Here is a 505,809-nt window from a genome sequence, read left to right as displayed (position 1 = left end):
TATACAGTGTTCTCCCTGCATGTGTGCCTGCTTGCCGGAAGAAGGCACCGATCTCATTCTAGTTGGCTGTGAGCCACCATGTGGGTGCTGGGAATTGAACTCAGGACCTCCAGAAGAACAGACAGTGCTCTTAACCGCTGAGCCATCTCTCCAACTCCCAATTGAGAATATTTAAACCTGAAACCAGGTAGAGAAAAAAAGGCCAATGAGTTCTGCGTAGGTGTTCTTTTTCAGTCAGATTCGTTAGAAATTCCTCAGTTGTCAGTGCCCACTGCACCCAGCTATAGCTTGAGTGCCCTGGGCTTGAGTCCTAGAACATGATGAACTTCTGAGGATGGTTAAGTTGCACTGATGCAAGCAGTTAGCTAAGTGAAGAAGTAGCTAATTGGGGTATAGTTGATCAGACTTTCACAGAACAGTTTGGCTACGTGGAATGTGGAAACCCAGACTTGATTTTTTTTGCATGTGTGGTGTGATTTTTCTGGGGAGACATGAGCAAGTGTCTGTTCACCACAGATAGTCACTGACAATGACAGAACCATAAGTCAGGTTTGGTGAGTCAGTACATTTATTGGGGTTCTTTCAGGTGTATGGATGAAGAATTATTTACAGGTGCACAGATGAATCACGGGCAGCTATATCACATAAAAGACTACCCCAGTGTGATGATGACTCTCAAAAACTCAATCCCTGCAGTTCTAGAATGTTCTTACAAGTCACTTTTAGAAGTCACTTAGCCAGAAGACTACTCTCACCAAGCAATTATTTACTATTTGTATAACTTTGAAGGGCTTTGTGAATCTTGTAAGTTTCAGGAGTCTGCTATTCTGTTCTATTTATTTTATTTTATTTTATTTCTGACACAGAGTTTCTCTGTGTAATAGCCTTGGCTGTCCTGGGCTTACTCTGTAGACCAGGCTGGCCTCGAACTTACATCAATCCACTTTCCTTTGCCTCCTGAGTGCTGGATTAAAAGCGTGTGCCACCATGCCCTGCCAGGGGTCTATTATTTTTGTTTATATCATCAGGCTTATGAGTCTCCTTCCCTCCAGGAAAGGGGTGTTTTTATTTAGAGAAAATAGCTACACATAACAACATGTCTCACAGGCTTTTCCCCACTCCCTGGTTAATGGTTCAATCCCAGAGTTTAGACTTTTGAACCTTCATGGTGATTTCCTCCACAGCAATCTGAAGCTAAGGGCCCAATCAGCACAGCCCTTCCAAGTTTTGCTGACAGAACCTCTAACAAGGTATTAGAAGACATCTGTGTCAGCCAGCACTTGGGAGGCAGAGGCAGGCAGACCGCTGTGAGTTCAAGGCCAGCCTGGTCTACAAAGTGAGTCTAGGACAGTCAAGGCTACACAGAGAGACCCTGTCTCGGAAAAAAAAAAGAAGTCATCTGTGTCATCATAAGCTCTATCATAGGGTTGACAGTGGTGACCAGTCATTCCTAAGAGTAATCGTTAGTTTGTGAATATTCTAATTGTTATCATGGTGGATATAGGTTTCCTGCTAAATGCTTTCAGTAACCAAATGTAGAAATGATACAAATAACTAATTCATTTCTAAGTATATACACTTTATTTTGGACCAACTCTCATTTTCACTTTTTAATATTGTTCAGGAGTCCTGATCATGAAAGAAAGTGAGAATTGTTAGAAACATTAGAAACAAGAAGCCTTTGGTAAACTCTTCCACCCAATAACCCTGGAAGGAATGACTTAAAACAATAATTCCACAGGAGGGCAGCTATTAAGAAAAAAATCAGGCCGGGCATGGTGGCGCACACCTTTAATCCCAGCACTTGGGAGGTAGAGGCAGGCAGATCAATGTGAGTTCGAGGCCAGCCTGGTGTACAAAGCGATTCCAGGAAAGCCAAGGCTAACACAGAGAGACCCTGTCTCAAAAAATTTTTTAAAAAAAGAAAAAAATCATAATGTTCTTCCTGTAGGTTTCTAGGAGTGGGGTATGACTTTCACATGTACTCTGGTGCCTCATATTTGATCACGACCCCTGGATGGGGAGACCTGGTGGCACTCAGAGGAAGGATAGCAGGCTACCAAGAAGAGACTTGATACCCTATTAGCATATACAGAGGGAGGAAGTCCCCCTCAGGAACAGTCATAGGGGAAGGGAGTAAGGGGGAAATGGGAGGGAGGGAGGATACAAGGAAAGGGATAACCATTGAGATGTAATATGAATAAATTAATAAAAATTTTCAAAAAAATCAGTAGTTGGGTTTTTATGTTTTAGAATCTTAAAAGATCCCTGTAAATCTTGTTAAATTTCTAGAAATAGCTATGTTTTGAGAGCTTACTTGGAGATTCTAGCAGAGAAGCACAGTTGATCTATATCCTTGAGTAAAGACTTGGCCTCTATCATGGAAAGTCGTCATCTTCACCCATCCAAGCACAAAGCTTCAGGAAGGACAATCATGGACCAGTGAGAGAGGAACCAGACACCTGCCTAGCCAAGTAGATCAGCTGAATCAACCTTGGGGATCTGTAAGATAACAGACATTACAGTCAGATGGCCCTCATATCCAAGAAACAACTTTCTGAATTTTGACTATGGGATGTTAGTATAGATGGGGAAATCTGTGCATGTGAAGATGATTAGTGCTGGAAGAAAGCACTCGCATTTTGGGCAAACAATGGGATTTCTTTTAGGCAAACTCAGAATTGCACAGTTTATGTAAGAAAACAAAACTGTCTGGCTGTGGTGGAGCACACTTTTGGGACACTCGGAAGGCAGAGGCAGGAGGATGTCTGTGAGTTCCAGGCCAGTCTGGTGTACAGAGCAAATTCTAGAACATCCAGAGCCACACCGAGAAACCCTGTCTCAAGAAAAGAAATACAACAAAAATTAAAAAACTTAAGATTTGTGAAATTAATCCCAGCAAATAGTAAAGTGCATTAAATTGTTATTACTTTAAAACAGTATAATCTGATCCAGAAATTTAGAATACAAGTGGAAACTAGCAAGACTGAAGGTACATTGGCATTTAATACTCCATGAAGCTGGAGATTGGCCATTTGTACATGTAGAAAGTAATGGGTTACTTAGTGCTTCCAGAGGATCATCTGAGTTTAGGTTCTAGAATTAAGTGGGAGAAGAACCTAGAAGTTACAGTGAACAGATAAAAGCAGTATCTATGGTGTGGATCCCAGTTGTGGTTTAATGCTTACGTGGAAAAAAGTGTAGATACAAAGCTTGGGGACCTCTTCTTAGGATACTGCTGTCCATTGCCCCAGGATGTGCTGCACTCAGGAAGTGGGGCATAAAAGGGAGAAGTGGGCCTCTGTTCACTGAGTTTGCAGGCTTCTGTGTGAATATACAGGCAACATGGAGCTTTTTTGATTCTGTGTTAAGATGTGTTTATGTTCACCCAGAAGCAAAAGGAGACAAACGGTATATACTCACTTATATCAAGACACTAGGCCAAGGGATATGTCCCATGAAAAACTTTACTTACCAGTAAAGCGGGTCAGAGGAGAGGACATCCTATTGAGACTTTAGGTGAGAGTAGCATGGAAGAATGAGGAAATAGTAGGACCCACAGGGTCCTGGAAACCTACAAGAAGAACTTTATGACAGGCAGATCTGGGTCCTGGGGTCCTCCTCAAACTAAGGCACCAGCCAAGGAGAATATAGGCAGTAAACTTCGAACCCCTACCAAGACCTAGCCGATGAACAGGATATTCTCCACCGGTGAGTGAAGAGTGAGATCTGACTCTCACACGAACTCTGGTGCCCCTTTTCTGACCACATCCCCTGGATGGGGAGGCCTGGCGGCACTCAGAGGAATGATAGCAAGTTACCAAGAAGAGACTCGATACTCTAAGAGCATATATAGGGGGAGGAGGTCTCCCTCAATCACAGACATAGGGGAGGGGAGAAGGGGGGAAGTGGGAGGGAGGGAGAAATAGGAGGAAACAAGGGAAGGGCTAACAATCTACATATAATATGAATAAATTAATAAATTAATAATAAAATAAAATAAAAACTTTTTAAAAAGATGTGTTTATGCCATGAGGTAGATACAAAAGGGTAACACTCAACTGCCCAAAGACTTACAGCTAAAATTGGCAGAGCTGGCTTTAACTCCAGGGCTCCCTGAGAGGAAGTTGGCAGGCTGTTCAGCCACCAAGAACAGAAAAAAGAAAATTGCTACTGCTTGTAGCAGTGAAAAGCCAAGACCCTTATGGGCAATCCTAGTTCTGAGTATGCTTAATTAAAAAGGAAATTCTACCTTACCCCTGGAACCTTTTTTTTTTCTTTTTAACTGAGCTTAGCATGGTGACACACACTTTTAATCCCAGCACTTAGGAACCAAAGGCAGGCAGAACTCTGAGTTAATGGTCTGGTCTACGTAGTCAGTTCCAAGAAGCCAAGGTTATCTTAGTAGAGAGACCAGGTATCAAACAAACAAACCACCCAAATAAATAATTTTTTTAAAAGCCTAAAATAGAGTTGACGTACTATAAAACTCATGCTTTTAACATACAATCTGGGCTGGTAATATACCTCCATAATAGGGTACTTGCCTAGCATATGTTACATCCTAGGTGCAATTCCCAGCATTGTAAAACACACACACGTACACACACACACAACTGCATGGTCTTTATCCACAGCGTTTTATAGCCATTGCTACTAATGGTTCAATGTTTTATTTGAGTGTGTTTTGGGGGGTATTTTGTTTTCAAAAATGGCCTCATGTGACCCATGCTGGCCTTTAACTCACTGAATAGCCAAGGATCCTGGGCCTTGAACTCATCATATTGCCAAATTTCCTGGGCCTTCTGCCTATAGCTCCCAAGTGCTAGGATTACAGCTTTGAGTGTGCCTTTTCAAAGGGTTTCTGAGCCATGTAATATAGCCTAGCTTTCAATCATTAGGTCAGGTTTTCATTGTACCTGGAAATGAAAACAGTACTCTTGACAGCAGTCATGTCTTCTAACATGAAAACTAGGGTGGTGATTATGTAACTTAACATAGGCCATATCGTGATGTTCTGCATTTGTTGCAATAACATGGGTTCACATGCTAATTGGTATCACATATCAGGTACTCAATATGGGCTTCTATGTTGAGAGACAAGGATTAGAGGAAATTGGCTTCAGATTCTTCACAAATCCTGAGCCTTTGGAAAAATACCTTCAACAATGACTATGAACTCAAATGCCTGAGGTGGCCTACAGTATGACAGATTGCTTGTGTTAGTTAACCACTAGAGAGAGTGTGTGCTTTAACCTCCCCATCCTGCCAACTCCCAGGTAAATGGCAAGGCAAATGGGAGCTCAAACTGTAAAGAAATAATCTACTGCCAGGACCCAGAAAGCCATCTTGCTAAAGGCAGAGAGAGTAAGAGGTGAAACTTCTTCAGGTGTGGCACATAACAATTCACTCCCATTCCCCACTCTTTTATATATATGTGGGAGTTCTGCCTGCGTGTCTGTGCACAGTATTTAGGGAGGTCAGAAGAAGGCACTATATCCCCTGGGGTTGGAGTTAACAAATGTTTGTGAGCAGCAAAGTGGGGTGCTGGAAATTGAACCTAAGTTTTCTGGAAGAGCAGTGTTCACGAGCGCTGAACCATCTCTTTAAGCTCCGATGATAAATTTTGAACAAGAAATTATCCATACTGTAAGACCAGACTAAAAAGATAACTATGCCTCCCTCTATATCTGTCTCTGATAATTTTTAAGGCAGGATCTCTCAATTATATAGCTCTGGCTGTCCCGAAATTCAGTATGTAGACTAGGCTGGCCTGGAACTCAGATCTACCAGCCTCTGCCTCCTGACTGTTGGGACTAAAGCTGTGTACTACTATGCCCAGCTAACATGCTCCCTTTCTATTAAATCAATCTCTTTCCCTTTGTTGTCATTTCCCCCACATAAACACACACTGTGTCATGTATGTGTGTGTGGGGGTGCTACAGGACAACCTCTGGTATTCCTGATCTATCCATTTTTTTTTATAGTCACTCACTGGCCTGGAGCTCATTAAGTAGGCTAGGCTGGGTGACCAGGAGCTCCAAGAATCTGCCTATCTGCCTCCTCACTACTGGGATTACAAGTGCACACCATCATATCTGGCTATTTTTTAAACATGTAATTTTGGAATTGAACTCAAGTCTTCACTCTGGAACAGCAAGCCTTTACCAACTGATCTAAATTGCCAGCCCTAGAAAGTTGTAAATAGGAATTTTATTAGTTAATTCTGTTTGACTGTGACCAAATACCTGACAAGAAACATAAGGGATGAAGATTTATTTTGGCTCGTACTTTGAGAGGATACAGTCTATCATAGTAGGGAAATCATGGTGGCAGAAGCTGAGGTGGCTGGTCACAGTGAGTTGGTCCATCCATAGTTACAGAGTGGGGTAAATGCTGGGTCTCAGCTTGAGAGATCTAGGGGAACTCAGGCAGATCAAGACATCAAGAATGAGGCCCTTTAAGAGGGCTGCTTGGTCTAGAGAGATGACACAGTGCTCAAGAGGGCTTGGTGGCACATCCCTTTAATCCCAGCACCTGGCAGGCAGAGGCAGGTGGATAGCTGTGAGTTTGAGGCCAGCCTGTTCTACAAAGCAAGTCTAGGACAGCCAAAGCTACACAGAGAAACTCTGTCTCGAAGAAACCAAACCAAACCAAAACAAAATAAAAAAGCATTCAATGCTCTTCCAGAGAATGGTGGTTTATCAGCTCATAACAATTGGTAACTCTGGTTCCAGGGCATCCGGCTGCCTCCTTTGACCTGAGAGCACCAGGCATGCAAATAGTACACACATACATACACAAAGACGAAACATGCACATAGATAGATAGATAGATAGATAGATAGATAGATAGATAGATAGAATGAATGATAGATAGGAAAATAATTATGTTTCTTTCCCCTTAAAACTCCTGGGGATGAAGCCGAGCATGGTGGCTCATGCCTATAATCCCAGCACTCGGGAGGCAGAGGCAGGTGGATCGCTGTGAGTTCGAGGCCAGCCTGGTTTACAAAGCAGATCCAGGACAGCCTACACAGAGAGACCCTGGCTACACAGAGAGACCCTGTCTCGAAAAACCAAAAAAAAAAAAAACAAAAACAAAAACAAAAACAAAACTCCTGGGGATGGAGAGATGGCTTAAGATGGAGGGATGGTTAAGAGCACTTGCTGTACTTCCAGAGCACCACGGTTTGATTCCCAGCAACCACATCAGGCAGCTTTCATTCATCTGTAACTCCAGTTCCAAAGAATTCAACACCCTCTTCTGGACACCCTGGACACCAGGCACACATGTAGTGCACAGACATAAATGTAAACAAACATATACATAGAATATTTTTCAATGGCTGATGTTTCTGGTATAATGTCACACACCTTTTGACAGGATAAAATTTGGGTGAGGGGTAGGGTACCTTTGTCAGGGCTGTGCCAAGGTGTACCCTTGAGAAATTGCATCTTGCAACAGATCTTGTGTACGAGGTTTATTGGGGGAGGGAAGAGCAAAAGGCCATCTCAGAATGGGGACATGAGAGAAAGATGGAGGCAGATAGGCAGGGATATAGGGAGAGGGCCAAGGGGAGAAGAGAGGCACAGGAGGAGGCAAAGAGAGCAAAGAGAGAAACATGGGCCAGGATGAGGATAGAGACAGGAGGGAAGAGAAAGGGGTGTGGCTTTTATGCATGGCACATCTGGCACGCCTGGTGGTGGCGCATAATGACATAAGCAGCTGCTAGAGTTCTTAGAGCAGGTCAGTGGAGTCGCCTGTTTGCTAACACCTTTAATCCTTGAGTTCTAGGCCAGCCAGGTCTGCATAGCCTGTTCTTGCCTAAAGCTTGATTGTGAGTGTAAATTACAGCTCTGAGGGAAAAAGTTTCCCCAATGGAAGAGTTGCAGCTGTGATGGGAAAGGTATCCCTGCAGTGAAGACCCAAAGAATACCACAAAGTCACACCACACGACAAACCTCACACAGGTAATTTATGGGGAGGGTTTAAAACCCCAGGAGGGGTGGCTGCCTCTGCTCAGGTGGGCAAGAAACAACAGAGAACTGGGCAGAACACAAGGTGTATATATAGGGGCGTGGGGGGGGGGGTAGGGGGGGGGGGGAAGTTCCAGCCTGGCCTAGGATTGATGGAATTGTGGACAGATCTTGAGGTTTTTTTTTTTCCTCTCTAAGGCCTGCATTTGTTTGTTTTTTTGGTTGGCTTGTTTGTTTGTTGGTTGGTTGGTTGGTTGGTTTTTCAAGACAGGGTTTCTCTGTGTAGCCATAGCTGTCCTGGACTCGCTTTGTAGACCAGGCTGGCCTCAAACTCACAGTGATCCACCTGCCTCTGCCTAAAGGCGTGTGCCACCAGGCCCGGCCAAGGCCTGCGTCTTAAAGGGCTGGAGCCTGGCGCGGAGCCGCACGCCTTTAATCGTGAGAGGCAGAGGCAGGAAGATCGCTGTGAGTTCGAGGCTACACAGAAAGAGACCCTGTCTCGAAAAACAAAAACAAAAAAGGGGGGGTTGCTGGAAATGGCTAGCCATTAGAATAGTCTGTAAGGAGAGTTTGCTACTGTAGCAATTTCAAAAGAATGGGGAAAAAAGCTCATGGGTGGGAAGAAAAGGGTAGGAAGGAAAAGGTGCTCTGAGGAAGATAATGGCTAACTGGCAGAACCAATCAGGGAGAAAGGGAAGGAGTAAGAAAGAAAAGGGCTCCAAATCCTAGAAAACATCTAGCCTCTCTAGCCCACTTGGAGGACTCTCAGAACTGGGGCCCTATCATACTAAGTAAACTGGAAAGATGGCTCAGTCATTAAAAGCATATGCTGCTCTTCCAGAGGACCCGGGTTTGATACCCAGTACCCACATAGCATCTCACAATTAGTCATCTCCCCAGCTATGAGTGACTTTTAACGCCAGCACCATCCAACAGAAATGGATGAATCACATACTATTTTTGACTTGTTGGTAGGAGGTCTAGAAGAGAGAAGTAATAACCTTTGCATTGTATTATTATAAAATGTATCATAATGCCTATTATGGTCTCTTTTCCAACCAGTCTACAAGAAAACAATAGGGTACCAAATTTATTTGAGGTGGAGGTAGGAATGGTGTTACTTATCTGTGATCTCCATTTGCCAGGAGGCATGGGTTTGAAACCAGCCTTCATTCGACAATATGTTGTTCTAGCTGAACCTGGGTTACCGTATGAAGTTCATCACAGATGAAAATCAAGAGACCTTACTGGTTTTTAAAATCCATTTAAGGGTTGTGATAGGGAACAAAATCAGAGACTGCTTATGGCAGGAAAATATATATGAATCTATCAAAAAATAGGAAGTTTGTGAAGGGCACTGACTAAATTAGAAGCATGGTAAGCTTTAAAATACAATAAAAATAAGATTTGAAACTCACATAGTCATTTCTTTTCATTTACATTAATGTAAGTTATCTACCAATTTTTATAATTTATTTTATTGTTTTTATTATGTGTATGTGGGTATGTGCACATGAGTGTAGTTGCCCCCCCAGAAACCAGGGGCATCAGATCCCCTAGAGCTGGAGTTAGAGGCTGTTGTGAGCTTCTAGGCATGGGTGCTTAAAATTGAACTTGGGGAGCCTGCAACAGTAATATGTGTTCTTAACTGCTAAGCCACCTCTCCTGCTCCTACATATCACTTTTTATTTTTAAAAAACTATAAATATATAACTGTCAAAATGAGGGCCACACCACTACATATATTGAAACTACAAAAGACTTTGTCAAAAATAATTATGGGACCAGATTTTATTTACGATCTTGTTGGGGGATGGTCTAATGAATGCATTTTGATGCTAATTACTGCTTGCTGTCTCTGTGACCCACCTTTTGATTAATAAAAAGCCATCCCATCTGAGTAGGGCAGAAGAGATAGAGGTGTGGCTGAGAGAGAGAGAGAGAGAGAGAGAGAGAGAGAGAGAGAGAGAGAGAGAGAGAGAGAGAGAGAGAGAGAGCGCTATCCTGGGAAGAAGAAAAAAGGAAAAAAGACTGCCACAAGGAAAAAGAGACCCTGAGGAGAAGAAAAGAAGGCCGCCATGGGTTAGATGGGAGAGAAGCACATGGCCAGCATGGATGGAGATTCAGCCCAGATGAAGAACATTAGCAAGTGTTTGGGATTATGGATGGGAGGTAGCTTGATAGAATTTACTAGAAGCAGATGGCATGGGATTGAGGCAGGGATCCCATGCCTGCCCCACTATAGGAAGTAGTTTAGAGGATTAATGTCTACCCTGCCCCAGATTAATTAAGGCTATTTTAAAATATAACAAGTGACAGTGTCTTAATTGATTTCTAGCTGGGCATACTGATAATACTGATAATCTAAAAACAATACGATTTTGTCATTGTTGTTTGTTTGTTTTTCGAGACAGAGTTTCTCTGTGTGGCCTTGGCTGTCCTGGACTCACTTTGTAGACCAGGCTGGCCTTGAACTCCCAGAGATCTGCCTGCCTCTGCCTCCTACAGTGCTGGGATTTATTTACAAATTTGTTCATCATTCTCTAGGAAATAAAGGCAAGTACTCACATAAACAAACAAAAAACGAACACTAAGCCTTCCCCCAAACATTTTCTTCCAAACAAAACAAATAGTTTTTGTCTCTGCTCTGCCATTGACTGAGCTATTACAGAAGCAAAAGTGGGGCTAGGTGGATGGTTCAAGCAGTAGAGCAGTAAATCAGTAAAGCACTTGCTTGCAAGAACAGGCAGAATTTGATTCCAGAATTCACTAAAAATAAGAGGAAGGGTGACACATAGTTGTAATTACAGGATTGGGGAGGCAGAGACAAAAGGATACCTGAGGCTTACTGGCCAGCCAATCCAGCTCAATTGATGAGCTCCGGGTTAATTAAAAAAGCAAAACAAAACAAAACAAAAACTGTCACCAGGTATGGTGGCACATACCTTTAATCCTAGCACTTGGAAGGCAGAAGCAGGTGGATCATTGTGAGTTTGAGGCCAGCCTGGTCTCCAAAAATGAGTCCAAGGCTGGAGAGATGGCTCAGGGGTTAAGAGCACTGTCTGCTCTTCCAAAGGTCCTGAGTTCAGTTCCCAGAAACCACATAGTGGCTCACAACCATTTATAATGAGGTCTGGTGCCCTCTTCTGGCATGCAGACATGCATGCAAACAGAACATTGTACACACAATAAATAAATAAATAAATAAATAAATAAATAAATAAATAGTGAGTCCAGGATAACCAGGACTGTTACACAGAGAAACCCTGTCTTGAAAAACAAAAAAGCAAAACAAAACAAAAACCCAAAACTGTATCAGAAGAGGTAGATGGTATTCATGCAAATGGTGACAACTGACGTTTTCCTCCAGCACCTATACACACATTCATACAAGACACATGCATAACACACGTGCGCGCGCGCGCGCGCACACACACACGCACACACACACACACACACACACACACAAAGAAAAGAGTACCCAGGTGGTGCACAACTGTCATCTCTACATTAGATGGTGGAGATATGAGGATCAGATATGAGGAAAACCAGCCCAGAGTACTTGAAATCTTGTCTCAAATAAACAAAACAACAACAAAAATGAAAGGATGGTGTCCATGCAAAAAAAAAAAAAAAAAATTGTATCATGGGCCAAAAGAAGAGGAAGAGAAATCAGGGCCAGCTATGTATATCTATCAATTGTCATTAATAGTTAACAGAAAACACACGTGGTTCTTTCAGTTGGGATATAAACATTGATGTCAATCCTGAGAGCACACTCAATACAACCTAAAATAGAACACGCACAGAACCTCTGGGGAAATCTAGGCCAGAAGTATTTTCAAGGGACAAGGGAGCTATCTGCCCTACTTCATGTTTTTCACCAATCAGTCTTTAAAAAAAGAAAGCCACATAGAAGGGCAGCTGCAATAAGTGTCAGACCTACCTATTAATTTTCCTCTAAATCTGTCTCTCTCCAGCAAGTGACATGGATGATGAAGTCTTTGCCTAAGCCTATATCAAAGCATAAATTAATTGCTCTTATTTTTTTATTTTTCTTATTTAAACATTATTAGTCATGATTCTCTAGAAGAACAGAAATATATGTATGTGTATGTAAGTATGTGTGTGTATGTATGTATGTTTGTATGTTCTGTTGTATACCATTTTTGTACTAATGGAAACACTTCTACCAGGAGAAAAGGGAGACTCATGATACCCAAGGTGTCAAAAAACAAAACAAAACGAACAAACAAAAACCAATGTTCACGAGGCGGGCGTGGTGGCGCACGCCTTTAATCCAGCACTCGGGGAGGCAGAGGCAGGCAGATCGCTGTGAGTTCGAGGTCAGCCTGGTCTACAAAATGAGTCCAGGATGGCCAAGGCTACACAGAGAAACCCTGTCTCGAAAAACCAAAAAACAAAAACAAAACAAAACAAAAAACCCCAATGTTCACAGTCTGAAAAAGCTGGAACTTAAGCTGAAAGTTGCAGGATTTACCAGGCCCTTCCCCCAGTGTTATCCAAGTCTTAAACAACCGCTGGGGAGGAGACTCTGACAGAGAAGGCTGGGTTGGCTCAAGGATGCTTCTGGCACCTGTGGAGCTGCCTGCAAACTGTGCACAGAGTTCCAGGTTGCAGATTTCTCGGGCTGTCACTCATGTTGGGGTGGGCCTTTTAGTGAAGTAGCTGCATTTGAACCATCTATTCCCCTGCAGGTCAGTCTATACTCATACTTCGCTTAACTACACTAATAAAAACTCACTGTGGGGCTGGAGAGATGGCTCAGAGGTTAAGAGCACTGCCTGCTCTTCCTAAAGGTCCTGAGTTCAATTCCCAGCAACCACATGATAGCACATAAACATCTATAATGAGATCTGGTGCCCTCTTCTAGAGTGCGGTTGTATATGCAGGCAAACCACTGTATACATAAATAAATAAATCTTTAAAAAAAAACCTCATTGTTTCACCAAGTTGGACTTTGATGAAATGGCTACTTTGGTCTGTTGCGGGTTCTCTATCTAGGATGTGTAGGTGTGTGTGTGTGTGTGTGTGTGTGTGTGTGTGTGTGTGTGAGAGAGAGAGAGAGAGAGAGAGAGAGAGAGAGAGACAGAGAGGGAGAGACAGAGAGAGAGAGACAGAGAGAGACAGAGAGAGAGAGAGAAAAACTACTACAAAAAAGGATTTGTTAGGCTGGGTCCCACAAGTAGATGTTTAGATAATCTAAACAATGACTGTTTGCCTCCTACAGAAGCAGAAACCTGTTAGCTACTCAATCTAAGAAAGCTGAAAGTCTCATTACAAGTGACACTGATGGTTACCTACAAGTTCCTTTGCCATTCAGCATCTGGCAGAGGGCCTGAGTCCCACTGCCAGTGGGTCAGTCCAGGTGGTGCCTGCCTCCAGACTAGAGCAGGCCAACCTTGAGATCAAAGGCCCCGAGGTCCAATTTCTCGCTCAGGGGCAGCATAGAGCACTCTGGGTGAGGCCCAGAGCCTGGGACCAGGCCTGGGGCACTAGGCCAGGTTTCCAGTCTTTCCGGAGGTGGGGGGAGGTGGAAAATGACAGTTCCTTGTTTGACAGAGGAAGGAGGCAAATGTTCAAAACCTGATGGAAAGCAGGTATGGTGAGCAGCAGCCCCAGGCAGTGCTTCACTGGGAGGATGGGGGGTGGGGTCAGCACTGAGCTAGTGGCATGGTGGAGCAGGTCCCAGTGGCTGCAAAGGCAGTTCCGCCATTGCTGCCTGACCCCTGGGCATCCAGTGGTGGTTCCCCCTGGAATAAATGGAGTCTCAGAAGGTCATGATGGAGGAATGGCAAGCAAGAGAGCCTCTGAGCACTCCAGCCAGCCTTTGTTTATAAACTTTGGGCAGTGGAGAGGGGTTTTGAGGGTGAATGTGTCTGATTCGCTAGGGCTAAGGGTGCTAGGATACTTAATCTACATACAGTGCCACTGTGCCTCATTTACATGCAGTGACACAGGACCCTATCACAAGAAGGAAAACACAGTACTTAATTATCCTGTAGGTGAGGGAATAACTCCTAAGTATGATTAAAGGTCATTTGTTGAATAGGGTGGTGTACTTTCAGAAATTCCCTGTGCTAGCTGAACAAGTTCCTTATCAGGAAAGAATCCAGCCTGTGATCTTCCCTGAGGGCTATGGGACCCTCCTTACAAGATCTGGAGTTACCAGATCAGGTGGAGTGAGAACCCCACTGAGAAAAGGGGAGTCCACCGTCATAGACCTAGAGCAAAAATGGCTATCTGGAGAAGTCCGACTTCAACCTTATCAGAGTCCCACATTCCTTAAAGAGTATTTCTGTAGCTGTGTTAAGAAGCTGAGGGCACTGGAGTCTGATGGTCACAGGTGATGGCGTGGTCGTTAAACACATCTGCTGAAAAAGTATAGTGCTCGCACATTCTGGCTCTTTTCCCCACCTTTGTTCCATTTGAGTCCCAGGCCTATTTGGATGTTGCCACCCACATTCAGAACAGGTACTTTCCCCCTCCATTACTGTCCTACATGTCAATCATCTCTGACAACACCCCCACAGATACCCTCAGAAGTGTGTCTCTAGGCATTTCAATCTAGTAAGGTTGACAGTCAGATCATGACAAACACATTTTAAGCTACCCACTATTCCACTCAACTGCCTTACAGGGAACACAAATGGTAAGGAAATGAAAGCCAAAGAAATTAATGGGAAAGGCCAATAGTATTCGGTTTCAATAGTATTCTGTGTGTACATGAATATGCAGTGGTCATATACATACAAAGTACTATGTTGCCACATGCAAATTGCTTTTGTCTTGTTTTGAGACGAAGTCTCATGTACTCCAGGCTTGCCTCAAACTTCCTATGTAACTGAGAATGATCACGAACTCATCCCAAATGCTAAGGTCACAAGGATAAGCAGTCATTCTCAGCATCATGTGCAAATTGTTTACCTGCTTTCTCCATGGAAACAGACAGAAAATAGAGCTAAGAGCCATCTGCTTGTCTTGACAGAGGTCACCTTTTCAGAGGTGAGTCGAAAAAGAATACAGTCAGTACAGAGAGACATATATATGCACATAGCCATGAAATACACCCATATTTCTTTTTGTTGTTGATTTGTAGCCCTGGCTGGTCTGGAACTAACTATGTAAACCAGGCTGCCCTGGATTATCAGAGATCCACCTACCTCTGCCTCTCAAGTGCTAGGATTAAGTGTGTGCTACAATATTCAGTTTTCTTACACCTAAAAGAACAGAAAAAACAATTTTTTTTTGTTTTTTTGAGACAAGGTTTCTCTGTGTAGCCTTGGCTGTCCTAGACTCACTTTGTAGACCAGGCTGACCTCAAACTCACAGTGATCTGCCTGCCTCTGCCTCCCAAGTACTGGGATTAAAGGTGTGCACCACCACCGCCCGGCAATACTCATTTTTAAATCACAAACATTTATGTACATCTAGAGCAATGACTACCAGGTGGCTGGAGATGAAAGATGTTAAGCACCAACCTGATGGCCTGCAGGGGCATAGATGACTCAAATGCAGCTGCAGCCACCCCAACATGGGTGACAGCCCAAGAAATCTGCAACCTGAAGCTCAGTACACAGCTTGCAGGCAGCTCCACAGGTGCCAGAAGCATCCTCCAGGCAGCCCAGCCTTCTCTGGGCAGCTTGGTTGTCAGAGTCTCCTCCCCAGCAGTTGTTTATGACTTGGATAAGACTGTGATTATCCTGGTAAATCTTGCATCTTTCAGCTTTCTCAGAGTTTTAATTCAGGGAAAACTTCCATAGAAAACATGGGTTTAAGTTGACTAGAAGGTTTATGGGAAGTGAGAGCTCTATGATCAGTGAAGACTGGGTGCTCAGACTAAGGGAAAGATACTATAGCAAGGATGAGGATTATGGATCCAAATAAATAGGATTTGAAATTGCACAATTTTAGAAACAGAGCAGTCAGGTCTCTCCTACATTTTGTCATTACAACATGACATTACCATGTGAGAGGCCGCACTCACATTCGCCATTACAAGATGGCGCTGACATCCTGTGTCCCAAACTGGTAAACAAGTAATCTGCGCATGTGCGAAGGAACTTTCCACTTGTTGTGCTCTGCCTCTCCCGTGGCGTCATATCGCCTGATGAGTAACAGCCAATCAGGGACTGACACATCCTAAGCGGAGAACAGTTTCCTATATAAGGGATGGGTTTCTGCTGTTTGGGGTCTCCATTTTACTTGTCGTAAGCTTATGCTCTCCCTCTTAAGACGCATTAAAGCTTTACTGCAGAAGGATCCTGTGTGTGCAGCGTCGTTCTTGCTGGCGAGACGGTAACGCGAGTCACATTACCACAGATAAGGTTCATGCTTGGGAACCACATAATTGAACAACAAAAAAGAACCACAAAACATCTTTGAAGCAGACTTATGAATTTTTTATGTTTAGATGCACTCAAAGCTAATACTTGACACATGTGGCTTATGGGCTGAAGGTTTGGGCATACCTGACAGATTTCCTAGGGTACATCACCATGAGAAGTAAATGTTATTTGGTGGCTGGGGAGATGGCTCAGTTGATAAAGTGCTTGCAACTGTAAGCCTGAGGACCTGAGTTTGATGTCTGGAATCTGAGTAAACAATCTGGGTGTGGTAGCTACCAGCTCGTCATTCCAGACCAGCAGGAGGCTCCCTGGGGCTTGCAGCTAGCCAACTTTGACTAACTGGTGGGCTCTGGTGTCCTAATAAGGGTTTCTATTGCTGTGATGAAACAGCATTGTTGGAATTCTGCTAGGAAAAGGGAGGAATGCTAGGATTCTGCTTCACTCTGCCTACCTGTGATGGCACTGTTTACCTGCCATGGGGGGGGGGGAGGGCGGCCCTGCCCTGGGCCATATAAAAGACACCCTCCACGTGGTGATGCTCTCTCTTTCCCTCTCTACTTCTCTACCTTTCCGCTCTACCTCTACCTCTCACTACTTCGTTACCTCTCTGTACTTCTCTATCTCTCTCTCTCCCCCCTCTTACTCTCTGTGTCTCTGTCTCTGTCTCTGTGTCTTTGTCTCTCTGTGTGTCTGTCTGTCTGTCTGTCTGTCCGTCTCTCTCTCCTGTCTCTGTCTCTGTCTCTGTCTCTCTCTCTTCCTCCACCTGTGTCTCCAGAGACGGTTCCTGCATCTCTTTATTAAACCTCTTAAGTGGATCTGTTATGTGGTGTGATTCCATCCCTCTGTACAGCTCCGCCGTTCACCTCAAACTTCCGCTGTACAGCTTTTTAAAAAATTTTTTAAAAATTTTATTTTATTAGTTTTATTCTTATTACATCTCAATGGTTATACCATCCCTTGTATCTTCCCATTCCTCCCTCCTTCCCTCCCATTTCCCCCTTACTCCCCTCCCTTATGACTGTGACTGAGGGGGACTTCCTCCCCCTGTATATACTCATAGGGTATCAAGTCTCTTCTTGGTAACCTGCTATCCTTCCTCTGAGTGCCACCAGGTCTCCCCACCCAGGGAACATGGCTCAAAGGTTAAGAGCACTGGCTGCTCTTCCAGTGGTCCTGAGTTCAATTCCCAGCAACCACATGGTGGCTCGCCATACAGCTTTTTAACAAGCACGACCAAAGAGCAAGTTGGAGAGGAAATGGGTTATTTGGCTTGCACTTCCAGATCATGATACATTATTGAAGGCAGTCAGGACAGGAACTCGAGCAGGGCAGGAACCTGGAGGCAGGAGCTGATGCAGGGGCCATGGAGGGGTGCTGCTTATCTGTTTACTGCCTTGCTCCTCATGGCTTGCTCAGCTTGCTTTCTTATAGAAACCCAGACAACATACCCAGGGGTGGCAGTACCCACAATGGGCTGAGCCCTCCATCATTGATCATTAAGAATTAAGAAAATTCTGTACAGCCGGATCTTCGAGGCATTTTTCTCAGTTGAGACTCCCTTCTTCTTCTTCTTCTTCTTCTTCTTCTTCTTCTTCTTCTTCTTCTTCTTCTTCTTTTTTTTGGTTTTTCGAGACAGGGTTTCTCTGTGTAGCCTTGGCCATCCTGGACTCACTTTGCAGACCAGGCTGGCCTTGAACTCACAGTGATCCACCTGCCTCTGCTTCCCGAGTGCTGGGATTAAAGGCGTGCACCATCACGCCCGGCTTGAGACTCCCTTCTTTAAGATGATGCTAGCTTGTGTCAAGTTGACATAAAACTATCTAGGGCATTGGATCTCAGTGAAAGACCTTGTCTCAGAAAAATGGAGGTGGTCTATTCCTGAGTAACCATACTTAAGGTTTACTTTTCACCTTACTGCACACACACGCTCAAAAACTTTAAAGGGCATTTGGGTTAAAGGAGCTAAGGAAAAATGAGTCACTCATACAGGCTGGATTCATTAGGATGATGATTATAAATGACGTGAAGATGAGAACCAATACCGTGCTGTCAGTAGGTGACAGCAACTAGGGACAGTAACAAGGGAGGTTAAGGGGGCTGGAGAGATTGCTCGGAGGTTAAGAACACTGCCTGCTCTTCCAAAGGTCCTGAGTTCAATTCCCAGCAACCACGTAGTGGCTTACAACCATCTATAATAAAATCTGGTGCCTTCTGGCTTGCAGGTGTATATTCAGGCAAAACATTATATACATAATAAATAAATCTTAAAACAAAACAAAACAAGGGAGGTTAACAGGTGGTTCTACCAGACAGTACAAAACTCTGGGAAAGTTGTTTTTACAAGGGAGAAACTTCAAAGGAAAAGACACATTCCACTTGGAGATTATGTAGACTATGTGAGAAAAGAAAATGTGAAAGTAGCCAGGTTGGTAGCACAGTTTAATTGCAGAATACTTGCACACTGAGTGCATAGCCCTATGTTCCATTTGCAGCACAGTAGACAGAGGGTGAGACATAGAGTGATACATAGCACGGGGAAGGGACAGGAAGATAGCTCTATTAGGACAGTGCTTGCTTTGCAAGGATCAGGACCTGAGTCGGAGCCCCAGAACTTGTGTAAAAAGAGGCAGGCTAGATGGCACATGCTTGTAACTCCAGTACTGAGGAGGCAGAGATAGGGAGATCCCTAGGACGTGCTAGTCAGTCAGCTTTGTCCTCTGACCTTCATATATATAGACACACACACACACACACACACACACACACACACAGAGAGAGAGAGAGAGAGAAAGAAAGAGAGAGAGAGAGAGAGAGAGAGAGAGAGAGAGAGAGAGAGAGAAGCGCCCTATAGGCACAAAAGAGGAGGAAGAAGAGAGTAGAGAGAAAGGAGAAAAAGAAAAGATAAAAGAGAGGAGAGCTAGCCAGGTGGTGGTGGCTTACACCTTTAATCCCAGCACTGCAGAGGCAGAGGCAGAGGCAGGTGGATCGCTGTGAGTGCAAAGGCAGCCTGGTCTACAAAGGGAGTCCAGGACAGCCAAGGCTAATACAGAGAAACCATCTTGAAAAACCAAGGGGAAGAGAGAGAGAGAGAGAGAGAGAGAGAGAGAGAGAGATGAGAGCGAGGAGGAGAGAGAGAGAGAGAGAGAGAGAGAGAGAGAGAGAGAGAGAGAGAGAGAGAGAGAGAGAAGCAGACAGAGGGGTTGCTATTTATTGGTACTATTAAGCTATTTGGAAAGATTACAAGTTCCTGTTTTCCAAATAGAAGCTTAATTTGAGAGGCTATGGGGAAATGGTTAAAAGTTAGGCGACTGGTTAGAAATTAAGTAGGTGAGAATGGAGGCTAAGGAGAAGCCAACTCAGGTGAGTTGATTCTGGAATGGCTTTGAGGGCCAAGCAGAAGTGCTTGGCGGATACCTCTGCCTCTTGGTGTGTCTAGTTGCACACAAGACAGGAAAAGGTCCGCGATCCTCAACTCCAAAGAGCCAAGAATTAGCGCCATCCAGTGCTTCCCTTCCTTCCAGCCTGATATGCCCCTTGGGCACTTTAGCCAGCCTCTTAGGGAGCTCCGGTGAGCACAGTCAGCAAAGGGCGCTAGAGCGCCTGCTGGAACAGCCTGGGCGGGGCTGAGAGCCCTAGAGTCTCCTTGAAAGCAAGTTCGGCGGGAGGCTGACACGATGGGCGGGGCTAGAGTGGGAGGTGGGGCCAGGCCATTCCGGAAGGAAGTGGTTCCGGGTCTCCTGGATTCGCAGGGGTGGCTGGGTGCTTGTTGGAGCGGGAGGCGGGAGCTGAGCGAGGGGCGAGGCCTGAAGGGACCTGCAGAGTCCGTGGTGTCGGAGGCTTTGGTGACAGCGAGGGCTATGGCGACGACTTCCCTGTGGGGTGAGCGGTCCCGGGAGCGGGTGGAACGAGGAGGCCCGGGTCTGTGAGGAAGGGAGGGTGTGTCCTTCGCCCGGGAGAGATGGTTCTCACGGTGGCGGGAGGGATGGCAGGGAAGGCGCGGCGGGCCGCCTCAGTTTCCCTGGGGACAGCGTCCCTTCGCCCCTCACGCTGGGCCACCTCCTTCCCTGTGCGGCTGCCGCCCGAGCAGCACAGGCCGGGGCGCGCGCTTGGCTCGCAGGCGTTCCGAGGCTGTCCCACGAGTGTCTTTCCCGAGACGCCTCGAGTCGCAGCACCTGTCCACCACCCGAGTCTGGTCTCCGCCCACGGCGTCGGGCAAGTGGCGACTCCTTTTTCGGGACCCTTGGGATGAGGAAGGGGGCGGTGTCCCGAGAACTGAGACTTAGTTCCCTGGTGGCCTCAGATGCCAAGCCCACAGGACCAGAGCTGCTGCTTTGTCCGTGACAGACGCTCTGGCTGCAGTACCCGCATCTTCGTGAGAGAACGTCGAAGAGTAGTGAAGACGGCGGCTCTGAGGAATTTAGTCAACTGTGCCACCGTCAGGACTGTCCTAGAAAAACTTAAACCCCTAAATATTTTCCCCTTGAGGGGGCGTTTTGAACTACACCTTGAATGATTTCTTTTCCGGGACAAATTACAAACTGCTGGTAGAAAACAGGGTCCTCGAGGCTCCTAGTCAGGCGACCTTGTGAGCATCTTTTTGTTTTGTAGCCCTGTTGATTAAAGCTAGGCCCTCCCCCATGCCGAGCAAGCACTCCACCATGGAACTATGTACCTTTTGAGACAGTGTCTCACCTTAAGCTGATGTTTATCGCAGTCAGGCAAGGCAGGACTCGAACTTTCTATTACCCCCCTCAACCCCCGTTCCTGAGTAGTTGGGATTCTAGGCCTGCACTGTCAGGCATGACACATTTTAACATTTTTTTCCCAAGATGTAAACAGGTTGCCCCCCCCCCCAGTCCCACCTTTTAAAAAATAGGTTTTGCTGTAGTTTCATAATGAGCCTTGTTTGTTCATTTGTGTTGGGGCTTGCTTGCTTGCTTGCTTGCTTTTCTTTCTGAGGCTCTTCTAGCCCAGGCTGATCTTGAACTCACAGGGTAGTCAAGGATAGCCTTCAACTTCTGATTCTCCTGCCTCTTGCTTGTAAATACTGGGATTACAGGAGTATGCCAGTCATGCCTTTATTTTCCTTGTTTATTGATAGCAGTTTAGCTTCTCATTTACTTCAACTTTCTAAAAAACTAGTTTAGTAAGGGATTTCCTAAATGAATAAGGGTTTTTGTTTGTTTTGGTTTTTTCTTTTTTTTCTTTTTCTTTTTTTTTTTTTTTTGGTTTTTCGAGACAGGGTTTCTCTGTGTAGCCTTGGCCATCCTGGACTCACTTTGTAGACCAGGCTGGCCTCGAACTCACAGCGATCCACCTGCCTTCGCCTCCCGAGTGCTGGGATTAAAGGCGTGCGCCACCACGCCCGGCTTGTTTTGGTTTTTCGAGACAGGGTTTCTCTGTGTAGCCTTGGCTGTCCTGGACTCCCATTGTATACCAGGCTGGCCTCGAACTCACAGGGATCCACCTGCCTCTGCCTCCCGAGTGCCACCACCACCCAACTGAATAAAGGTTTTGAAGTCATGACCTCTTTGAATTATAATATATCTGAGTATTTTGGCCGAATCACTTAACTTTTTATTTCCTCAGCAATGAACTTTTAGGGTCATATGAGACATTTATGGGAAGTACGTTTCACATTCCTTGTCTTACTGCAGTTTTTGCTTTATTTTAAAAAAAAATTAAGAGCACAGAAGCATCGTGAAGCACAAACTTTTTTTTTTACCGAGACAAGGTTTCTCTGTGTAGCCTTGGCTGTCCTAGACTCACTTTGTAGACTAGGCTGGCCTCAAACTCACAGCGATCCGCCTGCCTCTGCCTCCCAAGTACTGAGATTAAAGGCGTGCGCCACCACGGCCAGCATATGCACAAACATTTTTTAAAGTAAATTTTTTTTGGAGTTGGGCAAAATGGCTCAGGAAAGTGCTTGCTGTGCAATCTTGAGGACCTGGGTTCAGATCCCTAGTACCTACATAAAAAAACAGCCCTGCAGTATTTATCTCTAATCCCAGCTCTCAGGAGGCAGAGACAGGAAAGTCCCTGGGTCTTGCAGTCCATTCAGTTAAGCTGAAATGGCAAGCTTCCGGTTGGATGAGAGACCCCCTAAGAAAATAAGGTGGAGAGCTATTGAGGAAGATGTCTATCTCTGGTCTGTGCATGATTGCACATACATGGAAATATATGTACAAGGACATATACATCATTTTTTAAAAAGTTTGAAACCTGTTCTGAAGCTAGGCAGTTCAACTGGTAGAGTACTTGCCTAGCATGTTTGAAGCCATGATTTCAGTTTCCAGTACTCAAGAGACGAAAGATTGCAAATTCATGCTTGCCTCAGGCTCCTGGATTACAGGTATGTGGCACCATGTCTGACTAAGGATCACAAGTTTGAGGTCAGCCTAGATACTTTATTGAGACCCAGTTTCACGTGGTGTAGTGGCTCTTGTCTTAAATCCCAGCACTCGGGGTGGCAGAGGCAGGCAGATCTCTGTGAGTTCAAAGCCAGCCTGGTCTACATAGTGAGTTCCAGGACAGCCAGAGCTATATAGTGAGACCCTGTCTTGAAATAACAATAGCAAAAAAATGAAACAAAGACCCAGTTTCAAAAACTCTTCTATAGCACTTGGGAGGCAGAGGCAGGCAGATTGCTGTGAGTTCGAGGCCAGCCTGGTCTACAAAGCAAGTCCAGGACAGCCAAGGCTACACAGAGTAACCCTGTCTCCAAAAACAAACAAAAAAACAATAACAGAAAGCAGAAAGAAAACCCAAGCAAAACAACAACAAAAAACTTATTAAAAAACAAAACAAAAAAACCTCTTCTGTGATAACTCTTTGGCCCCAAACCATACTCTTTCATACTCTCAAGTTTGAAGTTTAATTTATTCTTCATGGTGCATAAATTTTTTGAACATAGCTCCCTTTTTGTTTGTTTTTTTGAGACAGGGTCTCATTTAAATCTTCTTGAGTCAAATCCTTTGCCTTGACTTCCTTTGTGCTGAGAGTGTGGTATTATAGGCATATGCCATCACATCTAGATCACTTTTCTCTTTCTGACCTTCATTTTCTTGTGACAGGATCTCATACAGTCCAGACTGGCCTCAAACTCAATATGTAGCTGAGCTGGATCTAGGATTTCTTCTGAAGCCTCTGTCCCTTAAGTATTGGGATTTCAGGCATGGTGTGTGCATCACACTTGGTTTATATCAGTGGTTCTCAACCTTCCTTTTTTTTTTCCTTTTTTCTTTTCTTTTTTTGAGAAAGGGTTTCTCTGTGTAGTCCTGGCTGTCCTGGACTCACTCTATAGATCAGGCTGGCCTCGAACTCACAGAGATCTTCCTGCTTCTGCCTCCCAAGTGCTGGGATTCTTGGAGGTTCTCAACTTTCCTTATGCTACGACCTATTAATATAGTTCCTCATGTTATGGTGACCCCCCAACCATAAAATTATTATTATTTTTTTTGGGGGGGGGGCTTGAGACAGGGTTTCTTTGTGTAGCCTTGGCCATCCTGGACTCACTTTGTAGACCAGGCTGGCCTTGAACTCACAGCAATCCGCCTGCCTCTGCCTCCTGAGTGCTGGGATTAAAGGCGTGTGCCACCTCGCCCGGCCATAAAATTATTTTTGTTGCTACTTTATAGGTGTAATTTTGCTACTACTATGAATTGTAATGTAAATATCTATTTTCTGATGGTCTTAGGTGACCTCTGTGAATGGGTCAATAGACCTCTAAAAGGGTCATGCCGCACAGTTTGAGAATCATTGGGTTATATGGTTCTGGGTACTGAACCCAGGGCTTCATGCATGTTAGGCAAGCACTATAGTATCTAAGCTGTTTCTCAGCCTCTTTCCTTTGTTATTTTAAGTGTTTTTAAAAATGTTGTTGTGAACAAATATTTATTCTGTAATTTTTTTTACTGATAATAATGTTTACTACAGTGAATTTGTGTGTGTATGTGTGTTTATGTTAGTGTTGCATGCATGTCAAGGCCAGAGGTTTGATATCAGGTGTTTTCTTTGATTGTTTTCTATCTTACTTTTTAAATTTTCACTTATTATGATTAGAGTATGGGGGGAGGTATGCATGCATGTGTTCTGGGATGCATGTGGAGGTCAGAGGACAACTTTGTGGAGTCAGTTCTTGTCTACCTTTACATGAATTGGCGGGGGTGGGGGTTGGGGCAATCAAATTCAGTTTGCAGGCTCATGTGCCAAGTGTCTTTCTCTGCCTTCTGCCTTCTTTTAGAGACAGCCTCTCTCACTGAACTTGGAGTTCATTAATTGTGGTAAAATGGCTGGCCAGCAAACGCCTTTCCATCCTAGTGATTATAATTGTGCTTGCATGAGATTTTATGTAGGTAATAGGGATTTGAACTCTGGTCTTCTTGCATGGTGAACACTTTATCAGTGGAGCTATTCCTTCAGCCGCATACAATGATTTTTTAACTGGCCACTGTTTTTTTTAATGCATCTCATAGAATTTGATTATCTGTTAGTCTTTGTGTCTGTACACACACACTGACTCTTGAGATAAAGTTTTACTCTTACAGCCCAGGTTGACTTCAGACTCACTGTGTAGCCCAGGCTGGCCTCAAACTCATAGCTACCCTCCCACTTCAGCCTCAGAGTGCCAGGATTATGTGTGTAAGCCATCATCCTTAGCTTCATTGTCAGTATTTTTTTTTAAATAGCTCTTTAGGGCTGGAGAGGTGACTTGGCAGTTAGGAGCACGTTTCTCTGGTAGAAAACCTGGACACAGAGGTCCTTAGTTAAATTCCCAGCCCCACATGGTGGCTCACAACCATCTATAATAGGATGTGATGCCCTCTTCTAGTGTGCAAGCATACATGTAGACAGAGCATTGTATACATAATAAATAAATAAATCTTTAAAAATAATGGGATGCAGTTCTCATACCCACATGATTGTTCACAACTATTGAAACTCCAGCTATAGGATTTCTGATAACCTTTTCTGTTTTTAGTGGATACTGCATGCACACATGGTACACGTACATACATGCTGACCAACACTCATATATACAAAGGAAAAATTCTTTTAAAAAATGATTTATTTATTATGTATATAGTGCTCTGCCTGCATGTACACCTGTAGGCCAGAAGAGGCCATCAGATCACACTACAGATGGTTGTGAGCCACTATGTTGTTGCTGGGAATTGAACTCAGGACCTCTGGAAGAGCAGTCAGTGCTCTTAACCTCTATGCTATTTCTCCAGCCCGGAAAAAATAAATCTTTAAAAAGACCATTTTTACACTTGCTTATTTAGCATATATTTGCATGCATGGCATGTGTGGAAGAGGGAAAGACTTGTAGGCTCTTTAAAAAAAAAACATGGGTTCTAGGGGTCCAACTTAAGTCTCAGAGCTTGTGTGGCAAGAACTTTACCTACTGAGCTATCTCCCTAGTCCCTAGGAACATTAGTGTTTTTCTTTTAGTGGTCTACCTTTGTATTTAACCTCTTTCTAATGTGTTTACTTTTCTGTGTATCTTTGTGTGAGACAGGAATTCCTTTAGCCCATGTAACCAAAGTAAGAATGATAAGCACCAGGGGGTTCTGTGTGCACTTATAGCTCTTCCACACTGAAGAACTCGTTATAGGTAACACTCTCTGTGTCTATGGGAATAACCCATGCCTGATCTCATTTTTGCTTTCCCCTTTCCTCTGAGCTACTGACCACCCTCTTTTTCTTTTCTTTTCTTCTCTTTCTTTCTTTTCTTTCTTCCTTTCTTTCTTTTTGAGACAGGGTTTCTTTGTATAATCCTGGCTGTTCTGGATCACTTTGTAGACTAGGCCAGCCTCAAACTCAGAGATCTGCCTGCCTCTGCCTCCTAGAGTGCTGTGATTACAGGCCTGTGCCACCTCCCCTGGCCCTGATCACTCTCTTATTCCTGTGGTCTCTTACTGCAAAGGCTTTCCTGGGGGACTTTTTATTCACTACATTTGTAAATACTGAATTTGTATTTCGTGTGGAATCTTTTTGCATAATTTACTCATTTTAAGTGCACAGTTCCGTATTTTTAGTATTTTCATACTGTTGTACAAACATTATCATATGTCTAATTCCAGAACAATTCTTCACCCAAAAAGCTCTTGCTGGCTGTGGTGCTAGATACCTGGAATCCCAGGACTTGGGTGATAGAAGGAGGAGGGGATCAGGAGACCAAGGTCATCATCATCCTTACCTGCACTGCAGCTGTGAGGCCAGTCTTCATGCTGGGAAACCCTGTTTTAGAAAACTAAAGGAAAAAGAAAAACCGCTAAACTCATTAGCCGTTATTCCATTTCTGTGGATTTGCCTATACTAGATATTTTACATAAATGAAATTACACAGTATGAGATCTTTTGTGAATGACTTCTTTCATTTAGCACACTGCTTGTAGGTTCGTCTGTGTTGTAGCATGTATTAATACTTACTCCATATTTTATGATTAGATAGTCCATTGTATATGTATGACATATTTTGTTCATGTCTTAATGTACATTTAAGTTGATTCTACCTTTTGGCTATTATGAATGCTCCTATGAACATTGTTGTAAAAATATTTTGTGTGGACATATTTTCAGTTATTGTGGTTGCATATATGTGGAGTGGAATAATAGTTGGACCATATGGTAAAACTGTTTGACTATAGGAGGAGCTCCCAGACTTTTCTAAAGTGTCTAGCTATACTGTTTACATTTCCAGCAGCAGTGTATAAGGATTGCATTAGCACTACGTTATTAAAACACGTGTTATCATGGAATGTTGTAATTATAGCTTCATTGGCATGGAGTGGTATCTATTATAGTTTTGACTTAACAGTCTGCAATGACTAGTGGTTTTATGTGCTTTGTAGTCAATTTTATGCTACTTTGGAGAAACGTCAATGCATCTCTTTTATTCATTTAAAAAGTTTGATTGTTACTGACTTATGTTCTTTTATATATGGATGAAATTAAGTACATTTGGGGTGATACAGACACTTGTGGTTCTCCTCTTCCCTGGGGGACTGATGGCCATCAGCCCACCAGGACAAGAGGAGCAGAAGAGGAGGCACAGGGCTTGGAAGGCCAGAAGCACTCCGGGGACCAATCCGTGGACTAGTTCCACTTTAATCAGGGAGAACAAAGGCTAGATAGCCGTGGGGGAGTTGGTGGGGGCCTCCAAGATAAGTGTTCATAATTGGTTGAAACCAGGCACCCTTTTATTTTTTTTTTGGAGACAAGGTTTCTCTGTGTAGCCTTCACTGTCCTAGACTTGCTTTGTAGACCAGGCTGGCCTCGAACTCCCAGTGATCCTCCTGCCTCTGCCTCCATAGTGCTAGAATTAGGTGTGCACCACCACGCCTGGCTGGAAACCAGACACTTTAAGGATGCTTTGATTTGCATTTGTCAGCATGTTCCGCTCCATCATGTGAACAGGAACATAGTACCTAATTATCTTATAGGCACAGGGAGCTGTGTCAAGGGCCACATATCAAATGTGATTCAGGGGCATCTGTGTCTAAAGACACTCTCCAGATGGAGCCAGAGGCTAGACCCTGCTGGGGAGAGGAAGTTCAATATACCTAAGGCTATCTAGACAGGGAGGACTGCAAGCTCAAACAGCAGAGTCCTTCCAACAGACACTCTTAAGCATTCTGTATGCATTTCTTTATAAGATAAATGATTTATAAAGAAAAATGTTCATTGATTGGATTATCTTTTGACTTTTTTTTCTCTCTCTTTTTTTAACATTAGGAGAAAGGGGTTTATTGCATCTTACATGGTAGAGTCTATCACCAAGGGAAGTCAGGACAGGAGCTGATGCTAGAAACCCAGTGTCAGGAACTGCAGCTATGAAGAGAGCTACCAATTGGCTTGCTTCCTTCCTTTCCCCACCAGCCTTTTCTCTTTGTTTTACTTTTTGTATTTTTACTTTCTTGGTGTTTTTTCCCCCAGGATTTTATAACAAGACTTTAATTACTTGGTTACTTCTCCTGTGATCATATCCGTATGTAAATCTTCTCAGGGTAACGCAGTTGTTAAAAACAAACATACATAAAAATAACAGCTCTAAACTGGTTAAGGTGGTGCATGCTTTTAATCCCAGCACTCAGAGTTAGAGGCAGGTGGGTCTCTGTGAGTTTTAGGCCAGCCTGGTCTACATAGTATGTTTCAGGACTACACAGAGAGGCCTTGTTTGAAAAAACAAAACAAAACTCTGGAACCAACAAAGCCAGGTCTACGTATTGCACAGATCAGTTAATTTATTTTGCGTTTCCAGCCATTACTAAACAGCTTTTAGATTAGAATTGGAATGTACTTCTGGCATGTAGTAATGAAGATACCCAGTAGTTTGCAGAAAATAAACTGAATGTTTCGTATTCTAACATCCTATAGTGTATTAATAAGATCTTTCTCTTTCTTTCTTTCTTTCTTTCTTTCTTTCTTTCTTTCTTTAGATTTTACTATTCTAAATTTTATTCTGAAACTCAAATTTACCCCAAACCATCATTGCCACAGTAGCTTTGTCATGCGCAGTGGTATACAGGTCCTCAAAGCAGCAGTGGCAGGCTGTGAGGCCATATGCACCCCTAGCTCGGGAACAACATGATTGGCCACACCCACTTAGCTATGTTTTGAATGAGACGTGAATATCTCTATAAACCTCATCTTGATGTCCTGAGGTTGCCAAAGGGGCTCTTCACAGCTTAGCTCTGCCCGGCTGAAGCTGAAGGTTTTGCAGTGTCATTGCCAGACCCATGTTACCAGCAATTTTCAATTTACCTTGAAAGAAGGCCGACGGAGGGTTCATTTTACCAGTCATCAAAGCCAGCAAGTCTGAGTCGGCCATGGTGATGGTGCAGTCAGCTTTCTTATCTGATTTGGGAAGCACTGATCCTTTGCCCTTCTTCACATGCAGCACCTGGGTTGCTTCTTTGCCCCTGGGGCCATCCTTCACTTTGAAGGCAAAAATACCACCAGCTTTCTTCACAAACTGCTCCCCTTTCTCTTCTAGCTTCTTCTTTATCTCCTTAAAGACAAGATTTGCCTTGAATCTATTACCTGTAGAGCTGGTGGGAGCGGCCGAAATCTGGTGTGCTCTGAAGGAGCTGGTAGCCTCAGGAAAACTAACTCATCCTGTAGAGAGTGACAACCACAGCTCCTCCAAGGCCTAAGTTGTTTATTTCTTTTTTTAACTTAAAATTATTTATTTATGGTTTTTCCTTTATTTATTTATTTAATGTGCATTTGGTATTTTGCCTGCATGTCTGTCTGTGTGAGGGTGTCAGATCTTGGATTTACAGACAGTTGTGAGTTGCCATGTGGGTGCTGGGAATTGAACCTGGGTCCTCTGGAAGAGCAGTCAGTGCTCTTAACCGCTGAGGCATCTCTCCAACCCAGTATTTTTAACTTAATACTCAGGTAAAAGTCTGGCTTGGAGTCCTCCTTTATTTAGTAGGGAAGCAGGCTCAGAGCTGAGGCTTCTTACTGCTGCCTAAAGTGGTCTGTGCTGTTGCATGCTGTCTGCTTGCGGCTAGGCTCCTATGAGGTACACACAGTTGGGGATAGTCCCTTGATGGTGTGCAGGAACCTTCTGAGTGCCCACAGGAAGGTCCCTCCTGCTCAGCGTGGACTCTGATAGCTTGCTCCTCCATCCTGGCCATGTTGTTGCCAGGGTTAGCCTCGTGAAGGCCTCCAGCTTGTGGATCTTGCTGTAGACATATGTCACCTCCTCAACAATTTCAAGTGAATATACTGCACTCCCTCAATGGCGGGGTGGGACAAGTCTCCATGAATCACGTCTAGCATGCTGACGAATTCATCCAACCAGGCAAGCGCGATTCTTGTGTGCTGACATTCAGGGTCTTTACCTTGGCACTTGAGGCTCGGTATGACAGGCAAGCAGGCCCGTGTGTCCTTGGGTCCTCAGGGGTCTCGCACAGTCCAATGTACCTGACTTACTGCTTTGGCTTTGTGACATAGGGCCACATCCCCAACTCCATATGGTATCCAGCAGCCTGGCCACTGGACTGGTGGGAGTGAGGCCCCTGCCCTCTGCTTGATCATCCATGGCCTGCCTCAGCAGCTTGGCTTCTCTTGGTAGAATTCACAGCACAAACATTTCAATTTGATGGATCCTAATTTTTTCTTTTGTTGCTTATATTTTAGTACCATATCTTAGAAAATATTGCTTCATTCAAGGACACAAAGATTATTTATACTTGTTTAAGTTCTGTATATTTAGTTCTTGAATCCATTTTGTTTGTGTGCGCATGTGTCCGTAAGACGATGTTTGGGTTGTATATTGGCTGATATAAATTTCTTAGTTCACTCTTTTTTCATTGAGGCTTTTAAAATACTGGCTTTATTTTTCTTGGTATTTAAGCTTTTTTCTTTCTTTCTTTCTTTTTTTCTTTTCGAGACAGGGTTTCTCTGTGTAATATCCCTGGCTGTCTTGGACTCCCTTTGTAGACCAGGCTGGCCTCAAACTCGCAGCGATCCACCTGCCTCTGCCTCCCAAGTGATACTTAAGCTTTTAAAAAGCTGATGATGGTTTTAAGTATTAGTGTAGTTCTGTGTTTGAGTTGTCTTTTTTTCTGCTTTTTGTTTGTTTGTTTGCTATGTAGTCCTGACTGGTCACAAACTTAAAGAGTAGTTCTCCTACCTTAGCCTCCTCGAGTGCTGGTATTACATACACACAATACTGCACCCAGCTCTTTTTCAGGAACTATAACCACACAAATACTACTTTACTTTTCGTCTGTTTCTATAACTTTCTAACTTTCTTTCCCTCTTACACTCCTCTTAATGCTGTTTTTATTTTTTCCATCATATTACTTTGTCTTCTTTTGATGTACCTGATTACTGCATTTCACTTGAATTTATTCTCCCTTGAGGATCTTGTAATTTTCACTTTTGAAACAACTTAACTTTTACTTCCCCACACACTCCTGAATTCAATAAGCTTTTTAATTTCTTATATTGGTGTTTTGTTCTTGTCTGGTTTAGTTTGTTAAGATGAGATTATCACCAACCTGTGCTCAAATCACCTTCCTTCCTCCATTCTGGGACTGTAGTTGGATGTGACTCTCATCTGCTAACTCAAGGGAGTATGTAAATGAGTCTGTTTTTTTTAATATACAGCATTTAACTCTCTTTTGAGTATGGACTTATAGTTTCCTTCTGCTTTATGGTTTTTAGAGAGGAATTTTCCTCAGGTGAGAAATTTTCATTTTCTACTTGCCAACAAATACATGCTGTCCAGTGTTAATTTTTAAAAATAAGACTCATGACGATAAAGTATTTCAGATTTATTTCCTAGGTTCTTAGTAGTGTTGAGTATCTTTTTGATATTCTAAGAGCATATATAGGGGGAGGAGGTCTCCCTCAATCACAGACATAGGGGAGGGGAGAAGGGGGGAAGTGAGAGGGAGGGAAGAATGGGAGGAAACAGGGGAAGGGCTAACAATCGAGATGTAATATGAATAAATTAATAAAAAAATAAAAATAAAAGTAAAGGAAGAATAGGAGGAAAGTTTACTACTAGATTTGGCAGATGAGTTTCATTAGTGATTTTGGTTAGAACAGTTTGGTGCAGTGGTTAGAGGTGGGTGTGGAAAAACAGCTTGATAATTGGGACTTGCAGAAATGGGAGGAGAAAAACCAGACATAATGACTATGGCATATAGACAACTTTTTCCCCTTCCATCTCTCTCTCTCTTTCTCTCTCTCTCTCCTCTCTCCTTCTCCTCCTCTCTCTCCCTCTCCTCTCTCCCTCTCTTCTCTCTTCTCTCTTCTCTCTCTCTCTCTCTGTTTTAATTATAATTATATCATTTCCCCCTTCCCTTTCCTCCCACTAAATCCTCCCATGTACCCTCCTTGCTCTCTCAAATTCATGGCCTCTTTTTCTTTAATATGTTGTGTGTGTGTGTGTGTGTGTGTGTGTGTGTGTGTGTGTGTGTGTGTATTCCTAAATGCATAAATATAATTTGCCTAGCCTTTTGAAGAATTTGGTTGTCATGGAGAGATCGGGTAGCCTCACGGCTATATGGTTCCAGAGAGATGGGGGAAATGATGCAGGGTTATGGCAAGGATCTGATGAAGAGTTAAAAGGATTTTATAGGAGAAAGGGAATTGCTACAGTCTGGTCTTTCAGCTGAATGAGGGTGTGTCCTGCAAAGGTTGACCTCTTGTAGTGTCAGTGTTGTCTTCAGCATCCTCCTGGGAGTGAGTGACGCTGCCAACTGGGTGCTTGTGTTCAGAGGTAGACATGTAATTCACTGCTTCTGGTCCTTTCTTTATGCTTTACTCTGAAACAGCAGTATAATTGGATTTATCATCTGTTTCTGACATCTCAGTCAATAACCATATTGGTTTTAGTCTGTCATTTTTATTTCTTTTGAAGCGTTTGTCCCTTTGGTTAACATTGCTGGTAAAAGAAAGAAGACTTAAATACCATGAACAAACTTTTTCTGTAAAGGGCAAGTAGTAAATATTTTATACTTTATATATTACACATGCATCTCAATTGCTGCCACTTCTTCCAACAATAACAATTCCTCCTTTTTGTGGCTCTTTTAATACCAGGGTTAGGATCTAGCAATTTCTGTTAGTCAGCCTTCCAGGTAATTTCAGTGCACTCCAAAATTTGAGTCAGTATTTTGGGGTACTACCAAACTGCTTCTAAACTACTTATACTTTGGGTTATATTATAGCAGTATATGAGGGTTCCTCTTGTGCCATACATTTGCCTACTTTCCAAAATAATGACTTCACTTTTTAAAATTTAACGGGTATGAAGTGGTTGGATGTTTAGTTGCGTTTCCTGATTACTAATTCATCTTATACATTCGTAGGCTACTTGAAATTTGGTTTTGGGATACACTATTTAGAGACTGACTATTTAAATTAATACCACCATGTAAATAAACTGTACTGAACCGATTACTGAACAAACCCAGAATCTCCAAGAGAAAGAAATTCAGAATTAAAAAAAAAAGAAAAGAAATTCAAGGAAGAGCACCAAGGGCATTGAAATAGGAGAGCCAGCATGACCTGACTAGGGAAAACAAGGAGCTTGTTATGGACTATTAGGGTAAGTAGAGGAAAAGAGACACCTGAAGTTTAAAAAAAGATTATGTGCATGTTATATAATTATTTATTTATTTTGGGTTTTTTGAGACAGGCTCTCTCTGTAAAACAGCCCTTGCTATCCTGGAACTCACTTTGTTGGCTATGCTTAACTCACAGAGCTCCCCTTGTCTCTGCCTCTTTAGTGCTGGGTTTAAAGTCATGGGCCACCACACTTAGTTTAATTTAATCTTTTACTATTAGTGAAGCATTTGGGTTAATTTAGTGTGGGTTTTATTTTGCTGTGCTTTGCTTGTTGTGAATATACATTCTTGGTTTCCCTTTCTTAATTATTTTTAAGACTTTTATTTTATGTGTATGTATGCATGTCTACATGGATGCCAGAAGGGGGCGTCTATTCTCCTGGAAGTGGAGTTACAGCTAGTAATCAAAACAGGGTCTTCTGCAAGAGCCACCAGTGGTCTTAACTGCTGAGTCATCTTGCCTCCACGGAGGTGGTGGGGGGGTGGGGGGGTGGGGGGGGTGGGGGAGGGGGGAGGGGGGAGGCACGCTTAAATTGTTTTCTTGCTGGGCTAAAGCAGAAGCAGACAAGTGGATTCTGAGGGCCTTGAGCCAGGTCCCAAAAAGAAACAAGGTAGCAAAAGAAGCCGGAAAGAGCATTCAAGCTCAGCTGAAAGTTGGAGAAGATGATTGGCAGACAGGAGAGACAAACTGCCATAACTTCTGCTGTCCAGGAGCCCTTTATTTATTTGTTCTCCCCCCTCCCCCATTCTTTTTCTTTTCTTTGCGTGGGGGATGGGGGGTGTAATGCTGAAAAATCAAATCTCCAGAAAGGGTAAATCTTGATTTTGATTTCTTTTCTTCTTCCTTCTTCCGTCTTTCACATTTACTTTCTGTCATTTTTTTCCTCTCTCAATTCAGGGTGTTCCCCCTTCCCTTTGGTGGCCACTGTTACATGGTCCCAGCACCTGGGGAGTAGTGACGTGATGATAGTAGTAATGATGGCAATATTTGTGCCTTTGCAGTACTCAGCCTTTCATTTATAGTTGAGTCCAAATTAATCTTATTTATTTATTTATTTTGGTTTTTTGGAGACAGTGTTTCTCTGTGTAGCCTTGGCTGGCCTCGAACTCACAGCAATCTGCCTGCTTCTGCCTCCCAAGTGCTGGGATTAAAGGTATGTGCCACCAGGCCGGGCAAACTTTTTGTTTGTTTTTTGAGACAGGGTTTCTCTGTGTAGCCTTTGCTGTCCTGGACTCCCTTTGTAGACCAGGCTGGGCTCGAACTCACAGCAATCTGCCTGCCTCTGTACCAGCCCATTTTTTATTTTTATTTTGTTATTTGATTTTGAGCCTGGCTAGCCCTGACTGGTGTGAAACTCACAGAGAAATGCCTGCCCCAGCCTCCTAAGTGCTTTGATTAAAGGCCTGTGCTGCTGTGTCTGGCCACAATTTCATGTTAAAATTATTCGTGTTTAACAAGTTCAGATGAATCCAAGACACTAGGAAAACACAGATGAACAGTATAACCAAGGGTCTGTCCTACCTTCTAAAGCACTTCTATGGCAGTGAATCTCAACCTGTGGGTTGTAACCCCCCCCAGGGATTGCATATCAGATAACCTGCTTATCAGATAGTTATGATTCATAAGAGCACCAAAATTACAGTTATGAAGTAGCAATGAAATATGAATGAATGAAATGAATGAATGAATAAAATATGAATTTATGAATGGGGGTGACCACAACATAAGGAACTGTATTAAAGGGTCACAGCATTAGGAAGGCTGAGAACCACTGTTCTGTGAGAAAGCAGAGAAGACAGAAAGTAAAAGTCAGAAAATAATTCACAGCTGGGCGTGGTGGCACACACCTTTAATCATAGCACTCAGGAGGCAGAGGAGGATCTCTGAGTTCGAGGCCAACCTGGTCTACCAAGGGAGTCTGGGATAGCCAGAGCTACACAGAGAAACCCTGTCTTGAAAAATTAAAAAAAAAAATCACTTAATGAGAAGACCTAGAATAAAGATAAAAAGTAATAAAAGAGACACATCCTGTAAAATCGTGCCTAAGGTTGACCTCTGGCCTTCACATATGTGCACATATATAGTATTTTTAAAAAGCTAGATCGTTTAAAGATTGCCAAGACTAGATTAATATAATAAAACATTGCTGGTTTTTATACCTGGGCTTTAAAATTTTGCTTCTGCAGTGAATTTTAACCTTAAGAATTTTTTTTTAACCTTAAGAATTTTAAGTTTTAGAAAATCTTATTTTTATGTATATGGATGTTCTGGCTATGTGAGTGTCTATGCACCACTTGTGTACAGTGCTGGATGAAGCCAGAAAAGGGTGTCTGATCCCCTAGAGCTAGCATTAAAGAGAACTGTGAGCATCCATGTAGAGGTGTTGGAAATTGAACCCAGCTCCTCTGAAAGAGTAGACAGTGCTGTTAATTACTAAGCTATCTCTTCACCCCCTGACCTTGAGAACTTTAACAACCTTGAATTACACATACACCATACTTAAATTTATCTTCCAGAAATTTTTTCCTTTTTCTCAGTTATGTTTATTTAATTGGATAGTACATTAATAATGTCAGAAGTCTTTGTCAGCTGTTATATCCTTTTGCAAAATTCTAGGTCTCTGAACTTAAACATGCAACATTATTTTATGTTTATTCCTTTTTTCTTTCTTTTTCTTTTTTTTTTTTTTTTTTTTTTTTTTGATTGGTTTTTCGAGACAGGGTCTCTCTGTGTTAGCCTTGGCTGTCCTGGACTCTCTTTGTAGACGAGGCTGGCTTCGAACTCACAGCGATCCACCTGTCTCTGCCTCCCGAGTGCTGGGATTAAAGGGATGCACCACCACGCCCAGCTCAGGAACATTATTTTATCAATAAGGATTTTCCTTGTAGTACATTCTAAAGTTCTTATGAAGAAAACTGAACCCAGCCTATACCTCTCTCCACTTTGTCAAAAAGTACAATGTACTTTAGAATATGCCAAAGTGAGCAAAGTATTCCAACAGCTCACTTGATGCCATGGTTCAACGACTTTTTCTGATAAAAACAAGAAGCTAATCACTTTTCAATTGCAGTACTGTAGCTCTTCTCACTGCCAAATCAGCCATGTACAGATTGAAAGATGCTGACCTAGAACTACTTTCCTAGAAAGCCCTTTCCAACTTAACTTTTGTGACATTCTGAAGCCTTTGGTTTAGCTTTCACTTTTCTGTTTTTGGGGAAAAAAAACTAGAGTTCCCCCCACCCCCAGTTTTTTATTTTATTTTATTGATTTATTCATATTACATCTCAGTGGTTATCCCATCCCTTATATCCTCCCATTCCCCCCCCCCCGTTGTTTTTTAACATAGGACAAATCATGTTACTGTATAAAGTCCTTTTTTTTTTTTTTTTTTCAAGACAGAGTCGTCTCACTATGTAGCTCTGGCTGTCCTGGGACTCTCTCTGTAGACCAAGTTAGCCTTGAACTTGGTCTCCACCCTCTGAGAGCCAAAAATAAAGTTTACATGACTAAGCCTACTATAGAATCTTTTCTTACCCCAAATATTTTTATTTTGTGTGTGCATTTGTGTATATGCAGGTACGTTTGCACACATGTACATGTAGAGGCCAGAGGACAGCTAGTTACTTTACCTTATTTTTTTGTGACAGGGTCTGTCATTGAACTTGGAGGTTGTCATTTAAGCTAGACTGGTCAGCAAGCCCCTAAGATCTTTCTGTCTCTTGTCCCCAGTGCTGAGATTACAGACTTGCACAGTCATGCCTGACTTTTACACATGTGCTGGCAATTTTGAATACAAGTTTTCCTGGCTGCTCAGCAAGCATTTTAGCTATTCCTCCCCAGCCTCTGTTGTTTTTGAGGTGGTTTCTCACTGGCCTGGACTGTGCCAAGTAGGCTAGTGACCTGCTTATTTATTTCCTTGGCACTGGGATTACAAATGCATACCATGGAGGTAACTTCCAACCCCTTTCTATGGTTTTTTGTTTGTTTGTTTTCCTTACCAAAAATACATGTCTTTGATTTTATTGCTGCTTGGGTTCAGATCCTCAGCTATCTACATAGCCAGCCATAATGATAACATATTAGGAAAACCAGAAATGGGGGGGGGGGAGAACCTGGATTCTAGCACCTTAATGACCAGTCAGCCTAGTTGCAAAGGTGTACTCCAGTGCAATAAGAGACCTTACTGTAGGAAGTGAGAAAGGAAGACGCTTGAAGTCAGCCCCTGATTCATCCTCAACAAGAAAAACGCATAAGTGAGTGTGCCTTCACATCCATACACACAAAAAGGAAACGGGTTTTTAAATCCATGCTTAAAAACTAGATCAAATACCCTCAGTATTACTTCAGAATCCCTTCACCTCAACAGGCGCCTTTATTGGGGGGTGGGCAGAAAGTCTTAGGACATGGCGTAGGGTGAGGGTGCGTGTATCCATCTCTTAAAGCGATGTTCTTCTAGGAAAGTTCTTTCACTCAAGAATGAGTTTGTACCCAAGTCATACATTATATACTGGTCAGGTCCCTGACCAGAAAACAGAAGAGTAAAGAAAGTCCTGCAGACCAGAAAAGGTGAGCAGATGAGTAGTGGTGGTGGTAGAGAGTGGCAGCCGCAGTCTTTCCCATTCAGATGAAGGTAGGTGCCTTGAAAATGCTGCAGAAAGGGAATTTTGGGACAAGTCAAAGTGGACAGTATATGCTATAGATTTAAGCATAAAATGTTCAGAGAGGTGGAGGTGGGGTTTTCATACCTACAGAGTGTTATCAGACTGGAATAGTTTTCCCCGTTTCTTGTTTTGTATGTATGCTGTGTTATTTCTTAGTTTCGGTGTGATAGCAAAACTAGAGGTATGTGCATATCTCAGAAGAAAGTGGCTTAGGATTATAAACAAAAACCTAAAAATTAACAAACATAGTGCGTGTGTTTGATCCCAGCATTTAGGGGACAGAGGCAAGTTGATCTTTGTAAGTCCAAGGATAGCTTGGTCTACAGAGTGAGTTCTAGGACAGCCAGGGCTGTATGGTGAGACCTTGTCTTAAAAAATAAGAACAGAAGGAAACCAAAAAGGGAAGAATCTGAGTGTGAGCCTGGGAACAAGCCAGCAAGCAGCATTTCTCGATGGTCTCTGCTTCTTCTGTTCTGCCTCCAGGTACCTGCTCCAGCTTCAGTTTCCCTCAGTGTAACTGCCCTGCTTTCCTGACTGTAACCTCTAAGCTTAAATAAACTTCCCTCCCCCAAGTTGCTTTTGGTGAGTGTTTTATCACAGCAACAGAGAAGCAAACTAGAACATTTGTTTTGTGTTTTTTTAAAAAATATTTATTACATTTTGCCTGCATATACACCAGAAGAGGGCACCAAATCTCATTGTAGATGGTTGTGAGCCACCATGTGGTTGCTGGGAATTGAACTCAGGACCTCTTGAAGAGCAAGCAGTGCTCTTAACCTCTGAGCCATCTCTCTAGCCCCCTTTTATTTTGTTTTAAGACAGACTCTCATGCATCCCAGACTAGCCTTGAACTTGATATATATATAGTGTAAGATGCCCTTGAACTCCTGCTCTGCCTGCCTCTACCTCTTGTTATATTTTTAAAAATTTGAAAACTTTTTTTCCTGAGACAGGGTTTCTCTGTGTTAGCCTTGGCTGTCCTGGACTTGCTTTGTAGACCAGTCTGGCCTTGAACTCACAGTGATCCAGCTGCCTCTGCCTCCCAAGTGCTAGGATTAAAGGCGTGCGCCACCAAGCCCAGCTAATTTTGAAAACATTTTAATAGTACATTTTATCCAGTATACAAAAAATAATCATTTTAATATGTCAGTATTAAAATATATTAATGAAGTATTTTACATTCTTTTATTTGGGCCAAGTCTTTGAAAGCTGATGTGGGTTTTATATTTATAGCACATCTCAAAATGGTTTGACCATGTCTTCTACTTTGTTTTTGAAGTAGGGTCTTGTTTTGTAACCTAAGCTGGCCTCAAATTTAGTATGTAGCTGAAGTTGGCTTCAAACTCATGATCCCTTTGTCTCAGCTTCCCAAGTCTGGGATTACGTTATCATGAACAGCTATGTTTTTACATTTTACGGGATTGTTTTTTATTTGTTTGTTTTTGTTTTCAAGACAGGGTTATAGCCCTGGTTGTCTTAGAACTCACTTTGAGACCAGGCTGCCCTTGAACTCACAGATCAGCCTGCCTTTGCCTCCCAAGTGCTGGGATTAAAGGTCTGCACCACCATTGCCCTGTTTTAATAAAACAGAAGGAATAGACTTGATTTAGACTTTGTATTACAGAAAGCATAACATAGTTTCAAGTGTAGTGCTTTACAGAAGACATTTGCTGATCCTTGATTTAGTTTATTTTATCTTGGCAGTATTTTAGTAAGGTGGGTGCTCTTATCCCTATTTTGTAGATCACGAAATAGCTGCACAGAGCAACTAAGCAGCTTTCTCTTGGCAGCCACCAGGTTTTAGAGCATACTGTAGGCTTTTTAAAAAACAAACTCACTAATTCTGTATTTCTTTGCAGTGTAAAAAGTAGATCAGGTGGCTCCTATGCTATAAAGGATGGCACGGTCACGGTCACGATCCAGATCTCCCAGGTGGAAGCAAAGGTGAGGCGTTCCACGCGTTACTTAATTAACTTGGATTTAGAAATCACCCTTACTCCTCAAATTTTCATTTTAATAAGCTCAGCAGACCTGGCTTTTGACAGTAGGCGATTGATCATGGTAATAGTAGTAGTTCTAGAGTTGGGGAACTGATGAATTTGTTTAGTTGGGGCTGACAGCTAGAATTACTTTATAATTAAAGGGAATGCATTGCCTGCAGCCAGAGTGAGAAATGTCTTTGAGAAGGTTACATTTTTTTTAAAGCCAGCAAAAGGTTTACAGCTCTGTAGTGCATGTTTTGTTTAGTTTTTCATAATATGTTTCAAGAATTTAGTCAGAAAATAAAATGTTTCCTATCTTGGCAGAATAGTGGTTTTGAATAGTGCAATTATAGTTCATTTTCCCCCCCTGGTAGCTGGTAGTAGCACCAGTCCTAGAGTACACATAATTAGCTTGGAATAGTTCAGTCAGTTTATTGTACACTAGCTAAGGCCAAGTTCTGTAACTATAAGGGCAAGTATGCCATCTTCCATGGCCTCAGCAAGCACACAGACTGGCTGGAGAGAGTAACAAAGTAGGCAACTCTGATACAGTGGGGAAAGTGCTATGCTTCTAACTGAGGCAAAGCAAAGAGAATAATTCTGCTTTGCAATCAGTAACTTTTTGGACTAAGGTAAAGGACCATTATTACATGCATGAAAGATAAACCATTGTTTTTATGTTAATAAATATAGCTTGGCCACTCTGCATGCTCTGAAAATGTACTGAATCATCAATCAGTACTTTAGTTGAAAATGTACTGAATCATCAGTCAGTACTTTAGTTTCATTTTATAAATGTCACAAAATCATGTTGTATTTGGAAGAAATTTCAAAAAGAAAAGAGAATGTAAGGACAGAAATGACTATAACAAGATAGCATAATTTTAGCGAGGCTCTGGTAATGGGCACACAGGGTCTCTGCTAAAGCTTAGTGCCTGATTTTCCAATTCCTTCTCCAGGGTTGGGTGTTAAGAACTATAAAAGGTTTGATATTTTGCTCCTACTTGCAAGTCAATGTACTAGTTTGCCACAAGGCACCCCTATGTCAGAGATATTCTTTTTCCCTTCTAAGATCCCTTGAGGGCCAGCACTTCAGAGTGGCTGGCTGAGTGGGTGATGCAAAACAGTCACAGATTCTGGGGTTATGACACAGCTGAGGATCTTGAGTCGCTTGGAGTAAGCATTGTCTTATTATCATGGGCAGCAAACAAATAAGCTATCCCTGAGGGAGACCTTATCTCTATTTCCAAGGCTGTTTCCTAGGGAACCAAAGTGCCTCTACTCATAAGGCATGCAGAACTCTAGAGACTAGAGAATTGTCTCCTAACAAACCTTTAGGAGAATGGAAATGTTAACAGCCATTGCAACAACTTTTTCCAGAAGTGAGTACTAGACAATAAAACATAAAACAATGTCAGAGCAGTTCCTCCCCTCCCCCCAGGGTTTCTCCATGTTGGTCTTAGCTCCTGGACTCGCTTTGTAGACCAGGCTGGCCTTGAACTAACATCAGTCTGCCTGCCTCTGCCTCCCAAGTGCTGGGATTAAAGGTGTTCACCATCATGCCTGGCTCATCAGAGCAGTTTTAAATGTGAGTTAAGGGCTAAAGTTAAATTTTGAATATTTCAACCCATCTGGAAGACCTTTGCCTCTGATGGTCAGGTTCTCTGCTTCCTTAGAGGCTCTAGTTGCTTCCCCTCCTGTGATGAGGTTTAGCCATCTGGATGGCAGAGTTTCTGCTTCTGATCAGTAATGTTTACCTGTATGTCTAGCTTGGTGACTCAGTAAGAGCCAAGTGTAGTGTAAATGTCCTAATGGATACTGCAAAAGCTGTGTGTCTTCTTTCTTGTGTGGAAGACACAGAGTTGCCTTTGGGGAAAAAGAGAGATTGATTCATGAGTGGCCCAATTCTTTACAGGCTTCTTAGAGCAGAGATAGTAAAAGAATTGCCAGTGTGCACCTTTCTTACTGATTTGAACACATTAAGCCCTAAAGGAGGAGATGAACAATTGGGCAGGTCACATGGGGAAATGTTGCCACTCAGATGCAAACGTGAGGTTGGTTGGTTGGTTTTCCTTATTCTTGGTATTTGTTTTGTTTGTTTATTTTGTTTTTGCTTGCTTGCTTGGTTTTGAGACAGGATCTTACTAGTTGATCTGGTACTTAGTATATAGACTAGGCTGGATTCCAACTCAGAGATCTGCCTGCTTGTGCCTCCCAAGTACCAAGATTAAAGGTGTAAGACACCATGCCCAGTCCCTTTTTAATCTTTAAGGCTGAGTAACCTACAGTGTTTTCCATGAATATGGGAGTGTTCTCAGTGGGAATACAAGTCTATAATATGGCAATGTCAAGAAACCAGAAAAGATAGATGCAGAAGAGCTATAATACTGTCCCAAAGAGAACATTATAGCTGTATTAAAACATACTTTGACCAGAGTTATCAGCTATCTGAACAACATATATTTCAACTGATGTGTAAGAGAGGAGATTTTGGAAAGAAAAGCAGTTTATGCTGGAAGTATTTATGGAAGGATAAGCATAGTAGTACATACAATTTTGCATTCTCAGCATACTGTAGGAAGAGGCAGAAATATTGCTTTAGATATAAGGTCAGCCTTGTCAACAGAAATAGTACTAGTCAAGCAAGCTTGGGTTATAGAGTGGAGCTCTTTTGTTTGTTTTGTTTTTCCTTAAAAAATATAATGTATGGAGGAAAGTTAGAGAGGTTGATGTCTTTTGTTCCCTGCCCATGCCTCTAATAAGCTGCTTCTTTGGTATAGTTCTGAGGCAGAGAACAGTCAGTTGGAAAAACTGTAGAAACATTTCTGGGTGTGAGTTTGGATTATAGCATCATTGTCTTAGGATGTAATTTTAGAGGTTAAGTGTAGTTTCCTTAACACTCTTCTATGTATTTTTTTCTTACTTCACTCTGTTGGCTATTGAACCTGACTATAAGCTTTTCCTGATTTGGCCCTTCAAAGTCACATCTACTTTTGCTAGAACTTGCTGTCAGTAGTCTCTCAAAAAAGATTCTGCTTTCTACCTGATCTGGCCCTCTTCCAATATAGCTTGTATTTTGATGTACTCATTGAATACATATATTATTTTGGATGAAAAGGGTATGGTCGTCAAGTAGGACAAAAAATCATTAGCCTGTTTCCCTCAACCCAATATGCAATTCCAATTACATATATAAAAAATTCCTAGACTTACCTTGAGTGGGATAGTAATGGAATTCTAGGTATGGTCAATACTTTTTAGGTATGTCACACTAAAACAGTTAACTGTTTCAAAGTGAACTAAACTTCTCTATGCTTGATTACGTAGGTCATTATCACCACAGTCTAGAAAATTTGAATACTACGAGGAAAGACATTTCCATGGGCACTATGACCCTGAATATAGAAATGATCCAAAAAGACTCTTTACTTGGAGAATGGATGATGAGAAACATGGACAGAATAAGCCAAGAATTCCCCCTCGTGTGAAGTCATATTATCGGTCTTACGAAAATAGATCACCTTCCCCAAATGTAAAGCCTATTGAAAAATTTGACACATATAAGCCTCACCAGGAATATTTCTCTGGAAGAGGAGATGATGACAGAAGATCTCAGTATATACCCACATACTCAGAAAGTGCAACAACCTACACGGAGCATGAACGGGATTGTTATCCCCCTAAAATCCAAGGAAGGTATATTCCTGATGAGCACAGAGATAGAGGAAGTGGGAGAGGAGGGAAGCCGCCTCAGATGTCACTGGGAAATTCCTTTAGATTTGAAGAGAAATGGCATGAAGATGAATTGAGACACCAGAGGGTACAAGAAGAAAGTTACCTTCAGTCACCCAGAAGAGGCTCAGAAGACTTTGACACAAGGAACCCTGCTCAGAAGAGGTACAGGACATCATTAAGCTTAGGGAATTTGGCATAAAGCCTCAAATAAAAAAGGTCTATTACTTTTATGTTGAACATCAATTTTTTTTGTCTCAAAAGATAAAATACTTTTTTCAGTACTTCATATGAATAGCTAGAATGTTTTTTCCTCCCTCCTTCTCTCCTCCTCTCCCCCTCCTCCTCTCTTTCTTTCTTTCTTTCTTCTTTTGTTTTGATTTTGGTTATTCGAGACAGGGTTTCTCTGTGTAACAGCCCTGGCTGTCCTTGAACTCTCATTGTAGACCAGGGTGGCCTCAAACTCAGAGATCTGCCTGCCTCTGCCTCCCGAGTGCTGGGATTAAAGGCAGGCCTGCGCCACCACACTGACCCTTTTTTTTTCTTTTTGGTGTTTTGAGAGACAGGGTTTCTCTGTGTAGCCCTGGCTGTCCTGGAACTCACTCTGTAGACTAGGCTAGCCTTGAACTCAGAAATATGTCTGCTTTTGCCTCTAGAGTTCTGGGATTAAAGGCATGTGTCACCATGTCCTGCTAAAGTGAGAATGTTCTTAAAAGAAGTTCCTTTTTAGCCTCTATGTGCCTCTATTGAGTTGGCTTGAAGTCCTATAGGTTGTCTTGCCCTTGCATGCTACATTTTAAGGCCAGGCTGTTCAATATTCTGCCCATCAGAATTTTTACTTCTGTGTACTGAAATTGTAAACTTCTTTATGTCCACACAGGTATCCTGAGAACCATGATTTCAGAAAGTATAGCTATACATCAAAAAGACCTACAGATGCAGCAAGGTATGATAATCGAGAACCAGCCAGAATCCCAAAGTGGAAGCCTGAGCATTCTTTTCTACCTTTCCAAGAGAAGAACGAGGAGTGGAGTTTTGGAGCCCAAAGTCACAGATACACTGAGAGAGAATACCCGGAGATAAGTTCAGCAACCAGGGTATCCTATGACTACCGGCACAAACATCATAAGCTCTCCGATGGCGAGCAGGACTTTCCTGATGGGAGATTTCAGAAGTACTTGAAGGAAGAAGACAGAAAATACAGTTGTCTAAAAGTTCCTGTAACTAGAGAGTCGGATTGCTTTAGTATTGCAAGAGGAAGAGACACTGAGAATGAGCAAGTCAATGGACCTTTTCAACTCTACAAGAAAGACTGTGGTTCCTATACTAATAAAAATATAAAGGAAGATGATTTTGGGCCTTGCAATGACAGCAAATGGAAGAAAAAAATAAATAAAGACAATTGCAGAACAGAAAATGACTATTTTAGTAAACAACTTGATACAAGCCCAGAGCCTGAAGAGAAACGTTATTCATTTGTCAAGAAGAAATCACTTACCGTTAAAGTAGACATGGACAAGATGGACGCATTTAGGTATTAGCTTTTTAAAGAAATGTTAATAGATTTTTCCACCTTAATTTGCAGCTTCCAAAATGGAATTTGTACTGTTAGTTAGAATATATTGGGTGTTCAGGAGATTACCAATATTTTCCTCCAAAGTCCTGTATTGAAGATAAATTCTACAGTTAATAATAGGTGGTTCCCATATCTTATCTCCAGATAATTCTTGGGTATAGGGCATTTCAAAGAATTGTATCACTTTATGAAGTTATGTGTTTTTATACTGCTAGGCGTTTGTCTTTTTAAGTCCAGGAATAGGCTTCTATTCTATTCAGCTTCTTCTCATTTTGTTGTTGTTTGTTTGAAACAGACTCTTGCTGGTAGCTCTGACTGTCCTGGAACTCACTGGGTACACCAGGCTGGCCTCAAACTCACAAAGATCCATCTGCCTCTGCCTTCCAAGTGCTGGGATTAAAGGCGTGAGGCACCGCCCCAGACCAGCATCTATTTTTCATACAGCTTCTCAGGCTGTTCCTTACTGCTTATGACATTCATAGAATCTTTTAGCAGGAAGGGATCTTAGTAGGACCTTATTCTAACAGGAGAAAGGTTAGATTTGAGAAATGAAATGGAGAACAAATCTTCATCTCTTCTTGGGATCTGAGGAGACAGATGACTTGATGTGATTCCTACAGTGATTTCAACATCACTGAGTTTAACCAACACGATTATTCTTCAAGATTGAGGGACTGAAGCTATATTGTGTATGATCACAATATTGTGTATGATCATGATATTTCAATGCTGGTGCACATGTGCTATGCAGGTATGTAGAGGTCAGAGGACAATTTTGGAGAGTTGTTTCTTTCCGTCTTGTTGGTTTTAGGATCAGGTTTGTGTGGCAGCCTGCGGAACCATCTTGCTGTTCCACAGTTAATTTCTTAATAGATTTAGTTTCAAAATTCTACTCTAAGCCTTTCATTACTTATAGGGAGACAGAATTTTTGTAGTTTTGTTAACAGCTTTTAAAGTATGGTGGTATTTCTTTTTTTTTCCTTTTTTTGTTTTTTTGTTTTGTTTTGTTTTTTTTGAGACAGGGTTTCTCTGTGTAACCTTGGATGTCCTAGACACTTGCTCTGTAGACCAGGCTGGCCTAGAACTCACAGGGATCCACCTGCCTCTGCCTCCCAAGTGCTGGGATTTAAGGTGTGCACCACCACTGCCTGGCAATATGGTGGTATTTCAGAGTGTCTAATTACAATGTTTTGACAATATTGAAGTAGAAACTAGTCTGATTTTTTGAAGGAAAAATTAACTTAGATGTGATTCAAAAAGAGCTCAGAACATTTATCTAGACTTATCATTTACTCAAGGTTTATTAGTTTTATAACATATAATTTAGTGCCTAAATTATGACAGAATAAATAGGTATCTTTTTAGTGTTTATCTGTCTTAATTTTAACAGATTCCATCCTTAGCAAAACAGTTTCAAATTTAATTAAACATTTCAAATTATTTTAGGTCTACTTCTAGATATTCTGCAGAGAGACAGATATCACACGATTTGGTTGCTGTTGGCAAAAAAAGTGACAATTTCCATCCAGTATTTCAGCATCTTGATTCAACTCAGAATCCTGAAAACAAGCCTATAGAAGAATTTGCTCAGGAAATCATAACAATAATCCATGAAGTTAAAGGTTGGTATGTTTTACACAAACATTAAGGAGAGCACAAAAATAATACACCAACTTTTCACAAGATACAGATGCCTTTGATGTGTTTAATTATAATTAATATTCCATTTTAAGTAAGTCATAAATTAGGAAATCTGTTGGAGTGCCATATATTCACTCAAGTATAGTTGTTACTTTTATGTATTTTCAATAAATTTCTGCTTTAAATGGTTTCAGATTTAAAATCATTATTTAGAAAGATCAGACTGATCCAGATGACAGGCATATTGAAAGCCTAGCAAAGGAGAAAGAAGCAACAAAAACAGATATAAATCCCAGACAATGCAGAAGTCTAGGCTATTTTGTGATATTAGCAACCCTCCCCCAGGGCCTTTCTAGGACTTCATGCTATAAACTTGTTCTGTATGTGCAGCAGATGATCCCATTCTTTATGAAATTAAAGAGTTAATGAGGGCTTTAAAGCTTTGAATTAAAATTTTGGTTTTGGTAAGTTTCCACTAACTGGAAAATCAGTGATGTATAACAAATTTTCCTGGTAGTACTACACAAATTATCAATACTATAACGAGGCTTTCAAGAATGTCAAATTTTAAAAAAATAGTTATCTATTGTATACAAATACTTTATCTGCAGAAGAGGACATCAGATAACATTATAGATGGTTATGAGCTACCATGTGGATGCTGGGAATTGAACTCAGGACCTCTGGTAGAGCAGGCAGTGCTTTTAACCAATAAGCATCTCTCCAGCCCAAGAATGTTGAACTTTTATCTTTAATCTTTATCCTAATGAAACATTTTAAAAATAATTACTGGGGTTGAAGAGATGACTCCTTGTTTAAGAGTACTGGCTGCTCTTGAAGAGGCCCCAAATTCAGTTCCTAGCACCCACATGGCTGCTTACAGAAATCTATAATTCCAGTTCTAGACCACTTTAGGACTCTTTGGACACAAGTCACACACATGGTGTACAGACATACATACAGGCAAAACACTCATACACATAAATAAGATACTTTTAAAAATAATTATTTTCTCTTCTATCCTTTAAACAAAGGCATGTATATTCTTTGAACCAAGTAGTTTGGGGCTGAAGAGTCAGTAGTAAAGCTCTTTTTTTAGTTTGATCCCCTAAAACTTGAATTTGAATATGAATAAAAAATTAAGTATACAGTTTGTCAGGAACAGTTTACCCTCTCAACTCCAATGCTATTTTTTTCCCAAAGAGTGTATAGTTTTCATAAAATGTGGTAGTACTACAGACAGACAGGAGGGTGTGACTATGAGCAGGAGTGGTGACTATGAGAGAAGACTGGATGGTTTAGGTGTATTCTCCTTTCTGTAGGGTAAAGAGCTTGCAGCCTAGCTGATTTTTAAATGCTTATGAACTAAAGTTAATGTAAAAGTGAAGAGTATTAGAAAACACTCTGTGATATTTAAATTCAGAGATTATTTTGATTGAATTGTTAGTTGATTTCATTTTCACTGTTGAACTATAGTGTCTTAACTTTCTAGGAAGAGTACGGTCTTACCATGGAGAAGAATGAGTCTCACTTTGATAGTCCCTCTTCTAAACAAGAAAGCAAACATGATGAGTAGGAAGAAAATCCTTGAATTCATAAATCATGTTTAAAAAAAAACCTCTTGTTTGTGTTTGGGAAAACATGGGAGTTACAAGTTAATATGCAAATAAAGTTTCTATTTCTTTTCAAAGGAGAACAATTTGGATGTCTTTTAATGGCCCCTTTTTGATCTGGAATTTATAGAATCTTTTAAGGCAATCAGTTTCACGTTGACATGGAATTATTTGCTTCCTTTTCCAGCAAGTAGTTTTGTAGCATCTGATACTACTCTACACGAGCGTTTCTCAAGAATACAAAATAGACATGATGCAGATTTCAATCAAATGCAACCAAATTCAGATCCAGAATTTCACAGGTAATGACTAATTACTGTCTTTTTGTTTATCTCATGAGAACAAACCTCATAATAGATAGGGAATGGCCCAGCTTTCTGAGCTTGCTTTCCTAAAGTTGGTATAGACTCTAGGAGTGCACTCTGTGCATAAAAACAAGAGCAATCTTAAGCAGCTGCTGGACCAGTTCATATTGGTGAAGTAGGCTGCATTAAAATCATTGACTCTTTGAATGTGTGGGCCTTTGAAAATACTGACCTGCCTAACTTTGATTCTGCTTTGTCTGTAGTGATTGCCTACTGAAGGTAGCACTGGAAGATGTCAAGCCATTGAAATTAGGAGGGATTACTTTAAGTGATCACAGATGTTTTTTCTGAGGTCTGAGGATGAAAGCATCCCTTCTGCTGGCATTTGTCCGAGCAGGTGGTGCACTGTGTTTGGACTGCTGAGTTGATTCAATGTTATAATGTTGTGTATCACAAAAATAAGCATTTGAGGTCACACATACTAGTGATTAGAGAATCAACAAAACTTCCCTATAGTGTGATCCATAGGATATGCATTGCATGTAGAGTGCCATATAAGTGAAAGCCTAAAAGGGTGTGGTGGCACATGACTTTAGACCCCAACACTTGGGAGATAGGGGCAGGCAGATTAAGGCAGTGAGTTTCAAAACAGCCAGGGTGACCCTGTCGTAAAAAACAAAAAGAAGGTTTCTTTTGCTTTCTCTAAGACTTACTGATTTTATTTCAAAATCTATACTGTGGTAAAAGAATTGAAGTATCAGTGCACACCATTTATTATTATTATTATTATTATTATTATTATTATTATTATTAAATATAATTATTATATGCTTTTATTATTTTAGGAGAATAGATATGTCTTTGGCCGATCTTCAGAATAAACAGACTGTGGTATATGAACCAAATGTGGTAAGTGAATACAATTACTATTGGTATAATAACAAGAAAAGGGATTTGTGATGGGTCCAGAAAGGAGTTAAAGTTGTATAAAGAAAGGCTGACATCCAGGAATTTAAAATTGAAAAAGTTCTCCAAGTAACTGATTGCAGTCTAATATGGAGCGAGAATACCAAAAAAGAAAAAAGAAAAGGAAAAAGAATTTCTTTGAGAGGCACAGTTATTAAGGATAACAACTTTGAAAAATTGATTTAAAAATTACATTTAATACTTATCCCCAAACTCCTCATTGTGAAGCTTATAGAAAATATGATTGATAGTCATTTTTCCAAATTTGGCACATGGAATATACTTTTAATTGTATGTGAAAGAAATGCAAGGGAACTGGTGCATTTGGTGCTGCCTGGCTGTTTGCTATAGAATTTAAGAGAAATTCTATGTAATAAAGACTAGCAACATAATGAAAATAATACTAAATTTCTTCATTATCATTGTATGTGGTTTGAGCCTAACACCTCCCCTCACACCTTCTGACCTTTACTGACCCCTCACACCTTTACTGACTAGAAAGACTGCTATGACTAGTTGTATTGGAAGACAAGTCTTTAAAAGCATTTCAAATTCTAAATGAATTGTTAATTTTTCCTTTGAGAATGTTTCTGTAGTGAAGAGATTTTAATGTATTTCTGATACACCTGTAAGTAATTTTCACTTATGAAATATAGGTTTTATTAATACAGATTGCTTAGTTTATTGGATAATGCTTTCAGAAAATTTCTACTTATCTTTATAGCCAAGTTAACAGGAAATTTGAAGACAAACAATTTCCCTATTCCTGCAGTATGGCATGGTACATTTTAACAGTCTGTCAGATGCAGTTCAGTATGCTTTTGAAATAATCCAAAATAGCTCTTTCATGTAAAAGTTCTAAGTTCCCCCACATGGCCTTTTATAACTGAGGCTTAGTTTTAAGTTTTTTAGTAAATATTTTTCCATATTGACTTCCAAATAGCATTTATTAATTTTAATGGCTATACAGTTTTGTTTGATTTACTTACCATAATTTACTGCATCATCATTCTCTTAAATTATATTTACATTTAAGTTGTTTCCTTTTTGTTATTTTAAATATTTTTAAAAAGGCAACCTTTTCTTTGGGATTGGATCCCAGAAGTAGCATTCCTGGCTCAATATTAAGAACTTTTCTGACTAATGTCAATTGTGTCTCAAAATACTTATACCAGTGTATACCACCATTAGCAGGATGAGTATAAAATGATTAAGGACTTTTAATTAAGTTTCTTGTTATAAAACTTCTTTGTTCAACTAACAGTAATGTGAATGATTTATCTTCTGTCAAAATTCTTCAGACTGTGGTCAAAGTAATAGATCCAAATGACTTACGACATGACATTGAAAGGAGGAGAAAAGAGCGCTTACAGAATGAAGATGAGGACATTTTTCACATGGCTAGTCCTAAAGAGAGGTAATCAGTAACTGAAAAATACCCTGCTATCAGAGAGCTTTTAGTTTCAGCGGTGTTTACATTTTTGTGTGATTAATTTTAGTCTAGGGATTAAAGTGTTCAGATCCATTTTATGTTTATTAAATAATGTTTCAGTTACTCACTCACTGGTCAGCACAGGAAGCTTGATTTAAACATCAAAAACAATGGAGTGGGGGTGAATATTTAAGGTCTTCTAATTCTAGAAAAGAAGAGTATAATAGCTGTTTGAATATTAGCAGGTTCCAGGACCAGCCACTTTATGGGCTGTTTGGCTCAAGCAGATTGAAACTAATAGCTTTGGACTCTTAGATTCTGACTTAGTCTGAATGAGTACAAAATTTATTGAGATCAGTATAGTTCTCTTTGGGAATTCTTTTTGGGTCTCTGATGTAGGCAGGTGCAGTAGAACAGGTGGAAGAAGCCAGGTATGGTGGTACACGCCTTCAATCTCTGCACTCTAGAGGCAGGGACAGGTAGATCTATGTAGTGAGATCCTATCTCAAAAACAAGACAAGACAAAAACAGAAAAGAAACAGGAGAGGGAGTCCTCAATTTGAATCTCATTGACTCTGCCCATTTGCAAACTGTTTGTCAACAAATTTTGTGAACTGTTAAAAATCTCTCCATCCTATAGTGATAAGACAGCTATACTATTAAATCACTGGCATCTTAGCAGAAAGTGTCATGCACAGCAAAGAGATCATCACCATTTTTTAAATTCAGCCTCATACCGCTTTATTTAGTCTTTAGTCATCTATATTGGCCTCAGTCTATATCTCTAGTTCTGAGAACTAGTGGAACCTACAACTGTGTGAACCCAAATGATTATGAGGAATAATGAGACAATTTCTAGTTTGGGTAAGAGTCCTTAATCAATTTGAATCCTTCATAACCAGGAATATAGGCAGGGTTAGTTCTAATTGTGTTTCCAAAGTATCAACTCTTAAAACAATTAAGTATTTGCTAGATTTTTGTTTTGTTTTGTTTCCCAAGACAAGGTTTCTCTGTGTAACAGCTCTAGCTGTCATACTCACTCTGTAGACCAGGCTGGCCTCGAACTCACAGAGATCCGCCTGCCTCTGCCTCCCGAGTGCTGAGATTAAAGGCATGCACCACCACTGCCCGGCTTTGACTAGATTTTTAAATCAACTCCAAACCTATCTAACCTTAATCAAAATGCATGGAGCTTGTTTTAACTGGAATTGATTTTGATAGTAAGTTTGGGACTGATTAAAAGATAGTGAAAGTTTTACATATTAAATAAGTGGAAAAATATATAACTCTTGTCCTTTGCTGAGTGAAAGTCATCAATTTCCATTAATTATATGCTTACTACTTGGTGTCACTGTGTTTAGTGACAAGATGCCTATCATGTTTTTCTTAGCTGAGAAAGCTTTAGAAACACAGTGTACCAAGAAACAGGAGATTTTCAACGTCTCCAATGATGACTGCATCATAAATACCCCAGGGCATATCTTTACCCTTTGGGATGATTAGAGCATGAATGTACTCTATCTACTTGGGTTTGATGTCCAGCTCTAAGAATCCTAGCTATGTGAATGACTTAGGGTAGGTTAGCTAGCCTCTGTTTCCTCATCTGTGAAATAGAAGTGAGAGCTAGCTATGCTTACCTCATATTGGTGATCCAGGATTAAGTAAAGTGCAGCTGGTTAGCATTAAGCTTGTTAATGATAGCTCTGAGGACAGTGTTCTAGCATGAGATAGGAGAATTTTTTTTTTAATTTCAGTATTCTTTGCCATAAAATTCATCCTTTGTAAGTAAGTGAACAGCTTTTTACTATATTAAGAGTTGTACAAGAACTACTTATCCCAAAAATATTTTGTCAGTCCAGAAGAAAACAATGTACCCAGCTGTGACCCCTCTTTTTTTTCCCCTTTTCCCTCCACTGGCAACCACTGTTACACATTCTGTTTCTATGGATTGCCTATTCTCACCATTTTATATAAATGTAGTAATATGATATTTGGCTTTTTGTCACATGACTTCTTATTTTATGTAGCATATATTGAAAGTTTATCAATGCTATAGCACAAGGATTTCTTTTATAGCTAAATAATGCTCCATTGTATGGATGTGTCATATGTTGTTTATTCATTTATCAGTTGATGGACTTTTGATTTGTTTACACTTTTTGGTTATTGTGAGTAAATAGTGCTGTGAACATTTGTGTGCAAGTTTTTGTGTGGTAATATCTTCATTTTTTTTAATATCTTCATTTTTATTAAGTATATACCTACATGTAGAATTGATGAATTAGGTGGTTATTGCTAAATTATTTTCCAACATGACTAAGTTATTTTATACTCTACCAGCAATGTCTGAGAGTTTCAAGTTGTTCATGCCTTTTACAACACCTATGGGTTTCTTTTGGGATTTTTTTTTTTGTTTTTTTGTTGTTTTTTGGTTTTTGGTTTTTAAAATGATACCAGAGCTGGAGAGATGACTCAGTGGGTAAAAGTGCCTGATGTCAAGCCTGATAACTTGAACTTGAGTTCAGTTTCTGGAACTCATGTGGAAGAAGAGAGCTGAATCCCACATGTAGTTCTCTGACCTTTTCGTGTGCATCATGGCAGGAAATGCACACATTTAAACATGGATATATACACCTATACAAACATACACACTAAATAAAAAGGAAATTAATTTTTTAAATGATGTAGAACTGTTCATCTTTGACTCAGTTCAATTTTCTTATAAAAGTTTTTTTCTTTTAGCAGAATGTGGTGGTACATACCTTTAATCCCAGCACTCAGGAGGCAGAGGCAGGTGGAACTCTGTGAGTTCGAGGCCAGCCTGGTCTACAAAGTGAGTCCAGGATAGCCAAGACTACATAGAGAAACCCTGTCTTGAAAAACCAAAAAAAAAAAAAAAAAAAAAAAACAAATTAAAAAAAAAATTTAAAGTTTACCCTTTTATCTTAGAAATGAAGTTTGCCAAATTGGTCACGTTTTTACATAACTAAATTTCAGTATGTTGTTTCTAGAAAAATTCAGATAAAGCATATGCAGGCTCTCTGTGTTTGCTCACCACTATATTCCATTGCCTTGAGCTCAGTCCACATTTGCTCAATGTATGAAGACTTTACAGAGCAACGCCTGAGGCAGATGATACTTCAGCTATAATGCATTTCTATCTGGATTACTATTCCTTACTGTCTTGGGATCCTTGCCAGCAAGCTTAATTCTTGGGCATTCCATCCAGTGTCCAAAACCTTGCTGTTCTCTGTTGGCTTCTCACTGTGACCAGTCTATTTTGATGTCTTCAGGTCTTAAGATAATTCCAAGTCTTCTGACACATAATTTCTCTTAGTAACCAGTGTTACTAAGTCCCCTACAATGATCTGAGATGTGTTATATAAGGATGGGCTGTGTGTAATTAAGAAACTTAATTTTTTTAAGCCAGCCGGTGGTGGCACATAATCCCAGCTTTAATCCCAGCACTCGGGAGGCAGAGGCAGGCAGATGTCTGTGAGTTCAAGGCCAGCCTGGTCTACAAAGTGAGTCCAGGACAGCCAAGGCTACACAGAGAAACCCTGTCTCAAAAAAAGCAAAACAAAACAAAAAAAAAGGAACTTAAATTTTTCATCAGTGAACTTTAAAGGACATAAAACTACCAAAACTTTATCTTTTACTATAGAACTTACAGGAAAAGAAAGTTTATTCCAAACTAGGGTAAGCTTCGTAGAGGTCTTCTCATGTACATAGACATGATGATATGTATATGTTCATTTCCTTGTTGTGAAGCCACAGTTCTATGCATACAATGAAAAACTACATCGCTCTTGACTTCTTGGCACTTAGAATTTGATGGTAGCACAAAGAAACTGTCAGTGGAGTAATGGTTAAAAACTAAGATAGAAGTGGAAATTCGTCAGGAAAAGTGACTTGTGTGATACAGTTTTACAGTTTTAGTGGGCATGTGAATTGATTGATGGAGGCAGATTACAGCATTACCTGAGTGTAGTACATGGAACCAAATGCAAAGATCTTAAGGCAGACACATATTTCTTCTTGGACTTTTAAGGACTAGAATTAGATCTAGTATGGTAGAAAGGTGAAAGGGGGACTGGGGAGATGGTTCACAAGACATAACAAGCCTGATCTAGATTGAGGTCCCCACAATAATCGTGTTGTGTTCCTATTGGGTGACGGGAGGCAGAGACAAGATAACAACTGGAGGCTGTAGACTAGCCAGGCAGATGCAGCAGTGACCAAATAACAGACCTGGTCTCCAACAAGGTGGAAGATGAAGAATGACATTCTAGGTCATCATCTGACTTTCATATATGCCCTGTGGCACGTGTGTGCCTACACCTACATAAGTATATAGATATTCAAGAATATACAAACAAAAGGGTAAAAGTAGATGAGGGTAAATCAGGAAAGACGTTGAAAGACAAGAAGATCATTTTACAGAGAGTAGAATTAGAAACATTTGAGGTTCCAACTAAACAAGAAGAGACTTGATACCCTATGAGCATATACAGGGGGAGGAAGTCCCCCTCGGTCAAAATCATAGGGGAGGGGAGTAAGGGGGAAATGGGAGGGAGGGAGGAATGGAAGGATACAAGGGATGGGATAACCATTGAGATGTAATATGAATAAATTAATAAAATTAAATTAAAAAAAGATTTTTAAAGGAATACTATAGCTGCAGGGTAGAAAATGGGCTATAAGAACTACAGAAAAAAATCACTTCATTTTATGGCTTATTTCACATTCGTAATGCTTTAAAAGTTTTATCCTTATTGTGTCATATGTCAATGCTTCTTTCCTTAAAAACCTTATTTTAAGGCTGGAGTAGTTTTGGATATACCACATTGTATTTAACTGGTTGTTTTTTATGGGTATTTGTGGGGTCTCCACCTTTTGCTTTGTATAAGTAGTACTGTTAGGAACACAGGAGTGTGCCACTTTTTATTGTATAGCCTTTCTGTTCTAGTGAATGTAAGATAGCATCTCATTATGGTTTGATTTGCATTTCCGTAATGATGAATGATGAACATTTTTTCATATGCTTATTGGCCATTTATATGTCTTATGTGGAGGGCTTTTCATTCAAATCCATTGCACATTTTATAATGAAGTTAATGTTTTTACTGCTGAGGTGTAAGAATTTGGGGATTTTGGTTTTGTTTGAGACAGGGTCTCACGATGTAGCCTTGTCTGTCCTAGAATTCACTGTGTAGCTCAGGCTGGCCTCAAACTCAAGAAATCTGTCTAGCTCTGCCTCCTAAGTGCTGAGCATGAGGCACCACACCTGGATAAAAGTTCTTTTCTATTCTTCAGCCTAGTTAAGATGGCTTAGTGGGAAATGGCATTTGCACCAAACCTGACAGCCTGATTTCAGTTTCTGGGACCCACATGGTACAAGAAAAAAAAAACCTGACACCTGCATATTTTCCCTTGATTTCCATGTGTGTGCTTTGGCTCACACACAATAAATAAAATATAATAATATATTAAGATTAAGAGTTCTTCTCTCTTTTTTTCCGAGACAGTCTCTCTCTGTGTAGCCCTGACTGTCCTGGAGCTCACCCTGTAGACCAGGCTAGCCTCAAACTCATAGAGATCCACCTGCCTCTGCCTCCAGAGTGCTGGGACTATAGGCATGCACCACCACACCCAGCTATATTGAGAGTTCTTTATGTATTCTAGATACTACAGGCTTAATGTTATTCACCAGAAATCCTTGTGGCCAGAAATGATTCAGATTTTAGATTATTTGGAACACTTGCATATATATAAAATGAGCAATTGAGAGAATGGGCCCCATAACTAAACATGAAATTCATTTATGTTCTTCCTTCATACATAGTTTATACAGATTTTTGTTTGTTTGGTTGGTTGGTTTTTGGTTTTTCGAGACATGATTTCTCTGTGTCACCCTGGCTGTCCTGGACTTACTTTGTGGACCAGGCTGGCTTCAAACTCACAGTGATCTGCCTGTCTCTGCCTCCTGAGTGCTGGGATTAAAGGCATGTGCCACCACACCCAGTTCTTATACAGTATTCTAATGTGTCTGTTTTGACTGTGACTTGTTTTATATGGCAGGTGTAGAAGTTTTCTTCATATTGGTGCTCAGAAGGGTTCAGATTTTGGAGCATTCCACATTTCAGATTTTTATATTAGGGATGTTCAACCTGTATCCCTTTATTCAGTATGTTTTTCAAAGAGGATTTTAAAAATATAAGGCATTTGTAATTTTGTCAGAAATGAGCATTTTTTAATATTAGTGTATTTTTTGACTTTTATCTTCTTATACGCGTCTATGTATGATTTTTAAGTACTAAAATTATCTTTAATACATGTTGCAATTGCTCCCTGCTATTTTGACTTAATATCACATCACAAACATTTTGACAGTAGGCTTTTGAACATTTCATAGACCGTGAAATCTTACTTCATGTCAGGGTCTGGGTTCAGAGATGGGGGCCACAAATAAACCATATACAGTGGAATTCAAAGCGTATTCCATTAAACACACAGATACAAACCATAGCTACAAATAGAAGAGATGGATGTTAGGATCGCTAAATGCTGTGCCACAGGAGAGTTATCTATTCCACCTCAGAAATGTTTAGGAAAAATTTTGGACAAGGTACAAATGGAGCTGAACTTTGAAGTTAATTTAAATGGAGAGGAATGACCACAGAAGGAATTGCAATTGCGAAGTTGTGGAAGCAGGGAAGATCATAGTATGTGCTGGGAACTATATGTACAAAACTAACCATTTTAAGTTTAATATATGTGTTGGGGAGATTGGAGGAAAGCAGGTAGTAAAGCCATAAAGAGCCAGGCAAGAAGGACATGGGAAATCATGAGGAGTATGAATTTTATCCCATATAAAATGCATGGGAGGGGCTGAAACATGGCAGTTGGCTCACTAGAGAACAGGGTTGCAAAAGATGTGGGAAAGGTCTTAAGAGCATTGTAGGGAGATGTGGGATACAACAGGGAAAGTCAAGTACTGTAGAAATGAGGTTTTCAGAATCTTCCTCTTGAGCAGGCCCTCATTGTCAGAGTCTTATGCTTTCATTGTCAGGAGCTAGGAGCCTGTCCTTTGCAGTTATTGCAGCCCACAACTTTGCCAGTGATGTGACCATGTTCCATATGTTAGCTTCTACTTCCAGGAATCCTGTCCTTGGATCTCAGATTGAGACCCCTAGTATAAGAAATACTGTTTTTCCTCTATTGATAATTTCCAGATTATAATGTTTGTTGAAAATATCACTTTTTTTTTCAAGATAGGGTCTCTCTGTGTTAGCCTTGGCTGTCCTAGACACTTGCTCTGTAGACCAGGCTGGCCTTGAACTCATAGCAATTCACCTGCCTCTGCTTCCCGAGTGCTGGGATTAAAGGCATGTACCACCATGCCCGGCCGAAAATATCACTCTTAATGACTATCATTTATAATTTTAGTAATGACAGATCATTGATGTTTTACTGTTGTATCATATGTCTTAACATTTTAAAAATATCTTTAATAAAAGTAACAAGATTTTTTTTTCTCTCTTTATTAGGAATCATCAATGTCCCGGTTTTTCAAAGGTGAAGACTGTTTGTACTGATGGATTTCAAAAGCCTCTACGTTTTATTAAATCAAATTTTAGAAAATTTATTCAGAAACCTTACATAGTAAGATTGTAGCTTCAAGATTTTCATTCTTGTACATTCTTCATAAATCTATAGTTTTCAAAGTGCTTGTGACTTCATTATGTGTTATAAGAGCATCGAGGTTTAAAAGTTTATTACAGAAGAAAGCTGATCTCTTACTTGATTTAGTAGAAATTTGATTAGTATAGTGTTAATTTTCTTAAGATGCTTTGGTAACACCTTCATTAAAATATAATTTATATACTATAAAGTTCACTCATTTCAGTTGTATAATTTGGTGATTTGTAGCAGTTCTCCAGGATGTGTTGTAGTTATCACCATCGTCCAGTTGTTGGACTTGAGACAGGTTTTTATTTTGTTGCTCAGACTAAGCAGTGGAGCTCACTATACACCCCAGGCTAGCCTCAAATTTGCAACTCTCCTACCTTCATCTCCTAAGTGCTGAAATTACATGCATATGCTACCATACCTGAATAAGATATTGTTATTACCCAGTAAGAGCTCTCGTGCCTTTTAATTATTCCATATTTCAACGCCCCCAACCCCTAATTGCTCTATTTTAAAGATTTGCTTATAGGCTAAATCATGATATAATAGCCGATAGTTCTTCTCTAAGTGATGACTAAATGATGAAAACCAGAGTTAGTTTGTAACCTAATTTTAGAAGTAATATCCCATTACTTTACCATGTGATTATGACAAGAAGCAAGCTATTAGATCATGCCCACAATCAAAGAGAAGGATCATTGATGGAGATAATTAGGATACATGCCAGCAGCTGCCTAGTACAATCTTCCCTCTGGCCAGACTACACAGAAATGGATTCAATAGAAGGTAATAAGACTGTTGATTTTAGAAATAGGAAACTGGAGAATGGTTACCATCTTAATTGTTTCTGCTTGAGGATTTGGGTTCTCTGTACTTAAATTGCTAATGTAGTTCTTTCTCTTATTTCTGGGCCTTCCCAAGCTATTGTAAGAATATCACCTTTAGCCGGGCATGGTGGCGCACGCCTTTAATCCCAGCACTCGGGAGGCAGAGGCAGGCGGATCGCTGTGAGTTCTAGGCCAGCCTGATCTACAAAGTGAGTCCAGGACAGCCAAGGCTACACAGAGAAACCCTGTCTCAAAAAACCAAAACCAAACCAAACCAAAACAAAACAAAACAAAAAGAATATCATCTTTGATCAATTAAAGTCTATGCTGAACTAACTTGCCTACTGGCACTGTGGAGAATTTGTGAGATTTTTGGGCAGTAGAAATCCTTTTCCAAGTCCTGCTGGCAATGGGTTTTTTTTTTGTTTTCCAAGATGCATATGAGTAAATCCTAGATTTATTGTCCACTTTCTAAAAGCCAACCATTGTGTCATACAGAGTGTTGTTTTTTTTTTACACTTCTCACAGGCATGAATGAAACTGGCCCCTCACAAACTAGCATGGGTCATATGAGAGAAGAATTATGTAAGCTCCGTGCTCCCTGGTTTGAGGTCTTAATCTTCAAACATATGTCTTAATTGGTGAGACTAGTTTTTAAAGTAGTCCTAAAGGTATATTAACCCATATTAATAATTTTTGTTCAGAACTATATGCAGAGAAAAGATGCCACTACTCAGAAGATATTTAGAGTTGAGGAAAATCATCAAAAGAGAAGAGACTCCAAAAGACCTTTTAAGGTATTTCATTTATGTCTGACTATGGACTTACATATTGGAAGTAATGTTGTACTATTACATCCAAAGCTATTTTTATGGTATTCTTTTATTTATTTTATCTGCATTGGTGTTTTGCCCGTTTGTATGTTTGTGTGAGGGTGTCAGATCCCCTGGAACTGGAGTTATAGACAGTTATGAACTGACATGTAGTTGCTGGGAATTGAACCTGGGTCCTCTGGAAGAGCAGCCTGTGCTCTTCACCGTTAGTCCATCTCTCCAGTGCCTTTTTGTGGTATTCTTTTTAGTAATCACTATAAACTAGTATTTCTGGTTTCTATGACTATTTCTAGAATTTATAATTAATAGTTATCAGTTTAATAATGATGTTTCATCAGAATTTGATTTTGAATTTCATTTTTACTAGTGAAACCCGTTTTTCAAATAGTAATGCAGCTGCTTCTAGAAATCACCAAGGATTTAATTAGTAGGGCAGAGGTAAAGAAAATTCCATCTGTAAGCATGTGGGCTAGGTCATTTTTCAAACTGTTTTTGTAGGCTGCTTGGAAATCCAGCTGGCTACAAGGAGTGAACAGGAGGAATGAGTGAGGAAGGTTTATAGAATTGTTTGCAAGAGTTTTCATAAGATTGGTTTATGTCTGACAAAACTGAAGATTCTGCCTTCCTCCCACCTCCAGCACAAAATGACAAGATCAAAAACAAATACTTTCAGTCCTTTAATACCTTCTATACTGGACAATATATAGGACAGTATTTAGTTTTCATCATTCATACAATTAATATTAACTGTTTATATGGTAAGAAAAGATGGCGGTACTGGCATGAATAAATTTTATTTAAGTATCTGTGAGTATATGCACACATGTTCGGGTACCCATGGAGACGAGAGAGTGTTAGATACCCTGGAACTGGAGTTGGAAGCAGCTGTGAGCTACCCAGTGTGGGTGCTAGGAATTGAACTTGGCCTCTAAAAGAGCGACAAATCCCATCTTCCCAGCCCCAGGAATAAAGTTTAAAACTTTTGATTCATAGGTGTTTTTACTTACTATCCCCCCTCACTGGTATTTGACATAGTCATTATAAATCAGAAAGGTAAATTTAGCTAATTAGAATATTTGAAGATTATCTTTTTCAGTATGATGAATGTCAAGAATTCATTTCATTATCTTTTCGTGTGTATGTGTTTGTGTTATGCAGATGCATGTGCACATGTATGTGGAGATCAGAAGTCAACATTGGATATCTCCCTCAGTTGTTTCCCACTTTATTTTTCTTTTATTAATAATTTTTCTTCTTCGACAAATTCTATACATGTATATAATACGTTCTGGTTACCTTTGCCCCATCTTGTCTTCATCTCCTCCCCATATCTGCCCCCCTACTTTCTCATATTTCATATCTCTTTGCCTTATTTATAACATTTTGTTTTGTATCCCACAGAATTTAAGGTTGTATATGTGACCTTGGGCTTGAAATTATCCATTAGAACCTGATGGGTTCATTAGTGGCAACACAACTGGGTATTATGCCTCCCCTTTTCTCAGAATTTGTTAGTTTCAATAGTTCTACTTTGTGTGATAGATAACCTTAAGGGCCTTCTTTCTCATCTGTAGCTGACTGTTAGATGTAGACTGTTAGATGACTAGTTCATGATTGCCTTGATTGATGCCTGCTTAGGAAATGGCATTCCCCAGCCTTTCTCCCTTTTAGAAAATTATTTTTTGCATCCTGATAACAGTTCCCCTCCCTTCTCTCCTCCCAGTCCCTCCCCTCCCCTCCCCTCCCCTCTTCATCTCTCCTGACTCCACTTCTCCATTTCTCTTCAGAAAAGGGCAGACCTCCCATGGGTATCAACCAACTATGTCATATCAAGTTGCAGTAAGACTAGGCACCTCCTCTCCTATTAATACTAGACATGGCAGCCCAGTAGGAGGAAAGGGTCCCAAAGGCAAGCAACAGAGTTAAAGACAGCTCCTGCTCCCCTTGTTAGGAGTCCCACAAGAAGACCAAGCTATAAAACTAACATATGTGCAGAGGGCCTAGGGCAGTTCCATGCAGGCTCCCTGGTAGGTTGTTTGTTTGTTTGTTTACCCAACTTGGCTCTTTAACTTATAGCTCTTACAGTTTTTCTCTCCTACCCCCTTTCCCTGAGTCTTCAGTGGGTGGTACAAAAGAGACCTCAACTATACTTTATTTATAGTATCTTGTGCTTGCGTGTATCTCTGCATTTATCTCTATTTGTTGCAAAGAGAAGCTTCTCTGATTAATGCTAAGAGAGGCCTTTGAGTATGGGAATAAACAGATATTTAGAAGACAGTTTGATGCTATGTTAATGTAGCTAATCAGTGGTAGTAGGTTGCCCTCTAGGATCTAAGTCCTCCTTAGTTATAGTTTTGTTTTGTTTTTTAACCCAATTTACAGTACTTGGCATGGGTTTCTCCTCATGGCCTGGGCTTCAGATCCAATGAGGGAGCACTTGGGTATCTTTCTAACAGTCACAGTACTATTGTACTAGTGGGCACATCTTACCTGGCATGTTGGTAGTGTAGTTCAGAGTTCACAGCTGCATAAGACCATTGTTGCCTTATTCCCCCAGCAACCTAAATAGTGCGTCTAGCACTATGAAAACTATGCAGCAGGAAGCACCCAACTCAATTCCAACTTATTTTTTTCTGTATCTTACAACCAAGGTACATGAAGTCTTCAGCAATGAGGTTTTAGCAACTACTTTTATAGACAACCAAGATGAATGGTAATAGCCCTGTATTGTTGGGGGGCTTCCCTGGTGGAGCCTCAACAACTCCTTTGGAAGTGTGCCAGCACTGGGGGTTTTGCTTAGTAACCCTTACCTGGATTGCTTTTCTGTTGCTGTGAAAAAGTGCTGACCAAAACCATCTTTGGGAAGGAAAGGGTTCATTTGGTTTATAGATTATAACCATCAAAGGAAGCCAAGGAAGAAACCTGGAGGCAGGAACTGAAACAGTGACCAGGGAAGAATGCTGCTTACTGGCTTGCTTTCCATGGCTTGCTCATCTTGCTTTTTTATAGAGTCCAGTCCCACCTGCCCAGGGGTGGTACTGGGCAGTGAGATGGACCCTCCCACATTAAACATTAATGAAGATAACTCCCACAAACATGCCACAGTCCTATCTGATAGATATAGTTCTTCAACTGAGGTTCTATCCTTCCAGATGACCCCAGCCTGTGCCAAATTGACAAAACAAAACAACAACAACAAAAAAACCCACTAGTACACATTTGACCCTTTGTCAACTCTTCACACAAATGTATCAATCACTATTAAACCATGGTCTTTGCTCTCTTGTTTATACTTAAGATTTCATGTTAATATAGTACAGTGTAAAACACTCTTGAGTTTAAACGTTGTATTAGTCTAAAAATTGCACCACTTTAAAAGTGAAAGTTCTTTTTAAAAATCTAGTCTCTTAACTGTGGGGGAAATCAAAAATAAGTTAAATACTTCTTATTCCAAAAGGGAAGAACCCAGGTACAATTATAATCAGATAATAGCAAAACCAAAGTCCAGTGGTATAAAAAACTCAGTAGCCAGCCTCTGGACCTTACCACAACCAGCACAGACCTATTACTTCTAGGACTAGCATTGTCTAGCCTTGTGAGGTCTTTGAACTCTTTTTATATATTTTTAATTGGGTTACCAGATAGTAGCTGTTCAAGTGACACTTTCATACTCTCATTTTCTTTTATATGTGTGTGTGTGTGTGTGTGTGTGTGTGTGTGTGTGTGTGTGCGCGCGCGCGCGCTCTGCCTGCATGTACACCTGCAGGCCAGAAGAGGGCATCAGATCCCAGTATAGATGGTTGTGAGCCACCATGTGGTTAGTGGGAATTGAACTCAGCACCTATGGAAGAGCAGTGTTCTTAGCCACTGAGCCATCTCTCCAGCCCCCTCATTAGCATCCCTATCACCTCAACTCCCCCAAACTCTTGGCCCTGTCCTTGTTTGAAGTTTTGTTCCTAGTAGTCTCCCTCTCCATTCTCATTTTGCCTCTGTGCTGCCATCCCCACTCCATTAAGGCAATGTTGCCCACTGTCCACTTTCTGGTTTCCCTGGTTCCATAGGTGTTTCAAGTTAAATATATAAAATGACAAAATTGAGCCAGGATCTGAACATAAGAGAGAACATACATTGTGTCTCTTTCTGGGCTCTGGTTACCTTGAATATATTTTTCCAAGTTTATCCATTTCTCTGTACATTCTACATTTTCATTTTTTCTTCGTAGCTAAATAAAATGTCATTGTGTATGCATAACATAGTTTCATAATCCATTCATTAGTTAATGGTTATGCTGATTCTGTTTCCTAACTATATGAATAGAGCTACTATGATTATGGGTGTACAAATCTCTCTGCAGTAGGATATCTATTCCTTTGGAGTGGTATGACTGGGTCATATGGTAGTCTATTTCTAAACTTTTTGAGGAAATTCCAGACTGATTTTTAAAAGACTTTCCAAAAATATTTATCTATTTATTATGTATACAGTGCTCTGCCTGCATGTACACCTGCATGCCAGAAGAGGGAAGATGGTTGTGAGCCACCATGTGGTTGCTGGGAATGGAACTCAGAACCTCTGGAAGAACAGTCAGTGCTCTTCACCTCTGAGCCATCTCTCCAGCCCTACAAGCTTACACTTTGACTAGTGTTGTATAAGTGATCCCCTTTACCTACAACCATGCCATTGTTTGTTGTCCTTTGTAGCTTTGATGATGGCCAGTCTGCGTGGAGTGAGGTGACATCTTTTTTTGTGTATGTGAGGTGAAATTTTTATTCAGATTATATCTCAATTGTTCCTCCTCCCTCCCTCTTTCACCCTATTTCCCTCCCCTGGGTCTGTGACAGAAGGGGAGCTCTTCCCCCACCATATGATCACAGCCTATCAGGTTTCATCCTGGTAGCCTGCTTACTCTTCTCTGAATGCTACAAAGCCTCCCCACCAAGGGGAAGTGGTCAAATAGGGGGCACCAGAGTTCATGTTAGAGTCAGTCCCTGCTCTCCACACAGCTGTGGAGAATGCACTGCCCATTAGTTAGATCTGAATAGGGGGTCTAGGTTTACTTCATGCATTGTCCTTGGTTGGTACAGCAGTTTGAGCAGACCCCCCTGGCTCTAGATCCGCCAGCCTTGATGGTCTTCTTGTAGGGTTCTTCGACCCTCTGGATCTTTCTATTTCCCCATTCTCCCATACCTCTCTCACCTAGAGTCCCAATAGGAAGTCCCAGGATCTATCCCAATCTCCTGCTAAGTGAAGACTTTCAGAGGACATCCCTGTTGGGCTAGAGTCCAATTATGAGTATATACCATGTATATCTTTCTGCGTCTGGGTTAACTCCCTCAGGATGATCATTTCTAATTTCATCCATTTGCCTGCTAATTTCAAGAATTCCTTGTTTTTTATAGCTGAGTAGTATTCCATAGTGTAAATGTACCACAGTTTCTTTATCCATTCTTCCACTGAGGGACATTTAGGCTGTTTCCAGGTTCTGGCTATTATAAATAAGGCTACTATGAACATGGTTGTGCATATGTCCTTGTTGTGTGGTGGAGCATCTTTTGGGTATATGCCAAGGAGTGAAATAGCTGGGTCTTGAGGTAGCCTTTTTCCCCGTTTTCTGAGAATGCACCAGATTGATTTCCAAAGTGGTTGTACAAGTTTGTACTCCCACCAGCAATGAAGGAGTGTACCCCTTTCTCCACATCATCACCAGCATGTGCTGTCACTTGAGTTTTTGATCTTAGCCATTCTGATGAGTGTAAGATGGAATCTCAGAGTCATTTTAATTTGCGTTTCTCTGATGACTAAGGACGTTGAGCATTTTTTAAAGGGTTTCTCAGCCATTCAATATTCCTCTGTTGAGAATTCTCTGTTTAATTCTGAGCTCCATTTCTCGATTGCGTTATTTGGTTTGGTGGTGTTTAATTTCTTGAGTTCTTTATATATTTTGGATATTAGTCCTTTGTCAGATGTAGGGTCGGTGAAGATCTTTTCCCAGTCTGTAAGCTGTCACTTTGTTCTGTTGACAGTGTCTCCTGCCTTACAGAAGCTTCTCAGCCTCATGAGGTCCCATGTATTAGTTGTTGACCTTAGAGCCTGGGCTTTTGGTGTTCTTTTCAAGAAGTTGTCTCCTGTGCCAATGTGTTCCAGGCTCTTCCCCACTTTTTCTTCTAACAGATTTAGTGTCTCTGGTTTTATGTTGAGGTCTTTGATCCACTTGGATTTGAGTTTTCTGCATGGTGACAAATATGGGTCTACTTGCATTTTTCTGCATGTAGACATCCAGTTAGACCAGCACCATTTGTTGAAGATGTCTAGTTTGTTTGGGTTTTTTTTGTATCTGGTAGTTTATAGCCATCCATAACTCAAGTTTTAGAGGATTCAAGGCCCTGTTCTGGTCTCTTGTGTGCACTGTATGTATATAGTACACATACATAAGGCAAAACAAATAAATCTAAAGAAAAATAAGTCATGAAGAGATTAGATATGGAGAGAGCATACCTCATCATGATAAAGGCTTTATGTCTCAAACCTAGCCAGCATCATACTAAATGGAGAAAAACCTAAAGCATTCCCATTAAGATCAAGAACAAGGCAAGGAAGTCAACTCTCCACTGCTATTCTATATAATGCTTCACTAAAGCAGTAAGACAAGAAAAGGAAATAAAAGGGATACAAAGAAGAGAAGTCAAAATATTCCTTTTTGTAAATGATATGATTAGCGACCCTAGATACTCCATCAAAATAAACCTTAGAACTGAGAAAACACATTAGTGAGGTGGTAGAATATAAAATTAATCTGCAAAAAATAGTAGCCTTCTTGTAAACAATGACAAGCATATGAAAAAATAAGCCAGTAAGTCTCATTCAGAACAGTCACCCACATAAAATACCTGAGAATAAACCTAACCAAAAAACAGAAGAATTCTACAATGCAGACTTCAAGACAATGAACTAAAAAGTTAAGAAAGACACTAAAAGATAGAAAGAGTCCACATACTTATGAATCAGATTCAATATTGTGAAGATAGCTGTCTTTCCAAAGGCAGTCTACAGCTTCTAGGGACACTCTTCATAAACATATAAAAACCATCTTAACATTTACATAGATGTACAAAAGACCCAAAGAAAACCAGAGCAGTTCTGAACATAAAGAATAGTACAGAAAGTATCAACATATATAATCCCACAGAGCCATAGTAATAAAAATGGCATAGTAAAAAACATAGAAGACCTGGAAATAAGTTCATGCTACCTGAATTTATATAAAGACACCAAAAATAGATACTGGAGAAAAACAATATCTTCCAACAAAATGGTCCTAGGAAACTTGAGCATCAACCTGTAGAAGAGTAAAACTAAATCCACCTTTTTGTTGAGACAATCTCTCTTTGAACCAGGAGTTCAACAATTTGAATAGGCTGGCTTGCCAATGAACTCTGGGTATCTGCCTATCATTACCCCCCTATCCCAACCCCTATGACTGGTATAGTGAGGTGCCTGGAGATCTGAACTTAAGTCCCCATGCTTACTTAGCAGGTACTTTACTGACTGAGCCATCTTCCCAGCCCCATTACTAGCAGCTAAAAAAACTGTTTTAAAAATAATACAAAATTTAACTAGTAGCAAGTTTGAGCAAATTATACTTTAGTGCTGGTATTAATACCTTTAAAAATATCTGTGATACATAGAATCAAAGGCTGTTGTGAATATTATTCTTCTGCCTGTCATACTAATAGAATAGATTTGGAACTTTATTTTTAACATTTAATTCTCTTTGGATCCTTTACAGAACTTTTTGGGTGGCAGATCCCAGCCCCGTTATAAGTCACACCTGGTACAGAAGAGCTTGTATATTCAGGCTAAATACCAGCGTTTACGGTTTGCTGGACCAAGGGGATTTATTACCAATAAATTCAGAAACAGATTTCTAAGGAGAAAAAAGGTTAGTTTGACAATAACCTTTTAAAATTAATGAGTAAGTTTAATTGCTTTTTAGATAATTGGGGTTTTCAACTAGTTTAAGAAACAACCTAAGTTTAAAAAATGATCTTATTGCATGATAGTTGAATGAAAACTTGAAGAGTAATGCTGACAGAACTATAAAACTATTTAAGCTTAAAATGATTTAGCCATACTACCCAAAAACAATTTGAATATGCTAGATTGTTGTATGACAAAACTTTTCCTTGTGAGACACAGCACACACATGTACACACACACACACACACACACCCACCCACCCCAAGATAAGGAACCCATGACTAACCAAAATCTAGATACCACTAAACTTCCACTTGGTGAGCCAATGAGTTTTATTGGGTTACTTAAAGGATCAGAAGTGGCTCAAAGATAGCTATGTCATCAAAGTCCACCCCATCATGGGTGACAACTCAAAAATCTGGGAACCTGGGGCACACTGAACAGCCTGCAAGCAGCTCAACGTGTTGTAGAGGGCTTTTCTATATGTCTTAGTTGGTGTAAACAATCAGGCAGGTAGGCTTGTTTCTTGTCTCAGAGTCTTTGACAAGAGTCATTTTTTCCGCTTAGCTTTCTTTCATCTGAGAGGGACTCTTAGTTTTTATTGTTTACTCTATCGAGAAGGAGCCTAGTGAATCTGGTCAATTTCAGGGACTTCCTGAAATAATCTTGAATTGTTTACTTCTGCTCCTGCAGGATGGACTGATAAGATACAAGGAGTTATTTCATTCTTCTTGTTTCTTTTGAGGCTTGCTTTGTGACTGACTATATGGTCAGTTTTGGAGAAGGTTCTGTGAGATGCTGAGAAACGTTTTGTAAATGTCTTTTAGGCTCATTTGATTCATAACGTTGGTTAATTTCACTATTTCCCTGTTTAGTTTCTGTCTCAATGACCTGTCCATTGGTGAGAGAGGGGTGTTGACATCTTCCACTATTATGTGTGTGGATCAATGTGTGATTTAAGCTTTGGTAATGTTTCTTTTATGAATGTGGGTGCCCTTGCCTTTGGGACATAGATGTTCAGAATTGAGATGTCATATTGGTGGGTTTTTTCTTTGATGGGTATAAGTGTCCTTCCTCATCTCTTTTGATTAATTTTGTTTGAAAGTCTATTTTTATTAGATATTATAATGGCTACTCTAGCTTGCTTCTTGAGTCCATTTGCTTGGAAACTTTTTTTCCAGCCTTTTACTCTGAATAATGTCTATCTTTGTTGATAAAGTGTGTTTTTGTATGTAGCTGAATGATTGATCCTATTTTCACATCAAATCTGTTAGCCCGTGTCTTTTCATTGGGGAATTGAGTTCATTTGATACTGAGAGATATTAATGACCAATGGTTGTTAATTCCTGTTATTTGTGTGGGGGAGGAGGAGAGCACTTTCCATCTTTTGATTTTGCTGGTGTGGGGTTATTTCCTGTGTTTTCCTGGGTGTTGTTTGAATTTGGTTTTATTGTGGAGTATCTTGTTTTTTCTATCTATGGTTATTGAAAGCTTTGGTGAATATAGTTGTCTGGGTTGACATCTGTGGTCTCTTAGAGTCTGCACTATATCTGCCCAGGCCCTTCTTGCTTTTATAGTTTCTGTTGAGAAGTCTGGTGTAATTCTGATAGGTTTGCCTTTATATGTTACTTGGCCTTTTTCTCTAGCAGCTTTTAATATTCTTTCTCTGTACATTTTGTGTTTTGACTCTTATGTGATGGGAGGATTTTATTTTCTGGTCCAATCTATTTGGTGTTCTGTAAGCTTCTTGTACATTTATAGGCATCTCTTCTCTTTAAGTTGGAGAAGTTTTCTTCTATGATTTTGTTGAAAATATTCTCTGGGCTTTGGAGCTGGGAGTCTTCTCTTCTTTTCCTATTATTCTTAAGTTTGGTCTTTTCATAGTGTTCCAGATTTCCTGGATTTTTTTTTGTTTGTTTTGAGACAAGTTTTCTCTGTGTAGCCTTGGCTGTCCTGGACTCGCTTTGTAGACCAGGCTGGCCTCGAACTCACAGTGATCCACCTGCCTCTGCCTCCCGAGTGCTGGGATTAAAGGCGTGCGCCACCACACCCGGCTTTTCCTGGATGTTTTGAGTCAGGAACTTTTTAGATTTAAAGGTTTCTTTCCCTAGGTTTTACATCTCCAAGATTGTCTCAGATTGTGTTTTCTTTATTGCTTCTATTTCTATTTTCAGGTCGTGAATCATTTTATTCATTTCCTTCACCTGTTTAATTGTATTTCCTATATTTCATTAAGGATTTTTTCATTTCCTCTTTACAGACCTCTATCATCTTTATAAGGTTGTATTTAAGGTCATCTTCTTGTGCTTCATCTGTGTTAGGTTATCCAGGGCTTATAGTAGGATAGCTGGGCTCTGGTGGTCCTTGGCTCTTGTTGATTATGTTCTTATGCTGGCTTTTAGCCATCTGAATGTCCCTGGCATTGGCTGGATATTCCCGATGCTGGCAGGACTCCTTGGGAGGCAGGTCGAACCTTGGGTTTGACAATGGGGCACAGGGAATAGGCTGCTGCTTATCTCTGCTGGCTTTGACCAGGTGAACATGAATGTTTCTGGGGTCCCTCAGGAATGGAGGCAGAGCTGTGGGCCTGACAATGGAGCTCATGGGACAGAGTGCAGCTTACCTCTGCTGACAGTACCATTGGAGGACCAGGCAGACAGGTAATTGGCAGGGGAGGGTCTAAGGTGGATGTTCCTGGGGCTCTGCAGGCTTTCTTGGGAATGCAGGTGGGGGGGCTCAGAGCACAGCATGCAGCTTACTTCTGCAGCTATGCCCCAGGTAGACATGGCAGGGAGGAGACTGGGGGGTTGTGGTGGGGATGTTTAACCTGGATGTTCCTGGGGCCCTGCAGGCCTCCTTGGGAATGTGGGTGGTACAGCTTGGAGCCAAGCCATAGGTTTTTCACAGGGTTTACAGTACTAGACTTGTATTCCCTCCTATTGAGTGGTACTCAAATTTAGTCCAAGAACACTTACTTTATCCTGTAACAATTGTGCCACTATTGTAGGCCCATCTTGCCTGGCCGGTTGGTTGACATTGTAGCATACAGAGTCCACAGCTGGTAAGACCTTTGATGACTTTACTCTCCTAGTAACTTGCATAGCAGCATCTAGCACTATAAAATCTAGCCAGAAGGGAGGAAGCATCCAGCTCTGTTACAGGTTGCTTTTTCTATGTCTTGTAACCAAGGTGTATCAGGTCTTTAGCAATAAATGTTGTAGAAAATTCATTGCTAATACTACTTATTATTAAAAGTCTATAATTATTTCAGTGATGTTATTTACCCCGATATCATATCAATAAAAGACACAGACACCTGATAGATTTTTACAAGCCTTACTTCACCTGTGGCAGGGTGGATACTAACCTCCTAAGCTACCCTTTATCTCACACTCCCACATCCTATGCCAGATGCTCTAATCAATCCTTTCTGGGCTACTTCCCAGCCATAAGCCATAAGTACTTGCACGTGCTTCTCCTCTGGGCTGCTTTCCTCCATCGATGTGATCCATCCACGTTCATCTCTCCACGGTTAGCGGCTCTGCTTCTTTCTCTTTTGTCTCCTTTCTGAAATCCTCTGTCCTCAAAGCCCATCAACCTTAGCTCCTCCTCTCATTTCTGCTCTGCCCAGCCTTTTATTAGGCCTTTTATTTAACGAATCAGGTATAATTGGGGAACATTCCTTTCATCACATGGGTTCAACATTCATAACAATGCCTGTGGGGAGGGCAGTAACCAGATCTCAGGACACTGAAAACACAGTGCACAAGGCCCTCCTCCAACAGGTATGAATGATCTTGTCTTCTATTTCTGGTAGGCAACCAAAAGGAATGTAAGTAGCTTATATTGTTGTGGTGGTCTCTGGGGCCTCTCTGGCCAACACTTAGTAAGGACATATCTCATACCTGGCACTGGGCTTTTTGTCTGATAACCAGTGGCTTCTAGGAGCAGTATTATACAGCTATGCAGAATACCTCCCATTTTAAACGTTTTAATTGGCTTATAAAATAATGGATTTCCATATATTTTTCATAACCTGGACTCTTAATTCCAGTATCTTAGTATTGTATGTGTGTTGATTTGGCCTCTTCCAATCTGGCCACTGTTTGTGCTAGCAAGCAATCTTCAGATAGGCTTTTACCGAGTTTTCTTTAAACAAAGACCAACTCTGAGTATAGCATGAAATCAGATACTATAGTGTAGTATGTAACAATTGAGCTCCATTTTCCTAACCTTTCAAGAAAGGAATGAGACATGGCAGCTAACCGCTCCACCAGGTTTGAATAGACCTTTAGGCTATCCTAGCATGTACTACTCTGAAGCTACATCCCATGCTGGAAAATTGACTCCTCCAATCAGGTCATTTTGCCTCAGTTTTTTGTTTGCTTGCTTGCTTTTTGGATTTTTTGAGACAGGGTTTCTCTGTGTGTTAGCCTTGGCTGTCCTGGACGAGCTTTGTAGACCAGGCTGACCTCGAACTCACAGAGATCCATCTGCCTCTGCCTCCTCATTGCTGGGATTAAAGGCATGTGCCACCATGCCTGGCTTTACCTCAGTTTTTATGCCCTAAAAAGAATGTGTACATGTAGGCAGAGCACTGTATACATAATAATAAATACATCTTTTTAAAAATGAGTGAAAATAAAATAATGAGTGAAGTCTAGAATCATTAGCTTCTGCTAATGTTGACTTCCATTTTCCTTAAACTAAGGACAGTTTTGCTCAAATGTGGCTACTGAGTGCAAGGTACCATTTGCATCATTTTGTGTGGGTGTGTTGGTGTTGGCTTGTAGTGTTGGAGATAAAACTATGGGACTTACATATGCTAAGCAAGTACTCTATCATTGAGCCGCACCTGTAGCCTGCAGTTACATTATTTAATAATGTCCCATGTTTTGGCATCAGAGGGCACTTTGAAAGTTCTTCCCTAGAAAGATACCTTAATCTGGGTAGCATCTTGTGGTGGTTTGAATGAGAATGGTCCCCATGGACTTTGAGGTTTCAAAAGCCCACACCAGGCCCAGTATCTCGCTTTCTGCCTGCTGCCTGTTAATCAGCATGTAATACTCTGAGGTATTACTCTGCACCATGTTTGTTTCCCACCATAATGATTATGAACTAACCCTTTAAAACTGTAAGCAAGACCCAATTAAATACTTTCTTTTATAAGAGTTGCCTTGATCGTGGTTTCTCTTTACGTCAATATAACAGTAGCTAAGACACATCTCTTCACATTTTAGTTTTTTGTGATGTTGGAGAAGCCATTCTTTTAGTAGTTAATAGGCTACCACCTGAATTAGTCAAATGATAAATGGTTAATTAAGTAGTGTAGGTATAATGAAATTAGATCTAGACCTACTTATTCCCGTATACCTGGTATATCAGAAGTATTTTTAAATAAACTTTATTATTTAAAAACTTGCAAATAAGTAAAAACACTCATGTCCGCACTTAATGCACTTATATAAAGTGCTTCACATTAAATTTTACATTTTCAACATTGAATATATTTTGTGTACTTATCCACCACCAAAAAAACAAAACAAAACAAAACCTGACGGAGTTAGAACTAGAAAAATATTTAGCTTTATATTCTTTCATAACTTGTGTCCATTACCTGCATTCACTTCCTCATTCCCTTGTATCTAGTCTTTCCTGTTCTCTTTCTTCATGTTGTACTGTACCCACCTGTACATGTGTTTACTTACATACATATATTATTAGCTAGATCCTGCATATGAGAAAACATAAGCTTTTATTTATTTCTGAGATTTTGTAACCTTGTACTTCAGACAGGGGCTAGTATCCAAAATTAAATAAGGATTGCAGAAATAAAATATCAAGGTGATAAAGCTGCCAAATAACAAATGGGTAATGAACTGAATACACAATTGTAAACAAAGAAATACAAATGGGCAGTAACTATTTTTAAAAGTATTCAATATCTCTAGTCTTCAGGGAGATGCAACTAAAACCACTTTGAGATATTGCCTCACCCTGGTCATCAAACCTGGAAACGGATGTTGAGTTGGATGTAGAAAGAGGGAAATCTATATTTATCTTTGGTATGAATACAGATTATTAATATGGCCATTGTAGAAATCACTTTGGAGATTTCTCAAAAACAAAACTACCACATGAATCAGCTTTCTTACTCTTTCTTTTATTGGCAGTTCTTTTTTATTTATTTTTTTAAATTTTTTATTAATTTATTCTTGTTACATCTCAATGGTTATCCCATCCCTTGTGTCCTCCCGTTCTTCCCTCCCTCCCCTTTTCCCCTTATTCCCCTCCCCAATGATTGTTCCTGAGGGGGATTACCTCCCCCTGTATATGCTCATAGGGTATCAAGTCTCTTCTCGGTAACCTGCTGTCCTTCCTCTGAGTGCCACCAGGTCTCCCCCTCCAGGGGACATGGTCAAATGTGAGGCACCAGAGTACGTGAGAAAGTCATATCCCACTCTCCACTCAACTGTGGAGAATGTTCTGACCATTGGCTAGATCTGGGTAGGGGTTTAAAGTTTACCGCCTGTATTGTCCTTGGCTGGTGCCTTAGTTTGAGCAGGACCCCTGGGCCCAAATCTGCCTATCATAATGTTCTACTTGTAGGTTTCTAGGACCCTCTGGATCCTTCTACTTTGCCATTCTCCCATGCTTCTCTCATCTAGAGTCCCAATAGGATGTCCTCCCCTCTGTCCCAGTTTCCTAGTAAGTGAAGGCTTTCGTGGGACATGCCCCTTGGGCCAGTATGCAGATATAAGTGAGCGTATACCATTTGAGTCTTTCTGCTTCTGGGTTAACTCATTATGATAATTTCTAGCTCAATCCATTTGTCCACAAATTTCTGGAATTCCTTGTTTTTAATAGCTGAGTAGTAGTAGTCCATAGTGTATATGTACCACAGTTTTTTTTATCTATTCTTCTACTGAGGGACACTTAGGCTGTTTCCATGATCTGGCTATTATGAATAAGGCTGCTATGAACATGGTTGAGCAAATTTTCTTGTTGTGTGCTGGAGCATCTTCTGGGTATATTCCAAGGAGTGGAATAGCTGAGTCTTGAGGAAGTCCTATTCCCAGTTTTCTGAGATAGCACCAGATAGATTTCCAAAGTGGCTGTACTAGTTTGCATTCCCACCAGCAATGAAGGAGTGTTCCTCTCTCCCCACATCCTCGCCAGCATGTGGTGTCGCCTGAGGTTTTGATCTTAGCCATTCTGATGGGTGTAAGATGGAATCTCAGAGTTGTTTTGATTTGCATTTCCCTGATGACTAAGGAGGTTGCGCATTTCTTTAAGTGTTTTTCAGCCATTTGATATTCCTCTGTTGAGAATTCTCTGTTTAGTTCCAAGCCCCATTTCTCAATTGGGTTATTTGGTTTGGTGGTGTTTAGCTTCTTGAGTTCTTTATATATTTTGGATATTAGACCTTTGTCAGATGTAGGGTTGGTGAAGATCTTTTCCCAGTCTGTAGGCTGTCGCTTTGTTCTCTTGACAGTTTCTCCAGCCTTACAGAAGCTTCTCAGCCTCATGAGGTCCCATTTATTAATTGTTGACATTAAGGCCTGGGCTGTTGGTGTTCTGTTCAGGAAGTTGTCTCCTGTGCCAATATGTTTCAGGCTCTTCCCCACTTTTTCTTTTAAGTGACTTAGTGTCTCTGGTTTTATGTTGAGGTCTTTAATCCACTGGGATTTGAGTTTTCTGCAAGGTGACAAATATGGGTCCAGTTCCATTTTTTTACACATAGACCTCCAGTTAGACCAGCACCATTTGTTGAAGATGCTATCCTTTTTCCATTGAATGGATTTGGCTTCTTTGTCGAAAATCAAGTGACCATATGAGTGTGGATTCATATCTGGGTCTTCGATTCGATTCCACTGATCAACCAGCCTGTTGCTGTGCCAGTACCAAGCTGTTTTAATTACTATTGCTTTATAGTACAGTTTGAGATCAGGTATGGAGATTCCTCCGGAGCACCTTTTATTGTACAAGATTGTTTTAGCTATTCTGGGTTTTTTGTTTTTCCATATGAAGTTCAGAATTGAACTTTCAATGTCTTTAAAAATTTGTGTAGGTATTTTGATAGGGATTGCATTGAATCTGTAGATTGCTTTTGGTAGGATGGCCATTTTTACTATGTTAATTCTCCTGATCCATGAGCAAGGAAGATCATTCCATCTTCTCAGGTCATCTTCAATCTCTTTCTTCAGAGTTTTGAAATTTTTTTCAAACAAGTCCTTCACTTGCTTAGTTAGAGTGCAGCTTTCTTACTCTTGGGCATATACCCAGAGAACTCCATATCCTAGCATAAAGATATTTACACATATAGCCATGTTTATTATTGCTTTATTCACTATAGCAAAGATTTGGAATCAACCTAGTTGTCAGTCAACACATGAATGGATAATGAAAATTTGGTATATATACAATTGGAATACTACTTACCTCTAAAGAAAAAGGAATTTTAAAACTTGCAGGATAATGGATGGATTTAATATTTCTGTAATTTGTGAATTCTGGATATAAGCCCATTGTTTGAAGTATAGATGATAAAAATTGTCTCCTATTCTGTGTGTTTCTTTAGCTCTGCTTGTTGTTTCCCTTGAAATTTTATTTTCCTGTAGTCACATTTTTTGATATTAGGGCTAGTTCTGTGCTCTTGGTTTCTATTTTAAAAGTTCTTGCCTACACCAATATCTTGAAGGGTAGCCCCTGTGTTTTCTTATAAAACTTTTAGTGTTTCAGGTTTTAAATATAGGTCTTTGATCCATTCTTAATTGATTTTTGTACAAGATGAAATGTAGATTACATCTAATTTTACTCTTCTCTGGCTAGAAATTCAGTTTTGCTGACGCTGTTTTGTCAAATGGGCTATTTTTTTTTTTCATAGTATGTTTCTGCCTTTGTCAAAAATTAAGTGGAAATGGCTTTGCCATTTTATTTCCTGGTTCTCTACTCTATTCCTATCTATTTACTGTTTTGTTGTATTTTGTTTTTTATTTGGGGGGATTTATTTGTTTGTTTTGGTTTTTGGAGACAGGGTTTCTTCTGTGTAACACTGGCTGTCTTGGGCTCACTTTGAAGTCCAGGCTGGCCTCAAACTCACAGAGATCTACCCACCTCTGTCTCCCTAAGTGCTGGAATTAAAGGCATGGACCATCACATCCAGCTACCTCTACATTTTTAATATTTTTATTTCTTGAAATAAAAATAAATAAATAAATTATGGTTACACCATTTCCCCTTCTAACCCATTTTTACTAGGTCTTGGTCCTACTTTGACATAGAATTAGACCATCAAGATTTTTTCTTTTTCTTTCTTTCTTTCTTTCTTTTTTTGAGACTGGTATTTACTCTGTATCCCTGACTTCTAGAACTTACCATAGGGCCCATGCTTGCCTTGAACCAGTGATGACCTCCTGTATTAGCCTGAGATTACACACCTGAGCTACCATTCCAGCTTTCCTTCAAGGTTTCTAAAAACTTCCTGTGGGAAGCAGAAGCTGTTATGGAAGATACTTTTGAGTGTTAGTAGATTAAAAACAATCCCTGTTCCAGGAGGTAATGAACATATGTTCCTCATATTCCAATTCAAATACAAAATACAAGAATTAAAAAAAAAACATAAGTGAAGACAGGAGACAGTTAATTCCCCAGCTAAGGAATAGGATCCTGGGTCAGATCAGGCTGTTCTCAGATTACTCTCACTTTGGTCTAAGATAGCCTGGCTCCAGGATCTTGTCCAAAAGAAACTCTTTTTAGCTGAGCATGGTGGCACACACCTTTAATCCCAGCACTCGGGAGGCAGAAGCAGGTGAATCTCTGTGAGTTCGCGGTCATCCTGGTCTACAAAGTGAGTCCAGGACAGCCAGGGCTACACAGAGAGACCCTGTCTTGAAAAACCAAAATGAATGAATGAATGAATAAGAAAGAAAGAAAAGAAAAAGAAACTCTTGTTAGGTTTATTTCCGCTGCTGGGCTTTTTTTTTTTTTTTTTCCTCTCTGTGGGAATTTCTGAAGTCCCTACCCTTTTCTCATCCAATCAGATCCCTGCTGCTGACATTTAAAGACACCCAACCCACAAAGTGCATCTTGCTCAGTCCAGTTTAAGAAAGAAACAGAGGACTTAGCTTTGTTCCACAGGTGTTTGTGTGTGTTTGTGTGTATGTGTGTGTACTCAAGGAAATATTGCCAGTCATCAATGGTTGTAGGGATCTGGGGTGCCAGTATAGAATTAACTTAAACCTGTTATGAGTATGTAAGAATTTCAGTTCTCTACTTTTTTATTTCTACTTGGGAATATAACATTTTGTAGGAAGCTAAGAATCAAATGCAGTTTTAGGGAAGCTATTATTTTGATGCTAGGCAGTTAAAGATGATGTATTAGGAGCATGTTTAGTATCAATCCTTATCATTTTTGAGGACAGTTTTGTAGTGGAGACGGGAAACAGGGAGTATATATCCGATGGCACAGAACCCAGACTGCACAGAAGATAGGAGATACAGAATTACCATGACATACTTAACATGTTTAGAAAAAAAAATAATACAAGAATTCATATGGAACTACAAAAGACCACAGATAGCAAAGCAATCCTAAGGATTAAAAACAATGTTGGAGGTAGTACAATACCAACTTCAGATTATAGTAGAGAGCTATAGTGGTAAATAGAGTGTGATACTTATATAAAAATAGACAGGAAGAGCCAGGTATAATGGCAAACACCTCTAATCCCAGCACTCAGGGAATGGAGACAGAGGCAGGCAGATCACTGTGAGTTCCATGCCAGCCTGGTCTACAAACTGAGCCCAGGAAAGCCAAGGCTACACAGAGAACCCCTTCTCATAAAATAAAACAACAACAACAACAACAAAAAAAAAAAACCTGTAAAAGATAGTCACTGAAAAACCATCAGCAGTTGTGCATTGGGTCGGGAAGACACAAAATTCCTTAGAACCATCCATACTTCAGTAGTTCTTCAGTTCCTCTATGTTAGGTGCCTATTAGTACTTTGTCCATGCCTACGAAAGCCATAAAAAACACATGTAAAGAATTAAGAGGCTGGAATTTATGGCCTTGGGGGTTAAAAGCTTGAAAGTCTCCCCCCCCCACACTCACACACACACACACACACACACACACACACACGCGCGCGCGCGCGCGCGCACACGCACAAAACAAAGACCCAAGATCAGATGACTCATCAAGAATTTATGGAGTGCCAGCCTTGCCTGAATTGCAGCATGTTAACATAAAAAGGAAATGTTACCTGAGGCATCGGCACCTTTGAGTCTTTGTGATCTGGAGACTCTGTCTTATTGTTTTCTTCTCTTGTATACTTTTTAAAAAATCTTTTTTGAGGCAATATTTTACCATATAGACCAAGTTGGCCTTGAACTCATTACCCTCCAACCTCAGCTACCCAAGTGTTAGAGTCATGGACATGTACGCCTAGTTTCTTTCATGTATTTTTTTCCAAGACAGGGTTTCCCTGTGTAGCCTTGGCTGTCCTAGACTCACTTTGTAGATCAGGCTGGCCTTGAACTTACAGTAATCCGCCTGCCTGTGCCTCCTGAGTACTGGGATTAAAGGCATGTACCACTACGCCCAGCTTCTTTCATATATTCTTAAGGTAAGCATTTCTTCAAGGTATGATGGTGGACACCTGTAATTCTAGCACTTGAGTGTCCAACACCAAAACAAACAAACAGACAAAATGGGAGTTTGAGATCAGTCTAGGCTACATAGTACTAGCCTAGCCAGGGCTACATAGTGCCACCCTGTCTCAAAAAAAAAAAAAAAAAAGAAAGAAAGAAAGAAAGAAAGGATTTCCTAGTGTAGTTATTTGTTTTTCCTCCTTTTAAGTTATCCTATTTGATTTCCCTCATTTCTTCCCAAGATTTTACCATTACCTCTTTTGATGGCTGATCGTGACAACATCCCAGACACTAGATGTATAGCTGCCTCACAGACACTCTTAAACAGTTGTCCTAAAGCACCTCAAATTCAGTTAAACTTGTGCTGAAACATGGTACAGCATGGGTAGAACTTGTATGATGCTGAGTGATAGGAGCCAGGTACAGAAGCCCACCTATTATATGATTCCATGTATTTGAATGGAAAGACAGCCCTAGAGACAGAAGGTGGATTACTGATATTTAGGAACTAGAGGGTCCAGTGAATATTGGAGAGAGGTCACAAGATTATTGGTAATGGGTATATAGTTTCTTTTTATCTTGTTTTTTTTTTTGTTGTTGTTGTTGTTGGTGGTGGTGGTGGTGGTGGTGGTGGTGGTTTTTTGTTTTATTGTTGTTGCTGTTGTTTTGTTTTTTGAGATAGGATTTCTCTGTGTAACAGCTCTGGCTGTCCTGGAACTTGCTGTGTAGCACAGAGATCCACCTGCCTCTGCCTCCCAAGTACTGGGATTAAAGGCATGCACCACCACTGCCTGGCTAGTTTCTTTTTAAAATTAGAAACTAGCCAATACAATACCAACCTTGGTCTCCTCCACAGACCTGTTACTTCTCTCCCATCATGGTCTGGAGCTTAGTTACAGCCAGCCAAGCCACCCTAAAAGCGTGCCCTAATAGGGAATCCTCCTAGTTTTCCTTCCAACTTTGAATATTTTAAATCTTACTTCTCTCACAATTTCACCCAGTTCAATTCACTTTAACAAATACATATTAATTATTTCAGTTTCCCAGGTCTTTTTACTTATATACTCAGTAACTAATCTTCAGTTACAAGTGGAGCTAGAGAGCATGCCCCATGGTTAAAAGTATATGCTGCTCTTACAGAGGGCCTGGGTTTGGGTCTAGCATCCAGATGGTATCTAACAATTGCCTATAACTACAGTTCTAGAGGATCCAGGTCCCTCTTTTGGCCTCTGAGGGCGCTTCATGTACATGGTACACAGACATACATAAAGACAAAAACAGCCGTGCACATGAAATAAAAATAAATTAAAAAAATAAACAAGTTAGCACTTCTAACACTAAGCGATTTCATTAAATATGGATTTAATTGTGCTTCTATCATACAACTTAATTTTTAAAGATATTTTGATTATATATTACATTTCTGTTACTATTAGGTATTAAGTATTTTTTTCTGGACTGAATTAATGTATAACATACCATAAACATACTACAAGTTTTGTGAAGTACTGATTAAATGAAGTTTTGCTACAAATGCATTTGTTTTCAACTCGTTCATATATTCAAAGATATATATTACTAGTAGTAGAATGGTAGTGTTCAAGTATCTACTATAATTGTGTTTCTTCTTATAAGTTATAAGGAGCCTTCTGTAATTATATAAATTGGAATGAAAGTACTTTGCAGTAGCAATACCAATTGGTTCATTGGACTCACTCTAAATTATAGGCCAAAAAAACAAAACAAAACAAAACAAAACAAAACAAAAAAAACCTTACTGATCTATAACCAAAAAGTATTTTAGTGTTTTTCACTGAAAGCTTAGTCTTATTCCATCTTCCAGGTTTTGTTAGGCAAAGATAATCAAAAACTATTTGATATCATACACACACACACACACACACACACACAGTTGGAGGAGGGTCTCCTGCACTGTGTTTTCAGATGCTGACTTAAGCTGATTACTGCCCTGCCACATGTGATATAAGGAATGTTTCTCAATTATCCCTGATTGACTAAATAAAGGTGCTGAAGCCTATGACTGGGCAGAAGAGAGGTAGGCTGAGTTTAGTTTTCCTGGCTTGGAGAGGTAGCAGGAGGAGAGGAAGCCAGAGAAAAAGGAGTCACCATGGGCACATGGTTACAAGGACAGACTGATGGAGCAGAAGCTGCCTGGGAGTCATGAGATTGCCAAGATTGCTTCTATGTGGGTTTTAAGAGTAGTAAGAATAGACTATCTTAGAATCTGCCCAGCATAATATCTACACCTTAATAATAAATTAGAGTCTCTGTGTCTATTATTTTGGAATCTAGCGGGTTAAAGACAACTATTTCTTTATTAATTATTTTCAACAATAAACAGAGTCCATAAAAATCAGGCTAGCATGGAACTCATTATAGAAATGATACTGGAATGAAACTCATAAGTTATTGATCCCCCTGCCTGTGTTGGGATTAAAGGAGTGTGCAGTCAACACCTAGCTTGCAGGGTAGCTTGTAATCAGTAGTGAACAATAAGATCTTCTGTCTGAGCTAGTAGTATGTTCTAGTGATCTCAGGTGCTGTATTAGAAACCTTATCTCAAACAAGGTGAAAAGTGAGGAGCAATACCTGAATTTGTCCTCTGATTTTCACATGTGTGCCAGGCCATATAGACACCTGTATTCACATGTAATGCATGTGCATACATACTCATACACACAGATTCTATTTTTTTCTTTTTTTAAGATTTATTTATGTATTATTATGTATACAATGCTCTATCTGCATGTACACCTGCAGGCCAGAGGGGGGCATCACATCACATTATAGATGGTTGTGAGCCACCATGTGGTTGCTGGAAATTGAACTCATGACCTCTGAAGAGCAGTCAGTGCTCTTAACCGCTGAGCCATCTCTTCAGTCCCACAGATTCTATTTTTAATGTATACACAAACATAACAATAATTAAAGAAGTCATGAATTTGAAGGGTCTTGGCAAGAGTAAATGGGAAGGCTTGGAAGGAGGAAAGAGAAGGGAGAAATGATGTAATTATAATCTCAAAAATATTATAAAAGATAATAGATTCAAGGTGAGAAAGTAGAAAGGAGGAAACCAGCCTTACCAAATGTGTAGAATTTTAGAAAGTAAAATTAGGGGTTTAAAGATCTACAAATGAATCCCCTCAAATTACCTGGACAGAGACTGCTACTTGGAAAGTCATTGTATACTCCTGAAGGGTATTTATGCCCTCTGACTTGTGTATGCAAGCTTCAGGCTAACATAGCAACACCTAAGCTCATTGACATTTTGGTGTCTTACCAGTAATTGCCCCTTTTATTTATTTATACTAATACCTGGAATGCATGAAAGGGTATATACCCTAGTCAGTATGACAGTTTTCAGCCTGATAGCCTCAAGTGATTTGTACTTGCTTTTGTTTTGTTATTAATAGTGTGTCTTATTTATGTATCTGCTGATGAGTTTTATTTCTTCCCTAGATTTTCTTATTTCCATATTTGGCAATGTTTCTGATGGAGGTGGTACTGATTTGTAAAGATTCTTTTTTGAGACAGGGTCTCTTTTTTGTAGCCCAGGCTATCCCGAACTTGTTCTGTAGACCAGACTGGGAACTCCCAGAGCTCTGCCTCCCTAATGCTGGGATTAAAGCTGTGTGCCACCATGCCAAGCGTTTGTGAGGGTTCAGGATTCACTGAAGCTTTACCTTATATATTTTGCTAGTGTTAACTTTATGTCTATGTTGTTGAACTTTTTGAAGACTGTCATGAATCTTTCATATTTCTCTTCTTTGGCTTTTAGGTTTCATATCAAAATTATTCTTAGGAAAATTCTTTACTGTATCACTTGAGTAGCTTTATAGTTTTCAGCCTAATATTTAATTTATTTTATGACATAATATGAAACCAAGATCTGTTTTCCTCCTAGTAGTTTTATGACATCATTTATTGAATGCCTTGTCCTTTTCTTGCCAATTGAAAATGCTCCCTTCAAGCCAGGCATAATGTCAAACACCTTTAATCCCAGCACTCAGGAGGCAGAGGCAGGCAGATCTCTGAGTTCAAGGCCAGCCTGGTCTACAAAGTGAGTTCAAGACAGCCAAGACTACACAGAGAAACCCTGTCTTGAGAAACCAAAACAAAAGAAAGGAAGGAGGGAAGAAAAAAGAAAGAAAATGTTCCCTTCATTAAAAGCTAACTCTTAGATATCACTGATCTATATTTAGGAGTTTTCCAACTGTCTTGTTTTCTTAATCCTGTAATTTGTTTATCTCTTGGCTACTAGCCCATTTAGTGTCCTGGAACATAGATTCTATCATATTGCATATATGCAAGCACATTCCAAGTGTTTTATTGTTCACAAAAAGAGACTAAACTTGTTAGCCAGGTCTAGCCAGAAGTTACCGTTCCAGGCACATTTCACCACAGCTGTCTGCATTTTTTATTTAATTCATTTATTCAGATCTGTTGTTATCCCCTTACTTGTATCCTCCTGTTCCTCCCTCCCTCTTTGACCCTATTTCCCTTTCCTAAGTCTGTGACAGAAGGGGACCTCTTCCCCCTCCATATGGTCACAGCCTATCAAGTCTTATCTTGGTGTTGTCTGCATTTTTAAAGTGTGGCTTCCTATGTGTTTCCATCGTTCCTACTGCTCTCTTAGCTAGAAATAGCCTTAGTGTTGCCCTGCCCCCCCAAATATCCCTTTTTTTTTTTTTTTTTTTTTTTTTTTTTTTTTTTTTTTTTTGGAGGCAGCGTCTTGCTATGTAGTCCAAACAGACCTCAGAGTTTAATCCTGTTTTACCTCCCAAGTACTTGGGTTTCAGGCATGTGCTACCAAACTTGGCTTCCAGTCTTTGATTATATAACCCTTTCCCCCTTTTATTTTACAAGCCACTGGAAAACTTTTCCCAGCCCCTCCTTACCTTTAACTTCTGTTTCATTTGGTGTGTAATTATTTCTGTTTGTCTTACTCATTTGTGGAACAGATGATTCACTTCTTGAGGCTAGACCATGCCTCATCATTCTGTCCTCCTGTTTTGCTTTTTGTTGTTATCAGGATTTAGAAATGCTTTTTTTTTTTTTTTGATGGAATAGTATCTGGGTGATAGATAGATAGATAGATAGATACATACATACATACATACATACATACATACATACAAAGAATGAATTGAATCTGGATCATAGATAGATAGACAGACAGACACACACACATACATGCATGCATGCATACATATGCTCCAAAAGGCAGCATTTGCAGAGATCCCATGTTAAGAAACCCTAGACAAGCCTTTATTCCAGCACTGGGGAGACAGAGGCAGGTGGATCTCTGATTTACAAGGCCAGCCTGGTCTACAGAGCAAATCCAGGATAGCCAGAGCTACACCCATGTTCACCTGGGTCAAAAACAAACTACACAAAACCTAATTCAGTATTACATTTTAAAAATACCTTTCACATCATTGCAAGGTGGAAGATCAGTTAGAGAGATGATAAGAAACTATGTTGAGATGAAGGCAGTTCAAAAATTACATGCTTTTATAAATAAGATGTTTAGTTGAATTTTTTTAGAATCTATTTTCAAACTTGTTATTTGGTGACCTTTTGTTTGAAGATGTACTTCTATGATTTTATATTGTGTAATTAATTAAGAATGAAGTATAATGCCACCTACCAGTTTTAGATAAATAATGTTGTAAAGATGTATACGTGTGTTCATTAAGCAAGATAGAAGAAATAATAAGATTTTTCTACCATCATTGTTTATATTTGGAATTAAACATTTCCATTCTAATATAAATGCTAAAAATAAGTAAACTTCTGCATTTCTTTCAGTTATAATGTAAAAGCCTAGTTAAAAGGTAAGGATATATTTGAATAAATTTTTATTTTCAGTGTCTCTGAAATACATGTCATTCTACCATTTTTAGTTTTATTATTTGTGTCGTTTTATATCAAGTTTGTAGTTGGCAATTTAGTGTTTTTGCATCAAACCACAATACAGAACCCACATCTGTTACTTTAATCATAATCTTCCTGTTCTTGTGTTTTCCCTCATATTTATTGAAACCTTATGTTTTTATGTTGACAGCCATCTGAAAGTGAAAAAGTTTTCCAAAAGGTTTCTTTTGCAATTATCAGTCATTACAAGAGTTCATATGGTTTTGGAATAAGTAGTAGTATGTGATGGAAAGGATAATATGCTAGTTTGCACACTGTACCTCTGTTGTATCAGGCTGGGTACTGGAGGTGCAAAGTTTTTGTCTTGAGTTTAGGCCAGAATGTTTTTTTCCCTGAAACTTTCCCAAGGAGCACAATGCTGTTTTCCTCATGTGCTAATAATACCAGTGCCCTCTAGTGAGGTGTGTTGTTGTTGTTGTTTTGTCCTACCCATTTACCATTTGGGGCTGTTTTGATGAGTTCTATGTTTAGATGGCATCTTCAGGGTTCCCAATCACCTTTGTGGGGATTGTGAGGTACAAGGTAGTATATACAGAATAAAGTATTTTGAGAACTGCACCATGGGCCGAACTCTAGCTCAGATGTTATAACTGACTCTTCTGTTGAAGTTCATATTTCTCTTGTTTTTTCTTGATAGGGATACACAATATTCCCACAGAGAACCAACCTGCAATTACTGCGAATGGAATCAACCCTACATGAGGACTTAACTGAGAACTTTACTGGGCATCTCATTTTGTCAGGAATTGGAATTGACACTAAGACACTAATACTGTAACTTTCTTGATAAAATATCTTTATTTTTCAGTAGTGGAATGCTGCAACTTTTTTACACTTAACAATCACTGTTAATCTCAGTATTCAATCTCCAAGTTGTATTTAACTACAAGCTCTTTTGCAAAATCAGCAGAATCATTTGAGGGGCGTTATCTTTCTCTGAGCATAGTTTCACTTGGAGAATTTAATCAAATTATATCTAAATGTTTATATGTTGAAAGATTTGTTTATGTTGTAAGAACAAGAATCAGAATTATATAGTGTCTGTATATGAAAGAACTTTAAACAGTGGCCTTACAGTAGCAAATTTTATACTGGCTTTTCTTTTTCTGATGACATTTTGGCTTCTAACTTGAAGTTTTCTGAAGTTTATGAAAATCAAGGCCTATGTGTGTCATCCATTTCATAACATTATATAAGAAGCCTAGAGTAAAGGTGCAGCTCCATCAGGTCATGGCGAGTGCACTGAATTGTTAGTAATGCATATCTTGGGTGTTCCCATGACTATTTGTTCTTTTCTAGTTTCAAATGCTATCGTGGAAAATATGTAAGGATTTTGTAATCTCTATTCCATCTTCCTTTCCCTCAGGGCAAGCTTGTGCATATTATATTTTTAAAGGCTTTTAAAATCTGACAGACAAAATTGCATATTTGAACATTGTACTTTACTACTACAGTATTACACATTCTGCAGACACATCTTACAGAGGGCATATCTTCGGTTCAATTGACATGTCTTGCATACCTACTATGTATAAGATAGGATCCACGGGATATTATATACAGTCTGTAGATCCAGAACCTTACTTCTTTGTTTTCTTTCTTCTGGTTAAAATTACATATACATTCCCAGTCAAGTTTTTGTGAAATGTTTATTTGTAAGAAAATAAAATATTGTTGCTCTTTCTGCTTGAAGCTGTTATCTGCAGTTGGTAAGAACATTCTTTTATTTTTTTCCATGAGACTTACAACCCGGGGTAATACCTGTTGATGTTGAATACTGGGGAACACATAATGTTGTATATATTCCCCATATCTTTCACATGTTTATATAAAAGTTTTTCATACAAGGGCCACTCTTCCTTAAATGGATCACTGATGAGGAAAGTCAGAACCTTGATTCAGTGCTAATTGGATGATATACATGGTGCACACAAATGATTTTGTACTGTGTGCCACCTGTAGAGGTCAGGTTTTCCAACCCTACTAAATGTGATGCTTAGGGTAAGGGAGAAATTTATGTACAGCAAATTTGTGTCATCTGGCTACTTTTAAAAACCTACTTTAATTTTTTTGAGTCAGGGTCTCATGTATCCCAGGCTGATCTGGAACTCAGTATATAGCTGAGAATGACCGTGATGACCTCTGAAGTGCAAGATTACAGGCATATTGCTACCATGCGTGGCTTTAATGAGATGTTTCATGCATGGTAGTCAAGAACTCTGCCAGCTGAACTACATCTTCAGTCCATCTAGCTTAATTTTATTAGTTTATATATGTAGGTGTTTTTGCGAGCATGTGTACCATACAGTACCTACAGAAGCCAGAAGAGGGTGTAGTCCCTGACATTGGAGTTACAGATGGTTGTAAGATGCCACTGGATGCTGGGAATTGAACTGATGACCTCTGATAGAGCAGCTTGTGCTCTTAACTGCTGGGCCATATGTCCAGCCCCTAGTTTTAAAATAATTAATTTCATTTGTTCTTATATTCCAGTAGATAGTCATGAAGCTGTAGTATCAATCATTTGATTGGTAACTCAAAATACTTTATTCTTTATATACTACCTTGCACTTCACAATCCCCACAAAGGTGATTGGAGAGTGAGTGAGTGTGTGTGTGTGTGTGTGTGTGTGTGTGTGTGTTTCATGTAGCAATGAACAAGAAAAAGGATGAGACACAAGGACCTGTTTGCCTGTGTAGTTTCTGTAGTCTTACAAGGAAAATGGCTGTTGAACATAGAAATGAAGCTTGTTACACATCTTGACTATAGATGCTTTTATTTTTTGTAGCACCTAAGGATACGATTGTTAATTTAGTATTTCATTTCATAACCGATTCCCAATTTAGGCTTATTTGGATAAAATTTTGGCATTGTCTCAAAATTCAAAGCTTTTTATCTGGCAAAATACATACACAAACAATATTATGGGTATGGAATCGGTAGCCTAAAAAGAAATACTTGCTTTATAATTTAAAGTACACACCAAGTATGGCGGTTCACATCTGAAATGCCAGCACTTGAGTCTGAGGTAGGAGGAATGCCCCAAGGTTGAAGTCTGCAAGACTTACATAGTGAGTTCTGGCCAGCCTGAGCTACTGTGTGAGATGCTGTCTCAAAAACTCATAAAATACAACACTAAGCCGGACACAAATAGAAAGTAAAATAATTTAGAACATATAGTAAGAACAGGGACCATGTCAGTGCTGTTCATCACAATCTTCAGCACCTTACATCCTGGTTAGCAGTAGGAACTCAATAAATATTAACTGAATGAGACATCAGTAAGCAGGATTTACGTATCTAATTTTCATATGTAAATTGAACAAGACCGCTTTCTTTTTTTTGTTTTGTTTTTTGTTTTGTTTTGTTTTGTTTTTTGAGACAAGGTTTCTCTGTGTAGCCTTGGCTGTCCTGGAATTACTCTGTAGACCAGGCTGGCCTTGAACTCACAGAGATCCACCTGCCTCTGCCTCCTGAGTGCTGGGATTAAAGGTGTGCACCACCCACCACCTGGTGGAACAAGACCACTTTCAGTGGCCTGAAAAAGAATCGGAATTCTTAAATGCTTAAGATGAAGCATTTCTTTTTATCTTGACACGTGTGAGTACAGGTGTTCTTATTTACTTACACACGTGGAGGTTAGAAGACAATTTCAGGTGTCGGTCCTTGCCTTCCACCTTGTTTGAACAGAGTTTTTTGTTTGCTGCTGCATATGCCAGGCTAGCTGGCCTGCAAACTCCAGGAATTGTCCTGTCTTTACCTCCCATCTCGCTATAGGAGTGTTGGGGTTACAGACGTGTGCTATTTTGTGTGGCTTTATGTGGGTTCTGGGGGTCTGAACCCAGATCCTCATGCTTATGTGGCAAGTGCTTTTATTCACTGAGCCATTGTCCCACCCCAGAAGGTTTTGGCTGAGTCCCATACCATTGTCTCCTTTCATTTCCTCCAATGTGCTACACTTGTCACTGGTGGTAGGGTGACAATAGTAAGATCATCCTTGCTCTGAAGAATCTCAAGCCATTAGAGGGAAAGATCCACAAAGATAAAAACTTTCTAAATAGGGCACTAAGTACTCTAACACAGACATAAAAGGTTGAAGAAGTTGGTATTCCTTGTTGAACAGTTCCTTCAGATTACTTTCCTATTGACTAGACTAACCCCTGACTATTCTGTTGGTGGGGTTTCTGATTTTACATTTTGATGTTATTTAAAAATGAGTAAAATGTACCCAAGTTCCAGCTGTATTATTTCTTTTGTTTTTCTTTTTGAGAGAGTCTCATACCAAGTGTGAAAATTAAAGCTGTATGCTGCTTGTGCCTAGCTTTTTTGTTATTTTTTTATGGCTGCATGTGAACCTATCACTTTAAAAAACATCCATCACCGTATCACAGAGAAAACGCACATTTTGGAGTACATAGTCTTAACTTTTTTCTATTGAAAAACATCTTAAATAGATGCATACCAACTTCCTATGTTTTAGTTAATGTCTTAGTGTTGCAATTGCTCTCATGAAATGCCACCACCAAAAGCAACTTGGGAAGAAAAAGGGTTATTTTACTCACAGTTCCATGTAACAGTTCATTAAAAGCAGTGAGGGCAGGAACTCAAACTGGAGACAGGAGGTAATGCAGAGGCATGGAGCGGAGCTGCCTACTGGCTTGCTTCCCATAGCTTTCTCAGCTTGCTTGCTTATAGCACTCAGGAGCACCAGCCCAGTGGTGGAACCACCCACAATGTGCTGGGGCTTCCCCCATCTAATTAAGAAAATGCCATACAGCTTTGCCTTCAGTCCAATGTTATGGAGACATTTTCTCAATTGAGGCTCCCTCTCTGGTGATTGACTGTAGCTTGTGTCAAGTTGACACAAATCTAGCCAGGACATTTAATGAAGTCCATTTGTTGTTTTTGTTTGCTTGATGATGCCTGGGCTCAAACCCGGGGACTCACACTGCTTTGGTGACAAAAACAAGGAGCTAACGCCAAAATATTGCAAGGTAAAAAATTTATTTTATGGCTGGGTCAATCTTGCAGTCTCCTACTAATAGGAGAGAGAAGCAACTAAGACTAAAAGCAAGGTGGGACGGGGGGGGGGGAGCTTTTTGAATAGCAAGTGAGCAGGTGATTACAAAAAGTAAAAATTGTAGCTATTTTTATGGTCAGACACTTCCTGGAACATGCCATGAAACAATTTATGACATGTAAATCACAAGGTTTTAGAGGAAGATCTGTTGGAGACTATTTGATCCTACTGTGAACCCCGAGATTGCGAACTGAAAACAGTTTCTTACGGTGTGGCTCAGCCCTAGCACACCTTTATTAATCCAAGAGCTAAATAAAGTCAGTCATAGGTCAAAAGGCAGAGGAAGCAATCAGCTGATAGGGAGTAAACAGAAAGGAGGGATGTTGAGTTGAAAGTAAGACCGTGTTGGGGAGAAAAGGGCTTTTTCCTGGCATGTGAGCTGAGGAGGAGGGTCAGCTGGGTGCTTTCTGTGCCTCTCTGAGCTAACAGGTTTTCACCCAGCGTCTGGCTCCCAAGTCTTTATTGGTAAAATCGAACATTTGTGATTTAGATTGTTTAATTAACCAAAAAAAAAAAAAAAGTCAAAAAGTAAAGAAGCCAAGTTGACCTTTAGCTTGGGACGTGATTAGAGGAAAACACCATAGGGAACAAAATAGAAATAAAGTCTAACATGTTTAAACTAGGAAAGGGAAGAAAAAAGTGGAGTCAGCTGACCCTTAACACTTGCTAGGTAAATGTTTTATCATTGAGGTACATTTCCGGCCCTTGAAGGTCATCGTAGGGAAAGGTGAGAATGCTTTGAGGCAGAAGCAAGGAAAGTAAAGCTGCCAGAAAGTCTCTCTGCATTAGCTAGTAACAACCAAGCACATAATACCTAGCAGCCACCAGACAAGGAAGAGAGGAGAAGGCTGGGATACACCTAGGTGTTAAATGTCAAGATGCATGACTACAAACTCTTCCACAAAGGGCTAACGGGATGAAGGGGCCAAGGTGAGAAAAGTGAAGGTAAAAACACCTGTGCTGCCCTCAAGACTCCAACAGAAAATGATTTTTCCCAGTACTAGTCATTCCCAGTAAGCTAGGGAAGCCTGGGGAGGTTAGAGCCACAGACAGAAGGAATGCCTTTGGCTGGTCCTGCGAGCCTGATTGTAGGCATTCAGTTAGCACCCAGAGGAAAGGGAATACCAGGCCCGCCTCCCGCCCCTGCTCCCAGTGTTCCAGCAAAACAAGACTAAGTTCTGAACCTATGAAGATAGAACTAACACACCAAAATTGAATTGGAGCTGTAAACTAAAAAGTAAATGTTAGAAATTTTGACACAAAGCAACAAGTTGACAGATTGGACTGTTTGGTGGGAAATGGCTTGAATACTGAAACTCTTCCATGGTCAGCTGCCATACAATATCCTAAGGTTGCAATCCAGAAGACGTGGGGTGGTTTGAATAAGAACAGCTCCCATAGGCTTATATTTGAATGGCTAGTCATCAGGGAGTGGCACTATTTGAGAACGATTACAGGGTGTGGTGTGGCCTTCTTAGAGGATGCTTGTCTTTGGGGTTAGGTTTTGAGGTCTCACAAGCCCATGCCAGCCTGAGTCCCCTGTCCCCTATGCCTCTCCCCACAACATATCAGGATTTAGCTCTCAGCTACTGCTCCTCCAGCTCCCTGTCTGCTGCCATGCTCCCTGCCATGATGATAATGGACTAAGCCTCTTAAAATGTGAACAAGCCTCCAATTAGTTGCTTTCTTTTATAAGAGTTGCCTTGGTCGTGGTGTCTTCACAGCAATAGAACAGTGACTAAGACAGTCCCATAACCAATGTTATATTTTTCACAGCTTGACTTGAGCACAGTGGTTCTCAGTGTGATCCCGATGCCTGACAGAATTCAGCATCATCAGCTCCTTCTATTTACTTCAGGTTCTTTTAGTTGTTGTTGCATTAAATTAAAATTAAAATAGGGAATATAGTGAGTTATTGCCATTATTATTCCTGGGCATACATAGGAATGCATGGACATCTGGAAACATACTTACCCACTATTGACACTTGGTTATTTAACTAGTGGGATTGGAGGGACTGTGCTTTTCTATTATCTGTCACATAACAAAAACCCTAGCATTTTAATGAAAGTCATTCCCTTAAAGTGGCAAGAGCATTTTATCCTACCCATCATTAAATGCCACTCACTGTTAACATGTACACAAGCATTACCTTCATTTGGATGTCTACTTCACTGTAGCCCAGTAGTATTTCATTCCCTGCTTGTCCTCCTCCCACATTAAAAGAACATATTTATTTTAGATATTGACACTTTAGTATAAATTGTTGATGTACAAAGTGTAATTATATAAAAGTTAAGTTCATTCCACTTTTTTTTTTTTAAGGAAAGACAAGCTGATTGTAGTGCCCACACCAGGCCAGGTACAAGAACAGCCCGGGCTACACATTGCTTTTAAAGATAAAACTTTTAGGGGACTGGAGAGATGGCTCAGAGGTTAAGAGCACTACCTGTTCTTCCAAAGATCCTGAGTTCAATCCCCAGCAACTACATGGTGGCTCACAACCATCTCCTATATTTGTCTTATCTAGAGTCCTAGTGGGATGTCCTCACATCTGTCCCAATCTCCTGGTAATAAATAAAATCTTAAAAAGAATAGAAAAGAAAACTTTTTGCTGGGCGGTGGTGGTTCATGCCTTTAATCCCAGCACTAGGGAGGCAGAAGCTGGTGGATCCCTGTGACTTTGAGGCCAGCCTGGTCTACAATGCGAGTCCAGGACAGCCAAGAATACACAGAGATACCCTATCTTGACAAACCAAGAAACAAACAAACAAACAAAAGAGCCAACAACAAGATAAAACTTTTTGGGAGGGAGGGAGAGGGGAAAGGGAGGATACAAGTAAGGGGAAAACAATTGAGATATAATCTGAATAAATTAATTTTAAAAAGGACATATGATTTCAGGTTTAAAAAAAGATAAAACTTTTATTTTTTCCTATTAATAATCATTAATGGCTGTAGACCCAAAATTGAGTTAAGGTTTTACATGTCATTACACCTAATCTTACGCTATCTACTTTAAACACCTAACCTTTAAAGAAATCAGGAGAGGTAGGAGTCAAATCCCATTAAGCCAACACAACTTCACTTAGGTTCTTTTTTTTTTAAAGACAGGGTTTCTCTGTGTATAGCCTGTATGGCTATCCTGGAACTTTGTAGACCAGGCTGGCCTCGAACTCATAGAGATCCGCCTGCCTCTGCTTCCCAAGTGCTGGGATTAAAGGTGTGCACCACTGCACCAGGCAAAAGGTTTTGTTTTTCAAGACAGGGTTTCTTTGAGTAGCCCTGGCTGTCCTAGCTCTATAGACCAAACTGGCCTCAAACTCAAACGTCCCGACTGCCTCTGCCTACAGTGTGCTGGGACTAAAGTTGTGTGCCACCACTGCCTGGCTCACTTAGACTCTTAAAAGGAATGTGACCCTGAAATGATGACTCTCACATTTGTTCCTTGTACCTGCTCATTTTGTTCATTGGAGGGCCTTTCTGGTTGGCTGCTAAGGTTTAGAGTCTTAGTCAGTCTCTCTCTCTCTCTCTCTCTCTCTCTCTCTCTCTCTCTCTCTCTCTCTCTCTCTCTCTCTCTCTCTCTCTCTCTCTCTCTCTCTCTCTCTCTCTCTCTCTCTCCCTGCCCCTCTCTTTCTTTGTTATTTTGAGTCATAGATTATGTTTCATGTACATTTGGTCTTTGTAGATTGTAATAAACGTGTTTAAGTCAGTATGACATTCACTTGCATCCATTATATAGGACAAGGGATAGAATCCCATTTCCAGAAGGCTAAACATTATAAAATCCTGAATTATAATAATACTAAAATTTAGAAAATTATTTTTCCTGTGCATATTTTAAAGATTTGTTTACTTATTAATATACAGTGTCTTGTCTGCATGTACACCATAAGAGGGACCAGATCTCATTATAGATGGTTGTGAGCCACCATGTGGTTGCTAGGAATTGAACTCAGGACATTTCTAAGAGCAAGCAATGCTCTTAACCTCTGAGCCATCTCTCCAGCCTGCCCCCCCTGCATATTTTAAAAACAGGTTAAACTTTGCAGGTAGTTGTCTTTCCTTTCTTATTTCTGTGAATTATTGTATAGCCCAGGCTAGTCATGAACTTCCAAGAATCCTTCTGTCCTGTCCCTTGAGTGCTGGGATTATAGGCATGAGCCACCATGTCTGGCCCTACAGATAATTTTCTAAAAGGAATTTTTACCTTGGCTTCTAATCTCTTGTAATAATACTTAGTATTTATTAAAGAAAAAAGTGACCTCAATGTTGCGAGATAATTGGTGGTGACAATTTGTACTAGATACTGCAGGAAACACAATATTACTCATGTAATGGGTTCTTAACAATTGTGGAAGAAAAACTAGTTGCCAAGATGTTCCCTCGGAAAAAAATCATAGAATTACTATATGGCAAGGCAACTTTTCCTGGCTATGTATCCAAAAAAACAAAAACAAACAAACAAACAAAAAACAAAAAGCATGAGCTCAGATATCTGTGTGCCAATGGTTATTGTAACATTAACCAGAAGAGCCAAAAGATGTAAGCCCAGTGGCATTGACAGAGAATGGCTAATATCTGAGCAATGGGACCTCAGCCATAATCTTCGAGTAAAATTCTGACTGAGATACATAGGAACTCACAGAGACAGTGACAGCCTGCACAAGACCTGCACAGACAGAAACCAAAATCCCAGGACTTAGGAGAGGATATGGTCCCAAAGTCCTACCACTAACAAGAAGCTGTTTGCATTTGATACCTGCTAAAAAAAAAAAAAAAGAAGGGAAAATCAGTTTCCTCCAATGCTTCCTCTATGTTTCAACTATGCTCCAAAGCAGGCCCCATGCCGAGGTGGAGTTTACCAACATAAAATGGACTTCATAGGTTTTTTTTTGTGTACTTTTGTGTTTGTTTGTTTGTTTTATCTTATTGCCTTTAGGTTTTGTCTTGAATTTTATTTTTTATTATTGTTTTGTTCTTTTGAGAGATTAAGAAAGAACATGAGGGTGACTAGGTGGGGAGGATCTGGAAGGAATTAGGGGATGGAAAATAATATGATCAAGATAGATTATATGAAAAATTACTAAAAACACTTTTAAAAGAGAAGGTTATAACCCCCAAGGTCTGCATACTCCATTTTTCAAGTAAAAATTTTGATTTGGGAGCTGGAGAGATGGCTCAGTGGTTAAGGGCATTTGCTGCTCTTCCAGAGGACCTGGGTTCAATTCTCAGCACCGAAATAGTGGTTCATAAACTGTAACTCCTGTCTCAGGGGATCCAGCAGCCTCTTCTGGCTTCTGTGGCCAGTAGACACACACTCGGTACACAGATACTGATGATACGTGAAACATCCATGCACAAAAATAAACTTTTAAAAATTTAAGAGTCTGGTTTATTATTGTAAATGACATTTTACACTATACAGTAAGCTGAACTTGATCAGTATAGACCCTTATGTAACCACTGAGACAATCAAAATACAGAATATCACCTGCAAAATTTCCTTTGTGTTTCTTCATAGGTTCTACACTCTCTCCATCTTCAGCCCCTATCAAAATAGCACTTCTTTTATATTTTAAACGGTTTTGATTCACACATAGGAATTGTTCACATGAACGGGGCTTGTTTTATTGTTTCCATACACACTCATGATATTATACTCGTCAAGCCCAACCTCCTTTCCGTTCTCCACATAGATTCTCACCGTCTGTTAAATCACTAATTCTACATGTAGGTTTGGGGTGGGAGTGGGAGGTTGAGTATAACAGCCTTGGCTGCCCTAGAACTTGCTCTATAGACCAGGCTGGTCTTGAACTCACAGATCCGCCTGTCTTAGCTTCCGGAATGCTGAGATTAAAGGCATGGGCCACCAAGACTTTTAGTTTTAACATATGAAAAAGGGGGGAAAGAGACTTAACTTTCTGTGTCTATCTTATGTAACATGATGTTCTCCAGATCAGTTTTTACAGAAATATTACTTCATTTTTCTGTGACTAAACATTCTCTCTGTCCCTGTCTCTGTGTCTGTCTCTGTGTGTGTGTGTCTGTCTGTCTTTCTGTCTGTCTGTCTGACTGTCTGACTCTCTCTCTTACCCTGTGTGTGTGTGTGTGTGTGTGTGTGTGTGTGTGTGTGTGTTACGTGTACATGTTCATGTGAGTGCTTTGGCACATACGTGTGCATGTCAATGAAGGCAAAAGGTTGACATCAGACATCTTCCTTGATTGCTCTCCACCTTAATTTTTGAGACAGGGTTTCTCACTGAAACTGGTGCTCGCTGATTGTATGGACTGAGGAAGTGGCTAAAATAGACCTTGGTAAACTACCTTGAGAATGTAATCTAATGGTTTTCAGCAAGGCAGAGGGAATAAGGGAAAAGTGCAAGGCCTGCCAGACCTATGCTCACCAGGCTGCCCTGGCCAGAGTCGCTTCAGATGGCAAGCACTTTTATCTGCTGAGCCAGCTCACTGGTCCTCAAAGGACGTTTTAGAGAGATTGCATATCATAACGCTGTCTGCAGCACAGCAATAAGTGCAGGTCTACAGGCATCTCTTTGGCTTGCCAACTTCATTTCCTTTGAATCTATACTTAGAAGCACTGCCTTTAGTTTTCCAAAGGTACTCCATATGGGCTCGACTAATTTCCATTTCCACCAACAGAGTCAAAGAGCTTTTTGTTGCCACACCCTCAGCAGCATTACCTTTGTAATAACCATGGTAGCTGGGATTACATGCTACATGTTGCAGCTAAATTTGCATAGTTCCCTGAAAGGTAGTGCTTTGAGCACCTTTCATATTTATTGTGTGAAATGTGTCTTTTCAGATGGCTTGTCCATCTGACAGTAGCCATGGGGGTGGCTTCTATAACTGAACTCACAGGCTCCTTCATGCTAAGCAAGTATTCTGCCACCAAGCTACATCTCTAGCTCAGTCTCTTTTGGTGTGCTAAGTACTTTCATTACTTAGTAATTACTTAGAAAGCACTAAGTACTTCCATTACTTAGCGATGTGTTTTCTCCTCCGCCTCCACCTTTTCTGTTTTTGTTTATTGAGACAGCTGTCCTCGAACTCACTATGTAGACCAGGCTGGCCTTGAACTCACAGAGAGCCTCCTGCCTCTGCCTTCCAAGTGCTAGGACTAAAGGTGTGTGTATACCATACCCGGATAACAATAGGTTTTCCATATCCATAGTTCTGCCTTTTCTAGGATGTTGTATAAACAGGCTCACACAGCACCTGTCCAGTGTATTTTTGGTTTTTTGAGAGAGGGTTTCTCCATGCAGCCTTGGCTGTCCTGGACTCGCTTTGTAGACCAGGCTGGCCTCAAACTCACAGCGATCCACCTGCCTCTGCCTCCTGAGTGCTGGGATTAAAGGCGTGCACCACCACAGCCAGCTGGCTATACCTGTCATTTTAAGATTGGCTTCTTAAGATTCATCTCTACCTGAAATTTCATTCTTTGGTTATGAAAGCATTCGTTTATTTCTGTGAATACTTACTAAACACACTAGAAACTTAAATGAATCTCATTGCTTAAAGAGTACCCCCCTCCCCCCCCCCCCGCATTGCTCCAAATTCATTCTTTGTTATTGTTAAGTAGTATTAATTGTCTGGACGTACGATTGTTTAGCTGCCTCCACACTACTTCATCAATATTTGTTGCTTCCAAATTTCGGCAATGATGAATAAACTAAGGCCTTTGCTCAAGCCTAAATTGATTTCACGTGAGTAAAATTCCAGGGGTAGAATTACTAGATCACATGGATGCTTTGCAGTAAAATACCAAACTATTTTCCTGAGTACCTTCAACACTTTATACTCTCGCCAACAACGCATGAGAGTTCTGGTTGCTCCACTTTGCCATTGGTTTCACATCTGTTTTGTAAGCAGTCTGGCCTATGTGTTTTCCTAGAGGAACGATACTACACATTTTTTATGTTCTCATATTTCCCTGTTCAGCTACCTTCCCAGTAAAATGGATCAAGCAACCTGACACCCATTCAAGTGTGCCATTCTCTAGCTTGTTTATCTTTTGCCACAGTGTGTGTGGCAAATATGGGTACAGATGTTTTTGTATATGTGCAAAAGTCTGAGTTTGATGATGGAAATCGTCCTTGATAGACTCGCTCTATTCACAGGCATCACATAAACCACAGAGGACAGAAAAAGGCATTAGATCCCCTGGAACTGGAGGTACCAGTGGTTGTGCCTTCATGTAGGTGCTGGGAATTGAACTCAGGTCCTCAGCAAGAGCAGAACATGCTCTTAGCTACTTAGAACTGGAGAGTCGTTCTCAAGGCAAGATTTTGTAGTCAAACTCAGAGTTGGCTGATATGGATAGTCTTGCTAAGCAGCTTGCTCTGGGGTCCCCCATCACCTTCTGAAGTAAGAATACAGGTTGACAGCTATGACTAACTAGCATTTATATGGTTTTCTGGGGATCTGAACTCGGTCCTCATGCTCATGTGCCAAGCGCATACTTTTGCTTTTCTGCCCTTGCACATGTTTGCCCAGTTTTCATCATCTCGAATGCCCTTTCTTTGTATCTGCCTTGTGAGTGCCTAATTCCTGCCCCTCTGGCCTCACTTGATCAATTTTCTCAGTATATCTAAATATACCTCTGTTGAAGACCCCACTCACTAACTGGGGACCACAGTCTATTTATTTCATCCTTCTAATTCTATCTCTGATTTGGAGTAGCTCAAAATTACTTACTAATAGTGTTTATTTTACCCAAAATCTTCTAGTAGCTTCCAGTACCAGTGAAAAATAAATTCAAATTCTAGCAGCTGTCATAGGAACTTTTGCAAGAGAAAACATGAAGGTAAACTGCTCTTGAGGGCTCCTACTGGCCCAAGCTGATCTCCCAGGAGCTCTCTGTTTCATGATTAACTGAAGAGGGGATGGAGCATGCAGGAATCCCCTGCTATGGGCCAACTGCTGTATAAGCAGTTATCTCACTGGTCACCCTCAGTGAGCTTCCTCTTGATCCCAAGCTTGGCCTTTTTAATTCTCTTACCCAGCATCTTCCCTGGCTTGCCACTGGAGCAAGTTCTACCTATTTTCTCAGGTGGGCATTTATGCTTTGGAAATACAGGTCAATTACTTTTCATCTGTACTTAAGTCAGAAATAGATGACATCATCATATACAACCATCCATCTATTTAAAGGGTTTGGGGGGAATCTGGAGAGATGGTTCAGTGGGTAAGAACACTGGCTGCTCATGCTGAGGACCCCACTCCAGTTCTCAGCACCCACATGGTGGCTTGTAACCATCTGTAACTCCAGTTCCAGGCGATGTAACTATCACCCTATTCTTGCCTCCAGAGATACCAGGCATACACTTACATACTTACATACAGGCACTTACATACTTGCAGGCAAAACACTCTTACACATAAAAATTATATCTTTTTAAATGTTTTAATTTGTCAGGATCCTGGAGAGATGGCTCCGTGGTTAGGAACAATAACTGTTCTTCCAGAGGACCTGGGTTCATATCTACATAGCAGCTCACAACTGTCTGCAACTGCAAGATTCAATACCCTCACACATACATGCAGGCAAAACCCCAGTGCACATAAAATAAAAATAAATACAAAAACCTCTTAATTTGTCAATGGTTTCAAATGAGCATGCATACAGCATTTGCCAGTCCCTCTTTTCCTCAGTCCAAGGGACAACATTAGACCCCAATGCTCACTACTGCTTAAGATATTTAGACTGAAGCCGGGTGTGGTGGCTCACGCCTTTAATCCCAATGCCTGGGAGGCAGAGGCAGGCAGATCACTGTGAGTTCAAGGCCATCCTGGTCTACAAAGCAAGTTCAGGCCAGCCAAGATAACACAGAGAAACCCTGTCTCAAAAAACCAAAAAAAAAAAAAAAAAAAAAAAAAAAAAAAAGCCGGGCGTGGTGGCGCACGCCTTTAATCCCAGCACTTGGGAGGCAGAGGCAGGCGGATCGCTGTGAGTTCGAGGCCAGCCTGGTCTACAAAGTGAGTCCAGGATGGCCAAGGCTACACAGAGAAACCCTGTCTCGCAAAACAAAAAAAAAAAAAAAAAAAAAAAGATATTTAGGCTGTTACATTAGCCATATCTTGGAAACACATATGCATACATGTGTATACATATTAACATATGCATATGTATATGTTAGAAATTATGAATTCATGTTGCTACATCCCATGCATACCCATAGCTCTTCTGGGATTCCTATGTTAACTTTCTGTGCATTTCCCCCAAAGTTCCAACAGCAGCCAATCATTTCATCAGTTAGTAAATCATCTGATGCATCTGTTAGTCAGCTTTTTGCCTTTCTAACGAAATGTCCTTTTTGTTTGTTTGTTTTCTGAGACAGGGTTTCTCTGTGTAGCCTTGGCCATCCTGGACTTGCTTTGTAGACCACAGATACCTGAACTCACAGAGATCCACCTGCTTCTGCCTCCCCAAGTACTGGGATTACAGGCATGTGCCACCACACCTGGCAACAAATTATCTCAGATGACCTCTTTCACAGAAAAAAAAAAAGGAAATGTTTTGCAAGATGGATGGCTCACATATCTAATTTGAGTACTTGCAGGGCTGAGGCAGGTAGATTGAAGCAAGCTCAAGGATAACATGGCTTAACAGAGCAAAACTTTGCCTCCAAGAAAAAAGAAGAGCGTTTTTTTCTTCCTCCCTTTAGTCTTGGAGGTCACAGTATAGTTTATTCCAATCTATTCCTGTACATTTCAGTCCAGGTTTGTTGCTTTGGGGACTGTAGTGAGGCAGCTCATCATGGCAGAAGCGTGTGGTGTCCCCAAACTACCAAGAGACAAGAAGCAGATAGAAAAGAAAAGGGCCAGAGTCCTACTAGCTCCTTCTAGGTCACACTTAAAGGCCTCTCTGTAGACCCCAGTTAAAACTTCTGCCCCTTACCAAGAGTACTTCCCTGAAGACCACACCTCCTACACACAAACCTTTGGGGACATTAAAGTGCAAACTCCAACAACGGAGAATTGGGGGTCTGAAGCAGGCCAAAGAATGTATACTGCCACCGCACCCAGCTTTTCCCATGAATTCAGGTGGTCTGAGCTGTGGTCCTCACACTGGCAGAGCAAGCACTGTACCAGCTGAACTGTCCAGCCCTCAATTGGAGAATCTTTTAACTTAACAGCTCTAGGAGAATGTCCCGGTTACAGATGCACTTGTTGTATTGAAACATTGTGTGTTTCAACTTGAGTTTTCACTATAAAACTCTCTGAAAATGGCTTTTGTCCCAGAAAAAAAAATGTTAGCATGTATCTCATCAAGTGGACTGGGAATGACTTCTGGATCCTCCAACTACATCAGCTCTCCCAGTACATGGTTCTGCTGGTAGAAAGTCTTCTAAAGCTTTTTTGCCCCACCTACTGGACAAGAGAGGGAATTGACTGCCTTTTTTTGAATGTCCACCTGGCAACAGGAGGACAGATATCACACCTCAAGGTGGCATGACTTCGTAGACCTTAGGATAAACTAAGAATGGAATAAAAAATATCTGTGGCTTCATGGTAACGTCTTTAACAAACTTTTAAATCACCTTTTAGGATGCATGAATCACTAATGGGAATTGATAGCTTTTTCTTAGCAATGTCACTGTCAGATGTATAATCTTTGATGTCAACGGCTGCAGTTAGTCTATAGGTTTTTCAGATGCTAATGTTTGCATGTGATATTATACAACCTGGAAAGAAGCTCTTCTTGCTATATTGGTCACGTATCATTGATGGGAAAAGTTCTGAAAAGTGTGAGAAAATATAAATAAGAACTTCAATTTCCCTTTGATTTTTACTACTTCCAACCGAAATAACATTAAACAATTTGGTCTCAATCATTGTCAACCTTTGGCATGTATGTACCTACTTTGCATGCACACACAATCCTTTCATTTTTATTACTACATATAATGTATAAATTAATGGAACTTTTTATACATGTATTCAGCATACATTGGTCATAGATCACATGTCTTTCTACTCTCACCACCCTGCAACTACCTTCCCATTCCATAGTAGTCACGCCTCTACTTTCAGGCTGTGGTAGTTTGAATAAGAACAACCCCCATAGGCTCATATATTTGAATGTTTGGTCACTAGGAAGTGGCACTATTTGGAAATATTAAAAGAATTAGGAGGTGTGGCCTTGGAGAAAGTGTGTCACTGAGAGTGTGTAGAACACTGCTTTTTAAGGTTGAAGTCTGGCTTTTCCAGATAGCCAAATGAGCTCAGTCTATACAAAACAGACTCCCTTTCTCAGCGGGGGTTCTCTCTTCGCCTGATCTGGGCACTCCCAGATCTTGTAAGAAGCATCACATAGTTCTCAGGGAAGATTATAGGCCTGATCGAACCTGGCCAGCCAGCACCTGGGGATTCCTGGATATACCCCCACCCTATGCTAAGGAGATTCTAGCCTTCAGCAAATGACCTTTAATCGTATCTGGAAGTTCTTCCCCTAACCAACAGGATAATTAAGTATTGTGTTCTCTTTCTTGTGAAAGGACTCCATGCTACTGCATGTAAATCAAGTATTCTTAGCACCATAGTCCCAGTGAATAAGACGCAGTCACCCTCAAACCCCTCCCCACTGCCCAAGGTTTATAAATCCCCAATTCATGAAAATAAAGATTGGCTGGCTCACCATCTCACCCCATGCCTCCGCCATGACTGTCTGAGCCTAATCATTTATTCTGAGGAAGAATTGCCACTGGACACCCAGGGCTTGACTGCTGTTGGTCAGGCAGTGATGGCAAAGCTACCTTGGCAGCTGCTGAATCCTGCTCCATTGCCACTGCTAACTCAGTGCTGACCAATGGAGAAGCACCTACTGAGCCTGCATCTCACCAGACCTGCCTACCTGCCAGTCATGGAAGCAGTCCAACTGCTTCCTCTGTGGTGCTTAGCACAGCAGTTTAACCAAGTAGCCATAACACTTTGATATTACCATAAGCCTTTGGAATACCTGAGTTTCCACTGCCATCTGATACCAGCAATTTCATAATGCTCCTTGAGGTCCATGTGTTCTCATCCAGAAGCAAGCAGTGCCTGGACCAGCTCACCAGATGCTGAACAACAAGGGTGGGCTTTGACAATTCAAAAGCCCATGTCTCTCTCTCCCTCCCTCCCTCTCTCACTCCCCCTCTCCCTCCCTCTCTCTCCTTCTGCCTCTCTCTCTCTCTCTCTCTCCCTTTCCCCCTCTTCCTCTCTTCCCCCTCCCCCTCTCCCTCCCCTCTCTCTCTCTGTCTCTGTGTCCCTCCCTCTCTCCCAGCTGCCTGTGGATCTGGGTATAGAACTGTTCAACTACTGCTCCAGCACCAAGCCTTCCTGCTTCCCGCCGTGATGATAAGAGTCACCTCTGAAACTGTAAGCCAGTCTTCAGTTAAATGCTTTCTTTTATGGGAGTTGTCTTGGTCATGGTGTCTCTCAGAGCAATAGTGTGGTACTATAATAGCCCAGGGTTACAGAGGAAGGATCAAGGGAGCTTCAACCCCAGATACATCAAATATGAAGATGACAGGAGTCGGCTACCAGTTCCTCCAAACCTGGATGCCTAGTAAGAATTTATCCTCAGAGTATGATGTTTCACTTTTTGTTTGACTTTATAAGGTTCTCCCCTTCACCCCTCAACCCTACAGCTCTTGATTATGCTGATGAAGTATCTTCCAACATCCTGCCCTGGCTCAGAGCATCTGTCCATCTCTCCAGGATCATAAATACGCCTCCAATAAACCAAACCATTTCTCCAAAGATGTTCCTGGAACACTCACCAAAACTTTACACTGCACTCAACTGAACAAGACTAAGATTTCTCTTCCTCCAGTCCAGCTCCGTGCAAAACTGGCCTAGCTCCCCATAAGACACAGGGTTTCTTTTAAAAAAATACGCCATAGTGTTTTGTCTACATGTATGTCTGTGTGAGGGTGTTGGCTTCCCTGAAACTGGAGTTACAGACAGGAATGAACTGCCATGTGGATACTGGGAATTGAACCCAGGTCCTCTGGAAGAGCACCCAGTGCTCTTAACTGCTGAGCCCCCTGACCTTTTATTTTTCTAAAGAATATAAGGGAGACATGCGGTACTTGTCTATCTGTGTCTGAGTCTTTTTTTTTTCTTTTCTTAACATGATCTCCTATAATTCCATCGATTTTGTTTTAATTAACAGAATTCCATTCTCTATGCCTGTGCTGAGAATTGAACCCAGGTCCTCTGGAAGAGCAGCCAGTGCTCTTAAACATAAGGCCCTCTCTCCTGCCCCTAGTTTTAATTTCTTTTCTTTTCTTTTCTTTTCTTTCTTTCTTTCTTTTTTTTTTTTTTTTTTTTTTTTTTTTTTTGAGACAGGTTTTCTCTGTGTAGCCCTGGTTGTCCTGTACTCAATTTGTAGACCAGGCTGGCCTCGAACTCACAGAGATCTGCCTGCCTCTGCCTCCCAGAGAGCTGGGATTACAGCACCCAGGTTTAGTTTAAACTTATTAAGGTAAGCTCTATACTGTCTTCTGTAGACTTATTTACATTCCTGCCAATAACACCATTCCCTCTCAATGCTTGCCAGCTTGCCAACATTTGTTTTTTAGGTTTTGGCTATTTTGTTTGTTTTTGCTATTGCTTTTGATATTTTAAAGTAATAGTTTTCTGATGTGAATAAGATGATATCTCACCATAGTTTTGATTTGCCTTTACCTAGTCGGTAATGATATTAAGCATTTTTCATGTATTTATTTTCCATTGGTGTTTCTTTAAAAATTTTAAAAAAGATTTACTTATTTATTTATTTATATAATGTTCTGCCCGCATGTGTACCTGCAGGCCAGTAGAGGGAAAAGGGCCCCAGATCTCATTGTAGATTGTTGTGAACCACCATGTGGTTGCTGGGAATTGAACTCAGAACCTCTGGAAGAGTAACCAGTCCTCTTAACCTCTGAGCCATCTCTCCAGCCCTTCTTTTAAAAATTTAAAAAGTGTATTTATTTATATTTTATACATATGAGGGGTTTACCTGAAGGTATGTTTGTACATGATGTACACGCGGTGCCTTTGGAGGCCAGAAGAGGACACTGGATCCCTGGACCTGGAGCTACAGAAAGTGAGTCATCATGTAGCGACTGGAAATTGAACCCAAGTTGTCTGGAAGAGCAGTAAGTCCTCTTAACTGCTGAGCTGTCTCTCTAGCCCTAGTAGTTCTTTTTTGTTTTGTTTAGGTAAATCTAACTTTTTTTTCAGTATTTTTTTTATTAATTTATTCATGTTACATCTCAATGGTTATCCCCTCCCTTGTATCCTCCCATTCTTCCCTCCTCCCTCCTGCTTTCCCCCTACTCCCTTCCCCTATGTCTGTGACTAAGGGGGACCTCCTCCCCCTGTATATGCTCATAGGGTATCAAGTCTCTTCTTGGTAGCCTGCTATTCTTCCTCTGAGTGCCACCAGGTCTCCTTCTCCAGGGGACATGGTCAAATATGAGGCACCAGAGTGCATGTGAAAGTCATATCCCACTCTCCACTCAACTGTGGAGAATGTCTTGTCCATTGGCTAGATCTGGGTAGGGGTTTGAAGTTTACGGCCTGTATTGTCCTTGGCTGGAGCCATAGTTTGAGCAGGACCCCTGGGCCCAAATCTGCCTATCATAATGTTCTTCTTGTAGGTTTCTAGGACCCTCTGGAACCTTCTATTTCCCCATTCTCCCATGCTTGTCTCATCTAGAGTCCCAATAGGATGTCCTCCCCTCTGTCCCAGTTTCCTGGTAAGTGAAGACTTTCATGGGACATGGCCCTTGTAGCCCTAGTAGTTCTTCTTTTTAAAAGTATCTATTCAAATGATTTGCCTATTTTTTATTGGATTGCTTAGTTGCCTGGGTTCTCTATATACATATTCTGGATATAAACCCTCTGTCAGATGAATACCTGTCAAAGATTTGCTCCCACTCTGTAGATTTCTTATTGATCTATTCATGGTTTTGTTTGACGTGCAAATTTTTGTTGGGAGCCAAGAGACCCCTGGCTGAACCGGACTCCAGCTGGCCTCAAGCCTACTGTTGAAAGAACTTATCAAACATCCTGCTTGGCCCTGAGAAAAGGAACATTCAGCGTACCGTGACTTCTGAGAGAAGCCACCTATTTCCTCCCCCTCCCCACACATTACCCCGGGGTTCTTACCCCAGAAGATTCTGTACTTTCCCACTGCACTCCTTCCTACCCCCGCCCTTCCCGAACCATGCTATAAATTCAAACACCCGCTTTCAGTAAACGACTCTTGACAAGGTATACTTCCTTGAGTCGTGTCTCTCTCCCGCCCGTTCTTCATTCACAGGCCGTGACCCCCTTCGACCCCCCGAATAACTGGACCCACAGGCCGGGTCAGGTGGCGCCCAGCGTGGTGATTGGAGTACGGGTCGCCCCCCGGACAGATTAAGATCGCGATCAACCCTTGGACTTCATGGTTGTCGCCGCTCTCCCGGCCACTTCAACTATTAGGTGAGTCATCTGTCCTACTTCTCAGAATGGGTAAGACATTGTCTAAAGAGGCTCAATTCCTCAAGGGCCTCAAAGACGCCCTCAGAGAGAGAGGCATAAGGGTTAAAAAGAAACATTTGGTTGAATTTTTTATTTTTGTCGATGAGAAATGTCCCTGGTTCATTATTGACGGGCCGACCATCGATTCACACAAATGGCAGCGGGTCGGTCGTGAATTAAATGTTTTAATAAATAGGGATGGAAATGAGGTCCTCGGACACAATATTTTTTCATACTGGGGGCTTATTCGAGACATAATTGAGACCTCCAATTCGGAGACTGAACACAAACAACTCCTTTCTGTTGCTGAATACTGTCTCAAGTCTTCCTTACCGCTTTCTTGTTCCTCCTCTCGCGCCTCTGGCCCTGCTTCTCCTTTCACTCTCATAGATATCCCTCCAGACTCTTCCCCTCAGGACCCCCCTGTCAAGCCATCTCCAGACTCTCCCCAGCCGCCGCCTCCTTCTTCTACAGCCCCTCGCTATCCTTCTCTCCCGTCCGCCTATAACAACCCTCTCTCTTCTGTAGAATGTGGCTGTTCTCCTTTCTGTGCCCCTGTCTTTTCTGCGCCCAAGAACCCTCCCTCTAACCCCCCTACCTCTCCCTCTGCTCCACCTGTCGTCCTCCTTGCCCAGAATGGTGACGACCCCCTAGATCCGGGGGACGCTGCGACACTTGAGGAGGAAGCCGCCCGCTATCACTCCGAAGAGTGGCCTCCCTTGGCCCTCCCGACCCTTCCCCCTCCCCTCACTGCCTCTTTGCCTGCCGTGCCCTCTTTGCCTGCCGCTGCACTTACCGCTATGAAATCCCGCCTGACTCAACAGATTCAAGACCTTACGGAAGTCCTCCAACTTCAAAATCGCCTTTCTCGTCTCTTCATTCTCTGCTTGTCTCCCCTTTCAGACTCGTCTCCCGTCCGCCTCGCCTTCCCTGTCACACGCTCCCAGATGGCCCCTGAGTCTGGCCGAGAGACTGCCTCGGCTCCTCCGTCTCAACCTTCCGCTTCCCGGTCCGCTGGCCATCAGCCTGTCCCCCCTTCCACACCTTCCCGACCTCCCCTCCCCTTCCACCTCTGCCTCACGACAGTCCACTCGCAGGGACCCTCCTCCCCTCATTAATCTCCATTCTGACTCCGAGGCGGAACAGTCCGCCTCCGACCATAAGCCAAATTGTGAAACTGAAAGTGACACCGATGATCGGGCGCCCGCTCCTACTGTTTATCGTAAACTCCCTTTCATAAAATTGGAAAAGTTAAATACTGCGGTCAAAAATTATGGCCCAAATGCTCCCTTTACCCTCTCCTTGCTTGAGAGCCTCAGCGGCAACGGGTATCTCACACCCAATGAGTGGACTACTGTCGCCCAGTCCGTATTGACGCGGGGCCAATTTCTCTCTTGGCGCGCAGACTGGTCAGACCACTGCCGCTCCACAGCACGGTCTAACAGCCAAAGTAGCCGTGCTTCCACCAGACAGTGGACATTGGATAAGCTTCTTGGACAAGGCAGATATGCTCTTGATGATAAACAGAGAGGCTTTTCCCTAGGACTTTTGGCTCAGTCCGCCTCTGCCGCCATGGCCGCTGGAGGGCGATCCCTACCCAGGGGTCCATTCTCTCTCCCCTGACTAAGATTGTTCAGGGAGCTCAGGAGAGTTACAGCGACTTTGTAGCTCGCCTTCTTGAAGCCGCTGAAAGGTCTCTTGGCCCTGGCCAAAATGAAAATAAATTACTAAACCAACTTGCCTATGAAAATTCTAATTCTGCCTGCAAGGCTGTCCTCAGAGGAAAATACAAGGGTAAAGATCTTGATGAGATGGTTCAGCTCTGCCGAGAGGTAGATCCCTTTACTCATAAAGTTACCCAGGCTATCAACCTTGCTGTGGGAGCCATAACGGGGGCCCCATCTAACAATCAGTCCTGCTTCCGCTGCGGACAGCTAGGTCACTTTGCCAAAAATTGCCCCCAATCTAAACCTTTATCTACTCCTCCTGCTGCTACTGACATGGGCCGCCCCCCCCACAGCGGTCTGTCCCCGCTGCCGCCGTGGCCGACATTGGGCTAACACCTGCCACTCCAAAACAGATGTCTTGGGTAATCCCCTTCCCCCTCGTCCAGAAAACGGGATGCGGGGCCAGCCCCGGGCCCCCCAGCCTGTCCAATTTTTGCCGTCCTCGGGGGTCAGCCAGCCCCAATCCAGCCCACTGTTGCCTCCCCCTCAGCCCCTGCCCCAAATGCCACAAACCTTTGCCGCGCCTCCCCCGGAAGCGCAGGATTGGACCTCTGTGCCTCCGCCTACACAATATTAAATCCTGACTCGGGCGTTCAAGTCATCTCCACAGGAGTCTTTGGACCCCCACCGCCTAAGACCTATTACTTAATCCTAGGGCGTGCCTCTGCGGCTCTTCAGGGCATTACCATTTTCCCTTCCCTTGTAGACAATGACTACACTGGGGAGATTAAAATCTTGGCCTCCTCCACGAGAGGGCCCCTCACCATCTGTCAGGGCCAACGTATTGCTCAGGCCCTACCTCTTCCCCTCGATACCTCCATGCCCTCATTGGGGCCGCCCAAGGGGCCCTCTGCTCCCGGATCCTCTGACATTTATTGGGTCCAGAAGATTACCAGAGAACACCCACACCTTAAACTTAAACTTAATGGCAAATACTTTAAAGGCATTCTCGATTCAGGAGCAGATTCCACTGTTTTATCTCAGGCCTCCTGGCCTTCCTCCTGGCCGTGCCAGCCCTCCCTAACCCACCTCCAGGGCATAGGCGTGTCCACCAACACCCTCCAAAGTTCCCAGATTCTGACATGGGAGGATCCTGATGGCAATACGGGCTGTATCCAGCCATTCATCGTCCCTGGCCTGCCTGTTAACCTTTGGGGATGAGATATATTAACCCAGATGGGGGTTTACCTTTTCAGCCCCTCTCCTACTGTGACACAACAAATGCTAGATCAGGGATTTCTCCCTGGTCAGGGCTTGGGCAAAAATAGTCAGGGACGCCCAACCCCTGTCCAGACCACCCCCAAACTAGATCGAACGGGATTGGGTTATCATACTTCTTTTTTATAAGGGCCGTTGCTCCCCCTGTACTCCAGGCTGATAAGATTACTTGGAAAAATGACTCCCCTGTCTGGATCGACCAATGGCCCCTCCCCACCAAAAAACTCACCGCGGCCATGCAGTTGGTGCAGGAACAGCTGTCCGCAGGCCATATTGAACCCTCTATGTCTCCTTGGAACAGCCCCATTTTTGTCATCCTAAAAAAGGGGGGTAAATGGCGTCTACTACAAGACCTTAGAGAAATAAATAAAAGTATGGTTCCCATGGGAGCCCTTCAGCCAGGACTCCCCTCCCCTGTCGCCATTCCCAAGGGATTTTCAAAAATTGTTATTGATCTTAAGGACTGCTTCTTTTGCATCCCTTTACATCCGGAGGATTGCAAGCGCTTTGCCTTTAGCCTACCAATTGTTAATTGTGTAGGACCCTCCCCCTTGCTTCCAGTGGAAGGTACTTCCCTAAGGTATGGCCAATAGCCCTACTCTTTGCCAAAAGTATGTGGCCCAAGCCATAGATCCCTTTCGCCTTGAACATCCTGATCTCTACCTTATCCACTACATGGATGATATCCTTTTGGCGGGAGCGGATGGTGAGGAGCTCCTGCGAGTTGCGTCCTCCCTAGTAGCCAGACTCCAAGAGTTTGGGCTCCATATTGCGCCAGAAAAGGTTCAACTTCAGCCCCCTCATTTGGTTTTGGGATACGAGTTACATTCTCATAAGATCCTCACTCAAAAAATGGAACTTAGAAGAGATTCTTTACACACCCTAAATGATTTCCAGAAGCTCCTGGGGGACATTAACTGGTTGCGCCCCTATTTAAAACTCACCACTGGAGACCTTAAGCCCCTTTTTTCTATTCTTCAGGGCGATCCTGACCCCTCTTCCCCTTGACAACTGACCCCTGAGGCTATAAAATCCTTACAGGTTGTTGAGGCTGCTATTTCAAATCAGACCATTTCATATTTCTCCCCCTCTTCCTCTCTCTGGCTGTTAATCCTCCCCACCACTTTTTCGCCCACAGGTTTGCTATGGCAAAATAAACCGTTATACTGGTTACATTTACCTGCTACCCCTTCCAAAGTCCTTTCCTCATATCCTCTCCTAGTGGCCCAAATACTCAGGTTGGGAAGAGAGAGCTCCCTTAAAATATTTGGAAAAGACCTGGACATAGTCAGCCAACCCTATAGCCCCGCCCAAGTTCGATGGCTACTACAAACATCCGATGACTGGGCCATCAATTGCTTTTCCTTCCATGGAAAAATTGATAACCATCTCCCCTCTGACAAACTTATCCAATTTCTCAGTAAACAAGCCTTAATTTTTCCTAAACATACCAAGAGTACCCCTATCCCACAAGCCCCCTTGGTTTTTACTGATGGCTCCTCCTCCGGTGTGGCTGCCTATGTTATTGATGGACAAACTACCAGGTTTCAGACTAATCTATCTTCTGCTCAACTGGTGGAACTGACTGCGGTCTTCCAAGTGTTTCAAACCCTACAGGACTGCCCCTTTAATCTCTATACTGATAGCGCTTATGTTGCTTGCTCCATTCCTCTGTTAAAAACTGTGCCCTTTATTCGGCCAGATACTAATGCTTCCCCTCTCTTTGCTAAAATCCAACAAAGTATCCAACAAAGAACATGCCCCTTCTTTGTTGGACATATTCGTGCCCATACTGGTCTGCCTAGAACTTTGGCCAAGGGCAATCATTTGGCCGATCTAGCCACCAGAGACACCTTCTTAATTCTGTTATCCCAAGAATGGCACCCCCTTCAGATGGCCCAACAAGCTCATCAACTACACAACCTAAATGCTCAAACCCTGAGACAAATGTTTTCCATTACCAGAGAACAGGCCCGACAGATTGTACGTCAATGTCAACACTGCATTACCTTCCTCCCTGAACCACATCTGGGAGTTAACCCCCAGGGACTCACCCCAGGAGAATTGTGGCAAATGGACGTTACCCATTTTGCCCCTTTTGGGAATCTAAAATACATCCATGTGTCTATAGACACCTTTAGTGGATTCCTTTATGCCACCCTTCAGTCCGGGGAGGCTACAAGGAATGTAATCAGCCATGTTCTCTCCTGCCTCACAGTTATGCCCTGGCCTTCCACCATTAAGACAGACAATGGGCCTGGCTATACTAGCTCCTCCTTTAAAAGCTTTTGCGCCCAATTACAAATTAAACATGTTACTGGAATTCCCTACAATCTTCAAGGACAAGGCATAGTAGAAAGAGCTCATCAAACCTTAAAAAATATGATTTTAAAACTCAAAAACTCTGGGGGGATATTATACCCCACCAATAATAATCATAAAAATTTATTAAATCATGCCTTATTTGTCCTTAATTTTTTAACTTTTGATAGTCAGGGAAAATCGGCTGCTGATAGATTTTGGCATCCTTCAACCACCGATACTTATGCTCAAGTACTATGGAAAGATCCATTGACTCATCAATGGCATGGACCAGACCCTGTGCTCATTTGGGGCAAAGGACACGCCTGTGTCTATGACCAGACTCAACAAAATGCTCGATGGCTTCCTGAAAGGCTAATCAAACTGGCTAACCCAACGACCTCCCCAGGGAAAGTCCCTGAGGAAGATCAATAAATGTGTTTTCTCATAGAATGTCCCTGCTCATCTTCTTCCTCGTTCTCCTGAGCCCAGTGGTAAGTACTCCCCTCTCCCTCCCCCACTATAATCCCTACCTGATATTCAATTACACATGGGTCATTGAAAACCAGGCTGGCGACATCGTTAACTCCAGTAGCCATCTGGGGGCTCAGCCCCATTGGCCGGTCCTCCAAGTAGACCTCTGCGCACTGGCACTCGGGGCTAACCCCAACTGGGGTACTGAGGACATTTTTGGCCCCCGCGTGAGTCTAAGGCTCCCGAACAGCCCAAAAGAGGAAAAGACTATGTCGGATGCCGCAATGATTTAGAACGAATACTGCTTCATAAGGCTTTAAGAAGACAAGGGTACTGGGGACTAAATGGAGGCCTATATGTTTGCCCTGGCACCTCTCATCATCCCCGGACCACTGATTACAAGTGCGGAGGCTCTAATGATTTCTTTTGTGCCTCCTGGGGATGTGAGACATCGGGAACCACTTATTGGAAGCCATCTTCCTCCTGGGATTATATCTCTGTCACTAGTTCTTGGATACACCCTGAAGTTAATAATCACTATACACCTGATGACTTAAAAAAGCTTTGCAATAGCACTCATTCCCCCACCCTTGGTTGGTGCAATCCCCTATCCATCTCCTTCATCGCCCTAGGTAAACGTCAAACTTGGACTGGCAGGGGCTTTGAGTGGGGCCTACGCCTTTATAAAGGAGGTTATGACATGGGATTAACCTTTAAAATCAAGCTCTTAAAAGAAGTCCCCAATAAAAATGCTGCCTCTGCAGGCCCCAATAATATGCTTCATAAGCCTGTAGCAGCCGCCCCTAAGCCTCCTGCTCCTAAGCTACTGCCAACTCCTCATCCTTCTGCCACCCTCCGCTCTTCTCTCCCTACCCTGTTCCAACCCACCATCCCTGTTGGTCACCCTAGTACTGCAGAACTCATTATTGATCTCGCTAATGCCTCTATCCAGACCCTTAAAAGTACTAACTCCTCCACTTACCCAGAATGTTGGATATGTTTCTCCCCCACCCCCCCCCTTATTATGAGGGCATCGCGCTCTTTTCCACCCCCTCCTTTACCGATGAGACATCTTCCGCCCTTTCCACATCCAAACCTGACAACTCCATTACAGTTCAATCTATTTCTGGTTTCGGCACCTGCCTTCTGGGCCCAAATATGCTTCCCCCCAGAGACCTATTGGAGGTTTGTAATCAGACTCTTGTATTAAATACCACCTTTAAATTTGCCTTAGCCCCTAATGGTACTTATTTTGCCTGCTCTTCAGGCCTGGCCTCTTTTCTCTTTACCCCTTTGTTTATCCAAAAGCGTGATTGGTGTGTGATGGTTCTCTTATTCCCTCGCTTCTCCGTCCACAACCCTGAAGATTTCCTGAACTTTATAGATAAGGGCATCTCCATCCACCCCCGATCTAAAAGAGAGCCCATTACAACCCTCACCATAGCCACTATTTAGGGCCTTGGTGCAGTGGGGGCAGGTACAGGAATTGTCTCCATGGTGACCTCCAAACAAGGTTTTGCCGAGCTCCAGACAATTATCGATAGAGATATTTCCAATATGAGAGATGGGATTCAGGAGATAAAAGATTCCCTTGATTCCCTTGCAGAGGTAGTTCTTTAAAACCGCAGAGGCCTTGATCTCCTTTTCCTCAAGGAGGGGGGGGGGCCTCTGTGCTGCTCTTAAAGAGGAATGTTGTTTCTATGTTAGTAAAACAGGACTGGCACAAAAAAGCCTTGACAAAGTTTCCAAGGCCCTGGAGGAACGCCAGCGAGCCAGAGAGAAACAAGAATCCTGGTATCAGAATTGGTTTTCCTCCTCCCCCTGGCTCTCTACCCTCTTGCCCAGTCTCCTGGGCCCCCTTTGTGGGGCTCCTCCTCCTCCTTTCTTTTGGGCCTTGGGCCTTCCATCGTTTAACCACCTTTGTTAAAAGCCAGGTTGACTCTGCTACCAAGAATATACAGGTCCATTACCACCGCCTCTCCTCAGAAGATCCTAAAAATAATGCCTCCGAAACAGAGACTTCAGGGGTCCAACAGCCTTCACCGCAGCCCTATGGACAGCCCCTACATTTCCAGGCATTACGCGATGCCGGATGGAGGGCTTGGCTCTGCCCTAGGCGTTTCTGATAACCTCATCAAACCCCCTTCCATCATCCCCGGTTCCTACCGCACAGCCTTTTTGCCCTAGAGGTCGGACCATTCCCCTTAGGCCTGGCAGATAGCCTTTAAGTCCTAAATAACTAATTTGCAATGAGTCTCTCTCTCTTTTCTCTCTGCGTGGCCTTTGCACGCGACTGGCCCTAGTTGCCATTGCATGTCGAAAGGCACCCTATATCTGCATGCACCCAGTGGCCATTGCACCCCGCGGGGAAAATTGCCCATTGCACGTGGGATGGCACTGAGTGTCACCTCCAAGATGGTCCTCTATCGGTCGGTCCAGAGTCATGCTCCAGCCTTGATCGGACCATTTCCTTTTCCTAAGCTCATTGCCCATACAACAAACTATAGAGAGCTGTGAAATGCTGCGCCCCAATGTGGCGCCAGTTTTCACCTTCCGCCATCCCGACGGCGAGCGCTCTTGGGAATGTGTGAGACCTTATTTGGCAAAAGGTGGTGCTAGGGCCCTTAATAAAAAGGGAAGGGGGAGATGTTGGGAGCCAAGAGACCCCTGGCTGAACCGGACTCCAGCTGGCCTCAAGCCTACTGTTGAAAGAACTTATCAAACCTCCTGCTTGGCCCTGAGAAGAGGAACATTCAGCGTACCGTGACTTCTGACAAACCACAGACATTCTGCCTGGCCCTGAGAAAAGGAACATTCAGCGTACCGTGACTTCTGAGAGAAGCCACCTATTTCCTCCCCCTCCCCACACATTACCCCGGGGCTCTTACCCCAGAAGATTCTGTACTTTCCCACTGCACTCCTTCCTACCCCCACCCTTCCCGAACCATGCTTTAAATTCAAACACCCGCTTTCAGTAAACGACTCTTGACAAATTATGCTTCCTTGAGTCGTGTCTCTCTCTCACCCGTTCTTCATTCACAGGTCGCGACCCCCTTCGACCTCCCAAATAACTGGACCCGCGGGTCAGGTCAAATTTTTAAAAATTCATACAATCCCATCTGTCAATCTATGTGTTTCCTGTGCTTTTTTAGCCCTATCAAAGAAATCATTACCTACATAAAATCTTAAAATGTTTCCCCCACATAGTCTTGGACTTTGTAGTTTTAAATTAAGTTGATTAATCCATTTTAATTTCTTCCCAAGGAGAGAGGCAGGGGGAAGTGTCAAACATCTATGTGAGGTTATCCTGGTTTCCCAGCATCTTTTGTGGAATAGGCTGCTTTTCTCCGATGTCTACTTTTGGTAACTTTGCTGAGAATCAATTGACACTGAATGCATGAATTTATTTTTGTGTCCCCTATTCTGTACCAATGGTCTGTGTGTCTGATTGTTTCTTTCTTTCGTTTTGGGTTTTGTTTTGAGACAGTGTCTCACACTGTAGTCTTGGCTGTCCTAGAACTTACTATGTAGAGATCAGGCTGGCCTCAAACATACAGAGATCTGCCTGCCTTTGCCTCCTAAGTGTTGGGATAATAGGTATGTGACACCATTCTTGGCCCTTGTGTTTTTCATTGTAGATATCGTTGATTTCTTCAGTTAAATTTATTCTTATGTGTTTTATTTCTCTTTTGTGCCTACTATGAATAAGCTTGCATTCATGATTTCATGTATGAGGGGTGTTTGTACATGTTCATATGTGGGAGTGCACATGCATACATCAAAATTCTGTGTCTTCTTCAGTCTCTGTATCTTATTTTTAAAATTAATTTTATTTATTATCATTGTGAGCATATGAGGTGTGTAAGGGGGAGAACACTCCTGTGCTCATGTGCATGTGTAGAGGCCAGAGGACAATTTTATGAAGTCAGTTCTCTTTCCTTTCATCCCTACATATGTTCTGGGCATCAAACTCAGGTCATCAGGATTGTGGGACAAGAGCTTATAGCTGCCAAGCCATTTCACTGGCCTGCATTTCTGATTTCTTTATTTAAAAATTCATTATTGGTATATAGAAAAGGTACTGATATGTATGTTGATTTTATATCTTTCTACTTTGCTGAATTCATTTATCAGTTCTAATGCTTTTTGTATGCCGAGTCTTTAGGTTTTTCTATCTATACAATTAAGTCATCCGGAAACAGTGTTAATTTGACTACATCTTTTTAAAAATAGATTTATTTATATTTTATGTGTATGTCTGTGCAACACATGCATGCAATGACTATGGGGGCCAGAAGAGGGCATTGGATCCTCTGGAACTGGAGTTACAGAAGTTTTGAGCTACCACATGGATGCTGGAAATAGAACCTGCGTCTTCTGGAAGAGCAGCTAGTACTCTTACCTGCTGAGCCATATGTCCATCCCTCTTCCCCATTTCTTATTCATATATATGTTATTTCATTTTCTTCCCTACTTGCTCTGGCTAACATTTCTAGGACTATTGTACATGATCACACTAGGCATGGACAGACTTATCTTTTTCCTGATCTCAGAGGAAATACTTTCAGTTTCTTCCCGTTCAATATGATATTGGCTATTGCTTTTACAAAAGTTTGTTTAGCCTTATTATCCTCAAGGGATGTGGAACTTTATTGTTTTTCTTTGCATTTATTGAAATGATCATCTGATTCTTATGCTTCATCCTACTTATGTGATCATATTTATTGATTTGTTTATAGGCTTTGATTTTTTTGAGACAGGGTTTCATGTAACCAGGATGGCCTCTAACACCCTGTCTATCCTAGCATAATCTTGAACTCCTGATATTTTCACCTTTGTTTTCCAAACAGGGATTATAGGCATGTACAACCAAGCTCAGTCAAATCCCTGCCCCTGAGGATTGAATCTAGAGCCTTGCCAAGGCTATATCCACAACTTCTTTTTTTTTTCACAACTTCTTTTTTCCTCCCAACTTCTATATGCTAAACTATCCTTGTAGCCCTGGAATACACACACACTTTTTCTATTATTCCTACTTTCTTTCTGTAACACACAAACACATACACATGTGCTCTGTACATGCAGTTACATATAATACTCTCTATATATGCTTATATATGCTATATAGAATTTATATACACACATACACATCTAAAATCATTTTCTATATACTATACACATATTTTAAAAATAAAATTACATAGTTGTTAACTTCATATTTTATATTTTGCATTTGTGACTTAATGTACAATGGGTACCTTTTTTATTTATCAGAAAGATCTAGTGAATCTGGGTGTGGTAATCCACCCTTGTAATCCTAGGAATTCAGAAGATGAAGATAATGAATTTGCTACATTAGCCTAGGCTACATAGAAAGACTTAAAAAAAAAAGACTTTCCTTCCTCAAATTCCCAACTCCTAGTGCATTTGTTTACAGAGACACAGCAACACAGTTTCATGAATGTGCCCACGTGCTGGTCAATTTTTCTGTCAGCTTGACACAAGCTAGAATCCTGTGGGAAGAGGGAACTTCAATTGAGAAAGTGCCTCCATCTGATATGCCTGTGGGTATGTCTGTGGGTGCATTTTCTTGATTCAGAATTGATATAGGAGGTCCCAGTCCACTGTGAGGGGAGTTATCCCTGGACAGGTGGTCCTAACTTGTAGAAATAGAGAACTGAGCCAGGTGCTGGTGGTAGTGGTACACACCTTTAATCCTAGCACTTAGGAGGCAGAGCAGGCAGAATTCTGAGTTCAAGGCCAGCCTGGTCTATAGAGTGAGTTTCAGGACAGCCAAGGCACACAGAGAAACCTTGACTTTTTGGCGAGAGGGTTTCTTTTGGGGGGGGTTCTTTTTTTGTTTTTTTCAAGACAGAGTTTCTCTGTGTTGCCTTGGCTGTCTTGGACTGGCTTTGTAGACAAGGCTGGCCTCGAACTCACAGACATCTGCCTGCCTTGGCCTCCCAAGTGATGGGAGTGCCACCATCTGCTGAACAGAGAGAGAGATATTAAACTAAGTAAGTTACGAGGAACAATACAGTAAACAACACTCCTCTATGGTTTATGCTTTAGTTTCTGCCCTGAATTCCTTTCATTGTAGACTATAAGACTGTAATCTGGTTATAGAACTCAAATAAACCCTTTCCCCCAAATTTCTTTTAGTCATTAAAAAAAAGTCATTCTTATTTTTATTTCCGTATTACGAATGTTTTGCCTCTGCACCACGAGCATTCCTGGTACCCACAGAGGTCAGAAGATAGCGTTAGATCCCATGGAACTGGAGTTACAGCTGGTTGTGAGCTGTTATGTGTGGGTTCTAGGAATCAAATCTCAGTCCTCTGCAAGAGCAGCATGTGCACTTAAGCCAATTTACAGCCGCTGGTCATGGCGTTCTGTCACAACAGAAAACAAACGAGAACAGCCCACTTTCTGAATGACTCTGAATTACTGGGTGGCATGAGATCCTATCACAAAAGAAAGAAAAGGAACCATTTATGTTTTGTGCATATCAGTTTCCTGTTGCTGCTATAATAAATTAGCACAAAGTGACTAAAATAATACTAATTTGTTACTGCGCGGTCCCAGAGGTCAGAATGAAACAGGCGCGTAGAAGCTGCTTTTGGTAAAAGCATTGACTCCACACCTGGACCCACAAGGTAACTACAGCAGCATGAGAGCTGGCACCTCTGCCTTCATTATGTGTCCATTTGTCTCCTTTACTTTTGCTGAAAGCACAGACTTAAATCATATCTTTAACCTGTTCTTGGATTCCCAGAACAACAGAACCTTATTTTTGAGCGTTCGCAGTGCAGTTTTCCTGTTATATATCAAGAAAAACAGCCATACAGAGGGTATCCAGGCCCCTTGACTCTTACTTTTTTTTTCTGCTTCTGCTTCCATGATGTCCCCTGAGCCTTAGCTGGAGGGAGTGTGTTATACATGCAGAGGCTGGGGCTGGGCGCCCTACCGTCAGTTGTTTTCTGCATCTTAACCAGTTGTGAATCTCGGTTATGGTCTTTGCTGCATAAAGCTTCTCTGGTGAGGAGATGAGAGCTTTACTTATCTGCGGGCATAAAGATCAATCTTTAGAATGCAGTGAGAAAGTATAGCCTCCTTCTTATATATGTAAAAGCATATAACCTCAGACACCATTTTGGGGGAGGTTCTAGGCATGATCAGGGTCCAGAAGGCACTGACTCAAAATTAAATAAAAAAAATAAGAAAATAAGATGATAAGATGCCAGGCAACAGATATTATATTATATGAGGTTTATTAACTGAGCATGGGGGGAGAAGGAAAGGGGGGAGTGGTATGAGGAAGAGAGAGAGAGAGAGAGAGACCATGAGGAGGGTTTGTCCTTTTGTATAGCCCTGGGCAGGGCCACATGCCCCCCCCACCCCCTTGGCAGGTAAGCAATGACATCACAGGTAGGCAGACTGGAGCAGAATTCTAACACCAGATTCTTTTTATTTATTTCTTTTTATTTTATTTTTATATTCATTGGTGCTCTGACTGCACATATGCCTGCACTCCAGAAGAGGGCATCAGATCACATTACAGATGGTTGTGAGCCACCATGTGGTTGATGGCAACTGAACTTAGGATCTCTGGAAGAACAGTGCTCTTCACCTCTGAGCCATCTCTCCAGCCCCCAACACCAGGTTTTTGTGTCCCAGGCAGAACAAAGACTTGGAGCAGGGGTGCATGCATAGTGGTAGTACTCTTTATGAAGAGTACTTCTGAAGGTGGAAGTGGGCCAGAAAGCTGGGAAAGGTCAGAAGCACAAAGGCTTGGGGCTGTGAGAGTCATGATCTCTTGAGGGTCATGCTACCTGACTTCTGCACTTGTGGGTTATGGCTCTTTCTGCATATGCTCTGTCCTTTACATGTAGTCTTGGGTTAGAGGTTTCCAGTCTTTTTCCTTGGTCATTGGTTTCTTTCATATGTTAACCATCTTCAGATTTAATTTCATGGTTCTAGAGAGATATTAGGTGGCTCCCAACCTTCTGTAACTTCAGCTCCAGGGAATCTGACATCCTATTCTGCCTTCCCCAAGCACCTCACCTGGGCTCCAGCACAACTCTTGCCCTCATACATGTAATTAATGTTAAGTTAGCTGTGGGAGGTGGTGAGTGCAGGTGCAGATGTGCACATACCACCACGTCATGCATGTGAAAGTCAGAGGGCAACTGTTGGGGTTGGTTCTCCTACCTCATCAGGGCAGTCTGCTGCTGTGCTGTGTAGCTGACTGCTGGACTTCTAGGCAATTCTCCTGTCTCTGACATCCATGTCCCTGTAGGAGAGCTAGGATCACATATGTGTGTTAGCCCGTTCCACTTTTTATGTGGGTTCTTGGGATGGAATTCAGGTCATCAGGCTTGTCCAACAAGCCTGTTTCCCCACTAAGCCATTTTCAAGGGCCTTTATTTCGTCTTGAATAAACTGTTCTCACATTCAGCATGCCTCAAGCTGCCTTTTGGGTTTACACTAACACATCAGGAAGTTTCATGGATTAAGTTGGCAACTTTGGGGCATACTTTATCAAATTTGCTAAAGCTTGTTAATACCAACTTGCAAATACTCAATTAAACTCTGGGTCTAAAATATCTCTTGTTATCCTGGTGTGCTCCTTTCTTTTACTGGAGTTTGTCCTTCTGATGTTTAATTAAATGAGTTCGGGCTGGAGAGATGGCTCAGGGGTCAAGAGCAGTGGCTGTTCTTCCAGAGGTCCTGCGTTCAATTCCCAGCAACCACATGGTGGCTCACAGACATCTGTAATGAGATCTGGCTCCCGCATCTGGCCTGCAGGCCTACATGCCAGCAGAATACTGTATACATAATAAATAAATTAATTAAAAAAAAGAGTTCATGGGATGTTATGTATTTGGAATTCTTCTGAATGTCTGAAAGCATCACTGGGGATTCAGCTGAATATAGGACTTTAAGTTGAAGATCATTTACTTTCCGAAATTTCTAGTTATCTACTGACTTCCAACTTCAAGAGGCATAATCAAAAAGACCAATGCCATTCTAATTTCCAATTCTTTGTTATGAAACTTGCTTTTTGGCCTTGAAGTTTTCCACTTCAAAGTGGAAATTCAAGGTGGTGTTAGGAATGTTGATCATACTGTATTTTGACTATGATATATTTTAACCTTTTATCGAGAGCTGCACGGACTGCTGCCCACATTGTTCATTCATTGTCCTGGACTCTTGCTTGCTTCTTCCCAGGTGGAGATACTTGCCTTTTCACTTATGGATATTTTCTTGTGTTACTTATTTCTAATTAATTACTTTTGGGAGTGCTGCCTCTAAAACATTGGGTCATATGGAATGGTCTTCTATATTTTCTCATCTTTACATTTTGTTTTCCATTTCATTGTCTTTTTATTCTACCTCCTTGGAAATTTCTTTGACTTTATATGAACATATTTATATATACTATTTTATTAACTCTTTGAGAAATTCATGTACACAATGTGATATGGCCATAATTTTGTTACATTAAAAAATTTAGCTATTGTATTCAAGTTTCCACACTCTGATGCTTATCACGCCTTACTTTCTTTTCTCTTTCTGTTCCTCCCACTTTTTCTTTCTATGTTATTCAGAATCTCTTTCTAGACTCTGTATCTTTGATGGATACAGTTTTTTTCTCTTAACATCCTGAGGACCATTGGTTTTGTTGTTAATGTTGAAGTTTTCATTAACTCCCCATGTGTTTCTTTGTCTTCGTCTTTTAGTCAGTCCTACTTGTCTTATTACTTGACACTAGAACTATTCTTCAACCACACAATCATTTTTGTTGATACTGAATACTTAACTTGGGCAGAGACTCTCATGAGGAGTGATGGAGCCATGGGGCAGCCAGGATCTGATAGGAAATAGCTGTCACACTTCAACTGAGCACGGAGAAAGGTTTGATAAAGGACATTTTTCTGTTTTGTTTTTGAGACAGGATTTCTCTGTGTAGCCCTGGCTGTCCTGAACTCCACTTTGTAGACCAGGCTGGCCTTGAACTCAGAGAGATCTGCCTGCCTATGCCTCCTGAGTGCTGGGATCACAGGTGTGTGTCACCACGCCTGCTGATAAAGGACTTATTTGAAGGCATATGTAGTGTTTTGGGGGAGAAAGAAAGAATAGGTCAGTAGTATCTCAAAGGTAGCAATCATAGAGAGCTGTCACTACCTCAGGGGTGAAGGACAGGGTATGGTGAATTGTGTTTTGGACACTGCATGGTCTCCATGTGTGTCTGGCAAGACTGAGTCTGGAAAACAGAAGCCACACTAAGGCATTTTGGGTCTAAAAGTTTGGAAATAGAATTATACTTTTACATTGGGAGTCAGCAGAGCCAGTAAATGTCACTATCAAAAGATCAGAGGTGTTCCCTCACCAGGCTCGGGTAATTTGAATGTTTGTAGTCACAAATTTCCCAGTTGGCACTAGCCTGAGTTGGCGACCATGGCGCAGAGACTGAGCCAGACCACAGACATGTTGGAGCAGTGAATGTGGTCTGGAGGGGCTGCCCAGCGGTCTGGGCCCAGGACTCCACTTACTAAGCCCTCAAAGGGGTCCCAGTGGAAATCTAGCTTAGATCTGCCCAACATCTTTCCTGAAATCTGGCCAAAGACACCTTATACAGCTCCAGTTAGAAAGGCCATTATCTTGAAGAAGATTGTAGCTCATGCAGTAGAGGTCCCAGCTGCCCACACACTTCACAGGATTCCTAAGATCTCATTTATCTTGGAAAAAGAAAACAGTCCTCCTTTCAAGGAACCCACTAAAGAGGACCTCTTAAAGACCTGTCCCCACTACTCCCACCAACACCCCTGTGATGTACACTCAGAACGTTGAGTCTAACTCTGGGGAAGGAGAACTGGATGCCAGAGACTTGGAAATGTCTCAAAAAGTCAGGCAATCATACAGTCAGCTACAGAGCCTCACTTCTGCCTCAACCTCCAACCCAGGCTGCCACTCCTTCTTTGGCTTTGAGGGAGCTGAAGATTTGCCTGCAGTCTTATCTGTTCTATATTCCCAGTTAACCGAGATCCCAAAGATACCTGCAAAGCCCCGGGTCCAGAGCTTCCTGGAATCTCTCCACCAGCTGTGAAGAAGAAGGTGTCTGAGATCCTGAAATCACAGCTGGATGTGTGGGCTATGGCCATGAATGCTGAATTTGAAGCTGCTGAGCAGTTTGAGCTACTCATTGAATGGGATAAACAGGGATGCCAATCATGAATGAGGTGGACTGGCTAGCCTTCCCCTCCCCTTCCTGTCCATATTGCCCCTTGAGTAGAGCAAGGCCTATAGGGTCCTCTTTACTGGCCTCATTACCCAGAAAGGTGTGGCTGGCCACCCATCAGAGACTTTCTTCTTCCACAGTGTTGGAGATGAGATGCCACTTCTGCACTGAGCCTGCACTGTCAGAAACAGGTTCAAGCCATGGGCTGTCTCTATGGTGTTGCTTGCCCTCTATTGGTGGCTGGGAGTCCAACCACCAACAAGAGTTTTTTTTGTGTGTGTGTTCTGTGTTGGATCTGTAGAGTTAAGAGAGGACTCAGAGGCCAGGGAGACAGTTAAAGCCTTGAGGAAGAATCTGGACATTGAGTCTGTGGAGTCTGAGATACAAGAGAAGGAGAGAGTCATGTTTTTCTTTTGTTTTGTTTTTGTTTAAAAAAACACAAATGTTTGTTATGTGGGAACTTGTGGAACTCTGCTGGATAAGGTCGAAGTCTGACTTCTCAAGATAGCCATTTTGAGCTCTGTCTATGATGGTGGACTCCCTTTTCTCAGTGGGGTTCCAGTTCCACCTGATCTGGTAACCCCAGATTTTGTAAGGAGTGTCACATAGCCCTCAGGGAAGATTGTAAGCTCAACCCTTTCCTGATAAGGAACTCAGTTCAGCAAGCACAAGGACTTCCTGGAAGTACCCCACCCAATGCTGAGGAAATCCTAGTCTCCACCAAATGACCTTTAATTGTACCTAGAAGTTATCCCCTCACACGTAGTGATAGGGCCCCTGTGTCACTGCATGTAAATGAGGTACTGTGCCACTTTATGGAGATTAAGCATCCTAGCACCCTTAGCCCCCAGCAAATCAGACACATTTACTATTGAAACCTCTCCCTACTGCCCAAGGTTTATAAATAAAGGCTGGCTGGAGTGCTGGGGACCTTGCTGTCTTGCTCGCTGTTCCTCCACCATGACCTCTGAGACTCCATTTATTCTGGAAGGAACTGCTATTGGATGCCCAGTTGTCAAGCAATGATGGCAGAACTGCCTTTGCAGCTGCTGGATCCTGCTCCACCGCTGCTGCTGCTAGCTGGTGGGGGAGAGACACGGAGATGGGGGGGGATAGAGACAGAGAGACAGACAGAGAGACAAAGAGACACATAGAGAGAGACAGAGAGACAGACAGAGAGAGACAGAGACAGAGAGAGGCAGAGAGACAGGGAGAGACAGAGAGACAGAAAGAGAGACAGAGACAGAGAGACAGAGACAGATAGACAGAGAGAGACAGAGAGAGAGAGAGAGAGAGAGAGAGAGAGAGAGAGAGAGAGAGAGAGAGGAAGAAGAAGAAGAAGAGGAAGAGAAAGAGAAAGAGAAAGAAAAAGTTGTTTCTGGGACCACTTGGCTGCAAGATAGCCTGGTAACATTTGAGAGTGGTTGTCTTTTCTAAGTTAAAAGACAATGTGGGTGCCTGAGATAGAAAAGTGTGCAAGCTGTGTTTTATCATGCAGTGTTATGCCATGAGCATTTGCTGTACCTCCAGATTGCAAATACATTCAGATCCCTTGCCAAGCAAAATATCTTTGAGGATGCACTGATATTCTGTGTAAAGACCACTCTGTAGGAACTATCAACCATGTCAAAATAAATAGGCTGTTTAGTTAGATTGCAGACAACTTCATCATTTCTAATCCAATCAGACACAATGACTTCCTGTTCCCCAGACTGCTTGCTTCTGGGAAGGGATACTAATGGAGCATGACATTTAGCTTCTTTGAACTCCAGTCCCCTCAGTTGTTAAAATAGAAATTATAACACTTGACTTACACTGACATTGCAGATTAGCAGAAGAGGATGAGGGAATATCACAGACCCTCTTGTCCATCCATGATGCTGATTATCTTAAAACCATCATCCTGGTTGCCTGGAGACACAGGAGCAGTGCCACTAATGCCATGCCTCTGCTCCAAGGATATAAAACACTAATTTTTTTGTCATTTGGAAACTTTGTACTTCTTTATTTGGAGTTAGGGAAAGTCTAGTCATGGCTATGAAAGACTGAGATACATATAAAACTGCTACATTTTTAGTTATTTAGAAAAACTATTTTTATGTGTGTATGTATTCGTGTGTGTGTGTGTATTCACTTGTACATGTGTATGCATACATGTTCATGTATGGAGGCCATTCACATAGATGTCTTCCATAGTCACTCCTTTTTAAAATTATTTTGATTACTTTTAAACTTTTTTATTTCAAAAACTTTATTTTTAGACAGTGTCTTTCACTGGACCTGGAGCTCACCCATTTGGCTAGACTGGCTAACTACAGGAATCTACTTATCACTCTCACCACCCTGCCTTTAGCTTTTGGGGTACAAACATTCAGCACTGCTCTGTGCTTTTATGTAGGTGTTGGGGGACCTAAACTCAAGTCTTCAATCTTGCACTTTACCAGACAAGCTATCCTTCCAGCCTCTGACATTTAACTCTAAGTAAGACAAAATTTCATTTCAAGATTCTCTTTTGCAGCCTGGAGTGCTAGTGTATGCCTATAATCTCAACACTGTGGAGGCCGAGGCAAGAGGATCAGGAATTCAAGGAAATACTCATCTTGTGGCAAGTTGCAGGGTCAACCTGGTTTACAAGAGACGCTTCTTCAAAAACAAACAAACAAACAAACAGTTTCTTCTTGCTCGGGATATTTTCTGGGTAGCAAATGGCTGGATGGGCATAGTCAAGCTGGATGCAAGAAAAGAAGTATCTGGATAAAGCATCATTAGCCAGGGGTAGTGGTGTACATCTGTAATCTCAGCACTTGGGAGGCCGAGGCAGGAGAACTGTGAGTTTGAAGCCAGTCCCCGCTGCTTAGTGAGGCCCTGTTGCGAAAAGCTTTCTGATTTAGGTCAGCCCAGACTGCACATGGGCTGAAAGCAGACTCCTTGAAAAAAGCTTAACACCTCATTTAAGACTACCACAGAATTGTTTACGTGTTCTAAAGTCAGAAATTTGAATTACTTTTGTTTTTGTTTTTGTTTCTCAAGGTTTCTCTGTGTAGCCCTGGCTATCCTGGAATTCACTCAATAGACCAGGCTGTCCTTGAATTCACGGAGACCTGCCTGCCTCTGTCACTAAGCCTAGCTTTGAATTACTTCTTAGTGTAAGGTTATGAAATACTGTACTGAAACCCCTACCCAGATCTAGCCAATGGTCAGAATATTCTCCACATTTGAGTGGAGAGTGGGATATGACTTTCTCACGTACTCTGGTGCCTCACATTTGACCATGTCCCCTGGAGGGGGAGACCTGGTGGCACTCAGAGGAAGGACAGCAGGTTACCAAGAAGAAACATGATACCCTATGAGCATATACAGGGGGAGGTAATCCCCCTCAGGAACAGTCATAGAGGAGGGGAATAATGGGAAAATGGGGGGGGAGGGAAGAATGGGAGGATACAAGGGATGGGATAACCATTGAGATGTAACAAGAATAAATTAATAAAAAAATAAATAAATAAAAAGAAATACTGTACTGGCTGGTCATATGTCATATGGAGCAAGCCAGTAGGCAGCACTGTCCATGGCCTCTGCATCAGCTCCTGCCTCCAGGTTCTTGCCCTGCTTGAGTTCCTGTCCTAACTTTCTTCAATGATAAACAGCAATATAGAAGTGTAAACTGAATCAACTCTTTACCCCTCAACTTGCCTTTTGGTCATGGTGGTTTTTTTTCCACAGCAATAATAATCCTAACTAAGACAAATGTATTCTCAAAAAACAAAACAAAACAAAACAAAAAAACAACTATTCCTGACAGGGTTAGTATTTCTCAATCAGATATATCTGAAAAAGAAAAGGTTTAATCTTTACTGTCCGCTTGAGCAGAGTTAGAATCACCTAGGAGACACAGTTCTGGGCAAGTCTGTGAGGGAGTTTCATAGATGAAACTGAGGGAAGAACCTCCCTGAAGGTGGTGGGTATGGGCTTGGATTCTAGGCTGAATAAAAACCAAAACAAAACTGAGAATGAGCATTCCTTTCTCTCTCTCTCTCTCTCTCTCTCTCTCTCTCTCTCTCTCTCTCTCTCTGCCCCCCGTCTCTCTCCCTCTCCCCCCTCTCTCCTTTCTCCCCATGCCCCCCCACCCCCGCTCTCTGATTGTGCCCACGCTCCTGCTGCCATGCCTTGGATGGTCTTTAACCTCAAACTGTGAGCCTATGCCAAAGATCTTTCCTTTCTTAGACTGCTTCTCATTAAGTATTTAGGCACAACAAGGAAACACTTATGTGAAGTATGTGGATAAAGTAGTGAATATAGGTAATTTGAGATTCTTCTAAAGAAAAGTGACCCTCATTCTCCAAGGATCTCCATTTTCTTTCTTTTTCCAAAAAAAACATTTGTATTGATTATTTGGGAATTTCACATAATGCACCCCTATCACATTCGCTTCCCAGTCCTCCCAGGTCCACCCTCATCCTTCTGACGTCCTCCCACAAAGATAAGAGAAAAAAAATTCCATGTCTGTTTTGTTGTGTTGCCCATATACTTGCTGGAGCATGTCCACGCTCCCAGTGGCCAGCCCCTTAAAGAAAAGGCCTTAGTAGGTATTACTTCTGTCTGATAATGACATGAGTATCTTTCATAAAATATCAATCAGTTTTGGTAGGACCGAATGAATATTACTAGATGCTTCTTTCAGTGCAGTTTCTTTAAAAAAAAAAAAACATTCGTATCCATTGGCTAGATCTTCACAGTTGAGTGGAGAGTGGGGTCTGACTTTTACATGAACTCTGGTGCCCCATATTTGACCACATCCCCTGGATGGGGAGGCCTGGTGGGACTCAGAGGAAGGATAGCAGGTTACCAAGAAGAGACTTGATACCCTATGAGCATATACAGGGGGAGGAGGTCCCCCTCAATCACAGTTATAGGGGAGGGGAATAAGGGGAAAATGGGAGGGAGGGAGGAATGGGAGGACGCAAGGGATGGGATAACAATTGAGAGGTAATATGAATGAATTAATAAAATGTATTAATAAAACATTCATAGTTGGGCATAGTGTAATCCCAGCACTCGGGAGGCAGAGGCAGGTGGATCACTGTGAGTTCGAGGCCAGCCTGGTCTACAAAGTGAGTCCAGGACAGCCAAGGCTAACACAGAGAGATCTTGTTTCAACCCCCCCCCCCCAATTGAATTTTCAATTGTTTTTTTTTTTTTTTGGTTCTGAGGAACAGAGGTATAATGAAAGTTTCCTATGTTGGCTGTATCAGAATCCCCAGAACAGTTGGTTAAAACATGGGCCAGTACGTTTCCAGTTGAGCAGGTCTGAGATAGGGTCTACAGTGCATCCCGCTAGTTAGTCCCCACACATTGATGCTGGGCACCACATCTGGTCCTCCTCAATGGCATAAACAAAACAAAACAAAACAAAACCCCAAACCAACCAACCAAAAAACCATTAACCGGGAATAGAAGCCCAGGCTCAGGGCTGGCAAGCAAAGCAGAGGGACAAATATCACTGACTACACTTTTGCCTGTGGCCAGTCTGTAGTTATTTCAAAGGAGGTAAACTTGATTTAAGTGACTCTATTTAATAAGACCTTGTGCTACATAAGGGTTGTGCCACATCTTATTAGGTAAGTGCCTGGCTCAGAGACTTTTCAATTAACTCCCATGGCCTCTGGGGCTTGAGAAGGCATCTTGCGTTGGCTCTCTGTGCTGGGAGCTTCATGACCTGGGAAAGGGCTCAGACAACTGGACTTGGGGTCTGAGCTTGTGGAGTTGGTGGCATTGAGGATAGTGGGGTAGTAATGATTGCAGTGGTGACCTCCTGCTGGGCAGCAGCAAGGTGGTATTACTGGAGAAGGCAAAGCACATGGAAAGCCACCCCACTTGGCATCACAATTCATCAAGCACAAATGCTTTATTTCCTCCTAGAGACAAAAGATACATAACATTTATCCTTTTAACCATTTTTAAAAGATGCATTTATTACATTTTATGTGTATAGGTGTTTTGTCTGCATGTATGCATATGCACCACAGTATAATTTCTGGAGGAATATTTAATGTAATTAGCAGTGATAATCAGTTATCTCTGGAAATATTGATAATAGTGAGCTAGCACGCCCGATCTGAATCAAAATTTCTAAGGCTTAAGTATATGCCTATGAAAGTTTTGCTTTCACGTATGTGATACCTACATAGGCCAGAAGGGGGTGCTAGATCCCCAAGACTAGAGTTCAGGCGATTGTCACCCTAGGTCCTCTGCAAGAGCAGTGAGCGCTTTACATTTCTGAGTCATCTGTCCACCCCACTCTACCACCCAGAACCATTTTAGGTGTAATTAAAGTTCAGTGGCATCAAGAGTACTGTAGTCATCACTGCAGTCCAGCTCTCGAGCTTTTCCATGATTCCCACACTGACAGTTTATAATGACTATTACATTTGTTTTGCTTCTGAGGTATAATTCACACGTTGCACAAATTGTCTATTTAAGGTGTACAATTCCCCCTTTTTAGAATTTTCACAGTTGTGTAAGCATATATACAGTTAACTTTAGAACATTTTGTCACTCCAAAACAAAGCCCTGTACCCATTAGCCAACTCTCTGTAATTCTACCAGGCAATATGGATCACCAACCTACTTTTTTCTCTCTGCACTTGCCTGTTCTGGATTTTTAGGAGATGGAGTCATACAATAAATGACTTTTTGTGCCTGGCTTCTGTTGGTTATAATCCTGTTTTCCAGGATCATGTGCATTACAGTGTAAACCAATAATTTTATTTTCTTTTAAGAAGATTCAAATATGAATCCATTATCTCTACCACATCCCCACCCAACAGAAACTTTTGCCTCCACTTGGTTGAGCAACCCACCCACCCAGATTCCAAGCCAGAGAACAAAATGTTTCTTTAGAATTCTCTGTCTTGGGGCTGGAGAAATGGCTGTGATTAAGAGCACTGGCTGCTCTTCCAGAGGATTTAGGTTCCTCCCAGCACCCACACGGAAGCTCACACTCAGCCTATAGCTCTAGTTCCAGGGGATCCAGAGCACTTTTCAGGGCCTCACAGGCACTAACCATCATGTACACAGTGCACATCCATACACACAGGCAACATATTCATACAAATAAAATAAACCTAAGTAAATCTTAATAAAAGAATCCTCCAAGCTAGGCCATGTTGATTTATGCCATTAATGCCAGCACTCAGGAGGAAGAGACAGGTGGATCTCTGAGGCTAGCCTAGACTCCAGAGTGAGTTCTAGGACAGCCCGAGCTACACAATGAGACCCTCTCTTGAAAAAAAAAAAAGCAAGCAAGCAAGCAAACAAACAAACAAAAATCTCCCACCAACCAACCAAAAGACAAAAAGAATTCTCCATCTTGGCTCCTTACCCATGTAAGTCATCTGCATTGATGGAACCTGTATGACATTTTTCAGATGTACTTCAAAAATGGCTCCCAAGGACTGGAAGTAGTGGCGCATGTCTTTGATCCCAGCACGCAGGAGGCAGAAGCAGGCAGATCGCTGTGAGTTGGAGGACAGTCTGGCCTCCACACCAAGTTCCAAGCCAGCCTAGACTTCATATGATAGGGAGATCCTGTCTTAAAATTAAAAAGAAAAAGGTTCTCAAATGGTCACTCCTCCTGTTCAGTGGAATGTCATCACAAATGCTGGCCTTTAATGTCTGTAGCCTCTTGCTGCCTTTCTCTTTCCCCAAGGCTCTCCTTCTGGGCCTGGGCCTGCTTCCGTAGAGCAGAGTCCACAGGTGCCGAATAGGCACATGGAGCCCACTGGTGCTGCCCATTGCCTGTAGATTCTCATTCATCCTTGGCTGGCGCAGAGACCCCTCCCGCTTCCACACAAGGCAATCCCAGACTCTGGGCATTCTTATTTGCTCTCCCTTCCCTCTGTCTGGAAAGCTAGATCACAACACTCTGTCCAGCCAAAGACCCAGCTCTGCTCTAACCTGGCCTGTGATGGGGCCCTGAACTTAACCACTTAAGTTCGGGGTGGGGGGCGGGGAGAAACCATTTGTGCAGGTCAATTCCTATCCTTAAATCTTCATTATTGAATGTCAAGATCCTTTTTGTCAGTTTAGCAGTGCTACTTGGGTGTTGTGCCTTGGCTGTCCTGGATTCACTTTGTAGACCAGGCTGGCCTTAAACTCACAGAGATCCACCTCTTTCTGCCTCCTGACTGCTGGGATTAAAGGTGTACAACCAGCACCACCAAGCACTCAGATATTCTTTAGAAATTGTATTACATTTTTTATTTGTGTTTAAGTGTGTGTGTGTGTGTGTCACAGCACATATATAGGACAGAGGATAACTTTTGGGAGTTGGGATTTCTCCTTCCAACATGTGGGGCCTGAGATCAAACACAGGTCATTAGGCTTGCTGGCCTTTCCTGGCTAAGCCATCTCACTGGCCTCCGTTCTTTAGATTTTAAAACAAGAACACCTGTTACAGCTGCTTCCTTTCCGTTTCCTTTGCTAGGGAACTTTCTAAAGGAAATAGTGATTTGGCCATGAAAGAGCTGCTCTGATTCGATAGTTTCTGCCTCTCTGCAGATCAGGTAAACCCTGTTCTCTGGGATTTGTTGGAAAGGATTCATAGTCAGTGACAAAGGGAACGTGCCTCCTTCCAAGCTTGGCCTCAAGGTTGCTCAACACAATACAACAAAAAATGTTCATTTTATGGCTTTTGACTTTGACATAAATTATCGTTACCTAGTGCATACACGATGTAAAGGAAGAACGGAAAATACTGTCTTAAGCCCATGGATACCAGACCTTGCTCCCTTGATAAAAGGGCTAGTTGCTGGCATTGCCCACTGTAAAGTTACTAGTTTCCCCCACTGTGAGGATGAAGACATTTATGAAGGGGCAAATACTTTGAGGGTATGCAAATGCCCTTCTTCTACTTAAACTTTCACCCACTAAGTTGGGAATCTTAGATTGTCCTTGCACCAACTATTACTACGGTCTTCTGTTGTTTTATTATTTTTTAAGTGCACACATATGTGGATCTGTGCAGCACTTGCATGCAGGATCCAGAGTTGGCTGGAAGAGGACATCGCATCCTCTGGAGCTGGAATAAATTACAGGTCATTGTGAGCCATTATTTGGGTGTTGGGAACCGAACCTGGGTCCTTGGAGAGAGTAAAAACTAGTATTAACTGCTGAACCATCTCTCCAGTCCCCTGTTTTGTTTTAGAGACAGGATATCACTCTATAGCTCAGGCTGGCCTGGAACTCACTATGTAGCCAATGCTGGCCTCAAACTCATGATGACCCTTCTACCTAAGTCTCTCTCCAGTGCAGTATTATAGGCATGAACTATCATGGCTGGCCTATCCTAGTTTTCTACTAGTGTTGCTCTCCCATGTTTGTTTCTTTTTCACTTATTCATTGGAATCTCTCTGTAAGGACAACTTATTCCCTTTTTCTTGATTTCTTTTTTTTAAAAAAATATTTCTTTATTTTTATTTATGTATATGTGTGTGTATACCACATGTATGAAGGTGCCTATGGATGCCAGAAGGCATCAGATCCTCTATAACTGGAGTTACAGGAGCTGTGAGCCACATGATGTGGGTGCTAGGAACAGAGCTCAGGTCATCTGGCAGAGTGGCAAACACTTCAACTCAGCCGTCTCTCCAGTGTCTGAATTTATTTTATGTGTAGTTTGAGCTGTTCCTGATTTGGCCTTTAGGACAACTTTCATTAATTTTTAAAGCATGTCTTTACTTTCCAGCACTGTGAGATTTGTACTCCATAAAGCTCACCAAAAGTGCTATATAATGACAGTCTTTTGTAAAGCACTCAGTATGCAATTTATATTAATGTAAAGATGATATTAAAGGTTATCAAAGCAAAGTATCATCCATTACATGTAAATTACAGATGTCAAGCCTGAGCACAGGGAAAGAGCAAGTATGGCAGGTTGTAAGTGCTGGAGAAGCAAAAGCTCAAGTACCTTCAATTTTCATCCCAAACGTTGCTACCACTGAGCAACACAGTGATGCCTTTTAAGTCACGTGATGCCATTTTACTGTGACAAGTCAGATACTTTGCATTTTCCAAACCCATTATCTATTCTGGTAGAAATGGCAGTTCAGCGGGACAAAGATGTGGTATTAAGTATGATGGTATTTCTCTAGAAATATTCATGAAATGAATTAGCATAATTTGGAATATGTTTGAAACCCTGCAGTAGCTCTTCTGTTTAGAGGATCCACTGGCAGGAAGGAGGCAGGATGAGGAATGACACTTGTGCGCATGTCAACAGCTGGACTGGGATCTTGATGGTCACTTGGCTCGTGCTGGTCAGCAGCAGCTTCTCAAAGACAAGTGAGCGGACAATGGGAATGAGTCAGAACAGAGCAATAAGGGGGGAAATGGAATGTTTGCTCGTGATTTAGAGAAACTGAAGATGAAAAATTCTCAAGTTTTGAATAGAATCGACAGTTGGTTTTTTAAGGCATTAAAGTCAGGGCGCATCTCGAGAATGTTAAAAAAAATTCAGTCTTGCTATCAGTCTTTCTTTTGCGATAAAATGCCAAGGTTGTCATTGCAGGAAGTACACACAGAGCATGGAGTGAGGGTACAGTTCTTCAGATCAAGAAGGAAAAGTTAGGCTGGGTTGCCGCTCAGTTGTCTGGCACTTGGGTTCAAGCCCCAGCACCACAAACCCCAAGCATCCCTGAGGCAGACTGTAATGTATGTTATATTGGCAAGGTGGGCCTGTGCTGTTTGAGCTCACTGAAAAGCGGGCTCTGGAATTGAGTTGTCCCACCCCTCATCCCCATTTCAGACCAAGCATGTTTGTTTCAAAGTGTCCTCCAAGGCCCCTTTTCTGTAGTTGGGCTGGTTCCCCTAACTCTGTGTCAGGAAGGAGACTATAGGAAAACATCCTAAGAGTAAAATCACTTTGCCCTTGAGAACAGTTAGAAGGTGAACCATCTCCAACAGAGGTCACTATTGTTGATCCCATGATAACAAAAGTGCCCACTATGGAAAAGAGAAGCCAAAACTCCAGCTGACTTTCTCTACTGCCCCAGTCAGTTTCTGCTAGAATTAGGTATTGTGTACACCTGATTTGATAGTGTTCTGCTGTCTATCTCTTGCTATCAGTTCTTCCACTTTGGCTTGCTATATACTTACTAAACTCACTCAATGAATTGAAAGTATGGCTACCACAGATCATTCTCTGGACCAAGCAAAACACTGAGCAAGACTCAAAATGTCAAGGGTCCTTTATCCTTGTGAAGTTGGCAAAGCAACCCAACTAGAAGGCTAAGATTAAGACTAAGATCAAGCAGTGGTGAAAGCATGCTCTTTCTCGCTGAAGAATCCCTTGCTGGTTACTGTTTTAGGTGCACTGGACTCTGTGATGTCCAGGTAAGTCTGGTAGATTTCATCAACAGTGTTCAATGACTTTGTTTCTTAAAAAAAAAAAAAAAAATTGTGGGCGTTTTGCCTGTGTATACACCACATGTGTGCAGTGCTCACAGAGGCCAGAAGAGGGCATCAGATCCCCGGAGTTACAAATTGTTGTGAGCCACTATGAGGTTGCTCGGAATTGAACCTGGTTCTCTGGATGATAAAGCAAAGCTCTTAATCATATTTTGACTCATCAGTCTGAGAATGCACGGGTCAGCAGGCACAAATTTTCAGCACCCCAGGTGCCAAGCCAGCACAAGCCTAGCTCAGCTGTTTCCATATTGAACATATGCCCAGCTATTTTGGGGGGTCTGAAGGTCTTCAAGAGAGAATTAGGATGGTCTAACGATCTGCAGCTTAGCCAAGACAGCCAATTTCAGAATTGGCCAGATCTCAGACCAGTTCTTGTTGTGCTTAGTGGAGAATGGTCTAATAGCAGTGGATTAAGTTAGTTTCTGAGTCTGTGTTTGTCCACTGCAAGTTCATAAGGTTTTGCTGTCTTGAGCAGACCATGGATATATCAAGGCATGTAACAAGCAAGTCAGCTGTGTAGCTGAACCGTCTGTCTCTTAATTAGTCTAGGTTGCTGTGACACACAGGGACAGTATCTAGAAAAGGATGCTGCTTATTTTTAACAGTCCGAAAGTCTCTCTTCTTCTGTCCCTCTCATCTTCAGGATCATGCTATGTGTCCCAGGCTAGCCCTTAAGTCAGAACTCATTAAATTAACCGTCTCCTCTGCCTCAGCCTTATGGATCAGCTCCTCCCCCGCCCCCCCAAAAAGAACCGGTTTCTACAGAAATCGTAGTCTATGACCAATGTACAAATGATGCCTCATTATTATTCATTGGGTATACAAGACAGGTCTCTATTGGGCATGGGGCCAGCATTTGTCACTTTTGGATCACTGGTCCCCAGCGTCCATTTGCAGGGTCCAATGATCTAGTTTCTCTCTTGTCTCACTTTCTCTTTCATTTCTTGTCTAGCTCACTATCTCTTCCTACCACCAGATGGTGGAAAGTGGAAAGGAAACAACAGGATGGTAAATGAATGTGTTTGCAGGCAAGTCTCTATGGCTGAAAGGTGTGGTGGGGAATGGGCCCCCCTAACAAGGAGCTTGTTATGCCTTCTGCCCAGGCATTCCTATTTTCATGTTAGTGTCCACTAAAATTGTTGTCTGTTGAGGTTTGAGGATCAATATGGTGCAAGGATGCCATATGGAGAACAAGCCAATCTCTGTCTCCGGACCTAGAAAAATTCTTAAGTTGCAGAGCCCCACACCTGGTCTAGGCACCACTGGGTCAGGTGTAAATCGGGTCCAATCCTGTGAGAGGCAGTGCTCAGCAGCACACCTGCCCAGCACTCTCGCTGCGCCCTTCTCTTTAGGCTCCACTAGCCCACTACTTCCCAGGCTTGTCAGCAGTCCCAAGCTGCAGCGAAAGGCCCTTTCCTCCCAACAGCCCCCTGTTAGCAGCCTTCTTCTCAAGGTTCTCTGTTACACCCCCCCCCCCCAAGCCCCGGGTGTGGGGAGTGGGCAGGTGTCACCTGTTAATAACCCAGCAGGTGTCTGGATCTTCACCTGCTGGCGGCTTCCCCTCCTCCAGCCCTCCTTCCCCGGGGTTCCGCCTTCCAATCCTCCTTTTCCACGTGCCCCTCAACTCCGAGGCCCCCACCCCCACGGACCCCCTAAATCTCCTCCGGTCTCGAGGAGTCTCGCGGCATTTCCCGGGGTGTGAGCCGAGCATAGGCGGCTAGGGGGCGACCGCTGCGGAGCTCCTGCCGGGACAGAGCGGACAGTGAGAGGGGCGGCTGAGCTGGGCCTCCAGAGGACGCGCCCCGGAGCCTGGCGGGACGCTGCTCGGGCCCCGCCCCCTCGGCCCCGCCCCCGCCTGGCAGCCACGCCTTTCTAGCGGGCGGAGCCGCAGAGCTTCGCCACGGCGAGGAGGAGGGGAGAGCAGGCTCCTCCAAGGCTGTAGGGCACTGGGCTGGGCGGTGCTTTTTTTTTTTTTTTTTTTTTTTTTTTTTCGCAATTTCCACTCGCGGAGAGCAGGAAACCCGGAGCAGCCGGGCGCAGCGGGGCCGCGATGCAGCAGCAGCAGCAGCAGGAGTCGCCCCAGGGCAGCAGCGACAGCGGCAGCAGAGGCAGCAGCGGGCGGCGCTGAGCTGCCACCACCATCTCTGAGGAAGAAGCCGCCCAGCTGTAGCCGAGTCCCGACGCCTGCGTCCCCGATCCCCGCGCCGCGACCTCGGCGCCCGAACCCCACGCCCGGTTCCGCCAACTTTCACGCTGCTTCGGCGGCTCGGCCCGGCTTGGCGCCAATGGGTGAGTGCAGGGGCCGCTGGAACCCTACTGCCCTTCTGTGGGTAGGGTCAGCGCGCCCAACCTGAGACCGCAGACCCCGGGAGGGCGCCCTGGAGCAGAGCCGGGAGAGTGACATCGCGCTGGGCGCCCTCCCTCGCTTTGCGCACCCAGATTCACTCTCACTTGCTTTGGTGTCCCTGTGGAGCCCGCGCTCGGCAGGGACAGGAACCCGAGGGGGCCTGGGCAGAGAATTGCGGGGGCTGGCTCCCGGGCTGCCTGGGTTGAGGGATGCAGGGGGTGTGGTTGGCTTTTTCGGGTGGGCGGGGAGAGTTTTGTCTTTACCATTCTCCCACCCAAGCCCACCCTCCCCTGCTCTGCAGACGCGGGTACAAGGATTTGGTGGGCTCTGGCCCAGTGCACGGCTCTTGAGGTTCCTAGTGCCTTCTTGGCCCAGTCTGAGAAGAACCTTGAATCTTGGGGTCTTTGGGGGAGGGTTAGATTGCCCTCACAGCCAGATGGTGCTGGCTATGGGAGGTTAGGAAACGCCCCAGTACTGGGCATGGCAAGCTGTCCCAGGGTCCGGAGCTCTTCATGCACTCCCCCACTTGTGTTTCCAGCTCTCACTCTTTCTGTTTTCCCCCACCCTGGACCACTCTCCACTCTGCAGGGCCAGGAACTGGAAATGGTGATCCACTTTTTGATTTACCTAGCAAACATAATTTCCATGGAGGCAGCAATATTAGGTCTTCTGGGTCCCGTTTTTATTTTAGACCTGACAGTGTGACAACCACCTTACTGCTCAGAGGAACAGGCACTTAATGGAGCAAGGGACTTGTGATTGTCTGGTCTCTATTAAACGTTTGGTTTACCTAGGTAATAGTCTTGCTGATGGCCAGCCTCTGCTTTTATATGCCTCTAGCAGATTGTTTTGGGTGTTTCTAGGCCAAGCATAGCAGTCTGCACATTATGATAAATCACGATAAAGTGAGACTTCTCTGTATTCAGGTAATAAATAGGATCTTGGTGTACTAGCCAGCAAGAGAGAGGGGAGATCTAACTCAGTAAGTTGTTGATCAGTGAAGTTCAAATTCAATTTGGGATTGTTTACCAAAATGCCTTTCCCTTTTCCAAAGTGGTAGTGATCGGGTGGCCTCTCAGGTTAAGTATCATTTTTTTTTCACAGTGTCCTTTTTTGATGATCATACCACCCCAGGTTTAAATGAGTTCCATTTTCTTTTGTTTTCACATCAAAATTACCTATTGTAGTGTGTTTAATATTCATCTCCTCTACCTAAGGCTCAGTGACCATGGGGACAGCATTGTGTTGTATGCTGCTCAGAATAGTTTTCTTCGATGCCTGGTGCAGATCAGGCTCGGAATCAATACTGGATAGATGGATGGATGGCATGAAACTCCATGGAAGACACAACACTTAATTCACACTCTTGTTTTGCTTTCTGTTGATTAAGTTGACTTAGTCCATTGGCAAAAGTTAAGTAATTTCAAACCCCTATAGGTCACTTTAGAAGTGCACTGCTTTCTCCTGAGCTGATAAGGAATGTTGTTGGGATCATTTGTCCTTTGGGATGGGCTACTGAAAGAGTTATACACAAAAAGAAGTTGCTCCTTTGCAGAGGCAGAGCTATGCTTTGTAGATCTCAACGGAAAGAGGATGGAGTCTCCTTTAAGAAGCAGCAGACCTGTTTATCATTGAGATCTAAACTGTTTGCATTCTTAGATTCTCTTAAGAAAATGAGAGTACTTCTGCAATTTACAGCCCTTTCCAGTATCATTTTAAAATTGTAGCCATTATGCAAGTAGGGGTGCAACAATCAATTATTATTTATTTCAGGAGTTCATACATAGAGGCACCAAGAGTAAAATGAATGCTATTTAATTCATTATAATGTACCTAAGTGGGATTTATGATGCTTGTAGTAGTTGGTGGGCAAAAATCACCTGCTGTTTTCTAAGGAGTCCTTAGTGGGGTATTTGCCATGAAGTACAGATATTTAATAGTTGATTCTATTTGTTTTCTAGTAGAAAGACCTAGTGGTGCTGAGGTTCTGTGCACACCACACACATACATACATGCACATGCATGCGCACATAGTCTCTTTCCTAAAATTTCTCTGGTTTTCTAAAGATTTTTGTCATTTAACAGTCTGTTATGCTTATTTGGCCTGATGACAGTTTTTCTGCTGATGGCCTAATAGATTGAAATCATATCATATAGTCCTTGATCTGAACACTAAATGAAAATCACACAATCCCTAACCTTGAAATGAAGCTATCTAGTTGTGCAGTGGTCTTTTACACTATGAACTTGCTGGGAGGGGCCTACAGTGCCAGACACAGGGAAGCCTCTTAGAATTAGAGCAGTGCAAATACTGTGACCCAAATCTGGGAGTAGTGAAAGGTTTGCAAGCCAAGCAAGTGACTTGTGTTGAAAGATTTTCAGAGTAACAACAAAGTTGGACAGATTGGGGCAATGCTGTATCAATGGTAGGCTATGCTGAAAGAAAGCTAAAATGGAGGCAATGTGATGCCTTCCACAAACAAGTCTTGAGTTAAACATGGAAGGGCTCTCCCTTTTATTTTTCATAACCCATGGCTAGAGCAAAACCTTACTGCTTGCAGAGACTGGTCATTTCCTATTTTACTCCCTTAGTTACCTTTGCATTACTCATATTCATTCATAATGCTTGTGTTTATAGTTTCCTGAAATATCCTACATGCAGTGATAAATATTTCATCATCTATCCCTCCATCTCCTGCTTTGTGCCAGGAAACAGGTGCATGTTACACGTAGACCTGCCCACTTAAACTTCTCAGTCTACTGGAGGATTTGAGTGCACGGGTTGTGGCAGCGTGTAAGTAAAAGCTATAGTAGGTCTTCTGGAAGAAGAGAAGAAGAATCTGGTGTAGGCTGGAGAGCGGGTGAGGATGATGTCTTGGAGGAGATTGTGAGTCATCACCATCCTCCTGTCACCTGCCCTTTCTGGGAACACACCTGGAATTCAACAAGCTGAGCTTCCTTCTCCTTACACACCATGGGATGCATGAGGAGACCTCTGAGCAAGAGGGTGTGAGGCAGGCTGACTTAGTGCTTTTTTTTTAACCCATGTCAGGTGATCTGGGGAGCATTTAAGGAAGGCAGGCATTGTTGTGGTTGGATGCTATCAGGGCTACTTCTGTGATTTTAACAAATGTTCTCTAGAAGGGGGAAAAATCGGAGGCAGGCAAATTGGGATTGGTAGAAAAGCAGGACTCGGAGATGGCGCCCACATTTGTGGTTTGGACAAAGCTAATGTTTTGTCTGTATTCAAACATGATTATGGGGTGGCTTTGTTTGTGTCTTGTCCTGTTCTGATTACAAGGTGGCCTGGCCTGGCCTTGCTCTGGAGGATTGTGGATCTCTAACAATACACACAGACTGTGAGCAGCCAGCCAGTTCCCTAACAGTAGGATTCTTTTTTTTTCTTCTTCTGTTTTTCATAGTTGACCAGAAGTGGTGGATGAGGAACAAGATTTTTTTAGGGTTTGTTGCATGACTACTGCTTTAATATCAGCTAGCTTTAGTTTGAGACTTTTTGTTCAATATTGAGAAAAACGAGCAATGAGAAAGCTATACTAGGGAGGTATATGGGATAATATAGAGCAGGGACTGAGAACCAAGCGGTTAGGTGCTACATGAGAAAGAAACAGCACCAGAAAATACTAGGATCCTTACAGGGTTAGAGGAGAGGCACTGACAGTGGTTTTCAGAGGGTAGTACCTTGGGGTCACTTGAGAGACAGAAATCCTTCAGTAGTAGCCGAACAGGCCAACAAAATCAGGGACTCTGGACATGGGGCCCAACAATCAGCATTTGAAGGAGCCCTCCAGGGGGTTCCTTTTCAGTTTTTAATTGTTGACACATACATGTACATTCACTGTTATGTATTCCTGGAAGTTGTGCACATTGGTTCTCTCCTTCCATCGTGTAGGTGCCCGAGATGAAACTCACAAGCTCATAAGCCTCTTTACCTGATGAACCATCTTGCCAGCTCTGGTTCTGGTACATGGTCAGATGTATCAGATGTGTACTCCCTGCTCATCGGAGTACTTGAGGTACTCTGTTCATAACAAGATGTCCTGGGCATTAGGCTGTGGGCATCTGTGCAGTTGAGAAGCAACATTGCTCGTACTATACTTGTATTAAGTAAATTTGTCTTTTCCTGTTTTCTCCTGGATAATTGAACATTCATAGTTAATTACTTTCTTCCTCCTTGAAGATTCTATCTTTGGCTTTAAACCTTAGAGTTTTAAAAGCTTATTATGAATAATGCCATCTGATGTAAATTTTTGAGTATGTCCCCTGTACTTGTGTATTAAAAACATAATTCCCCCAATTAGTGTTAATAATATTTGGAGTTGGAATCTTTGGAAGGTAAATAGGGTTGAATGAAGTAATGAGAGTGAGTCTACATGGTGGCATTAGTAGTTTTATAAGAACAGAAAGAAACCTGTTTTGATGCCCTTCACCATGTTACAGAGCAAAAAAGCAGCCCTTACTAGGAGCCAGGCAAACACCAGTTCCCTGCTCTTGGACTTACCAACCTTTAGAAGAGGAAGCCAAATAAATTTCTGTTCTTTATAAATTACCCATTCCAGGGTCTTTGGTGACAGCGGTAGAAACCAGACTCAGACACCACCTTAAAGTTCCACTTTGCATGTATTTTCTTCATCTTTACTCTTCACTGCTGTTTGTTGAGCCAGCTTCTCTGCACTTCTGTGCTTTCAACATGGAGCCTTCCTTGCACCTTTGAGGATGACTGCCTCTGGCGCTGCTCTGATGGCGTTCTAGAATCTGCTTATGTCATGGCAACTCATAAACAGTCTATAGCCTGTTCACAAAACACACAAGCACAGTCCTCAGAATTTTTGACTTAACTTGAATTAAACGTCTGTGAAAGACTGGAACCCCTTTTCTTGGCTTCTTAGACACCCTATTTACTCACTTCAATTTCCCCTACTATTCTTGCAGTCTCTACTTGAGCCCTAAATATCTCTGGAGTGGGCCTCCTGTGTCTGCCTCTGGCCAATGCTATAGAACCTGGATACTGTTGAGCAGTGGTTCTCAACCTGGGGGAGGGTCGCATATCAGAAACCCTGCATATCAGATATTTACATTAGGATTCATAACAGTAGCAAAATTACATAACTTTGTGGTTGGGGGGGTGGTCACCACAACAGGAGGATCTGTATTAAAGGGTCACAGCATTAGGAAGGTGGAGAGCGACTGCCTTAGAGAATCTTCTGAAACTTGGTAGGTACTCCAGCCATTCTCTTTCCACAGGTTCAGTCTTCCGAGTCTTTGCCCATATAGCTCCCTCCTTCCTTGGGGAATGCATGTTACTCTTGTATGCTTTATAGTTGTCCCGTATGAGTTTACTGTCTCTGCTGTAACAGATCACGACAAAGCTGGTGGTTTAAAACAGCAACTCCAAAGTTCAAAATGAGTTACTTAAGGTCAATATCAAGGTGTGGGAAGGGCTGCATTCCTTCTGGAGGATTTTTGTCTTATCCTGTTCAGTTTCTATTGGCTCTTGGATTGCCTTGGTTCATAACTGTATCTTTCCTGCCTCTGCTTTCCCGTTGTCACATCTGTTTTCTTCTGCACCCCCCCTTCCCACTATAAAGACTTATTTATTGAACCCACTTGAGAATCAGGGTACCCTCCTCTTCTCAAGAGCCTTAACTTAATGAGTCACAGGTTCTGAGGATTAGAGCATGGAGATTTTTGAGGGGGCCATTATGTAGTCTCCATACCCCTCATTCATCTTGTGCAGACTGGTCCAAAGACTACTAGACAATACTTCATCTTGTATAAAGTCTGTCATCTCCAACTGGGTCGCCCCAGCTCCACTGCCCTGGCTCATTGCCTGGCATACAGCAAGTGCCATATGCTAATGAATGCCTGAGGAACCCTTTCACCCAAGTGTGGTTACTATATGCAATTCCTGAGACTGGGGACTGCCAGCAGAGTGTTTGTATGTGTGCACATGAGCACATGCAGTTCTATAACACCCCCACCACCACCATAACCCAGGCAAAGTAGGTTGGCAAGGACTATTTGCAAGATCTCCCCGTGTCCTAAAGAGTAACACCTCATATGTCACATGGCTTTAATGAAGAACTACAAGTTTCAAGAGAGAAAATTCTATTGGGCTCTGGATTTCATTTCTCAGTCTCTGGAATTGAAAGGCTGGACTATTCCTTTCTGTCATGGCCTATTGCACCTGCTGATGAGGCTGAGGCTCATAGAGGCAACCCCTGACTCCAATATTGAGGAAACAGCCGTGCCTAACTTCTGGGTTCTCTGTCAATGTCAAGCTCTCAGATCTCTAGTGATTTTTGTTTTAGCCTCTTCCCCACAAAAGCGGTATGTGTGTGTGTGTGTGTGTGTGTGTGTGTGTGTGTGTGTGTGTGTGAGAGAGAGAGAGAGAGAGAGAGAGAGAGAGAGAGAGAGAGAGAGAGAGACCCCTACCTCTCTTTTTCTGTTAAATCCAGGGCTTCAGGCTTACTAGGTAATGAGCTACACTTCTGGCTCTTTTTTTTTTTTTTTTTTTGAGACAAAGTCTCACTGTGTAGTCCAGACTGGCTTGGAACTTGTTATTTAGTCAAGACTTGATTTGAGTTCCTCCTCCACTTCACAAACCCTAGGATTATGTGCATGAGCTATAACACCTGTTTTCTAGTATTTTTTCTTTTTTTTTTTTTTGTGCCACATTTCCCCTCTAGTATGTTTTTAAAAAAATGTATTTTATTGATTTATTCATATTACATCTCAATTGTTATCCCCTCCCTTGTATCCTCCCATTCCTCCCTCCCTCCCATTTTCCTCTTACTCCCCTCCCCTATGACTGTGACTGAGGGGGACCTCCTCCCCCTGTATATGCTCATAGGGTATCAAGTCTCTTCTTGGTAGCCTGCTATCCTTCCTCTGAGTGCCACTGGGTCTCCCCATCCAGGGGATGTGGTCAAATATGGAGCACCAGAGTTCATGTGAAAGTCAGACCCCACCCTCCACTCAACTGTGGAGAAATGTATGTTTTTAAAGACCCTTTTGAGATATCTACCGTGAAGTTTCCTGGTGGTTGATATATTACATAATTAATTTTAAATTTTGTAGTACATGTATATAAGAAGATTTACTATTTTAAGTTTACAATTTGGTAATATAAAAGCACAGTCACAATCTGCAACCATCACCACTACCTAGCTTTGAAGCTGTTTTAAAGTCACTCCTCCATGGTACTTTTCTAAAGTGAAGCTCAGAGTCCCTGTCTTCTAGGGCTCCTGGGCCCTTTAGAGAAAATCTGAAAGCCCAAGGCACCCACGTGAGGTTTCTAAAGGCACACAGGAAGAAGTCAGCATGGTTTTGTTGTTTATGCTTTGGCCCTTGTTTCCTCTGGGAGACACTTGCTTTTGCTTACCCTTTAGGTACCTTCCCTACTTACATCCCTACCATCACAGGGCAGAGACATGGCTGTATTTCTACATCCTGAAGCAGTTGGCATGAGTTGCTTGGGAATCATTGGATTTATTGAATCTCAGGAGAAAACCCTATCCAAAGTTGACAGCACTTGACAGTTTCTTTCCTTAATCCTCTCCCATAGCAAAGGGTCACTGGCTGATGATGTGCATTTGTTATCCAACTTGAGCCTCGTGTTATGTGGATACATATCTCTTGGGCAGGTCTGTCTTTTTCCTTAGCAGATGTTGTAAAACAAGCAGATTGTAGCTGGGCTTTTTGCCTCAGTGATAAGGTAGTAGTAGTAGTAGTAGCCTTAGTAGGAAAAAAACAGTAACAGTAAAACTTATGTGTTGCTTGTTGAGTATTGAATGGGCAAGCAAAGCTCTTGGCTTATTTTTTTTTCCTTCCAGCAGTCAGAAATTGTTGGGCATGACCCAGGAGGCTAGTCTGTCTCCAAGTGCAGGGACAGAGAAGCAAGATGAAGTGTAGTTCCTCTTGCTACTCCTCCACCATCTTGGATTACATACTGTAAATATTTTGATGCCCATTAATCACTCATTTTGCATAGCAAATTTAGATCTTTAAGTACTATAGAATAGTATGTATAGACAATTTAAATTACCATCTCCTTAAACTTCAGCACCCTACCACTTGCAGCATGTAAACACTAGCTCTTGTGTTTTTGCTGATTTTTTTTTTGGGGGGGTGACCATTCTAGACTTGGAAGACTTGAAGCCATGTTCTAGGTCTGGTCCTCTGGGGCTACCCCAGTTTTATCCATCACCTGCCACCTCCCTGTGCACTTGTAATTAGCTTGGTGTCCTGTCTAATTATTCTAGTTAGTTCTTTTATTATGTGTTTTTATATCCTGAAGCAGTTGAGGTGAGTTACTTGGGAATCGCTGGGATTTGTTGAGATTCTTAGCCTTCATTGCTTTGATGTCCCCTTTCCTTGGTCAACTTCTTCATGGATCTTTGTCTTCTTCACCAGATAATTTTGGAAGATGCATCTATTATACAGACTGGCTTCTGAGTGAAATTCATTTGACTTGAAAGGATTCATAAATGAAGTTTGTCTTTTTCCTATGTTGGTCATTTTTTTTTTAAATCACCTTTTAAGACTTGAACAAAATTGGATAGTTAAGCCACTTAACTAGCCCCCTCTGTTCTCAATGAGAGAACATTGAGAGTCTTACTTTGCTGCGCAGGCTCCTCTTGGTGGTCTAGGGCTCAAGGGATACTCCTACCCTAGCCTTCTGAGTGATTTGGACCACAGATACTATTTCATGGAAAACAGGAGGCAGGGTGGGTTGAGTGTTTTATTGATAATGAGTTTGAGCTACTTTTAACTATCAGAACACAACTGGAGGAAAGTTTTGTTGTTGTTGTTGCTTTTCAGACAGTTTTTCTGTGTAGCCCTGGCTGTCCTAGACTCACTTTGTAGACTAGGCTGGCCTCAAACTCACAGAGCTCATCCTGCCTCTGCCTCCCCGAGTGCTGGAATTAAAGGTGTGCACAACCACACCTAGCAGGAAAGTCACTTTTTTGAGGATCCTGAGGAGTGAGGTTGGGAGTGTGGGAATTGCACCAATTAAGAAATGGAGAGTGAGGAGCAGTTCACACTTTGCTAGTCCACTTGCTTGACATAAGGGCTGCAAATGATTGCTTGAGAACTTTAGAATTTACCACTACCACCACCACTGCCTCCACTACCACCACCACCACTGTTACTGCTACTTCTACTATACTATTTTGTCTTAAGACAGTCTGTCATGTAGCTCAGGCTGGCTTGAAACTCACTCTATAGTTGAGAATGACCTTAAACTTCTTATCCTTCTGCCTCTACTTTCCAAGTGCTAGGATTGCAACATTTAAAAATTAATTTTAATTTTATTTTATGTGTATGGGTGTTTTACATGTGTGTATATTTGTAGACCACTTGCATGTCTAGTGCCCACAGAGGCCTCAAGAGGGTATCTGATCTCTTGGAACTGGAGTTCCAGGTGTTTGTGTTGGGAATTGAACCTAGATCCTCTGGAAAAATAGCTAGTAGTTAGTGCTCTTAGCTGCTGAGCCATCTCTCCAGCTTAACTTAACATTATTTTTAAAGCTAGATTTTGGAATAGGCTACACATCCACAATATTCAGAATACTAAAGGCAAAATTATGCAGACATTTAAAGGCCTTCTTTGGGTACAGTGGCATAAAGTTTGAGGAGAGCCTGAGTACATGAGATACTCAAGGAAACAAACAAAAAAGAAAGACACTCTTTCCCATTCATGACCTCCAGATATGCTGTGACCCTGCACATAGGCTGTTGATAGTTTGTTTCTGGAGTTTTCTTTCATGGGAGGGTTCATACATAAAGGTAGATAGTAATCTCTATTTCTCCCTCATTTTTTACTGTCATAATTGATGGATGATGAGTACATTTCTATTTCAGTTGTGGTTTTTGCTCCCTGGGAGTATGCTTTACAATTCTATGTCTGAGTCCATCTATCCATCCATCCATCCATTTATTTATCTTTGCTGTGGTAGGGATGGAACACAGAGCATTGCATATGCTACACAAACACTCTTAGTCAGCTGCATCCCTAACTTCCCCACTCTATTTGACAGGCTAGCATGACTTTTGGAAAACTTCTCTGAGAGACTGTTATAATCTGAAGATTTTACTGGTCTGTGCTCTTAGCTGATAGAAACTTCATCCTAATTCTTAGCTGGTCTAGGTCTAAATTTTTAGCTGAGTTACGTATTCTCTTTCCATTTTCATTGGTCTTGATGTGTGCGTGCATGCGTGTGTGTGTGCGTGCGTGTGTGTGTGTGTGTGTGTGTGTGTGTGTGTGTGTGTGTGTGTATGTATGCACCCAGAGCCTACTAATCTGGAAAACAGGATATTTATTTCCAGTTACAGCGTCCTCTCATTCAACCCAAGGATACCTGCTGAAAGAGAAGAGCCTGGAACTGAAGTCAGGCCAGCAATATGGTGGCTGTCTCTCCTTCTTCTTCCCATTCTCCCTATGGAACCTGTTCACAGAGCAAACTATAGTTTCCATGTGCACCCTTGATTTGTTCTCAGTTCCAAATGTCTACTTGTGAACTATGAGCCCACTGGAGACTGAATCCATCCCTAGCCATGTGTGGCTGTTCCTCAGCCACATGGAGACAGCTAGGGTAGTACCTAGCTCTAATCCTCATGGAAACATTTAAGGAGGCCTACTTGGTGGCAGACAAATGACAGGTACTGGAGGTGCCAGAATGCATTGATGGCCCCAAAGTCCTGCCGTGAAGAGCAGCACCTAGTGTGGTGGGGTGTTCATGGGGTTGCTCTTGGGACAGGCACAGCCAGAATATCTGGGAGTGGCATGTGTCCATTTGTTCTGTCTGTCTCTTAACAAAGAGGTAACTGATGAGGGGCAGTGTGGCCTCTCCTGTGTAGAGATGTGGCCATCAAGAAGGTCATACTCATGGCGGGTTGGTGGCGCACGCCTATAATCCCAGCACTTGGGAGGCAGAGGCAGGCAGATTTCTGTGAGTTCAAGTCCAGCCTGATCTACAAAGTGAGTCTAGGACAGCCAAGATAACATAGAGAAACCCTGTCTTGAAAAACAAAAAAACAAAAAACAAAAAACAAAAAAAAAGGTCATACTCTTGAACTGTGTGCAAGTTCCTCTGTGTGTGTGTGTATGTGTGTGTGTTTGTGAGTGCTTCCCCTTTGAGAGCTTGTATTGTTTAACTGAGTTCAGTTTCTGGTTTTGAGTTCGTGGCACTTAAAAAGCATTTGGAGACACTTGGCTGGGTGGTGACAGCGCTCCATGGGTAAAGAGTCCAGTTGTGACATTATCTGGTTCATTTTAGGGAACCTGTGGGTTTTTAAATGGAGGAAGAGATGAAGCTATTGTGAAAAATAGCTATAGCCTGCTGGGTTAAGCCCTGAGGCTGCAATGAGCTCAGGGAAAGAGACCAAGGGACTCTCCCGTCCAGCTTCCCTTTGGTCGCCTGCTTCTCCTTTCCTCTTGTCTTCTTATATGGGGTCACCCCCCAGCGTTCCCTCACCACCTCTCCTCCCTCATCTTTCTCCCCTCCTCCCTTCCTGTACTCATCTAGCGCTCTCACATTCTCTCTCCCTTCACGTAAATATCTAGATCCTCCACTCAGCTCCTCTTTCTCCCTCATCCTCTCTGTCCCCTAGTCACCCCACACTGCCCTTCTATGTGGCTAGCTTCCCCCCCACTCTCTCCTTCACTGTCTCACCCATCCCCTCCCTCACCCATCCCCTCATCTGGTCTATACTCACTCCCCGAATCTCTTTTTCTTCATGCCTCCCTTGCCCCCCCATTTTTGAGACAGGTTCTCACTTTTAAAAAAAAGATTTATTTATTTATTTATTTATCATTATGTATACAGAGCTCTGGAATCTGAAGGCCAGTGGAGGGCATCAGATCACATTATAGATGGCTGTGAGCCACCATGTGGTTGCTGGGAATTGAACTCAGGACCTCTGAGTTCTGGGAATTGAACTCAGGACCGCTGAGCCATTTCTCCAGCCCAAGGTTCTCACTTTTTATCCCAGGCTGGGCTGGAGCTCACAGTTCTTCTGCCTCAGTCTCCTAAGTGCTAGCATTACAAATGTGTACTGACACCACAGTTTTCTACTTTGGGTTCTTCCTGTCACTCAGCTCTCTCCCCTAAAACCCCCTTTTCTCCTCATTTCCCCAACCCGTTTGTCTCCAACAACCTACATCTCTCTCACTTTCTGTTTTTTTCCCTTTTAGCCCGCTCCCACAGAGGAGTCACATGTGCCTCAGATTTTCAACTTGATACCATTATCTTTTTTTGCTCCGTCTTGGAGCTGATGAAAATATTGTTTATCTCTGTGGTCTACAGTTAAGCTGGCCATGTATGAAAAGATTGGGCAGAGGAATGTGTGCTATCTCTAGGGGAGAGGAAGCTTAGAAGATATCCATCCTTAGCCCCTATAGGCAAGGCTCCTCAAAGGACAGGATGAGCTAAGAAGGGGGGACTAGTGTGGGGAAGCTCTTCTCAGTGGACAGTCAGTGGGGAGTTGAGAGGAGCTGGTCATCAGGGTTCTCTCAGCAGGGTGCAGAGACTTCATCTCCTACTGAGGGCCTGGGAGAGTCTAGGGCACTGGTTTTATTCTACTTCACTACTTTGTTAGCTAACTTTAAAGAATTTCTGTTTATAAACACAGAATGGCTATACTGTAGGTATTAGTAACTATCAAACAGTTCTGAATGCAATCCCTATCATTTAATCTTGGTATTTTTATTGAAAAATATTTATTTTTGTCAGTATGAGAGGTAGGTGTGTGTGTGTGTGTGTGTACGCACATGCATGTGTGTGGTGTGGTATGACAAGGTTGGATGTCAGGTCTCACTTTGCATCTTGCTTTTGAGGCAGAATGGCTCTTTGCTGTGTACTTCAAACTTGTTGGCGTTTGAGTAGTCTCCTGTTTCCACGTCTCATCTTGCCAAAGGTTTACAGACACATGTCACTGAGTCTAGCTTTCACATGGGCTCTGGAGATCTAAACTCAAGTTGTCATGCTTGCTTGGTGACTCTTAACCCTCTGACCCATCTCTGAAGCCCAGCAAGTACATTTCTTTTGGGGATTTTTTACTATCTAATTATGGATATGTTTATATGATACATACACAGAAATGTACATATTTGTGTTTTTATTTACTTTCATAGTAATCTTTTAAGCTGGTGCTTTTAGTAGCTAAATATTTGAGTTCATGTATCTTAATGTATGTAGCAATTTCTCTATCATCTAGCATTTAGCTTGTTTCCATGATGTTTGTATTATAAGTAAGGATGCAAACTCTTTCCCTTTTAAAGATTTGTGTTTATTTTTTAGTTATATGTATATCTATCTGTGGTTATGTGTACATGTGTGCAGGTACCTCTGGAGGCCAGAAGAGGGCAGTGGATCACCTGGAGCTGGAGTCATAGGAAAGCGTCAACTACCTGACATGGGTGCTGGAAACCAAACTCAAGTCCCCTGCAAAAGCAGCAAACACTTAACTATGGAGCATCATTTGAGCTCCTATATTCTCCCTCTTTACCCTTAAGGAAATGAAGTGGTAGGCAGCATAGCATTTGTATCCACTTCTTATATTCAAGGACTTCTCAACAATTGGAAGGGTCTATGAGAATGAGAAGGATTTCCTTCAGTCTGAGGGTTTTATTACCTGTGGCCTTGTAGGAGACTTACCTTCCTTGCATTTTCTTATAGTTTCATTCACAAAGATATATGATTTAATGTGGAGGGGAGAGAAGATGAACTGTTCCACATTTCTAAAGAAAGCAGACTATGAGGCTTTCCTGTCCCCACACCACTGTACCACCTGCAGTGATTAACCATTGCTCCTACACAGTGAAAATGGAAACTCCCTGGGGGCCTGCTTCATCTCTTTCTTTCTCCTTCACTTCTTTCTTTGACTTTCACCACCTGACTGGTATTTGCAGGAACTTTGTTTTCCAGAACCACAGAGTACCATCCAAGCTTCAAAAATGTATGCTAAAAACTGGGTGTGGTGATATGTATGACTGTAACTCAGGGGGCAGAAGCAGGAGGACCACAAGTTCCATGACAACCTGACATACATAGGAAGACCTACCCCGTACAAAAAAAAAAAAAAAATGTTCAGCAGTGGCTGTGGTGGTGTGTGTCTCCCCTCAGCATTGGGGAAGTATCTATTGATGGGAGGACTACTGGGAATATCAGTCCAGCTCCCCTATAGAGTGAGTTCCAGGCCAGCATAGGCTACAGAGTGAGGTCTAGTCACAAAACTAAAAAAGAAAACAAACAGCTTTAAGTTTCCAAGATTATCAAAATGAGTGACTAAAACTACAAGGACACAGTCTGAAGAACCATCTCAAAGCCTTGCTTTTTTTTTTTTTAATAAGTTTTATTGATGAATAACCTTAAGTAAAGTTTTTTTCCTTACCCAAGTATCCACTTAATGTCAGCTTGGTAAAACAAAACAAACAAACAAACAAAACGCTACTTGAATACTTACAATGGCCTACCAGGGGCAAGTTTCTGTGAAAGTTCTAAAATTCATGGATGTTGAAAAGCATTAGTAGCTAATGTATGCCATATCCTCTCACCTTCTGTTACCTTATCAAATTCTAAGTCTAACTTGTAAATTCATCAGGTAAACAGAGAAAATGATTTGATCCTGTTGTCTCCTGGAATTCAACTAGCATAGACAAGTGTTTATGGGTGCTTGCTAAGTGTGGGGCCTGGAACATAGCTCCTGGAAGCTAGCTGAAGTTTCATCCATAGGCACATTCTGCTTAACTTTCCTTTTCGTAATTGGGAAGGAATTGTGGTGTGTGGTCATTTTAGGAACCACAGCAACAGTAGTTGAAGCCGAAGACCTCTGAGCAAATTTGGCTTATCCAGAAAGAAGGAAAGCCCATCAGATTTGATGACAGTTTTCTGAGCTTTATCCAACTTCTAGCAGCTGCTGAAACTCCCTCCTAGCTGGAGATTCAGAGAGAATCGAAAGAGGTTTTGATTTTGAGCACCCAGCTCAAATGGCTGATACTGAAGTTCGTCTTACAAGGAAAATCATTCCCACAAACCCTTATTTTGCCTTAAACTTTTGACTGTTTACCAAGCCTTTATTTATTTTATGGTGGCGAGTTATCCATAGCATAACCTTTCTGTTTTGGGTGCTGGGGAGATGGCGTGCACAGGTGAAAGTGCTTAGCTGCACGACCCTGATGACCCAAGATCAGTTCCTAGAACTCGTGCAAAATACCCAGACGTGATTGCTGCACTCTTAGGGGGCATGGGAGGTGGAAGCAGGAGACTTGCCTAGGGGCTCTCCAGCTGGCTAGCCTGGGCTACTCAGTACTCACCAGAAACAACAAGAGAGGCCCTGCCTTAAGAAGATAGAACAGCCAGGCGTGGTGGCACACGCCTTTAATCCCAGCACTCGGGAGGCAGAGGCAGGCAGATCGCTGTGAGTTCAGGGCCAGCCTGGTCTACAGAGTGAATCCAGGACAGCCAAGGCTACACAGAGAAACCTCATCTCGAAAAACCAAAAAAATAAAAATAAATAAATAAATAAAATAAAAAGAAGAAGATAGAACAACTCCTGAAAGCCGTTCATTACTACCATGTGGGCACTTTGGCACATATGTAAAACACACACACACACACATACACAATTTCCAAGTGTGAAACTCACTGTCCTTAAGCACATTTACATTGTGGTACACCACTACCATCTCTCCACCTCCAGAACCTTTCATCTTTCCTAAGTGAAACTCTGTCTTCCTGGCAGCTGCAATTCTACTTCCGGTTTCTGTGACTTTACTTCTGCATACCTGATATAGATGCAGTCATACCAGGAATCCACGTATTCTTTTGTGGCTGGCTTATTTCATTCAGCATATTACCTCTAAGGTTCATCCATCTGGTACCATGTGTCAGAATTTCCTTTTTAATTGCTTTAAACTATATAATAACAATGTTACTTGAAAACGCAGGCACTTAACTGCATACAAACTGCCTTTGCTTTTAGCTCATTTACAAGTATAAACCTGAAATGAATTCACAAATTAAGCATAAATTAAGCTGCTGAAGTACAAATCAACACTGACAGAGGCATGACGGTGCTTCAGAGATGAAGCTGTTGCTTGGCTCTGTGCTGTGTGGTTGGTGGAGTCTTGTGTATACTTGTGTCTCCTATTCTTCTTCTGTGTTCAAACCACGTGGAGAATCTATCGTGCGTACAGTTCTCATAGAGTCCTTTTTGCATGGTGCAAGGTCCTAAAAAAGAATCTGACTGCAGAGAGGATATTTGATGTTATGTGGATTGCAGCAGAGATCATTGTCAGTGTGGGATCATGAACCAGGTTTTGTTTTTCGAGACAGAGTCTCTCTGTGTAGCCTTGGCTGTCCTGGACTCACTTTGTAGATCAGGCTGGCCTTGAACTCACAGCAATCCACCTGCCTCTGCCTCCCGAGTGCTGGGATAAAAGATATGTGCCAACCACCGCCCGGCCAAGCATTTATTCTTTTTTTTTTTCTTTTTTCTTTTTTTTTTGGTTTTTTCGAGACAGGGTTTCTCTGTGTAGCCTTGGCCATCCTGGACTCACTTTGTAGACCAGGCTGGCCTTGAACTCACAGCGATCTGCCTGCCTCTGCCTCCCGAGTGCTGGGATTAAAGGCGTGCACCATCACGTCCGGCTCAAGCATTTGTTCTTAAGTAACAAATGAGCTAGTACATGAATGAAGAAGAGGGCAAAGGATAAAATATATGAATATTCAGTTTTAGAAGACAATGCCTAATTGATCTTCAAATGGTGTGTTTCCAAAGCATAAACATTTCTGCTGCTCACATTCTCAACAATATTTGCTTTCCCAGATGTACTGGGAATATAGTCTAAGCTGCTTTCCCACAGACCCTCAAGACAGTATAGCCTTCTCCTTCTTTCTCAAGCTACTGCTGATCACAAGACAGTTCAGGGTGACCAAACTGCTGTGCTCTGTAAGGTCGCTGGAATCAGGCTCCTGCTCTGTTATTGGCATAGTTGCTTGTGGCTCCACAGGACCGTTGCACCTCCCATCCCATGGCAGTGAACCTTTGTTAAGGAAGTGTAGGCTATACCCATGGTAAAAAATGCAGTTACAGTCTCAAATGCAGCTGCCCAAGTCTATGGAAAGGCCACCCCCAGGGCCTTGGCCAGTTGGTTCAGTGGTTAAGAGTGGTTGCTGCTCTTCTAGAGGGCTGGAATTCAGTTCCAACACCAACATTGGATGGTTCCCAACCATTTGTATTTCCAGTTCCCAAGGATCCTATATCATCTTCTGACCTCTGCAGGCACCTCTGTGTCAGCACACAGACACACACACACACACACACACACACACACACACACACACACGGATAAAAATAAAATTAAATGAGGAAAGTAGTCTCCAGCTGGGCAACCATGTGCCAACAAAACTGACGGTGGGGGAGTGCTTGTTCTGTTGCCATAACAAATGACTGCAAACTCAGTGGCTTAAACAACACAGATTTAGTCCATATTCTAGAGTTCAGAAATCCACACTAGGGACGGCCCTCTTTCTTAGTTTTTCCCAGCGTCAAGGGACCACCTCCTCAGAGCACTCGTCGCGTCTCCTTTGCTGGCTCTTCTGCCTCCCTTTCATCTTTTTCAGTCCTCCTTGATTATACTGAGCCCACACAGCTAGTCAATACTTCTCCCCATCTCAAGACCTGAAGTTTAATAGTTCTGCAAAGTCTCTTTTGCAGTGTTGAGTAACACATTCACGAGTGCTGGGATTTCTCATGTGGACACATATGATGGCGGTGCTCATGGTTCTGTACAGCAGCGGGGGAGCAAAGTGTTCTGTTTCTTAGAAGAGGAACAGGGAAATGGGGACTGGAGATGATTATCAGTTTTTGCTGTATTAAATGACCACTGTGTGTGTGTGTGTGTGTGTGTGTGTGTGTGTGTGTGAGAGAGAGAGAGAGAGAGAGAGAGAGAGAGAGAGAGAGAGAGAGAGAGAGACAGAGACAGAGACAGAGTCTCATGGCTGTACATATATTTTAAAGCATTGAAGTTGTCAGAGCTGGTAAACTTGTTGAGGACAGGGTTTTGTTTTCCAGTAGTTTGTGATTCATAGAGTTGAAATGTCCTAATATTACCCCAAAACAAGCCATATTTTTGAGGTTTACATCCTTTCTCACTGGTGACCAAAAAGTCTGTCAGGTTTTTTGTTTTGTTTTTGGGTTTTTCTTTTGTCATTTTCCATTTGTGAAGGGCATTTCCAATTACTGTTCTCTTCACGTTTTCTCTAGTGCTAAGGGGCCACTACCATCACAATAAGTAAATGCCACATGTGTGTATCAAGATCTTAGCACATATTTAGTGTCGAAATATGCTAAAAATGAACAAAATGTGGTTGGGGAGATGGCTCAGTCAGTAAAGTGCTTGCTGCCTAACCCTGAGGACCTGTGTTTGGATTGCAAGAATCCACATAAAACCAAATGCAGTAGTGTACTGCCGTGATCCCCGAGCTCCTGAGCTGAAACGGGAAGTGGGCACAGGAGAATCCACAGAAGCTCATGGGCCAGCTAGCCTGTCATATATACGGTCTCAAAGGAGATAGAAGTTACTTGCACTTAACATTAGGTACACACACACACACACACACACACACACACACACACACACACACACTAGCACACTGAGGCCAGGGCTCTCTTATGTGCAGTAGCCCTTTTATCAGACATTTTTGTGCATGTAGCAGGTAAATTAAACAAACTCTTCTTTCCTAATGCTTTTTGGACCTTCCGTTTGTATGTTCATCTGTTCTGGGTTGGAAGGGCAGGAGATACACGGATTATTATTTTTTTTTTTTGGCATGTGCTATGGACTGGAGTGTTTGTGCGGCCCCAGATTCATTCATATATTGATGCCCTAGTTCTTAATGCAGTCCTATGTGGAGATGGTGCCTTTGGGGGGATTAATTACAGGTTCTTTCATACTCCTTGACAGAGCCTGATTTAAAACTATTTATTTATTTATTTATTTATTTATTTTTGTCATTTGCCATTAATTACTTCCTTCTGGCAACGAAGAGCCAAGTGAGTAAGTAGTCACATTCACGTGCACCCATTTTTATACATGTCGGGACAAACTCGCAGAGGCAATGACTTAAGGGGTTTTTAGTAGCCAACGACACTCATTTGTCTTTTGCTGCCTCTAGCAGCACCTACCCACAGCTTCCCTGGGCTCTGCTGTCTTTGCCTGTTCGAGTCCCTCCTCATTAGCCTGGGCTCTGTCTTGGGAAACCCTGACTCTCAGCCTGCAGCTGACAGTTCTTGCTTAGGAGCTGGAAGAGAATAGCAAGTTTGACCACAGTAAGTCATGCGAGTGCATGGTAATAATTACGGACGGGAAGAAATCCCCAGTTGGCAAAGAGCTATTTATTTTTGCAGTGGGCTCATGGACCTCTTCTTTACATTTGCTTTACTTGGCTTGCTGGAAAATGGAAGAATGTGAGCTTCATTTGTAGTCATTCCTAATCCTGCTTCCTCCTTCTTTCCCTGCTCTAACTCAGATGCTTCCAGGAGCATATAAGAATGGTCAGCGCTTGAGGGGAGGACACATGATAGCTGAGAAAACCAGGGATTTTAAGGACCCCGACATTCCTCTCTGTGAACATTACCCTATCCGCTCCCCCCAACACACACACCATAGTTGTCAAACCATGATCACAGTCTTCAAATTGACACAAGTGTACCTGTATCTGTCATGGTGTGTTACCTGTAATGGATGGCAAAAAAAAAAAAAAAAAAATTGCTGAATGAGAAGAAAAAAAACATAAGTCTAAAGGCAGAGTATCACTTCCCCAAAGCAGGGTAGAAATCATCATTTAATAGGGCGCCTTATTGGCGTCCATCAGTCTGAAATGGACATGAGTTAGCCTTAACTCCTTCCTCAGGGGCAACTGAGAAAGTCACCACTGCCTGTAGTCTTCTCCACTGTTGGCCATGTTTGTAAGGCGTATTTACGTATTTGGAAGTCATAGGAGAATTTTGACATTGTGATAGAATTTATGCCCAGACCACTTGCCTCATATGCATGGGAACCTTCTCATGGCCCTTGATTAGTCAGTAACAGAAGTTCTTTTTGCACCGAAGTTGCCAAGAAATAACCCTTTGTGACCAGCATCTTATAAAGTTTGTACATTGTTGTTGGAGCAGCTGGCAGGCTTACTTGCTTTGTGTCTCCTCTTAAGTTTCTACTTTATCATTTTAGTTGTGGTCAGCTTTCAGGCTTTCCACACTTCCTCCTGGGTCTGTAATGAAGCACACTCGTGTGCCCTGGGCTGTGCAGAGTTGATCTGAGATATGGGAGCCCACGTGCTTATTTCTACAGGGCCCTCATCCTGCATTTTAGGGAAGTGTTGCTGGCTGGCCCCAAATGAGTGATGTTTTTCTTCTTTCCTTCTCTGGCTGGGCTCAAACTTTTATCCTGAAGCAGACTCTGCTGTTTACAGCAGAGTCATCCCTTTCCACTAGGGAGTAATTGCTTAGAAAATGTCCCCCTGTTTAAAAAACACAGTCTTCCATAATTCTAAATTGGCAGGGGAAACTCCTCACAGTCAAAATGTCTCTAATGGTAGAGAGTGCAGTGTGATGGCGGGCCCCTTTGGAAGCTCCTTGGATTGTCTTGGGTGTTGAAAATCTACTTTGGCTGTTTTGTGTGTCCACTCATTTGGGGACCATCTCATGTGTCACACAGGCAGCTCCACCTTTGGATGTTCTTATACTTTGGAGACTGGTAGGAGCCATATGGTTGCTTCCTAGGCAACTGAGACTTGCTGAAAATAGAGTGTAAGTGGCCCCACTGTCCTGGCATTGGAAATCTTTACTTTCTATTTTTGGGCTATCCTTTGTTAGCCCTGACTCCTTTCAAGGACAAGCCATAGGAATCAATGAGCAAGACCTTGGTCAGGTGGGCAGTGTTGTGTTAAGAGTTTGAACTTTCCCTCTTAGGTAGTTGGGAGGAGTTGAAGAGACCTAAATCTATTGAAAGAAAAGTGCTGTGCACCATGTTCCCTTCCTTTCACCCCATCTGCCATTTAAGGAGGGTTCTGTTTTCTTACTAAACTGTGGGTTTAACGTGCTCACCACAAGAAAATTATGTTGAAAATAGTTAATTCTGGCTCTTTGTTTAGCATAAAAAACAAAACAACAACAACAAAACTCTTTGAGGCTACTGAAGAGCAATGCTGAGACCTGGACCCAGACATTGTGAGCTTCAGTGGGCCTCAAAAGGAAATTGGTGTCATCATCCTTAGTTGCAAAGTGTTGCAGTAAATGATAAGAGGTGGCTTACCTTCCATTGCTCATTTACTAAGTAATAATCTCATTTTACTATCCCCGTTCTTGCCCACCTTCAGTTACAGAAATAGCTCTGAGTGGGTTTTCTTTTTAAAGATCTGTGTCAAACAGATACCTCATAAAATGGCACAAGCAAAGTGTTCTATTTAGAACTTGCCCTGTGACATAAAACCACGTGTGTTTTTAGTTATTGGACCTCTTTTTTTTTGGCATTAAGTGCTAGTGGAATGTACGTGCTAGGGGAATGGAGACTGGTAGTAACTATGAGCGTGGAGCTAGGTTTTTAGACAAGACATGAAAATGCTGTGGATTTTACATAGATTTACTTCAGCTAAAGTTGCTTAAACTTGCTTATTCATTAGACCCAAACATGCTGCTATGGCATTTAATAACCAGGTTTATGTTTCCTGTTGCTGACTGTATTAGTTACCTTTCTATTGCTGTGATAAGACATCTTGACTAAGGCAACTTACAGAAGAGTTTATTTGGGGCTTATGGTTTCAGAGGGTGAGTCCATGATGGCAGAGCAAAGGCATGTTTGGAAGAACAGCTGAGAGCTTACACCTTAATCTATAAGCACAAGGCAGAGAGAGATAAGAGAGAGGAGGGAGGGAGGGAGGGAGGGAGAGAGAGAGAGAGAGAGAGAGAGAGAGAGAGAGAGAGAGAGAGAGAGAGAGAGAGAGAGAGAGACACTTTGACAGCTCAAAGTCCACCCCTAATGGTACACCTCCAATAAGGTCACATCTCTCAATCCTCAAAACAGTTTCACCAGCTCGGGACAAAACATTCAAATCTGTGGGCCTATGGGAGCTATTGTCACTCAAACCACCACACTGCCCTAACAAATTACTTCAAAAACAACACAAGTATATTGTCTCCCAGTGCTATAGGAGTCTGATGTGGGTGTCATGTGTTTAGTATCAAGGTGTTGACAGGGATGTATTTCTTTTGGGTGACTAGTGAAAAATCTCTTATTTTTTCCCCAGCTGTAGGAGGCTGCCCATATTCCTTGGCTCATATATCCTTTCTAATTCTTCAAAGAAGGTGAACTCTGCTAGCACCTCACCACTCTGACCTCTTTCACTGTTTCTTCCATAGTGTTAGATTCACCTGGAGAATCCAGGTTAATCTCCCCCGGTTTAATGCCAACTGACTAGCAAGCTTGTTTGCAACTTGCCAGCTATTCACAGGTCCTTGGAATTCATATGTGGGCATTGTTGGGGACGCGTTAATCTTGGTATTTACTAGGGACTTTTTGTTTCTTTAAATGTTCACATTATGTAGGGCCAAGGGGGCAGTGGTGTTGGTAGCAGCTCACAGTGGAGGACAGCTCCCATCTTTGCAGCACTGCAAGAAGTTCTGAAGGTGGAATTCTCAGGCCAGGGCTCAGGAAAGGCTGCCCTCCAGCTGGTGCCTCATGGTGGGATGGTGTTAACGGGGAGCATGCAGTGAAGTTGACGAGTCACAGCTGGTCTGGCCAGCCAGTGAGTAAGGAGGAAGCAGGAAGATGAAGACAGGAAATGGCAGTTTGTCTCTTGGGAGAAAGAAAATAGAAGATGGTGTTGACAGCATTTGACCTGAAGAGAAGAAAAAGAGCATTATTTGTCCTGTGCTTTGAGATTGGTTCTAAATGAATACATTTGGTCTCTGTTTTGATGCCGCTTGTGTTTTTGCCACTGAAACACAAAGGCTTCGGCGTGACCGCTGTGTCTTGTGATGGGGGTAGGGAGAGCAGCAGTCCGTGTAGTCATGTCCCAGGAGAGCTCTGATCTTGGGGGGGGGGGGAGATGCACATTCATCTTGTACATATTTGCAGAGCCTTGGCCATTTTCTCAGAACCCTCAGGTATAATCTGCTGTGAACCGACCTCTGCTGCTTTGTGCTTTGAAGAACTGTCAAGCTCTTCTGCAACCCAGTAGATAGGAACTTTGAGAGTCATTCCCCACAGCCTTATGATCAGAGGAGATTTCAGCCTCTCCTGGCTCTTGTTAGCCAGAAAGCACAGGGAGAGCCCTGTAGCTTGCTCCGGAAGCTGTGCTAAGTCCCCCTGTTGCAGAGACTGTGTGTGACTGTGACAGAATTAAGCTAATCCCCAGAAGGAGGCCAGAGCTTTCATTTTACAGCCAAACATGAGCCCTGATACAGTTCTGGGCCCACTTTCTGAAAGGGGGCAGAGTGCTGCTGTTTCTAGATTCTTCTTTGTGGTTCTTACAAGAAGCAGGATGACAGCACAGCACTTTGGCCAGTTCGTGGGTCACAGGGCCGTTGCTCATGTTGATTGTTATGGTTCATCAGCTGCCGCCAGTAGACTTTCATTAGTCTTTCCTGCTGGCCCATCATCATTCCTGGGAGGGGTGGTTGTTTCTGACTTAAGTACATCTTTGGGTAAGAATTAAAGCTAATTAGTAGAACAGAGTATATTTCACTGCTTGTTTTTGAAAGCATGAGTTAAAGTTTAACACTTTCTTTTGAGAGGCTGGAGAGATGGCTCAGCAGGTAAGAGCATCTAACTGCTCTCCCAGAGGACCAGGGTTCAATTCCCAGCACCTACCTGGCAGCTCACAACTGTCAGTAACTCCAGTTCCAGGGCATCTGACACCCTCACACAGACATGCAGGCAAAACACCAGTGCACATAAAGTCAAAATAAATTTTAAAAACTTTATTTTGAACAGACTTCAGTCTTACAGAAGAGATGCAAAAGTGATAAGTGAGTTCTCACATAGTTCTCCCTACTGTTGGTTAACATTTCATAACTAAAGTACTGTTGTTAGACCTGGGAAACCAACATCTGCATACTACTATTTACTATATTGAAAGTATTATCTGATAGCATCAGTTTTTTTGACTAAAAATTGTTGTCATTGGATCCTGTTCAGAACCTCACATTTCACTTAGTTGTTATTCCACCCTGTGCTCCCACTGTCTGTGACAGTCCTTCCATCTTTCTGAAGCACATTGCTTAGTTTGGTCACCTGTTCTTAATTTGTCCTTTATCAGGACTGGGCTGAGGCTACTTTAAAAAAAACTTATTATTAAGATGAATATAGTTAACATTTTCCCTTACCTTTCACTCCCTCCAAACCCACCATGTATATCCACCTTGCTCTCCTTCAACTGAAAGCTTACCAAATAACTTTTAACACTTTTGAAATGAAGAGTTGGGTGGCATCAAGTGTATTCACAGGTGTGCTGCTACTACTGGTCCCAGAACGTTCTCATCACTCTCATATGTTCTATTCCACCTATCCTATTCTCAACTAGTAGCTATTCTCCAAATAACCCCTCCTCTGGCCGCTTGCCACTGCTATTCTCCTTTCTGTTTCTATGATTTTTGCCTACCCTATCTATGTTCCTCATGTAGGTAGAGTCATAGTGTTTCCTATTCTGTGTCTTGCATCTCTAACTTAGCTTTCAGTGATCATCCATTTGCTAATGTATTTCAGGACTTGTTTTTCCCCTCTCTGGTATCAGGACTGAGCTCACAGCCTAAGATATGTGCTCTACTGTTGAGCTACATTGCCCCAAGCCACTTCTTCTTCTTCTTTTTTTTTTTTTTTTTTGTTTCAGAAACAGGGTCTTTGCTAAGTTGCCCATGCTGGCCTTGTCCTGTCTCCATCTCCAATGCCCCAAGACTTTGTCAAGCTAAGTGATGGTCTATTAGAGGGATGGATGGCACTTTATCCTCACATCTCTTGACAAGGAGGAATTGCGCTTTTTCCCTTTTTGGCTATTGGGAATCGCACTTAACATTGTACTTACGCCACTTGGTCGTGTTTTCAAAAGGAATTGGGAGGAGCCGCACCTAGTTTGGATAGGTAGGAGGAAAAGGAAGCTTTCAGTTGTGCCATCCCTGACCAAGAAGACAGGGAGATTGTAGTAGGGCAAAAAAGAAGCTGACAGAAGGATTTGGAGACAAGTGTTGCCTGCTGAGGGGTTGGGAGAAGAGAAATCCCCACCTGTCTGGCTTGGCCAAAAGCCACTGCCTCTTGAAGAAGGCATAGAAGACAAGAAACAAGCCTACTTGCCAAAAATCAGAGGGGAGGTGCTGTGGTTTGAATAGATGTAGCCCCCATAGACTCTTGTGTTTGAATGCTTGGCCATAGAGAGTGTCACTATTAGGAGGTGTTGCCTTGTTAGAGTAAGTGTGGACTGGTTGGAGGAAGTGTGTCACTGTGGGTGTGGCTTTTGAGGTCTGCAACCCCCAGAGCCCAGAGAGAGCATCTGGGTTGGAAATTAAGGAACTTAGTATCTATTTCCAGTGTTTTACATACTTGTGACTTCATTTCCTTATAAGAAATTATATATTATTGCCTATAATACTTAGTATGCTCAAGGTAGGGACAGGATTATAACTTCAAGGCCAGTTTGTTTTGTTTAGTTTTGGTTTGGTTTTTCAAGACAGGGCTTCTCTGTGTAGCCTTGGCTATCCTGGACTCACTTTGTAGACCAGGCTGGCCTCGAACTCACAGTGATCCACCTGCCTCTGCCTCCCAAGTGCTGGGATTAAAAGTGTGTGCCACCATATCCGGCAAGGCCAGTTTGAGTTACATAGTAAAACCACTTTTTTAAAAAGGACATGTTTTACATTTCAACTTGGTGTACACTTCTTTATTTATGCTTGAAATTGGTGATTTCCACAAGGATTTGATGCAAATCTGATATTTTCTATTTCTTTCTATTCCATTAGGAAAAAAAAACTCTGCTTCTTGTGACCTTGCTCAGCCTTAGCCTGAAAGCTCTTTTGTACATAAAGGCATGTGAGTGCTGAGAAATGAACCCAGGTCCTCCGTAGGAGCAGCCAGTGCTCTTAATCACTGAGCCATATTTTTTGTACTATGTTTTGTACTCTTTTTTCCTCGTCCAAATTGTTCATATGCTTCCGTTTGTTGTAATTTTGTGGAGTTGCCACAAATCTATGTGGAATGTCATGATTGAATATAAAATAAATTATTACTACTTTTGATTGAGACTAGAAGAAATTGTCTACATGCATAGAAAAAACATTTGTTTTTGGAAACAAGGTCTAGATTTTCTTTTAGTTCTATGAATCCTTCCTTCCTTCCTTCCTTTTATTTTTAGTTTTTTTTGACACAAGGTTTCCCTGTATAATTCTGGCTGTCCTGGAGCCCACTCTGTAGATCAGGCTGGTCTTAAACTCATAGAGTTCTGCCTGCCTCTGCCTCCGTGGGTGCTAGGACTACAGACTCAGCTCAGCTGCCTTTTTGTTTGTTTTGGCTTTATGCTTTGTTCTGTTTCAGGCAGGGTCTCACTCTATAGAGTGGCCTAGACCTCACTATACCACATATGCTGGCGTTGAACTTGAGGTAATCATCCTGTTTCAGTTTCTCAGATGCTGGGATCAGAGACATATGCCATGGTACACAGATGCTCTGCTGTTCATTCATTTTTTTCTTTCTTTTTACATCTTTGTTTTGGACTATCTAGAAATACATTACCTTTAAAAAGAATCTGTAAAAGTTTGGAAAAAGCTTGGTATTAGTATATAAAGATGTCATTTTATTATAAATAGGGATATTTTCCCTTGCACTTATAATTGTTAGAATTCCATTGTGCAGACTTTTTTTTTTTTTTTAAAGACAGTCTCATGTAGTCTAGGCTGACCTCAAGCTTCCCGTGTAACCAAGGCTGGCCTGAGGGGAGTAGAGCAGAAGGCATCTTCCATATTGGCAAAGGAAGAAAAATGCTAGAGAATAATATTGTGGTCCTACCTTCTCCCAGGGGTCATTGGCCACCAACTCACAGGGACAAAGGGGGCAGAAGCCACAAAATGGGGTTCAGAAGGCCATGAATATGAAGGAGACTTCCAGGAATCATACAGGTGGGGAGAGTGGAGAAGAGAGGCATTCATCTGAGTGCTTTCAGGACACTCTGTGCAGGGTCATCCTCCAAGCAAGGACAGATCTGTGCCTAGAAATGCTCTCCATATAAGGTCAGGCAGAGAAGAGGAAGCCCTGCTGAGAAAAGGAGTCCTCCATTTGACTCCAAGCTCAGGGAGCTATCTGAACATGATGGACTGCAACCTTAATAGCAGAGCCTTCCAACACACTATCAAAGTGATATTAACACCTTATGTAGATCCATGACAGTAGGTACCAGATAGCTATATTTGAAAGAAATTATGACTTAGCTGTGTGGGTGCTGAGAAACAAACCCAGGTCCTGTAGAAGAGCAGCTAGTTCGTTTAACGACTGAGCCATCTCTCCACCTTTAGAAACTAAATACTTAAAAGTACAGGTAGTTTCTTGGAGGAGGAACTGTTGGGGAAGTGGAAGAATCATCTTTCCCATGATAGATATTCATAATTATTTGAATGTACCAGGGTGACTTGGATAACAATGGACCTGAATTATCTGGGCTGTTTTGCCATCATCTGAGATAAGAAAAGGAAATGTGAAGGCTTTGATTGCCATTAAAAGTCTCTATTGACAGGAAGTGAAGTCATGGGCCTTCTGGGACCCATTAGTATTTTATTCTATGAAAAAATTTAATTTTTAGCTCCTTCTAGGAGACTGACTTTATTTATTTTTTTTGACCGACTTTAATATAATAAAAAGTGTGTGCATATGTGTGTGCATGTGTATGTTTGTGCATGGTGTGTGTGTGTGTGTGTGTAATTTTTCTGGTGGGGAACAATGATGGTGTACCTTATTACCTTTTTTGAAAATTTTCAGAAGATGACTGCTTTCTGGTCTGTGTTACAGTTATTGATTTGGAAGAATGCAAACTGCCATTGATCCGCTCTGAAGAGAATTTTATTTTGGTAACAATTGTTTCTTGTCTGCTTTTGTGATAGATTTCCTCCCACTGTTTAGAAACTTCCCTCTTTCCCATGCAAAGCCTTCTCCTTTCATGTTCCTATGATGTGGCAGGGGGCAGAAAGGGGCATGCTTCATGTCCCAATGGGTGCTTCTGTCTGCAGAAAGTCCAAGTTCTTCCTTTTGATAGTAAGTTGCTTGTAGAATGTGTCCATCTTGTTAAGTAGGCAGAAAACTGGAAGAAAGAAGTCCAGCAAAAGAACCAACCAGGAAAAATACTTTCTGGCACACAGTCCAACTGAATTATTGCTAGTTGTTACATATGAAGGTCTATACAATCAATGTGCACATTAAAATGACAAAAAAGGAGTTCAGTTGCAGTACATGGTACATCATTCAACATTTGCTCACATGTTCTTCTCTTTTTATTGTTTATCTAGATATTATTTTTCCTTGTATGCCTATCACTATACCATAGGGGCTAAGAGATAACAAAAACATATGATACGTGGTCCCTATGTTTTGAGGAATTTAAAATATGTACAGCAATAAAAGATTAGCCTAAGATGGATCTTGGTAAATTATGGCCTGACGTCCAAAGCTAGCCTGCTGATTATTTTTGAAACTAAAGTTTTATTGGAACACAGCCATGTTTATCTGTTTATGTTTATTGGTTGTGACTGATTGTTGTTTTAACAACAGAATTGAATAGTGCAACAGAACAGAAAGCTCACAAAGCCTAAACTATTTACTATCTAGCTTTTTAGGGAAAAAATTACCACCTCCTAGTCTAAAACAATAATTCTTAAGTTTCACAAAGTATGGTGTGGTAAGTAGATGTGACCCAGTCAATTCTCCAGTTAGTAAGTGAGAGAAAGGAATGATGGATAGCCTAAGAATGGCTTTGAGAACGTGAAGGTGGAGAGCATTTTGCAATGTTAGGACTAAGGACCACACTTACTAGATGGAAGCATCCAGGGAACATTCAGGGGGAAGAGTGAAAGGTTTGACTGTAAACACAGATGAGATTCTTGATATCAAACTAGGGGCACATTATTATCATCTTTGAGTTCCAGAATGAAGACTGTGAACAACCTGTGACCATTTGGTATTTTTCAAAGGCAACATTGTTGTGCATGATCAGTACTTATTGCAGGCTTATCAGATTGGTAGCATCTGGTCTGGTACATTGCTCAGCCTTCTTGTTTTGTATAATGGTAGTTTTAGATGCATTTGAAGGAAAAGCTGTCATCCTCAGAATAGATATAACCTTAGGATTCTTCAAAGGTTACTAGTGCCAGGAGACTTGTATGAATGATCCAGCTCCCATTTTACTAGAACATGCCTGTGTAGAGACCTTCGAGAAGGGGATCCTAGAAAGAAATGTCTGTAGATGACTGGAATTGTGGGATAGGGGAAGGAAGGAGTAGACTCCACTAACCTGTGGTCTTTGCACTGCCTCTTCCTTTGCTTTAGGGCGTCTGTGCTGTCTGCTATTTTGTCTTGGTTTATAGAGCTTCTGGAACACATTTGCATAAAGTGTATTTCCACCATCTGGATCACCAGCTTTACTCAGCTGTCCAGACATAATACTTTTTCCTGCCACTCCTTGTTGTGCTATCTCAGTGTACATTTATTCTATTGTCTTATCACTTGTCACATACTTGAATTCCTTGTTCTTTCCTACCTGGACAGCCTGGGTACCCCCATGTAGTGCTTGCCTTTTGTCCTGTTATGATGGGCTTGCAGATGCAATGAAGACAGGATATAGGATCTTTACCAAAGCTTCTATGTCTTTTCAATCATTGGTGTTTCTTTTTTACCTTTTACCTCTCACCCACTCTTTCTTCTTTTGTAAACTAACAAACACACATATACGGGCAGAGGGAGAGAGAGAAAGGGAGGGATAGAGATGTATAGCTAGATAATTACAGTGAATATAAAAGAAAATGTATAGTACATTTTGTATAAGCTTATTTCAGACTTTTCTGCCATCTTTATTTTCTTCCTACACTCAACTCTCTCAACAGATGACCTTGATTTGTATGCAGAGAAGGTGTCGGCCCCCTGGTGGCCCCTCATCTCCATTCATTTTTACCACTGTTGCAATTGTGAACTCTTAATATTCAGTGTCAGAAAGAGAAATATCTTTCTTTTCATTCTCTCCTTTCCTGACTTCTCTTTGATGATGTATTTGACTCATATTCCTGTTTTCCTTGTGATACTCTGTCCCCTGATAATTTCAATAAATTCTTACTGGATTAAACTGCCATTCTGTGTAAGAAAAACATCAGCTAAAACTTTCTAAGGATAACAGCTTGAATTGGCCCACTGGCTGTATTCATGTGTATGTGTGTATTCATGTTCATGTGTGGTACCTCAAGTATTGGGGAACTCATGTCTCTGGAAATCTTCATTAACTGAAAAATACATGAACAGAAAGAGATATAAGAAAACAGGCTTTGAATCCAGACTGGCAGGTTCTTCTTCCTAGCTAGAAACAACAGGAACCACCTAGAATGTCCTTGAGTTGCCATTGTTGTATAACAGAGAAGCCCTACACATAGCCATTTTGTGTTCTTGGATTTCACGGGTCAAAAGTTTCAAGAAGCTTTGGTGAGAATGACTTGGTTTTGCTCTATAGTGTCTTATGTACAATAAACTACCTATCGCAAGAAGAACCATGGTACAATCAGGAATTATATAAATGTTCCATTCTTAGTGCTTTGGCTATTTGTATTTGACAGCCTTGAAGAAAACATCTTTCCTATCTTGGTGCATCTAAAATTCTGAATGTAAATCAATCTCTATCATATCTTGTCATTATCAACTTAAAACATCTATCTAGACCTTAAGTCCTTAAGTCCTAAACAGCTAAGCTTCATTGTAAAACTAAGCTACCTGGTCTTCAACTCCATCAGAGACTTGAGAAGGAATAAACTTGATTACCTGAGTATGCTGGGAGGGTAGGTTAGTAGCTTTCCAAATGAGAAGATGACAGAGATAGTTTTCTACCTGAAACTCAAAACTCTATTTTTTTTAATTTTGAAAAATTTAAATTGATTTATTCAGATTATGTCCCAATTGTTTCCCCCTCACTTGTAGCCTCCCATTCCTCCCTCCCTCCCGCTTTCTCCCTTTTCCCCTCCCCTAGCCAAAACTCTTTATAACTTTGGAGTATCTTCTTCAGCCTTCTGGCCCAATATATCTGACAGACATATTTGTGAGGCAGGGACTACTGAGGACTTGCTTACTCTGTCTTGGCAGAGTTTGGCCATTGACTCTGCCTGTATCCAAGCTTGCCCCTTTTTAGGCAGAATTCTGTCTGTGGTAGAAATGAGGACATTTTTCCCAGTGGCTTGTTTGCCACATTTGAAGCCATCTCCGTAAGGAGGTTCTTTGATGCTCATCATCCTCTTTGAGGTAGGCTGGGTATTGCCAGGAGTTAACCTGTCTCATTGTCAGTGAATCTTTAAAATAATAAAAACATTTTAAAATGCCATATCATTCTGTATCTGAGGTTTTTGAAGACCTTATCTAACTATCCTACCTTATCTTTCTATAGAATCATATCTATCTGTCACACATAAGATGAATATTCTTGTGATAAAAGTAGACTAGTAATTGACATGACCATAATTTGATTAACTAATAATTAACTTGTATAATTTATTTATCCTAAACAGCCTGCAATAGCACTTTCAATGTATTGGACAATGTAAACCTTGTATTATAATTGAGTTATATGGGTACAATACCTCATATTAGAGTAGAAATACACACACACATATGTGTGTGTGTGTGTGTGTGTGTGTGTGAAGAATAAGCTTACATTTGAAATCTATACCACTGTATCTAGAACTAAATTTATTTTGCATCTATATACAAAATTCTATACCAGTGAATTAAAAATAACCTTGTATTAAGTTGAGGAGTAGATTCACTAGTTACTTTTTGTTCTATGTTCTCTATATATTATAATATTCCCCCTTCTTTCTTTTCAACCCCTATCTCCAAACCTAAGAATGTAAGGTAAAGGAAAAGAGAGACATCACTGAGTCTAACCTTGTTTTCTCTCTAGATAAGACCAATAATAACTTGTAACCAACTCCCATTGATAATAACCCTCTATGGCCCAAGAAAGCAACCAAAAGCCTACCCGATCCTCCCTTAAAGGAAATGGGGCAACGTTTTCTTAAGGTTTCTTCAGGCTGATTTAGGATAAATAATACCTTTGTAGGTACTCAAAAAATTGAGAAAATGGTTAAACAAGCTAGGAATAGCATTTGTGGTCCAGTTTCTAATTAGAGTCCTGTGTGGGACAGTCTGAAATGCAGGACCAATTGGGATTGGAAGCCTTCTTTGAAAGTGTCCTGGGAGCTGTCTTGTTCTGATGAAGAACAGCAACTGAAGCACTTGGGGCTGGAACATGAAGGATGTAGGATGTCAGTGTCCAGCATGCTGAGAGGAAAGAATTCTGTCAGGTCTGATCCAATTTCGGTGTATGGTTCTTTTGTTCTGAAAGCATATATTTTCTCACAAGCATTATACAGTCCTAAAATTGTAAGTGTATAAAGTGTGCGTGATGCATAGAACACTTAAGGCTGGTTTTCTGTTCTTTGTATGAGCAGAAAAAAAGACATCTGTAAATCTTCATTCATGCCATATGAAGAATGGCATCTAATAGTAATTCATAGGGGTTCTGTAGCCAACAAGAAGCATTGTCTATGCCTAGACATTCATGTCTCAGCCAGTCTCAGAGCTATTCCCATACAGTGGGGTTATAAATATAAGCTACCTGCTTGTTCTGCAGTTTAAATTCTTTACATCCCGACTGTATCCCCCTCCCTCATTCCTTCCTGATCCCTCCTCCCTCCCTCCCTCATACTGTACTCTCTCCCTCCCTCCCTTAGTCCTCAGAAATGGGAACCCTCCTCCCCTAACATGTAACCCCAAGGCTTGGATTCTTAAAGGTGCTCCAAAATCACCCCAGGCCCCAGATATACAAGTATATATGTGCTGACCCTTTTGTTCAGATGCAGACTTATGTTCTTCCTTCTGAAAAGGGAGTTGAGAGTGATAGAGGTACATAGATTCTCCTGGGGGTCATTTTCAATCATATATGGATACCTTTCCATTCTTTTCTTTTCTTTTTTCTTTTTTTGGTTTTTCGAGACAAGGTTTCTCTGTGTAGCCTTGGCCATCCTGGACTCACTTTGTAGACCAGGCTGGCCTCGAACTCACAGCGATCCGCCTGCCTCTGCCTCCCGAGTGCTGGGATTAAAGGCATGCGCCACCACGCCCGGCTCACCTTTCCATTCTTATATGGACCAGGGTATGGGGAGGAAGGCAGGGGAGGCATCTCTATGTGGTTGAAGAGGATCCTCAGGAGTACAGAATGGATCAGCATTTCTTGAGCTATACTGTGGAGCTTGTTACAATGCTACCTCCATTTCTTAGGACTGGGAGAGGCCAAGAGATGCTCCCAAGTAGGGAAGGTAGGCAGGCCAAGATTATATATGCATATGGAGGCTTGCTGTACTTGCTGGGGGTTGATTCCCAGAAAATGGGGCTCTGAGGACTCGCCAGATGACCTATCAGTGTGTCAGCTTTCTGTTACTGTAATGAACACCTAAGGTGGATGAACTTAAAGAGAAAATGTTTTGGCTTACAGTTTTGTGGGGTTCAGTATTGCTTTTGGGACTGTGGTGAGGCAGCACATCAGAGTATGGTGGAATAAAACCTACTTACCTATTGGCAGCTGTCAAGGGAAAAGACAGATGAGAATCTCAGAGTTTCCTTTAACAGCATGCTCCTAAAAGTATAAATCCTCTTTCTAATCCCCATCTCATAAAGGGTCCATTACCCTCATCTGCCCAGTAGTGCCACACTGGGACCAAGCTTTTAACTCATGGACCTTGGGGGAAAACCATTTACATGAAAAGTAGCAACCATGTTTCTGCTGTGTTTCAGCACAGATTTCTTGATAAGAGCTGTATTAAGAACCATAACCATGGGTATGGTCGTGTGGTGGTATAGGCCCTTAATCCTAGCACTCAGGAGGCAGAGCCAGGCGAATCTCTGTGTGTCCAAGGTCAACCTGCTCTACATGGTGAGTTCCAGGACAGCCACAGAGCTACATAGTGAAAAACCTGTCTCAAAAATGAATAACAAACATACAGATCCATATGACACAAACTGTTATTTTTCTTGTGTAACACATTACTGAAAAGGCCCAAATCCAGGATGTACACAGAGTTGGCCTTGTTCTGTACTAGACTGTACTTAATTTTTTAAAGACATGAGAAAAATCTACTGATGATATTTTTATTTATTTTTATGTGTGTGAGGGTGTTTTGCACACACATATATACTGCACATGTACTTGGTACCTTTGGAGGCCAGAAATGTGCAGTGGATCTCCTGGAGCTGGAGTTACAGGTGATGATGAGCTGCCTGATATGGTTGCTGGGAATCAAACTCTGAAAGAGCAGCAAATGCTCTTAACTGCCAAGCCATCTCTCTAGCTCTGTTTATTATTATTTTTTAAATGGCTAGAAGTATCTCTTGAAAAAGAAATTCAGCTGACAATGATGGAACATGCCTGTAATCTTAGTACCTGGATGACAGCAAAATTATTGCTGCTAGCTCAAGACTGGCCTAGTCTGTATAGTGGGTACCAAGCCAGGCAATGCTCCACAGCTAGATCCAGGCTGAAAACTCATCAGAAGGGCTCGGGATTAACCATTAAGCAACCTCTGAAGAGAACTGCTTTTCACTCTGCCAGAAGAACCTCAGGATAAATTCCAAGTGTATCTTTTACACAGGAATGATTACATGTTTTTTTTTTTTCAAGACAGGGTTTCTCTGTGTATCCTTGGGCTGTCCTGGATTCACTTTGTAGACCAGGGTGGCCTCTAACTCACAGTGATCCACCTGCCTCTGTCTCCTGAGTGCTGACATTAAAGGTGTGCACTACTACACCTGGCTTGAATGATTATAATTTTTTTCAATTTTTAAAAATATATTTAATTAATTTATTCATATTACATCTCAATTATTATCCCATCCTTTGTATCCTCCCATCCCTCCCTCCCTCCCATTTTCCCCTTACTCCCCTCCCCTATGACTGTGACTGAGGGGGACTTCCTTCCCCTGTATATGCTCATAGGGTATCAAGTCTCTTCTTGGTAGCCTGCTAGAATGATTAAAATTTTGTTTGATACTGTTTTATATTTTATTATCCCTAGAAAATGAGCTGATAAAGTACTGGAAAGGACTTTTTAAATATTTTAAAATATCATTTAAAAATATTTCTAGATATCTACTGCTTTTAATAATAATCAACTCAAGTATTGAAGTCTCTCTGTCAACGTCTTGCAACTTAAAAAAAGATCCTATCATTGAATCAGGACTGCTGGTGTATGCCTGTTAATCCTGGTACTCAGGAAACTAGGCTGGAATGATAGAGTTCGAGAACAGTTTTGACATCATAGAAAATTTGAGGCCAAGCTGGCGTACATAGTGAGACCCAAAACAAACACCATATCAATCAAAATGGTGCCCCTCATACTACCAGCTACTCAAATATCAACCAACCAACCAACCACCTACCAACCAACTAACCAACCAAAACCCTAAACCCCACAAAAGCACCTTTCCTTTTTACGTGCATGCCATGCACAGCATCCTTGCCTGAATTGCTTGTGAGATGGCAATTGTATCAGCTGGAGTTATGAAGCACTAAGGTTTTCCTCTTCATTTGTCACACTCAGTGGAAAGCACAGCTCTTCTATTTGTTTGTTTAGGCCACCTCAACAATTTGGAAATGCTTCACCATGTATTTTGTGAAAATAAAGACTTTTCAAAGCCACTGTCATTGTAGTATTTTATACCCACAACAGCCAGCATTTATGTATCATTGTCATGCCATGTAGTTGGTTGATATTGAGTCTAGTTCCCCCTCTCGTTTCATCTTTGTGATATTTTTTTGGGGGGGAGGGGGAGTTAGTGTTAATGGAACCAAGTTATTTGCCTGTGGTGCTTACTTCAGCATGCATTTTGTTTCCCACATCCTTAGGGTGGTGGTATTTAGTATTTGTCTGGGACCCCCCCAATAGTCAACCTGGAGGCTTGATCTAGTTTAGTTAACAGCTAAGTATATTTTACATTTGGTGACATAAGTTTCTGTTACAGGGGTGGTGATGCCTGGTTATCCCTCTTTTTGGTACTGAGCATTGTTGAAGCTTTTGATTACATTTGAGGTTGTGTAATTCTCTCATTCTTTATTCATTTGGCACCTGGAATACTGCTGTAGCAAGAAATACTTCCTTGTTAGCCATTATTCTGAATTTATATAAGAAAAGCAGGGCAAGTATTTTGATTCTGGTCTTTCTTACTGGTTTTCTTCTTTTTTCTTCTTGAGACAGGGTTTCCCTGTGTAGCCCTGACTGTCTTGGACTCACTTTGTAGACCAGGCTGGTCTTGAACTCACAGAGATCCGCGTGCCTCTGCCTCCCGAGTCCTGGGATTAAAGGCATGTGCTACCACGCCTGACTATTTAATACTTTTCAAAGCAATGAATTGGGTTATGAGCATCTTGCAAAGGTGAAACAACTCTAATAGTCTTTGTGTATGTGTGTGTGTATGTACATGTTTATATGTATGTGAATATGTGTATTTGCATGTGTGAGGGGGCAGAGATTGACACCAGTGTCCCTGCTTTCCACTTTACCTTTTTTTTTTTTTTTTTTTTTTGTTCGGCTTTGAGACAGCATTTCTTTGTTAGGTACGTCTGTCTTGAAATTCACTATGTAGGCCAGGGTGGCCTCAGACTCATAGAGATCCACCTGCTTCTGCCTCTTGAGTGCTGGGATTAAAGACATGCACACACCCAGCAACTTTACTTCCTTATTTTATTATTTTTGTCTTTTTCTTTTATTTTTGAGATTATAATAATATAATTGCATCACTGTTCCCATCTTTCTCTCCTTGCTCTTTTAAAAACTTACAGCTTTTGCCAGGTGTGGTGGTGCACGCCTTAATCCTGGCACTCCGGGAGGCAGAGGCAGGCAGATCGCTGTGAGTTCGAGGCCAGCCTGGTTTACAAAGCAAGTCCAGGATAGCCAAAGCTACACAGAGAAACCCTGTCTTGAAAAACCAAAACCAAAACCAAAACAAACCAAAAACAAACAAACAAAAAAAACTGAAACAAAACAAAAACCCAAAACTTTACGGCTTTTTTTCCCATTAATTGTTGCTCTATACATATATAGGCTTGCTGGCCTCCCTAGTGCTGGTATTACATATGTGCCACTGCATCTGGCTTTTTACGTGGGTTCTGGGGCTCTGAACTCAGGTCCTCATGCTTGCATAGCAAGGACTTTACACACTGAGCCAGCTCCTCAGCACCCCTTTAATGGCTTCCTTGTTCTTATGGTATGCTAACAACGTCAGGGTTCAATGTCATTATCGTTCAATGTCTTGATCAGTTTTAGTGAGAAATGTAAAGTGTCTGAGAAAAAATGTACACACTGTTCTTAGACCATCCTTCTAGAAATCTCTGGTGTGGTGCTGCTGATCTTTTGTCTATTTTTATTAGTATGTGTTTCAATTTTGGAAATGGTTTTAAGAGTTTCTTTGGATCTTACTCTGTTTGATCTTACTTTTTTTTAAACATTTATTTATCTTATGTGTATAGATATTTCCCCTGCATATATGTATGTGCGTTCCTACAGAGTTCAGAAGAAGGCCTCAGCTCCCCAGGAACTGGAGTTATGGATGGCTGTGAGCCACTGTGTGGGTGCTCATAGCTGAACACTGGTCCTTCGCATGAGATACAAATGGTCTTAACCACCAAGGCATCTCTTCAGTTGTATTTGTCTAGCTTTAAATTCCAACCTTTACAGGAAAGCAAAGTGTTATGGGTCGACCTACTTCTGTTTTATAATACTCTGAGGAGATGCACATCTACTAAGTGATTTTCTCATGTACCAAGTGAGCATTTCTAATGAAGTTAAGAAGACATGCACGGAGTAGATCTTGACTATTGCCTCTTAGTTCAGATTATTCAAATAGTAAAAACATTAATCAAAATGACTCACAAAAGGAGGGTGCTGGGATCAAGCTGTAAAGTGATTAAATAAATAAACAAAGGAAAATGCCTTTTACAAAATGACTCTCAAACTGGGAGAAGTCACTTGGATAAACTCACAGTCACCATGCAGCATCATTAAGGAAGGTTATCAGGAATGGTCTGGTGTGTCCTTTCTAGTCACGTTTCCCAGCATAGAGCTGCAGGAACAGTAGATGTTCTCTCCTGATTAGATGTTAGTGAACTCAAAGTGGTTATGCTTCTGGCAGTTTGCATTTTTTTAGGCTGCTTTGAAGCCACTGTATGGCTATTATTATCTGCTTTTAGCTTTGGCTCATATTTCATTTTCTTGGATTCTCATCTTTTCCTCAAATCCATCCTGTGTTTCTCTCCACTCAGCAGCATTTCTTGAGTGCGTGCGGGCATGCGTGTGTTTGTGTACGAACCAGAGTACATCCTCAGTGTCATTCCTCAGGCATGGCCAACTTTTTCCTTTTGAGACAAGAGTCTCACTGGCCAGGAGTTTGTTAAGTAGGCTAGCTGGGCTGGCCAATAAGTCCCAGGAGTCCACCTCTCCAGTGGTTAGATTGCAAGCACATAGTGCCGTGTGGGCTTCTTAAAGTGGCGTTTGGGACTCTAACTCTGGTCATTACGCTTATGAGACAGGTACTTTACTTATTGCCACAAGCTTCTGCCTTCTAGGGACTTCCAGTTCCAAAATTCCACAGGTGTAGTAGAATTCCTACAATGAGTGTGTGTGTGTTGGGGGGGGGGGTAGAAATGAAACTTCTTTTAGATGTGTTTGAGGAAGGCAAGGAAGGGTCACTGTGGTTTCCTCTCATCTTATTCTTTCTACTTTCTCTCTGACCAGACACTGCATCTTTGTTAACACAGGCCATTCAGTGACTCAGCCCTTGCTCTGATTGCTCCTACTGAGCACGTTTTCCTGTTGAAATGCTCTTAGCCGCTCTCCTTTTGACCTGGACATGGGCTCTTGCAGCTGATTCAGCTTAGCTACCCTGGAGCATACATGCCCATGTATAAAATCCTTTTCCCATCCTCTTTATACTCTCCTCCAGAAAAGCCAGAGTCACGTTGTTATAGTCCGTATAGAGTCTCCTCCACTACCAGGCTCTACAAATGTATTTTGAATAAAGTGGTGTAAGCAAGCCTTTTCGATGTATTAACCACAATCAAATACATTTCGTCTGTCCTTACACTGTTGAATATAATTAATTCATGAAATGAGATACTGTCACGGAAGAGGAAGCGATGTTTTCTCATTTTATTTTTTATTTTTGCATAACCTGTAATTAAATTGATATAACCAGACATTTGTCTTTCCTTCTATTTTAAAGTTTACATATTCTACTTGATCCCAAACCTCTGGGCATTTCTTCTTGTGAAAGATAGGTGATTGGGTTCTAATCAGGCAGCTGTCTGGCTCTCTTTGCAATGTGGAAGTCAGAGTGTCATTATCAAAATCATAAAAACCTATGTATCTTAAACCTATTTTATTACTTAAAACAATAAATATTCAGATAAAGCAGTGTTCATGTGCCTTCTTTCTAATATTGAATAAAAACGTTTATGCCTTTTAATGTCTAACTGCTTTGAGTAAACTGACTTTCTTACTTAGTTTGCCAAGAAGCTATTTACTTCCCCTTGCATGGTTTCTGCAGAGAAGCATCCTCTATATTTACTATAACAAATGGTCTTTATTCTACACTATCTTTTTAATCTTCAAATTTATCCACACCCACTCTCTGTACATTTTCCCTTAAAAAAATATTTTCCTGCCTTGACCAACTTGCTCTTATCCAGTTTCTCTCATGCATTGTTGAGAAGAGCAGCATGCTCAGTTTACAAGAGTAGTTTCAGCTCTGAAGTGTTCAGTAATGCATTGTTCCTGTACCCCTGCATGTGGGTTCTAGGCCAGGCCATGTGGAGCCTGTGGCTTCAGCATACAGGCTGTAAGATAGCAGAGGCCTCAAGGCTTTATGAGCTCTTTCCTGTTTACACCCTGCCTTGCGTGCTATGATCTTTGTTTGATTGGATACTCCTGCTATAGGGAGCAATAGTCAAGGCAGAGGAGGAAATCGAATTGAAGCCAATCACAGTAGCACTTGACACTCCTAGGCTAGCCTGTTATAATCTTTGGTTATTTGGTCATATTAATCTTGGGCTTTTTTTTAGCCTTCAAGTCAAATAAAAGCTCACATTTGTAACTGTGTCTCTTGGAGCTGAATGAGAAGGTACAGTTTGAAATAAGTGCTCTCTCAGGGCACTCCTGGAGTTGATCACCAACACTGACTGAGTACCTACTATGGGCTAGACATCAAGCACATAAGAGATTATACTCAGATCTACTCTATAAGAGTTCCCAAAGGGTAAGCAGTGAGAGAAGGGGATGCACAGAGAATCCCCCACAGTAAAGAATGATAATAGGCCAGTGGCTGTCAATTGATGGAGCAGCTTTTGTATACAGGAGTTTTCAGTGCTCATCCATTATCCTTGGACCAGACCCTCTTCTAATATTAAACACAAGATGTCAGCTCAGGCAAGATGTTTTGCCTCATGCCATACAAATAGTAAGTATGTAGGCTGGAATTTACTTTTATGCCTATCGGGCTTGTGGTTACAACTCAGATTATCTGTAAAAGGTGCTGGCCTGGGAGGCCAGGGTTCCTTGGGCTATCCTTTAAAACAGTGACAGGAATATTTTAAGTCAGGCAGTGGTGGGCCTTTTTCTCTGTTCTCTGTTGATTTATCCACCCCCTACGCTGATACCCTGTTAGTCCTTTGAGCTGTTCTTGGGCCTATGGCAGACCTTGCTGCACCCTGCAAGGAGCCAACTTGGCCTGTGCTCTGCTCCCTCTTGTTCAGAGAGAGCCCATACCCAATGGCTTCCTCAGAAGCTGCTGTTAGTTGCCTACCAAAGTAAGGCCTTGGGAATCATGCCTTTATTGGTTTTGTGCCCCTTACTAGTGTATTCACAAAGATGCTGAAAGCAAATGGAGATCAGATTGTTGTGTATGCGGAGCCCCATAGCCCCTGTGCCCTTGAGCTGGGAAATCTAGGTCCCCAAGTCCCTATCCCAGATGCTGACGAGAAAGCTTTGAATAGTGGGGACTCTTGGCCTTTTGTAGAAAAGCGTACCATTTTTTAAAAAGTTGGTACACAAGTTACAAGAAACAGAAACCAACTATGTCTTAACTAAAGAGGGCACATGATTCATGGAAAGGCTTTAGGGTGGAAGAAGCTGGAGAATCATGTGTGGGAAAGATGGCAACCAGACTGCTTCTGAGAGCTCTGGTGGAGTGTGTGCTCTAGCTGTTCCCAACTGCTGTCACATTACTGGCAGTCAGTTAACTTCTGTGCCCATGCATGAGCTGGCAGAATATTGAACATGTCAGCTGCATTCTCATCAGATTGTATCTCATGGGGGAGGAGGAGCTTCTCCAAATGGCTTTCTTCCCTGGATGGGGAGAGTGGTGGCTCCCTGGGGGCACCAACATAGTCAACTACTTGAGCAAATACCTACACTTATAAGTTCCTAAATGTGGGTCACATAGTGTTTCCACTTTTATCTTTAAAAGATAAATTTAGCTATACCATTTTGCATATGTAAGTGTGTGCTGTGACTTTCTGATAAATGTTTAGCATTGTGGACTTTTTTTTTTTTTACCACAGTTTAAGATTAAGATGTTTCCATCACCCCAAAGATCCCTCATATCCACTTGTAATCAGTCTACATCCCTGGCCCCAGGCAACCTTACTGAACTATTTTCTGTCTTTTGAGATTTGAGCATAGGTTTTTATATGCTCTTGATTGCTATAACTTCTGGGTATTGTAGAAACTGCTGCATGTAGGGAGGGCAAGGAAGAAGCCTTCCAATGGTGCCCAAGTCTGCATCTTGCTGGTCTAAATTACTACTGATGTTTGATTTAGGTTTAACTTTCTCTCCTGAGAACTGTCATTTGGGAGAGTGCAGATGCTAAATCTTCCGTCATGGAACATTCTAGACCTCAGCTCTTCACCTGGAAAATTAGGAAATTATCTGAAAGATGACATCTGATGTTATTTCTATCATCAATAATCAGCAATTATGCTTTTTTCAGCAATCCCTTCTTATGAAAATGAGTTCTTGATTTTCTATACTACCATCAAACAGGATGGAACGGAAACATAAAAACTAAAAATGTCTTCATCAGAGTGAGCACAATGAAAAATTGTAAACCCACAAGTGTGTGACATTTCTACTTCCGAAATGATTAAAGCGTAAAGCCACACCTACTGAGACCTTTGTGACAGCCTGTGTGTGTGTGTGTGTGTGTGTGTGACAAAGGAAGTTACTTGGAAACTTCCATCCTCCTCTATGCTATCTGGTTTGTTCACATGTTTATTGAGTCACAAGGGATGCTAGGTGGGGGAGCCAGAATTCTGGGACACAGAAAGACTTTTCCCAGACGAGGCTTGCAGGCTGCTTGGGACAAGCCAGTGTGAAGTGCAGCTCTAAGTGGGGCAAAGCTAGAGAGAGGAAGTACAGGGGCAAGGCAGAAGAGGTTGCATCCCACATGGGCCTCTCTCATTGCCCCTGTGTCAGGTTCTGCAGGAAGCTGCTTGACAGCTGGCTTAGCCAACCTAACAGTTAAAACCCACCCATTTTGTCCTAATGGGGAAGACATTCAGCAAGTTCGAAGGCAGAGATAGGGAAGGTTGAAGTGTTAACATTTCTAAACAGATCTCTTATCTCCTGGTGCTCAATCTTTTTGTTGTTGTTGTTGTTGTTAACTGTAGCTTTGGCTCATTTTTTTCAGACAGTAGTTGTAGAAAACTTATGGAGGCTGGCTTTTGGCAACTGGAGGGTGGTGTTTTTATTTTTGTTTTTGTTTTTGTTTCTGATGGGGAGACATCCTTAAGTTTTGTAATTCATGGTGTCTTTAAATATGGGATTTTGTTTACTTTTGTCCTAATTACACCTCTGAGATACTCTACTTCGCCTGGTGATTTAATTTTGTGCTTGTGCCGAGTTAGTTTTCCAAAGGGTACCATTTAAAAAAAAAAGTATATGTAATGTTTTACCTTCATTTACTAAAGTTACTTGTAGCTTCCTGTAGGCAAGGTGAAATGGTTGGAAGCACAGACTTGGGGTCTGGTGAAGATTTTGGTCATGTTGGTATAGCCTGAGGTCTTTATTGCTTTTTTGGCTAAACACTGTTTTAGACCATTGCTATTCAAAAGGAATATAATACAAGGCACACATATAATTTAACATGTTCCAACAGCCACATTAAGAAAGCTAAAATAGCTCAAATTATTTTCAATATTTATTTTCTCCAGTAATTCCGAAGAATCATGCCACTGTGCAGTCCATGTTAAAAAGAAATGTTGAGCCACTTTGTGTTCTTTGTATTGGAGTTTTAGAGCAAGAACCCCAGCACTAGCAGCCCCCACAGCCTGGGCTGAGCCACTTGTCCCAGTACTCCAATTCAAGAGCTGAGCCATAGTGCTGAGCAGAGAAAGATCAAATCGAGGTGGCACATTGAGAAGAAAACCAAAGAGATTCAGCGGTTCCTAGTTTGTCTTTGGGGTACTGACATGAAGTTCAGGTTTAACCGGAAGAATTGTGTCAGGAGAAAGGGGGCTGCTTAATTAAGTGGTCTTGGTCACATGGCCTGAGTGATCAGAGTCTCACTTGTGGTTCCAGGAGTGGCCTAAAGAAGTCCACACTGACTGCTTGACAGGAGAGGCTGGTTTTCATCAGGTAATAACCCCTGTTCCATGCTTCAGCCTTGCCACCATGCAAACTAGTCCTCATTTGGGGCCGAGTTGTGGCCTTCCAAGGAGGTTTTGCTGTTGCTGCAATCCAAGGTGACAAGGAATTTACAACAGTGACTGGAAACCTTTCAATGCCTTTTTTGGTATGTGGAACAGGACACTGTAAAAGGCGGACAGTCAGCTATCTCAGCTACTCTTATCTTTGTGCCTTGAGCCTGGAAGGGAAATGAGATAGGTTAGGTGTTGTGGCTTTCCAGATGTCACTCCTGAGTGATTAGCAAGCCTATGTGCAGAGGCAAACAGGCGATCCAGCAGACTACAGGAGAAAAAAAAATAAAGGCAGATGCCAGGCATGCATCCTGCTTTTAGCTTACCATGTGCACCCAAGCTAGAAGTCATTACTTTTCAACAGAAACAGTTTCTAAGTAGGGACCAGTGAGATGGCTCAGTGGGTCACGGTACTTGCTGTCAAAACTCGACAATCTCTGATCCCCGGCATCCACGTAGTGGAAGGAGAAAACCAACTCTTGCAAATTGTCCTCTGACTGTCACATATGCACGATGGCATGCACCGCTCCAAACAGACAAACAAAAAGTGCTTGTTACACCTTTGAGAAAGTATTTATTTATTTATTTATCTATAATATGTATAGGTGTTTCGCCTGCAAGTATATATGTGTACCATGTGCATGAAGTACCTGTGAAGGCCAGAAGAGGTCATAGGTTCTCACTAGGACTGGAATTATAGATAGTTGTGAGCCAGAGGAGCTAAACCATATCGCCAGCCCCTTGTTATACTTTTATGACACATGTTGATTCACACAAAGCCACATTTTGTACACTCAGTAGCCACTGTAACTGGTGCTATTACATTGGAATGAAAAGTTGCAAGCCTTTGAAAGGAAGGGAGACATAGCTCCTGACTTAGGAGCTCTTAAAGTCATGCACAGCTTTCCTTTTTTCTTTTTCTCTTCCTTTTCTTTTCTTTTTTTCTCTTTTTGGTTTTTTTTGAGACAAGGTTGCTCTGTGTAATAGATTTAGCTGTCCTGGAACACACTTTGTAGACCAGGCTGGCTTCAAAGAGAAATCCACCTGCCTCTGCCTCCCAAGTGCTGGGATTAAAGGCATGCACCACCATCGCCTGGCTTCATGCACAGCTTTCTTACCTTAAGAGAAACCTGATATGTAAAAAAAAAAAAAAAAAAAATCATCTCAACAGGAAAGGTAAAGCAGGAAGTGATTATTCATGTCACAAAAGAATTAACCACAGCTTCTTTTAAATAGCAAACTCCCTTAGTGCACTGAACAATATGACTCAATTTGCAGAAATGAGATTGGCACTTGACATTTTACAGGTATCTTTGTTGGGCAGAAACTATCTATTCATATAAAATGTAAGCTGCTGAGTGGTTGGATTATCAAAGCTGCATTGAATACCTGTTGGATGCCCTGGATACTCACAGGGGCCACAGTAGAATAAACTGTGATCCACACACAGAAAGGATTTAGTAACTCACCAGGAAGACTCAGAAGCCATCACCACAGCATAGGGTGACCTGCGTGGCAGAGCCAGGAAGGCCTAGGGGCTAGTGAAGGCAGGGAAGCAGTTTGGAGGTGGTCAGGAACCATCTGAGGCTAGAAAGCAGGGAAGGTACATATAATTTCCTGTGGTTAAAGAGAAGGTTAAAAGCCGGGCTGTGGTGGTGCATGCCTTTAATTCCAGCACTCGGGAGGCAGAGGCAGGCGGATCGCTGTGAATTCGAGGCCAGCCTGGTCTACAAAGTGAGTCCAGGACAGCCAGGGCTACATAGAGAGACCCTGTCTCGAAAAACTAACTAACTAACTAACTAACTAACTAGAAGGTTAACTCCTGTTCGATGTGGAAATAATTTTTTTTTCAACTGGGAGTTTAGTGAAAGAGTAAATTAAGAAGCAAGCAATATAGTAGTCTAGTGTAAAGAAGACTTGAATGTTGTGCACTTGTACTCTCCATGTCCCCAGACCTGAATGACTATTCTTACTATACATAGTGGACATCCCCTGAGACAGGCCCTTAAGCTTGCTTGGAAAGAGAGAATGAAGGAAAACCAGGATGCTTTTCTCTATGACATGGTGGCAGCTGTTCACATGGTAGAGTCTCCTAGATTTCTTCCAGGTTTACCTTGCTAGAGTTCAGCTAGAGAGCAGGGAAGTGTGACCTGCTGGTTAGGAAGGAAGAAGCAAGGCTGTGAGCGACACTTTGGCCAGGTCTAGAGTTCCTGAAAGTTATCGAAGTTAACCAGGAGACAGTTCAGTTCCCTTTGTCTTTCTAGAACAGTTCCTTGTTCTCCTTCTGTTTTCGAAAGGCACACCTGTATTTGGGTTCTCTCAGTTTGCTCCCCCTCTACACTTTCATGTCTCCCATCAGAAAAATTGAAACTTTTCCTTTCCTGGTCCAATGAGATCTGGTGGGGGGCGGGGGAGCCTGAGTTTATGGTCTATGGTTTGGTATGTTTGTTTTTTACGGTGTTGAGAATTGAATTTAGGATCTCATGCATGCTAGGTAAGGGTTCTGCCATTGAGTTGTATTTCCAGACCTTGTATTTTTTCTTTCTTTCACTTAAAATTTTTATTTTATGTGTATGTATGTTTACATAGGTGTAAGTATATGTACCTCATGTATGCCTAGTGCCAGAAGAATGTGTCAGATGCCCTGAAATTAGAGTTATAGATGGTTGTGAGCCATCATGTGGGTGCAGGGAATTGAACCTGGTTCCTCTGGAAAAGCAGTGAGTGTTCTTAACCACAGATTCGTATTTCCAGCTCCCTGGTTGCTTTTCTAAACAGGAATATTGTTTGAGTATTTAAAAACTTTGTCATGGATACATTTTTACATGATGTCTCCATTATGAGAACACTCGAGTGTGTGAACACACACACACAGAAACAGACACACACACACACAGAGCTGTGAGATCATGGATGATACAATCTTTTCATGTCATCATATAGGTGGTTCATTGACCAAACTTACAGGGCAGATGACTGTTTATTACTGTATGATGAGCTCGAACCTTTTATGAAGGACAGTGAGCTTTTGGAAAACAAACAGATGAGTTTCATATGGCCAGAGACAATTGGAAGAAAAACAAAGCTATTTTCTCCAAAGGCCAAGGACTTAGTTTTGAACTGCTGTTAATCCCTGGATAGCCCAGCATTCATAGCTCTGTCATAGAGGGTGGATGTAAGCCCCATATTACAATTTCCCTGATGCTCATGGAGAGTCGTTTGGCCATTTTCCTATAAGATGTGGTTGGCCTAAGCTGCTGTTTGTCTCGCCAAGAGCTGATGTGGCAGCTGCACATTTTCTTGAGTTGAATAGTCTGCAGCTTTTACACCCTGCAGATCTTTCAAGCTGTTTGTCCCATTTAGTGAGGGTGATTTTAGTTAAAGGGGTGAGAACCATAAAGGGGTGTAGGCACCACAGAGCTGTGGGTGCACTCCCTGCTACCAGAGCTGGTGCTTGCTCTAGCAGAACTTGCTGGCTTGTGCTTTTTTTTTTTGCCCAGCACTCCTTGCTTCTATTGTCTCATAGGTTACCTTCTGCCCCTTGGAGGCCCCTGACTAGCTGGCAGAGAGCAGATCATTATGTAAGTGGAATAGCAGGGAAGTTGGCATTTTCTCTTTTAAAAATTAATATGAACAGGCATTATAACTTTTTTCTCCAAGCATCATCTCAGAGGATCCCTGAGTGGGTGTGTCTCACATAGGGAAAACTTTGTCTCAGAAAATGAGCTTAATTTTCTTGCAGAGCTTTAGCTTCCCAGGGAAGATGGGCATCAGACTATTTAATTGGAAAATGAGATAATTTAGGGTCTGGCACATGAATTATACTATAACCTCAGTTTCAATAGATCAGTCTCTATTTAGAGTAAACTTTTACAAATAAATTGATATGAAGGTCTACAAATGTTGCCCAGGCTAGATGAACTGTTGAGTCTCTTGCCCCAGCCCCCTCAATAGCTGCTACTATAGGAATGTGAGACTACATCTAGTTGAAAGCTGGTTTTGATTTTTATTTGTGATACAAGGTCTCACTAAGCTGAGCAGACTAGCCTTGAACTTGCTTTGTTGCCCAGGCAGGTACACGGTTTTGTAACCCTCCTGTCTCATTCTCCCAAGTAACTGGTGTGTGTGTGTGTGTGTGTGTGTGTGTGTGTGTGTGTGTGTGTGTGTGTGTGTGTGTGTGTATGTGTGTGTGTGAGAGAGAGAGAGAGAGAGAGAGGGAGGGAGGGAGGGAGAGAGAGGAAGAAGTGCATATTTGTATTTGTGAGTTCAGGTGTGTAAGTGTCATAGTGCATATGTAGAGGTCATAGGACACCCTTGGGTCCTCAGTTTCCACTTTCTTTTGAGACAGTGCCACTTTTTGTTGTTTGCTACTGTGCAGTCAGGCTAGCTGGCCCATGAGTTTCTAGGGGATTCTCCTGTTTCTGCTTTCTGACTATTTGTTTGGCTTTATGTGGATTCTGGGGACTCAAAGTCAAATCTTTGAACTTGCACAGGAAGCACTTTGTCCACCGAGTGATGGCTCATTTGAACTACTGGAGACCAGAGCATGGAACAGAGAAATTGGAGTGTTTCTACATGCATACATGAACACATGAGAAATCAGGAAGGGCTTCCTTGTGTATGTTTCTGTAATCTTTTTTTATGGACAAGTGATGACAATAGCAAGTCAACTTCATCATGAGCAGCTTTATGATGGGAGAATGCACTAACTCATCATGTAATAAAACAGCAATCTAGGAAAAGGCTGTTCTATTCTGAGTCGCTGGATTAGTTTACTTCCTTGTTCAGCTGCCCTCATGAGTAATTAGTCTGGAGGACAGGATATTCTGAATCAGAAGTGTGGTGGGACTTTAACCTCTGATAGAAATGCAAAGCTTGTATGATGGAGACCCACTCATCTACTGACCTTTCCCCTCAGACAAGTGCCTTAGTCTATTGCATTTGTTTTGAATCATTTGTGCCTTTTAGTTTTCTATTTAAGAAATCTCTTCCAAATCCAAGGTCACTAACATTTTCTATCATGCTTTCTTAGATCCCCAAAATAGGAACCCAGAGTCTCCAAAAAGAAATGACAAGGGAAGGGAAGTGCTAATTACCCTGGTTTGATAAGTGCAGGCTCTGTGCATGAGTTGTAGTATCACACTGTACCCCATTAATGTGTGTGGCTTTTGCATGTTAGTAAAATGTTACACACACGGCCCCTGCAAAAGATGTAGTTTGTTCACGTTTATATTTGTAATGTATAATTAATTCACTTAACTTTCTCTTTATCTCATCATAACTCTTAAGTTGTTTAAGAGAAACTTGGAGTTTCATCTAATTGAAGGAGAGATAAACCTGTTTTTGTTATGATCCCAAGTGTGGCATGGGGAGTGGTTTTGTGAGAGAACAGATGATGTTAAGCCACTAGAAGATAAACCACCTCATGCAGGAGCTTGATTGTTGCCAGATGAAAAGATCCTGTGAACAGACTCTGGAAGGAGATGCATAAATGAGCCCAAAACTGGGGGTGGGGCCTTTGGAGACTTGGGATAGTTTGGCTGCTCATCGCTCCACTTCGAGATGCTCCTAGAGAGAACCACTCAAAGGAAGGCTTCAGGCTCCAGGCTCCAGCTGAGGTTCCGAGTTCTGGTTACTCCAGGTTCCAGCAGAAGAAATCCTGCTGATTATGCCAGGAGAATCGTTACTCGGAACTGTTATCTTTACGAGCTTGTTAATTGTGTTCCTCAACCCTCTTCTCCTATTGTTTTGGTTAGTTGGTCATAAGGGACGTACACTCGTTCATAATAAAATATATTTGTTAAAAAATTAAGCTTACATCTAATTTTCCCTATCTTTTTATTCCTACATTTATATGAAGTTGCAAATAGAAAAAGGGACACGTTTTGATGGTGGTTTATATTGAGAAGCACAAAGAAGACCTCAGAGTCTGAAGGAGTCTTGTGACTGCTCTATGGATAAGTTAACCGCTCTCTGTTTAGCTTGTGCCATGTTACATTGGTACTTTGTCAACAAAAGAGTTTCCTCATCTGTTGCCTCTGCCTACACCAACTTAAGGGATAGCTTCTTTGCTACTGAGAAGATAGTTTAATATGGTCCAACTGTCTGTGAGCTCATCTGTTGAGGCAGCAGTGCTTCTGATGTGGGCAATCTGAGACATTGGTTCAACTAGTGGAGCCCTCTGCTTCATGTGTTTTTACTTACATAATGTAGTCATGAGAAATAGCTATCATCTGTGTAGCATGGGAATTACAGTCCATATTTTGCGCAGCTTGAGGTCCAAGAACATTAAGACAGCAGGGTTTGCACTGGCTGGGTGAGGAGCGGCCCAAAGACTTAATTAATATCTCTTATTTGTGGTCTCTGGTCTGTACACTTGAAGAAATGATGCCACATACCCTGTGTGTTTGGTAAGTGTTGTCAGGCCACTGTCACTGTGTGGTTTCCCTTCTGAAGTCTCTGCTGACCCTGACACCGAATTGTAGGCTACCCTGCCTATGTCTGACCACGACCAGCACTTTGTGGTTTCAGAGCTACATAGGCTTCAGGTTAACCAAAATCAGGTTGCCTGTGGTCTTGCAGGGCTGTCGAAGCTCAGACTTCTACAACAGCTGACCCTAAAACTTCTCTTTTGTTTTCTATTCCTTGCAGTGGAGGCCATAGTGGAGTTTGATTACCAGGCCCAGCATGACGATGAGCTGACAATCAGCGTGGGTGAGATCATCACCAACATCAGGAAGGAGGATGGAGGCTGGTGGGAGGGACAGATCAACGGCAGGAGAGGTTTGTTCCCTGACAACTTTGTAAGAGTGAGTACAAAGCCAAACCCTTTTTCCTGTTTCCTGTGTGGGCTTTGCTGACCAAAAGGCTGTGGGGGCATGAGGGTAAAGTGCAAGGGCCTCTTAGGCGCTTTGCTGATGGCTTGAACTTGTGGGGAATGTCAAGGAGAGCATGTATAATTGTGCCCTGTGTATGTGGGATATTTGTTTTTGAATGACTTTTTATAACCCCAAATGATCTTTCCCTCAGTGGTTTAATCGCCTTTTAGAAAATGCTGAGAAAAATATAAAGCTTAAGAAATTGTTTGGTGTATGTATTTGCTTATGCACTGTGACAGTTTGAGGGGATTTTTTTTCTCGTTTTACATTCCATGCAAACTGGAATTTGAAACTCAGTTTTTGCCATGTGCATCGGTAGCCTTCAAATCAAATACTGAATGTAAATGATGCTCTTTTCTACTTTCTACTAAGAGATTTGCCTTTGTCACAGGGGCAGTATTGTTTTCCCTTTCTCCCTTATGCCTGTGAAGCACTGAATAAAAGCTGTTTTGTCAGGAAGATTTTGAAACCTGGTGCCCTTTGTCAAACTCACTCAGGGCTAAATTACAAGATATTTCTCATTCCTGTTAATAAACGATGCGTCTCAACTGTTACAGACAATAGTGTGAATTGGGGGGTTAAGAAGAGGTTGTCTGGAGGCCATTTTTCATGGGAAATACTAACCAGGTCTAAAAAATCCAGTACCATAAGCTTCTGGTCCCATGCTAGAGAAGAGATGATTGCCTTCCATTCATGGTGAATCCCCAGGCTTGCAGCAGAGTTCTGTGTGGCACCAGACCATGTTTAGGAAATGTGTCTTGGCTGTATAGAGCAGGGTTTTGGGGGGATTCTTGGACCCAGAGATTCATGTGTCATCCTCAAAAGAGCCTCAAGGGCTGGGTGGGGGTGTTGGTGAAACCACCTAAAGAGCTACAAGTTTCCAGTGCTTGGGCCTCCTACCTCCACCCTGTGCCAATCTAAACTGAATAGAAATCGAATTGAGTTCTTCTGCAGGATCTTGCCCTCAGATGACCATGCTGACCTCTCCTTTTCTTTGCTTTTGGTGTACAGAAAGCTGGGGAGTGGGGTGGAGGTCAGCTGGAATACGCTGATAGGCCTTACATTGCTTTCTGTGGTAGGAATGTGCAAACCATGCTGGAATAGAGGGGCTTCCTCCCATTCTTAAGGTAGCAAAGCACAACTTTTGGACTACCACTGATTGACTCTGTTGATAGCTAAATGAGAGGGAATTCTTGTGCCTTTCCAAACCAAAACTTCTCCACTTTGGAAAAGGACCATTGTTGAAGTTACGCCAAACTTGAATGTGAAAGGAGAGGTTTCCCAAAGGAGAGCACAGTGGTTGGGGTAAAGAAGGAAGGAGCAAGAGAAGAGCATGTGGCAGAGAGGAGATGACCCTGGGAAAGGGGATAGTCCTTAGAAAGGGCGGAGGAGTGTGAGAAAGACATGGGGTGTGGGAAAAGAGGAGGAGCGCAGGAAGGGTTTCAGTTTAGAGGGCAAGTTCAGTTCTGAGAGTTTGTAGTGTGTCTTGTTGGCTGAGTACCTTCTCACTTCAAACCACAGACTCACAGAACTGAATTGGAAAGCATTGACTAAACCTATAGAATTGGTTTGGTGGCTCACTCCTCATGTGAGCCTCATATGAGCAGTTGTGGAAGGCAGATAGGAACCAGGGCAGAAAGTACCCAGGGTCTGCTCAGTGACTGTCCTCTCTTTGGCAGTGCTGCTAGCCTATAGAAGAGAAGGTGCTCTCCTTGCGAGGTAGGGGTGATATGGGCCTTCTTGCCAGGAGGTCCTTCATTGTCTTGCCTGTGCTACCATGGCTTACACTCGGGAGCCCTGAGCTGCACCCCCTGCATGTACTGGGCTTTTGCTCCAGGGGTGCTTTAAGGTGAGGCAGTAGGGAGGCAGAACACAGAGATCTGGGGGCTATTCCTTAGGCATCTACCTGTGGGGTGGCCCTGGGCTGCCTGTGTTCCTTCCCAGAGAATGGCTGCTTCCATTCAGTCCTCTTTCCTCCATGCTTTCTGGGGGGCTTTGTCTTGAGCTCCTTGCTACTATCTTAGGGGTTCTCTTTATTTGATTGAAAACAATCTCCTTATTAATCTGTCCCCAGGTTGATCTGAGCATGTTATTCACTCTGAGCATACTGTTCACTCTTACTACCTCATTGGCTGCTCTGGGGGTTAAATGGCATAAACTCCTCATTCAATGAGCACTGTGGCAGCCATCTGGTCAGTGTGCCTTTGTCCTGTTACCACATAAAGAATGACCATGTCCTTTGGATGGGAGGCCCTGGTGGCACTCAGAGGAAGGATAGCAGGCTACCAAGAAGAGACTTGATACCCTATGAGCATATACAGGGGGAGGAGGTCCCCCCTTAGTCACAGACATAGGGGAGAGGGGTAAGGGGAAAGCAGGAGGGAGGGAGGAATGGGAGGATACAAGGGATGGGATAACAATTGAGATGTAATATGAATAAATTAATAAAATATTAAAAAAAAAGAATGACCTCTTCCCTTTTTCTCTCCCAATCAGTTGTCTCCTAACCTTAGACTTGAGCCCTTGTTTAGTGAAAGGATGTCCCATTCTTGGGAGGTACTTAGTCCACCTGTGGTGGATGAAGTTGAAATGTCTAGGGGCCACGCTGCTTGTGGCTGTCACAATCTAGAAAAACTTCAGTTCTTTCAGATGGCTGAGTCTATTTGCAAGTCTTCACCCTTAGGCTGATTATCGAAAACTCAGTAGGTGGATGTAAGGGAGTTTAACAACAATCATAACTCCTGCAGCAAATTTTAAAAAGAAAAATGTGTTTTTCAGCAATAACAATCATATTGGCATGCATCTGCCAGTTTTGAATAGTTCATTTAGCTTAAGAATTAATTTGTCTTGGATTGAATTAAGTCATTTTGTGGAGTTCCATCATTTATTGTGTGCCTCTGTTGATGTTATCACGATTAGAGAGCTGCCTCAAGTTTTTCTTCAGTTCATTGTCAACACCCACCCACCCCCCCCCCCACCAGTGTCCCATTTGAGGACACTTTCCTGAAATGATGGCATTCACTGATGACCTTCAACTCTTCTTTGTCTCAGTCTCTCAAGCAAGAACCTCTACCATACTCTTATTTAAAATTTTATTTTTAATTTATATATATTCTACCATACTCTTGGTGTGGTCTATACTCACCCAACTCATTATTAAGAACAGGACTGTCCTTTGCTAGCTCTCAGTGGTTTTGTTTATCTGTTTGTCCCACTTTTATTTATATGCCTTTATTCACTTACATTAAATATGTTAGAAGAATCTTTTCAAATCCTCTTTTTTTTTCTCCTATCCATCTTTCCTCATTTTTCTCTTAATAATCTCTTTTTTCATTGTTTGAAGATTTCATACAGCATATGATGTTTGGATCAAATACACCCCCCCCATTCTCTCCTTGCCAATTCCTCCCTTATCTTCCCTATTACTTTCCCATCCCAACTTCATATGTTCTCTCTTTTTAAAGTCATGGAGTCTACTTACTACTGCCTACATGGATCTCAGGCGTTGAATCCCTGAAGAAGACCTACTTACATGCAAATAGCTGCTTAAATAGGGGTGGGACATCATGAACAATTGCCCCATCCATGCTAGTATTCAGGCTCCCTTGATCTTCTACATGCAGTCATGGCTACTATGAGCCATGTCTGGCAAATACTGTTTTGCTATAGGTGTCTTATTACTGCTAATTTGTAGAGTCTTTCTGCCCCCTCTTCCATGATGATCCCTAAGCTGTGGAGACAGGGAATACATCTTAGCCAGGGTTTCTATTGCTGTGAAGAGGCACCCTGGTCATGGTAATTCTTATCAAGGAAAACATGTAATGGGGCGTGGCTTACAATTAGTCCATCAGCATCATGGCATGCAGGCTGACAGGGTGCAGGAGAGAGGTAGTTGAGAGTTCTATATCTGGATCGGTAAGCAGCAGGAAGTGACAGTGACACAGTGGCCAAGCTTGAGCTTTTAAGACCTCAAAGCCCAGCCTCTAGGATTCCTCTAACAAGGCAACATCTACTTCAACAAGGCCAGACCTCCTAATAGTGCCACTCCCTATGAGCCCATGGGGGGCCATTTTTATTCAAACCACTACAGACTGTGATAATAGACACCCCATTCAGGGCTGAGCACTCTATTTTCTCATCCTCTGAATGTTGATCAGTTGTGAGTCTCTATCAATCACCATATACTGATATGTATATATTGAATGTTTATCTTGTCTCTCTTCAAAAAAAAATCAATTCATTTTAAAGATAAAATTTACATGGACTAAAATGCATGACACAAGTATGATTTTTCTCTTTATATATAGGATGTACTTCTACAACCACCATCTAGAGTAATACTATTTTTGACATTTCCCACTCCACAAAGTTCTCTTACTTTTTCCTAGACATTCCTCTCTTTCCAGGTAGTCCATCTATTGTGGAGTGTTCCCATATTTGAATTGTCATGTAAGGAAGGCTGTAAGAACACGTGCTAGTTTGCATGTCTTCTTTTGTGTCACAAAATTTTGCATGTATCAGTACTTAATTCTTGCCATAAAGTATTACACAGTAATAAATATAACTTGTCAATCTGTTTTTTGTTGATAGCTATTTGGGTTGTTTCATTTGGGGGTCTTTGTGAATTTTTATGTGTCTTCTATAAACACAAGCACTCATTTTTTATGTATATAATATAGTTGTAGGAGGGGAAATGCCACCCTTGATTTCAACCAGTAGGTTTTTTTGTTCTGTATAAAGAAAGCTGGGGCATCTGGAAGGAGTGGTGGTGGGTGTTGTGCATGCATGTACTTTGAGCCTCCTGTCTGCTACTTAAGCCCAGTGAATGAATCACCCTGAATCCTGGTGACTCTGACTGTCAAGGAGACCTGAAACACAGAGCTCAGTCTCTTGGAGCTGATTTGATTGAAGGCCAGGAACTATCAAAGCCTAATCCTTATATTATTAAAAACATGCACAGAAAGAGCATGTATCTAAGCTTTGTTGGAGTCATTTAATGAGGAAACCAGTGGAATAACAAAACTTGATTTACTGAGGATATGAGGAACTGATTAAAAAGTCAGTGGAATATTCAAATAAGATTGTAAAGTGAGATTCAAAACTGGCTTCTGTCTTAGAGGACAATAAAACCCTAACCTTTTCAGCTATCTTCTTTACCAGAAGAGAGAGAGAAAAAAAAGTATGCCATACTGTGTGTTATATGAGTTATTCTCTGGCTTTTGTAGGGTCGTAAAACGTCCTAATAAAGTATCAGTCTAATTTATATTTCCAGAGAGGCAGATGGCCCTCCTGGGATCTCCCTTAAGAAAATGCATTAACATAACACTAAAAGGTCCCATGATCATAACCATGGGCTTTTTAAATTTTTGTTTTGGCCTAATTTCCAGGTTTGGGTATTGTATTCATGAACTGACCACGAAAGACCGTAGTATGGCGTACAATATTAGGAAAAAATAGAGTGAATCATCATAGTCATTTAATAAAGAAATCTATGTCCTTTCTAAGATCTCAAACTGCCAGATAAATCAGAGGGCAGACGCTATTACAGGCAGATGTGGGCTCTCTGTTTGGATTTCATTACCAATATCACCCTTTAAAAACCTTACTCTTGAGACGCATACAACATTGTGGTTTGATCATTTCTGGCATCTCTTGACCTGGACCCCCACCAGGTAAAAGCATGGTAAAGGGAAGCGGGACTGACGCCGGAGACATTTTGTAATTCACATTCAGAAAGCAGGAAGCTGCGGTAGGGGTTAAAAGAATATGGTTGTTGATCTTGAAGTGCATCTGATACCGTCTGTGAGGAAGTGTGCTGTTTTCTCGGCCTGGCTCTGTCCATGGAAGTAGCTTTGTATGCCACTGTTGAAAGCTGAAGTGTATTTACTTACAGTTTGCTTTCTATGCCTGCTAAGTGTAACAGTTCTCAGCCCAGTTTCCCGTCTCCTCACTTCTCCCTTGCTGGGTGTTTAAGATCTGTCTTTGGCATATTCAGAGCCTTTTTTGTGTGTGTGTATTTGTGTAAAGATTGGCCAGTGGAGTCCCTAAATGAGACAAAAAGCCAGTATTCTATATACTTGTGACACTTTGAGACAAAGCTCAGAGTTTTGCTTCTGTCCTTGATTTAGGAAAGGAACAGGAATCTACTTCAACAAGTGTCATTAAGCAGACATTTCCACATTGCTGTTTTATACTCAGAGTCATTTTTGGATTTCCTTTGACAAAATTTTGCTTTTCTCTACACTTCCCACCCAAAGGCCGTTCCTTTTGTGGTTTATAGCAGTTATTATTTTCAAGATCCCTGTTGAAAAGTAGCGGGGGATTTGGCAGGTGCGTTTCATTATGGGTAGAGACCCTTCTTTTTTTTATTTTCAGTACTGAGGATGGAATTCAGTTTCACACATGCCATGCAAACACTGTACCACTGGGCTCAGTCACCAGCCTTGCAAATGCCTCTTTTTTGTTCACATCTCGTGGTGAAGTGTTTGGGTACACGAGGGGCTGCTGTTCTCACACAGTAGATATTTGTTGAGTGACTGGTATAGAGGAGTCTAGCTAGTTGGTAAACACCAAAGAATATGAGCATAATGAAGACACATTAAACAGAGTGCCATGGTGTCATGAATATACCTCCTTGCACGGGGGGAAAAAAAAAAAATATATATATATATATATATATATATATATATATATATATATATATAGTGCCTGTGCCATAGCCTTGGAGAGCACGTGTTAGACATTGTTCTGCAAAGATGATTGACAAAGGTGTTTCTGATTAAAATGCCACTTGGGAAGTTGTTGAGTTTATTCATCAGACAACTATTCGAACATGGTAGATGAACCATTTAAAGGCTCTGATTGCTGGTTACTTTAAGGAATTATAATGGCTGCATTCTACTCAAGGCTTACTGGCTGCTTAGCATTGCAAGTATAATCTGAGTACAGGAGTCAGAGTGTGTTGAGCACTTCCTGTTTGCCAGGCAAGAAAGGGCCTAAGCCCTTCATGTTCAGTACTTTATGATTTCATGAAATTGTACCATCCTATGACATAGGTTTTTTTTTTTTTTGATTTAGAAAAGATGCTCAGAAAAGGCAACAAAGTACATCAATATGAAGGGACTTATCCATAGCTGCAGGAGCTAGGAGGGGGCAGAGAGAACTCTGGACTACAGGAAGCAGTCTCTCTAATCCCAGCCTCCAATCTGATAGCATTATCTGGATGTCTGATGGCATTCCCCTCTATGCCGCTACCACCTGCTGCAGTATGCTTCCTCTAGATATCTTACCAAAAGGAAGCAAATCATATATTAAACCATAAAAATAAAAAACAGCCTTGTCTGGTCGTAGAGGTGCACACCTTTAATTCCAGCACTCAAGAAGCAGAGGCTGGTGAGTCTCTTAAGTTTGAGGCCAGCCTGGTCTACATAGTGAGTTCTAGGCCAGCCAGGGCTACTTAGTAAGCCCTTGAGTCAAAACAAACAAACAAACAAACAAACAAAAATAAACCAACAAGCAAACAACAATAGTAACAAGGCAGCCTTGATTTAGTCATAAGCTTACACTATTTTTTCCCTACAAATTCCAAAGTAAGGCAAGTAGGGAAAATGTTTCATTTTTATTATGAGTTTGCAAACGTCATTTTTTTAGTGCTTAGGATATGCTTGCTCTTCAGAAGGAGTGGGACTGCTGCTTTTTGTCCTCGGGGCCCTTCACAGCAAGCAATTCCAGCTCAAATTATGTTTTCACCATTAAACACATAGTTCATTTTCAGAAAAACCTGTAAGCCTGACAACTGGAACTGTTGGAGTAACATATCCCACAATGGCGTCTAAGTAGGGTCTGCAGTAATTAAGGACACCTGTTTGATGTAGAGGGGCCCATAGCACTTGAAAGTTCAAGCTTTCCAAATGTTACAGTGCAGGAAGGGGGTGGGGTAGCCAGTGCCTCTTGTGAGAGAGCTGTGACTTTTGTGAATTGTAGTCCCCTGGCAGAGTTGATTATGTATAATGGAGTCTTATTTCCTTAATGACAAGATTTTCAAATCCTAGCTTAGAGTGGGATATTTTGTAAACCATGTGTTTTCACCTCTGGCTCTCTAGCAGATCACAATCTAAACTGTCTAGGCTGTTGCTGTGATCCTTATTGAGTATTAAACTTGGGAGTGTGGGGCTCCATCTGAGCACTCTAGCCAGTGTTCTCTTACTTGGTCGTGCTCCAGCTGTGTTGCCTCGTCACAAGTTTGGGGTAAAAGGAGGAGTTGGGATAAGAGACTTAGAATTTTTTTTAAAGTTTTGCTTTTAAAGCCCGGCATCGTGGTTCACATTTGTAATCCCAGAATTTGGGAGGTGGAGGCAAAAGGATCAGGAGTTTAGGATCCTTCTCCACTCTCTAGCCAGCTGAAGGTCAAGGCCAGCTTGGGCTACAGGAGAGGGGTCACTGTGACTGATTTGTGCCGAATGGCACAGCTGAACTGAAATGGGAGGTTATCCAGCTGAGCCTAATTTGATATATGAACCTTTTTAAAAAAATTTTATTTATTATGTATACAACATCCTGCCTGCATGTATGCCTGCACACCAGAAGAGGGCACCAGATCTCATTATAGATGTCTGTGATCCAACATGTGGTTGCTGGGAATTGAACTCAGGACCTCTGGAAGAGCAGCCAGTGCTCTTAACCTCTGAGCCATCTCTCCAGCCCTGATATATGAATCTTTAAGAGTTGAGAGTTCTCTGTGCATCAGCAACAGAAAGGGAAGTCACACTAAACGCTTGAGAAGGATATTCTACTTTGAAAAGGGGGTTCACATTCAGAGTACAGCAACCTGTTGTAGGAGCAGAGAATTGACTTTGGTTAATAGTGACAGGAGAAATTAAGGCTTCAGGCCTTCAGACAAAAAGATTGGATTCTGCCAAAACCCCAAGTGAGCTTGGAAATGCATTCCTTGAGTTTCCAGATAAAAGTTGAGCCCAGCGGACAGCTTAAAATGGCTATGTGCAATGTAGATGTGAGCCTACTAGCATTTTTGACCTCCAGAACTTCCAGAGAATAAATGGATGTTGTTTGAAAATGTATGGTTTAAAGTACAGATAGCATTGGTACAAAGGGAAGTTCTCCTTCTCTGCTAGTGGCTTGTAGACGGAGACTGACTATTGTCATTGAGCGACATGGGGAAACCCATGGCAGGCCTCAGATTTCAAGTACTATACAATCCATTGTTATTAGAGCCACCATGCCATGCACTGGGCCTCTAGAACTGACTTTGTATCCACTGTCCAATGTCTCCCCTTTCCTACAAGGCCATCTTTATTCAGAAACTCCTTTGTTGTTAGGTTGTCTGGGACTGAGCAACATCACACCTCTACCTACACTACCCTATTACTCTGCCCTTTCATTTCTAAATCAACTTCCAATACTCCTAACTTCACGCTGCAGCACCCGTCTGACAAACACCAAGAGCTTTTCCAGCGTCTCAGAGTGCCTTAATATTTGCATAGTAGCTAATGCATGTCAACGGATTAGTGTAAATCAAGCAGCATTCTCAGCTCCTTTATAAATGTGCTGCTAGAAATGTATCATTTGATTTCTAAGTCTTCCAAGACTTTTCTGGTATCTTTTGGCTGTTGGCTTTTAGGTTTATTATATTATGAACAGAGAATAAACTCTATACGATTTCAAGTCCTTTTACAGGTTGAGGTTAGATGATGATGATGATGATGATATTATCCAAGATAAGGTCTATAAATACTTAAAAAGAATTTGTGCTATGCTATATAAGGTTGGAGTAGTCTATAAAAGCAAATTGGAACCTTTTGGTTGATCATGTTTTTTAGTTCTAGATCTACATTGCCTTCTCACCCAGTAACGAGTACTGAGAAAAGTGGTACTAAAGTTCCCAGCTATAATTATAGATTTGTCTGTATTTAATTTCATACTGATTTGACTCCTTGACTTATTTCCTAATAAGCACCTCATAAATTGAAATTATTGTAAGTTAAAAATACATTTAATATGCTTATAAAACATGAGTAACCAGGTATACTGAAGAAGTATCCATTGTTTATGATCATGGGTCTGCTGGGAACTGTGGCTCACTGCCACTGCTCAATCTTGTGACACAGTACTCTGATGCATGTCACTCACCAAAAGATCAAACTCCAAGATCTGATATACTCTTTCAGTGGAGTTCTTATTATCTTCAAAATTGCATAAAGAAGAAAAATTGTAAGGTGAGTCACTACAAATCAGGAAGCCTTTGCATCTGAACTTCCATTTTTAATTTTAAAATTTATCACATATCATATATCACATATAAATTATATACATAGAAGTGCTTTGATCATCATATTTTTATTATATTCTCCATTATTTGCTTTTATCCCTATTCCTTCTACTGTTTCTAAGGTTTTGTTTCGATGTACACACATGTGGGATTGCTAGATCTTCTTGGATGAATCTAGTCCTTATCGTTGTTCAGATGCCATTGTTCATTTCTTAGAGAAAACTGAAACTGTCAAGTCCAAAAGAACCTGGGGACAGATGACTGACTATGGTGCGTATTAGCATTCCGAAACGCACACTGCCCTCCAGGATCTCTCAGCATTGCAAATACCTGTTACAGAGCTTATGCTGGCATTTGGGCTCTTCGCATCTTGCCCCCTGCCCTAAACTTCTCCAGCTCACGGGCTTCCCTTCCCATAGCTTCTGATTCCTATATAACTCTGCCATTTTGGCCATGTTCTTTCTTGGTCCTCTTCTCTTCTCTTCTCTTCTCTTCTTCTCTTGCTCTCCCTCCATGCCAAGGCCTGGTTCATTGTGTTGGTCATGTTTAGTCCATTCCATTCTCTTTCTGCTCAACTGTTCCTTGGAGTGGTCATGTACTCACTTTGTACAGGCTCCCTCTCCTAGCAGCTAGGGGTGGGATTTCAAGCCTAAGTCTCCTCTCCGTTGCTGGGCAGTGTACATGCTATTACAACTGCTATGAATTCCTAAGTGCATCCATGTGGAAGCTAGCCAGCTATTTCAGCTAGACTCACTGGCTAGTAAGCTCTCGGGATCCACCTGTAGCTCCTCCTCACCAGCCAGGACCAGGGCTAGAGATGTGTGCTGCAGATCCTGGCTCTTGGTTTATTTGTTTGTTTTTTGGTTTTTTGGTTTTTGAGACAGGGTTTCTCTGTGTAGCATTGACTGTCTTGGACTCACTTTGTATATCAGGCTGGCCTTGAACTCACAGAGATTCACCTCCATGTCTTTAGATGATCAATGCATGGTCACTCCAATCTTTCTTTCCTTGTAGATAATGTCTTACTTGCTTTTTCTTATTAATTTTTATAAACTTGATTATGAAATTCATTGACAAATTTTTCTTTCAGTTTATCCTGTTTATATTCTGCACAGTTCTTGATTCTGGAAGTCCATGCTTTTTGTGAAATTCAGTGAATTTTCATACATTATTTATTTGAATTACTCTTGCCATACTCTTACTCTTTTGGAATATAAGGACACAAACATTAGACTATACTGTTGTCCCATGAATGCCTGAGGCTACTTTCTGTCTGTTGCTCAGACTGAATACATTTTATTGATACATTTTCAAGTTTATTGATTAATTTTGTGTCACCAATCATTTACTGAGCTCACCCACTAGGCTTTAAATTTGACTATTTTTCACTTCTGTACTTCCATTTTTGCTGCTATTTTCTAAATTTTCATTCATTTGTAGTTGCTTGTGAAACTATTTTTTGAGTCATGTTCTTATCCTGTAGCTCTGGCTGTCCTGGAACTCACTATGTAGAGCAGGCTGGCCTTGAGCTCATAGAGATCATTCTATCTCTGCCTTCTAAGTGCTGGGATTTAATGTCTGTGCTACTATAGCCAGTCAAGTATTCTTTGAAAAATTTGCATTTCTTTATTTGTATGTACCCATGTTGGGGGTTCCCTATGGAAGTTAAAGGACAATTGGCAGGAGTCAGTCCTTTCATTCCACCATGTGGGAGTGGTGGCTATGTTAATTAGCTTGATGCCAGTAAGCATTTCATAATGTACATATACATCAAATCTTCATATTGTATATTCTATATAGTTTTTATTTGTCAGTCAGATAGCAATAAAACTGAAAAACTAAGTGGCAAAATTGTCCAGCCGTAGTAACTCCTATCTCTATCAGTGATCAGTTAGAGGCTAGAGCAGGGCCACAGCTAAAGAAGCAAACAAAAATCTGAGACCTACATTGTAGGTGCATTATAGGACCTGTTGGCAGTATAGATGGTTGTAGGCCTAACAGGCAGACTTTTGATTCTACTGTAGTTTCTTAAATCACAATACCAGATGTCCCAATCTATGCGCAAGCCTAATAGTAGAGCTCATCATCTTTATGCTGTTGAGGGAGATGGGATAAGTGGGTATATGGCAACCTCTGGGAGAGTATAGCTGAAGATGTGCATGTTGCTGTACTGGGTAGTGTCAACATGCACTAAGGAGAATGCCTGCTTCCCAAGCTCCCCATCCTTTTCTGCCACCATTTGTGGAAAGAGGTGAATGAAGCCAGTCCATTCTTTTTGCTTTGAGCCGTCTGTTTTGCTTGTCAAGGGCATGGGCATTTCTTTTGTTGTTATATTTCCCTTCAAATTTTTCTCGAGAAGACTGTGGGAGGAAGGGAGGGAGGGAGGGAGGGAGAGAGAGAGAGAGAGAGAGAGAGAGAGAGAGAGAGAGAGAGAGAGAGAGAGAGAGAGAGAGAGAGAGAGAAACAGACAGACGGGTTGTGGGGGGGGAGTGAGGGGGAGGATATGATATGCTTCTGGGAGTCTGAATACAGAAAACAAATGGGCTTGCCTGAGTTTGTAAGCTGAGAAGTTGTTCAAGCCAAACCACATCCTGCCTTGGGGTTCAGGAAGCAGGTGGTCCCAGATGGAGATCTGGGGGCCAGGCAACTGTGTGAACCCTGTGCTCGATGTGTGGGGATGATTTTTGTCACCATGTCCCCTTCATACTGGCTTTTCTTTTGAGGAGACTATCCAACTCACTGGTTACAGTAAAGGCTGTGGTGCTGGTCTGATTCCAGATGTGGCTGTGCTGCAGAGCAGCTGCAAACAGGTGGCTGTGTGGCAGCTCTTGAGGAAGTACTTTGCTGGCTGTAAACAACTCATGGTCAAGGGCTGAGAATGCCGTTTGCTGTTATCAGTATAGCGGGAGCCTCCTCGAACCCAGAGGCAGGTTTTAAAAAATACACTATAGAAAAAAATAAATTTCAAAAAGAACTTTTAAATATTTACTGAATGTACCTTACAGTCACGGTTACACTAAAATATAGTTGGACCTGATAAAATGTTAAATGTGAGCATATTCTTAGCTGCGCTGGTATTTCATTGTCTGTAGTCATGGGTTTAGTTTCTGACTGGCCAGACAGTTCATAATAAAGAAACAACATCCAAACTCAACATGGACAGATGGTGAGCAAAAGACACATTGCAGTTGTTTAAAACAGAAACATTAACAAGTAGTCGCTGCTAAACTTGCAGTCGTGCCGTGTTGGATTAGAATGTCCATGGGCTCACTTGGAAACACATCAGGTTGATAGTTGCTGCTTGGTAATTGCTGTCGACTAGCCTGGCTCATGCTCACAATTCAGTCTTTAACCCTTTCCCTCAGCTAACAACTCATCTGTGTGTCCACAATTTTTTTCTCAGCAGTATTTTTGGGTATTGTCACATTTTTTTTGGCAGTGCTAGGCATGGGACTCTGAGCCTGGCCCACCGTAGGTAAATACTAAACAACTGGGCTACATCTCCAAGTCCTGTGTCCTGATCTTGAAATTACAGTAATTGCCAGCTTGCCAGTAAGAAATCCGGTTAGCACATGAAGCCCCTACTCCTCTGCATTAAATGGGTGATTACATTAGGCTTTTGAGGCAGGTACTCTGAACTTTGAGAAATTTGAATGTGGAGGACATGAGCTTCGTGTGGTTTCAGATGTTGAGAATCCTTTTCTGCATGCATTCATATTTCTTCCAGAGACTGCCCTGTTATTTAGTTCAAAATGTCACACTACAGCAGCTCTCTCTAGTGCATATAATCCAGGCAATTATGGTGTGAGCCTCTGCTGTCAGTGGTAGTTAAAATCCATATACCTCACTCCTTTTTTAGCCTCTGCTTTTTTTTTTTATTCAATTTAACTCATCCTTTTATTTTAAAACTTGAATTTGAATGGGTTCCATTAACAGATATTTTAAAGTGACAATCAAGTCTAGGGTGCTGCCAACTCAAAGCTGAACAGAATCCCCAGCCCTTGAGCTGGATAGGAAATCAATTTCAGGCCGGGTGCAACTGCAATGCAGAGATACAGCTGATTTGTAAACAGCCCTTGTATCAACACATCACAGTTGACAAGCCACAATGAAGCGTGTGATCTTGCTATCTGCATGGCAGCCATGATTGCAAGTCCACGTGAAGTGCATCTCCCAGGGCCACACAGGATAATTAAAGCCACAGACTCATCATTGGTCAATGATTACAGATTACCTCATTTACAGGCAAATTTAAGCCTGCCTTCATTCATTATACGGCAAGGCAAACGAGGATTCAGTTTACCTAAAACTACATTTTCCCCTTTTAATTGGAATAGTCAAGTGAATATTAAATTACAAATACAACTAGAAGTCATTTTCCTTGAAATTACTGTAGGGCCATGCTTGCTAGTCCTGGGCTGTACTGTCACTGAATTTCTCTTAATCCTGTAACCGCTTCCTTGCTTGTCCTGATGGCAGGGATTGGTAGGCAATCTCTGCCATCCTTTTGTTTCCCAGAGTGGCTAGAATGTGTCCTGTGGTCACAGAATGAGCATGTTAAATATTCATCTGGCTTAATTGAATTTAATATGGGACCCTTAAAACTAACTTGTCAGTGTAGAGTTTATTAAATGCTCTACTTTTTAATAGCATATAATTTATTTGTTATTGTCTAAGCTAGTGAATTATTTAAGTAAAAGGGAAATTCTTTCCTTGAGGTAGCTCTTACCCAGATGGTGCCACTTTCATTTCCATATTATTACTGAGTACAGTAAATGAGAAATTATGTACGAGGACAGAGGTGATCCAAAGTTTTACAGTATGCTGCTATGTATAAATGCATTGCACTTGGGATCTGCTACTTGCTGGTTGGACCAGCGTCTCCTGCATGTTTGTTTTTAACTTTCAACTTTTATAAATATTCACAGTAATGTTTAGATATTGGTTCAAAAAGTGAATTAGCATGTAATATTTTTATGTTATTGATTTCTCAATATTTGCATTTTAAAATAAGTTTATTCTCTTTGACACATTAATTTATCGATTTCAAACTTCTTTCCTTTCTTTTACACTAAAATGTAATGGTATAATTAGACAATTTCTGCCTTTCAAAATAAGGGCTGAAGTGTTGCCAAAAGTGTAGGTTGTGGGGCTGGTGAAAGCTCGTCCTGTCCCCAGCCCTCTGACCTGAGTTCAGTCCTTAGGATTCACATGGTAGAAGCAGAGACCTGTTCCATAAAGTTGCTCTCTGGCCTCCACATTGGTGGTATGACACCCATTTTTGTATACGCACCACACAACACACACACACACACGTGTGTGTGTACTAAATAAAAAAATTAATTTTTAAAATGTGCAAGTTATTTTTGATAGCTCATGTGGTCTTTGATTTAGTTTAGTCTACATTGGCCAACCACACAATAATTTCATAGTATAAAATGTTTCTGAACTCTTAAACTATGTAAGCGTATGACAGTATAGCCCATATCTGGCTCTTTGCTACCTAATTTTGTCAAATTGTTACCACATTGTTGACACAACTTTGGTTCTTTTCAAAAATAAATAGACTTACAGTTTTAGCTCAGATATGTAGAGAGCTGCAAACTCCCCCCCCCCCCCCCCCCCCCCCCCGCTACTTCCAATAAACACTGGGCTGGTACTTAACAAGACAATCAAGTTCACAGAGCAAATAGACATTTTAAAATCTGGAGACCAGTAGGTACTTTCCGAGACACAGGAGAGGACCTGAGCATTTGCTCTGCAGGGGCAGAAGCCACTAGTTGCCCTAGAAGTAGGTAGGAAATGTAAGCTAGCAAAGGTGACAAACTGCTGGGGGCAGAGTGTGGGCTGGCTGCCTCTCCCGGGGGAGGGGGGGTAACATCTAGAAGAGGGGTTCTAGCCCTTTGCAGACCTTCCTGCAGGAGCCTCGCCCGGAGTCATAGGACTGAGTAAAGGCACAGAAAGTTTATGGTGCTGGGCTCAGGAATCATGGAGAAATCCACTCAGACCCTGCTCCCTTAAGGGGAGGGGGAAGGCGAATTTCTGTAAAGGAAGTACACAGTGCAAGGGCAGTGGTGAAATGCCACTGCTTGAAGAGAATTCTCCCATCCCCTACCCCTTCCTCCACTACCCCATGCCACCCCCCCCCCCGCAAAAAAAGAAAGAAAAAAGAAAAAAAGGTTTTACTCTACAGGATAAAGTACTTTAAGTAGAGATAGATGTGTGCTGGGTCCATAGGGGCTGGGCTGGGGCGCTGTAGCCCAGGAAGAGAACCAAAGGTACCTGTGGAAGCTATATAGGCCCCACCATACAGGCCAGATTTTGAGATCTAGAATACTTGACCACTGCCCTCTTTGTCCCCCAACCATGTGTCAAATCTCAGCACTACCCAAATTCTATTTAGATCAGTACAAACCCCCACACTTGAGATGTTGAGATGTTGATTTCGACATCTACTACCTGGTACAAAATGCCCAACTTTCAACTCCAACTTTCAAAGCATGGCAATATATATATATATATATTCTGAAGGATCAAAGCAGTCACTGAGACCAGATGCAGATACTGTATAGCTGTTGCAATTATTGAACCATACACACATGCATTGTGTCCTCCAAGGACTCTTCAGGTGTCAGGTGCTGTTTGGGATGCTAGTTTTAGAATAGGCCTAAGAGAGTCTGAGGTCGGAGCTTAAAGACAAACAGAGAGCAGAGAGCATAACCACAGACAAACGAAAAGATCATTATAATTGAAATGTGCAATGAAGAAATAAATATGAGCAGGAAAAGCACAGTGTGGCTGGTAGAATGTGTGGCCTGGTTCAGCTGCCTTTAGCCATCAAGTGAGGAAGAACTCACCTCTCGGGGGATGCGATGCTAGATCACACTAGTGAGTGATGAAGAGAGGCCTGTCATTGGCAAGAACGAGCCGAGGACAGAGCAGCAAGTGCCAAGGCATGAACAAGGTTGGATTTTTCTGGTATGACATAAATGCTTTTGAAGGTACAAGTGTCAGGGCACAGTGCTGGCAAGAGCAATCTCACATTTGCGTTACTGTCCTGGCTGACCCAGGGAGGAACAAGTGGGGGGCTTCCCTTCTGCTTATTTAAATCTCTCTCTTTTAGTGCGTGTAGGAATAACTTCTTTTTGCTCCTATTTTTTTTTTTTTTAATGGAGGACTTACTATACCTTCTTGTAACCACTTCAGGATCTGAGAATGTGAGCTTACAGTTGTGGGTGAAAACATTTTGTTAGCCATTAAAATTGCAGTGCCTGTTTTAATAATTGTAATGAATTCACATCACTTCGGCTGTTGAGCCTGACCACCTATCCCATCCCAGGTCATGGTTATTCCCACATTACAGGTGGGGGAACTGAAGCCGGAGGCATTATCTGGCTTTAATGGAGATTGAAAATCACATATGGGCCCACTTGGTTCCACTTCTGTATTTGAAGTCTGCCAGCCCAACCCCCCCCCCCCCCCCACAGGATTTAAGTGTAAGAACTATATAGTATAGGCATTTCAAGAAGGTTTTATTTTGGTTGTGACTATTTCTGTATATATGTGCATGGGTATGGGTATGTGTATCTGTGTGCATGTGCCCATGGAAGCCAGAAAAGAGCTAGAGTTACAAATGGTTGTGAATCTCCTCACTTGGGTGCTAGGACCTAAGCCTGGGTCTTTTGCCATAGCAATAATGCTTTTAACCTTTGAGCCATCTTCCCAGCTCCCACCCCTTTCCGAGGTAAGAGTCTCATGTTGTTGAATCTGTTATGTAGCTGAGCTGGCCTTGAACTCCTGAACCTTGATTCTCTTTCCTCTTCTTCCCAAGTGCTAAGACTATTGGTGTGCAAACAACACATCCAACTGGAAGGATGGATAGTCTTAAAAAAGTAGAGGCCTTGGAGGAAGAAAAGACCTGAAAACTAACTGTAGAAATCTAGTCAAATTCTTGTGATTAGTAAGCTGTTGTCAAAGCACTGACTACTAAAACTGCCTGGGGAAATGGATTGAATAACTACACATTCAACAGTGTAGCACTTGTTCATTCGTCCTAAAAGCCTGGGAATAGGTGAAAGTGGATAGTTTAAATAGTTGACAACATCACAATTCCTCTACTGTCTTCCTGTCATTAGTACTACTATATAGATTAGTACTGTGAAGACAGCATTGCCTGACACCTTTGTGTGTGAGAGCGTGTGTGCTCAAGTTGTATGCATGTGTGTGCGTGTGTACTTCGTGTGTGTGTGTGTGTGTGTGTGTGTGTGCGCGCGCGCACGCACGCACGCACGCTCATTATCTGTTAAGTAACTGGTACTGGATGGCAGTTTTTAATCTACTTAGATACATGCCATTCTTTTTCATGGTTAACAGTTATTATCTGAAAATAAATTGGTATATATAAATAACCACATGTTGGGTGAGGTGGCGTACACCTTTAATCCCAGTACTCAGGAGGCAGAGGCAGGTGGATTTCTGTGAGTTTGAGGCCAGCCTGGTCTTACAGAGCATGTTTTAGGACAGCCAGGTCTACACAGAGAAACCAGGTCTCAAACAACAAAACCAAACAAAACTCAAAACAGACAGACAAATAAACAACCAATCACATTAAGGATACAATCAGAGAAGGAGCTAGTTGTGTTGGATGAAGGGGGTGATTATTGCCTGCTGATATAGCTCAGTGAGCCCGTACTTAGCATGTGTGAGGCATTGGGTTTCATCCCTGTTCCCACAAAGAAAGAAAGACTGATGGAAGAAAATAAAGAATCTCATAAGCATCTTTATTTATTCATTTATATACCCAAAGCTGCTGATGTTTGGTAATCACAGATTATTCATCGAAGAAAATGAAATTTTGGTGGCATGTTCTCTAGTCCATAGTAATAATTGAACACCCCTGGGTGCATAGTTGAGATATCTGGATGGTTCATGAGCTTTCATGATAGAAGAGGAAAACCAGGAAACCTTTATTTAGTGCTTTCCATGAACCAGGGAAGTGAAGCAAGTTGCCCAGGGGAGCACAGATTCTAAGTGTTAGATGTGGATTTGAGCCTGTGGCTAGTTCAACTCCAGTTTGTCCTCTCACCCCCAATTCTACCATGTTAAAGCATGGTCTGGGTAGCCTGAACTGTTAGTTGAAAAGACAAACCCCAAAGTAATAGCATCAGGGGTGCCCAAAGCTGCCCGGTTCTGATAAGCTCCTGGGAATCTGGCCTGAGCTCTGCAATAGAGGGCTGTGAATTTTTTTTAAGCACACCACATCTTGACCGAAACCACAACTTCCTGTGAATGCCTTATGATGTTACACGAAGAAAAGAAATAATCCCTATGAATTTTTAAAAAGTTTCTTCAAGCATATTGATTTTTCTTTTTTATAAATGGACGCAATTAGTAGTTCTCATTAATCCCAAGCAGTATTTATCCTGGCATGCTTGGTTCCACATAAAGCTCCTTAATACAGAAAAGGTTTCCAGGTCTGTCTTCTTTCACTGTCTAGGACTTGAATGTGACTAATAGCTTTAGACGTGCACAGTAATGCAAGTCCTGATGCTGCCAGCACAGATGGAAAAATGTATCGCTTTAATTTAAAAAGCAGGCTGTCACTGTAACCTGACCAGTTATATTTTCTGGGAGGGTGGGAAGGGATAGAGCAGGATTGAGCCCTGCCATTTGGTGACAAGATCCCAGGGGGGCTGGGGTATATAGCCTTGCATTGAGTTCCACCTCCAGCATTACACACAAAGGAGTTTGAGGGGGGAGGAGCTGGAGAGATGGGTGGCTCAGTGGTTAAGAACACTGACTGCTTTTCCAGAGGGCCTAGGTTTGAGTCCTAGCACCCTTCACATCAGTTTGAAACTCCGGTTCTAGGGCCTCCAACATCCTCTTTGGGCCTCACAGGTGCTGCATACAGGTGCTTTACAGACATACATGCAGGCAAAACATCCATACACAATATAATATTTTTGAAAGTTCCCAGGGGCACCACGGTGTGTCTTTTGATGTTCTACCACTTATGAAGGTGAAAGCAACAAAACCCCATAATATTCTAAAGCCTAATTTTCCCAACTCTAAAGTGTACCTTCCTGGCATCTTGTGAAATGCAGATTTTGGTGGGGGCCTGGACTTGGGAAAGGAATTCTAACCTTCTAACCCAGTCTGGGGAATCGCAGGAATCACCTGAGAGAGTTGTAAAAAGCGGTTTTCTAGGGCTCTGCCAGCCCTATTGAGTTAGAGATTCTGGGAAGGAGACCATCAGGTATTTGTGTTTGGAGGAGGGGCAGGGAGGAGAGGAAGCCACTAAGCAATTTGGCAATAAAGCTGTCAACTATGTTTATTGGGGGTGGTGGCCAGGAGGAGCATCATGACAGCTTAGAAAACTTCACTGTAGGAATCAGATCAAGGTGTTTAATGATGAGTCTTTTGGCGTCCTAAGAGTTTCCTCTTTGACCAGAACATTCGAAATCTTACAAGCCACCCCCTCAGAAAGGAGTTGAGGAGTTCCTTATGATTGGCCAGACTGGTTTAAAGCAAATAGCATGGAGGGGGAAAAAAACCAAAAAGTAAAAAACAACCCAGCGCTTAATGGTTAGCTTGCTGACCTGCCTAGCATTAGCTAATGTCTGTGAAGTCTTGCAGAGCTCATCCAGGGAAGCCAGGGCCCAAATATGGAAAGAAAGCATGATTATGAGGGAGGAGCTAAAATTATCACCACAAATAGTGAACACATCATTTTGGCATGTCTGGGGCTGGGGGTTTCATTGTAGTGATATGTGTCGAACCAGGGGCAGCTGCAAAGGAAGCCTTGGGGCTATCTTTGTTATACTGAACCATGGATTCCACAGTGGGGGTCTTGTGGGTTACCCCTTCCATAGTCTGACCTTTCACATTTTTGGTGACAAAGGCTCTGTAACAAGTGCTCTTCCTCATTCCCTAAACTTCCCTGTGAATCTTTTCTTGAGGTCAAGCATGAAGACTTGGAGACTCATTTTCTCACTTTTTGTGCCTTCCAGGAATTAGTGTGTTCCTCCTATCATCAAAGCCAAGTGTTAGCCATTGTTAGATGCATGCCATTAAAACCCCAGGCCTTTGCGGATGGTTATATAGTACAACTTGTTGGCTCGACCTCCCTCCCTCCCTCTCTCCCTCCCTCCCCCCCTCTGTGTGTGTGTGTGTGTGTTGTCCCTGGGGATGTCTGCCCTAGGGAAGGTCAGCCCACCGAAGTACCTCTAAAAATGAGGGGTTTCCTGTTAGGCTCCAATTTAAACACTCTGGGCTCTATATGATCAGGCTGTGCCCATGTTGAGCCTGTGGTCACTGTAGGCCAGCCAGTCAGCAATGATGCTTGAGGCTTGCCTCTGGCTCTCACAACTTCTCTGATTTCAATGACACAAGTGACCTAAGAGACAAACAGGAGTTCTTCTGGAGAGATAAAGAGTAGTACAGTACAGGGGCCTCCATTGTCTGTGTGCTGTGTTGCAGTGCTGTTATAGGTTCCCATGGCACGCCTGGACGAGGGCCAGCTGGAATCCTACTCATTCCCACCTATTGGGAAATGGGCCTAGTATGCTAAGGGAGCCCCTAAGGAGGAGACCTAAGGGTCTGGAGCAGGCATGAAGGAATGACACCCAATGAACCTCTAAGGAGGGGGATTTACTATAAGCAGAGGACTGGAGGAGGAAGACTACAATTTCATGAGGGGCAGGAATTTGATCTTGTTGGTAAGAGGTCGTGCAGCTTAGTTTTTTGGTAAACTTGCCACAAGTTTGGGTCATCTGGGAAGATGGAACTTTAATTAAGAAAATGCCCCTATCAGATTGGCCTGTAAGGAGAGTCTGTGAGGGCAATTTCTTTTATTTATTTATTTATTTCTATTATTTTTAGACTTCATATTATATTTTATTTATTTTTAAAATATATTTTATTAATTTATTATTACATTTCAATTGTTAAAAATCATTTTTTATTTCACATGTAATTTTTCCATTGCATGTATGTCTGTGTATCATATGCATGTCTGGTGCCCACCAAAAAGGCCACAGAGGGTGTTGAATCCTATGGAACTGAAGTTACAGTGGTTGTAGGTGCTGAGACTCAAACTCTGAGCCTCTAGAAAAGTAGCCAGTGCCCTAAGCCTCTGAACTTTTTCTCCAGTCCAACGTTTTCCTGATAAATGATTGATGTGGATGGCCCAACTCCCAGTGGGTGGTGTCATCCCTGAGCAGGTAGCGTTGGGCTGAGCAAGCCATGGAAAGGAAGCCAGTAGGAACATTTCTCCTTGAGCTTTGCTTCATTCAGTGCCTGCCTGAGCTCCTGCATTGACTTCTACTTCTGGAAGATGAAATAAGCTCTTTCCCACCTAAGTGTCTTTTGGTCAGAGCGTTTATCGCAGCAATACAAAGCTAACTAGAGTTGATAGGGAGTGGGAAGAGTGAGGTCAGGAGATGACCTTGTAAGGAATTTACAGTCTAAGGGGAATGGGGGAAGGGTTGGAGAAAGGATTTTAAGTGGGATGCAGGTCACCCTCATATAGGCCTGGAGAAAAAGTTCCTGCAACTTGTCACTTCTCCTGCTTGAGTATCTGCTTTTCGAACAACTTTGTGGGATCTAATTTACACTCCATAAGTGTGCTTGTTTGAAGTGTCTCATTCATTGGTTTTCAGCATATTTGTAGCTGTCTAATGATCATCACAACCTATTTTTTTTTTCCAAGACAGGGTTTCTCTGTGTAGCCTTGGCTGTCCTGGACTCGCTTTGGAGACCAGGTTAGCCTCGAACTCACAGAGATGTGCCTCTGCCTCTGCCTCCCTTAGCGCTGGGATTAAGGGTGTGCACCACCACACCCGGCCCCAATCTAATTCTCAAACATTTTCAGCCCCCTAAAGGACAACTTGGCCCCATTTATAGTTCTTTCCATTTTCCATCTCTAACTCTAGGCAATCCATTCTTCTTTGTAATTTCTCTTTTGTAACATGAAGGGGAACGGTTTCAGTGAGTGTGATCGTTACTGTGAGGAACCTCTTGGGCAAATTATAAACTTTTATTTTGGGGGTTGGGGATTTAGCTCAGTGGTAGAGAGCAAGGCCCTGGGTTCAGTCCACGGCTCTGAAAACAAACTAACCAACCAAACTTTTCTTTTTGGTTTCTCAGTTACTTCTCTGTCTATGCCTGTCATAATGCTCTCACATAACAGAAACCTGTCTGGGACGGTCTTAAACACAAACCTGTTCTTGTATGTAACTGGGAGGCTAGAGGAGGGCAGATCCCTGGGGCGGTGTGATCTACTGCCTGGTGTGACATCAGGAACCCCTGTTTGGGGTCCATGGCGATGGCTCAGCAGGTAAAGTGGTTGCCTTGCAAGCTTGATTACCTGAGTTTGAACCTTGGAATCCATGGTGGAAGGAGTTAGCTGGTTCCACAAAGTTGTCCTCTGACCTCTACATGTGTGCCATGGCACATGCCTCCGCTCTCCCTTTCCCTCCCTTCATCCCTCCATCTCTCACCAGTAATAAAAAGAAGCTATCACTCTGCTATGACATTGTTTCGTAGTAGCTGTGTTCCCTGGGTCATCAAATGGTTACAAGATGGCAGACATTGGTAATTGGGCCCTTTGTCTTTTTGTTCATAGCCTATGTGGAGAGGGAGCTTTGTTTCTTTGTTTTTTGTTTTTGTTTGTCCTGTAGGCTAACTAGATGAACTTAGTTCTTTTTTTCTCAACTTTGAGCCTGATTTAGTCATAGTTTAGGATTGATTAGGCTGCCCTTCCAGAGCTGGAAATGGGCTCCTCAGGGGATGATGGGCACCTGTGACTACTGATTGGCTAGCGCTATGTGGGCAGGGGATTTGACTCTCCTGGGACAGGCCAGCAGCAGCCTTCACTGAGGGTTATTGAGCAGCCCTGCTGGATTCTTGGGCCCTCACTTCCTTTTTACTGGAGCCTTTTCTATGTTAAGCATAGGCAAGGTAGTAATCAAGCTTAAACTGGTCATCTATGGAACGGTAGACTCAATCCCAGGTCATCCTAGGTGACTGTAGCTATGATCAATGATCTCAATTGGTCAGAGAATAAGAATGTGAGCGGGTTGCTGTTGTTGTTTTTTGTTTTTCTTTTTACACCAGTCCAGCTTTATGTGTCTGGAAATCATTGTAGATTTAGTACACATTCAGGAGTATCGGGTGATGTAGCACGTGGAAGTTTATCTTAGGACACTTCACTATCTCAGGTAATATCAAGGAGGGTGTTAATGTTAGCACAGGCAGAAAAATAATTTCAGTCCCATTAGGGAAGCCTATGTGCTGCAGGGTAGAACTAGTTAAGCAATACATAAGTCGGAGCAAATAGCAGGAAAATCACTTGTATCTAGTTAGTGGAATCTCAACTTTCGGAAAAACAATAACCACTCTGAATATGTCAGTATTACAGTTACAATAAGAACTTGAAGTTACCAAAAATTGACTTTCTTTCAAGTATAATTCACACTTCCCTAAGCCAAGTAGACACTCTGCCAGTTATTAGAACTTTATTAAATTCTGCTTTATGTGTACTTAAAAACAAACAAACAAACCAAGGGAGCCCTTTACACAGCAAAGTAGGTTATTTGATTATGAGCTGTAGTTCAGAATTGACTTCAGGGAGAGGTCTGGCCACAGGTACTGAGACTCGCTGCTGCAGCTCTTAATGGTGAGAACGGATATTGAAGAAAGCAAACACCATATGCCCTTTGTTTCCATGCATGTCTCCTTCTGGAGGCCTGGGTGGAGTGTCTCAGCTGTCTCAAATAATCTCCATTTTGCTGTTACTGCAGACTGCAGTTCCCCAGCTCTCTTCTTTCTGATGTTAATTATAATTTTGTCCAAATTAGGTGGCTCTTCCTCCTCTTTGGTGGTAAAGGTTCCACTCTCTCCAGTGCCAGAGATTGGGTTAATTTTGAAAAATGCATTTCACTTGATTTGTGACAGAAATAAGTGCAGAGAATTAAAAAAAAAAAAAAAAACCACCAGCCTGAGTGTGTAGTGGGAGGGGCAGGCGGGTTGAGTATGGGACAGGATGCTTAGAATAATTCTGCTGCCAAGTGAATCAGAGAGGCTTGCAGTTCTCAGAGTGCACGGAACTCACTCCTGCCCGGAGTGCAGACACTCCGCCAGAAGTCACCATTTTCTACTCCACAGAATGGAGCTTTCAGCAGCCCAAGCCCTGAGCCCCGCAGACTTGCCTGAGAGTGTAAGTAGGCCATATGTCAGCTTTGATTGTTATGTCAGCATCTTTTGTAGTTGGTTGCCTGACAACTTTGTAAGCCCAGAGGGAGACAAGGAGAGTGGGGTGGGGTGGGGGAGACTGGTCCACAGTTAGTTGTTCCTTCCACTTAGACCATCTCTTGTTTGTGATGAAAGAAGTTTTTTTTGTTTTTTAAAATTTCTTCCCAAGTCACCCCAGAGACAGACATGACTTACTTTGACCAAGTCCTATTTAAAGCAGTATTCACAAAAGGTTGAAACTGACTTATCATATACTTTGCTCTGTCTTGCCTTCTCTGGTTGTGATCTATAGCTGAGGTGTTTTCCCCTGAGGGATACTGTGCATAGATGGGCCCCATTCAGGAAACCCTAGCAGGTGTCCCTTTCAGCAGTAAGAGGTTGGGGGCAAGGTTTGGCCAGGTAACATTTCTGAGGCAGCTAATAGATTTGGGAGTCTGGGATGTTCCCTGTGGTGTCGATCTAAAGAGGCTTGGGGGAGACAATGAGATTGGAAGCAAGATAGAAAGTCTGTTTGGGGTCTGTCAGGAGGATTGTCTATTCCTAGACACCAATCAGGTATTAGGCCATATTCAAATCCCTATTGGGGTAGCCTAGTAGCCTTGGGCCACTAAGAAAATAAATCTTCTAAGTCTTACTGTTTTTCATCTGAAAATCTGTACTCATAATTCTTCATGGGACAAAGTATTGCTAAACGTAATGTGAAGACACCTGGTCCTTGCTTGCCTGACTTGGTGGTGGTCTCTTGTAAATGCGAGCAGCATGCTGGGTCCTGTGAGATGTCATCAGGTCTGCTGTTTGGCTCATTCACTGTAGCCTCGAAGGCCTTCACATTCTCTTGGTCGGTGTCATAGGTTTGACCTTGAAGCTGGCCACTTTGCCTTGCTTAAAGCCAATCACGGTTGCTCTTTTGGTCATGGTCAGGCGACCCTCCGCCCCAACAATATCTCCACCGAGGTCCTGGGGAGAGGGTACCAGTGGATCAGAGGGCCTGGGACCTGAGTTAAGAGTCCATGGAAGGAAAGTGATAATGCCAAAGTCTTTCTGACTCGGCTTTGACTTTTGAGACTCTTGAGTGCCTCCGTTCACCCAGTGAGAGCACAAAAAATAAAAAAAATAAAAAAAAAAATAAAAAAAAGGAAGAAGGCATAAAACTTGATGAAGATGAACACTGCTTATTAGCTTGCCTAATATCTGATTCAGAAGTACACTGTCATGGTGCCTTTCCTTTGGTTGTTTTGTTGGCTCCTTCATGACTTTAGACAGCTGCCCAGGCACATGGATTAGTTCCCACAATGCCTTTCAACTGAGGGAGGGGGTGCTTTGTACAGCCTGCTTAATTAACCTCAGTAGATGTTTTCTATTTGCTAAAATGTGAGTGCATTGCTAATATTATGTTGCTTTGCCAGTCACAAGTTCTCCCTGCCCTTTCTGTTTTAAAATCTCTTGTATTTCCTCTTATATTTAAGCGGGAGTCTGTTGCCTTTATCAAGACTCCTCGATTATTGTGTGTCAGTAAGCTATTTTGATTTCTGGAACCACCACCTGGGCCCTTGGTTGCCGTGTAATGAATTAAGAGTATCTTTTATCTGAATGTTCGTCAGAACTCCATTATTGAAATCCAAGTCAGTTTTCTGTGACTGGGTTTTGCCTACCTTCTCAGCTTTATCAAGGGTCACCTTCCTGTTTTGGAGATTACCTCCCATCAAAGTGATTTTCTAGTGGCTAGCCCCCACTATGTCCCTTCCTGCCTCTGGACTCAGGCACTTGTGGTTCTCCAGGTCAAGAATGCCCTTTTCTTGGTGTTTAGTTGGCTTTTCTTTTGGGTGTCACCCTAAACAGCAGCCCTGCTGGGCTTATCTTCTCTGAAGGGACTTCCTCTCCTTGTGTATTCTCTCTCTCTCTCTCTCTCTCTCTCTCTCTCTCTCTCTCTCTCCCTCCCTCTCTCTCCCCCTCTCTCTCTCTCCCTCCCTCCCTCCCTCCTCTTCTTTTCTTCCTTCCTTCCTTCCTTTCTCACCACCATGATTTTTTTTGGAGAGTCCATGGAGCACAGCCTATAGAGGTTTTGTTGACTCTCTGACTCACTCAGCACTTGCTCTCTCCCTGACTAGAATTTCGGCTGGCTCTGCTAACTCAGGAGCTCTGATTGTTTTATCCCTAAAGGGTATCCCTCCCCCCAACCCCACCACCTCAGCTCCAGTTGCATAGGAAACTCTCAGCAAGTATTGTTACATAGGATGATTTAGTAAAGGACCTTAATTAGTTTGTGATTATTGCAAGCTGATCAAGACAGTTTTGCCCTTCCTGTACCAGACCCTCCCCCACTGACCTCCAATCTGCATTCATCACAGTTTGAGCACTTGGGGGAACATCCCAGACTCAAGACTCTGGTTCCTTCTCTATGAGCCCTTGGCGGGTATGTGGACTCACCCTCTGTTTTAAGCATCATTTTTTTTTTTTTTTTGTTCTCAAAATGAAAACCACCTGTCTTCAAAGTGATTTGCTTAAAACAAATTCTTCATTTCTTTACTAAGGCCTTTTACCCCCCAACTCCCTTCTGCCTTTCTCCATCTCTTGCCAAGAATAATGGGAAAAACCCTATTATCTTGGAAAGTGTTTTTCCCTCTGGTCAGAATCCAAAGCCGAATGATTTATCACCAAGTGTGCGGAGGCCATGGCTTTTCCCTGCCTCATTGTGTGCTCACAAATGTTAGTGGTTTGTTCTCGCAACTTCAGCTGGTCATATGGAGGCTCAGCCTTTCTCTCTGTATACTTCCTTCCCGTCTCTCCCCTGCTAATAAAGAGCCTAGGTCGGGGTAACATATTAATGGAAGCAAGGCTGGAGTCAGTGTCCAGGCAGCACTCTGTGGCAGCCTGTTCACCAGCTCATGCCAGTTCTAGGGAGGAGATAATATTAAACCCATGTGAGTTACCAAAATGGAGGTGTCATGAAATCCGAGAACTTATTCCCATGCACATTTGTAGAAATCCAGGATTAGAATCAGCTCAGTCTGACTTTTAAGTCTATTTGTTGGCATACTTAATATTGCTTTAAAAAAGAGATTTAATTTATGGGTATGGGTATTTTGGCTGCATGTATTCTGTGCACCACTTGTGCGCCTGTCTCCTGAAGGAAGCCAGAAGATGGTTTCTGATGCCCTGGAACTGGAGTTACCATGTGAGCCACCATGTAAGTGATGATTTCACGGAGCCTCCATTTTGGTAACTGTACAGTGGGTTTAACTTTTTCTCCTCCCTAGAATTGGCGTGAGGCTCTCACTGAGCTGCTGAACAGGCTGCCACAGAGTGCTGCCTGAACACTGACTCCAGCCTGGCTTCCATGTATATGGTACCCCAAACTAGGCTCTTTACTAGCAGGGGAGAGACTTGAAGGAAATATACAGAAAGAAAGGCAGTGCCAAGGCTGAGTTGCCATATGGCCTGGGTCCTATGGCAGAGCAGTCAGTACTGTTAACTACTAAGCTATCTCTCCAGCCCCATGATTTAATTTCTGTCTGTCTGGTGTTCTCTCTCTCTCTCTCTCTCTCTGTCTCTATCTCTCTGTCTCTGTCTCTGTCTGTGTGTGTGTGTTTGCGCGCATGTGCATGCACTTGTGCACATATGTTCAAGTCAAAGGACAACTTTGGGTGCCATTCCTGAGGCACCATCCACCTTGTTTGTGAGACACCCTCACTGGCCTGGACCTTGCTGAGTAAGTTAAGTAGACTGACAGGTCAGGGAGTCCCCAGGGATCTGCTTGTCTCCATTTTCCCTGTGCTGGGATTACGTGTAGGTACCATTGTGCCTGACTTTTCTTTTCTTTTTTTTTAAATTTAATTTAATTTTATTTTATTTTATTTATTTATTTATTTATTTATTTATTTTTTTGCCTGACTTTTCTTAGGACATTTCTTTTTTTCCTTTCTTTCTTTCTTTCTTTCTTTTTAAAATCTTGTCCTGCCATTTAAATAAAAGTCTGGTGATGATACACTGCACATGTCTGCATATGTGCATACATGTAAGAAATTAGCTTTTGGGAACAATAGCTACCTTTAGTGTGTGGGATGCCCTCTCATATCCCCCATTAGAATGATGCTGGCCTGGGTCTCCTAAACTAATTTTGTGGCCTTCTGCTCGGTGGTAACTCAGTTTGAAAAACACTGCTGTGATGGTGTAAGCTATGTTTGCTTTATCTAGAGGTTTGCACCATCTAAGCTACTTTAAAATTATTTTACAACAATATAGCATGCATATTTAAAACACACACAGGCGTATGTCTTGTTGAATTTTCACACACCGAGCATGTCTGTGGAGCCAGCATCACATCAAAACACATGCTACCGATTCCAGCTTCTTTGAGTCAAGACAGAGGACCAGAGCACAACAAAAATGAAGCGGCCTGTGGGTTCGTTCTGAATTATGCATGCATAGTGTATTTGTTAGCTTCTTTTTTGGTGGGGGGTCTGGAGTTTATGTTTCTAGTGATGGGACTTGGCTCAAATTGTAGATATCACAACTGCTAAAGGAGCAGAATGTGGCCTCCCTGGTGGCTGTCTGAAAGTGGCACCAAAGGGAGGGTGGCCTAAGGATGTGTCTGGTAAAATGTGAATGAGGAGGAACGGGGAAGGGGAAGGCCCCACAGCTAAGTATGGAAACACTTGCGTATGAGAATTTGTGGTCCTAATTAGTAATGGAGATTAACTTTACTTGGAACAGAGGTATGGGAGAGAGAAAAGGGGAAAGAGGGTTTGAGATAAAGAGTCCCAAGTCCTTCTAAGTTAGTTAATAAGCATCTGAGTAAAATAAGGAACATTTAACTCTCTTGGTGAGTGTTGACCTTTAAAGAAAACTGGTTGAGTATGCTGAAGAAAACTACTGGTTTCTTGGTGAAAAGTACAAATGCGTCTCAGTATAAAAGCAAGTCAGAGAAACTTGGCTTTTGTTATGTATGGGGCTCTGTAAGGCTGGCTTTATAGTCACTCAGAGCATAGACTTTGTTGTAATGGAAAGTGTGTAGAAATGAAGGGGAGCTGACACTCTAATATGCTTTTAAACACGGAGTAGTACTATGTTATAATGTATTATTAATTAGTGCCTTCTGCACAGTTCTGTTCTACCCAAGCTGAAAGCCTCCCTGCACCAGGGGCTATGGGATAATAAACTGTTTTGTCTTTGCTGATTAGATAAGTTCTACTTCTCAGTTCATGTTTGCCAAGCAGACTTTTAACTGTTATACATTTGGTATGGGTTTCCTGGCTTTCAACCTCAACTGGTGGCTTGTGGCTTTGTGTATAATTCTGCGCATCGTGACAGTGTATATATGTAAGAAAAGCCTTGAGAATTAAACCCAAACTCCGTGGAACAAGGTAAAGACATCAACCATTTGGAATGGCAGCATCTGATTTACCTATATTTTCTCTACACACAGCATAGTACCTGGGCAAAGGACTTGCTTAATGAATTTGAGGAAGAAAGCACTATAGCCATTGCTGGCAGTTACTGAGACTATGCTGTGTGCTTACTTGTCTGACTAGGTCAGCTTGGCAAGTCTTCCAGATGGAAACTGTAATTATTCTTTTCTTCAGAGTAATCTTAGTCCTCTGCTTGGGGACAGGTCTAGCAGATATATATATATATAGAGAGAGAGAGAGAGAGAGAGAGAAATTTTTCTTGAAGGATGGTTAGCAGCATATTGGTCTCTACCTGCTAAATGCCAGCAGTACAAGTTATTACCACAGAAAGTCTCTGTAGAAATTTCTAAATGTTCTCAGTGGTGCACAGTTGCCCTAGATTAAAACCCACCAACCTGGGGGCTGGAGAGATGGCTCAGAGGTTAAGAGCACTGGCTATTTTCCCAGAAGTCCTGAGTTCAATTCCCAACAACCACATGGTGGCTCATAACCATCTGTAATGCAATCTGATTCCCTCTTCTGGTGTGTGTGAAGACAGAACATTCATATACATAAAATAAATAAACAAATCTTTAAAAAGAGAAAGAAAAAGAAACCACTAACCTAACGTCATGACTACATTTGAAAGAGGAGAGACAGCCTTGTAGATGCTTGAAAAGGCCTGTCTCCTTTCCTCTCTCCAGTTTCTAAAGTTTCAGAAAAGACATTAAAAAACCAGCAAAGGGAGAAGCGTGCACGCATACACACACACACACACACACACACACACACACACACACACACACACACACCTTATGCTGAATTTCCTTTCATGGAAGAATATTATATCTGTGAGAGAAGAAGAAAATCAATGTTTTCCTAAAGTTAAAAAGCACACAACTAAAAATATTAGAGATCAGCTAAAAGATAATGCATATAAAATCTATAATTCTGGGGCTGAAGAGATGGCTCAGTAATTAAGAGTACAGGTTGCTCTTCCAGAGGACCCAGGTTCAATTCCAGCACCTACATGGCAGCTCACAACTGTCTGTAAGCCCAGTTCCAGAGGATCTGGCACTCTCACACAGACACACATGCAGGCAAAACACCAATACATATAAAAATAAATAAACCTTTAAAAGTATGTAATTCTGCTGTCTAAAAATAATTGCAGTTTATGATTTATGTCTTTTTAACATTCATGTCTAAATACATACTAATTAATACAAGTTTTCAAATACTCTCTTGTATAAAATGCTATGAAAATCAACTTTTTAAGATTGAGTAGTCTTAAAAAAAAAAAAAAAAAAAAAAAGATTGAGTAGTCCACAAATAACCTTCCTGTATCGGTAACATAGAATAAGAGTTTATAATGATTGTATATATATTTTAATTTTTTATTATGTTTGTTTTTTAACATATATACATTTATATTATTACATATGAATAAAATAAACTACATAGAGCAGTAAGAACCACGAGACAATCAGGAATTATATAAATGTTGCATTCATACTGATTTGGCATTTTGTATTTGGCAAACTTGAAGTCAATATATTTCCTATTTTGTTGGATCTAAATTTCTGAATGAAAATCAATATCTATCATATCTCATGTCTATTATCTTAAAACATCTATCTTGATCTAAAAACATCTTAACCCCTAACCAACTAAGTTCAATTGTAAGACTAAACTATCTGGTCTTCAACCCTATCAGAGACCTGAGAAGGAATAAAACTTAAATACCTGAGTGAATTGGAAGTGCAGGTTAGCAGCTTCCAAAGTGAAAAAAAAAAAAAAAAGACAGTTTACTGCCTGAATAGTCACCCAAAACTCTCGATAACATTGGAGCAGTCTGTATAGTGTTTTATCATGTATCCAGTACAGTTAATTCACCCAGTCTCCTGTTGTGAACATTTGTTTCTAGTTTTGTTTTTGCCAGTTCAAGCAAAATTGTGAGCATTCATGTATGTACTTAAGTCCTTTGTAGCTTCTTCTTTTTTCTTACAGAAGTGATACTGTACATTTTAGGATCCATTTAGAAAGGTATCTCGTCCGCCATGTTCTGGATTGTATTTTGATTATGCTATATATCCACCATCGGTAACAATTTGATTATGCACTAGACTTGCAGAATGGGGTGTGGAAATTCTTTGCTTTTCTAATTAAATGATGACTAATACGAAACCATTGAGGTGTCGTGCCTTGTTCATGAAACCGTCTTTACAGTACTGTGTTACTTCCTGAGGTGCAAATGTTAGTAATTAGGCAGTGATACAGTTACCCCTAAAGGTCCTGATGATGGTGGGAAAACAGGCAGGACCAAAGCCACTACAGAAGCAGGTTGGTCGAAACACGTCACCACCCCGCTGGCAGGGCTCAAGCCCCCTAAGCCACATGTGTACCTTCTGCACATGATATGTCCCTCCTGCATATGTGAGAGATAGTTTGCAAAAGCAACTCCCCCAATTTCTCTCTCTCTCTCTCTCTCTCTCTCTCTCTCTCTCTCTATATATATATATATATATATATATATATATATATATATATATATATATATATATATATATCTCCCCCCTCGTGTGTCACCAGAGATGGTCTCTGTATCCCCTAATAAACTGCTTAAGCGGATCTGCTACATGATGTGATTCCATCCCTCCGTACAGCTCTGCCATTCACTTCTAACATTGGATTTCCCAGTGTTCCTTTAAGAATACACACTTAGAATCTAAGAGAGAGAGAGAGAGAGAGAGAGAGAGAGAGAGAGAGAGAGAGAGAGAGAGAATATGAAATAATGAAAAGAATTCATACTACTACTAAGGACTGGAGAAATGGTTCAATGGTTAAGGGCATTTGCTATTCTTTCAGAGGACCCAAGCTCAATTCCTAACACCCACATCAGGTGGCTCCGAACTGCCTGTAACTCCAGCTTCAAGGTATCTGGTCTCCTGGCTTCTGAGGGCACTGGGCACACATGTGGTGCACAGACATACATGCAGACAAACCACTCACATACAAATAATGCACATCACTGAAAGAAATTTAAGGCTACATCCTCATTGCACATAAACTTTTCTTAAGATTGTTTGAAATTACAAAGTTATAAATCCACGGCAAAAACATCCAAAAGCACAAAAGAGCTCAAAGTTTCCTACTAGTCTACCTCTTGGTTTTCATTCTCTAGAATTCCTGTATTTTTTAAAAAATGCTTTAAAATTCATGAACTGAGCAGCAATATGCAAAGTATGAGCCAGCCAACTTTTTCACTTAATATGTTTTCCTGCTATGGCACCTTATTCTATTTAGTCAGTGCCCTAGTTGGGCTCGTTTTAAATTTTCCCTCCTGAAACAAACCATTCTCTTTTATGTGAATTTGTCCAAGGGATAAGTGCTTACTGATGAAGTTGGTAGATTAAGAGCCTGTATCCTTGATAATTGTGTTTGGTATTGTTAAATTTTACTTCCACCAATAGTGTATAGCCTGCCCTTATTTCCTTGAGACATTTTCTCTGGCTGGCATAGCTGTTGGTTAATAAATTAACAACACAAAGGTAGAAATTCCTTTGTGTAACTGCTTAGGAGGGGAGAACATCTCCTTTGTGACCCTTGTTGAGATTGGTTTGTAGTTCTGCACATGCCCAGAAGGATATGTGCTTACTGATTTCCTTCGGAGAGTGATCTGAAACTGGATTTTACTCTATGAAGCCATTAAGGAAGAGTCACATGTATAAGGTTTGGGGTCACTGCCCAGAGAGTCACCTTTCTCGTAGTATTGGGTAACACATCTCAATTGGAATTGAAGTAATTAGAAATGGACTCGTAACTAAAGAGGTCACATTGCTTTTCAGTAGCTACCAAATGTAAATGTAATTTAATATACTTGTTACATGGTATGATTGTATTGTTACCAAGTTTGTTGTAGAAATGCCCTTTCCAGAAAAATCTTTTCTGATAGTTCTCCGTTTCCCCGTTTGATGGTTTTCTCTGTTCTCCAGCTTTTCCCACTCCATGTTGACATGCTTCACATTGACCTTTCACAAAAAGCAAGTCTTATAGTTGTCGCACTTAAGGTCTTTTATTGCTTTTTGAAAAGCCAGATTTGTACCTGCAATCAAGTCTTTTAAAATTATATTTTTATTAATTTGTGTGTGTGTGTGTGTGTGTGTGTGTTCACATAGGTACACGCATACAGTTGTTATGGCACATGTGGGGGTCAGAAGTCACCTTCAAGGAGTCACTTTTTTCCTTCTACCGTGTGAGTTTAAGGTGATTGACCTCAAGTTGCCTTTATTTACCAAGCCCTAGCTAACTCCTCGCAAGTTTTAACTGGCACTTGGTGTCTAGTCTTCACCGCTGTGGAACTTAGGGCTTGGTCCCCGAGTGCTTTGATTGGCTCTTCAATCCAGAATTCTTATTTCAGAGATTGCTATGATTGCTAAAGGAAGTTGTCCTTTGTTGCCCAGAATAATACTTGCCACGATGTCTGTTTTCTTAATTCAGTGGGTTGCTTTCCTGCCCAGGGAAGGGCTCAAGGAAGGGCTGTATTTCATTGATTATTTGAAGTGGTTTTGGCTGGGAGAAATTTGAGGTTTCTTGAGCTTCGGCACGAACAAGCAGCCACCAGAACGTCCATTAGCACTGAGAAGGCCCGTGTTCTCTGAGAAATTGGAGCTCTGTGCTTGACAGTGGCAGGACTTAATGTATTCTTGGTGAGGAGTTTTTTGAGCTAGCCCGGAGAGAGCTCCACTGAGATACAAATAGGAAACAGGTCTCAGAGTACCTCTTGTGTTAGTGCTCGTGCAGTAGGGTCACTTTCTGGGGATGTCTTCTTTTCCGGTACCCTAGCTAGCGAACAGGAGGAGTGGATTCTTTTCTCCCCTTGTTAGCCCTCCGAGGGATTTTTATTTGAGACCTGCTGACACAACTTCCTCAAGAGCTGGCTTCAAACCCTAAGATAAACTCTTCACAAAGAAAACATAAAAAAGCCTTTTATTGCTGCTAAAGTCAGGGTTTCCTGTGAATGAGAGAGGCAGGAAGTGTGATTCCAGCAGAATGGCCTTTGGGGCTAACTGGTTCTGGACTGCTCTGTGGCTTCTGTGACCTTTTCCTTAAAGAGATGTATGTTATGGGCTGGGTTGTACCCCTCTAAATTCATACGGAAGTCTTGGCCTCTAGCATCTCACGGTGATTGCATTTAGAGATAACAGGGAGTTTCAAGATCTGATGTGAACAGTGTCCTTATAAGAAGAGAACAGGACACAAAGAGGGACAGCAGGAGTGTGTGCCGTAACAAGCAGGCAGCCATCCATAATCCAAGGAGACGGAACATAGAAGAGGCCAAGGCTACCAACACTTGCATCTTTTATTTTCAGCTTCCTGAAAGGGGATATTAGACAGTCCTGCTACCTAAGCCCCCAAGCCATGTTGTTCATTAAGGCAGTTGGAGCAGACCACCATCACTGTTGCTTTTTCTCAGCCAGCTCTTCTGGCTCCAGCCTGTTTTGAGGTTTTCTATCTTCTCTCCTGCAATTTCCTTTTAAGTTCTTTTCAAATAATGGCACAAAGAACTCATGAGATCAGAGAAGGTACTTTATGGGTTTAGAAAGCAATGCTGGATTTTTCTTTGAGTCACCTCTTTTTGTCCTTTTCCTTTGTTATCATACTGGTGCTTCAGATACGGTTTTATTTAGGGCAAAGATTCTGCTGCTAAAATTGATTGGAAGTGGCTTTTGGTGTGTTGTGAATACTCGTTGCACATATATCCATTGTGTTAGCCTGTGACAAAAGTCTTGACAGAAACCTTTATTTTAAGGTGCATTTTAAGATTTATTTTAGCTCATGGTTTCCGAGAGTTGATATCCATCGATGAGGAAGGCATCGCAAGTGGCTTTGTTCATAGCAGAGGAAGTATATGGCAACCCTTGCTCATACGGCAGTGGACCATGAAGCAGAAAGTGGCTGCCACTAGGGGATGGCTGCTCACCTTTAAAGGCTCAATCCTTGGGATATACTTCTGCCCACTAGGCCACACCTCTTAAAGGTTCTAAAGTCCCCCACAAGAGCTCTTGTAAGCTGGAAAGTAAACACTCAAATCCTGAGCCTGTAAACACCTTTCATATTCAAGCTATGACAGTTAGTTTGCCTATACAGCTCTAACAATCAGCACAGTCTGAGTGGCTTAATCAATGCCAACGATTTTCCAGCAGAGGCTGAAGTTTGTCATCCAGGTACCAGCAGGACTGCTTCTTTCTGAAATCTCTTGGGAGGACTGTGCACCATGCCTCTCCCTCGCTTCCCATGGTTTTCTAGTGTTCTAGCTTATAATTAGTTCTTTCTTCATCTTCATGTGCTGTTCTTCCCATTCACATGTTTCTATCCAAATTATCCCCTTTCTCCTAATTCTTTTTTACTTTTTTTTGGGGGGGGGAGGTAGGGGGTAGGGGCTCAGGCTGTAGCCCAGGCTTGCTCGAATCTCACTTCAGGATGGCCTCGGCAGTCCTCCTGCCTCAGTTGCTTAAGTGCTGGGCTTTCAGGTATAAACTATCACCCCTGGATTAACCCCTGCCTCCTTTGTGAGAATTTCATTAAGTCATGTCATTAACAGATTATGCTCCTCACCAATGACCTCATACTAACTGGATCATCTGCAACATCCCTGTTTCTAACTAAGGTCCCATTCCCAGGCACTGTGGACTTAAATTTCTTTTAGAAGAATACAGTTCAGCCTGTGACAGTTTGTATTCCAACCTGATTTGCCATCAGTGTACTTCTGCCTGTGTCTGGAAGTTTTTATTTTTTTAACCTGGTTACCCACCCCTGCTTGTCATGCAGGTTTCAGCTGAGACACTACTCTGAATATAGATTGATTGGATGAATGAAATAAATTGCAGAGTAAAATTAAAATGTGATTGAGAATTATGCTGAACATAATTTATCCTTACAAATGTGAGAGAGCTCTTTTCTACTCCACATCAGTGTTGCTTGTGACTCCCTTGTATATATTGGCTGTGTCCCCACCACAGATGCTATTTAAATATCATTTTGTGCCTGTGAATTGGGATGTCAGGCACCTTCTGAATGTCATGATGTTTCCTGTTCTGTGTATAGTACATGCCAAAAGCATTCAATTTGTTGGATTTAGATTTTTTTGCATTGAATCACAATTTGATTATGACTTGATGATAATTTTAAGGGCGAAACTGGCTAGAAGTTTCTTTGAGGGACATATGAGTTTAAAAAACTTGTGAATCTTAAGCAAGGACAGCATTTACTAATGCTAGTCAATTAGCATTTACTGAGCATGCTCTCATTATAGCTGCTACCTACTATGCAAAATGCAGCAATGTAGGCAATAGCTGTGGTCTTCAGTATGGCTCAGTTCTTATCAGACAGTTGAAAACCAGGCAACTGTATAAGACCAGCTATCTGAGAATTGTGGAGTGGAGAAATGAGAAATTGTTACTTGTTTTGGGTCAGAATGATCTAGAAAGGCTTTGTAAAAGAACAGAACTTAGCTGGGATTGTACTGTGTGCACCAGAGATCCCAGAAGAGATGGGAGAATGCCAGCTTCAGGCCATACTAACATGATATCATTAAGTTGTGGTATACACTAAGTTATTTTGATTTCTCCTGTTTGTTTTGTTTTTGTTGTTTGTTTGTTTGTTTGTTTTAGAGATAGGGTCTCAAATGTAGCCCAGGATGGCCTTAAATTAGCCAATGCTAATATTGAATTCCTGGTCCTTCTGCAGCTGTCTTTGAGATGCTGAGATTATAGGTATGGGCCACTATACCCAGCTATGTTTTTTAAAATAAAGTTAGCTTTCTTCACAAGGTATGCATGGTAGAAAATTGGAAACATCACACATGCGAATCCCTGTGGGAATATAAATTATAGTAATCCATATGATGGTATACTCTGCAATTAGAATAATGAAAGGGCCTGGGGAGATAGTGTAATGGTAAGAATACTTGCTGCATAAGCATGAGGGCCTGAATTCAAAGCCCCAGCACTCACAGAAAGAGCTAGGTAGGTAGGCATGTACCTTTAACCTCAGTGCTTTGGGAGGTGTAGATGTGAGGACCTCTCAGGTTTCTAGACACCGGCCTAGCTCCAGATTCAGTGAGTGACCCTGTCTCAAGGGGATATGTTGGAAAGTGGTAAAGCAAGACACTTGATGCCCTTCTCTGACCTTCACACGTGTGTATGGATGTGTGCATCTGTATATACACATACATGTATATCACAACACACTAGGCACAGTCATGCACACGCCAAAAACAAAACAAGAAAAATGATGCCTTTTACCAATATGAAAAGACCTTCCCAAATGTGTTAAGTGCGAAAAGAAAGGGGTGTGGCAATATGAAGGATATGCTAGTGTATAGGATTTGCTTAAAGAAACCAATAATGTAGGAATGGTAGTAGCAATTTCCCAAGAGTACTAAGATAAGTAAATAAGAGCTAGACACTAAATAAGTGAGTGTGTGTCTTTTTGTCTGTCTTTTGGTGTTCATATCTATGTGATTTGAATGATGTAAATGTATTCTATCGGAAAAGTTAAAAAGAAAAGGTATGAAGAAAAAATGACTTAGTTATATTGTTGCTGTCCTTAAGTTCACTTGAGTGTCACCAATCCTCTGTGGCAGAGACATAATGAAGGAGAAGAATTAGCACTAGACATCTCAGAGTTAAGCTCCTCTTTTGTCTAGAGAAGGCATCCCCTTGACCAGCTTTCTATTGTCTTTTTGATTATCACTAGCAATATTTCAGATAGATAATGAATAGAGAACCTAGTCAAAGAAACCGCCGTGTACTTCTCACCTACCCTCAGGAATCATTTCTGATTTATTGGTCCTCCTTCCTTCGTATCCTTCCCCCATCTGCTGATCTCCACTAGTTGGAAGACAGATGTGTCTCTGGGATATTAAACATCGAACCTCCTTAGTTTCAAGATCTGAAGTATAAGATTCTTAAAAATCTGAAACTTTTTGAGTTCCACTGTGATGTTATGAGTGGAAAATTCCACTGACGTCATGTGACAAGTAACTAAATACAGTTGCACTAAAAATATGTAAAGTTTCCTTTAGGCTATGGCTGGCCATAGGAGCATATAAAACATAAATGAAGCCCAACAAAGCCTTTGTTCTGAAATAAATTTGACTATCCTTTCCAAAAAGTACATGAATTTTGTGTTTAGATTCCAGTCCCATCCCTAACACATTTTGTTATGTATATGCATATATTTATTACTTAGAAAATCGGAACTAGTCCCAATGTTAAGCATTTTGGATAAGGGACACAAACCTATATTTAGAATTACTACTCTGGCCTGTACAGTCTCATTCTGGCCTAGGCATACAAGTAGATTGATACTTGAGGTGATAAAAGCTTTCTCTTCTTTTGAATGGAAATTGTCCTGTTTCATTAAACTCATGATTTGATTTAAATTTTTAAAATTTCATAAACTACACATAGCAAGTAGTCTACCATCTTGTTCATTTTGAGGGTACAGTTCAGGGATGTGAGATGTATTCTGTGAATTTTTGTGCCTCTAATCTCTAGAACTTTCTCATCCTATAAAGCCAAAACTCTATATCCATTGAACAACCTTCTGTTCTGCACCATAGTCCCTGGCACCCAAAAGTATGCTATCTGTAAATTTGATTATTCTAGGTACTGCAAACAAGAGGGATCATAGTGGGCTTTGTCTTTTTGTGTGGGGCTTATTTTATTTAGCCTATCATCCTCCAGTTTCATCTGTGCTGTAGCCCATGACAGGATGTGCTTTGATATTTTTTAAGGATGGGTAATATTTTATGGATACCCCATGCCTTGTGTATTCATTTTTCAGTTGAAGGACACTTTGGAGAACTACCTTCTATAAGGCTTTATGGTTAAGATAATTCCATGCATTCCAGTCAGAAAATGACTGAACTGTTTGAGACACCTTTTTCTCTCCAGGTGTAGGGTGTTGTTGTTCTGTAACTCAGGGTGGCCTGGAACTCCCCTTGTAGCCCTGACTGTCCTCCAACTCATGCCAATCTTTCTGCTTCAGCCTCTCAAGTGCTGATATTAGAGGTGTATACCAGCATGCCTGGACAAATTGAAAGTGTTTGTGCCAAATGTTTCAAGTTAGGGAGACCAAAAGCCTTCATTATTTCCCCTTCTTTGATCAAATATACCCTTTTCTCTCAAAGCTCTTATATTGCATTTTTGACTCTTACCACATGAGGTTATGGATTTAGAGAGATAGGGCCAAAGGGGTGGGGTATTCCCTTCCTTTGCCCGTTACCTGGTATACAGCACTTCGCGTGGGGTGGATTTTCAGTAAACAATTGTTACAGGAGCAAGGTTGCATTGGTTGAGCAAGGTAAATAACTGTGTGTTTGTAATGTGGGAGTTGAAACAGATGAATTTTTAAGCTCCCTTTGGTTCCAGTATTGTTTGAGTCCATTATTAAATCTGATGATGAACATTTCAGACTCTCTTGAAGACTGATGAGTTGAAAGATGAGGCACAGACTTTTGAAGAGACATCTTTTCAGTGTGCCTCAATTGTTACCACAGAAGGGGTCATTCACAGAGAACTGTTTCAGAATATAGTATTTCTTAATATTTTGGGTTTTGAACTTCCTCTTTGTGCAGTGGTAATATTCTTTGTGTAATAGGAAAGTTACCATCTAAAAATTATTTAAAGCATAGCTTAATTGTGCATCGCCTAGACACAGAAGGATAGAATATAAAATTCCTCTTGACATCACCATCATCACCACAAAAGATTTTAGTGAAAAACATCACATGACAAAGAGTCAAAAACAAACAGCTGAGAAAAACGAAGATTCTAGAATTAGAGATTAAAATACTGGTTACAGTATTGGAGGAGATGTGATCTGTGTTTTAAATCTTGATTTGCTGAACTTTGTGCTAGTTTGTGCATTTTTATTTTGAGTCTGGTTCCCAAAAGTCTCCTGTTAGCAACCAGATGGTTGTCAAATAATTGATCTGAGTTCATTTTAAACCCATTTGGGGAACATAGTGGCCTGGATTTTCCAGTAGAAGGATTTATTAATCCTGCTGGTTTTCAAATGCCAATACTTTTGGAAATTGAATTCCCTAATGTCTTGGAAGTAACCCCCTGGAAAATTGAAAAGAGTGGATTGGTTGCATGATGTACTTGGAATAGAAAACTTAAAGCCATGGATACAGTTTATTTAAGCTACCAGTCCAGCCTCAGACGTACTTCAGCTTGGTGACCGTTTTGTTTCGTGAGCACATGGTTTGCACACATTTGCTTTTTAAGGTGAGTTAATGGCTAAACACAGGCACTCCAAACATACTGATCTGATTTTATCACTCATTTTCATAGGCCAGCTCAAAACTCGAAGATCTAACATTCTATGTGTCATTAGTGCTTTTCAGTTAAAAACAATCTTAAAATGCAGGCTTTTTTGAACCGGGAAATCTGCTGTGACTCTTGGAGGGTGCTGGCAAACCAGCATGCTGTGCTGTTGAAAACAATTAGGAAGACAAATGAGATCAGTGTGAGTCTCATGTGGTAGTGAGGATCCCTTGACAGCATGACTGTTAGAATGGTGACATGACAGTGGCAAAGAACAGCTGTGCTGGGGAAAGGCATTCTTTCAGATGGCCCTTGCATTTGTTGATATTTTACAGCATGCCTGTGTTTCCACAAAAAGTTTGTCTTGAAAAACAAACTTGTGGCCTTTCTACTTTGATATTTTTTAAATTTAGTTTTTCTAATGTATATGTGTGTTCATGTATTTGTGGGTGCACATGTTAGTGGATACATGTTCATGTTTGTGTGGATGCACATAGAAAGCAGAGGGCAAGCTCTAGAGGTCATTGGTCAGCTTCTGTCCACCATATTTTTTGAGGCAAGGTCTCTCACTGGCTTGGAACTGAGCAACTAGGCTAGGCTAACTGGCCAGAGTGCCTCAGGGATCCACCTGGCTCTGCCCATCCAGCATCTTGATTACAAGAGCATACCAACATGTTTGGCTTAAAAAAAAAACACATGGCTTTTGGAAATCCAACTTAGGCCCTCATGTTTATGCAACAAGCACTTTGCTGACAGATCTTGCTCCCAGCCATGGGGTTTTCAAGACCCATTCTTGCTGTGTTGATCAGGCTGGTCTTCTATTTATGAACTCCTTCCTCCTCCTCAGCTACCATGTCTACAGAATGTGTGCCACTGCACATAGGGTTAAAATGTGGCTCTCTATTTGATGCCTACATGTGCCAGATTTTCTTTCTTTGCCTTTCACTCCTACCACTATGGCTAGTGAATCCCTGGCTGTCTTGGGGTGTGACCTGTGATCTGAGTGGAGATTTTGGTGGAGGCATCACTAGAGTTTCATTGGAGAATGGTTATGTTTCCTGGGCCTGCCACAGCAAATTCCATAAGCAAGGTTGTTAAACTGAACAGAAGTCTTATAGGTCCAGAGGCTATAAGTTCCAAACCAAGGTGTCTTCCAGCTGTTCTACGCAAAGAAGTGGTCCTGGCTTCTCCAAGTATGTTGATTTATTTTCATCAACCTACCACAAACCTAGATGTTATCTGGGAAGAGAGAATCTCAACTGAGTAATGTCTCCATCAGTCTATGTAATGAGAATTTTTGAATTTTGGTTTCTTTAAAAACTCAGAAATATAAGAATGTTTTCATTTTAATCCCAGGTGTTGGGGATATGGGGCTGCTTCACAGCAGCTGACTATGATTTGCCTCGTGCTCTAGCAGGGGCATGATTTTTCCAGCTGCAGATAGTTTCTGTAATTGTGTGACATTTGGAATGCTGGGGATCTTTCAGAGGCCATATAATGCTAGAGGCCTGATAGGTGGGATTGGTGAGTTATTTGTTGGTTGGTTGTTGGTTGCTATAGGTTGAGGTTTGTTAAGCAGTCATGTGCAAAGAAGAAACAGGAAGGAGGAGGAAGAAGGAAGAGGAGGAAAAGGAGGAAGAGGAGGGGGAGGAAGAGAAGAAAGAGGATGAGAGGGAGGAGGAGAAGGAAGAGGAGGGGGCAAGAGGAGAGGGAGGAGGAGCAGGAGGATAGGAGGAGGAGAAGGAGGAGGAGGAGGAGGAGGAGGAGGAGGAGGAGGAGGAAGAAATAATTAGATATCCTGATGGCAAAGATCAAATTTTCCCTAAGGAGCTCGATGCCCCTAATCAGCAGGAAGTAGTCTAATGATAATGTCATCCCCTTTCTGACCCCTGACTTTATTCAGGGATTTCTTTCCTCTTTATCCTTTTTTTCTGTCCTATCTAATATCAGGGGATTGAAAGGGAAGAAGTAAAGGGGTGGAGAAGGGAGAAAGAAAGAAGAACCCATAAAGTAGCAAATTCCTGCAAAAAGTCTGTGTGCGTGTATGCCCCCCCCTCTCTCTCTGTGTGTGTGTACAGTTTCTTAATAGATGTGGAAGGGCCCAGCCCACTGTGGGCAGTGCCCTTTAAAGGAGGCTTCTTGGTTGTATAAGAAAGCATGTAGAAGAATTTTAATCTAGCAACATAGCTACTCTGATCACATCCAAAGACCTTCTAGGTCTGTGTGATTGGGCTTGAATATAGACATGCCCTTAGTATGCACCTTTAATCCCAGACAATTAAGGTAAAATTAGCTTGTAGAAGGAAGCACCTATATTTGAAAGTGATATCTAATTGAGAGGCAAAGTGACAAATCAGAGAAAGATTTGGCAAAATAGGATATGCTCAACTTTCAGAAGAATAGGGAAGAAAGGGAGGTGACTGAAGAGAAAGAAGTGGAGAGAGCTGGGGAGTGGGGAGTCAGTTTTACTAAAGTGACAGTTGTACAGAGACAGGTTGAAGAGAGAACATGTTAGAACAGGTGAAGACAGAATGAGCAAGAGAATGAGAAGGACTCAGAAGATTAGAACAGATTGCTAGAGTTAGTTGAGGCCAAGCAGAGCAATTCAGTCAGAAGCTGAGAGAAGCCATTTTGAATCAGTCAACTTGGAGAGGAGTTTGAGCCAGAACAGCTGAGTTGAACCAGCTGGGAATAAAAGATACGTTTACACAAGCAAGTAGGCCTGGACTCTATAACACAGGTAACTGAGCAAGCCAGGAAGTAGCATTTCTCCATGGTCTCTGCTTTAGTTTCTGCCTCAAGATTTCTGCCTTGAGTTTTTGCTCTGGCTTCTGTTGGTGATAGATTGTAACCTGTAAGCTGAAACAAACCCTTTCCTTTCCTGCTTGGTTTTCATCAGTGTTTTATCACAGTGATAGAAAACAAACTAATGTGACCAACCTCTGTTGGCTCCTGTCTTTCTTTGGCTTCTTTGGCTTGTATGTCACTCCATCCTGCCTCCAGACTCATATCACCTTCTTGTGTATATCTTTGTCTTTGTGTGTCAATATTTGTCATTGAATTTAGGGACTGCCTAGATAACTCAGAATGCTCTTTTCATCCTAAGATCCTTAAATGTACATGCAAAGACCTTTCCTCCAATTAAAGTTCCATTTTCTAGATTTTGGGAATTGGTTAGGATATTGTGTGTGTGTATATATATATATTTCCAGTCACTATACTACTGTGACAATGCTAGGATGTCATCTGAGCCTTGAACAGGAAGTAAAAAGGAGAGAAATCCTTCATTGGCAAAACATTAAAATGGTTTGTGCTTGTTTTATTTATTTATCATTGTGAGAAAATACATATGACACATATTATTTTGAATTTTTGCAAATGGTGTATGGATATGTATGTATATGTTTTTGCATGTATGGGTGCACATGTGTGAGTGCGCACGTGCATGGGTGTAAATGTGGAGGCTGAAGTTGATGTCAGGAATTATCCCTGATTGCTCTTCTACCTTCTTTTTAAAGTATGCTAATTATTTTGAGAGATTCATTGAATACTATATTTAGATAATTTCCTCATCTCCCTTCACCCATAGCCCTCATCTGTTCTTAAATTCATGCCTTCTTCTTTACTATTGCTATATATGTAAATCAATGTATAAGGTTATAATACAACCTGCTGAGTTTATTTAGTGTTGCTTGTATGTATGTGTGTTTAGATCTGACCACCACCTTCATTGAGGCAGGGTCTCTCAAAACCAGGTCTCACCAGTAGTGCCAGTTTTACTAACCAGCTTGCTCTGTAGGGACTCTGTCTCCACCTTTCGAGTCTGGAATTACAGATAGGCTGTCACTTGGCATTTACATGGGGATCCAAACTCCATTTCTCATGCTTTTAACTCATGCAAGTGCTTTTAACTACTGAGCCAACTTCCTAGCCCCAATTCTAATCATATTTTATTGAACAGTAAGTATATTTATATTGTACAACCAACATCACCACATCACCATCTTCCTTTAAAACACTTTTATCTTCTCAAACTTAAAATTTACCCATTAAATATTAAATCCTCATTTCCTATAACTCAAAGGAATCCTTTAACTAATTCTTCAATGTATTTAGAAGTGCTATGTGAGCATTAAAAAAATCTTCCTGGTTATTCAAAAGTCTTTTAGAAAGTTTCTTTCTGGAAGCATGTTTAAATATTATACCATTCATTTCAACTATATAGTTTTATTTATTAGTAATTTTATTCACATATACAATTACAAAATGTTCTAGAACATCATTGGATGAGATGCTTCATACTCGTTTATAGTTAATTCTCATTTCTATCCCCAGGTCAGTTGCTTGATATATGTTTTTGTAGATCTGCGTTTTTGGGGTTGTTTCTTATAAAGTTTTACTTCAATTGGAAATATCCCTTCCTAATTGCAAAATACAAAGAAATACTATCCTGTCACCCAGAATCTGTTGGAAACACACGTCTAGCCAGGCTCCAGTCATACTAAGTTACATTTAGAAAGACATCCCAGGCAATTGATTCCTGTGCATATCAGATGTGTGGATGCACCAGTGCACTGGATGTGATATTGATCCCTTGTCCACATAACATATCATGAGCCCTTTCCCCCCAAATCATATTATCTTTTCTGAAAACATTTTAAATCCCAGGTATAAGAATATGCCACATTCTATTTCATTAGCCATTTTATGACAGATGCTGGGCTTTCCATCTGCTTTGCCCTTCAAAATAAAAGAGGTATCTTACTCAACTTGATATATAACTGTCAATGTACAGTGTGATGTCTACAGAGCTATTGCTTTCATTTCTGGAATTTCTAAAGCAATGTGTCTAAAATTGAGAAAGCACAGATACATGCTGATCAGTGTAGCCAGTCATTTAAAACACCGCATTTCTGGAAACTGGAGCCAAAGCTGAGTAGATCATAGGAAATCTTGGTCTCCAATCAGAGATGTTAGAGCATCTGATTAATTATCATCTCATTCCCTTGAGAAGTGGTTTCATTGTTAAGCGAAATAAATTCATGAATGAAAATGGTACCACAAAGGGAAGTACAAAGTTATTCTGAGACAAGGTCTTACTATATTACTTAGGCTGGACTCAAAACCTTAGGCTCAGGGGAACCTCCCACTTCAGTATCAGTATGAACTATGAAAGGGCTAAAGAACTAGATGTGCTCATAATAACTTTCTCATCTGTTTTTTCTTCCCTAAATTTTCATTAGTTAGTTCTGCCCTTACAAGCAGCTATATATTATGTTCCTGATTAAATATTATGTTCCTGCTTAAATGATCACCTTCTACGTGGAAGGAAACTTGTGGCTATGGGAGCAACGGTACCTTTTCAAAACACACAAACTAGGACTAAGATTTCCCATGTCTCATAAGAATCATAGTCTCTTCAATAGTTACTAACCATAGTTCTTCAGTAGTTAATATCCCTGGGTTCTTGGGGAATATGCATGTGTGTACTTGGGACGTGTACCTCTTTCTCACTTCTGCTCACTTTCTTGGCTCATCAAGGAGGAATTGAGTGTGTCTAAGGAGGCAAACCTGAATTTACTCCTTCTGTTTTCTGTACTGCCATGTTGTCTGAACTTTGAACTTCTCTAATAGTTCCTGAAGAGAGCCAGCTCCTCTTTCTTTCTGGGAGGCAGTAAATAAGGACCAATAGGCTATGGGGAGCATCCTGCCTCTGCTCTAGTGCTCATGCCTAAGAGCTCAGACTTAGCTAGCTGCTTTCTAGGACTCTGGGAGTTCCTGGAACCTCATTGTGTGGCCAGCCATTTCTACTTCCTTTAGACAGTGGTTCTTCACACCAGAGAACTTTAGCCTTGTTAAACTGGACTGGTGGCCCTAACCTCTTGGCTTCTTATTCAGTAGGTTCAGCTTGACACCAGAGAATCTGCTTTCCAACGGGTTCTCTGGTGCTGCCACTGCCCCTGGCTTAGGGATTATTTTGAGTTAGCATACAAGCTATCTTGACATTTTTATAAACACACACACACACACACACACACACACACACACACACACACACACACATTTTTTTACTCACATTTGCCTCTTTATTGCACCTACCTTCCTACCGTGTTCCTTCTTTCCCCTCTTCCTGGTTCTCTTCTTCCCCCCTAAATAGTCTCCCTTCTACTTTCTGCCATATGTACATATATTTAAATCTAGATTTCACATATGAGGGAAAACACATACTGTTTGCCTTTTACCCATTACATTTTGGTTCCATTGATTCCTCCAATTCCTTCTATTTTTATGGTGTGAGTGAATGAGTGAGTGTGTGTGTGTGTGTGTGTGTGTGAGAGAGAGAGAGAGAGAGAGAGAGAGAGAGAGAGAGAGAGAGAGAGAGAGAGAGAGAGAGAGAGAGAGAGAGAGAGAGAGGGAGAGAAAGATATTTTCCCATTGATCTGTTATTGATGGACACCTTGGTGAGTTTCATATCTTGGTTAATGTGAATAGTAAACATGAATGTGCAAATATGCTGGCTTAGAAGCCTTTTGATATATACTCGAGTGCTGTAGCTGGGTCATGTGGTATAGTACTGTTTCAGTCTTTTGTGGAACCTCTGTACTATAGTGGCTCAACTCGTTCATATACTCAGCAGCAGTGAATCTCTACTTTGAGAACTGTCCTAGACTGCCCCAGATTTCTTCTCTTCCCTTTGAAACTACTTCCAAATAGGTGTAATGTGATGGAGGACTGCTGCATGTGAAGGTTGGGGGGGGGCAGGGCTCCTGTCCAGACCCTGGATCCAGTGCTTTGCACCGGAGTGGTGGTAGTGGGGTGCTTGTCTCCCGACTGCATCTGTGAGAAAGGTTTCAGATAGACCCTTCAATCTATTGATTGAAGGAACAGCAGCCCAAATTACTGTATCTTCCCTTCCTGCGTCTGTAATGTCATTTGCCTGTGGTCAACTACGGTCTGAAAATATTAAATGGAAATTTCCAGAAATAAACAATTCATAAATTTTAAATTGCATGCCATTCTGAATAGTGTGATGAAATCTCTCACCATCCCACTTCATCCTGCTCCATCCTGTCTGGGATATGAATCATCCCTTTGTCCAGCTTATTCTCACTCTATATGCTGCCACCTCCCCATTAGTCACTGTGGTATTGATTATCAGATTGCCTGTCATGGATTCACAGGACTTGTATTCAGAGAACCTTGATTTTACTGAAGAATATGCCTTAAACACCAAACTTTTACTCCAGTCTGTTATAACTGGAGTCGATATTAGTTACTGTCAATTAACACTTACTGAGCCAGAATTTGAAATTTAATTCTGTTATAGGTATCTTTGTATGGGAATACCACAGAATATATAGGATTTGGTGTTAGTCATGGTTTTGAGTATCCGCTGGAGACTTGGAACATATCCCTCTGATAAGGGAGAACTATTGTACTTCTAGTAGTGGGAGTGTGGTTATTGGGTCATTAAGAATTTAGGGAGAACAGACCCAGTCCTTAGGCCTTAGCAGTGCTTCTCAACCTGTGGGTGGTGTCTCCAAAACTATTTACATCGCTATTCATAACAGTACCAAAATTACAGTTATGAAATAGCAACGAAAACAATTTTGTAGTTGGGGTCAGCACAACACGAGGAACTGTATTAAAGGGTCGCCGCATTAGGAAGGTTGAGCAGCAACTGACTTTGGAAAGCCGGTCAGCAGGTGTGGGTACTCCAAGGCTTAGGCTGGCTGCATACTCTTGTATTTTGGCTCACCCAAGGCTGCCCTGAACATTTGCACCCTTTAAACCTCAGTTCTGTGATGCTACCTCTCTTCCCATCTTGTTAGGGCAAGCCTGTTTTCCCAGAAGAATTCCCATGACCCCCTGATGTGTTTTCCCCAACCTTCCCACCTGGCCTTGTAGCACATAGTCTTAGTTGCTGGTGGGCTCGTAATGAAACGGGGATGGAGTCTGCATCCTCAAACTGTGTTTGGTGAAGCCTTACTTTTGTTTCGACTCTCTAAAGATTTAAGCACAAGTGAAGTTAGCTGATGAGGATTGGGGAGACAGAAAGAATCTTTATTTCACTTCGAGTTTAGCGCTCTCTCCATGGGTCTTTGCAGTCTTGGTGGTGGCTGTGTGCTGTTTCAGTACAGATTTTGGTGGCAGGTGGTTGATAGTTTGGCGTGGATGAGAAGAATGTTAAAATATGCAGAGCTCCAGGGGCGTCTGTGAAAAGTGGGAGGGACGCTTAACAAGCCAGGCTACCATGGTAGATTTAGATTTAATTCTATTGTCTTTTGACCAAGAGGCATCACTACTTGGTGGACAACTTAGCCACCCCTCCCCTCTCTTTTGGAGAGAGTTGCACCTTTGAGGCAGTATTGACTTCTGTGTGTGTACCTCTCTCCCTCCCTCTCCCCTCCCTCCCTCCCTCCCTCCACCCTTCCCTCCCTCCCTCCCCCCTTTCTCCCTGTGCTAGTTACTGAATCCAGGGTCTCATACAGGCAAAGCAAGCTCAATCCTAGCAGTTCTGTATCTACATTGATATCCTCTGCTTTCATTTCTCTCTCAGCATCTTCTTTTAGGTCCTAATATGTTACTTGAGTAAGAACATTTCAGCCTAGGCCATATACCGCTTCTGTGTCAGACTTCCTCCAATAGTGCAAAGCTATTATGGTCTAGCTATATGGAAGATTATAAGTGTATGTTATTTTAAGAGTTCTGGCTTTAGGTCATTTTGAAGAAAGTATATCCTGAGATCTCTTTATTTCCTATTCGCTAAAGGAAACAGCTGAATCTCTAGGGGCAATGGATTCTTGGCATGTTTGATCAACCTTTGGACTAGTCACTTTTGTGCTAAATACTAGCAGTACTTTCTGTAGACACTTTAGGACAAGGATAGTGTCTGACTCTTGCCAGTTTGCACAGGGTAGAATTACTAAATACCAATGGGGGATAATAAATGCAAAGTAGCTTGCAAATATTTCTGTATCATAGTGGTTGCAGTGAAAGCATAGCTTCTAAGATGTTTTTCTAGCTCTAATTTTCTCAAAGGCTATTTAAGAAGAATGTTTAGTGCCTTTGGGTTATTAAGAAGCATGACTGGCGGTGGGTCTCTGTAAAGGATGAATAGACACAGAGCAGAGCTGCAGCAGTGTCTACGCTGCTGAGTGGTGACATCCAGGGCCCAGATGTTCTGAATAGATCCAGGGCTAATTCACCATGTGGTTTATTGAGGGACTGGAGTTGACATTAGACTAATACTGCTAATTTTTACATTTAGAGCTAATGTTCACACTAAATTTTCTCTAGTAATGACTGATATAGAATAAGCTGGCATGTCAGGTTAAGACATAGTGCTAAAATTTTGGAGAAACATTGAACAAGGAGGCATGATGTTTAAATCAATAGGTGAAAATGCACATTAAAACTTTCCAGAAAAGGCTTATGGACTTAATAAAAGCAGTCAACGAAAGCAAATCAAGCACACCCAATATCTAGATTTGTTTAGAAGCCAACTTGAACAGGAGAGAACTGTTCCATGTGGCATCTGCTTTCCTGCTGTATTTGGAGCTGTTGACAGTGATGTGGCACTTTATTTCCATAAAGTTGATGGGAATGTGGAGGGGGCAGGGTAAGCACTGACTGCAGAAGTTTTTTTCTTGAGGCAAGTGACAAAAACGTCTTTCTAATTTCTTATCTTTCTTTTGGGGGTGCTAAGAAGGATCTCACTATGAGCCCTGACTGGTCTGGAACTCACTGTGTAGACTAGGCTGGACTTGAACTCACAGATATCTACCTGCCTTTCTTTCTCCAGTGCTGGGTTTAAAGGTGTGTGCCACCAGGCCTAGTAGATGCCAAATTCTTCTTCTTCTTCTTCTTCTTCTTCTTCTTCTTCTTCTTCTTCTTCTTCTTCTTCTTCTTCTTCTTCTTCTTCTTCTTCTTCTTCTTCTTCTCTCTCTCTCTCTCCTCTCTCTCCTCCTCCTCCTCCTCCTCCTCCTCCTCCTCCTCCTCTTCCTCCTCCTCCTTCTTCTTCTTCTGTTTTTTTTTTGTGACAAATTCTTAATGAAAATTCTGTCACTTTACTACACAGAGAGCCTGATGCAGGGAGGGTGTCACTGTTGAGTTGTAGATTTACCTTACTACCTACCCTGTTCAGAAGGCAACATGAATACATATGCAGATAGATGGTCTTCTGGCAGGTCAACTTTTGTAAAATAGGATGGTCCTTGCAATTATTTTTGGTAGCATCATTTTGATTTTCTTTATAATTTGAGAATATAGTAGCCCCTCTTATTTCTATGGGATATATTCCACGACATAACCTCAATGGATGTCTGCACCTGCAGATAGTTTCAAACCCTATACAACATATATTGGCCCTAACATGCATACATATATATGTGCATACATATATAATACATACATGCCTGTGACAAAGTTTAACTTATAAATTGGATACTGATTAATGTCAGTAATGAAATAGAGCAGTTAGAAAAAATACTATCAAAAGAAAAAGAAAAAAAGAAAAAATACTACCATAGAAATTATGTAATATTGTCTTACATTTTCACTTAAAGGAAGCACTTTGTAACTTATCTTTGAAATATCAGAGTTGTCAGCATCACTACTTTTAGGCTTTAGAGCTGTTATTAAGTAAAACTGGAGTTACTTGAAAAAAAGTACATGATACCTATACAATCAACTTGATATCTAAATATACAATATGGATACACTGGACAAAGGAATGATTTGTAGTCCTTGCAGGTTTAGCAGGATGGAGTGGAATAGTGCAAGGTTTTATCATGCTACTACTAATAGTGTATAGTTTAAAGTTTATGACTTGTTTACTTTTGGAATTTTCTATATAACATTTTGAGGCTCCTGTTGACATTAGTAACTGAAACCTAAGCAAATGAAACTTCAAATAACTGGTGACTACTGTGTAGCTTTAAAAATATAAACATGTTGGGGCTGGGGAGATGGCTCAGTGGGTAAGAGCACTGCCTGCTCTTCCAAAGGACCCGGGTTCAATTCCCAGCACCCACGTGGCAGCTCACAACTGTCTGTAACTCCAAGATCTGACATCCTCGCACCAACACACATAAATTAAAATTAAATAAAAAATATAAACACGAGGACTTATTTTTTGTACATTAATATTCCCCAAATCAATTGGGAAAGGTGGTATAAACTAGAAGATTTCAGTTGGGAGGATCATTTGACCTTGATGACAATATGACCGCTAAGTTTTCAGGAGTCTGCCTTTTCAACTTATGTACCATGTGTGAATGCTGACAGCTGTTAATTCCCTTTTCTATGCTAGGGTAGCACTGGGTGACAGGTTGTTCTTAGGGCATCAGCTGCTCCCTAGAGCCACTTGCCACACCGAGCCACATGGGGTAATGATGTCAGCTGGGGCTTGGGGACTGCATATCATCGCAGAATCTGGCTGTTTATTTTATTCATCTGAAAATGACTCTTACAGGGCTGGAAGAGTCATAGGTAGGTATGGGGGAGGGAAGAGATTGAATTGTTTGATAAAATTTGCATTTGAGTTGAGATATGAACCCTCCTTGTAAAAGCAGCAGATAAAAGATAAGTGAATGCAGATGACTCAGTTGAGTACATAAACCTGCGACTCTGTAGTTGTCAAAATAAGAAATGCCTCTTTTTACCCAGCTTGAAAAATTCAATGTGAGGTAGAATTGCAAATAGTAGGCTGCAAGCCAGGCCCAAAGAGTTCTGGATGAGTGACAGCTGGGAGAGCTTGAGGTGGGAAGGTGACTAGAACACAGCTCTCAGGGTTGTCTGTGTCACAGGCTTCAGGGCCCTGGGTGTCTGCCTTTATGGGTGACTCTCCTTTCCATTTGTCTATTTCTGTGTCTGCCTGTGTCTGTGTCAGTGCATCAGTGTCTGTGTTGGCCTGCATATGCCTCTGTCTGTGGGTGGATTTGTCTGTCCTTCTGTGGTTATGTTTTTTTGGTCTGTTGGTGGCTTTGTCTCATACACTCCATACATGGGCTGGCCCAGGAACTTGCCAGACAGAGCAGACTGGGCTGGGACAATCTCACATTGATTTTTGACCGGATACAAAAAAGGAGTAACTAGAGAGTGGAAGGGGGGGGAGCATGTGGGGTGAGGGAGATGGTTTCATATTTATATTCAATATACCCCTATGAAACCCAGTTCCATATACTAGTTCATGGTCACAGAATCCCTGTCATGGAACATGGGAAAATGAAGAGAAAGGGTTAGCTGGAGGTTGTGCAATGGGATTTAGTTGGGATGTGGGCTTCCCTCACTCACAGCCCACCTCACACTTCTCATTTTGTATTATTTCCTTCCCTGACCATCTCTACGGAATATGTCCCAGAATTTTGAAAATGTCTTTTGGTGTTCTCTTGTGAAACAAATCCATTCCTCCCATGGATTATTACTGCAACTCCAGTTAATGTTCACATTAGTGTTCAGTGTTGCAAAGGAGAAGAAAACAAGGGAGTGTGGGCGGTGACTCAGGAAGCTGAGAGAATGGCCTTTATTAAATGGAGAATCTTCTGGAATTAAAAAATCTGGCTTCAGGCTGTTTTTTTTTTTTTTTTTTTTTTTTTCTTTCTTTTCTTTTCTTTTCTTGTTGCTAGCTTTCTTTGCTATCGCACTGGCCATCTCCTTTCTTCTTTGATTCCGTGTGGAGGGTCCCAGTGTTTTACAAATCTGTTAGAGGTGGCTCCCTATTTCTTTAGCTATTTCAGTTCATTTCTCCCTTACAGTACTCTCCAAAGCTGAAATGACTCTCATATTGTCAGTAATGACTTAAGCTTCTTTGTTGTTTGTTTTTTGAGACGGGGTTTCTCTGTGTAGCCTTGGCTGTCTTGGACTCACTTTGTAGACCAGGCTGGCCTCGAACTCACAGAGATCTGCCTGCCTCTGCCTCCCGAGTGCTGGGATTAAAGGAGTGTGCCACCATGCCTGGCTAACTTAAGCTTTTTATAAAAGACATTATCATTGACAATTTACTAACTTTCTTATACCTGAGAAGAAGTCGGTAATCGGGTTATATAAAGAATTCCAAAAATGCAAGAATACCCTTCTCCAAGAGCCTACCCAAATAACCCAACTTTAAAATGTGCGCAATAGACCTACAAAGATATTTTTCAGAACACATACAAATGTCTAGTGCTATATGTAAAAAATACTCAGCATTACTGGTCATCAGAGACATACAATTGAAGCCACAATTCCAGCTATTATAGAGAAAATAAATGATGTTTGTGAAAAAAGGGGACCTTTGCACATAGTTCAGAAGAATGTAAATTTGTACAGCCATTATGGAAACGAGTATGAAGGTTCCTTCAATACTTAAAAATAGAACTGCTGTATGACCCAGTGATGCCCTCCTTCCTGGGTGTGTATCTAAGGGAAATGAAATCAGCACATCAAAGAGACAGCTACACTCTCCTGTTCATTGCAGCACCGTTCACAGTAGCCAAGATATTGAATCAACCTAAGTGTTTGCCAGCTGATGGATAGAAAATGGAAATGTGCAATGCATACATGATGGAATATACTCAGCCTTAAAAGACAATGAAGTACCGTCATTTACGACAACATGTAAGGATCCCGGAGAGCATTATGTTCTGTCAAAGAAGCCAGGCATGGATAGACAAACTAGCATTGCAGGCTGTCATTCACAAATGGAGTATGAAAAGGCTGGTTGCATAGAATTTGAGGATAGAGTAGTGGTTCCTAAAGACTTAGGGCAAGTGGGAGGGTGGGGCTACATTGATCAGTAGTCATTAAGATGGCAGTTTGATAGGAACATAAGTTTCAAGGGCAACTGGAATAAGGTGGTGGCTTTGTGTGTCTCAAAAACATAAGGGATTTTGAATGCTTTTGTTAAGAAATAATAGATGTTTGAGAAGAAAAGTTGAGAACATGATTATAAGTATAGATATGTATCAAAATACCACATTATGTCCCATTGATGCAACTTTTATGTTTTTTATTTATTTATTTTTTAACTTTTATGGTTTTTATGGGTCAATTCAAAACTGAAATAGCCTAGAGGTGTAATGTAGTGCTAGAGTACATCCTGGGTTTGATTCGCAGCACCACAAAGGAAACACACACATACACCCCACACAAACTTCTGGTGCCACTTTAATAAATATAATGTGTTTTTTTTTTTTTTTACCACTGATAGAGATATTTTCCTTATTAAATGATGTGTGTATTTCACATTTGCAAAATGATTACAAGAACTAGAAATACAAATGAAGACTCTACTCTCCTTCCTCCTAGACACACTCTCAGTTGAGAACTCACTTCCTAGCCAGTTGTAACTATAGATAGGTACTTTGTGTCGCTGTGTGTCTTGTATGCCTTATTCATTCCCTTAAGACAGGGTCTTTTCTTTGACTGTGAAGCCTTCCATTTCAGCCAGGCTGCTTGGTCACCAAGTTCTTGGGACCTACTTGCCTCTCCTCAGCACCTGGCTTGTACCTGGGTGCCAGGGATTCAAATTGAGGTCCATATTCTTGCAAGTGACAGCAAGTGATCTTATCTGCTCCCCTCCCCAGTTTCCTCAGGCCCTCTCCTACGTTTGTTACTTTTTTTTTCCTTTTTACTAAATAGAACCAAGCTATAGGTGGTATTTTGGAATTCTGTAGTTTCAAGTGTGGTAAATACATGTAAACTGTTAACTGATTTTAAAGCTTAACACGATGTGACTTGTCTACAACACTGGTAGTATTTTGCAAGCTTTTTAAAATTGTAGAATACTCTCTTTAAAGTTAAAAAAAAAGCCAGAGAAACACCAGAATTTGACTTTGGACCTGGACTTGTGCACTCTCACAGACATGTGTACCTCCACTCATGTGTATATACATATAAGCGCATGAGACTGCTAGCCATTAAAATATAATGCAGCTTTACAGCAATGTTGTTTAATATATTAATAAATAAAGTAACTTTTTCTTTCTATTTGATAAGAGATTTTCATATTTCTACAAAGGAGGTTTTTATATAAGGTAAAATGATCTTACTAATTAAAAAAATATGCCTGTGTATACTTGGACAAGACACAAAAAGTAAAATGTCAGGTTCTCTGCCTCTTCAACCTGGATGACTGGAACAACTGTCTCCAGGCTGATGCGGATGTAGAAATAACTGTCTTAAAAGAATTAATGTACACACATACTGACCTGCTGATTAAAAATGTAGAATTAGAGATCCATGGGAACAGTGTTGCACAATGTCATTTTACTTAAAGCATTCTACTATGAACATCTATTTTATGTTTAAAAACCTCAACAGGCCCCCTTATTCCAAATATAGATGCCACAAGTGAGTGTTCTATATTTTCCATAAAGAAGAACAGAGGGTTTTTCTCCCATGAGTGCTGGGAAATGGAAGCTGGGGCCTTACCCATGCTAGACAAGTGCTCTACCTCTGAGCCCATGGCCCAAGAACCCAGTTCTTTGCTTGTATTAGCTGAGCTCTTTGAAAAGTGCCAGCTGAAGTTGCTTGTTGTTGTCCAGGAATGTCCATTGTGCACACGGTTTGGCTGCATGGTGCAGTCAGTTAGGGAGGGTTTAGCTTCACCTTAAGTGATCATTGGAGTTGTGTCTCATCTCTAAGATGCAGTATGAGCTGTACAATGATGCTCCTAGTTTTGATTGAACCTTAAATGTTACCATGCATACCCCTTCAAACAATCTTGGAGCCTTAAAATACTTAAATGCTATTTAAGTGCCCTCCCTGTTATGGCTGAGCAGGGTGGTTATAGCTGAGTGGCCCAAGGAGACATAAAGCAGTAAGATGGGGGTATTCAGTTCTCTGATTCTATTCACACACATTTTGGTATAGTCATATATGATAAATACTATATTATGCATTGCAAGTGGTGTGTGTTTTGTGTGTTGTATGTTGAGTGCAGTTGGCTGGAAATTTGATAACTGGGGTGCTCCTGTGTGTGACACAAAGGCATCCTGCCTTTTTTTTCCTCAGGTTCCCCTGAGCTGTGGGATCATAGCACTTTCCAACTTAAAAACCTCTTCCAGAGGGGAGAAAGGATTGTACAGGCCAGAGGGGTCAAGGACAGCACAAGAAAAACCACAGAATCTACTAACTTGGCCTCATAGGAGTTCATAGAGACTGAGCCAACAACCAGGGAGCATGCATGGGTCTGAACTAGGTCAATTGCACATATGTTACAATTGTGTAGCATGGTCTTTTTGTGGGACTCCTAACAGTGGGAGCATGGAGGCATCTCTTACTCTGTTGCCTGCCTTTGGGACCCTTTCCTCCTACTGGGCTGTCTTGTCTAGTATTAATAGGAGAAGAGGTGCCTAGTCTTCCTGCAACTTGATATGCTATGGCTGGATAGGGATCCATGAGAGGCCTGCCCTTTTCTGAAGAGAAATTGAGGAATAGATGGTAGGAGAGATGTGGGGAAGGACTGGAAGGAGAGGAGGGAGGGGAAACTGCAGCAGGGATGTTAGATAGACACACACACACACACACACACACACACACACACACACACACACACACACAGATAGATAGCTAGAATTGGAGAAGCTGTTAAAAAAATAAAAAACCCCTGCCAGGCAGTAGTGGCACACACCTTTAATCCCAGCACTTAGGGAGGCAGAAGCAGGCGGATCTCTGAGTTTGAGGCCAGCCTGGTCTACAAAGTGAGTCCAGGATAGCCAAAGCTACATAGAGAAACCCTGTCGCAAAAACAAAAAACAAAAACAAAACAAAACTCCAAACCTAAAAACAAAAGCCCCCAAACCTCTTCCAAAGCACTGCCTGAACTGAGCTCCTGGATTGCTGTGGGGGCAGGGAGAAGGTTGGTCTTAAGAGGATGAGGACAAATTGCAAACCTGTTGTATAGCTCAGCCTGTTCATTGTTCCAGCATACATGACTGTAGAGTGACATCGCTAGTGATGGTTTTCCTTCATTGTTCTCTTCACCTGTTATTTATAGTGAACATTCCCGGGAGGAGAGATTATCAGAGGCTGACTTCAAACAGGCAACCCAGCACCCCAGAAGCATGCTGTGCCTGCCTTTCTGCTACTGTTAGCAAGGGTGAGGCGGGTCTGACAGGAAACTTTTATATCTATTTTTAAGCTTTGAAGACAAATTTTATAAATATGAGCTGCTGCTGCTGCTTTCAAAAAAAAAAAAAAGATCCCCTTTTACTCTAAAAATAATGTGCTGGGGAAAAGCTTGTGAATTGTTTATTAAAGGGAGAATTGGATGTTCAGCTGAGCATGTGTTCTAATAAATAAAAAACGTGGGGCTAGAGGCATGGCTCAGAGGTTAAGAGCAGTGGCTGCCCTTCCAGAGGATCGTGGTTCAATTCCCAGCACAGACATGGCAGCTCTAAACTGTCTGCAACTTCAGTTCCAGGGCAACTGACACCCTCACACAGATGCACATAAAAATTAAAAATGAATCATTAAATTAAAAAAAAATCACCTCATAGCTACTATCTGAATGTAGATGTGGCTTTTGGGGAAGGATATCATTTCTGACATTTTGATGCCAATGATGGAATCGAAGAAAATTGCATTTTCCCCTCCTGCCCTAATCTTTTCATACTCTCCAAATTCTACTCATTTCATTTGACCAAGTTGGCATGTTGTTCCTTTGGGAAGACATTCCTGATTTCTCTCAGGCAGGATGAGTGATGCATAGTGTCTGTTCTTACCCGTTCCCCTAGCCACACCTGTCTTTCTTTGTCACACTTCATATTATGTAATAACAATCACTAACATTTACTATATGCCAGGCATTCTGCTAAACTTGGCTCATGCGTTGCATTTCAGAAATGCAGCAGCCAGTACCAGAAGCCACAGTTAGGACATCTCACTTGTACCCCTTTGGGTAAGATAATACCATTATTCTAATTTTAAATATCAGGATCATGGTAGGCTGAGTAATGGCCTTCCAACATGCCCATACTTAGACCCCCTGAACACGGGAATATGCATGGAAAAAGGATGTACTGAAGTTAAGGATCCTAAAACATTATAGTTATAGGAGGTCTTCTAAAAGAGAGGAACATGGGCAAGAAAAATAAGCAGATACATTGAATGAAAGCACATTGAAAACTTTTGTACATCAAAGGGAACAATGAAGAGAGTGAGATGGCATATAAAAATATATTTGCTAGAGGTTAACATGCAGAATATGTAAAGAACTCATAGAGCTTAATGCCAATACTACCACCAGCACCACCAGCACCACCACCAGTAACACCACCATAACCAGGAGCAGCAGCAGCAGCAGCAGCAGCAGCAGCAGCAGCAGCAGCAGCAACAGCAGAAGCAGCAGCAGCAACAACAACAACAACAACGACAAAACCCAATTAAAAGATAATTCTTCAGCTAGCAATGGTGAAAATGTCTGCAATTACAGTAGTTGGGAGGTAGAGTTAGGAAGACTAGGAAGGAGTTCAGTGTCATCTTTGGCTACAAAGCAAATCTGAGGCTCGGCTTACATGAGATCCTGTCTCAAAAAAGAGATAGTAATTCAAACATTGCCAACAAGCATATGACATCACTAACCATGTGCTTGTGATAGATTCTAAAGGAAGATAATATGTGTATTCTAATTTCCAATTTCCTGTTCCTCCCAGTCCTGATAAATGCCCTTTAATCTAAGTGGTTCTGATTAGTCAGGCTCTTTTATTTCAAAATTCAGTTTTTATCACCACTAGGCTGTCTATTCAGATACCAAGCTCTTCTATAGCTGGATTCTGTGTGGCCCTGAGAGAGTAGGGCACAGTGAGTATGGTGGGAAACATGTCTTGAATGCATTATTAAATACAGAAATTTAGACATAATGTACTGTGCCTTGTATAGGGCCACTTGTGTACAAACTAGTAGGAAGACAGATGCAGTGGTGTGCACCTATAATCCTAGACACTTGTTAGGCTGAGGCAAGAGGATTGCAAGTTTCAGGCTAACCTAGGCAGCACAGTGAGCTTCCCCACCCAAATCTCAAAAAGCAAAACAGGGACTAGTGAGATGATTCATTGGGGAAAAACACATGTGTTGCAAGCCTTAGGATCCGGGTTCAGTCCTGGAGCTCCTATAAAGGTAGAAGGAGAGAACTGACTCCACAAAGTTGTTCTCTGACCTTTACATGTGCACTATATAGGTCTAAGGTACCCCAATATACATCTCTCTATCTCTGTCTCTCTTACACACACACACATACGTGTGCACGCACACACACACACATATGCGCGTGCGGGTGTACACACACACACAAACCCTGGCATGGTGGCACATTACTATAATCTCTACTTTTGGGAGGCAGAGGTGAAGGATGGCACGCTTGAAGGCAGCTTGGGATAACAAAGCAAAGCCATGTCTCAAAGCCAAATCAAAACAATGACTGCAACAAACATGACCCAAGAACCAGGTAGAGTAGCTCACTATCTTTAATCCCAGTACTCAAGAGGTCACGGCAGGGGGGGGGGCGTCTCTGTGAGTTTGAGCCCAGCCTGGCCTATTTACTAATAGATTCCAGTCCAGCCTGGGCTATGTAATAAGTCCCTATCTTTAAAAAAAAAAGGTAAATTAAAGCAAAATTCTGCCACCACTCCCATAAATACAAACACATTCTGTATGCGCACTATTCATTAATGCTTGCCAGCAGAAGACACATGGGACCCCATGGGGAATGGGTGCTTCACTTCTGTGGCATGCCCTCTTTTACTGTTTGACAGTTTACTTTCTGGAGTAAGTATACTTTGAAGACTATTAACTTTTGAGTGATTTTCCCCAACATGTGTATAGGTCATATAATGCTGAAAGAAAGCAGCAGTGTGTCCCATCTCCCTGGATTCCCGTCTTCTTTCTCTGAGGTAGAGTCACGCTTACTTCTGTCTGAGGCAGTTACTGTCACATCCTAGCTGTGGCTTCTAGCACTTGCTGCTGTGTTTCTGAGTAAGGCGTTTTGCGCTGCTATCCCTTGCGCTGCTGGTGCTGGCTATCACCCATGTAGTTTTAATGGAGGCTGAAGATTTGACTCACCTCTTCAAATACCCATCCTCTTTATACTCTCCTAACCTGGATTCTGCTAGACTCTCTCCTCACTAGTGTTATTACTGTAGTAGTGTTGATGTCAACTAGTAAAGCAAGACTATACCGTAATTAATTTTCTCATGTAAATTTTAACTCTCTATAGAGAGAATAACTAACTCTTTTACTCGCTGTCATCCAGGTCTTCTCATTCCTTGTTGAACTGAACAGCTTTATAAAATACATTGTTCTTCATATAGAATTTTTTTTCCATCTCCTGATCTCTTCCTTGGTCCAGGCAAAAATACCAAGCACTCCTAGCCCCTTCCACCTTCTGCTCCATTCTGAATTGGATGCTTGCTCTTTAAGGTGCTGCTTGGCTGTTAGCCAGGAAGCTCCTGACACCTCGATCCTATTGACTGTCTCAGGTCCAGAATCCTTCTGTCTTGCTTTATTTACTCGCTTTTGTGGAGTAACACTCCTCCTACCCCTGTAGCCTCCCAGAGAGAGAGAGTGCACAGAAGTCATTTTGGAGATCTTTCCAAGACTAGCTGTGCTAGGAACATATGCTGGGACATGCAAACTTTTTTTTTGCCATCCACTCTCCTGCTCCCAAGTGGGCTTCCCCCTCTGCTGTGCTTTCTTTCTTGAGATCTCATCTGCTCTTCACAAACACCTTCATCTCTCACTGCAACTTAAAAAACAAAACAAACAAACAAAAAACCAAAAAACCAAGGCTCAGAGCTTACCACATCAGCAATGACAGAGCCAGAACTTGAAGTCAAGTGTCAGCTGCCAGCTCCAGGCTGCCACCTTTTTGCACACAGCTGCTCCTTACTGGAGGGAGAGATACCAGTGGCAGGCTAGGGGCCAAGTACATAGCCGAGGCTGCAGAACGGGCCCAATTCTAGGTCCCCTCTTGCGTCTGGCTCCTGAAAATTGGTAGTTCCAGACGGCTACAGCTGCAGTTAGCCATGCTTTGCTATAAAACTTTACCATTCTTATTGCCTGGGCCCATTCTTGCATGTTGGTGTACACGTGCGCACAGATATGATGGAGAGAGACACAGGGATTTATAGTTGTGTTCTGAGCTCCTTCTTATGCTTAAAGTGTCCTGCCTGTTGTTTGTGTAAGCACGGGATAATTGCTTTTATTGCTAAAGTATTTGCTTTCAAGCATTGGTAAGCGTTCCCCCCATTCCTTTTGTGGTGGGAATGCCTCATTGCTTAGGAGTTTGTTGTTGATTGTACAGTTTAGCATTTGGTCTTTTTGTTCACCCAAGTCAGGTGACCACACATAGGGTAATTAGATTAACCTACTCCTGCCCTCCCCTACTGAGACAATGGAAAATCCAGTATTGTGTTGGCACATACTTTCCTTAAATTAATGATCCTAGAGTCACTGGGTGGAAATTTGCCTAGTTTTCTACAGCTCTGCGAACTGAAAATGCCCAGCTGTCTAAAAGCTGTAATCAGGAAATGAACATGAAGTGGCATTGTTTTGTCATGGGATTAAAAGAATTTATTCTTGATGATTGAGTTATCCTGGATGGAATTGTATATAAATATTCTTTCACCAAATAGTAAACAGGTGCTTTTATGTTGGTAAAAAAAAAAATCAAGAGTTTAATTACTTGGGAGTGGCTTGCAACTCACTGAGTCTCACATTGGGCTGGTCACTGCTGCAAGTTTATACTACAATGTTGTTGTTGTTTCTTCTTTTTCAAGTACTAGTTTATGGAATAAGAGAACAGCTGACATAGGAAGCATTCATGTTCTGAGTGGAGCATGGTGTGACTGCTAGTATGCAGACTCAGCTATAAGACTCCTTGGGCCAAGCCTCACCAACTAACTCTCTGTCTGTGTGGAACTTACTTCCTTCATCTGTCAAAAACAGACAATAATGGCTCCTACTTCTTAGTGAGGTTGTGTGCATAAGTGTGTTATTCCATGTAAGCTGTTAGAATAGTACCTTGCTTATAGTATATTCTTGTTTGTTTCACGTGTGCATGTGGGGGCCAGAGGTCAACATATGAGTTTCTTTCTCTTTTATTCTCCACTTTGTATTGTGAGACAGGGTATCTCACCGAATTTGGAAGTCAGCAGCTGGGCTAGATTGCGTAGGCACCAAGCTCCTTGTATCCACTCCCCTCTGCCTAACCAGCACCAGCATTGTAGACACACATTGCAGCCTTTAGCTGTGTATGGGGATTACAGACACACAGTGTTGTGCTGGCTTTTTAACATGGTTGTAGGGGAGCCAAACCCAGGGTTCCATGATTAGATGGCTAACATTGTGATAAAATGTTCGTAAGTGAGCCTTCTGTTTCATTTTATGTTTAGAAGATTTTTTTGTTTGTTTGTTTGTTTGTTTGTTTTTGTTGTTGTTGTTTTGTTTTGTTTTGTTTCGTTGAGACAAGATTTCTCTGTGTACCCTTGGCTGGCCTCGAACCCAAAGAGATCACTACCTCTGTCTCCCTGAATGCTGGAATTAAAGGTGTGTGCCGCCATGCCCCACTTTGTTTAGAAGATCTTAATGGATTAAGTTTTTCCCAGTAGGCCAAGTATGGCACTGTGCATCTTTAATCCCAGCATTTGGGAGCCAGAGGCAAGTAGATTGCTATGAGTTTTTAGCCAGCCAGGGCTATACGGTGAAAGCTTGTCTCAGAAAACCAACCAGCCTCAAACCAACAATAGAAGATGAAAGATGGTTAAGAACTATTTCTTCCCCCTAGGCACTCACAGAGTACCTAAAGGATGAACAGAAGGTCCTATGCTTATGGTACAGACAAGCACCTGGGAAAGGGGTCCCGCCCATGGGAATGCAGGCTGTCATTATCAAAGCTATTAAAAAGATAGCAGAAGTGGCTGTTGGACCTTGGCTGATACTTCTGCTTTCTTCTTTTCCTCCAAAAGCAAGCATTTTAGCCTCAAATATAATACATTGGTTCCTGTATTTGAGATGACTGCTTTCAGGGCATAGATCTGATGTTCTAAGAGACATTTCAAGGTTTTTCCCAGAAGATACATCACTGGGGAAAGTGTCCACACCTTAATTCAGTTTGAAGTCATATGATTAATCTTTTGGAGCATAATTCACCAGTACAAATTGTTTAGCTATTGGTTCCACTCTGGGCACCCAAGCAAACTGTCTATTGGGGTTTATTTATTTATTTTTTCTCTTTTTTTTCTATCGGGGTTTAAATCATAGTTAAGGGCTAATATTGTTTCTTTATTTTCATCTCTCTCTCTCTCTCTCTCTCTCTCTCTCTCTCTCTCTCTCTCTCTTTCTCTCTCTCTCCCTCCCTCTCTCTCTCTCTCTCTCTCCTCTCTCTCTCGCTCCCCTCTCCCGCTCCCCTCGCTCTCTCTCCTCTCTCTCCTCTCCTCTCTCATCTCTCTCTCTCTCTCTCTCTCTCTCTCTCTCTCTCTCTGTGTCTGTCTCTCTGTTTCGTTTTGTTTGTTTTGCTTTTGTTTTTTGAGTCAGGGTTTCTCTGTGTAGCCCTGGCTGTCCTGGAACTCGCTCTGTAGACCAGGCTGGCCTCGAACTCACAGAGATCTGTCTGCCTCTGCCTCCAAAGTGCTGGGATTACAGGCATGAGCCACTGTGTTCGGCTCATTTGTTTTTCTTGACTAGTATTAAGCCAGTAGTTATACTTATAGTTCAGGAGTCTTCTGTTTGGTCTGGTGCTGCACATCTATAATCCTTAGCACTCAGAAATCCAAGGTAGGAGACTTGCAAGTTGAATACCAGAATGGGATAAGTATTGTTGAATTTTATTGTTATACTGATGAGAAAACAATTGATTATCAGACATATTGTAATTTTTCTCATAGGTCAGTTTTCATATCTCATCTTTTTGGATGAAATGTGTGGACTGGAGAAACTCTAAGTCTGTTTATGTTAGCAAAATTGTTCTCACTATGGGTATTCACTCTGTAACATTAGCAGTGGAAGGCTGATGGTGACGCTTACAGGTAGCTGGCCTGTCTAGCATGCATAAAGCTCCCACTTTGAGTTATACCACTGGGGAAAAAAATCAAAACCAACCAACCAACCAAAAATAACATAACAGATCTAGAGTCACAGTGATTATTAAGGGACAATTTGATTTTTGTCTACAGGAAAAAAAAAAAAAAAAAAAAAAAAGAAGTAACATTCCTTAGTCTGGGTGAGAAATAGTAGCCCTAGTTTAGTTATCTAATTTTTTAGTTGATGACATGAATAGCTAGGGGCTGGAGAGGTGATAATTTTAGTCAGTAAAGTGCCTGCTCTGCACGCATAAGGACCTGGGTTCCAAGCTCCAACTAGCCCCGACATAAAAAAGCTGGGGGCCAGAGTCTACACCTACAGTCCTTGTATTGGGCAGAATGGAGATAGGCAGATCTGTGGAGTTCATCACCCAGCCAGCCTAGCCAATAAGTATACCATGATCTCAGAGACGTCTCATAAAATAAGGAAGAGAGCAATAGAAAACCAATGTTGACCTCTGGCCTACACACACACACACACACACACACACACACACACACACACACACACACACACACACACACAGGGAGAGAGAGAGAGACATGGAGAGAGACAGAGACAAAGAATGCTGATTAGCTAGCATATGGTGCCAATTAAAAAGGATGAAAATGTATACTTTTTGTGTCTCATGGCTACCTTGTTTCCCTCCCTGGAGGAATTCTTGCTTACCAGTTTCTTTTATGTGGGTTCTGTATTACACTTTGAGGCATGCACCCAAATTCATTTAAAGGCCAGTGTGCATTCTTATGCTTTTTGACTTGGCACTGTGTCTTGGTGATTTCTCTCACTGATAAGTTGAAGCAGGCCTCATTCCTAGAGAAAAATTGCATTATGGGACTTAATGGTCAAAAGCTGTCTACTTCCACATAGTTATGTTCCTTTTCTCTTTTGCTAATTTAAACAATAGAGTAGGTAATAATTAATCGCGTATACAAGCCATTTTGCACATGTGAAAGTGTATTTGTAGCCCTTCCATGTGAAAATAGCATGTCAAAAGTCATAGGCATTTAGATTTTTGATAGATAGTTGCTACACTGCTTCCCACAGAAGATTTGGTGATTTATATACCAAATTATGTTCTCATTGAAAAGTCTGAGAGGCTCTTCTTTTCTGTATTCTTGCCAACATGCTATTGTCACTTTTTTGCTTGGTGCCTATCAGATAGATAAAAATGTCTCATGTTACTAAAATTATGTCCATTCTTGTCTAGACTGTCAGCTTCTGGAGAGTTTTATACTTGCAGTTTCCCAAATCCCCAGTTCTTTGAGTGAATACTAGCTATATGCTAGGCACTGAGGTGCATGTTATGCAAAGAGAGGTAGCATCCTCGGAATGGCAAACTAGTGTGAAGACATGTGTAAACATTATTGTAATATAGTAGGTAGGTGCTACAATAGTAAGTGTGAGAAAATAACAAGAGCAGTAGTGAGTCCTCCTGGGCATCGAGCACTGTTTAGACATTGTTGACTGCATTACACTGTGATCTACAGTTCTCTTATGAGTGTAATTAAGCATCTTTTGATATGTTTGAGTCATTTGTCATCCCCATGAGCTGTTCTTTACTATTTTTGTTGGATTATTGATCTTTTTGCTACTATTTTGTAGAAGAAGTTCTCTTTATGTAACAGGTACTATGCACCAGTTTGCCTTTTTCCTTAGTTGATGAACTTTCTGGTTTTGGCTTTTGCTCTGTTGTGTTTACAATTTTCAACCCATTGCTTTGTGGCATCTGGATTCTGTGTCAGAGTATCAAATTGCCTTTCCTAGTTTGGGATTATAAAACTATTCACTTCATGTTATCTTTTAGTGCTTTGTTTTGTTTGGCTTGGTTTGGTTTGGTTTTTCTGAGACAGGGTTTCTCTGTGTAGCCCTGACGTCCTGGACTTACTTTATATAGACCAGGCTGTCCTCGAACTCAGAGAGATCCACCTGTCTCTGCCTCCTGAGTGCTGGGATTACAGGTGTGTGCCCCTGTACCTGGCTTCTTTTAGTGCTTTTAAGATGTGTTTTCAAGAATGAATAAATTCATGGTCAGAACTTGAAAGAAGAAAGAAGTATTACATGCTTAAAAAATGAGACATTTTATAAAGTTTCTTCCTCATATGACCTTGTTATCACTCTTAAGTAAAGCTTTGCATCTTGTAAGGTAAGACAGTGAGGATGCTTCAGTGAGTTTTGGTTATGTTTCAGTGGTGATGACATTCATCTCATGTTTTCTGAGGTTTGGAGATGAACCTAGCCATCTCTACCACCTGTGGATGGTTGCTATGCTCATAACACTATAGGTAATTGGCTATTAAGTTGACAGTTATGAATTAAGAGCCTTCTACAGCATGTCCAGACACCTGGTTGGTATTGACATTTAATACAGTGGTAATCACCCTATATGTGTGGCAGGGTGTAAGCAAATAGAAAGATACCTGTTGTCAAACAGGTAGTTGTGATGTACATTATGGAACCATGCTGTCTTCATGACACGAGAGTAGCCCTTTATAAGTTTGTCCAGTATCTAGTACTGTCTATGATTTGAATGCTGTTCATTCCCATCCTGCAGGTCAAGAAATGCTCTGATCTTGTCATTTTCCTGCCCAGGTTAATTCTTGGGAGATAATACTGTAAGGATATGATATTATAAACACCCAGTTGAAGATTGACATAGAAACATGACAGTAGATGTCCTGCTACATCAAAACTTCTTTCCTGTTAGCTTTAAGCTGAAAATGAAATTGGTACATTTATAATTACATGTCAAAGTACCTCTCTGACTGGTAGAATATTTTGTAAATATGAGAAAGCCGTTGTGGTATAAGACATCAACATGGTTTCATTATGTAATTTCTAGGGGAAAATGTTGAAATCTTTCTAACAAATACCAATGTACCTACCATCCTGTCATATCAAAAACACTCACCTTTTGTTATGTTTACTTATATATTGTGTCTACAGATATATATGCATGCCCATATATTTCTCTAATGAAACCTGTGTATGTTATGGTTTAATAGACTGCCCCCTTTCAAGTACACACACACACACACACACACACACACACACACACACACACACACGCGCGCGCGTTCTAATCCAGCTGAAACATTCTCTGTTCTACTGCTTTTACTCTCAGAGTTCTTGCTGTGTCTCCCCAGGGGTGCTGAAACAACCAGCATTTCATGAAGGAAGCCAGATGCAAGAAATGCCTTCTCTGCATGGTTCTCTGTAGTGGCAGGATGGCTGCTCCTCACATTTTGGTGTGGAGGAAAAAGCCAAGTGGTAGGGAGCAGGGTGCTATTTCTAGAATTCTCTCTCCATTGAAAGTTCTCTTGGTCAGTGCATTTGGTATAATGATTTGTTTTTGGTGATTTCCTTCTATCTCCATCCAGTGAGTAATTTTGAAAAGTGGTTTTCTACAAACTAGAGCAGTGTGTGTTGGGGGTGGGGCACATAGCTGTGATCCCACTTCCATGTCAGACTCAAAAGGAAGCTTTTCCTTCAGGAAGAAATACACAGAATTGAAGGCAGATGACCAATGATGCCTGTTTCCCTCATTATCTGTTAATTCTGAGCATTTGGGACCCTGCCCAATCCTGTGTATCCTTCCCATTCCAAAGGGAAGTCCCAGGACAAGCCTTCTGAACAGCTTAGTGGGATGCTGAGCTCCTAAGCTCCCCCTGGTGTCCATGGCACCAGTTTGCTCTGTTCGAATGTATTTACTGGTGACCAGAGAGAAGGAAATGTTGTAGGCTAGAAGGACAGCAGCTGGGGTGGAGAGTGAGGATCCATTCAGGGGATCATGTAAATAAGATGAGACATGTTTTGGCTCACCCACTCAATATGCTGCATCTGGCTTAGTGTGGCCATCCGTTACTGTAATGTGCATCTCAGAAAGCTTTGCACTTCCTGAGATGAGCATTAAAATATCCAAGTACTTACTTGTCTGTCATGTTTCTGGTCTTCTGCGACAAAATATTATTAGCATATTTAAAATTGAAGATTATCTTCTAGTTTGAGTATTCACGTTGTTCTTTTTAATAGAAATAACCTACAATAAAGTACAGAGGCTTTAGAAGGGCAGTTCAATGAATTGTTTAGTATTTATATGCCTGTATAACTCACTATCACCCAAACCAAATTAGTACCTTTCATCCTCCCAAAGGGGTGCTCTTGCCTCTCTCCTCTCTTTCTTCCCTACCCTGTGGGAACCTCCATGAAGGATACCACTGTTTTAAGATCTCTTACCAATGATTGGTTTTGTCTGTTGGTGTGCTGTAATGAAATTGTATGCTATGCAATATTTTATGTCTAGTTTCCTACACTCACCGTTATTGCTCTGAGGTTCATTTGTGGTATTATGTGGTGTGTGTGTGTGTGTGTGTGTGTGTGTGTGTGTGTGTGTGTGCATGTGGGTGGGGTATAGAGGAAGATGTTGGGTGTCCTGCTGTCTTAGTCCCTTGAGACAAGGTCTTTCACTGAATCTGGAGCTAGTCTGGTGACCAGCAAATCCCAGTAATTCTCCAGCCTACCAGACCCCTACCCTGGGCTTCTAGGCCCATGGCAGCCATACCCAGTTTTTACATTAGTGCTGAAGATTGTAACTCAGGCCCTCATGTTTTTACAATCCGTCCTTTTCTCCACCGAGCCACCTTCCCAGCCCCAGTGTAGTTTTTAAAATAGCACTTAGCTGTTTAATAATGATAGCAAATACTATTTTGTACAGTAGTCCCCAATCCATTAATTTTCCTCAGGATACCTCTGTGGTGACACGTTTAGCATTAGACATCTTTTTGCCAATGACAAAAGGGCTGCTTCGAGATTTGAAGCATGGCTCACAAGGTCACAGCCCTGCTCAGTGATGCCAGGACTGCTTCTAACTTTCCGGCTCAGAACGTTCATTCTCTTTGCTCATTGGGAAGCCCATGCGTTACTCTCTGTCGTGGATGGTAGAAAACACAATGAGAGGATGAAAAGGATGAGAAGGGGGAGAGCCCCCCCTCCCCCGCTGAATTTGCCTTTGGTTGGTTTTGGACTGCCTAGTGTTTTGGTTGAAGACTGAGCAAGTAATGCAAAGAGTCAAGCGAGTAACCCTGAGCACTTGAATATTGTGCCATGGATGCCAGAGGAGAACCGACTAGGCAGCCAGCCACATCCAGACACTTCCTCTTATTGGAAAGCAGACTATTCATTCTGGTTTCGCACCCAGTTGCATACAGATGATGTGTTGGCTCAGCAAGGTTGCTCTTTGCAGCCCCCTACACATGTCACAGAATTTCACTATATTCACATGGTTGGGGCTGTTTATCCTCTAAATATGGGTCAGCCATTTCAGCTTTGCACAGCCGAATGCCTATGGGAAATAGTGACAATCCAGGGAGTTCTGTGTTTCCTTCCCTTGGGTAGAACTCAGAGGAATAGCTCAAGCATCCTCACGCTGTTGCTGTATTGCTGATGGCCTTAGTTTTACTGCTTATGTCATATTCCCGTTGTCAAGGCACCAGATTTGGGGTGAAGAGAATCTGGGTTTCTTTTGCCACTTGAAGAGGTTTGCTGATCACCCCTATCTTATACACTGTGTCAGTGGTACTGTCATGGCTAATTTATATATGATGCCATATGTGTATAAATCTCCACAAGCCTTTGTAGCTTACAGTTCTGCACCACAGTATAGCCTCTACCTCAGAGATAGTAGTGACTAGCATTTTAACAAGTGGGCTTAATTACCACGAAGCTGAGACTGAGGATGGGGGGCTATGAACACCCAGGCTGGGGGAAATCCAGAGTCCTGCAAACTTGGCTCAGAACCTCTGTGAGCTCCAGGTGTGGCTGCTCCATCTGGCAGGCAGGAGGTGCTTTAGTGCCAAATGCACCCCCCTTTGCAGGAAGGAGTTCTTTCATGTGCATGATAAAGGGACTTGGTAGATTTGAGTCTAGATAATCTTGGGTTTATGGGTAGAGGTACAGTGAATCCTTTCAACATGCAGAGCAGCTTTGTTCATTTCAGGAGCCTCAGGCAGAATGCTTCAAGTGCCTTCCCTATAGTCATGGCACTGACTCTTTGGGGGAGGTCAGAGGTGTCAGAGCAGATCTGGCTGTTGTCCATGGATGGTTCTGCTTCTTTGTACGTTTGTGCTTTGGTCTCTCTTTTTTTTTAAAGAGCATCCTGATAGGCAACTGTGATGCCAGAATTCAGTGCAGGTACAATATGGGCCAACTTGCATTTGCATAGTAATTGGTACCATGGGGGTAGCATGCATGCCAGGTGTTTCTCGCTAGAAGCAGTCATGGGTCCTTGCAGCTTACTGTGATTTTAAAAGTTTTGGAATGAAAAGTTAGGCCTGTGGTCTTTTGGAAGCAACTAGGGATTTCAGAAGGACGCCACATCAGACATTTGTTTGAGAAGTACCCCTGGTGGTATTGTGGAGACTCAAATGGATGGGGAGAAACTGGAGGTAGGTAGACCTGTAGTCAAGGTGGGGCTCAGAGAAACATGACTGAAAAGATGAGCTGAGCCCTGAGGCTAATCAGTTTGGGTTTCATTGCTGCTCATTTATTTCGTTTTCTGGGTGTATTTTTCTGTGACTGGGACTCATATACAGCTGAGACACTACTAACTAGGTAAAATTCCTCTAGTGGCCTTTGCCACATTGTGGACAGTCATATCAAATCTGTCATTTTAACTATTAGCATATAGCTGGTGGTGCTGATACCATCCACAATGCCATACAACAGTTAACACTGTTTTTTTTTTTTTTTTTTTAAATTTATGTGCATTGGTGTGAGGGTGTCAGATCTTGGAGATACAGACAGTTGTGAGCTGCCATGTGGTTGCTAGGAATTGAACCAGGGACCTTTGGAAGAGCAGACAGTGCTCTTAACCACTGAGCCAACTCTCCAGCCCTAGTTAACGCTGTTTTTAAAGCCACAAGCAAGAGCTCTGTGACTATTAAATAATAGCTCCCCATTTTCTTTCCCCTACTCCTAGGTAACCTCTAACATAGTTACTGAATTTGCCTATTTTAAAGATCTCATAGAAATAAATTATATATTTATCCTTTTGTGTCTGGCATATTTCACTTAGCATATTTTCTGTGCTCATCTGTGTTGCATCGTCTATCAGAAGTTCGTTTGAAAGGCTGAGTACTATTCCATTGTATAGATATACAATGGCCTGTTTATCCAGTTATCTGTTGATGGACCTTGAGTTTATTCCTTATTTTGGCTAGTATAAATAATGCTGTGGCATCTGCCTGCATCTCTGCTTTCGGTTCTTTTGAGTATATCCCTAATAGTAGAACTGCTGGGTCCTGTGCTAGTCTCTGTTTAACTTTGAGGAACTACTACACTATCGTCCACCATTTTACATTTTCATCAGCCTCCCTCCTCTGTCCCCCCTTCAATTCAAGACAGCTTGGTAATTTGAATGGCTATCTCATTGGAGATTTGATTTCCATTTCTCTAATGACAAGTGAGTGAGCGTTTTGTCATAAGCCTATTGGTCATTTGTACGTTTCCTTTGGAGAAATATCTAAGGCTTTTTATGTTTTATCTTTGCTTTCAAGACAATAGAGGAAGAATAGAGAGAAACAGAGAGAGGAAGTGGTCAAGCTAGACTAGGAGACTGGTTAGGTAGGGGACGAATGCTGACTTTTCCAGCCTGCGTAAATGGGACAGATAATTGGATGCCAAATAGGACAGCCCTCCTCCCACTATGAGACAGGTTGGTGGGAGGAAGGCTTTCCATGGGCTGCGCTGAGTCAAGGCATTGTTCAGGTGAGGAGCTTGTAGAATTCTCTGCCTTATCATGTACCCAGTTGTGTTTTGTTTTGTTTTTGAAAAAATGAGTTTCTCCCACCTAAGAAACAACTTAAGAACTTTAGTCAAATGCAAATAATCATGGGGGAATGGGGACAGGGATGCAAAGGAATGTGGTGTGTCTAGGCAGGCTTCTAGTTCTATATTTCTGTTCTACTAGCTTCTGATAGGTTGGTCCTTCACAGCCAGCCTGCTCTTGTTCTGCTGCCCTACAGCACTGGGACCTGTGTGCTCTTGAGAACCATAGCTTCTGAGACTTCTTCAACTGATCATTTTAGCATCACAACCTTCATTTTCCTTTTCACCTCATCCCAGATGTATGCTGTTAACAATGAGTGACAATGTTGCCACCATGGTCCACTGAATATCTTGGAATTACTCCATGGCAAAGTTGTTGGCAACCATTAGAGAAACAAGTGCATTTGGTGGCATGTTCTCTTCAAGAGCCATAGCCGGCTGGCAGCCATCATGTGCCTCAGACAGACAGTGTTTGCAGATTGTCCCCTGATGCCATCTGCCTGTGAGGCTACAGGAAACCCTAGCAACTGCTGTTGCAGCAGGTGCTAGGGGCTACTGAGGTGGGTGTCCCTACACACACACACACACACACACACACACACACACACACACACACACACACACACACCAGCAGCTTTGAGTGATATGCAGAAATACTCTTGTTGCTGTGGGGCTGAGCTTTGCCTCCTTAGGGCTCAGGGATGACAACTGAAACTCTCAGCCCAGCAGAGTGCCCTGGTAAGGCAGCAACAGAGGGTGAGGCTGTTGTGAAGGAAGCTACTGATTGGTTTAGGGGCAGAGGCAATGTTTTGACAAGCATTTGGGGATTTTTGTTTTGTTTTGCTTTGTTTTGTTTTTCTACCTCAGCCTTCTGACTCATTTTATAGAGAGGGCAGACCTCTGTTTCTTACTCTGCTGTTTTTAAAGCACACATGCCTTATCTGTGAGTCTTTCCTGCCATTCAGCGAGGCTTCAGATCTAGCTTCCTAAGCTTTGGTTTTGTACTAAATCAGTCTGATCATGGGCTCCCACAAGCATAGAAATGACTTGCTGGCTTTGGAAGAAGGCTTGTATAGGCTTGGATTTGTGTGACTTACTTAGTATCACTTTGGGCCATTAATGATCTGGCAAAGAATTATCTAAGTTATTAAAGCAATATAAAGTATAAGTTGAGTATCCCTTAGCCAAAGTACTTGGGACTAGAGCCGTTTCAATTTTAGGATTGGAGGGAGATCTTTGCATTTACCTGTAGGCTCATTTTTCTGGACCAATGTATTTTATTACCACTTATTAACTGAGTGTAAGTCACTTAGAACCTGACTAACCAGAGCAATAGGAAATGAGGGTTAAGGAACACAACAACAAAACCGTAAGGATATCAGTTCCAAGTAATGATTCTCCTGGCGTAATCAGCAGGATTTATTCTGCTGGAACCTGGAGTAACCAGAACTCGGAACCTCAGCAGGAGCCCAGAGCCCTAAAGCCTTCCCTCTAGCAGTTCTCTGTAGGAGCACCTGGAAGTGGAACAATGAACAACCAAAACTATCCCAAGTCTCCCAAGGCCCCGCCTCCACTTTTGGGCTCATTTATATATCTCCTTCCAGAGTCTGTTCATGCATCTTTTCATCTGGCAACAATCAAGCTCCCGCATGAGGTGGTTTGTCTTCTAGTGGATTAACATCACCTGTTCTGACAAGACCGTTCCCCATCCCACACTTGGGATCATAACAAAAACAAGCACACTTATTCATTGAGCCATTGCCTCAGTCCCAAGATCCAGATCATTAAAATTGCATCGATTGATTGATTGATTATATGGAGGTCAGAGGACAACTTTCTGGGATTGATGCTCTCCTTTCACCTTACCTGTCCTAAGAATTGAACTCAGGTAATTGAACACATTTCTTTACCCACCGAGCCAGCTTTTAAATGAAGGTCAGCAGACAATTACAATAAAAGGTCAGATGTTTCAGGCCTCCTCTCTGTAATATCTCCTCAACTTTGGAATTCGAACATCAAACCAGCCATACAAAATACACATGAATGCATTTGTAGTCTAATGGAATTCTATTTACAAGCAGAGTGGTGGGCTGGAGTTGGCTGACCTAAAACGATAGTCATTATTTTTGTCTGTCATTTAGTTCTTATCCTTCTTTTTCTTTATCAAGGGTTAAAAAGCTAGAGGAACTTGAGGACTACAAATGCATTTTAAGTCATCTTTTGAGTTTATTAGAATTAGGAGCATAGTGTTGTGTTGTGGATGTAGTTTTGCTAAATTGAGAAGAATAGAAATCAGAGCTTTTGAAGTGGGATGTGTGTTGGGTTGAGGTTTGTCATACTTCAGGAAAGTAAAAGAAGACATACTACTGAGTTATATGGTAGTATTTACATTTGTCATTTTCTTGCTGTCCATGTGGAATGGCTCCAGTCATATACAGTAATCGTGCTCTACTAGGCATTATTCTACTTTATAGGACTGGGTGTTTCTTCAACAAATATAAGAAGGAAACTACACAAATTCAGATAGTGATATTTGTCAGCTGTCATATTGTGTTTATATGGCAATATTATGGTTTATTGCCAGAGTGATTAAGAAGCACTCCAAAACTGCAAACTATAAATACTTTCTTTTCTATGTGTTCACAGGAAATAAAGAAAGATATGAAGAAAGATCTTCTCTCCAACAAAGCTCCGGAGAAGCCCATGCATGATGTGTCCAGTGGCAACTCATTGCTTTCTTCTGAAACCATTTTAAGAACCAATAAGCGAGGTATGGTAAAGGGGGAGACTTTTCTCCCTGCACATGGGCACATCTGGAAACCCTTGTATTCATGATGTCAAACTGAGTAGTACTGAAAAGTTGAGGAGTTTATCTGGTTTTCAGTATAAATTTTGTACACACACACACACACACACACACACACACACACACACACACAGTAAAAAGAAGGTTTAACTTCAACCTTCATACCTATTTGTATGGATGAAAGGTGAGTCCAGAGAATAAGGTATAGACTAATCTGAGAGTGTTTGTCCATACTCTGCTTTGAGCATCTGTCTCTCTAACTGTTCAGCTCTCCAAACATTGACCCTGTCTCCCTGTGTTTATAAGGGATACAAAGACACAGCCTGTACATAATCTAACCCAGAAACCTTTGACAATCAGTTTTGTTTTTCCTCTGCCGAGAACTTCCGTCAATTTTAGGTACCAGCTTCTTAAAACTTCTTTGTTCACCACCTTCCTTAGTAATAACTGTTTTTTGAGTGACGTGGGAGAGATTCTAAGATTTCAGAGAGGACCCTACTCAGTTCTGGACTGTGGGCACACTTAGTACTGTTAACACTTCCTACCCTGGGTCAGTCGGGGCGGGGGCGGGGAGATACCCCCACAGTGAGCTGAGCATGGCCATAGGAGGTCAGACTTCAGCTGCCCTCTTTTCCTGGGTTTATTCCGTCCTTAAAAGGGAATTGAGAGCTGTTCAAAACCAGCAGGAAGAGATGTATTAGCAAAGGGTTCCATTAACAAGGGGAAAAAAAAGAGGCAAGTTTACATAACCATGGGGAAGAACAGCTAATCTTTCATAAAATTTAGACAGCAAGAGAATTTGTCCAATAAACTGCCCATTGATCCTCGTACTGGTAACATTGCCTTTGTGTCTCTCTTCCTTCCTGCCTCTTCGGCTGCCCTCTCCAGCTGCTCTGGGTTCCATTTCCTATTTTGAATTATTCACATGAAATATTGGCTAGAGGCCCAAGACGGTTAGCAACTATAGGGTTTTCTTTCTTTCCCTTCTTCTTCTTTTTACATCTCATTGTATCAAAGCTGGGGATTTCCTGTTTTAAGACTTTAGCTTATATTACTATAAAACTATAGTCTTCCCAAAGTTCCGTCTGCATTCTTTAAGCAAATTGTTTTTTTTTTTTTTTTTAAAAGACACGGTCTCACATATGTCTGGCTGGCCTTTAACTTATCCCAGGCTAGACTTGAACATGTAATCCTTTTGCCTTAACCCTCCAAATGCTGGTATAATACCATGCCTAGCCTGAGCTAGCATGCTCAACTCTCCATTCTCGCAATGAATTTCTCTAAGTCCAAAGGAGATTTTGACTATGAGGTTGTAATCCAGTGGTTCTGCTCAAGTCAGTGGGTCCAGCAATGCCAGCCCTGCTATTTTATAAAGTCAATAGACTTAACGTAATTAATTTCACAACAGAAAGAATTAATCAAGGGAAAGAATAAAGCTAATTATCTGCATGGGTTCATTGAAATTACCTGAGAACTTTAAGTCAACTAAAGAATAGAACTTTTCAGATAATTGTTTCTTTAGAACTGAAACTCTGGCCTTTGAGTTCCCCAAATGGAATCTCTTTTTCACAAGAAAAAAAAAAAATGAATTCTAAGTAGTGGTTTTCGTGATTTTTTTTTAAGCCTCCTATCTTAGGCCCACAGCTGGATTAAGAGCAGGCTTTTATTGTTGGGGCTTTTGTATGCTAAATGCTAGTAGCTATGAGATCTAATCAGGCAAAGGCATCCTTTAACTATGAAGCCCATAGCAGCCCATCTCAATTCTGTTCCAGGCTTCACACTGACCTACTGGGTCACCTGGGCCAAACATCAGTTCCCAGCTGAAGGGAAGCATTGTGCACCAGGATGGGTGCTGCTTGGTCCTCCCCCACCCAATCAAGACTAAGACTATTTAGCTCCTTCTTATAATAAACAGTGTGTGTGGTGGAAACTGATTGGCCCTGTCAAGCCAGATAAATAGTTCATTGTACTCATCTCAAAAGCAGCATTTCTTTCCCACCTAAAATCAATGAAACAAAACAAAACAACACACCCCTCCCCCTTAAAACAAAGATCTGAAACTAAATCTGCGGAAGGTCATTCTAGTTCCACCTAAACTTCTACGTTTTTCAAGTTTTTGGACTTAAGTTATTGAAGTCCACCCGTCCCTGTTTTATTTATTTTTTATTTTATTTTTATTTTATCAAGCTTTGCCCCTAAAACCTTTAGGATACTTTGGTCTGTCAGTATCTTTATAGCTATGACTAAGGGAGGAACTTGTTCATAGGGTTTGATAGTCTGATTTGGTTTGCTAATGTGGGATTTCTCTTCAGGTATATGAATCTACCTTGTAATCCCACCTTGGACCCTGTGAGAAGTTAGCAGGAAACACAGATGCCCTTCAACTTAGTAAAATATGAGAGGGCTCTTTTCTTTCTATGAGCCTTGGTGTTTGATTTAGGCCTGGAAGTGGATTAATGAAGAAAGAGTCCATTCTAGTCTGGTTCTGGCTGAATTTGAACCATGTCACTGGGACCAGAGCTGAAGAAGTTTATGCAGTTATAGGCAGCTGCTGCTACATTTGTGACTTGCCTCACTTTGTGGCAATTGTAGACAGACTGGTTTTAGTACCTGGCAATCTGGAATAAGCTTGCCTTCCCCTGAATAAGGGCAGAAGACCTTAGAGTCTAAAGGAAGTTCTTCCTAACCCTCAGAAAGGGGTAGGAGCACAGACCATGCGTTTTAGGACATCATTAAAGTCGATTGGGACATTTGCAGGTGATAAGGCTGATTTGTGGAGGGACAGGAATGACTCCTTGGCTTTATTGTTTGAGAGCAAGGAAGATGCAGCTGAGGTTCAGAGAGAAAGCCAGTCATCCCCACCGGCTTGGCAGTCATCAGCTGCCAACTTAGCCCAGATATGACTTCTTATTTTGTCAAATTTTTTCTGTCATCAAACCCATACAGAAGAAGGATGAGCCATCCTAAATTGGAACATAAATGGGGAAAGGGAATGGTTTTTTTTTTAATGCTCAAAACATGAGTTGATAAGCAAAATTGAACAAAATGGAAACTTTAACAAATATGTTCTTAAAGATGAACAGTTGGTTTTGTCCATCTGAATGCTCTTTTCTTCTTGAATTCAAACCAAAATAAAAAAAGAAAAACCATTTGGTTTCATCTGTAGAAGGAATTCCTGATCAATTTTCTCCATGTGACAGAGTACATATCCAAGCTGTGGTTCATACCTCACTGGCCTGAGTGAAGACCAGTTTTATGCTGGGGTTCTGGCTTCTATCATTAGCAGGCCCAATAGGGAAGTTGTGTTTTACAATCCCCCTCCTTGCTGCCTGTGATCCATGTTTTTAACTTTTGGTGAACACCAGTGAACACTCTATAGTGTGTGTTTATTACATGCCAACTGTGCACCCGATCCTGTGGCTGGGGCTTCTACAAAGACTAGAAAATCAGTAGGCACCCCTGCCCAGAAGCACTCTAGGTTGTGTACCACGTGGGAAACGGTGAGAAAGCACTGTCCATTTCCTATGTCTTTTTAAAGGACAAGATGGGGGTATATCTCTTATTTACTTTTGTCATTCTTAATGTGAAGCCATTCCGTGGGTTTCTGGTTGGCTTTATGTGTCCTTGTTTCTATTTCCAGTTTATCATGAATTCAGTGTTTGGTAAGTGTCTATTGTATTTTGTGCACTTCTTATTCTTTGCTATTACTACTGTTATTGTTATGCTTTCCTGATACAAAATGTATTTTTATAATCACCTTTTAAGCTGCTCTGCTACTTTAGCATCCGCCTTCTGAAATATAAACTGCTTCTTACCATCTTTATTTAAGGTTATGCATTTGCACTTTAGTACCCCTTCCAGAGATAAGTGCTAAACAACTTGACAGTTTGAAAGATGTTGTTGGTAACAGGTCTAGCTCTGATGCTGTAAGGTGAGATCATTTGTCTCACAGGAGATTCTAGTTAGGAAGGGGGTAGGGGGTTGCTCCCTGAACTGCTATGTGGGTCTGACTATAGAACGTTGCTCTGTGGATTCTGTTCTGGCACACTTAATCCTTCTGGCAGATGTGACTCAAAGCCTCCCTTAATGGAAGGACCAATAAATGCTCTGCCTCTGGTGACACACTGTTGCTTTAAACATCAGCATGGAAACCTTCAGAAGTCATTTTGCATGTGGATGGGTGATGTTTGCATGCCCTTCACATTAATATGGGCCTCACATTTGCCACACAGAAGTGCTCTCCATCTGAGACCACCACTTGTTGCTGTCCAAAGAATTTAGCTAATATGTAGCTTCTTTTCCTTCTTGTGTCAGCAGTGGTCATTCCAGTCCCCAAAACAGATCTGGCTAGGTGACCGCCCTGCCCTTTCAGCATTTTCATGAAATGGAAATGTATTGTTTTAAGACTTCCATTTCTTCCTCATTTATCTTAGCTGCCTGGGATAATACACTGATGAGAATTGTGGTGAGGGTGAGCACGTGCATACGTATGTGGATATGCACATGCTGCCATGGAAAGCACATCTTGGCTCAGAGGCTCAATGGCATGAAAAGATAATTTTTTGAGACAAGGTCTCCCTATGTAGCTAGCCCAGGCTTGCCTCAAATTCACTAGCCACCTGCATGCTTGAATTACAAGCAGGCCCCACCGTGCCTGGCTGGTGGTGTGGCTCTTGAAGGCTATAAGCTCTTTGTAGAAGATAATCTGTAAACAAGGGATACAAAAGTGTGTCCTTAATAAAGAAAATGTGAGTTCGGGATTTAGCTCATTGGTAGACTGCTTAAAGCTGGGCTCTGTCCTCAACTTTGAGGGGGTGGGGGGAAACACAAAACAAAAGTAGAAAAACTGATGATCAACTATTTAAGGCCTATGCAAAACCTAAGGTTTTGCTTGTAGAAACAAGGCTTTTTTTTTTTTTTTTTTTCTTTCAAATGTGAATTTCCCCCGTGGCTAACTAGGCATCTGAAAATGTGGCATTTTGGGTCAGACTTTCCATGGGCTATTTAAATCCCTTGTTGATTTTACCTGGAGAGCTGGCATTTGTTGGATGGCAGGAGAAGCATTAACAGAAGGCTTCATGTTACCACCACAGCTGAGCTTTCCCTGGCGGGGGGTGAGGGGGTGGGGGGGGGTGGGTGGCAGGGGGGGGGAATGAGAACTTGGAAGGGAGAGAGTAGGAAAGAGAGTCACTTCATAACATGTACACGCATGTATATCTGTATGCATCTATTGTCTTCTTCCAGAGGCCTTCATCCTGATACCTTTTAACTAATAGCCATAATTGTATTTCTGGGATGCTTTTATTAGGAGCTCATATTAGGTTGTTGCTGCCCTTGCTCATTAATCATTGAGTAGTACTGCCAGTCTGGCCTACGGATATGACTGGGTTAAGGAATAGAAAGAAACTCTGTGGAGGCTTGTTGCTTTTGCACATTGTCTGTGGTTTTTGTGTGTTTGTAAGTCATTGACAAAATTAGTATTTATTGGTATTGTTCATATATATGTATTATATGTATATATATTTAATCCTCATGTCCTGTCCCCAAAGCATTAACACTACATACAGTAACAAATACCCCACCACACTCATACTGGGTTTCCACCCAAGTCAGTCCCTAGAAGACACTTGACATGGGTTTGAAGTGGTGGCGCCACCTGGTGGTTTTCCTAGGAAACGTCTTCTCATGCTCACCTTTGAGGATGCCTTTGGCTCCCTGACTTAATGTTCTCATTTCATCCACAGTAGACCCATGGTTTCTTACAGTGTGCAAACATTCTCTTCAGCCCTCTGCTTTTTTTCCCTACAATTTGCTAATTGGACTCAGAATTTGGTTCATTTTCCTTGTTCTACCCGTGATGCCCCCACTATTCAGGATTCTCTTCAATTAGATTCGCTTCAATATAGATCCAGGTGGTAGTGATGCACACCTTATTCTCGGGAGGCAGAGGCAGGTGTGTCTCTGAGTTCAAGGCCATCCTGGTCTACAGAGTGAGTTCCAGGACAGCCAGGGCTACACAGAGAAACCTTGTCTCATAGATATATGACAGCTTCACACATGTATATAATGATCAGGATTCTTTTTTTTAAAAAAGGATTTATTTATTTATTATGTACAGTGTTCTGCCTGTATGTAAGCTGGCAGGCCAGAAGAGGGACCAGATCTTGTTATAGATGGTTGTGAGCCACCATGTGGTTGCTGGGAATTGAACTCGGTACCTCTGGAAGGATGGCCAGTGCTCTTGACCTCTGAGCCATCTGTCCAGCCCCTGAATAGGATTCTTGATAAATTTTGTTTGTTTCCTTTGTTTTGAAATAAGGTCTCACAGTGTATCCAAGCTGGCCTAGAATTCACCGTGCATCAGAGACTAGCTTTGAACTTATAACAGTCCTGTTCCCCAGCCTCCTGAGTGCTGGCATTACAGGCATGAGCTATCATACCCAGTTCTTGTTGATAACTATTAAAAAACAGAGACACCCATAGGCATGAGTTCAGGGTGTAGATTTTAATTTGGACAAAACAGACTCACGCTGAAATTCCTGTAGGTGAGCTTGAGTCTCCTCCTCATAGCTCCAAGTATTCTTAATTACTTCTTCACATCTTGTTGAAGCTGTGTTTCCTCCAAGGAGCAATCTTTTTTATTACTCGTGTTGTTTTCAGTTGCCAGCAGATGATGAAAGTAAAAGGCCAGCTGTATTTGCTGGCTTCGTGTTGGTTTGTAGATTCTTTGTGAAGTCTCTTCTTGCCTGGTTCGAATCATCCCAGCTCGGGATGTTGTGGACTATGATTATTTTGATAAGTAAAATTGTCTGCTCTTAAATCTCATGATTCTTTTTTTTTTTTTTTTTTTTTGTAGTTTTTGTTGATAAAATTGTTGATGTGCCTGATTTCGGCTGTACCTGTAGGCTAGTCTGGGAACTTAATCACCATTTATTTATAACTTAGTTCCTGCAGGAAAATACCTTTAGACTTCCCAACCCTCTGCAGAAAGCACAACAGACACATCTAACTTCTTGTTTAATTTTTCATATTTCTGGCAATGAAAGCCTTCACTTGGGAAAGTCAGAGTCCTTTGGCACAGCTAAAGTTTGCTCTTGTTGCAGCGGAGCTAACATTTCCTAATGATACAGAGTGCTGAACCTGACATCATCCAATCAGAGCTTCATGCTCTGAGGCGGGACCGACCGCCTTACATTAATTATAGTGTGCCATCATATAGAGGCCTTAGTTTTCCTCTACCTGAGTACTCAAGTGTATCTGAATAAGCTGTGTTAGGGCTAGAAATGTGACTCAGTCAGTGAAGTGCTTGCCACACAAGCCTGAGTACCAGAGTCTGGATCCCTAGCATCTAAGGAACACCAGGGCATGATACTATATGCCTGTGATTGCAGTGCTGGGCAGAAGGGTCCGTGGGGCTTGCTGGCCAGTCACTCTACAGGAATCAGTGAGTTCCAGGTTCAGTGTGAGATGCTGTCTCAACAAGCAAGATGGAACTAGGTATGGTGGCTCCTGCCTTCAAGCCTAGCACTCCTGAGGCAGAAGCAGGTGGATTTGTATTAGTTTGAAGCTCACTTGGTTCACATATTGGTTTCCAGGCCAGCCAGGGATAAATAGTAAGACCCTGTTTCGAACAAACAAGCAAACAAAGGTGGAGGGATGATAGAGGATAATACTTGATCTTGACCTCTAGCCTCCATATACATGTGCATACGCGTGCATGTATACCTGCATGAAACACAGAGGTGGGGGAAGGGAGAGAGAAGCTGTATTGTAAAATGTAGTTGCGACCTTACAAGAAGCATGGCCTATTCAGACAGAAACCAGCCTAGCGTTTCCAATGTGTGTTGTGTAGAGTTTCAATCCTAGGAAATGCTTCACAGGACAGGCATGAGATGAGACAGACATATAAGACAGGGAGGAAATTGCCTGTCTGATTCTATTTCAGCTGTAGTACTAACAACCTCTTAGGGACTGACAAACACATTAGCATATTCCATCCTCTCAGATGTCCCGTGGAAAGGAAACCTGCTTCTCTGTGAGCCCTAGCTAGGGCTCCATCCACTTTGAGCTATGCTGGGTTTCCACATGCAGGCCAAGGAGTTTGCTAAGCATCTCTAAACCAAGACCTGGGGAATTTGAGGCCAGAGTGGAGAAGAGAGAAGTGGCTGACACTTCTAAAGCTGGGAGCCATGAAACTGGAGTTCAGTGTCACTTGTTGGAGGACAGCTTCTGAAGGCGAAACTAGGAACTCAGTTTTGCAAATGACAAGCTGAAAGGAATCTCTTCCTAGTCCCTCAGTAATTTCTTGGGTGCTTTTTTTTTTTTCTGAGAATGTGTCCGTAAGTGGGACTTTGGAATGAAAATTGGATTGAGAAAAGCCTCATCTGAGCTTGCTCATTCCAATCTACCTAAGACTAGCATCAGCACCAAACTGAAAGACCAGGGTGCTTGGGTAATCATGCAGACCCTACACTAGCCATATATCTCATTGCCTTTCTACTTTGCCTCATTGGATGTACATGACAATGACTTTGCTTAGTCTCGGTATATTTGTGAAAGAAGCTGCCATTTTGAATTCAGGCAACAAATCCACATGTGACTCTATGAGGAAAGGCCACATAAGCTGCCTTTTAGAGTTCTGAAATCGTATAATTACTAAAAGGATGAAAGGTCATAGATGTAGAAACCTACATACTGATGTGTTAGGCAAGCGCATAGACTGTAGCTACCTAGGGGACCCTAAAGGATACCCCTTAGATCTGGAATACTGGCCTTTGTTAAGTTCTATATGGAGGCCTCCTTTCCACAGAGACTCTTTTTCCTGGAGAGAGTGTAGATTAAAGAGAAATGATTAGCTAGGGGTAGGCAATTAAGTGCTGACCACATTTGTGGTCTTGTGTGGGGATAATAGCTAGCCTCCTGTAATTATTATCTACTGATCTGTCCTCACAGCCTAGTCTCCTCAATGTCTTGTGCAACCTCAGTTTAGTCCTGGACTCTTGAGATTTTCTTCTTGGGAAGCCTTGAGATAATAGTGCACAAACAATTAGGACATTTCATGTCCCATGTCCCTAACCCATGGTCAGGCAGCAGTATGCCCAGCTGCAGGGAAGGCCAGGCAGGCTGCCATTATTGCACCCATCAGAAAGAGTAAGAGAGCAGCCAGCAGCGTCCCCTGTGTGTTCCTGTGCATGAGAAGGAGCATGGCTGAGGGTGGACTGGGATAGGACTGGCCGGCATGGTCCATTTAGGTTTCCCTGTAAACCTGAGGAAGTCTGGCGGCAGTTGGGCTTTGTCGCGGAGTGCCTGTTGGGATGTCCCACATGCCATTCCTGTGTCACCTGGCGTTTCTGAGGAACTTGAGACAGATTACATATTTAATTTGTTTTCCAATTTTCCCATCATTACAACAAAGCTACCATGTGTTAATTTCCTGGGCAATTTTGAGTATTAAAAGTAAGGGCAGAGAATAGATGTTGAGCTGGAGAGACAGCTCAGTCAGTAATGCATTTGCCTTGCAAGAACAAGGGCCTGAGTTCAATCCCCAGAACCCATGTAAAGCAGATTGGTATGATGCCATGCACTTACAATACCAGTGCTGGGGAAACAGAGAGAGGTGGAGCCCTGGTGCTTGTTAGCCAGCCAACATAGCCTACTGGAAATGTTCCTGGCCAGTGAGCATTCCAGGTGTGTTTCAAAGCCAAGGTGGCTGGTACCTGAGGAATATGCTTGTGATTCTCTTCTGGTCTCCACGTAATTGAACTCCACACGAATTCACATGAAAATACACATACATACATGCATATACATATAATGAGTGCACATGCAGAGAATATGAGAATATGAGTAGGTATTGGGCATAAGGAGAGGCCATGAATTAAGGTGGAATCAGTCAGTAGATACAGTATTAGTCCTAACTAAATATGATAAACTGCTCATAAGACCCCCCCATAATGTTGGGAAGAAATTAGAGATTTATGGAAAATAGTAATGTGTTGTTTCTATAAAGCAGCCAGTTATCAGATGCACATAGAATATTTGCCAGGCTGGACCAGATGCTAGGCTGTAAAAGAAATCTCAATAACATGAAAAAAAATTGAGATCATACCAAGCATGTTGTCTGACCTCAATAGAGTTAAATTGTAAATCAAGAACAGAAGGAAATTGGGGAACTTCACACATCTATGGAAATTACACAGCATATTTCTGAATAACCTATGAGTCAAAGAATTCCCAAATTCTAAAAACACTTTAAAATGAACAAAATGAAAATAATATAAAAATGAGTTTCCAGTAGATTAGAGTTGTTAATATCCATATTTGAAAAGAAGTCTTGAATAGCCTAACTTAGTACTTTAAAGAATGAGGAAGGCTGGCTGTGGTGGTGGTGCACACCTTTAATCCCAGGACTCAGGAGACAGAGGCAGGAGGATCCCTATGAGTTTAAGGCCAACCTGGTCTACAGAGTGAGTTCTAGGACAGCCAAGGCTACACGTAGAAATCCTATCTCAAAAAAATGAGGAAAGAAACTCATTTGTGCCTTAAGTCTGTAATCTTTGCACTTAGTAGGTGGAGCAAGAGGGATCAGGAATTCACGGTTATCCTTGCCTACATAGTGAGCTTGAGTTTAAGGCCATTTGGGCTATGTGAGATCTTGTCTCAAATAAAACAAAACATACAAAAAATAGTGATTCTATGGGATGGTGGACAAAAATTGATAAACATTTAATTATAGTGATCAAGAAAGAAGTTGTAAATCTCCACAGGAGAAATTAAAGAGGACATATCTATCAATCATAAGAGACATTAAAAGGGTTATAAGGGAATATTATGAACAACTGGTACATTATTGATAGAACTATAAAGTGGAATAGCCATTTTAGAAAAAAAAAAAAAACTTTGGCAGTTCCTCAAACTTCTAGCTTCAATATAATCCAGAAATTGATGCCCAGGAAAAACACATTGTACTCGATTATTCCTAGCAGCATTGTTCATAATAGTCTCCAAGTAGAAACAACATAGATACTCAGCTGCTGCTGAATGAATGAATGAACAAACTTTGGTACATCTCACAGTGGAATTTCAGGCCACCAATCTGATTGAAGTGCTGGTACATCCTGTATTGTCCTTGGCTGGTGCCTTAGTTTGAGCGGGACCCCTGGGCCCAAATCTGCCTATCATATTGTTCTACTTGTAGATTTCTAGGACCATCTGTATCCTTTTATTTTGCTATTCTCCCATGCGTCTCTCACTTAGAGTCCCAATAGGATGCCTTCCCCTCTGTCCCAGTTTTCTGGTAAGTGAAGGCTTTCGTGGGACATGCCCCTTGGGCTAGTATGCAGATATAAGTGAGTATATACCATTTGAGTCTTTCTGCTTCTGGGTTAACTCACTCATTATGATCATTTCTAGCTCAATCCATTTATCCACAAATTTTGGGAATTCCTTGTTTTTAATAGCTGAGTAGTATTCCATAGTGTATATGTACCACAGTTTCTTTATCCACTCTTCTACTGAGGGACACTTAGACTGTTTCCATGTTCTGGCTATTATGAATAAGGCTGCTATGATATTCTCCACAGTTGAGTGGAGAGTGTGATACGACTTTCTCACGTACTCTGGTGCCTCACATTTGACCATGTCCCCTGGAGGGGGAGACCTGGTGGCACTCAGAGGAAGGACAGCAAGTAGCCAAGAAGAGACTTGATACCCTATGAGAATATACAGGGGGACGTAATCCCCCTCAGGAACAGTCATAGGGGAGGGGAATAATGGGAAAATGGGGGCGGGGGAGGAATGGGAGGATACAAGGGATGGGATAAACATTGAGATGTAACAAGAATAAATTAAGAAAAAAAAAAAAGAAGTGCTGGTACAAACTAAAACATGCTTGAATCTTTAAAAGCTGATGCTGAATGAAGGAAGTCGCACACAAAAGATCACATATTATTTGATTCCACTTATATGATCTACCCAGAATAAACAGATTTCTAGAGGCAGAAAGTTGATTAATATTTGCCTAGACCTTGGGGATGGGAATGTGAACACCTGCTAATGAACATGAGGTTTCATTTGGGGATGATGGAAATGTTCCAAAATTAGATTGTTGAGTTGGTTGTATAATTCTGTGAATATATAAAACCCATTTAATTATATACTTGAAAAGGGTGGATTCAATGAAGATGTTAAAAAAGAAAATCAACACATAAAGTGGTGTTAAAAAAGCAGTTCCTTAGTGGTGCCTGGTTGTCTATCTGCCTGTTTTATTTTCTGTACTGCTATCTCCCATCCCCCAGCTGAGGGACTTGATGTGCCATTTCTTTTATGTAAGTCTTTAAAATAATATATTTCTCAGTGAGGCTTTATATTTTTTTATTCAATCAGTTGCCTAGGAGATACTGAGTTGAGGGGATCAAAATGACACTGTTTTGCTAGAGATGACCTAAATATCAGATAATCGATTTGAGAAGGACAGAGAACCGACTGTGGCCTCCTATTGTTCATTTCTTGAGGGAAAAAAAATGAGATTGCCTGTAAATCAAAAGCCAAACCTCTTATATTCTACATTCTGAGCTTCCTGGAGAGTCTGTGTTGGAAAGGCAAGAATCCCATTTACGTTTCCAATTTTTCTTGCCCTTGTCACTAACTCTGCACTGACTATTTTTGCTCATAAGTCTTTATCTGCAGCACTGATGATTTCTTTAGGAAAGATGCTTAGATGTGGAATTACCAGACAAAACCGTGCATTCATTGGATGGAACTTTGATCTATTGTTATCGACTTCATTTGCTGATGCTTACAGCCGGCTACATCCCCACCAGAAGCAGGGGATGCTTTATAATGTGTTAAGCTTGAATTTCTCTAATTGTGAGAGTATTTGAATATTTTTCTTCCTGCCATTTATTAGTAGTCTTTGCTATTTATATAAAGAGCCTTATACCTTTCTTTCTTAATAATGAGTATATGATTGCTTTGTCACTCAGGGCCCATTTTGCTTCCTAGTTTGGTCATTTTTCATTTTTTCTATTGATTGTATAGGACCAGTACATTTTGATACATTTAATGTGTAGAAACACTCAGATAAATATATTGATGCTTTTATAGGGTTTTATTTTTTGCTTGTTTGTTTGGTTTCCTTTGCTTTTATAGTTCTGATAAATAAATTCTAAGCTACTCTTTCATAGTAGCTTCATTTTTGCTTTCAAATTTTTATCTGTACAGAAACTTCAACATATGGAATTAGTATACAAATTGATTGTTAATTTGAAGTGGGCTCTTTTCCAGTATCATTTATAAAATAGTTCACCTCTTCTCCATGGATTTTTGCTACTTCATGTATCATGTAGTGTTATTTCCCTGAACCTTCAGTTTAATGCTATCAATGTGTCTCAACATTCTTGCATCATATAGTTATTAATTAGGCTTTATAATACATCTTAATATATAGTGTAGCACAGTTTTGTCTTTTCTGTTGTCACTCTTCATTTGGAAGAGTGTTTTCTTGGGCTAGGAAAATGGCTTGTCAGCAAAATAAGGACCTGAGTTTGGTCCTCAGAACCCAAGTTAAAAAAAAAAAATCTACATGTGGTTGCATGCACTTGTAATGCTAGTGTTGGGGAGGCTGAAATATGTATATCCCTCGGGCTCTTTGGTCAGCCAGCCTAGCCTAGTTGATACCTTCCAGGCTGTTGAGATATCTTTACTGAAAAAATACAAGGTTGACCTTGGGCTTCCATAGTCACACATGCACAATTACACCTACACACACACACACAAACGCGCACGCACACACACACAAATAAAGTTTTTAATATTGCTACTTGTTTATCATAAATTAAAATCATCAAGTTAAAAAACTCATTGGAATTTTGATTTCAATATTATTAAAATTAAAAGGCAATATCACAAGAATTGCTATTTTCCCAGATTTTTTAATTATATTATACAAATTATCTTTAGATCCAAGTATATAAACAGAAACCTTTTCTTCTCTACTCTTCTTTTCAAATATTGTGGCAAATGCAAACATAAATATATCCATCCCCAAATTCTAAAGAGTTGATCCTGACCATACATTTCAGTCAGTGCCCAACTTTTACCTGCAGCTTCTTGCTTCCTTCTAATACAGTTATTCTTAAGCAAGCTGTGGTCATTGTTGCCTTTTGTGAATGGAATCTCTTTCTAGTTAAGTTTTTTTTCCTATTGCTGATAGATAGATTTTAACTTTTGACTGTTTCTCTTATAATATACCTTTGTGAAACAATGTTATAGTTGAAAATAGTAAGGGGATAGTATATATTAATTTCTAGCTCTCAGAAGGTCAAAATTATAAAATACTAAATTTTTTGTTTCTTTTTTTTCATTTTTTGAAGACAGGATTCCTCCCTGTAGCCCTGGATGCCCTGGTACTCACTCTGTAGACCAGGCTGGCCTCAAACTCACCGAGCTTTGCCTGCCTCTGCCTCCTGAGTGCTGAGATAGATGAAAGGCATGCACCACCACCTACCAGAAAAATGCTGCATTTTAAAACAGAACATTTTAGAAACAAAAATCCCTCAACTTGGCTAAAACTTCATAATGTGCATACATATGTGTAAATACATACACATGTGTAAATTAAACTTTATATGTGTGCATGCACACATGCATATGCACACAAACACATGAAGGAAACAGAAGTGTAAAGACTTGTTCACTCCTTCTAGTATACTCCCATGAGAAGTGTTAAGGGAAGCTGGTCCATTTTAAACATCCTTTGATCATAAGCTCCCTGAAAGAGGAAGCTACATTTCATTCCTCCTAGAGCCAAGTTGACCTGTTAAATGAATTGTGCACCTAAACTCAGATGCATCAACTCTTTTTAGAAAAGTTAGCAAAAGGAAAAATATCAGAGGAACGGCAGTCTTATTAAGTTATCTGTGTAAAAAAATAAGCTGTTAAGGCAATCTATGGCTACTGAGGAAGGAGAGATCAGTCTTCTTCAGAGGCAAGCCCTCTGATAGGTTATTTAATTCCACTGATCAATCCTAGTTGCATACATAAAAGAAACAGTAAATGGACTTGTCAGGTTGTGTGGTTTTGTGTGTATATGTGTATACAAATAAACATATGTGTATTTCTGTGTATGCCTACATGCACATATACATGAATGTGTGTGTAACAATAATTAAAGAAGGAGAGGTTGTGAATTTGAGAGTCAATAGGGGACATGGGAGGACTTGGAAGAGAGAGAAATAATGTAAATGCTGTATTCATATATTAATTCTTAAAAAATAATTAAAACATTTTAAACAAACTGTTAAAATTCTGTCACTCAGAGAACTGATCTTTGGCTCCTAAGTGCTGAGGGAGAGGGGAGATATTGAGCAGCTTGTTGGGAAAGTGGATCATGAGACTATGGGGTGAACCTAGTTCTTGGCCTGACAATGGTAGTTGGTTAACAGAGTATGCAAAGGCAAAATGCGATTCACAGGGAGGTCTGAGCTGGAAGTTGAGTCATGTGATGGCTATTGTAGCCAATTATATAGAATTATATAGAAACACCAGAATTATTTACATTTACTCATATGCCTCAAGATACAAGTGGGAAAATGTGTGCAGGACAAGGGAAGGCTTTGACTTCATGTTATTATTTGTTGTTATCTTTATTATTATTTTGTGTGTTTGTATGTGTGGTATATGTCAATGTGGACGTGTGCACATGGGGAGGCCAGAAGTTGACCTTAGGTGTCTTTCTTGATTGCTCCCCATCTTACTTTTAGAGACAGTCTCTCACAGAACCTTGGATTTATCTGTTTGGCTAAGCTGACTGGCCAGTGAGCCACCTTGTCTGCCTCTCTCCATTTCCCCAGAGCTGGGGCCTACAGCTCTATTTATCCAAACTTTTCCACAGGGACTGGTGCTAAGAGCTCAGGTTTTCATGATTGTGTGGTCAGCTCTTTAACCACAGAGCCATCTTCCCAGCTCCATGTCATCATTTAATGTGTATTTGAACTTATTCTTTTCTCCAAAGTATTCGAAATGAATGTATTTAGTTCATTTAATTTTATAGACAGCTACATGTACACTCTACTCTTTTTGTTGGAATTATGGGCCAGATTTAACTATCCCCTTTCCTTTCTGAGATTCTCCCTCTCTGATATTTGATCTGCTCATCATCACCTTTCTCAAGGAGAGGAAGTGTTTTCATTTAATTTGTGTTGCTGTGATAACCACCGTGACCAAAAGCAACTTGGAGGAGGAAAGGGTTTATTTCATCTTGTACTTCCACATCATAGTCCATCATCAAGAGAAGTCAGGACAAGAAGTCAAGTAGAAGCAGAGGCAGAAACCATGGAGGAATGTTGCTTACTGGCCTGTTCTCTATGGTTGCTTCCTTATTATCTATAACACAGGACCAACCACTTGCCCAGGAGTAATACAGCCCACAGTAGGCCCACATCAACCACTAATCAGGAAAATGTCCCACAGATTTCCGTACAGGCCAGTCTGATGGAGGCACGTCCACAGCTGAGGTTCTCTCTCCCAGTTATGTCTACGTTCATGTCAAGATGACAAAGGTGAATCAGTACAGGGAGGAAAAGTTAAAAGGGGATTGGATAAATGGATCATGTGATCATGTCAACTCTGGTTGTCACAAGCTTGGTAGTAGGACCATAGGTGATTAGTTCTGAGATGTGTAGTTAACTTTATTGGTGCTTCTGCCTGAAGCTGGCTTTTTGAATATTTGGGATGTGGCAACCTCTATGGGGGATGGTGCCAGGAACCCTGCTCTCTCCTCATTTCTCTTCCCTTTCTGTCTCTTTCTCCCTAGGGATAACTTGGATGGATTCTCTAATAGAGTTATTCTTTGCAAAGGAAAAATGATAATTTCCAGATATTTTTTAAACACAGAAATCACCTTTTCTTTCTTTGTTCCCTCCTTCCTTCTATCCCTCCTTCCCTCCTTCCTTTCTTTCTCCCATTTTTGAGACAGGGTTTCTCTGTGTAGCCCTGGCTGTCCTAGACTCACTTTATAGACCAGAGTGGCTTTGAACTCACAGAGGTCCACCTGCCTCTGCCTCTCAAGTGCTGGGATTATAGGGGTGCACCACCATGCCCAGCTCACCTTTTATTTTGTTAGTCCCTTTTCTGGTCATATTTTTTTGTCAGTAAAGCAAACAGATGAGTATAGCATCCTGTTAATAGTAACATTTTAAAAAATACTGTTTAAGAAATGATACCATTTCTTTCGTGCTTGACTTTTAACTTCAAAGCAATCTTTGATAATATCACTAGAATAGTTTTTATTTCTCTTGAAGAAACTAATTTCCTCTGTAATTTATGTTGACTAAAGCATTGTGATAAAAGTAAGACACTTGGAGTTATATACAAAAAAGGAAAAAATTACTCAATTTTCTGGAGTGTCTGACATGCTGTAGGCAAGGATAAAAAACACGAAATGCTAGAAATAAAAGGTCTGTAGTATATATGTTTATATATAAACACACATACCCCCACACCACATGAATGCACATGCACCACATGAATACACACACACACACACACACCCCCCACAATCATGTGTTTCTTACCTGATACATATGTACAGGTCACTATAATGTTTGAAAGATTCCTGTCACTTAGTATGTAAACTGTATTGCTATACATAAAATATGGCTTAAGTTTTAAAAAAGCATCTTTCTGTCGTCTGTCTTAGCAGTATGCCATCTTTCTTTCTCTGTCTTACTCTATTTTCCTCTCCTGAGCTCATCCTCTAGGTTCCAATCTGTTCTGTAGTGGGTTCCTTAGGTGTGTATGTACATGTCCCATTGGCTCTTATTTACATCTGTACAGAGAGTACAGAAATAATATGGACCATTGAAATCCAGGGATGACCCACTGAAAACTTTTTGCAGTGTAGCTCTAAATCTGTTGTTAGAGATAATTATGTAGGATGTTATTTTATATTGGTTTTGTTCCCTGCTGATCCTCTCTGGAGAAAGTGTTCATAAATTTCGAAATGACTAAACCGAGGCAGCAAGAAGGAAGAAAGGCAAGTATCAGTTGGGTGGTTCTGTAGGATCAATCTCTTCATCTACATCATCATAAATTACCAACTGTATTGATTCATTCGCATTGATGTATGGACTCATTCTGCCAAAAGCCCAAGCGAAATGGAAACTAGAAAACGATCATTTATTACAACTGATGAATGTCAGCTTTGTATTGAAACAAAACAAAAGCACAGAGATCTGTATGGCTTCCCTTTCGATATTACGTGGCCACAGGCCAACAGACCTGGGTGAAGCAGTAAGGCTGGGTAACATCACAAATATCTGTTCTGTTCAGAAGCTCAGAACAAGACTGGAATGTTTTTGAGTTCAAAAACTCAATTGCTGCTTACTGTTCTTCATACTTCTATCCAAGTTTGTCCAGAGACCTTCATTCATGGACATGAAATGTTACCAGCAGTTACAGATCCTAGTGATGTCTTTCTATCTTTCGTTTATTTATCCTAAATATATTGTGTGCAACTGGGCAGTAGTGGTGCACACTGTTAATCCCAGCATTCAGGGGCCCAGCCTGATCTACAGAGCGAGTTCCAGGACAGCCAGGGCTACACAGAGAGAAACCCTATCTTGAAAAACAAAACAAAACTAATTGTGTGTGTGTGTGTGTGTGTGTGTGTGTGTGTGTGTGTGTGTGTGTGTTAGGTATACACATGAGTGCAAGTGCCTGCAGATGTAGAAGATGGTATCAGGTTCCCTGGAGCTGCAGATACAGGCAGATGAGTGGCCTCATATGGGTGCTGGGAACTGGGGAACTGAACTCAGGTCCTTTGGAAGAGCAGTGCTCACTCTTAATTACTAAAGCCACCTCTCTAACTCCTCTTTTCACCCTTTAATGCATCAGTTTCTTCATCTGCCCAACTGATGGTGACATTTCCAGGAACTTCAAACCTGGTAGCCATTGGTAGTTTTCGTTCCTGTCTCCATTAGGATAGAACCAGCACTGCAGATTAAGGTTCCAGTGCTGTTTATCTGTAGTTCCCAAAGCACTTTAAACTATGTACCCTCAGTTTGGGCTATTAAGCATTTTGAAGTGTTTCAGAGCTTGAGGGTCCCACTCCTCATTTTTCCAAACCCTTCCTGGGGTCTGCAGGAAGGAATATTAAAGTCCACTTGCCATCCTACCCACGTCCTATTACAGGTGGCAAATATTTGTTGATGGAATTGAATTTCTACACGGCCTGTCAGAATCTCTTGGGGAGCTTTGGAGAATTCTAGTTGTTTACTAGAACAGTTTAATGGTGATTTTTGTTGAGTAATGGGGTTAAAATGGTGTCTCTGCCTTTGATAAAACACCCATTTTCACTTACTTTATAGCAGTGCGGGCTTCTGCCACTCTTCACTCTGCTTTATTGTGCATGGGTGGGCAGGTAGTGAGATGTGCATTCGATTTGCATTCTGCTCTGCACTCTTCAGAAGGCCGCCCCAAGAGGACGTTCATATCATCTCTGTGTTTATTGGGTATGGGATATCATTATTCATGGGGAATTGGTTTGAATTGCTATGTGCCAATCCGGTCCCTCAACCTTGTTAGATGATAGCTGGGGATGGCTCGGTAAGTAATATGTTTCCTTTGGCATATTTAATATTTCAAAGCAAAGTTAAACTAGGCACATAAGACAGGAGCATAAAAGAGCTCAAATAGGCATTCACATATACGTATTCAGAGGAGGATTCACAGTGGACAAAAGTGTCCATTCAAAGATGAATAGATAAACAAAGTAGTGTGGCTGATACATGCGATTAAATACTATTCTGCCTTTACAAGGAAGGAAATTCAGACACCTGCTATAGCATGGATGAACTTTGAGGACATTTTTCTAAGTGAAATAAGCCAACCCTTAAAGACGTATATGAAATAATTCTGTTTATATGAGGCACCCAGAATAGTCAAAATCACAGAGGCATGCAATGGAATGGTGATTTCTAGGACCTGATGTCAGAATGAGAACTTACTGTTTAATGTATAATATTGAGTTTCAATTTGGGAAAATGATGGGAAGATCCAAAGACAGATGATAATGAAGACACAACAGCAGGAATGTAGTTAGTATTGAAATGTATAAATAAAATGGCTGGAATGGTAATCTCTTATATATCCTTTACCACAGTAAAAAGGAATCAGTGGTATCATGACTATTCATCAGTACCTGTCTACCCACTACCACCAGCCAAGAAATTCTGTTAATTAACAGTTATAATGTCATGTTTATTACTCCATCTCAACTGCATTTTGTATGTCATTTGAAGAGTTAGGAGTGACTTCAGTGGGAGAATTCTGTGCTAGGAGAGATTTCCTTTTCACGTGTAAGTTTTTGTTTGTATTAGCCAGATAAACTAGATATACTACTAGTAGAAAATTATTAACTTGTTTTTTTTTTTGTTGTTGTTTGTTTTTGAGTCAGGATCTTATGTAGTCCAAGCTGGCCTCAAACTTGGTTTGTAACCAAGGATGACCTTAAACTTCTGATTCTCTTTCCCCTATCTGCCAAGTGCTGGGGTTATAGGAGTGCTTCACCATAATCAATGTATGTGACGCAGGGGGTCAAAACTAGGGCTGCATGCATGCTAGGCAAGCATTCTTACTATGTCCCGGTTCCATGAATTTAGTACTTTTTATGTCCTTTAAAATTAGTATTTTGAGGAATATGGGGAGATGCTGAATTGGCAAAATGCTTGCCATGCATATATGTGGACCCGAGTTTGTATTTCCAGCCCTTACATAAGAGCCAGACTCACCAATCCCAATGAATAGAGCTACGAAACGACCTCTGAACCTAAGGCTCGGGAAACATTGAGGAAGAGGGGGCAGAAAGACCACAAGAGCCAGAGAATCAGACAGTTCGATGAAAAACTATAACTCCTAGTAATGTTGGAAGCTACCCCCATAAAGTCTCACCAACATGACTACTCAAACATGACTGAACAAGGACAACAATAGACATGCAAAAATGGACAGGAGAAAGATCACAAGGCCTCAGTGCTACACAAAGAACTACAGGCAACTAAGATATGCTCTGTAGGTTCAGTTTTCTTAACCAATATATTTTATTACAAACTTATTAATTGAGCATACATCCCTTATAACCCAACTAAGTGAAACAATAGGAAAAGAGGATTAAAGAATAACAAAACTGTAAGGATATCAGTTCTGAGGAACGATTCTCTTGGTGTAATCAGCAGGATTTCTTCTGCTGGAATCTGGAGTAACCAGAACCCAAAACCTCAGCAGGAGCCTGGAGCCCCGAAGCTTTCCCTCGAGCAGTTCTCTCTAGGAGCATCTCGAAGTGGGGCAATGAACAGCCAAAACTATCCCAAGTCTCCAAAGGCCCGCCTCTACTTTTGGGCTCATTTATATATCTCCTCCCAGAGTCTGTTCACGCATCTTTTCAGCTGGCAACAATCAAGCTCCCACACGAGGTGGTTTGTTTTCTAGTGGATTAACATCACCTGTTCTCACAAGACCGTTCCAATCCCGCACTTGGGAGCATAACTAAAACAAGTTTATCTCTCCTTCGATGCTCAGAGTGGGAGAAATAGTCTTCCTCAGGGAAGAGAACACCAATTGGTTGTCTAGTGCCAAATTACCAGCCCTGAAAACATACAAGTAACATTGTACAGACTGTGAGCAGGGTATTTAAGACTATATATGTATAGACTTATACATATATGCATGTAATATCAGTTAATGGAAAAAGAGGCCATGAATTTGAGAGAGAACAAGGAGGGGATATGTGAGAGGTTATGAAAGGAGGAAAAGGAAAGGGGAGATGTTCTAATTATAATTTTTAAAGATGCATATGGGCAGCACAAATTGTCCTTAATGGGTTCAAAGAAAAAGAAGACACAAAGTTGTGGGGGTAGAGAAGAGGAAGATCTGGGAGGAGCTAGGGAAGGGAGTGAATGAGATCAAAATACATTGAAGGAAACCCTCAAAGAACTAATACAAAATAAGCAACAAGAAGCTAGCTCAGTGGAACACTTCTGTAGCCTCAGCACCGGTGATATACTTGCTTTGTCCATTTATTTCAGCTGGGGAGGCTGGCCCAGGAGATAGTGCTGCTCATATGCAGGGTAGTCTACCTTCTGTCCTCAGGGAGACTTCTCTAGAAACCCCATCACAGACACACCCAGAGATGAATTTCCATTGAGAGTTCTGTCAAATTGACAAGGAAGATTGGCTGTCACACCGCTTTAGCTCAAGGCTCTGGGCTGTATTTATTTACCTGCAAGGAAATTCTCTTAAGATCCTATTCACAAGAATCTAGAATTTAAAAAGTAGATAGGTGCTGGGCAACATGGGCAGGGTGCAGAGAGCTCTGTACACTGGGTCTGGGCACTTCCATGCTGGTGGCAGGGGAGGAGGGGATGAGGACAGATGTTTGAGAGGGATGTCACTTCTAAGCTGATGATTCAACCTTAGCAATGCTTCTTGTTCTTCCTGTTAAAAAATAAGAAACAAAAATCTTGGTCTCTAATTTAGGCCCTTTTCAAATGTTATAAACCAGGAAAGCAAATTGGCCAAGGGGCCTAATCTTGCAAAATTTGCCGTTTTTTAGAAATAAATTCTCTTGGCACTTAGCCACAGGCAGCCATTGGTGTATTGTGTATAACTGCTTGCACTGCAATACCATGTTAGGTACCATGGTCCACAAAGCCTCATGTAGTCTTGGGCCCTTTACAAATCACATTTTCCAACCTCTCTGTTAAAAACTCAATTCCTGCCTTCCAGAAAATTTCCTTTTGCAAAAAGAGACTCATACTCATGTATACTATATAGACAACTTTAAAATCTGCCCTGTTACAGTAGAGATATTTAACTGTTGAAAATTATTTAGATGCTGACAAAAAATCAGAATTGTTGTGGAGATAATTGTACAATTTACTTTCATCCCTTTTATGGTTTTCTATATTGTTCCTTTTTACTGTTCCACGAAGGGATCTTTACTTGCTTTTCTAGCCTCAAGACTTGTAGATTGACACTTCCTAGATGCAGTTTCTAAATTTATACTGTTCATGACACTCAGTTCCCTCCTTCTGAGGGGTACAGATCAGTTGGTAAGATGAAAAGTATGAATGTGCATTATCATTTCTGAATCACATCTTTGGGCCTTTCCTGTACTTATAAGGAAAACAGGACTTGTTTAAAAAAAGGGGAAGAGTCTGTTTGCTTTGAACAAATAGATGGTATGCACATTACTGACATGCTGGGGAAATGTCTGCTTCGAACCCTTCACTGCTCATGAAAGACAAGGAGAAGACAGCAAAGGAGGTGGGAAAGAGGGACTAACTGGGGAAGAAAGGGAACCAGCTGAAGATTGACAGGGGTCGGGGGGGGGGGGGAGAACAAATAAGAACAAGTATAATGAAACATAGGCGTGAAGATGGTATGATGAAACCTATTACTTTGTATGTTAACCTAAAACAATGAAAACCTCAAAACAAAACCAAACCCTCTTCATCTATAGCTATTTCTTCTTTTTCACCTTCAGGGCTCATTCAACATTCTTTGTGATGCCCTTCCAGAGGGGCCATGGAGGAAACCCGTTTGCAGCCCTCCAGGAAGCCCCAAGCACTACATGGTTTTCTTGCTCTGACCAGCACATGATCAGATGCTCAGTCCAACAGCACTGGCACTGTGTTGCTTAGTCCACACTGTTATTTGCTTTTTTCTTTGAGTTGTACACTTTCTTTTAGACTCACCCTAAATGTTCTTAGGTAGACCCACTATACAAAAATAATCTCCAGTCTCTTCCCATATTCACATTTCCTGCAAACATCTGGTTCCTTATTATCTCTATCTGCTCCTATGTATCTCTCCACAGCCGCATTGATATAAGCTCTAAGAAGCTATGAGTATCCAGGGAGGAAAAAGGTTAATTGCATATGAGATGAGCTGATCAGGCATGCTATAACATACACATTGATATTTTTTTGTTTTTGTTTAAGAACATGGTCTTGTTCCGTGTGATCCTCCTGCTTCATCCTCTTGTGTGCCAGCAAACATGACAGTGTTTTGTTTTGGTTTGTATTTTAGGCACAGATGGGGAATCATACTGTTCATTTCTTATTACATTTTTATTAGATTAGAGTCTCAAAAGTCTTTTTATATCAGTCCACTTAGATTTATACCATTTCTTTTGGACTCTGTGTAGTATACCTATGACTTACGTAATTGGTCCCCTAGTAGGAAGACGTCTAGGATGCTTGTGATTTTTCACTGTTCTGAATAATTTAGTAAACATTTTGTACATATCTTTCTATATTTGCAGTGGTTAGTTTGTCTTTTGTTTTTGTTTTTTGCCAGCTTACTACAAACTATAGTCAGCTGGGAGAAGGGAACATCAGCTGAGGAATTACAGCTATCAGGTTGGCCTATGGGCATGTCTGTGGGGCATTTCTTTGATTAATGATTGATGTAGGAGGGGCCAGCCCACCTAGAGGGATGCTACTTCTGGGTCCTGCGGTGTCTAAGAAAGCAGGCTGAGTAAGCCAGCAAGCATTGTTTCTCCATGGCTTCTATTTCAGTTCCTGCCCCCAGGTTCCTGTCTTCACTTTCCTTGATTACTGTAAGTCGTAAGATGTAATAAACCTCTACCCCCATTGCTTTTGCTCAGTATTTTATCACTGCAACAGAAAGCAAACTAAAACATTATTCTAACTAAAACTTCCTAAAAGTGGAATTATGATTTATAGATTTTTTTTTCTGAAAGAAGTAGGCAGATGCCTTTAGTCTCAGCTGAACTCACTGTCTTTAATACCCTTCATCCTTAGGTGATACCATAGAGATGAGGCCTTGGTGGTAGTTAGGCAGCCCCTCTAGAAAAATCTTGTTGTAAATACCAACATAGGCTCTCTTTCCTTGCCGGATGATGTATATCCCCATTATCTGACAACAGCAGAGATCCGCATGCAGAGAATGACCATACTGTTAAACAGTGCCAAGAGCCGTGTGTGTGTGTGTGTGTGTGTGTGTGTGTGTGTGTGTGTGTGTGTGTAACCCTCTAGGTACACAGAAGTCATGATGATCTCTTTATCCCCGAGGAGGTGGCAGGCATATAGGGCTTTCCACAATTTTACTAGATAGAAAAGCAAGCGAAGGGTCAGGCTGGGTTACATGGAGGACAGTGGCAGGTGTCAGCCTGAAAATTAGCTGTTCTGGTCTCCTTGGAAGAAGGGAGCATGAGCATCAGGTTTGGCTGAGACTAGCCACTGAGCTGAATAATCAGAGGACACTTGGTAAGTGGCCTCATGAACACTGTGCCCACAAGGTTATTTTAGATCACGACTATCAGGTCACTTGATGTGGTTCTTTTGTTGTGATGTGCATCTCCCTGGCCTATGAGACATTCCAATGAACAGACGCCAAATGTTATATTGACTGCTTTATTTGATATAAAAATTCTTCTTTTGGGTTTCCTTGGAAACCAAAATTTTGAAAACAGGAGTTAAGGATTCTTCACTAGTGAAACTTGAAGACCCTCTCATAGGGTGCTATTTTTAAAGCTATAAGATTACAAAGGGAACTAACCACATCAACATAGCTATCCTAGTATTGCAGAAACATAACAAGTGTTCTTTGTTGATGCATTAAACAGCAAGACCCCAGTGTGCCTAGAAGTGACCATGAGTGTAAATGAAGTAGAAGAGAATGTAAATCACATTTCAAGGTAACTGCAGGTTATGGAATAAGAAACAAATAAACATTCACAGGTGCTGTCAGTATCCATGTAGTGTGCTCCCTTTGTTCATGGTGGGGAAAAAAAAGCCATACTTTAGCTAGAGGACAGTAACATTTTCTCCCATCTAAGTTTATTCATTTATTGATGCTAAAGATGGCCGTGTACATGCTATGAAAGTGCTCCATCACTAAGCTACATTTCCAGCCCCTATCCAAATTTCGATTTCCTGGAATCATTTGTAAGAAATTTTAATTAGGTTTATTTGTGTATGTCCTGGTAGTGTGTGTGCCAGTACACATGTGTAGAGATCAGTAGTTTACTTGAGGGAGTCAGTTCTCTCCTTTCATCGGGTAGTTCTGGGATTTGTACACAGGTCCTTGGGCTTGACACTAAGCACCTTTAACCACTGAGCCATCCCATTGGCCTCAGACCTTTTTGTTTCTGTTCAAAGACCCCAGTTAAGGACCTCTGTTTAGGATCCTTAGATCCCAAGAGTGAGTTGTGAAGCTGTAAACTTTTGTTTCAAGAAAATTCATGACTACCCATGACTCTGTCCCCCTTGTCTTTGTTTTGATAGGGATGAAAAGGGAACCCATGCTAAAAATGAGTCAGCTTTTAAAACTGTTTTAACTACTCTGTGGGAGAGAGCTTTCTTTTCTCCAAGAGATGGTTTTGTGGAGTTTTCTATCATTCTCTCAATCATTCTTCTACCACTGTGCACATCTGTTGGTACTTTAAGAACTGGGGAACTCTAGATTTGATTATGATGTTTTCCTCTCAGCTTCTCTAAGACTGGGGAAGAGAGGTATAGATTCCAGATGAGGGTCTCTGCAATTGTTCTAGATACTTTTCACAATTCCTAAAATGTTAATATTCTCCTCTATGCCTCCTTCCCTCTATCTCCTCCCTTTTTACATCTCATTCCCCACCCCCTTTCCTGTTAGTCTTCTTTCCTTTTTCTTTTCCACTTATCCTCTCATCTTGTTCCCTCATTGCCCTGTTAACCATAAACTTTTAGTGTCTTAGATATCTGTTTGTCAACAGCAAAGATTGAAAATATTTAAAAATATGAAAAAAAGAAAACATTTAAAAATAAGATGGAGGGCACAGTATTGGGGAGAAAGGAGAGGTCTTGTTTATACCCAACAAATAACTTATATTTAGAATTGTTCCTCAATTTTTCTGTTAAAATTCTGTATTCTCATTTCACTTATGACTCTGCATGGAGCATTTAAAAGTAGATCAAGCAGAACTCTATAAATATATTGAGTTCTTTTGGGCATTTCTCCAAAATCAGCCTTGCTAAAGCAGAGACGAGCAAAGTGCTTTATTTAAGATGTTGGATTTTCTTCCTGGCAAAAATCTAGAATCCTTCTCCCAAAGACTAGCTGCCCAATCTGAGGAAGCCTTGGTGAATGAAGTAGCCCTTTGAGTGGGGTACAGTGAAAGGCTAAAACCACCACGTCCTGAGACTAGCTCAAGGGAAAGAACAAAATGGGTATGTTTAGAGCTCAGCGATTGTGTTTTCTCAGTGTGATTCCCTTATGTCATTCTGATGGGACAAAAAGGCTGGTGAAAAGAAAATTGGTTGAGCTGGTATAGGTAATTTAACAAAGCTGCTTTCTACTAGATTTATGAATGTAAAGCCAAATGTTAAAAAGGATGGAGTCAAGTAAAAGTAAGCCCTCCTGTAAAGTAGGTCTCTGCCCACGACGCCCATGTTGTACAGAAGGAAACTGATGCCAAGAGCCTGCAGTAGTTGCAGTGTGGGGGCACCGTGGCTTCTGTGTGTCTTCTGTCTGTTGAGTTGTTTGACATGGCCATAATGCTTTCAGTGTGAACCTCGTATATATGAGCAGGAAAAAAAAAATCACACCTCATATTGTCCTTTCACAGCATTTTACACACAATTTTTGTAAGATGGTTGAGATGGAAGACACTTGAGTTCTTCATGTCTATGACACCAAAATTATAGATATGGCTTCTAAGGAAATATCAGAGGATGGTATGATGTAATCTGTAGTCCCTGGAAGGAGGAGCCGAAAGGATCAGAAGTTCAAAATCACCTTTAGCAGCATGGCAAGTTCCAGACTAGACAGACTGAGCTGTGTTGAACTCTGTCTTATAAACAAATAAACATTACACACATATAATTCCTGAATGTTTCGTGGTTTTTCTTGCTGTATGTAATTTATTTTATTTGTGTGTAATAATATAAATGTATATGTTAAAAAAGAAATGTAATAATTTAAAAAATGTAAAGCCTCGAAAAATATTATACATTACTGTCCTTATGGGAGAAATAAAATATATAGACACTAGAGTCTCAAAAAATATTAATTAAACAAACAAAACCAAAGAAATAGCAAACAAAATTGTTAACACTGAAAATACACATATGTAGCTTTACTTTGTAGAAAGTTAGTTCAAATGTATTGTTCCTTTCTATATTCTTCTGCCAATAGAAACTGAGTTTTTTCATCGTGTTAATCAGCTGTTTTTAGGGGGTACATATGGGGTTTGATGTAGTCCAGGATAACCTTGAACTTGATATGTCATGAAAGAAGACTTTAAATCCCTATCTTCCTGCTTCTACTTTTTAAGTGCTAGGATTATAGGTGTGTATGACCACACCCATTTTTATGTGATGACGGGGCTTGAACCAAGGGCTTCATGCATGGTAGCCAAGCATTGTACTAGCTGTATTCTATCCACAGCCCCTAATAAGCCATCTTTAAGACTATTTCCAGTGGCATTGTTAAACAGGCTATCCCAGTCTGTGATTTCTAGGGCTAAGAAGGGACTAGATCCTGTAGTTGTGTTCTTCTTCTTTTTCTAGATAAACAGCACCTGGGCCCACATACTGATTTATGAGTGGGTATTTGTGAAGAAGTAGCATCATCATAGCCATAATAAGACATATGTGGGAGTTGGCAAATGAGTCAAATTTATTGAAAAAGGTGAGCACAAAAAAGCCAAGAGGTGTCAGATTGAAAGGTTGCAGGCAACTGATGCTCTCAAATAGGAAAATACAATGAAGTGAGGACATGGTTAGAAAAAAAGCAGAGGTGGTTAGGGAAACCCAGAAAAGTGCCCTCGTGCTGTGTTCAAGCACCTTCTCTTTCTTTTTTTTTTTTCCTTTCCTTCTGTCTTAGGGTTTCTATTGCTGTGAAGAGACTCTATGACCATGGCAACTCTTATAAAGGAAAGCATTTAATTGGGGCTTGCTTATAGTGTCTGAGGTTTAAGTCCATGGGAAACATGGCAGCAAACAGGCAGACATGGTGCTGGAGACATAGCTGAAAGTTCTACAACATGATCTACAGGGCATAGGAAGAGACACTGGGCCTAGCTTGAGCATTTGAAACCTCAAAGCCCATCTGCAGTGACACACCTCCTCCAATAAGACCACACCTCCGAATCCTTCTCAAGTAGTGCCACTTCCTGATAACTAACTATTCAAGTATATAAGCATATGGGGGGCATTCTTATACAAACCACCACATCTTCTCTCTCCCTCTTTCTCCCTCCCTACTCCTCTCCTCCTCCTCCCTCCCCTTCCCTGTCCTTCCCTGTCCTTCCCTTTCCCTTTCCCTTTCTCCTCTCCCTCCCCCTCTTTGTCCCCTTTCTCTATCTCTATCCCTCTCTCCCTGTCCCACCTCCTTCTCTCATCTGCCTCTCTCCTCCTTTCTTTCCTTTCTTCCCTCTCTTCCTTTTTTCTTCCACATTCCCTTTCTCCTCTCATCCCCCTTTTCTCTCCCTCTCTCCCCTCCTCCATTCCCTCTTCCCTTTTTCCCATCTCTGTTATTATAAGAGTATGAGTGAGTAAGCAGACTCAAGAAGGCAGACAGGGATTCCCCCTGTCCTGTACAGGGATGGTCTAGTTAAGTAGATGGGGAGGAGTCAGGCCAGGGAAAGCCATCTTGGCTTGGTGCTGATGGGATCTTGTGGTCTCCTTAGGACACTAACAGCAGTATGCTTGGAATACTATTGTGAGCTATAGGTGTGTAGCTCTTTAAGCTCACATCTGTTGTCTTAATAGGCTTCTTGTCATAGGGTGGTCAGCACCCCCTTGTCAATTAGCCTGTGAAATAAATCCCTCTTTTTTTCTGATTCAATTAGTACTTATTTATTTGTGAAATAGGAACTTGCCATTAATGTAATTTAAGTATGTTCAGCATCCATGAAGATGAGCTTCATAGAACAGGGTAATTATTTTAGCAGATAACTGATATTAGAAATGAAACCAATTTCAGCATACTATATGTTCTTTGTAAAATCATATTGATATGCAAAAGCACTTAAATGCATCTTTATGCCCCACTCCCAAATGCTATCATTACTTTAGTTGTGTTGCTTTCTACACCATTTTCTGTGCTTACAGAAACATGTATGTATACACGTGCACTCTTTCATTCATGGTATTGTATTAGGCCCTCACAGATTGATGGATGAATGGATACATTTATTTATCAATCACATTTGCTGAGTTCATACCCTGTGTATGTGTTATAATAAGTGTTATAACCTGGGTGATCAGGCATAAGTAAGATAGTGATGGCACTTATAGTAAAAAAAAAATGCATGTATCCACATGATATTTGGTCCTTTAATAGTTATGGACACCTTTTCACATCATTATTCATGAAATGCCTTGTATTTAATTACTGAATATGTCATGACTTATTCAGGCCCTCCTCTGAATCAGTGGCCTTCTGGATGTTTTACATCTAAGACTCTGTGCTATTAGAAACAATGCTGCCCCAAATCTTCTTACACATATATTCTGGCTAGCTAAAACAAATTTTTTCTGTCTTCTGGAGGACCTATGCATGATTTCTTGTTTGTAGAAATCTCCATTCTACTGTTTAGTATGAGTGATTGTAAGTGTACTGTATATTTGTAAGAGAAAACAGAAATAGATCATTATATAAGTTTACAGAGTGTGGAGAATGAGGGACCTTTCTCATAGTGGCAACACTACATAAAGTATCTGCCCTGTTTCCATCCCCATAGTGTCAACAATTCCAAATGCCACTGACATTTTTTCTTTTTCTTTTTTTAAAGGAGGGTGTCACTAAGCAACATTGGCTGGCTTGGAAGTCACTGTGTAAACCAAGCTGACCTTCAGCTTGCAGCTGTCTCTAAACTGCTAGGGCTAGAGGCATGTGCCATCCTGTTCAGCTGCTGCCATTGTGTTTTAAGCAGGCATGTATTAGGTTCCCTTCTTAGCACCATGACAAAGCATCATCTCTCCTTTTCTCCACCATTCCTGTCCTTTAGTGCCTCTTGGACTGTCTGGGAATTTGCATTCATAAAACCATGACCCATGGCCAATATGAGTAGCAAGTATCCATTAGTTGATTGTCAGACACACTCTGAACTATGTGCTAGGGATTAAGGACACGTAATGATGGTACTATGTATATCTGCATTAGCCTTTCTTGGTTGTGTTAGACTTTCTTACCCGGTATGTGATTCCTTTCACTGAGTTTTTGAGCCTTTGTCTGCCCTTCCCTTCTCTAGGGCCATTCACATGATTTAGGGCTCTCTCTTGCAAGCATTTCCTCAAATCTCTGATACTAGCCACTTTCCTCTGAATTCTTTCCTTATTATCCCTTATTCCATGCTTCCCTATGCAGATTTTTCTCCGAACTCTCATGCTCTATAAAATGAAGTCCTTATTCTCCATACCCAGAATGCCCTACAGAGATTCTGTCTTCATCTTCCTTCTAGGCAGCATCTTGGATTGACATTTAATTCACAGGCCCTAAACAAGTTAAATAGTCTTTCGCTGCTTGTCTCCAAAGGTGTGATCAACACACTGAGCCTCAGAGGTTGGTGTAAAGAATTTAAGGAAGGCACCTAGGCCTTGAGAGTGAACATAGTTCCTTTCACATAGGAAATGCTAGATGTTCCTTTTCTTCATAACCAGCAAAATGAAGTTGATTTTCCTTATGTGATGGTTGGCTCTGTTTGTCTCCCTTATTAGCTTCTGTGACTCAGAGGCCCTAAGAAATGATTCTCCATAGCATCAACATTTTCCTCTTGGGACAAAGTGAGGACGGCCATTGTCTTTGAAGGAGCAGGCAAATGGATTTCCTGTTTTCTGCCGTACAAAGCTGTTGACAGTTTATATCCTTTTGAGAGCAAAGCAGGCTCATTTCAAGGGACCACACAGTGCTGGCAGTGCTATTTCCATTGCAACAGTCCAGTTGCAACGAGAAGACTTGACAAAGAAAGACCTAGGTGGTCTCTGTTGTTCTGGAGCCTTCTTAAGTGCCCTCCTCTTCCTCTGAGATATACCACATTGAAAAAGTCTGAGAAGTGGCAATATTTCTAAGACAGGACATGGTGCAGGAGTGTCCATGTCTTCCCTTTCCAAAATGGCATGGGCTAGGCTCCACTTTCATTTAATTGGCTTTTTATTGCTTTTCCGTCCTGCGATAAAAAGTCTGCTTTCTTACACAAGTGGAAGCTCCCAACTCAAGGACAGCTTTTTCAAGGAGCCTGCATGCTGCTCACTAACTTTGGAAGATATTGCAACCCCTCTCCCCGCCCCCTGCCACTAATGTCTCCTATTGCTCCATGCCAGATAATTTGTCTTCTTCATCCTCTTGTTCCCAGGAGTACATCTCCAGAGCTCAGAACTATTTAGAACAACTGTACCAAGGCCTGTGAAATAAACTCACAGTGTAACAGTATTCACCTGGACTGTATGTTAGGATACTACTATCAGGTATTTAGTCATATGACTTCTCTTCCTTCCTGGAAAAGATACTGAGCAAGGGCACTACAGTAACATAGTAATAAAGGAAAGGTCATATTTGCTTTTGGCTTGATCTGTCTCACTGTCTGTCCACATTGACGGCATGTTAGAGTCATCCAGGGAGCCTCCAAAGCTTCAGATGCCCAGGCTACAGTTTGGACAACTGGCATCTGAATTGTAGGAGATGGGGCCCAAGTACTGGTAGTTTTTCTCTTGACAAATTTGTTCATACAAATTTCAAATTACAGAAAAGTTAACAACACTGATGCACTCAGCTTGATTCTCCAGTTGCCACCCTCTTTTGCTTTATCTTAAATAAATCCAGAGCAAGTTACAAACATCAAGACACTGTCCCTAAATAGTTCAGAATTTATTTGTGAAAATCAAAGGCCTTGTGCTGTATAACTGCAGTAGAATCAACATGCTCAGGAAAAGTCACATTAATGTAACAGTATCTCAAATTAGCCCATACTCAATTTTCCCCAGTACTACCAGTTATGCTCTAATATTACAGTCTTTAAAAGCATTGATAAGCAAATTAAGGACCATGCATTATCGTTTTCATATATCTTAAGTCTTTAAAAAGTTTACATATACTGTTTATGTGTATTTATGGGGTGGCCAAGTTTTTATTTTAAGTCTCTTCTCCTTTCTTTTAAAAGAGATTTCCCTCTCAAATAATATATTCTGATAATGGTTTCTCCTCCTTGTGCTCCTCCCAGCTCCTCCCCACTTCTTCTCCCATCTGGATCCCCACCCTTTCTGTCTCTCATATGAAAACAAACAGGCGTTGAAGGAATAATAATAAAACAAAACAAAAGCAAACAAATTTGAATAGGACAAAACACCAAACAAGAAACGAACCAAAGAGAAAGCACAAGAAATGCACACACACACAGTTGACCCAAAGACTTTCTTTCTTTTCACAATATTATTTGTTATATTTTTGTGGTCAGTCAACAGATTTAATCTAATGAAATTTTCACATGCCATAGGACTGTAGGATGAAATGTCTAAGACATCAGTGTATGCCTTATTCAGGGAGTGGAATCATGATGTCGTTTCCAGTTTCAGTAATTTCATTTTTTGAGAAGGGGAATATACTGTAATGTCTCCCCATATAACTGGTGAATTTCATTTAAGTGGGGGGTTAATGTAGGCCCCACTTCCCAGTAGCTGCTGGAAACATTTGTGATTTGGGTCTTTTTACTTTCTGGTTTCAACTCTTAGCCATGTCCTGTACTAACCCATCAAGTCTATTATTATTATTATTATTATTATTATTATTATTATTATTATTATTATTATTATTATTATTATTATTATTATTATATGTGTGTGTGTCTGTTTGTATGTGTGTGTAGCTTTACAGAGTCATTTCATCTTCTACCTTTATGTGGATTCTGAGGATCAATACACTTTTATCCATTGGGCCGTTTTGACCCCTTATGCATTGTTCTTTCTGAAGCCTTAAGACAGAGCTGAGATTTATTTTAAGGACAGCCAGCTGGATGTGCAGCAGCATGTCTAGAATTATGTCACCAGGTTTGAATATAAGCTATAAAATTTCTGGTGAAATAATTGATGTTATGCCCCCCTCAAATTCATTGACTGTAAAAAGAGAGCCAGTGTTCTACTTAGAGATCAATCTGGAATGAAATGGTAGATACAGGTAAAGTATCTTAAGCATTGAGTATAAGCTCAGTACATGTTAGCTGATGTTTATTAATTAAATTTTTTTAGGAATGGAATGTGGCTGTTAGCTCTAGTGAGAGAGTTAAGGTTGTGCTTGCTTTGACATATGTCTGTGCCCATGTTCTTGCATATGGGCACATATTCATGCATGAGTATATTTTGGACCAATATGCTATCAGGCTGTTAAGTAGGGATGTAGCAACTATGCATTGTGAGGTTTTCCTTATTTTAACTTTTTGGGTAAGCCATGTCTGCATACATATTTGCATGTGCTTTTTGTCTATTCCTTCTTTCAATTATGCATGAGAAGTTGAAGTGGCCTTGCTTTGGAAACACATAAGTGATATAGGCAGCAGCAGTGGTGTTGCCGTGAATAAGGAGAAACACTGGTTTTTCTAATGTAGCTGTATATTGTTGACTATGCTTATTATGTGTGTCACAAGTTGGTCTGAGTAGAAAGATGGTGGCTGAAAATAAGAGATTCCAAATCCCAGGTGTGGGCATGTCATGTTTGTTCAAAACAAAACAAACAAAAAACAACCTCAAAAGGGAGTGATGCCATTGTACTACCTTTTCAAGGAAGATTATGATTCACTCAGTGAAACACTAGGACAAGAAAAAAAATGGTAAGAGACACCCTAAAACTTTATGTTATGATAGATGAATAGAGTTGAAGAAACAATTTCTCTTAAGTTTGTGTTCCGCTTTATACCCAAACTGGGTTGTGAAGCCAGCACTCAAGTTCAGGTCAATGGTGTGCAGAGCAGAGGCCTAGAAAAACAGGAGGTCTACAGTTCAGGAGCTTTCTAGCGAAAGCCAGAGAGAAGAGTTGGGGCAATGTCACAGTGTTAACGGAAGCAGCTAATACAAATTGCAGAGAGCTTGGGACTAGTGAATTGCTTCGATTATTCTGGGACTGGAGAGAGACCTCTGAACTGAGGAAATACTGCCACTTACTAGCTTAGTGATTCTGAATAAATCACTGATCTTTTCCTCCTTTGCAAAATGGTTGGCTGCTTATCCCAACTTGTATTTATAACTCATGGGGTTGAAATACAGTGATATGGATATCAAGAGGTGTGATGGCCCATACCTGTAATGCCAACATTTAGAAGGCAAAGACAGGAGGGGTATAGATCTGAGACTTGTCTGGACTATCTAGGGAGTCCCTGGCTCAAACAAAGAAAAGATGAAATTCCTCAAAGGAAGAGGGAACTAGCCTCTTTAAGAGAAAATAAGACTTTCTTCATGGGTTCAATTCAGGTGCCTTTTAGCATAGACTGCCTCTGAATCTTTTCTTCGTGCTCTCTAGGTCTGTCTTGGTATGTTGACAGTGAGCATTATAGGATTTTATGGCACCAATAAGTAACCTCCTTAGAACCATTTAAGAAACCGTGACTAGCCCGACAAAGAGAAATTAGTGAATGCATCATTATTTTAGTACCATATAAGCCTTTATGATCTCTAATGCACAGATTAGCTGAGGTGAAGTCAGATGATTCTGTTCTGGTCTTGAATCTGTTGGAATAAACTTTTCTCTAAGAATATATCACCTTGGTCTTTGCCATTTCTACAGTGCTGGGCTAGGTGCTACATTTAAAATAAAAAGACATTTATTCATGTGGGGTGTGTGTGTGTGTGTGTGTGTGTGCATGCGTGCACACACACATGCTTAATTGTATGTATATGTGTACTGGAGGGGTGCATGCAGGTGTTTGAAAAGGCCAGAAGAAGACATTGTGTCTTTCCTCTTGCAGCAGCCTGAGTAGCACCTTCTGGCACTGTGAAAGCTAGTCAACTGAAAGTTCTCTCATTGGGGAAATAGATTTCTTTGTGTTTTCTAGCCAGTTGGTAGTGCCTTCACCATAAAGAATTAACCATGTAGTTATGGAGGATAATCAAGGGCAATGACATTAGTCTGTGTTGCTTTGGAGACCTCTGGGGCCTCTCTAACCAGTAACTTTTATGGAGGTATTCCTTGTCTTGTACTGTGGTTTTCATTTGATAATCTATTTCTTCTGAGAGTGATATCATCCACCAGACAGGAAATTCTTTTTTAAAAAAAAATGTTATATTTTGGGCTGGAGAGATAGCTCAAAGGTTAAGAGCACTGGCTGCTTGCTCATCCAGAGGTTCTGAGTTCAATTCCCAGCAACCACATGGTGGCTCCCAACCATCTGTAGTGAGAGATCTGGTGCCCTCTTCTGGCGTACAAGCACATGTACATGTTCTTTAAAATGTGTTTTAAAACTTACTCATTAACTAGTGAGTTGCCATAAAGCTTTTTCATAGATTCTTAGTTTTGATTTAACTACCCAGTACCTGCTACTATCCCCATTCCTCCTCCGTATCCTCGATTAACCCTTTAACCCTCAAGTATACCCCCTCTTCTCTCATTTCACTTTTGAAAAGTCAGGTTATGAGTAGTAGGCTTCATATGACCTGTGGAGTCCAATCCTCTTTGTTTGGGTTAGCCTTCCCCCGCGTCCCCTGATTTCCCCACTACTCCTCTCTCTTTAAATCTCTCTGTCCAAAGTATTCCACTTAACTACTTGCATTTCACATATAAATCTACTATCCCCATTCTCTTAACAATTAGATCTACATTTTATGGCTTTAGCTAGAATTGTCTGGGGCTGTTGGTGCTAAGTCATCTTGGTATGGATTTTGTGGCTTCTGTGATTGTATCAGTTTTTAGACATTTATTATTTAATTTAATGCTTAAAGTTGTGTCTTCAGAGTTCATTTCAGCATATAAATAGATAACCAGGGTGCTGATGTGATCACTCAGTGCATGAAGGCACCTTCCACTAAGCTAATGACTTAAGTTCAAACCCAAGATCTACCTAGTGGAAGGAGACCTGACCTCCATGGGTTGTTTTCTAACCTCCATATGCACAGTGTGATGCCTGTATAGTTCTCTCACTCACTGCAATTAAATAAAATGTAAGAAAAACTAGAATATGACAGCTTAGAAACTCGTAGAACTTCTTCTCAAAGGATGTATATGGGGTAGGGGCGTGAAAGATGTGTGATTGCCTTGTCACCTGGAATTCCTTTGCTAGAATGAGAACTACATATCTTTTAGTATCCAGGACTTGATTTTTCTCCCCTGTGTTTCTGGGAGTTATAGAGCAGTAGTGTCAGGTTTTGTTTGTTTGTTTATTTGTTTTGTGTATGTGTTGTTGCTTTTGAATTAATGTCCTACTGAATAGCCTACACTGGTCTGAAATTTAGGAATCTCCTACCTCAGCCCCCTGAGCTCTGGGATTACAGATGTGTCCCGTTATATCCAGCTTTGTGACAGTATGCGTCGTACTGGAGGACCAGTCCTCTAGCCTTGTTCTTTGGCGAAGCATTGTGCAATGGATTCTCTGGCCCATGCAGAGCCAGATCCTCCTTGCAAGGTTATGCTACTCAGTGAGCTGATAGGACACACTGCTAGCCTAGGATGTGCCTGTGAATTCTGAGGTTGTTCTATTAAGATTCAGTAGCCTGTGGCTTGTGCGAGAAGGTAGAGATCATTAGTGTAGTAGCTGAAGATGTGATAAGACAAGATAGTGATTCTGAACTTCTGCCCTCTTCTTTGTGTTCAACCCTGTTCTTCCTTAGGGAGGTAGAGACAGAGAAAAATGAAAGCGAGAACTAGGCCACTGGCTTTTGAAAACTATCGATCAGGGAGCCCATAGATGTAGTTCCAACACCTTCCCCTTTGTGTGATGTCATGCTGGGGGTAGGGCTAATGCGCCCTGTAGTCACCACTACAGGGACTTCCTTTTTCAGGGAAAAGCTTAGAAAAGAATAAGTCTCCAGAGGCAGTACACAGAAATGATGCTGGGCTTTCTAAATGCACTTCTTTGAAGTTGTTGATGCTGTTGATTTTCTAGGCCAGGTAGTGGCACGAAGAAATGGTGCAAGGTGCTCAGCTGTGAGCAGCAAACCTCTGAGCAATGCCCATCTCAGGGCTTAGTCCTCATACACCTCCCTGGATGCCACCACCACTATTGCATGTTTTTTTTCTTGTGACCACAATGCTCCTAGGTAAAATGGATGTTCTTTAGATTGTAGCATCTTGTATTTATATCAGCTCCAAGTCAGAGGTCCCCTGGTGGGACCCATTGTGTAAATGACACATTGTAACTCTGAGTGTCCTCTAAGTGAATTATGCCTCTGACTTTTAACCTTGACTTGCCTGGGTTGGTTCTATGGATGCAGCCAGACATCTTGCTAATGCATCCCCTGGGACACAGATGGCTATGCTGAACCTTGTGGGACTTTTGAAATTGTACCAAGAATAGCAGAAACCAAATTGGCTTTGGGTTATCAGGCCTGAGGGCCAGCGTGTTGAAAGGGTGACGATTAATAAGAGAAAGGCCAGGCCACTTTCTCATTTGCTTTGCACACTTGGGGGAAGTGCTCTTTGCCTTGCTAGCATCAGAATGAGACCACTCTTGTTTCTTTAGCATATCACATCAGCTTTCATTACAAATCAACAGCAGCAAATAGAAAGTGCCACCTATGGAAGCGCATTTAAGGCAACACCGTGTTCTAGTGCTCCAGGGTGAGGTTTGTGCCTTCTGCGCCAATGGGTCAGTTTCTCATGTCCATGGGTTTCTGACCTAGCAGCTTTTCAAAGCACCAAGAAGCATCGCTCTGCTTTCTAATGCCTCTCTAAGAGACCAGGGCTGCTGTGCCTCTAGCTATGCCCCAGAAAGCATATTTGAGACGAATCAGCTTACTTTGCCTGCATGCCTAGGAAGCCTCTATTTAAAACCTTAGTATGGGATGTGGGAGAAGAACTATATCTAAATAGTTTGCTTTTTTCCATCCAGGAGAGCGACGGAGACGCCGATGCCAGGTGGCATTCAGCTACCTGCCCCAGAATGACGATGAGCTTGAGCTGAAAGTCGGGGACATCATAGAGGTTGTAGGAGAGGTAAGCAAGTGGTTGAGTTGACACTGTTGCCTTGTGTGGCTATCAGACCCATCTCTGTACCCAACCATAAAGAGCCCTTGCCACGTATGCACAAGCCCATTGGCTTTAGTAATGGATATTCAAACTCAAAGCAACTCTAAAGATCATCTAGCTGAGCCTTCTAGGGAACTTGTTTCCCTCAGAGGAATTTGTTTAGACCAGGTTGTGGATCACATGTGTGGCCATCAGAAGCCATTGTGTTCGTAACACTGAGCCCCTTTGAAATTTCACTGCTGTGTCAACTTTCCTGTCTACTTTAGTTAAGGATGGACTCTGAATGGGCACAATAATGGGGATCCATCTCCACAGTGGGGATTCAGTTTTCATTGTGGAGAATAGTACATTTAGAAAGAATGAAAGTGGCTTGTGGCATTTTTTAGAAGACTAAGTATGTGATAGATATGATAAGGTTTTTTTTTCCTTCACTGTGTTCTTGCATGGCTTGGGGTCTAGAACCCTGACTAGGGGTGGCAAGAGGATGAAGAAATGGCAATCACAATGTTTAACATTCCAATGTTGGATACACAGTTGATCAAGGAAGCAGGGTTATTGCACATTATTGCACACAGCTGAACAAGGTGGCAGAGTCATTACATACAGATAAAGAGGCAGGGTTATTTTATACAGCTGAGCAAGAAGCCAGGTTTAGCACATCTCAGTAGGTACCATCTCTTGTGGGGGAGGAGGCTTTGGGCCATAAACATGGGGGAGGGGGGAAGAAGGCTACAGTGGCATTTTCTGCACCCATTGTCAGTATCTGTACTCCAACTAGAGGAGGAATGTAGTTTCTGTGAGTCTCAGCTGGGGAAGGTTTTGCCACTTCCATGGGTCTAAGGCATTGGTTTGATATGGCTGTGTTCATGTCACCAACAGAAGTTCACTCAGGGCTTACTTGCTCCCTACAGTACTTTTGTTGTTGTTCTGGTGTGGAACCCATGACTTCATTGCAGGCTCTGTGATGAGGTTCTTCACATACTAGCCCACTTAATCATTCTGATCACTTTATGGTACATATGAGCACAAACCCTCAGGAGATCTAACAGAGGCAGGGCTAAGTGGCAAAACCAGGTTCGTTGACTGGGGACACGCTCAGTGTCCTATGCCACTTTCCTTTGAATGTTTGCTCCTATTTATCCTGAACTAGCTGCCCTAGTACAAGGGTCATAGAGACACTGTGTGGGCAGCTTGGGATCTACTCCCTCAGGCTTTGGGGATCTTGTGCCTTGGATTTTAGAACATCATCATTCGTTCTGGCTCAACATTTGGCTCTTTGTATAGAAACAACTGTTTTCTACTTGTGAGTTTTTCCTGGTTCTCAGTTGACCTTATAGAAGCTTAGCTTTTATAGAAAACAGGGTGGAAGTTGAGGTGGGGGTCTGGAAGTGAGCTATCCTATGTGGGTAGAAGTGGTAGGACTGCTAGCTGAAGCCAGGCTTCCGGACTCTCATCGAAACCTAACCTGCCCTCAATTCATCAGGAAAAGATCCATACAACAGGGAGGTTGGCTGCAAGAGGACTGCAAAACAACAAGGCTTTGAGAAAGCCTGAAGTGATGAGGATGGCTGACTCAGACACTGACCCCTCTAGTGTCTGGCTTAGCAGTTAAACTAAGACCTTTTGGGTTATCTTTTGCAGAGGACAGGTCGTTTGTGTCTCTGCTAGTCAGTTTGTTTTTATTGCAGCCTGATAGGAATCACTTGCATTGCTTTCAGTTTTCCAACTTGTCCTTGAGAGAAGCAACTACTGAGGTTCCCACCATGGCACCAGGAGAATGTGCTTTAACCCCCTTTGTCTGTTTCTAAGTTATGAGTAATTTGTGTTAATATATTACTCAAGCTTTAAGACTACGCTCTGTCAAACAGGGCACCGAGGAAACATTTATTGAAAGTTAAATGAGAAAGAAACCAATAGACAGCTGAGCAGAACATCTATTTAATGACGGGTCAATTTCTCAAGATCAGACCTATGGAAGAAATTCTATGATAAAAGGGTAGATGTGTAAAAATGTTAAAATTTATGTAGGATTTGAAGAAATTAAACAAAGAGAACAACAAATAGGAAAAACTGTCATAAGTTGTAAAATATTATAAATGTAGCATATGAAAAATATATTAAGGTGCTAGGCAAGATGGCACACACCTTTAATTCCAGCACTCTAGAGGCAGAGTCAGGTGGATCTCTGAATTCCAGGCCAGCCTGGTCTACAGAGCTAATTCCAGGGTAGCCAGAGCAATATAGTAAGACAGTATCTCTAAAAACAAACAAACAAACAAACAAAAAACAAAAATAGGAAGCTTTTAGAACAATACCAATGACATATATATTTGCAATAAACATAAATCTCACAAGAGAGAATAGTATTTTTATTTTCGTTGATATGAGCTAAGGATTCACTTGGTAGCCCAAGCTGGCTTTGAGCTTGGATTCCTGCTGCCTTAGTTCTGAGTGTTGGGTTACAGGCATGTATTACCCATGGAGAAAAATTTTAACTATGTTGCAATATCCCACCCTGATATTTATTAAAGTATAAATTAAGATAATAATTAGTATGTTTAAGCTCACTAAAAGAAAATATTTACTGTTGTCAATGCCTAATATAAGTGGCAAATTTATATAGCTGTATGATACTTATATGAAGGCATGTTAATAGCTGTAAAAATGAATAAAATTGTGACTCTGATCTTATTCTTAAGAATTTATCTGTGGAAAATTGTTAACAAAAATGTACACAGGGAACATGTTAATTGTAGCAGTGTTTGTAATAATGGAAAATAGTCAAGGAATCAAGGAAAGGAATTAGCTAAAAGACATAAAGCCATTAAGATGATTCACACAGAGCCCTTCAAATATGTATTTATAATGACATTTTGCATTATAATTATTGATTATGTTTCTCTAAGCTGAAAGTTTTTCAATGGCAAAGACCCTGCTTTTATCTGTCTTATATTTGTAGTACCTGGAATAGTGACTGAATCCTAATATGTACCTTGATAAATGCTTGTTGAATTAGTATGTGAATAAATGGAGCTATAAAAGCAGGGCTTTTTTTTTTCAAAATGAACAGATCAGAACACAAAATTGCATACACTAGGATATAATCATGTGAAATTGATCTATATGCATGTGATCCAATATTGAAAGGGAGCAAGAATTGAAAATGGCCTTGTCATAGAAGATGCTTTTTCCTTTACTGTCATAATAATGCTTTAAGAGCACAAATCAAGAACAAGAAACACGATGAATACATTTCTGAGAACTATTGAACAGTTTTGCCTATCAGCTGTGAAGAAAGGGACCATGGGTTGTTGGAAAGGTACACTTTCTGTACTTCTGACTAGAGTCACCTAAAGGACGCAAGCCATGGACCACCACCTGTAATACCAGGTTCTCTTATACTCGCTTCCAGCTGGATTCTAGACTGCACTAGCAGTTTGCTTCAACGGGAAAAGGGGGGACACCATAGAATCTGAAGGCTAGCCTTTTTGATATGTATTTTCAAAATCATATCAAGACTTCTCTATTGTTTCCGTTGATTTGAGATCTCACTGATGTTTTTGCCACATAAAGATCTGTCCTTTTCTTTAATGAAGAATGTTGTGTATGAACTTATAGGCATTTCTTCTTATGATTCTACTAGACTAGACTCAAAAAAAGGTATCCTGAGTAAACAAAATCCTTTAAGTCATAGGTACAGATGAAGGTAAGAAAACAATAAAAACTCTCTAGTCCTGTTAAATCAACCAATCTGTTAATAAAGTAAAACAACATATTGAGGCCAAAGAGATAACTCAGTGGTTAAAAGCACTGGGTGATCTTTCCAGATGGCCTGGGTTCAATTCCAAGCATCCATATAATGCCCCACAACCATCTATAACTCCTGTCTCAAAGAATCCAGTGCCGCCTTCTGTCCTCCAAGAACACTAGGCATGTGCTTAGTATACAACCATACTCGAAGACAAAACATCTATATACATAAATAAATAAAAAGAATATTTAAAAGTATAACATATTGTATATGTACATATTATAATGATATCTTTGTTGATCAATAGTGTTGAGTTGAATACATGAAAAAGCACATCTATATTTTTGTCCCTGACAGACAGCTCATAGGATTTTGACCATGTAGACTAGTTTTTAGAAAACAAGTGAGTCATAGATTTTTAAAAATGGTGTGTGTGTGTGTGTGTGTGTGTGTGTGTGTGTGTGTGTGTGCGCGCGTGTGTATAATTTAACTTAAATATCATAATCTATGTTCATGTTCAACAGAGTGTTATAATGTAGGGTCAGGCCTATATCCAATATTTATTGTATTCACATATTTATGTATGTTCGCATTTGTGTTTGTGTGTTTGTGGGGAGGGGGCAAGGCGTTTTCCCTATGTATTGTTTGCTGGTTTGAGCTCCTTGTTTTGTGCATCCACAGCATATCCTCTATGATTTGACTGATGTCTTTAAAGTGGATCAGTAGCAATGTAAATGAAGGAATTGATGTATACTATCCTGAAGTTCTGTAGCTCCCCTGCCCCAGTTTTGTTTTTGTTTCTCCAAGCTTGGCAGTGGTTTTTCTTTTAACCATCAAATTGTAACCTTTATCCTTTCTTAGCACTAACTTTCTCCTCACATACCTATGTTTTTGCAGCATGCAACCAAGCACGTGCCCCTGGTAGGCCTAAAAGGTTTGTGAAGAAATAACTTTGGGTTTGTGGTAGGAGAAATAACAACTCACTTGTCTAGCAGAAATATACTACACCCTGTAGCCGTTAGCCTTGGTGAAGGAAGACAGCGAGGGATAGTGCCAGAGTGGACAAAGTGGAGGTTGTACTAAAGAGCCTCCCATCGCCCTTCTGCCTCCTGGCTGGTGTGTACTCACTTTGGCTATAGGAAAAACCATCATGGCAAACATTAAAGGAACCAAGCTGTCGATTTGGAAAGAGAGTGGTAAGCTCTAATTTCCTAGACTGACTTTTCTTTTTTTCCCCCTGCAGATTGCAATTTTTAAAATGTGAATATACACTTGGGTCATTTTGGTTCAGAGTGAAGAAGACAGAGACATGCTAGTGAGGTTCTCAGTGCAGATGAACAGGCACGTTGTGAGGACAAGGTCACCAGAGACAGAATATTTGGACCTGTGGCGTTTTCCCTTTTTGTTTTTGAAGACTGCCATAGAGCTTCTGTTTTGTTTTGTTTTGGTTTGCTTTGCTTTGCTTTGGTTTTTCCTTTTCCTGGAGTCTAAGGAAGGAGTTTCTTCTTCTTCTTTTTCCTTTGTTGAATGTGGCTAGTTTCAAAAATCTTTCACAGTGGTAATGTTCTGAAATTTTTGTTTTTCATGTGATTTTTTTCTGATTAATTTTGGAGGCATTTCTCAGTGGTTCCCAGTCAAGGCTAGCTGGTGACTGAGGGCTGCAAACTCTGAGTTAAAGCTTGACCTGGCTTTGTGGTTTGCAAAGATAACTTGCATGTTCAAAAACTGTCTGCATTCTTCTTCTTATGCCCATAGAAGGAGATGGGAGCCATTCATCCCCCATTAAGCAGGCTCTTGAAAGTGCTTCAAAGCTTTCACTCAGTCAGATAAACCTCTCTGTGGGTGGATGGGCGCTTCCTCCTCCTTTCACTCTTGCTCAAGAGAAGTCAAGTTCAGTGCTCTCTTTCTCAGCACATACAATAAAAGTTGCTGACATTTGGTAAAGAAAAACTGATTGGTTAGTACTCAATCCAAACATGTCTCCATTTCCCCCCATTAAGACTGCATTACTTTAGAAGCCTCCCTTTCTTATTTAAAGAGGCAAGGCTAATAAAAAAAATCTTAGTATTGGAATTTGATCATCTAAATAGCTCAAGCTGCAATTGTCTTCTGTTTAACATAGTGGTGAACATATCTGTTTTCCTAGTGTATAAACACGTACCGAAGTAGTCATATTATGGAGAGAGATGCCATGTTAAGAAGGTAAGGGAAGCTGAGTGTAGTGATACATGTCTATAGCTCTGGTGCTTGGTTGGTAGAGATAGGAGGATCAGTTATTAGAGGTCATCCTTAGCTTCAACAATAAGTTTGAAAAGGCGATCCTAGCCTACATGAGACCCTGTCTCAACAACAGCAACAACAACAAGTGGAGAAAAGAAAGTAGTTCTATTTGAATTATCAGCATACAGTGCAAGCCACATCTATGTAAGAGAAAGTTCAGACATATTTGTGGTAGATTTGCATAGTTATGAAATTTCTCAAATATTTAAATGTTTACATTAGGAGAGAGACTTATTTGGGAGACTCAGAGATTTATTGAACAGAATGTGATCACTGAAATAGGCCCAGTTTCCTTGCGGAGAGTACTGCAAGAAGCTAAGAATCTAAAAAGAATGACTGATGATGGAATTGGCAAATGAGCAAGGAAATGCAAGTAGGAACTCCTCATGGAGGGTAAAGAAGATGCTGCCCAGTAACATTTGTTTGGGATGAATGTGGCTTATATGAAGCAGATGCTGGTGAATGCAGTCAAGAGAGGTCTATAGAAAAGCTACAGGATGCCCATAGTGAACTTCCAAAGAGACATATCATTTAAAGGTTTCTTCCCTGGGTTTTTTTTTTTTGAGCCATAGACACCATCATGAGTGATTTTCTCACAAGAGAAGGTGGCAAGATAAAAGTTGCACTCTCTTGGTTCATCCGAAGGTTATCTTACTCCTTCACTTTCCTCTTTGTCATATTTTCAAGTTAGAATGATGGTAAGAGCTTGTCAGAATTCTTTAGGAATCTGGGGATCTGTACAATAGTTGTGACTGTTAGAAAGGGTGAAGCCATGGCGCTCTGCTGAAGGATGCTTCTAGAAGCCCTCCAGCAGTGGCTCTCAATCCTCCTAATGCTGCAACCCTTTAATACATATAGCTCCTTATGTTGGGCCAACCACAAACCATAAAATCATTTCGTTGCTACTTCATAACTGTAATTTTGCTGCTGTTATGAATCATAATGTAAATATCTGATATATGACCCACAGGTTGAGAACTACGTACGGCCCTACCAAAAAAACAAACCCTCTTTTCTTCCTCCTTTATTTTTCAGGCCAGCCAGGAACTTGCTCAATGGTCCAGGCTAGCTTTGGATTTGAGATCCTCTTGTCTCCTTCCAGTCTCTGAATGCTGGGGTTCTGACTCCAGAACCCTTTCTACTCCATTGAAAATCATGGATGTTGCTCTGTCTTGTATAAGCCTTACATAGAGATTCCATTTTTAAAAAATCTGTTTCCTTTTCAAGTATACTGTGAATTTCTCTTTTGAAGTCCCTTTCTTATTGAATAGGCTTTTTTTCCAAAGGAAGGAGGGGAACAAATAAGGATGAACACTCCTGCATGTATGAACTCTTTGAACCTACCTAGAAAACAGTGAATTGCACAGGAATTAGGGGAAATTACTGACCAGGAATTTAGGACTTGGATAATGTGTATTCAACGGAGATAGTTAAAGCAACTCCAGTGGAAAATAATGCAGATGTCTGCATGTTCAGGAAATGGCCTCTTAAATACTTCTTCACTATTTCCATGGATAGAAAAAAATATCTTCTAGAAACAAAGCTTATTTTTAAACACCCTTCATGGATAAACAGTGGCATTGTGTATTTATATGAAATTGTAGAAAAACAAAAACCAATCAAAAGTGATTGAAAAAAGATTGATTATTGACTGGAAAAGGGCACATAAGAATTTTCTGGACTAATAAAACTATCCTGTTTGTTTATAGAGGTATAGCTTTCAAAACTGACCTGTTACAGTGTAAAGATATAAATTATATCTGAATTTTTTTTTTATGGAAACACCATAATTTATTTCATTTTGGAGAACCTATAGCAGAATATAACTGCTTCACAAAAGTACAGCTTATATAACTTCAGTCAGAATTCACATTTAAAGCCCAGAAACAATTTGACCCAAATATTCATCCCTATGAAAATTCCTAAAGAAGGCATTTGGATGTGTATATCTGAATTTTAAAGAAACTTGATAATTTTGTTTTTCTGGTGTTATACCATTTTACAAAATACTTCAACTGCTTTTCATAGGTAGGAGACATTGTGAGTATTGAAGTTCTCATGTAATTACTTCTGGAGGAGTGTGTGGGTTTTTTCTGTGGCACATGTGAGTGTGCATGTGGGCATGGTGGGCGTGTGTGTGGAAGCCAGAGCAGGGTGTCAGATGTCTTGCTCTACTCTGTACCTTACTGCCTTGGGATAGACTCTTGCAGAAGCAGAAGTTTGTAGTGTTTGGGCTGGGCTAGCAAGCTAGGGGGTTCTTGGGACCTGGCTATCTCCTCCCTAAAACCTGGGCTTAACAGTTCTGTGGAATGTACCTGGGCAGTAGGGATTCTAGCGTAGGTCCTCATGGCTATAGAGCAAGCCCTCATACCCACTGAGTCATTTCCCTAGCCCCTATTTTTCAAAAAAAATGAGGAAGGTTCTGGAAATGTTAAAGTATAAGCCTTAGAGTTTTATATGCTTGTTTTCTTTTGTGGAAAGAGACCTGCCTTTGAAACAGTGGACCTGGCTTCATTGGCTTCTTGCATTTCATTCCACCTCCTGCCCTGCTCCATCTAAATGTACCCTTCTAGCCTGCTCCTGAAAGGGATTTGAGTAACAAAGTAGTCACTGATTGAAAATGGTGAGTCCAACCTTTAAGTGGATGTTTTTCTATGTGGCTGCCTCTACTCTCAGGTAGACTTTAGATTTGGTAAGCCTTTATTCCCTTCCTATGCAACAGACATGTGAAGAGAAAAATTAAGGATATTACATAGGACTGATGCGGAGAAGGTAAGTATCCAGGGGAAAGCATTTCGCCCTTTCATTCCTGGGCATCTTCCCTGCTTAACAAATGTAGGCGATGTCTGCACAGCTGAGTGGGTGGGTGTTAAAATTTACTCTGTTCTCTCCTCAGCTCCCAATATGGCTAAGATAAAGAGCTTACTTCCTTGAGCACTGAATTCATGTAAAGGCTACTCCTTGTAGAGACATGGAAGTTGTACTAGGACGGCAACTGTCTGTACTCATCCTTTCTCAAACAGCACTAGTTGGAGACTGCCTTGCTCCTAACTGTGAGCCATTGCTTTGGGGGAATAGTTATGGGACCGCACATTAGCCACATTGGTCGTGGCTTGGGCTTGGTCTCAGCCTAGATCCAGGGTCTGCAGAAGAATGATGATCAGTTGGGATTGGGTGGGCGGAGGGAGAAGGTGCGCATCTACTCCCTTTACTTTCTTATTGTAGGCAGAAGCTGTGAACCTTTGGTACCATGCATAGTCTATCCTTGCTTGTAAAGGCACACATTTCTTTTTCTGTGTTCAAATACAGACGCAGAAGGTGTGCAAGCTATGCAGGTTTTCCTCTTCTGTTCCAGAGAGAGAGAGAGAGAGAGAGAGAGAGAGAGAGAGAGAGAGAGAGAGAGAGAGAGAGAGAGAATACCATCGTGTTTGGGTTTTTATTTTGCTCACCAATGAATCTATCACAAGGTTGTAAGGCAGTACAGGATACATGCTTAATAAATATTGACATTACTAGAATGGCCACACAGGCTTAGAGTTGCAGGACCTAATTAAGAACAATAGTAACATAATCAGAATCTCTTGTTCCCTTCTGCTCCTCATAGGAAGAACCCCCTCCCACTTTTGTGAAGTAATCAGGACTTAATAGGCTGTCGTAGAGGATTTCTTTTAATGCTTTGCCTGTCATGAATGCGTTGACACTGTGCTTAGTGGGGGATCGTCATTCTGGGCTTCAGTGACTTTGTCTTTATGTAGGAAATTGAACTAGATTGTCTTTGAAGAGCACTAGTGTGAAAATAAGGATCATTTTTCTCCTGTCTTCAGGCCCAGTCTTGAGACTGTAGGAAAAAAAATTATACGACATAGCTCTTAGTGGTTCTGGTACAGGTTTTCCCCCAGGAAGGGCTCAGGTCACAAAGAAACACCCCTTGTGCCCATGGAAGCTGCAATTGGAAGAGTATCCCCTGGGCAATGAGCAGTGGTTTTATTGTGAACCCTTTCACTTGCTGTGTGGCTAATGATATGTCTTTGCCATCTTCTCCCAGGCCTCTCAGGCTGTTCAATGACAGTGATACTGGCATCTGGGGGTGTGGCAGGGTGAAGATACCTTTGTTTTCCCAGTAGGCAGCTGCTGATCCTGTACATCAGAAGTGGTTTCCTGGAATCTCACACTACAGCAGCTTTTTGGGAACTGGACTATTTCAGACATCATCAAGCTGAATAGATGGAGTTGGTCCAGATGTCCCTGCAGCCAGGGACTATGCCACAGATCACTGTTGGGGGTCCTGCCCTTTGTTTTCCCTTTGCCCTGTGATTCCCAAGAGGAAGGAGGCTGTTTTATGGGATTCTTTATTCAGGACTAGCACAAGTACCCCATGCTACAAATCCTGTGCCTGTTGATATGCAGACTCACAGTGAATCCTCCTGACTGTAACTATCTTAATCCTATCAAAACCCTCTTGACAGAAGGAATAATACATATCAATTGAGTTGGCATAGAAATATTGAAATGCTAGTCAGTAGAAAGGATGTTAAATGCAATGAACTGATACTGAGTAGTCACCAGGAAGGCCTTACATGGATGCTGTCCTGTGCATTCTTCCCTTAAGATTTTGGGGCCATGCAGATGTAATGGCTACTCCACAAATCTGTATCCTGAGTTCTCTAGTGAGTGTTCTGAATGAATTGATCTGCTTGTCTCCATTCCCTGGCCTTCATTTGCTCCTCTCCCCTTTCTGGAATGCCCCAAGCATTTCTTCCCTAATCATAGCTACTGTTTCTAATTTCTTAAAGGGTACCTTAGTTTTGACGTATCTTTTCTCAAGTCTGTCTTTTACTATCCCATATCTAAGTGAGCTCAACTTTATATAACAGTTTGATTTGTGTTAATTCATCTATTTATCCTGTGTTGCTAGCTTTAGTCTTTAGTCATACATTCCTATCTTGGTTTATTGTTACCTTCTTTAACAAAATTAGGGAGTTGTCATATATACTTCTGCATCCCCCAATTATAACAAAGAACCATAATGCATAAACCTCCAACAGAGAGAAAGGTCATGCTTAAGTATGACATGTGAGATGATTTACCAGCTTGGTTAGATAAGGAATGGGGATTTAATTAGGTAGGAGAAAACAAGTACATTCATGTAACTTAGGATAGAATTTGAACTGGGCTTTCAGTTTTACTTTTCTTCTTTATTTGTTTGAATTATTTAAGCTCTTAAATTGTATTAGTAGGCTTGCACTGGTAGTATATACTTACAGAAAAAATTTAAAGGTTCTAACTAATTTTTCTATCATCCCACATCTTTTTGGTAATTCCATACTTGCTTATTCTTTTTTTTTTTTTTACTTGCTTATTCTTAAAATGACCTCATTTTTTTTTTCTCCAAGAAGGCAACTCAATATTCAGATATTTACTTTGCTCTAAGTGGATCCATCTCACATTCTTCAGACAGTTTTTCTTCCCATTCTTTCACTTGCCTCCAGCTAGTTGATCAAGACCACTTCATACGTCCAAATGGAACACACCTTGTCTGTTATCACTGCTTTCCTGCTCCAGCTCCTACTTCCTGCTCAGATGGCTGCAGCCTTCCTGCCCCCTGATACTCCAGTCCTTCCCCTACATTCCAGGAGAAACCCACAGAAAATCTTTCTACCTTCTGAGTCCTTAGCTCAAAGTTTTGTTTTGTTTTTTTTTAAATTGAAAATAGGTTCTTCTCTCACTTGTCTAGTTTTGATTATCTTGGCAAACCTTCCTTCCCTTCTTCCCCTGCTCTCTTCCCTTCTTTGTCTTCCTCCCCACCCTTCCTCTTCTTCTTCTTCCTTTCTGTTGCTTGTTTGTGGTACCAGAGAGTATAACTTAGACCTTGTGGATACTAGGCAAGTACTTGCCTAAGGAGCCATACTTCCAGCCATTTGATCTAGTTGTGTAGCCCAGGCTGGCCTCACAGGTATTATTTGTCTTCCTTGCTGTGTCTCTCCTGAGTGCTGGAATTACAGATGTGTGCCACATGCCTGGTTATGTTGACAAGTTTTTTTTTTAATCATGGTTTTATAAAACAAAACACATAAAATTAAAAAGGAAACTATAGTGAAGCACACATGAAACAAAAGCAAATTTCCATACAATAATCTATGTGATAGCTTCTTAACATATTAAATAACAAATGCCACCCAGCAGGTTTAATATACGAACATTTTAAAGTAACGCATGAATGATATTTTGAGGTACTCTTAGCATCTGTGATGCAATAGGAAAATATGATGTGATAGGAAAATATTCATGGTTTATTTCATGATGAGTCACTAGTCTTTCTAATATTGGTGTTGCCTATATTTATAACCAAGGGAAATGCCAAATTTCTGTTAGAAGTTGACTAAAATGAAGAGTTAATTTTTGCCCATTTGTGTTGGATTCCAGGTTAAACTCCCCTTAGGGGTCTGAATTATAAGACCATTTGGTCTGCGTTGGGTCCATCTTCTGTGTGAGTTCTACTCTGTGCCATGTAGATATAAGATATGTCTAAGCTGATCTTGTACCTCTGTTCTCTTTACCTCTATGCAGGTAGAGGAAGGATGGTGGGAAGGTGTACTCAATGGGAAGACTGGAATGTTCCCTTCCAATTTCATCAAGGAGCTGTCTGGGGAGTCGGATGAGCTTGGCATTTCCCAGGATGAGCAGCTTTCCAAGTCAAGTAAGGATGTCTTCCATACTGAACAGGAAATGGAGGAGACCAGTGGGCTCTGTCCCAGTCTCCCTTATGTACCATTCTTCTAGGCCAAAAAGGCTGTTACAAAAGCTTGAGGGTAATTTGTTGGCTGTAGTACCTTACCCCACTGTAATTTACTAAGTTTATCACTGATGTGACCTATAGCTGTATATTGTATATATCTCTGGATAAATGAGTACCAGCCCTCAGCCATGGTAGTACTGGCTCATGGGTGGCACATGTTGCTGTTCTTCCATATACTTCTAGAATGTCTCTTTCCACTGAGTTTGTAATTATTTTTTAAATGAACCCAATGAGGTGATTAGTATTTCCCAGTGTCCTTTGAAGAACTTGGGAAAAAAATAAAAGTCTTGGTGGCAAGGTACCGGGTACAGGATAAATGCATGCCAGTTCCGTTGAATAATGGATAAGATAGTCCAGCCTCACCTTGGATGAGGAAGTGATTCCCTTTTGTAATGGTGAGAACGAATTTTAGGTCTTTTTTTCTCCAGGGCCTGAAGGTTTCCCTCCAGCTTCTCTGCTGCCCTTTCCAGCTCATGGAGCAAAAGGTCAGGACCGGGAAGCTATGTTCTCCCAGTCACTAACCCAACTTCCCATGTGGGCGTCTGTGTTTATCTTGTGCTGTGTTGAGCCAAGGTCATGGGCATGCATGTTATAAGAAATTTAGCTATGTTGTAGAGGTGTGATGCTACTCGTTGACTTTCCTTCCTGACAAGAGGAGTCTTACCAAAAAGTCTTACCCAGTCTTATCAAAAGAACTCACAAATATCTTCACTTTCCATTTTGAAATTTTTAAACAGTATTCTTCTATTGGCTTTGCATCCCTTTGTTCGAACCATATTTGATATGGAAGTTGAAGCCATTTCCAGGAACATATTCAAGTGGCCTTTTTTTTTTTTTTTTTTTTTTGGCTTGGTGTCTCATCAGCCGCTCTGTGTTGTACAGCCTGCCACAAGTAGAAAGCAACTGTTCTGGCTGGCTGGTTGACTCAGTGGCTGCAGCAGGATCCCTTCCTTTCACTGTCAAAACTTGAGAACCCTCCTGCTCCAAATTCTGTAATACCCTTGAGTCTCAGGTATGAAGGATTGGGATGAACATTTGGAACACATGAAGTATTTGGAAACTCCTGTCACCTTCTATGAGCTGGGGCATCTGGTTTTCCACTAATGCGGCCAACTAAATGAGTATAACAGTGAGTTTATTTTATTGCCCCCCCCCCCCCCCCGCATGCAGAGTAGAATGTTAGTGGCTCTGGAATCTCCTTTTGTACATAGAGTAGTAATGTGCCTGGTAACCAGGTCCCACATTAAGGGGAAGGTGATGAGTTTCATGAGAACACATCCCATCGTTTGGGGAATATTGAAGCAAACTGTATCCCACAAGACATCCCAGGTCATTACCATAGCTGACTCTACTCAAAGCACGTGGTGCTGGAATTCCTGGTACTGGAGTTTTGGACTGAATGGGATGGTCTTCCCAATTACTTGGCTCTCCTTTACCTACCCTGCAAAACCAACTTAATTACTAGACTTCTGTTTCAGAACAAGAAATGTCCAGTAGTTTCTGTAGCCATGTTGAGTCCAGCTGTCTATTGCTGAGGGGATTTGAGGCCCCCGGAGAAGGATGTTTTTCTAACAAGGGTGGATGGTTCTATTAAAAACAAAACAGCATTTACAGTAGTCTTCCTACATGTACAGTTAAGAAAAATAGTTGGGCCCTATCTGCTTGTCTGTATCCATCCATCCCTTTTGTCTTCTCTTTTATTTCCTTCTTCTACTTTATTAATTAAATCTGTGTTGAGCTTTTGTAGTCACTAAAATGTTCCCTGATGCCATAGAAGAGTAAATGTGAAAATAATGTCTTTGTTGCTTTGTGAACTGAATCCATGCCTTGACAGAGAGAAGTGTCTCAGTGTTGATGGGATTTTCAGTACCTATCTACACTCATGATTTGCTACATCATAGAATTATGCTAAAATCTACATTTAGAAAAATCACATTGCCACAGATATTATGTATATTGATAAGGTGCATCCAAGCAGGACCTTTGATTTTCTTTTTCCACATCTTATTCACCACAGAATAGTGTTAGGACTTTGGATTTACTTTACCTTTTTGGTTAAAAAAAATTGTTTTGAAGTAATTAAGATTCATAGGAAGTTGTAAAAATGAACATGAACTATACAGGGAGGGTCCATGTATTCTTCACCCACTTTCCCCCAGCGATTATATCTCCTATAGTAAATGCATATTTGTTTTTGTCCTATAGTTGAAATATACAAACTGTAGTTAGTGTACAAACCACTTCTAGCTTTTTCTCTATGAGCTAGGAGCCAAAATCTACATAGTCAGAGTCTTCGTTTGACCAGTCCACTTCATACTCCTTGTAAACAGCAATCCATTTTCCACTAATTGCTTAATTAATACATGAATCTGGGGCTAAGTTAAATCCTAATCTTTGTACCATATTGATAATTTTTAGAGATTACAGTACTATCATATAAATATCCTTTAAAGTGCAGGTAGACATTAGGATGAGGGTTTTCTTTGTCACTATGCCTGAAATCTGTAACAGAATATAGAGAAAGCATTGTGTCCAATGCATTCGTATAGATCTTTGTTTCACACATGGACACAAATGCACCTCCCTTTGAATGATTCATTCTTATTTGTATACTTTACAAACAATACTTGAAGTTATAAAATTTGTATATTAATAGATGGAGGAAACATTGTCATTGTACTTAAAAAGAAGTATGCCATTGACTACTTGTCACCTGATTTTTAATAAGTTCTTAATGAGACCTTTATAATCTAAGGAAGCATTTTTATCTTGAGTGACAGATGGCTAGAACATGCTTTTCATGTCCTTTTACATATTGCATTTGGTTCATAGATTTCTTCAGGGCAATCTGCTCTGTCAAGGACAGAGTTTTAACAATCAGATGAGTTGGTCCACAGTTGAGTAGTAGCAGAAACTTTCTGCATATTTAAATTAGAAAACTGTTTTTAACCATCTTTGGAACATGTGACATTTTAGACATAGTTTTTCAAAAGGCTTATTTATAAATCCTTAGTTATAGGTGATTTCATACATTGGTAAAAGTAAGAATAGTATAATAAATCCATGTGTACCTGTCACACAGTTGATCAATTCTCAGCCTGTGGCTGATTTATTGACATTATGGCCCTATATATTCCCACTCCATTTTATCTTAAAGAAACTCCTGGATATTATATAAGTTTATCTATAAATATTTCAATATATATCAATAAGAGGGTTTTTAAAAGTACCGCTATCAGATGCATACAAAAATTTGCAGTGATTCCTTAAGTAATTAAACATGTACTCAGTGTTCTCTTTCCTCTAATAAAGTACATACACAGTGATGAGTTGATGTTTCAAATTTCTCTGAATCTATTCTCCTTCATAGGTCCTCCTTCTGTGCAATCTATTTGCTAAAAAAACTAAGTTTGTTTTTTCACTAGTTTCTCATTGTCTGACTTGTGGTAGTTTCATCTCTGTTCTATCATTCAGTCACCATTTCTATAAATTGATAATTAGATCTAGAGAGATAAGTAGGTTAAAAATTGTGTGTGTGTGTGTGTACACATGTGTGTACTGGATGCTTCACCCTGAGGCTCATAAGGTCTGAGTATCTTTCATTTTAAACTTAGCTATCATTGATTATCAGCCAGATCTGGTCAGACAGGGCTTACAGACTGGTACCAAACAAGATTTTTTTTTTTTAAGAATGAAATGGGATCTCACATATCACATCAATAAACTCACAGAAATGCTGTTTAATAAATTCAGTTGTTCAAAAACAGAACATAAAAATGTTTGAATCAACAGTGTAGACAGAATCTTAAGATACTAAGGGTGGACAGGAATTTTCAGGTCATCTAGCCTGGTGTCAGATGACAACACTAATGCTCAGTGTAATTACATTTCAGCTGTGCCCTGGCTTATGCATTAGGAGACCAAAATGACATGCAAGCTTTCTACACATATTCTGATGTAACCTCCTTTACACAAACAGACCAGCTTCTCACATAACATCTGGCAAATTTCAAATCTGACTAAAGTTGGGTTTATTCTTTCCAAAACCATAGATGTTGATTAATTAATTGTTCTTTTATCTATAATTATACATATATTCCCATTGACTAAGTGATGTGAAATGGAGCTAATCAGCAAATGTTATAATCACATTATCCTGACTCTGTAGGATTTATTCTGACTTAGTAATAAGTTTTGTATGTGAGTATGGTCCAATTTCAGTATCTATTTTACCTCATATTTTAAATTTATATGAATTGTCCATTTGGAAGGTGGGAAGACAGGAGCATCAGAAATTGAAGGCTGTCCTCAGCTATATAGATAGTCTAAGGCCAGCCTGAGATACATGAGACCCTGACTCAAAAAGCAACCCTATAGCTATAGGAACATCATCAGTTATTTCCCAGAATCATCTGAGGAAGAAAAATGGTATTTTTGTATGTAGCCACAAGTTTCTGTTTGAATTGATGCTCTCATTTTCTCAATTTCTTATTTAAAAGGTTTAGATTGTGATACTTTGGTGACATGTCAAGCTAAGACAAATATGAGAGCTTCTAGGGAACCATGGCAAAGCCTTTCCATGATACCAACATATTTTGAAAAGCTCCATTCTATAGTATAAGTAGACCTGTTTCTTTTTTAGTATTCAGTGGCATTGGGTTTTTTTGTTCTATTGGCACTGAAGACTAGTTAGCTAACAGAATTTCAGGTATTGTCAGATGCTAACATAAGCATATGGTTCTGTGCCTAACTTTAAAAATTCTATATAGACGTGATGACACACACCTTTAATCCCAGCACCCAGGAGGCAGAGGAAGGTGGATCTCTGTGAGTTTGAGACCAGCCTGTTCTACAAAGTTCTAAGATAGCCAAGGCTACACAGAGAAACCTTATCTTGAAAACCTAAAAATAGGATAGATAGACAGGCAGGCAGGCAGACAGACAGACAGACCGTACTGTTTGCTGCCTTCAAGAACTAATACTTAATGGTTATAGTACAATATCCTCCCCCCAGCAAGGGATACACTGTTCATAAGCATGAGCTTTCTGATCACCTATCTCTTGCTCCTCACTCAAGTAAGTACCTGTGAATCTTTACCCAGCTCTAGCCCAGGCTACCTCTCTGATTGCCTTGCTGCCACTGGGCAGGGCGACTTTGCAGATGGACTTGACATATAATGCAGAAGTCAGGACAGTGATCTGTCTCTCACTAGGATTTTCAGAATTGTTCCTGTGGCAGAGCACATGAAAGCTCTGCTGTATATGGACCATCACTGGATTATTGACATTTTTCCTCTTATATCTCCTCTCTGCTGACAATGAGAAGACTTGCTGCTATCCATTTGTAGATGGCCTGTTCTCATATCAGTAGCTATGCTTTAGGACTAATGGCAACCTCCTTGGAATAAAAATATGCTTAAATAAAAGCAAGCTGCTTACTTGTCCTGCTTTTAGCATGGGAGTCCTCAAAAGCTGTGATTCTAAGAAGCAGGTTTGCAAAAACTCTGTTCTTTCCCTAGATTATTCTTATATAGACAGTGTTGTTGTTTTTTTTTTTTTTTCTGAGACATGGTGCTACTTTGTATCCCAAGTCCTGGAACTCAATATGTAATCCAAGCTGGTTCCTAGGACCCTCCTGCCTCAGCTTCCTGTGCAGTAGGGGTTGCTTATGCATACCTCTTGGCCCCACACATAAGCAGTGACTTGAATGCCTAACTTTTTGCTCTAACTGGCTGTGTAGCACATATCTTCACAAGGAAAGAATTACAAATCAGGGCATATTACCATTCCTGTAGCACACGAGAGTGACAATAACCTCATCCATTTATAAGGATCTGGCCATTCATAATTGGTATCATGAATGTGAATTGAAAAGGCATGGAAGCTGGCCTGGTGGGGGTTCCTATTCTGCCGGTGGAAAGTTTGAAGGAGTAAGAGAAGTTGTTCTTTCCCCTTTCAGTTACACTCCCTGTTTCTAAACATAGCTCATGTGTTTGTACCTCTCAACTTACTATGAAAGTATAAGCCTGATGCCTTGTTTTAATAGTTAACCCATGAATTATAACAGAACTTTTTTTTCTTTTAATAGTACATTTATTAGTCGAGATTGCTTTTCAAGTCATTTTACCATATTGTGGTATTGTTTGTGGTGTCTCTCTCTCTCTCTCTCTCTCTCTGTGTGTGTGTGTGTGTGTGTGTGTCTGTGTGTGTGTGTGTGTTGGGAAGGTGGGTGGGTTATGTGTTTATGTAAATTGGAGCAGTACATGCATCTGTGCTCTTATGATCTAGTGATAGTTGGGTTTTAGCTACATGTTCAGTCCTATGATACTGTATCAAAAATATGATATTTGAAACTGGATGAGTCCTATGTCTGTAGTGCTTAAGTCCAGACTCATTATTGACACAGCAAAACCTCAATTAAGATATTTCAAGAAACAGGTTTTTCTGATAGCCTTGGTGCTAAACCAAACCATCCCCCTCATGTTGGTATGTGTGCCACTATTGGTTTCAGGTTTCATTAGTAAAACCTCCTCTGTAGTTTGCTAATATCTTGCCTTGCTTGAAGATACCAAGAACTGACAAATCTACTCATTCATGTTGCAGTGCTTGGGTCAGAGCTAGAGCCTTATGTTTACTTAGGAAATAATCTTACTACTGAGCTACGCCCCCTGCCCAACAAGTTTTCTGAGGAGGATTCCATACACTATTTATAATACTAAGGCTTGATTTTCAGCTTTTACTATGTGGAGCTCTAGAAATAAGTGACAGAGACAGAAGAGGACAGATTTGTTTTATGTGTACATCACATTCTCCAAAGATGTGCTTGCCCAGTTGAGGTAATAGAATAATACTGTGAATGGACTTCTTTCTGGTTAATTGAGGTTTTCCTACTCTTAAGTTAAAATGAGAAATGGCTTCTAGCATAGCATACATGTCAGTCATTTTAGAGGCAAGCACCAAATCTGGTTATTTCTTGCCATTGTGGTTACATGGGGACTTTGGGCTCACTCTGTAGCATTCTTAAACTCTGCCTGATGGTCTTTAATTAATTGCATGGATGAAGCTTCTGTGGAGTCATTGAAGGCAAGTTTAGTTAAAGACTCTTCCTCTTCCTTCTTTTGCCATCATTTGCTCCCCTCTGTCCCCTCTCTTGTTTTTCTCTCCCTTTCTCTTCTCTCCTTCACTGTCAGGAAAGACTACCTTTGAAGGGACAATTCTGTACCGAGCTGCACCTGGAAAGACGGAGGGCCACAGACGCTATTACAGTGAGTGACCTTAACAGCAGGAGATGATCATGAAGATAACATATGGGCACCTGTGGGTTCTCACATAGCTGTGCTTTTTCTAAACTGCCCGTGCTTATGCCAAGTGTCTGTGTGAATCTCTGAACCAAGGACATGGGCTTATTTACCTACAATAAGTATCATTTCCTTGGTGTATACTACGAAAGCAGTCTCACCACCAGCTCCTGGCGCTGTCTTGTTTGCTTTCTGCCTTTCTCGTGTGTGACATGTGTGCATGAACTGTATGTGGGCAGAGATGGAAGCAATGGCCGTTGTCATGGCAGTGGGAAATGGCTTCTGGTGGAAACATGCACCTCTCGTAGTTACTGCTTTTTCCAACTGGGTCATTTGTCATTTGTGTGGTTCAAGGAAAGAAGATTCTGGCATGGAAGTCCATGCCAGATCCAGTGTTTCGCTTTGCTCATGCAGCTAATCACCACACGGCAGACTTCTTTTGGCAGGATGCATTGCAGCCTTTCTTTCGTGTTGTGAAACTAAGGCTGCCAAAAGCTGAAGAAACGAGATGTGCGAATTAAGTTCACGATGCCCTTAGAACAATTCCTGCTACATCATGAGCAACTATACATGTATGTGCCAAATTCAGAGTGATCAAGGACTGATGAGTGCTGAAGCTAGGGTGTCTTGCACCATAGCAGACAGCCACAGGACTGGCAGAAGCAAATTTTAAGAGGTTTCGTTCTATTTTCATCTGGAGGGGCGAACATTGACCACAGTGCATATATACTTATATCCATGAATTATATGCACGCATGTGATGAAAGAGGTTCAGACACAAGCATCAGAACTCTCCTCGAATGGTTGCAATGAAGGTATTTTTCCTTCTGTTTCACTCTGAACTGGTGTACAGTTCCACTGCATATGACTTAGCATGCAGTGCGCTTCTTGTGCTCAATGGAGAGATCTGTCCTTCTGCACCTCCATGTCCTGCCCTGGCCCCACGTTTGGAAGTCGCACCAGTGCCTAATGCCAAAATGCTAAAGTTATTTCCAAACCCTTATACTTTTTTGCACTATCTCATCATGGACCAGTAAAGTGCCCTCATAAACTCTCCCCAACTGACATTCTACTTGGTAGGTTGAACTGCCTGACAATGCCATTTAATATTCTTAGTGCGATATGGGGGCATTTTATGGGAAGATAGCTAACAGATGAACTACCCAGCACACATGAAAGTGAAGTCACTTTTCTTCCCTTCCACAGGGAAAAGAACTAGATTTTTTAGTTATGATATCAATGTGGATATTTAGCTGTATAATTTACATTCTTAAAATGACAGAACCAGGATGCCAGAATTTCTGGAAGAAAACTCTGCCGTGTGTTTCCTTCCCAAGCCATGCTTGTGTGGCTGACTATGCATCTTTCCCCTGTGTAACAGATTCTCACAAGGATTCATATGAAGTTATGAGTAGTCCGAAGGCAGCAAATCTCTACAAGTGGAAACTTGGTGAAATTAGAATGGCAGTGGAGACCAGATTATGATTATGGTTGTGGCTAATGGTGAACCACAGAAGAACTCCCTGAATTCTTCTTTCTGAAGAACTAAAACAGATATACTCTAATCCATTTTCCCTGCTGCCTTCTGGTGGTGGTGGTGGTAGATGGTAGTGGTGGTAGTGGTGGTGGTAGATGGTGGTGGTGGTGATGGGAGGTGACAGTAGGTGATATGGTTTCTTTCTGCTATTTCTTTATTTCACCTCAGTGTTCTTCCCAAGCATGAAAAGAATATGCAAGCCATTTATCACATAGAAAGGATCCATACGGCAAAATAAGAGCATGTTAAAGGGGAAATGACAAAATATTTAGACTCTAAAATTAGTATCTCCAGCATGGGTATTCCCAGAAACAATGAGCAGATAAACACACGAATAGATAGCTAATACAGGGGGTTCGCTATGTTTGCACACTCCAGTCCAGTCCTGTAAAGTGCAGCTGGCCCCCTCCTTATTCTGTCCCCGTTTGACTGCTTACAAAATGCTTTAGTTAATTAAAACATACACCAGTGCCATTCTTCCTCCCCTACCCATTTGGCTTAGAAATACTACATTATGGAAAATGACAGCAACAAAGGAAACAATTGTTCTAAGGCTTTGATTCGGAAAGTTGTTAGCAATCTATAATGACCTTTCTATATTTTACCTGTTTGCATTTAATAGCTTCTCCTTGCTCTGAGATTTCCTCATTTAAATGACGTCAATATTTTATGATATTGTGTGTGTACAATTATTTGGTATTTTGTTCCTATGGAGTAGATAGCCACAGGATGCTAATGTACAGTTAGCCACTAGCAAAAGAAATCTGAGCCGGGCATGGTGGCGCACGCCTTTAATCCCAGTACTCGGGAGGCAGAGGTAGGCGGATCACTGTGAGTTCGAGGCCAGCCTGGTCTACAAAGTGAGTCCAGGATGGCCAAGGCTACACAGAGAAACCCTGTCTCGAAAAACCAAAAAAAAAAAAAAAAAAAAAAAAAAAAAAAAAGAAATCTGATAACATTATTTTACTTTAAGGACATTGTTATGCCCAGGAGATACAGAGTAGATAGTCAGAATCTATCCCACATACTCATCTAGAACCCTAGAGGTATGATTTTTTGACAGAACTTAATATCCTATAAAATATCCTTTGAACCCTGCCCTTTGCTGTCTAATTAATGTCCTGACCAAGAATGTATAGACCCTGAAATTAACTAGACTCAAATAGGCTTTTCCTTTTAGAACCCTGAGTGTGGGCAGAGCCTAGGGACAAGGATCAGGGAAGGTAAATATTAATATTGCCTTGGTAATAGCTCCCTTAGACCTCCCAGCATACAGCAATGAGGGCAGAGGGAGTGTGTCATGTTCCCAGTGTTCTCTTTAGGAGTGGATTCAGCTTTGGGAAGATGATGGTGTTAGAGGAAGAAGGAAGAGCCATTGGGTTGGGATTCTGGCCCTGGGCAGGCAGTTTTCTTGCCATCATTAACACACACCACCATCCTGCTAGGAAACACTGTCTTGATGTCAAATTTGGTTTAACGCTTTCTTAGAGGAACATGCCTGCATGCATTTATTCCTTGTGAAGCCATCCAAAGAGATTTAAGTCTTTGGCAGTCATAGTTTTGTGTGGTTTAATTGCTAAATCGCTTGAATCACTTTGAGCTTTACAGTTTTCCTTTAGGAAATGTTGCTTTCATTTGACATTAATCAGAGAGTTTAGAGGTACAGTATGTGGTACTGACTGAGTCGGAAGGTCCGACATGGGCAAGGAGGCTTGGTATTACACAAGCCATGGGTGAAAAATTTTGGAAAAGAACCATGTGAAATGCTACATATACAGAGAGATCGCCTGAAATTAAAGTTTCTGGAAAGTTATTTTAATTCAGTGCTTAAAAAATGAATGTCTGGGGGTTGGAAGAGCAAACAAAACTCAGGACAGCATGAAACAGCAGACAACGCACCTTGAGACCAGAAGCCCAGCCACATTTTGAGAGATGGCTTCTAGCCAGCTGTGAAGTTCTTTATTGTGACCTCCTGTTGATCTCTGAGTTCTCTCTCTCCTCATCCCCACTATTGACAGGCTTAAGAGAAACCACAGGCTCCGAGAGTGATGGAGGCGACTCAAGCAGTACCAAGTCCGAAGGTGCCAACGGGACAGTGGCAACTGCAGCTATCCAGCCCAAGAAAGTTAAAGGAGTGGGATTTGGAGATATTTTCAAAGACAAGCCAATTAAACTAAGACCAAGGTCGATTGAAGTAGAAAATGACTTCCTGCCGGTAGAAAAGGTACGCTTTGACATTTCTGTTTGATTTCATTGTAATGGGGAATATCTGAAAGTAGGCTGCTGTGGCCTTTGACTGCCAAGGTTTCTGGTGCCTCTGATCAGTGCCTTCCTGGCTCACTGTTTGCTATCCTTCACTTGACTTCCCCTTCTCTGCAGGAATGGCTTCCCTGCTGCCTACTTCTTACTACTCTCTTGTGTCGGTCGGCTTCAATAACGATACCAAAATATGGCTGGAGATAATTAACTTGAGTCTGTGGTAGGACAAAATGGCTTCCCTCATGAGCTGGATAGCAGAGAGGAAGGAGGGTTGGGATCCTAATCATCTCTTTTCCGGGCACGTGGTTAGTGACCTAAGGATCCTCCAGCACGTCTCATATCTCAAAGGTTCTACAGCCTCCTAATAGTACTACCCTGGGGCTCGGGTCTAACACACAGGACTTTGGAGGACATTCAGGATATGTATATTCCCTTTAAAGAACTTGCTTGAGATGAATTTTCAAATGGTTCAGCACTTTTCTATCTCCCTTCCAGAGAAGTGCCCCCACCCCCGATTCCTGGACCCAGCTAAATATATGACCCCTATGCCTCAAAATCTCTCTCTAAGGTTTTGTGCTTGTGTGTGTCAATTGTGTTTATATAGTGGAGAAAAGCAATTGTATGGGTTTTTTCCCCTAAGAGTTAGGGAGAGGCAATTTCAGATTGCTGAAAGGACGTCTTCTGTGTGCATGTGAGCAAATGATGGAGACAGCTTGCTTTCTGACTCCCTGGGTTGCTCCCATCAGGAAGCTAGCTGTTTTCTTCTGCTTCTGGTTCTGGGCTGCTGAGAAGCAGACAGTGTGTTGCTGCTGAGTACGCGGTTGCTATGGCAGCACCCCCAGAGCCATAGCTCTGTGGCTACTGCTGACGTCTACTGTGGTACACTTCTTAGCATCATAGGCTTCCTTAGGAGTTGATAAATACTGTGGAATTTTCCAAATTATAATAAGCTACACTCGTGCTGCGCTTAAGAAATGTTTGTTAATTTGATTTAGTGTTAAGATTTTTTGCTTTGACGCTTGGGCCAGCAGGTTTGGAATAGGGCATTGGCAACATTTCTAACTCATGTCTATCATTGGCTTGTGGTTTTCATTACTCAGTGAGGTCAAAATTTTAGAGGTTGCATCAGCATCTGCAGCTGTAGAACCTGCATTATCCACAAAGCCTCTAGCAACCTTCCCTAGTGCCAGCAAGCATTGGAAACAGCTTTCATGGCATGGAAAGGCATTTTGAACATTTAGTCCTTTCGAGAAAAGGCACGGTAGGAGAAGTTGGAGCATGCTTCACTTAAACTCTTCCTTTGTTGAAGTGTCCCTGAACCAGCTATCAATATGTGATGTTGCCTATGAGCTGAGAACTATGTTATTATTGTCTGAACTTGTAATCACATTTTGTTTCCTATGGCCACATTCAGATTCTATGAAGTAGCTACAAAAAAAGGGGAGTACCTATCTTGAGAAGGAATGATGGATGGAGTTTTTCTCCATTTTATTCAAGTATTTAAAAAGAAAGAATACGACCGTTGACTCAATCAAGGTGACATGATGTGTATGTGTGTGATGTTATTGCTATTAAAAATACTTGTTTTAGCTGATGGCAATATATTGTTATTAATAGTGATATCAGTATCAAACATAATCCTTTTTCTTTCTGTATGTTTTTTTTTGTGTGTGTGTGTTCACACTTGTGCATATGGGGAAGTCTGATGTTGATATGAGGAATCTAACTCTTTTAACTCTACCATATTCATTGGGTCAGAGTTTATCAGTCAACCTCAGAGCTTAAAGATGTAGCACATCTCACTAGGCAGCATGCTCTGTAGATCCAAGGCTAGAGTTACAGGAGGGTGACCACACCCATGCAACCTTTACAAGGGTTCTGGGGATCTGAACCTTTTGCTTGTATGGCAAGCGTTAACTGCTGAGGTATTTCCCTAGTCCCCTTGTGTTTATTCTTGAAATGAGATCTTGCTGTGTGACCTTTGAACTCCTGAACTCAAGCAGCTCCTCAGCCCTACAAGTGCTAAGACTGTAGGTATGTGTGCCTTCATGCCAGCTACTCCTAAGTTTACGTCTTAGCACATTTCTTCCAAGAATGGAATGCCTCTCTATCATTTCTACCTAGACGTGCTCATTCCTGTCAGAGTGTCCAAACCCCAACAACTTCTCCTCCCCCAATTTTCCCCATCTCAGATAAAGGGAGTGCTATCTCTCTTGCTCTCTTTCCCCTTGCGGTTGTGTCTATCGAATTGGTCAGGAAACTTCATCATCTCTGCCAAGCATCTGTCTGTCTGTATCTCATCACCCTAATAGAGCTCTTTGTTTCTTCTCAGTGTTGCACACTATGTACATAGAACAGAATTATTTGTGGAAGGCATTATGTTTCAAAATGTATTAGCATGGTACTTCAGAGACTGCTGGCATCTGTAGAATGGGGAGCTGGCTGGAACGATTAGAATAGGTACATAATTAAACATAAAACACTTGTTCAGTTAAATATTCCTTTGTGAAATAGTGTTAGTGCATTGGTAGTGGTGATATGAAATAATAACTGTCAGAGTTATATACTGTGAAGGGGTGTGTATGAATGTGCATGCACACACACACATGTGTGTATGTGTGCATTCTGAATATTGATTTCTCACAGAGTGAAGCCATGTGCTAGAAGTTTTCTTGGCCCAGTGTGAAGCCTCGAGAGCAAATATACACTCCCCAGCTTGCTTGACTGGCTGCAGACAACATCTTTAACATCTGAAATGATTTAAAACTATCTCTACAGCGGGTAGTTGCATAGATTTATGGAGACATTATGTTATTACACAATCTGGCTGGAGAGCTGATGAATATGATATTGTTTTATTAATGTATAACCTGGTTCTTTCCACTTTTGAGATGGTTTTGTATTCAATATTTATGCTTAAATAAGAAAGTTCTTCTTTAAAATGGGGCTTGCTGCTTTGATTTTGCAGAAGCACAAATTGCATCCTGCATGACAGAATTTGGTATGTGAAGCCAAACATGTCTCCTACTTAGGGCAGAACAGTTGATCTTCTGACATGGATGAATTGCTAATTTGTATGAGGAGAGAGGGAATCTGATGATCATTGATAATTTCAAGTACCATATTTATAATTTCCATTCAACTTTATAAAGTATTAAGACTCAGTTCTCATGATCAGTCCCCCCTCCCTGCCTCCTGTGTGCATGGTGTATTTATGTGTTTGTTGAGGGGTATGGGTATGAGTGTGTGTGCACATGGGGACCAGAAGTCAATATCGAGTGTCTCTTTTGGTCTCTCTATACTACATTTCTCCACAGAGTTCCCTCCTTGAACCTAATACTCACTCATTGACCGGTTTGGCTGGCGGGTAGGCTCCACGTATTTGTCTATTTCTGCTTCCAAGTGCTGGGGTTACAGATGTTTGCTGCCATGTCTGAATTTTAAGTGGCTATCTGAGCTCAGGTCCTCATGCTTGCGAGATAGACATTTTACCAACAGAACCATCTCCCAATATGTAATGTTTAATATTCAATACTCAAAGCTCATGATTATATTACATGTCAGGGGAGGTACTACATAATAGCCCCTTGCCAACCTTGAAAAAAAGAAATAGTGAATCCCGGCTTGATGCTATACACTTTAATCATGGAGACTAAGGCAAGATAATTGAAGGCAAGATAATTGAAAATTCAAGGCCAGCCTGATTTACTTAGACAGTTCCAGTCAACCTAGGCTATATAGAGACTATGTCTCGAAATAACAAATTAGCCCACCAAACCCCAAGAAATAGTGTTATTTTTGTTTCTCTTATTAAGATATAAGGAAGGACTCCATTTAAATATATATTTAATACTACGAAATGGATATACTTGTGAACAATTTGTATAACGTACCGTTTCACCAAAATATTTACAGATGAAATGATGTAGTGAAGACAAGATGAGTGATAAATTAACATTGTGTGTGTTTGTGTGTGTGTGTTTTGGAATAGGGTTTTATGTAGATAAGGTTAAATTCAAACTTTTGTGTAGCCAAAGATGACCTTGTACTTCTGACCCTCCTGCCTTTCCTAAGATTACAGGCATCTAGCTCATGAGTTAATAGTTATTGGAAGCAAGTAATGCATACATAGGAGTTTGATATATGTTCCACTTTGTATCTATTAGAAGCTACATTTATGGGCTGGAGAGATGGCTCAGAGGTTAAGAGCACTCACTGCTCTTCTAGAGGTCCTAAGTTCGATTCCCAGCAACCACAGGGGCCTACAGGCATAGATGCAGGCAGAGCACTATATAATAAATAAATAAATAGAAATTCCATTTAATAGAGAGTACAGGAAAGGAAACTTTTGAAGCAATGTTTCTATTTAAATTAAGCTCAGTAGAAGTGTTAATATATCAGTAGGACCTGGAGAAGTGGCTCAAAAGTTTAGAGTCACTCAGATGATTACTCTGCACTAAACACTCAGGTAAATGGGTGGCAGATGTGATACACTTGTACGTAAGTTGCAGATCTGTGGATGAGGCCCAGTACCTAACTTGGTATGGCTTTCTATACAGAATAGTCCTTGCTTTTGTTGCCAACTTATTCCATGTTTGGACTCTATAGTCATGACTAATCTTGGCTCCCCAGTCATTTGGGAGACAGTCTTTATAGTCTGGTTGGGAAATATATCTTGAAGCATTACATTTTGACAGGTTGGTAATGTGTCGTGTTTCTTGCACAGAAACCTTTCGAGAATCTCTTTTCCCATGCCTTCCTGGTTTAGTTGATTTCTACTAGTGACTTCTGACACCTCTTTCTTGGAAGAATTTAAAATTTTTTTCTACTGTTTTTTATTTGTAACAGTCTCTTTTTCAACTCTCATCATCTTGAAACTCATTTATAGAATTAGAGTCACTCAAATGAATGCCTTTATGATGTCAATATTGAAGCATTTGTCTGTGGCAGAGAATTAAAATGTAAATTGTATGTAAATGGGAATTACAAATCAATTATTTCAATCAGCTAAATTGCAGTTAAGAGAATTTTAATATTTTCATTCATATTTCTGGTAGTCTTTTTATCCATTCTAGTAAAAAAAATTCTTTAACCTTTATAGTAGAACTAAACCATAGAAGTATCAGATGACAGTCTTAGCTGGATAAAGTGTTACATCCCTATATTCCCAGCACACTAGAGGCTGAGGCAGAGGACCAATTCAAGGCCAACTTGGTCTATATAGTTTTGAAGCTATCCAGTGCTACATAGCAAGATCATATCTCAAGGATACAAACAAAATAATGATTTCTGTTACAAATAAGAGATCTGGAGTCAAAAATATTGCTCACTGGGTTAAAGCACTTAAGTTTGATTCGCAGGACCCACAAAGTGGAAGGGAAAAACTCACTCCTGCAAGCTGTCCCTTGCTGCTATGGCACATGCTCATACATACTATTCTCTATATCTCTCTAAATCTCCAGATCACTATCACTCTAGATGAAAACTTTTGAAAATAAGAAATCTCTATGCTTGTTATTTTACTATTGCTGTGGTAAGAGACCACAAAAGAGTCTATGTAGAGCTTAAAGTTAAGAAGGAAAATCCATTACCATCATGGTGGGGAGGACAGCGATCAGGCAGGCATGGTGCTGGAGTAGTAGCTGAGAGCTTTCATTTTGATCTGCAAGCAGGAGGCAGAGAGAGCTAATTCAATAAGGTGTGGAAGCCTCAAAGCCTATGCCCAGTGACATAATCCCTTCCAACAAGGCCACACCTCCTAATCCTCCCTAACTAGTTCCACTAACTAGGGAGCAAGTATTCAAATATATGAGTCATTAAGGGCTGCTTTCATTTCAAATCACCATAATCTCCAATCCTTTGAAAAGAAATAAGCTCTGGTGAGCCCCAGGAGCCATTATTCTTTGACTAATAAATCACAACTGCATAACATTAAAAAATCATCTAAGACTGAGCTTATTGAATATGACTCAGTTGGATGGAAAGATACGATTATATGACATCTTTGGGGTAATTGGAAACTCCATGGCTTTCACTGAACAGATGGTATTATGATGCTCCCTGGTTAAATGAAGCATATGAGACTTTTAGACTTCAGTTTATTTATTCCCATTGTATCCATGTTTCCTTGTCTAGGAAAAGGAGGAGGAGGGTTGGTAGGAATGGGAAACAGTGTTAAAGGTTTTTTAAAGTATTATTTTAAAGTGGGTGTGTGAGTGTGTGTGTCTGGGTGTGTGTGTGTGTGTGTGTGTGTGTATGTACATACGCAAGCAAGCCATGTGCCTCATGTGAGTGCAGTTGCCCTTGGAAGTCAGGAGAGGGCATCAGATCTTCTGGAGTTGGAGTTACAAGCAGTTGTAAGCTGCCTGGTATAGGAGCTAGGCATAAAGCTCTGGTCTTCTGGAAGAGAAATAGGCGCTCTTCAGTACTGAGCCATCTCTCCGTCCCCAAGGGTTACTTTTTGACATGTTGGATGCTTTGTGCTGTTTATGTATGCTTGGCATGCACTTTGTGAAACACTCAGCGTAGTGTATTTTCTAAGAAATATTTAACTGCAGCCAGATCATCACCAAGCATGCAGAAAACCCAGGGGCTGATCCTCAGCACTGCAAAAACCAGGTGTGCTCCTACAGGGTTGTAATCCAACTACTTGGAGGTGGAGGTCATAGGATTCACAGTTCAAGATTACCCTCAGCTACATAGTGAGTTGGAAGCCAGCTCAAGGCTGTGTGAAATCCTATCACAAAAACACCAAAAAAAAAAAAAAAAAAAAAAAAAAAAGCTGTTTTTAGGAGTACCAGTAGTTATCAAACAGTCAGGACAGATAGGGTAGGCTCAAATCCCAACTCTGCCTCCTTAGGAGGCATGTTAGTCACTCAGTGATTTATGTTCCTCATCTTTAAAATTAGAATAACAGGATGATCTGTCACTCACAACTATTGTGAGGATTAAGTAATATGTACAATGATTACAAATGTGCTTGTCTGATAATAAGCACTTAGTTAAAGTTCTTTTTACTAGAAAGGAACAGTTATTAATACCAATACCATTTTTAGGACAATTGCTGAACACACACACACACAGATATATATATATATATATATATATATATATATATATATATATATATATATATATAGAGAGAGAGAGAGAGAGAGAGAGAGAATGTTTTCATGTAGTATGTAAATTCATATGGCAGAACTTGACATCAGGCATCTTCCTCAGTCATTCTCCATCTTAGTTTAAAGCAGAGTCTCACTGTGTAGCTCTGGCTGCTTTAGAACTATGTAGACCAGACTGACTCCCAACTCACAGAGATCTGCTTGCCTCTGTTTCCCATGTGCTTGGGGTTAAAGACATGTGCTTCCTTGCCTGGCTTCCACCTTAGGTTTTGGGACAGGATCTCTCTCTCATTGAACCCGAAGCTCATCAATTTGACTAGTCTGGCTGGCCAGTGACTTCCAAGGATCTGTCTGTCTGCACTTCCCCAGCATCAAGATTACAGGTTTCCCCTGGTGTGCCTGGGTCTACCTGAGTCCTAGGAAATCATCATGTTTTCATGACAAACATGTTACCAACTGAGCCATCTCTCCAGCCTGAATTTCTTTAACTTTTGATTATGGGAGAGTTGAAACTCTCAAGAAGTAGACTCAAATTTTCAAATTTGGCTATATTTGTGTCATATTACCTAGTCTTTTTTTTTTTTTTTTTTAGATTTATTTATTATGTATACAATGCTCTGCCTGCATGTACACCTGCAGGCCAGAAGAGGGCATCAGATCACACTATAGATGGTTGTGAGCCACCTTGTGGTTGCTGGAAATTGAACTCAGGACTTCTAGAAGAGCAGTCAGTGCTCTTAACCTCTGAGCCCACCCGCTCCCCGCCCCCCCCCCGCCCCCCCCCCGTATTACCGACTCTTAAATGTCAGCCACTAGAAAGTGAAAATCAGGACAAGCATGGTGGCGCATGCCTTTAATCCCAGCACTCAGGAAGCAGAAGCAGGCAGATTGCTGAGTTCGAGTCCAACCTGGTCGACAAAGTGAGTCTAGGACAGCCAGTGCTACAAGAGAAACCCTGTCTCAGAGGAAAAAAAAAAAAAAAAAAGAAAAGAAAAGAAAGTGAGTGCCAGAATTTGGGACCTTGTCTGCATTAGTTTACAATTCCTTGAGAAAATTGTTAAAACTACTACGTATCATTGGTCTTCAGTAAATGTTTGTGAACTGGATAAGTGAAGACTGTGTTTTGTCTTTATCCAGTTAAAATTATAAAGGAAAACTCATTGTGTTTCTGTGTGGTCTAGGGGAAAATTGCATTTTCCATTTATTCATTAATTGCCTCACTTAATTCATTTAATGAAGCATTGGCAAATTCCTTGCACAGATCATCAGTGGCATGCTGAGATTTCTCTGTAAATGAATGAATGGGTGACAATCCACATCAGAAAAGATTAGCTTGGTGGTATGTCTAGATGAGTGGTTCTCAACCTGTGAGTTTTGACTCCTTTGGGGTCATATATCAGATATCCTGCATATCAGACATTTATATTACCATTCATAGCAGTAGCAAAATTACAGTGATGAAGATTTAGTAAAAATAATTTTATGTTTCAGGGTCATGACAACATGAGGAACTGTATGAAAGGTTACAACATTAGGAAGGCTGAGAACCACTGGCCTAGATGCTGTGTTTACATATTAAATGCAGAGTCTCTTTGCTTGTTTGTTCGCCTGGATTGATTCAGAGTCAAGAACGTCTAATCATACCTTGGCTCAGTCATTATTTCTATGCTTCTCATCTAATGCCATGGATTATCCCCAAACTTTGTATTTATGTTTTGTTTGAGACAAATTATCATAGACCCTAGCCTGATTTTTTAACCCACTATGTAGGTGAAGATGATAATGATCCTTGTTTCTGCCTTCCACGTTCTGGGATTGCAGGCATATACCTCCGTGCCTGCATAGATTGTCCCTTGATCTGACACACTTGTATCTATAAAAGTCCATATAAGGCAGCGACAAGGACTTGCAGACGTGTGTCCACAGTATCAGGTGAGAATCAAGTGGAAGGAAATTTCCTGGGATGCTGAAAAGTAAGGGAGTATCCAAAGATATTTTCAAGGAAGGTGATAACTGAGCAGAGTGTTCAAAGTACCATTAGTATGTGTGTGGATATGGAGAAAACATGATTGCATTGAAGGGGCAAGTGGATAGGTTGGGCCGGAGCTCAGGGACTATCATGTGGTAATGATGGTGTAGGTAGTTGGAAGAGAGTGCTGCCTCTTTCCACAAGACTTTGTCAGTCTGCTTATAGGCTACACTTTCTGTAGGTGGGCTGGCACATTGGTGGAGGAGTTCAACTGCACAGCAGCATGCTTTGCATTTTAGAGAGATAACTAGGGAGGTGCCTGAGAATGTGGACTAGAGATTGAAGAGGAAGTAGCTGGGAGAGTTGCCAGTCCAGGGCTCTGTGGTTGATGACTAATTGGCCAGGCACCAGGAACTTCTAGTAGCTCCTGGAAAGGGGCAGATGGGCCCACCTCATGCACACTCTTTAAGCCAGGCAGCCATTGCCTCAGTTGGCAGCAGAGCTGACAGAAGAGCCAAATTTTCTTTCAAAGAAAATTGTTCTGTGTGTTTGGGGAACTAAAAAGCCAAGAGTCAGCATTCTGTTATCTTTGTTCAGAGATGAGCTAGCCATAGAGAAAAATAAATAAATTAGGAGGGCATTGTTTAAATACATTTTCATTTGTGTACACATACACATAATTGTGTATATGTATATATAACCCTATGCATTTTGTTTATATGTGCATGGATAGTCAACAAATTTATTTCCGAATGAGTTTTTTTTTTCTTTTGAAACAGGCTCTCATGTTGCCCAGGCTAGATTCAAACTCACTATGCAGTCCAGGCTAGCCTTGAACACCTATAATCCTTCTGCCTCACTGTCCAAATGCTGAGACTGTAGGTGTGTGGTGCTGTACACACTTGTCCTAATTAGCGTTTATCTATCTATCTATCTGGATTATTTGAGACTGCACAACTTTTAACTTCTTGGTCTTCTAATTAGTTTTTAAGTTAGTTCTTCATGTGGAATAATTTTAGACTTACAGACAGGTGGTAAAGTAATACCAGAAGTTCTTCATACCCCATACAGAGCTTCCACAATTGTTAACAGCATATATTCATATTGTATGTGTTGCAGTGTGTGAGGCAATGTCACTTTGTGATTATTAATTAAAGCCCAACTTTTACTCAGATACCCTAAGTTTTTATCCATTTGTCCTTTTTCTTTAATTCTAGGGTGTCACTCAGGATACTGCCTTATATTTAGTCACCATGACTCCTTAGCTTCCTTGTGTTTTGGTGACCTCAGCACTTTTGGGTTTTGTAGACTGGTCTTAAATTGGCATTTGTCTGAAGGTTTTCTCATGATGGAGGCTCATTCATGTTACATCATATACCAAATGTTATCATGTTATCAAAATCACTTCTCATTTTCAATGTTGACCTTGGTCACCTTGACTGAGGTGAAGTTAGGCAGGTTTGGCCCCTCAGAAGTTTCATTGTCATGTTTTATTTTGTTTTGCCTTTTTTCCATTCTAGGCTCTTTTGGAAGAAGTCACTCTGCACACCCTGTATTTAAGGCCTATGGAGTTGTGCTATACTTCATTGAGGGAGGAGTATCAAAAGAAATTCATTGAAATTCCTCTGGGCAGCTTTATCTGTTCTCTCTCATCCTAATTAGGTTTCGATAAGGTGATTTCTTATCTGTGTTCTGCATTCCAAATGCTAATTTCCTAGCACTTGCATCAGACCTGTCATTTACACTTAGTGAGACTTCCCATATTTGTTTTATGTATGTCACATATAAACATATCTGTGTCATACTTACTCTGATTACCCATTTCTTGAGGACTGAGACAGCACCTTATTTAAGGCCACCCTGGGGTTGGCCACAGTGCAGGCAGTTAATAAGTATAGAATATATTATTTTTAAGCTAGCTTAATTAAGAGGCTTAAATATTAACCATGGTCAATAACTGAACAGGACATCAAGGTCTAAGAATACAAGAAACATGGCAAAAAGAAAATACTGTTGATTTTTGGGAAGTTATCCTGAACTTGTAATAGTGGCTAGTATGGTACTTCCTGTGTGCCAGATGCTTCTGTAAGCATTTAGTCTTCTGATTATGATTTAGTCACCTAGACAGCCCTATAGGTCTGTGCTGTTATCATTACCCTTTTGTAGTTCTTGTTTCTGTGATGCATGGAATTGAACCCAGAACCTTGTACATACTGGGCAAATGTCTGTTGCTGAACTATACCCTCTGTTCCATTAGTCCCATTTTATAGATAAGGAAATTGAGGGGACCATAATTTAATTTGTTCAAGATTATACAGCTTGGGAATGACCTAATTGCAATTTTTAATGTCATATTCTGGCTCCAGAGTTTTGAACTCTTTATCAGTGGGCTCTAAATCATTGGAATGGTAATTCATATGGTATCTCATTTAGGGGAAAACAAGATTGATGTTTAAATACTTCATTCCAGACTGCTAGGATTGTTCTGATGACAAGATGGCAGTCTTACTCTGTTTATCCTAGGGGAAGCATATTCATAAAGTCAGTGCTCTTCTCCCTTTAGTTTTTTTTTTTTTAATTTTAGAGTAATTTTTATATAGTATGACTAATTTTCTGTAAAGATGTTTGTACTTTTTATAACATACCATATTTTATATATCTCTGACTCCCCAGGCATATAATCTGTTGAAAGATAGCTTTTTTATTTCTCCTTTGGCATTTTAGCACGTACACACACACACACACACACACACACACACACACACACACACACACAGAGTCACTGGGTCCTGCCAATAAATACTCTCAGTGCATTCCTTGTCCGAGTGGTCACACCTTTGGGCACCGGAGACGACCTACATTACTGCAGGGATGTAGGCGAGGGAGGAGGACTTCTGGAGAAGCCACCCAAGCCATGAATCGCCCTGGCTTCCTGAACCATAAACAAATGCAAGCTTTGTTCTCCCCATTCCTCATTTGGTCCCAAGTATGACTCAGGATTAGGCTGGGTCCTCAGGCTCCGTGCCTTTGGCTGTTTGAAGGAAGTGGGAGGATTTCAGGGTAGTTCTGGGACCTTTACAAACTGAAGAGACGAGGCTGACTGCATGATGGGAGAAGAGGTATTGCTTTACTTTTTTTCTTTAGAGAAAAAATAGATCCTTTTAATCTGTATCTTCTCCATAGCATTCTATAGCAGGACTTGTTCTGTATTTACACCGGTGTGTTAAAGTGATGACGTTTGGGCCAGCTGGAATCCCACAGTGGAAGGGGGATACTCTCGGATGTATTCAGAAAGAACCTTCTAAGCGTAAGGGTGACTTTCTAAAGTCAATGTTGCACTGGAGCTATTCAGCCGTTTTTTTATTTTTTTATTTTTTTGACACTCCCCTAAATCCACCCCACCCCCCACAGCTTTGGTCAATTTGGCCATTAACTTTTTACAGATGTTTCCAATTTCTTAGTGCCATAGTTTTCATGTGCTCATATTGCAGAGAATTATTTAGATGGGCAGTTTGCACAAGCAGTAACTAACTGTTACACCATGTCACAGAGATGTTTAGCAATTACAGATGTTTGTGCAGTCAACAAATCCAGCTTGCTTTTCAGGTTAGTTTAGGAGAGAAGAACATCGCCACAGAGCAAAGCAGCTGTGGGGCATTTCAGCCCCAGGGGGTCACAGACATTTGGCGGTTTCCTTGTGAATGGAGAAATTGTAAGTAGTGATTTCTGGGGGGCCCATTGTGCTGCTGCTTTTGGAGTTTAAGAGCCCTGCTTACTTTTGTGGGGCTGAGCACTTACTTATATGTGTGTACTCATATATAGAGTCAGCATGGGTCACCCGCTTTTCTACAAGTTAGCTGGTAGAAAGTGGTCATGTTTCTCTGAGTCTTTCATTATTTGTCTACCTAAAAGCAGAAGTCTGGTAGTTTCCAGACACAAAATAAAATTCCCACACAAACCACAGGATAAGTAAAGGCTGAATGATTGTTGCGTGTCTTCCTTATCCCTGTGCCTCACTGAAAAAAAAAGAAAAAGAAAAAGAAATTAGGGAAGAGATGAGGTCTGTGAAATGTCCCTTTGTATCTTTTTTTTTTTTTTCTATTGGCTTTAACTTAAATTTTTTGAAACTTTTTTCAAAGGGAAAATAATGTAGCAAGAATGAAGCTGGTTATTTCAGCACATTATTTAAGAGTAAGGGAATTTCTTGAAAGTTTTTTTTTTTTTTTTTTTTTTTTTTTTTTAACGACATCTATTGCTTGCTTAAGAAGGAACTTCAGGTGTTGACTAGAATAAAGTTAATTTGCAGTATCTTGGGAGGATCCCCCTAGGGATAGAGGTCTGAAATTTGCTGGTCTTCTAGATATAATCTTTCTAAGTTTATTTATTGTTAATATGTTTTTAGATCAGGATACTAAGTGATGGGTTTCCTCTTGGCAGCTTCACACATTTGTGTCATTATGCTTTTTCCTCATTGGTTCCTCTTCCCCTTTGGCCTCTGCTGTCCTTGTCCTTCTGTTTCTTCGGACTTGTAATAGAGAACCCAGAGTTAATTGTTTCACTTCAGACCCAGGAAATGCTGATGGCCTGGTCTGGTGTAAGGTATGCCCTTCAGGAGCCTATCTGGCCCTCAGGCAAGATCCTGGAGATGGGACAGGCAGGGTGGCCTTGTTTCCCGGGCTATAAGCTATCTCGATGAAGGAGAGTGCTTCCTGAATCCATTGTCTGTCAAAAACTAAATAGCTTTGTTGCTTCTTGGTGCCAAGAATTCTTTGCAGCAATAACAATAGTAAATACAGTAACTCCAGCCAGGCAAGGTGGTGCACACCTTTAATCCCAGCATTCGGGAGACAGAGGCAAGCAGATCTCTGTGAGTTCGAGGACAGCCTGGTCTACAAAGGGGATCTAGGACAGCCAAAGCTGTTACACAGAGAAACCATGTCTTAAAAAACCAAAACCCAGCAACTCATAGTTGAAGTATATGAAAAAAATATAAACTGCTTTTAGTCTCATATTTGGGAAATTATAATTAACATTTTATGTGTATTCTCAGATTTTTTTTGAGTCTGAATATGCCTGTGGGGCACACCTTTCACTATTCTTACAATAACAGGGGCATAGTACATGCTTCCTGTTTTGATAACTTAATTTTTTGTTTTTGTTTTTTTTGTGTTGTTTTTTGAGACACAGTTTCACTCTGAAGCCCTGCCTATCCTGGAGCTCACTTTGTAGACCAAGCTAGCCTCGAACTCACAGAGATCAGCCTATCTCTGACTCCTGAGTACACAGCCTGCCTGTTTTGAAAACTTAATGTGTCATGGCCTACCTTTTCCTTTTAGATTACTACACAGTATTTTTAAGTACTCTTGCCACCAGAGGAATACAATACCATTTATTGAACTAAATTCTACTTGATAACTGCTTAGATTGCTTCTATCCTTAATAGTTTTCCACACTCTTAATATTAAAAATTAGGAATGTTTTCTTAGGAGAGGTATGAAGGCTCACATCTGTAATGCAGGCACTCAGGAGGCTTAGGCAGGACAATTTCCATGAATTTGGAACTACTCTTAGCTATATAGTTCTAGGCCACAGTCCCTGTCTCAAACAAAAATTCAATATTGGTGTGTGTGTGTGTGTGTGTGTGTATGTGTGTGTGTGGGGGGGAGAGGGAGACTGAGACTATATCTCACCCAATTATTTCCTTAATATAACTATTCTAATTCTCTTACATTTTTACCTCTTTTTTTCTTTCATTCTTTCTTATTTTAAAGCAAGTTCCATGTAGTCCAAGCTGGCCTGAAATTCACTATGTAGCTGAAGATGATTCTAAACTCCCGATACACATGTCTCTACCTCCTGCATTATAAATCTGCCGTGCCTGGCTCCTTAAGCTGAATTCTGAAAGGGGAAATTTCTAGATTTAATGGCTTGATGTGACTTTAATTTTTGTTTTAAGTGAAAATAACCTGAGTGTATGCTTTCTTAGCTACCAATGGAAGAAAAAGTTCAATTTTAATGCTTCACACTTAGTTTAACTTCCTAGTAGAAGTAACCCTGAAAAGCTTTGACAACTGGGTGTTGTAACAGACACCTGTAATCCCAGCATTGCACAGGCTAAGGCAGGCAAGATCTCTATAAATTCAAGGCAAGTCTGGTCTATGTAGTGAGTTCCAGATCAGCCTGCACTACAGAGATAAACTCTGTCTCAAACACAGAGCAAACAAAACCAGGAAACCCAACAACTCCAGAGGGTTCTATAAACTGGCTGTGACACTCGGTTCATAGCATCATGCAGCTGCTATCACTTTTAATCTCCAGACCATTTGCATTACGCAGAGCTCAACCCTTTAAAGACCCTCCCCTAAACTGCTAACAAACTCCATTCCACATTCTGTCTCTGTGAATTTATTTGCTGGATCACATGATGATTCTAATTTTAAGATTTTGATGACCCTTCATTCTGTTTTCCACAGCAGGTGGTACCACATTTCATTCTCTCGAGCAATCCACACAGTTTTCTAGTTTTTCTGCATCCTCACTTGTCCATACTATATTCTGCTTTTGGTTTGGTTTTGATAACAGCTATTTCTAGTAAATGTCAGGTGTTTAAAACATCTGTTTGCCATCATGAAAGGAGAAAGACACCATACTCTTTTCACCTGATAACAGAAGTTAAAGAGTTGGGGGAAAGGTCTTCTGCCTCCAAGTCACCATGAAGCAGCTGAACATTTGCACAGTTGCAAAAGATTGCAAATTGCTTGAAGAAAGAACCAGATCTCCTTTTTGTTTCTTCAGGTGGTGATATCCAAGTGTTTGGTTGAATTCCTGCTTTTCATGTAGTTTAGCCCTCTTACTTGGAAGGTTAAATTTTCTCCCATGTGCTTTTGTTAATTCTAAGTGATTTCCTCTTAGTGGGAAAAGTTAGCTATGTGGTTGATTTTTCTCTTGTCTTCTACTACAAAATTGCTCAGGAGTAAGAAATAGCAGTCCTTCTTTTTGTAAATATTTTTATTACTTATACATGCTGATTGGTATTCTTCAATCAGGTGTACAAAATGATGGGTAAATATTTTGTATTGTTTTGTTCTTCCCTGGTGTTTGCTTTTGGTTCTTGATCTCCAAGGTCATGCATACATCTGGCTGGCCATCGAAATGGTCATGCTTTTGTACTTAACCTGATATTTTTGATATTCTCAGTTGTAAAGTAAAATTCTGACCAACTGGGGTTCAGTAGATGAAATAAATTCAGTGCTATAAAAGAAAAACCCAGCAACACAAAAACAAACTATTCTGCTGGCTTCAGCTGAATTATGTTGTTTTTTCTCACATTTAACGAATTTAAATTTCTGAGTTCAGTCCGTCAGTAACATGTCCTATATATCCTTGTGGCATTGGAGTCTATTTAATTGGTGCAAAATTCATCCTTAGCTCAGGCTTTCCATATGGAAAGGCAGATCCCCAAATAAATGTGTGCTTGAGCTACGAGTGGCACTATAAGCAAAGTAAGCCTTTCCTACACTTCCAATAGACACTTTACATTCAACTTAAAAAATAACAATTTATCATCGAAGCATGTATCAAAATTTCTGTACATGGCTCCCTTTCATCAAAAGGTCATCCTTAAACCTATTTCATAAGGTCTATGATTCTGAAATGTTGCCTCACACTTATCCTTGTACTTGTAGGAATCCAACAGGCAGTGATTAGGAGTGTAAGAGCAGAAAAATGAGGTCTGTATCACTTACAAGTTGTGTTTTGGTTTGTTCATTTGAGACGAGAAGCTTTGAGGTGGTTAGGATGGATTTACTGCTTCGTTTTCTTATTCTTTGACAAGCTAAGCATTTTCATTCACCAGTGGTTTTTGATATGTTTTGCTCCATTTGTTTTGGTAGCATCTGTTCAGTCTGTTCTTTTTATTTTGCCTTCTTAGTAAGGACTATTTTCACTTTCCACCAGGAAACAAGTTCTCCTGGGTACCTTTCCTAGGCTATGAGTAGAGGCTGATAATAAGTGAAGTGATGCTGCTGAAGGTGACATTGTTTTAGGTCCTGGAGTAGTTCATAAAACTTAGCACTGTCTAGTTCTTGCCACATAGAACTTGCATGTCTGGTTTTATAATGAGTTTATTTTGCTTCTAACCCTATTAACCCATTGACATTTAAGCATCATTAGAAACACAGAAAGAAGAGTTCAGACAACCGCGGAATTTTGTGACCTTCGGTCATAAATTGTTATGCCAGAGAGGAGAAAAGTAGTCTGGATAGAGGTGAAATAAGGTTTTAAGAAAGTTAATAAGAGGCTGAGAGAGGCATCTAGGTCATGGAGGGATCACTAAGTTTCAAAGTATTGTAGTAAAAAAAAAATGGCTTTATGGGGCAGTAAAGCCATGCGTAAGAAAACCTTGAATTTTATCTGCCCCAACTCTATGAAATCTTATGGTGGCTGATCTTGCCATGGAATTGAGTTGACTATAGAGAGGCCAGAGATATCCTGAGGAGCTATGAGACAAGGCAGCGATTGAAAATTAGTTTGTTTTTTTTTTAAATATTATTTTAGGTTTAGATATTTTATGCCTTGTGAATGTTTTACCTATATGTATGTATTCATATCATATTTATGCCTCTCACCCATAGAAGTAACTGTGAACTTGGGTCCAATGTAAGAGTAACAAGTGCTCTTAACTATTGAGCCATCTCTCTAGGCCCCATGAAAGCTAGTTTCAATCAAAAACCAGAGGACAAAACCTAATCATCACAATAAAAAGAGTTGGCTAAGCAATGTCTATGAGGAAATTAGATTTCACAGCATTTGAGACTGTTCTCTGATTCCACTAATGGCAGGAAAAGAGGAATCCTATAACTTGAATCATGATGAACAGGTTGGGAATAAGGGAGAAGTAGCTGGTGATGAGAGATGATAGACTCATTTTGTTTTGCTATGGGGGTAAGAATTGTAGAAATCTTTTGCTGAAAAATCCCTGTAAATTTGGGAGCGTGACCAATCTAAAACACATCTGCCAGAATCATATTAAATATAATGTAATAACCCAGAAGGAACGAATGTTTTGTTCATTTGAAAAGTACCATTCCTGGTCTTTGTCTTCTTTTGTCATGGTCTTTTTCCATGAATCTGCTTTGTGTTTTCCCTGTGCGGAGCCTATAGCAAGTCTTTGTGTAAGGCACAAAGAGGAATTGCTGCTCTGGGAGCACACAAGCAAACATTGAAGCAAGCATTCTCCATTGTGACAGAAAAGGACACGGAATCAGTGAAGAGCAGAAAAGACTTCAATAGGCATATTTTACTAGATACATTGTCTTGTCTATTTATCCTTTGTAAATGTTCCTTAGAAAAATAACAGAAGCAAATGAGTTGGCACATGCTGGTGATCCCAGCACTTACCAGGTAGAGCTCAAGGTTATCCTCTACCACACAGCTAGTTTAAGACCAATCTGGGCTACATGAGATCCTGTCTCAAAAGAAAAAAAAGACCAGGGGTGCATATTTTTAATTCCAGTATTCACAAGGCAGCAGCAATGAGCTCTGTGAATTTGAGGCCAGCCCAGTTTTCATAGTGAGTTCCATGCTAGCTGGGTACATAATGAAACCAAATTAAAAAATAACATAGCCATCTGAGAATAGCACATGTGTAAAATTAGTAATTTTGTGTTTTCTGCATCTATGTGTTGTGTGGTTTGATGGTTTTTTAATATGTGATAGGTAAAGAAGAGAGAGGGAAATATTTTAGCACAGATAAATTAAAACTGCAAAATGAGTGATAAAATATTTACCATTCGCTCATGTGATACGGATCTAATTTGCTTAAAACTTGGGCATCTTACAATTTACAGCCTTAAGAGAACTGTCTTCTTCTCCCTCATATTTGCTGTTAAACTGATGTTAAATGAATGAATTATGAATGAATGTGAAAAACAGCCAGGTACAGGCCATGTTAAACTTCTGCTTTACAAGACCAGAAATTACCAAAAAGGGTATTAAAGTACACTTATGGGGCTTGAAAGATCGCTCAGTGGGTAAGAGTACTTGCTGTGGAGTCAAGAGGAGCTGAGTTCAAATTCCTAGCACCCATGTAAAAGCTGGGCATGGCTGCACATGTCTGTAACTCTAGCTTTAGTGGGAGAAGACAGGCAGGTCCTGGGAGCTCTCTATCTAGCCAGCCTAGCCAAAAGAGTAAGCTTAGGGTACAGTAAAAGAGCTTGTTTTTTTGTTTGTTTTTTGTTTGTTTGTTTTAATGTAGCCAGACAGTGGTGGTATACACTTTTAATTCCAGTACTCAGGAGGTAGAGGCAGGCAGACCTCTGAGTTAAGACTAGCCTGGTCTACAGAGTGATTTCAAGACCAGCCATGAATGTATAGAGAGACCTGTCTTAAAAAAAAAAAGGCACCAGAGGAATACTGTTACCTTCTCCTCCTCCTCTGGCCTCTGGTTTCACCTGTGTGTATACATATATTATACAAGCACACAACTAAAATATTTAAAAAATAAACACACAGTTGCTATATTATTTTAAATGTGCATTTATTAGGGTCTGGGGAACTAGCTAAGTTGGTAGAGTGCTTGCCACATGAGTATGAGGACCTCAGCATGAGAGAGAGGTGGGGGAGGGTAGGGGAGGGGTAGAAAGCTTGCTGTAACAAGAGAGAAGTAGAAACAGGAGGATATTTGAAGCTTGCTGGTAAGCTAGTATTGCCTAATATATACACTCCAGATTCAAGGAGAAACCCTACCTCATAAGCAAACAAACGAATAAGGAAAGCTCTGCTTGCCACACACACTTGCATACATGTGTACATATACCCCAAGGCATTCATTCAAGCACACAGACATAACCATGTATGTACACCATATGTGCATGTGTACACATGTTTTTTAAGAAGATAAAAGGTATCCAATATCCTCGTTACTGCCACAGACAGAATTCTGCCTGAAAATAGGCAAGTTTAGATGCAAGCAGAGTCAACGGCCAAACTCCGCCAAGATAGGGTAAGCAAGTCTTCAATAGTTCCTGCCTTGCAAATATGTCTGTCAGATATATTGGGCCAGAAGGCCAGAGGTGATACTCCAACGTTATAGAGAGTGCTGGGTGACTGTTCAGGCAGGAAACTGTCTCTCTCATTTTATCATTTTGGAAGCTGCTAACCTGCACATCTGGTTCATTCAGGTATTTAAGTTTTATTCTTTCTCAAATCTCTGATGGGGTTGAAGACCAGATAGTTTAGTCTTACAATTAAGCTTAATAGGTTAGGGGTTAAGATGTTTTTAGATCAAAATAGATGTTTTAACTTAATACAGATGAGACATGATAGATATTGATCTTCATTCAGAAATTTAGACTCAACAAGATAGGAAAGATATTTACTTCAAGTTTGCCAAATACAAATAGCCAAATCACCATGAATGTAACATTTATACAATTACTGATTTTCCTGCTGTATGTAGTTTATTTTACCCATGTGTAATAATATAAATGTATATGTTAAAAAAGAAACATAATAATAAAAAATTATTCAATCTGGGGCTGGAGAGATGGCTCAGTGGTTAAGAGCGCCGCCTGCTCTCTTCCAGATGTCCTGAGTTCAATTCCCAGCAACCACGTGGTGGCTCACAACCATCTATAATGTAATCTGATACCCTCTTCTGCAGATAAAACACTCATATACAATAAATAAAATAAATAAATCTTTTTTCTAAAAAAGTATTCAATCTGTCCTCACCCTTAGCTAGAATCCTATTTTAGTGTAAATCAGTCTTGCTTTTTAAAAGAAAGCAAAATCAAGAAAATGTTAATAGGAAATATTTCTTAAGGAAATGAAAATGTTTATGAAATCTACATAATGTAAAAATTAGGGTATTCCTCAGTAAATAGGTATTTCTAATAGTAGTAGGTAGTCCTGTATTTGATCACAATTGTTATAACTTGAAGCCACACTTCTTTAAAGACCAAGAGTGAAGAACCTGTAAGCAGTATCCTTTTTTAAAATGATTTTAAATTTTATTTTTTCTTTAGGTATATTAATGTCAGTATGCACCCCATATGTGCCTGGTGCCAGTGGAAGTCAGAGCATGGCTCTGGAACCCCTGAAAGTGGAGTTAAAGATGATTGTTAGCTACCATGTGGGTGCTAGGAATCGAACCCAGGTCCTCTGCAAGTATCCTTAACCACTGAGCCATCTCTGAATCCCCTATAAGCATGGCCTTTGATTATACATGAAGTCTGTTTCAGAAATACAAATAAGGAATTCATGAGTTTAATTAGGAAATATGTTCTTGGCATTGAAAACATGTGATAAAATGTCCCAATACTTTATTTGGAACAGCATTAATTAGAAATGACTTTACATTATGTACTTAGTCACTGAAGATATGAGCCAATGAATAACTATAAGTGAAGGGAGATGACAAATGACAGAGTGTGTTCTATATGGATGGTGTCTGGAAAATTACCATCATGATTCATTTTACATCTGATGTTCTTAACATCCTTACTAATGACTTGGAAATAAAGTGAAACACAAATGCAAGCTTCATGTGACTGCTAGCTAGGAGCTATTGCGACTCAAATCAGACCTTCAGGAGAGACAGCAGTAATGTGAGGAGGTAGATTTTAATATTTAGCCATTTTAACACACTTTATTTTACCTCTTAAAACTTCATTTTTCTTATTATAAAATAATTTTTGAAATACTAGAAAGTAAGAAGGAAATAAAAAGCACTGATAATTTAACTTTCCTGGGGCAACCACTGTTATTGTTTTTAAATATAGCTTTCACTTGTTTGGCTGTACATTTTTAACTGGTTGAGATCATACCACACGCAGAATTTTTTCCACACACACGATTTTTAAAAAATCTTTTTTTTTAGCATTATATAAAATTTCACATATTATTAGTGACTTCTATAAACATCCCTTTAACTGCTGGAGGACTCAATCTTTTGGGGTGGTGCTGGGGATTGAAAGATGAACCCAGGACCTCATACATGCTAAACAGAGGCCATACTATCAAGCCATACCATCAGCCTCAAGCCTCTGCTTGAAGACTTTTTAAAAATTACATTCATTTATTTGTTTTCTTTCACATTCATATCCTTTCTTCCCCCTGTGTGTGTGTGTGTGTGTGTGTGTGTGTGTGTGTGTGTACATGCAGATTTGCTGGCGTACGTTTTCTCCTTCCACTATGTGGGTCTTAGAATTGGAACTAAGTCATCAGGCTTGGCAGCAGACAGCTTTGCCACTGAGCTATTTCACCAGCCCCCTTGCTATTCTTGAAAGAAGCCTTTCAGCACTTTGCCACTTTCAGGTAGAGGATTATGAATTCAAATTTTCATGTTAAGTATCTGTTAGTAATTTCCAAGTGGCTTTTAAAATCTATACCATGTGAGTGTGTGGTCTCATTTGGCCCATTACCTTGGGAGGAGTATCTGTTTGGCCCTAACTTAGAATTTCTTCATCCGTTACTGAATGGATGCCAAACTTTGTAAAAGATGGTTTGGGATAGTTTTCTGTGGTGCTGTGTTTGCTCCTGAGTACCAAAATTCTCAGTAAAGGGCTTTCTGTTCTCAGACAACAGGCTGTTTTCCCCAGACACACGCCTTGTTGTTTTTCCATCTTCAACAGTAGGTAACAGTTTGGATGCAGCCAGAAGCAGCTGGTGTGGGCACGCACTTGAGGGTCCTCTGGGATGTTGTTCTGACCATTCACTCTAGGTGCCACCTTTATTGACTGGAAATGTCTGTTGGTTGTGAGCTTTGGCTCCCCTCACTTCCCCTCTCCCCCACCAGTCTCCTCCCAGCAGCAGCTCTGTGGCAATGGATGCTACTTTTCATCCCTTCCTAGTTTCCAGATTTCTCAGATTTCTCTAGGTATGTTTCTGCTCTGTGACTTTCTTGTAAGACCTGTTCTCCAGTCCCCAAGCAAAGGAATAGGTGGCTAATGGGCTGCCAGCCTACTATTGGAAAAAAAAACCTGTTTAATAGCTCATTCTTTTGAAGTAGAATTCACATAAAGGCAGAGTGGTGGTTGAAGTTTCCCTTTTTATGTACGTGTACATGGTGTGCATGTGTATGAATATATGTATGCCTTTTGTATGAATTTATTTGTACACATGTGTGAGTGTGCATGTGGAAGCTGGAAACTGATGTTTGGAATCATTCTCTATTGAGCCTTCCTTCACCTGCTTCATTGATGCAAGGTCTCTCAAACAAACTACTCACTAATAGGTTTAGCCTTGTTAGGAGGCTTGCTCTTGGGAATCCCTGTTATGCCCCTTCTGAGACTGGCATTATAGACAAGCCACCAACTTGCCAGACATTTAATATGGGTGCCTGAGATCTGAACTCAAATCATCGAACTTGTGCAGCAAGCCATTTAACCACTGAGCAGTCTCTAGAGCCAGATTACGTTTTTAATTCAGTAAAATCAAACAATAAGCACTTTACATGCATGCCATTCTATCCTTCGTTTAAAAATCTATAACATCTTTATCATTATCTTCATTTAAAAGAGGAAACTGTCATATGGAGAAGTGAAGTAATTTACCCAAGACCATTTCTGCTCTGTACAAACTTACTACTAGATGCCAAACGAAGGGATTGGGTCATTTGTTTCATTGTGATGTTCCTAGCACCACCATAAGGCTGTTTTACCGAAGTATTTAGCTTATCCAATGAGTAAGGCCCTTGGAAAGATTTAAAGGTTCCAGAGCAGTCATCCCCCCCCCTCACATTTTTATACTAGTTAATGAAACCCAGAAAGAAGTAGCCAGAAACCCAATGTCAAGGACAATGAGAGCTCCTCTTACATGGGTGGTCACTTCTGTCTTTGTCACCTAAGACATTTTGGTTTTTGTTTTGTTTTGTTTTTGTGGGAAGCAGAGAATGTGGGTTTGGTTTGCCCCTATTGAGTATGGCCTACTCACTTATGACTGGAATGCCCTGATTTTAAGTTAATTTGACCTCTCTTTGGAGAATCCTCATTCTTTTCTTGGCTGGAGTAGGTTTATTTTGACATTTATTTTATATTTTATTTGTATTTTATAATGTGTCTAGGAGTTTTGCCTTCATGTATGTATATGTACCATGTGTGTGCCTGGTGCCTGAACAGACCAGAAGACATTGGATCCTCTGGAACCATGTCGGTGCTGGGAATCAAACATGGATCCTTTGGAAGAACAGCTGCTGTTCTTTACTGCTGAACCATCTCTCCAGTCCATTCTTATTTTTGAATGACTTACTTAATTATGTTTAATTGTGTGTGTGTGTATGTGTACACACACATGTGCTGCTGTGTGTATGTGAGTACTAGTGCCCATGAGAGCCAGAGGCATTGGATACTCTTGGAGCTGTAGTTATAGGTGGCTGTGACTTGCCAGACAAGAGAACTAGGAATCAAACTCAGGTCCTCTACAAGAACAGTGTACATTCTTAACTAATGATCCTTTTCTCTACCCCACTGTTTCTTTTAACTCTGTGTAGTTCTGGCTAGCCTCAAATTCATAGTCTTCCTCTATCAATCTTCCAAATGTTAGAACTGCAGACATGTTCCCAATATGCCCTACTGGGATTTCTATTTTGTTGTTGTTGTTTCTCTCCTCCCAGACCCGCCCTTTCTCCCTCTTCCCCTTATCCCCTCTTCTCTACTCCTCAGAAAAGGGGAGCCCCCCCCTACCAACCCTTCCCAGCACATCAAGCCACATCAGACTAAAAGCATTCTCTTCCCCTGTGACCCTGGCAAGGCAGTCCCACCAAAATGGGAAGTGACCAAAAAGCAGACAACTGAGTCCATGTCTGAGACAGCACCTGCTCCCCTTACTAGGAGACCTACAGGAAAATTAAGCTGCATGTGTAGAGGGCCTAGGTCCAGTCCATGCATGGTCCTTCACTCTCTGCAAGCCCCTCCATGGTTAGTGGGCTCTATTGTTTTTGTGGCATTCCTGTCCCCTCCAGGTCCTTCTCTCCTTCCCCCTACTTTTCCACAAGACTCCCTGTGCTTAGCCCAGTGTTTGGCTGAGTCTCAACATCTGTTTCAATCTGCTGCTGAGTGTAGCTTCTCAGAAGACAGTTATGCTAGGCTCCTATCTGCAAGCACAGCAGAGCGGGATTTCTATTCTTAAAATATTTTGGAATCACCTTTCTAACTATACTGCTATGTGTACAGAAGACATATCAGATGTGTACCTGACCTCTAGAAAGCTCCTCTTTTTGATCCATATGTGGTCTGAACTCATTTTTCACAATAAAAATAGAGAAAGGGAAGCCCCCAGTGGTTATCAACCCACTCTAGCACCTCAAGTCGCAGCAGGACTAAGTACATCCTCTCCCACTGAGGCCAGGCCAGGCAGCCCAGCTAGAGGTAAGGGATCCAAGGCAGGTAACAGAGTTAGCGAAAGAATCTTTTCCCATCGTTAAGGAGCCCGCATGTGTAAGGGGTCTAGCCTTTCCAAGTATTTTAACTCTGAAGTAGTTGTGTCAATGGATGCATAATCCACAGATACAGAGGAATTTATGCCCCACCCACTTGAGTTTCTATGTTTCAGTGACTGGCTTCATTTGCCTAGTACATTATCCACTGGCACCTGTTATGGTGCCAGGATTTCTCTTTTAAGACTGAATACAGAAACCTTACTCTGAAAATTCATTCTGGGGAAACAATTTGGAGTCAAACTTGATTAAACAATTTACTGTAAAATTTTCAGATGAAAAAGATGATTTTTTTTAACGTTTTTGTTTTCAAATGGGAGATTGACTAGTGTTTTCACCAGGAGCAGAATGCTCAAAGCTTTTACAGATTTATTCTTTTGCCACCAAGTTTCTGCACCTGCAGCAGAGCACAGAGAAACACGTCTTCCCATTGGGTCCCTTCCCATTGGGTCCTTGAGCCTTGGGACTTGTCTCTGTGACTAACTCTTCAGAGTGTAAACTTACTGTTGTCTTTTTGCACATGGTTGGCATTCACTATGTGGTGTGCACACATGTAGACTCAAAAGCATTCAAAATCAGAAATGTTTCTGCTGTATTCAAGCCAGCGCTCAGTCCCTGAGTTGTGCCTAAAGTGGCTGTGAGCTGTGACTAGGCAAGCAAAGTTTCACTGCCTCAACTAGAGGGTAATGTCAGCTTCCCCACTGCAGCTTTAGTTTAGCCTTTTGTTTCTTTTTCTCTCTGCATCTCAAATTGGATCATCACCCCTCTCTTTACTTTTCCTAGTGATCAGATGTCTTGGGGATAAGTTATAAACTACTGTAACAGTGCTTTAACTTACCTTGCTGGCTTGTGGGCCTCAAGCTACTCCCTCTCCCTCTCCCTCTCCCCCTCCCTCCCTCCCTCCCTCCATCCCTCCCTCCCTCCCTCCCTCCCTCCCTCCCTCCCTCCCTCCCTCTCTCTCTCTCTCTCTCTCTCTCTCTGTTCCTCCACCCACATCACACTGTGAACATCTGCTCATGACTCAAAGATTCTCCTGCCTCAATCTCTTGAGTACACTCACTATACCCAGCTCCTGCATCCATTTTAGCCTTACTTCCTTGCTTTTATTCAACCAAAACACCCTTTTTACTACATTCTTAGGCCAACTCCTACCCATCTTTCTGAATTTAGCACAAGCCTCCTTGCTGCCATCTTTGGAGCTTATTTCCTCATGTAGATTGTCTAACAGCTATTTTTTCCTCTCTCTGTACATGTATTCATTGTACTGTTTATCCCTTCGCACTATGTGATGCGTATCTAATGAGCCTGACCCTATTGCTAATCTTAAAATCATGGATGGTCCAGAACTCCAAACCTTTCATGTTTATGATGTAGTAGCCAGAATAGAATGCACTGTTGAGGAAAGTGTTCATTTTCATGTTAGAAAAGAAAGCCGAATAAAAAGATGGCTTTGTTCTCAAGTATGTCTTACATATAAAAATATTTTGAGTAAGTATGGGATTTATGCCCATAGAAAACGTAGGTTAAAGGTGATACGTTACCTATTGGGTTCTATTTGAATCTTACAGGTGAGATGTGCTCAGGGAGGGGATGCCATCTCCAGGTTGGTGAGGAGGATAGCTTGGACTATGCTATGATTATATAAAGAAACATGCAGAACTAGAGTAAATCTTTGTGTGTGGAGTAATTAATTAACTAATTGCTTTACAGCCTCATCCCAGCCTCATCCCAGCCTCCTCCCTCTTCTCCTCCCAGTCCAACCCTTATGCCTCTCCCATTCCTCTCTCTCCTTCTCAGAGAAGGGGAGGGCCCCAGTGGGTACCAATTCACCCTAGCACCTCAAGTTGCAGCAGGACTAAGTGCATCCTCTCCCACTGAAGCTAGGCCAGGCAGCCCAGCTAAGGGTAAGAGATCCAAAGGCAGGCAACAGAGTTAGAGAAAGAATCTACTCCCATTGTTAGGGGGCCCACATGAATACCAAGCTGCCCATCTGCTACATATGTGTAGCGGGTCTAGGTCCAGACCATGCATGCTCTTTGGTTGGTGGTTCACTCTCTGTGAGCCCCCATGGTCCCAGATTAGTTTACTCTGTAGGTCTTCTTGTCATGTTCTTGACCCATCTGGCTCCCTCAATCCTTCCTCCCACTCTTCCACGAAACTTCCCAAGCTTGGCCTATTGTTTGGCTGTGGTTCTCTGCATCTGTTTCCATCAGTTGCTGGATAAAGCCTCTCAGAAGACAGCTATCCCAGGCTCCTGTCTGCAAGCATAGCTGAGACTCCTAGCAGTGGGAAATATGGAGCATGAAGTTACCACTTCATGTAGTCAGGTGATACTTCCAGTGGAGGGAGAGAGAGACCAACCCACTTATAAAACCTTTGACCCAAAATTTGTCCTGCCTACAAGAAGTGTAGTGATAAAGATGAAGCAAAGATTGAGGGAATGACAAGCCAATGACTAGCCCAACTTGAGACCCACCTCATGGGAGAGAGCCAACCCTTGAAACTTTGCTGTGCTTGCTGAATTACTATAATATAACTGCTTTATGGAAACATTAGGGCTTGGTCCATGTTGTTTGATATTTAGACATGACAAAACAAACATATATTATTCATAGCTGTCATACTATCCTTTTCTTTCCATTACCTACTCAGTCTCTTCTTAAAGTCTCCAAATTGTGTAAAATGAAGGCATTGTTAAAAGATAGGAAGCCATTCCTCTGGGAGAAGGAGTGTTTATAAGTTTTCTTTATCTGTTATATTAGCAAACATAGTCTCCCAAAGTATAATGGCAGGTTGTATTTTGTAAAAGTGGTATTTGGATGGACATTCACTTTGACTTGCTCATCTTCTGTGAATAAGATGATTCTTTAACACGCTGGCATGCAGAATCCTCTCCTGGGGACATTAGAGGTAAAATACAAACAATATTTTCATATATTGTCGGGTATATGGAGAGCCGACGTCTATGATTTTACTATTATCTGAATTACATGCTACGCCTCCTGAGCACTTAAGCATGGGTGGAAGCCTCAACTAACTGCAAAAGTTATTTTGATTTCACAAGAAGAGAGTTGTTACCCTTCCTGTTACAGTTGTATGGCTTTTTTTACTTTTTTAAGTCATGCTTTTAGAGGTGTTCAGTAAACAACCAAATGAGCCAAATCATATCCTGGCAGGAAATAGAGTTAAGGAGAAAGAACAGAACCTGGCTCAAAGTCTTCACACAAGCAACACTCCCATATACTCTGTCTCTCATATTCATATATATGCATATATATGTGCTTATACATATATACAGACACACAAAGTACATTTTATATGTAGTAGACTGATATATAGGAACCCTTTTTATGGACAGATTAAAAGAGGAAACTCTAGAAGCCCGGATAGAAGAATCCAAGTCGAGTCAAGAGGTCATGCTGTATTTAGAAAAAGTTTGCTATTAGTCTTGAGAGATAAGAGAAGATATGAAAAAATAAAGAGAGAAGATATGAATTGTTAGGAACTATGGCAAGGTGTAAGAATCAGAGGTAGACCTTCATGTTCCTTCTTTGGGCCTCTCCAGGAGCAGTCGTCAAGTAGCAGGACATGCTCTGCTTGCTTTGATGCAGCTGTGATAAGAGGAGTATAAGGTGTTTGAAAATTGTCTCATGTTAGATCAATGGATCCTTGTCTGAAAATGATTCAAGTAAACCCTGAGAGAGTTACAGGTTCTAGATCAGAGTCAAAGAGGAAAGGAGGAATATACAATCAGAACACTGTCGCTGGGTCCACTGGAAGGTATAATAACAATGGTCATTGAAAGTGAATTCCAAAAGTCATGATCCTAGGACACAAATATGAAAGGGATGGTGTTCAGCTACTGTTCCGTACACTACTCACTCTTGCGGTGTCTTGCTGGCTGTCAAAAGAAGTTCTAGGCTTGGCAAAGACTGGAATACACTGAGACAAACTTAAAGATAAAGTTAAGTAATAACTATAGGACTTAAGCTGTATTCAGTGTTTTACAAATGTACCAAGTTAGGGAGTAGGTGTTTTGGTGATTACTTGGTAAGTAGCACATTGTGTGGGAATGTAATTCTGAAGATTATTTCGGGGGGAGGAAGGGATGGAGGGAGGGAGGGAGAGAGAGAGAGAGAGAGAGAGAGAGAGAGAGAGAGAGACACGTGTATGCTAAAAGAAAAGTGAGAGTTCCAAGATGGCTGCGTTGATCTCACACTGTGTCTGATCAGCAGGACAGCAGTGACTGCACAGTGACCTAAGGAACAAACTGAGAACTACAAACCACTAGTGGTGATGTTTCCCAGGTGAGAGGGGTCCACAATGTGTGGAGCACAGGTGGGTCTAGCCTCTGGACCACCTAGCTAATTCACAGAAAGTCCTCAGGTCCCTGCAAGCGGGCGCACAGTCTCCAGTGTCTAGCCACTTGCCAGCAAGTGCTCGGTACCTGCACCTTCCAGGTATTACATTGAACTGGAGACTACAGAACACCATTGTCCACTGTCCTGAGGGGGCTGGTAGGGCCACTGGAGCAGCTCTTTGCTTAGATAACTTAATGCCTGCTTGCCAGCAGCCAGACCTCCTGCTAGGTCAGAAACAGCTAGCAAGCAGAGAGTGGGACTTGAGCACAGGACCAAAAATCCTATTAACCTCTGCCCCAAGGAGGCCAGCCAGGCCTCTAGAGTAGTTTTCTGCTAGGATACCTTTCTGCCTGCTCTCCAGCAGCCAGACCTTCCTTGGTCAGAAACAGCTAGCAAGCAAAGTGAACTCAGAGGAGGGGACTTGAGCTTAGAACCAAAATCCCAGCCTTGAGGAGTCCAGCCAGGCTACTAGAATAATTCTCTGCTCAGATATCTCTCGGCCTCCTCCCAAAGCCTAGAACTACAAATGCTCTTGGTCACTATACTGGATCATGCCTTTTATTTTTAAAACCCCAAGTTATGTTTTACTATGGCACATCTTTTGCTGTTGATATGATATAGTTGAAGGGGAGTCCTCCAAATGTGGGCAAGTTGACAGCTATACATGTAACTGAGAAGTCTTCCAGTGGGAACCCACAAGTCAGTCCAGTGTAAAAACAACTCTTTGTACTTGTTCTCTTCTGGCTCTGACATGCTCGGCTCCTATCACTCCCTACTAAAAGCCAAGAAGACTTTTCATAATGCTATCAGTCATAGGTGCTCATGAAAGGAATGCGTGGAAATAAAGATAAGGGTTTGGGTGGGAAACAAAAACTGAAGAGCTGCAGATAGTTTGTACATATGGTGCTGCCTTTCATTGCTGTGTGCTGAGCTTTGTATCTCTCCATATCCTAGAGATGAATAGGATAGGTAACCATACTGCACTCTTGGGTAGCCCTCAGCACACTACTGTAGAGAACCAACCCCACAAAGTTGTCATTTTGGTGCTCACCAGCTTCCTGCCTTCTAATCTGTTTTCCTGTTTCATATTGAATAGGCCCTTATGAATCCATAATGGACAGGAAGGGAAAGAGTACTGTCAGATGCTAGTGTTGCATAGAGAATATCACAAAAGAGGCATCTTCAATCTTGGGTTTTACCCTTGTGTTTGGCTTTGTGTGAGTGCATGAGTAATGGCCAGTTGTAGTTTTTCAGATCATCATATACTTCTAGAACAGCTGCCAGAAAACCTGGCCTATGGACAGGAGGCTCTGCCAACCGCTGGGATACAGGGTGCCTCCACCCCCACCCCAGTGATCCTGGCTGCCTTTGGATTGCAAAAGTTGTGTATAGTACTCTTTTGAAAGGGGGCTTTTAGAGATGGGATTTAAATATGGGCCTGTAGTTAGAAACTTTTTACACTCAAGGGAGTTTGCGTCTGACTTATAACAGCAGAGGAGTGATTTTATACCAATTATTTGAGCAGGATGCTATACTCACATTCCACAGTCACAAAGAGAAACAGATACATTCATCATTTGGGAACTGGATTTCCTTGGACTCAAACCCAGTGTTGTCTTTATCTTGGCATGTAAAAGGGAAAAAGTTACTTGCTTCATTAATTGAAATCATATGATGCTTATTTGTTCTGATGCTGCATTGCTGGATCTTGTGCAGTTACGAATATGGCTGCATGAAACTCCCACCGCAGACAAGACCTCCCCACTCCACACACAGCAAAGTTTGTTTAGTGCAAAGAACTAAAGGGAGATGGATTTAAATCATTATTCAAAGGAACAGATCTTTTTTTTAGTAGAAATCAAGTTTTATTTTTGAAATATATATCTCTATTTACATGCATATTACATATATAGGTGGTTTTGTTTGCATGGATGTGCATCATGTTCAGGTGGTACTGATGGAGGTCAGAGGAGTGCACCAGATTCCCTGGAACTGGAGTTACAGACAATTGTGAGCTGCCGAGAGGGTCCTGGGAATGGGATCTGGGTCCTCTTCAAGAGAAGATGGTGGAGCCATATCTTTAGCCCTGGTTTTATTTTTTAAAGATATGTTTATTATTTTTATTCATGAATATGTTGTATGTCAATATGAATTTATATGGACCACATTTGTCCAATGCCCTCAAACTCCAGAAGGCATTGGATCCCCTGGAACTGAAGTTACTGGTGGTTGTGAGCCACCTGATGTAGGTGCTAGGAACCAAACCTGTATCTTCTATGAGAACAGTTAGATGCCCTTAATCACTAACCCATCTCTCTAGCCCCTATATTAGGTTTAAAATGGATTTTGTGACATAGGCAAGACAGACAAAAAGTGATACTGATGTGGTAATTAAATCTCAGAGTATATCCAAAGCAATAGCCTATTTGTGGAGTGTTCAGCTCTGTGTGTTCCTCTCTATGCCTGTCCACTGCCATTCCATGTATTGGCTTCTGGGTCAGGGCACAAGCATACAAGAATAACATTGGGTGCTTCTGCTGGGAAATATCTAGACATTTGCACAGAAAGCAAAAGGCAATGCCGGGCTAACAACTTCCTTCTGAACTCACTCACTGAAATGAGGCTGTTGGATGATCTCTCAGGAACTGTGTCATGTGCCATGTCAGCACAACCTCCAAGTGCCTCCCTGGTGCTTGCCCTGGACAAACCATCTTCCTTATGATACTCGCAAGGGAGAGAAGTTGTCATTCTGTGGGAGAGGCCTCAAGAGGATATCCTGAGCCCTCTGCCACAACCAAGAATAAGCCTAACTTCTGATGCCTTCCAGGTGCAACAAAAGATGTACATGAGATTCCTTGTTTTATATTTATTTATTTATTTATTTTGTGTGGTGTGGTGTGTGTGTGTGTGTGTGTGTGTGTGTGTGTGTGTGTGTGTGTGTGTGTTGGGCTGCTTTGTACTTGAGTTTCAGTTATATGTGCCGTAGATACATATGTGTAGTTTAAATAGCAATATTAAGTTCTTAAACCCACGAGAAGAGAGAAAATAGGGAGCATGTTGTGGGAAGGGAGAGAAAGAAAAGAGGAAGAAGCATTGAAAGAGAGTTTTATGCTGTGTCTAATTATGGAAAGAGGCGCTGAGCTTTTAATCCAATAAAGGATATTTAATTCTCACTAGTAGAATTCCTGCTATGTGGGGGTGGGGTGGGGGGGGAGGAAGTGTCAGTGGTTCTTAAACTTAAGCATGCATCAGAGTCCCTCAGAGACTGCTGGGCACCATCCCCAGGGTTTCTGGTTGAGAAAGTCTGGGGCAGGGCCCAGGAATGTACCCCTGCTGACAAGTTTTCAGTTGTTGCTGGTTAACTAGCCAATGTAGCTTCTAGCAGAGAAGTACCACAGTGCTTTCTGTCTTTGGAATCCCTATGAGACTAGACTGAGTGGGGGAGGAACATGGCTTACCCTCTAGACTTCTAATCATGGCCTACAAAGATGAAGAATTTAAGGTGCACCATTTCCCAGTAAATGAGCATAATATGAACTTCACTGTGAACTCTATTGCTGAGATCCATGGAAGCCAGTGCACTGGATTTTTCTGAATGAAGAGGAAAAAAAAAAAAAGCAGAGTGGTGTCTGAGAACTTGAATGTTCTGGCATATCAGGACATCGGGCATGAGGGCAACACTTTCTGTGGTTACCAAAGGAAAAACAAGAAGAATCTGCAATCTGCTAGACTTTCTCCAGAAGAAGGCATTTCTGGTTTAAATCCAAAGCCGTTCATTTCATATCTCCTTTTTTTGGATTGTTTGTTTGTTTGTTTGAGGAGAGTGAACAAAGCTAAGATGGACACCAGTCCTTTGCTATTGCTGCAGCCCCAGATTCCCTCTCTGTACTGTCAGCGATAACTGAAGTGCTCCTTGGTTTTGTTTACCTCTTCCTAATGTGTTAATGGGTGTAAAGCTCTCTTCCAGCCTTCCCTGCCTAAAAGGAGATGCAAAGAGATTGGCAGGTGTGCTTCTAGCCCTGTGATGGGAGTAAGAGTGAGCAATGCTTCCAGAGCGTCTGGGCTCCCTCCTCACTTTTCAATATACTCCCCAAACTGTTTCTTCATCAAATTTGACCTTCTAGCAGAAGAATATCAAACTTTAAAAAAATCTTCCTTGACACTTCCATAGCACCATAAAATACTATTAGGTTGAGTAGTTTGGTGGTAGAAGGTGACATATTATTTAGGGTTTTCAATTTTTTCCACTATCGAAAGCCTTGTGGCACTAAATAAAAATGTCACCGTGTAAAATGTAAAGGCTTTCTGTCATAAACATTTTTAAAAATTCATGAAGGTCTGAAAATTTGATTTATCTTTTCCTATTTCAGTGATTTATTCATATTTAAAGTTTGCAACATAAAGAACCCTTTCAAATAAAAAAAAATGGCAAATGAGTTTCATTTGAAGAAAAATTCAACCATACCAAGTTTTTAAATGACACAGCTTATTATTCAAGGGACAGAGAACTTTGTTTTTCCCAGTGGCTTCATTGTTGAGGATGTCAATTCATCTGTCTGTATGGGTGTGACAATTGTTGCTCTCATATCAGTGGACATTTTTTGTTGGGCAGTAATGATATCTACATGGGTGCAATGGCAGAAAGAAGAGTGGGAACAGCCTTCACCTCTAGAACCATTGGGTTTGGTTTACCAATGGGTCTGTGGTTGTGAACTGCTGGGTGGCCTGTGGGTTCAGGAACATCTTTAGACAAAGAGATAGTATTCAAACTTTCTTATGGATGACTCATAAATAACACTAGAGTTAAGTGCAAATAAAGAAGGGACATCAAAACAGACTCAAACTGGTTTTTTAAAAAAAAAAAAAACTAATCAATGTACATAAGGTCTGAAGTAAGAAGGACTAATCAACTGGTAGGAATAGAGCTGTTGACCCTCCTTGCTTTTGTTTTAAGAGATGGGTAGACTATTTCAAAAGGACTAGGATATTTTTATTCGTATCCTACAAAATAAGTGAAATCTTAGATGGTAAGAAGGAGTTAATATAAGGCCTAGTGGTTCTGGAGAGTCTAGCATCTGCCTGCCTGTCCACCTTCCTAGTCCTCCACGTTTTCTTCCAGCTCTTGCCCCTGTATTCCTTCTCTTCATTTCTTCCCACTCGTTTCCATTCTTCCACTACGGGGTTTATTCTGGAGCATCGACACTGGGCCTGACACTGGGCCTCAATAAATTTGATCAACTTGTCATAAAATGAAGGAAACGGTATCTTTTTTTTTCTGTTCAAAATAATAACAGACCTGTAAAAAGTGTCAGGAGAGAAAGAAATAGAAGGCACTGAGAGTACTTCAAGGAAAAGGACCTGTTTTATCTGTTTTACCTCTAGTTTGTCACTGATGATAAGACTCATCAAGCCACAGAGCAGTCTCAACTCATAGCTGTGGCTTTTAGAACCGTGTTTGGGGATTTCTCATTGTGATTTTGATTTTGTTCGTTTCGTTAATGAAGTGAATCATCCTAATGTGTAAATAAATCATCTTATTTCTTCCTCAGACAATTGGGAAGAAGTTACCTCCAGCTACATCAACTACAGACCCAGCCAAAACAGAAATGGACAGCAGGACAAAAAGTGAGTTTCCTTAATTACCAAAAAATCCTTATATACCTCTGAAAGCTTTTGCATATTCATAAAAAAGCATAAAAATGTGTTTCCTTAGAATTCCATGAGTAGACTGGCAGCACAAGTTAGAATCAGAATTCTTCTTGGTTTTTTTTTCAGTGTGGGCAGTTTGATTCTTTCCTGCCACATGCATTGTGCCAATATGCAGAGATTGTCCATATGTGCACAAGTTAGGTGGCCAAAGACCTCAGGAGATTGCTAACTAAAGCACATAAGGAATTCCTGGATCTTCCAGTAGAAAGGCCTAATCACTAAGCCAGTATTACTTCTCTTTCACTTATGCTGGCCTCTTCAACACCTGCTTTTTAAAAATATTTTTATTTCTAATTATGTGCATGCATCTGTGTCTCTATGGGGATATATGCACATAAATGCAGGTGCCTACAGAAATCAGAGCTACTGGAGTTCTGGTACCTGGGGTAGCAGTCGTTTATGAGCTTCTGATGTGGGTATGTTGGGATGTGAACTCCAGTCCTCTGAAAGAGCAGTCCACCCTCTTAACCACTGAGCCATCTCTCTATCCCTATATCTTTGCTTGAATACCTCCAGGTATTTCTTAAGGCAGGAGACTCAACTCTTTCAGAAGAATTAGATGAATAGATGGGAAGAGATTAGTTTCATTTTATAACTACATCATCCAATAAAGTGATCCAATGAACCACATATATAAATTAAATATTTCTGGAGACCATGCTGAAAAATGAAAGCTAATTTTAATGTATTATATTTAAGTTAGTATATATACATAGAACCATTTCAATATGTAATCCTTACACAATTATCAATAAGATGATGTACTTTTTTTCAGTGTGATGTCTTCACGGTGTCATACATGGTTTGCATGTATCATATTTCTCAGTGTAGAGTAGCAGCCACATTTCCTAGTGCTCAGTAATCACATGTGTCTATGGGTGACCATGTTGGGCGGTGTGTTTCAAGAGTAATACTGAAGCCCTTGGCTGAAAGGCACAGCTCTCAGAGGCATAAACTCTGCTAAGCCACATATGAGTGACCATGGCCTCTTAACATGCATTTAGGCTGACCTGCATGACATGATCCAATACTGAAATAGCTACATGAACTAGAGAAAGTCATAAATCAAGACTTTTACACAATACTTCGGTGGGAACAGCAGGTAAGGAGGTACGCAGGTTATGGGCAACTCAGAGACATCTCTGCTGTAGTTTTAGATGTTCTCTGATGACATCCTTAGCTATTGGCTCGGTGATTGCTAGTTATCTGCTAACTATACTTTTCAAAGGTCTTACCTGATACAGAGATAGGTTGGTCAATGGTTATTAAGAGGATTGAACATAGCCCAAGATACTTTTGACTCTCAAAGAGTAGAACTGGAAAAATTGCAGGAAAATGATTTGCACCTTTCTATCTCTTCACAATCAAAAGTTGAAAGTCAGTCACCCTGTAGAGCCTTCAACACACATGTGCGGTTTTTTTTTTTTTCCTGGCAGTTTCACTTCGCAGGGCCTAACATGGGTTCCTTGGGCTAGGTGATTTCACAGCTGCAGGTGCACCTATAGAATCCAGCCACTAGCCCATGCCTTGTTTGGTACTATAAACATCAGTATCAGTAAGCCACACCCATGTACCTGGCTCTCGCAAAGCATTATGGTGGTAGAATTGACTATTCACAAAGAAGGGATTTAACAGAGACTGGATGGAGCATTTTGTCTTAGAGTCCTAGGAGCAGTTGTTATTAGCTACTGACATGGCCTCAGACAGATAACTTGCTTTCATTTCTCTGGCCTCTGTTCTTGTGATCTGCTTTATGTATGTAGTCAGAATGTTGCACTAGACAAAGAAAGGCCCTTAGTTTTCTCCCAGCATCTTCACCCTCTCATTCAGTCCTGAAACCTTTCGGACCCGGTGTGGAAGGGTTTTCCACTCCACAGTATTGAGCAGCCTAATGGGAGAGAAAGTGGAAGAGATGAACCGTTCTGTGAGAGTATGTGATATTGTTGGGAATTGATGTCCATATGCCTGTGAGTGGGCATCAGGTCAGCAAGGCCTTGAGAGATTCACTGTTTATTCTTGGGTACTTTCTATGGATTTGAGGACAAGAATGTTCAAAGTTGGATTTTACTGTGATTGCCATTTAGTGGAACCTGAAGCCAGTATAATTCTTCCAGCCTTTGGATCATTTCCCTGTTTGTGGGTCCTGATGCTACATCTGTGTTTAAGCAGAAGGTTACAGAATGCTGGGCAGCCTTTGGAAATGACCCTGAGCTTGACATCCAGGCAGCTTCCTTGCTTCTTCCTTCTGGCCTGAAATAGAAACCTATGGCAAAGGATATCCAGGAGTACACAGGAGGACTGTTGCTTCCTGCCAGCTGTCTCCTCAGCACACTAAGCCAGAAGCTCACATCAGGATCCAGAGTTATGATGACTCAAAAATACTCATGTGAGTCGATATTTTTTGAGAGATCCAGATTTATTTAAGCAGGGAACATTCTCTCTACCCCACCCCCAAGCAAAAGGCATCCACGATACTGAAATTCATCAGCAATTCATGCTGGGAAACAGATTGCCATAATTTTCATAACAAGAGGAAAACTATCTAAATATTCATAACAAAGTGCCTCGAGGTGCCTTCAGCCTATCACATCTGGTGTCTCACACTTTCTTATTACAATTGGTGCAGATTTGTGGTCTCTGTAGGATAGAAACATGGCCCCAAAGACAGGCCTCTCTAGCATCTTTCTGAACTATTCGTTCGTTATAGATGCAGAAGACTCTAAATCAGTGATTCTCAACCTGTGGGTCACGATCCCTTTGGGGTCAAATGACCCTCTCACAGGGGTCACATATCAGATATCTTGCATCTCAGATGTTTACATTACGATCCATAACAGTAGAAAATTAAAGTTATGAAGTATCAGTGAAAATAATTCTATGGTTGAGGGTCACCACTACATGAGGGACTGTATTAAGAGGTCACAACATTAAGAAGGGTGAGAACCACTGCTCTAGGTGAGCACATAGGCTTGGATAATAAACCCCCCTAACAGAATTTGTACATAGCAGGAACAGGCATCTGGATAATATATGACTAGAGGTGAGGATGGGACACAGGCTTAAGTTTTCCATGTTACACCTCACTCACTTCAGGACTAGACATTTGTACCACCTCTGAGCTCACTGTCTTCATTGATTTGCCTCTTGGAAATTGGTGTCTATGGCAGCACCATGTGGTGCTTCATTGTTACCATTAGATTGTTGATCTTTCTAGGTTTAGGACAGATACTGTATTTGATTTTCCCATGCTGCACCCTGGAACAGTGGCTATATAGTGAGTGGAAGTTGAACAGATGGAGACTTTTAAATGGCTTTTGCCATTGTGGGTTTTTTGCTTACTTCCTCTACCCAAAGCTCTATCATTCTGGGCCTGGGGATTTGGTCATATCCCATATGAAACACATCTCTTCCTTATCCATTGATGTCTCTGTGTGTACCAGAGCCCTCGTGCTCAATCTCCCCAAAGTCCCATCTCTTCCTAGGAAGCACCTTTCATCAAATGACCCCAATACATCTACTCTTTGGTTTCAGGGTGAGGGCCTTCCTATGATGGTATCCCGCTACCTTGGTTGTTTAATATCGACCTTTCAACTTCAGTCCTCTTAGAGAAGAAAGGCTTCCTGTTTCCTGATGGCTAGCCTTTCTCCCAAAGTCTCCAAGCTTTTCATCTGAGCAGAAAAAGCTGCCCATAAGAGGAGCAGTGCTTCAGCCTCTGCTCTGAGGTAGAACAGAAAGGCTTTGCTTCTCAGGCTTTCATTTTATTCTTTTGAAATGATACTTCTTCTTTAAACATGAGAGAGAAAGATGTTCTAATTAATCCTTGGGACATAATTGAAGAGTCAAGTTCCCAGCAGTGTCTAAGATCAAAGGCAATTGAACAGTTAGTATCTTCGTACGGGAAGCTGTCAGGTTAGAATTGACAAACATGGCAATGTAAATTCTGGGTTTCATTTCCATGTCTGAATTCAGTCTGAATGTAGACTGAATGTATTTCCACGTGGGCCAGATCATTCTCTGTTGTGGGGACTGTCCTATGCACATGACAGAGTAGCAGCATCCCTGCCCTCTGTTCAATAGATGCCAGTAGAACCTATTCCTCTCCAGTGATGCCAGTTAAAACATGTCTCAAGGTACTGCCAGTGTCCCTTGGAAAGCCTATGTTGGTCTGTATTCTGTTACTATAATAGAATACCACAGATTGAACAGTTTACAGGTGATAGAAATCTGTTTGCCTTATGGTTCTGGAAGCTAGGGGATTAAAGATACAGGAAATATGTTTGGTGAGGGATGTCAAGTTGTTTTTATAACATGGTGAAAAGTATCCCATGGGCCAGAAAGAACAAGAGGTTGGGGATATACATCAGTTGGTAGAGTACTTGTCTACTATGCACAAGACCCTGGATTCAATCACCAGCAGCACATAAAACTGGAGTGGTGATGCATGTCTTTGTAATCATAGATCTCTAGAAGTAGATATGGAAGGATCACACGTTCAAGGTCATCTTCAGCTACATATGTGTTTGAGGCCGATCTGAGATACATGAGATGCTATTGCAAACAAAACAAAACGGATTTGCAAGAGAGCTCAGTCGATAAGAATGTGTGCTTTGCAAGTATAAGGACCTGAGTTTATTTTTATTTTTCTTCATTAGCTTATTTATTCATTTTACATCCCAATCACAGCCCCTCCCTCCTACCCTCTTTCTCTGTGCCCTCCTCTTCTCCTCAGGAAAGGGGAGCCTCCCCCAAACCCACCCTGGAACATCAAGTCTCATCAGGACTAAGTGCATCCTCTTCTACTAAAGCCAGACAAGGCAGGTCAACTAGGGGAAAGTGATCCAAAAGCAAGGAACAGAGTCCATGTCAAAGACAACCCCCTACTTCAATTGCTAGGGGACCCAAATGAAGATCAGCTAAATATGTGTAGGGAGCCTAGGTCTAGTCCAGGCTTGCTCTTTGGTTGGTGACACATTCAGTCTTGTGTCCAAGTATTGTGGATGCCCACATGTATGCACACATGCAGAGGACAGAAGAGGGAAATGGATACCTTGTTCTCTGTCATTGGCTGCCTTATTCCTTTGAAGCAGAGTCCTGAACCTTCAGCTAGATTGGCAGCCAGCAAGTCCCATCAATCCTCCCATCTCTGCTTCCCACAGCATTGTGGTTAGAGAAACACTGGCCATACTTGGCTTCTTATGTGTATACCAGGTTCTAGACTGAGGTCCTCATGCAAACCTCTTAACCACTAAGCCATCTCCCAGGCCCCATACCCAACATTTCTGTATGATCTACAGGTCAATACTAAACAATGAAGGATGTAATTATCCCCAACTCCTCTGATTCCTCTTCATATTCCATCTTCCCTGCTTTCTGGCTACCCCCTTTGAAATGCAATCTCTCCTTTCTATGTACCCCTTTCCCAGATTACTTTTCTTCTTGCCCTTTTAAAAACCAGTTCAGATGGAACCCACTTAATTTCTCCTCTGCGTCCTCCTGCAATAGCTCATGGAGGGCCTGAATTTAAATTTCCAGAACCTACATATAAAGTCAGGTCCAGTGTTGGGGAGTAAAGATGGGAGGGTCCTGGGAGTTTGCTAGTTCCAATAGTTCTCTGGCTAGCCAACCTACCAAAAAGAGTGAGCGTATGATTCATTGAGGGACTCTATTCCAATAATGCAAAGAGCAATATAACACAATACCCAACATTCCATTCTGGTCTACACACACACACACACACAGACACATAAAGGGAAGAGATTGAACTCATAAACTTTGGTGCTTTTATAACTAACATTAATCCATTTATGAGAGTAGAATCCTTGTTACTTAAAAATTTCACATTAGGCACCATCCCCCAACATTCTTGCATTAGTAATTAAGTTCACAAATACATTGCCTTTGGAGGACATATTTACACACTTCAGCAGAGCCCCAGTTTTGAACTACTAGTGTGATTGTAGTAAGTTCTGTTAGGGTGTTATTACCACCACCTTATTCCTTGATGCACAATTGACACCCATTATTGACTTTAAAGTAAGCCTAGTATATATTTGACCCCTCCTACTACTCCTGCATGCTCACAACACGATTCAGAGCTGGAGGTCTTGTCTAAATAAAGCATGCAGAACAATTAGCCCCACTATCACTACTGTACTAATCCATCTTCCCAGTCCCTGCTATTACCAGGCTTCTTCCTAGCATTGTATCTTGGCTAATCACTAGACTGTGATTCTCATAGTGGGTTTCAGAGCCAGTAGCAGGCAAAGCACAGCCTGCAAATCTTGTCATAAATGCAAATCTGCATGGCCTACAGCCTGTCAAAAACCCAGGGCGGGGCCAGGGTCAGTGACCTGTTTCTTCAAGTCCTATGTTTGAAGCCAATACTCATTCAAATATGAGAACCTGACTGAAACCAGGGTGTTTAAAGCTTCCCTGATAATGGGAATGATCAGTTTTAGTAGATAGAGACCTCATCCTACCTAAGACTTGAAGAATCAGATCCTAGAAAAGGGATCTAAGAAGCTGTGGGAGTGGAGCAGATATCTCACACAGCTTTGATCATAGGGAATGGCTGTGAAACTCCAAGTCCTGCTCCTCTGGCCAGTGTCCTAGAACATTGTGGAAATCCCACTGCCATTTTACCCCTCAAAAACCAGGGTTCTATTCTCTTGACAATGAAAGTTATTTTCCTATTTCTGACATTCATATACTTTGAGCTGACTGTGGCTCTCATTCGCTTCCAACTCTTGCCTTGTCAAAAACTAGATTTAGACTCCACCCAGCAGGAGATCCAAGCAGATGCTGAGACTCATAGCCAAACTTCGGGGTGGAGCGCAGGGAGTCTTATGGAAGAGTTGGGGAATAGAGGGACCTGGAGTGGTTAGGCGCTCCACAAAGAAACCAATGGAGCCAACAAATCTGAGCAGAGGAGGGCAGTGCTACAGAGACTAATGCACCAACTAAGGATCATGTAAGATGTGGTCTTAGATCATTTGCTCAGATGTGGCAGATAGGCAGCACAGTCTCCTTGTGGGTCCAATAATATGGGGAGTAGGGACTACTTCTGTCATGGACTCTGGCCCCCACATGTTGATCACTTCTTCCTGGTGGGGCAGCCTTGCCAGGCCACAGAGGAAGAGGATACAGGCTTAAGCCAGATGTTAGGGGAGGAGGGCTCCCTTTCTGAGGACTAGGGGAGAAAGGGAGAGGATATGAGGGATGGAGGAATCAGGTGGCAACGAGGAAGGGAGGGGGCTGCAATCAGAATGTAAAGTGAAAAAATTAAAAATTAAAAAATTAAAAAATCACAAATAATCAATAAAATATTATATTTGAAAAAAATAAAATTTCAATGACAAAAGAACTAGATTTATGCATGCTTTATTTCTTCCACTCGACTGTAAGCTCTCTGACAGCCAGATACTAGTGTTACTTACCTTAGTCTGTTGACCTCAGAGCACGATAGAATACCACACCTATATGCAGTCCCAGAGTAGTAAAATCTCTGAAAATGAAAAGGTTTTAGTGCTCATAGGGTGATAAATCTTATTCTTGGCTGACATATACCTATTTATTATTTATTTTTCTCACTTGGAGTGAGACCATCCATTTGCTGCACAATTGTAATGATTGGGCATAACATATGACCCAAGTAGTGGATGTTACATTTGATATGGCATTGAAGCATATTTAAAAAAATTTTTTAAACAACTGTGTTCTTGGGAATTCTGCTTGAAACTGCAAACTAGTAGTGTCTTAGATAATACTTATCCATTGAAGGGAAGAATATCTGATTACGATGTTAGGGAAAGTCAACATCACTGAATTGGTACTCTGTGTGTGTGTGTGCGCGCGCGCGCGCGTGCACGCGCACGCACGCACATGGGTGAAGATATGCTTGCTTGTGTGTATATGTGTGCAATTGGCAATCAGAGGTCAAGACTGGGTCTCATTGAACCGAAAGCTCACCATTTCAGCTAGACTGGATGGCTCGAGAGGCCCCAGGATCCACCTGTCTCCCTACTACCTTACCCTACCCACTACTGGGTTCACAGGCAGGTACATGAGGCTGTCCTCATCTTTTACATAAGTGATGGTCATCTGATTTGGGTCCTCTTGCTTACACAGCAGGCATTTTCCCCACTGAGCATCCCCTTAGCCCATGATACTGTTTCTTTTATTATGTCTCAAGGGAAAATGAAACTCCAATTTAGGCATGACCTAGTACTTTCCATTGCTGCCAAAAGTTCTGCTGAGCTTTCTTTCTCCCAGAGTCTGGGTACATGGCCTCAAAATCTTCATTGGTTGAAAGTGAGCCCAGAGAGTTTCTGGATTTAAAGTATATCCTCATATGTATGTGTTCAGTTGGCTAACATGTTTATTTTGTTTGTTGTTTTTATTTTATTTTTTGAAGAAGAAGGAATTTTTCTTTTTGCTTGTTTGGTTGATTTAAGCTGTTTTCTTTCTTTTAATCCATTATAAAACCAGATGAAGGGAGTCATGGAATGTGAACATGTGAGTTCAATTCCTTTAATGGTCTGTTTTTAATAACGTGTAAATTTCCCAAAGTCTAGAGATTGAAATAATGTTTTAGGGAGAGGGAGAAACCTTCTGGGTTTTGTTTTTTGTTTTTGTATTTTTAAGAAAGGTTTTCTCTGTGTAGCCTTGGCTGTCCTAGACTCACTTTGTAGACCAAGCTGGCCTCGAACTTGCAGAGCTCCACCTGCCTCTGCCTCCTGACTGCTGGGGTTAAAGGCGTGCACCACCATTCCTGTTGAGAAACCTTCTAGTGTTATATACATTTTCTCTACCCTTTTAACTGTGCTTGTATGGTTTGTTTTGTTTCTTATCAGATTATTTAAAGACTGTAAGGCAAAAAACTTTAAGAAAGTTAGAAATCTAGACCTAGGCTAGCTAATTCATTAACATATTTTAATCATTCAAACAAAAAGTAACAACAAAGCCATCTTAATTGCTGTATAAATTGTATCTTTCTTTCTGTATATGTGTATATTCATTCCTACTTGATTTCAGACTAACTCCATAAAATTAATGAATTGATGGGGAACACCTGCCTGAAAAAATTAATTTCAGGTTTTTGTTCTTTATCTGTTTGCTACTCAGTTAAAACTTAGAATCTTTCCATGTCCAAAAAGGATTTAGAGTTATCCTCTTCTTTTAAAGCATATCAAACATCCTGTGAAACACAGTGGCAGCATTCCCCCACCGTCAATTGCTATATGTATTTGTTTTGTCTTTTTGTCATTCTCATCCCCTCTCCTTTCTCCAAGTAGTAGTGCATTAGTTCCATGTAAGGACAGGAAGGCCTATCAATAGGCTCAGGCTCCAGAACTAGTTGGCAGTAAGTTTCGCATGGTCGTAGGTTAGAATATATATGTATTGAAATAAGGAACAACATGCAGTAAATTTACTATCACACTTTTGAAGTTAATAGTGATTTTGTATATATTTTTGTTTTTTGAGCGAATATTTTAAAACCATTGAAACCCAAACCAATGTGTCTTTACTCTATGAGGCTGAAGTAAATGGCTAACATGCTTTATAAGTAAGGATAAATTCTTATTTAAAAATACATTATGATAAACTGTGAGTCTACTGGCTGCCATATTTGTTTAGAAGTGGTTGTGACTGGAGTGTTGAAATGCCATTGCTGGAAAGAACAGAGGTATAACCCAGTATGGTACTGGGTGATCTCAGAACATCAATTATACATTTTTGAGGTCCTAAGTAGGAGCCAGAACAGTGCAGTTTCCTAATCAGAGCCATATTGTTAAACTTTGTGATTTCTTATACAGATGTTCCAAGGGTGTTCTGCTGAAGTTAACTAACCTCTCTCCTCCTTGGTTGGTTTCTGATTTCACACCTGATGGCATTGTGTTCATCAAGAACTACAATGTGACTGCCTCAGGTCATGTACTCCACAAAATCCAGCTGGGACTGAGCCCAGTTCCAAGTGTACTGATTCCTGATCCAGAATCTTCTACTAAAGAATCTGCCCCTTGAATGTTCTACTACTTCTTAGGTGTCACTCAAGGACCATCAAGAAATATGTAAGAACTGTGGCAGTTCTGGGGATGCACATAGGGGCAAGTCATATGGTAGCAGCATACTCTGTGGAAGATAGTTATAGCTAATAGCTACAGCCCCAGTTACCCCTTGTTTTCATATAAAGGTAATGCTTTCAAGATAATTCTGTGTCTAATCCCTCTTAATATCAAGCAGCATAGCTGCACAGTATAAATGACTTAAAATTAGATTATGATGAGATTCATATACAAATATTTAAGCACATTAAACTACACAGTTGAAGTGAGAGCATTTTTCTTATATTTAAATTTTTCGTGCAATATATTTTGGTCATATTACCTCCCTGCTCCCAACTTCTCCCAGATCCTCCCCACCTCCCTACCCATTCAATCTCATGTTCTTTCTCTAAAATCAAAACAAAAATCATGAAGTCTATTTTCTGTTGGCCAACTGTTCCTAGACAAGTGACCTACCCTGGAATGTGATTGATATACCCAGTGTTATATTATTGGAGAAAACTGAGTTTTCCCTTTGCCAGTGGGTATCATGTACAAATTGCTTCTTAGGAGTGGAATCCTGTGTCTACTTCCCCCTTCTCAGTTCCAGGACCCTCTCTGTCTTCAACCTGTCCAGGTCCTATACTTGCTGCTACAGTCTCTGTGAGTTCATATATGTATCAGTCCTGTTGTATCTGTAAGATGCTATTTCCTTGGAATCTTTGGTTCCTTTAATCTTTCTGCATCCTCTTCTGCATAACTCCCTGAGCCTTGAGGGGAGGGGCTCGATAAAGACATCCCATTTTAGACTGACTCCTGAAGTCTCTTGCTCTCTGTACACTGTCTAGTTGTGGGTCTCTATGTTAATAACCATCTGCTGCAAGAAAAGGCTACTCTGATGAGGCTTGAATGAGTCATTGATCTATGGGTATATCTCTATGCCCTTAGGAGTCATTTTAGAGCAGTAGTATTTGGCTTTCCCCTAGGGCTCATGACCTAGCTAGTCTTCTGTTCCTGACCACTTTAGCAGTGTCATATATGGGTTCCATCTCATGGAGTGGGTCTTAAATCCAGTGGTTAATTACTCCCATAACATTTGTGACACAGTTATATCAGTATATCTTGTAGGAAGTCTCAGTTATTTTGTCATAGGTTTTATAGCTATGCAATATTGATGATTATTTTTCTCTGCTGATAGAATACAAAGTATATTCCAGCAGTACCAGACTACTAAACTCCAGTCAGTATGGGTAAAAATTCTAGTTGTGCACCAGTTCAATAAAATAAGTAAGTGTTGTCCTCATCAGTAGGACCTTCCCTTTGGGTTGTGGAGAGCAAACCAGTGGCCTTGGCAATAGCCTGTGATGTTTGGAGGGGAACATGGTAGGGGCCCTTTGGCCAATGACTCAACAAGATGAAGACCATTCCTAGCATTGGAAGTTTTACTTGGCAGCATGAGATGTCTGGACGGGGTATTATCTTCCCCATTATATTGAGACTTAAATTTCTTTCATACATAATTTGGGAAGCGTCTAAAGTAGTAGGTTTCCATATAGTTTTTCAAATGTTCAGTAGTGTTAGCTGTTCCTCCCCATCTTCCTTCCTTTACCCTACTCTTTCATCCCCCTCACCATTTAATCCTCCTATTCTATTTTCTCTTTTATCTCCTTATAATACTATATTCTATTACGCCCTCCTTTAAACTTACACTTATTAAAATCTGTTGTTGTTGTTGTTGTTTTTTTTTAATGTAGAAGACACATCTTAACTTACAGGGAACTTGTAAGTGTAAGATAAAAATGGTCCTGTGAAATAATTGAAAGGTATGTTGGCTCTTTCTTTGCAGTATTTCCATCATTGTGATTATAGTGGAACTCCATGGTATACTCCTATAGGATATGCCCTGAAATAGGAAGGTGTGAGGAAGAAAAGGAAATGGCATAGGAAGAGGCTTCTTTTTGGTGTAGAGTGATAGTAAGGAGGCACATTATACTAAGGAAAATTTTGAGAAGATAACTTATACCAAGTTTTTTCATCTTAGTATGCTTCTGCTTTGAGTGAATACATACCTACTGGATCACAAAACAGGGAAAAATGGTTGGTCTGCTAAGCTGCATAGCAAGAGGTTCAGAGAAAAGGGCCCACTGAAGCTGATAAATTTAAAAGGAAGCTCAATACCGTCAGGACTCTGGGTCAAATTGTTGGATTTTCTCATACTGTTCAAATATGATTCCCACAGTGCCAAGCATTGTCTTGACTTCTGACAGTGAGTGACTGTGGTAGAAGTCTCAAGGTAGCAGGCAGATTGGGCCCAGTGGTAGAGACTCCTGGTGGACCCTTGGCCCTGAGCTCTAGCTCTAGCACTTCAAGCCAAACAAAAAGACTAAGGGCAGGCCACTCTTTGCCTTACATCTATAGGCAACAAAATCTAGCAGTGTCATCTCTAACAGATCTCTTACTTCAGATTTCATTGAGTGGAAGAGCATATCTTACTCCTGAACAAAGCAGCAACAAAGGGGAATAAGCTAACATTATTTGTTTATGACCATGCCTGATCTCAGAAGCTAAGTAAGGTTGGTCCTGGTTAGTACCTGGATGGAAGATTAACATTATTCCTGGACAGAATAAATGTGACCAAATAAGGATTCTGTCAAGTAGGAATGGGCTTGGGAACAGCTGCTGGGATGTTAGTGCCCAGTGCTCGATCACATTTTTATTAACCTTTTCAGTGAAAAACAGACATATGATGTGTTCTTTCTTTGCTGGTCATGAGTAACTTATATTCTTTCAAAAAATGTCTATGATTTCCATAGAGTTGGGACTTTGTAGGGCAGTTCTTCAGTAATACTATGTGCTCATTTTTGAAGTTTTGAGGTTGGCAAGTCATATTTCACCAGGACAGTCAATAGGAAAATTGGTGAAGCCTGTCATTATCCAATTGAAACATGTTTCACTTTTTCCCTCACTTTAGAACATCTAACCAATTCAGGCCTATGGAGTTTTACTCCTTCTAATTAAAGAGAAATGGCACATTGGGATTCTCTAAGTTTAGGAGTGTGGTCTCCATGTGTTTTAGAACGGGTGCCTCTCAGCACACGTTAGTGAGTAAAAGACATGAGAAAGCCTAGAGTGCCAAGGATGAAGGTTTGTACCATGCAGATAGGGATATAACTGCTATCTTCAAGCCACTGGACAGAAAACAAGAACATCTCCACAGAAGGAAAGTGAGTCCATTCCTCATCCCTTTCCCCCTTGCCATATCAACCCTAGCCTACAGTGTGTCTGTATTATGGATATTTTGATTTCCTTTATTTTATATGTCACTCTCTTTGATTGATGGGATGCTTACCAATGCAAAACAATGAATTTCAGTGGTATAAAATATACAAGGGACAATTTAATTGACACTTAAGCATATAGTTGTAGGTTACAACCTAGCTGCAGGAAGGACCTAAGTCTTAGGAAATACCTGGTGATATTCAAAGCCATGAGATTTTTGGACTCTGCTGGAGAATATGGTAAATGTCTGCTCTAGAAGATACTAATTTCTGCTTTCTTTCCACCTTCTGTCTGGAGTCATGAAAGCTTGGTTTGCCAAGTCTTCTTTTTCTAAATTCCTTACAAAGGTTTTTGCTGCCTTCTTACCTGATGCTTTTTGATAAAATTATTTTAAATCAGATATACTTTCAAAGCATACAACTTAGTACATATTTAATTGATTTTGAATGGCCAAAGTATTTATCTCCCTTCAGTGAGGACTATATATTCCTTTGCTTATAAACAGCCCCATCAATGGGCAAGTGGGTTTGTGCAAAGAGACCATGAGATATATGTAAATAAGTTCACCCACCCCACACAGAGGTGCATAAAATGTTTTGGTGATTGTCATCAACCCTGTATAGTCTGACCTGGGTCCTCTGCATATACCTTATGGCTGTGTAGCTTGGTGTTCTTGCAGGACTCCCAGCAATAGGAGTGAGAGGGTGTCTCTCACTCTTTTTGCCTGCTTTTGGGACCCTTTTCCTCCTCCTGGTTTGCCTTGTTCAGCTTTGATATGGGGGTTTGTGCTTGTTATGTCTTGTTTGGTGGCTATCCTTAGGGGCCTACTCTTTTATTTGAAGGGAAATGGAGGAGGAGTTGATCTGGGGAGCAGGGAGATGGGGAGGGACTGGGAGGAATGGAGGGAGGGGATGAATCTATGAAAGAAAAATAAAACTGTTTTGGTTGTATTTGTTGGCTGCTTGTGGTTGACTTTTTATATGCAAATGCATTGGTATTTATATTTTAATACATAATGTAAAAGGGAATTCCTCATTGTTTTATTTGCTATGTTGGCTTTATAACAGAACTAAAGGCCCCCTTTCTGATTCTGTAATATGTACAATAAGGCAATGAGAAAAAAAATTCAGGTTGGCCTATGCATATACCTTCAGAAAATCTCAGATAGTTCACAACTGCTTTCTCAAGTTGAATGACACATTTTTGCCTTTCTGCCTGAGAAAAGCAAATCATCCCATAGCATTCACGATGTTCTATGAATTGTGAAGGTAAAATGCAGAAATAAATATGCATGAGCCCACCATAAGCACATTTAGGCAGTTTTGGAGGGTGACTCAGTCTCTATGCAGCCATAGTATCCTGTTAAGCATACTTTTTTCTTGAGGTTAATGTGACACAGAGTGCCTTCATCTGGGTCAGCTGATTAGATGAAGTACCTTAAAGGTTGTGTTTTTTGTTCTTCTTACAGCCAAGGATTACTGCAAAGTAATATTTCCATATGAGGCACAGAATGATGATGAATTGACAATCAAGGAAGGAGATATAGTGACTCTCATCAATAAGGTAAACAAAGATTATTTTCTCCCGCCTTCTAAATTGAAAAGTGCTTTGGAGTATCTATAGACTATAAGCTTTCATTTTAGCCATTTTGTTTTGTTCTGAGACAGAGTCCTGTTATATAGCCCAAGCAGGTCTTGAACTCACCATCTTTTTGCTTTAGCCTCCCAAGTACTAGGATCACAGACATGTACCCCCATGCCTGGCTTGTTGTAGACCTTGAAACACTAGGTTGTATGGTCTTGAACTTGTGAGGGAAAGTAGAATCTTTCTTTTTGTTCAGGCTAAGCCCCTGGCAAACAAACCAACTTGAGAATCCAGAAGATCTCTGGGGCCTCCTGTACTTCCGTCTACATGACTCTGAAGAAGAGTCTGTCCTGGAAGGGATAACCCAGAAGGCAGCTTACTTAGCTGTGAGTTCTGCCTTCTACAGTAGCCAGGCTGAAAAAGCCTTGTGTCATCAGAGACCCAAGAAAGGGATCATGAAAGACTGGTCCTGCTTCACAGGCAGCCAACCCTTAAAGAATGTTTGCTATTCATATCAAAAACAGGTGGAGTGCCTGAGAGAATTTTGCTTGTCTTGTGTGGACTATAAAGGTTGGATGATTTTATTATCATTACAACCCAAGCCTTCTAAAAACCCAGAGAGACATAAAATCTGTGTGAAGCAAAGTCATTTGCTAAGGTCTTGACCACACACTGTTTTTCCTTTCGTGCAATGCTACTCATCACACTGGTAGCTAAAAGTCCTATTAGTCAAGTGGTTCCTAGGGGAAAAAAACAGTGTTTTCCTCTGAAGCACAGGGAGCTTCTGGTGGTTGAGTACAATGAGAAGCCAGGTAGTCTTCAGGATGCAGAAAGTAGTTTGATTTTTATTTTTTATTTAGGTGAGTAGCTGGAAGCATGTTATTTATTCTCTCTATGCCAGAATGACTTAGAGATCTCCACAGTCACCTGAGAGCTCTTATGGGATGGAGAAGCATTGCCAGTCTAAAGGATGCATGATGCAGAGGGCTGGGAGAGGGAGGAGGGAATTTGGGTGGGGAAAGGGCCTGTGACTGTCCTCCCTCTGTACCACAACGGAGGGAGGGAACTGCTGTGCTGTCACCTCTTTCCACTCCTAGCTGCCAGTGAAGGAAGTGTTCCAGATGTTAAGAAGCTTGCCAACCATCTAATGCTTGTTGGGTATTTTTTAGGGAAAATATTGACTCTCTTATGGACAATGTAATATGCATGTAGTATGCAGAACAACACTACAGATGTGCAAACACCTTTCTGGAATAGTAAATTAATCTCTCTTCTAAGAACTCATCCGTTGTTTTTTTTTTTTTTTTTAAACCTGTGAACTATTCTCTCCCTAGCTTAGTTCAGTCTAACTCTGTGGGTGTTGAATGTGGCAGGAGGAAAGAAGAGGAGGGGAATGATGCTCTCTTTGCTCCTTGCTGCAAGAGGCAGTTCCCTTTTCTAGCCTCCCTTCCCCTCCTCCTAAGGAGGCGGCTCTCTTCTGCAGAGTACATCTCCTATTTTTAATCAGACCTGTAACCAAACAAATGGGATAAGCAAGTTGTTAAATGGGCGTGAAGCATAATGCAAATACTTTAATAATTAGCACTGATAATTGGTTTTAGTCATGCAAGGAAAGAAATAGAGCACTTTCCTCTTATACTGACAGAGGCTCAGGGAATTAAGTAACTGCCATTCTTTGCAGTGGGGAATGGACTCACTGTTTCTGTTTTGTTTTGGGGCCAGGGGAAGCCTTTTTAATTGAAAACCCAGGGTGTTAATAACATTTATGAAGGTTCGAGAAAAGGCAATCCCACCATGGTTTCTCTTTTACCTAAAGATGGTGATTTTCACTTTAAGACTTTATCCTCCAGTCCTCACCCCTCAAGTACATTCTATGCATGATGAAAATACATTCGTCTCTTGATTTTGTCCTGAACGTTGCAGCCTGTAATCCAGTCTTATACAAAGAAATCTTATTTCAGGAAGGGAAAGCTTGATGCAAAAAGCACCCCCTACCAGGCCCAGCCATTCAGTCGATAATCATGAACAGGGAAATGTATCCTCTGCACCCCATTTCTCTAGTTTCAAAGGTTAATACATGTGGAATTGTTTTGCTCATACAATACGATGCTGCCAGCTCTGCTATACACATTTGCTTTCTAGGCTGAGAATATACGTATTATTTAGACGTGTCTTCTCTAGCCCCCCTCCCCAGCTCTCTTCCAACCTGACTTCCTGAGCATGCAGGTGAGCCCAGGCTTGCTTTACTGGCCTGATAAACAGTCCAAGCTTCCTCCTCAGTCCCTGATGTGCCCTGAGATGGTAAAGAATGGAGGGGTGCTTTCTCTAGCTCTACCATCTCTCCTGAGCATCCTAGTGCCTACTTTTTTTTTAACACCCCACAACAATACTTCATTGAAGCCAAAGTCTTCAATGGCTTCTCTCTTTTACAGTAAAATCCAGTCTGGGGACATGACACTTTTCCCCTCAGACATTTTGGCTTAGCTGAGGTACCATTTGTTCCCATCTTACTCATGTGTCCTAATAGGACTGACCTTGAGCATGTGTATTCCTGTAGAGATGCCCTGATTATCCACTAAATTGCTTTCTTAAGAAAATATTTATTATGTGTGTATTTGCACATGTGTATGACTGTATGTTGTGTTCTTGATATGTAGTATCAGAGGCAGTCTTTTTGTTCAGTTGGTTTTTCCAGACAAGGTTTCTCTCTGTAGCCTTGGCTGTCTGAGAGCTCACTCTGTAGCCTAAGCCTTGATGAGCTCACAGAAATTTACCTGCCTATGCCTCCCTAGTGCTGGGATTACAGGCACACGCCGCCATTGCCCAGCTTCAGAGGCAGTCTTAACTCACACTGATTAAGTGCATTACGAGCTTGATGCTTAGCCTAAATAACTTATGCTCTATTATTTTATTATTTTATATGATCTGCTGAGAAAACAGGTCTCTTAATATCCTCTCCTGATTTTGTTTTTATTTATTTTTATTAATTCATACGAATTCTCTTTTTAAAAAACTTTTTATTGATTCCTTGTGAGTTTCACATCATGCACCCCAGTCCCATTTATCTCCCCATCCCTTCATATCTGCCCTTTGCCCTTGCAACCTTCCCCACCAAAATAAAACACAGACAAATAATCAAACAAACAAGAACAACAACAAAAACACAAAGCACAGAAGACATCTCATTGTGGAACCTATACTATGTCACAGTGTGTCCCCACAGTATACTGCTCTGTCCACACATCTTTACTTGCAAATGCTCATTGCAATGAGTCATCGGTCTGGTCCATCTCTGGTTTCTGTGACGCCATCAATATTGTATCCTTACCAAGACTCTTCCAGGTCATCCCATTGCTGCCCTGTGTCATGGAGATCCTGCAGCTTTATATCAGCAGGACTGGCCTTTTAATGCATCCCAATCACTTAGCAGATTACAGATGTTGGTGTGGGCCAACTCTGAGCCCTAAATCTGAGCCTGGGGGATAGCTGAGATGGTCAGCTTGCTGTCTCTCCCTTATCTGCACCATCAGGGAAGGCTCTCTAACACTGCTGGGGCTAGGCCACCATCAGCAGGAGGCAGAGTCAACTCTCCTGTTCTCCTTCCTTCAGACTGGGCTCACCCATACCCATGCCTCCAGAGCCAGCTCCACTGTGCTGCCCAGTCAAGGCATGGGGGCCATTCTCCCAAGTGCTGCAACAGTTCAGCGGCAGGACCAACTTACCTGCTATCATGACCCCAGGGCCAGTTCTCCGAACTGCCATAGGTGGTGAAGAGCAAGGAGGTCACCCCAGCACCCATGCCACCTCAGGCAGACAAGTGCCAGGCCCAACTCTACCACACTCTCATCCACCCTCAGGGCTGGCTCACTCATGCCTCCTTGACCAGGGCCAAGCCCTACTATGCTACCCAGGCAAGGTACAGGACCCACTCTCCCAAGTGCTGCAGCCAGCCAGGGACAGGGCCAGCTCACCTACTCTCATGACCCCAGGGGTCAGCTTTCCTGATGGCCTCAGGTGGTGAGGGGGCAGAGGGCACTCCCCCAGGCCACCTCTCAGCAGACAAGTGGCAGGGCAAGCTCTCCCCCACTCTTGCCCTTGAGGCTGGCTCACCTGTGCCCCCACCATCAGGGTCAGCTCTGCTATGCTGTCCAGGCAAGGTGCAGGGATAGCTCTCCTGATCTTATGACCCTTTGGGCAGCTTTCCTGACTGCTAGAGGTAGCAAGGGATGTGGAGGGGGCAGCACCTCTGCTCCTGTGCCGCCCTATGGCAGATGAGTGGCAGGGTTAGTTCTCCGGCATTCACATCCTTGGGCCAGCTCACCCATACCCCTACCACAAGGGCCAGTTCCACTATGCTGCCTGGGTGAGGCACAGGGTCTCAGTCTCTAGCCAGCTGTGAGAGATGGGGCCAGCTCTCCAGAGCACTGCATCCAGTGAAGGGTAGGGCCAGTTCTGCAGAGCCCCTGGACATTTACATGGTTTCATGTGCCTATCCCAACCAGAGGCCATGTTCTCTAATGGTAATATGAGCCACAGAAATCAACCCCTGCTACTGCATAGCCAGGCAGCTCAGGCTGGGACCTCACCATGGCCCCAGGGGATGGGACTGACCACTCGCAACAGGCTGTTGCCCTCCACCGTTAAGTCTCCAGTTCTGTTTCTCTTTATAATGCTCAAACTGCTCCACTTCTCTTTCTCTCTATCTGTCCACTACATACTTGCACATTGTGGTGGTTCCCACTGCAGGCTGGGCATGCAGCTCCCAGGCACCTGGGTGACATCCTCTATCCATGCTGCATGGCATGGCAGCAAGCAGGTGTCTAGGGCCCTCCTATGCTGTGCGTTGGGGAGCAGGTCTCTGTCTGGCATGGTGGTCTGCAGGCCTTTGTCTGTCTTCTTCCTCTTCCCAGGCTGCGCTGCCTGGAATTTATTTGATTTTTATGAGTTCTAGGTATAAAACAGCTCTGGCCACCGAGCCAGGCATCAAGCTAAGCTGAACAAAGGGTTGCCATCTGCTCTGCCGCTGACTGATATAAGAACACCACCACCAAAAAGGTGTCTCTTTTTTGCCCATTGTCAGGGGGTCATAAAATTTCTGCCAACCTTGACCTTGAAAGCAACATGTTAAGATAATAAGTCATGGAGGCCCAGAGAAACCAAGGTTTGAGTCCCAGCATAGAAGGCTCTGGTTATGCATCTTTGGGCATATGGCTTGACCTCTCTGAGCCTCAGTTTCCTCAGCACTAATGTAAGTGCATTAAAGCTGATGTGCCAGGAATTCTGTGACTAGTCGTTAAGACCCTGTGCATGAGGCCTGTCTCCTAGGAGTGAATCTGCCTTTGGCAACCATAATCCTAGCTATTGTCAGCGTCCAGTCTGGCTTTTCCTTTTCAAAGTTTAGCAAAAAAAATTCGTGAGCTCTGGATCTGGTCCCTGTTTGCTGTTAGGGATGAATACTGCGGCATTAAGTAGGTAAAGGCGGTTTTAAAAATCCACCTGCAATAGTTAAGAATCCACAGGAGGGGAGGTTTTAGCAAGAATTTAGAAAGAAAATACACCACACTTTTTTTCCTTTGGTTTGCTGAAAGTGGGAAAAAATGGATTCTAAGTCTGTAAAAACCCTGCTGACATTATAGAAAAATTCTTACCTCTTCTTTTAAGTTGATGTGCAACCCAAAATTCATTGAGATGATTATAAACTATCATAAAATGAATAGTTTCATCCAAGCTGGTTAAATATGTATTTTGATGTGCCTATTTATTGTATTTATGAGTTGAGGTCAAAGAGCTGAATTGCTGCGCTCCACATCAGTTATGTTTGCTGTTTGAGTCTCCACTGTCCCCACATGCTGTGGATGTTTCCTTTCACTGTCAGCTAAGGTGATTAGCTCTGGCCTGCTTTCTGCACCATGGCAGGAGTCAGAGCAGGCGCTGGCCTCCTTTTCGGCTCTAGAATGTCATTTGCGTGGCTTTCTAGAAAATGAGTCAGACACCTTTAGTGGGCGTCTGTGAGACCTCTTTGATTCCTGAAATAAGGTGCAAAGACCTGGACTATTTGTGTGTCCCTGGAAACTAGGATGAGATGCGGTAACCTGGTTTGTTTTTTAATTTATTTAGAAAGAAGGCTATGGATTTAGGAACATTTCTCCTTGTGTAGAACACACCTGTGTTTAGTTGTTTATTTCTAGACCCTTAAAAATAGCTCCTGCGTCTGTGTTTCTACCACCTCCTTCCCACTTTCTGATTGATGTTCAGAGTGTTCAGGAAGGTTCAGAAGCCTCTGGGTGTGGTTTCTGTCTTTCTTCATTTCTTTTTCCCTTTTTAAAAGGTTATTTAGAGACAGAGTCTCTCATGTTAGCACCAGCTAGCCTTAAAGTTACTATGCAGCTGAGACTGGCCTTGAATTCCTCATTCCTCTCTCCTCTATTGCCAGACTGCTGGGGTTACAGGCATGTGCCACAATACCCAGCCAGCCCCGGGTTTTTAACTGGAGAAGCTCCCTGGAGAACAGCTAAAGGTAGCTTTGGAGAACAAGTTTATGGCTCCACAGTTGAGGGTAGCTACAACTGGAGCATGTGCTTACTGTGACAAGCACCCACTGAGGGCAGAGTAAACCCTGTTGGAACAATGATCCTATTCTTAAGAGAGATGCCCCTCCCTGAATTTAGGAGGAAGTGTTTCCTACTGACCTCTTCATATACAGTGTTCATAAAACAGCTGTCATGGATAGCCTATTCCCGTGCCATGCAGTCTTCATTGTTAGAAACCTGTTTGAAAGCATTAAAGTGGGTGTTTAGGAATATAATAGTGTTGGCCAGAGTGGTGGGGATGGCAGGAAGAGAATAGAGATAGACGATATGAAATACCACTCATGTTCATGGAAGAAAACCAAGATATACCCTAAAGAGGGAGGGAAACACATGGAACTACATAAAAACTATTGTTTTTGTTTCTGGCACAACTAACTGCAGGAGAATGGAAATGCTTCCGTGGATCATAAGGATTATTTTCTGATGTTCACTGGGAGCAAATTTATTTATTTTATTTAATTAATCTAACAAATGTAATTTATTTGTACGTTGTCTTCTTCCCGTTACAATCTTCATTCATTCATTCATTCATTCATTCATTGAAATACATTTGCGATATACCAGAAGCTATGCTAGGAGATAGGATTACACGGGTGAACACAAATTCCAAACTTGGAGGTTTGCTTTTTCCTTGTTCCAAATATTTCAAACTAGACATACTGTGAAGGTGGAGTCAGAATTAAGTACTAAACCACCCAGCTTCTTTCCTAGCTGCTTTAACATGTCTCCATGTGTCCCTTTTTTTCTCAGGCACTGTTTCCTTGAACAGTTACTATTCTCTAGATGTGCCTGCAGGGCCACAGCCTCCCAGTACAGGCTTCTTGGCAGCCATTAGCAAAAGTTCAGATCCCTCAACCCCATCCTTTCTCCTCGGGGGGGGGGGTCCTGTGGAAAGCTAACACACTGAAGCATCCTCACAGCAGCCATGGGAGTCACACAGGACCATGAGTCTTCTTTCCGTATCACAGAAGAACAAAGACCCAAAAGCAAGCATAGAAATGGGTCTTTCAAAAACCTCCCAGCTAGTCACCAGAAGAATTGGGACAGGAGTCTTTTGACTCCTTGATGAATGTTCTTGGGACCTGGAGGCCAGACAGTGTGGTAACTCTGGACAGCGTTTATTTACTGGGGGCTGCTAGATGTTTGTGGTAGGTGCAGCCTAGCCAGTCCCAGCCATGACTACTATCTACTCACTGAGAGTCATCCAGTGTTGCTTGATATCCAGGGCTAGCATCTGCAGTTTCCTTCTTGATTATTGATACCATTCTTACCAATCAGAAGAGCAATCGTACCATTATATCACCATGTTTCTGACCTATTAGAACCTATTACTTTCCAGCTAGCCAGTCAAAAGGAAAGAACGGACCAGCTCAAGCTAATGTCAATTATTTAGAAAATAGTTGTATTAGTTCATTGAGAGTTTAATACAATGTATTTTGATCGTATTCACTCCAACTCTTCCCTAAGTCATCTTCTTTCCAAATTTGTGTCATTTTCTAAAAATTCCTCAAGGTTAAGATTCTGCTACCTAAGTATCCTTGGATATATGCTCTTTCACTAGATAGGTACAGCAAGAGCGACACTCTCAGAGGAAACTGTCTCTCCCTCTTCTAGGAGCTGACAAGTGCCAGCAGTCCCACAGTTTCGGGTGGGATTATGCATCAAGTGCCCCCTCCCTTCCCTGTGTGCTGGGATTTGGTTTGGCTTGAGCTTGCACAGGGTTTGTATATACTATTGCAACTGCTGTGAGTTCACATGTGCACAACTGCCATGTGGGTTCACATGATAGTGTTCCCCTGGAGTCATCCACCACCTCTTGCACTCTTTCCACTCCCTTTTCCACTAAGATCTCAGAGCCTTGGGAGGAGGGTTGTAGTATGTATTTTACTTAGGTGTAAATAACACCAAAGACCTTAAAAAAAAAGATATATGGAGGCTGAGTGTGGTGGCGCAGGCCTTTAATCCCAGCACTTGGGAGGCACAGGCAGGTGGATCGTTGTGAGTTCAAGGCCAGCCTGGTCTACAAAGTGAGTTCAGGACAGCCAGGGCTACACAGAGAATACGCACGTATTCTAGATAGGAGAGAAAAAGAGGTTAATGGGAACAGGAGAAGTAGACCTTTTTAGACTCAGTTTTTTAGAACGATTCCACTGGGGTGGTCGGCAGAATTCCAGCAGACCTGTTAAACCACAAACCAGCAATTCAGCAAAGGTGATTGCAACTGCACCTGATGGAACCCAGAGCAGCACCCTGAACCCAGAACCTTGAAGTGTTCACTGGAGCGGTTGCCTCTAGGAGCATCTCGAAGTGGAGTGATAACAGCCAAGACCAAAAAGCCCCACCTCTTCTTTTGGGCCCGTGTATGTATGTATGTGTGTGTGTATGTATGTGTGTATGTATGTATATGTATAAATATGTGTGTGCAAATACATATATGTATATGTGTGTATATATGTATGTGTGTGTATGTATCACATATCCTTTCAGAGAGTTCATACTAGGATGTTTATCAGTTAGCAAAGACTATGCCCTCACAAGAGGCAGTTCCTTTTCTAGTGGACAAAATCACCTGTTTTCTCACAAATTTGTTTTCAGTGGAAAAACACCGCACACCTTTCACAAGTCTGTTTCACACCTCACACTTGGGATCATCTTTACATCCAGTATACCAGAGGCTAACAACTAAAAGTCCATTGCTAGGTATGTTATTATTTTTTTAAGACAGGATCTTATATAGCCTAGGCTCACATCAAACTCATTATGCAGGCAAAGTTGACCTTGATTCTCCTGCTACTGCCTCCAGCGTGTTGGGATTACAAGCATGTCACACTAAACTTGGTTTACATGTTTCTGCGGATGAAATCGAGGGCCTTGTGAATGTTAGGCCAGCAGTCTTACCAACTGTGCCACATCCGAAGTCCTTAATGTCAATTCCTTCTGTGTGTAAAGCACACCCTCCATTTGCTGACTTCTGCTTTCTTCCCATATGGAGTATATTTTGGTGGTATCTTTTCTTGTAGGTCTGAGGGTTACTTAGTTCTCTGTGTGCTGTTACTATTACCAAAAGAAAGAAAGACCGGAGGCTTGATCTTTCTAAGTCCTTCAGAGATGGCATGCTCTAATGTTTCAATACCTAGTTTTTCATTCTTCCACCCTTCTTCACTAACCCCTTAATTACCTGAAATGTCTATGTATAGGGAAGATGGTTTTAGGATTCCTGGCCTCTTATAATAAGTAAGGTTGCTTCCACAAATACAAGTAAATTTGAGGATCTTGGGAAAGATCTTTAGCTTGGTAGCAAAAAAGCCACTCAACTGAATAGATTGCTGGCCTTGACCCTTCTGTTCAGAATTGCTGAAGCTTTTAGCAGAGCTAAAACGCTAAGATTAAAGGAGGTTCAATGGGTGAGGAGTAAATTAGCAGGTGTCACCCTGAAGATGATGGCATGCTGACAGCACCATTAGAAGGACATGGTTTATGAGTGAATGAGGAAGTTAAGCACAGGTCTGAGATCATCTGAGTTTACACACATTTGAAAATATCAGTGCTCAGCAAATGATTCATTTATATCATAGAATGTTTTTTCTTACATAGGACCCATCTTCTTAGACTGTGTATGTCCTTATCTGAGACGTAAGTCACAGTGTATATATCCCTCAGAGTATTAGAAACCCAAAGGAACATAACTTATTTCTATCTCTCTTCCTTTTAAAAGTGGATGGGCTACTAGGATGGAGAAGAGAATTGTGATTCCCTAAATGCATTTCATAGAAACTCATTCTCGCTGGGCTTGTGTATATACCTTTTCAGACAGAATTGTAAATGAGATGAAAATTTAAGGCTTGGGGAAGGAGAGATTTTTCTTTTGGCTTACTAATAGCCAAGAAATATACTTCCTTCCTTTGTAAAGTGGGTAGATGAGTTTATGGATGACACAAATTCCCAGGCTCATATGCCTTCACTAATTAGATGAACCTGTCTAAAAGGACCCTCAAATTATTTGTTGAATCTGAGTTTCGTACTACAAAGTGCGAATCTTCTTTTTTTTTTTTTAAGTACAAATCTTCAATTGCAGGACATAGCATTCTTCACAATATCATCCTGAAACACTGCTTCTGCTTTCTATTTCTGTTTTATTTTTATTTTATTTTATTTGATTAATTTATTCATATTACATCTCAAGTGTTATCCCATCCCTTGTATCCTCCCATTCCTCCCTCCCTCTCATTTTCCCCTTACTCCCCTCCCCTATGACTGTGACTGAGGGGGATTACCTCCCCCTGTATATGCTCATAGGGTATCAAGTCTCTTCTTGTTAGCCTGCCATCCTTCCTCTGAGTACAGTAAACTTCGAACCCCTACCCAGATCTAGCCAATGGACAGGACATTCTCCACAGTTGAGTGGAGAGTGGGGTCTGACTTTCACACGAACTCTGGTGCCCCATATTTGACCATGTCCCCTGGATGGAGAGGCCTGGTGGCACTCAGAGGAAGGATAGCAGGCTACCAAGAAAAGACTTGATACTCTATTTCTGTTTTTAAGTTTATCTCTACTTATGTTCATGTGAGTGGTATGTGCGTGCGTGCGTGTGTGCATGCATGCGTGTGTGTGTGTGTTCATGCCTATGAAGGGCAGAAAAGGATGCTAGAGCCTCTGAAGTGCAAGTTCCAGGTGCCTGTGTTCTGTCTGATTTGGTGCCAGGAATTGACCTGCAGTCCTCTGCAAGAGTAAGAACTGCTCTTAGCTACTGAGCCATCTCTCTAACTCAAGCTATAATTACTCTTATCATTTTTTTACTTTTTAAAAATTGGGAGGCAGAGCCTGGCGGATCGCTGTGAGTTTGCGGCCAGCCTGGTCTCCAAAGTGAGTCCAGGACAGCCAAGGCTACACAGAGAAACCCTGTCTCCAAAAACCAATATATATTATTGGTATATGGGGGCATGGGTCTGCCTCAGCTTGAGTATGGAGGTTAGGGGACAATTTGCAGGAGTCTGTTCTTTCCTTCTACCTTATGGGTCCCAGGAATCAAAACCAGGTCACCAAGCTTTGCAGCAAGTTTCTTTACTCACTGGACCCAGTGTGCCATTTTACTGACCTTACCCCTGCCACATTCTATTGGCAATATACAGCTTTGGGTAAGCTGCTCATCTTTCCTTGCCTCGGTTTCTACATGTCTGAATCATGGGCAGTAACAGCACTCCTGGCATTGCAAAGAGAAAACAAATTATAATGGGTGCTGTGGTTTGAATATCTCCCTCAGAGTTCTTGCCTTCAAAGCTTAATTTTCAGGACAACAATTGAGATAGGACTTAAAAAAAAATGATTAGGGTATGAGGGCCCTGCCTCAGGCTTACGTTAATGCCATTATTGTGGAAATGGTTGGCAGAGTAAGTTCCTGATAAAAGAATGAGTTCAGGCTCCCCTCCCCTTTTTCTTGCCCATGCTTTCTTGCTTTCCCATCATCATTTATCCTGGGACAACATAGCAAGGTGCAGGCCCTTCAGCCTTTGGTGTCTCCTCTTTTGCTTGTAAGAACTAAATCTGTTCTTTGTCATTTATCCAATGTCAAGCATTCTATTATAGCAGTACAAAACAGACTAACACAATAGGCAAAGCACTTAGAAAGCCTGGCCATAGTAACTGTTATATAAATGTTAGCAGCTATTATTTCCTGATGATAAATTGCTAACTGTAATGCTGCATCAGTGTGTTTTGAGGGCATTTAAGGGATGGTGCTAATTTAGTCTCCCCACAGGAGTGTCTGTGAATGTTTCCCTCCCCTTGTCATCCCAGGATATTACCATTCTTTTTGTTCTCTGCTAATATCTTTAACCTCTGCTAATTTGGCATTCTGAAAATTATTACTGAGCTTGAAATCTTTATGCATCATTTTCCAATTGATTTTTAGAAAACACCCTATATGCATGCCATTAACCTGTCATTTTTCATATTACAAATATTTTTCTTAGTTTATGACTCATGGAGATATTTAAGTAAAAAGTCATTAAAATAAATACCTTTTATACTCACAATTTCCTCATGTTATAGTTAACTGTATGGTGAAATAAAATTTATCATTTTAAGGAGAGTTTTACTTAAGGCTTTTATGTTTGGAGCCCGAGGTGGAAAGAGAGTAGCTGGTGATTAAATGCATTCCTTTTCTGCCTTCCTCAGGGCTTTCAGGGGTTCTATTTAAAGCTTCAACCCTTCGGTATTTCTGATATTGGCATTTAGAGAGCCCCTGGGATTCTGCATGGATTCTTACAAGGATCCTCCTGTCCTAGAGGAGGGCTTGGCAAGCTTCAGTAAAGGGCCAGAAAGCAAGTATTTTTAGGCTTTGTGGGCCATTCAGTCTCTTCAGCAACTGCTCCTCTGACATTGTACGGGGAAAGAAGCTGTAGAGGTAAATGAGTGTGTTTGGTTGAGTTCCAACGACACCTTATGGACGTTTAAATTTGAGTATCATGTCATTTTCACATTTCTTGAAACTTAATTAATTCTTCTCTAAAAAATTTAAAAGTTTAAAAACTATTTTTAGCTCTTGGCCCATAAGCTGCAATTTGCTGATCTATGAAAGAGAATATCTGGAAGTAGCCAATTTTTTGTTTTGTTTTTCAAGACAGGGTTTCTCTGTGTAACAGCCCTGGCTGTCCTGAAACTCACTATGTAGACCAGGCTGGCCTCGTACTCACAGATCCACCGGCATCTGCCTCCCAAGTGCTGGGATTAAAGCCATGCACCACCACCACCTAACCAGCCAATTAATTTTCAACAGAAATGCAAAGATACTTTTAAGAGTTTAAATCTTGCGCTAGAGAGGTGGCTCCATGGATAAAGGCACTTGCCTCTAAGCCTAACAGCCCGAGTTTCATCCCTGGGACCCACATGATAGAAGGAGAAAACCAAATCCTGAAAGTTATCCTCTGACCTCCACATTTATGCACTGTCATGCTGCGTACACATACAACAAACACACACTTTTTAAATCTTTTCAAGCAATGGCATTGGCATGAACAAAACATGGACTTTAATCTAAACCCCACACGCTATGCAAAAATTAACTCAAAATGGACCATAAGTCTACATGTGAAATGCAAGCCATAGTTATTCATGAAAGTGTAGGAGAGTTGTTAGACAGTGTACACATATAAAAAACGATGTTAAATTGGATGTCAGCAAAATTGAAAATGTTGCTTCTTCCAGGACATTGGTTTTTTTTTTAAAAAGATTAATTAATTTATTATTATATATATAGTGTTCTGCTTGCATGCACACCTCCACACCAGAAGAGGGCACCAGATCTCATTATAGATGGTTGTGAGCTACCATGTGGTTGCTGGGAATTGAACTTAGGACCTTTAAGAAGAGCTGGCAGTGCTTTCAACTGCTGAGCCATCTCTCCAGCCCCCTTCCGAGACATTGTTAAGTGAATATTTGTGGGTCTGGCTTTACTACATAGGCCTCAGAGTCACTGTGTTCATCTAGTGGCTGCCCAGTGTATAATTACATGTTTCAAGGCCGTAGTTTTATCCTGCTTCTTCCTAAAATTCCTTTGTAATATAAAGTCATGGATCTCTTACACTGCTCCTGCCTATGTGTTCTTTCTCCCCGATGGTGAGTGGAAGATATTGTCATAATCTTCTGGTCTGAGGTAGACCCAGCAGAGGGCTAGAGTTTGGCCTGAGATCTGTAATTTTTCACTCACTGCACTGACCTGGAGGCTAACTCAGCTAAATGTAGATTAAAAAAAAAAAAAAAAAGGCTGCACACAGTTTTTAGGCCAGCAAATAAGCTTTCAAATGGGAGGAAAAATTCTTAAAAGAAATGTAGATTGGTCCCAGTGGAGAATGGTAGCAGAAGGCAGGAATTTCCTAGTGGCTACTGCAGCTGTCTTGCTTGGTGTTTCTGGCACTTCAGAATGCACATGTCTGTGCCCTTTATCTCCTTCCTTCCCAGTCCTTTTCTGTACAATGAGTATAAACACTTCTTTCCGATGGACGTACTGCCCTCTTTGCATGTCCTTGAGGTGACAGAACAGCTATGAAAATTGCTCAAAACATAAGGAAAGGTGCTCTAGCTGGCACTGTCTTTAGCAATGTTGCAAAATGACTTCCTGCCATGTCCACTGTCCTTTTAATGGAAGAAAGACATGCATTTGAGTGCAGAGGCCATGCATTTCCCTAAATATAAATGAAAATGAAAACTCCAGCACCAGGACACATGCCCTTGAGAAGTAAACTGCACTTAGCTATGTGTTATAGATGAAGCAATGATGCCATTGGAAGTAGCTTTGAAGATTTGCCATGCAGCAGCCATTTCAATGTAAATTACGAAGTAAATAGAAAATGAAGACTGTCTGTCAAAACTTACTATTACCTAAGTTCAAATATTGAATTATGTTTAAATAGGCAGGAGAACTGTGAAAGTGCCCCCTAAATGATTTTTATTTTGTGAATGACTTATGCATATGCTCTCATATGCAGTTTATATTTCTTTCCCAGCTTAAAGTCAGATGAAAAAGACATGGGAAAGACCCTGTCGGTATCACACCCTTTCCATGTGAGCATTGGCTTTTGAGGTGGCCTTATGGAGCATGAAAGTAGTTTATTCTGTTATTCAGAAGAAAGACTAAAGCACAAGCATTTTTTGAGAAGACTTAAGATTATGTGTTGCTCAGATAAAGTAAAAAAAAAAAACAATTTTCATATAGTTGTTCTATTGTCAGGTCCCAAAGAAGCCTGGGACAAGTCTCACTCATACCTGTGGCTCCTTCCAGCACTTCTCCCTTGCCCCCTGCCCTTGGCCATGTCCTCTCTTGGCTCTTGTCCCCTCCCTTCTGTTCCTCACTGGCTCTCCCCCGACTCTGCCTCCTCTCATGGCCTGCATCAGTCTGGACCCTTCTAGGTGCCTCTGGATGTTTTCTCCCTCCAATCTACAATAAAGACGACTTCTCAACCACACATAGGAGCAGTCATGTCCTCATTTTCATTCAGTTATGCTCCAACTGTACAGCCAAGCCTTGACAGCCCCAGGAGGTGCCCATGAAGATTGCTGACCCTGGCATTGGAGCAACAGGACATGTCTGTTGGGTGCTGGTCTCTGAAGAGGTTCCAGGTAGAAAAGCCTTTTGTAAAAAGAGGGAAGATAGCTATTAGCATTGAGGTCTTTGGGTCTTCTGCTTTTGATAATCCTCTATTTAAATTTCTTAGGCCTTCTTCATTCTGGCCTGTGACTCTTTCATGCCTGTATGAGCTATGTTCTTTCTATGACAGCGGGTCATAGAAACCTGTGGGTCACAACCCCTTGGGAATTGAATGATCCTTTCGCAGGGATCATCTAAGCCCATTGGAAAACATAGATAACAGAAAAGAATTACAACTATGAAGTATCAACGAAGACAGTGTTATGGTTGGGGGTCACAAATGAGGAATTCTGTTAAAGGTTGCAGCATTAGGAAGGGTGAGAGCCACTGCTATGGAGACAAAGATTTAGGTTGGGCTTCTTGTCTTCGTTTCTTAAGATCTCTGGACTGAAAGCTTACCTTCTGTACCATTTCCTAACCCATGTGCTGTAAACAGGTTGTGAGAGGGTAAGGAAAGTGATCAGCCCAGCCTGCCTGTGCACATTTCAAGGGCCTTATGTGGTTGGAATTCGCTCCCTCCAGCCCCAGGTAATGGCTTCCAGCAATGTTTGGCCTCTAGAACTATATTACACAAACAGTATCATTTTATAGGTATGCATTACAAGAAGAAAGGTTAGGTGGTGTGTTTTTTCCCTATATTAAGATGTTTAATAGAGGCCCTGCTTTATCTTAGACTATACTTCACCTTCTTTGTTAGAAAATAGGAAATTCTCTCTTGCAGTAGCTCAGATTTGAAAAGATAAAGGTTAGAGCTCTCTTATTCTTCAAATACAGTTAATTCATTCCAATTAAAGAACTGAACCTCCTTTTTTTTCAAGACAGATTTTTCTCTGTTTATACCTGGCTGTCCTGGACTCACTTTGTAGACCAGGCTGACCTTGAGCTCACAGAGATCCCCCTGCCTCTGCCTCCTGAGTGCTGGGATTAAAGGCGTGTGCCACCATGCCTGGTTCAGAGCCAATCCTTTTAAAAACATATGACTTCTGGATATCAACACCAGAGTAAAGGGTTTTGGATAGACCCACACCCATCCTTGCTGTAGAGAACTCTAAGGTTTAACAGAATATACAGAGAAGCAGCTTCAAGTCATTGGACAGTATTTAATACAAGGACATGATTCTGGAGAAAAGGGAAGCATTGAAGTGACTTTTTTGCCTGGGGTATTTTATAGACTATAGCACCGGGCAGTACCCAAACAAAGAACAGCAGTCTCATGGGACAGAGGGAACAGAAAATGTAATGCAGGCTGTGGAGAAGGCTCAAATTTTCCTAGTAGAGAACTATAGAGAAGTGAGATATAAGAAGAGTTCTAGAAATCTGTGGAAAGCTCTTTTTGACTCTTGGCCAAATATTGTACTAAGAATCACTATAGCAAGACCCCATTGGACCACACAGAAAGCATGAACATGAGCTATATAGACATCCCAGAACTCACCAGGGGTGGGAGGCATCACAGTTCTTTTTACCCATAGTAGAAAAATGAGGGGCACTTAATACCTCTGGCAGCCAGTAGAGAACGTAGGAAATCCGGACAGAGGACTCATGCTACCCTAGCCTACTCTAGTGAAGCCCCAAACCAAGCTTTGGCTAGCCAGGCTAATCAGTAAATAACTGTTCCACCATAACAAAACTCAGTACTCTTTCCAGGAAGATAACAAAATCCAGTCTCTTTTGAGATCCTGTTATCCTAAAAGAGAAAAAAAAATACCTCACCATATGAAGAAGCAGGTTTGGTTTGGGTAGCTTGTAAAAGGCATGGCAGCATTTCTACGTACAGTTTTCAGACATCAGCATATGCAAATGTCCATCCTGATTTTATTTGCTATTTATTTAGTTATACAATATATAAAACAAAAAATTCAGTCACTAATACCAAAAGATATATAAATTGTTGCCTAATAAAGCCAGGGTTTTTTTTTAAGTGGATGGGCTTCCTAAAGCCACTAAAGAATGCTTCTTTAGATTGGTGCATGTTGCCATTTGAATATGGTATTTTTCTGAGTGGGGTTGTGCCATTTTCATGGTTAGGACTGTTTCTTGTGTCTCTGGGTCCCCCTCCCTAATTAACTGTGGTGTGCAAGCATTTCTTCTGACATGGAGACAGCATATAGTTCTCTTTTCTCTTTGAGACCTCATGAACTGAACCATGCTGTGAATGAGCTACATTAGTAACTGGCTTCTGGGCTCAGGAAATTCTGAACAACAGTCTCAGCCATACAGCATAATTGCATCTCTTGGGGAGATGCTAACAGGCAGGAACAGAGCAGAGTTGCTCCTGGGCTGCAGCTTCCATGGAGCGTTTCTGCACCCCTCTCCCAAGCTCCATGTGGAAGAAACTCATTAGTAATTAATGTTCAACAGCAGTTCTTTATTGTGAGTGAGTATCGAGAGTGTGAGGCTCTCCTTAGACACTGGGAGGCTCACTTGACAGCCATACTGAAATTGGTCAACCCTCAGTTTCTCCTTAAATCACATCTCAGCCTCCTGAGATGCTCACAAAAGAAGCCATGCTAGATAATTTCTAGACAATTTATGCTAGGGAGTCATCTGACCACTAGCAAGCAGTCTAGAATATAGTAGGCCTTCTCTTGGATTTGGACAAGGTGGTGAATCCATTCTTAACCTCCTTTGCATTTGGGGGGTTGAAAATACAATGTCCTAAGCTGCATGTTCCCCTTTGAACTAAATAAGACCTTTATAATTTCTGATAACATGTGATCCTATCTTTTTAACTTTTTCCTGTAACTACAGATGCTTTACAATTAAGTACAGATCAGCAAGTAAGCCTAACTGTAAGTGAAGCTTAACTTATGGAACTACCTGATTCCTATCTAACTTGATCTCACTTCTGTTGATTGAGAATAGAACTTTTGAAGTGTTTAGGGCTGACTCATTCCTGGAGAAAACTGATGACCCTGGTCTCAGCAGCCATTGACTGCCTGTAGCTCTTCATCTAGCAGTGGGCCTTGTGAAATGTCCCCCCATCAACACATGCATATTAATTGGTGTTGCCATTGTGCAGGTGTTAGTTAGGCAAGTATATTGTTGAAATGATATGGGTATAACTTCTCTTGTTGTGTCTAATATGTACTATCTCACAGAGGGCATCCTGGCTCTTACAGTCTTTCTGATCGCTCCTTTCCAATGTTCTCTGAGCCTTAAGAATAGGGATTCTGTTGCATATGTATCAATAGGGTGTGTGTGTGTGTGTGTGTGTGTGTGTGTGTGTGTGTGTGTGCACAAGGTATGTAACAATAATAATTTCAAAAGAAGAGGTAGGGAGATCCAAGATGGAGGTGCCCAACACAGTTTTTCAGTAGCAGGACTGCAGTGACTGCAAAGTGAGCAAGAAGCCATGTTGCAGATTACAAAATGTCAGTGTCTGTTTTCCCAGGTGAGAGGAGAACCCTGCTCTGGAAATGAGCAGTTCCAGCCTCTGGCCACCCAGCTATTCCCACCATTCTGGGGAAAGGTCCTGGGTTCAGGGGATACTCGGTTCCAGCCTCTGGTCCACAGCTCTGCCCATCTCCCTAAGAAGACCAGTCAGACCTCAGGAACATACAAGATTTCGCTCCAAGAAGGGCAACTTGAGCTCAGAGACCACGGAGCTAGTGAGCAAGTGGCGGGGCTGCTGACTCCAGGAGTTTCTCTAGCAAGCGGAGGACTCCTGGGTTCCTAAGGAGACCTGCTGGTCCTCACGATCATGCAGGTTAGAAACCCCAACTCCAGTCCTCTGCCTGTGGGTTTAACTGAGACACAGCCACTGGAGGAGAACAGTAGGATATTCCTGAAGATCCAGCAACCAGTCTGCAACCATACCTACCAGCCTGAGGAGGGCTGGACATCCAGGAATATTTAGCCTCCCACCCAGGGCTCTTCCCATACCCTCGAGAAATATACCTAGCACCAGGAACAAACAGCCAACCCCAGAGACAACCAGATGGCCAAAGGCTAGTGTGAGCACACAATCAACAAAATACAGAGCAAGATGGTACCTTGAGAACCCAGTTATCCCATGGCAAGCAGCCCTGGATACCCTCACACAGATGAAACACAAGAAAATGACCTTAAAACCATGCTTTTGAGGATTATAGAGGCATTTAAAAGGAAACAAATAAATCACTTAAAGAAGTACAGGGGAAAAAAGATATAGGCCCTTGAAGAAATGACAAAAAAAAAAAAAATCACTCAAGGATATACAGGAAAATACAAACAGATAAAAGAAATGAATAAAACAGTTCAAGACTTGAAAATGGAAAAAGAATCAAAGAAAACACAAACTGAGGAAATCGTGGAGATAGAAAACTTAGGGAAAAAAACAGGAACTACAGAGGTAAGCATCATCAACAGAATATAACACATGTAGAGAGAATCTCAGGTGTAGAAATGCAATTGAAGAAATCAATACATCTGTCAAAGAATATGTTAAATTCCCCCCCAAATCCTGACCCAAAACATATGAAAAATCAAGGATACTATGAAAAAATGAAACCTAAGAAAAATAGGAATAGAAAAAGAGAAGATTCTCAGCTTTAAGGCCCAGAAAATATTTTCAACAAAATCATAGAAGAAAATTTCCCCAACCTAAAGAAAGAGATGCCTAAAAACTCATGGAAACTGAACAATTCTCTACTCAGTGACCACCGTGTAAGAGAAGAAATAAAGAAATTAAAGACTTTCTATAATTCAATGAAAATGAAGGCATAAAATTACTAAACTTATGGGAGACAGTGAAAGCAGTGCTAAGAGGAAAGTTCATAGCACTATGTGCTCTCATAAAGAAATTGGAGAATTCTCATACTAGCAATTTAAAAGCACACCTAAAAGCTATAGAACAAAAGGAAGGAAACACACCCAAGAGTAGTAGACAGCAGGAAATAATCAAACTCAGTGCTGAAATTAATAACTTAGAAACAAAGTGAATAATACAAAGAATCAATGAAACCAAGAGCTGGTTCTTGAAAAAAAAAAAAAAAAAAAAAAAAAAAAAACAAGATAGACAAACCTTTAGCCATACTAACTAAAAGGTAGAGGGAAAGTATCCAAATTAACAAAATCAGAAATGAAAAGGAGGACATAACAATAGACACCGAAGAAATCCAAAGAATCGTTAGGTCTTAATTTCAAAAGCCTGTATTCCAAAAATTGGAAAACCTTAATGAAATGGACAATTTTCTTGATAGATTTTACATACCAAATTTCAACTACCAATTTCCCTTACGAACATTGACACAAAAATACTCAGTAAAGTACTTGCAAACCAAATCTAAGAACACATCAAATACATCATCCACCATGATCAAGTAGGCTTCATCCCAGGGATGCAGGGATGGTTGAACATATGAAAATCCATCGATGTAATCCACCATATAAATGAACTGAAAGGAAAAAATATCACATGATATTTCATTAGATGCGGAAAAAGACTTTGACAAAATACAACACCCCTTCATAATATAAGTCTTGGAGAGATCAAGGATACAGGCCATATACAGAAGGCCAATACCAAAATCAAATTAAATGGAGAGAAATTTGCATCAATTCCACTGGAATCAGGGACAAGACAAGGCTACCCACTCGCTCCATATCTCTTCAATATAGTACTTGAAGTTCTAGTTAGAGCAATAAGATAACTAAAGGAGATAAAGGGGATACAAATTGGAAAAAAAGAAGTCTCTATTCACAGATGATATAAAAGTATATATAAGTGACCCTAAAAATTCTACCAGAGCTGATAAACACCTTTAGCAAAGTGGCTGGATACAAAATTAACTCAAACAAATCAGTAGCCCTCCTGTATACAAATGACGAACAGACTAAGAAGGAAATTAGGGAAACAACACCCTTCACAATAGCCACAAATGATATAAAGTATCTTGGTGTAATTCTAAACGTAAGTGAAAGACCCGCATGACAAGAACTTCAAATTTCTGAAAAAAGAAATTGGAGAGATATCAAAAGATGAAAAGATGCCCATGCTCATGGATTGGTAGGATTAACATAATAAAAATGGCCATCTATCTATAGATTTGATGCAATTCCCATCAAAATACAACACAATTCTTTACCTTGAAAGAACAATTCTCAACTTCTTTTGGAAAAACAAAATTCCAGAATAGCTAAAAACAATCCTATACACTAAAAGAAGTTCGGGAAGTATCTCCATCCCTGACTTCAAGCTGAACTACAGAACAATAGTAGTAAAAACAGCATGGTACTGGCATAGAAACAGACCGGTTGATCAATGGAATCAAATTGAAGATCCAGAAATAAGCCCACACACCTAGGGACACTTGATTTTTTTTTTTTTTACAAAGAAGCCAAAACCATACAATGAAAGAAAGCATCTTCAACAAATGGTGCTTGTCCAACTGCATGTCTACATGTAGAAAAATGTAAATAGACCCTTGTTTATCACCTTGCATGAAACTAAAGCCCAAGTGGATCAAAGACCTTATCATAAAACCAGGAAAATAATCTATTAGAAGAAAAAATGGAAACCAGCCTTGAACTCATTGGCATAGGTGACAACTTCCTGAACTGAACACTAACAGTTCAGGCTCTAAGATCAACAATTAATAAATGGGACCTCATGAAACTGAAAAGCTTCTGTAAGGCAAAGGACACTGTCAACAGAACAAACAGCAGCTTACTGACTGGGAAAAGATCTTTACCAACCCTACATCTGACAAATGGCTAATATCCAAAATATATAAAGAACTGAAGAAATTAAATACCACCAAACCAAATAATTCAATTAAAAATGGGGTACCGAACTAAACAGAATTCTCAACAGAAGAATCTCAAATGGCCCAGAAGCTCTTAAAGAAATGCTCAACATCCTTAATTATCAGGGAAATGCAAATCAAAATGACTCTGATATTCCATCTTACACCCATCAGAATGGCTAAGATCAAAAACTCAAGTGACACCACATGCTGGCGAGAGTGTGGAGAAAGGGGAACACTCCTCCATTGCTGGTGGGAGTGCAAACTTTACAACCACTTTGGAAATCAATATGGTATTTTCTCAGAAAATTGGAAATAGTGCTACCTCAAGACCCAGCTATACTACTTCTGGACATATATACCCAAAAGATGCTTGAGGCCCATGATAGGCCCTCCTTGAATCTAGCTCAGATGGGGAAATAGAATAGACAGTGGAAGATGAAGTAGAGAGTGAACTGGATAGGAGAGGGTATGGGGAGGGAAATATGGGGGAGATTATACGTGAGGAGAGTAGGGAGGGGAAGTTTTAGGGCCTGAAGACAAAAGGGAAACCAAAGGTGGGGGCATCACTGAGACAAGATGTAGACCGACAACAAAGAAGGCTAAATTGAGGATATGGGGATGTCTCTAGCTGAGCCTTCTAGCAGCAGAGATTATGAGACTTAGGAGACCACCTTCTAGCCAGGCAGGACTTGTAGTGGTGGGAAGGGAACACCAATTCACCTACAAAACCTTTGACCTAAAATTTACCCTGCCTACAAGATGTGCAGAGACAATGAGGGAATGGCCAACCACTACCTGACCCAGCCTGAGACTCACCCCATAGGAGAGAGCCAACCCCTGATACCCTTCATAATACTGGGCTATGTTCACAGACAGGAGCCTATCTTGACCTTTCTCTCAGAGCTCACCTTCCAACAGCTGATTGAATCAGTTGCTGAGACTCAACAGCCAGACATTAGGCCCAAGCTTGGGAAGTCCTGTGGAAGAGTAGGAGGGAAGGATAGAAGGATCCAGAAGGGGCAAGAAGACCAGTAGAGTGAACCAGCATAGAACCATGGAACTTACAGAGATGAAGCATCAACCAAAGAGCATGCATGGATTGGACCTAGGCCCCCATCACATATTTAACTGATGGGCAGTTTGATCTTCATGTGGCTCCCTTAGTAAGTTAAGTGGGTGTTATCTATGACATGTACTCTGTTGCCTGCTTTCTATCACTTCACCTTAACCAGGCTGCCTTGACTGGACCAGTGGGTAAGGAGGAGCTCAGTCCTGATAAGACTTGATGTGTTGGGGTGGGTTGATGGGGGTTGGCTCCCCTTTTCTGAGGACAAGGGAAAGGGGAATAGAGGGAAAAGGGTAGGAGTGAGGGTCCAGGAGGAGAGGAGGGAGGGGGCTACAATCAGAATGTAAAGTGAATATATAAATTCAAAATATTTTTAAAAAAGAAGATAATGAATTTGAGAGGGATTGGGGACACAAGAGTAGTTAGAAGGAAAGAGATGAGTCAAAATGGTATAAATATATAATACCATTATAATGGTATACTCATTGTATTCATGTGTAAAAGAGTGAAAAAAATTAAGAACTTAAATTTTAACAAAATGACATTTGAGCAGTGTAGGAAAAGCAGTATAAAGAAAATTTAGACCATCCATCTGTTTATCAATTTAGCCAGAGCAAAAACCCATGCACTCTATTGGGTTTTTGGTGACTGCAGTGTAAAGGCAGACCCTTACTTTAAAAAAATAGTTACCCATTTTGCAAACTCAATGTATGTCCACAAAGCACCAGCAAACTATCTGGGAAACTCTTAGAAGTACTGGATCTCAGACTTACCCCAGAACTTTAAAATCTGAATTAACATTGCTTTCTAAAATATCCCCTAACAGGAAGGATAGTTCCCAACTTGCCTTTGGAATTTCCTAGGAGCTTTTCTAAAGTACAGATTTCTTATATTCTCCCAATCCAATTTATGGTTTAAATGATATGGGGTTTGGCCTAGACTTTGGGCACTTAAATTCCCAAATAATTTTAATGTGCAGCCAGACTTGAGAACCAACTGTCTAATAGATCCCATTGCACTCTAGACAAAGGAGCTCAAGATGTGATCAGGCTATGCTCTCTTAATCAATTTACAAGCCAGGTTGCAAATTTTTCTCTTTTCAAGGTTTGAAGTGATGAACCCAAGGTAGATCTATCAAGTCTCACTTGTACTTCCTGCTCAGATGGGTGTCACTATGGCAACAGAATTTCTATTGCTCTTAGCTGGTCCCTGGCACAATAGATATGTGGAATACTAAAGTGGTTCATCCAGGTTCCCTGAGGCTATGCTGGCATGACTGAACAGGCTGTGGCATGGTACTGAAGTCTGGGTATAAGCCTCCTCCTTCAGACACACCCTAGAGCCTTGGCTTGCTTCCCTTTGTCTCCTTTCCAAGAATGAGCTCTTGCCAGGGTCCAGAATTGGCTCATCCTTGGAGGAAGGGAGGAAGAGTGACATATCAGTGCCCAGAAATGATGTAAGGGGTAGAGCTTCACAAAGTAATTGTCCTTGGGCTGGGATTGCACCTCAGGTGGTAGAGCACTTACCTATCATACACAGAGCTATGGATTCAGTGCCCAGTATCACAGGAATCAGGTGATGTCCTGTAAACTTGTAATCCTAGCCCTTGGGAGGCTGAAGCAGGAGAATCAAGAGGTCGTTCTCAGCTACCTAGTGAGTCTGAAGCTAACTTGGACCACCTGGACCATGCAAGACCTTGTCTATGACCATATTATCCCCTAGATATTTGGGCCGGCTCATACAATCCCAGTAATGATTACAACAACCATTAGTGCACTGTGCTTTACAAAGATCTTCTCGTGTGACAAGAAACAGATCTAGAGAGTTCTAGTTGTACCACGTGGCTTATTTTTTCTCTTCTTCTCTCTGTTCCATTTAAAACACCTGAGAGGGGCTGGGGAGAGGAAAGGGAAGAGGGAAAGCGATAGAATTCTATTTTAGCTCAAATGTATTTTTAAAACATACCAGACAAAATATGGAATGGCAAATTTGTTCGCTACCATGTCTCCCTTATTTGTGATAACAGCTAACCCAAAGCATAGCACTGAGCTGTAGCATTCCCAAGACTCAGATATTTTGTTCTTATATAAAAAAAGAATTCAGTATTTGCATTTCATGAAGAATAATATCCTATTCTACTGAATAAACTGCCCAGCTGTGAGACATAGACAAACCATTTTTGACATTTTGTCGAGGGCTTGATCATGGAAGAGTGAACATTATTTTTTTCAGAAATAGAATATCTTTTCATTGTCTTCCTAAGGCTTCAGTTTGCCTTGCCCCTTCTTTGCTACCAGTAGAGCTTATAACTGAACATCATTTTTCCAGAAGCTTTCATCTCTCCTGTGTGTCCAACCTTTTGACATGGTGACATGGCACTGTCATATACAAATTCATTGGACTGCATTGATAGCTATACTGGGATGTGTGCAGGTGACAGGTGGGACACACTTGATAGTGGCAGCCATTTATTTCACTTCCACCATCTGCTTCATTCACAGGCCTGTGCTGCTCTTTCTCTCCCTATTAGACTCTGAAAATCCACTAGAGTGACTGTCATCTTGGTCTATGCCTGTTTTCATTATTAATAGTGCCTCAGGTTTGTAAATAAATTACAGTATTTTGCTCCCATTGCCGCTTTCCTCAATGGTCAGCTACTACCTTTAGTCCTAACTTCACTAGGTTCTTGCCTTAAGGACATAACCCCTTTCACCCTTCATATGTTCTGGACTTAGAAGTCATTGACTACCAACTCCTCTATTCTATCCCTGTTACTACTAGGTCTCACTTTGCCTCTTACCTAAGATAACTGCAGTAGATACTGGCCTGTGCACTCAGCTCCAGTTCTTGGATGTTCTCCTCTGTGATCAGCTTCCTGCTCTTTTGCTACCCTTTCTTCATACTCAGTAATCTAGCCATTAACATCCTCATGGTCTCACTTCTCAGTCCCCTTACCCCCTCCCCGCCACCCCCCCGGCTTGCCAGTTTCTCTTGGCCCTGCTTGTTTTTAAATCCATCCAAAACATGTAGAACAGTGTTTCCTTGATTTTTGGCTTCACTGTGTCTGCTTCTTCCATGGCGCTCCCAGCTTGAGAGTCCCATGAGAACGTGATGCTTTTCTCCTATTCCTGAATTACTCTTTCTCCTGTACATTTTAGGTCCTCAAATAAATAGAATGCCCTGCTGCTTTATACTTCTGGAAGTGCAGTCCTCATATTAATGATTATCTCTTCATCAGTACCCTCAAAAACTTAGTTCTTTTGTCTGTTTTGTGCTATAAAGGCCTTATTTTCACTTGTCACTTTGCCGTCAGTTTTCTCCCATGTTTCTTGTAAGTTATTGCTTCATTGCTAGAGGAAATGCTTTGGTTGTCTGTAAATCTCCAACCCGCTCTGCATATCCAATCCAGTGCCTGACCTCTGTTCTGTTGTAGCCTCCTTCCTTGGCTCCCCCCAGTTCCCAGCCTCCCTGGCAGTTTTCTTTTGTGCTTCCATTGATCTCATCCATGGCTCTTGTGTTTATTCTTATACTCATCAGAGCAATAGACATATCATGTCTGTCCTTTGCACTTTCTGGCCCTTGCTTTATATTACATGATAATTATATGCTAGTGTTTTCCTTAAGGAGCAGAGCTTAGAAATCCACTGAAGCCGGTTATTGCTGATGGGAGACATGGTGAATATGTGCTTGTTATGCACTGTTTTCCCCATGTGAAGATGCTTCAGTTCTCAAGTGGTTCTAGATAGGCTCTTGCATATTGAAATCGTTCTTAATGTTTTTTTTTTTTAATCACCTAAGAGATAAAATGATGGTTGGGGTACTGTTTGATTAAAACTAAAGTGAAAAATGGTTTTGTGCCATTTAGAAAGTTTGAAAGAAATGTAGCACTGAACAATATATCCATGTGTTTGATGGATACAGTTCAGTATCAGATGAGCCAAAATGAATGAAAAGGCCCAGTCCTCACAGATTTGAGATGATTTTCATGCCAGAGCATATGGTTAAGAACTATTACCCAATGGTGCTGTGGGATACTGCATGTCTGTCTTCCACATCCATCTCTAGGATCCGGGAGTAGCTATCATGAGACTGCAAGTTTAATCTATAGTACCTACAGAACTTCAATGTGTTTTTGCACTTAATATCAGTTTAATTGAGTATGGGGAAGTATGAATTAACACAGAATTGAGTGTTAGGGAAAAGTAGCTATTCATGTTACTTGCCATCCTGAAGGTGCATTTTAAGTTGGGTTTTGAAGTTATGAAGGATACATGCAGAAAGAGAGGATGGGAAAATCTTAAAGGCAGAATCTTCTAGATTGAAACACTTAATTTCTAAGGATTGATTCCACTCTTTTACCTCCTTTGGAAGTTTTTCTAGTGTCACTGATGACATTTATAACGACCTCAGAAGCCATCAAGTTGTGCTACCATCATCCCTTCTTTGGGGACTGATGCTAGATTGTTGAGAGGGTGACATAACAAGGGGAAGGACCAAACTATTCACTTGGATTAATTGTAATTTCCCAAAAAGATCAGCATTCTCTCTTGTTGGAAGTCTTTTGAACCCTTGTTTTGCTTTGGGTAAATCTGAACTTGGTGCTTCTTGTGTATGTGATGGATGGTGTTGGTTAGGTCTCGATTTTTCAGCATATAACCAAAGAGTGGTTTCTAAAGTCTACATTCTCTTCTAAACGCAGAGTTTTCTCTGGTCACCAGTATCACATGGGGAGGGGAAGAGGATTTCACCTGTGCTGCGGTTAGGCCATATTGTGTACATAATCTAAATATAGAACTGCAAGAGATTACAGATATCAGAGTTAGACTTCATCCATGTGCATATTCATCATGGGGGATATCATCATGAAGGGGGCTGAGGAGCATAAAAGTGAAAAAATATGATGTGTAGCTCATCTTGTTGGAATGTCCGATCTAGCAAGACACAAGTGAACCATAAATCCATGGCCTTCCAGTTCTACATCTGGTGCTTGAATCTTCCTATCCTCATCTCTATCCCTGTGTTAAGGAGCAGTGGGGTCTCTCCACAACCCTAAGCATAATCCCTTCTCATTCTTGACCATCATCTTACTTCGAGTATAACTTTTAAAAGTCTGTGTTGCCAGCACTTTCTTAAAAATGTTTACTCATTTAAGTTTCAGGTAGATGTTTGCAGTTTATTTAGCTCAAGGGTTTTCTACTTACTTGACACTGCTGTGTATACTGTGCAGTCCTGTGCAATCCTGTGCAGCCACTGGAAAGTAATAGAGTTGAGTTTTGGTTTTAATCATAGTATTGGTTTTGGACTCAGAGGACCTTGAGGAGTTTACTTTCAATGATTTGCAAAGAGGAAAAACTGGGGAGGGGTCCTGTGGCCTGATGCTGAGTGCCTAAAGAGTTCAGGGTGGAAGCCTGGAAAAGGTGAAACTCTTGCAAGCCTTGATCAGTGCCCTTTACACAGCCACTGGCTCTGTGTACAGCACAAAGTAGCTACTCAAGAAGAATTTGATGGGTGGGTGGAATAGAAAATAGTCAAAGACATCTAAATGAATGGACTAGATTATGGGGACTACATTATGGACACACACATCTGTGCCCTGTTGATATCAAAAGAAGGTGAAGGAGACCTATGTGTTAATGAACTCTAGTAAAATGAGACTTTTTTTCTTATTATTATTCATGGTTGGCTGTCACAAAGCCCTTTTTAAGTTTGATGAGCATTATGGCATTCTTTCAAAGAAGATGTTTGTGCATGTGGTATTTTCTAAGCCACCTTTGCAATTAATGAAACACTGTTGTTTCAGTAGAATTAAATGGAAAAATACACATTTTCTCATCTTTGAAGAAATAAAAAGATAACTTGAAGCTGGACATAGGGGCTTACACACATCTGAAATCCTGGCACTCCTGAAGTAGAAGCAGAAGGATCCATAGTTCAAGACCAAGATACATGAGATCTAATCTCAAAAAACAAACAAAACAAAACTAAAAAAAAAAAATGCAACCAAACAAAATGAAGCTAAAACAAACAAAGAACTAGATTTAGAGAATCTAAAATTCCAACTGAGCTTTGAATCTCAGTGGGTACCATGTATTATCCCTTCTGACCTTGAAGTCCATGCTATATTAGTAAATTGTCACATTGATAGCACCCTGAAGGAATGGGTTCCTTGGGCTGGGCATGTAACTGAAAGGTAGAACATTTGCTTAGTACATATATGTCTCTGGGTGGAACCCCTATCACCACAAAGAAAAGGGAAAAAAGGAAAGAGCTTTTATTCTCCCACAACAGGATAGGACACCATTCTGTCCCCAATTCTTACTTTCTCTTCTGCTGTTTCTAGGACTGCATCGATGTAGGCTGGTGGGAAGGAGAGCTCAATGGCAGACGAGGAGTGTTCCCTGATAACTTCGTGAAGTTACTTCCACCGGACTTTGACAAGGAAGGGAATGTAAGTCTTCCTCAATTGGATCTCAGTAAATCCCATTCTGTTAGAATTGTGGCTTCCATGATGAGACTTGGAAGGTACAAAACAAAAAGAGCACTGACATTTGAATGTTTAATGGGCTTGGGTTCTGAGCCTCTGGCTGCCATAGAACAAGCCCATTATACAATACATACACCAGCTGGTGAGACTTACCCAGAGTTTAATGTATATAGAGCACTTAGTGCAGTACCTGACACATTGGAATTCCCAGGAAAACTGTAAGAACCCTGGATATTCTACATAGTAATAAGACACCTCATGTTTTGCATAGCCTAGTCCCTGGGAGTACAGAAGCAGCCAATATTCAAAACTGCTGAAAATTACATTTTGAGACTAAGAGTGAAGAACACAGCTTGCTAACTATATACTATATACTATATTTGCATGTGTAGATACATATACTTAAATGCATATTCGTACTTGTGAAGCATTTGCCTGACTTCTGTCAACTTTTTCTGGCCTGTGGCCTCTTTGGGCCTAGGGAGGGCTCTGTTCTTGGACTAGGCTAAACCTGACTGTATTATTTACTTTTTCAGTTGTTGCAACAAAGTATTTGACAAGTATAACTTATGAGAGAAAGGGTTTAATCTTAGCTCATAGTTGGAGATTACAGTCCACCATAGTAGAGAAATCATGGCAAGAGAAGCTTCAGAGAGCTGTCATATTATATCTCAAGCCAGGAACCAGAAGGAAATTCCCTAATACACATGCCCAGAGATGGATCTCCAATGTGATTATAGGTCTTGTCAAGTTAACAGTATAAGCCATCACACTGACTTTGATACATCATCATTCCTGAGCCAATATACAAGAAGGAAAGCTACAGTGGTAGTAGATTGTCAAGCCACCACTTAATGCTGTGTATGCTGTTTCAAGTAATGGGTGTGCTTATTTAAAAAGCTATATTGCTTTAGCATCTCTAACAAACTCCCAGGTGATGTTGACCCTGCTGGTCCATTGATCACACTTTCAACATCAAGGTTCCAAAAAACCTGAAGAGGCAGAATTTAGACTCTCCAGACCTCTGGTGCAAATATCAAGAGAGGTGAACAGGTATAGAACATAACATTCGTCACATAAACAGTCCAAGAAAGCAAGGGATTAAAGTGCATTAAAAGTATGGTCTTGGCCTTCAGACTCAATTGATGATCGAAAGGAGATGTCTCAAAGTGTGTCTAGCAGTGGGTAAATTGTCCTGTACATAGTAACCATTCTACTTGGTATAATTACCACGTGCAAGGGTGGGGAAAACTCTAGCCACAACTATGAAATAATGCTACAATACTAACTCTGGTTCTTTTTGCTTCAGCTGACCAAATCAACTCATTATCTTGATACCTTGGTTAATTTCCCCGGGAATCCAAATGAAACTAAGAATTTTGATGAAGAGCCACTAAAAAGATATTCAGTGATATAACCAAGCTAAGAATCACAATCTCTATGCTATTTCTCATATATTTTTTCCAGGATTTACTGCCTGGCAAGTGTGTTTGATTTTTCAGTCATTCTCTCAGTATTTTGGAAGCTTTTCCCTGGGCTGGCCATCATGATAGATAAACAGAAATGAAATATACAGTGACTGTTCTTTTTGACTCAGGGCTGAGCAGGAAGGCTGGCCTTCAAGCTTTCTAAAGGGCCCTCAGTGTGGCTGGGATGAGTGAGTGGAACAAGGGGCCATCCATGTGGCTTTTAGTACCCTTCTTCACTGAACTTTATGAGTCTGGAAAGTCCCTTGCTGTGATTTTCCTCCTTTGGCCACTCCTCTAGGTTTTGTTATTTCATTAGTTCTGACTGAGGCAGTATGATTTGCTCTAAAAAAAAGATAAAAGATCAAACTGCAAGTATTAACCACATAACATGGTGTTTTGAAAGATCCACAGACTCCACATCCATAGCTGAACCAACTATGGACTGGTTTTTAAAATGTGTCTTGTTGAACATATACGTACTTAAAATTTTTCCATAACAAAACAGTGTGACAGCTACTTATAAGTAATATGAAGGTGATTTTTTTTGGGTAAACAGGAAGAGGAACTTAGGTCATGTGCAAGCAGTATACAACAATATAAGGGACATGATCATAATATCAATGGATTTGGTGTCCAAAGGGTAATCGTGTAACCAATCAACCACAGATTCCAAGAGGTTACTGTGTGTATTTTCCATTATGGAATTACTAAATTGAGGTAATCAATATATGCTTTCCTTTACATTGTTGTCATTTTTAGCGTGACAGGAACATGATTTTGAAGACCAAGGTAAACACAAGACCATTCTTTCTAATGAATAGGCAAACTCAGTTGGCTCTGTTGTGGTCCTCTGCCTTTCAGTTCCTGGACTTATTTTGTTGGGGTCATGAATTCACTCATGCTAGACAGACTCTATCTATAGGGTACATTCTAGAAGCTCATTGTTACAGGAGAGTGAAGTTAGTACTGAGGGGACATGGGAGCATGCATATTTTGTAGAGCCCCATGGACATTTCTGCAGCCCTAGACAAGCAGCCATCATCTCTTTTTTAAAAACAATTTTTATTTAGTTTTATTTTATGTGCATTGGTATGTAGGTGTCAGATGCCTTGGAACTGGAGTTACAGAGAGTTGTGAGATGGCATGTGGGTTCTGGGAATTGAACCCAGGTCCTTTGGAAGAGCAGACAGTGCTCTTAACCACTGAACCATCTCTCCATCCCCCATCATCTCTTTTTAAAACTTCATTCTTACGAAGCAGAAAACTCAAATTTAGGGATACAATAGTCATGCCTGTCACATAAACTCATGCTGAAAAGTGGTTGCCTAATGTGACATTTAGATTATTGAAATTTCAAAGTAGAGCATCCTTTTTCAACCCCACTGGCCTATAAAACCAGTGAGCTAACTTTGCATCTCTTGCTATGCCAGCCTTTATTGCTATAACTAGAATATCGGTGAGTTGATGACAGTGAGGTAGAGCTGGGAACTGCCGTTTGCTGAGCTGACAGTATAAAGATGATTAGAATCATTAACATGAAGATGTCATGTGGATGACGGTGTCTGAAACATTCTCCCGCCAGTTTCAGCAGATGTCATCTTGTCTTGCCAGTGACTGACGTTGCAGTCATTTGCCCAAAAAGAGGACAGTAGACAATGATCAAGATAGATAGAAGCAGATGACATTTCTTCCACAGCAGGCTTCTTGACTCAGCAGGCATCACCTGGGCATGATTTTGAGTCTGGCATATTTTCTGCCAGGACGTGGACTCAGGAGAGTCACCATCAGGCCTTTTGCAATTTCTGGTGGAATTTTCTCTCTGAGAACACTCAGCAGAGTCTCTCTTCATTGTGACAAGCATCCTGTGGCTTTTCCTCAAGGTATTCCGGGAGAGAGTGCTCATTGATCTCGTGGTGCATATTTTAAAGCAATTATGTAAGCTATTTATGAGAGAAGCTAGATTCAATTGCTGTTTATTTTGAGCCTTGACAGTACAATTGAGCATCCGAATGGAATATTCTGAGAGCTCTAATGAAGCGAGGTGCATATGCTGTCATTGTCAGTGAAGTGTAATAGGGAACTAGGACTGATTTCTAGACTAGCAGGAACAGTGCCTTGATGTCATCAAAAGAGATCAAGATTAGGGTAAGTCTTTAGATAGATAGTGTTTTTGAAGGGTGGTAGTTCAGGAACGTCTCAGGCTGTTGCTCTTCTAAGAGAAACAAGCAGATCACTAGATGCTGCATGGCCATGCTAGTGTATGGCCCCTGAATGGGTACTTTGGAGTTGGTGCCATGTCACAAATGGACACCTCCAAGACTCTCCTAGGGTTTTTCATACTGAATATACAACAGTGGTACATTTGCCACTCAGTCACAGAAACTTAGAAACCTGCTCTGAAGATGTCTGTTTCCGCCACTGCGACTCAACCTCATTTTGCCTACTCCCAGACTTACATAGGCAGCTTACTAATTGCAACAGGAATTGAGAAGTGTCAGCCAGTCTCAAAGAGAAGGGTCTGCCTGCCCTGGACATTTGCACCACACCCCCAAATACACACTGTGGGTCTAATTTCTTAAGACACAGGTTCCACTTTAAAAAAAAAAAAAATCCCGATTTATCTGGAAAGGCAAAGATCACGTGAGAGGCATTAGCTCCTCTTAGAAAAAGCCTGGCAGGTATGGTTTGAGGCCCTCCTCACACATGGAAGGCGAAGGTTTGCCAAGGGAGCCATATGTTGAGTTCAGCTAAACCCAGACAGTCACCGCAAGAGTTATACTGTTGGCTTCAACACTGTATTGTTGGCTTTAAGAGCTCTATTTTCTCCATATTCAGCACTGACCAAGGTCTGGGATTGCAGTTGACTTGGCAGAGTGCTTGTAGGAATACAGAATTCTAGGTTTGATCCTCAACACTGCTTAGTCTGGGTATGGCCTTGCACACCTTAATCCCAGCGCTCAGAATGTAGAGGCAGGAAGATCCGAAGTTCATCTGTGGCTAGATATTGAGTTTGAACTCAGTCTAGGATACATGAAACCCTGTCTCAAACAAACAAAACCAAGCCAGGAATCCTTTACATGCCTGTAACTCCAACTCTGAGGAGGACAGAGATAAGAGGGTCTCCAGCACTTGCTGCCTTCCAACCTAGCCAAGGAAACATGATACTCCACCTCAGAGAAATAGGTGAAGAATAATGCCAGCAGACACCTAATGCCCACCTCTGACCTCCATGTGAGTACACAGGTGTGTGTGTGTGTGTGTGTGTGAGAGAGAGAGAGAGAGAGAGAGAGAGAGAGAGAGAGAGAGAGAGAGAGAGAGACAGAGACAGAGACAGAATATGAATGAATGAATGAATGAATGAATGGTCTTTAAAAATAACCACTGACCAGATCCTTCTCCTTTTCTTTTTTTTTTTTTTTTTTTTTTTTTTTTTTTTTTTTATTAATTTATTCTTGTTACATCTCAATGTTTATCCCATCCCTTGTATCCTCCCATTCCTCCCCCCCCCATTTTCCCATTATTCCCCTCCCCTATGACTGTTCCTGAGGGGGATTACGTCCCCCTATATATTCTCATAGGGTATCAAGTCTCTTCTTGGCTACTTGCTGTCCTTCCTCTGAGTGCCACCAGGTCTCCCCCTCCAGGGGACATGGTCAAATGTGAGGCACCAGAGTACGTGAGAAAGTCGTATCACACTCTCCACTCAACTGTGGAGAATATTCTGACCATTGGCTAGATCTGGGAAGGGGTTTAAAGTTTACCTCCTGTATTGTCCTTGGCTGGTGCCTTAGTTTGAGCGGGACCCCTGGGCCCAAATCTGCCTATCATATTGTTCTACTTGTAGATTTCTAGGACCCTCTGGATCCTTTTATTTTGCTGTTCTCCCATGCGTCTCTCATTTAGAGTCCCAATAGGATGCCTTCCCCTCTGTCCCAGTTTCCTGGTAAGTGAAGGCTTTCGTGGGACATGCCCCTTGGGCTAGTATGCAGATATAAGTGAGTATATACCATTTGATTCTTTCTGCTTCTGGGTTAACTCACTCATTATGATCATTTCTAGCTCAATCCATTTATCCACAAATTTCGGGAATTCCTTGTTTTTAATAGCTGAGTAGTATTCCATAGTGTATATGTACCACAGTTTCTTTATCCACTCTTCTACTGAGGGACACTTAGGCTGTTTCCATGTTCTGGCTATTATGAATAAGGCTGCTATGAACATGGTTGAGCAAATTTTCTTGTTGTGTGCTGGAGCATCTTCTGGGTATATTCCAAGGAGTGGGATAGCTGGGTCTTGAGGAAGCCCTATTGCCATTTTTCTGAGATAGCACCAGATAGATTTCCAAAGTGGCTGTACTAGTTTGCATTCCCACCAGCAATGAAGGAGTGTTCCTCTCTCCCCACATCCTCGCCAGCATGTGGTGTCGCTTGAATTTTTGATCTTAGCCATTCTGATGGGTGTAAGATGGAATCTCAGAGTTGTTTTGATTTGCATTTCCCTGATGACTAAGGAGGTTGAGCATTTCTTTAAGTGTTTCTCAGCCATTTGATACTCCTCTGTTGAGAATTCTCTGTTTAGTTCCAAGCCCCATTTCTCAATTGGGTTATTCGGTTTGGTGGTGTTTAATTTCTTGAGTTCTTTATATATTTTGGATATTAGACCTTTGTCAGATGTAGGGTTGGTGAAGATTTTTTCCCAGTCTGTAGGCTGTCGCTTTGTTCTCTTGACAGTGTCTCCTGCCTTACAGAAGCTTCTCAGCCTCATGAGGTCCCATTTATTAATGGTTGACATTAAGGCCTGGGCCGTTGGTGTTCTGTTCAGGAAGTTGTCTCCTGTGCCAATATGTTCCAGGCTCTTTCCCACTTTTTCTTCTAAGTGAGTTAGTGTCTCTGGTTTTATGTTGAGGTCTTTAATCCACTTGGATTTGAGTTTTGTGCAAGGTGACAAATATGGGTCCAGTTTCATTTTTTTACACATAGACCTCCAGTTAGACCAGCACCATTTGTTGAAGATGCTATCCTTTTTCCATTGAATGGATTTGGCTTCTTTGTCAAAAATCAAGTGACCATATGTGTGTGGATTCATATCTGGGTCTTCGATTCGATTCCACTGATCAACCAGCCTGTTGCTGTGCCAGTACCATGCTGTTTTAATTACTATTGCTTTATAGTACAGTTTGAGATCAGGTATGGAGATTCCTCCGGAGCACCTTTTATTGTACAAGATTGTTTTAGCTATTCTGGGTTTTTTGTTTTTCCATATGAAGTTCAGAATTGAACTTTCAATGTCTTTAAAAAATTGTGTAGTTATTTTGATAGGGATTGCATTGAATCTGTAGATTGCTTTTGGTAGGATGGCCATTTTTACTATGTTAATTCTCCCGATCCATGAGCAAGGAAGATCACGCCATCTTCTCAGGTCATCTTCAATCTCTTTCTTCAGAGTTTTGAAATTTTTTTCATACAAGTCCTTCACTTGCTTAGTTAGGGTAACTCCTAGATATTTTATATTGCTTGTGGCTAATGTGAAGGGTGTGGTTTTCCTAATTTCTTCCTCTGCAAGCTTGTCATTTGTGTATAGGAAGGCTACAGACTTTTTTGAGTTAATTTTGTATCCAGCCAATTTGCTGAAGGTGTTTATCAGCTTTAGGAGTTCTCTGGTGGAGTTTTGAGGGTCACTTATGTACACTATCATATCATCTGCAAAGAGGGATAATTTGACTTCCTCCTTTCCCATTTGGATCCCCTTGATCTCCTTTTGTTGTCTTATTGCTCTGGCTAGAACTTCGAGTACTATATTGAAGAGATATGGAGAGAGTGGGCAGCCTTGCCTTGTTCCCGATTTGAGAGGAATTTCCTTGAGTATCTCACCATTTACTTTGATTTTGGCTATTGGCTTGCTGTATATAGCCTTTATTATGTTGAGGAAAGTGCCTTGTATCCCCGATCTCTCTAAAACTTTAAACATGAATGGGTGTTGAATTTTATCAAATGCTTTCTCTGCATCCAAGGAGATAATCATGTGGTTTTTTATTTTCAGTTTGTTTATATGATGGATTACATTGATGGATTTCCGTATATTAAACCATCCCTGCATGCCTGGAATGAAGCCTACTTGGTCATGATGAATGATATCTTTGATGTGCTCCTGTATTCGTTTTGCAAGTATTTTATTTAGTATTTTTGCATCTATGTTCATAAGAGAAATTGGTCTGAAATTCTCTTTCTTTGTTGAGTCTTTGTGAGGTTTAGGTATCAATGAGACTATGGCCTCATAGAATGAATTTGGTAATTTTCCATCCATTTCTATCTTTTGGAGTAGCTTGAAGAGTATCGGTATTAGCTCGCCCTTAAAGGTCTGGTAGAATTCTGCACTGAAACCATCTGGCCCTGGGCTTTTTTTGGTTGGGAGACCATCGATGATTGCTTCTATTTCTGTCGGGGAAATGGGACTATTTAACTTGTTTATCTGTTCTTCACTCAACTTTGGCAAGTGAACTTGATCAAGAAAATCGTCCATTTCCCTTAGATTTTCAAATTTTGTGGCGTATATGCCTTCAAAGTAGGATCTTATGATTCTTTGAATTTCTTCAGTGTCTGTTGTTATGTCACCCTTTTCATTTCTGATTTTGTTGATTTCAATACTGTCTCTCTGCCTTTTAGTTAGTTTGGCTAATGGTCTGTCTATCTTGTTGATTTTCTCAAAGAACCAGCTTTTGGTTTTGTTGATTCTTTGGACTGTTTTCTTAGTTTCTAATTTGTTAATTTCAGCCCTGAGTTTGATAATTTCCAGGCGTCTACTCCTCTTGGGTGTTTCTGCTTCTTTTTTTTCCAGGGCTTCCAGTTGTGTTGTTAAGATGCTTATGTGCGATGTTTCCAATTTCTTTTTAAAGGCACTTAGTGCTATGAATTTTCCTCTTAGCACTGCTTTCAATGTATCCCACAAATTTGGGTATGTTGTTTCTTCATTTTCATTGAATTTCAGAAACTCCTTGATTTCTTTCTTTATTTCTTCCCTGACCCAGGTGTCATTTAGCAGAGAGTTGTTTAGTTTCCACAAACGTGTAGGCTTTTTGTTATTTCTGTTGTTGTTGAATTGCAGCCTAAGAGCATGGTGATCTGATAGGATACAAGGTATTATTTCAATCCTCTTGTATCTGTTGAGGCTTGCTTTGTGACCTACGATGTGATCAATTTTGGAGAAGGTTCCATGGGGTGCAGAGAAGAAGGTGTATTCTTTCTTGTTTGGGTGAAAGGTTCTATAGATATCTGTTAGATCCATTTGACCCATGGCATTGGTTAATGATGTTATTTCTCGGCTTAGTTTCTGTTTCAATGACTTATCCTTCAGTGAGAGTGGGGTGTTGAAGTCTCCCACTATTATTGTGTGGGGATCGATGTGTGGTTTAAGCTTTTTTAGGAGATCTTTTACATATGTGGGTGCCCTTGTATTGGGAGCATAGATGTTCAGAATTGTGATGTCATCTTGGTTGACTTTACCTTTGATGAGTATGAAGTGTCCTTCCTCATCCCTTTTGATTAATTTTGGTTGAAAGTCTATTTTGTTCGATACTAAAATGGCTACACCTGCTTGCTTCTTGTGACCATTTGCTTGGAATATTTTTTTCCAACCTTTTACCCTGAGGTAATGCCTTTCATTATGGGTGAGATGTGTTTCTTGGATGCAGAAGAATGTTGGGTCTTGTTTATGTACCCATTCGGTTAGTCTGTGTCTTTTTATTGGAGAATTGAGGCCATTGATGTTGAGAGATATTAATGACCAGTGACTGTTAAGAGTCTTAATTTTGATGTTGTTTCCAGTCGAGCGTTTGTGTAGTTGTGTTTTTGCCATGGGATAGTTATCTATTTCCTGGGTAGTTTTGGTTGTAGCTTGACCCTTTGGGATGGAGTTTTCCTTCTAGTACCTTCTGTAAAGCTGGGTTTGTGGATAGGTACTGTTTGAATTTGTTTTTGTCATGGAATATTTTGTTTTCTCCATCAATGGTTATTGATAATTTTGCTGGGTAAAGTAGTCTGGCCTGGCATCTGTGTTCTCTTAGGGTTTGCAGGATCTCTGTCCAGGACCTTCTGGCTTTTATGGTCTCTGCTGAGAAGTCAGGTGTAATTCTGATAGGTTTACCATTAAATGTTATTTGGCCCTTTTCCCTTGCAGCTTTTAATATTTTTTCTTTGTTCTGCATGTTTTGTGTTTTGATTATTATGTGGCGGGCAGTTTTTCTTTTCTGGTCAATTCTATTTGGTGTTCTGTAGGCCTCTTGTATGTTTATAGGCATCTCTTTCTTTAGATTGGGGAAATTTTCTTCTATGATTTTGTTGAGAATAGTTTCTGGGCCCTGGAGTCTGATGTCTTCTCTTTCTTCAATGCCTATTATCCGCAAATTTCTTCTTTTCATGGTGTCCTTAATTTCTTGGATGTTTTGTGTCAGGAGTTTTCCAGATTTGGCATTTTCTTTAATGGTTGATTCAATATCTGTGATTGTATCTTCTAGCCCTGAGATTCGTTCTTCCATCTCTTGGATTCTGTTAGAAAAGCTCACCTCTGTGTTGCTCGCCTTCTTCTCTGAGGTCTCACGTTCTCGTTTTTCTTCTGTCTGTGTGTTTATCATTGAATCCATTTTCATTTTCAGATCTTGAACTGATTTTTTGATTTCTTTCATCTGATTTTTTGTATATTCCTGAGTTTCTTCCATTGCCTCTTTATAGGTCTTCAGAGCTTGAACCGTTTTAGTTATTTCTTTCATCTGGTTGTTTGCATTTTCCTGCAATTTTTCCAGTTCCACTCTATGTGCTTCTTTTATGTCTCTCACCTGTTTGTCTGCGTCTTCCTGCATTTGATTACGAATTTTATTTGTTTCCTCCATTATCATCCTCATTACTAAGGATTTGAGGTCATTTTCTTGTATTTCCGTTGTATTTGAGTTCTCTGGGTGGTTTTCTTTGGGATAGCTGGAAACTGGAGACGCCATGTTGTTTTGGGGTTTTTTGCGTATGCTTTTTCGTTGTCCTTTAGACATCTTGCCGTCTTTGTTTTTGTTGGGTAGCTTCCAGAGTTGAATGGAGGGTGTCTGATGATAGATTCACTTGTTTTCTTACGATTTCCCTAGGCTGCGAGCTCAAACCTTCACTGGTGTGGATGTTAGGAGGTTAGCCCTGTTGTTCTGGTCTCTCACAGCCAGTGATCCTCAGTCCCTCTCTGCTGTGGATCCTGCAATTGTTCTGGGTCTCTGAATGAGCGTTGGGTCAGGCCAAGGTATCCACAGCCTTCTGTGTTCCCTGCCAAGTCCAGCCAGGAGCACTGGGACTGAACCACGGGCAGAACTCAGCTAGATTCTCAGGGCCAGAACCGTCTGCCAAGCTCAGCTAGGGATTTTGGGCCCAAAATGCACACAGGGCCCAGCCAGAATTTTTGGGCTGGGACTACGCACCAAGCTCCACTAGGGCCTTTTGGCCCAAAGTGCGTGCTGTGGTCAGTTATTGACTCAGGGCCCGAACTGACCACCAATCTCAGCCAGGAATTCTGGATTCAAACTGTACACTGTGTCCAACCAGAGTCTTAGAGCTGGTGGAACCGAGAGCTCTGTCCAGCCTGTGCCACAGCAGGAGAACTGCGGCTGCTCTGAGTTAGCGCCAGTGGTGGAACAAGTGCTCCGCCCGGACTGTGTCACCGCAGGGGAGCTGCCGCTGAGCTGAGGTGGTGCCTAGGATGGAACCGAGCACGTCACCAAGCCTGCGCCACAGCAGGAGAACTGCGGCTGCTCTGAGTTAGCGCCAGTGGTGGAACAAGTGCTCCGCCCGGACTGTGTCCCCGCAGGGGAGCTGCCGCTGAGCTGAGGTGGTGCCTAGGATGGAACCGAGCTCGTCACCAAGCCTGCGCCACAGCAGGAGAACTGCGGCTGCTCTGAGTTAGCGCCAGTGGTGGGACAAGTGCTCCGCCCAGACTGTGTCCCCGCAGGGGAGCTGCCGCTGAGCTGAGGTGGTGCCTAGGATGGAACCGAGCACGTCACCAAGCCTGCGCCACAGCAGGAGAACTGCGGCTGCTCTGAGTTAGCGCCTGTGGTGAAACCAAGTGCTCCGCCCAGACTGTGTCACCGCAGGGGAGCTGCCGCTGAGCTGAGGTAGTGCCTAGTGTGGAGCAGCGTGCTCAACTAAGCCTGCGCCACAGCAGGGGAGCTATGGCCACGCTGAGTTAGTGCCTCAGGCAGAATTGTTTGCTGGGCCGGGCCAATACCCGGGACTCTGGGGCCGAACTGTCCGCCGAGTCCAATCTGGGTCCAAAGGCTCCACGCGACCCAAATCCTGCCCCTAGTCCCCTCTCCCGCAGCAATTCCCACCAGCCACCACACCAATCGCCTCCACCGGAAGGCTATGAGCTGCAAACCTCAGCCGCCGCTGCTGGTGCCGCTGGTGCTGCCGCCTCTACCGCTGCTGCTCCGATCAGAGAAAAACCACGCTCCTCCCGTGTGCAGGGGCACGCAGGTCCTCCGCACCCTGGTCCCTCCGAACCGTGGAGCACTCCTGCTGCCGTGATGTTCGGACCTCGGTGTTCCTGGCTCAGAAATCTGTGCAATTCCCTGAATTGTTCACTGGAGCCTCCAAACGCGGTCCACACTGCTCGCCGCCATCTTGGATCCCTCCCCTTCTCCTTTTCATACCAGCCTCCAGACACACTGTCATATGATCCTTTGGTTTCCTACTCCCTCAGTTATAGCTCATAAATTTGTTCTATTAGGCAACTTTGCAAATTCAAACTTTTATACAAAAGAAATTTCCATGATGCTTAACCCACCACAGATGAGTTTTACAGCATTAATCCTGACTACTTTCTCTTTACCCAGTTCTTAGGAGCTGCCATCAAATGACAACCCAGTTTGTAAATTTGTTCTTAGCCAATATTTTTTCATTACTAGGCATGTCCATTAGCCCTCAGAGATCCCCTACAATTTTTCTAAGTTCTAAATGTAGCTAATAAATTATATATATATATATATATATATATATATATATATATATATATGTGTGTGTGTGTGTGTGTGTGTGTGTGTGTGTATATATATATATATATATATATATATATATATATCTCCAAATAACCAGTTTTAGAAAAATAATCCACTTATAACATATCTACCTTATATATTTAGTTTTTTATATATATAGGAATTAGGATTATCAAGCTGTTTATGTCATCCAAATTTAGCCTATTGCTATAGCCTCAGTGGACTTTTCCCCAGGCCACCCAGATGGTATCACTTCTTCCTTCCCTAGAAGTGCTTACAGCCTACGATCCACAACTCATTTGTCATATCTTTATTTGTAGGGCTGATCTTCCATTGTCCAGTTGGAACTTCTTTGAGCCAACACCCCCAAGCTTCTTCTTCATCTGAACTGTAGTGTATATGATATAAGACTGGCAGATAGAATCTCTTTGTCCTTTGGTCTTGTGGTGTCAAGTGTACCTGCTTTTTCTTCTGCCCTTCCTTCCCTGGTTTCCTTTTTGTACTAGTATAAAAGTTAAAGAAGAACAGAGGGAGGGATGCATGAAGCTGGGCTCCTACCACATTCCACTTCCTAGACAAAGGGATGCCCGGGTCCTTCCATTGGACATGGGATCTGGACACATCATTAAGCTATCACTTGCAGTGTATACTGGATGGAATGAAAGAGTAAGCTGAGATAGCTGATTAGAAGGAAGCTCTATTCCAGCACCTAGATGACCACCTACTAGGCCATCCATTTGGATTGACCCAGCCACAAGGGAGACTACAGGTGCATACCATGAGGCTAAAGAGTGAGGTAGGAAACCAACAAGAGATTCTCCCAAGAACAGGTTACATAATGGTTCCTTGGGACCTCCTGTGCGGGTGACAGGGAAGATAGTTGTTTGGACTCTGGAAGATACAGAAGAGTAGTTATAGATATTATTGCCATTCAGATTATTGTCCCAACTCCACGTTTTCAAAGTGCAGTGAGTCCTCTAGACATGATGGTAGAGTGATGGCAGGGCAGAGCCTCCATGTTCCTCTAGAATTGTGCTGGGTGCCTTGGTCTGGAAAAGTCCATTTGTGTACGCTCCAGTCTCTGAGCTTAGCCTGATGCATTGTGATGTTTTCTTTTTCTTTTTTAATTTTCAATTTTGATTTTATTAATTTATTCAGATTACAACTCAGTTGTTATCACATCACTTGTATGCTCTTATTCCTCCCTCCCTCCTGCTTTCACCCTATTCCCCTCCCCTTAGACCCAAGGTTTGCTAAAAATCTGAGCTACGATCTGCTTACCTGTTCCCCTAAGAAAGTCCAGATGCTGTGATAGAATTCAAACAGGACTGAGCTATAGTGAGAATTGTGTGATTTTGGTTTCTATTTAAAAAAAAAAACCCACAGAAATGTTATAGGAATATGTTTTCGCTTTAATCCCAGGTGTGGAGATATGAGGCTGTTTCACAGCAGTTGACTATTTTTTTTGCCTCACGCTCTAGCAGGGGTGTGGCTTTGTTAGTCGCAGATAGTTTCTGCAAGTGTGTGGCATTTGGAATTCTGGGAAGTTTTCAGAGGGTATATAAAAGCTACAGCCTTGAGGGGCGGGGTGGCTGCTGTGGGCTGGTTGCTGGTTGGATGCTGTTGGTTGGTGTTTGTCAAGTAGTCATGTGCAAAGAAACAAGAAGAAGAAATTAGATGTCTTGATGATGAAGATCAAACTTGCCCCAAGGTACTTGATGCCCTAATCAGCAGGAAGTAGTCTAATGATAATGAAACTCCCTTTTCCTCTCTATCCTTTTTTTCCTTCTCTTATCTAGTATTAGGGGGTGGAAAGAATTGAAGTAAAGGGGTAGAGAAGGGTGGAAGAAAGAAACTCATAAAACAGCAAATGCCAGCTATACTGAACTCATCCAACCCATGCTGGAGCTTGGTGGCCTGTTATAACAGTGTTAAAACAGGATCCTTAAGGGATGCTTAGGGACTGGAACTGCAGTTCAGTGGTAGAGTACTTGCTTAGCATGTACAAAGTGTTCAAGTCCTGCTACCTCAAACAAAAGAGATAGGTCATGGGGTCTCGCCTTCATGAATTGATTAATATAGTCTTTTTTTTAAGTTCTTCTTTCAGCTATTACATCCCAACCAGTTTTCCGTCCCTCCACTTCTCCCAGTTCTCCACATTAATATATTCTTAAAGAGACCTGGTTAGTTTTCTTAAGATTGAATTAGTTCTCACGAAAGCAAGTTGCAGTCCTGGCACCATGCTTTGGTTTCTCTTCTATGTGTGCCATTTCTACTTGTAGTTGCAGGCCCCTCCCGTTTTCTGCCATGACTTGACTTAGTATAAAACCCTCATTATAAGCCAATCAGAAGCTAATACCACATTTTTGGACTTTTAAAATGAAGAACCCAAGCCTCTTTTATCTGTAAATCACTCAGATTTAGGTGTTCTATTGTAGCAAGGTCAAACAGGGTAGACCATTTCCTTATGTGCAATCAACCATCAAGGTATGTCCTCAGGTTTTTAAAAAAGTATATCTCAGCAGTTTGTGGGGAGATGACTGCAAACTGGCTAATAAAGCAAAGCCCCAGATTACAGTTCCAGCCAGGAAAAGCAGTTGAGCCAGATGACGAGTTCCTTGGGTTAGCAACAGGCAAGTCTTGTCAGATAAGAGGCAGAGTCAGTTCTGAAATCCTTCATCAGGAAGCAGTTTGCCTTCCTGCTATCCATATTCTGGACCATTTATACATGTTTCCTTCCTGGTACTGTAATGGTAATAATCAAACATAGCTGGGCTGTCCTTTGAAGGAGGACAGGTTGTTTTCATTTGAGCCAGCAACTCCATGTGCAGGCAAAGGTGAGCATACAACACACTTAGATATATGTGCCCTAAGTACATGAGACCATGGAAGGCTTTGGACTCCACTAGAAATCAGGAAATGTTGACTCTGCTGGGTTTTGTTGCTTTTACAAGCATTTTCTTGTTGATCTTTTGAAAAACAAATTCTCAGGGCCTGGAGAGATGGCTCAGAGGTTAAGAGAACTGACTGCTCCTTCAGAGGTCCTGAGTTCAGTTCCCAGCAACCACATGGTGGCTCATAACCATCTACAGTGTGACCTGATCTGATGCCCTCTTCTGGCCTGCAAGTGTAGGTGTAGGCAGAACACTAGACATAATAAAAAGGAAATAAATCTTTTTTAAAAAGAAAAATAAATTGTCAATGCCTGGACAGCGAGCAGTAAGGCTTTTAGGCCCCCTAACTACCAGCTGGTTGCCACAGTCCCTCTGAGCGTCACCCTCTCCACTACAGAGGGGATTCCTCCTATATCTTATGGCCCCAACATCCACTGCTTTGTTTTCAGCTTTTACTTAGAAATTGGGCGCTTAAATCCACCCAAGTTTGGAGCTTGCATTTTATAGTTTTACCATGGAGAAAGGAATAAGAGAAAAAAAGGGAACAATTGACTCTAAAAATACAGGACTTCAAATCCTTACCTGAGTTGAAGAAGGCTGCTGTTCATGCACCCACAAGGAGCTAGTTAGTATGTAGCTGTTAAATTCCACAGATGATACCTGGCCTTACTGCTCAACCCGGTGGCTTCTTAGTCCCATTTCTGTTATCCAGCCACAGTTGAGCATTTTGAGGAAAATCGACTCTGTGTCTGCTCATTTCCATTTCTTTGAGAATCATCAACTGCGGTGTTTCCATCGTTGTCGTCGTCATCATCATCATCATATTTTGTTAGAGATTTGCTGGTCTGCCTTTCCAGTTCTCATCACCCATTTTGTTATATTAAAATGTAAACGTAGACCCATGTGTGGTACTTCGGTTTTTGAGGAGGTAGTCTAGAACTACTTAGGTCATGAAAGAGAGCAGGGAGAGGTATATGGGAAAGTTTGGAGGGAGGAAAGGGAAGGGAGAATTATTGTAATTATAATCTGTTAAATTTAGTGAGACCAGAGAAAGTGGAGTCAGTCCAAAAATGAGGGAAGAGTGTAAACTCCCTCTGCCTGGCCATTGTGGTATATATGGAACAGACAGAGCACAGCTAGCAAACTATCCCTTCCTTTTAAACGTGTGTCCTAATCGCCTCTTCAGTGGCCAAGCCACTCATCATAAATGTATACTCCTACCTCCTCCCATTGCCATACTCAAGTAAACTTGCTGGGACCACTTTTCCCACAGTCTGTGTTATTACATTTCCATCCTCTCTCTCAACTTCCCTTCTCTCCCTTTTTTCTTCCATGTCACATTTATATATCTACTACATGCCAAGCCTTACACAACATAAGAGGTTTTGTTTTCTTTTGTTTTGTTTACGTTACCTAGTAATCACAGGAAATGTGATACTTTGTAATTGTCTTTTTCTTTTTCCCTATGTATTTTGAGGCAAGGTCTCTGGGGTAATAGCTTCCATAAGGGAGGCTGGTGTGAGATTGGTTATAGAATATTTTAAGCTAGGGCCTGAGAGATGCCTCAGCCAGTAGAAGTGCTTGCTTCGGAGCCTGACAGCTTGAGTTTGATCCCCAGAACCCACAGAGTGGAGGGAGAGAAACAACTCACACAAGCGGTCCTCTGACCTTTAAACACATGCTATGCCATGCGTGTGCAAGCTCACACACATTACAATATACACACAATAAATTTAAAATGTTTTTAAAAAATTAAAAGAATATTTCAAGCCAGAAAGGGGTGAGAAAGACACCCCATTATTAAGACTTAGCTGGTAAGAATTAGACTATAAGGTGTTGTCAGTTTCATGAATAAGCGGTAACTCTGATCCCGAGGTAAAGGAAGGATAAGTAGCAAGATGTCAGCAATAAAATCATTAGATAAACACACATCTCTTCCCAAACTAGTCTGTACCAAGACAGGAAAGGAAGGAAAAGGAAAGAGTTAATAGGGAACTGGAAAAAGCTGACAAAGGGAGTAGAATATTGGGAGACCTTGAGCCACAAACAAACCCACTTAGTGCAAGGCTTGTATTCAAGGGAGGGAAGCCCTGAGAACAGCCTACTTTCATAAAAAAGTGTATTTGTCTGTGCGTAGACATGCAGTACAGGGAAACATTGAGGAGGAAACACAGCAGGGTGCATATACACACAGTCCTGCAACTCAGAGATCACCACTGTAACCATACTTCTTGCCAGTCTTTCTACTTCTCTGTGTTACAGCAGAGGTGAGCTCATCCTGTCGCTGCAGTGTGATAACTATTTCCTCCTTCCAATCTAACCACTGCACAGTTGCCTGTGCTTGATGAATTCCGTGTGTGTGTGTGTGTGTGTGTGTGTGTGTGTGTGTGTGCGCGCGCGCGCGCGCGCACGCGCGCGCGCTGTGATGTCTGCCTCATGGCTATTCTCCAGCACTGGCCCATCACAGTGGTTAAGAATGTGGCGTGGGTCAAACAGCCCTGGACTTTACTTCCAGTCCCCGCTAGCCCATTTAATAGCTCAGTGACCTTGAGAAATGCCTTTCTCTCTCTCAATTATTTCAACAGCAGCTTGGGCATATTGATATCACTTCCTCATAGAGTTGCCACAGGAGTTACCCAAGTCAAAGATTACTAATTCTTCTTGCAAAACTACCTCCTCCCACAAGGAAGATAATGGTAATGGCCATTTATTGATGAGAAAGAAGAGCTAGGTGAGGCCTTGGCTAACAAAAGAGATTTGTGCTGATCTTCAGCTTTCAGAACCCTTTCCCTTACCCGCCATGCTATAGCCTCTACTCAGAGTAATTTGTTGGAATTGCCAGCTAATGAAGAATCAGGCTGAAAAGTTACTGAATCCAGAACCCGTAGGTTATGATGCCACCACCTTCCCCCAAGATAAAAAGTTCCCTGTGTGTCTAGTAGTCTCAGGATTTTATTCAAAACAAATTCTTTCTATGGTCTAGTGCTGTGTCAGAGAAAGGTACGTCAGAGTGGGAGCTGGGCCCCTTGTGGTAAAGTCACACTAGTACATTTTTGGAAACGAGAAGATATCCTATGTAGTTTTCTTAGACCCACAAATGTGTGGTGCCTGAGTGGGTAAGGAGTATCAGCAGTGCTGTGAAGCATACACTCTAACCCTCTCCATTCCCATCCTCTCTTAGAGCCATCATACTGGATGGTTTCCCCCTTGCCCTTAGCATCACAGTACAAAATGCTTCCTGCCTGTGTTCTCTGACGACTGAAGATTTTGGCGAGTTCAGCTTCACTCATATCCCTTCCTCCAGTCAATCCTGGGTAACAAGGAAAAGCATACAAACTCTGAAACTGGTTCAGAAATAGTAGGCCTGTTTGACAAAGCCCACATCCATTCCAGTTTATCACGTGTTGTAAGGTATATCACTGCTATGTAGGAGATCTCACAGATGACCTTTTAGCCTCAGCGTAGAAAGAGGCAAAAAAAGGAGAACTTGCCAGGCTGCATGTTGGTCTGCATCTAGTTGAAGGTTCTACACATCCTACCAGGTCTGATTTTGAGTCTTCACGGTGACTCTCGTTGAACCACTTATGATTCAGCCGATTACATCTTAAGTGCAAATGTGGTTTCAGCGTAGGGGCACCATTGTGCTTGTTGGTTTCAGGCCCTTTTTGCTGAGCTGAGCTTTTCCAGAATGCTGTTGTAAATTTGTTGGTCCGAGTTTTGTTTTGCTGATTGAGTTTGCTTCAGTGTTTATTTAGAGGTGCCAAAAGAAAACTGGTGTCCCAAGAGAGAGAGACTTGCTCAATTTTTTGGAGAGGTTCTCTAAATTGTCCACACTGCACATAGAAAAACAGTGCCTGTGGTCCATCTGTAATGCTACAGCTTGCCCACAACCTCATGTATAATTTTGATTGATTTTTTTTTCAGAGACCCAAGAAGCCGCCACCTCCGTCCGCTCCTGTCATCAAACAAGGAGCAGGTAATGTACCTTTCAGATCCATAGAACAAAAATGCTCATCTTTCATTTGCACAAATAATTTCTTTGTTAGAGTTCAAGATTCCTGGGTCCACAGACTGCCAGTTTGGAGCTTGTGATTTGGTCTCAGCAGGCAGGTTTTCAATGAGCTGCTATTTTTCCTACGACACAAACAAAAGAGCCCATATCACTGAAATGTTCCTTTTCTACAGTGCAGAAATTGGGGTTCCCAAGGAGAATAGCCAGAAAATGCTTAAAAATGAACTGGGTCTGGGTTCTTTTTTTAAACAATCTACTTTTGAGGAGCAAAGAGCCGGTTATTGTCCTTGTGAGGGTCAGTTTAGTGAAGATTGTGTCCTGTGGAACGGTGTCATTTTATATGAACAGAGTTACTGGGGTTTCACTATCTGTGCTGTGTGGTTAGCCAAAATTTGCACTTACTTCACCTCCCCCAACCAAAAGATGTTTTTCTAGACATAGATACTTTCCCTCTTGGTTCTTTTCTTGTCTTGAAAAAAATTCTAGTTCACTCATTCTGTGTGGTTTAGATATTAGAGTTGAATAATATAGGAAGAAAGGGGTCATTAGACATGCAGAAACTCACTTCACAGTAGACTCATGCATAAAGATGATGGGTCATGCTTCCCTGTGGAACTCCTCTTTATGACACTCACAGTGGCGAGAATGTTCCCTTGCGAATGACTATTTAAGTGGTTGATTTATTTTTTTAAACAAACTGAAGAGGGAAAGAGACAAGAGCAGATATAAATACAATCAAGGCATATATGAATGACAGTGTCACAGTGAAACCCATTATAGTATACAGTGAATGTATGTTAATATATGTACACATATACATAGTAATTTTCATAAGAAACAACTAAAATAAAAGTAAGGCTGTTTTTAATTTAAAAATCCACAATTATATCTATAGCATATAATATAGGAATGGATGTAAATGATCAGATTTGGTTTATTAAGAAGTATTTTGTTGTTTTAAACACACGGTCTCACACTCTAGCCCTGAATGGTTCAAAATCCTCTATGAAGTTCAGGTTGACTTCCAACTAAGAAGTAATTTTTCTAAAAAGTTTTTTTTGGGGGGGGAAGAGAACCACAAATTTGGAGGAAAAATCTATTTAAGATTTCATTTCTTTCCCATTTATTTAGTTCTAGTTAAGAATTATAGAGATTGGCCCAGCATTGGGTGTTAATGTTATCTCCTATTCCACCCCGCTGGTATTGAACAGTTTCATTTTGCCACCTAGTGGCTCTGGCTATAGAAATATTTTATTGTGCTAAGACTAAAACAGACTAGTTGTGTCTTTTTCTCTGAAGACCTCTTTCCCTAGGGGCCTTGGTAATCAGTTGGAGCCCAAGGCATTGAACTGAGCAGTTTGAGGATCTGGCGGCCTGGAATAGAGAAAGAAAGACTCGATTTTTGAAGACAGTAGAATTGTCCTTAGAAATGAGACTATATAGTAGCATGGTAGACAAATCTTTTAAAAATAATTTTACCAACATTTACAATGAATTTATGCCAGGTAAGGCATAGTAGCATTCTGTTTTCCTGCTCTTTTATCCTGAAGTATCTTGAGAATTGCTTGGTAATGAGGAAATATTCATATTCCCATCCTATTGTCATCAACTTCCTTTTTACCAAAAAGAACCCAGGTATGTGTAAATGGTATAAAGTAAAAACAGTGCTTCGTGTATAGCATCATTAAAGGTAGTCACATGAAGTATGTGTTCAGTGGAATTTTAAAATTATTTTTGGCCTTTCGAGGCTTCATAATTCCTATTTCAATACCTAACAGCCATCCATGGTGCCAGCCAGACGGAGTGTCAAGTACTCCTCCATATCTGTTGGAAGAGTACTTTTGACTCTCGTGTGCTTTAGCTGCTTTCCAACATGCTTTTATATTCTGAAGCCAACACCAATGATGAGGACCTTAGGTGAGGGAATAGTGGCAGGCCACAAGAATTTAGAAGAAATGTAAAGTGATGTATTGGGGAATATATGTAATACATAAGGAATTCAGACACAGAGAACAGATTTAGGGAAAACCACTGTAACCTATCTGCATATTCCTCAAAATTATATTCTAGATACTATTGCTGTATGACAAACCACTCCAAATTTAATGGTATAAAGTGCCAACCTTTATAGAGCCATAGATTCTGTGGGCTACGAATGTGAACAGAGCATGACCAGAGTGGTTAGTTTCTATTCCATCAGGCCTGGGACAGTGGCTTGGAAAGCTAAACTAGCTGAGGCTGGAGTATCCCCCTGAAAGATGGATGCTTCCTCACATGTGTTGTTCCCTATGTCAGGAATTTCTGGGAGACCAGGCTTAGCTGGGGCTGCAGTCCAGAATGTGTATGCTGGATTCTTCTGGGAAGTTGACCTCTTACATGGATGTCCAGCATTCCAGAAAATAAAGTCTAAGCTAGATGGCCTCATATAATGGAGACTTGGAAATAGTGTGCAATTATTTCACTAGTGGTCAAAGCATTTGCAAGGCTGACGCCATTCTGGCCAAGGGAATATAGGCCTCACCTTATAATGCAAGGATGATTAAACAATCCAGGCCATATAGATAGAGTTTAGATCCTTGTGAAACCTGTTCTTATTTATAAAATGTAACATGTTTATTATGATTCCTTATTTATGTGTTTTGATGAGTAAATTATTTCTATACATTCTGTATGCCTACACCATTATATCCCTTGACTTTTAATATTGAAGGAAATAATATTTAAATATTTTGAAAAGATTAACGGTGTTTTTATTAATTAAATATTTATAGGCATGCAGAAATTTTAAGACAGTATATACATATGTATGTGTGTATGTGTATATGTATGTATGTATGTATGTATGTATGTATGTATGTATGTATGTCCCAGTTGGCCTAGAACTTGTAGTGATCCTGCCTTGACCTCCCAAGTGTCAGATTTATAAGCACGTACCACCACACCTGGCTATGCAAGCCAATTTCATAGCATAGACTAGAAATAAGTTCTGCTATGTTTCTGAACAGTTAACATCTGCATACCACTATCAGCTATCTCGGGGGTAAGTGAGGATCTGTTGTCTTTGCTATGCTTGATAAATATTTAAATGTAGATGTGACAAATACAGAAAACATTTTCTGATTGCAATTAGCTTTTCCATCCTAGGTACCACAGAGAGAAAACATGAAATTAAAAAGATACCTCCTGAAAGACCAGAAACACTTCCAAACAGAACAGAAGAAAAAGGTATGAGATCAATTCTTCATTGGTGCCTCTAGAACAGCAAGCGATGAAGCTGTCAGTCACAGTACTACTTCCGATTACCCACACAATTTACTTTTTCTTTGGAATATAGTGATTATGGGTTTGTTTTGACTGCTTCCAAACATCTCCTTTCAAAGGAAATATGAGAGGGTTCTGTAGCACTTTATAGGGACAGTTTGTCATCAAATCAAAACCAAGCAGCCCAGCCACTGAACACATTAGTAGTCTTCCATGATCTGCCCACCATTGCCATCTTGCCTGTACCCCCAAAGTTGGTGATTTCTAAGTTCATTAAGGGCCCTGCATATATCTGCCGCTTTCCATCTGATCCCTGCACTTTTCTCAATGCCTTTGGGGGAGGGGTCATGCACCATTGATAGGTGGTATTGGCTTGCTGAAATTCCCATTCAGACAAATGAAAACCCTCATCCTTGGTCACTGCTGCGCCTTTGACTCTGGCAAATAGCATTACAGACACATGTTCCAAGTCAAGAATATTGGATGGGAGAAGGGTGGCAGGATCATAGTGGGAAAAACAACTCAGTCTCATTGTCTTCAGGAAGACATTAGAAATTCCATTGGCAGAGAAGTCTCTTAAAACCTCACACACTCAGGTTTACAAATGCATTTGATTGCCATCATTGTGGTGTTTTTCCCAAAGAAATTTGCATGCCGTGGAAGGGCTCCTTTTACTAGGTACCCAAGTTTTGATTGATCATACATTTTTATGGAAAAGTGTTATGTTATTATTAACAGGAAGCCAAGCAAATTCCATTTTAAAAAGCAGTTATTTTGAAGTCACAAGAGAAATACTGAATTAATGAATATAATTATCTGGAGGTGCTCCTTGGTGGCCTCATGAAATTTTATTGTGGAATTTAATATTTTATATCAGCCTGCAGAAAGTTTTGCCAATATTGCAGCTGTTAAGGATCTATACCTCTTTCTTGGTGAGCAGGTAAAATTTGAGTCGTTAGAACTTCATTGTGAAGGCCAAGTCTATGTTAGAGATCAGTGGTAAAAACCCTATTAAATATAAACCCTACCAACAGCTCTTTGCTAAAAACATGTGCTATGAAATATGTCCTCACAGGGGCCTAATATCTGCATCCTAGACAGGCTCTGTGATAAAGATGCTTCATCCCCTGTCACAGATGGATTTGTTACAGCCATTCTCCTTGGCTGACTGAGTAACCACACAGCCTTTACTCTTCTCTCACAGAGTCCTTGTCCTATGCCACAGTGAGTCAGAGAGGTAGAAGCTCTAGTCAAAAGCAATAGGGCCTTCAAGGAACCAGTGTCATCCTGTAAGTTACTGGCATTCCTGTCCTAATTTTGTTCCTGTTGCACAGCCAGGGAGTTAGACTCCTTAACATTTTAGCTTAGCCCCTCCTTTTCTGCCCCTAATGTGCCAGAAACTGAGTTCTTATCATTCCTGGTAGGGGTGTGTTTTCCTTTAGATATACAGTGAAGATAAGTCCAGTGGTACCTGTGCAGTACCCAAGGAGACACCTGAAGTTGTTGCCACCTATTCTGAGTTCCCAAACAACATGGTTTCATGTCTTTTCTTGCCAATGAAAGGTGTTCTGAATAAATAAATATAGGAATTTTACCTATACTTCAATGGACCACACACACAGAAGTTCAGTCTTTATTAGTAAGATTATGAGTTAATGCTTTTTTCCACCACACACAAAGCAAGGCTGGTTGAAAATGGGAAAGCTGAAGCTGGCTTTAAACAGTTCGACTACCAGATCTGGATTCAGCCTCTTCCTAAAAAATTCCTTGACTTCAAAAACTGAGCCCAAAATCTGAGAAGTCCCACTTTGTCTTCCAGATTCAAAATAGGCATAGAGATTCCTGAACAAGCTCTTTCCTGAGTGGTTTCCACCTTATTGGGTGATGGGCTTCCCAGAGGTTAGTCTGAGAGGTATCAGGCTCATTTTCCCCTACACCCAGTAGCCTATCATGTGGGCCATATAGTAAAAACCATCAACTATCTATGGAGCATCAGTTGTATGCCAGCACTGTACAGGCTCCTAGGGTGATGTTTCTGCTAGACTTTGAAGGTTAAGTAGGGCTTGCTTAGGGGTCAGGGCCGAAGTACCAGCACAAGCAAAAGCCCAGGAAGAAGAGGGAAGTGAGTTCTGGCTCTTTCTAAGTTAAATAGGTGGTAAGTGGTGCTCTTTGCTATCAATGATACTCTCAGAAATGTCATTGGTGTGTGTGTGTGTGTGTGTGTGTGTGTGTGTGTTTAATCAGGGAATAAGCAATGTACATCTAAATGATCTAAATGTTGTAACTGACATGAGGTCTATCTGTTTTCTTCATGCTTGCTTCCACAAACAATGACTTAAAGAAAGACCAGAGCGAGAGCCAAAAATGGATTTACAGAAGCCTTCTGTTCCTGCCATTCCGCCTAAAAAGCCTCGGCCACCTAAGACCAATTCTCTGAACAGACCTGGTGCACTGCCCCCTAGAAGACCTGAGCGACCAGTGGGCCCACTGACACACACCAGGTACTGCCATGCTCTCACCAAGGCGGGTAGGAATGGGATGAACACAGGGAGTGGTGAAAAATGGGGATAAAGCTGTGTCTAAAGATTCCAGCCACCTTTTTTTTCCATTGAGGAAGCGGTTGCAAGGTGTTGCTAAGCACAACGTGGGTTTTGGAATCAGTAGATGAGAACTGGGCACACATCATGTAGACCCTGCTCAAACCCAGGGCATTTTCCTAGGATTTGTCAGAACACGGGCGGCTGCCTTATAGATTGAGATGCAGATGGAATGCTCTCCTTCATACCTTAGATGACTTTACACACCTCTTCACAGCTCACTTACAGCTGTGTTTCCTCACTTAGAGCTATTCTGTGGTCCCTTGAGCTATGCCCTTGGCTCTCTCTACACTTCACTACACAGCTTGGTGTGGAATGCAAAAGCTGCATGACAGATTTTCCTAGGGTATGTGTCTCTGAGCTCTGAGACCCTCATAGACACACCTGGCAACATGGTGATCTCTTCATTGCCAAGTTCTTCACTGGCTGTCAGATACATGTGTGAGAAGTAGAAAATCATAGTTGGTATTATACATTCCAGAACTGCACAGATAAGAAACTATTGAGTTCTCCCCACTAGTTCTTACCTAGAATTTTCTACTATTACGGACATGCCTAATACATGTTGGTATGATACATCAGAGCAAATCAGTGACCTGCGATCTTCACCTGTCTCTGCCAACACACTGACATCTGTTCTTATAAGCTGTTTGTGTGGTTAGCATTGTGTGCAGATTCTGAGGTCCTGTGTTGAAAGCAGGCAGTCCTTCAGGCTTGATCTTAGTCAACCTCTTTGTGAGTTGCTGTCTTCCTAACCTACCTTTCACTATGTGTAAATTGAGGATGATCCTGAAATTTACCTAGATGTAATGTCCAAACATGTAGCACATACTTATAAATTAACAGTATTTTCCTTGTCAACTGGTAAACTGTGTAAACTGCAGGAAGATAATAGTATTTACTTAATTTTTTTCAAATGTGGTAGAGCTCACATAACACATAATTTGCCATTTTAACCATTTTAAATGCATGGTTTGAATTAAGGATATTCACATCATTGTGCGGCCATTTCTACAACTTTCCCTTTCTTCTATAACTGCATCTCCATACCCATTAAACAGCATCTCACCACTGCTGCCTCCCTATAGTCCTACAAGTGATTATTCTACTTTATGTCTCTATGACTTTGACCCGTAGGTACCGCATATAAGTAGAATCAAAGTGCATGGCTGTTTTACTTTGTATGATGTACTTACTAAGTGTTCCTCCGTGTTGTTACATGGCCCATTATACTTATAATAATAAGAGCAACAAATGCCCTTTCAACAATGACCAAATACAGAGACACCTCATGGCCCAAATGGGTGAGAGGTATCAGAAACCATCCAACAGTGTTGGATACTGACATGTCTGTGTATGAAAGGCTGTCTGCCCAAGCCAAGCACAGAGCCATAGGCATCTCCAGAGCATGTGAGTTAGCATTCCGTAGGTGTTGTACCAAGGTTCAGTTGAACGACTGCCTCTTTGAAATGGCCCTTATAAGAATGAATTGGATTGTGACCTCCAATGTTATGGTCAGGTCCCTATGTGTCATACCCTCCTCTTCTGATTGATAGTAAAGAAAGAACTCTTTGCGTGCGGTGGGGCCACTTGAAAGCCTCAATAACTTGAGCAGCAGCCATATCAGTGGTTTTCTCATCCCAGAAGCTAACACACCAGAAGGAAAAGGTTATGTAAACAGAAATGCTTCTGAAGAGAACATGAGCTATCCAAACAGAGAGAAGATGTAGAGCAGGAAAGATCACCTATTACTTCATAGCTGGCAAAAGGACAGCCGAGGCCACATGCTGCCAAATCTTGTTGGTTTTCAGGGACTACGCACATTTCAATATATTCAATAGCATGTTCTAATATATCTCTGCTGCATCTTATAATGAGCTAATCAAATGAGCAGTGGTATTCTCACTACTTCCTTGCCTTTGAGAGTTACCCTCAACCATGTGGTCATGGAATAGGTACAGCTTTGCAAGCTAGAGGAAACTGGTTGTCCCTGCTGAGCTAGCAGGCCCAAGAGGTCACACTCACGTCCTGCCTCTGGCTAGCTCTTCTCAGCCTCCAGTTCTCAAATCTACTTGTGAGGTAGGAGAGCAGGCTTCCAAGGGGGGTGTACACAAGGGCCATCTCAGTACATAAACTAGTGGGAAGCATAAATTCTTAACATTGCCATGCCACCTGAGGAGGCTGTGAGAAGATGGAGAGTCTCTAAGCTCTCCACACCCTGTGTCTGCCCAGCCTCGAAGGTAATACTGTGCAAAAGAGCGAGGAGGTGGAGGAAAGCCCCAGGTTCTTGCTCAGCCCATTGAAAAGAGGGCAATGGCTTCACTGACTCTGTGACTCTCAAACTTGACCAGACTCCAGAACCACATAAACAAAACAGATTGGAGGACCCCACCCTGTGGTTCTGACTCAGTAGACCTGAAATAAACTCGGGAATTTGCATTTTGGTTTTTTGTTGTTGTTGTTTTATTTTATTGTTTATTTTGAGACAGGGTCTCATGTACCCCACACTGTCCTTCAACATGTTTTGAATTCAGTGATGACTTTGAACTTCTAATCCTCCTGCCTACACATTCTTAGTGCTGGAATCACAGGCATGTGCCACCATATCTGGCTTATATGGTGCTGGAAATTGAATCCGGGGCTTTGTGAATACTAGGCAGGTCCACTACCAACTAAACCATATCCACAATCCTGGAATTTGCATTTCTAATAGTTTCCAGATGCTGCTGCTGATGGTGGAGTCTACACTCCCAGAACTACTGTTTGAGGTTTTCCTAAGTTGATGCTGGTGTTTGCCTATTCTCCTCTGACCACCTCTCATGTACCTGCCAATACAGCCTGATCTCTGTAACAGTTGGCATGTCCTCCTCTGGACACATTTTCTTTTTTTAATATATTTTATTAATTCATTCACATTACATCTCAATTGTTATTCTATCCCTTGTATCCTCCCATTCCTCCCTCCCTCCCATTTTCCCCTTACTCCCCTCCCCTATGACTGTGACTGAGGGGGACTTCCTCCCCCTGTATATGCTCATAGGGTATCAAGTCTCTTGGTAGCCTGCTATCCTTCCTCTGAGTGCCACCAGACCTCCCCATCCAGGGGACGTGGTCAAATATGGGGCACCAGAGTTCGTGTGAAAGTCAGACCCCACTCTCCACTCAATTGTGAAGAACATCCTGGACACATTTTCTTATCTTTCACTATTGCTCTCTTCTCCAAATGCCTGACACTTTGTGTTTAATGTGGTGCTGGGGCTGATAATGTGCCACTTGGGATGCACCCACCCCCAGACTCCTTTACCAGATTTAAAGCAGATCAAGAGCATGTTGTGTCATTGTCACATGCCTTATGGTGTCGAGCATATGGTAGTGGCTCATTTAACAAACACTTGTTGAATGCCCTAGTTCTTTAAGGGGGTGCCAGTGGTTATATTTTATTCCATTTGCCTCCTCTGTTTTCCTTCTCAGCCTCTATACAAGCTCTTTAGCATGTGTTCCTTACATTCAGAGTAGCCTAGTATGCCATGAATTTTAAGAAGCAAAAATATTAAAGATTAAAGAAAATTTCATTGTTTTTTAGTACCTAATGCATGTTATACTTCTTGTTAAGAAGTTACATTAGAAAAGTGTAGCATATATTAGTTTGCACAGTTGTTTTATTTTGCCAAATTATTTGTAGTAGGACTATGCCAACTGTATTCAGTCGGCCCTGTGCCAGTGTCCCTCTGCATAAAGGGTACGGTGTGCTGCGTGGAACAAATCTTTACCAAGATTTACCTGACCAGATGGCCAGCAGGCTAACAGACGATTAAGCAAAAGGGCACACAGTCCTCATTGGCAGCTCTTACTGGCAAAGGAGGCATTGTGCCATCAGCTGCTGGGTCTGGGCTGGAGCTCTTCAGCGGCCAGCAAGCTGATGGCATGCAGCACTCGCAGACGAGGTTTCCTCTTCTAATGGGAATAAGGATCCAAGGAAAGGGATCTCTGCGGAGGAAAAGCATAGCTGTGTTTACATGCACACATTCAACAAAAGGTGACCAAGGGCCCACTGTGTGCTGGGACACCATTCTGGATCTTAGGGAAGGTGGGGCTCCAGTGTTCCTGTTCAGTTCTCAAGAGTGCTATTCAGGGACAGAAGGACACCAGAAGGACAGCAGCAAAGAAGTTTATGTCCATTCTGAACAAACTGAAGACAGTGATTGCTGTCTTCCTCAGATCTTTACGTTCCTCAGCACTGGTAAGAATGGTCCTCTAATTTCTAGAAAGTGCATAGGTAATTTTAATATGAAAAACTACTTCAAAAACCATTCCCAGGGTTAACTTTTAAAATGATGAATGCCAAGCACAGCGATGGCTCACATGTCACTCAACCTAGCCCCTGGGAAATGAGGTGGGAGTAATCAAAAGTTTCAAGCCAGGCAAGACTATTTAGTGAAATGCTAAATTAAGGGTGAGAGGAACACCAAAAAAAAAAAAAAAAAAAAAAAAAAAAAAAAAAAAGAATTGAATGATGAAATGTTTTATTTACCTGCTGCCTGCTGCAAGCTTATGAATACTGAGTGGAGGAAACATAAGTGATAGACATGGGGTCTCATGAAGGGGAGGGAAGCACAGCTCCAATGAGGAAATGAGGACGTTTTCCCTAGGCTGCAAGTGTCACCTCAGTTGTAGTTGGGGTCTTGGGGATCTCTCAGTTATTATTTCATGGTACATTAAGCTAGTTTGTCCACCTTGTGCAAACCACCCAATCAAAAGGGTGCTTGTGATCCAATGAACATTCTATCCACCCTGTTTTGATAGTTGATTTCAGTTAACTTCTTATATCTACATCTTGGTGAGGGGGTGGGGGCGGTACGTGCACTTGTATACACAATAGTGTGGGGTTATAGGTGTAATAGTTTCCATCACCAACTTAATACTCATAAAAACAGATTAAGAAACCTCTTTGATCAGAGAGCCCAAGACTCTGCAGAAGGGCCCAAAAGAAAAGAAAAAGAAAAAGAAGAAGAAGAAAAAACACAAGGGATGGGATAACCATTGAGATGTAACAAGAATAAATTAATAATAAAAAAAAATAAAAAAGAAAAAAAAGAAAAAAGAAAGAGGAAAAAAATAAAAAAGATTCTAAGGACTTGCCGGAAAGAAGCAGGTCAATATCTGCTCTAGAAACTGATTTGAGTAGAAGGCAGAAAACCAGAAGCCTGAGCTGCAGAGCAGGTTTGCCCACAAAGGAAGAGAGATAGAGGAAAGCCAGCTAGATGTTAGACAAAAACAGATTTTTGTCAGCCCTTACCAACTCAGACAACCTAAGTCATAATCAGTTTTCTTATTCGCCTAAAGAATGGGGAAGTTAGAGGAGGCCTTTTGCTCTGAGGGGAGAGAGAAAGACTGATTTTTGCTTTACTGCTGCCTGCTGCAAGCTCATACTCACTGACTGGAAGAAACAGGTAGGACGTGGGGTCTCAGATGAACGGGAAGGAAGCACAGCTAAAGGGTGTTAGGGAGAAGTCAGGTGAGCAAGAGTGACATGGGAAAAATTGAGAGTTGAAAAGGGGGTACAAGATCTGTGACCAGAGGAGAGATTTATGCTGTCTTAGAGATGAGACCTATGGAGAGGCACCTATCTACAGTTCACATTGTGTAAGGCCGTGGTTGTGGGTGGCTGAAGATGAAGGAAGGAAGGTTGTAAGCACTAAAGAGCTCCAGGGAGGAAGGGCAGTGTTGGAGATAGATCACCCAGGTGACAATCGTAGAGCGAGGCAAGAGAAGAAGAGGGAGAAGGCTAGTGTTCTTTAAGCTAGCATCCTCCCAAATGGCTATTGCTGTGTTTGAGAGGCTGATGACAGTCTGGGATAAAGATTTAGCAAATTGCTAGCAGATAGTGTAGACTCCAAAGGATGATGGGACTTTTGAAAAATAGTGGGAGGTATGATCTTGATAGTGCGATGAAAAGACTGCCGAATTAACCTTCAATTTCTGTCCAGTGTCCAGAAGTGCTAAGTTAACAACCTGTACTTTGGCTTGTGGCTGAGAGTGTGAGGTCAATGCAGGCCATTCAGTGAGGAGGTGATGGATGTAGGGGAGTTGGTGACTAAAGCTCAGATCTCCCAGAGGATGCTGTCCATTGGCTTGGAATGTGGAAGAGAAGTGGTTCTAGAAGTTTGACATGGAGTTGTGAACAGAGGGTCCAATAACCTCCCAAACCAGTGCTACTCTTACTATGGCTAAATACCTGAGCAAAACAGAATAAGACAGGAAGAACATATTTTAGCTCAGGGTTTGAGAGGGTTATTCCATGATTGTTTAGCACATGTGCTTAGGCAAAACATTGTGGCAACAGGACTGTGGGAGCAGAAAGCTGTTTACTTCATGGTGGACAGGAAGCAGAAAGACAGGAAGAGATGAAAATATGAAATAACTTTCAAAGGCACACTTTCAGTTGGCCTATTTCCTTCAGGAAGATTCCATCTCCCAACTGTTACCACAGCCTACTCACACTATCAGATGGGAACCGGATGTTCAACCCATGAGCTGTTGAGTACCATGTCATACTCAAGCCATAACAATGCATACTCTATCTATGGACGACAAGAAGCTCTGCCAAGAAGATTGTAGCACAGGATAGGGCAGTTCAGGAGCCCTGGATCTTAGAGAAATGTGGGCAATAAGTGACTGAGGGGCCTTGAGACATTTTGGGTTGAGGCAAAGATTACATGAACCCAATATACACTAAATGTTGAGGGAAGGGTTGTTATGTCTCTTGAGACCAACTTATCAGCATAGAAGTTAATGTTTTTGTCAGATTGACTAATGTATCCTGGTTGGTTCTGCACCTGGGTTACAATTTAGCAGGAAATAAGCTTCTGGAGACTGATTGGCATGAGGTGTGTATTAATCTCTGTGTCTACCAAAGGAAACCATTAAGAAGACCCCTTTTGGTACACTGAACCAATGGTATGAGTGAACCTATTGATTAAGAAGGAAAAAACTATCCTGTGCATTGGCCTGTAGGATATGTACCAGGCTGCCTAGGTCATCAGTTTGAGTTTAGATTACTTAAGTGCTTTGTTTTGAAAATTTGCAATGATGCCTTAAGTGATTGTTTTAGCATTTTCTTTCTTTTCTGCAAGTTGAAATGAAGACATATCTTTAAAAAAATTATTTTTCAATTATTTTTAATTATGTGTATGCATGTGTGCTTGTGTTTGGGTATACTGGGTAGTTTTATGTCATTGTGACAAAAACTAGAGTCATCTTAGAATAGGAAATCTAAACTGAGAAAGTATTTCCACTAGATGAGCCTGGGGAAAACCAGTGGTGCATTTAATTGTTTGATGATTGAGGTGGGAGGACCCAACTTACTATGTACTGTGCCACCCCTGGACAGTTTGTCCAGAGTGGTATAAGAAAAGTGGATGCTAGCAGCAGGCTGGAGAGTTGGCTCTATTGGGGTCATGAAAGCAGGAGAGCTGCGAATGTTCCTAACCAACTGCAGCACTCAGGAGAGCAGGCCCTGCACCTCACCTGGGCAGCACAGTAGAGTTGACCCTGGATGTGGGGGTTGTGGGTGAGCCAGCTCTGCCTCTTGTCTTCTGAGCTGTGTCCTGGATGAGGAAAAGATACCCTCCTCTCCTCCCTTGTCCCTCATCAGCTATGACAGGCGGGAGAACTGGCCTTGGGGTCATGAGAGTAGAAGAACTGGCCATGTCCTTCATCGGCAACAACACTTGAGAGAGCAGACACTCTGCTTCACTTGGGCAGCAGGGTAGGTCTGGCCTTGGATATGGGGGTTGCTGGTGAGCTAGCCCCAAGGGCAGGAGAGCTGGTGAGCTTACCAGCTTAGATACCTCTCAGGACCAGAACCAGGACTTTGAATTGGCCCATCTCACCCTCTACCATTGAAGAACTGGTGGAGTACATGAAGGTGTTGGTGCTACAGATCCAAAAGTACAGAATCTCCATGACACAGGGCAAGAACAAGATATCCAAGAGGGGTTCCTGTGAGGTATAGATACAGTAGCAGAAGCCAGAGGCCTTGTACCAGACCAATGGGGTCATTACAATGAACATTTGTAAGCAAAGAGGTGTGTACAAAAAGGTATACCGTGGGACACACTGTGACACACTACAGCTTCCATGGCAAGATATTTTTCTGTGTTGTTGGGGAGGTTGCAAGGCGGGAGGGCAGCTAGAAGGGGAAGGGGAGATGACAGGGATTGAGGTACAGGATATGAATTTCACAAAGAACCAATAACAGGTTTTTTAAGTAGATGAACAAGCCATGGGGAGCAAGACAGTAAACAGCACTCCTATGGCCTCTGCTTTAATCCTAGTTGCCAGGTTCCTCTTATGATTTTCCTGAATATGGACTCAAAGCTGTACGATAAAATAAATGCTTTCCTCTCCAAGTTTCTAAAGTAAGGTGTGGAAAGTATTTTTATTTTATTTTATGTGTATGGGTGTTTTGCCTGCATGTATGTCTATGCACTATGTGCATGCAGTGCTCATAGAAGCAAGAAGAGAGCATTGGATTCCCCTGGAACTGAAGTTACAGATGGTTGTCACTTGCAATTTGCGTGCTGGGAATAGAGATCAGGTCCTCTAGTGTTCTTAACATCTGAGTCATATCTCCAGCTTTGTGTAGGGAGTTTAAATAAGCCACTGTGTATCAGACCCTAACTCGTTGCATGGAAACTTGAGAGATATCGCCAAATCTGTTTGCCTTTTTCTCCTCCTTTGAATGAATTCAATGGAATGATTTTCCCATGTAGTAAAAAGCAGGTCATATTCTGGATCCTCTGAGGAGGTAGAATCGTGGACACCCTCAGACAATAGACCAGAAGGCCACCAGGAAGTAGAAACATACATAGTACCCCCTAGAAAAAGTGTCAGTCTTAGGAGAAGGAGGCTGGGAACAGAGAGATGGCAGTGGATATCTGATGCATTATGTGCTGACTGAACTTGTTTGTATATGCACTCTTCTCTCTTTCTTTCCACCCACACTTAACAGTGAAATGTATTTGCTGCAGCAAAACCCAGAAGTAGTGATAGAGTTTAGCCCTGACTGGACCACGTTGATTTTCCTGCCCCTGGGTAGCCAGAATAGAGCAGTGAAACACTAGGGAGTATCAACACCATACAGTGCCATTTGGTTTCTAGCATGCTTCTCCTACAGCTATTTTCTTTGTAATGCTCTTCCTATAAGTGGCACCGTACAAACTGTTCTCACAGTTGCACAATAATAAGTTACTTCTCCTCCTGACACTGACAAGGATATGGGCTCAGCTTCTTTCAAGCCCCTTGCTTGCCTTTGAGACACCAAGATGGGGAATTATAGATGAAGTCCAATGATATCATCCTTTTGCCCTTCTGGGGTTTCTGGGCTTGTTATGCCCTTGCTGAGCTCTGGAGGGAGGCCTACTTCCATGTGTCCTTACAGAGTCTGCGTAAAGACAAGAGATTAGGAGAGAGATTGAATGAGAAATGCCCTATCACCTTCCAACATGCCTTCACCTTCTATAAATAGCAGAGCTTGTTTGTGTTCATCTGGGTGAAGACATGCTTTTCAAGGAGAGAGCTGCCAGGGAAATCACTCTGGCTGTTGGTTCTTGTGTCCCTGGCATTACTTGGGCAGTCCTATACTTCAATGGGGACTACTTTTTAAACCCCAAAGTCTGTGGTACCTGGGACATGTTTTGTTAATAAAGATAGGTTATGTGGAGACTCCAAGATCTCAGCAGGACATTTGGATGCATACTTTTGGGAAAGGACAGAAAGCCCTTTCAAGTGCTGAACAAAGGAAACCAACCACATTGTGGGGCAAAATGCTCCTGAGGGATGCACTCCACATTTGCTGCCTTCATGCATGTTGTTAGTTCCCTTTCGGTCACTACTCCGAGAGAAAGAAAAATCCCCTAAAGAACAAAATATGTGCATGTGGATGCTCCTTTGTATTATTGCCATCTCAAGTATGATAGGAAAAGACAAAGCTTGGCATCAGGGATCTTCCATCTGGTTCCTGCTTTGCAATCAGTCAGCGTCCCGGCCTTGTACCCGATGAGCACACAGGACCTACAAGCAGAAGCCTGTAACCAAGTGGGAAGTTGAGCTGGCTGTCCCTACCCAACATTCACAGTCAAAGCTGAGGTCTGAGATGCTAAGCAGGTAGCCAGGAGAATGGGGGAAAATGAGTTCATTTGCTGGCCTAGTTTGCTTTCTGTTGCTGTAACACTGAACAAGGTCAACTTGAAGAGGGAACTGTTTATTTGGCTTAAAGGTTATAATCCATAGCTGGGAGGTGATAGTGAATGCTTTTAATGCCAGCACTCAGCAGAGGCAGGCGAAGCTCTGTGAGTTCAAGGGCAGCCAGGGCTACACTGAGAAACCCTATCTTGAAAAAAAAAGTTATAATAAAGGGAAGCTAATGTTGAATCCTGGATGCAGGAATTGTAGCAGAGACCATGAAGAATGCTGCTTACTGACCTGCTTCCCGTAGTTCGCTCACCTTCCTTTCTTACAGCATACAGGACCACCTGCCCATGGGTGGCACTGCCTATAGTGAGCTGCCCCTCTCCCCTCCCCCCATCAATCATTAATCAAAAGGATTTGCCTGCAGGCCAATCTGATGAAGACAATTCGTCAGTTGAGATTTCTTTTTCCCAGATATGTCTAGGTTTGTATCAAGTTGAAATAAACTGACCAGTATCCTGTCTTTAGCTTTTGCATCTTGGGGCACAACTGGACTGAGATGTCGGGACAAGTAAAGAGTGTATATATGTTTTACACTAGAATGGGATGGTGAGTAAGATTGCCTAGTTGAGAGAAAGAAAGAAGACAGGGTACTCAAGCAGTTTCTCTGTGATCTCGTTTTTAGCATGTGCAATCATCTATGTGAAATCACAGTTCCCAGGTGGGATGAGAGGTGGTGAAAATTAGAAGACTCATCTTGTGTGCCGTAGTAATTGCCTCCACATGGGAAATAGGGCTTTTAAATTTTTTTATAACTAAAGTTGTTTTATTTTTCAAGAGACATTCTATAATATTGTTCGTGACACCTTTTTTCTAGTATAATTTATTCATATTACATCTAGGTTTTTTAAATTTTTAAAATTTTATTAATTTATTCAGATTACAACTCAATTGTTAGCCCATCATTTGTATCCTCCCATTCCTCCCTCCCTCCCGCTTTCACTCTATTCCCCTCCCCTAGGTCTATGACTGAGGGGTGTCTATTCCTTCTCAGCTCTGCCCCATCTCATAATGTTTTTAGGTATCTAAAGCTGAAAGATTTGCATTATGGTAGCACATCTTGCTGAGGGAAAGGGGGATTGCTAATAAAATCACCATACAGACTTGAAATCTTGTTCTGTAGGAACTGCTCTTGCTTGTTTTATCCCTACATAGCTCTAGAAGATTGGTGTCTGCTTGATGGTTTTCTCTCATAATGCTGTGCTATCATAGATTTGTTAGTTTGCTTCCTTTGGCTTCCTCTTGCACTTTAACACTGTTTCCACCCCCACATGTCTTGGCTTAACTGTCCAAGCTTGAGCTAAATTAGGCCACACCACTGGCTGCGTTCATGTTTTCAAAAGTTGCACACTGTTGTACATCTTCCACATCTTCCTCTATGTATGAGTCCGATGTCATATCCCAGGTCCAAGTGGGATGAATAGGTCACCCTGGGTACATGGGGTGTTTGTTTGTTTGTTTGTTTTTGTTATTGGCACTTCTTAACTTGGGAAGCAATAATTATTTACCTACCTGGGAGTGACACAGATATCCTGGTATCATTGATGACTTGCTGTCCCCAAGGCCAGATGTTCTGCCCGAAAGAGCAAGAGGCTGAATAGTAAAATAGCTTCAGTGGAGACAGGAGGATCAGAAGTTCAAGGTCATTCTTGACTATATAGAAATTTCTAGGCCAACCTGGGATACATGAGATCCTGTGTCTAAATGAATGGGTGAATAAGTCAGCTTAAAGAAATGCTATTATTAATAAGTCTCTGCAATTAGACTTAGTAGGTTCAAATCTAGATCCTGCCACTTTAATACTTTGGAGACTTTTTCATTGGCAAATGACTTTCTCTCACTATATAATGAAAGACAAGATATCACAGGGGCAGTTCCTCAGGAATCGGACTGTTCTAGCAGAATATGAAAATGTGTTGTAGGGCTCCATGACCATAGAAGCAGGATTGGACAGAAAATTAAGTTATTATAGTGTTTCAATAAGCACCTGTGAGATCCACAAAGAGCACTGTTGCTAAAATGGTCCATTTGAGTTGTCCCATGTTAGATCTATTTCCTTCCTGTTGGAACCCTTGAACTGCTCAGAGCCTTGCCTGTGATTTAGCTTCCTTGTTCAGGAAAGCAAGGGGACTTCTGTTGTGTCCAGTTACCTGTCATCCCAAGCATCAAACTAAAACTTCCAAGAAAAATATATAGAAACAGAATCATTTTTATTTCAAACATACTTTGAAGCTCCATATTCATTTTTATTAGTCCTTTTTGAGAATGTTACACCATGTATTTTGACCATATTCACTTCCCTCAACCCTCAGATCCGTCTCCCTTCTCTAGCCGCTGAATTTTGTGTCCTTTTTTTTTTTAACCCATTAATTCCAGTTTGGGCTGCTCTTGGATGAGTGGCCTCCTGATGGAGTGTGGTCAGCCTGCCCAGGGCTACGCTCTTAGAGAAAACCGACTCTGCCTCTTCCAGCAGCTATCAAGTGCCAATAGCTGCTCAGCCAGGGGTGAAAATTCATGGTCAACCCTCCTCCTTGCTGGGACTTGCTTTACCTTGAGTCTTGTGCATATTATCACAATGGCTATGAGTTCACATATGTACCTGTCCTGCTATGCCAGGAAAGCACTGCTTCCTTGTTAGTCATCCTCCACCTCTGGCTCTTACAACTTTTTTGTACCCTCTTCTATAATGAACCCATAGAAGGAGGAAGCGTGAGCCTGGGAAGCCTTGTTCTGGTGCCTTTGGGTGATGGTGCTATGTATAGCCAACCTTCTGTGTTCTCCTTTTATTTAATTATTGTTGGAATAGAAACTCAACAGAGAGAAACTCTGGCAGGACCCAGTAAATGATGAAAGGATGAGCTCGTTTTGCTTCTTTAGAGTTCAGTAACACCCTTTCTGAAAAAAAAAATGGTACCCTTGTGTTGAACAGACTGTGGTAGAATGGAGACAATCAAAAGCTGCATCCTCATTGGGTGTCAGCCACTATAGACATGTGCTTCAGTAAATTTCAGAAATTCTGCTATTTTTCAGAACTGAAATTCATTAGCATTGTTGTAAAGAGGCTATAAATATAGTGAAAGGCATTTACAAATAGACATTGTAAAATGCTTACACACCCACAGTCTGAAGGCTGTCAAAACACCAGCTGCAGCTTCCCCTACTTGGAAGGATCAGAACTTTTTTTAAACTACACCTACTGTGTTTTGAAAATAGGCTTGCTTCTGGCCCTAGATATAAGAGCATTTCAACTGAAATCCATGTCTAGCTCTTGGCATGAGGGATCAGAGAGCTCAATTAGACAGAAGAGGCAATATCCCAGCCTCCTTATAAAGGGTGGCCTGTGTTCTAGAATCTGGGAAAAGGCACTTGGGAATATTTAGTTTCTATTTCTTCAGGGTGGTTCCTTGTGCCTCAGCCTATAGCACATACAAATGAATCTCAGAAATATGAAACTATCCTCCTCGGCAGAAGCCCTGCAAGGCAAGGGTTCACTGCAGGTCACACTAAATGTCATTTGAGAGGAAACCACCCTAACAGTTGAAACATATTGTTTTTTTCTTTGATCAAACCATCAAACAGAGGTCCTAAAATTGTGCGTAGAGCCTCTAGTAGCTATAAATAATTTGCAATATTATTTTTATTTATGTTTTATTCTATCGTTTTAGCAGTTGTGAACCCCAAAATGACCTGTACAGCAAAAGTTCTCCATTGATGGCCACTGTGGTAGAATGTGTTCGGTTCTTTAGGCTTAAAGCTGTATTAATTTGCTCAGTTTACTGTAGCAAAATACCATAGGCTGAGTAGTGTAAACAGCAGACATTTATCTTATAGTTGTAGGAGTATTGTACTAGGAGAGAAGACGTGACAGGATTCTCTGCTGCATGACTTGGAGAACTAGCTTAGTGGTTTACGACCACTTACTTCTCCTCCAAAGAACCCAAGTTCAAATCTCAGCACCCATGTCAGATAGCTCAGAGCCACCTGTCACTCTAGCTCCAGGGGCTCTTACACCTTCTTCTGGCCTCTATGGGCATCCACACACACCCAGAAGCCACTGCAAAAAATAAACATATAAATATAAATAAATATTTTAAAATTCTCTTTTATAGATTACGTAGGGATCACTAGGTTTATATACAAGTATCAAATATTGTGACAAGATCAGGAATAGAGGTGTGCTGTGTAACAACCAAGAGAAAACAAATGATGGGTCTCTGAATACTAAAAGTCACTTTTACTCAAGCACAGTAGGAAGGGACATCCAGATTTGAAGGAAAAGGGAGAGGATAAAAGTCTGGGAATTTGGGGCTGGAGAGATGGCTCAGCAGTTGGGAGCACTGTCTGCTCTTCCAGAGGTCCTGAGTTCAATTCCCAGCAGCCACATAGTGGCTCACAACCATCTATGATGTGATCTGGTGCCCTCTTCTGGCCTGCAGGCATATGTACAACTAGAGTACTCATATGTAAAATAAATATTTTTTTAAAAGTCTGAGAATTTGAGGATAGCTCACAGAGCTATTTTGTGCCCCATCCTTGTAATTTCAACCGTTTCTCTACTGTTTGAATTATGGACCAAGATGGAGACTTTGAAGGAGTTGGAGAAGGTAGAAGAAGGAAGGAGAAATTATGTCCTATATACAGTACTCACAGGTGAAATGCTTAATAAAAAACAAAATGACAAAAACAACTCTACAAGCTGGGCGTGGTGGCGCATGCCTTTAATCCCAGTACTCGGGAGGCAGAGGCAGGCGGATTGCTGTGAGTTCGAGGCCAGCCTGGTCTACAAAGCGAGTCCGGGACAGCCAAGGCTATACAGAGAGACCCTGTCTCGAAAAACAAAAACAAAACAAAACAACTCTACAATTTGAATAGATTCAGCCTCTTATAGCTTAAAAACTAGTCTCCCATCCTGTTTTAATCAATAATATTAATTAACATTTATATTAATAATTATAATGAAAATAGAAAAAAATCAACTCTTAATGGCCCTTTGGAGGTAATCTTGCCCAAACTAGCTCAGCAGTCATGCTGATGAAGCACCCATGTTCAGGAGAGATTAAACAACCTGGCCAAGATCATATGGATACATACATTAGTGAGCTCAGATGTAGTACTCCTGGCTTGGACATGTAAGTGTAGGATTCATAACTTCACACATCTTGACTGATTCCCAGGAGAAATGGCTACATTGGACCACCTGTGTTCAAGACAATTATTAATCAGTTTGTTGGGCAAAGACCAGGCTATGCCACCTTCTACTATGAAAGCACTGTTGGCTGTATTGTGTAACTCTTTAATCACTACTGGAAAGGAAACTTGATGTTTCACTTAGATTTAGTTATTTTTATTTTATTTGTGGGCATGTTTTGCCTGCATTATGGATGTACACTGAGTGCATACCTGGTGCTTGTGGGCATCAGAAGAGGTAATGTTGGATCCCCTGGAATTGGTGTTATGGATGGTTATGAGCCAGTGTGTGGGTGCTAAGAACCAAGGCCAGGTCCCCTGCAAGAGCAATGAGTCCTCTTAAATGCTAAGCCAGATCTCCAGCCATATAATAAATGCGAAATGTAAATAGAAGAGAAGGGGACTGGAGAGATGTCTCAGCAATTACTAGTACTTGCTGTTCTTCCAGAGGACTTGAGTTCAGTTCCCAGCACTCACGTCAGGTGGCTCACAATTGCCTATATCTCTACCTCCGGGGAAATCCTAAACATACGTAACATACACACACACAGACAAATACATGAATAAAAAGTAAATAAATCTTAAATATAAGTGGAAGGAAAAGGTTCCCTATAAACTTACTCTGAAGACAAATGCAATTCACATTTTTTTTTAATTCTTGCCCATACTTTACCTTGATTCAGCTTGATTTTTGTCAATCTTATACAAGTGCCGTCAATAGAAGATCATAAAACCATATAACTTAGGAAAAATTCATCTATTGTACAAGTGTATAATACATTCCCATTTCAGAAAATTTGGCCAGTGCTCCTGGATTCCACAGGTACTTTTTTAGGCAATGAACTGGGTGATGAAAATCACTCATCAGACTTCTCAGGAATAGCTACCAAAAAAATTCTCTAGTCTTAAAAAAGAATTCCTCTTCCTAACACATAAGGGAGGTGTGTGGGTGTATGCATATTGCTGTGTGTGTCACTGTTAACCTGCCTTTGTTCTCTAACATTGTATTATAAGCATTCATTCTTGTCAGAATAAACCTGTTTGTAAGTGTCATTTAAATACCTCATAAAATCCCATCAAATGTCACAATTTATTCAAGTGTTTCCCTAGATGTAAAATATCCCATTGGATTATTTTCATTTTTTCTTCATTGTAAACAATACAGCAATTCATGGAAACCATTTATTGCAGACCATTTCTTTCACACAGTCCAAACTATGGCTCAGACCTGGGTTCCAAGCATATGAATACTTAAAATCTACACCCTAGTTTTAAAACTTAGTTTTAGTTTTAACTTAAAACAATTAATTTTATTCTGTGCCATTCCACAGAGGGTCTGAGTAACTTTGAGGTTTTCATGGGCTAGCAGGTGAGATAATCTGGGGACTCAAAGAAAGCTCTGTATAACCTTACTTTCATGTGGAATCTAAAAGTGTCATATTCTTAGAAGTGGGTGGGCAGAGGAGACATTGCTCAAATGGACAAAGGGACAAAGTTTACTTAAACAAGAGGAATAAATCTTGGTAATGTGCCACACAACATGGTGATTCTAATCAATAATAATGTGTTGTGTATTTCAAAACAACTAGAATAAAGGATGGTTAAGTGTTTTTACCACAAAGAGATGATAAATATGCTAAAGAGATAAATATGCAAAGAGATGATAGATAAGCTAAATAACCTGATTTGATCAGCCTATGGTGGATTCATGGATTGAAACTTCACATTGCATCTTATAAGTATAAACAATTACTGTTTACCTGTAAAAATGTTTATTTGCATTTTATTAAAGTTCTCTTCATAATCTTGATTACAGTTTTCCACTTTTCCAACTTAAAGATAAATGTGTTTTTTTTTTTTTTTTAATGAAGTTTGTTGGGTAGGGAAGGTGGGCAGGAAAAGAGTTGGGGAAGAGGAAAGAATATGGCAAAATATGGTGTATGGAAAATTTAAGAAGACTATTTTTAGTTCATAAGGCATAAACCTATCATCATACCTTAATTGTTACTGGTTTTGGATGGCCATAATGTGATAAGAAATGTTATACCTTTCTTCAAAGAATAATTTTTAAAGTAAAAAGCTAAAAGCCTGGGGTTATTGTTCATGCAATAAAGTGCCCGTGTGCGAGAGGACCTGAGTTCAGATCCCTAGCACCCATGCAAACCCTGAGAAGTGCTGTATGTGTCTGTAACCCTGGAGCTCATGGGCTAATGAGCTTAGCTGAATTCATGAGCTCCAGGTTCAACATGAGGTGCTGAGCATGGTGGTGCATGTCTTAAATCCCAGCATTCAAGAGGCAGAGACAAGCAGATCTCTGTAAATGTGAGGCCATCCAGGGCTTCATAGTGAGACCCTGTATCCAAATAAATGAATGAATGAATAAACATATAAATAAATAAATAAATAAGACGCAATCAAGGAAGATACCCAATATCAACCTCCATGGGCACATGTACATACATGCATACATAACACACACACATATACCCATTCAGTTGCGTACACACATGCTCCCCACAAATATGTAAAATAAAACTAAACTAAAAAGCTAAAAAAAAACTATATCCAAAAGAAACAATACATATAAAAGAATAAAATGGTTGAGTCATATAATAATGGCAAGCTGCCCAAGCTTAATAATGAATGGACACTGGAGTCATCTCCAGTCCCTTGAGATAGGCTCTCATTTGATAAGAAACTTCTGGTGTTAACTCAAAGAAGTATGCAGCAGCTCCAAGATTGACAGTAGCCAAGATCCATCATGGAAGCACATGTTCTGAGGAAGCCAAGTTTTAAGGTACATATAACTAATTCAGAAGCAAGCCTCCTCCTCCTTTTCCACAGCACCTCTCATATACCCCTCAGCTACCCACCAGAATGTCAGACCACTTTGCCTTTGGATGGCTTTTGGAAGGGCCAAGGGCCAAGTATGCCCAATTCCTCCAGATACACTGATATATTTACATAGCACTTATCCAGTGCTCCTCTGTACTTTGAATGGCTTTTTATTACTTACAGTAATGCCTCGGTGTACACACTATGCTATGGTGTTATATTGTATTCTTTAAAGGATGCTGGTAAGAAAAAAAAAAATCTGTGTTCACCTTGTAATTTTCCCCTAAATGTTTTCATTTCTTTTTATTTTAAATGTATTTTTTAAACTGTGTGCTTGCACACAAGCATGTGTGTGCACACACATATGAGTGTAGACGCTGATGGAGGCTTAGAAGAGGGTGTCAGATTCCCTGGTACTTGTATTACAGGTGGTAATGAGCCCCCCAGCATGGGTGCTTAGAACTGAACTCAGGTCCTCTGCAAAGAGCAATACAATCCATTAGCCATCTCTCTGGCCCCCTTGTTTCTTTTTAAAAGTACAAGTTGATTTATTTCTTGCAGTACTATGCACTGAACTCAGGGCTTTGTATGTGCTAGGCAAAAACTCTACTACAGCACTATATTCCCCCACACAAATTTTTTTTTATTATTTTTAATTAGAAAATAGTTAATTTTATGTATTTAACCGGTATAGTGTGACATTTCAATACACACAGTGTGTGTCCATCCTATCAGAATGATTGGCATATTTGCCACCTCAGATATGTATTATTTATTTATGTTGGGAATATTCAAAACCCTATTACCTGTTTTGAAATGTTCAATTAATTGCTGTCAACCACAGTTTCTAACCATTCTGCAACACATTAGAAGTTATTCCTATGTCCATCTGTGGCCCTTGATTTATTATTATCTTCCTAGTTCTCTTTTCTCTATACCCTTCTCAGGCTTTGATGATCACTCTTCACTTTTCTATTTCTTTGAGATTGGCAGCAGCCAAGGACAATACGTGCAGTAAACTTCGAACCCCTACCCAGATCTAGCCAATGGACAGAACATTCTCCACAGTTGAGTGGAGAGTGGGGTCTGACATTCACAGGAACTCGGGTGCCCCATATTTGACCACGTCCCCTGAATGGGGAGGCCTGGTGGCACTCAGAGGAAGGATAGCAGGCTACCAAGAAGAGATTTGATACCCTATGAGCATATACAGGGGGAGGAAGACCCCTCAGGAACAGTCATAGGGGAGGGGAATAAGGGGGAAATGGGAGGGAGGGAGGAATGGGAGGATACAAGGGATGGGATAATCATTGAGATGTAATATGAATAAATTAATTTAAAAAATTCAAAAATATTTGTGTGTGGGTACATGGAGGTCAAAGGACAACTTTATGGAGTTGGTCTTTCCTTATATTTTTATGTGGTTTCCAGGGATTGAAATCAGGTTACTAAAATTTCATTACAAGTGCCTTTAACCAGCCAGGTGCAGTGGCACACACCTGTGATCCCAGCACTCAGGGAGGCAGACACAGATGGAGAGCTGTGAGTTCGAGGCCAGCCTGGTCTACAAAGTGTGTCCAGGACAGCTAAGGCTACCTGTTTTGAAAAACAAAATGGAGGAAAAAAGAAAAAGAAAAATGTCTTTTACCCATCTTTCCAGCCCCTGTTTTTTTCCCTTGGGGCAGGGGGCTCTCACTATGTAGCTCAGGCTGTGTTAAAATTTTATAATCCTCCTGCTTCCATTATGTATCCTGAGCTGTTCTCAGGCTTGTAATCATTCTGCCTTCACCTCCAAAGTAATAAATTATGCGCATGCACCACCATTGCCAGCTATATTTTTTGCTTTTTTGTACTATCAGTTTTAACCGGTGTGAGGCGACAAATCATTGTAGTTGTGGGCATTGTCCTGATTATTAATGACGTTGAGCAGGTTTTTATGTACCTACTGGCCATGTGTATATCCTCCTGAGAAATGCCTAACTCTGGTCATTGTGGTTTTATTGTTGAGTTGAACAGTTCACCGTTAGTTGAATCTGTATGTGCAGAACTGGTAGAAAGTTGACTACATTTGCAAGCAATTGGATGCCGAGGTCCTAATATTCAGAAGTTTTGGAATAAATTCCCTCCATCCCACCACACCAAATGGCTTGGGTTCTGCCTGAGGCAGTGAGTGGCTTAAAGGGCCCTGAGGTTTGCTTGCCAGATGATATAAAAAGGGAGTCTGAGATGACCCCTGGCTTGGGGACTCCAAAGCCTTTGGTAGTAAATCAAGGCTCCACCCAAGCTTTACAGTAGATCATGTTCTTCCTGGACTCCTGTTCTAACCTAGCTCTGAATAATCCAGCAAGTTCCATGATACGTATTCTAGAGCAGGCTTTATGCCATGTTTTCCTTAGGGCCCAGCAGTGGAGGGAACATGACACCAAGTGTTCTCAGCTGTCTGTCCTCTAGGGAGGAGTAGGTGAGAGTTAGAATCAGGTGTTTCCTCAAGAAAAGTGAAATGTACCTCCTTCCATGAGTCTGTCACCACAGACCTTCATCTCTTAGAAGAAGAGCTGCAGGCCATTGGTGGCTTCTGGGAGAAGGTAAATCAGTCTTCTCCAGGGATGAGCCCCCTGATAAGTTAGCCAGTCTCAGGAGTCCAGCCCTAAACACATAGAAACAATACTAAATTATCTCAGCAGCTTATATGTATAAACTGACACTCACACACACACACACACACACACACACACACACACACACACACACACACACACACACACACATGCATGCAAATGTACGTACATAGTACAGTTCATCCTTGCCCATGCTAATCTTGCCGGCTTGGCTCCTCTGGCTTCTCTCTGGGGACTTTAGTCCTGGGACCCTTGATCACATAGATAGCCTCATATACACTTGTCCTTGCTCAATTGTACCCTCCTCTCCTTTTTGTCCTTTCTTTTCCTTCCTCATCGTGTGTGTGTGTGTGTGTGTGTGTGTGTGTGTGTGTGTGTGTGTGTGTGTGTAGGTCAGAGGACAACCTCAGGTGTCAGTCATTGCCTTCTACTCTGAGTGAGATGGTATCTCTTCCTGTTTTCAAGTTTCCCCCACCCATCCATCGCTGTATTTGCTGAGCTTAGCTGGCTCATAGACTTCTGGGAATTCTCCTATCTCAACCTCTCATCTTCCCTTAGGAGCATTTCAATTACTGATGGGTGCTACTGTGCCTGGCTTTCTGTGGGCTATCAAATTTTGTACTCCGGCCCTCATGTTTGTGTGGCAAGAGACTGTGACTTGTGTTATCATGCTTTGTGGACCTATGGTGATCTCTATGTCCATCCCATCAACACTATGAGACTTTCCAGAGTAGGTGCTTCCCACCCTGACCCTCTCCATTCTCCAGCAGAGTAGGAATCAGACAGATGTTTAGGGGAATCTATCTGTTCTGCTGTGTTTTGACTTCAGGCCATGGTGACTTCCAAAAGCTGTGAGATGGGCTGTTTCTATTGCTTTGATAGGAGCAACTTGGCTCAGCTCTCTTGTTTCATGGTGAGGATCAGCTTTTGGGTAACTTTATTTAGGACTCATCTCCCTGACAGGGCCAAAGAGCTGCCTTTTGGGGGAATATAGGCCTATCTCAGTTTAGTGTACAAAGTGTTTCCTTCCTTGTCTTGGAGAGTTATCCCAATCCCATATATGGGCTTCCTCCAGCCTGGATTGTGAGACAAGTCACCCGTGTCATAATGGGCATTGAGGTTGGGTGGGGCATGACCACCCAGAAGCTATCTAATTTTACAGACTTGTGCTCCCAGTGCCAGCGTTCAGACTGCCAGATTTCAACTTGACACCTTGTGCCTGTCAACAGCCTGACTGATGCCTCTGCGGAAGCCCGGAATACCTTTTTTCTCAAGGTTAAAAGTAGCTGACCTTTGACAAGAAGCATTGGCTAAATTCTGTGCTCCTTAAAAGGGAAGCCACCAGTTTGCCAGTGCTTATTTGGCCATGGGGCAGGAACAGGCCTGTGTTGCATCCTGTGGAGACAGCGGGAGGGTTTGTGGCTAGAAGTACATTGGCAAAGGGTCATTATTAAAATAGCCATCTTAGAAAATATGTACAGAACAGAGGGACGTCCAGTCTGCTGGCCAGTTTCTACCACAGCCCATGTGGCTGGACAGCTCATTGGCTCTCACTGCCTTCCTTTGGCTCCCTTCACAGGTCACAGTGCCATTGACCCCCCCCACCCCCCACCCCACACACACAGCACTGTCTTTAAAGTGTATGCAGCAAGAAAGTGGACAGAATGACAAGGGCACACACTGACAATTAAATGTCTGTTTTGAACATAGGGGCGACAGTCCAAAGATTGACTTGCCGAGCAGCATACTCACTGGCATTCTGGATAAGGACCACTCAGACCGCAACAATGATATTGGTGAGTAAAGACATGGTCCTGCTTCTCTTTGTATTGTTATAGTCGGACTGCAGGGCCTGCCTTGCCTCTTCAAGCAACGTGCTGGGCTCTGTCCTGAACACTGAAATGCTAGGCTCTCAGCGTCTGCTGGATTATTTAGGTGTCACTGTTTCACAAGAAAAAGTAAGTGATGGGGATTTCTACCTAAAAACAAAGTACCCAGGCTTCTTGGCCTCCCCAGCCTTCATCAAATTCCTTATAAGTTCTAGTGAAGACCAATGGTGAATAAACAGTTTTGTAGACATACAGACAGGCACTTACTTAGTTCATGTTTTCCAGCCTAGACAAGGGTGGAAATGCAAAATGTCAGGGTTCACTATAGAAGGGGCACTAAAAACTTTGACTTTAAGTTAAAATGAGCTTGGTGTGTGTGGTAATTGCCACTTAGCACAAAATGTGAGGGACTTGCTTCCCCAAGGTCAAACCAGCACTGAGTGATAAATGGGATGGGGGGAGGGTAGGGGCACAGCGGCTAAGGTCACTCTGAGTAAACAAAAGTCAAATGCCCTTTTGGGGGGGTATGTCTGGATGGATGTGAGATAACTGACAGTGTGTTCTGGGTAACAACCCTCTTAGGATGCTAAGTCTCAAGTCCTGATCTTTTATAAGTGCAGTGTCTTTTTGTTGTTGTTTGAGACAGGGTTTCTGTGTGTAGCACTGGCTGTCCTGGACTCGCTTTGTAGACCAGGCTGGCCTCGAACTCACAGCAATCAGCCTGCCTCTGCCTCCTGAGTGCTGGGATCAAAGGTGTGCACCACCAACACCCATGTCTTTTTATTTGTACCTAATGTCATAAGGTAGTGTTCTTCTGCATTCTATTTTAGAGGGCTACATTTTGAAATTGCCCTTACTTTAATTAATGTTTGGTTATGAGTTCATTATAGATTCACAGATTTTAGACATTCCTAGGATGTCTAAATACATATTATCCTCCTGCACGTTCCATCTATCAAAATTATAGTCCTGTATTGACATTGACTTGTTGCAACTCACCAGTCTTATTCTTATTTGCCTAGTTTTACTGGTATGCGTGCCTGTATAAGTCTCGGCAATTTTATTTTGTGTTAAGATTCATAATATCTCTGTCACTACCAGGATTCCTGTTACATATTTCTTTTTTCTTTCCTTTGTTTTTTGTTTTGTTTCGGCATTTTTGGGGGGTTGTTTTGTTTTGCTTTGCTTTGCTTTTTAGGCTGGGTCTCTTTATATAGGCCTAGTATCCTAGCTTCCTTTCTAATTGCTATGATAAAATGCCCTGGCAAAAAAAAGCAACTTAGGGGAGAAGGGCTTATTTTTAGGTCACAATGCCAGGCTGCAGTCCACCACTGTGAGGAAGTGAAGGCAGCAAATGACTTGAAGCAACTAATTATATCCACTATCAAGAGCAGAGAGAATAAATACATGCATACTACCACTCAGCTTGTGTTCTCTGCTATTATATAATTCAGGATCTCCTGAACATGCTACCAACAGTGGGTGAGTTTTGCCACCTCATTTAATTCAATCAAGGCAATCCCCCATAGACATGCCCATTATACAAGCTTATTTAAACAATGCCTCATTGAGACACTCTTCCCAGGAGATTCAAGATTTTTGTCAAGTTGACAACTGAAATGAACCATCACACTGTGGTAGCCTAGAACTTATAATAATAATAATAATAATAATAATAATAATAATAATAATAATAATAATAAAATTTTTGTTATTTTATTATTTTTATTTATTAAATAATGTATTATTATTATTATTATTATTTATAGTATTCTTGTGTCAAACACAATATTCCTGCCTTCACCTCCCAAATCCTAGGATTACAGGCATGTGACACTATATCAGGCTATTGTTGCTCCTTTCTTACCATGCCCACCTTCATCTAATCTGCCCACTCCCAACATCTGGCAGTTATTAGTGGGATTGATTTGACATAGAAGATAGATTTCAAGAATCATCTGTGTTGGCCACTTAATTTAGAAACAAATGCCCAACAGTTGGCAGGCCTTACAAGAGCAGCAGAATTCCTGACATGAGCAGTCTTCTGGCCTGCCTGATGTGACTCCCAAGGTTGGATACTGGTTTTCTCTGAATCTGCTAATAGAATCACATCTTTTCAAGCTGCTCACCTGAAGTCTCTGGTCTGACCTTGTGAGGCCTTGTGTGTAGGATACACACATCCAGCCTTTGAGAATTTGTCACAAAGGATAACCTGACAGTTAAAACGGGCCAGCTGTAGGTTTTGATTTGGGTAAAAGAGCAGGAAAGAGCAGAGCAGTGAGTAGCTGATTGAAAGGTTGGATTAAGTTATCGTTCTCCTAACGTGGTTTGGTATTGAGTCTGTGTTTTCAGCCAGAACAGCTGATTGGTGAGATACTGGTAAAGGTTTTGGGTGGGACTTCACACAGGAAGGGAAGGTGTTTCTCTGTCTCTAGAATGCACAGTACTGTGTGTTTTGCTTTTCTAAGAGCACTTGTCTTTGACCTTTGCTTTCTCTGGGTCTGGATTTGTCTAGGATAGCTGGTGCCAGAGTATGACCAGCATGTTCTCTAGTCTGACCAACTAGTTTAGAAATATTGATCACATGGATGGGAGAAGAATTCTTCCACGTGCCTTTCCCATTGTGGAAACTAGATCCCAGTTGTATTCGGAAACCCAAGAGTGGTGGTGCTGAGGGTTTTTTCTGCCATTTTTGCCAAGAAGACACGAATCCCGGGAGACTGCCACTGCCCAGGTTAACAACCTTAAGTGTAGACTATTTGAATTTCAAGAAATGCTGACAGGCAGCTATGTCACCAACCAGGAAATACTGGAATATCTACTACCCAGACACCCTCACGCATGCCTACTTCTCTGCCTCCATAAGATACTGGATAAGAAATGAGATGACCCTGGAGGTGTGAGTAAGCAACAACTGAGTGGTAGAACATAATACTTATCAGGATGTGCTGGGACAAGTTCCACAAAAGAGCACAGACTTGTCTGTATCTTGGATTTGCTTAGGCAGAGGTGGAGCAGGCAGGGAAATCACATGGGGAAGTGCTAGCAGCTTGGTATAGATAGATCAGCCTGGCTGTAGTAGAATGTTTGTGCTGAGTAGAGGAATTGACTTGAAAACGTAAGTAAGGATCAAATTGAGTTTAAGGGGGTGGGTTTCTAATTTATTCTAGAAGAAGAGTAGAATCCATTGGTGGTGGTAGCATTGAAATGATGTATCCAACTTCAAAATTAATATGCTAAATGCTGAAGAGCTTTATGGGACCAAGCTAGATGTCAAGTTGGGTGGGTTTAGTTAAGTACATTGACTTAGTGATTTTTCCAGATGCCCCATGTCAGTGCTGGATGGAGACTGAAAGTGGACGTTAAAAGATTTAGAGACAGGCAGGGATTGGAAGTAGAGGTTGGGTTTCCCATAAGCACTGCTTGGGTAGGGGAATGTGGGATTGGTGGCTACAAGCCTGAATTTGAGTGCTAGAGCTGTTGCTTCTGCCATGGGTGGCTTCCCTTACTTAGGTTGTCATCTCAACTGACTTCCTTATCTTGTCTTCCAGAATTATGTCAAAACACCTGGTGAACTGCAAAAAGATAGAAATGTTTATATTAGTATTGTTTGCTTAAAGGTGTCTTCTGGACTAGGAAGATAAAGTCTAAATTTACCATAAAGAAAGAAGATTTAAAAAATTTTCAAAGGGGGTGATGGTGGAGAATTATCTCTGGGTAGAAAGGACCTGAGTGAACCCACATAATAGACATAGTAACAAGGATCTGTAATCCTCATGCTCCTCCAGCAAGATGAGAGGTGAGATAGGAGAATCCTCTGACGCTAAAGCTGTTCCTGTATACATAGTGGGGACCTAGGAGAGACCCTGCTTCAAGCAAGGTAGAAGACAAGGTTGTCCTTTGACCTTCATAGATGCACCATGTTGGGCAATGTGTGCCCCCATCTAAATACACATGCACATATGCACGTGTGCACACACACACAAGGTGTATACACAGACTACTCTGACATACCACAAAAAGATTGAAAATGGGTGAGATGAACCTAGGGGTGAAGACCATACCCTCACAAAATTTACATTCAAGGAGAAAAAGGGATCTTGCAACTTCACAGAAGCAAAGGGAGAAGCAGATTTTTAAGCAGCATGTCATTAAAGTGAAAGGCAGGAATGCCCTTTGCAGGTGGAATGGTCAAGGAGAAAAAGACAGTGCAGAGATGGGTGGCTCTCTTCGGGGCTGCTTTTGTAGGATTCCATTGCCTTGAACCAAGAAGGACATTATTTGTACCAGAATGTTTTTTGTCAGTGATTCAGACAATTGAAGCTGTCCGAATGTGGGCTGCAGTGAATAGCATAATGCAGCCCTGAACATCATTAGAAACCATCAGTTTTCGCTATAAATAAATCTGTGTTTCCTCTTAATAAAGCTGTAATTTTAAATTATTATAATATTAAATTAGAGAACATGGCCTTTTCAGATCTCGTGTGGGCAGCTCTCAGCATCTGTCAGCCAACGATAATTTAGAATGAAATCAATTGGTCCAAAACTAAGCTGTTGATGTCAGATTGAGATATTGTTTGTATCAAACTATGCAGCCATTTTTCAAGTAGCATAATAGAAAATATGGAAGAGCTCCAACACAGGCCTGTGCATGAATAGAAACGAAAATTAAATTGTCCAGTTCTCTCTTGGTGATGGAAGAATCTCTGTTCTGATTGAATGGGAGATTATAGGCCATGAAGTTAAGTGCCATAACATTTACTTTTATTATTCCTTATATTGTAGCTTCCACCGCATGGTGAGATTTATTGTTACACTTCAATACAACCATGAGATTTTCTGTTCTTTTCCTTCTGAAGCACATAGCAACGGGCCTCCAAATGGGAAGCAGCCTATGAACTAAGTCACCTAGTTTCAACTAATTGACTTCAAGAAAGGCCTTCTCATTCCTTCCCAGTTGCTTGGCATCTTTGTGTTTGTTCCATTCTTTCAAGTCCACTTAAACTTCTGGTTGCCACCTTTTTTATGCCGCCGCCGCCGCCGCCGCCACCACCACCACCACCACCACCACCACCACCACCACCACCCTTTCATTTAAAGTAGTTGAAAATTTCCTCTCAGTCTTGAGTTTGACCCACCAAACACATCACACTGTCGTCAACTCAGGGTCTAAAAGTCATTGACTTTAAAGTCAGTAGACTTGATTGGAAGGATCTGAAGGAAAACTTTAATTTATCTTCAGATGCATCCTAGATGCATCTTTCATGGATGCCTGGTGACTGTGCTTCCTTTGGACCAGGGAATGGAAAAGAACTTTACTATGTGTTAGGAATACTATTAAGAGCCAATCAATCTGGGGACCAGTTGGAAAGGTTTAAAAACTCAATTATGGTGATAGGTAGCTCTGTAAATTTACTAAAAGTATTATTGTGTACTAAAAAGGAGGGCTTTATGTTTTATAATTTGTACCTCAGTTAAATCTATTAAAAGGAAGAATGAATTGAAAATTTCAAAACATTCACATTAAAATCCCAGTGTTTTAAAAAATATATAAACATGAGGTTCAAAAGATAGATCAGTTATAGGGCCTGAGTTTAATCTGAAGGACCCAAGTTTTAAAACGTTTGGTGTGGTGCCATGAGCTTGTAATCTCAACAAAGAGGATGTGGGGACAGATAGATAGATCCCAATGATTCACTGGCTAGCCATCCTAGTTTTTTTGGTGAGGTCCAAGCCAGAAAGAGTCCCTTTCTCCAAAACATGAAAAGCTAGGCAGCTACCAAGGAACAGCACCCAAGACTTCAAGATTATCCTCTGGCCTCCATACACATGTGCATATGTACACACATGCACACAGACATGTATACAAAAACATAGACATACTACTCATGTATAGCATTAGAAGTGTCCCTCTTCAGTACTTTTAAAAATAACTGTGACTATGTAGAACAATACCAACAAAAACACTGCCCTGGTGCTTCGGACTTACATGTTAACCAATGTGTTATACATAGAGCTATGTTTTCGAGCTTTCTTGAAATCTCCCTAAAACTCTGTAGAGGTCTTGTTTTTTTGTGGAGAGAAGGGGGTGCAATTCATTTTCTTAGACTGTGAAATATGCACATTTTTCACATGAAATAAAGCATGTCCTCACTGTCCTTTGTTCCTCTCTTGAGGTGCAGTTGCAGGTGGTTGTTCCTCTCTGAGGTACAGTTGCAGGTGGTTGTTCCTCTTTGAGGTGCAGTTGCAGGTGGTTGTTCCTCTCTGAGGTACAATTGCAGGTGGTTGTTCCTCTCTGAGGTGCAGTTGCAGATGGTTGTTCCTCTTTGAGGTACAGTTGCAGGTGGTTGTTCCTCTCTGAGGTGCAGTTGCAGGTGTTTGGTTGTTCCTCTCTGAGGTGCAGTTGCAGGTGGTTGTTCCTCTCTGAGGTGCAGTTGCAGGTGGTTGTTCCTCTCTGAGGTGCAGTTGCAGGTGGTTGTTCCTCTCTGAGGTGCAGTTGCAGGTGGTTGTTCCTCTCTGAGGTGCAGTTGCGGGTGGTTGTTCCTCTCTGAGGTACAGTTGCAGGTGTTTGGTTGTTCCTCTCTGAGGTGCAGTTGCAGGTGGTTGTTCCTCTCTGAGGTGCAGTTGCAGGTGGTTGTTCCTCTCTGAGGTACAGTTGCAGGTGGTTGTTCCTCTCTGAGGTGCAGTTGCAGGTGGTTGTTCCTCTCTGAGGTGCAGTTGCGGGTGGTTGTTCCTCTCTGAGGTACAGTTGCAGGTGTTTGGTTGTTCCTCTCTGAGGTGCAGTTGCAGGTGGTTGTTCCTCTCTGAGGTGCAGTTGCAGGTGGTTGTTCCTCTCTGAGGTGCAGTTGCAGGTGGTTGCCTCTAGGGCAATATAAATTTATATGTATATGTATATGTATATAAACCTGCTGCTACACTCATTCCTCTAGTACAGGTGGAGGGCAGACCCTTCGTTTCTTGTTCTCCCTTCTACCAGGATCCCTGTTTCCTAGTGCTGAAATTACAACAGTGGGAGCAAGCAAGGAGGAGGAGAGAAGGAACTGGCCGGTGCCAGGTGCCTACCACATGTCTTACATATTTTTCTCATTAACATTCCTGAGGGTAGAGGGTAGAGTATGGCGACATGTAGTTTTAGAACAAAGAAATGGTGAATAAAGATGGCTAGGTATTTTGGCAAAGTTAACCAGCTGGCTAGGAAAAAACAGAGTTGCCTTTAATCCCAGCACTTGGGAGGCAGAGGCAGGCAGATCACTGTGAGTTCGAGGCTGATCTGGTCTACAAAGTAAGTTCAGGACAGCCAAGGCTACACAGAGAGAGACCCTGTCTCGAAAAACAAAAACAAAACAAAACAAAACAAAAAAATCTGATCGGTGAGCTGGGACAGCTGGACAAAGGATGCTGCCCCCGCCCCCACCTCAAATGTAGATTTGCATTTTTAGGGTTTCCTAATTTTCCTAAGAATCTTTGTTAAATGTATTTTGAAAACAATTTCAGAGCTTTTGGAAGCCAGTGACTGTATATACAAAAATGTAAATAAATATATTGAAAATAATGTATTTAAACATCAACCAGTGATGTGTCTATGGGGAAAGGGAGAGAGGAAGGGAGAGGGTAATGGAGAAGGCGGGAGGGGTTCCTGTGTGCTGTCTCTCAGACTTGTGGCATGTTATTTACCCTACAAAAAATGATATGAGTTAAGCCTGGTTTTTGCATAGAGAGAAAACACTGTCTTTGAGGTTAGATATTCTTGTCTGTTAATTTACTAGGTAATGCCTAAATTATTCAATAAAACACATGAATTTTGATCAGCAGTAGATTCTAAATCACTATGGTAAAACTATGCAAGGCATACATAAAGCAACTTAATAGTGACCAATAACATAATTCTTTGTTGTATCTTCAGTTAAGAAGTGCATAAATTCTTAACCTCACTTTGAAATTTCTGCCTTTTTCTATAAGAAATCATTTTTAAGGCTTTTGTAGGCAGATTCTGAGAAAAGACATAGATCATCTGGCTTTGGACTATTGGCCTTTCAGTCCTCTTTCTACTAAAAACTTTCTATTACACAGGTTCACATTAAGATTCTTTCAGAACTCCGGAGCCAGTTATTAGTCCATGCAGCATTTCAGGTCATTAAGTAATTTACCCCGTTTCATAGGATATAGTGCCCTGCCATAGAAACCTTCATGACTGACATTTAGAGACTTCTAGGTAGTCTCCTGGCTGAGAGCTGTGTGTGAACATTGAAGCACACCTCTTAGCTCTCTCGGGGTTAGTTGCTCAGACATAAGAACTTTCATCTGAGAGGCACAGCTTGACAGCTCAGCAGTGACCTTCGGACAGCCTTTGGGATCACGGATAATGCTTGGTGTTGCCAGCCCAAAGGATGGCAGGTGCCGTTGTGGTTTTCATTCAGGCATGTATTATGTGGGGCTGTATGGGGTGCACATGTAAACATGTATGTCACTCTGGCTCTCATTCAGGGACACGAGTCAAGATCAAACATAAATTGCGATCATGGGTAGTTGAGAAGCACTCTGCATTTCTCAAATGTGTGCCAAAAAGAAACGAGGTTGGTCTGAGGGTCAGACATTTTATTCCACGAAACAAAAGAGGCTGTACTGCATATTTATGCTAACTGCCCCTTACCTCCTCACAGTGTCTTCTTAACTGTTTTCATTGCTGCCTGGTGCTTCTGAAGATGTGTTTAATTCAAAAGAGCATCTAGGCCTGGCCCATCCCCTACAGCACTCTGGGTCTTTCCTAAGTGTATCTTTTTCCAGCTCATAGGATAGGGGTGTCGTGGAGTAAACCAGGTCTACCTTATCACCAGCACTCGTTTCAAACACCATCTTTGAGTCCTACAGGATATAGACCAATGATGGGCCTCAACTTGGTGCGTTCAAGGGCTGTTAACTAACTCGCTCTAGTTACAGATCATCCCTGTTACTGGCTTATATCAAAAGCTAGGTACTCACTCCACCTGTGCACCCCAAACAAGACAGTCTTGGCTTTGGCAGTCCATCTATTTGTAATTAGTTTTTATTGGTTTTAGGCTGACACTTGTTTTGCCTTTTTTTTTTTTTTTTTGAGAATTTCATACTCGAGTACTGTTATTCAATCATTGTCACTATGCTTACTTGCTGTGTTGGACTTGCAGATAGGCCCAGAATTCCTATGCAGGTATTTTGATCACTTCTCTCCTATAGACAGGGTATTCCTAGTCTATATCCAGCCTGATGCCTTAAGTGTCTCTATATTTGCTGTATATACTGACCCTCTTCATCCTTGACAGTACAAATTTTGGGTCACACCCCATAGATTCAAGGCAGTCTTTTATAGCAGACAGACTTCTATCATAACCTTTGCTACATCCACGGAAGCCGTTGCACTGAAGATGTGTGAGGGAGCAAACAGGGAAGAGGTGTCACTCAGCCCTCAGACTGCATGTAGCATTTATTTGGCTTGAGGCACTCCTGCCTTCTACCTACTGGTTGTGGGTTCATAGATTGGCAGAGGCTGACGCTGGCTTTCAATTTGCATATGCCTGTCTGAAGAGCTGTATGGGCTGAGGATGAAATGGGTTTGTGTGAGCTGGTGGAGCAGTGCTAAATGGGTTTAAAAATGTGTATCCCCTTGACAGCTGTGCATGTGAGCCTCACAGCTGGATTATAAATGCAAATAAAACAACTAATCTGTTCTAGCCTTATGGGTCCTGGAGATGCAGATGCTAATCATTGCTCATTTTTTCATTGGTGACTCAGCTGCCACAGGTGTTTATTTGTGCTCAAAAAATGGGCCCCTATTTGTAATTTGCACAGATTTTCAACAGCCTTCAAATGGCTGATAGGTGGGATGAGATTTTCTTCTGCCTACCATGTCTTATGGTGGTGTTTCAGTGCAGAGAAAGCATCTGCAACCCTGTGGGCATGGGGTTTTCCCATCTAAGCCTTATAAAACAAAAGAAGGAAATTTCAACTGCCAGCCTTACAGTTAGATCACCGATCTCAAATCCCACACCTTCATTGATAGCATATGAAAACAAAATTCCACCTGTATCACTTAAATCAGATAATCTCTCATGATGGGAGAATAACCCTGTAAAGCTCAATAATTTCGTCTTGTTCTCCCTCTCTCTCCCCTCCCCTTTCCCCTTCCTCTTTTCCTTCCTTTCCTTCTTTCCTCCTCCCTCCCCTTCTCGCTCTCTGGAAAACAAGGCTTTCTTAGAAAGGTTGTTTGTTAATCTGTTAAAGAACCATTTATTGAACACTTAACCACAAGCCAGGAATGATGTTAGGCCTGGAAAAACAGATAAAAGCCACAATAAGTCAACATGGAAAGTCAATACCAGGTGCTGAAGGCTGAGATGGCAGTCATGTATACCCAGGCCTTGAGGTGCAGTCTGGCCTATTAAAAATGGACCAAGCTTTCACAACACAGGAGTTAGTTAGGCAGATAATTTCAGGCTTTTTATGCATTTCCTCCTAGTGGCAATATGTGGAATGGCAGAAGACTTAAAGCAGAAAATTATGTGTACCAGGATTCCAGGCCAGATGTTCCAGCAGCCTTTATAATAAGTGGGGGATATGCAGACAAGATGGCTTCTGGAGATACTGGGAGATGGTGATGTGGCCAGTTTAAACCTTAGCAGACTTCCTACCATTCTCAAGTGTGGAGCAACTAGCTGCAGTGACTAAACAGAGCCCATTTCTGAGCTCCTGCACAGCTCTGTTAGTGACAGCTGCCCTATCTACAGCTTTTGACTATTTTTCCTGTTTCCCAGGGCATGTGCTTTAGGTCACCTGTGGTCACTGGGGCCATGCCTCTCATCCATGGAAAACGAGGCTACATGTTCTAATTGAACTAAATAGGGCATGACTGAAGTTCATGGAAAATGGGCAGTTCCTGGTGCCACAAAGAAGCTCAGCCCTTGCCAAGCTGACTCCATTGTGTCCATCATGAATCACCCCCATATGTCAGCAGAGGGTTCCTCTTCTCAGCTGTCTCAAAAGCCAAGAGCCTCTCATCCTTATGAAACGTTAAAAAAAAAAAATCCAACCTCAGTGCTAGCCAGCTTAATCGTTTTGGACTGGCTTATGGGCATTAGAACCTTTTTCATTAGGAGGAAAAATTTCCCAGCTAGGCTGAGAAAGCACATATCAAGTTTCAGCTTGATTCACTTCAAAACCGCCATGAAAATTGGGACATTTTCTTCACACCACAATGAGTTAGTCATGGAAATTCTTCCTTAATCACAGCTACCATGGCCACAATCAGGAGCATGCCCTGGGACATGAAAAATTTACATGACAATATTGAAGAGTGTGTCCCCTTCCCTATCAGAAGGCAGAGAAGTATGTGGCAATTCCCAGTCTGTGGAAACAGAGCAAGATAATCTGAGGTTTCCCTTGCAGCAAGTAACCTCATCTTTGAGGTATATTTCTTGGTGGTAGTTTAGTTTGGTTGGTGTTCAAAAGAATGTTCTTTATAAGCTAAAACTGTAGAAAATTAAACTTGGCTGAAATGTGCACTAAGAGGCTAAAAGTGGCTCCCCATGAGGGACTCTGACCCTCCTCTTACTGATGAGTGACATAAACGAGGCAGCCTTCTTGGCCATCTGTCATGGAGATACTTGCTGAGTGTGGCCAGGCTCCAACATGCCTAGGTCTTTTTAGTACAAACCTCAGCCAATAGAGCTAAGTGAGCCAGCCACACTCTTTCCCTCCTGCCATGGCACAGAATGCTGCCTTCTGCCCTGCAGCTGCCATGCTGTGTCCCACAAAGAGGAGTTACCTCTAGAAGCTATGCTTCCAGAGCATAAATTTTCCTTGAGATAGATCATTCATTCATTCATTCTGCCTTGACAGAGTATCAAGTATGGTTTTCACTAGGAATGGGGTAAACTTTAAGGATAAGGTCCTGCCTTCCTGTGTCTCACAGTCCAAATGTAGGCAATGGGCTCCATGCTTCCAAGTCATTCTAAGAGCAAAATTCATTAGAGCCTGCTACATGAACGTTTCCCTGGAAAACATGAACAAATGTGCCCTCCCCCAGATAGGGCACCAAAGACAGACCAGAGTACAAATCTGCTAAAGTCCAACTTGGGACCAATGGGTTTATTGGGCTTATACAGCATGAGTAAGGGTTACTTATAGGAGCATGGTTGGCCCTACAGAAGCCATGCCATCAAAATATATTGCCCTCTAGATTTGTGTAGATGGAGCCCCTCCTTAATTAATCTTCCACCCTCTACATAGTCTAGCACCCGCAGAAACCATGTGGTCATATGCTATTATAGCAGAATTACATGCAGTGGGCTGGGAGGTGCATGAGGGCATAACCAGAGTCTTGGGGGAGGGTCTGCTGACCCTCCCTACCTCCATCCTGCAATAGAAACAGAAGCTTCCTGATCTGTACTTAGCTCCCTCTCTCCGTCTCTGTCTCTGTCTCTTTCTCTGTGTCTGTGTCTGTGTCTCTGTCTGTGTCTGTGTCTGTGTCTCTGTCTCTGTCTCTGTCTCTGTCTCTCTCTCTCTCTCTCTCTCTCTCTCTCTCTCTCTCTCTCTCTCTGTCTCTCTCTCTCTCTCTCTCTCTCTCTCTCTCTCTCTCTCTCTCTCTCTCTCTCTCTCTCTCTCTCTCTCCCCATGCTGAGTCCATCCATGGTGAGTCCAAGGTGGCCCATCTTCTCCCCTAGTTCTAGCATCCCTCTCCTATTCCATCCTGCTTGCTGCATCACTTCACCTCTGCCTCCTGTTTCCAGCTGTAAGGGTGTCTATTTATTTGATCTTTTGTCAACTATTCGAGCCTGTAACCAAATGCTTTTGGCAAGGGCTTCAAAGTCTCTGTAGGTTTGCTGTCAGGCTAATACTCCTTTACCAGGTGCTGGAGGACCCACTTTACTGGTGAGACTTACTCCGTACAACTTGCCTTGGCTGGCTATGTACTCCCAGGGAGCCCCCCGGAACAGCTGAGCATGGGAGGTAGACACAGGAGGCTCAGTTGACCAGCCAGCCTAGGTGCATCTGTGATCTCCAGGTTTAGTGAGAGACCCTGTCTCAAGAAAAAAGGTGAAGCTGGGTGCGGTGGCGCATGCCTTTAATCCCAGGACTCAAGGAGGCAGAGGCAGGTGGATCTCTGTGATTTCAAGGACAGCCTGGTTTACAAAGTGAGTCCAGTACAGCCAAGGCTATGCAGAGAATCCCTGTCAAAAGGAGAGAGAGAGAGAGAGAGAGAGAGAGAGAGAGAGAGAGAGAGAGAGAGAGAGAGAGAAAGAAGAAGAAGAAGAAGAAGAAGAAGAAGAAGAAGAAGAAGAAGAAGAAGAAGACTAAAGAGAAAAAAGGTGAAGAGTGATTGAGTAAGACAGCCAACCCTCTGGCCTCCATGGATATCTTTGTCCTGCCCCAGTCTCTTCTCCTCTCATCTCTCCCCCGTCTTTTCCCCTTCTTTCTCTATTCCCTTCCCCTTCTCTGGTCTCTCCCCTCTCCCATACGCTGGTTAAAATAATTGTCTCCAGGAATCAGCTTTGGATATCCAGCCGAGACTTGGAGTCAGTTGGCCTTTAATTGTTCTTTAATCACTTCACCCTGCTCAGGTTTTGCCCCCAGAGCTTGTTTTGGCTTCGTGGACAGGGTGATGATATACATCGGGCAGCTCAGTCCCAGGAGCTCCCAGCCAAGGCCCTTGGCAATGGCTTGTTCCTTGGAACTTTCAACAGCCCTCTCTTCCATTCCCTCCCCTTTCTGTCTGCTCTGCATCTGTTTCCTTGCTCCACTCCCTGAGGCTTCCTCTGTCCTTCATTGTGCCTTCTGCCCTCCCCAGCCAGCCCCCACCTCCACCAGCAAACCACCCTGTCTGAGGCCTCATTCCCCTTTTCCAGAGCAGCCCAGCATCTGCTTGACTAGCCTGCTGAAAGCACTGCGCATAGAGTGCATGCCGGGGGTGTTCCTGTGGCACTTTTCTATAATAGCAACAAATAGGGGGAATGATTTGAAGACAGATTAACTGTATGGAATAGAATAAATGATGAAATGCAGTGCCACCAAAGATTGTATAAAGTATGAAGAATTTTTAGAGACATGACATCCGAGGTTAAGTGAAATAAGCAGAGTACAATATGATATATAACATGAGTTATGTCTTATTTTCAAAAAGCCTGGAGAAAAATATACTGAAATACTAAGTGTTTGTCTCAATGTGGTAAGATTATCATTGACTTTTTTCTTTTCTTTTTTTTTTGTTACAATTTCACATAAAAATATGCATGAAATGTGTATTACTTTTGTATCTGGAGAAAAACTGATTTTAAAAAGATGAATTGATATGTTAATGTCACAGAATGGCTTTTTTTCACATCAATCCAACTGTGTAATAGGGAATTTCTATTTCAGACAATACATGACTTCGTAGAGTTAAGTCCTAGGGTAGAGCTCAGACAGGAACCTGTTAGCATAATCAGATTGTTTAAAGGGAAGGCTCCTAAGAGGGGCCAGTCTAGTCAGCCAGCTCTGGACAAGTAGATTCCAGCAATGTGGAGCTCTGCCCTCCTGGTATATTGCTGAGTCAGCTGGAGAACTAAGACCCTTTATGAGCTACTCTCAGGTGCTAGATACTGATGGGCGCCTGACTGGCCTCAGAGGTTGGCTGTGAAGTTGTCTTTGTATGATCCTTGAAGGTGTGGCCTCGTCACAGCAATAATGGCACTAAGTGCCTTCCCACTGCCTCTCATTTCCAACGCACTTGGTTTGAAAATCCCAGACGTCTGTAGAACAGGGTAACCCCTTACCCTGATAACTTACTGACAGCGGCAAAGTTTCTGACACATGGGGACATGTACGACTTTCAGTTCATCTGATTGTCCATCAACTAGGATTATAGGTTCTTTGAGGGCTATGCTCATCTCTGCACATTTGCTGGGGTCATCATAGCAGCTCTTACCCTGTGTGGCACAAAGTAGTTGTATAATAAGAGGTGTTCAGGGTGATGGTACATGTCAATAATCCCAGCGCTACAGATGCTCAGCAAAGACTATTGTGAGCTTGAAGCCAGAACTTACTTTTTAATGGTATATTTAAGATGTTTAAATATGCAGCTGGGTGTGGTGGCACACACCTGTAATCCAGCACTCGGAGAGGCAGAGACAGGTGGATCTCTGTGAGTTCGAGGCCAGCCTGGTCTACAAAGCGAGTCCAGGATAGCCAAGGCTACACAGAGAGACCGTTTCAAAAACAAACAAACAAACAAACAAAAACAAAAAAAGTATGGAATGGATGGATAGATGGACAGATGGATGACTGCTGAAGATAATGTCTTCACTCAAGAATGATTCTAGAAACAAAATAGAATGAGACTCATTGAATTATCTGAGCCCACTCTCCTTGCCTAGGAGCTTAGTCTAACAGGGTGATACCTGATGACTTGACTATTGTGGAACAAACAGATGAGGCAACTCTGACATCTTGTCTTTTAGAATCAACAGCAACCAGCATTCACATCTCCATGGCTGTTATACTTTGTGATGACTGTCTTTTGTTTTGGACTTCAAGAATGTTCTGCCTACTAAAATGGCTAGATTTGTGCAAGAGAGAAGAGTCCTCCTTTAATCTTTGTTCTGTAGCTTTTGAAAGATTTATGAACGTAACTGTTGAAGGGGAAAAGGCAAGATGTTTCTCTCTTTCTTGCTAGCATGCTAGGCTTGCTAAGCTGAGAGACAATGGTTATTGTGTACCACTGAGTTCTTTATTGAATGACCCAAGGGTATCAATGGCCTTTGTAAAAGATAAAGCATAATCTAGATTGACAGGGTGCTTATTAAAGGAAAGAGATGCTTATAACATACTATGAGAGCCCTTTATCCTTCTTATTTTTGTTCTTTAAAACACTGTTTCATTTTGTTTTAGACCTAGAAGGCTTTGACTCTGTAGTGTCATCTGCTGAGAAACTCAGCCACCCAACTACAAGCAGACCAAAAGCTACCGGGCGGCGCCCTCCATCTCAGTCGCTCACATCCGTAAGTGTCTCTTTACTTCTCTACAACTGAAAAGCAAAAAGGCCTGGAGATTCTGGCTAAAGACTCTTCTGCAAGCAGATGATGGGAGACACCTCAGAAGAGGGAAAGGGAGAAGGAGGCCACCAGATATATGGCCAACTAAAATACTTGGAGAATCTTTTTGACTTGAGCAGTATTTCTTTCTGTTTGCTCTGTGTTTCTGACAGCAAGATGGCACTCCTTGTTTCCCACTGTCCTTCTGTCTCTTTCTAGACCAGTTATTGTTTGAACCTGAAAAGAAATTGTTAAGCAAAATAGAGAAAAAGGAGACTGAGCCTAGTTTGGTCTATTAAGAAGACAAAGCTTTACTCAATAAAGATCTGCCACCATGCACTGAGAGAGCTACATCTCCCTATAAAAGTGGCCTATATCCTCCCAAACTCCACTATCAGCATGCCTACAGAAAACCTTTGCAGACCTCCAAGAAGTTGTACTTAAACTTATGAAGTGCATGGTTTATAGGGGAGACCATGGAGAACACCCAGTGATAAACCACAGATGGTTGTTGTTATTTGGGTAGTTTTAAATAACCTTTATTGCGATCCTGCTGTAGCCAAATTTGAGCAACATGACACAGAAGAAAGAAAGTAAGTTTTCTATAGTCCTGCCACAAGATCAGAGAACCGTTGTAACACTTGCTATATATGCTTAGCATTTTCAAAACTTTTATTCTTATTTTTTGTTCAAAACTGGGATCATGTAATACACATTGTTTTGGATTTTGCCTCCACCCACAAACTTAAACTGCACACCATTCTTTCCGATCATTGCCAATGTCCCCAGAACGGCATATTTAATGACTGCCTCCTATTCTACAGTGTAAGTATATGAGCGTTTATCTAGTGATTGTACTATTATTGAGTTGTGATGATAATTCCAAGTCATTTTTATAAGCCATATTTACATGAATGTCTGTTTAAAAAAATCTTAATGTTGGTAGGTTCAAGTTTTCTGGACATTGGCCATTGGGAAGTGCATTGCTTTGCTATTGTCCTAAGTTGCAGACTTCCCCTCCACAAGGTCATTTCCCCTCCACAAGCAGTGTGTATGTGTTCATCTCCCTACAAATCATCTCTCCATCTGTCTGCCACGTTGCCTTGTCCTTTGCAGTTCTAAGGCCTTATGACCTCCCTCCAGATACACCAAGGAATATAACCATTTGCAGGTTTCTCAGGATGCTTCTCTTTTCACCTCATCACTAATCTCACCTGTGCTTTTACCATTTAGAGGGGGAAAAAGTGAATGCCACTTCCTTTGAGCTCTTCTCTCATATCTACCGAGTCTGGAAGTATGGCTTAAATTCTCCAATTTTTCTTCCTTATGTGAAACACACCTAAGTTGGGATTGATAACGTTTTTGAGATGGAGACTTGAAGAAGTGGCTTCCTTTACACTCTTAGAAATCTGTGGCAACCTGTTTTCTTTTCTTTCTCCTGTCCACACTCTGCCCACCCCAACATGCACATATACACCCCTTTCTGATTGCTTCTTGCCTATTTTTCAATTCTACCACTTCTGTCTTCTCTATAAATCCTCCATCAGTTTTGTTTTCCTTCCAAGCTTTTATAAGCCTCTTCGGGTATAAGGAGCCTTGGGTCTTTCCAGAATTAAATATTAAGTGGTTCGGATTATTCCCCCTTAGTTCATACATCCAGTGTTGAGAAGTTTGTGTATTATTTTGGCGACCAAATTGTGGTAGCTCATCTTCACCCTGATTTTAGACTACATGGTTTGTTTATTTCCTTGGTCAACATATATTCAGAGACATCCGTCTCCTGTGGACAGGGCACTGTGCCAGGTGCCAAGGATATAAATGGTAATGAGAAGTAATGGTCACTGCCTTCAAGAAGCTTATTTTGGTGACTCAAAGCCTGACATCTTTTTTGTTTGGTTTGGTTTGGTTTGGTTTGGTTTTTCGAGACAGGGTTTCTCTGTGTAGCCTTGGCTGTCCTGGACTAACTTTGTAGACCAGGCTGGCCTCGAACTCACAGCGATCCGCCTGCCTCTGCCTCCCGAGTGCTGGGATTAAAGGCATGCGCCACCACCACCCGGCTCTGACATCTTATAGAGAGTGATTTTACTTGGACTTAAAACAGAATGCCTTGGTGCTTTAATGATGTAGAGTGCGCAGATCCTTGTTCCTCATTCTTATCCATTCCCATTTGGATGTACACCCTGAATTTCTTATTCCTTCTTAAAATTAGCACCTGTGGGCTTTTCATTATAAATGGGATTAGTGGATAAGGACATATTCCTCAAAGCCAGTGGGGGAATAATTGAGGAAACAGTAGTTATGGTTCCCTGACCTAGGGTAGTTTCTTTCTAATTGGAGCTTTTTTATGTTTATAAACCCTAAAGAGCAAGCTCGTGCAACATGGGTTGTGTAGAAGGTAGGTTTTTGGATAAAATCTTGAAAGGATCCATGTATTGCATGGTAGTTGAGTAGGTAAGCCTAGATTAATAAGAAAGATTGGGTTGAGTAGGTAATCAGATTTTCAGATTAAGTGAAGAGTAACAAATAAGATCCCTTGAAGCAAAGCCTTGGCTTAAAAGTTCCCCCCAAATATGTTAAGTTTCTGCCTTGATAAACAGGATAAAAGGAAGAAAAATATTTGTGAGCCTAATTTTTCCATTTTCAAATGGTAATTCAGAAAAGGGCCACTTGTCTACACTAGGGTAGAAAGCAAAGGAGTGAAAATGGAGGTGAATTTGAGCTTGCTCCAGTATATTTCTAGAAAACGCTTCATTTTAAAAAGAATCCTTGCAACGGGGGATCTTGATTTCATTTGTTTTGTTCTAAACATGAGACATTCTAGCTAAGGAATTAGTTGTGACCAAGAGAATTCTGATGAATTGCTCTTCATTCATCCAGATTTGGGGTGTTCACAGTGACTTCACAGTGAGGCAGAAAGGGCAGGGGTGTCAAACCATGTTTTACCCAATGATGCTGCCTTTCTAGAAATATACCTTAGCAAATACACTCCAGAATGGGTCCTTACTGTCCATAGCAATGAGGGCAAAGATTGGCAGCAGATACCAAAGGAGAGGTGAGTTTATGCTAGTGAGAAGGGCTATGTACCGGGGCTGTGAGAAGGCTCATTATTCTCAGCTCCCTGGCTCCAGAAATGGCCTCGTCTCAGATGTATCCATTAAGGCCCTCCAGTGTGCAGCAGGTATAATAATTCTAGAGTCAAGGATTAGGATGCAGAGGGGGATGAAGGAGAGGAGGATATGGGGCAGGCTTCTGTCAAATGTGGGTTACTTCCTACCACACTACTAGCCCTGAAAGGGCTGGGACCATATATCACATATCATCATTGAGTTTGCATTACCAGCTCAGTATAAGGCACACAGTAACAAATGTTTGGGGAAGAGAGACTAGAAAAGGCCATACAACAGATGGTTACATGGTTGAAATGACTGATGGACATCAGTGGCAGTTCCTAATTTAGCTTCTTGGAGCTTGGTCTACCATCCTGCTGCTAGGTAGCAGGTTATCTGTTGTAAGAAGATAAACACCATCCTTTTTGCCTCACAAGACTATAAAGACAGATCAAATAGAAATGCTGACTGTTCTGAGAAGCAAACAGCATCACATAAACAACGCTGTGTCAGCTAAGGAATGATTCTGACAAAGGCATTTTCTTTTGGCTTTATCCAGTCCTCCCTTTCAAGCCCCGATATCTTTGACTCCCCAAGTCCCGAAGAAGAGAAAGAGGAACACGTTTCGCTTGTGAACAGAGGAATAGACGTGTCAAAGAAGACTTCCAAGACTGTTACCATTTCCCAAGTGAGTGACCAGCCAGGGTGAGGTGTCCCTACCCCTCCATGAGCGTACTGACAATGGGTTAGAAACCAAGCAAGATAGATAAACAGACAATGAGTATGGATGTTTGTCATTCTTTAGTGACAGTGACTACTGTAGTCATCACAATCCCTGTGACATGTTGCAGAGTCCCTGAGCTGCACATTCAGGTGTTTATTTTCCAATTTCTCACAGAGTGTTTCATATCGTCTCTTCATACTGTCACATTTGCAAAAAGGGAAAAAAAGCCCTCAGACACTTCTGTCACCTGATCAACTTCAAAAGTAGTGGAGTTCCTAGACAGATTATGTTAAGTGCTGTGTTCTCTGTTCACAGACCTTGTCTTGTAGGTTCAAAACTGGCCAAAAATAGTATTATTGTTTTTTTGGGGGGGGTTCCTCTATTGTTTTGGTTTTTGATTTTTTGAGACAGGGTTTCTCTGTGTAGCCTTGGCTGTCCTGGACTCACTCTATAGACTAGGCTGGCATTGAACTCACAGAGATCTGCCTTGATTCTCCCTCTGCCTGGGATTACAGATGGGTGCTCCCACGCCCGGCTTATGTATTATATTTTTTTAAACTTACATGGTCTCTAAAGGAAAAGTTGACTTGGGTTCGTTCTCTAGAGTAAATTTATAGTCTAAGGCACTTCAGTTTCACTCCATGCCCAGGGAATGGTAAATCTGATTTAAGTGACTTATGTCTGAGCAACAACACTACTGTGGTTGTGAACACCAATAGTCTCACCTGCTGGGGAGGCTGAGGCAGGAGGAATCACTTGATTCCAAGAGTTTGAGCCTGGATAACGTAGTGAATAAATACTGTCCATCTCAAGAATGAAAGAGACACACAGAGAGACATACACACACACACAGGGACTGGAGAGGCAGAGACAGAGAGCCCAAAGGACAGAAGGGAGTGGTGAGCAGAAGTGTGACTCAGTGGAAGAGCACTGACCTAGCATGCACAAGGCACTGGGGGAGCGTCCCGCCCACAAAAGAACATTGCTTAGCTACTGCACAAAGCTCTGAACAGGAAGCATTCTATAGACACTCAGATCTTTCTAGAAATAAGTGAAGACTTTAAAATTCCATCTTCTTGTACTAAGAAAACCATCAAGTAGGATTGTTTTCTCGGACCATTAGCAACATTTTAATATCTAGAAGCACAAAACATTAGTCATTTGAAACAATCATTAGCACAAAGATGTTGAAGGTTGGATGGGATTTTCCTTCTCATAGATTCAAGAGTCTACATTACAGATTTTCTTGAAATTCTGATACATTAAGCGGAACATGATCCTATAATTTAACAGATCAATTTTAATTGCACACACAGCCAAGGCATTCTTCCCTTTCAGAGGATTCTATTTGCTGAAATTGGATTCAGACCAGTTTTGTTTTTTAGTTTTGTGATGACCATAGGCATAACTTTAGTTTCCTGTTCATCGCAGAGATGTCTCCACAGTGACACCTACTGGTGGATAGTACCTTTTCACGTTTCTGATCTGCACAGCTCTATCCATTAGGCTATTTCAGTTCCCTGGAGTTGTCGGGTTGTATTATTTCAGTCCTTCTGGAAATTCCACTTGAACTAATTTGACTGAGGAGTGTGGTGACCCAGACCATGGTAGGAACTAAAAACATACGTGTTAGCTGCAGTGGGCTAGTCGGAGAGCCCATCAGCCAGAAAATAACAAAAGAACTATTGATCTGGAATAAGTATCTGGAAGCCAGTGTCATGGGCACTGGTGGGTCTTGAAAGATAAGACAGGAAGAATGGGAAATGGAAGAAGGCACGAGGCCTGGAGTATATAATATAATCAACAAAGAAACCAAGAGAAAAGCACAAGATCTTCAGACTCCATAAGCCACAGTCACAGTGCTGGGCTGAGGGCCCAACTGGTAAAGGGGGGAATTGAATCCCATTCCTTCTGGTGATTAAATCCAAGACTCAGGCAGTTTTCCCTATAGGCCTCAGTTTCCTGCTTGGTACAATGTGTGGGCCAGCTAATCAGTAGAGCTGATGTCCAGGGTGTGGTCACAGCTCTGTAAATGTCCACTCCTCTCCCTTCGTACTACAACTCCTACTAACAACAAAGCCCGGGCTGGCAGAGTGCTCTGCCTGGCAGCAGAGAGTGCTTTTCCTCAATGGTAACTTGGCAGAGAAAAGGCGAACAGAGACTGGGAATGATGGCCCATCTGCTTTTTGGCACAGTCTGCCCAGTCTTTGCCTCTAGCACAGCCTGAATCCAGACTCTACCTCCTTGCTGCCGTGCCAGCCGAACCCCTTCTTGGCATCTTCCCTGGGATGGCCGGCTGAGCTCCTCCTGCTGGAGGAAATCCCATGGTTACTGTGCCAAGCTTCAGCACCATCCTCGGCTTCCACCCTATCACTCACCCACTCTGCTCCCAAAGTCCTATCCCCACTGCTTTGCCTCCTCCCCACCTGCCTATCCACTCACTCTCCTTTGCTAGTGGTTCCTCTCTGGGCCTGCCAGGCACATGTACTCCATCTCACCCAAGACTGATTCACAGTCTGTGTGTTCCTGGGGATACCTCTCCCTCAGGCCTTTCCCACCTCTCCATCTTAAGCCTGTCCATCCACGAGGCGTTAGGTCTATCCCCTAGCATCTCATGCAGCTCAGGGTCTCACCCTTCTGTGAATGCAAGCAAAAACCTCTCTTCTACCCTATCTCTCCATGAAGCTTCTGCATAAGTTCACACCCCCGTCTCCTCCATCTTCCTTCACCAGTCAAGTTTATGGAAAGCATCTTCAAATTCTCAGCTGCATGTCTCAGTGCCCATTCCTCAACTAGTCTCTCCCGTTCAGGCCGCTGCCTCCATACCTGTACTACCAAGTGGGTTCCCTTTTCTCTCAAAGCCCCTTGACATACCTATTCAACCTTTATTTTCCCTGGGGATTTCCATAAGCCACACCCTTCCACTGGTCCTTCATTTCCTCTCTTACTACTTCTTCCCAGTTGTCAAGAGTTCTCTCTTCCTTTCTTTTCTTGCCTCATTGATTTAGAATTCCCCCAGCTTCTACCACTGGGCATCTTCACATCTCTCTCTTATCCATGACCTGCATTTCCTTTGGCCAAGCGTCTTATTCTAGTTGCTTGCTCTGCCCACTAGGCATATCCTTTCAGATATCCTTCAGGTTCCTACAATTCAAAACCTAAAATGATCATCTGAGCCTTTCTCCATGAAAGGTCCACCTCTGCCTGGTTCTTCTCTCCCCTCCTATGGTCTCAAGTTTCTTTTTTTTTTTTTTAAACCCTCTGCATTCTATCCAGGCCCTCATCTCCCTGACAATACGTAGCCTGACCCATGAGGGCAGGGACTCCGTTGACCTTACCCAGTTCCCACTCCAATACCAGGACTAATACCTGATGACCTTTGTTAGATGGACCTGCCTTACCCACATCTCTCAAAATAGTCTTTATCCTTGGTCACAACCTAGGTCAGATACTCATTGTTTCTAGCTTGCATTGTGTCAGGGTCTCAGAAGTTCTGTCCAGCTCCAGACTCACCAACTCTCAGGCTTTTCTACCCCCCACAGCAATAATGAACAGGGTGTGCAGCCATTCGAAGCAGCCCCTTCTCTCCCCATTGCCAGCCTTGCTTTCTCTCCTCCCTTTATCTGAGCTATGATTCCACTAGGTTTTGCTTCCTGGTCTCTAGCCCATTGTCTAGGACCTTCCCTCGTCCTATAGCTTCTTTCTCCTACAGTCTCTTCCCTCTGACAAGATGGACTGTTAGCTGCTTGCTTCTTCCATCCTGGAATGTGGCTGTTTTGATGTGTTTCCTGGGCTCTCTGTGCTTCCTCCCTCTTGTACAGTCTTCTTCCTGTGCTGCAATGCATTGCTTGTCTGTCTGCCTGCCAGGGCCCCCAGTGCGTGCTAAGGACCAGGCAAATAGTCTGCTTACTTGAGGGTTTGTAGAGCCTGGCAAGCAGTTTTGCATCTCTCTGTGTATATGAAACCAATCCGCAACTGTTTTGTCTAGAAAGAAGATGAAATTTAATACACATAGGCAGCCCTTGGACAATGGTCTGTCTGCACCAAGGTGGCCATAGATGGCTTGCGAATGAGGGAATGAATGAGAGTATATGGAGACAGGTGTGGGGTTGGGTACTGAAGGAAGGTTTGACTAGCCAGGCCAGGGAGGCAGCCCCTACACAGATCCCTGGCTCTGAAGCCTCTCCACCTTCCCTTTTCACAGGTGTCGGACAACAAGACATCCCTGCCACCCAAGCCAGGGATGGCAGCTGGCAGCAGTGGGCCAGCTCCTTTATCATCCATGACATCCTCCCCCATGTCATCCTCTTTGGGAACAGCTGGACACAGATCCGGTTCTCCATCTCTCTTCAGCACAGAAGGAAAACCAAAGATGGAGCCTGCAGTTGGCATCAGCAGCCAGACTGCTGTCGAGGAGCTTAAGGCACAAGTCCGTGAGCTGAGGAACATCATTGAGACCATGAAGGACCAGCAGAAGTGAGTGCCAGGGACCCTTCGCAGCTGCTTCCAGGCAGCTCTCCACTGGGGAACCATGGCCCAGTTCTGAAAGCTTGAATCTCACTCTGCCCAGAAGTAGAAACACACATGTGCACGCACACATGCGTGTTTTATATTCAGACCACTGTGTGGCAGAGAGCACAGGTTGGCTGTAGGATATAAAGGGATGAGTCAGTTGCAAGGACAGAGAGTCTTAGCAGACTGGTAAAAAGAAAACAAAATTCCTTAGGAATTGTATTATTTCTGTGTCAATCAGTGTTTTAAAAACTTTTCCAATTACATTTAGTGTGTGTGTGGGTGCATGAACAGAGGACAGAGAACAACTTTCAGAAGTTGGTTCTCTCCTTCCACGATGTGAAGTTATTAGGCTTAGCAACAAGCACCTTTAACTACTTGGCCATCTCACCAGCTTTGCATCACTGTAGCAGACTTTCAAGAAAATCAACTTTTAAGAAGGGGAGGTTCTGGGCTAGAGATGTAGCTCAGAGGTTATGATCACTCACAGCTCTTCAAGAGCACCAGTGTTCATTTTCCAACACCCACATAGCAGCTCACAACTATCTGTATCTCCAGTGTCACGGGACCTAATGTCCTCTTCTGGCCTCTGTGGGCACCAAGCATGTATGTGGTATGCACACATTCATGCATGCAAACACTCATACACACAAAATAAAAGCAACTTTGAAAATGGAGTGGGTATTTTGGTTCATGGGAATTGAGCTTCTGTGCTGAGGCTACACATCATGGCAGTAAGCATATTAAAGGGGACACTTCCTCACCTCATGGTAGCAAGGAAGCAAAAGAGAGTCAGCAAGGGGACTAATCTAGATGTCTTCTCCTAGGCTCCTAAAAGTCTATAACCTCCTACTGGCATCACAGGCTGGAGGTCAGACCTTTAACCCGAGCACTTTGGGGGGAACATTCACGAGCCAAACACTAGCAGTACGTATACAAATTCGTAGCCAGACATTGGTGGCGCACGCCTTTACATCTAGCACTCAGGGAGGCAGAAGCAGGCAGATCTCTGAGTTTGAGGCCAGCCTGGTCTACAAAGCAAATCCAGGACAGCCAGGACTGGTTCTTACACAGAGAAACCCTGTCTCGAAAAACAAAACAAAACAACAACAACAAAATTTTTTTGAAATTTTTTTCAGTTATGTGTGTGTTGCGGGCAGGAGACATTGTGCACTTGTGTACAGGGATCACAGAGAGACCAGAGCTGTCCGATCCCCAAAGACTGGAGTAGGTGGTGGCTGTAGGCTAGAACCTGAACTCCCATCCTCTTAATGTGTGCACCACCTCTCTTGCACCATCTTTATCATGAACTTTTTCTCTTGTGTTAGGGGGAAAATATAAAGTCTTAGTTTAGATGGCAGATAAAACTCACTTGCATCAAAGAAGATGTAGGGAATCTTTAAACACAGGTTTTTTTTTCCTGTCAGGAAGATGGCCTCATCATGAGACTTAGGGGCCTGTCCTCATGCATGCCCACATACACTTTCACATCTCTTATCCTCAGGGAGCACTTGAATGGGAAGAAAAGCCTGTGAACACAAATAAAAGATCCTACCCCAGGACTGCCTGAGATGCTGTTTACCGTGGGAAGGCTGGTAGAAGGATTAGCAGTCAGCGGCACCTGCAGAACCCAAGGCTCCCAGACCATCAATTGAAAGCTCAACTAGCTCTTTCTGGAAAGGATCGTTCTCAAAATACTTCTCAAAGAAGTATTTCATGAGCATTTAAAAAATAGATATATCCAGAATGACCAGGAGCAGGGAACTTTAGCAGAGAGACTAGCATGTAGCTTCATAGGCAACTGATGGGTCTGATGGGTCACTGTCTCCCTGGGCACTTGGCCACCTTGGTTTCAAAGGTTCACTGGGGTCATGGGGAGAGATGTTACCAAAATCCTGCAGCCCAAGGGAGGGGGTTCTGGGGCTGGAATTGACTGACAGTTGCCTCTCTTCCAAGAATGGGGGGCCCTGAAGAACTTTTTGTCTTTTTTGTTTGTTTGTTGTTTTCTGAGACAGGGTTTCTTTGTGTAACCTTGGCTGTCCTGGACTTTATAGCCCAGGCTGGCCTCAAACTCACAGCGATCCACCTGCCTCTGCCTCCTGAGGGCCGAGATTAAAAGCATGTCTAACCACCACCCAGCCCCTGAAGGACTTTTTGAAATCTTCCCCCACACACTGAGAGGACACAGAGAGAAGACAGCACATGCAGTTTTGCAAATGCATGTAATCATGAGACTCTTTAGCATGCTCTAGGATAAGGATTCCAAGAGACTAACTTTGAACAATGTAGGTCTAAGTAGGTTCTGTTCCACTCAGGCTAGACAAGAGCAGAATTTGGCTTCTTCAAATCACTTTCTGACTGAAACTGAGTTATCAAATAAATATGCAAAACTGGTGAGATGACATTGGGAAGAGTTTCCTAAGGCCATCCAGGCTCCCCAAAACTCTTTAAAGTTCCCAGTTCCCATGTGGCACTAGAACTGTAGGTTTGGGTACCCAGAGCATATCTATATCCAGGTGTCCTTTGCCAAGACAATGACTCCATGGTTCTATGACTTCCAGCCTTCTGAGCAGGGCCATATTAGGATCTTATTTGTGTGGATCCAGGTCTTTGGAACTTTATACTCAATTGTTGGGGCTAGTAGGCTGGAAGCTACCCACAACTCTAATAGCCTGACCTTGTCTCTGAGTTCACATGGAGCTGTGCTTTAAAGCCTATAATTGGTCACAAGGCTCCTTCCCCAGCCAACATCTTACTTAGTAACTCAGGATGTCAATACCCCCACACATACACTTCACATACCTGTGTCTCATAGCCTTTCTTAGCCTGGCCAGACTGCCCAAGGTCAGTGAGTCCCCACCAATTTTCTATCTTCCCCCTGGTGCCACTTTACCTATGGTATTCAATTCCTATCTGTCCCAATTATCTTCCTCAAATGTGCTTGGCCTTCAGAGGCAGGCTCACCTCCCTTCTCTGCTTTGAATTTCCCTTTCTCCTTGTAAGACAGATGCCCATATTCTCTAGTTCAAGACATAAGGGCTTTCTTGACACCATCTTCCCCAACTGACTTCTTCTTCCTAGACCATGGCCCACTTAAGACTATGCCTGCCAGTAGGCATGGTGGCATACTCCTGTATTTCTAGCACTCGGGAGGCAGAGGCAAGCAGATCTCTGTGAGTTTATGCACATCGTGGTCTACAAAGGGAGTGCAGGACAACCAACGCTACACAGAGAAACCGTCTCTCAAAAAGAAAAAAAGACAAAAAAATAACAATAACAAAAACAAAAAACAAAACTGCCTGCCAAGTTTTCTTGGGATTAGACTGCTGGTTTAGGACTCACTATTGACAGCTTTCCTAAGCCCTAAGTGATAACCATACAGATATGGATGTATAATGTGCACTTAAATAACTATACTAATGAATCACAGCTAGTTTATGTCACATAACCAGAGTGTTGAAAGTAGTGATAGGACACAGTCGAGTATAGCGGACCATCACGGTATTCATCTGGAGTTGAACAGATGCACTGTCACTGCTTCTGTGTTCATTGTGATGTTTCTAGTCTTTTTTTTTTCCATTCCACAAATGTACACATGTCTATTACCTCAAAAAAAGGGAAGTGGATACAGATCTTAGACCAAGCCAAAGAACAGAGTCCTATGATGAGCTGGGGTGGGTGGGGAGGGGGGCTTCCCTTTTCTGAGGAATAGGGGAGGAGAGAAGGGAGAGGCTATGAGGGGGATGTAAAGTGAATAAATGAACAAATTAATTTTAAGAAGAACAGAGTCCCAGCTTTGCAGAATGAGTAGCATTATTCAGCTTGTTCATTTCAAGCTGGAAAAGGAATTAGGCTGTAGGCCCTATGTTCATCCTTTTTCAGATTTCATTTTTATATTATTGTTTGTTTGTTTTCAAGACAGGGTTTCTTTGCATAGCCTTGGATATCCTGGACTGACTTTGTCAACCAAGCTGGCTTGGAACTCACAGTAATTCACCTGCCTCTGCCTTCCTGAGTGTCATTTCTATATTGTTAATTCACGTGTTTAATGTTTAGTTAGTCTGTCTTTTTGTTTGTTTGTTTGGTTGGTTGGTTGGTTGGTTTTGTTTTTCAAGACAGGAACTCTCTGTGTAGCTTTGACTGTCCTGGACTTGCTTTGTACACCACGCTGGCCTCGAACTCACAGCCATCCACCTGCCTTTGCCTCCCGAATGCTGGGATTAAAGGCATGTGCCACCATGCCTGGCTCAGTTAGTCTATCTCAAGGTGAAGTCAGTCTGTAGGATTTTGTGAGAATTAGTGAAACCGGAACAGTGACCTATTTTTAAGTTAAGTACTGTATAAAAATGAAGTATATATGGAGTGGCAAGATGCCTTCAATGGGTCTAGGGAGATAGCTTGGTGAGAAAGTGATTAGCATACCAACATAAAGACCTAACTTCAGAACTCAAGCATCCATGTAAAAGCATCTATAATACCAGCACTGGGGAGGCAAAGATGAGGATCTGGGTCTTACTGGCCAGCTAATCTACCTAAATTAGCAAACTTCAGGCTTAGTAAGAGACCCTGTCTGAAACAAGGAAGTAGAAAGAAATCAAGGAAGACACTTGATATCTTCAACCTCTGGCCTCTACATGTACTTGCACACAAGGACTTACACATACACATGAACATGAAAAAACACACAAATTGTCTACAATGAAACTTATTCTGTAAGTACCCAGCTGTCCGGTTACAAAAGAGAAATTAGAAGAAAGATGACAGATTATGAGCTTGGATGTTTTGAGTCTAGTTATTGGGGAGATCAGACTACCACTCTGGGCTTTAGTTTCCCCGTCTTCTTCTATTGGGAGAAATTTAGCCTAAGGGATTGCTAAGGCTATGTGTTTTGGTGTCTCCCTCCCAAATAACAGCAAAATGTTCTTTCTAAAAGAAATCATAAGAAAGTATGTTTGGGGGTGGTGAGATGGTTCAGTGGGTAAAAGGGCTTGCCACCTGTCTTCACTAGATTTCTATTGCTGTAATAAAGACCATGACAAAATCTAACTTAGGATTAAAGGTTTATATGCCTTACAGTCTATTACCAAGGGAAGCCAAGGCAGAAACTACAGACTGTTGCTTAGTGGCTTATTCCCCACGGACTTTCTCAGGCAGTTCCTTATACAACCCAGGACCCTATCAAAAAACACTCCACAGACTTGCCTACAGGCCAGTATAATGGAGGCATTTTCTCAAATGAAGTTCTTTCTCTGCAGATGACTCTTACATCAAGCTGGCAAAAACTTAACCAGCCCACCACCCATCAGTGCAAACCAGGGATGACTGAGTTCAATCTTTGGCGCCCATGTAAAGATAGGAAGAAAACCAACTCTACAAAAGATGTTCTCTGACCTCCACCCAATGCATGTTCCTGCCCCCATCATGCATGCACACACATGCACACACACACACACACACACACATACACACACGCACACATATACACTCACACACACTTTGTAAAAAGGTCAGATGGATTTCATATCGATAATAGATTTTCTAATCTCTCATTGGGAAACTCTGGGCTTTGATTTGATTCCATTGGTATTTGTTTTTCAGACGTGAGATTAAGCAGTTACTGTCAGAGCTGGATGAAGAGAAGAAAATCCGACTTCGGCTTCAGGTAGGTCCCTTAGCTCTCTGCTGTCTGTGAGGCCTGGGTTCAGTTGGGAATGGAGGCAAAGTCAAGGCTTCCAAGTTGAAAAGAAATTATTGCTGTTGGGTGTGGTGGCTCATACTTTTTAATTCCAGCCCTGGAGAGGGTGAGGAAGGAGGATCACAGGTTCCAGATAACCCTGGGCTATCGAGTGGTTTCCCGAGCTCCCAAGTGAGATCTTGTCTGAAAAGAGGGGAAACAAAGAAAAAAAATGATTGCTGCCATGAGAATGTCTCAGATTGACATAGACTTTATATTCTATCCTTACCTGAGCTCCCAAAGGTCTTGGGGAAGGAAGAGATGAGTCAACATACTCTTAGTTTTAAACAAATCCTCTGTAAAGCATTCCCTCCAGTTTACAGGATGATGGTATAGGATGCCTCATCCATACTAAGTACCAGAGGACATGGCATGTGGGAGGCTCTGTTGCTAGTGGGGACCTATCATGTGGTCCCTCCAGGGACCACAGATCTCCACATTGTGTTTCATTTCGACTTTTGACTTCTCCCCCAATGGCCTTGTTAATCCTTCCGTGGCATCTGAGCTCTGTCCTCCTCTAGCCACTGATGGAGATCTTGTGAGTGATCATTCCAAATGACCAAAGACTGAATTTTACTGTTCATTCAGTTTGGACCCATGCTGCTTAAAAAGAGGATAGGGATGGCTCACCATCATGCTGGGAGTGCTTATACCTACCCTTCAGGATCACCCAAAGCTGCCTTCTGTCACTCTCAGATGGTCCTGATTGCCTGCTCCACCCTCTGGCTAGGAATCTAGAATCATTGGAGCTTCTGATAAACTTTAGAGTCTAGGAACCTAGGAATGAGTAGGTGCATTATTTGTCAGGATACTGTACCTGTGCACTTGTCTTCAGGTTTATTTTTTTTTCCTCTGGCACTGTTATCAATTCTTTATTCAGATGTCATTTTACCAATTTCATCCCTAAAATTGTCAGCTTGAGTCCTTTCCATGCAATAATAAAGGTATATTATCTTGCACCCTCTCTAAATGTGGCTTTTTAATGATGTCTGTGCTTGCTGTGGTTTTTTTCCTCTTTATAGATGGAAGTGAATGACATAAAGAAAGCTCTTCAATCAAAATGAAGACTTGATAATTGAAACGTTACATTATTCACCCTGAGTCCAAGACTCAAATTTTCTGCCCCAGCCAAAATCATCTTGTGCCAAAAGATTAAAGGTTTGCCTCAATATGTCCCTGTTTGAATGATTAGCACAAAAGTCTTGATAGCACAACACAAATTCCATCCAAGAGGAGACTCTTTCCCATGGTGTTGTCCTGGCTCTGGCAGTGGTTGTGATTTATAGCCAGTTGTGCTAAAGGCTTTTCTACCTTGAGATCACCTGCAAAATGAAAACTCAGGCAGTTTAGTCCATAGTAGTACTATTTTGATGATATTTTCCATTAATAAAATGTAATTTCAGGTTATTCGTTTACAGGCTTTATAATTTTATGATTTTTTTTAAAAACCGTGTTTTGTCACAGATGCCCCTAGTGTTTGTGCTAACCTAGTCAGAAGCAAGTGTCTTGCTCACTTGTTGCACATGGAACGAATGCCACCTGGCTTTGTATTCCCCTTTAGGCTTTTATTACATATACAATTTGAGGTCCAGACCTTCCCTTTCCCTGCCAGCCAACCCTCACCACTCTAAGAGAAATTTAGCTTATATATGATGGTATATTTACAAAAAGAGAAAGAGAAAATCTGGTATTTGCAATGATCTGTGCCTTCTTTCTACCACCCTCTTGATTGGAGCTTTTGTGATGCAGCTACCATGATTCCAAATAAAGAAATAAAAATCAGCCACTTATCCTTGTCCACTAGAGGCCGCTGTCTTCACAGTTTCTCTCACCATAGCCAAAGGTCCTAAGAGGAGACAGCTGGGAAGTCTGGCCTGCTCTTTGGTACCAGCTGTGACTTTTCAGTTTCTCCTGCTTTGAGGTTGTTCATGAAACTAGAAATGTCATTCCAGCTTGATTGTTTTATCATCAGCCAAGTTAAACCCCTGCTTCCTGCCTTTTACACCTATTGCGTGAACAGAATATGCATTATTAAAGCAAAAATAAATAAAAATAAAATGCAAGTGAAACCAGGGGGGGAGTTGGATTATTTCCTGCACTGGTGTGTGTGTGGGGTGTGTGTGTGTGGTGTGTGGGGTATGTGTGTGTGTGTGATTGTTCAATCTGTATTCACAGTGTTATTTGCCTTGCGCACCTGTAACCCCCTCCTCATATCCAGGAGAATGGGAGGAGGGTCTTGTGGAAATGTAGCTATTGGATATTTCCTGCATTTATGGAATTGCTTTTCCCTTCCTAATGAAACTGATGTTTGCTTGTCAACTTTCTCTTTATAGTACAGCCTTAGACTGTGTAACTGTTTTCTCATCTTTAGCTGAAAATGGGGGCATCCTGTACTGCAAAACTGTTGATGGGGTAGAGGTGGAGGGGATGGTCTTTTAATGGTCCCCAAATATGTTTGATGTGTTTCTAAACTGCTGCTTTGTCTACTTCCTGCATTTTATAGTGAAACTACTAAATATTAATAGATTCTCACTATCACAAAGAATGAGAATTGATGACACTGAAGGAATGATGCAAAAAAAGAAAGCCTCACATTATTCATCATTGAAAATATAACAAATAAAAGTCTCTTTCTTTTTCTTCCTGTCTCCCTCCCCATGCCTTGTTCTCACTTGCATACTTATCCTATCTGCTTGAGGCTATCACTTCCTTCCAAGTATTTACAGAGACCTAATGCCCTAACCTTCATGGACGGGGACACAATTAAAGGAAGGGAATATGTAAAGAAATCATTATTCATTCTCATATGTGAATATATTTGCCCTTTTGGCAGTCATGGTCTCAGTGTGTTTGGCGCAGGAGTACAAGGTTTCTCTGAGCAGTGTAAAAGCATTTCTGTTCCCCTTCACTGTGCTAAGCCTTTCTGCATTATACTTGAAGACTTCAGAGATTTCCTACCACCTACTACAACAGTGAGGATTAGGTTTTTAATGTCTCAATTTCTCATTTATTTATCAAGAAAATCCCTAATGATGATATAGGATGTTTATCCGGAGTGACGTCATTAACAATTAAATTGAAAGTTTAGAGCATCCTCAATGGCCGCTGGTAACATGGAATGTAGGAGGGCTGATATCTCCCCCTAAGAGATGCAGTGGATTGTTTTGGAGTTTTAGAGAGGGGGGAAGGGAGATGGATAAACAGAGAGACAGATACACACACACACACACACACACACACACACACACACACACACACATTGATGATAGAGAAATAAGCTGGTATAGCCAGCTTTATTACTGTCCATTGGGCCAATCAGCAAGAAGATTGTACGCCACAGAGCTGGATGAGGCACTGCCCAAACAGCCACCGTCTTTACTCTTGATCAAATGGACCCATCAAGAATATTGAAAAGTTTGGAATTAACACTTTTTTTAAAAAAATGAAAATTCCTTTGCATCTAGCATGGACTCAGCCAGACATCTACAGAGTTGGTTTTTTGTTTTTTTTTGCTTCATTTTCTAAAGTTGTATTTAGAAAAGTCTTAACGTATTGTGCTTTGTAAAAGAAGATGATTAAAATGAAATTTTGTGAAAATATTTTTGTTTAAAGTTGTCATGGTCCAAGTTCAGAAACTATGTCTTGGAACACAAACCTCCTTTCTCTATTTTAAACAATTTGATTACTGTGACATAAATGTTCTTAGAAGACATAAATTAATCCATTAAAATCTGTGCCTGTGAATTCCATTTTTAAATGGTTTGATTTTACATTCCTATCGAAGCATAAAATGCTGCCTAGGTATAAATTCTTTTTTAGTGTAAAAACCATTAAATTATCATTATTGGAATAATTGTGTAAAGCCATTTTTATTCGTACACAGCCCTCAAGGCAGCACATTCAAGTCCACGATCCATCTTCTCCAATAAGAACATCCTGTATCTGTCATCACATGAGTCTGTGGTTAGTAATGGTCTGGTTTTATTTCCTTTCACAAGCAGCACCTTTATAAGACTGCAGGGTGTATAATCTATTGCCCATAGTTGTCATGGTTTGTATAAAAATAACCCTCAGGTTCCATAAAGACTTTTGTATTATAACCTGAGATCATCACAGTATTTTTTTTCATCAGATTAGGTTTTAGTCCTTTAGTTATTTTTGTACAAACTAATGTCAAGATGTTTCTGCACTAAGAGCGCTTGATGAAAAGCACTTCCCTTTGCTTCTGTACAAATGAGAACTGGAACAAAAAAGCACATTTAGGAGTGACAGGGTGTCAGCATGGCTGACTGTAGCATCTGATAGAGGAAAGAGTGGTGCTCAGAACGTGGCTGAGTGATAGAGATGCTGTTCCTAAACCTAGCTTGTCAGGGTCTAGGCAAAGAAAGCTTTCTCGTCCAGAAATAAATGTCAGTTGTATAAGGATTGATAAGGAAGATCAAGTCCCTTAAGGAAATGAGCCATATCTATCTACCATGCCCAGCCCAGTTCTGTCCCTGGCTCACAAGGCTTTGTTTTCAAGCCATGGATATGAGGTTGCTCCTGGAGTGAATTGCCACCCATGGAGAAGGTGCAGCTCCCTGAAGTTTTTTGCTGTCTTTTATTTGATCTGAAATTGTAGTGGCTTATGGGGACAGAACATTCTTATTAGCAGCTGTAGCTGGGTATGCTCACTTGTGAATTTGGAATTCAGAGTAAGGGATGCTTGCTTGTTTATATTTGTTATTTGCTTTTGGACAAGATCTCCCTTAAACTTGTAGCAGTGCTGCCCCTGCCTCTGAAACACTCTGGGATCACAGTTGTAAGCCACCATGCTTAGGGACAAGTATCTCAACCAAACCATAGAACAGTGTACTTTGGTTATATCTAGTTTTTGACAAGAAAGAAAGGGTTTTTTTTCTGGTACTATTTTTCCACAGGGTCAGATTTTTTTAATAACAAATGCACAAAGTACAGCGGTTTCAATAGCAGCAATTTATCATCTACTTTCACTTTCTTTGATAATCCTGACCTAGGTGAACAGAAGCTCTTATATTCCCGTCTTAATTATTAACTCTCAGATCACCCATTACATATAGACATAAATGTATTTATATATGTAGGTTACAGAATGGTTGTAAAGAGTTAGTGACAAAGAACTCAGGAGGTTCAGAGGCCTGAGAGGCAGGAAAGCTCACAGAGATGTAAAGTCTCTGTTGGGAGACCACTGCTGGTCACAGGTTTCAGAGTGAAATTGCACAGTTGAGTCCAGATACAGAAGTACCAAAACAGGACCAGGTTCAGACAAAGAACTAGGTAGGTGGACTGACAGCATGTACGGATGGGCAAACAGGAGGATGGGAAGATGCAGCTGGGTTAGGCTTTATCAACATCAAGGGCTGGGGCCCAGCTGAAGCCCCCATGACAGTTGAGGATTCTCTCTGTGGGTCCTTGAAGCATACACTATGTGACACTCAGATGACAAGTTGGTAGAGGCCATCACCTTTGTAGTGCTAGGTGTTCACCTCTTTATATGGAGTTACATTTTTCCCCTTGGGCTAATGTCTTCTCTAAGTTCTTGAGCCTGTTTTCCCTGGTGTGATTTTAATATGTTCATGTGCCCCCTGCAGTCTCAATTCATCTCCAATAAATGTAAAGAGTGGCAGCTTTTATACTCCCAGGAGTAAGTCATTTATCAGACTCTGCTGTATGGGTGATGCCAGACAGATGGTGCTGTTTAAATATTCCCTCCAGGTGCACAGTCATCTGCCATCTGAGTCTCACCGGGCAAGACACAGCCTGAAAAACCAGTTTTATGCAATATGGAGTAACTCAGAACAGGACACAGGCTGACCTCAATGGGGCCATTCTGCTTAAATGGAAACAAGTTTCAATCATGTAGATATGAAGTCTTGAGTACTTAGTTCTTCAGAAAAGGTATGCTAGCAAGCTTTGGGGTTTGATGCGAAGGTGACTCCGAAATGCACATTTTCATTATTCTATTAATTTAAAAGTAACTTTTAGCTGGGCATGGTGGTGCATGCCTTTAATCCCAGCACTTGGGAGGCAGAGGCAGGTAGATCTCTGTGAGCCTGGTCTACAGAGTAAGCCCAGGACAGCCAAGGCTACACAGAAACCCTGTCTCGGAAAACAGACAAACAAAAAACCCCAAAAGCTTAAAAAAAAGAAAAGTAACTTTTAAGGTGTCGACCAATTTGTAAGCCAATTTAGCTGATCCTGAACCATCCTGAAACAAAACACAAAAGTCACAAGGAAATAACATTTTTAGGTTATCTCTCAAAGAAAAACTAGAGATGCCTTAGAAAAAGGGAAAATAATTTTCCCCAAGCTTTACAATTAAATTCAGTCTGAAAAAAGCAAGGATTGGTTGGAGTTGAAATTAGCTCTGCCATCGAATGTTCAAGGACAGCTACGTGTATGAGAAATGTCCACCCTTCCGCCTTGCCTTGATCCCAGAGAATGTTTCGAAGTTACTCTTATTCTCAGGGTAATTTCCTCAGAGCAAGTGAGTCTGCAATGAGGAAAAGCCTGTGGATAGAGAGAGCGAGAGAAATCTCAAAGGGAGCCTTGTGTCTGGAGGTAAAACCAACCCGCTTTCTTAATGCATCTAGTGCTGAAGAGATGGGATGGGATTCTGAAGAAGACCAAACAGGTAGAACTGAGAGGGCTAAGTTTCATGGTGATAATGGTACTTCACTTGCTGCTCTCAAGAGCCTTTCAACTAGATCTTCATCTTTTAGAACAGGTTAGACCCAGAGCAATGACTATTACAGTTGATTCAGACATAGAACACAGACATTGGGGTTCTTAAATAGCTTTTTGTTTCTAGCTATGAAGCTAATATTATTCCTAGAGTAGAAGATAAAAAAACAGGAAGAGAAAGAAAAGTTGAATTCAACCCCATTTAGAAATTTAATTATTTTAGTATCTCAAAATTGAGCTGCTGTATATATAGCTTTATTTTATATGCCTGTGCTATGACTTTTGCAGAAACTGTAAACACTATATAAGATTCTTTCTATAGATATAGCAGATGATGAGACACTCTTTCATTGAATATGTATAGGATGGTTATGATGTGCTAGGAACCATGATTGTGGTGAGTACAATGTGATGTAGTCCTTGCTGTCACAAAGCTCAGAGTCGAGTGGGTGTTGGGGACAGGCAAGTAAATTAAGCAAATCATTGTAGGGATAAAAACATGACACCTAAGTCCACAGAACAGGAGCCAAGCACTTGCTGCAGGGGAAGAAGCTGTCAGATGCTCTACAAAGGCAGTTCTCAGTCTAGGGGGTCAAACAACCCTTTCACAGTGGTTGCTCTACACCTGAGACACAAGGTCACTGTGTACTCTAAAAATAGTAGAGAACCCAGCCCCATGCTCTATCAGCAAGCTCACTAGCCTCCAGGAAAACAGAGCTCGAGAGATTTTGCCTGGAGAACAGCAGAAAAGGTACATCCAAAGCTGAGAGAAGGGACAAAAAAGTACAAGGTCACTAAAGGAGGAGCTAAGGTAATGGTTCATAGGGTACAGGCTTACTGCTTAAGCACAAGGAAGGAAATGATTTCAGATTCTTAGCATCCACTAAAAAGCTAGGCCTACTGGTATGTGCTATCCCAGTGCTGGGGAAACAAAATCCCAAGGACTTGCTGGCCAGTGAGTCTTGCCAATTGATGAGGACCACATCGACCAGTGAGAAACCTTTTCTAAAACACAAACAGGATAGAGAGCCAACACACACACAGAAGAGGGGAGATGGGCTACAGGAATTGTAACTTCTGATATCCATAGGAAAGCAAAGATTAGCCATCCACATAGCCCATCTTCTGGCAGGATTAACACTCCCACATGAAAGAATTATCTATTTTATTATTTATTGCTTTATATAACTTGTCCAACCTTCAACAAAAACTTACATGGATTGCTAATAAGTAAAAGCAGTAAGAGGAGACAAAGCAATGATCATTGTCAGATTTAGAAATAGCATGATTATTGGAAGTATCAAAATTTTAAATGACTACGGTTACTACATTGAAAACTCTTTGTGGAAGGCTGAGTATGTAGTACAGTGGTAGAGCCCTTGCCTAACATGTAAAGGCCTTGGATTCAATCCCCATAACCCCTTACCCCCCAAAATGAAAAGGAAATATGTAAAATCTAAACACATCTCTAAGACAACAAATTGAGAGGTGAAGGCCAACCTCAGCTACTTGGTGAGTTTGAGTCCAGCCTGGGCTGGATCCCATCTCAAGCAAAATGAAATTAAGCAACATGCTATCAAGCTCTCATGAAATAAGTAGACGTCCTGCAAGATAAGAGAGGCCATTTTAGCAGAAGTGGATACTGTGAGAATCAGATGGCTAGAAATAAAAACAATAAAACAACTGAAAAATTCCTGTAGGGCTTTCATCAGTAGACTTGAATATTTCTATGGGATAAAGTAGCACAGAAGGTATAAAGCAATAAGTCAAGAACAAAACAGTATCACTACAGAGCCATTAAAGGGATGAAAAATATGAACTTTCATTATTATAAATTGAACAGCTTAGAAAAACTGAACCTGACTTTTGAAAAATCACAAACTAGTAAACTCAATCAGCATAAATTAAGCAACTGAAATAGGTCTTCTTTAACAAAATTGAACTTGTAATCAAAAGACTCTGAAAAAAATCTGAGTTGAAATGGTCTCACTGAAGAATTCCACTAAATCTATACGTAACACCATTTTACATCAAATTTCAATACTTTTTAAGCCACTTCATGAAATGAGTATTACCTAATATCCAAGCAAGGCAAAGACAGTAGAAAGAATTAAAACAAAACTACAGATTAGTAGTTTTCATGAGCCTAGATAGAAAGCCTCTTAATAAATATTAGCAAATAGATATCAGCCATATTATATAAAAATCATAAAACACAACTGGGCCGGGCATGGTGGTACATACCTTTAATCCCAGCACTTGGGAGGCAGAGGCAGGTGGATCGCTGTGAGTTTGAGGCCAGCCTGTTCTACAAAGTGAGTCTAGGACAGCCAAGGCAACACAGGAAACCCTGTCTCGAAAAACCAAATAAATAAGTAAATAAATACATAAATAATAAATATAAAATACAATCAAGTAGGATTTATTCCAGGTATGTAAGAGTGGATCAATATTTGAAATGCAGGGCAGGAGAAAAGGCATAGCGGTTAAGAACATTTGCTGCTCTGTCAGAGGACTTGCGTTTGATTCCTAGTGCCTACATGGCCGCTAACAGCCATCTGTAACTCCAATTTTAGGGGATCTAATGTCCCTTACTTGCCTCTCTGGGAACCAGGCACATACGTGGTGCACATACATACATGAAGGCAAAACATTCATACGTATTAAATATATAAATAATTAAATCTGAGTCAAGCGATATGGGTCAATGGTTAAGAGCACTTGATGCTCTTCCAGAGGACTGAGCTGATTGCCAGCACCCACATGGCAGCTCACAACTGCCTGTAATTCCAGTTCCAGGAGATCAAACACCTCCTCCTGGCTTCTGTATGCATGGTGCATGCACATGATGTACAGGCATACATGTAGGCAAAATACAAACTTAAAAACTTTAAACATACAGAAATAATTTTTTTGTAGTTTTGAGACAGGGTTTCTCTGCAGCCTTAGCTGTCCTAGACTCACTTTGTAGCCCAGGCTGGCTATAACTCACAGAGATCCACCTGCCTCTGCCTTCCTGAGTGCTGGGATTACAGGCATATGCCACCACACCTGGCCAGAAGTAAGTATTTATTGTTTGTTTGTTTGTTTGTTTGTTTGTTTGTTTGAGACAGGATTTCTCTATGTTATCTTGGCTGTCCTAGATTTTCTTTGCAGACCAGGCTGGCCTCGTACTCACAGCGATCCTCCTGCCTCTGCCTCCCAAATGCTGGGATTAAAGGCGTGCATCACCACATCCAGCTCAGAAATAACTTTTAAAGAAAAGCTTTTGAGACATATCTTGTGCCACAGTCCAGTGAAATAAGTGTAGTTCTCATCCTTCAATAAGGAAATTCTATTTTGCAATAGACAGAGACCATTCTAGAAGACTATAACCAATCAAAGTGCAGATAGCAAGTGGCCATATATTTCTCAGCCCCAATTGATTCATCTTTGACACCACTCTCACACCTAAGGTTCAGGTAACATTTCAAAAAGGAGTGTTGGTGGAAAGACTATAAGGACTAGAGGAGCAGGATGTCAGTTGTGAGATTATGTTTCCTAGAAATGCCAGGAAAGCTACACTTATGAAGTCTCAACAACATGTCTGTCTAAACAAGACCGAAACCAGGATGACACCAACAGACATGCTATTGTGGAAGAGGAAAATCTTATGGGCCCCCAACCCTAAAAAAAAAAGACCAGACCAGACCAAAACAAAACAAAACAAAAACCAAAATACTACAAACAACTAAGAAATACTGAGAAAGAAAAAAAAAAAAAAAAGAAAGAAAGAAAAGAAATACAAAGAGCAGTAGTACTCTTCCCCCAGGGATGAACCCTTTAATTGGCTAGCCAGTACAAATGGTCAGCCCTGAATCCATATACGTACAAATAACATTATACAGACTGAGCAGGTTGTATCGCTATATTTAGGAACACACATAAGAGGGGTGAGAGCATGAATTTGAGAGCATAGGGGTACACAGGAGTTGTTGGAAAGAATGGGAAAGGGGAAAATGATGTAATTATATTTTATTTTCAAAAATAGCATTAAACCGTATTGGACGGAGTGCAAAGGGAGGTAATAGGAAATGAATATGATAAAAGTACATTGTGTACATGCATGAAAAAGTCACAAGGAAACCCATTATTTTCTATAATATACACTGATTAAATCTCTAGCGGAATAAAGCAAAATAAAAAATGTATATGGACAGCCAAAAGAGGAAAATTCATATGATTATATCAATTGATGCATAAAACACTTGAACAAATCCAATCATCTAGCATGATAAATAAATAGGAGACTAGGAGAAGGTAACTTCCGCAACTCATTAAGTACCATCTACAGAAACAAAAATCAAAACAAAGTGGCTAAAATCACACTCAGAGTTAAAGACTTGAATTCTTTACCTAGGATCTGGAATGAGGCAAGGATGTCTGCTGATATTACTCCACTCCAGCAAGTTTTAGATGCAGTAATAAGACAATAAAATCTAAAAGCAATACAGATTGGAAAGAGGAAATAAAACTGTGCCTATCTATAGACTCCATGATAGTCTACACAAAACACTCAAACAAAACAAAATCCTCTGTACTAATAACTGAACTCTGCAAGGTTGTGCAATGCAAAAGCTGCATTCCTGTATGTTAGCAATGAACATGTGGAGCTGAAGTTAAACACTAATGCTTATACCATCTACATGTACTTTAAAAGATTGTAGAGAGGTTCTGCATAGTGAAAATTAGAAAGTTCTAATGGAAGAACCAAAGAAGCCAAGTAAATGAAGAGGCATACCACGTTCCCCCTTTGGAAGATTCAACCAACACAACAATATGCCATCTCTCTCCAGACTATAATTTACTATAACTCCTTTCAAAATTGTAGAAAGTTAACTCTACTGAAATTTGACATGGGAAAACAAAGGTCTTAATAGAGCTAAAACAGCCAGAGAAAAGGCAAATACAGGAGTTATCACTCAATCAGATATGAAGAGTTATAGTTTGGATACAGAGGTGGGCAAAACCACATAATGGACACTGTGTGTTTTTATGGCGTGATACACACACAGGTCAATAGAATAGAACGTAGATCTGGTTTGTACATATACACAGGTATACTTACAACTGTTATTTTGCAAAGGGATGAAAGCAACACAATAAAGGAAGGATAGATTACTTATCAAATGATGCTGTAGCAACTGAACATATATAGGCACAAAATGAACTTCATCCTAAACCTCATACCCTATGCAAAACTGATCTCTAATGAATCATGGGCTTAAATGTAAAATGAAAACCTAAAAGAGATTTTGGAAAAAAAGGAAAAATTTCAGGTCTTTAGCTATTGGGAAAATGCAAATCAAAACTGCAACTGGAAGACCACTAGGGCCAGCGGATCTGGACCAAGGGGACCTGCACAAAGTGATGCACCAATCAAGGACAATACATACAGTAAATGTAGACCCCCTGCTCAGATTTAACCATTGGACAGCTCATTCTCCACATTTGGGTGTGGGCAGCGGGGACTGATGCTGAACCTCTGATATGCATTCTGGTGCCCACGATTTGGTCACTGCCCCTTGTCAAGTTGGCCTTGTGGGCACACAGAGGAAGGGGATGCAGGCTATCCTGATGAGACCTAATAGGCTGTGGTCAGGCACTTGGAGTAGGAGGCACCCCCCTCCGTCAGAGGTCTAGGGGAGGGGAATAGGGCAGAAGAAGGAGGGAGGGAAGGTGGGAATGTGAAGAGTGAGGGGATAACAACAATTGGGGTGTAATGTAAGTAAGTTATAATCAAAATTAACTTTAAAAATTTTTAATAAACTTTACATAATTTTAATTATTAGAAAACCAAAAAAATGTGTATCTCAGCCAATATAAAAAAAGTTCCTCTGGAGTAAACAGAGACTATTACAGAAAAATGCAGAGATCAACTGATAATGGGTTGCCTGATGCAACAGATACATCTACAACACAATTATTGAATATAAGGCTCAGTGAACACTGTGGAAGAGGAGGCAAAATACTATAGAGCCAGAGAAATAGGAAGTCAGCTGTGAGATTGTGTCTTCTCAAAGGACAATAATACCTCAACAATATGGCTGCCTAAACAGGACCTGAACAATGACAATACCAATAGACATGCTAACAATTGAGGGTGAAATCTCATGAGGGTCCTACCCCGAGACAAAGAACTACAATCAAATACTGACTGCTGAAAGAGGGAGAATTGGTCTTTCCCAGGAATGAACCCCTAAATGATTATCCAATACAAACTGGTCAGCCCTGAAATCATATACCCTCAGACAATTCCAAACAGCTTCAGCATATTGTATTTATATATTTATGTATTTGTATACATATATATGTGTATAAAAATAATAATAAAAGAAAAAGAGGTTATCAACTTGGGAGGGAGTTGGGGGCATTTGGGGGACTGAGGGGAATAAGTAGAAGAGGAAGTGATATAATTAGAATTTGAAAAATTGTAAATAGCAAAATTAAGAAATAATTATAGGAAAACACAAAGAAGTATCACCATAGAGTTATCAGAATGGGTCTAAAAACACAAGAATACTATAAATGCTGTTGAGGCTGTGAAAAAGTACATCATATACATATTATAAGTAGAACTGTAAAGTGAGATTGCCTCTCAGAAAACAACTTTGCAGTTCTGGAAAAATAACACACACACACACACACACACACACACACACACACACACACACCTATCCATCACCTGGAATTTGTATTCCTAGACATTTATCTCAGGAAAATTAAAGCTCATGCTCACACAAGAACTTCTGGATGGATGTTCCTAGTAGCTTTCTTCATAATAGCTCCAAACTGGAAACAATTCTCATACCCTTCAATGGACTGTAGTTTGAAGAGCAGGTGGTACGACAATATCATAGAAAGGGCTACTGACTCGTGTAACAACTTAGTTGAATTCCAAGGTAATTATGGCGAATGGAAAATAATCCAAAAAAGTTATACACTATATGATTCTGCTTAAATGACATTTTTTTTTTACAGTCAGGGTCTCATAGAGATAGCCCAGGTTGGCTGCAAATCACTATGCATGGAGGATAGTCTCAAACTCTTGATCTACTTGCCTCTATCTACCAAAGACTGGAAAGTACGCATCATCAGGCTTAGCTTATATAACACTCTTGAAATTAATGACAAAATTACAGAAATGAAGAACAGGTTAGTGGTTCCCAGCAGTTAGTGGTCCAGGGGTGTTGAGGACTGAGATGGTTGCGGCTGCCAAAGGATAACAGGATGCACCCTTGTGATGGAGCTGTTCTCTGTCTTCATTACAGCAATGCCAACATCCTGGTTGTGATAATGCACTACTAGTGTAACATGATGCTGCTACAGGGGGAAACTGGGTCAAAGGTCTACTAAGCTGGCTCTGATATTTACATATGATATTCAATTATCTCAAAATCATCACAGCAATGACAAGAAGGAAATCTAGAAGAAAACTGTCAAGGTAGAAAATGGTCCAGAAATTATGTTCTAGAGAAATGGAGGGGACTGGTATCACCTAAAAAAAGAGCCCTCCTGAGGGCAGTACTCAGAAAGCTGCCTGGCAGAAGAGGATTACATTAAAAAAAAAAAACCACCGGGAGAAAGTACCAAGAAAAATGTTTGATGACCCTTCTACAATAGGACAAAGAGGTTTCCAGGACATGAATTTTAGTGAGGGTCAATGCACGAGTTAGAAAAGAACACCTGTTCAACTAAACAGGTCAGACTAAGCCAGCAGTTTGCAATTTTCTCCTCGGAAGGGCTAGAGGGAATTGGAAGGACATAGGACATTGAGGTCTGCTTCATGTGTGCAAATTGCTGGAGACAATGCGGTAGTGGGCTGTGTGTGCCAACTTCAGGGAAGGCGCTTGTTAGCCGGGTAAATGGTAGGTTCTTTTCTCAGCAGGGTTTGTATTTAGAGAAAGGTGTTATTCAAGCCATAATTCCCAACTCCTGGGCTTTTCACTCCATCAGCCAGGCCCCAGAGAGATCTGAGAGGAATTCGAGAAGATTGCAGTGAAGACAACAGTACGACACTGGCAAAAGGGTTTCAAATGGGTGACTGCCCTTTGAAAGGCTGTGCCAGTCACTGGAGTAATTTCAGATGAACAAGCACATTAGGAAAATTACGACTATTATGCATTGCAAAGTTGCAAAGAACACATGCGTCCTTGTATAGCACCACACTTAAAAAAAAAAAAGCTTAGAACAGAGGTGTTAAAAGTTTTCCAGAGTCCTATCTGAGTGTTCTCACAGATTTCCTCTGAGTGCACAATGCTGCCACTCATTTCTACTGTGGCGGCAACTAGGGAAGACTTTCTTGAAGGATCTCTAAGGACAGTTTTACTGTCTTTCGTGGGAATGGGCCACAGCACTAGTGAAGTGGAGGCAAGGAGGCTTTTCGTGCAGTTAGTCCAGCATATTTGGTGAGTTGCAGGCCAGTGAGAGACCCTGTCTCAAAATCAAATTGGATGGGTGTTGATGGTGCCTGAGAAATCCTACCTGAAATCTTCTGGACTCCACATGCATGCACATGTGACTTGCATGGACACACCAAACAAAATAATTAAAAAGTGGGTATTTGATACCCTATGAGCATATACAGGGGGAGGTAATCCCCCTCAGGAACAGTCATAGGGGAGGGGAATAAGGGGAAAATGGGAGGGAGGGAAGAATGGGAGGATACAAGGGATAGGATAACCATTGAGATGTAACAAGAATAAATTAATAATTAAAAAGTAGGTACATTACCTAGATAGATAATACTCCAAAGAAGTTATACGAATGAAGCAGCAGTATAGAACAAGACGCTGACCACCTTTAGCCAACAGGGAATTGCAAAACCAAATCAGAATGAGTTAGTATTTCATACCCATTAGGAGCTGTAATGAAGAAAGATAGACAGTAGCAAGCGTTGCTGAGGAAGGAAATGGAATGCTCATGTACTGCCATCGGAATGTGAAATGATGCAACTGCTTTGGGAAGCAGCGAATTTCTTTGAAGGTTAAACATACACTTCATGTAACCCAAAAATCCTCCTCCCAGCATTAGACTCAGGGCAAATGAAAACCCATTTCCCCACTTGCTATGATTCCATCCAGTGTATGAAAGGTACAGAATAGGCAAATCTAGAGTCAGGGCTGGTGTTTTGCTAGGAGCTGGTTATTTTGGGGCATGGAATGAAGTGATTTCTAATAAGTACTGGGGTTGCTGGGTGAGGTGTTTGGTCAGGCATTCTAAATATTGTGGTGATGGCTACAGAATTGGGCCTATACTGACAATCCATCCATCTAGTCATTTTGTTCTAGGTGTTTTGCAAATTATATCTCGAAGCTGTTGTTAAGAAAAAACTCCAACCTCCGTAACCACTTGTAGTGTGTTCTATTGTTTAAATATAATTTAATACTGGAAACTAAAATTGTGAGGTGCAAAAAGACGTCTTCGGAGCCTTGTTATTTCAGAGGTCAGGCAGTTAGTGCACCTTTACAGGAGTCTATTTTCCAGGCAAACAAAGATTTGTTGCTGGTGCCTTTCCCATGACTTGTCAAAGTCACTACCAAAGTCAAAACAAATAAGGCTGCAAGATAGAGCTTGGGAAGGCTATGGACTTCAAAGGGATGACTGCCAAATGCTCAATGCTCATCCCAATGCGGAGTTCAATTTGCATTTACTTTGAATTGATTATCGACATTTTTTTCTTTGTTTTGTTTTTTTGTTTTTGTTTTTGTTTTTTGTTTTTGAAGACAGTTTCTCTGTGTAGCCTTAGCTGCCCTGGACTTGCTTTTTTAAAAAATATATTGGATTAATTTATTCATATTACATCTCAATTGTTATCCCATCCCTTGTATCCTCCCATTCCTCCCTCCCTCCCATTTTCCCCTTACTCCCCTTCCCTACGACTGTGACTGAGGGGGACTTCCTCCCCCTGTATATGCTCATAGGGTATCAAGTCTCTTCTTGGTAGCCTGCTATTCTTCCTCTGAGTGCCACCAGGTCTCCCCCTCCAGGGGACGTGGTTAAATATGGGGCACCAGAGTTTGTGTGAAAGTCAGACCCCACTCTCCACTCAATTGTGGAGAATGTCCTGTCCATTGGCTAGATCTGGGTAGGGGTTCGAAGTTTACTTCCCGTATTGTCCTTGGCTGGTGCCATAGTTTGAGCGGGACCCCTGGGCCCAGATCCGCCCATCAAAATGTTCTTCTTGTAGGTTTCTAGGACCCTCTGGATCCTTCTATTTCCACATTCTCCCATGCTTCTCTCATCTAGAGTCCCAATAGGATGTCCTCCCCTCTGTCCCACTTTCCTGGTAAGTGAAGACTTTCATGGGACATATCCCTTGGGCTAGTGCTGGACTCGCTTTTTGTAGATCAGGCTGGCCTCGAACTCAGAGATCCACCTGCCTCTGCCTCGCTAGTGCTGAGATTAAAGGCATGTGCCATTCAGTTAGTGCCTTGAAAGTCTACTGTGGTGGAAAGTTTCAACTTGTTTTGAGGGGGAAAAAGAAAAAAAAAGACGAAAGAAAGAGGAAAAGGGAGGAAAAGAAGAGAAAGGGAGGGAGAGAGGGAAGGAGGGAGGGAGAAAGGAAGGAAGGAAGGAAGGAAGGAAGGAAGGAAGGAAGGAAGGAAGGAAGGAAGGAAGGAAGGAAGGAAGCCAGTTAAGTTATAAGGAAAGAAGGGTGAGGTGGGACCCAAAACATCCAACTAACAACCTAAACCCTGCAATCCCTGGCTTGGCCAGCTTCTGGGCTGGGGGCGCTGCAGGGGGAGCCGGAAGGGGGCGCTCTTCCTGTTCCTGCCCCTAGGCTCTCGCAACCGCCCCCTCAACCCGCCCTGACGTCCGAGCCCCCGCCTCT

At 41.5% G+C, this 505,809-nt stretch overlaps 2 protein-coding genes, 1 long non-coding RNA gene, 1 other non-coding gene and 2 pseudogenes across 27 annotated transcripts; 4 read left to right on the top strand and 2 right to left on the bottom strand.

Annotated features, from left to right (window-relative positions):
• The first annotated feature begins 20,076 nt into the window (after positions 1-20,076).
• Bclaf3 (BCLAF1 and THRAP3 family member 3) lies at positions 20,077-87,807 on the top strand. 8 transcript variants are annotated; one of them, XM_051142603.1, is made up of 15 exons: positions 20,077-20,227; positions 39,969-40,053; positions 43,419-43,988; positions 44,704-45,357; positions 46,846-47,021; positions 48,841-48,955; positions 49,804-49,867; positions 51,226-51,341; positions 58,907-58,934; positions 60,580-60,672; positions 68,519-68,647; positions 71,251-71,345; positions 71,693-71,746; positions 86,173-86,198; positions 86,936-87,075. In XM_051142603.1, exons 2-14 carry the CDS (start codon positions 40,007-40,009, stop codon positions 86,189-86,191), a joined length of 2,160 nt encoding a protein of 719 aa, XP_050998560.1. In that variant the 5' UTR covers positions 20,077-20,227; positions 39,969-40,006; the 3' UTR covers positions 86,192-86,198; positions 86,936-87,075. The 8 variants fall into 8 exon arrangements, with proteins under 8 accessions (XP_050998560.1, XP_050998558.1, XP_050998563.1 ...); XM_051142601.1 differs by lacking the exon at positions 86,173-86,198 and having other exon boundaries at positions 86,936-87,807; XM_051142602.1 differs by lacking the exons at positions 20,077-20,227; positions 86,173-86,198 and adding an exon at positions 38,618-38,691 and having other exon boundaries at positions 86,936-87,807.
• On the bottom strand, positions 29,012-30,404 carry LOC127184635 (sterol carrier protein 2-like; annotated as a pseudogene).
• A 36,319-nt stretch (positions 87,808-124,126) lies between the features above and the next one.
• LOC127184633 (sororin-like) lies at positions 124,127-124,858 on the top strand (annotated as a pseudogene).
• Positions 124,859-138,318: 13,460 nt separating this feature from the next.
• Sh3kbp1 (SH3 domain containing kinase binding protein 1) lies at positions 138,319-490,303 on the top strand. Of its 16 annotated transcripts, XM_051141503.1 has the most exons (20): positions 138,321-138,614; positions 189,370-189,527; positions 266,390-266,513; positions 305,578-305,681; positions 318,313-318,442; positions 318,970-319,026; positions 325,732-325,806; positions 329,395-329,600; positions 365,071-365,146; positions 380,021-380,115; positions 410,007-410,114; positions 429,455-429,506; positions 432,687-432,767; positions 435,145-435,304; positions 458,002-458,087; positions 474,015-474,124; positions 477,824-477,952; positions 482,193-482,464; positions 488,099-488,162; positions 489,257-490,303. In XM_051141503.1, exons 1-20 carry the CDS (start codon positions 138,611-138,613, stop codon positions 489,296-489,298), a joined length of 2,133 nt encoding a protein of 710 aa, XP_050997460.1. In that variant the 5' UTR covers positions 138,321-138,610; the 3' UTR covers positions 489,299-490,303. The 16 variants fall into 16 exon arrangements, with proteins under 16 accessions (XP_050997465.1, XP_050997469.1, XP_050997460.1 ...); XM_051141508.1 differs by lacking the exon at positions 477,824-477,952 and having other exon boundaries at positions 138,319-138,614; XM_051141505.1 differs by lacking the exon at positions 318,970-319,026.
• On the bottom strand, positions 385,075-385,221 carry LOC127186039 (small nucleolar RNA SNORA48). The gene has a single exon (XR_007830293.1). It is a non-coding gene; the product is annotated as a small nucleolar RNA SNORA48 (small nucleolar RNA).
• On the top strand, positions 464,502-464,976 carry LOC127185002 (uncharacterized). Of its 2 annotated transcripts, XR_007830174.1 has the most exons (4): positions 464,502-464,641; positions 464,708-464,769; positions 464,801-464,831; positions 464,898-464,974. It is a non-coding gene; the product is annotated as an uncharacterized LOC127185002 (long non-coding RNA). The 2 variants fall into 2 exon arrangements; XR_007830175.1 differs by lacking the exon at positions 464,801-464,831 and having other exon boundaries at positions 464,898-464,976.
• Positions 490,304-505,809: the final 15,506 nt, after the last annotated feature.

This window comes from Acomys russatus, chromosome X (assembly GCF_903995435.1).
Source record: "Acomys russatus chromosome X, mAcoRus1.1, whole genome shotgun sequence".
Lineage (NCBI taxonomy): Eukaryota > Metazoa > Chordata > Mammalia > Rodentia > Muridae > Acomys > Acomys russatus.
Note: the sequence above shows the minus strand (reverse complement) of the source record. Positions and strands in the feature narration are given on the sequence as shown.

Bases quoted from the DNA above. Each gene is read 5' to 3' on its own strand.
- Bclaf3 (XM_051142601.1), top strand. From the start codon at position 40,007: ATGGCACGGTCACGGTCACGATCCAGATCTCCCAGGTGGAAGCAAAG. The intron at 40,054-43,418 runs GTGAGGCGTTCC...TTGATTACGTAG, and splicing joins TCTCCCAGGTGGAAGCAAAG to GTCATTATCACCACAGTCTA. The intron at 71,747-86,935 runs GTAAGACCTTTG...TTTTCTTGATAG, and splicing joins GCATACAGAGTCCACAGCTG to GGATACACAATATTCCCACA.
- Sh3kbp1 (XM_051141503.1), top strand. The intron at 365,147-380,020 runs GTGAGTTTCCTT...TTCTTCTTACAG, and splicing joins AATGGACAGCAGGACAAAAA to CCAAGGATTACTGCAAAGTA. The intron at 435,305-458,001 runs GTACTGCCATGC...TTTTGAACATAG, and splicing joins GGCCCACTGACACACACCAG to GGGCGACAGTCCAAAGATTG.